Consider the following 576,716-nt stretch of genomic DNA (forward strand, 5'->3'; position numbering starts at 1 on the left):
TACCTAGGGTATAGACTTGCAAGCACTTCAATTGATTAAATGACAGAGGTATTAGATGCCAATGGAAGTATACATGATAGAGGAATTAGAAAAAATTGATGATTCGATAGAAAATATTGTGGATGGCAATAAAGTAATGGAGACTTTACATGCAAAGATTCACAAGCTCAAGGATCAAACCCAAGGGAAAATTTTGGAGGCTAAGAAACATTATACTGATGCATTTTTAGACATTTTTGAGGATGATGCATGAGATAAATTAATAAAGGTAGAGGTAGTAGTTGAGAAATTCTGCAAAACTTTTGAGGAAGCTTCTAATAAAGTAATGGAGATATTACATGTAGAGATTGACAAGCTCAAGGATCAAACCCAAGAGAAAATGTTGGAGGCTAAGAAACATTATAGTGATGCATGTTTAGACATTTTTCAGGATGATGCACAAGATAACTTAATAAATTTAGAGGTAGTAGTTGAGAAAATAAAAAAAACTTTTAAGGAAGCTTCTAATGATGATGTAATGAGGCAAGCATTTCGAATAGAAGAAGCATTGTTAGAGTTGGATGTAAAAATTGAATTTTTTATGGAGATTTGTATCAAGGTGGGAAACTATAGGTAGAAAGTGAAAGACAAATATGAAGCCTTAGATTTTCCAGATGCAGATCAAGTCGCTGAGATTATTGAAAATTTGAGAGAAAATACCTAGACATAGATCTGGTATAAAAGCGAACAAAATCTAGAAGCCAAAAATTCAAATTTGACACTTAGTGAAATTTTGCAATTTTTTTAAAGCCCACTTCCAATGTGCGTAGGTGCACCAGGTGCACCAAGTAAGAAGGTGTGCTTTTTCTGTAGTGTTCAAAAGTTTTGAGCTAGATAGAGGTATGCCAAAAGTTAACTACCAATTCTAAATTTAGAGCTTTCTATGCATCAAAAACACATTCTAATAGTATTTTAACTCTTACAAATGCCTAGTAAAGATGAAACTCCTATTTTTTGTAGTTCTTAACACTTCTAAATCATCTAATGACTTTATATTTCTTATTTTCTCATACTTTCTTTGTTTTAATACATGTAAAGGCTCATGCATTCAATTAATGATTAAAATATGGATGGAATCCGACTAAGCACTAGTTAGAGAGTTAGTTTGTACATAAATAAATTTGTTTTATTAGTTTAAAAGTATATGATAGCATAAACATATCTATTACTGTCAATAAAAATTAAGGAGAAGATTTCTTATAAATTCAAGAATGTAATATGTATTCCAGGCCTTCATTATTTTGATGCAATAATATATGCTTTTGGTGCTTGCATTTGAAGTGTAGTGATTCTTTCCTAAGTGTGTTATATTTTGTGAATGTATGCTCATGAAGTGTAATTGAGCCAATAGTTTTATTGCATTATTTTGATTGTGCAATCTTTTAAATTTGGTATTTTCTATGGCTCTACAAATTTTGCTAACATACTTAGTTTGAGAAGAGATCATCATCTTGTTCCTGCATAGCTTTTTGTCTCGCATGAGTGCACTTTCCATAGCCTTATGATTTGATGAAAAGTGAAACATCTTATGATTATTGAATTCCCCATTGATGATTGCACTCGTGGAATTAAGGAATTGCTACTCCTATTTTCATTGGTTACCTACTGATCATTTTGAAAATTTAACTCATATATGTGTATTTTCAGTAGTTTATGTCCATCAGGAATTTGTTTTTTCAAGTTATTTTCTTAAACCTCTTAACCCCTATCTTCATTACTTGCTTTTACAAACACTTGGTTAAATTAGGAATTTATATAGTTGCATTGTTAGATTGCATTCATTAAAAAACATAAAAATATAAAAATATACTTATTTTTGTGTGTTTTATTCTTTTGAAATAACAAATATATTATACATCTCATCTGAATTGTTCAAACTAGCAAAGGCCACCTCCTAAACACTCACATTTATTTTCAACTGAGCAAATTCCAATAGGTTGTAAGATTTCTTGGAACCTTGGAGATGATCCCTAGATTAAATTTTCAAAAGAGGAGTTCGAAAGGATTCTTATCATTAAGCATTGTACAAAATAATAGCTCAAAAAAAATGGTACTAGAAGGAGGGCCCATTAACATTTAGAATAGAAGAGAAAATTGCAACCTTCAAAATTCTACATTTTTTTACAAGTTTAGAAAATTTTCTAAGTTTCTGAGCTTTCAAGGTGCACAAGTGCACCAAATTCCTAGGTGCACCTTATTTTTGAGAAAGTGTACTTCTATAGAGGTGTTCTATTGATGCAAACTAGAAGAACCTAATCTTGAATCCCCATTTTAGTGAGCTTTAAGATCCTCACCTAGTGCACATGAGTTTCTTGAGATTAGCCATTTATGTAAGCCTCTTAGTCACAAAGGAATCTCTATAATTCTACCACTTCCATTTAAACTTTCATCATCTTCTTCAGTTCTACCTCCACAACAACCACCCAGTCCAAAAAACCCTTTGATAGTTCCACCTCCACAACAACCACCCATTGGTCCACGAAATCCTTCGATGGCCTTTTTTGAAAATTCTATAGACTCTCCAATCAACTTGACAGGTGTACTCAATGATCTTCCTAAGAATCTTGAGATGTTTTTCACAAGGTTCATCTCTGGAGAGACACAAGCTACTAAAGATCACATCAAGATATTCAAGGAAATTACAAATTGAATGAATATTGCTAATGAGAATGTGGTTCTTCATTTATCACCCTACTCTTTGGGGGAAGTCTCCTTTAATTGGTACATTAATTTTCCACCTAGATATATTGGAGACTAGGGTACTTTCAAAAAATTGTTCTTGGAATAACTTAAAACTTTCATCAACCCACCTATTATACATCAACAATTCATATCAATAAAAAAGGACCCAACTAAGATGGTTTCACACTTCAACTATTTCTTTCATACGACATACTACAAGATGGATTCATCATACACTATAACAGTTGAAGTTTCTATTCAAATTTATCTGAATGCTATGGACCATCTTATTGCTATCTTTCTAAGAAGACTTCCTATAGTAAATGTCAACACATTGGTTAAAATCTTCACATTATGAAAGCCAATCCTAATGGAGGAGGATTGATGATTCCATCTCAATCTTTTAAAATGATGTCTATCACAACACCTATGATGTCTAGCCAATTCATACCTATGAGTCGAGTTCCATTATAGTAAGAACCTGCTCTGCAAAAGCCATATTTAACATATTTGAGTTTGGTCAAATGAAGAAGACCATATCACAAATGAAAAATGAGCTAACTGGCTTGGGGTTTTTGTAAGGAAAGAATAACAACTTTCAAAGAAATAATGCTAGTCCTTACAACAACAACTATGGTCAGAACTACAATAGGAATTTCAATGCTGGGAATAACAATGCAGGAAATAACAATGTGGAAACAACTTAAATCCTCCTGATCATAACAATGGCTTCTAAAGACAAAATTGATAATGGAACACTCATACAAATAATGGAAGCATTCCTGTAGATAATAATAATAATAATGTTCATTATGCAGATATCAATCAATATGACGATGGTCAAAATTCATCCAACAATGGTGGTTCATACTATAATGGAAATCAAGACATGACTCTAAATTCACAACCAAATGAAAATTTCCCTCCTATACAATTTAATGCTATGTTATTAGAATCCTATGATTCTTCACAGAATGCATAGGTAGAACAACCATTCAATGAAGAATTTTATTTTCCATTTAGTCAGGAACTAGACATTCAAGCTGAAGAGAAGTTCACTTTTTGTAATGATAATCAAAATACTTACAATCTGTGAAGTAGAAAAGAACCTATGAGAGATGATATTTCTCCTACATTACAACCAACTCCTCTTGATCCCAAAGTGAGTAATAATCTAGTACCAATCAGGCCTCCATATGGAGGACACCATAATCAAAATCAAGGAAATGTGCCAATAATCTTAAATAATCCTACTTTATCTACTGAAAACTATAGTACAGTAAAAGATTTGAAACAATCAAAGGTGAACATGTCCATGTTTGACATGTTGCGATACTATCCTCATCAGTGAGAGGCATTGATGAAGACTCTGGATCATAAAAAGGCACCCCATAATATGAGTACTGATCCCCAAAATATAATATCTCAACAAGTCAATACTTCGGAGGCAATGCCAACTACATTTAAAGATAAGGTTGAGGTGCCCCCATTTGTACTTAGCATCAAGACATATAGAAAGAATCTTCATAATTTTTTAAATGATTTAGTAGGCTCCTATAATGTTATGCCACTATCAATAGCACAAAGGTTGGGAGTCACTCCTTAGCCTTCTAACCAGATAGTGATACAGTTGGATAAAATAGAGGTGAAAGTCAGTGGCATGTTGAAACATGTTTGGATACAGTTGACAATTGACCCTCAAATTCAAGATATCATTTATATGCATGTGGTTGATATACCAGATATATATGGATTACTACTAAGTAGAGAATATAATGTAGAGCCAAAGTTAAAAAATAATGATTTCAAAATACAATGTTTTGAATGAAGTGGCATTCTTACAATTAGATTTGGGCTCTTACAAAGTGATGGCTTTTGATACAACTTCAACTAAAATATCAGATGATCAAGATGAAAAGTCCAAGATTCTAGTCCCAAAGAAGGAGATCGTAGAATAGTTCATACACAACATGGTGGCTAGTTTACAATCTTTAGGAGAAGAAGTTGATCCTGGTATCCTATTTCTCCTAGGACTTTGCCAATTGCATAAAGTTACTCATTCAGAGTTTGAATCTTTATTATGCCAAGAAGCAGTCACTAAGGTATTAATATAGATGATGGAAGTAAAGAGTGGTAATGTCCCAAAAGATGAACCCATAAAATTCAAAACCCTATAAATATATGGGTAAAAGCACAGATGTATATCATCGTTCAAGAAACCAAAACTTGTTTTGGTCAAATCTCATTTTTCTATCAAAACTCATTTTTTCAAAATCCAAAAATACCTTTTTATAGATCTCAAATTCAATATCATCATTATATAATTTTTTGAGTGTTTTGATTAGTTATAATATGTTATAATTTCAAAATATTATAAATCAATATTTCAACATTTCAAAAGATGCTCCTTCAAAAAAGGGAAAAATAGTAAATCCTATCAAAAGAATAAAAATAAAATATTTTATCTCTAGAGGAGAGAATCCTCTTCATGAATATTTTTTATCAAGGTGTAAATTTGATAGGAAATTTTTGACGAGAGGAAAAATCCATTGGATTCTGATAAGGTCGAGATTGAGCACTTATGAAAAAGAAAATATACATAAAAAATAATTATTATTTTTTTCCCTAGCTTTACATGTCATCTATAAGATATTTTCAAATCAGAACAAAAAAAAATGATTTGCATATATTTGTTTTAATGAGAATTACACCCTATATTTTTTCACAATTAAAAAAGGGACTTCAAAATAAAATAAAATGAATAAATTATTACTCAAAAAGTTTATAAAAAATATAGGATAAAATTCATATAATTCTACACATTTCATTAGTTAACATCATCTTCAAATTCTAAACACAAATACCATTTTGTTTGTCATTAATGTTGAACTGTCACATTTTGATATCCCGTTTCTTTATAAAAGGTGACACAGGTTTGTGCTTTTACCCATATATGAATCTATGGAAAGGGTTGAAGAGGAGATTGAAGATCTAAATGCATCACATAGTGATACATCTTCAAATGGTGGAGGTTTGTCTTCTCCTCCACCAGGAACAATCAAATTTTAAAAAAGAAGACAGTACATAAAAGGGAAAGGATGGACTTTAGTAATCATCCATCCTAAATCCAAAGTGGATGAAATTACTGAATTGATAAGGGAAATTCAGGATAAACAAGAAAAACATGTACTCTCTATATCGAGGAATAAAATTGGAAAATCATCAAGTCCACCCCATGAAAGATTGCAAGGGATTCCCAAGAAAAAATCCCTTTAGGCCCAAGTCAAAGAGAAGCTAAGGATGAATAAGCATAAGGTTAGAAGCCCAAAGAAGATCCAAACTGGGCACTTCATTTCAATGGCTTCAAATGCAAATTAGGATCTAGCACAAATATTGAGTTGATCAACCCAAAAGGTAATTCTTTCTATGCAGCATATCGATTACAATTTAGATGTACTAATAATGTTGCAGAGTATGGAGCATTGATCCAAGGACTTCTTTTTTCCTTGGAGAAAGAAATCATAGTTTACATAGTCGAGGGAGATTCTCAATTGGTTATAAGACAAGTGAAGTTAATATATTCTTGCAATGATAAGAGGTTGCCTTCTCACCCTTTTGTAAATGAAAAGGCTAGCAAAATTATAACTATTCACATTCAATGACATAAAATTGGTATTATTATTTTTAATTTGGAAATGAAGTAAACTAATGAAATCTACAAAAATCAATGAAGTTTAGGATTATAATTTTTAATAATTATTTGGAAGAAGAATTGATATATTTTCTTAATTTTTATAGATAATTTTTTAGGCACTGAAAAACACCAAAAATTAGGGGTCTAGTTCCCACTGTAAAACTATACAAAAAAAATCTTATTTCCCTTTAATCTTAGATTATGTTATAGATAACATATATATCTAGAACAACTAAAAATAAAAACTGGCTTTAGACCTATATTTTCTCTTTTATAAGGATTGAAATCTTAACTCTTCTGAAATCATTAGTTTTCATCTCCCACCACATTTTTCAAAACAAATATATTCTAATAATGAGAAAAACTATACATTGTAGAAGAAGATTCTCTCCTCTAAAATTTCATATAATGTTTACATTTTTTTGATATGATCTAATATTTTTTTCTTTCCCAAAACCAACATATTTTCGAGTGTTAAAATACATGGTTTTAGAATATTTTAATTACAATATATTATATCTAATTAAAACACTATAAACTATATATGAGAATATTCTCAAGTCTAGCTATATAAAATGGTGTTAACATATTATTAAAAAAATATCATAAAATTAGTGAGAGTTATTGAAACACCACTTTTCTAAAATAATATTATCTCTTTAGTAATTCGATACAAACTAATATTAAACATGCATTTAATAGACATTCCAAATTGGAAAAGTGTGAGACCATATATAACTTATCTAGAATGAATTTATCTAGATCATATGTTTGAAAAAATAGATTTTTAGATTGAAATACTCAAATTTAGTTATTTTGATAAGTTAGCTTGAAAGTTGACAGAGCTTTTTAATTTTACCTAGGATCTAATGGATGATTTTGAAGCTTTGAACATAAAGTCTATTCCAAGAGGGAAAAACATGGTAGATGATTCTTTCGCTATTTTAGATAGTGCATCACAACCCATTTAAAGAACAAAATGAAAAGATATTTAGTTGAATTTGTTGTTGCCCTATCTATCCTAGACAATATTACAAACTTCTAAGTCTTTCAGGTTGATCAATATATACTCGCATTTATCATGTGAAATGGCCACTTCAAAGGGCATGAAATTTATGAAACTCTAGATGAAAAACCTAAGGATGATGAACTTGAGGATGAGGATGGGATCCTAAACTTAAAAACCAACACTATTCCTAAGAGAATGGTTAAGCTAGAGTACATTTTTGATCCTGATGAGTTAGCATTTAATAGAAGAATGGTAAAAAAGAATGGGATTAAGGAATGTGATTCATACAACTTAGGTACTAATGAAGATCCTAGAATGGTAAGGATTAAAAATATGTGCAATGCATAGGAAGGGGAACACATGCTCAAATTAATTATAGAGCATAAGCATGCCATTGCTTGGAGCTATGAAGAGCTAAAAACATATGATCATTAGATTATCACTCATGAAATTCTATTGAAACCAAATGCCAAACCTTTCTATAAAAGATAAAGGCCTATTAATCCTATCATTGAAACACTGATAATGAAGGAAGTTAAGAAGTTTCTTGATGCCAAGATCATCTTCCCTATTGGTCATTCTATGTGGGCAGCTAATTTGGCTGTTGTGTAGAAAAAGACCAAAGAGATTTTTCTTTGTGTGGATTTTTGTAGCTTGAACCTTGCATCTCAAAAGGTCAACTACCCTTTGCCTACACTAGATGAGGTTTTTCAAATTGTAAATGGTTCAAAGATGATGTCTTTCTTGGTTGGATATTTAGGATATAATCAAGTGATGGTTGATGAAGAGGATAGGCTAAAGCCAACCTTCACAACTAAATGGGGAACCTTTTCCTATAGAACAATGCCTTTTGGGTTGATTAATGTAGGGGATACTTTTAAACGATCCATGGAAAAATATTTTAAGGGATTAATAAACAAGTATATTGCCATCTACATAGATGATTTAACTATCTTTTCAAAGGATCGAAGCACTCATATTACTGATCTAAGACATGCATTCAATAGATGTTGTAAATATGACATATCCCTCAATCCCAAGAAATGTTTGTTTGGGATTACTAAAGGAAAGCTCCTTGGTCATATCATCTTTGAGGAAAAATCTCGATTGATCCTTATAGAATTGAAGCTATTTTGATTTATTGCCTCCTCATAGTAAAAAAGAACTTAAATGTTTATTTGGGAAGATAAATTTTGTGGGAAAATCCATAAGTAGATTTGCAAAGATAGTTCATCCCCTTAATGATTTACTCAAAAAGGTAGCTAAAATGGACTGGGTTACGAAGATTAAAAAATCATTTGATGATATTGAAGTGGACATTTCCATAGCCCTAGTACTAGTGAGTCAAAACTATGGACTGCCTTTCAAATATACTCTTTTGCTTCAAAACATTCATTTGCTAGGATCCTTACATTGAAGAAAGAAAAGGAAGATGAAAGGCCCATTGCCTTTATGAGTTGCCCTCTAAAAAAATTGATTTAAACTATTCTAACCTTGACAAACAATATTTCACTTTGATCAAAGCAATAAAGAAGTTCTACCATTATATACCGAGGAGAAAGGTATATGTGATTGCACCTGATCTAGTAGTTAAGACATTGTTGATGCAAAATGAACTTGGTGAAAGATGAGGGAAATGGATGGCATTCCTTCAAGAGTTTAATCTAGAGATTCAACCCATAAAGTTAGTAAGAGGCTAGGGATTATCAAAAATGATAGCAAATAACCAAATAGAAGATGAAAGGAAATTTTGATTTAATGGTGAAATAGATTTAGAGCATTAGAAGAAGATTGTAGTATCTCAAGTTGCTATTGATCAGGGTATAATAATAGATGTCTAGTACTAGGATATTATTTACTATCTTTTACAAAATCAATACCCCAATTGGATGAATAGTTCTCAGTGTAGGGGAATCAAAATGATGTGGGAATCCAACATGTTGGATGATAGAAAATTATAAAAAAGGAACTATGAATGGATTTACCTAAAATGCTTGGGATGTGAGGAAGTAAAAGAAGTTTTGAAAAAATTTCACAATAAGTATCATATAGGGCATGGTTCAGTAGGAGCAACTACTCATATGATTTTAAGATCAGGTTATTTTTGGCCTATAATATCCAATGATACTTTTGAGCATTTACTTTCTTGTCATATTTGTCAGACTAGTGCTAACAGAGGAAGACATCCTACAATGCCATTACAACCAATGTTTGAGATATGCCCCTTCGAAAAGTGGGGGATAGATTTTATTGGTCCAGTGAATCCACCATCATCAATTGGGCACACTTTTATTCTCATAGCTACTAATTATTGTATGTGTTGGACAAAAGTAGAGACATTCAAAAATTATATAGTTAAGGTGGTTACAAATTTCTTGGAAGAACTCATTGTTACTAGATTTGGGATGTTGTTATACTTAGTGTGCGATAATGGATAATCTTTTGTATTAGTATTCTTAACTCAATGAGTACTAGAAAATAACGTTATCATCAAGTTTTCTTCAAATTATTACCCACAAGGGAATGGGGTAGCTGAATCTATGAATAATAACTTGATCATGGTAATAAGACATTTTCTGAAGGAGAATCCTAAAGATTGCCATACACAAATCAAATATGCTTTATGGATAGACCGAGTAAGGGTCAAGAATGCTTTGGGGACATCTCCATACCTGCTAGTTTATGGACAAGAGCTAGTATTCCAAATTAATCTTAGGATTCATGTTTTGAAATTCATGAGTGGATATGTTGAAGATGCTGACAGAGTATAAATTAGATTGATGAATCTTTTAGAGATGGATGAAAAATGGAAATGTTCTTTAGAGCATATGGAAAAACATAAATATTTCATCAAGAGGGCCATGATAAATTCTCTTAGAATATCTAACCTTGTTCTACTTTGAGACAAGTAAAAAGAAAAGCCAGGCAGCCACACAAAGTTTCAATGCTTGTGGATTGATCATTATCAGATCACATAAATTCTAGGAGAAAACACGTTTAGGCTGAGTTCCTTACAAGGGGAATTGGTTCCATTGCCAATCAATGGGAAATTTTTGAAGTATTACTTTGAAGCTTAGAAGATATATTTTAAAATAAAAAAAAAAAAAATCTGCAAGTGTGTTAATTTTGACAAGTGTATTCATTTCTGCAAGTGTGTTTATTTCTACTGCAAATGTGTTTATTTCTACAAGTGTTTTTATTTTTGCAAATGTGTTTCCTTTTGATTATGTGTTTTATTTCAATTGTATGTTTTTTTTAAAAGTTGCATTAGTCTAGGGGGTAGGTGCACTTAAGATTTTATCTTGGTGTATCTTACTAACCATTCTTTTGGTTTTGATTTTTTGGAAGAGGTATTTTCTTTGTCAAAACATATTTATGATTTTGTTTCTTATACCATCTAAAGAATGGATGTTACTTGCAATAATAGGGAACTTTTAGTCTTGAATTCAAAATTGAAAATGGACAAGTTCTCAACACTTTGCAAACTTAAAAATTGATTATCCTAGGTGTTTTAATGACAGAAAGGGATAGTCCAAACCCCACTAGTTCAAATGGAGGGGTCTTCTTGAAGGAATTTCTAAGATCATTGTTTAGCGTAAGAGTTTCTAAAAAATTCTTAAAAGAGGAATGCAAGGGATGTTCACAAAAGATCAAATTTGAGAAATGACACCAATGTCTTGGTTACGTAGTCTAAGCATAGTGAGGATCCAAAAAGAAAATTAAAAGAAAGAAATGTTTTAAGAATGAAGGATTCTATAAAGTTTGAGAAAGGTAATCTACCTAAAGGGATATGCACACTTAATATGCTATTCAATATCAAAACAATTGTTTCTTCAAAAAATAAAAATGGAAACATTGTGAGTTATGAGAAGCTACAATTCAAAAGGTTACCTAGGACTTCAAATGAAAAAAAGATAACCCACTAAGAGCCCTTAGAATTGATTCTCTTATCTAGTTAGATAAAGGATTAATAAACAACTTTCGTAAAGATTCCTGAGAAATGGATCAAAAGGGGTGGAATATTCTTTCCATGTTGTCAAAAATTTTTGATAGACTACATTCTGAGATGTCGAAGGAAATGAATGCACTAAAAACACATTGAATGTGAAGATTCAAGATTCTAAGGTTTTGACTATAAAGTGACTCAAAATACTCTTGCAATGTTTAGGATTTAGTTGGTGTGTGACACATTTTAGAGGAATGTTTATCAATGAAGAAATGTCTTTCTCATTTCTTTCTTTTCTTGGGGCTATTTGTTGCAGTTTCATAATGAATGACCCATTTCTCCTAGAAATGGGACCCCCTACTTTATTTGTTTAGCTTTGTAGAATGCTAGTGTAGGATCAAAGTCTTTTTTTAGGTTGTTATCTATTATTATTTTGTCATATCTGGGTCCTAATTCAAAAAATTGGATCTCAAAAATCAAAATTTGAGAAAAAAAGTCTTTTTTCATAGTGAAAAGGTGAACTAGCACACCTCCCCAACTATGCTAGTGTGCCAAAACACATGGACAAAGCATCACCACTTGTTGATATGCACCAATGTAGTTGCACAAAACCAAGTGGTGCACTAGGTCCCAGGTCTATATAACCCAAGCACCCCCACCACTCTCCCCACTTGTTTTCTTACTTGTCTTTATTTTTTACATCTTTGAGATTCATCATGTTGCAGAATTGTACCTCCCTAGGTGTGCATCCTCGCCTCCCACCTGCACTTACACTTTTTTTCCTCTCAACAAAAAACATTAAAAACCTTTAAAAACTTTAAAAATAAAAGAAAAAATCCAAATTAAGGTGTGTAGTAGCACACCTAATTAGGTGTGCTACTATGCACCCTTAAAGATAAAACACCCTTTTGCTCCTAAGTTCATATATGGTGTGCATCAATGCACCCTATGAGGTATGCTACTATGGACCCCATATACTAGGGTTTAACAAAGGATAATGTGCACCAAGATAATACTAAGGTTTAACAAAAAGGTCTATGATGATATCCTCTTTGATCTAGTTAGGATTTGTAAGTGCAACATTACACCCATTATTAGTGTAGTCCTTAGAGCTTTTTATGACACTTGCAAAAAACTATGTTCCTAAAGAAAGGGTAGTGAAGAGTGTAACTAGAGAGATCATCCTAGATCTTTGACCTAAGAGTATAGAGAAGGTGTTCCATCTCCTGAGGGTAGATCACTTCATCAGATTAACCTATCACCAAGCTAAAAAGATGGTACAAGGAACATGTAGGGGAAGCTTCCAAGATCATCCAGTATTTATACCTCATTTACAAGACTCCTCTAGGATGGAAAGTAGGCAAAGTGGATATGGAAAGAGGCTACATCAAGAAATATATTGGATATTTTGATTCTCTTGACCAGAGCCATGGGTTTTCCCACATTTGGACACTTGCACATTTGGATGGTGAATTTTATTAAGATGATCAAAATAGTGGAGATGCCAATTGTATGATCAAAAGTCTATAGGACATTATATTTGGTATAATTGTTAGCTACAAGGGTGACAGATTATCTAGGGTTTTATAGAAGGGGCAGTATATAGGATGTAAATCGATGGCCATATATAATATATCCTTAGTTTGTTAAGAAAAGGCTTCGAGAGCCTAGTAAGGAATACAAGATCGTAACTGATGCATTTATATTTGCGATAATTTGGTTCATCAAAGAAGATTATGTGAAAAGGATGTTAGAGGAGGTAGCAGCTAAGATTTTAGATGTTTGAGCTATTGAAATATGATTGAAAAGATCATTTTTGAAGATATTGAGGAAAGGAGATTATTGATAAAGAATGTTTTCAATCATTGTTTTGTCATTGATGTCAAACCTACTATTTGTTGGAATGACAACTACTTTTATGATCCAAGTACTATCACTCAATTGATTAATGAGGAGGAGTTAATCAATAAGATGTAACAAAAACACCTAAGGGAAAGATTGAGTTATGATATTGTAATGAATTACAAGAATCAGTTAAGACAATGATAAAATGATGTACTATTAAAATACTTGAAGATACAAAGGTTGGTCACACTTAGAAACATTAGAAGAATAAGTTTTAACAAGGTTGTCTGCAATGCTTGATTAAATTCATTAGTGGGTGCCAAGAAAGTTAGTTCATTCTAAGAAGATTTTCTAGTTAGTACCGTGCATATGCAAAATCTAGTGTGTGCCAAGTAAAAGTGTCTAGGTGTGGAGCAAATAGTTGGTGCCGAGGAAAGTTCAAATGTTGAGCAAGGAAAATATAGTAGGTTCTGAGCATCAGTAAAATCTAGTAGATGTCGAATGAATCCACAGAAGGTGCTAACTAACATAATATGTGCCAAGCACTAGTATTTCAATAATGTCAAGCTACTACATTATTTGAAAAGTCAACGATTCACCAAATCTAAACTAGGAGAAAGATAAGGATGGTGAGCTAGTCGCACAAAATTTCAGGTTAACTATTTTTTGGTGAATATAGGTGGATTCCACATAATTTTTTTAGAAGAAACAAAATGGAGGGAAAGTTACAACGTATCCTTCCAAATCAATTCAAACCTAATTATCAATGGGAAGTAAGAGTGAGAAATGCATTCTAAACTTCTACATAGGAAGTTACAAGTCAAAGAATCAAGAGAGTGTGGTTAGAAAGAGGTTGGTTGTAATGTGAAGTGTCAAGAAGAAGGCACCAAGAAGGAAGAATAGAGCATAGAGACTCTACTTCAATCAGTGACCACAGAGAAGAGATTGCATTGGCAAAACAAGTTGTCAAGGCTATAGAGATTGAGGGCTAGGAAAATGTGTGAGATGAAATGTGATCTAAAATTTACAAGTTAAGTTGTAAGTTGTATCAGATCAAAAGACTTTAATTGTTACTCTCTTCCAATTATATCAACTAAGGAAAAATCCTATGGACTTAGGTTAGCCTAACAGCCATTGAGAAATCCTTTAATAGGGTGACATTCCAATATGAATGTTTTAAATTCCTTTAACTAGGCACTCTCCTAATAAGGTGTCATGTCCCCTTTTCAAATAATTAAAAAATAATAATCTTTGCTAAGGGAGGCAGGCCCAAGAAAGTGAAGTTTCGGAAAAAGGGGGTTAATCTTTGGAAACTGTTGGAATAATAAATGAAAATTATTATTAAAATATGTTTCATTAACCTCTCTTGGACGTGAGTTATGGTTATGCCCTCTTTTAAGGGGTTTGGATGCATTTTGGGCTGATTCCAGAACTGGATTTTGCTCATTTCTTTGTTATTCTTCAGAGGCTGCCCAAGAATGGGAGTTTGCAGGTTTCTAGGAAGGCTAAGGATGGGAGTTTGAAGCCATTCCATGTGCATGCTCATACAGAGTTTGCCTTTGTGCTGAACAGTGCAGATTTGTGGATTTTCGGATGTGTTTTTTGTATGAGTTCGGTGTTTTCAGTTGAATATTTCATATCAGTTTGGGTTGCTGCTTTATTTCAGACTTTAAGGTGTTAAAATAGAGCTGAATATATTTATTGGGACGTGATTAAACTTTTGAGATAGATTATTAGTGTTTTGTGGTGTTTTCGGGCATTTTTGCATTAATTTCGGGAGCCCGATGAGCATAGTTTTTGTCCTACATTTGAGAATTGTTGTGTAAAGGCTATATGGATCTAGAAATATCATTTTGTAGGCTGTTATGCTGCTGAAATTTCTTTAAAAATTTCCACTTTAAGATTTATTAATAATAGGTGAAGCTGTGAAGCTTTTGGCACAATTTCTAGCATACCCGATTTGGGTTTTCTTGAGAAATTTGGTGGATCTTTGTGATATTAGTTGTTTGATCTTGAAAATCTGCTTAGAGGTTGGGAATATCATATAAAATTAGAAAAGGGACATTTCATTGGTATCAAAGCCATGATCTTGCCAGCCTGAGGGTTTGTAGAAGTTGCATGTCAGTTTTAACTACTACCCAGATCATGCATTTCAGTTTTTAGAACTACCCAAATCTTGCATGTCATAATTTATGGTTGCATGTTGCTTCTAATCAGCTGCATGTAAAAATTTATGGTTGCATGCTACTTCTAATCATTTTCATGTTAGTTCTTGGTGAATTTGGTGGTTGTAGAAGTTTGCATGCTAGTTTTGACAACTACCCAGATCTTGCATGTTAGTTTTGACAACTACCCAGATCTTGCATGTCAGTTTTGACAACTACCCAAATCTTGCATGTCATTTTTGACAACTACCTAGATCTTGCATGTCATAATTTGGTGGTTGCATGTTGCTTCTAATCAGTTGCATGTCAAAATCTATGGTTGCATGCTACTTCTAATCATTTTCATGTTAGTTCTTGGTGTTTGAAGAAGTTATATCCTATTGGGGTTACACTCTACTTTATCTAGAATGGACAGGTATAGTACAGAGTCTCAGAGGACACAATCTTGGACAATTGATATTCAGAGTCAAAACAGTAGAAAGGATGGTTATTTAGACATTCGAGATAAACTTATGAAAATAAGCCATGACATGTCTAAACAGTTGGTTGACCACCACCGTATAATGAATGACATGTTGTCCGACCCAGCTAAGGTGGATAAGTTGACTCGATTTCTATTTGGCAGATTTTCTCACAAGACAGATGACACAATTCCCAAGAACTTGCATGAGGAGTTTGAGAAACTAGCTGATAGCCAGGTAGAGGTCTCAGATTCTACTTTGCCACAGGAGGTGGTGGGAAAGGATATTACACAGATTAATAGTAACGGTCAACTTGATACTCAAATTGAGACAATTGTTTACAGGTTGTCAAAGGGTGATGCCACAGGTATTCAAGATGGTATAGTTACAACAGGCGGTGACTACAGTGTAGTGGGTTCAGATGATGATTATGAGGATGTTGTTGTGCAGGATGGTGAGATACCTGGTAGAGATGAGTAGACATTGAGAATTCATGACTTTTCTGAGAAAGAGTACTAGGCACAGTTAGATGCTTCATCACATGAGATTGAGGCAAGTAGTACTTCACATGATTTATCCCACCAGTTGAAGGTGAGTGAAGATAGTATTTTGACTTCATCATCTCATCATGATAGGTATGTGGAGTTAGTTGGTATTGGTCATATTACTCAAGTGAGGATTTTTCTTGAGTTACCAGCTGATTCTAGTTTACAGATATGGACTCAAGATTGTTATATTGGCATTTGGGATTCAGTTGACAGGAGATCTTTAACACTTTTTGGTAGCAATGTTTGTTTGGGTGTTATCATGGATTTGATTAGCAGATTGCACGGTGTTGTCTTTTCTTGTGCTAGCAGCTTGTTCGATGTTGGTATTAGTTTTTATACACCAGTGTTGGGCTTTGTTCATATATCAAGTCGACCATACTTGCTGGAATGTGTTGATGATCTTTCATATTTGGCAGTGTGTACAGATGAGTCCCAGGATCATATTGGCATTGATGACATCTAGGAGGATGCAGTGGGCAATTTTGAAGACTTAGTTTCTTTGGGTACAGAGGAGTTGGACAGCAATGCTACAGTTTTTGATACTCTGTATGTTGATATGAGCTTTAGAGTTGATTCATAGGACATGGATGGTAATACTCTAGAGACTAGTAACTTTGAGGATACTCCTTTAGACAGTGCATCAGAGGAGGTTTGTAGGAAACAGTCAAGCCAGTGCCATCATGTGTCTAATTAGTTGAGAGTTAGTGATCGAGACATTGCTATCACTTGCCAACATTTTGATGCTTCTCGTCAGTTGTTAGAAGTTTATGGATGGGGTTCTCCTACTAGTGATGAGCAGGAAGGAAGTTATCTTTCCTTGACAGAGATCCACTCTTTATGGGAGGCTATTCAGATTTTGAGACAGAATTATATGAAGTTGGTAGCTGACAGAGATTATCTTATGGAGTGGGGTAGTACAGCATATGATGCATTGTTGGCCAAGGAAGATGAGGTGAGTGAGCTTACTGAGCAGCTTGAGGTGACTTCTGAGATTCTTGAGACTACACAGTTGGCTTTCAAGGAGTCACAGTTTCATTTGGCTAAGGTGACCATGGAGTTAGAGCGACTACAGTCTTTATCTGATTCTATACAGTCACAAGCTATGGTGTTTGGTGATTCGAGGATGTCCATGGCTGAGATTGGCAGAGACAGTGGAGATGGGGATGCATCCATCCTTGATACTAACATTGGCATATCAGGTTCATTCCCACTAGAGTCAGGTTTAGTTGAGTTGGGTATTGTAGCAGATTATTGTATACTTGACAGGGTGGTGGCCTCTAGTACTGAAGGCACAGAGACTAGAGATGTATCAAAGATCATGTGTGATGTTGGTAAGTTGGCAGTTGGCATGGTTCCTACTAGTAATACTACTCCCTTGGTGATATCTTTGGAGGTAGTAGTTAGTTCCAACATGGTTAATGATCAATTGCAGTTAGTTTCATTTGGATTACAGTCTGAGCCACTGACTGAGATTGGTGCATTCTATCGGCATTACACTATGAGGTACACTCATCAATTTACCTTTGATGACCATGTTGATGAGATGATGATACAAAGATGTACTTTGGTTCCTAGTGCTTGTCATCAGTTATGGGATAGTTTGATGCCTCAAGATGAGAGTTGTGATGGGCATGACATGGTGATAGGTTCTACAGTTGACAACTTGATAATATGTGACTTAGAGCAGGAGTTTGGGAGTGATGCTTTAGTGGGTGTTGTTATTGATTCTACTCCTTTGGCTATGACATCTCTTGACTTAGCTAGTGATCAGTCACAGTGGGTTGTATCACTTGTTCATGGTGAGCTGTTGAATGAGGTTGGTTTTTTTAATCGACATTATATTGCAGGGTATGTACATCAGTTAGCATTTGATCCTTCTTTTGAGGAGTTGATGGCAGGCAAATTTGGTTTGGATTCCATTTCTTACTCTTTATCTTGTAATGTCTTTTCACCATCAGCAGTGCATGGGAGTTATGGTTATGAGATAGTGATCGGTGATTTGCAGAGTTGTGTTGACTGCAGGAGTTGTATAGTGTGTGGATTCTCCATACTTGGTACAATTTCATTTGAGAGCATTCACCATTGTTGCAGAGTTGGATTGTACATTCCGTATAGGCCAGTGGGATGCGTTGATGGTATTTACTGTGTTGGTAGTTTGATTTATCCACTTTACTTGGGTTATGATGTTCTAAGAGTTTGTGTCTCATGGGTTTTTGACTATGGTAGTGGTGATTTTGGAGTTTGGTTGAGCTATAATTGTCAGTTTGATTATGGATTCCTCTTGGTCATATTGCAGAGGATATTGCAGGAGCCTGTGTTAATTGGTAGTAGTATAGTTCATGACTACATTTGGGATCCAAGTGGATTTATTGGTTTATTGTTCAGCCATTGCTTGAGGACAAGAAATGTTTGGGAGGGGAGGACTTGTCATGTCCCCTTTTCAAATAATTAAAAAATAATAATCTTTGCTAAGGCAGGCAAGCCCAAGAAAGTGAAGTTTCGGAAAAAGGGGGTTAATATTTGGAAAATGTTGGACTAATAAATGAAAATTATTATTAAAATATGTTTCATTAACCTCTCTTGGATGTGAGTTACGGTTATGACCTCTTTTAAGGGGTTTGGATGCATTTTGGGCTGATTCCAGAACTGGATTTTGCTCATTTCTTTGTTATTCTTCAGAGGCTGCCAAACCTATGGAGAAGGAGACCCAAGAACGGGAGGTTATAGGTTTCCAGGGAGACCTAAGAATGGGAGTTTGCAGGTTTCTAGGAAGGCTAAGGATGGGAGTTTGAAGCCATTCCATGTGCATGCTCATACAGAGTTTGCCTTTGTGCTGAACAGTGTAGATTTGTGGATTTTTGGATGTGTTTTTTGTATGAGTTTGGTGTTTTCAGTTGAATATTTCATATCAGTTTGGTTTGCTGCTGTATTTCAGACTTTAAGGTGTTAAAATAGAGCTGAATATATGTATTGGGATGTGATTAAACTTCTGAGATAGATTATTAGTGTTTTGTGGTGTTTTCGAGCATTTTTGCATTAATTTCGGGAGCCCGATGAGCATACTTTTTGTCCTACATTTGAGAAATGTTGTGTAAAGGCTATACGGATCTGGAAATATCATTTTGTAGGCTATTATTCTGCTGAAATTTTTTTAAAAATGTCCACTTTCAGATTTATTAATAATATTTGAAGCTATGAAGCTTTTGGCACAATTTCTAGCATACCCGATTTGGGGTTTCTTGAGAAATTTGGTGGATCTTTGTGATATTAGTTGTTTGATCTTGAAAATCTGATTAGAGGTTGGGAATATCATATAAAATTAGAAAAGGGACATTTCATAAGGTGTTTGAAATCCCTTAACTAGGTCACATCTAACAGTGTATTGTAGCCTTTAATAGCGTAGGCATTTCATAGGGCATCACTTCAAAAGGGTCAGAAATAAGGTAGCATGTTACTGTTGGCTCTTCCTAAATTGGGTTTCCATGTAAAACATTGAGTTATATGTTAATCTTATGTGTTTGATTTCTGCATGTTGATTTATCAGTAACTTTCTTAGAAGAAAGTTTAGCTTGGATGCATGGTAACTTGATTGGGCTCACTATACTTAGTGAAAAGTTTGATTAGGAATGTTTGGACCTTGAATAAATGATTCACCCCCCTTCTCAGTTATTCTAAAAGATTTTCTAACAATTGGTATCAAAGCCATATGCTTATTTGGTTTAAAGGTACTAGAAGCAAGAAAGATCAAGATACCTAAGAGAGAAGTTCCCAAGCTCAATAGGGATAACTTGACAGAATGGAAAAGTTTGATGAAGGTGCACCTTGGATCTATAGGTGATCATGCACAAAAAAAATTTATAGTGGAACATGTTGATCTAGTTGGTGTCCCTACTATAGAAGACATGAAGAAAAAGAAGGAACATAATTAGGCTATGTTGGAGATTGTCCTTGCTCTTAGTTATGCGGAGTTTAATGACATCAAAGGATGTAAATCTACATTTTAGATGTGGAAAGCTTTGTCAAATATCTATGGAGGATATCAGAATGTCCAAAGAGAAAAAAGAGAAAGTCTCAGAGGAAATATTGATGAAATGAGAATGGAGGAAGGTGAGAACATTGCCCAATATGCCTCTAGGATAAAAGAAGTAGTAAGTGCAATAAGAAGTACTAATGGTGTTCTAGATGATGAAACTATTAATAGAAATGTTTTAAGAACCCTGCTCCCCATTTATGCTATTAGAGTATTTTCCATCTAAGAACTAAGATGCATACTAGGAACCAAACTTACTCTTGATGGTATAGTAGGTAGGCTTACTGCATTTGAGTTATCTAACTTTGATAACTGCATACCTGAGAGCCTTGAATCTACTTTCAAGGCCAAGCTATTGTTGAAGGACACTAAAAAGGTGAAGCCAAAGAAGAAGAAAAGGAAGATCAAATATGCATCCAATGATACCAACATAGATGAGGAGGATGTAGAACAATTGGAAGCATTCTGGCTAGAAGATTTCATAGAGGTAAAGTTAAATTCAAAGGTAAGCTTCCTATCATTTGTTTCAATTGCAATGAAGTAGGTCATATTGTTGCAAGATGTCCTCAAAAGAAGAACTAAAAAGAAGGCAACAAGTACAAGAACATAAGAGAAGATGATAGAAGAGATTACAAGAATAAAGGCAAAAAGTGCTACATTATTGAAGAAGAGGACTTAGATGAAAATGATGATTAAGTAGTCTATGTAGCCATGAAAGATGAATCAAATGAAGATGAGGCAACAATACTAGTAACTTGTGTAAAAAAAAATGACAAGTGGATCATAGATAGTGGATGCTCTCATCACATGATTGGAGATAAAAGTAAGTTTGTTACCTTTACTCAATATGATGGTAATAGTGTTAAATTTGGAAATGATGCTCCATGTCTAACCAAAGGAAATGGTAGCATTAAACTTACAAAGAAAATAGCATGTGATAATGCATATTATGTTGAAGGTTTGAACTATAATTTGTTGAGTGTGTCATAGTTAGGCAACGTAGGATGCAAAGTAGAATTTGGAAATAAAACTGCAAAAATTTATGAAATTGGTAGAAATATGATAGGAAAGGGAGACTAGACTAGGAGTAACTTGTGCTACCTAGATATGGAAGATGTTACTTATTTTGTTGTAAGATTTGATGATGTGCAACTCTTGCATAAAAGATTGTGTCATGTCAATTTTGATAATCTAATTAGCATCAACAAGATAAAGAAAGTCAGGGGATTACCTAAATTGAAGAAGCCTGACAACACAATGTATAAACAATGTCAGCTAGAGAAGATGACAAAGTCTAGTTTTAAGAGAAAAATGTATACTTCCAAAGAAGTACTGGAGTTAGTCCATACTAACTTATGTGGTCCAATAGAAGTACAGAGTTAAAAAGGAGACAAATACATAATGTTGTTTGTGGATGAGTACTCTAGAATGATTGTTGTCATGTTCTTAAAGAAAAAGTTTGACATGTTCCAAATGTTGAAGTGGTACTTGTCTAGGGCTGAGAAGGAAATAGGAAAAATCTTGAAGTGCCTAAGATCTAACAGACGAGGTGAGTTCACATCAAGAGAATTTCAGCTATTCTATAATGATAAAGGAATTAAAAAATAAACATCAACACCTAGAACTCCCCCACATAATGGTATTGTAAAAAGGAGAAATAAATCAACGATTCACTGTGCCAGAACTTTAATGATGGAGAAGAATGTTGCACTAAAGTACTAGAGAGAAGCTATAAGTACAACAATCTACACCCTCAATCAAGTTCAAATCAAGAAAGGTATTAATGCAACACCTTTTGAACTATGGTATGGTCACTCACCTAATGTTAAACATTTAAAAGTATTTGGTTGCAAGTGTTATATTCTTAAAGAATCTAGGAATGAAAACTTTGATGCAAGAAGTGATGAAGGCATATTCCTTCTATACTCCACTGGAAGTAAAGCTTATAAGTGTTTAAATGCTAACACTAACAAAGTTGTCGAGAGTGCAAATGTAAACTTTGATAAGCATGCAGAAGTTTAAGATAATGCATCCATCAAGAAAATAGAAGAATACAAATCCTTTGTGTACTTCTATGAAGTAATGCCTGATGAAGAAGAAGATACCAATCAAATTGGGAATCAACAAATTTCAATATCTACCGAGTCACAACTAGTGAATGTCGAGTTGCATTCAGATAATGAGTTACAAAATGAAAGTAATGCACATTCTAATTCTAAAATTAGTACATAGGAAAGAGTTGTGCATAGTCACTCTAATGTTGAAAGATGAAACATGGAAACAAGAATAGAACCTAGGCTATCAAAGTATGTGAGAAGGTATCACCCTGAAGAATAGATCATTGGTGACAAGGAGGCCAAACCAATGACAAGGAGTAGAATAAGGAGTGAAACATGTCTACTAAGAAAGATTGAACCCAAAACACTAAATGGTGAACTACAAGATTATGAATGGAGTAAAGAAATTAAGGAAGAGATGGAGTAGATTGAGAAGAAAAAGATTTGGAGTTTAGTTCAAAGACTTGCTGATAAGAATGTGCTTGGAACCAAGTGGGTGTTCAGGAATAAGCTAGATAAAAATGGTGAGATCACAAGGAATAAGGCTAGATTAGTCTACAAAGGTTATGCACAAGAAGAAGGACTAGATTATGGGGAAACATTTGCTCCTGTTGCAAGAATGGAAGGATTTAGGACTCTACTTTCATATGCTACCTACAAAGGTTTCAAGGTCTACCAAATGGACGTAAAGTTCTCTTTTCTTAATGGTATACTAGAAGAGGAAGTCTACATAGAAAAAATAGAGAGTTTTGTTGATAAGAACAACAACGATATGGTCTAAAAACTACATAAAGCTCTCTATGTTTTAAAACAAGCTCCTAGACCTTGGTATGAAATACTTCAAAAATATCTAGTGAAGATAGGCTTTGAAAGAACTGATGACAAAAATAACTTTTACATCAAGTTAGAAAAAGGCAAGAATATCCTAATATAAGAAATCTCTATGGATGATATAATCTTTGGAGGAAAAGATGCACTATGCAAAAATTTTGCTGACCAAATGAAACATGAGTTTGAAATGTCAATGTTTCAGGAAATAAAATTCCTTGTTGCATTACAAGTACATCAATTGAAACATGCCGTATTTGTGACCCAATTAAAGTATATCAAGGAGATACTCAAGACATTTGGCTTAGAGGATTCCAAACCTGTCAGTGCACCAATGATAATAGGACACAAGTTATCCAAGAATGATGAATCTACTGAAGTCAATCAAATAATGTATAGGTCTATGATTGGAAAGTTACAGTATGTTGTTCATAGTAGACCAGAAATTGCATTAGTTATTTGGATAGTAGCAAGATTTCCTATAAATCTGAGAGAAAATCACCTTATGGCAATGAAATGAATAATGAGGTATCTAAAAGGGAATGATGACTTTGGCTTATACTACAAGAGCAGTGAAAAGTTTGAGTTGAATCCCTACAGTGGTGCAGATTTGGGAGGAAACATTGATGATAGGAAAAGCACTAGTGGAGGAACACTCTTCTTAGGAAGAAGACTAGTCACTTGGACTAGGAAAAAGAAAAGTTGTACCTCATAGTTCATAGCTGAAGTTGAGTATGTTGCAGTTTCCATCAATTGTACCAACCTTGTATAGGTCAAGCACCTATTGAAAGGAATGAAGGAGGAGAAAAATGAGCTAGTGATACTCTATTGTGATAACACGAGTGCCATTAACATATCTAAGAATCTTGTGATGCATTCAAAAACTAAGCACATTGCAATCAAGTATCACTATGTAAGAGAATTGGTGGAAGACAAATAAGTGAAGATGGAATATATCAACACAAAAGAAAAAATTGTTGATATCTTCACAAAACCATTACCTAAAGTTGATTGTTGAAATGATATAAGTTGATGTAGAGGATACCAAAGTGCTGAAATTCCAAATTAGTCACAAGCATGGTGACAAAGGCAGAATTTGGAAGTTGCAAAGTCTACATCTACCTAATTAAAGATGCTAATTCTTTGGCATTGTTGTCAAAGAGGGAGATATAGTAGAAAGTAATCAATTTTAGAAGATCAGAGGGAGATATGAAACTGATCAAATAAGCAAAAAATGATCTAAAGAATCAAAGAGAGAGATGTAGAAAATGATCAGTCAAAGGGAGAAATAGAAAATCTACATGATCAGATGTATAGAGCGAGAAAAAGCAGAAAGTAAGGAATAAGGAAACAACATCTAAGAGGGAGCAGATCAAAGGAATTAATATGTACTAGCAAAGAGGGAGACATGAAAAAGAGGGAGATATGAAAGTCAACAATTTTTCTTTTTGGCATATTAGCATTATGGTAACTTGGTTGATTAGCTTGGTTGGTTGATTAGTTTGGTTTCCTATCAATGCCAAAGAGGGAGATAGTTGAAATATGATTGAAAAGATCATTGTTGAAGATATTGAAGAAAGGAGATTATTGATAAAGAATGTTTTCAATCATTGTTTTTTCACTAATGTCAAACCTAATATTTGCTAGAATGACAACTGCTTATATGATCCAACTACTATCACCTAGTTGATTAATGACAAGGAGTTAATCAATAAGATGTAACAAAAAGTAACTAAGGCAAAGTTTGATTTATGATGTTGTGATGAAGTACAAGGATCAGTTAAGACAATGATTAAATGATGTATTATTAACATACTTGAAGATAAAAAGGTTGGTCATAGTTAGATACATTAGAAGAATAAAGTGTAACAAGGTTGTCTGCAAAGCTTGACTAAATTCATTAGTGGGTGCCAAGCAAGTTAGTTCATACCGAGCAGATTTTTCAGCTAGTGTTGAGCAAATGCAAAATATAGTGTGTGCCAAGTAAAAGTGTTTAGGTGTTAAGAAAATAGTTGGTGTTGAGAAAATTTTTAGGTGCCGAGCAAGGAAAATGTAGTAGGTGTTGAGCATCAGTAAAATCTAGTAGATGCCAAATGAATCCACAGAAGGTGTCGAGTAACATAATATTGGTCAAGCGCTAGTATTTCAATAATGTCGAGCTACTGCATTATTTGAAAAGAAAAATATTCACCAAATCTATCTTGATAAGGTGGTTACCTTGAATTTTGTGAACCAACAGGAAGATAAGGATGGTGAATTCGTAGCGTAGAACTTCAGGTTAACTATTTTCAGGCAAAAATAGGTGGATTTTGCATAATGTTTCTAGAAGAAACAAAATGGAGGGAAAGTTACATTATATCCTTCCAAATCAATTCAAACCCAATTATGAGCAGGAAGTAAGAGTGGGAAATGCATTCTAAACTTCTACATAAGAAGTTACAAGTCAAAGAATTGATAAAGTGTGGTTAGAAAGAGGTTGGCTACAGTGTGAAGTGTTAAAAAGAAGGCATAGAGAACGAAGAATAGAGCACAGGGACTATACTTTGATAAGTGACCATAGAGAAGAGATTGCATTGGAAAACTGAGCAAGAAGACTCCAAGAGATAGAGCTTGAAAGGAGGAAAAGTTGTCAGTGCTGCAAAGATTGAAGGCCAGGCAAATGTGTGAGATGAATTGTCATTTGAATTCTGCATGTTAAGTTGTAAGTTGTATAAGGTAAAAAGCCCTTAATTGCTACTCTCTTACAATTGTATTAGTTGAGAAAAAATCCTATGGACTTAGGTTGGCCTAATAGCAATTGAGAAATCCTTCAATAGGTTGACATTCCAAGTTGAATGTTCTAAAGTCCTTTAACGAGGCACACTCCTAACAAGGTGTTTAAAATCCGTTAACTAAGTCACATATAACTGTGTGTTGTAGCCTTTAATAGGGAAAGCCTTTCATACTGCATCACTTTAGAAGGTTAAGAAACAAGGTAGCATGTTACTGGTGGTTTTTCCTAAATTAGGTTTCCACGTAAAGGGTAAAGCATAGATCTGTGTCGCCATTTGTGATACAAAAACCTGTTTTGGTCAAATATCATTTCTCTATCAAAACTTAATTTTAAAAAGAAACTAAAAATACCCTTTTATAAATTTCATATTCAATATCATCATTATATAAATTTTTGAGTGTTTTGATTAGTTATAATATGTTATAATCTCAAAATATTATAAGTCAATATTTCAACATTTTAGAAGATGTTCTCTCAAAAAATGAAAAAAAATAGTAAATCATATAAAAATAAATTAAAAAAATATATTTATCACTAGAGGAGAGAAACCTCTTCATGAATATGTATTTTATTTTCAAGAAGGTATTGATTTGATAGGGAAGTCTTGACGGGAGGAAAAAACTGTTGGATTCTGACAAGGTCGAACTTGAGTACTTATAACAAAGAAAATATACATCAAAAATAATTATTTCTTTTTTTGTGCACTAGCTATACATGTCATCTATAAAATATTTTCAAATTAGAACAAAAAAAGGTGATTTGCACATACTTGTTTGACGGGAACTACATCCTATATTTTTTACAGTTAAAAAAGGGACTTCAAAATAAAATAGAATGAATAAATTCTTAGTCAAAACAATTATAAAAATTATAGACATAAAATTCATACAATTCTCCACATTTCATCAATTTACATCATCTTCATATTTTAAACAAAAATACCATTTTTTTTGTCATTAATGTTCAACTGTCACATTCTAATATCACGTTTCTTTATAAAAGGTGACATAGGTTTGTGCTTTTACCTGTAAATCACTGTGTTATGTGTTGATCTTATGTGTTTGATTTCTACATGTTGATTTATTAGTAACTTGCTTAGAATAAATTTTAGCTTGGATGCATGGTAATTTGATTGGGCTCACTACACTTAGTGAAAAGTTTGATTAGGAACTTTTGGACCTTGAATAACTGATTCACCCCCCCTCTCAGTTATTCTAAAATCATTTCTAACTGGAGCCTATTACATCTAGTACCAAACATTCATATATTTCAAGGTAGGTACAATGATCAATCCAAAGAAAATCACTAGATACCCAAGTGACAGACTAATACCATTGGATATTTCTTGAAAGCTCTTGTCTACATATAATAGAGTACGCAGGTAGCAAAAAGTAACATTGGTGTGGCCCATTGTGATAGGACCATTTAGTGTGGACCAGAGCTAAGATATTCCATCTTTTGAGTCTGAATGGGATCAATATCCATTAGATGAGTATAATTCTCCTTGGCCTTATTAACTTTGAAAGAGTTTAGTACCTGGCTAGCAAGACAGTCCATCATGAAGATGTGGTTGAGGATCACTAGATGAATTTAGTAGATGACTATGATATTTCTATAAGGGATTATTGTAGGATTACTCTATATCTTCCAAGGAGTGATTTGAAGATAAATATTTCATTAAGATCATGCAACAAGATACTATAGATATCCTTGATCTACTATTCAATAGGGACAAGATTGGTTTTATTCATGATAAATAGATTTGTTTTATTAGTTTAGAAGCATGTGATTGCAAAAATATAACTCTCACTCTCAACACAAATTGAGGAGAAGATTTATTATAAATTCAGGAATGTAATATATATTCCATGCCATCATTATTTCAATGCAATAATATATGCTTTTGGTGCTCACATTTGGAGCATAGTGATTCTTTCCTAATTGTGTTATATTTTGTCAATGTATATTCATGAACTATAATTGAACCAATAGTTTTATTTTATTTTTTCAATTGTGCGATCTTTTAAATCTTGTATTTTCTATAGGTCTAAAAATTCCACTTCATACTTTTTTCAAGAAGAGATCATCATCTTGTTCCTACATAGCTTTTTTGTCTCACATAAGCACACTTTTTATGGCCTTGTGATTTGATGAAAAGTGAAACATCTTATGGTTATTGAATTCCCCATCAATGATTGAATCAATGGAATTAACAAAGCACTGCTCCTATTTTTGTTGGTTAACTATCAATCTTTTCAAAAGATTAACTCGTAGACATGTTGTTTCTATATTTTATGTCCATTAGGAATTTATTTTTTCAAGTTATTTGCTTAAACATCTCATTACCCTATCTTCATTATTTTCTTTTAAAAGAACTTGGTTAAATTAGGAATTCATATGGTTGGATTATTAGATTACATTCATTAAAAAATACAAACATAAAAAAAAAAAAAATTCTTTTTGTGTTCTTTATTCTTTTGAAATAGCAAACAAATTCTACATCTCATTCAAATTTTTTGAACCAAAAAAGGCCTCCTCGTAAACACTCACATTTGTATTCAATTGAGAGGATTCGAATAGGTTGAAAGATCATCCAAAACCTCAGAGTTGATCCCCAGATTAACTTTTCAAGAGAGGAGTTCAAAAGGATTCCTATCATTAAGCATCATGGAAAATGACAACTCAACATAAAAATAAGGAATTTAGTGGTAAGGATCTAGAAAAAGTGAATCTTGGAATCACAAAAGCACATGAGAACTTGTATATATGTAAGAAAATAACTCCTAAAATCATGTAAACTTTGATTGAGTTATTGAGAAAGTACATACATGTTTTTTCCTTGTCATATGAGGGTCTTCAAACATGAAATTCCTTTGAAGGATGGTGCAAAGCCTTTCAGAAAAAAGATAAGACTAATCAATCATACTTTTGCATCCAAAATGTAGGAAGAAATGAAAAAGTTAAGAGATGCTCAGATCATCAAGCTTATTAGATATCCATATTGGTTGTCAAATTTGGTTCCTTTTAGGAAGAAGAATGGATATATCAGACTATGTGTTGATTTCAGAAACTTAAACACATCCTCATTAAAAGATAACTATGGTCTACCTAAAATGGAGGCAATGTTACAGAGAGTAACTTGAGCATAACTCTTCTCCATGATGGATGGATTCTTAGTCTATAACTAGGTAGTTATAAGAGAATAAAAATAGTACAAAATAACCTTTACAACACCTTAGGCTACTTGTGTTTATAGCATAACGCCTTTCGGACTAACCAATGGTGGTGCCACTTTTCAAAGAGCAATGGATGTGGCTTTTGTTGATAATATTGATAAATTCTTGGTGGCATATTAGGATTATTTCATAGCCTACTCAAAGAAAGAAAATGATTATTTCATGCACCTTGGAAAGGTATTCATCAGAGCTTTAAAATTTGGTATATCCTCGAATCCTAGCAAATGTGCATTTTCTATTACTGAGGGTAGATTATTAGGCCACCTAGATGGAAAGAAGGGAATTAGAATAGACCCTAATAGAGTTGAATCCATAGACAAAATCCAAAAGCCTAAAAATGTAAAGGGGATTCAATCCTTCTTTGAGCAGATAAATTTTCTTAGAATATCTCTCACAAATTTTGCTGAGATAAGCAAGCCCATTTCTAAAATTTTGAAGAAAGGCTCTCAGACTAGATGGGATGGAGAACCAATTATATCTTTTCAAAAGATAAAAGAAGCAATCAAAGATGCTCCTTTTCTGAGAGCCCCTAATTATTCCAAGCCCATGCTCATATATTCTCTTTTGCATCTTTTCATATAGAAGCAAATATTTCATTGGAAAAAATGGTGATGGTTTTGAATAGCCAATTGCATTCTTTAGTAAATATTTGTAGGCTATAGAACTTGAATATCACATAAATGAGAAGTAGGCTTATGCACTTGTTAAAGGTGTAAAGGAATTTAGATGTTACTTAATGGGAGCTACTATGATTTCATTTTTCCCAAGTGCAGAAATAAATGACAGCTTCTTGCAAAAGGAAGTTTCTAAGGGAAGATGTAGATGGATCAATTAGATCCAAAAATTTAATATTGATATGCAAATTACCGAGATGGTAGAGGCTAATCTTGAAGCAACCTAGATCAATCAACTTGATGATGAATATAAGAATGATTTCTATGATCTAGACACTTCTTATAGGTATAGAGGTATATTATTCTACTTATGACATATGAAGGCTCCATGAGGACTTACTAATAATTAGAAGATGGCTATGAAGTTTCAAGCCATCACATATATCATTGTGAGTGGTCAAATGTGGTGGAGAAACATGGAAGATGTTCTCCTAAAATGTGTAGATGAGGAAGAATCAAATAAAATCTTGATAGACATGCATGAAGGAGTGTGTGCAAGTTATTATATGAAAAAAAACAGCCCACAAAGTCCTTTGGTTTAGTTTTTGGTGGCCTTCATTGTTCAAATATGCATAGGAACTGATAAAAAAAATGTGATGCATGTCAGAGATTAATTAGGAAATTGAAATTTCATAGGAATCTTCCATTAAGACTAGTGGAGGTGCAAGAATAATTTTAGTAGTGAGGAATTGATTTAATTGGTGAAATCTCAAATAATTCTAGTGTAGGGTATTATTGGATTTTGGTTGTCGCTAACTACTTCACAAAAAGGGTAAAAGCTATTCATACTAGGAATGCAACAATTAAGGTGGTAATAAATTTCATATTGAATAATTTCATTATCAAATTTGGATGCCCAGAAAAAAAAATTGTCACTAATAATGTCTTTTATTTTAGATCAAAGGGATACAAAAGTTTTTACAAGAAATATGGTATTACTAAATCTATATCATCACCTTATCTTCCCCATGGAATAGTGATCCAAGTGGATCTTGAAGACCTCAAAAATTCAACCCACTATAAATCTCCCAAAATTGGCACCAATGTATAGAGCACGGAAAAATGTTCCTAACACAATTTGAAGTATGTCAAGAGGAGTCTATTTGCTTGAGATATGCATGGTCAAAGTTTAGGTCAAACTAGTGAACTAGGGGTTGATCAAAAAGGTGAAATTGGACCATCTCAAAAGTGGTCAACAAGGGGTCAACAAGTGATCTTAAATTGAAGGCCTCATTGAGATCTTTCCAATGCATTTGGAATGGACAAAATCTGAGCTTGTACGCAAAAGTTATGACCAAACGAAGATTTGCGATAAAAAAATACAAGTGGTTGCTGGTGACATCAAAATGATGTGGAAAGCTTGAATGTGTGAGATAAGACAAAAGTGGCATTCAATTGATTTGAACCTCTAACCTCCCTTTCTGTAATAACCCCTCTTGCCATTGGACCACTTACAATAACCTTGGTAAACTAATGCACACTATGGTAATTGTCATATCAATGTTGCTTTTTAAAGTCAAAGCTAAATTCAAAGCCAAGGGACCCACAGGTAAGAATCAAGACACATAATTTTCCTTGATTTTTGTAATTCAAATTTCCACCATAAATTTTGGGGTTCTAATTGCCTCCACAATTTTTCGGATTGTATAGTGCAAAATTAGTATTAGTTATATTTTTGCATGGTGATCCGATTATTAAGAAGTTTAAAATATATTCCAAAGGCTTATTTTAGGCTTGATTTAGATGAACCAAAATTATGAAGCATAGAATATATTTTAAAAATTAAAAAATATTGATGGTTTAATACAAACCACATATTTGAAACAAGGGAGTTTATTTTCAAAAGGTTTGGTTAGGAATTTTTTATTTGGTTTTGAACTAAATAAGAAAATTATCTTGTATAAAAAGGGGACACTTCTTTGTAAAGGGGCAATTAATCCTAGAAGAGGATTTTGATAAGTCCTTGTAATTCTCGAAAGGAGAATTTGGGAGAGAATGCTGTAGAGAATTAAGTGGTCTCATAATATGAGATAAAAACATAGAATTTTCTTAAGAGTATTTTTTATGACATTATGTCATTTTTGTAAAGGCTTAATACCCATTGAGAGAGAATTGCAGTTTTATTGTATGACATTGTAAAAAGTGGCGAAGGAGATAGGAACGAACATGTTGCTAGCAAGTTCCTGTCATTGCAATGTGGAAGCAAGTAGAAGATTGTAACTCCATGGAAGACCATGGTGATGTATGAGATTTGCATCATAGTAATGGCATTGATCTTCTGAGTTTGTATATTTGAAGACGTAGCCAGAGTCTGGTGAACTCCAAAATCAAATCCTTTGTCTCTTGTTCTCTTGATGCATGGATTACCTACTTAGATATTTTTTGCATTTCTAAGTATTATTTGCTCAGTTCACAAGCAATGTGAGTATTGATCTTCATTTTAAATTTTTATCTTGGTTAATCAAAAAAAAAAAAATTGTGTGATTTATAATAAGGGGTTTACAGATCAAGTTTGGTATCAGAGCTAGTCTGACAAGTTGCACATTGTTTCATACTTGGGGAAAATTCAAGCAAGGTGAGACAAGATGTCTCCACTTAAGGAAAATCAGTTTCCTTTTCTGTTTGATGCAAAATTTTACAAGGCTTCATGGAGATAAAAGGAAAACTTGAATAGATGTACGAGGAATGCAAGTCTAAAAAAGAAGGCTTCATGAAGGAAGGTAAAGATCCAAACTCAAAGGAATCTCCTCATTCTTCTTATTATGTTCCTTGTTCTCTTGGTGATTCTCATAAAAAAATCTCAAAATGTTGGATTAAGTTTGTTAACCAAGATGAGCAACACAAGAAAGGGCCTTAGAATTCATGAACAAGGCATTGTTGGACCTATCAAGGAGAAAGATAGATTGCACTTTGGAAGATTGGGGTATGGAGAAAGAGAATTCTCCCATCTAGTGGATGCAAATAATTATCTTAAAGAAGAACCATCTCAAGAAAAATCTATAAGAGGCAATGAAGCATCATCTTTAGGCAGTGGTGACACATCCAAAATGTCCAAGAGAAGAGAGAACATAGATTATTCTTGGCATGCATGTGCCAAGGGTGGTCATGAAAGGTATAAAAAGCCTAGTTATTCCAATGTTTCTTTTTATTTTAAGAAGATTGGCAATGTAGAAAGTTTATGGTAATAAGCATAGTGTTGCCAAGTGTTGGAAAAGAATGGCTTTGTATAGGAAGGTCAAGTCAACTAGTAATGAGACAGTGTATCAAGACTCATCTCCAAATCAAAAGAAAGAGAAGAAAAAGAAAGACTGGATGTTGAGAACACCTTGCTCTTATTGCAACAAAGCTGGATATCACAAAGCTAATTGTTGGAAGCTTTATTTAGAACTTTTCCAAAAGAAGGACAAGAAGAAGATTGTAGTTGATTCTCCATTGGTGAACACTGGGGAAATGAAGAGGCTAATTTATGTGAGAAAAAATTCTTCACTCATGTCTATAAAGGTGGGAAAACAAGGTGATTTGAAGCATGAAAATGATGTAGTTCCTTGTATGCCTAACTATCATGTGTTTCAGGGATCATCAATACCACAACATGAGGATTTGTCATGGAAACCTATTAAGAGGATCAAGAGTATTGTTAGCTCATTAACATTATCATCTCTATATTTTCTAGTGTTGCTAATGTATTTTACATTGATAGTAGCTGGGGTAATGAATTTAGAAAGATGTGGAAAAATACAAATGGGTAGCAATTTGATTGTAATTTTCATAATTATTGTACAACTTTTTGGTGAAGCGAGTGCACAAATAAAGTGGATAGACACTAGACAAGTGGGAAATTGTTTCTCTCACTTAGTGTCTGATTAAGAACCTTTTGGAGGTCCAAAAGTTCCTTTAGTGGGGAGGAATGATCCAAGTGGATCTTGAAGACCTCAAAAATTTAGCCCACTCAAAATCTCCAAAAATTGGCATCAATGTATAGAGCATAGAAAAATGCTCCTAACACAATTTCAAGTACATCAAAAGGAGTATGTTTGCTAGGGATATGCATGTTCAAAGTTTGGGTCAAACTATTGAACCAAGGGTTGACCAAAGAGGTGAAATTGGACCATCTCAAAAGTGGTAAATAATGGATCTTAAATTTAAGACCTCATCAAGAGCTTTACAATTCATTTTGAATGGACAAAATCTAAGCTCATATGCAAAAGTTATGGCCAAATGAAGTTTTGGGATAAAAAAATGCAAGTGGTTGCTACTAACATCAACATGATGTAGAAAGCTTGAATGTGTGAGATAAGACAAAAGTGGCATTCAAGTGATTTGAACCTCTAACCTTCTTTTTTCTAATAGCCCCTCTTACCATTGGACCACTTACACTAACTTGGGTAAACTAATGCACACTATGGTAATTGTCATATCAATGTTGGTTGTTAAAGTCAAAGCTAAATTCAAAGCCAAGGGACCCACAGGTAAGAATCAAGACACATAATTTGCCTTGATTTCTACAATTCAAATTTCTACCATAAATTTTGGGATTCTAATTGCCTCCACAATTTTTGGGATTGCATAGTGCAAAATATAATATTTGTTATATTTTTGTATGGTGATCTAATCACCAAAAAGTTTAAAATATATTCCAAAGGCTTATTTCTCAAGCTTGATTTAGATGAGCCAAAATTATGAAGGGAAGAATATATTTTAAAAATTAAAAAATATTGATCATTTAATACAAGCCATATATTTGAAATGTGGGAGTTTATTTTAAAAAGGTTTGGTTAGGAATTTTTTATTTGGTTTTGAACTAAATAAGGAAATTATCTTGTATAAAAAGGGGATATTTATTTCTAAAGGGGCAATTAATCCTAGAAGAAGATTTTGATAAATCTTTGTAATTCTCCAAAGGAGAATTTGGGAGAGAATGTCGTAGAGAATTAAGTGGTCTCATAATATGAGATAAAAACTTAGAATTTTCTTGAGAGTATTTTTTATGACATTATGCCATTTTTGTAAAGGCTTAATGCCCATTGAGAGAGAGTTATAGTTTTATTGCATAGAATTGTAAAAAGTGGCAAAGGAGATAGGCACAAACATGTTGCTAGCAAGTTTCTATCATCGTAGTGTGGAAGTGAGTAGAAGATTGTAACTCCATGGAAGACCATGGTGATGTATGAGATTTGCATCATAGTAATGGCATTGATCTTGCGAGTTTGTAGATTTAGGGACATAGCTAGAGTATGGTGAACTCCAAAATCAAATCCTTTGTCTCTTGTTCTCTTGATGAATGGTTTTCCTACTTAGTTATTTTCTGCATTACTAAGTATTATTTTCTCAGTTCACAAGCAACATCAGTATTGATCTTCATTTTAAATCTGTATCTTGGTGAATCTAAAAAAAAAATTATGTCATTCATAATAAGGGGTTTATAGATCAAATAGTTTGTCTGAGTCTAGCAACAAAAATTTTCTCAAGATTATCAAGAGTATTTTAGGAGAGAACAAGAAAATTAAGATTATAAGTTTCCTCTGGCAGTATAGGCAAACAAATTTATAGTGAAAAAGGCTATTAGTTCCTTATGTTTTAGTGTACGGGCTCCATGCAAGATTCCTTTAGAACAACTTGAATGAGATGTATAGATTCATCCAAGCTTACGATGGAGTTATTTTTGATGAGATGAAAGTAAGGATGGATGATATCATATAGTTGGGTGAGACAAGGAGGGATGCTTCTGCACAAAATACAAGTTTACAAGTATAGATGAGGTATCTGTATGATAATAGAGCATCAAATGGGAAGTTTCAGCCTAAGGATTTGGTATTATTATATGGAATGATAGATTAGAAGAAGACAAAGAAAAGCATGGTAAATCCAATCCTATCTAGTTAGGCCCATATCTCATTCATGAGAATTCGGGGGAAAACTCTTATCTAATCAAATAACTATCAAGAAACATTCTTGAATTTCTAGTTCATGGAAAATTCTTAAAGAAATACTTCTATTGAAGGTATTATTTTCCATGAACAGTAGTTAGGTTTGTATATCTTTGTAAATTCATATACATATGTGTTTTGTGTTTGTATACACTTGTGGTGTTCCTTGTTTTGAGCATTGCTCGCTAAGGAAGTTGCCACTTTTGTCAAATATGTGGTTTTCTTGTTCCAAGGATTCTAAGGTCTTGTATGAATTTATTATATTCATCATCCCCAAATAGAGCCACTGTTGACTTTATTTTTTACAATTTGAAAATCATAAAAAATTATAGTAAAAGATCCAGTTATCCTTTGGAAATTAGGGGTTGTGTTTCTTTTAATTTATTTTTTCCCTAGAGAAATCCCTAATTTTTTATTTTCCTTAATGCCTTTTGTGACATAGGTTCCTAAAAGGTCAATTTATGTTGTTTGTATTTTCAAAATGTGTGCGAGAAGTCTTTGTAAAGCCCTAATATACCTCTGAAAAAACCCTTTATTACATGATTTTTGTTCAGTATTTTATTATTTTTCATGAAAATCCTTTAACTTAGCATGTATATATTTTTTGACCCTAGGTTTGTCTTGGGCCAGCTAGTGTAGTGTTTAGTTGATTTTTCCTAACCATTGGAGAGTTTGTTTTTATATCTGTTTATCAAAGGAAGATTAATGATTTTTGTATTCATGTATTCTTAAGTGATGTGAAGTTTAACTAAAGTGGGAATACAACCTTGTGACACCTTTCCCTGTAGGCCCCCCTTTCCTTTGGTTTTAAAGCAGTGTAGATTGTGCAAGTTCCTGATCATTGATCAAAGGAAGATCATTGACTATCACTTCCTTGAATTCTTAAGATCTATAAATTTTAGCTAAAGTGAGGAAGTAACAAGCTACCACATGGACAAAGTGGGTCTATATCCTAGTGTGTCCTACTAAAAGGAACTGTCTTAGAATATGGTCCAAGTGGCATTATTCTATTGGTTGAAGATGTTGATTCTAATAAAGAACCATCATTTTTTAAATGGTGTCTAATCTTTTTCAATCAAAAATTGTCAGTTCTGCACATTTTTAAAGTGCTTAAAGTTAAACCAAAATAAGAAACAGGTATAATGACTTGTAGACATCAGATGATGTTGTAGTATGAGGTTCCAAATGGTGAGTCCTAATTTGCCAAAGATGTAGAGTAAAATAAGGTTTTTCCCTTTCTGTTTTCATTGATCAAAACAAGATCAACAATCACTACTTTTCCACATTAGAAAGTTGTATGATGTTTAACCAAAGTGGGAAAGGGACCATGACACACATGTATCAGTGGGCCTAAAGTTTTGAAGTGACTGTAGTGACAACTAGAATCTTTTAGGATCATCAATTAAAGGAAGATCGATGATTGTCACTTCCCCAAATTTTGAAGATGCTTGAACTTTAGATAAATTGGGTAAATAATGTTTTGACAAGTATCTAATTTATCAAAAGGGTAACACTTCTTTTCAATTTTTAAAATAGAATCATTTAATTTTGCATATATCAATGACTAGGTTTCAAATTATGTGGCCTTATGTGTAATGTGAGTATTAGACCATTAATTCTGATAAGTTTGAATTCATGTGAAGCTAAGTGACATAAAATTTTGTATTCCTTTCATTATTGAGTACCGAGAAACAAAGGTTTTAGAGTGTAGCAAGATTTAGAGTTCAAATTGTGTCATCTCAAAGCTAGGAATTATTGCAGAAAAAATTTCAGTGGAGCAAGAAAGTTGTTTGGGTAAGTACTAAAAACCTCTAGTTATATTAGAAATTGTAGTTTTTATTGTGAAAATATAGACAAAATGCCTCAATGAATAGATTTCTTCAGAAGAGTAGATTATCAATTGAGATCTACACACAACAATTTTCTAGAACAACTACCATAATCCACTAATGAGGTTACTAAAGGAAAAGAGTTGGTTCCCAAAAACCCTAGATTATTGGTTGGTGAGGGTTTTTACAAAAAAGAAGATTGGTTAAGAGATGTTGAAACATCCACTGGGGGTATAGATTCATTCTAAAAATGGTTTTTTGAGAGAAAACATGATACCCCTTTGAACAATGTCTAGGAGTTTGACATTGGCAAGCTAATTGTTCCTGTTGTTTTCTTTTATGATGACCTCCTAATAGTGATAGATAAGAGATATGACCTAGTGTGAAGGATCGTCAAGAATCATGCTAGAGTTAATCTTTTTACAATTACACCATAGGTGATTAGGGAAGTTTTTAGGTTGAACCATAATTAGGTAGTGCATGAGAGGATCAATTTGGAGGATTTACATGCTAGGTATTATCCTTAGAAAGTGTACCTAAAGATGGGGCCACTGCAAGAACACTTTATAAAGATATGTCAGTTGCCATTGGTAATATAAAATATCTGAGAGTAACTATTAAGAAAATATTTCTATCCAAGGGCACAAGCACTATACATTTCCCTCTACATACTCTTTGGGAGAGATGAGTAAGATAACATCCAAGCATCTATAGTTGTTATCATTGCTGAAATATTTCAGTATGGCATGACCTCAATTTTTGACTTTACCACATTCTTAGTAGAGGAAATCCACAATGGATTGATAGGTATCAACAAGGGAAAAGTATAGAAACCTTTGTGTTGGTATTCCATGTTGATGCACATATGTTTATACAAGGGTATTTATATTTTCTCCAAGGATATGAAATTGGAGTTAGAAAATGATGGACAAAAGATACCTCTTTAGTTTTTGAGTGTAGATATGACTTGGGAAGTCAGTGATGCCAGCTTCATGAGATTTTATAGATAGTTTTCTTCCAAGTTGAGGATTCTATTAATTGAAAATAATCCCAAGATACCTAAATCATTGTTGGAATTGGTTACACCTAAAGATCATGCCAAGAAATTTAAGATAAGCCATAACTGGGAGATATCATCCCATACTAAGTCTCAACTATATTTAATGTGTACTTTTTATAAGGGAAACCCCTTGTATTTCCATATCAAGTTCCAATTAAAGTTGGGATTGTAGAATTCTCGTGGTCAGTGGGAGGGTTAGAAGAAAAAGAACTAATGGGAGGATCTAAAGGTACATTCTTTCCTTAGTTTACTATACTGCACAATTTTTTTCACTAAGAGAGGTTGGCGGCAATTGGGAAATTTTTTGGACAAATACTAGATGGCCTAATTCCATTCATGTTTCATTGATCTTGAGGGTTTCTATGACTTGTTTAAGGAGATAAAAAAGGCTAAATCATATGAACATTTTTTTACTTTCCTAAAGATATAATTTGGAATCAATTTTCATTTGAATAGTAGTAGGTTAGGAAAGAGAAATGGAAAGTATATAGTAGGGTTCTTGAATTTGTTAATTCTTTTGATCCAAAATATGATCCCTTAGCTGATAAAAACTATTGGGATATTAAAGTAGACATGCTTTTTAATAATTTTGTTTTCTTTATGCAAACTCTAAATGATAAGAACGTGATATTGGATCAAACCTATTCAGACTAGGCTATTGAGGTAGAAAAAAGGTTGGCTAGCAAAGCAATCATAAACCCAGGCCAATACATAGTGTAGAAAATGGTTGAGTAAGTTGTGGCAAGAAGTGTACAACCTAGGCCCCTCTTCAAGAGACATCTTTCAAAAAGTCCACCTCCTATATTAGGAATAAGGTGTCTCAACCTTGGATAATTACTATTCCTTTTTTTTTTGTGTAAATTTTTTTTTTTCAAATAATGTAATTAAGTGTGAGTGTGCATGTCTAGTTGGAATGTTGATGTATCACTACACTTGCATGTGTCAGCATCTTGAATTGTGTGTAAGGAAATCATGACTAAAATGGCTATGAAAAAATTCCTATGACACATAAGAGCTATCTTTGGAATATTTTATTGTGTGTAAGGAAATCATGACTAAAATAGTTATGACAAATTTCTATGATGCATAAGAGCTATCTCTAGAAGGTGCCCTAAAAATGGAAAGCACATTATATAAGCAATTTTAGGGCTGTAGATAGTAGAGAGTGAGTAGTGTAACTTTTGGTTGCTACTAGATAAGTCTTCCATATCCTAGAAGAGATTGCACTATAAGTATGTTCTAACCTTTGAGTTAAAGATAATACATTGTGCAAGTTTTGGAGCGATGTGGTTGTTTTACTGAAATGTTTTTCCCCACTAGCATATATTTGTATTTATGTGTTATTATTTCCCTATATATTTTCTATATTCATGGTTGATTGCAATATTTATGTTTTACCAAAAGCGAATCTAAAATTGTAAGGATTTAAAAAGAATTTGCACAATACTTTCCTTAGGAGATTAGTGTACGAAGTTGTTTCTGCACCTAAGTTTCCTTACAAGTGGTATCAAAGCTTGATCAACTTTTGATCCTAGGTTTTTTGAGATAATCTCAAGTTGTGTGGGAGTTTTGTGTAGAGCATTCTGAATCTTATTTTCAGATTGAGATGGCTAGTTCATCATAGGAAAAAATAAAGGTGGGGAAATTTAATTGCAGTAATTTTGAGTTGTGGAAGCTCAAGATGGAAGACTTGCTTCAAGATCATGATCTATGGGAGATGACTTCACTTGATGTGGGACCCACAACAATATCTCAAGTAGATTGGGATCCCAAGGATAAAAAAACTAAGGGTCTCATTAGACTTTGTCTAGCTGATTCAATTCTCCTAAATGTTCTTGATGAGAAGGCCACAAATAGTTTGTGGACATGGCTTGGGTTTGTGTGTTAGGCAAAATCTTTGGTGAACAAGTTATTCCTAAGGAATAAGTTGTGTTCTCTAAGAATGGAGGAAGGAGGATCTGTTATAGATCATCTAAATACTTTTAATTTACTAATTACATAGTTGACATCATCTGGTGTCAAGGCAAAGGAGGAGGATCGATATATGACCCTATTATGTTCCTTGTCATACTCATGGGACCATCTTGTGATGGCTCTTCGAAGTACTTTAGTCACATTCATAATGGATGATGTGGTGTCTTCATTGTTATCTGAGGAGATGAGGAGAAAGTCATCATATTTGGCTAAGGAAGCTAATGTTGTTCATGGTAGATCCAATGACAGAGGTAGGTAAAATGAAAACAAGTCTAGCAAGGGTAGATCCAAATCTCGTAGAAAATCAAAGACTCCTGGAAACTCTAACCTAAAATGTTGGAATAGTGATAAGGATGGGCACTTCTATAAAGACTATAAATAGCCAAAGAATAAGAAGAAGACCTCAGATTTAGGTTAAAAAAACTCAAGAAGATGGTAATGCTTTCATTATAGCCTTGGCAATGCGTGCATCTAATGATGTGAGGTTGATAGACTTGAGTGCTTATTTACGCATGACCTCTATCAAAGATGGTTATCAAAGTATAAAGTTTTTGATGGTGGAAAGGTGTACTTGGGTGATGATTTTTACCTAAACATAGTTGGACGAGGATGGGTCACTATCATATTCCCCGATGGATGAGTAAAGGGGATCAAAGGGGTAATGCACATCCTTGGTTTGGCATGAAACCTATTATCTATAAGTATGTTGAATGATGTAGGTGTGTAAGTTGTTTTTTCTAAAGATGGATGTAAGATGATGAGAGGAGCTATGGTGCTTGCTAAGGGTACTAGGAGAGGTACATTGTTTCAACTTGATGCATGCATTTCTCACTACAATAGTTCTTCTATTTCAAAGAAGAGAGTAGCTATCACTTCATCCCCGCCATTTGAATGAGCAGTAAAGAAGACTATGGTTATTGATTCTGATGGTAGTGTAGCATGTCTATATAAGGATGCAAACACATTGGAAGGAAAGCTTCCTATAGAAAAGACAACGTTGTGGTATATGAGATTTGACCACATTGGTGAGAAGGGTCTTAGAACCCTAAAGAATAAGAACATCGTTGAGGAGTTAAAAGATTGTAATCTTAAGTTCAACTTATAGGAATATTGTGTCTATGGTAAACAAAATTTTATTCAATTTTACTCTAGTTCTCACAAATCTTCTGATGTTTTGGATCTTATTCAATCTCCAAGTCTATATTTTTGGTATCTTTCATAGATGATTATAGTAGAAGGAAATGGATTTATTTCCTAAAAAGTAAGACACAAGTATTTAATTGGCTCAAGGAATTTAAATCCCTTGTAGAGAATCAAACTAGTAAGAAGATTAATTGTGTGAGAACTAATAATGGTGGTGAGTTTTTCTCAGCAAATTTTGAATAGTTTTGTAAAGAATGAGATATCAAGAGGCATAAGAGAAATCTTTGTACCCCATAGAAAAATGGATTTCCACAAACAAAAAAAAAAGACACTGATGGAGAAGCCTGGGAGTATGCTTCGTGGAGTTGGTCTTGAACAATGGTTTTGGGCTAGAGTTATGGCCACTACTCGCTATCTAGTTAATAGATCTCCTACATCACCTCTTGTTGGTAAGATACCCATGGAGGTGTGGTTTGGTAAGAAGCCTTCAATTAGACGTCTTCATGTTTTTGGTTGTGAGGGTTATGTACATTTTTTAAAAGAGAGGATCTAAGTTGGAAAACAAAGCTATCAAATGTATTTTCATTGAATACAGTGTTGGTATGAAAGAATACAAGCTTTGGAACCCTATGACTAGTAAATTGTTTTATAGCATAAATGTTATTTTTAGAGAGCTAACATCTTCTCCTATTGTGCTACAACTAGATGAAAAAGAAAAGAAGGAAGATATTATTTAGTTGCCTCCTACCCTTGAGAAGACTGAACAAAAAGACCATGTTCGGTGTAATGATGAGGAGATCTCTAGTAGCTCTGATAGTTCAGAAGAAGAGGAAGAACAACCTCAACCACAACCCTTAAGGAGATCCATAAGAGTAAGGAAGGAGCTAGAAAGGTTTGGTTATTCTATGTTAGATTTTAGTTGTGCCTTTGCTTTGATTACTAAAACTAAAGAGCCTAGATCTATGAAAGAGGCTTTGGATATGGAAGATGTAGGTTCCTAGATTGATGCCATGGATGATGAGATGGCTTCATTGGAAAAAATAAAATTGGGACCTTGTACCTTTTCCTAAAGGATGAGAACCTATTGGTAGCAAATGGGTGTTCAAGAAGAAATTTTGTATAGATGGCAGTGTTGAAAGGTACAAAGCTAGATAGGTTGCGAAGGGGTATTCACAAGTAGAGGGAATAGATTATGGTGAAATATTCTCTCCGGTTGCAAAGTTGACATCCACTAGATTTATGTTATCTCTTACTGCATCATATGATTTAAACATAGAATAGATGGATGTGAAGACATCTTCCCTTCATGATGATTTGGAGGACGAGATTTATATGTCATGACCTAAGCTCTGCATTATTAAAGGTAAAGAATATTTGGTTTACAGATTAATGAAGTCTCTGTATGGTTTGAAACAATATCTTAGAATATGGTACCTTAATTTTGATGCCTTTGTGTTGTCAATTGGATTTGTAAGATCAAAATTAGATCATTCTGTTTATTTCAGATTTGAAAATGACTGCCTTCTTCTTGTTGCATTATATATTGATGATATGTTGTTGTTTGGGAAGGGTAAGGGTATGATTTCTGATTTTAAATCTTAGTTGTTAGCACAATTTGAGATGAAAGATCTTAGGGCAGCAAGGTACATCTTTGTTATGGAAATCAGTAGAGATAGATCTAATAGAAAACTTTGGTTGAGTTAGAGTAAGTATGTGAAGTCTATGTTGGAAAGGTTTAGCATGGAAGATTGTAGACCATTGTGTGTTCTTGTTTCTATGGGAACAAAGTTGTTTGTAGATGTTTGCCCAAAATCTCCTAGTGAGGTGGAGGACATGAGTAGAGTACCTTATGCCAGTTTAGTTGGTAGTCTTATGTATGCTATGGTTTATACTAGATCAAACATTGCCTAAGCAATGGGAGTTTTGGGCCAATTTATGGCTAATCCTAGATGGGTACATTGGGATGCAGTTATGTGAGTATTCAACAATTTGAGCGGTGCATTAGATTACTCCATATTTTTTATCATGGTAATTCTTCTAAAGATTTGCATCCAATTTGTATTCATGTGTTTGTGAATTCAAATTGGGCATGTGATATTGATAACAGGAGATCCACTAGTGCTTATGTATTCACTATGTTTGGTGGTGTCATTAGTTGGATGAGTAAATGACAACATGTGGTTGCTTTGTCAACTACAAAAGCTGAGTACATCACTACTACTCATGCTTATAAGGAATCCATTTGGCTTATGAGATTGTGTTCTGATATTGGTGTTGATATAGGATAGATTACTATTTGATAAATCTATGTTGAAAAAGATGATTTATTGAATTGTGTGAAGCATGTTGAAGATAAGCATGATGAGCTAGTGGCATAAAATTATAGATAAAATATTTTAAGACAAATTTAATGAGGATTGTAAGAGAATTTTCTAGAGGGAACATAATGGAAAGTAGGGAAGATTCAATAAATCTAACCTAACCCTAAGATGGATAATTGAGATTAAGAAGAAAAAGATCAAAATTCTCTATTTAAGGAGATATAAGGCCAAAAGCAAAGTAAGAGTGAAAGAGAGAAGTCCAGGTCTATGTTTAGAGGTGTTGCTTCATATGGATGCCAAAGGAATGAAACTGAAGTTGCCATAGTAAGAAAGAATGCTTAAGGATGTGAAGGCTTGAAGGGTGAAACAAAAATCCAAGACAAAGAGGAATGAATGCCAAGCAGAATGGAGAGATGAAGCAAAGATCTAAAATTTGCAAGTGAGTTGTTTTGTTATAAAATAAATTCTTATTGTTACATTCTAACAATTGTATCAGTCTAGATAAATGATTTGGATTAAGGTTAACATAATAGTCATGAGTAAATCCTTTAATAGGGTAACATTCTACTGGAATATTCTAAAGTCCTCTAACAAGGCTCACTTTTAATAAGGTGATTGAAATCCTCTAACTAAGTCACATTTAAAAGTGTGTATTGTAACCTTTAACAAGGTTGGCTCCTCACATAGCTCACTTTAAAAGAGTGAGAAATGGTAGCATGTTACTAGTGGTTTTTCCCAAATTGGGTTTCCACATTAAATATTTGTGTCAAATTGTGTGATTGAATTTGTGCTATTTCATGTTTACATTTTTGCAAAGTTCATTTAACCTAGGACAATAATTTACAAAGGTTTGAGATATTGATTGATCTAATCAATGCATGCACATAAATATTTAATGAGTACTAAAAAGTTTTATATGTATTTTTGGATATTGGATAACTAATTTAGGCCCCCTCTAATTTATTCTAAATTATAACAACAATTGGTAATAGAGCTTTTGGGTGCTTGTGACGAAAATAGTTTGAAGGTTCTTAAAGCTAAAGATCAAGTTATAAAGAAAGGAGGTGTACAAGCTAAACAAGGAAATTTTTCTTGCATAGTAACATTTGATAAGGCTTTATCTAGGTGGACTTAAATATTTTTAATAGTCAACTATAACCACTAAATATGTCGACTTAAATTTTTCTTGCATGGTAACATTTAATGAGGCTTCATCTAGGTGGACTTAAATATTTTTAATATTCAGAGTTTGATGACATAAAAAAATATACTAATGCTAAAGAAATGTGGGATGCTCTACAAAAAATGTATGCAGGAGACAAGAATGTGATGACAGCCAAGGTGAAAAGTCTAAGAGGAAAATTTGATGATATGAGAATGCAAGAAGGTGAAACTATAACCCAGTATTATGGAAGAGTCAAAGATGTTGTAAATGAAATTAGGGAATCAAATGGAATTATTGAAGATGAGATTGTGATCAAAAAAGTATTAAGAACCCTATTGCCTATCTATGTTATTTGAGTCTCTTCTATATAAGAACTAAAATGTATTCTTGTTAATGGTCTAGCCGTTGAAGGACTGGTTGGCAGACTCACCTCTTTTGAATTTTTAAATTTTGACAATTTCAAATCTGAGAATATTGACTCTACTTTCAAAGCTCAAGTTATACTCAAAGAACCTAAAGATAAGAGAAAGAAAAAGGTCAACCATGTTTCTAGTGATAGTAAAATAGATAATGAAGATCTAGAAGAACTTGAAGCATTGGTGGCTAGAAGATTTCATAGAGGCAAAGGAAAATACAAAGGCAAGTTACCTATCATATGTTTTAATTATAATGAAGTTGGTCATATTGTAGCAAAATGTCATGAGAAGATAAAAAATAGAAATAGAGACAAATATAGAAGTAGAAGAGATCAAAGTAACATAGAATATAAAGACAAGGGAAAGAAAGCTTGCTACATTACTAAAGAAGAATCTAATAATGAAACAAATTATCATTATGATGAAGTTGTCTATGTTTCCATGAAAGATGAAGATGAGGCAATTGCATTAGTATCCTATGTGACCAAAAGTGACAGATGGATCATTGATAGTGGATGTTCTCATCACATGATTGCAAACAAAAGCAAGCTCAAAACCCTTGAGAATTATAATGAAAAGACTGCTAGATTTGGTAATGATACACCATGTATAATAAAAGTCAAAGGATAAATAAAATTGATGGACAGGATAAATTGTGACAATGCTCTATTTGAAAGGATTTATCTATAATCTATTGACTGTATCACAATTGAATAGTTCTGGATGCAAATTTGAATTTGAACACAAGAAGGCCAAGATCTATAATGTTGATGGAGGACTCATTAGAAGTGGTGATCAAACAAGAGGCAATCTATTTTATCTTGACATGACTGAAGCAACTTGTTTTGTTATATAATTTGAAGATGTGTGGCTATGGTACAAAATATGATGTCATGTAAATCTTGAAAAATTGATTAGTATCAGTAAGATGAAAAGAGTCATAGGTTTACCAAAATTGAAGAAACTTGGTAATGTGATTTGCAAACAATGTTAGTTTGGCAAGGTGACAGAGTCTAGTTTTAAGACTAAGATTGATACTTCAAATGAAATTCTGGAATTAGTTCATATCGATCTATGTGGACCAATTGATGTGCAAAGCCAAAAACGTGATAAGTATTTTATTCTATTTGTTAATGACTACTCAATAGAATGATGACAGTGATATTTTTGAGAGAGAAATATGATAGTTTTCAAATTTTCAAGTGGTATCTTGTAAGAGTTGAAAATAAAACTAGCAAAAGCTTAAAATGTCTCAGAACTAGCAAAGGTGGAGAGTTTACATCAAATGAATTATGTTGGATTGTGATGATAGCTAAAAGGATAAATAGATCTATGATGGATTATGCTAGAACACAAATGATGGAGAAGATTATTTCTTAAAATATTGGAGAGAATATATATGTATAGATACCTAGAATTTGAGCCAAGTACAAGCTAAGAAAGGTACAAATTTCACACCTTTTGAATTATGGTATGGATACTCACCCAATGTCAGACATTTTAAGGTATTTGGGAGTAGGTGTTACATTCTAAAGGACAACATAAAATGTAAACTTGATGCAAAGAGTGATGAAGGTATATTCCTAGGGTATTATGCAAGAAGTATATATTATAAGTGTTTAAATACTAACACTAACAAAGTTGTGGAAAGTGCTGATGTAAAAATTGATGAATATATAGAAAAACATGAAGATGAACAAAAGAAGGAACTTAAAAAATTACAAAAGCTTTATGTACTACTGTAAAGGAATGTCTACTAATGATACTGAGAACCAAGCTACTAATCAACAAGAATTAGTAACTACCAAGTCACATACAGTGGATGTTGAGTTAAATTCAAGAGTTGAGTTACATTTAGGAGTCGAGTTACATTCAACAGTCAAGACATGGTTTGATGTCAAGATCAGTCTATAGGAAAGGAATGTCAAGTTACCTTATAGAGAAATACACAGTGAACTTCAGATTGAACTTCATGAACAACCTATTTTTGAAGAAAAAAGAATACAGCCAAGATTATCAAAATATGTTAGAAGACATCATCCTACTTAGCAAATCATTGGAGGAAAAGAGGATGAACCAATGAAAAGGAAGATTAAGATTAAGAAATGAAACATGTTTTTTAAGAATAGATAAACCTAAAATAGTGAAGGATGCACTAGAGAATGAAGACTAGATTTAAGCCATGAATGAATAAATTGATTAGATTGAGAAGTTGAAAACCTTAACACTGGTACAAAGACTAGAGGACAGGAATGTTATTGGGAAAAAGTGGGTGTATAGAAAAACAAATTAGATGAGAATGGTAAATAAGGAAAGATTAGTCCACAAAGGTTATGGAAAAGAAGAGGGAATTCATTATGGAGCGACATTTTCCCTAGTTAAAATATTGGAAGGAGTAAGAACCATGCTTTCTTATTCTGCTTATAATGGATTCAAATTTTATCAAATGGATGTTAAGTTAGCATTTTTAAATGGTATACTAGAAGAGGAGATTTACATTGAACAAGCTAAATGAATTTTTGATCCAAACAAAAGAAACATGGTGTGTGGATTGTACAAAGCTTTAGATGAAGCTCCCAGAGCATAGTATGAAATACTACATAATTATCTTGAGAAGATTAGTTTTGAGAAGACTGATGACAACACCAATCTATACTTGAAGACAAAAGGAGGTAAATGAATTTTACTAGCTGAAATATTTGTTGATGATGTCGAATTTGGAGGACAAAAATACATTATGCAAGACATCTGCAAATAAAATGATGAAATAATTTGAGATGTCTATGTTTGGGAAAATAAAGTTCTTTGTTGGATTACAAGTATATCACATGAAACATGGTATTTACATTACTCAGTCCAAGTATGTAAAGGAAATATTGAAGACTATTGGTATGGATGATTCAAGACCAGTTAGTACTCCCATGGTGATAGAACATAAACTATCCAAGTTGATTATTCTCCTAAGGTAAATCAAACATTGTACAAGTCTATGATTATAAAGTTGCAATATGTACCTCATAGAAAAACTAATATTGCACTAGTTGTTGGGATTGTTGCATGATTTTATACAAACCCTAATGAGAATCACTTAATAGATATTGAAAGGATTATGATATACTTAAAAAGTATAAAAGACTATGGTCTATACTATTAGATGAGTGACAAGTTTGACTTGAGAGCCTATAAAAATGTTGATTAGGTTGGAAATATTGATGACAAGAAAAGCACAAGTGGTGGAGCATTTTCTTAGGAAAAAGACTAGTTTCCTAGACTAGCAAGAAACAAAATTGTATTTTACAATCTACTACTAAATTTGTGACTATTGTAGTGAATTGTACAAATGTGGTGTGGATCAAACAGTTACTCAAAGGAATGAAGGAAGAAATCATTGAACCTATTGTAATCTACTGTAAGAATACAAGTGTTATAAAAATATCTAAGAATCATGTAATACACACAAATACAAAGCACATTGTAATCAAATATCATTATTTGAGAGATTTGGTTCAGGACAAAGAAGTGAGAATGGAATATGTGAATACAAAGGAGCAGATAGTTGATATAATTAGAAAAACTTTACCTAAAGACACACATGAATATCTTAGAGGTAAGCTAGGGGTGATAAACCTATCTCAAGCTACTTAAAAAATAATGGTAGTGCTCTGCATCAACTGAGTTGAATGACATAGTTTACAACTCGATGTAGTGGATCTTACCTTAGGAACTTTGTAAAGTAGAGAAGGAACTGAAATAGAATATTTATACTCATAAGAAAGGTGATAGAGGGAGAACCTTATCAAGGAAAAAATGAATTTTATATATATATGAAAACATGATGGGTCTTTGAAATTGTTGTCACAGAGAGAGAGAGAGAGAGAGAGAGAGAGAGAGAGAGAGAGAGAGAGAGAGAGAGAGAGAGAGAGAGAGAGAGAGAGAGAGAGAGAGAGAGAGAGAGAGAGAGAGAGAGAGAGTTATCAAATAAACAGGGAGAGTTTAACAGGAAGAGTTTGGACTAAATATCAAGAAGAGAGATTTCAATAAAAGTTATTTTCTTTTTGGTATTATTGTTGATATTGGTTTTCCATCAATGCCAAAGAGGGAGATTGTTGAAAAAGAAGATTGTTGAAGTATAGAAACATATCATGGGAACAATAATTATTTTGTCATTGATGTCAAACCCACTACTTTCTAGTAAGATAAATGCTAACTTTGGTCAAAATTCTATCATTTGATTGATTGATGAAGAGTAGAAAAGAAAGGATAACAAGAGTACATAGAGAAATGTTGAGTTATGTGGTGTATTAAAGGAGCACTAAGACCAAATAAGGCTTTGATGATATAGTCTATTGTTTATCTACCTAAGGATACAATGGAAGGATACTTAATAAAACACAAGAATAAGTCTATACAAGATAATATGTTTGCCAAGATTGACAGAACATATAGTGTAGGCCAAGAAGAAAATTCATTCTAACTGAGGCTGAGAAAAGTTTAGTATGTCCTAAGCATTAGCAAAATACAGTATGTGTTGAATGTTAGAAAATTAAAGTAATGACCAAGCAAGACTTGGTTCATGCCAAGAAACCTTTTGTTGACTGAGCATCAAAAGATAGTTATTGCCGAGTGATAGCATGATATTTTTGGGTGACAACATAAATATTTTGAATGAATATTTGATGAATTTGAGCCAAAGAAGTTGATTTCTTGAGTTGGTGGAAGTGTGTTGAAGATAAGAATTATGAGTTGGTGACATAGGATTCAAGATAAACCATTTTAAGGAAAATTTAATGAGAATTGTAAGAGAAGTTTCTAGAGGGAACATAATGGAAACAAAAGAAGATTCAATGAATCTAACCTAACCTTGAGATGGAAAATCAAGATTATTTGACAAAAGATAAGAATTCTCTATTTAAGGAAATACAAGGTCAAAAGCAAAGTAAGAATGATGGAGAGAAGTCCAAGTCCAATTCCAGAGTTGTTTCTTCATATGGAGGCTGAAAGAATGAATCTATAGTTTACATACTAGGAAAGAAAGCTTAAGGATGTGAAGGATTGAAGGATGAGCAAGCAATCTAAGAAAAAGTGGAATGAATGTCAGGAAGAATGGAGAGCTCAATTAGCAATTTGAAATTTTCAAGTGAGTTATTTTGTTATTAGATCAAGTCCTATTGTTACACTCTAACAATAATATTAGTCTAGATAAATCCTTTCAATTAAGGTTGACCTAATAGTCATCAGTAAATTCTTTAATAGGGTGACATTCTAATGGAATTCTCTAAAGTCCTTTAACAAGGCTCACTTTTAACAAGGTGATTCAAATTCTCTAACTAGGTTGTATTTAACAATGTGTATTGTAACTTTTTGCAAGATTGGCTCGTCATAGAGCTCATTTCAGAAGCATGAAAATTGGTAGCATGTTATTATGGCTTTTCTAAAATTGAGTTTCATGTTAAATCCTTGTGTCAATGATTGAATTTGTGATATTTCATCTTTAATTTACATTTAAGCAAAGTTTATTTGACCTAGGATAGTAATATAGAAAGGTTTTAGATATTGGTTGATCTAATCAATGCATGTTTACATATATTTGATGAGTACTAAAAAGTTTTATATGTACATTTGGACCTTGGATAACAATTTCTCTTCTATAACCTATGAACATGAAGTCCACAAATGATGATTGTTTTATATTGATTTCAAATAAAAGCTACACTATTTATTTGTGTATTTCATATTTAATGTCAAGCTAATTATGGTCTAGATATTGCCAATGTCTCTTACTAAAAATCTAAGATAAAGGATTTTATGTGTCACTCAAATTACATGGATTTTCTTCAAATTAATGAGAAGTCTAGTCTCTGTAGTTGAAGACATTTTTGCTAATGCAAGGTGGCTTTAGGGTCAATTACAACTTCATGTTCATAGAAATTGGGCCATTTTCCTTGAAATTTATTATTATTTTCCTTGGATGCGGTGAATTCTAAAGAGGCAATTTAACATTTATTATAGTTTTTTAAACAATGATGGGAATAAAGTTCATTTCATTTTATTTGTTTGGAGGTATCAAATTGAAAATTTATTATCTAAAGAGGTATTTTGACTTTCTACATTCAACTTGTAGGTGTCAAGATTTATCCCCTAAGCATCTTCAAGCGGCTTTTGTATTTTCCTATATTTCTATTTAATTGAACAATTTGACTTCTATATTTCGATACCCAACTTTCATTACTTTGTATTTTTTTATGTATCTATCATTGACAAAGAATAATCTCCCTATATTCCATTTTTATAGGTGCAAAATAATATATCCAAAGCTATAATATGTTAAACATTAATGCCACAAAGTGCACAAAGGAATCTAGAAAATATGCAATATTTCAATTTTGTATTATGAATGCTACTACTTATATTTTTCCATTAGATGGTACATACTATATATATTATGTATAGGATCTATATTTTTGACTGCACATAATAGACTAATAATCATTGATTCGTGAATATAGTTGAATGTGTATAAATTACCATCACATTGACATAAATATTTAATAGGATATTATAAATCTGAAATGTTGTTAACCAAAAAAAATTCTTTGATTTCTCTTTGATCTTCATCACATTAGCTTAAATTTTTATTACAAGATTTGGGAGCCTACAACATCTCCTAAACTATTAAGCCCAAGAAATGATTTTTTTTTCTAGTATAGAAGATAGTCCAAATGGCTCTTAAACATTTTTCTACAAATTATTAATTTTACACTCCATTGTATGCACCTAAAAGTCCTTATTAGTTGTAGGTAGTTCATTCCCTAAAAAGTTGTGGAACTATAATTAAAGGGAAACTTCAAATGGAATCTATTGAATGAATTTTCTATATTATCATTGTGAATCTTAATCTTAAAAACACTAAGAAAACAAGGATAAATTTTGAATAGGCTAGTCAATTTTTATTTTATTTTAAAGAATTAAGATATAGCATAACTTATTTTAAAACTAACATCAGATTCTAAATCATTTTTGAAGATTTGATATATGTGATATAATGAAAATTGTAAGTGCTGAAAAATGTGATTTGAACCATTTTCTAGCATTTATACAATTACTATGAGCCTAGCATTACTATAATGTAACTTAAATATATTTGAGTCCAAAATTTGAAAGAACTAAAAAAATATAATATTAGAAGTTAGTGAATATGGGGCTTTTATAGTAGCAACATTTTTAGTTGATTTCAATATGTAAAAACCAACATTATGATTACAATCACCTTATTCATTTAAGCTTGGTTATTATTTTAAATGTGCAGCCGCAAGAAAGTTATTGGTCAACATTTTGAAATATTAGTTGAACTAACAAGAACTCACAAGGAAACCATTTTGAATCATTATGTGACACTGAAAATAAAATCAAGAGCTCATAAATTATAAACATATGAATCTAAAGATTGATAGATAGATATCTCCAAGAATGTTTTGACCACATGGGTACTTTATCTACTTTATTTATTATATAAAATTTCATTCTACATTTTATTTTTAAAATAGATTAAAATAAAGATTATATAGATTGTTGAAAATAATCAATCAATTGTATATTGGCTTTAATGTTACACAAAATCTCATATCTTTATCAGTTAGTGTATGTCAAGCTCGCTCAAGTGATGAAGACAATTTCTTGTATCTGTCAAGCATTTGAGAAATTACCGAGTTCAAAATGCAACATTGACTGAGTTCATTGGAGAACCAAAGTGAAGTTCGTAGAAGTTTAGTGTTAACCAAGATCACTTGGTTAACAAATGAAATTTTGATGGAACCAATGTTAATCATGCCCAGTCAGTTACCAAAGGAAGTTTGCCAAGTTGTAGCAGTAACTAAGCTCACTTGGTTAACATAGGAAAGTCATTTTAGAGTTAGTGTCTACCAAGCTGGGTTGGCTAATCAAGGATTTTCTTGTTTTGGCATATTGAGTTTAATGATTTTTTTATCAATTCTAGTCAACTAAAAAGATGAATAATAATTGTTTTAAGTTGTATTCGAGTAGACCTGACAATGTATATGTGTGTGTGTGTGTGTGTGTGTGTGTCTATATATATATATATATATATATATATATATAATTCTACTGATTCCAACATAAGGAGCCCCTGAAGAAATAACTAGGAAGAAAAAATGCATTCATGTCCCCATCAAGAGAAAGAATAAAAGAAGTGAAGAACAACTATTCTAGGGAGGAAAGTAAAATCTAAAAATTAGTGCCTCCAATTTACATCAGATAGAAGAGATATGGAGAAGATCCTAAAACTACAAATTGATTTAACCATACAAATATCCCAAAAACACATAGTATCCCTATGACTATGACTTCCTTTACATAATATACAGAAGAGCAAAACTAGAAGGGTGCTAAAGAAGAAAATCTTGACAAAGAACATAAACACATTTAATCCCTACCACTTTCATCAAGCAAAAAGGAACATACTATTGTAGAGATACCACACAGACAATAACCTTCATGTATAAAAAAGGGAAAAAATAGAAATGGCCAAATTTTATAGCATATTGTGCATCTTAATTCTCCATAAAACCTATTGTAGGATTTGAAGATCCAAGTTTTAGAATAAGATTGGGGAAGGGATCGGAAGAAGCCAAAATATGTGAGGAAATAAGTTTATGTAAAGATTGAGCATCAAATGAATCATGCTCCAAAATATCTAATATACAAAAAATAACTTGATGGACACAATTAACGTAGTCTCTTGACAAGTGTGCCCCATATTACTATAGAGAAACTTTAATTGAATGGAAAGACTATCTTTCAAGAGCCTTTTTAATACTCTCAAAAACCATATAAATACCATGATTGCTAAGAATTGTATGATAGTGAAAAAGACAACCTATTAAAGCAACATCGTCCCTTTGGTCATATTTTTGGAAAGCTTTAGCTATCTTGCCTCCCTACATAAAGCTAGGCTTGAAAAATCTACTAACAATCAACTCAAGATGAAATGTAGATTGTAGCAAATTTAGAGCATTTGATAAAAATATTGACAAAATTTGAGAAGGGCAAATTATTCTATTTCCCAACAGAAAAAGAATGTCATGCCCAATGATCCTTTTTATACTATGGTGAATATGCAGGTGATCACAAAAAAAGATAGATGCAAGCATATCATCCTTTATGCAACCATGAAATGGCATTTCCCACTATTCAATTTCCAAAAAAACTCTATAGTTTCTAAGATAATAGTTCATATGAAATGTTGAGTAAACATAAAAGAGCTCTACTAGATGGCTAACCCCTACCAAAGAACTAGGATGGCCTGACATAATGTAGAATACTAAGAAAATCCATAACACAAAACCATAGTTAAAGCCTCTAGCAAAAGCTTATCGAAAAAGAAAGAATACCCACAATAAAATAATGACTACTGCTCAAGGCATTAAAAACCTTAACTTTGCTATGATGATAATTAACACAAGAAGATATGAAATCCCTCACATATATGAAAGATTCAAATGATAGGGATGAATTACGCTTGCATAATATGGGAATTATGCTTGCATAATTTCACACAAGCAAGTATGCTACAAAGATACATGACGGTTACCAAATAAAATAGAAAAAGCTGAAATACAAAAAGGAAATTGAAATCCAAACATCATGTGTAAGCTATTAATTACCTCCACATAATAACTCCAAGTACGAAGGCATGAAAGCACATCTAATAGAGGCCACTTTGATTTGATGTTATATCAACTTACTGTTAGAACCATCACCAACTCATCTTAAACCATCCACTCAATCACCAACTACTAATGATATATTATAACAACTAATGCACCCAAAATTAACATCATGTAGATCATACTCATAACCATAACTAATTATACATATAAACTATATAACTAGTTATGCATAAATACCGCACCCATGATGACACTAAGCATAATAAAATAAAATTAGCAACCCACATTGAGAAATAATTAAGATGATTCATTCTTAATGATCATCATAATGGTAGAAAATTTTCCTAACAAGGTAATACAGGAATGAGAGTCTAGAATTACTTTATTACATCCAAAATTCACTAATTAATCTGCCAAATCATTACCTTCTCTATAAACATGTGATATGAGATAATTGTCCAAAGAATCAATGAGTCCCCATATTCACTAAATAACATAGCTTATATGCTAGTTATCACTTTTCCTTTAAATTCAAGCATTAATAATAATAGAAGAATCACCCTCAATATGCAAATAAGAAAAAGACATTCTCTTAGCAAGAATTAAACCTTCCAACAAAGTAGTATATTCTGCCATATTATTTGTACTAGAGCTAATAGGATCTACATAGAAAGCCAACACTTCACCTAGATGATTTCTTAGAGAAGCCCCAATACCTTGTTAGTTTGTGGTGACTGATCAAGAAAGTATTGTACATACTTCATAAATTCTCAAAAAAAAAATTGGCCCTTATTTTTCAGGCCTTATTTTATAGGGCCCTATCTTATTAGGATTTTGGCTGACATGTTGTAACCCTAAAGTGGTTTAATACTTGTATAAAAGGGTTTATGGTTAGGGATTATTTTTATAGTTGTGATGTAACATTGGTTCTTGTGGAAGTATTGAGCTGTAAAGGATTACAGATTGTAATCAGGTTGTAATCACTAGATCATAAAAATATCAGACTTGTTATTTGGTGGACATAGCCTAAGGATTGGGTGAATCATATTAAATCTTGGTCTTTTGTGTTCTTTTCTGTGTGATCTATTATTTTCTATTATTGGTTATATTTGCATGTAATTGTTATTTCTATCTGTGGTTTAATCCTAACAAGTGGTATCAGAGCAAGGTTGTTTTTTCAATTATCCTCTATAGGAAAGTCTCACAGTTGAGTGGGAGTCTCATAGTCAAGTGGGAGCTATGGCAGACGAGGGTAAGCTGAGGATTGATAGGTTTAATGGGTAGAACTTCTAGTTATGGAATATGCAAATGGAAGACTATCTTTATCAAAAGGATTTATGGAAGCCATTAGAAGGAAAAACCAAGAATTAGGGATCTATGCCAAATGATGAATGGGATCTTTTGGATAGAAAGGAACTTGGAATAATTTGATTATGCCTAGCACCATTAGTGGCATTTAATATTACAAAAGTGAAGGCAACGGAAGATTTGATGAAAACCCTAGCAACACTATATGAAAAGTCTTCTGCTTCAAACAAGGTATTTCACATGAAGCATTTATTTAATATGAAAATGGTAGAAGGTGGATCTATTAAAGATCATTTAAATGAGTTTAATACTATTACTAGTCAGTTATCTTCTATGGGTGTCAATTTTGATGAAGAAATTCTAGGGCTCTCTTGATTTTGTGTTCTTTGCCTGAAAGCTAGAATGGCTTGGTAATGGTTGTGAGTAATTATATTCTTGGATCTAGTACCCTAAAATATGATGATGTGATCGTTGTTATTTTGAGTGAGGAAACTCATAGGAAATCCTTAGGCAAATCTACATCTAGAAGTGCTTTGAATGCATAAAGTAGGGGCAGAATGACTGAGAGAGGAAGTAATTCCAGAAATCAAGAGGAAAGTCAAAAGGGAGGAGGTCTAAATTGAGAGGACCAAACAACTATTGGTACTATGGAAAACTAGGGCACAAAAAGAAAGATTGTTGGAATCAAAAGAAAAATGAAGGAGATAAACTAGATGGAGACAAGGAGGAAAATGTGTTAAGTAACAAATCTGAAGAGGATGCTTTGCTTCTATCTTTAGAAAGTGTTGATGATTCATGGGTTTTAGATTTCAATGCTTCATTTCATGCTACCCCTCATAGAGGTTATTTCATTGATTAATTTCCAAGGGGACTTTGGACTTGTTTATTTGGGAGATAATGAACCTTGTCAGATTGTTGGAAAGGGAAAAATTAAGATTAAGTTTTAGAATAGGAATCATTGGCTACTACATGAGCTAAGACATGTTCCAAGGTTGAGTAGGAATTTAATTTTAGTAGGGCAACTCGGTGATGAGGGTTGTGTAGTTACTTTTAATGATAAAAATTGGAAGGTTTCAAAAGGTTCCCTTGTAATAGCAAAAGTTCTGAAAGTAGGCACCTTATATCTTTGTACAGGTCATATTGTTCCTTCTACTTTAATTGTTTAAGAGAAAAATGAATGTTTAGGAACCATTGTTGCAGTTGAGCAGGGAGAACAAATAGCAGCTGTAGATTTTGATACAACATTTTGGTACAAAAAACATGGGCACATGAGTGAGAAAGGTATGAAAGTACTTCATTCAAAGAAAGTTTTACCAGGTCTGAAATGTGTTAATATGGACTTCTGTGAAACTTGCATGTATGGAAAACAAAAAAGAGTGAGTTTTGTAAAGACTGAGAAGGAAAAAAAAAAGGAGACATTAGAGCTTGTGCATACTGATGTATGGGGACCAGCTCAAGTATTTTCCCTTGGAGGCTCTTATTATTGTGTTACATTTATTGATGACACAACTAGAAAAGTATGGGTTTATTTTCTTGGAGAGAAATCTAATGTATTTCAAACTTTTAAGAACTAGAAATGCTTGGTTGAAAATGAGACTAGTAAGAAATTAAAATGTCTCAGATCTGATAATGGTGGTGAGTATTGCAGTAACGAATTCGAAGATTATTGCTCCACTAATGGTATTCATAGATATAAAACTATTCCAAGGACTCCATAGGAAAATGAAGTGGCTGAACGCATAAACAAGACTATAATGGAGTGCGCAAGGACCATGAGGTTGCATGCTAGGTTGCCCTTACACATGTGGGCTGAGGCTATAAATACTATTGTATAATTGATTAATAGAGGTCCCTCTACTCCCTTGGGTTGTGGTATTCTAAAGGAAGCATGGACTAGTAAGAAAGTGAGTTATTCTTTTCTCAAGACCTTCAGTTGTGAAGCTTTTGCTCACATAGATTCTAAAAATAGAACCAAGCTAGAAGCTAAGTTAAAGAAATGCGTATTTGTTAGATATGGCATTAATGAATTTTGTTATAGGTTTTGGAATTTTGAAAATCATAAAATTGTAAGAAGCAAGGACATCATATTCAATGACAAAGTGTTGTACAAAGATCTATTGCAGAAACATGAGAAGAAAGAAGATGATTATGTAGTGCTAAATGATACTCCAAAAGTTGAAGTTCCAGCCATTCCTCATGATGTGCAACAATAGCAGCAACAAATACCACACATAGCAGTGAGTGTTAGATGGTCAACAAGGCAAATTAGATCTCTAGAAAGATTTTTCACCCTCTTTGTATTCAATTTTACTTACTGATGCTGGTGAACCTGAGTGTTATGATGAAGCTATGCAGGTGGATACTGAGATTCAGTGGGAGTCTGCAATGAAAGATGAAATGGACTCTTTGTTAAAGAATAAGACATGGGATTTGTGGAAGTTTCTTGTAGGTGACAAGGATTTACAAAATAAGTGGTTTTATAGGTTGAAAGAAGAGGAAGCAGGTAAGAAAATATTTAAAGCCAGGCTAGTTGTGAAAGAATTTGCATAGAAAAAAGGAATTGATTTTGATGAGTTATTTTCTCCTATTGTTAAGATGACTTCTATCAGTATTGTTTTAAGTATTGTGGGTACTAAAGATTTGCATTTAGAGCAGCTTGATATTAAAACAACCTTCCATCATGGTGATTTGGATGAAGAAATATATATAGTTTAGCCATGAGGATTTGAGGTCAATGGTAAGGAGAAATTAGTGTGCAAATTGAAGAAAAGTTTATATGGCTTGAAGCAATCACCTTGGCAATGGTATTTGAAATTTGATAGGTTTATGCATGAGCATGGCTATAATAGGTGTCATTCAGATTATTGTTTTTATTTTAAGAGGTTGGATGATGACAACTACATTATTTTATGTTTATATGTTGATGATATGCTTGTAGTTGGGTCTAACATGGATCATATTAAGGGGTTGAAATGCTAGTTAGCACATGCATTTGCTATGAAGGATTTGGGGGTGGCAAAAAAAATCCAGGGTATAAAGATTTTCAGAGATAGGAAGAATAGAACATTGATGCTATCTCAGGCTGATGATATAGAGAAGGTGTTGCAATGTTTCTCTATGAAGAATGTTAAAGCTGTCAGCACACCTTTACTTGGTCATTTGAAGTTGACTAAGGAGATGTGTCCTATGACACAAGAAGAGGAGGATAAGATGTCCAAGGTACCCTATGCTTTAGCTATAGGAAGCTTGATGTATGCTATGGTATGTACTAGGCTAGATATTGCACATGTAGTGGGATTCATTAGCAAGTATATGAGTCATCCAAGAATTGAGCATTGGAATGCAGTCAAATGGATTCTTAGATATTTGAGAGGAACATCCAATAAGTGTCTACACTTTGGGGGATCTACTACTAATTTACAGGGCTATGTTGACTCAGATTTGGTAGGGGATATTGATACCAGGCATAGTACTATAGATTATATATTTATTGTTGGTGGGGCAGCCGTGAGCTAGGTTTCTCGGTTATAGAAGATTAATGTTCTATCCACTATAGAGGTAGAGTATGTTGCTACTATAGAGGTTTCTAAGGAGATGATATGGCTTCAATTGTTCTTAGAAGAATTGGAACATTCTTAGAAGGATAATTAGTTGTTTACAGATAGTCAAAGTGCCATTCATCTTGCAAAAAATTTAATTCTGCATTCAAAGACCAAACACATCCAATTGTGGTACCATTTCATTCAGCCAATTTTGGAGGATGGATAGTTAAAGCTGGAGAAGATACATAGAAATGACAATCTAGCAGATATGTTGACAAAGGTAGTAACAAGGGAGAAGTTGAACTCATCTTCAGCTTCGGTCGGTCTTCTAGATGTAACATGAAATAAAAGAACAACAGAGTCCAGGGTGGTTTAATCCAGTGGGAGCCCCATGGAGTAGCGGTATAGGTACACGATCAGTCTCCAAGTGGGAGATTGTTGTTTAGTGTGGAGCCTGATCAGTCCCCAAGTGGGAGATTGTTAGTTTGTGGTGACTGATTAGGAAAGTAATGTACATACTTCATAAATTCTTTGGGGTTCGGGCCCTATTTTATCAATATTTTGGCCGACATGTTGTAACCCTAAAATAGTTTAATACTTGTATAAAAGGGCTTAGGGTTAGGGATTTTTTTATAGTTGTGATGCGAAGTTGGTTCTTGTGGAAATGTTGAGTTGTAAGGGTTTACGGATTGTAATTAGCTTGTAATCACTAGATCATAAAAATATCAGACTTGTTGTTTGGGGGACCTAGCCTAGGGATTGGGTGAACCACATTAAATCTTGGTTTCTTCTGTTCTTTTCTGTGTGATCTATTATTTTTTGTTATTAGTTATATTTGCATGTAATTTTTATTTCTGTCTATGATTTAATCCTAACATACCTAACTCATCAGGATTCCCTCTAGATGAACCATCAAAATTAAGCTTGACAAATGAGGAGTTAGGAGGATTCCATTTTATTGAAGTTCTAAGTATAGGAATTTTTTTGACATGAGGAAAAATAGGGGAAGATGGAAATGAGATAAAATTCCAAGACCAAACTGCTAAACTATCCCAAGAGGAGAAACTTTAACATTATTCAAATTATTATCTCTCTCTCTCTCTATATATATATGTATGTATGTATGTATGTATGTATTTATGTATGTATGTATGTAAAATGATGTTATTAGTTTTAACATTAATTTATAGTCAAACCATAATAAACTTTAAGATTGATATTAATTGTATATTTTTAAAGTTATAAATATTTATTGTATTTTTTTTAAATTCAAATATTAATTTCATTAACATTGAGGTTTTGAACATTTAGCTTTATATTTCATATATTTTATTTTATTTAATCAATAGTTAGATTTAAACTTAAATTTATTTCAATTACTTATATCAATTTTATCTATTTAAAGTTAAAAATAGAACATATTACTATTTATTTTTAATAAATTTTCAACACTTATGAGGATTTGCACTATTATTTTTCTCCTTAGAAAAGATATTTGATGGTATTAGAATACAAGAAGATATACATTTATGCTCTTGGTTCTTCCTTTTCATCTATGCCAAATACCATCCAGAAGAAATATATGGACTAGTTTTATCTTGTAATGATCAAGATATGGATCCTTTTCAGGTGGTGCTTTTTTTCCCTATTGGTTTCTTTTTGTAATGTCGACTAATTAAATCTTTCAAATTTATTATAATTTCTTTTTTCAAGGCCCAGAGCACCTATAATTATCTTGGGTCCTATTTTTTATGTTTGTAAAATCTAATGCTCTACTATGTTTACTAATGTCATCTCTTATAAATTGATGATCTAACAATCAATGACTCTCCTTCCATAAAGTTTGAATACATTTTTTATACTAGAAAATAGTCTAGCATCAAAATTAAAATAATTCTTAATGCTAACCAACTCACCTAACCCATAGGGACAATATAAAAAATAAATATCAAAGGATAATATAATGTATTTTATATATATATATATATACACTCTTATTGATCATATATATTAATAAAATAAAATTCTAGCATAAAAAAGTAAAAAATTATCAAATAGATTAATTATAATCTATAGATGATATATATTTAAATTATTATAATTAATATAATATTTTTACTATTATACCTATATCAATATTTTTGATGAATAGTCTTTTGCGATTAATAAATAATATTATAGCTATAAATTGTTTCTTAAAATTTTATTTAAAATGTACTTTAACTATAGCTAAAGGAAAGTACCTTGTGACACTTGTTAAATTGATGAATCGGTTATTGGCAGACCATACTAATACAAGTGGGCAAGTATATGTGTCATAAGAAATGATTCATTTGTTAAAGGGAAGGTCATATTTATAAAATATTAAATGCTTATCGCCACATAGTGCATCTCTACACTCCATTCCAATTTCATTCATGTTTTATAAGACCTAAACTTTATTTATTCCTCAAAATATTTCAATAGAATATAATTAAATGTTATATACTCTTTGTTCAGAGGTACGATTCATTACTAATGATCACAATTGGGGAAAACTTCATACTATTCATTGACAAGAGACATTTCTTAGACCTGCAATTTGAAATTTCTTTATTGGTGATTATTGATTTTTTTAATTTTAAGTTTTTTTTTAAATTGCGTTTAATAGTGAGAATTTTAATTTTAAATTTTACAAATATGGTTTTCTTTTCAAATGCGTGCATACTTTTTGGAGTCATTGTTTAAATGGTTATATTAGTTGTTAAAGTGCATTTAAAAAATAAGACTTTGTTAACGTATTAATCATTGGGGTTATAGAATTAGGTTATAAATTTTAGTTTCTGTAGTTATTAAATAGCAGTTGAACTTCTATATGACTACTTTATTTATGTAATGAATCTCGCTGACTCAAATACAAGAAAGTTTCTATTATGTTTACATTATTTTCTATTACATTAGATTTCCAAGCCTAACAATGGTATCAGAGCAATGAAAAAATAATAATATAAAATATTACGAGCTCTCTTTTTGTTGGCAGCCATGGCCATCAATATGAATGCATAGAAAAGGGATAATAGCTACAAGTTTGCATTTGTGAGTTTATTATGTTAGAAATTTTATATCATAAATTTATTTCATTTCAAATGCTCTCATATATCAATATTATTGGGTTTTTTGTCACAAGCATCAGTAATTGGAAATCAAATATTTTGAATTGCATGATAATTGGTTTGGATGGAGAAAAGAAATTTTGCATTTAACAATCAGTTTTGAGAAAAAATGTATGAGTTTTTAGTTTAAATTGTTGATTGATCAAATTTCAACGATCTCTTTATCGTCACCTTTTTGGGTGTGAGTTACCAAGCACTATGCAATCAACATGAGAAGTAGATTGGCATAGATAGTGTGAAAAGGATCAAAGACTAAGACAAAATCTAACAATTGTATAGAGGCATAAAAAGTTGATTTGGGTCCATAATTTGAATTGTAATATGGTTAAAGATTTGGGTAGAGATTTCTTTGTTGAAGATCAATATTTGGATGGTAGGGTAACACTGTCAAGAATACATAGCAAGGAAATTTTATATGATTTTTAGTGTAGAGAACTCAGAGAATTTATAAGTGCAAAGCCTTGGAAGGACAACTACAATTATAGAGAAGGACAATAAATTATTTTAATGTGCTTGGTGCTTATCTTTATGTGTTGGATACATGGTTTATTAAATTCTTGCCAATGATCAAGGAACAAAGGATAGGTATATTTTCTTCACTGCATCCTATTTTTAAAAAGAAGAGGTATGAATTTCTTCTTAGTTTGTTGATCATAGTTGCAAAATATGATGCTTATTATTTCTCTGAGAAGTTTGAGTAGTTACTCTGATTAAATAAGTCAGAGAGATTTGGAGGAAGAAATATTTTATCTTATTAAACCTCCCTAATAATATTTACTGAATAGTTCTTCAAAATTCCAAGGTAGAAAAGGAATCAACAACAACAATTCAAAAGTATCAATTTAGAAAGAAAAAAAAAGTATCTTAAAATGAATAATGGAGGATATTCAATCACTTGTCTATGGAAATGGAACAAGAATGGTTATGGAAAAATTTGCAGAAGATGATATTTCAAGGACAATGTCTCAAATATTTCTTGGTATACCCCATCATATGTGTTTAAAATGATTTTGGAGATAAAATTTATGATTATTATGACATTAAAATTGCAACCTCTTATCTTGAAATCATGTTGTTAATCTTATTTCCTCTCATCTGTCAAGGGAGGGAATATTATGTATATGCCAGATTCAATTTAAGTGAGTGACAATTTCAGAATCAAGTTAAAGTAAGTGGCAATTTAAATTCACATCCAATCAATTTTAGATTCAAACTCATGAATAAAACAAGACAGAATAATTCATAACACCCAATGTGTGTTATTTCATAGCACCCAATGTGTGCTCTTATCAAATTGTAATATAGACAAACAAGTCCATAACACCCAATGTGTGTTATTCTATTGCACCCAATGTGTGATGCTTTCAAATTGTAACATGAACAATACAAGTTCATTTCACCCAATGTGTGCCATTTTCAGATATTATGCACTTAAAGTGTGCTAATTCCAATGAGACAAAATAAGTCTCACACTAAGACCTATCAAAGCAATAGGCTCATTATATAAATTTAAAATCCAACAATGGACAACATGCTGAAGTATAAAAGTTTGAACCCTATAAGTTCAAATGAATATTAGATCATACCATAGGTAAAAGTTTTCAAAAGATTATTCAGATCAACTAGAAAATGTTTTTGGTGGAGTTCAATGTAACCCTTTCCGATTAAGGGTGTAAAGAAGCAAAGGTGCGCGAAATCGCTTCCTACGCTAATCCTTGAGAGGACGATTATGCAAATCAAAGTATATTGCAAAGATCTCAAGAAATGCATAATAACATAATCAAATTAACAAATAACATACAACACAATGATTACCATGGGGAAACCCTTTCGGGAGAAAAACCCCACCCTCCAAAACTCGCACAATGTATTATCAAACCAAGATGATTACAATACACTTGCAATGCAAGTTCTTACAGGAGCGCATCACCACAACTCAAACTTGGAGAGACTCCTTCTAGCACCAGTCTTGCAAACTAAACTCAATTACACAAACGCCTCCCCAAGCCCTCCTTTTATAGTGATTTTACAACTTGGAAACCACTTATGGTTTTAAAAAACCATGAGCAAAACTACTATGCCACATGTTACCCATTTTTGACAACAACCAGGTTAAAAATAGTAATCCCGTCCACAATTTCGCCTCTTAGTCTAGACCCCCATGAAAGTCACAAAATGAGTCATCAAGGCTCTAAAAATAGCCTATCTATATTCTACTAAGGACAAGACTCATTTAACAACTCACTAACCACTTTCCAATGCATAAACAAGCAGAAAACTCCCACAAACTAATTTTGGAATTTTCCAAGAAAAGATTGCAAGGTTGAGACACATGTTTCTCAACAAAGGGGGGGATGTTAACATATTAATCATTAGGGCTATAGAATTAGATTATAAATTTCAATTTTGGTAGTTATTAAATAGTAGTTGAACTGCTATATGACTACTTTATTTATGTAATGAATCTTGCTGAACCAAATACAAGAAAGTTTCTATTATGTTTACATTATTTTCTATTACATCAAATTTTCAGGCCTAACAGACTTTTACTCTATCAATATTTTTAAAGTTTTCAAAGGACCCTTTGTCTATTGGTGAAGTTGAAAGGCTCACAAAGATCCCACTAGGGATCAAGTCTTGCTGAGTGCAAGGCCTTCGACATCAAAAGGGATGGGGTAGACTTGATCTTTGATGGGCTCTTTGTGAGTCTTTTGACTTCCTCTTGACAATTGAAACTCAAGATGTCTAATTGAATTGAAAATTGAAAATCATTTATAAAATAACAAAACAAACCTATTAAACAGTAAGAAACTTATTATTTTTTAACAATTTCCAAAAATATGTCATAATTCTTATTTAAATGTGTATAAAAAATAATTCATTTTATATCTCATAATTCGTAATTAAATATATACAACAATAATACATTTCATAGGAATTAAAAATATTAACACAAAATAAATTTAAAAATAAGAATATTTTTTAATCAAAGAAATACTTTAAGTCATTCGTCAGTAGTACTAGTTTGTTTATGTGTACATTCAAATATCTAAAACATCTCTATATTGAAAGTTAGACACAAGACTATCATATTCATATTGAGAAGTCAAAAATAGTTTTTTGAAATAAGTCTATTTTATAATAAGAAAAATAATCCATTGTAATAAACACAAATTTCCTTTAATTTTTAGAGAATTCTATATTTTTTCTTAATGTTGATATGCATTCTACAATGGTAGAATGGGTGGGTGGAGTAGGATTGTGTGAGCGTGTTAATGTTAACATTTAATTTTTATGTTAAATTTGACAACCATCTACATGTGAATATTCTAATATTTATTATAAATGAAGTAGATTTCTAGAAATAATTTAATAAACAGTACACAAATTTTTTTCTATAATTGTAAATTTTTGAGATATAAATAATCATTTTTAGAAATAAAAAGAAAAAGTTAAGTTGACAAAATAGAGATACACAAAATTATAAATATATTTACTTGTGATAAATTAATTTTTAATCATTTTAAAATAGATGTCTATCATCATTTCGATAGATTGTTGTAATATATCTATACTAGTAAATATAAAATAATTACAAATTAGTAACTTAAGAAAGTTTCTAAGTTCATATTTGACATTTTTTATTTTGAGTTAATTTTTAAAAAGTATATAATTAATTTTAAAAATATTGTTATAACACTTTTAAATAAATATTACATGTCAATTTATACAATTGAACAAATTGTCAATGTGAATTAAATTCATTGGTCTTTTAACAAAGTCAAACTTATTTTTTTCTCTAGATTTACGAAAACATAGATAATGAAAATCAAATTCAATTTTTTCAAAAAATCAGAATTTTTTTTTCCTAAATTGATGAACTGTACAATTTGTGTGGACTGTGGAGGATAGCCCCACATCCTTTCCCATTTAGATAAAAGAGGTAGGTAACTACCAGTCCACTCAGTTTTTTAAATGCGGGTGCCATTTTCTTTTAGCATTTGACTAAAAATAGTTCAGTTCCTTTGATAAAAAATAAGTGCCAATTATGAGATTGGGGAATTCGAAGCTTTCTTAAGATTTAGTTTTTACTTATCCCCTTATGTTACATGTTGAATTGTCAAACAGGACTCTTACATTATTATAGATGATAGGCTTTTACATCGGGCATTTTCAAGATATGATCAGGGATTTGCGGCCAGCCTTAAACATCACACACTAAGGAAGAAATTAAGCTTGAAAAAGTAAGTCAAACTTTGACTATTTAACACTTTTACTTTAGGAATGAAGCCTTTGTGTATGATGTTTAAGCCATTCAGGCATTTACCCCCTATGTTCTAACTAAAATAATACAGTAAAAAAACAATGAATTGATAAACGGAAAATATCATTAGGGCCAGAGACGGAACAATAATTACAACCAAAGGTCAATGTAGGCGTCAGTAGATTGAAGTGAGTATGAGGATCCGACACAAGTTATTTATTTATAGAAGCAAAGACGAAGGGATTTCTTTTCATGAGGAGATATTTTCTTGAGAACCAAATGTTGAAGAGTGCTCGTGTTGATGTGGTACTTGTAAGTGGTAACGGGCGTATGATGGCTCTTGTGTTTGTCGAAAGGTGCTGCCAACTTTTTTCCAAAGTTTGGCCAACTTGAAACGAATACTCTAAATGTGTTCTTTAAGATTTCTTAAATAATTTTATATTACGTGAATCTATGTTGATATCTCCTCCATTATAAACAAAAAATTAAGAGAATCTACTTTGTGCAGATTTCCAATTCATATAGAATATCATGGAGGAATTCTCAACGGAAATTATCCTAAAACAGTTTTAATGAAGGATAGAGATGGAGCGAAACTTACTGACGCATTTTGTCTTAGTGGTAGTTTGGTTTCCTCTAATAACATGAGAGATGGTGAGAATTGAATGTCTGAAGTCTAGTTGTCATATAAAAATTTGTAATACATATTTCAAGAGTGAAACACATAATTCATGTGTTGTGTCTATATTATTTGTTCTTTTTTAATATATAAATGATCTTGAGACAGTTGTTTTATTTCCATTGCAATTGCTTTTTCTATTTTCATTTCTGGTAACTATGGTCTATATTTTGACTACCTCTATTTTTCATATTCTTGTTTTATGTAATTTAAATATTTAATATGTTTCTTAAACCCAATAAATGCTACTACTCAAGGGAAGGAGTTGTAGAATACTGTGAGAGAAGAGACAGAAAATGGTAATGGAGAGGAGTTGTTGGAATATTGTGGAGAAATTGAGAAAAGACAGAGAAGGATAAATAAAGATAGTGATTTCTTAAATTAGCAACATGAAAAAGAGAAATTGTGAACTAGAAAGAAGAAACAAAGATATCTTTTTCCTACGAGCTCAAAGATTGAGAGTTCAACAACAATCACATCTAAATGTTTTGCGCCCAACCAAAAGAGAGTTACATTGTGAAAAGGAAGTTAGTACCACCACACTGTCAAAATGGTTGACTAATGCAACTATCACTATACCCTTGCATCTATTACATATATCTCGAAACTTTACATCCAGTATTCTCGCGCTCACGCTACAACCAATTTTCAGGTTTAGTTCGAACCGAATGCAAAATATTCAGCAGCCATATTCTATTTAGGCAGATGAATCACGTGATTCTTTGCCTCGTTACAAGCGCTGAAGAAAATTGAGAGTTTCGGCGCTCAACTACTACAAATCTCATCAACTAATTTTAATCAAATATTCAACAAGTTTTCATAAAATATTTATTGTTTCTTGCATTGTATCAATCATAGAATTCTGCACAGACTATTAATCAACAACTTTCTAACAATAAGTAGGACCTTATCAGATCATGATGAACAAATAATAGATTTCTATTAAAATCTATTGTTTTCATTTTATTTGGAGGATAGAAGAATGGAAATCTCAGTGCTGAGCGTTTTATGTGGGATGTGGCTCATCCTGATTTGTTTTGCAGCAGGCGAAAAAGAGCCTTCCGTGCCAGCCTTGTATGTGTTCGGGGATTCCCTAGCAGATGTGGGGAATAACAATTATATTCCTCACTGTCAAGCCCGTGCAAACTACACACCATATGGCATCTCGTTTTTCCCCTACCCAACTGGTCGGTTTACTAATGGACGCACCGTCTTCGACTTCGTTGGTATATATAGTTTATTGTTCTAGATTTCTATGATCTTTCTAGATCTTCATAATATGGTAGAAATAAATGAAACACTCTTAATAAAGCTTATTGTGGTTAATTACAGCTACTTATCTGGGGCTTCCTTTTGCCCCTCCTTATCTCCAACCAAAGGCGAACTTTAGTCTGCTCGATTCAACAAATGCCGGTCAAGTCTCTACTCTTTCACCCCAAAAATGTGAAGCTGAGGACAGAAATATAAGCTTAACAATTTCTGACATGGCTTAGTCTTCGGTTAGAAGTCTTCGATTACAGCTAAATTAATCACTTAGATAATTCTTTGCAGATTCTTTGATAAAAAAGGAACTCGTATCATTTAATTTGTTCCAGATGATTTTAATGGGTGTTATTCTATAGCTCTTTATGCGTGGATAACGTCTTTTATCAACTGTTGTAAAATTGTCTCGGGTACTTCAATAAAAAACGTCATAGTTTTGGGGTTTTCTTTAATTATACCCTTTGATATGATGAGGTCTACTATGAACTGATTAGTTGTATTGGAATTTTACAAATCAGATGTTAATACTCTCAGTATGAGCCAACAACTACTTCTATTGGAGCAGTATTCTGACAGTCTAACTGGAGCTGCACAAGCGAATTTGAGCAAGTCCTTATAAGGAATAATAACTGGAGCCAACGATATTCTTTCCTACGTAACGAGCAATACTCTCAGAAACACAACTACTCCATTACAGTTCATCACTCTGCTCTTGGCCAAATTTGATGAATACATAAATGTAAGTATTACAAATTCATCAGCGTACAGATATTTTGAGCAATGCTAACGTGAAAACATTCCAGTCTCAGAGAAAGAGAGTTAAGTCATGATTACTATGTAACTTGACAGATGCTTTACAATCGCGGGGCAAGGAAATTCCTTGTGTTAAACATTCTACCAGTTGGATGTGCTCCTACGGAAAGACTTGATGGAATCCAGATTTACCATGGGGATTGCATCGGCTCCTTGAATAAATTCATTGAGACCTATAACACCGCTTTCAACTCATTTGTGACTGAGCTTAATGAGAACCTTACAGAAGGGACCATTATCAGATTTAATGCTTATAATCTTTTAACGGATATGATCCAAAATGGTGAAGACTATGGTAATTAGTTTCTCTCTTTGTGGAGGTTCTTATTACTGTCAATTTTATTTTTCGTATGAATCTAATGAATTTGTCGTTGAAAAGAATGTGTGGAAATTCTGGGTGCAGGATTTCGTGACACTACGTCGGCATGCTGTGGAGCAGGAAAGTTTGGTACAGAAATGAACTGTGGAAAGACTAATCCGCCGAATTTGTTTTGCAATGATACAAGTGCATATGTGTACTGGGATGGAGCTCATGGTACTGAAAAAGCCTATAGCATTTTTTCGGAGCAGATTTGGAACGGAAACACTTCTCCTATGTATCCATTTAATCTCTCCACATTATTGCTAAGACAAGCGAGTTTTCAAATTCACGAACCACAAACTCTTTCTGAAATGTAATGACTATGCTTTATGAATTTGAGTTCACACAAGTCTTATGATTTATTCTCTCAATATTATTGCATTGGTTGAAGAGGAACTCAGTCTAGGCCTAAGGTTTGGTTTAGGGAAATTTCTGGGTTTGTTTAGTGGATAATAAAATTCACAACAATAGGAAAAATAAATTTGAGAACAGTCATATTTTAATGATCGTGCAGATTTGTTTATTAAACCTTGACGCGTTGGATTTGATCCATTTGAAGAGCTTTTTAACTCAACTTTTAGGGTAATTTTTTCTTATTTGACTAACGATAGATTTTTAGAGGACTATTCTTTTCATTCGATTAAGACTTTTCTTTTAAGTCCTCTTGGGCCTCAGCAATGGACACTCGACAGAGAGATTAGTGTATACTTTCTTTTTATATAGAAATAAATTTCAATTGTTCTTCGTTAGGAAAAATTAGATGATAAATATGAGTTGAATCTGATAGATGGATAATAAAACTCTTGCTTTCTATTATTCTACTTTCCATGATAATGAGCGTTTCTTAAGGAATTGCTCAAAATGATGTTTTGAACCTCTCTCTTTTAAAGAAGGCCTTTCTAAAGTATCCAATAGAGTTTATTTTCAAATGGTGCTGTAATAGAGAAGGACCACCCCTGTGCATTAGAAAGATTTTTTAATTTATTCTCGAAACTTTTGAAGAGTCAATTTCTCTTTGGGAAAGACAAATACCTAATTATTACTTAGGCCTTTTTGATGTTCTCTAGTCCTCACCATAAGAGAACCTTTTTTTCTTTTTGGGAAAACTTTATATTTATAAGAGAACCAAAATTGAATCATTGATTGTAAGTTAAATTTTAGAAACAATTACATCAAATTATCTTAACTTGAATGATATGATTCCTAATTTAATTGTTGATGAGGCTGATGAATCTATTGATTATATTCTTTTTATATCAGCTATTCCTGATATTCTAGTTATAGATGGAATAAGAAAAGAAAAAGTATTTTCCATTGGGTGTGCAAGAAAATAATATTATACAGGAATTTCGAATTGAAATGGAAAAGAAATGAAAAAAATTAATGAAGAAGTTACAAATTTTATTGAAAGAATCAAATATTAACAAGAAGAAGACTTGTAAAAGTATACTTACATTCAAATATTAATAAGAGACGCTTTGAGAATTGTGATTTGGAATTTCTTAATTGATTAAGTTTAATTCAATTTTTTGTTTTATAAATAAAGAGAATTTTAAATTTAAATTGTACAAATATGGTATTTTTAAAAATAAGTGCATACTTTTTGCAATTGTTATGTTGATTTATTAAAGTGCATTTAAGAACATACCAATTTTACTTGATCAATATTTTTGAAGTGGTTTGTAGACACCATTTTTTGTTTATGTGTAAGTTCAAATATCTCAAAAAATCAGTATTAAAATCATAAGCTTTACATTGAAAATTTAATATTGAAATATCTAATTAAATTGAAATTTAGTGATCATCCATAGAATAACAAAATAATCCATTAGAAAAATATGATTTTTCCTAATTTGTTTGTATAATTATTTAAAAATATTTCATTGTTTGTAATTAGTAAAGAGAAATATAGACATGTCGACAAAATAATGGTAAAAAAAACAAAAAATCTTCTATTAATTTTTATTTATTTATGAAATATATATAATTTAATTATTTCTTTGCAATCTATTTAGTAAAAAATACCAAAAGAATTTAGAATGAATCCACTATATATGTTAAAAATAACTCTAAACGAATCAATACATACCTAAGAGAATACATAGAGAATAATTGCAATTAGTTTTCTTGTGAAAGCCTTTTCAAAAATATCATTTAAGAAACATAATTATTATTTTTAATTACACCAAATGTATAATAATTGATGTTTCATAATTCATTTTTAAATATGAATAACAATTATACATTTTGCAGGAATTAAAGAAGAATAACTTCAGTACATTACAACATAAAATAAACTTAAAAATAAGAATAACGCCAGTACATTCATTTCCAAACCTGTCAATCTTTACCTTCTTTCGACTTGACAATTTCAACCCATTTCAGCTGCATTTTTCTGATTATAGAAAAAACTAGCTTATACATACCTCTATCTATATTACGCCGAGAGTAATCGTTCTCAAGGTGCCTATTTTCATTTAATCCCAAGGTTATTTTAATCATAGTTGGGATTTATGAAAATGAAAATAGGCGCCTCAAGAACGATTACTCTCGGCGTAATATATATAGAGGTATATATAAGCTAGTGGCAATCGCGGTGCAATAGGAAAAGTATTTTTAAATTTTTTTCTATTTTTTTAAGGTAAGTGCTGAATTATTTATTTCTTTTTAAATACAATTGTATAAACTTACTATAAAAATGTAATAGTGTAAACTTACTATAAAATTATTCTTGAATATTTTATTTTTTAATTCTATATATGGTGTTTATTTGCATCACTTTAATTCAGTTTTATTTTAAGCATATTGTTACGTGAAATGTTATATTGAAGAGTAGAGTTATAGTTAGGGTTAGGGTTAGTGTTAGGGTTGGAGCTATTGTTAGGGTTTGAGTTATGGATAGGGTTAGAGTTACGGTTAGGAATAGAGTTACAATTAGAGTCAGGATTAGCATTAGGGTTAGGGCTAGGGTTATTTTTAGGATTATGAATCTTGTTAGGGTTATAGTTAAGGTTAGGTTTAGGATTAGAGTTAGAGTTAATGTTAGGATTAGGGTTAGAATTTTGGTTACAAATATAGTTAGGGTTAGAATTAGAGTTAGGGTTAGGGTTAAGGAAAGGGCGAGGGTAAGAATAAGGGTTTAGGTTAAACATATACTTAGGGTTAGGATTAGAATTAGAGTTAGGGTTTGAGTTAGAGGTAGAGTTAGAATTGGAGCTTGAATAAGGGCTAGAGTTAGAGTTTAAATTAGGGTTAAAATTAGGCTTAGGATTAGGGTTAAAATTAGATTCACGGTTAGAGTTAGAGAAAGGGGTAGAGAAAGGGTTAGTTTTAGGGTGATGGTTAAGGTTAGGTTTATATTTAGAGTTAGGGTTGTATATAGAGTTACATCAAGGTTAAGGTTAGGGTAAGGGTTTGAGTTGGGGTTAAGGTTAGGGTTAGGGCTATGGTTTTCATCTAGATTAAAGTAAGGGTTAAGGTTAGAGTTAGAGTTTTGAGTCAGGGTTAAGGTTAGAGTTAGGGTTAGGTTACGGTTTTAGTGAAGGTTAAACTAAGGATTAAGGTTAGGATTAGAGTCTAATTATGGTACAGTTAGATTTATAGTTAGGGTTATATTTAGGGTTAGAGTTAGAGGTAGGATTATAGTTTAAAAAAAGTAATTTACTTTTTGGCATATTGTAATGTAAAATGTTATAGTCAAACATAGATATATGGTTAGGGACAAAGTTACCATTACAATTAATGTTAACCTTAGGGATAGAATAAGGGTTAGGGTTAGCATTAGGGTTAGGGCTGGAGTTAGGGTTAGGGTTAGGGTTTGAGTTATGGTTAAGGTTAGGGATAGAGTTACAGTTATGGTTATTGTTAGAGTTATGGTTAAGGTTTGGGTTAGAGTTATGCTTATGGTTAAGGTTAGGGTTAGAGTTATGGTTATGGTTAAGGTTTGGATTAGAGTTATGTTTATGGTTAAGGTTAGGGTTAGAGTTATGGTCATAGTTAAGGTTAGGGTTAGAGTTATGGTTATGGTTAGGGTTAGTGTTATAGTAAGGGTAGGGTTAAGGTTTGAGTCAAGGTTAAGGTTAGAGTGAAGGTTAGGGTTTGAGTCAAGATTAAAGTAAGGGTTAGGGTTAGGGTTAGAGTTTGATTATGGTTGTGTTAGATTTAGGGTTATAGTTATGCTCATGGTTAAGGTTAGGGTTATTATAGGGCTCGAGTTAGGGTTATTGTAGGGATAGGGTTAGGGTTTGAGTCAGGGTTAAGGTTAGGTTTAGGATTAGGGTTAGGGTTTTAGTTAGGATTAAAGTTAGGGTTAGGGTTAGGGTTAGGGTTAGAGTCTAGTTATGATAGAGTTAGATTTAGGGTTAGAGTTAGGGATAGAGTTATGTTTATGGTTAAGTTTAGGGTTAGAGTTATGCTCATGGTTAAGGTTAGGGTTAGACCTATGGTTATGGTTAGGGTTATAGTAGGTCTAGGGTTAGGATTAGGGTTAGGGTTAGGGCTTGAGTAAGGGTTAAGGTTCTAGAGTTATGGTTAGGGAAAAGTTTTGAGCCAAGATTAAAGTTTAGGATTAGGGTTATGGTTAGAGTCCAATTATGGTAGAGTTAGATTTAGGGTTAGAGTTAGGGACAAATTAATGTTTATGGTTAAGGTTAGTGTTACAATTAGGGTTAGGGTTAGTGTTAGAGTTAAGGTTAGGGTTAAGGTTAGAATTAAGTTTAGGGTTAGTGTTAAGGTTAGGGTTAGGGTTAGAGTTAAAGTTAGGGTCAGCATTAAGATGAAAACTAGGGTAAGGGATAGGGTTTGAATTAGAATTAGGGTTCTTGTTAGGGTTAGAGTTACAGTTAGGGTTAGAGTTAGAGTTAGGGTTAGGGTTAGGTTTAAAATTAGAGTTAGAGTTGGGATTAGGGTTAGGGTTAGGATTAGGGTTAGAAATATAGTTAGGATTAGAGATAGAATTAGGGTTAGGGTAAGGGTAAGAATTAGGGTGAGGGTTAGAATTAGGGTTACAAATATAGTTAGGGTTAGTGTTAGGGTTAGAATAAGAGATAGGGTTAGGGTTAGAGATAGAGTTAGAATTAGAGTTCGAATAAGGGTTGGAATTAGAGTTAGAGTTAGAGTTAGGGTTATATTTAGGGTTAGAATTAAGGTTAGGATTAGAATTAGTATTAGAGTTAGGGTTACAGTTAGTGTTAGGGTTATATTTAGGGTTAGCATTAGGGTTAGGGTTAGGGTTAGTGTTAGGGTTATGGTTAGGATTAGCATTAGGGTTAGGATTACAATTAGAGTTAGAGTTAAAATTAGAGGTAGTGTTAATGTTAGTGTCCATATAAGAGTTAGAGTTAGAATTAGAGTTGGAGTTAGGGTTCAAGTTAGAGTTAGAGTTAAAGTTAGAGATAAAGTTGTGATCAGGGTTAGATTAGGGTTAAGGTTAAAGTTACTTGATTAGATTTAGGGTTAGGGTAAGAGTTAGGGCTAGGATTAGGATTAGATTAGGGTTAGGGTTAGAATTAGCATTAGATTTAGGATTATAAAGTGTTAAGGTTAGGGTTAGGGGGAGAATTAAAGTTAGAGATAGAGTTAGAGTTAGAGTTAGGGTTAGAGTTAAGGTTAGGGTTAAAATTAGAATTATCTAGTTAGAGTTAGAGTTAGAGTTAGGGTTTGTGTTATTGTTGTTGTTAAGATAATTTTTGGGTTACTAATCATATTATAGTTGATAAAATTATAATTAATAAATATTATTACTCTAAATTATAATTATAATTTAGAGTCAGGGTTAGGGTTAGGGTTAATTGTAATCACACTCTCTCTCACATGTCCCATTCTATAATTACCCCCCCCACCCCCAATAATGTATACCCTCCCCACTCCTCCTACATTGTTCTCTTTGTCCATCTCTTTCTCTACATATATACATCTCTTCCTCCATAATTATTGTCATTATCTATCACTATCTGTCATACTCTTCCTCTTTCCATCATTGTCTACATCTCTTTTGGGCCTTATATATTCTTTTTCTTATTTAGCTCATCTCTCCCTATTCCCCTTCTATATATATACATCTCCTGCCCCCTCTAATCATATATCTCTCTCTCTCTCTCTCTCTCTCTCTCTCTCTCTCTCTCTCTCTCTCTCTCCTCTCCCCCGCCCCTCCCCCCCCCCCCCCCCACTCTTTCTCCCTCCTTATTTTTCACTACATCTATCTATGTCTACCTCATGTCTCTCACTCTCTCCCCCTTGTCTCACTCTTTCTCTCTACCACATCACCTCATGTGATCTCTCTCTCTCTCTCTCTCTCTCTCTCTCTCTCGCACACACACACACACACACACACACACACACACACACACACACACACACACACCATCTTCATGTTTATATATCTCTAAAATGCTCTATGTATGTCTACCTCATTTCTCTCACCCTCTTCCCCCCCCCCCCCCACCCCCCTCTCTCTCTCTCTCTCTCTCTCTCACGGCCTCTCTCTCTCCACCATCTCCATCTCCATCTATTTTGGACCCTTCTTATGGTTTTTCTCTTCATGGCTCATCTCTCCCCCTCTCCCCTTTTCCTTCTACCCCCTCTAAGGTTATCCTCTCTCTCTCTCTCTCTCTCTCTCTCTCTCTCTCTCTCTCTCTCTCTCTCTCACACACACACACACACACACACACACATTGCATCATGTTATTTATCTCACTCTTTCTCTGTATCATGTCGCCTCATGTTAATTCTCTCTCTCTCTCTCTCTCTCTCTCTCTCTCTCTCTCTCTCTCACACACACACACACACACACACACACACACACACACACATCACCTCATGTTATTTGTCTCTCTTTAAATTTGACTTCATTTCTAAAATTTGTCCCAATTTACAATTTTTGTTTGTATTTCTATAATATAAAATCAAGTAAATTTAATAGAACTTAATTATCTTTAATAGTTTTTTATACAATTAATAAATTTCGGTAAAATTTTATAATTTTTATATTTGATTTAAGTAACAATTTTATTATCTTCTCTTTCTTTAATATAAATATTATGTTAAAATTCATTTGTAAAATCTAAAATAATTTCTAAACTTCAATATTTTACAACCTCCAAAATCTTATTATTTTAATAATAAAATAAAATTACATATATAAAAATATTTATTTTTAAGATTTGAAAAAATAATAAACTTTCATATAAAATGAAAATTGCAAGCGAAACAGTAACCAAAAAAGATTTACAGAAAGTTTTTCCTTTCTACTTTACAATTCATTACCAAAATAATAGCAGATTTTCAAAAGAAAGAGAATATTTGTGAAAATAAAAACTTTCTGCAATTATCTCAAATTGTTATTACTAAGTTTTTCTAGATTTAGTACTATTCTCATTCGTAGTTAAATAAGCATGTGAAAGTCCATATGAGACATTTCTCAATATAAAATATGGCAATTGTAATCTATTTTAAGTAGACAAATTAATACAAAAATTGAATTTTTTTCTCCATTCTCATTTTGCTGTAGCAATTGTGTTTTTGATATTTTTGATAAGTGTTGTAGCATGTTATATTTAACATTAAATTAATCTTTATTATTATATTTAATAGTACTTTCAAACATTATTAAAAAGACTCTAAATACAACCAAATCACATAATCGAAGAACTAAAACATAAGTACCCATCACAGGAATAGTTAGAATGCCCAAAATTGCTAAAATAATTGCACCTGCAACTGCCATTATAGAAGCAATTTTGTTCCTCCAATTAGTTATCTTTCTTAGACTAAAGGAGCACAAGAAAAAGTGAGATTGATATTATGAGTTACAAAAGAAATTTGAATGTATTTATAAGCATTTCTGCTCAGAGATTTCCTATAACATTGTGTTAATACTCGATTTCTCTTTTTTTTCGATTGTATTGCTAAGAAAATCACCATGACCGCACTCTATATCTAGAGCAATTATCACATTGGACAAGTCATTCAACATTGACATAATTATCCGCACCATTTTCCAATGAAGAATCCCATTAGAATGCCACATGCTAGACATTGTGACAAAATTACAAACCGGTGGGAATGAGCTAGAGCCTCTCAATCAACACTTAACCAGATTAATCCACTAAAAGAATAGGTAGTAGGAAGGAACCTATAAATTGGAGCCGCAACAGAGCCAATTTCAAATGCATATCCAGATCCAGAGTCAGTCGTTTACCTTTAATCCATTCCGCGCTAATAGCATCAGGAAGCTCCATGCATGAATCAAAAGAAAATGGATAGATCTGGTTAGGAAAGTACATATTGGACCAAAATATTTCAGAAATAGAAAAGAATACACCCCTAAAACACTCCCATCAAGCACCATTAACAATGAAAAGTATTATAAAATATATAAATCAAATAGATTTTGAATACAAATCTAAATCTAAATCAAACATGCAAGAGTAAACTATTAAATGCAAGCCTAAATAGTTATGAACATAATTTTAAATCTAAATGAAATTAATTAAAATTGAAATCTAAATCAAAGTAGAATATTATAACTAATTTTGAATTTCAATTTACATCTACATCTAAATCTAAATGAAAATGTAAATAAAAAATAGAAATCTTACCTACAAAAATGTTACTCCAAAACTTCAATCTACTTCTATTCAAAAACTCCAATCTAATCCTCCAATAACCTCCACCTCTTCCTTCCTGCAAAAACATAAAATGAAAATGAAATGAGGAGTCTTGGTTTTATAACTTCTAAGAGGCTTCTCATATCCCCCAACAGACGTCTCTTCATATTTCACGAATTTGTTTCAAATTCCCCCGATCCCCGCAAAAAATAAGCATGAATGTGCATGCAAAATTATATTTAACAAAAAAAAAAATCATATTGAAATTATTTCACCCCTATTTATTCGGGCCCTATTTTTTCGGGTCCTAATTTTTCGGGCCCTACTTTTTCGGGCCCTATTATTTCGGGCCTATTATTTCGGCCTCCATTTGGCTTCCTATTATTTCAGCCAACTATTATTTCGGAAATTCTTTTTTAATATTTAATTTGGAAGTTTGTAACCGCTCCCAATTCTTTTTTATTGACAAAAAATCTTGACATATTCCCGTGCTGTAATTGTATAGAACGCCTCTCGGCGTAAACATACATAGCGTGATTTTTTGCCTTCTTATTGGACACGCCTATCCGAACTAACGTCATTCACTCCTTTTTTGAATGTGGCTGCCATTTTATTTTATCGTTCAACTAATAATAGTTAAGTTCCAATATTGATAAAAAATCGGTGCCCACTGCCAATTATCAGAGTGAGGAATTTCAAGCTTTCTTAAGATTTAGCTTTTACTTATCCCCTTATGCCGCGTGTCACATTTTGAATTGTTAAACCAAACTCTTTCATATTTCTCAACACACCAAATCCAGTATTCTCACGCTACAACCAATCTTCAGGTTTTGTTCGAACAGAATGCAAAGTATTCAGCAGCCATATTCTATTTGGGCAGGTGAATCACGTGATTCTTTGCCTCATTACAAGCGCTTAAGAAAATAGAGGGTTTCGGCGCTCAACCACTACAAATCTCATCAACTAATTTTAATCAAATATTCAACGACTTTTCGTAAAATATTTATATGATTTCTTGTATTTTGTCAATCATAGAATTTTCGACAGAATATTAATCAACAACCGTCCGATAAAAAGTAGGATCTTATGAGATCATGAAGATCAATTATTAGGTTTTTATTAAAATCTAGTGTGTTCATTTTATTCGGAGGCTATTTACATCAAAACAAGAATGGAAATCTCAGTGCTGAGCGTTTTATGTGGGATGTGGCTCGTCCTCGTGTGTTTTGCAGCAGGTTAAAAAGAGCCTTCCGTGCCAGCCTTGTATGTGTTCGGAGATTCCCTAGCAGATACAGGGAATAACAATTATATTCCTCACTGTGCAAAACCTACAAGCGCATATGTGCATTGGGATGGAGCTCATGGCACTGAAAAGGTCTATCGCATCTTTTCGGAGAAGATTTGGAATGGAAACACTTCTCTTATGTATCTGTTTAATCTCTCCATATTGGTCCTAGGAAAAACGAGTCTTAAAACGCACAAAGCAAAACCTCTTTTTGATATGTAGTGACTATTATTTATGAATTTGAGTTCACACAGAATTTATGGTTTAATACTTTCTCAACATTATTGCATTGGTTAAAGAGGACCTTAGTCTAGGCTCTGAGGTTTGGTTTCGCATGTTGGACTGGTGGATAGAGAGAGATTTCTGGGTTGGTTTAGTGGCTAAGGACTTTTTATTTGTCAAATTCACAAGAAATACTTTAACTTTGCACTTATCAAAATCTTATGTGGAAGTTTTAAATCGCTCCGATTTTTTGATAGTAGCTTACTTGGCAAGTCCCCTGCTTATAACTAAGGTTTCAGAGCTATATCATCAAATATGGTGCCACATCAGCATACTTTTTGCCAAGGTGCCAAAACAGTAAAAAAAAAGGTGAGACCAATCATATGCATTGGAGGCCCCCATACTTGTGCAGCTGATGTAGCATCACACTATTGGTTGATTTTTGGTAGTCATCGTTAGCAAGAACAACTTTAAAGTCACAACTATTGGTACAATCTTGTCCAAAATGTTGGATATTAAATCAACTAGTGTGGGTGTTAAGTTAACAACTCCTATCACAACCATCGGAACATGCTCAAGTATGGGTCCTCTCCCCTAGGTAGGAAAAATAAATTTGAAGAATAGTCATATTCTCATAATCATGCAGGTATGTTTGTTAAACTTTCATGCATTGGATTTGATCCATTGGAAGAGATTTTATCTCAACATTTAAGTTTTTCTTCTGTAACTAATGATAGAGTTTTAGAGGACTGATTTTTTCACTCAATTACAACTTTTCTTGTAAGTCCTCTTGGGCATCAACAATGGACACTAGACACTAGATAGAGAGATTAGTACATACTTTCCTTTCATATAGAAATAGATTTTAATGATTCTTTGATAGGAAAAATTAGATTGACAAATATGAGTTGAATATGATAGATGGATAGTAAAACTCTTCTTTTCTATTATTCTATTTTTCATGATAATGAGCATTTCCTAAGGAATTGATCAAAATGAGGTTTTGAACCTCTATCTTTTAAACAAGGCCTTTTTAAAGTAATGAATGAATATATCAGATGATAAATGGAAGGCCATATTCAAAGATTTTAAATTTGAGATGAGATATGGAAGGCCATATTGAAAGAGTTTATTTTGAAGTGGTGTTGTATTAAAGGAAGGACCGCCGCTATACATTGGAAGTATTTTTAAAATATATTTTATATAGTTTTGAAGATTCAATTCTTCTTTGGGAAAAACAAATACCTAATTAATACTTAGGTCTTCTTGATGTTCCCTAGGGCTCACCATAACAGAACCAAAATTTAATCATTGACTATGAGTTATTTCAAGAAACCTCTATGTCATCTGGTCTTAACTTGAATGATATGATTTTTTTAATGAGGTTAATGAATCTATTGATTATATTCTTTTAAAATCTATTATAGTTATAAATGGTATAAGAAAAGAAAATTCATTTTCTATTGGGTGTGCAAGAAAATAATATTATAAAGGGATCTAGAATTGGAATGGAAAAGAAATGAAAAGAATTAATAAAGAAGTTACAAATTATATTAATAAGAAGAAGACTTCTTAAAGTATACTTAAATTCAAAAGTTGAAACCAAAAGTGAAGAGAACAGAGGAAGAACTTCAAACATATTATAATTCGAAAGAAAATAGAAAATGCATAAAGGAATAACTTCAAACATACTATAATCATCAATCGGGCTAACCCCTTTGTCTTATCTTCTAAATCTAGTCACAGGTCCAGGTAATAGAGTTGTCTCTTTCTCCTTCCCTGTCAAACCTTTGTCCTTAGCAATAGCTTTGTTCTTCTTCACCACACCTTTATCCAGTATTTGCACTCTTCTAGCCAATTTCACACTAGTACGAAAAGAGACACTGTTACTTTTAGACGTAATCTTAAGGGCTTCCCCCTATTTATTTAACTTTTTAACTCCCTCATTAGTATTGTCCATGTCAGTTTTACTAACAACAATTTACAATAGTTAATTTCTCATAAACCCCCTTCATAGAGTTCTCAATATTTCGAATAAGCTTTTCATGATCTTCTTTACAACCTTTAATGCCCTTGGAAAGAGTTGGTGACTAGCCATGATGCTATCAAGACTTTGACTAGAGATGGATTTAGAAGCTCTCTTTTTTAAAACTATTAATCTCTATAGTTGTCTATGTGAATAAAAAGTTTCGAGTTCCCATTGTATCCTTAACATTTTCATCAATAATAGAATTTTTCTAAATTGCAAAACCCTTCTCCATCAGTGTTCCATTTTCATCACCAAAAGTGGTATCTTCATGAATCCACATCGTCCTTATTCTTAGAAACATGTAAAATAGCGGCTAGAACATTAAGAGGGCTCAATTTGGCTATTTCAAATTGGTAGAACGTATTCCAACTCCAACTAATATAAACCTAGAGAAAGTCTTCTCTTTCCTTTTACCATAAATATAAAAATTAGATTTCTTTTTCCCCTTAACATTCCTATTGGGTTCCATAGAATTGGGAAACTAGGAAAGAAAAATCCTTATTGAAAAGATTTTGGATGGAGTAGTCAACTTATAAGAAAAGAAGTCCTCACCCCATTTGTATTCCCTATAACACTAAAATTTGAAAACCACTCTCTCCCTCCCAAATGCTCCATCTACTGAATTTCTCAATAGCCATAATTTCCAATCCAAAAAAAAATTAATTGTTGGAATTGCTATGATAAATGAATATGTTGTTTTTAGTATTAATTTTAGTTTTATCAATTTATTATGTGATGATTTTCAATAGTAGATAATTAGTTCTATTAGATTTAAATCTATATAAGTTAGTTAACATTTAATGTTAAATAAAATAATATAATTTTAAACTAAATTCTAATTTAATTTTGTCATTTTATGTGTCATGTATTTTTTAATTAAATATTTATTTTTGTATATTTATGATATTATAAATGTGAGGTATGTTGAAAGTAAGAAATGAAAAGAAACAAAATAGAAATCAAAATTAAATACACAACCTAAGTATTTATTATGGTTTACCAAAATTGTTGGCTATGTCCACACTATAGGGAAAATCTCTTATCAATATTAAAGTCTGGTTTTACATCACAGTTATAGCTTCATCTCTTCAAATACAACTTGTTTAATGAACCTCAAAATACACACGCGTGTGCATGCACACACGCACACGCACATGCACACCCACACACACGCATGCACACGCACATGCACATGCACACATACACACCCACACGCACAAGCACATGCACACACACACGTGCACGCACCCGCGCGCACACACACACATACACACACACACAAGGACTCAAATAAATTGAAGAGTCAAGATAAATTGGTGGGAAATAATAATAAATTTAGAAATAAAATATATGGTTGTTGGGCTTCACATATACACCCAACAAACCCCCACTTTAAGTGGAGATGATGTAATATTTGAGAATCCCTTGATGTCTCATTTTTGTTATTTCTTTACAATGCTAAGAGAAGCTTGACACAAATGGACTTCTCTTGTGGAGCAACCTTTGTAAGCGCATTAGCTAGAATTTTCTTGGTGTTAATCTTCATGACATGAAGTTTTCCCTCCTTAAATTTACTTGGAATGAAATGATAACAAAATTCAATATGCTTAGTTCTTCTATGAACCATTACATTCTTTACTAAACCAAGGGCACTTTTATTATCACAAAACAAAACTGATCATTATTGTGGACAATCAAACTCACGAAACAAATGTTGTAACCAAATCAACTTATTTTCCCCTTTAGTGAGAGCACTATATTAAGCCTTGGTAGATGAGAGTGAGACCATTTTTTTGCAACTTTGATGCCCAACTGATTGTTGCTATAGAAAATTTAAATACATAACAAGTATTGGATCTTTTATTATCTAAATTTCTATCCATATCCAAATTAGTTTAATCTTAGTGAAGAATCCTTGCAACCAAAACAAAACACAAAATCAAGAGTACCCTTAAGATACCTCAAGATCCATTTAACTATAGCCCAATGTTGTTTACCCAGATTTCTCATAAATCTTCTCACATCCCCCACTACTTGGGAAATATTCAAACAATTATGTACCATCACATACATAAGGTTTATCTTTTCTGAAGAGAACAGAATTTTATTCATGTAGTTTTTCTATTCTTATTTCTTGGGACACATGGCTGAAGATAAACAAAAATGATTAACAAGAGGAGTGTTGGTCAGTTTTGTGTTCGCCATGTTAAATCTTTCTAACACCTTGAGGACATAGTGTTCTTAATAAAGGTTGATTTCCCTCTTTTTTCTATGATGGATAATGTTTAGGCTAGGTATCTATCACATTGCTCCTAAATCCTTTATTGCAAGCCTTTCTAACAAATTTTCTTTCACTCCAAAAACTAATTACAAGCATGTCATCAACTAAAAACAATAAAAGGAAAAAGGAACCATTACATAACTTTTTATACTAGAGACATAGATCATATTCACACTGAAGAAAGCTTTTTCAGTCATGAATCAATTGAATTTGGGGTACCACTACCACGGTTCTTTCTTGAGACCATATGAGCTCTTCCTCAATTTGCAAAATAAGTTTTCTTGTCCATGTTTGCCAAATCCCTTAGGCTGCATCATGTAGATTTCTTCATTCAGGTCACCATGAAGGGATGTCATTTTTACATCAAGCTATTCTACTTCAAGATTATGAACATCAAATAAACCAAGGACAAACCATAGTGTAGTCATCTTGACCATGGGTGAGAAGATTTCATTGAAATTTATTCCCTTTTGCTAATCAAAATATTTAACAACTAGCTTGGATTTGTATCATTTCTAACTTTGACCTTGATCTTTCAACCGAAAAATCCATCAATTGTTTAGAGATTTTTTATTTGGTAGTAATGGAACCAAATCCCAAGTGTTACTATCTAGTTTAAATTTCATCTCTTTTTGTATCACTACCTCCCACTTGTGAAAATCTAATGCTTTTCACACTTCTTTGAAGTTTTCTAGTTTGACTTGGTCTTATAGAAAAAGATCTCTCTTTGCCTCTTTCTAGAACAAAAAGTTCATAATTAGAGAATTTGGCAGGAAGCCTTCTCTTTCTAGTAAAGTTTCTAAGTCCTTGCATATTATTATCCCCCTTTTGAAAACTTTCATCTGCATGTCCCTTGTCTATATCTTGAGAATTCTTTCTCAGAAGTTCATAATTACTGCCTTTAGAAACTACTCAACAAATTTCTCCAATTTTTTTGTTACAACTTAAGATTTTTTTATGAAAAATGTAGGTCTCTATTATGTTGATAGACTATGTGTGATCCATGCTTTTATCATTAATAGTGGAGAGAAGAGTTGATTTAATTAACCCATCATGTTTACAAACCTACATTTTTAACTAAAGGAAATTCATCTTGTTCATGATTAGTAGGACAAGAAAGAGTAGGTCTTAAGAATTTTGTTGATTTGTGCATAGCAAGGGGCACACACTCTATAAAATTGTTTTGAATTATGGGAGGGCTTGAGCTATGCTTGGTACTAACTGCTTGCCCATCATTTGGTAGAGTTTTGTGTACATGAATGTGTTTTTCAATATGACTTGTGTTCATGGGTGATTGCACCAGGTGTTTGGAAGGAATTTCTTGCCATGAGGGGGAGTCAAAGACATGCACACGAGTAGTGTGCATGAGCATGGATGAAGGTTGAGCCCCTAGGCGAGGCTCCATAGTGGATTCCACCTCACCCATAGGTGGGATGTTATGAAAATTTTGCTACAAAAGGGAGGAAATACCACGCGCTTGGGAAGAAACAAGCTTGCCATTCATGTAATCTATTGTCATTTGTAGCTCACATTTGGCACTCTATGGGTTTATTTGAATATGTTGAAGCCTATATTGTGGATCTCTTCTGATGGAGTCTTTGGGGTGGGACATGTAGGGAATCTCTACTACCATGGGCTAGTTAAATTTAATGGAAGAAATAGTATCCATGTTATCATTGTTAATAGTCGTCTCTATCCTAAACATTTACATTTTTTTATTTCAAATAGAGTAGTACCATGTCATTTCTATGCAAAAAATTTCCAAGGTTCCTATGATATTTATAATCATAGTCATTAAATTCTTTATTATTTTTCTATTCATTTTTTCCATATGCTATTGGTAGAAGAATAGGAGGGAGCAACAAGGGCTAAAATAGATGTTGGTGACTTCATAGAGTGACTATTTTGAAAATTTTATTTTTCTATTATTATTATAATTATCAAATATGGATAAATAAGCATTCTCACTTGTAGATTTCTCATCAATATGAAATGCTAGAAATACCCTTTTGTTGTAAACTACATCTCTACTTATGATTTTCTTCTCAACCAAATCTCAAATTATGAAACCAAGTTGGTCTTCTCCATTACCCACAAAAATACCTCTTTATGATTTTTGATTGAGCTTCACCCTCTTCTCTTTTGGAACATGAACATATGCATCACATCCAAACACCCAGATGTGAAATTCTCTTTCCCAACCACTCTTCGTTCAGTATGCCAAAATCTAACCAAGATGATTGAATTTGGTTGATTATGTAGAGTTTTGTATTACATGCCTCTACCCAAAAATCCTAGCCCAAACTGATATTAAAGCGCATAAAACAAGCTCTCTCAAGGATTTATCTATTCATCCTCTCTAGTGTTCCAATTTTTGGAGGATTGAATGGGACAATCTTAATTCTATGGATGTAATTTTATCTCCATAAAATGAATCAAAATCTAATAAAAAAAACTCTCCAACATTATCTGTTTGCAAATGCTTCATTCTATGACCAATTTACTTCTCAACCAATGCTTTAAAAACTTTAAACTTGCTAAAACATCAAACTTATTATGAAACATGTAAATCCATACCTTTCTTGTGCAATCATCAAGGAAAGTGAGAAAGTAATTTTCTCCTCCAATGGAGGTTATCTCAATACATTTGAATACATTAGAGTATACCAGTGCTAATGGAGTGCCCTTCTTTTCATGCCCAATCATCAAGAAGTTGACCCTTTTTTATTTCCATAAAGGAAATGTTGATGAAATTGTAAATCAACTGATTTCAGCCTAGGTAATTCATATGTCTTATCTATAACATCAAGGCCCTTTTTTCTCATATGACCAAGCCTTTGATGACATAATTCAGAATTACTATCTATAAATTTGATGGTTACGTCCACTTCACTAATATTGTCTATAATATATGAATTTCCAACATCATCTCATTTTTCAACTATCATGGATCCTTTTGTGACTTTTCACAAGTCAACTAGAGAAGTGAGGAAACATTGTGTGCAGAGATGACTTACAAATATCATATTTCTTTTCTAATTTGGGAACATGATGCATCTTTTAATATCTATTTAATTCTTCCTTAGAAAGAAAATAAAATATATCATTTTCCAACTATTTTGCATACTTTATTATCACCTAAATATATTTCACCAAACTTACCTTTTTTGATATTTTGTGAAGTATTTTGTAAATGGAGAGGGATTAAATTATTTTTTGGAATCCAAAACCCATGAGGCTGAAGTAGTGTCAGTTGTTGATAATATCAAGACACCATGATCTTTTTCATAGGCTATATTAGCTTAACTTTCCCACACTTTTTATTGTGCTTTTTATAACTTCTACAATCTTTCTTCATGTGGCATTTTTTTCCACCTAACTAGCAATCTCCTCCACTTCTTTCCTTTGAATTTGAGAGCCCAGTTGATTTGGATCTTCTATGATGGTTTTTTCTCTCCCTATTGTAGCTTCTTCATCTAGTTTCAAGGCTAACTATCATTACATCTTCACTAGATGAGGACTCTTTGCCACTTCTTCTTATATCCTCACTATGTAGAGTGATCACTACTTCATCACCGACCATCTTTCTCTTAGTAGAATTTGAAGTGCTAACTATTATAACTATGTCATCCTAGTTGTCAAGTAAGAGATATAACAATATGATAGCTTTAGTCTCATCATCTTGAATCCTTTTTTGATGCTTTGTTCGATACATTGTATAGAATATTTTGAGATAATGAAAGAAATATTTTTTCCATCTCTTTTTCATCAAGCATTTCCCAATCTGTTTTTGACATTGTATTAGAATTATTTCCCCTAATCACAAGTGCGAGGTCTTTCTTAACCAATAAAAAATGCATTTATACTTTCCATACACTAAAATTATGTCCAAAGAATTTCTACACCCTTAATTCTTCCATGACTCCAAAATTTTAATCACTAGAATTAATCTTGGTAACTATGCCAAGCTATGATACCAATTGCAATGTATGTTGAATGTATGAAGTGAAAAGAAACAAAACAAGAATCAAAATTAAATATACAAAAAAAGTATTTATCATGGTTCACCAAAATTTGTGGCTATGCCCACACTGCAAGGAAAATCTCTTATTAATGTCAAAGTTTGGTTTTGCATCACAGTTGCAGCTTCAGCTCTTTGAATAAAACTTGTATAATGAATATCCAAATACATATATTTATAAGGACTCAAAATAATGGAAGAGTTAAGATAACTTAGATTGGAACAATAATAAGTTTAGAAATAACACATATGATTGTTTGACTTCACATATAAACCCAACAAAATATTTTGATATATACTACCATACTAAAATCCAAATACACATCAAAGTCCCTACAAAATGTAATAATTTTTTTACACACCCCTGCTACTTAACATGTAATTTTAGATCTACTAAAATATTTCTAAATGCATTTACTTCTAATGTCATAACTTAATAATTATATTAATATTAAAATTTATATTTGCACAACATCATATATGATATATTCTTGTACAAAATTGGACTCATTCCCTATATCATTACGTATCCTTATATACAAATCTATTCCATACTCAAATCTATCTTCATCTATATACAAACAAATTATCTCAACTCTAATTCATTAATTATGTAGTCTAAACTGTCTATAAATAAATAAGACTTGATTTAATGCATTTTCTTAAATTAAGAAGTGGACAAGTCTGTTTCATTAAGAAAAGAGAAATTTTATTTTCCCTCATAAATAGAAGATAGCACAAAACAATTTATTAGACTAAGCAAATTGTTGTGAAGAGATAGTAACCCAAACCAAATTACAAAGACTACAATAGGAATGAACTATATCATTTGTTGCGAAATAGTGCATCAAAGCATCCCTTTGTGCTGCAATAGCACATAAAATTATTGAATGACAATTATTTGGTCAGAAATAATGTAAATTTTCTCTTTGACATTCAGATTAACCGTTCTGTAGGATTTTTAAAGTCTCTAGGAGATATATGTTATTGCTTTTTCATAATATCTATTGAATCAATTTTTTGAAAGGAACAAAATCTATTATAGAATCTACAATTAGAAGCCCTTGCCTTGGAGTAATGGTTGTTGAAGTTCTCTAAGCCATGGCATTATTGTAGGGTAGCATTTATGTGTCACAAGAAATATAGCTTGCCCTTTTAACAAAGCATTTAAAGTCTTATGTCCACATTCCACATCCTTGCAAATCATTCCAAATTATTTTAGGTTTTATATGACTCTTCTTAGATTTAATAATTTCCATATGTGCACTAGATTTTTAGAAAGTAGAATTTACTGTTTTCCTTATTTTTTTTGGTCTTATCTTTGGTTAGGGACTTTATTCCATCCTCTAGAAAAATATTAAGATTGTAGCTGGCTAGATAGACTTTTGTTCATGTAAGATAGGAAAAGACATTAACTTTTGTTTTCAAGACCTCAAATCAAGAAAGTTACAAAATCATAGTTGAAGCATAATTCCTTAGCTCAATTATTCCATGATAATGAAGTATATTTACTTTATTCGTCAATTTTTTTAAATTTATTATTATTATTATTATTTTGATAAGCAAGAGGCTGAAGTCATTGATTAAGTTGAATTAAAACAATACAACCCAACTTGAGGGGCACTTACAGTATAGAGTTGAGGGATAGTCCTTTAGTGTTTCTCTATATAGATCCAAATATACAATAGATTACAATAAATATATAAGAACTCTAGGGGATGATCCCTATAAATCCTCTTGTGAAGGATGTCCCCTTCTTTTAGTGCTATGTGAAAAAACACATATCCAACCACCAACCAATACTCTATTTTACATCTTAGAAGGTTAGAGAGTGTCCAAATAATGATTATATACCATCAAGATACTTAAGGAAATATATACTACATTAGAAAAGACAATCATAACCTCAAAGCACCTAGGAGTAAATTTTTTTGATATCGGTGATATATATTTTTTCTAATTAAAAATTTAATATGAAATATCTGACGTATTTCTATGTGTAGGAAATTCTTGTCCTAATTGTATGTAAATGAAAATTTTAGTTTGTTGTTAGTTTATCAAGCTCTTTGCTATTTCCTAGTTCCCCCTAAGCAACTCCCTATTTTTTTGTTAGGGATTGATATATGCCAATATAATTTATGTGAATCAGGCACTCTGTCAAATAATTTGTTCGTACAATATGTGCTTCCATCATTTGGATTGATATGGTGTTCTGAACTCCTGATCTATGTGAAAGTATTATTCCTCACGAATACCTTCAAGGTGCCATGATATTACTCTCAATGATACCATGGCCATTTCAAGCAACCTGAATGTGCCTATATTCTGCATAGTGAGAAAGTTCGTGCCTTCATGTACATACATACATACATATCGCAGGACTTTGGGGTGGTGCTTCTGTTTCACCTTTTTGCTCATAGAGTAGCTTGAAACTTTCTCCAATCTATCATATGTGTCGTGCAACTTAGTCTTATGGTCATGCCTTTTTACTATCACCTGTAGCTCCTTCACTTATCGTGTTTCTCCTAACACGTGACAATGGTGATGACCTTTACTTGAATGGTCAAGGTTTCATTTCTATTGACAAAGCCATTGTCAGACCTTTTGCAGTGGGTGATGTAAGTAGAATGCCTAGCTTTTCTTGATAGCTTAGCCTCAACTTTAACTTTAAGTAGAATGCCTAGCTTTGGGTGAGAGAGGATGTGTATATTCAGCTAAGAATTCGAAGGCAGCTCAAATCCTTCTGATGCGTGATATTCAATTTTCAAAATCAATCCCATCTTGCTTGGCATGCCTATAGTGAATCTTTCGTACTACAACACCCATCAAACTTAGACATTCTATCAAACATTTTTTTGTCGCCTTCCAAGCCTAGGGTATGTTAGCCACGGATGCAACTTGTCAGACTGGTTTATTATCTATTCGGCATTTTGTTAAGCAGTTTGCAAATGTTTTTCTCGCGGGTCTCTAACTAACCCATTCAGGTGCAGAGAATAGAGTCTTGGGCCATCTTGAGACAAAAACATCCTGACATTTTTCTAAATTTCATGCTTCTAATGAAGTCTTGGAACCTGATGGAAAACTTTATCGATGCCAGATCGACATTCTTAGTGGGATGATCACCATGGTTTACTCTGCTATGAAATCATTGGCCGGCATTGCTATCAAAAACCATCCCCTTTTGCAATGTGAAAAACAACTCATTAAATTGACTTCAGGTGTCGATATCCTCTAGCTTGCTCACAATGACATTTGTTTCCAGTGATCAATGGAATCATCCTCATCTTCCTCAAAGAAGAATATTAACAAAAATACTAAATATGGGCTCAAAATCAAAAACTCCTATCAAGTTATTGTATTTGATTTGAATGCTTTGAAATATGGAAGCCCGATCTGTCCATTTAGAACTTTGAAATTGTGTATCTTTCTGGGAAGAATGTGGGGATTATCCTTTGATTATTGAATAGGATTCACCCTTTATCTTTGCCTCGTATTCTATCCAACCCAAGTATGATCCACATGTTCTATCCCTCTATTGTGTCTTGACCATTAGTCCATGGAGATAGGATCTAGATAGGGTCAAACATGCAAAGACTGAACTGAAGGGTCATACAAAGATCTAGTGGTAGGATATTCAGTTGAAGCGAAAGAGAACAGGGAAGGAAAAAATCATAAGATGGGATGGGATGATAGCTGAACTGAAGTTAAAATTCAATCCCATAGATTATGAGCTTGATCTGCTAAAGAAAATGCAAGGGTTGAAGAAAGCAAGAAGATCTATTTAGGAGTACACTAAGGAGCTCTACCGAATCCTAATTAGAACAAACCATGCAGAAGCTAACGAGGAGAAATTTTGCCATTACCTTAATGGGTTGAGGTCAAGTATTCAAGAGGAACTGAGTCTAGTCCAAATGAATAGTATTGAAGAGGCATACAAGTTTTCCCCTAAGAGTTAAGGAAACTATGAAAAAGAAGTTTGAAAACAGGAATAGTGGTAGATGTCATGGTGAAAGATCTGGCAGATAGTTTTATGGAGGAAAATTAAAGATATAAAGAAGAAAGACAAGGCTAGTATTAGCAGTGAGAATTAGAGGGGAATAAGTTCTACTAATTTTAATGATTGGAATAATAGAGATCATATATGAAGAGAAAGAGGGAAAGGATCTTGTAAGGGAGGTTTTCGTGTAGTTTCTTTCACTATGTAGAAGAAAGGAAACGGGCATTTGAGTGTCCTTAGTACCAAGGAAGGAAAAATAGGAGAATTAAAGGTGAAGAAAGACTTTTGCATATTGATGAAGATGGGAAATCATCACATTCTCAAGATGTTGAAAGAGGAGAAGTCCAAGATAACATAAGAGTCTTTCTAAGTGGTGAGAATAAATCTAACAAAACAAGGATCATGATTTTCACAAGGTGCAAATGTGAAGATAAGTGTTTTGATGTGATCATTGATGGTGGTAGTCCTAAAAATATAGTATCATAAAAGATGGTCACAAAGTTAAAGCTCAAGAGGTACAAACACCCACGTTCATACTGTATTGCTAGGGCACGAGATGACCACAACGTCATGGTCAATGAACAATGCCTAATGAAGTACAAGGTTGGAAGCTACCATGATGAGATGGTGTTCTGTATAATACCTATGGACATATGTCATATGTTATTCGGTAGGGTGTGGTAGTTTGACAAATGTGTTGTACATGATAGGCATGTGAATACTTACACTCTGACAAAGGATGGAGTAAACCATAAGTTGAATCCATTGAAGGATATAGATGAAAAGGTATGTAGTGCTCATGAGTATTTTTGTTGATGGAAAGAAGTTCCTAGAGGGTATGAGGTGTGTCTTGCTATAATTCAAAAAGATGGTAAAGAGGAAGTCAAATAAATGCTTGTAGAAGTAACAAATTTGTTGGAAGAGTTTTTAGATACTATATTCTATAATGTGTCTGATGGATTCCCATCTATAAGGAAGATCAATCACCATATGGACTTGGTTCTAGGAGGTAGTTTTCTATTTAAGACAAAGTGTAGAATGAAACCAGTGGAAAGTGAGAATTTGTATAGGAAACTACATGAGTTATTTCATAATGGGTTTATTCAAGAGAGTCTAAATCCCTATGTTGTACTAGAAGTATTAGCACCAAAGAAGAATGGAGAATGTATGATGTGTATGGATTCTCAAACTATCAACAAGATCAGAATCAAGTATGTATTTCAATTGCTATAGATGGATGGTACTATGGATTGTTCGAGTGGAGTTATGTACTTTACAAAGATAGATATGAAGAGTGGGTACCATTAGATTCGTATTAGAGAAGGAGATGAGTGGAACAATTCCTTCAAGACAAGGGAAGGATTCTGTGAGTGCCTAGTCATTCCTTTTGTGCTAACCAATGTACTGAGAACTTTCATACAACTCATGAATGAGGTACTAAATGAATTTTTGGCTAAGTTTTTCATTTCTTACCTAGATGATATTTAAATCTTTAGTAAGAAATTGGACAAGCATTTGATACACATTTGTAATGAGTTTTCTAAGTTGAGAGAAGAAAAGTTAATAATAAATTTGAAGAAGTATAGTTTTGTGAAGAAGGAGTTGGGGTACCTATGATTCATAGTTTTAGTATAAGGTCTAAAAATGGATCTTCAGAAAGTGAAGTCTATCTTTGAATGACCTACACCAAGGAGTGACACGGAGGTAAGATATTTGCATGGATTAGCTAGTTCTTATTGAAATTTTATCAGAGAATTTAGTAGTATTTGTGGTCCCTTTATTGACATAATATGAGGGGATAGGAAATAATTTAAGTGGATTATAGGAGAATATAAGAGTTTTAATTTATTAAAACAAAAGGTTACAGAGAAGCCTATTCTAGCACTTTTAGATTCTAATAAGGTGCTTCAAGTAGAATGTGGTGCTAGTGGTATTGCAATGTGCATTTTTTGAGCCAAGAAGGTAGACCAATTACTTATTTCAATAATAGATTGAATGATGAAAAAATAAACTATTATGTTTATGATCAACAATTTTTTTCTATAGTTCAAGCATTGAAGAAGTGGAGACATTATCTTCTTCCTAAGGAGTTTTTTTTTCATAATTATTATCAAGCTTTGCAATATTTGAATAGTTAAGGAAAATTGAACCAAAGGCATTTCAAATGGGTTAAAATTTTGTAGAGATAAACATTTGTTTAGGAACACAAGAGTAGCAAGCTTAATAGATTTGTTGATGCTCTTAGTAGAACACAATTTTTTTTTTTAGAGATGTAGATTGGGGTGGTTGGAATCAAGGAACTCAAGAATTTGTATCTGGTAGATCCTGATTTTGGAGAAGCTTGGAAAGAATTTATCAAGAATATTACATTCGAAAAGATGAAGTGGTTGGATTTCATAATTTGGGATGAAATTTTCTTCAAAGGAAGTAATTTTTGCATTGCCAAAAGTTTTATGAGAGAGAATCTCATCAATGAGAAGCATAGTGGAGGTTTGGCTTGACACTTTGGTAGAGATATAAAACCATTGCTTTGGTTGCTGAGAATTATTATTAGCCATAGCTAAAACAAGATGTCAAGAAGTTTGTACACAATTTTAGAGTATGTCAAATAAAAAAAGGAGTCAAGTAGAATATGGGGTTATATTAGCCATTACCTATACCAAAGAAGTTGTGGGAGGATATCATTTTAGATTTTATTTTTGGTTTACCAAGAACTTAATGAGGGAATGATTTTAAATTTTTGGTAGCTGACAATTTTTTAATGATAACACATTTCATGCATGAAGACTAGTGATGTTTTTAAAGTGGCAGAGTTGTATTCAGAGAAGTGGTGAGACAAAGTGGTCTACTAAAGAGTATAGTTTCAGATCAAGATACCAAGTTTGTTAGGTATTTCTAGCATACATTATGGAAGAATTTGAAGAAAAAATTGAAATTAAGTTCGTCAGATAATCCATAGACTTTTGAATAGACAAAAGTTTTGAATTACAGTTTGGGGAACTTGCCAAGGTGTTTGGTTAGAGAGAAGAAAAAAGGTTGGGATCTAATTTTACCATAGGTATAATTTTCATATAATAATTATTTCGATAGGAGTAATGGTAAATCACCATTCCAGATTGTACATGGGAGTAGTCTCAAAAATACTTCTAAATTGTGGCATTTGGAGAAAAGAGAGATAAGTAGTGTTGAAGCAAAGGATTTTGCTAAATATTTGAAGAGCATCAGTGAGAAGGTAACAAAGTACATTACAAAGATAAATACATGGTACATAGCTAAGGAAGATGTGAAAGGGAGGTATAAGGAATTTTAGATTGGAGATGAAATCATGGTTCATTTGAGAAAGTAAGTACTTCTAGTGGGCACGTATACTACGAGGAAAATGGAAAAGTTTGTACCATTAAAAATATTGATAAGACATGATTTTGGAAATGCCTAAGAAGTAAAGTTACCTATTGAATTGAATATTTCACCACTACTTAATATTTCAGATTTGACAACATATTTTGAAGGAGGTGATGGAAATAAAGTTGTAGAAGAATAGAGGAGTATTCCAACATCTACTTTAGCTGCAAAGGAGATTTGGGAGATATTGAATAGTCATCTTAGAAGAAGCACAAGGAACAAAATATATGAAGAGAATTTAACTAAATGGAAAGGGAGGTCAGTAGAAGATTCATAATGGATAGAAAGAGAGGAGTTCGACTATCTTGGTTTTCCACTAACTACCTAAGATGTGATGAGGTCACTTCTTAAACTACCCCAAGTGTTTAATGCAGTAGCTCCTAGGTTTAAGAGAAATCTCACGTCACCCAAAAATATTTACCTTATGTTTCTTGAATAATGGTTGTCTTAGTGCAAATTTATTATTTCTAAAGGATTTATACTTAGTAAGTCAATAATGCAAACTTGAAATGCCCTAATTTTAGAGGTGGGGGTTTGTCTTGGATATATGAACTTGTTAGCTGAGGCTTAGTACCATATCATGAGTATTTGTGAAGGTAATTGCACATTTTTGATGTGTAATTTTGGTAGATAAAATTCAAGCTTGGTTTTAATGGCCTTAGAGGCCTTAGGTGGGCTCTAAAATGGGGATGACCAAAGCTTGCACAAGTTAGGCTATATGGATCAAAAGTTGAGGATACTAGAATGGGGTTATAATAGCCAATTGGAGAAATAGTTCGCAAGTTATGGTCTTTTGAATTTGGGCCAACCAAAATTTCCACAATAAATGTCATAATTGTATTGGGCTAAATCTATATGTATTTTTAGGCTTAGTCAACCTCAAGGGTTAGGGTTTGATGTCTAGAAACTTCTTGGATGACATAAAATTGCCTATATAAGCAAGGCCCATAGATTATCTAGTACAACTTTGGGTGATAGTTTGCATATCTATGTTGCAAATTTTTGTAAGGAAGATGCCCATGTGGGTTTGCATATTGCATTTCAAAATTCTATAATTTTGTATTTGTGACGATAATAAGAAGCCTGTATTATTTTTTTGCAAATTGTTTTTATTTCGTTATTTATGTTAAGTGTTTATAGTATTAGGAGGAGCACCAATTCATTACCAATATGAAAAATTAAAATGCATTACCCACTAAACCAACCAAGAAATCTCCCTCTACCTACTAGTCTAGCATGTAAAATCAAACTTGAAAGCCTAGCCTAAGTTCCTTCGCAATGAATCCAAAATATTGGAAAAGTAATTAATCATTAATTCAATGTGAAATAAAATTCCCAAATATTAAATTCATAAGCCATAGTCACTTATACATTTCAGAAACAGTTTGTGCTTTGTGAGTTTAAAGACTCATTTTTTTAGGACTAGTGTGGATAGATTAAATGGACACATAAGAGAATCGTTTCCATTCCAAATCTGCTCCAAAAAAATTCTCTAGAACTTTCTAGTTTTGTGAGCTCCATCCAAGTACACATATGTTCTTTTAGCATTGCAATACAAGTTTGGTGTGTTATTCTTTTCATAGTTTATTTCTATACCAAAATTTCCCACTCCATAAGATGTTGAGTTAGTATCATAGACCAATCTGATTAAATTCACAAAAGAAGAAGATAAATATTGATCAAACTATGATATTCTATAAAAATAGAAACTTACCATAGGCTTTACCATTTTGGCTCATCTCTATTAAAAAACCATAAGCATTAAATCTAATAATGGTCCTTTCTGTAAGGTTTTCATTAAGCTAAGTCACAAATAAATTTAAAATGGTGTTATAGATCTCTCAATGACTTTAATCAAGGAGTCGATGTAATCCCCATGAAAAAATTGGATTCCAACAAGTCTTTTCATAGGAGCACATCCCACAAGTAGACTATTTAATACAATGAATTTTCTTGCCCCACTATTGTAAATCATTTGTCATGTTACATAGTAATAATTACTTAATTCTTCTTTTGTGAAAATGTAGAAGTTTTTTAGATTAGAATTCTACAAAATATCTATAGATTGATAGGTTCGATACCTTCATATATGTATTCATCAAATTTGGCAAGTAGTAGAGTGATGAACTCAACTAGAGTAGTTATGTTTTGGGGAGTATTGTTTGTTACATAGGAACAAATTGTTAGAGTGAGGTTTCCATTGCACCAAAAGACCAATCTGTCAATGTTCTATATAGCCACTCAACTTATAGTACACATGAGGTGGTTAAGCCCTTGTCATGAATCTTGAGGGAAACACTAAATAAATTTCCAACAATCTTCCCCTCAGCATTACTCGAGGGTCTGAAGATTCAAACATGTGACCAAGCTCTTATACCACTTGTTAGAGTGGACTTGTTGTTACACCAAAAGACCAATCTATTAATGCCTGATACAACCACTCAACTTATAGTACATAGGAGGCAGTTAAGCCCTTGTCATGAATTTTGACGGGAATGCTGAAAAAATTTACAAAAGGGTCCAGTTACTATGTCATTTAAAGAATTTCCTAAATTCTCTCTTGAGGCTCTAGTTAGATTAGTAGTTGTTGGCTCATGCTAAAATATTAATATTTAATTTGTAAAATTCCTATACAACCAATAAGTTCATCTCAGACCTACTATTAAAATACATAATCATGGAAACGCAAACTATGTTATTTGAATGAAGATGTTATTCACGTATAAAGAATGATAGAAAAAAACCCATTAAAATCTTACCAGAGATATATAAAAAAATCATAAGATCGATAAATAAGTATCTAAATGATTGATTTATCTCTAATCAAAGACTTTTGAAGGAAAGCTCAGCCATGTGAGAAAATATTATGAGCTTAAATGATTGAAGTCAAGATATTTCTATTTTCAGCTTTAAATTGATTCATTAACTTTTTAGTTGAAAGAGTAGAGACCTAATTGACATTTCTTGAATCAAGAACACTACTTGCTCTTGATGTGAGATTTACACAACTCTTAAACTTCACATTTGGTGGGAGATAAGGAGGGGGAAAGGAAGCCCCAGATAAGTAGTTGTAAAAGAAATAAACTTATTATATAAAGAATTTTTTTAAGAGTGTTTTATTCATTTATATCATTTTATGAAGACCTAGAAAGATAATAGGAAACTATAATAATAAATTATACCAACAAAGATGAAGATGGTATAGCCATTACCGAAATGACTAGTCAGGTAGGGAAAGAATGAGATGCCATATGCTGGGTAGTTTACATAGTATTTAAAGTCTAGTACATAACTATTATTCCCCACATCACCTAGTGATCTCCAAACACATATAGGACTAGAGTGTAAGGATATATTTTAGTCGCTACAAAAACGTAATTAGCCACAACCCACTTAATTTCTTAGTGTTAGGATTAACCATATATAGAAATAAGTAATGTCCCCATCTTTTAGCCTTCACGTTCTCCAAAGGCTAAGTGGAACATAAGAGGAAATTAAATTAATTTCCTTTAAAGTCATTAAATTAATATGAGATTCTTACATTTTCATAACTAATGGTTACACAAAATATCAACCTTTTTAATTGGAATAGTAAATGTAAATCTTATAGCTTAATTTATTTTCTAAATGTTCATCATGCAATGTTAATATATTACATAAGAGATGGCCAAGCTAAAGTGAATGATCAGTGACCGGTATCACTTGTAGAGAGTGGATGGCCATACAAAATATCCTTATTATCCTTTTCTATTTTTCATTTATGATCTTTCAATTTGTATATTCACTTTTCTCACCATCCTCTTGTTCAATGACATGGGATACAATTGTTGGATATGTTTTGAATAGTGAGCATGAGACCAAAGGGAAATAGAAAAAGATTTAGAATGACAAATAAAAACGGCCAAAGAGATATTTTGGGGACTGAATTGTGATGTTGACAAATTTTTCAAGTTCGTAACTCATAGATCAAATTCAATATGCAAAATCCTACTAGAGACCTTCAATTGCAAGTCTCAAATAGAATCAAAGAAGGCCTGAGTTCAAAACCTCATTAGATATATATTAATGATCCCTACATAAGAGGTGCAAATGATCAGTGTAGTGAATTGAAGTTCAGATGTTGGTATCCACAAAAAAACTAACCTCCAGGTTCTATTGGTTTTATATAGTTCATTATGGCTTAACGCATACCCATTGATGAAATGCACTGAACACATAAGAAATCAACCATCTATGCAGATAACAAATTTACATATGTATGCCATGTCATGAATAATAGGAGATCCTCTTTACATGCATCAATTCAAAGATTTTAATGATCATTGTTTTATGAAAATCACCACAAACCTGAGCCCGTGATGATATATGAATGGACAATGTGAAGAAATGCATGTTTAGCTACATGATAAAGAGGCATCCTTTGGTCAAGAGTCTTCTAAGAAAATATTTGTGTAAGAATGTGGATGGTGCCCTATCGGATTTTAAAGTAAAGTGGCACTTGTACATGACACATAGATCAGTCCTATAAACATGGTGCTAATAGCTTGTGATATTAAAATTGTAACATAAATTCTTATTGAAAATGTATCAGTTACATATAATGTCTTAATCTATGTTGCTTTATGAATATGATTCAAAATAATCTACATTCACCTGTGGCAACAATTTGGGCACTTAAATAAGCAAGCAAGCAAACTATTTGATGGAATGGTCGAAGCTAGCAGGTGCATAAAGAAGCTTCTCAGGCTTGATGAATCACTACGAAATAGGGCATCTAATCAAGTCATAAGGAATAAATAATGTGAATTAAAACTCTTACAAGATTAGATGCCACTTACCATCTTAAGTGCAAAGAGTAAACCTTAGAAATGACATTCATGAAGTGTTTACCATCTTCCATTTCTAAAGCCAACATTGGAAAAATATTGAAGGGATTGGCTTTTAGGGATTTCATCTCTATTTCTAATAGAGAAGCACATGCGTTATGCACCATGCAGTTCGAACCCCAATGGAATTACAAGTTATGTTTTAATGACTATGGACATATGAAGGTCATGTTATTATGACACCCCATTGGTATCCCCCCTAGTCCATCTTGATTAATGATTGCCAATGGAAGAAATATCAATTGTGCCTCTATAAAATCAATAAAGATGGAACCTATTTAAAACAAGGGAATGAATGTGATAAGGAAAAACTTGATAGACTACATACTGCAAGAAAGGTGTTTGGAAAAATGACCAAACGTGTAAAGGTGAATGATTTGTTTTCAAAGGTCGAGACTCCAAATTGGAAGTAGTTCACATAGTGATCATTATGCATATGAGGTGTCTAACAGAGTGGTGTAGTTTAGCACAAGTGGGCCCTCCAACAATGAAGCTCAATGGTGTTACTAGGTCATCAAAGAGCATGAACACATATCGACAAAACCAACAATACTCTAAAGACACATGGATACCTGAGAGTGAATCCTATTCTTTCTTTTGCTCTCATATTTCCAATATAAATTTTGTGATATACACAATATCTTATTTTGACAAGAGATATCATTTCCTATTTTAAAAGTTTAGGGTAGTTGATATGAGCCATATTACAAATAATTATGGGAATCTGACAGATGTCCAAACAACAAAGAAATGGTTTTTCCAAATAAATTTTCTAATGCCATGTGTTTAGGGAGATATACATGGACCTGTTTGGTTGAATATAGTATCTTTTCTTTTAATAATTATAAAGTTTTAAATTCTAGAAGGTAGGAGGAAAAAAAATAAGAAAAAGGGATTTTGCAAGAATTAGTTATTATAACTGAGAAGTCACCCAAAAGCTAAGAGGATAAATATGCAATAGAACTTCAAGACTGGGTACTTTTTCTAGTCTACACATCTTGAGGTTGTTTCAAGGAAGAAGATATTTTTCTTTGCTAATGGAATAGGGGAGAGTTTTTTTTATTTTCTACAAACTGGTTGTAATAGTAGTGATGGAATAATACTATTTTTTTTTTATAAATTTTTTTTTTGAATAAAATGAAATATATTTATATGCCAAATCTTGAGGTCTGAATACATATTTTTCTAGGTGAAATAGATTGTATGCTCTTTTCTTTCCTATTTCAAATGTAGACATACTACTCACAACTTGTAGAAATGAAACATTTAATCTCTTTCATTTCCCTCTTTAAATGAAAATTTCAATAAATGATTGTGTGGCTATTTCATGTACTTTGTTTCTTTGTCAAGTTCTTAAAACTTGTAATCACATTCATTCCATGTTGATGGGTGGATGTTAGAAAACCTTCGTGTCTTTAGGTAAAAGACATAACCAATCATTTAATTTATTGTAAAGTCAGAGGATAGGACTATCATTGAACGATAACTCATCCAACTGTTCTTATCTTTCTATACTTCTGTTTGGTTGTTTTGAGTCATATATTGCATTTCTTTTCAAATGACAAATTTGTTTACTAATAGATTTTTGGTGACTCTGCTAGGGAAGATAGTGAAGTCTCAATGCTTTCTTTCTTTGATATCTAAAGGTACCTCACAAGGATGGAGGTTGGTGACTCTGATTCTATTTTGTAAAAGAAGCCCAATGTGTTATGACTTTGGTTGCAGCATTGCCATGGGGGGCTCAGATTGGGCCATTTTCTTTATCCCAATATTTAGCCCTACTTAAAATATCAATGGATTATCTCCCTAATTTTTCTAGTGACACAAACCAAGACCCCAATGATCACATCAAAGTGGTTATAGTTTCTTGTGTGATTCTTGTTTTTAGGAATATAACATCCTTGTTAGATTATTTGTTTGAAGCCTCATTGGAAATGTATCAGATTGGTTCCAGAATTTTCTAGATGCTTACATTACTTGTTGGAATGATCTTGAGGTCAAATTTATTTAAATGTTTATGCCCACACTTGATGTTGTTGAATTGCTACTTAATTTCTTCCAAATAAAGATGGAAAAAGGGGAAGCCTTAAGGGATTTTAAAATATATCTTTAATATAACTATTTGTACAATCCCCCCAACTAGCCAACCAAAAGAAAAGAATTAGTTGCATGTATTCATTGCTTCCATCAAAACTAAAGTTAGATTCTTACTTTTGCAGCTAAAAATACAAAGGTTGCAAGATTATCAAATGGAGTTTGCTAGCCTAGATGATGATATGATCATCAGTAGGTTAAGATGTACTAAACCCTCATAGGTAGAAATATGCACTTATGAAAAACTAAATTATTTGAAGGTGAAGTCTGCTCAAAAGAGGTTTTTTCTCATAAAGGTAAAATGAGCAACCCTATTTCTATTTCTTAGAATTTAATAATTTTTTAGTACAAAAGATTTGCTAATACCTCCTACTATGGAAAATAATCCAAGTGATGTGATAGAAATATATCATCTACATGTTGAATATGATGATGAAGATCTTCAAGAGCCCAAGCCCACTGAAAGTGATTCCTTGGAAATAGTGGAAGAATGTTGTTCACAAGTTGGAAATAATTATCAACACCTTCCTCAATCATTTGGTCTAATGACTTGCTTTGTTGTGTTTCCCATAGAGGGAGAACTTTATGACAATGAGTTACATGAGAGTCTACTTGTCTCCTTGGAAGAACTTAAGTCTTTCCCTTCTAAAGTCTCTAACACTATTTCAATCATTGTTGTTAGTCAGGAAAGTGACATGAATCAACATGGACCAAAAGATACTCATTATCTTGATATAAAGAAAGATTATGAAATATATCATTTTGATTATACACCTCAAGAAGAAAGGTCAAATCTTAGAGTACTCTAGGAACAAGGAGACACTCTAAAGGGTGTAGTTGATGTCGAATCAGGTAGGAATTTTCTATCAAATACTTATTTTTCAAAATTATAATCTTTTACATTTGATACTTCTAATATATATTCACCTAGTGAATTTGATCAAATACATGTAGTGTATTATCAAGATCAAGAAATGCTTAAGGTTGGAAACACTAGAATAGAAAACTTCTTTCATGTTGATTATGAGTGTATTCAGTTTGGTGACATCAAAATTTATGAAAAGTTGCTACAGCCTAAAACACCAAAGGGTCGTCAAAAAATTAAGGTGGAAACCATGATGACTTTTTTTTCCTTCATGATGAATTTATGCACAAAGCCTGGATTTGAGTCATATTGAGCAAGTCATAAATGTGTGTGGGATATAGGTTAGATCGCTAATATTCATGCTAGAATGCTACAATAAGAATTCTATGGAATTGAGTGATGATTTGGACCCAGCACATTAATTTAAAAGTTTGTCAAAAATATGATGTTTAGGTCTATACTTTTATGTGTTGCTCAATGGTTGCTTGGAGTGATGCACCTTATGTTCCAGCCACTTTTTCACATAGGCAAATACTTTTTTCAGCTAGAAAATGGCTTTCCATGAGCAACTAGGTGCATTACTCAAGGTATGGGTTTCTTGTCCTATCCTTTTAACATACAGCTTTTGTTATGGCTTGGGATAGTTTTCTTTTGACATTGTGTAGTTGGATGGTTTTTCTTGTTGGTAATCTAGATGTTTTTTTTTTGGTTTTTCCCTAGTCTTCCCCTCTCTACAAGAATCCTCTTTGGTCTCTATTTATGATGACTCTATTTCCTGATGGATAAGGTACCAATCTTTTACTAAAGATTTTTGGAGTACTCATATCCCTTGTAACTCACATCCCTAGTTAGAGCCAAGTGTAAGCTTTCTTTCAACACCTACATTTCAAAGTTCAAAATTTTCTCGTAAAAAGAATCTTTGGCTAATGGTGATTTTTTAGACTATGACTTGTGATGAAGATAGTGTTTTGAAGATATAGTGAACCTAAACTTTGAACATCAAAATTTTGAGGTTAAATTTCAAATTTCAAGGTTGAGCTTGCAAAACCCAAAGTTTGAAGTTTGAAAGGAAGACTCGACTAGTTTAGGAGTTCAAATTTGAGTTTGGATTTTGAATTTATCAAGGGACCACATTTGAAAGCTCAAGAACCAATGTGCAGAATTAATGGTCTAGAATATCAAAATTCAAAGCATTGGTTCAACTTCATTAGTTGAAGAGTGCAGATCTAAGTCCAACTCCAAGGCTCAAGTCCAAAACTTCAAGTTAATAATTCTAAGAGTTCACATTTAAAATTCAGTTCAACATAATAATCCAAAGGTCCATACACATTTATGGTGTTTTAATTTGGTAGAAATGGTCTTAAACAGTGCAGGTTTTCAAGTTTATGACTCATTGTTTAGATGCAAGGTACTAAAATATTCTAGAGAGATTCAATTGCCAATCTCAATTAGAATCAAATAAGCCCCAAGTTTGAAACCTTATCAGATAATTATTAATGATCCCTTTATAAGAGATGCAAATGATTGATGTAGTAAATTGAGGTTTGGATGTTGGTATACACAACTAGAACTAACCTACAAGTTCTAATGGTCTTATATAATTCATTATGGCCTCACAAATGTCCATTGACCCAATGCACTAAACACATGAGCAATCAGCTACTTGTGTAGATGATAGTTGTACATATGTTTTCCATGTAGTGAATAATAGGAGATCATCTTTAGATACATCAAGTCGAAGATTGTAATGATCATTGTTTTATGAAAATAACCCCAAACCTGAGCCCATAATGATATACAAATGGACAATGTGAAGACATGCATGCTCAGCTACATGATACAGAGGCATCCTTTAGTTAGTAGACTTATAAAAATATGTAAGAGTGTGGATGACACCCCGCCATATTTTAAAGTGAAGCAGTACTTGTGCATTGCACATAGATCAGTCCTATAAACATGGTGCTAATTGATTGTTACGTTCAAATTTGACATGAATTCTTATTGAAAAGCCATAAGTTGTACATACAAAGCCTTAATTCATGTCAATTTCTGAATATGATTCAAAAAAATTTACATTCACCAATGGAAACAATCAAGGCACTCATATAAGAAAGCAAGAAAATTCTTTGGCGAAATTCTTGAAGCTAGCAGGTGCATAAAGAAGCTTCTCAGGCTTGATGAATCACCGCAAAGAAGGGCATCGGATGAAGTCTTACTGAATAAATAATGTAAATTTGAACTCCTATGGGAATTAATGTCACTCACCGTGCAAAGTACAAACAGTAAACCCGAGTAATGACGAGCATGAAGTGTCTGTCGTCTTCCATTTCCAAAGCCAACACATGGGACAAACATCAGAGGGATTCTATTTTTGTTTCTAATAGAGAAGCACATCAGTTATGCACCATTTAATTAGAGCCCCAATGGAATTACGAGCTCTATTTTAATGACTATGGACATACGAAGGTCATGTTATTATGGCACCCAGTCGGTGTCCCTGCCAATCCATCTCAGTTAATGATTGCCAATGGCAGAGATATCAATTGTGCCTCTATCAAATCAATAATTATGGAATTTATTTATAACATAGGGATGAACTAGATAAGGATAAACTTGATATACTATAGACTACAAGAAAGATGTTTGGCAAAATGCCGAAAAGTGCAAAGGTGAATGATTTTTTTTCAAAGCTTGAGACTCTAGTTTGGAAGTAGTCCATGCAGTGATCATCCTGCATATGAGGTGTCTGACAGAGTGTTGTAGTTTAGCATATATGGACCCTCCAACAATGAAGCTTGACGATGTTACTAGGTCATCAAAGAGCACGAACACATATCGACATAACCCAACAATAATCTTAAGACACATAGATACCCAAGAGTGAATCCCATTCTTCAATTTCCTCTCATATTTCTAATATGAAATTTATGATATGCACTATAGGTTATTTTGAAAAAAAAAATATTATTATCTATGGTAAAGTTTTAGGGTAGTAAATATGAGCCATATTAACAAATAATTTTGCATTTTAGCAATCTGACAAAGGTCCACACAGCCAAGAAAGATTTTCCCACATATATTTTCTAGTCCCATGTGTCTAGAGAGATATACATGGATCCTTTTGGTTCCATATACTATTTTTTCTTTCTATAATTATAAAGACTATAATTATAAAATAAGAGAAGATTTTAAAGACCAAAAAGTGGGAGCAAAACCAATTTGATTTTTTTTTCTAAGAATTAGTTATGATAATTGTGATGCTACCCAAAAGATAAGAGGATAAATTTGGAACAAAACATCAAGAATGGGTCCATCTTTTTTCGGTCTACAAATCTTGAGGTTGTTGTAGGGAAGAAGACATTGCTATTTGTAAAGGGAATAGGCGGGAGTTGTTTTATTTTCTGCAAACTAATTGTAATAGAAGGGATGGAATAGTAGTATTGTTGTTTTGTTATATTTTTGGAATAAAAGGAAATATATTTATATGCCAAATCTTGAGTTCTGGATACTTATTTTTCTAGACACTGAAATAGATCGTATGTTCTTTTCTTTCCTATTTCAAATATAGTCCTATTGCTAATAGCTTGTCGAAATGAAACATTTAATCTCTTTCATTTCCTTCTTTACATGAAAGGTTCAATAAAGGGTCATGTGGCTATTTCGTGTACCCTTTTTATTTGTCCTAAAACTTATAACCACATTCGTTCCATGTTGATTGGTAGATGTTAGAAAACCTTCATGTCTTTAGGTAAAAGGTATAACTAGTAAATCAATTTATTGTAAATCTTTAAAAGAGAGAGTTATACCTCTCAATTCAAAGGATATTTATCAATTAATGATAACTCATTCAATTATTAGTATCTTTTTGTTCATTTGTTTGGTTGTTTTGAGTCATATATTTTATTTCTTTGTAAATGAAAAATCTATTTACTAACATATTAAATGTAAAAGGAAAAGACGTTCATATCATTTGTGTTTTCAACACTTCGTACGAGAACTAGGCATTGTAAAATATAACAATGATTAAATTTACAATATCATTTCTAGCTGCTAAATTTTATTGTATCATTTCCAACTGCTAGGAAGCAATAAATTGCTAATATTTTACCACTTTGATAATTCCACTCTCCATGAAAAAATATTTTTTATGAATGTAGGTTGAAAGTTACTTAGACCTTTCATTATTAACTAGGCATTTGGAGAACAAAAAAATTCTTGGAACTATGTCGCTCTTAGTTTTAGGTAGCTTGGATAGTTGTTCGTCCATATGTGATTATTTAGCAAATATTTGTTAATTAATTAAATCCTTCTAGAACCAACTAGTAAACTATTGGTTAGGTTATTTTAATTGAAAAGTAACTAGAAAATTCTTGTTTAGGAAGTAACTAGAAACTTTTTGGTTAGGTTCTCTTGATCAAGAAGCAACTAGAAACCTCTTGGTTAGTTAGTATGTAAAGGGGTTCAACGGAGGCATTGGGTGAATAGACTGGAGAAAAAAATAAAATTTAGAAGTATTTACAGTATTACAAATGAGTTCGTAGTGATAGAAAATAGTCTTGTAGTGTTAGCAAGGGTACAATGATAGAGTTGGGGATAGCAATAGGGAGTATCAGTAGGAGAAATTAGGAGGTTGTTTGAATTCTACTAGCGAGAGGCAATGAATTTTGTATCTCTTAATTTTTTAAAGTTAATATATTTTCAGTCAATTGAACTAGTTTTCCCTTGGGGGATTTTCCAGAGACAATTTGCCCAAATTTTTTTTTTTTTTTGTGTTGTGAATTTCTTTCCATATTTTATTGGTGAAGTTGTAGTTGTGTTATTTTTCAACATTTGCTATGAATTTGTTCTTAGTATTTTAATAATCATCTGCAATAGGAGATTAATAATCAGTGATTGTAATGATGTTACTCTTCACATGGTATCAGAGTATTTTTGAGGGTAGAAGAGCATTTCCCTAGGAAAGAAATTGAGGGTTTATATAACCTAGATTGATCTCTGTAGATTTATATTTTCTTTAATCCTCTGAGATACATTGGATGGTGCCTCAAATTTTGGTGTCTAGAAGGCCAAAATTTCTTTATTGTTGAGAGAGAATGGTATCAAGGATTATGTTACTAGTATTTTAGTTGTACCAATGGATATGACATAGCTTTCATCATATAAGAAAAAGAATATCAAGTCAAGGAAGATTACAATTAATGTTGTCAAGAATCATATTATTCCACATATCTCAGAGTTAGATACAATGAAGAAGATGTGGGATGCCATTTTGAATCTATACCAGAATGTTACCACAAAAAGGAAGATGATTATCAGAGAGAAGCTAAAGAACACATGAATGAACCAGGGAGAAGATGTTAAAAGTTACCTCACTAGGCTTAAACATGGCAAGGATGAGTTAGCAGCTATTAGAGATAGTCCCAATGATGACAAGCTATTGACAATAGCACTAAATGGGTTTTCTAAATAGTGGAGTGTCTTTGTTCAAGGTGTCAGTGGATGAGATACGTTATCGAGTTGGGATTGAATATGTGCTAATTTTACTCAGGAGGATTTTAGATAGTATTGTCAATGGGGGCAACAAGAGTTAGATAAGTGAGGTGGAATAGGAGAATGTTTCCCTAGCAGGGAAAGGAAAAGCACAAAATGGATCTAGGAAAGGATCAAATTCTCAAAGTAAGAAGAAGAAGGACCTTTATAAGGTCAATTTCATTGGATGTCATGAACATGGTCACTATGTTAGTGATTTCCTAGAAATGAAGAAGACAAAGAAATAGGTGGTAGCTTTAGCAAGTGTAGAAGAAATCTCTAGTAGAATGGAAGATGAGTTTGTGCTTATAGCTTGTATGATGAGCTTAACCTCATAGACTATCTAGTATATAGATAGCAAGGCATCATTTCATATGATAGGAGTTAGAGAGTACTTCTCTAGTTATCAAGAGGAGAACACCAATATCAAAATCTCTATGATAACCTTGTTCAAAATAAACCCAATTGGGAAAGGGACTATTCATTTTTAGAGGGAGAATAGAAAGATAATTCTAGTTCATGATGTGTTATATGTGCCAGGCTTAGGTATGAATCTGATTTTGGTGTCTATTCTTTAGGATTGGGGGTATAATTTACTCTTTAGAGGGACACTTGTGTTAATAAAGCACAAGGATTTGAAATCACCCATAACTATTGGAGTTAGGAGTGGTTGCCTTTATAGGTTGTAGTTTGATACTCCTAAGGAACTCATGAACAACAAAAATCCTAGAGATCTTGGAGAGGTATGTCATATGAGGATGGTCCATATTCATCATGGAGCACTCAAATTTCTTTGTGAGTTAATGAAAAGTGTTCTAGAGGGGAGCACAAAGCATGATGATATATGTAAGGGATGCATGTTGGAGAAGTTTAAAAGAGAATCTTTTCCAAGGAGTGGCACCACATTTGAAGGTATTCTTGATTTACTAAATTCAACTATGTGTGGACTTATGTTGAAAAATTCTATCAGAGGATATGAGTACTTTTTACTTTTATCAATGATTTCTCCAAGAAGACCTTGATATAGTTCTTAAAGACCAAGGATGAGGTTTTTAGTTAGTTCCAAGAGTTCAAGGGTCTACTACAGAACTTGACAAGAAGGAAGATAAGGGTTCTTTAATCAAACAATGTAGATGAGTACAAAGGAAATAACTTCTAGGTGTTTTGTTCCAAAGAAGAAATCAAGAGAGAGTGGATTGTTCCTTACAATCCATATAAAAATGGAGTTGCTAAGAGGAAGAACCATTCTATATTTGAGGTGGCAAGAGCTATGCTACATAACAAAGATATGCCCCACTACTTATAGGAAAAAGTGTGTAGTACAATAGTGTACATTCAAAATAGGGTTCCACACAAGGTACTAGGAAAGATGACACTAGAGGAAGTTTCACAAGAAAGAAGCCTAATATTAGCCATCTTAGACTATTTCGGAGTTGGCATATTGTCATAGTCTAGGTGATACATGTACCAAGTTAGATTAGACATCAAAGAAGGAGTACTATATTGGGTACTATGAAACCTCAAAGGAATATAGGATTTTTATTCTGTGGACTAGAAGACCTATTGTCAGACATGATGTTAAGTTCATGGAGAAAGAGGCATTTAGAAGGTCTAGAGATTTTCCAGTAGATTATTAGAGTGAGTATCCAACAAAAGCTCCAACACCCAATCAAGGGAAACAAAACACAAGTGTAGGCTCAGGTGGTAAAGATTCATGAAGTATGGAGCAATAGGTGCAATAGGAAATTCATCTAGAAGACTTAGAGGTTGATATTTCATCCTCCATAATTGGTAGCAGAAACTCCAAGGTTCAAGAGACATTAAGGGATACTTACAAGTTTGTGGGAGCTCCTAGGAAGAGCACTAGATAGTAGAGAAAACTAGCCAAGTTCAAAAACTGTGTGGAAATAGTTGGTTAGTTGGTAGATAATGAGCCTTACATCTATCAAGAGGCTATAAAGAATTAGGTATGATGAGATGCTATGGTTGAGAAGTATCCCTCAATAATTTAGAATGATGTGTGGGAGGTAGTTCGTAGACCAATTGATAGGATAGTTGTTGGATCACCCTAGATCTATAAGATAAAGCATGGTGCAAATTTCAACATTGAAAAATATAAGGCAAGATTCATAGCCAAGCAGATCTCTGAGAAGGAGAGAATAAAATATGAGGAGACATTTTCTCTAGTGGATAGGTATACATCTATATGAGTTATAAAATCATTTGTAGGACATATGGGATGGAAAATCCATCAAATGGATTTCAGGACAACATTCCTCAATGGTGAGTTAAAGGAGGAGGTATATATAGAGCAACCAAAAGGCTTTATAGAACAAAACAAAGAGACCCATGTGTGTAGACTAAAGAGAGAATTGTAAGAACTCAAGTAAGCTCCTAGAGCATTGTATGAGTGCATTGATACATACTTGCAAGAAATGGCCTTTGTGAGGAGTAAAGCTGATGCTTACCTCTACTAATTGATGGTTGGTGGTGAGATTCTCATTCTTGTTCTTTATGTGGAGGACTTGTTTCTTACAAGTTTAGTAGGGCTCATAGAGGATAGCAAGAGGGATATTGCAAAATAGTTTGAGATGAAGGACTTAGCACTTATGCACTACTTTCTAGGCATAGATGTGTGATAGAAAAATGGAGAGATTTTTCTTGATCAAAGAAAATATTGCATTGATATCTTGAAGAGATTTGGGATCGAGGAATGCAAAGCTATGTCTACACCCATGAACAAAAATTGGAGGAAGGTAGATACATCCAAGGAGAAGGATGTAGATCCCACCTTATATAGATAGTTTATTGGTTGACTTATGTACATTTCCAATAGTAGGCTAGATATTGCATTTGTAGTAAAATCACTTAGTCAGTTCATGGTTAAACCAAAGATAGCACATTTGACAAAAACCAAGCATGTATTGTGTTACTTGCATCATACAATTGGGTATGGGATTAGATATGTCCAAGGTGAAGGTACTAGGTTGATGGTCTATACTGATGCAGATTGAGTAGGAAGTATAACAAATATAGGAGAACTTCAAGGTGTTGTTTTAGTTTGGGATCAGGAGGTGTATCTTGAATTAGCAAGAGGGAAAAATCCATGGCACTGAGTTAAGAAGAAGAAAAATAATAGAAAATTGCATGGCAACATGTGAATCTATATGTCTTTGAAATTTTTTAATAACCTTGTTTGGTCAGAAGGTTGAGACTACTATTATACACTATGACAATGAGAGTTGCATTAAGTTTTTTGAGCATCTAGTGTCTCATGAGAGGTCTAAACATATATACATTAGATATCACTATATCAAATGTTGTATACAATAGGAGGTTATTCAACTACAATAGATACCTACAAAGGAGAAGGTGGTAGACATTCTAACTAAGGTATTGGGGAAGAATAAATTCATCTTCTTCAGAGATAAGTTTGTTGTCATGAAAAACATCATCCTCGCTAAGAGGGAGTCTTTTTTTAGATTACTTGGATAGTTGTTTGTCTGTATGTGATTAATTAGAAAATATTTGTTAATTAATTGACCCCATCTAGAAGAAAATAGTAACTTATTGGTTAGATTTTTTTAATTGAGAAGCAAGTAGAAACTTCTTGGTTAGGTTGTCTTGATTAAAAAACAACTAGAAACCTCTTGGTTAGCTAGTATAAAAAGTGGGTCAAGGGAGGAATTTGGAGAATAGAATAGAGAATAAGAAGAGTTGTAGAAGAATTTGCAGTCTTCGAAAATGAGTTTTTAGTGATAGCAAATAGTCTTGCAGTGTTAGCAAGGGCACAATAATATCATCAAGGATAGTAGTGGGGAATATTAGTAGGATAAATTATGAGTTTGTTTGAATTTTGCTAGGGAGGGGCAAGGAATTTTGCATCTCTTGATTTGTTGTTCATTTAATATATTTTCCATCTATAGAATTGGTTTTTCCTTGGGGGTTTTTCCATAGACAATTTGTCCAAAAATATTGTGTTCTTTGTGTTGTGAATTTCTTTCCATATTTTATTGGTGAAGTCATTGTTATGTTATTTTTTGATATTAGTTGTGAATTTATTCTCAATAGTTTAATAATCATTTATGATAGGAGATTAATAATCAGTGACTACAATAGTATTAATTTTTACAATTGCCCATCTTAAACATGCTAGGATTAGACCTTTCATAAGTATACAGATAGACTATGTTGCACTATTTTTGCCGCAAAAATAATGTCCAATTTTATAGATAGAAAAATTACTTATCCTTCATATTTATTCTACACTTAAGACCATCTCCATGTAATTTTTCATTGGTCAATAGAAGCAATAAATTTTTAAAAATTATTATGGCATGTTTGGTTGGTGCATGCCTAATTGTAGTGGTACTTGTAAAATGTCTCCTGTGGAAATACATTTATAGACGATCAACTCACATGAGAGGCTTCCCAAGTATACCACTAGCCCACACTTATGGAGGTACTTAATATCTTTTATTCTTTGGAAAAATGGAGGTGTTGTTAATAAATTTTTGTGCTTCTTATATCTTACAGATGTCAATTTATAACCTACTCCACTTTGTTGAAGACAAAGGAATATCATAGATTTTGGTGGTAGAATATATGGATGGGGAAATTAAAGCTATGAAAAATACTTACTATACATTGATTGGCAAGGAAGGCTTTGGTTCAGTATTCTTTGGTACATTTTTTGGGTATGATGTTGCAGTGTCAATACTTTCAAGTGCTTATAATCAAGGGTGAAAAAAATTCCAAAATGAAGTATTTTTCTATGCCTCCACAACTGTAAAAGTCTATCTTTCAACATAAGAAATTATTTTTCCTATTATTTCATTGGTAGTTAAAAGTTATTATTAGCATATTTTGCTTCCATTTATATCAACTTTAGGTTACTCTTCTTTACATATTATATTATAAGAATCTTGTCAATCTTATTAGTTCCTGCCATGATAGAGAACTTTTCCAAGGTTAAAAATTAAACTATGATTAATCATTTCATTTAAAACTAATAGCATTGCTTTATTTTTGTTTTACTATGTTTATTTTCAATGTTTCCTAAGGAAAGGTGATCAATTTTAGCCATTTCTTTTTTAATCTAAATGTTGGCACATTTTGTTTGGTCAAATTGGAGGATACACAAATTTCTATGGAAGAGAACATGTGAATATCAAAATGAAGGTGTTGGTTTTTGTAGATGTTCTTAACATTTGGCATGTTTTTCAAAAAATTTAGGGAAACATCAAAGTGTTCAGTTGTGATTGGCTTAAGTTTAGGCAAAATATTATTGAAGTATTATATTTACTGTGGAGTGTTGGAAGGAGTGAAAGTTTCTCACAAGTTAAGAAATGCAGGTAAGATGGAGAGCACCACATGGCAATGAGGTGGAAGGTGTACAAAGGTGGACCAATCAGGTGCTACCACGTGGCACACCTAGTCAAAACTACTTTGACCCCAAAATTCAAGGGTGAAGCAAGAATAAAGATATTTTTAAAATAAAAATTTAATCATTTTGTCAGGGCATGTACACAATTCTTTCAAATTCAAAAAGGTTTTAATTTTAAAGTTGAAACTTTAGAAATTATTTAAATTTTTTGAATTTCAAGTTTAGTCATAGATCCATGCAAGGGGGGTATTTTTCAAATTGAGATTTAGGGGGCTTCTAAGAGGCAAATATAGACATATTATATATTGCCAGAATTGGGAGAAGACGAACTTTCTACTTTTGAGATTAGTTTTTGCACAAGAAATAGTTTGTTCAAGCTACAGTAGGTTTTGTCCCAAATTCCTAACTTGCAACCGCATTTAGGTATCAACATTTAGTTGTGATTTCTAGTAAGGTAATGACTTGAATATGGGTAAAACATGGTAAGAATGTAGTTGGGGTTAATTTTGGTCACCATTATTCAGTTTAAACCCAATTTTTTACCAATATTTCATGATGCAGTCCAAATTTTTGGTGACACAAAAGTTTTCATCATTTCAATAGAGATATTTCCAAATTAGTTACAAGATGATGATGAAAACCATATTAGATCAGACGGGTTGAAAGAAGAGAGAGGTTATTTAGTTGTAGGGGATGGAATTCCAAGTGGACACATGTCATTCTAAGATTAGATATGGGAATTCATCTTGGTCTACATATTTCTTTCTTTCATCCATTGTAAAGATTCAAGTTTTCACTTTGAAACTAGTTGGTTCCAATCTTGAGTTTTCTCAAATCTGAGATACCATTGTTTAGCAATTTTTTCTTGTATGAATAGTAGTAATGAATAGAATATAGACTGTTCAAATCTTTTAGGTGTTTTTGGGTTTCAATTTTAGGCATATGAATGTATTATTTCAAGGAAATCACTACAAAGAATAACAGATGATTGAGTTTCATTTTAAATCTTGTCTCCTTTCTCAATGAGCTTCAATGTTTTATTATCTTTGAACAAAGAGCCTAGGTCATAGTTGCATTCCCTTGAGGTTGTGGGTTGTTTCATTGTTGCTTATAATTAAAGGAGTTATGTAAATGCTTCGGGGAAACCAACAGGGTTGCAAGTTTATTGATGAGGATATTAGGTAAGAAAGAGATTTAGATTGAACACAGATGTCTATTCATAATGTGAATAGAGAGATCAAATATCTAAAGATATGAATATGTCTTAGGTACCCATATGTATGTTATTGATTCATGGAATTGCCCAATAGATAAGGCACTGATTAGCTACATGATCAGTAGTTATTATTGCTGCATATTAGAGGTTTTGTTGAACTCAACAATATTAATCAAATGCTTTTCCCCTTTTATGTTGAAGAGCTGAAAAGTCTAACCCTGACTCAGCTTGTGAATTTCCTAGATTTGCAATTTTCTTCTATATATCTATGTCATTTAATGTGTCATTAGTAGAAATAAGGGTTAAATCTTCTTAGAAGATTCAAGAATATATTTTTTACACTAGTACCATATTGGTTGAATCTGAGGTCCACCCACCTAGGTTTTACAAAGCTTGAAGTAGAAGAAGGGTCAAGCCTTATGGTTGGCCTGATGTTTGAAATGATATGTTAAAGATGAGAGTTAGCTACCCCTAAATGTTTCATATTCTCATCAGGGTAATTTGAAGCCTATAATGTTTCAAAACACAACCAAATTCCATTTTCACTAATTTCTATTTTTGTGGAATAATGTATTTTTAATTCAAATATTCCACAAAATATTGACATCATCATAACATATGGGCATGAAAAATTGTGGATTCTCCATTAACACTTGGCTAAGATATGTCATACTCCATATATTCTTATTCTCTTACACACATCCATATTTGGCTTCCATTGTCATAGATTATTAGCTTTAAGTGGAGTAGAGGTGTCATATGATGCATCATAGATCCTCTCCATCCTTAGTGAAGTTTGACTTACAAGTATAATACAATCCTACAATTGGCATCTTTTGTCATATGCATCATGGATTTTCCAAGGAATCTCTTACCAAGTCACATGTCCAAGGTGACAAATCCAATGCTCTAATTTTTTGTATTGATTATAAAATGAGAATTCTTGCTCTCATTTCTAGTCTCTAAGGTCCCTAATATTCTCTCAAGCTTAAATCAAATTTTCTAGTATTCTCATAGCTTCATCATTACCATAGGCTTTTGCTTCCTAATTGTGTGCATTATAGGCAATTTGGAGCTACATCATATGGAGAAGAAAGGACATGGGAACTAAAAATGAAAGAGGAGGTTTCTAATGTTGTGTTGGTTCCTTTCTATTACTTTGGCTTTCATAGTAGACTAGAGGGTGTTGATGTGTATTTATTAAGCTTGTGATTTGCTCATAGTATGTTAGACATTAGCCTATTTTCTAGTCCTACACTCTCATAATTATGCAAGTAAATTAGAATAACTCTTTCATTGCCTTATATCCCACTAGAGAGATTATTCCATTGTCTTACAATAATAATGATCTAAAGCTATATCAAGTTCATAATTCAAAGAAGGTAGCACCTACATTTAGTTTTAGTCTAGATAGGCTTTTGTTTCTTCTTTCTTCCTTGCTTTGTTCCCTACTTCCCTAGGTTAGTGTTCCTTTCCTTTGTGTTCTTATTTTAATTTTTCCCACTGTGTTTTGTCATTATATTTTTTTGAAACCAAATATTCTAGGCCCCATCTTAGACATTTGCAATGCCTCAGTTCCTAGTTAGAGCCAGTTATTGCCAACTTTCAATTTTTCCCCTATGATTGTGTAGTTGGTAGTATTCATTAAGATTTTGTGAAAGATTTCTTTTCAAGATAGCCTTTAGGTGACTTACTTCTCATTAAGTTCCCAAGACTCTCACTTTGCATCTTTTCTGAACCTCCCTTGCTTTACTATTCTCTATCCCTCCATCTAGGTTTCTTGTCATTTTAATGCATTTGGGATTTACATGATTTAGATTTGGTTCAAATATGTTTTAAGCATCTTCTTTATGAGAGGTCAATTCCTATTTCAATAACTTCTATCTTACACCAACATTCTCATTTGCTTTGTATTTTGAATAATCAACTAGCTTTCCCCTTAGTGAAGTTTATCAAGAATGTACATATTCATAGATGTTTTCTTGCTTGACTTATGATGGAAAGATCTATGAAAATGCAAGTCAAATATTTCAAGGTTTTAATTCAAAATTCAGAGGTAAAATCCATTTCTATGAAGAGAAATGGGTTTGTGGCTTTTTAGCTACAAATTGATGGAAATGAAAGCATTTTGGTATCTTTCCTAATCTACCATGGATTATGCTCAATTAAAAAAAAATGTATGCATAAAAACCATGTAGGCATGATAATAAAAGGAATTAATCTAAGCCCATAATGGTGAATCCATGTTCAAAAAATCATCTCAAGATATCTGATTACAATAAGGAAAAATGCTTCAAAGTGTTTCTTCCCCCAGAAAGCACTAATTTTAGAGGGGTTTTTCATCCTAAGTGAATATAAAAGGATACTTCTCTTAAGACTCAAAAAATAAAGAACTACAAGACTATAATATGAAAATATTCTATAGAGATGCCCAAATACACTTTTGAAGTCAGTCATAAAAGTACAATTTTGATATAACAGAGATCAAGTGTTTGAATACTAGATGTAGAGAATAAGAAAATGAAGTGTCTAAGGTATCAAAGAAACATTCCTCGCAATATGATCCTAAATTAAAGGAATGATAAGTTTATAGAAAGATAGATCTGCACTCTCCTCTTCACATAAAATGAGTTATCATATGGATCCTTATTCTAGATTATAAGAATTTTCCTTAGGGAAATATTCAGCCAAGACCAAGGAAATCAAGCAAAAAAACAATAGTAGACCAAAAAAGTCTGATCAAAGTAATGATATGATATTCAATTCAATGTATTTATTGATATGTACACTAGAAATGCCTATATGTAAAGGCCTCTATGATGCATCTAGAATGCCTGGGTGTTAGTAACATGAGAAGTCTTACAACTAGGCACATGTCCAATAGTAGTGGATTATCCTCCATTAAGAATAGGAGTAAGTGTGATGATGAGAGGATAATCCTACAAAGGTGTAGCACACAAAATTATGTTGTAGACATCATGTGCTAAAATAGGAGTGCAAATAACTATGTTGTCTACATGACAACTCAGTTAATTATGCAAACTCTAGTGTTGTAGACACCATGTGCTAAATTAGACTTGCTTACTTACGTATTATCAACATGAAAACTCATAAGAGTAGACAAACTCCTAAGTGTCTCACCAAAGAAATAATAATATAATGCATTGACCTAAATAAACTTATGTATAGTGTAAATAGTAAATACTTATTTACACCAATAGCCCCCCTTAAGTGCAATGTAGGGGGATGCACTTAAGCTTACAAAAGGTAGGATGAAATGCATGATGGGTCTTGGACACTAGGCCATGTTAGGTACCCATGTACATAATAAAATGATATCTCTTATAAAGTAGAGAAAGACAGAAAACCTCATGGGGAGAACCCTCCACCAAAAAGAGAGACGAAAAATCAAGATGCATGGATGGATGGAGTAATCAAGACCCCCCCCATTACTACATACATCAAGTATATAAAAAAGAGAAGAAAGAAAAAAACCCATAAGAGAAAAAAGCCATCCCCATAAAAGAGAAGAAGACAAGGTAGTCACCCCCTAAATGTAGAGTGTCAATCAATGATATCTGCTCCAATGTAGAAGATGACCTAATGTTGTTGAATAATGTTCCTCCCCTTTGGAAGAAACAATAGTAGATGTACAAATGAGATGCTTCCCCTATGTGTAGAAAGAATCTTGATGATGAATGGTTCTCTAAAACTTGCTCAACTATCCCTATGTCGATGTTGATGGTCCCCCTTCAAATATTGCAGAAAAGAAAATGTGTAGATCAAGCAAGGATGGATGTAGAACATGCCCCAAAGAAATGACTATCTCCTCAAATGATAAAGAGACCTCCCACAACTATTGTACATAGGGATCCAGAATCACATCAACCTATGAAGACTGATCTTGTAGAGAATGGACAAGAGGGTTAGAGTGATCCCTCACAACAATTGAAGAGTAATCTTCTTCATCAAAGAGAAGATGTATATCATCAATGATGTCTCCCAAATCTACTATGTATGACTTCAAAAAAAACCTTAAATATCTATCAAGAATTCAACCGCTGATGCTGGTGCTGGAAGACAAGGTGTATCTTGCTATTTTGGATGTATCACTATGGGTATGGATGAAGTATTTGCCTCAACAAAGAGAAGATGAATATCATCAGTGATGTCTCCCACACCTTCAATGTGAGACTCCAAAAATAGACCTACAATATCTGAAAGGAAGTCATCCCATGAAGCTAAAGAAGGAAGACATAGTGTTTCTTGCTGTACTAAATTGGAAGCATCTATGACTAGAACTAGATCAGTAGTAGCAATAGGAGCATCAAGAGCATCAGGAGGTGTGAGCATCAGGAGGAACATATCATAAGGTTGAATGAGCTTTTTAATGATAGGCCAACAATCTGAACTGATATTGAGTATAATGATATCCAAAACTCTACTAATAGGTGGTTTCTCTTTAGTGTCAGTGATCAGTTCATTGGAACTTAAATAAGTAAATGCTTCCTTATGCTCACTTCTTAGATGATCAATGATTAAAGGACTCCATTTTTTAAAGTTCCTTTTTGTCAACGGGGGTCTAATTCATTGACATGTGCAACAAAACTCTTCCATGAAATCGATGAATGTTAGCACCACACAAAATGCAAGAGATAATCAAAGAAATCACCCCTAATGGATGATTCGAGCACTTTATAGCCACTTGGCAATTTAAGGCCTATTTTTGCTAGTAGTATTTTTGTCCACATAAGCCTCTATTATGATTGCAGATTTGGAAAGTAGACAAAAAATTATGCACTTTAAAAAAAAAAAAACTTGATTATGTGTCTCGATGACCCCTTCTAAGAATTTGAAGTGGCAAAAATTAGGATTTGTAAGTCACAGAAATATTCATGAACATAGATCGAAAAACACCTACACCAATGTGTAGATCATGAAATTCTACCCTAAAACAAAAAAATTGCACAAAAAAAGATTCTATATGAGGGAGATATCATTATTTGAAAATCGCCTCTATTATTATTTTTCTTGAATCGCTACTGTCTCACCTCCAAAAATCAATTGACTCTAGATCTCACCTTAGATGTCTGATTTTGATGGAAAAAAAGTCAATTTGGGGGTTTCTTGACCTTTTGAATATGATGCCAATATTTGATTAGCACTAGCAAGCTCCAATCTTTGCTAGCAAAAATCTCTTACTTAAGCCTTTGAGGTCATTTTGTGACCAAAAATTGTGACCAATTTTTTTAAATGGGAAATTTTTTGTTTTTTTTTAATAACTAGCCCGTGTTGGTCGCAATGACCAATTAGTTTTGTCAGAATTGCGACACACAAGGAATCATAAAATAAAATAAAAAGGGCAAAACATTTCATTTGGCTTTTGCGCGAGGTTCATTTGGCTTTGGCGCGAGTGAGGGTCTCCATCAACATTGGCTCTGTTATAGATCATTGGCTCTACTACAGATCATTTTCATTTGGGTTTGGCGCGAGGGTCATCAACATTGGTGCAAGGGTCTCCATCAACATTGGCGCGAGGGCACATCTTAGTGCGATGGCACGTCTGATCTGGTGCGTTTGATTGTAGAAATTTTGAGGGCACATTTGAAATTTTGAGGAGTTCCATGTGATTCCATTAGTATCCTACCTACGACAGGAACTAATATGTTTTAGGAGAAAGTTGGATCTTTAACTAATTTATGAAAACCATTGCAATGTGCCTTTAAAATAATGTATAGGGTACTGTCGCATGATTGTAAAATGGTTAAATTCAATCGCACATATACTTACATATTATATCAGGTGCATTTTTTATACTATTCATTTTACCATGCTACTTACTCAAGGACAAAAGTCATTATATTTATTATTATTGAATTTAGCTGAATGAAATGAGTTTTGGTGGGTCTAAAATCTTACTATGTCCTGTATTTCAATAACTAAAAGGCTAATGAGTGTTGTCATTTAGTTTGGTTTTCTATTTATATTACCATGTTTGTGGTTTGGAGCAGCGGTTAATGGATTCCTAATTTCTGATTAGGAATATCTGTTTGGGTGCATTTCATTTCTATTTCCATTTGAAATTGCTTTCAAACAGTCTACTGCATTATGCTTTGACATCAATTGATGGGTTTATGATAGTTTGCATTCATATTAATTGGTTATTGTATATAATTAAAGTTGGCTCAATGTTTTGATTTGTATAGGCATAAAATTCCACTTATTCTCATTTGTGAAGGAACTCCAACCGATCACAGTACCATTTTTATCACTAACCATTTATATCAGATAGTGATAAAAATGGTCAGTGGGTCATTCAGAATAGCAGCTTTTCAAAAAAACAGCTTTTATCTCTGAATTTTCGATATTTTACTTGAATTAGATGGTTGCATAGGCATTTATAGGAAGCCAAACAACATTACATAAATCTTTGAAGAGATTGTTTCTCATAGTATTGGGGAAAAAATGAGTTGGGTGGTAGGCCACAACACTCATAGTTGAATGCCATTTACACCACACATCTTTTTCCAAATCTTTTATTCAACAAGACCACATCACACACCATAATAAAAATGGACCTTCCTGAAACTTATTCAATATCTCAATTATATAGCCCATGCAAGACATCGTTTAACATCACAGTCAAAATGGTCATCATGTGGTCAATCTTTCAACTTATTACCATATACTATGGGTATGTCTATTGAGGGAATGATTGGAAAATTACACCAAAAAATGTAAAAAATTGTATAAAACATGGGTGAATACATAAATCTTAAAATGGTGAAACTAAGGGTAGAGATTTTAGGGAGTCAAAGAGATGTTTAGTGACATGATTAGCTTCCGGCATAGATCAGATTACATAATTAGGGATAAGGATTGTAGTCTGTAACTCTTTTTTGGGGCATCCTTTTTATGATATGCAGTGTATCATCTCATTAGAATCTTCACTCATACTATGCGACTTTCCACGAACTGCCTATTTGGATTATGTTCATGATCTCAACTATTAGGGGAAACTTTGTACAATATGTCTTCTCTCGACTGTGTAGGGCTCTAGAATTTTGAACACTTTTGATCTCCTTACGGCTTGAAGAGCCTTATCTTTATTAGGTCTTCTTCCTTTGAAATGGATGTCGTCTGAATTGACACTAAGTTTCTTATCAAATACAATTGGCTACTTTGCATAATTCACACTAATAGAAACAACAACACCAACTACTTGTTACTCTGCAAGGAAAAAGTGAGCATCTTCTACACCCCTTTCACGACTTTCATGCAATCTTTTGTGTCTGTTACAAAGTGCACTCCACATTTAATGATTTGTCTTGATAGAAGTCATCTCCTTGGAAAATAACAAGCTTTTTCATTCTTGAATAGGGCTTGACTACTATTCTATTTATCCTAGGAATGCCATGTAAAACTCTCTGCCATATACTGACACATTCAGGCTGTATTGTGTTTTTTAATGGACACTTTTAATGGATTTCTACCAAGTCACTACTTTAAGAATATGCTCTCTTTCATCAAGATTACTTTCCAGGATAGTTACTAAACTTTTTATGTCAATACTTTAGTTAGAAATATGCTTTCTTGTTCAGCAACACAAAATCTACCTTGTCTTCATAATTTTATAAAGTTCTATGATGCTCATCTTGCAAAATCAACCTTGAAATTTTTAAAAATTCATTGAAACATAGTGCATATTCCTTGTTTGTTGTATCATATTTCATTATTCCACAAAGTTCTGCTCATGATCAAATTATACAATTACATAGCCTGACAATTCCTTAAATCAAATTAGCATACATATAGAAAAAATGCACGGAGATGGCAGGTTGTGAAAGCAATCATATAGGGCTGCAATGTGGGCAGCCTGTATTAATCCTTGAAACCTGCCATCTAATTCTTGTCATTTTATCTGGAGAAATCTTTAATTCCACCACCTATTCAGAATTTGTAACTGCATGCCAATCAGGACAAAACAAAATTCTTAATAGAAAGTAAGGTCACTATGGTAACATTTTTCAATGCCAATTTTATAAATTCAATTGTGTTTATTTTTAATTTTAAGACTTTAGACTACTCATTTGTTTTTTCAATTTAAGACTGCCAAACACTTCAGTCATTCAAGTTCCTCAGTATAGCCACCCAACATAGACACAAATCTATAAGTACAATGGACCAATGAAAATTTGAACCTTGATGATAGCCTCACCTATCTATTTTGACCCAGCTCTAAATAGATCACCACAATGTCAATTAATATTTACTTTAATATATTTTTATTATAGTAATATATTATAAGAACAAATTAAATCTTTACAAAAAAAAATTAATACCAAAATATTTCTTATGAAAAAGATATAGGCTAGTGTAAATGTAAAAAAAATTAACTAAATTTTTCAGATGTTAAAACTAGCACATATGTGAATTTAAAAGATTTATTTATATAATCTATTAATATTTTCTTTAAAATTTATCTCAACTCCAAGGAAAAAGCTAAGGAGTGAGCAAACATAAATTTGAGTGGTAAATGGATCCACCTAGGATTCTATTGGAAGCCAAAGTGGATGCCCATATTGTTGTTATTTTTACTAAAATAGATTCAAAATTCATAAGCTTGTATTAGATAAAAGAGAAAACTTTATACAAATTGTCAAAAACCTGTGACTGTCAAATACAGGGCCTTTGATCATTTCTACCAGAAACATTCAATAGAAAAATCTCTTGTCCATAAGTTTTGGCTTCCTTACACTTACAGACAACTCAATTCTGATTTATATATCTAAATTAAGAATCATGAAAATTAATTATAGTTCATAATTTTTTTCTACTTTCTGAGATCTATATAATTCTGATGATGGGTGTGATTTCAAAATTTGATAAAAGCAATTTGAGACAATCAAATTAAATTGTAAATTTTTCATCTTGGAAATCTTAGATTTGAATCTATTGAAACTTAAACATAATAACGAAAACATTTATAACAAAATCTACCTGAGCTTTGAAGACAAGTGGTTCATAGTAAACTGACAAATCCTCAAAATTGAGTATAGAAAGACTTTCAGGGCACTCTCCAGATAGAATCTCTTCCACAATCTCAATCCTCTCCTCTCTTTCCACTTCCACACTTTTACTTGAACTCACATTGAATGCATACCTCACCTGAACTCTTGATTTCCTTCTCTTCCTTTCACACTGAGATACCTGTGTTGGTAATAATGGTAGTGCAACAAATGCTACACACTTCAATTTCACTGCATTTACCAAAGACATTGGTTGTTCCTCTCTACTTTATTATACTCAATTCAATATCTCTTGCATTTTGACATTTATATAGCAAATTAAATGGGCCATACTGAAATAAATGAAAGCTAAATGGTTTCATAATTTAGCTTCATTTTGTGCAGATATACATTGAATCTTATCTTATATGTGGGTCCATTTTAAGACACATGTCTATACATTGGCAAAGATTTGGAATGCCTTGGCACATTCCTCTGAATTATTGTGTAGTGGATAAGATGGACTAAGCTATTGAAAGAGATTGATGGTAAATTCTGTGGACTCTAATTTGCATGAAACAACTGCGTATTACAAGTGGCTTCTACAATGGAGGACAAACTATTTTTGACTCTTGTAAAACAACTGGCTTCTATCATGGAAAGTGGGGAAGCTAAATTTTAGGGACTTCAAATGAACCCAAATCTTTAAATTAAGGTCCCAAGGGGCTTCACTCGAAGCCTCCATGCCAATATTGGTGTGGGAGCTTTGAATGAATCTTAGGGCTTCATTCGAATCTGACATGCAAACCTCGTTCATACTCCTAATAACCGATCGGAAAAGCTTTTAAATCCAACATTTTTTCTTTTTTGTCCCATGGTTTCATGTATGAGTTGGTGGACTAGTGTGCTAAGAGGGAAGTCAGTAACATCATACCTTGCATCAACATCTCCGTCTATGGTGTAGGAGCACCTAATTCTTATGAAGTATAACTCAGCAACTATTTGACAAGCTTTAATAGTTGACATGTAATGGGTGATTGGTGTCAGGCTACTGCGTATGCATTAATCCCAGTCTTGAATGCAAAAGAAACTGTTAATTCACTAAATATGGTCAAACTTATTTTTGTTGATTTAATAGATTTGATTGGAGAATTATGGTCTAATGATTTGAGAGAAAGAGTCGAGAGACAGATGGAGAGAGAGATAATACAAGTGATAGAAAGACTCCTAGATAATATTCTTGAGGACAATGTGTATTATAGTCCTTACCATGTTTTCCTTTGATCTACCAAAAGGATGGTGGCCTCCTGCAAATGGCATGGCTCTTTCTACCACTTGTATTATCTCTCTCTCCATCTGTCTATCCATTCTTTCTCTCAGATCATCTGACCAACATTCCCAAATCAAATCTTGACCCTATTTAGTGGATTCACAACATAAACTTCAAATGCTTCTCCTAGAAAATATGTAGATTTCACAATACCTAAGAAATATAATTGTAGGCATCATGGTCACATTTTTTTGGAAACATAATTAGGTTGTGTACCCAAGCAATGCAAAGCAACTTCCACACCTTTGATTCCAAGTCGAATTCATCTATAAGAATGATCGCTTGCCAAGAGTTGCTGAATACATCTGTAGCTCATGAATACAAGGTCCTCAAAAAAATGTATTCAACAACTGTTGGCAAGCGATCATTCCTAACTCATGAGTACAAGGTCTTCCAACAAATCTATTTAACAGATATTGGTAAGCGATCATTCCTAGCTATTTTTGTTTTATAAGGTTTGTCTCAATCCCAATAGGTTGTGGTTTCATTTTCTAGATGCACTTCATCACTTGGGTATACAACTCAATTACATTGATTCCAAAAAAATGTGACCATGATGCTTACAATTATATTTCTTAGTTGTTGTGTCCTAAGATCCCTTATGACCCTTTACGACCATTTACGATCCCTAAGAATAAATCTTAGAGCTCTTAAAATGTCGTAAATGGTCATAAGAGACTCCTAAGAGGGGCCATGATGAGCTTCCACCTTCACGTGGTTGGCCCTGTTAAGTAGAGAATGCTATAGTTTTCAGAAAACAAAGAGAAGCTCAATAATTTAAGGTCTTAGTCCATAGACAAATTAAATTAGACTTATTATCCAAAACACATAAAAAACATGCACATAAACATGGTAGGCACTAAATAGAGATAGTTGGAAAAGAATTTTAAAAAAAGATTAAGGATTATGTTATTTTAAGAAATATTTAAATAAAAATTATAAATTGAGTTAAATCAATAAGTATTCGTTTCTACCTTTTCCAATATAAATTTAAATATTGAATGGTCTCTCCTTTATATCTTAATCCTTCAATACTCATATTTTAATTTCTTATATTTTTGCTTTTTATTTTTATAATTGAATGTCATGTCAAAAAGCGGACATTATAGTGAGATGCATTACAATATAGAAAAACAACAAGAACATTATTGAAACAAACTGATACAACATTCAGATTATAAAATCAGACTGCTGCAACAACACAAATTAACCTAACAGAAAGCATAGAATACCATTCCCACAATGACCGAACATTTACCCACTAAACTACACCTCTTCTAAATAATGTAAGATGCTGATAACATGTTGATACTACCATCACACATGTCAAATTAGACTGATACACACTAAAAGCCACCCCAATCAATTATAGCTAACATCTGGATGCACACTTATAATTGATGTCAATCAGAATACTGAAGGTGTCAAATAGGACATAGAGGCTGCTGATACAGCAGGTACAAACTCGTAGAAATCTCACCAGATTCGCCAAAGTCTACATAACTAAGACTTAGCATCAAAGGTTCTCCCTAGGCACCTCGAAACCACCAAATATTGGCCCCAAAATAGGAGCCCTTCATCTTCAAGCTCTCACATACTTGCTCCACTTGGTACATCACCCCATAAAGGTCATCTACTCACTTTCAACTTGGATAGCCTACAATATGGTCTTTGTATACAATTCATTTTTTGTCGTTTCATTATATGGTTTGAACAAGTGTGAAAAAAATCAGATTTTTATTATGAATTTTTTGTTCACCAATCTATGTTAAACTAATCAACAAGGTCACTTTCCTAATACTTTATGAACTAGATGCTATTCGCAAGGTCAGTTTCCTAATACTCACTATAGTACTTGCTATTCAATTGAGATGGACACGACTCATTAGTTTGTTTGTATTCTCTTTGGATTTTGTTAAAGAAGATAGCTGAATGCTATATGATGAACTAAAAGTTCTATGGTGTCAACAGACTTGTACATCTCTAGAGCCAAATTACTAGCCCCAGTGACATTTGTTGTTGTTCAAAAGCGGCACCATACTAGACTATTTGCAAACAACCATGTAGATAGACATTCTATAGATAGACTTGGGAACATCTTGCCAAGTCTTCAGTACATGATAAAGCAACTAAATTTCATAAATTATTTTTTTGATAGTCAATTTGTTTAAATATTTCCCATCAAAAATTACTTAGTACATCTCATATTTTTTCTGCACAGGAGCTTGCAGTTCTGAAGAATCTGATAGCGAGAATTTGAAGAAGATATTTTAGCAAAGGTATATTTGGTGTTCTTTTTAAAGTGAAAATGTGATTGAAAATTTTGTATATTGTTATATTTCACTTGCAGAAAGGTCAAATTGTAAATAGAGGTGAAGTTGTATGGATTTAAGTTTCTTCTTCATTATTTATAATGCTCTCGATTCCTCCTTTGTAGCTGTAAAAATACTTGTTTATTTTCACCTTTCCATATACCCTTTACTAGGTTCTTCAAGATTCCAAAATATCTTGGGCTGACCCTAATCCAGCATGTCCTAACTCCTACTTGGTTCAGAGACCTAACTCCTTTTTATATGTGTCTTCCTCTTACTACTCCATCTGCAGGTTGCAAACAAATCATCCTTCTTCCACCAACGAGTCATTCCATTCAAGAAAGACCATGTCTGACGATATCAATGCACAAAAAAATAGGGAGGCAATTTCTAGACTGCGATCTAACTTAAAAAGAAAAGGTGATGGAAAATGTTATTGTCCTTTCAAAATGTGAAAGGGCTTAAAGACTCAAAGATATCTAATCACAACAACTGAGCAACATTGTAGGCAACATGGTCACATTGAAGGGGGAAATGAGTATCGCCCATTGGTATGTATTTTAATAGTTTATAAATTACATGAGACATGATTTGATGATGACATCATGGTCATGGTTAATATAAGGTCATCATTTTCATACAGGTCAACATCCTTGAGTTTCATGTTATGGACCATGAAAATTTGGAGAATGTGATTATCCAAACGAGGGAACATGGAGGTGTGAATATTGAAGTAGAAGGTAATGATACCATGGAAGAAGATCAGGATGATGAAGATCATGATGATGAAGATCACGATGATCAAAATGATCATGATGATCAAGATGATAATGATGATGATGATGATGGTGATGATGATGCAGAGTTTGATGTACCTTTACTTGAGAAGGTAGAGCAGCCCCTATATGAGGGCTCCAAAACAACTCTTCTTGCTGCTGTATTGCTATTGGTGAACTTGAAGGTAATGAATGGTTTATCCAATGTAGCAATGACACGTATGTTAAGGTATGCCATCTTCTTTCATTATTTTACTCGTAGTTCCCTTACAATTAACATTGGGTTCGTGTAGCAATTAATATTCTTTAAATTAAGAAATTATATTTTTGGTCACAGGTTGATAGGTGAGTGTTTGTTACCACCATCAAACATTCTACCTTGCTTGTACTGAGAATTATCTGCCATCATGAAAGATATTGGAATGGAGTATCAAATAATAGATGCATGTCCGAACGATCATATTATATATTATAAACAACATGAATTTGTAACACAATGCCCTACTTGTCATATCAGTAGATATCAATCAGATTGATTAACAAAAAATGTGCCTCGCAAGGTTCTTCGGCATATTCCCATTATTCCAAATCTATAACGATTATTCAAGTGCAATAGCTTGGCACAATTTATGGATTACCATGCACGCAATAGAAGTCAAGATGACAGTATGCGAATGCCTACAGATGGTTTGGCATTTAAGGAAATAGAGGAAAAATGGCCACACTTTAAAGAAGAACCTTGTAATCTCAAGCTTTCATTGGCAGCAGACGATGTCAATCCTTATGGAGAGATGAGATCTACTTACTCAGTGTGGCCTTTTTTTGTTATCAACAATAACATACCTCCTTGGTTGTCCATAAAGAGAGAGAACATAATGTTGACTCTAATTGTTCCAAGTATTTTTTGATTTAGTGGTCATCTAAATTAATTTATTATTACTAATCCATCAAATGGTCAAAATAATTATGTAATGTTTTTGCTCATTCAACTAGGTAAGTACCAAGTCAAAGATATCAACATATATATTGAACCCCTTATTGACGAGTTGGTGGTGTTATGGAATGGGGTTACTATGTATTACATTTGTAGACCAATAGGACAAAGACAATTTCAATTTCATGCAATGCTTGTATGGACAATACACGATGCCCCTGGGCTAACACATTTTTGTGGTATGTTCTCTTCTTGACACCTCTTATTTGGTATGTCAAAGTTAACACATTTAATCCAATTATACACGATCTTGTAGGTCTTCAGACAAAAGGGTAAATTTGCATGTCTATTTTTTGGTCCAAAGACGAAATCTCGTCATTCAAAAAGTTTAAGAAAGCAGGTGTTTGATGAGAATAGACACTTTCTGCACAGAAATCATAAGTATCGAATTATCAAAAAACATCTTTTCAATGGTCTAGAAGAGACTACATCAAAGCCATAGATAGTGACATCTCACCTATGGAAGTTGGCATACAATAAAATAAATCATCGAGGTCATGTCATTCCATTTGATGCTTTTTGTTTCAAATTTATATTTTGATATTGTGTTTTGTTTATTGATGATGTGATTGATGGTTGTGAAGGTCATCAAGACATCAGTGTCCAACTTCCAAAAGGACTAAATATTTTTCCTACACAATTTACTAGGTTGTCGTACTACGAGCAACTCCCAATTGTGCATTTGTTTGATCCTATGCATATTGGAAAGAATGTGGCAAAGACATTATGGAAAATGTTGGATGGAAGGCGTGACAAAGATCAAATTGTCAAAACTTCTAGTGACATTGAAGAATCCAACCATGCAATGAAAAATGGTATTCGACCAAATAACAATGGAGACTAGATTGATACCAATGCCCTTAGTTGGTTATTGTCAGAGCAGCAGAGAAATGCTATAAAAGAAGTCATAAAAAAATATGATTTCCCACAGGATTTTCTGCAAACATAAACAATGTCATATCAAATAATAGTGAATTTGGGCCAGGGTTGAAAACACACGATTGGCATATATTTATTAAGGTAATTCATTTTATTTTGTATTCACTATATATTTATATACTGCATATAGTTTCAATTGCATTCTTTTATAAAATATTGACAAGATCATTTTACAAATATTGCAGTACGTTCTACCTCTATCTCTCCCACACCACTTTGCCAACAATGTCAAACAAGTTATATATGATCTTGGAAAATACATGAGGTGGTTTTCATCTAAAGAAATCAATAAAGAAGATATAAAATATTGGAAGAGAAAAATTCCTCTTCTGATGTGTGAAATGCAAAAGTGTCTACCTCCAAGTTTTTTCAATGCACAAGAACACTACCTCATACATCAAGTTGAGAAGATTGAATTGTGTGGACCTGTACCAACCAGGTCAATGTGGATGGTTGAGAGGCGCTTGAAATTTTTGAAAGGCTTAGTTCAACAGAGAGCACATCTCGAGGGTTCTATGGTGGAGGGATATATGGTATACTAGACCATGGTGTACATTACTGAATATCTTCCTAAGTTTGTAGCAAACATCCATGTAGATCATATTTGGGATCCCAACTCAATTAACAAATTTGAAGGGGAGTACTTGATGGGCAATAGTAGATCGAAGAAAGTGAGAGGTAAATCTAAGATTTTATTGTAGTTAATTAATTCATATAAATCTTCAATATAAGTTATTTTTAATTGGCGTATTTATTTGAAACAGGTGGTCGAGAGTGGGATGCAATACATTTGTATATTGCAAACAATCTTGATTGGATGATGGAATGGATTGAACCATGTCATAACTTGACGTATGTTTCATATCAACTCACGATGCAAATAATTTACACAGACTTCAAAAATTGTAGGTCAAGCACCACAAAGCTATGTACTATCATGGCCACAAATTCTGCATAAAAAGGTTGGATGACACAAAGAAAACTTGTGATTCTGGGATAACTACAATTTTCGAGGTTACCAATATATTATCTAGAAGCGACATACATCCTCAACAATCTCAAAATAAATCTTATGGCATCTTGGATGATATAATTGATTGAGAATTTAACACCTTCAAAGTAGTTCTATTCGTCGTCAAATGGTATAGGTTACGACTAAATCAAAATGATCCAGATAGAATGGTTATTCAACATGATAATGGATTTACAATGATCAATACAAGGTCGTTTGAGCCAGTTGGAGATGAGCCCTATGTTCTTCCAAGCCAATGTGAGCAAGTGTTTTACTTAGAGGTTCCAAATAAAAAGGGTTGGTCATTTGCTGTTAGACATGATCCAAGAGGAAGGCCAATAAAGTATAATGTTATGGAAGAAGAAGATATTGAAGATGATGAAGAAGCAGATGATGAAGATCAAGATGATGGTGATGATGATGATGGTGATGGTGATGGTGATGATGATGATGATGATGATGATGGTGATGATGATGATGATGGCGATGGTGATGATGGCGATGATGATGGCGATGATGATGGTGATGATGGCAATGATGATTATGATGATGATGATGATGATGATGATGATGATGATGATGAAGAAGATAATCAATGACAACAAACGTCATCACCCCTTCTGTTGATGATCTTGCATTCCATATATAAGGTAAATTTTGTCATGTTTATGATGTTGCATATTATTCATGTTGTCTTCTAAGTTATTTGTAGCATACACGTATCATGTAATTTTTAGCGGACTTAAGATAAATTATTAACATATGCAGGAAATTTCATTATATATTTATTGTGTTCATTTCTAATGATTACAACATATGTTATTTATAGTTACAAATGTTTATGTTGTGTCTGATTATGACCCTTTTTGTAAACAGTCAATTGACTACAGGTACATCGTCACCCCTTCTGTTGACATGTTTGCGATGTTGCCTATTGTTCATGTTGTCTTCTAAGTTATTTGTAGCAAATGTGTATCATGTAATTTTTAGCTAACTTAAGGTAAATGATTAACATATTTAGGAAATTTGATTACATATTTATTGTGTTCATTTCTAATGATTACAACATAGGTTATTTATAATTACCAATGTTTATATTGTGTCTGATTGTCACCCTTTTTGCAAACAGTCAATTGACTACAGGAGATTTGACCCGTTTGGGGTGGATTGTGCACAGTGACATGGATCAGCAGGTATAAGTCAATAAATAGACATAATTTTCTTATATTCTTCTTGTTTATCATTGAGCACGTATGTTATAAATAGACATTATATAATCATATAATGTATATATAGACAAAGAAGGTCCGTATAGAAATATAATTGTATAATCACTTTCAACTTACTACATTTCATATATGTCACTTTCACTTTCCATTTGATGGATTGCAAGACCCACCAAATAGGTACTTGTCAGATCTATCTACATCGAATGAGGGAAATGAGGAAATGGTAGATGAAAGCTCTACATGTAGTATGGCTAAAAGAGGGAGGTCAACTAGAGGTCAAAAGAATAGAAAAAAATTTGATAAATGCATGCAATTTTTCCTTGCTAATGGGGGGTCATTTTCTTATGATGATGAGACCAAAGTCAACATCAAGGTACCCTTTCGGTACTCACACATTGAGAAAGAATGGATACCCAATGAGCTACCTCTAATTAACATAAATTTTTGTGTTAATGAGAGGATATATCGCATTGCTCCATCCTCATTACATGGTTTGGGCCTATTTTCCATGGATGGGATAAAGGTATGTTACAAAAAAGTTGTAGAATTGTTCAAATATGTCAGTCCATGTTACAATTACAATGATTGGATGCAGATTGTTCGATATAAAAAAAGTATGCATAGGTATGGGGTATCAGCTAATTATATACAACGGAAAGAAAATGATCAAAGTAAAAGATTTGCTATGTACATTGATGGGAGACCAAAAGCAATAGGTAATATTGCAAGTTTTATAAATAGTACGTGACCTTCTTCAACTAGTAAGCAACCCAATTGCATATTTGAGGCACGTTAGGGGAATGAAGTTTTTGTTTGTGCAATAAAATCAATAAGTGCAGGGGAAGAACTGCTAATTGATTACCATTTAAATCGCATAGATACAAAAAAAGTTACTATCATGAGGGTTGTAAGTACTATTTACCATTTTGTTAAAATAAGTTTTTTTTTTTGCTATCTATTACTTTTAGTTAGCTGAATTTTTTATGTTTAATCTTTGTGACAGGATGATATGGATTCGACAGATGATAGAGGTCACCAGGATGCTACTCTCAACCCTTCTTCAGCGAGGGTAAACCTTTTTGAAATTTTACAAATTAGATAGTTGTATTATGTTATTTTATTTACGATTTTTGAGTTTTTATGATAGTTTTACTAATATTCCTCTCACAATTTGATGTTCAGGATAAGGGTAAAGTAGCACCAGTAAGCACCGAGCCACTAGCTATGCATTCTAATGAGGATATTGCTAATACTCCCAATTTCATAAAAATGTTGAAAAAAATTAGGCAAATTAATTTAGAATCAATGAGAATTTTGGATGAGGCAAATATGGAACCTGGGGAGATGAGGAAGCAACTATCAAATTTGAAAGCACAAGCTTAGCGTTATGAAGTAAGCTCCAATGAATATTTATTTATAACAAAAGTTCAATAAAGATTTATATTTTATAATCTTTTATATTGTGAAGTAAAATATGTAATATGTGCAAAAATACTTTATTGATGCAATTTTTTTAAAGAGTTGTAAGAATTTAACTACTAAATTCTTGTTATACATGAATTTTTGGGAATTGATCTAGAACCTAGTCAAGGACAACGCGGTGAGGGCGATAGTAGCAGAGCTGCGGCTGCCACTGGTAAAATAATCTTTTAGTTGACAAGTTAGAAGGAATTTTTTATTTCGAACATTCAAAACTTCTTAACTCTTACTTTTATTATTTCAAAATGTCTTTGCTAACAATGCATTGTTCAAGTCATCTAGTGCAGGAGACTCCTACGAGGTTGATGAATGCCTGTACGAGATTGTCGATTGCAATGTCAACAACAAGGAGACATCTAGCTGGTAAATCCTTGTTTTGCTATATTTGGTTTTGTGTTAATTATGAGTTGATAATATGTACTTTAATCTTGGGATGCATCACATAGTGTATTGTTTTCTTTGTGGTAGGAGATGCACCGTCTAGTATGCTACCAAATGCAGATCATAGTACATCTATTGGTGATAATTCACTGTTATTTCCTAGAGCTACCCATGTTTCTAGCACGAGATCTATGGAGACATCGTTTTTGATTGACGATAATGAATTAATGCCTTTGAAATGTCCTAAGCTTCTAGGTACTTTAAATAATTATTTTTTATATTGTAATAAGGATTTTCTTGCAAGATGTAAACATGATAGGAAGTGGTGAATGCAAGGGATTTTGATGTGGAGTGATGCCTCATGACCTTCTTTAGTGTGTCGTATTGTGCAAGTTGTTTAATGATTCTAGAATTCCTTTTTATTAGGGGTTTGGTAGGATCATCTGAATTATCAATGACCTTTTGTCTATACCAGTAATTCTCTAGTTTAGTCATTTAGTACATTGCAATTTCATGCTTTTAGTAGAAGATACTAACCAATTTTTCTACAGAGAACCAAAAGTGGGAGCCTTCTTTCATATGATTCATTTTAATGGTTTTTACTATTAATTATCCCATGATATTTTTTACAGGAAACAATACATTTTATAGGAGGCTTTATGACCTCACGATGTGAAGATTCGGGCCCACCATACGTACTAGGTTGCTATATATCATAACTAAACTAATTTTATCCCACTATTTTTTTTCATATCATTAATTGGTACGACATTTTTCCTTTCATTCGAGTCTTTTCTTATACTAGCTATATGTAACAATTTTATGTTTTTTCTTAAAAGGTGGAACTACCAATCTCAAGAATTAAAAGATGAGCTCATCAAAGATATAGAGCATGAGTTTGGTAGAAATATTTTTGATTGTAAGAAATTGTTACAAAAAGCTGCCAGACATCTTAAGGTTGTGAGGGACACATATAGAAAGAGCCTCGTCCACAACCCGAAGTACGAGCATCCTCCCTTTGTTTTAGTGAGGGACTAGAATTAGTTCATTTTGGATGCAAAGGAGAAAGGGAAACATCCAAAAGAAAGTACACCAGAAAATCCAAAAAGGTATGCAATAGTATTAACTACTAGTACATTAATGAGCAAATTTAGGGTTCAACTTCAATATCAACAATTTCAACTAGCTCAATTTAATCTATCTATTGATGAAAGGTATGTAATTCATATGCTGACACAATTGCTTATAAATCTCAATCTCAATCTGGGCATAAATCCTACATAAGATATATTGACAAAATGAAGCCCTTTATTCATATTTAGTAACAAATTTTAGAGCCTATGTCTCCTATGGGTTCTTTTCTCAAATTTTATATTTGCTGAACTCAAACTCGAATTCAACTAAGAAATTCCTACTCAAAGTTGTGACAACCGAATCTTGTGATATGATGTACCATGTTAGATTTTGAGTCATAAAAATAGGCAATGCCTTGACCACTATACTTTTTGACTTTCCCTTTCTTTTACAATAATTTCTCACTATCTTGAGTTTACTATCCCCTATTTTCTTTTGGGTCATGTGTGCATCAAATCTGCACTTAATCTGCATGTAAATCCTGATGAAATCCATCATTGAAGATATCAAATCCCATATTCTGTAGTATTATGTTAACTATGATAACAATATATAATGTTGTCATTAGTGATTGTTATTTTATATTGTCATAAATTCCATTTTGTGCTTTGTTGCATATCAAAAAAGAAGTGCATATACACTATACATCAGATTTAAGTGTGAAGCATCACAACATCTAATCTCTATCTTCAGATAACAATGTAGTATGAGAATCCTAAAGAATTTAAAGCTGAGCATTTCCACCACATCTAAAATCCATTCTTCTTTTTTAGTATTTTTTTTTGCTGCTGAAGCTATGATCACATGGATTATGTGTCTATACCCAACCAATAGATTATCCTTTTTAGGGAATCCCTGCTTTTTCTCCTGTGGAAACTCTAAAGATGGAAACTCATTAAGAGATTTTTCCTGATATCACCCTGCTTCCAATCTTTCTCTTCCATTCCTTAGCTCTTTGCAAGCTCACAAAAGGTGTATCAGCTTTGGTAACATGTTAATTATTTGTGTGTAGACTAATTCAAACACATATATCAGTGAAGTAAAGAGACAAAGTACCAAGCCTAACACATCTACCTTGGGGGAGCACTCTTAAAATACAACATAATGTACAACAAAACTCACAGTGTGTACAAATGACTTTTCATGTAATTTGAACCTTCACCTGCACCTCTTGTTCCTTCACATTCTCATCCTTTTGAATTCAATATTTCTCGCTATGTTGTTTTGTCAAAATCCCTAAAATAGGAGTTATTTCTCCAACATACTACCACGTATAATCCTCAATTTTGCTATTTAAATTTTGTTATTGTAAATATGAAAGGTATGTAATTCATATGCTGACACAATTGCTTATAAATCTCAATCTCAATCTGGGCATAAATCCTACATAAGATATATTGACAAATGAAGATATATTAACAAATGAAGCTTCTAATATGTTCTCTCTATGACCAAAGGCACTCACCCTTATAAAACCTTCACCTTCAATTTAATCTATCTATTGATGAGAGGTATGTAATTCATATGCTGACACAATTGCTTATAAATCTCAATATCAATCTGGGCATAAATCCTACATAAGATATATTGACAAATGAAGCTTCTAATATGTTCTCTCTGTGACCAAAGGCACTCACCCTTATAAAACCTTCACCTGTGGGTCCAAACCCACTTCCTGGAGTTGTAACTATATGTGCTTTCTCAAGGATCTCAGTAAAAATATCCCATGAATTTTGACCAGGAAATCAAACCCATACATATGGCGCATTTTTTCCTCCAAAGACATCAAACCCAAGTGAAGTAAATGTTTCCACAATGATTCTATTATTCTCTTTATATCATCTAACATATTTCAAACTTTTCATAGGTTGCAGGACACATCAAAGGCAACAAAGGCGAGGCTGGAAAAGGTTGGGCAGCACAAACTTGTCTCTGGGGGATATTCAAAAATCAAAGCATGCGTTGTAAGTAGCAATAAATGAATTGCAAAGAAAAATTATTTATAAAATGCAAATAATTTTTTTAATTAATAAAAAAATACAGGGCATTGATTTTAATCTAGAGGCCACAGAAGAACACAAAAAAATTGCCTTCAAGCGAGGCTATGCAGCGGTGGCTAAATGCCTATGGCAAGCTTCCATTGCCCCAACCGAACAGTCTCCTACATCATGTGCATAGGTAAATATGCCAAAAAATATATTAGAAATTGAATACTTGAGCAAAAATTTATTTGATAATAATGTGCATGACATTGCAATGCAACCTGTTAATCCTGACACAGATCATACGCAGCATCATGAAGCCCCTAATATGCATCGTACCATCAATGGAGGTGCTCATTTATTATTTAAAACTAATTATGTAATTATTAATACAATTTAACATCTTTAATTGAACTTGGTGTAACCTTTTTGTGTTGAGGATATAGAATCATGCCGTGCTGAACAAGTGCCAGAGGATGTTCAGACTGATCAACAGATAGATCATGTGGCACATTCAGGTAAAGAAAATCTATGGTTTGTTCTTTTAAATTAATTTTTTGATTTATAGTTCTTTAACTTAAATAAAAAATCATAATTCACTAATATAAAATGGTGGGAATTTAACCTCATGAAGTACTTGTTATTGCAGCAGACCCCCCTTTGGTGCAGCGGCCTCATGGTGTTCCTGAACGGATGAGGAGGAGACATGTGTTAGAACCAGTAGAGGATGGGGATCCTGTCGAGGACATTGATATTCCTCTTAGAAATTTTATGAAAAAAAGAAATGGAAAGAAAGCAAAAAAGACATGATTATTCATAAATGACTTACTCTTGAATATTGTTAATGAATATTGTGTTAATGAATTATTCATGAATGACTTACTCTTGAATGTTGCATGTTAATGAATTTCGTGTTAATGAATTATTTGTGAATGTTGTGTGTTTATGAATTTTATGTGTTAATGAATGTTATCATGTGATTATAATGATTGAATTTTATATTTCAAAAATGGATGAATTGAATGTTATTAAATGTTAATGGGGATGACGAGGACATTGACATTCCTCTTAGAAATTTTATGAAAAAAAGAAATGGCAAGAAAGAAAAAAAGATATGATTATTCATGAATGACTTACTCTTGAATATTGTTAATGAATATTGTGTTAATGAATTATTCATGAATGACTTACTCTTGAATGTTGTGTGTTAATAAATTATTCATGAATGTTGCATGTTTATGAATTTTATGTGTTAATGAATGTTATCATGTGATTATAATGATTGAATGTTCTATTTCAAAAATGGATGAATTGAATGTTATTAAATGTTAATGGGGAATTTAGAGTGATGTTGGGGGGGAGTCCAAATGAGCTTCCACCTTCACATGGTTGGCCCTATAAAGTAGAGAATATTTAACTATTCTCGAAACCAAGTAAAGCTCAAACTTTAAAGATGAGCTTATAGATAATAGTGACAACCAATTAGCAAGTAAAAATCAAGTTCTTCGTTATAGGTACCTTTTTAGTTTTTAAAGCACGATATCATGTTTTAATATTTTATTGTTTTTTTTCTCTTAAGTTAAAGTATTCTTTTACTATAACAACATAATTTATGACAATTTTAGTAACTATTCTACCATTGCTTTATGAGAAATCCTGTTTCTCAGATGTTGAGCATGGCTGCAGTTGTGCAATTGGCATTTCAGAGTATTGGTGTGGTTTATGGGGACATAGGAACATCACCACTTTATGTGTATGCAAGTACTTTTCCTGATGGCATCAAACATCCTGATGATGTTCTTGGGGCTTTGTCTTTGATCATATATTCTCTCACTCTTTTATCCATCATCAAATATGTCTTCATTGTATCGTCGGCCAATGATAATGGAGATGGTAAGATTATAACAGCTCTAGTTTCACTTTTTTTTTAGGTCAAAGTTTGATCTTTTTGATGTGAAAACATGTGTTCTAAGTTTAAAGGGACGGTTTCTTTTGCAGGTGGAACGTTTGCTCTTTATTCTTTGATTTTCCAGCATGCAAATATCAGCATGATACCCAATCACCAGGAAGAAGACACAATACTCTCCTCATATACACTTGAAGTTGCAGGTAGACAGCCCAATAGATCCATTAGGATAAAGGAAGCTCTTGAACAAAGTAATTTTGCCAAGAGATGTTTGTTAATACTAGCACTTGTGGGGACTTGTATGGTTATAGGAGATGGCGTCCTCACCCCTTGCATCTCTGGTACATATTATTGTTTTTACAATATGTAATGCTTTTTCTTGTTATTTTTCAATATATTGTATGCTTGTTATATCAATGTTTCAATAGTGTGATCTATTATCATATGTTAGAAATCAAATGATCTTGAAGTCTACTTAATTCATAATAAATCCCTTAGATTGTACAAAATTTGTTAACTTTTCCCTTTCATTTGTTCAAGTAGTTTCACTAACACTTAATTTGTTGATATATTTCAGTTCTTTCAATAGTGGAGGGAATCAAAAGGGTGGACAATTCGCTCAACCAAGGTGAGTTTTTGGCATTTGCTCACATTATAATATTTGAGATGGGTAGGAAGAGTGGGTCATTTATTGAAATAGGAAGCACGCAACGTATAAATTTGGTGTATAAAAGTTAATTGTATACTGGTGCATCCTAGACATTAGACAAATTGGATAACAATTGCTCATACCTTCCAAAAGTATCTCACTTTATTATGAGATAATTATCTCTTATTATGAAGTCTTGCAGACCTTGAGTTAGTCATGTAGTTGAGACTTATCTTTTCATCCACACATACATCCCTCACTGCTAGTTAACCTTTTTCCACAAGATTTGTATAAGACTCCTCTAGCATTTCTTTATATCAAGAATCTTTTGGTATACGTTAAGGTATGCGACATTCAAAAGTGGGTGTCATTTTGAGATTTGATTCTAGGAATCCTCCATAAAACTATTATTAATACTTAAACTCATTTCTTTGGCAATGATTTATTGCATTTAATAAAAGATTATTCAATTGCATTCAATAATTGCTCATGTCTAGTGTAAGATAAGACGACCTCATTAACTGGTTGATCAGCTGTCATTTGGAGGATTAACCCTATCTCAAATTTGACTTAATTAAATATGAAGGGATCCCTATTTTTTTTTCTTTCCTCCACTTTTCTTGGAAGAGATTTCTTATTCTGTCTTAACTATTAGCGACGAGCAATTTGGAAGGGATGACCTCTAATAGGTCCTATAAACATGATTTTATATCCCTAATCATGGGATCTTTTATTCTTATGATTCTCAATCTATTCCTGGTCATTGGGAAATTCAGGTATTTGTAAAGCATTCCAAAATTGCATTTGGAGTCTTCTTTATCTGGTTTACACAGCTTGTGAGATTTGCATGCCCTGCTTAAGGGGATGTCATTTGTGCTGAAGTTAAGAGATGCTTGGATCATCAAGCTTATTAGATATCCATATTGGTTGTCAAATTTGGTTCCTTTTAGGAAGAAGAATGGAGATATCAGACTATGTGTTGATTTCAGAAACTTAAACACATCCTCATTAAAAGATAACTATGGTCTACCTAACATGGAGGCAATGTTACAGAGAGTAACTTGAGCATAACTCTTCTCCATGATGGATGAATTCTTAGTCTATAACTAGGTAGTTGTAAGAGAATAAAAATAGTACAAAATAACCTTTACAACACCTTAGGCTACTTATGTTTATAGCATAATGCCTTTCAGACTAACCAATGGTGGTGCCAGTTTTCAAAGAGCAATGGATGTGGCTTTTGTTGATAATATTGATAAATTCTTGGTGGAATATTAGGATTATTTCATAGCCTATTAAAACAAAGAAAATGATTATTTCATTCACCTTGGAAAGGTATTCATCAGAGCTTTAAAATTTGGTATATCCTCAAATCCTAGCAAATGTGCATTTTCTATTACTGAGGGTAGATTATTAGGCCACCTAGATGGAAAGAAGGGAATTAGAATAGACCCTAATAGAGTTGAAGCCATATACAAAATCCAAAAGCCTAAAAATGTAAAGGGGATTCAATCCTTCTTTGAGCAGATAAATTTTCATAGAATATCTCTCACAAATTTTGCTGAGATAAGCAAGCCCATTTCTAAAATTTTGAAGAAAGGCTCTCAGACTAGATGGGATGGAGAACCAATTATATCTTTTCAAAAGATAAAAAAAGCAATCAAAGATGCTCCTTTTCTAAGAGCCCCTAATTATTCCAAGCCCATGCTCATATATTCTCTTTTGCATCTTTTCACATAGAAGCAAATATTTCATTGCAAAAAATGGTGACGGTTTTGAATAGCCAATTGCATTCTTTAGTAAATATTTGTAGGCTATAGAACTTGAATATCACATAAATGAGAAGTAGGCTTATGCACTTGTTAAAGGTGTAAAGGAATTTAGATGTTACTTAATGGGAGCTACTATGATTTCATTTTTCCCAAGTGCAAAAATAAATGACAGCTTCTTGCAAAAGGAAGTTTCTAAGGGAAGATGCAGATGGATCAATTAAATCCAACAATTTAATATTGATATGCAAATTACCGAGATGGTAGAGGCTAATCTTGAAGCAACCTAGATCAATCAACTTGATGATGAATATAAGAATGATTTCTATGATCTGGACACTTCTTATAGGTATAGAGGTATATTATTCTACTTACGACATATGAAGGCTCCATGAAGACTTACTGATAATTAGAAGACAGCTATGAAGTTTCAAGCCATCACATATATCATTGTGAGTGGTCAAATGTGGTGGAGAAACATGGAAGATGTTCTCCTAAAATGTGTAGATGAGGAAGAATCAAATAAAATCTTGATAGACATGCATGAAGGAGTGTGTGCAAGTTATTATATGGAAAAAAAATGGCCCAAAAAGTCCTTAGGTTTAGTTTTTGGTGGCCTTCATTGTTCAAATATGCATAAGAACTAGTAAAAAAAATGTGATGCATGTCAGAGATTAATTAGGAAATTGAAATTTCGTAGGAATCTTCCATTAAGACTAGTGGAGGTGCAAGAATAATTTTAGTAGTGAGGAATTGATTTAATTGGTGAAATCTCAAATAATTCTAGTGTAGGGTATTCTTGGATTTTGGTTGTCGGTAACTACTTCACAAAATGGGTAGAAGTTATTCATACTAGGAATGCAACAATTAAGGTGGTAATAAATTTCATATTGAATAATTTCATTATCAAATTTGGATGCCCAGAAAAAAAAATTGTCACTAATAATGTCTTGTATTTTAGATCAAAGGGATACAAAAGTTTTTACAAGAAATATGGTATTACTAAATCTATATCATCACCTTATCTTCCCCATGGAATAGTGATCGAGGTGGATCTTGAAGACCTAAAAAATTCAGCCCACTCAAAATCTCCCAAAATTGGCACAATGTATAGAGCACGGAAAAATGTTCCTAACACAATTTGAAGTACGTCAAGAGGAGTCTATTTCCTTGAGATATGCACGGTCAAAGTTAGGTCAAACTAGTGAACTAGGGGTTGACCAAAAAGGTGAAATTGGACCATCTCAAAAGTGGTCAACAAGGGCTCAAAAAGTGGTCTTAAATTGAAGACCTCATTGAGATCTTTCCAATGCATTTGGAATGGACAAAATCTGAGCTTGTACGCAAAAGTTATGACCAAACAAAGTTTTGTGATAAAAAAATACAAGTGGTTGCTAGTGACATCAAAATGATGTGGAAAGCTTGAATGTGTGAGAGAAGACAAAAGTGGCATTCAATTGATTTGAACCTCTAAAATCCCTTTCTGTAATAACCCCTCTTGCCATTGGACCACTTACAATAACCTTGGTAAACTAATGCACACTATGGTAATTGTCATATCAATGTTGCTTTTTAAAGTCAAAGCTAAATTCAAAGCCAAGGGACCCACAGGTAAGAATCAAGACACGTAATTTTCCTTGATTTTTGTAATTCAAATTTCCACCATAAATTTTGGGATTCTAATTGCCTCCACAATTTTTGGGATTGTATAGTGCAAAATTAGTATTAGTTATATTTTTGCATGGTGATCCAATTATTAGGAAGTTTAAAATATATTCCAAAGGCTTAGTTTAGGCTTGATTTAGATGAACCAAAATTATGAAGGATAGAATATATTTTAAAAATTAAAAAATATTGATGGTTTAATACAAACCATATATTTGAAACAGGGGAGTTTATTTTCAAAAGGTTTGGTTAGGAATTTTTTATTTGGTTTTGAACTAAATAAGGAAATTATCTTGTATAAAAAGGGGACACTTCTTTATAAAGGGGCAATTAATCCTAGAAGAGGATTTTGATAAGTCCTTGTAATTCTCGAAAGGAGAATTTGGGAGAGAATGCTGTAGAGAATTAAGTGGTCTCATAATATGAGATAAAAACATAGAATTTTCTTAAGAGTATTTTTTATGACATTATGTCATTTTTGTAAAGGCTTAATATCCATTGAGAGAGAATTGCAGTTTTATTGTATGACATTGTAAAAAGTGGCGAAGGAGATAGGCACGAACATGTTGCTAGCAAGTTCCTATCATTGCAGTGTGGAAGCAAGTAGAAGATTGTAACTCCATGGAAGACCATGGTGATGTATGAGATTTGCATCATAGTAATGGCATTGATCTTTTGATTTTGTATATTTGAAGACGTAGCCAAAGTCTGGTGAACTCCAAAATCATATCCTTTGTCTCTTGTTCTCTTGATGCATGGATTACCTACTTAGATATTTTTTGCATTTCTAAGTATTATTTGCTCAGTTCACAAGAAATGTGAGTATTGATCTTCATTTTAAATTTTTATCTTGGTTAATCAAAAAAAAAATTGTGTGATTTATAATAAGGGGTTTACAGATCAAGTTTGGTATCAGAGCTAGTCTGACAAGTTGCACGTTGTTTCATACTTGGGGAAAATTCAAGCAAGGTGAGACAAGATGTCTCCACTTAAGGAAAATTAGTTTCCTTTTGTGTTTGATACAAAATTTTAGAAGGCTTCATGGAGATAAAAGGAAAGGTTGATTAGATGTATGAGGAATGCAAGTCTAAAAAAGAAGGCTTCATGAAGGAAGGTAAAGATCCCAAATCAATGGAATCTCCTCATTCTTCTTATTATGTTCCTTGTTCTCTTGGTGATTCTCATAAAAAATCTCAAAATGTTGGATTAAGTTTGTTAACCAAGATGAGAAACACAGGAAAGGGCCTTAGAATTCATGAACAAGGCATTGTTGAACCTATCAAGGCAAAAGATAGATTGCACTTTGGAAGATTGGGGTATGGAGAAAGAGAATTCTCCCATCTAGTGGATGCAAATAATTATCTTAAAGAAGAACCATCTCAAGAAAAATCTATAAGAGGCAATGAAGCATCATCTTTAGGCAGTGGTGACACATCCAAAATGTCCAAGAGAAGAGAGAACATAGATTATTCTTGGCATGCATGTGCCAAGGGTGGTCATGAAAGGTATAAAAAGCCTAGTTATTCCAATGTTTCTTTTTATTTTAAGAAGATTGGTAATGTAGAAATTTTATGGTAATAACCATAGTGTTTCCAAGTGTTGGAAAAGAATGGCTTTGTATAGGAAGGTTAAGTCAACTAGTAACGAGACAGTGTATCAAGACTCATCTCCAAATCAAATGAAAGAGAAGAAAAAGAAAGACTGGATGTTGAAAACTCTTTGCTCTTATTGCAACAAAGGTGGATATCATGAAGCTAATTGTTGCAAGCTTTATTTAGAGCTTTGCCCAAAGAAGGACAACAAGAAGATTGTAGTTGATTCTCCATTGGTGAACATTGGGGAAATGAAGAGGCTAATTTATGTGAGAAAAAATTATTCACTCACGTCTATAAAGGTGGGAAAACAAGGTGATTTGAAGCATGAAAATGACGTAGTTCCTTGTAAACCTTACTATCATGTGTTTCAGGGATCATCAATACCACAACATGAGGATTTTTCATGGAAACCTATTAAGAGGATCAAGAGTATTGTTAGCTCATTGACATTATCATCTCTATATTTTCTAGTGTTGCTAATGTATTTTACGTTGATAGTAGCTGGGGTAATGAATTTAGAAAGATGTGGAAAAATACAAATGGGTAGCAATTTGATTGTAATTTTCATAATTATTGTACAACTTTTTGGTGAAGCAAGTGCACAAATAAAGTGGACAGACACTAGACAAGTGGGAAATTGTTTCTCTCACTTAGTGTCTGATGAAGAACCTTTTGGAGGTCCAAAATTTCCTTTAGTGGGGAGGAATGATCCAGGTGGATCTTGAAGACCTCAAAAATTTAGGCAACTCAAAATCTCCAAAAAATGGCATCAATGTATAGAGCATAGCAAAATGCTCCTGACACAATTTCAAGTACGTCAAAAGCAGTATGTTTGCTAGGGATATGCATGGTCAAAGTTTGAGTCAAACTATTGAACCAAGGGTTGACCAAAGAGGTGAAATTGGACCATCTCAGAAGTGGTAAACAATGGATCTTAAATTTAAGACCTCATCAAGAGCTTTCCAATTCATTTTGAATGGACAAAATCTAAGCTCATATGCAAAATTTATGGCCAAACGAAGTTTTGGGATAAAAAAATGCAAGTGATTGCTACTAACATCAACATGATGTAGAAAGCTTGAATGTGTGAGATAAGACAAAAGTGGCATTCAAGTGATTTGAACCTCTAACCTTCTTTTTTCTAATAGCCCCTCTTGCCATTGGACCACTTACACTAACTTGGGTAAGCTAATGCACACTATGGTAATTGTCATATCAATGTTGGTTGTTAAAGTCAAAGCTAAATTCAAAGCCAAGGGACCCACAGGTAAGAATCAAGACACATAATTTGCCTTGATTTCTACAATTCAAATTTCCACCATAAATTTTGGGATTCTAATTGCCTCCACAATTTTTGGGATTGCATAGTGCAAAATATAATATTTGTTATATTTTTGTATGGTGATCTGATCATCAAAAAGTTTAAAATATATTCCAAAGGCTTATTTCTCAAGCTTGATTTAGATGAGTCAAAATTATGAAGGGAAGAATATATTTTAAAAATTAACAAATATTGATGGTTTAATACAAGCCATATATTTGAAATGTGGGAGTTTATTTTTAAAAGGTTTGGTTAGGAATTTTTTATTTGGTTTTGAACTAAATAAGGAAATTATCTTGTATAAAAAGGGGATATTTCTTTCTAAAGGGGCAATTAATCCTAGAAGAAGATTTTGATAAGTCTTTGTAATTCTCCAAAGGAGAATTTGGGAGAGAATGTCGTAGAGAATTAAGTGGTCTCATAATATGAGATAAAAACTTAGAATTTTCTTGAGAGTATTTTTTATGACATTATGCCATTTTTGTAAAGGCTTAATGCCCATTGAGAGAATTATAGTTTTATTGCATAGAATTGTAAAAAGTGGCGAAGGAGATAAGCACGAACATGTTGCTAGCAAGTTTCTATCATCGTAGGGTGGAAGTGAGTAGAAGATTGTAACTCCATGGAAGACCATGGTGATGTATGAGATTTGCATCATAGTAATGGCATTGATCTTGCGAGTTTGTAGATTTAGGGACATAGCTAGAGTATGGTGAACTCCAAAATCAAATCCTTTGTCTCTTGTTCTCTTGATGCATGGTTTTCCTACTTAGTTATTTTTTGCATTACTATGTATTATTTTCTCAGTTCACAAGCAACATCAGTATTGATCTTCATTTTAAATCTGTATCCTGGTAAATCTAAAAAAAAAAATTTGTGATTCATAATAAGGGGTTTACAGATCAAATAGTTTTTCTGAGTCTAGCAAAAAAAAATTTCTCAAGATTATCAAGAGTATTTTAGGAGAGAACAAGAAAATCTGAGATTATAAGTTTCCTCTAGCAGTATAGGCAGACAAGTTTATAGTGAAAAAGGCTATTAGTTCCTTATGTTTTAGTGTATGGGCTCCATGCAAGATTCCTTTAGAACAACTTGAATGAGATGTATAGATTCATCCAAGCTTATGATGAAGTTATTTTTGATGAGATGAAAGTAAGAATGGATGATATCCTATAGTTGGATGAGACAAGGAGGGATGCTTCTGCACAAAATACAAGGTTACAAGTATAGATGAGGTATTTGTATGATAATAGAGCATCAAATGGGAAGTTTTAGCCTAAGGATTTGGTATTATTATATGGAATGATAGATTAAAAGACAAAGGAAAGCACGGTAAATCTAATCCTATCTTGTTAGGCCCATATATCATTCATGAGAACTGGGGGGAAGACTCTTATCTAATCAAATAACTATCAGGAAACATTCTTGAATTTCTAGTTCATGAAAAATTCTTAAAGAAATACTTCTATTGAAGGTATTATTTTCCATGAACAGTAGTTAGGTTTGTATATCTTTGTAAATTCATATACATATGTGTTTTGTGTTTGTATACACTTGTGGTGTTCCTTGTTTTGAGCATTGCTTGATAAAGAAGTTGCCACTTTTGTCAAATATGTGGTTTTCTTGTTCCAAGGATTCTGAGGTCTCGTATGAATTTATAATATTCATTGTCGCCAAATAGAGCCACTGTTGACTTGATTTTTTACAATTTGAAAATAATAAAAAATTATAGTAAAAGATTTAGTTATCCTTTGGAAATTAGGGGTTGTGTTTCTTTTAATTTATTTTTTCCCTAGAGAAATCCCTAATTTTGTATTTTCCTTAATGCCTTTTGTGACATAGGTTCCTAAAAGGCCAATTTATGTTGTTTGCATTTTCAAAATGTGTGCAAGAAGACTTTGTAAAGCCCTAATATACCTCTGAAAAAACCCTTTTTTACATGATTTTTGTTCAGTATTTTATTATTTTTCATGACAATCGTTTAACTTAGCATGTATATATTTTTTGACCCTAGGTTTGTCTTGGGCCAGCTAGTGTAGTGTTTAGTTGATTTTTCCTAACCATTGGAGAGTTTGTTTTTATATATGTTTATCAAAGGAAGATCAATGATTGTTGTATTCATGTATTCTTAAGTCATGTGAAGTTTAACTAAAGTGGGAATACAACCTTGTGACACCTTTCCCTATAGGCCCCCCTTTCCTTTGGTTTTAAAACAGTGTAGATTGTGCAAGTTCCTGATCATTGATCAAAGGAAGATCATTGACTATCACTTCCTTGAATTCTTAAGATCTATAAATTTTAGCTAAAGTGAGGAAGTAACAAGCTACCACATGGAAAAAGTGGGTCTATATCCTAGTGTGTCCTACTAAAAGGAACTGTGTTAGAATATGGTCCAAGTGGCATTATTCTATTGGTTTAAGATGTTGATTCTAATAAAGAACCATAATTTTTTTAATGGTGTCTAATCTTTTTCAATCAATAGTTGTCACTTCTGCACATTTTTAAAGTGCTCAAAGTTAAACCAATGTAAGAAAGAGGTATAATGACTTGTAGACATCAGATGATGTTGTTAGTATGAGGTTCCAAATGGTGAGTCCTGATTTGCCAAAGATGTAGAGTAAAATAAGGTTTTTCCATTTTTGTTAAAATTGATCAAAACAAGATCAACAATCACTACTGTTCCACATTAGAAAGTTGTATGATGTTTAACCAAAGTGGGAAAGGGACCATGACACACATGTATCAGTGGGCCTAAAGTTTTGAAGTGACTGTAGTGACAACTAGAATCTTTTAGGATCGTCAATTAAAGGAAGATCGATGATTGTCACTTCCCCAAATTTTGAAGATGCTTGAACTTTAGCTAAATTTGGTAAATAATGTTTTGACAAGTATCTAACTTATCAAAAGGGTAACACTTCTTTTCAATTTTTAAAATAGAATCATCTGATTTTGCATATATCACTGACTAGGTTTCAAATTATGTGGCCTTATGTGTAATGTGAGTATTAGAACATTAATTCTGATAAGTTTGAATTCATGTGAAGCTAAGTGACATAAAATTTTTGATTCCTTTCATTATTGAGTACCAAGAAACAAAGGTTTTAGAGTGTAGCAAGATTTAGAGTTCAAATTATGTCATCTCAAAGCTAGGAATTATTGTAGAAAAAATTTTAGTGGAGCAAGAAAGTTGTCTGGGTAAGTACTAAAAACCTCTCGTTATATTAGAAATTTTAGTTTTTATTGTGACAATATAGACAAAATGCCTCAATGAATAGATTTCTTCAGAAGAGTAGATTATCAATTGAGAGCTACACACAACAATTTTCGAGAACAACTATCATAATCCACTAATGAGGTTACTAAAGGAAAAGAGTTGGTTCACAAAAACTCTAGATTACTGGTTGGTGAGGGTTTGTACAAAAAGGAAGATTGGTTAAGAGATGTTGAAACATCCACTGGAGGTATAGAGCTATTCTAAAAATGGTTTTTTGAGAGAAAACATGATACCCCTTTGAACAATGTCTAGGAGTTTGACATTGGCAAGCTAATTGTTCCTAGTGTTTTCTTTTATGATGACCTCCTAATAGTGATAGATAAGAGATATGACCTAGTGTCAAGGATCGTCAATAATCATGCTAGAGTTAATCTTTTTACAATTACAACATAGGTGATTAGGGAAGTTTTTAGGTTAAACCATAATTAGGTAGTGCATGAGAGGATCAATTTGGAGGATTTAGATGCTAGGTATTATCCGTAGAAAGTGTACCTTAAGATGGGGCCACTGCAAGAACACTTTATAAAGATATGTCAGTTGCCATTGGTAATATAAAATATCTGAGAGTAGCTATTAAGAAAATATTTCTATCCAAGGGCACAAGCACTATACATTTCCCTCTACATACTCTTTGGGAGAGATGAGTAAGATAACATCAAAGCATCTATACTTGTCATCATTGCTCAAACATTTCAGTATGGCATGACCTTAATTTTTGACTTTACCGCATTCTTAGTAGAGGAAATCCACAATGGATTGATAGGTATCAACAAGGGAAAAGTAGAGAAACCTTTGTGTTGTTATTCCATGTTGATGCACATATGTTTATACAAGGGTATTTATATTTTCTCCAAGGATATGGAATTGGAGTTAGAAAATGATGGAGAAAAAATACCTCTTTAGTTTTTGAGTGTAGATATGACTTGGGAAGTCAGTGATGCCAGCTTCATGAGACTTTATAGATAGTTTTCTTCCAAGTTGAGGATTCTATTAATTGAAAATAATCCCAAGATACCTAAATCATTGTTGGAATTGGTTACACCTAAAGATCATGCCAAGAAATTTAAGATAAGCCATAACTAGGAGATATCATCCCATACTAAGTCTCAACTATATTTAATGTGTACTTTTTATAAGGGAAACCCCTTGTATTTCCATATCAAGTGCCAATGAAAGTTGGGATTTTAGAATTCTTGTGGTCAGTGGGAGGCTTAGAAGAAAAAGAACTAATGGGAAGATCTAAAGGTACATTCTTTCCTTAGTTTACTATACTGCACAATTTTTTTCACTAAGAGAGGTTGGAGGCAATTAGGAAAATTTTTGGACAAATACCAGATGGCCTAATTCCATTCATGTTTCATTGATCCTGAGGGTTTCTATGACTTGTTTAAGGAGATAACAAAGGCTAAATCATATGAAATTTTTTTTACTTTCCTAAAGATATAATTTGGAATCAATTTTCATTTGAATAGTAGTAGGTTAGGAAAGAGAAATGGAAAGTATATAGTAGGGTTCTTGAATTTGTTAATTATTTTGATCCAAAATATGATCCCTTAGCTGATAAAAACTATCGAGATATTAAAGTAGACATGCTTTTTAATAATTTTGTTTTCTTTATGCAAACTCTAAATGATAAGAAAGTGATATTGGATCAAACCTATTCAGACCAGGCTATTGAGGTAGAAAAAAGGTTGGCTAGCAAAGCAATCATAAACCCAGGCCAATACATAGTGTAGAAAATGGTTGAGTAAGTTGTGGCAAGAAGTGTACAACCTAGGCCTCTCTTCAAGAGACAACTTTCAAAAAGTCCACCTCCTATATTAGGAATAAGGTGTCTCAACCTTGGATAATTATTGTTCCTTTTTGTTTTGTGTAAATTTATTTTTTTCAAATAATGTAATTAAGTGTGAGTGTGCATGTCTAGTTGGAATGTTGATGTATCACTCCACTTGCATGTGTCAGCATCTTGAATTGTGTGTAAGGAAATGATGACTAAAATGACTATGACAGATTCCTATGAAACATAAGAGCTATCTTTGGAATATTTTATTGTGTGTAAGGAAATCATGACTAAAATAGTTATGACAAATTTATATGATGCATAAGAGCTATCTCTAGAAGGTGCCCTAAAAATGGAAAGCACATTATATAAGAAATTTTAGGGCTATAGATAGTAGAGAGTGAGTAGTGTAACTTTTGGTTGCTACTAGATAAGTCTTCCATATCCTAGAAGAGATTGCATTGTAAGTATGTTCTAACCTTTGAGTTAAAGATAATACATTGTACAAGTTTTGGAGCGGTGTGGTTGTTTTACTGAAATGTTTTTCCCCACTAGAATATATTTGTATTTATGTGTTATTATTTCCCTATCTATTTTCTATATTCATGGTTGATTGCAATATTTATGTTTTACCAAAAGCAAATCTAAAATTGTAAGAATTTAAAAAGAATTTGCACAATACTTTACTTAGGAGATTAGTGTACGAAGTTGTTTCTGCACCTAAGTTTCCTTACAAGTGGTATCAAAGCTTGATCAACTTTTGATCCTAGGTTTTTTGAGATAATCTCAAGTTGCATGGGAGTTTTGTGTAGAGCATTCTGAATCTTATTTTCAGATTGAGATGGCTAGTTCATTATAGGAAAAAATAAAGGTGGAAAAATTTAATGGCAGTAATTTTGAGTTGTGGAAACTCAAGATGGAAGACTTGCTTCAAGATCACGATCTATGGGAGATGAATTCACTTGATGTGGGACCCACAACAATATCTCAAGTAGATTGGGATCCCAAGGATCGAAAAACTAAGGGTCTCATTAGACTTTGTCTAGCTGATTCAATTCTCCTAAATGTTCTTAATGAGAAGGCCACAAATAGTTTGTGGACATGGCTTGGGTTTGTGTATTAGGCAAAATCTTTGGTGAACAAGTTGTTCCTAAGGAATAAGTTGTGTTCTCTAAGAATGGAGGAAGGAGGATCTGTTATAGATCATCTAAATACTTTTAATTTACTAATTACATAGTTGACATCATCTGGTGTCAAGGCAGAGGAGGAGGATTGATATATGACCCTATTATGTTCCTTGTCAGACTCATGGGACCATCTTGTGATGGCTCTTTGAAGTACTTTAGTCACATTCATAATGGATGATGTGGTGTCTTCATTGTTATCTGAGGAGATGAGGAGAAAGTCATCATATTTGGCTAAGGAAGCTAATGTTGTTCATGGTAGATCCAATGACAGAGGCAGGTAAAATGAAAACAAGTCTAGCAAGGGTAGATCCAAATCCCATAGAAAATCAAAGACTCTTGGAAAATCCAACCTAAAATGTTGGAATAGTGATAAGGATGGGCACTTCTATAAAGACTATAAATAGCCAAAGAATAAGAAGAAGACCTCAGATTTAGGTTTAAAAAAATCAAGAAGATGGTAATGCTTTCATTATAGCCTTGGCAATGCGTGCATCTAATGATGTGTGGTTGATAGACTCGAGTGCTTATTTACAGATGACCTCTATCAAAGATGGTTATCAAAGTATAAAGTTTTTGGTGGAAAGGTGTACTTGGGTGATGATTTTTACCTAAACATAGTTGGACGAGGATGGGTCACTATCATATTCCCTGATGGAGGAGTAAAGGGGATCAAAGGGGTAATGCACATCCCTGGTTTGGCATGAAACCTATTATCTGTAAGTATGTTGAATGATGTAGGTGTGTAAGTTGTTTTTTCTAAAGATGGATGTAAGATGATGAGAGGAGCTATGGTGCTTGCTAAGGGTACTAGGAGAGGTACATTGTTTCAGCTTGATGCATGCATTTCTCACTACAATAGTTCTTCTATTTCAAAGAAGAGAGTAGCTATCACTTCATCCCCACCATTTGAATGACTAGTAAAGAAGATTGTGGTTATTGATTTTGATGGTAGTTCAGCATGTCTATCTAAGGATGCAAACACATTGGAAGGAAAGCTTCCTGTAGAAAAGACAATGTTGTGGTATATGAGATTTGACCACATTGGTGAGAAGGGTCTTACATCCCTAAAGAACAAGAACATCGTTGAGGAGTTAAAATATTGTAATCTCAAGTTCAACTTCTAGGAATATTGTGTCTATGGTAAACAAAATTGTATTCAATTTTACTCTAGTTCTCACAAATCTTCTGATGTTTTGGATCTTATTCAATCTCCAAGTCAATATTTTTGGTATCTTTCATAGATGATTATAGTAGAAGGACATAGATTTATTTCCTAAAAAGTAAGACACAAGTCTTTAATTGGTTCAAGGAATTTAAATCCCTTGTAGAGAATCAAACTAGTAAGAAGATTAAGTGTGTGAGAACTGATAATGGTGGTGAGTTTTTCTCAACAAATTTTGAATAGTTTTGTAAAGAATGAGATATCAAGAGGCATAAGAGAAATCTTTTTACCCCATAGAAAAATGGATTTCCACAAACAAAAAACAAGACACTGATGGAGAAGGCTGGGAGTATGCTTAGTGGAGCTGGTCTTGAACAATGGTTTTGGGCTAGAGCTATGGCCACTGCTCGCTATCTAGTTAATAGATCTCCTACATCACCTCTTGTTGGTAAGCTACCCATGGAGGTGTGGTTTGGTAAGAAGCCTTCAATTAGACATCTTCATGTTTTTGGTTGTGGGGGTTATGCACATGTTTTAAAAGAGAGGATCTAAGTTGGAAAACAAAGCTATCAAATGTATTTTCATTGAATACAATGTTGGCATGAAAGAATACAAGCTTTGGAACCCTATGACTAGTAAATTGTTTTATAGCATAAATGTTATTTTTAGAGAGCTAACATCTTCTCCTATTGTGTACAACTAGATGAAAAAGAAAAGAAGGAAGATATTATTTAGTTTCCTCCTACCCTTTAGAAGACTGAACAAAAAGACCATGTTGGGTGTAATGATAAGGAGATCTCTAGTAGCTCTAATAGTTCAGAAGAAGAGGAAGAACAACCTCAAACACAACCCTTAAGGAGATCCATGAGATTAAGGAAGGAGCTAGAAAGGTTTGGTTATTCTATGTTAGATTTTAGTTGTGCCTTTACTTTGATTACTAAAACTAAAGAGCCTAGATCTATGAAAGAGGCTTTGGATATGGAAGATGTAGGTTCCTAGATTGATGCCATGGATGATGAGATGGCTTCATTGGAAAAAAAAAAAAACTTGGGACCTTGTACCTTTTCCTAAAGGATGAGAACCTATTGGTAGCAAATGGGTGTTCAAGAAGAAATTTTGTATAGATGGCAGTGTTGAAAGGTACAAAGCTAGATAGGTTGTGAAGGGGTATTCACAAGTAGAGGGAATAGATTATGGTGAAATATTCTCTCCTGTTGCAAAGTTGACATCCACTAGATTTATGTTATCTCTTACTGCATCATATGATTTAAACATAGAATAGATGGATGTGAAGACATCTTCCCTTCATGATGATTTGGAGGACGAGATTTATATGTCATGACCTAAGCTCTGCATTATTAACAGTAAAGAATATTTGGTTTACAGATTAATGAAGTCTCTGTATGGTTTGAAACAATATCTTAGAATGTGGTACCTTAATTTTGATGCCTTTGTGTTGTCAATTGGATTTGTAAGATCAAAATTAGATCATTGTGTTTATTTCAGATTTGAAAATGACTACCTTCTTCTTGTTGCATTATATATTGATGATATGTTGTTGTTTGGGAAGGGTAAGGGTATGATTTCTGATTTTAAATCTTAGTTGTTAGCACAATTTGAGATGAAAGATCTTAGGGCAGCAAGGTACATCTTTGTTATGGAAATCAGTAGAGATAGATCTAATAGAAAACTTTGGTTGAGTTACAGTAAGTATGTGAAGTCTAAGTTGGAAAGGTTTAGCATGGCAGATTGTAGACCATTGTGTGTTCTTGTTTCTATGGGAACAAATTTGTTTGTAGATGTTTGCCCAAAATCTCCTAGTGAGGTGGAGGACATGAGTAGAGTACCTTATGCCAGTGCAGTTGGTAGTCTTATGTATGCTATGGTCTGTACTAGATCAAACATTGCCCGAGCAATGGGAGTTTTGGGCCAATTTATGGCTAATCCTAGATAGGTACATTGGGATGCAGTTAAGTGAGTATTCAACAATTTGAGGGGTACATTAGATTACTCCATATTTTTTATCATGGTAACTCTTCTAGAGCTCTGCATCCAATTTGTATTCATTTTTTTGTGAATTCGAATTGGGCATGTGATATTGATAACAGGAGATCCACTAGTGCTTATGTATTCACTATGTTTGGTGGTGTCATTAGTTGGATGAGTAAATGACAACATGTGGTTGCTTTGTCAACTACAAAAGCTGAGTACATCACTACTACTCATGCTTATAAGGAATCCATTTGGCTTATGAGATTGTGTTCCGATATTGGTGTTGATATAGGATAGATTACTATTTGATAAATCTATGTCGAAAAAGTTGATTTATTGAATTGTGTGAAGCATGTTGAAGATAAGCATGATGAGCTGGTGGCATAAAATTATAGATAAAATATTTTAAGACAAATTTAATGAGGATTGTAAGAGAATTTTCTAGAGGGAACATAATGGAAAGTAGGGAAGATTCAATAAATCTAACCTAACCCTAAGATGGATAATTGAGATTAAGAAGAAAAAGATCAAAATTCTCTATTTAAGGAGATATAAGGCCAAAAGCAAAGTAAGAGTGAAAGAGAGAAGTCCAGGTCTATGTTTAGAGGTGTTGCTTCATATGGATGCCAAAGGAATGAAACTGAAGTTGCCATAGTAAGAAAGAATTCTTAAGGATGTGAAGGCTTGAAGGGTGAAAAAAAAATCCAAGACAAAGAGGAATGAATGCCAAGCAGAATGGAGAGATGAAGCAAAGATCTAAAAATTGCAAGTGAGTTGTTTTGTTATAAAATAAAGTCTTATTGTTACATTCTAACAATTGTATCAGTCTGGATAAATGATTTGGATTAAGGTTAACATAATAGTCATTAGTAAATCCTTTAATAGGGCAACATTCTACTGGAATATTCTAAAGTCCTCTAACAAGGCTCACTTTTAATAAGGTGATTGAAATCCTCTAACTAGGTCACATTTAAAAGTGTGTATTGTAACCTTTAACAAGGTTGGCTCCTCACATAGCTCACTTTAAAAGAGTGAGAAAAGGTAGCATGTTACTAGTGGTTTTTCCCAAATTGGGTTTCCACATTAAATACTTGTGTCAAATTGTGTGATTGAATTTGTGCTATTTCATGTTTACATTTTTGCAAAGTTCATTTAACCTAGGACAATAATTTACAAAGGTTTGAGATATTGAATGATCTAATCAATGCATGCACATAAATATTTAATGAGTACTAAAAAATTTTATATGTATGTTTGGACATTGGATAACTGATTTACGCCCCCTCTAATTTATTCTAAATTATAACAACAATTGATAATAGAGCTTTTCGGTGCTTGTGAGGAAAATAGTTTGAAGGTTCTTAAAGCTAATAGAGCTTTTGAGTGCTTGTGAGGAAAATAGTTTGAAGGTTCTTAAAGCTAAAGATCAAGATATAAAGAAAGGAGGTGTATAAGCTAAACAAGGAAATTTTTCTTGCATAGTAACATTTGATAAGGCTTTATCTAGGTGGACTTAAATATTTTTAATAGTCAACTATAACCACTAAATATGTCGACTTAAATTTTTCTTGCATGGTAACATTTGATGAGGCTTCATCTAGGTGGACTTAAATATTTTTAATATTCAAAGTTTGATGACATCAAAAAATATACTAATGCTAAAGAAATGTGGGATGCTCTACAAAAAATGTATGCAGGAGACAAGAATGTGATGAGAGCCAAGGTAAAAAGTCTAAGAGGAAAATTTGATGATATGAGAATGCAAGAAGGTGAAACTATAACCCAATATTATGGAAGAGTCAAAGATGTTGTAAATGAAATTAGGGAATCAAATGGAATTATTGAAGATGAGATTGTGATAAAAAATGTATTAAGAACCCTATTGCCTATCTATGTTATTTGAGTCTCTTCTATATAAGAACTGAGATGTATTCTTCGTAATGGTCTAGCCTTTGAAGGACTGGTTGGTGTTAGAGTAAATAATTAATATTTAATTATTTATTCTATTTCTTAAGCTTACTTAGGTCATGCATTTATTTAATATTTCATATTTAATGCGTGTTGTGGTTAGTTGGTGACAACACGGGAGTTTGTTCCCTTCTAGTTGTCACACTTATCTTCTACCACTTTCCAGCTTGTTCTACAAGCTTCCATGAGCTCTTTATATTCGAGCTCTCCTCTTTGTATTATAAACACAACACATCATCACATCATTGTAAATACATTTCTCATTGTGTTTGCATTATGATGGCTCTCATGTCCGTTTAGGGTTTTTGCCCGTGCTCCATGCTCTTCCCTTCTATGGTTTCTCTTTGACAGGTTTCGCATGTAGGTGATCTTGGCATCTTCGGAGTTGGCTTTCCTCAACTCCAACATGGTATCAGAGCCTTCCTGCTGCAGCTTTGTTGAAGAAATTTTGAAGCCGTGATTTGAAGTCACAAACCCTAGTTTGTTTGTGCATTTTTTCTTCAAATCAGGGGATCAGCTATTTTACGGAGCACTTTGGGACTGAACGGACATCACCATTGGATCCGAAAGGCCATTTGTAGTCAGGGTTCATATAAAACTTGTCATTTTTGGAGACAGGACAATTTTGGCAATTTTTTGAGGCCTCCAGGAGTCTACCGTACGGTCGTACGGACGCTGCGACAGATTTTTATTAAAAAATATATATATATATTTTTGGCAGCACCGCCGCCGCGCCACCGCCGGGCCACCACCGCACCACCTGCGCACAGCCCGCAGCGGCCGCAGCAGGCAGCGCTGCCCACGCTCCGCCGCGGCCCGGCCTCCTCCCAGCCACCGCCCGTCCTCCGCCCTCCGCCGGCGGCTCCTCCGTCTTCGCCGCCCTGCGGCCACCGCCTCCCGGTTCCGCCGCCCCTGCGGCCACCTCTGCCCGCCAGCTGTGTAGACAACTCTGCAGCCCGTCAGCAATCTGTGGCCACTGCGGGGATGACACGTGGCATGGGCGCCACGTGGACCCGCCACGTCACCCCTGCCACGTCAGCTGCCACGTGGCTATGCCACGTGGCACTCTTTTTTTTGCTGCGATGGCTAACGGGCCGTCAATTTAAATCTCAGGGTCTGCTGATGTCAGCATGACGTCATCCCTATGTCATCATCCTTGCTTGCACTCTCCTTCAAGTTCTCTTTTGGACCTACTTGTGGTTTTTTGGCCATAACTCTTGCATACGGAGGTATTTTTCCGATCCAAAAGAAGCGCTGGAAAGCTGGTTCCAAGACGAAGATTTTGGTGCAGGTATTTTTAGGTTTTGATGCTATTTTATTGCCCTTTTTTTCTGTTGAAGTCCAAAGTCTTGTTTTTGACTCCGGCATGCATATCTTTTGCGTCCCATGTCAGTTTTTTGAAAACTTTATATTTTTGGAAAGCTGGTTCTGTCTTATTTTCAGAAATATAGTCCTTTTTCTTTTTTTTTGGCCTCTGCTCTTTCTATCATAGTTTTGGCATTTTTGCTCTATGGTGGATATTTTGAGTGTTTTAGGCCCGAGGATCATTTTCCTGGCATGGTTTGCTTTCTTTTTGGCTGTACTTTCTTTTGTTGCAGCTCTTTTTCAGTTCTGATCATTGTAGCTATCATTTTGAAGCACTTTTTTGTTTCGCACTGAGATAAAGTGTCACTTTTGTATTTTGGGAGTCATGAACGTTGTTTTGAGTCAGTTGTACTTGCACTATTTCATAAAGCACCATGGGGGGGATTATTTGTTTGTTGTTTTAGGCATTCTCCCTTTGTCAAGTGAGTGTCCCTTCCATGACATTAGCCCATGCAGAGTCAGTTAGACCGTGTCTTTATCGGTGTCTGTACCTCTTTCCCTCTCTCCTCGTTCTTGGTTCGTTTGCAGAAGATTTTGGCTCACCTTCTCAGTTGCCTATCATCACACCCCATCTGCATTAAGGGGGGGTTATGTTGTGTTCTAATGCATCCATGGTTTGATGGTTCGATAGTGTGAACTATGTATTCAGTGGTTGATCCTACATACAAGGCGATTGCAGTGGCTGGCTACCTATGCATTTCGGTGAGATGGATCATCTACCATATAGACATGCTCGGTTCGTGCCTTCTTCTTCCATGGAGGTTCTTCAGATCAGTAGTTTGATAGATTTGCGGCTCTTCATGCTTCAGTGATGCTGCTTCTTCATGATCACTCTTTGTTCCTATTTTAGGGGACAATTTCCCTAGTTGGAGACTTCTTTAGCTCTTCACTAGGTTCTTACCTCTTTTTGTGGGAGGGTTTTTCCCATGTGGTTTTCTCTCTTTCCCCGTTTACAGAGGTTTCATCTTCTTGCATTGTACTTGGGTACCTAAAATGGCCTCGTTGCCGGGACCCATTATGCATTTCATCTTTGTTTTGTGAGCTTAAGGCATTTCCCTAAGTTGCACTTAAGGGGGGGTGTTAGAGTAAATAATTAATATTTAATTATTTATTCTATTTCTTAAGCTTACTTAGGTCATGCATTTATTTAATATTTCATATTTAATGCGTGTTGTGGTTAGTTGGTGACAACACGAGAGTTTGTTCCCTTCTAGTTGTCACACTTATCTTCTACCACTTTCCAGCTTGTTCTACAAGCTTCCATGAGCTCTTTATATTCGAGCTCTCCTCTTTGTATTATAAACACAACACATCATCACATCATTGTAAATACATTTCTCATTGTGTTTGCATTATGATGGCTCTCATGTCCGTTTAGGGTTTTTTCCCGTGCTCCATGCTCTTCCCTTCTATGGCTTCTCTTTGACAGGTTTCGCATGCAGGTGATCTTGGCGTCTTCGGAGTTGGCTTTCCTCAACTCCAACAGTTGGCAGACTCACCTCTTTTGAATTTTTAAATTTTGACAATTTCAAATCTGAGAATATTGACTCTATTTTCAAAGCTCAAGTTATACTTAAAGAACCTAAAGATAAGAGAAAGAAAAAGGTCAACCATGTTTCTAGTGATAGTAAAATAGATAATGAAGATCTAGAAGAACTTGAAGCATTGGTGGCTAGAAGATTTCATAGAGGCAAAGGAAAATACAAAGGCAAGTTACCTATCATATGTTTTAATTATAATGAAGTTGGTCATATTGCAGCAAAATGTCATGAGAAGATAAAAAATAGAAATAGAGACAAATATAGAACTAGAAGAGATCAGAGTAACATAGAATATAAAGACAAGGGAAAGAAAGCTTGCTACATTACTAAAGAAGAATCTAATAATGAAACAAATTATCATTATGATGAAGTTGTCTATGTTTCCATGAAAGATGAAGATGAGGCAATTGCATTAGTATCCTATGTGACCAAAAGTGACAGATGGATCATTTATAGTGGATGTTCTCATCACATGATTGCAAACAAAAGCAAGCTCAAAACCCTTGAGAATTATAATGAAAAGACTGCTAGATTTGGTAATGATACACCATGTATGATAAAAGTCAAAGGATAAATAAAATTGATGGACAGGATAATTTGTGACAATGCTCTATTTGAAAGGATTTATCTATAATCTATTGAGTGTATCACAATTGAATAGTTCTAGATGCAAATTTGAATTTGAACGCAAATAGGCCAAGATCTATAATGTTGATGGAGGACTCATTAGAAGTGGTGATCAAACAAGAGGTAATTTATTTTATCTTGACATGACTAAAGCAACTTGTTTTGTTATATAATTTGAAGATGTGTGGCTATGGTACAAAATATTATGTCATGTAAATCTTGAAAAATTGATTAGTATTAGTAAGATGAAAAGAGTCATAGGTTTACCAAAATTGAAGAAACTTGGTAATGTGATTTGCAAACAATGTCAGTTTGGCAAGGTGACAGAGTCTAGTTTTAAGAGTAAGATTGATACATCAAATGAAATTCTGGAATTAGTTCATATCGATCTATGTGGACCAATTGATGTGCAAAGACAAAAATGTGATAAGTATTTTATTCTATTTGTTAATGACTACTCAATAGAATGATGGTAATGATATTTTTGAGAGAGAAATATGATAGGTTTCAAATTTTCAAGTGGTATCTTGTAAGAGTTGAAAATAAAACTGGCAAAAGCTTAAAATGTCTCAGAACTAGCAAAGGTGGAGAGTTTACATCAAATGAATTATAGCTAAAAGGAGAAATAGATCTATGATGGATTATGCTAGAACACAAATGATGGAGAAGATTATTTCTTAAAATATTGGAGAGAATATATATGTATAGATATCTAGAATTTGAGCCAAGTACAAGTTAAGAAAGGTACAAATTTCACACCTTTTGAATCATGGTATGGATACTCACCCAATGTCAGACATTTTAAGTATTTGGAAGTAGGTGTTACATTCTAAAGGACAACATAAAAGATAAAATGATGCAAACAGTGATGAAGGTATATTCCTAGGGTATTATGCAAGAAGTATATATTATAAGTGTTTAAATACTAACACTAACAAAGTTGTGGAAAGTGCTGACGTAAAAATTGATGAATATATAGAAAAACATGAAGATGAACAAAATAAGGAACTTAAAAAATTACAAAAGCTTTATGTACTACTGTAAAGGAATGTCTACTAATGATACTGAGAACCAAGCTACTAATCAACAAGAATTAGTAACTACCAAGTCACATACAGTGGATGTCAAGTTAAATTCAAGAGTTGAGTTACATTCAGGAGTCGAGTTACATTCAACAGTCAAGACATGGTTTGATGTCAAGATCAGTCTATAGGAAAGGAATGTCAAGTTACCTTATAGAGAAATACACAGTGAACTTGAGATTGAACTTCATGAACAACCTATTTTTGAAGAAAAAAGAATAGAGCCAAGATTATCAAAATATGTTAGAAGACATCATCCTACTTAGCAAATAATTGGAGGAAAAGAGGATGAACCAATGAAAAGGAAGATTAAGATTAAGAAATGAAACATGTTTTTTAAGAATAGATGAACCTAAAATAGTGAAGGATGCACTAGAGAATTAAGACTACATTTAAGCCATGAATGAATAAATTGATTAGATTGAGAAGTTGAAAACCTTAACACTAGTACAAAGACTAGAGGACAGGAATGTTATTGGGAAAAAGTGGGTGTATAGAAAAACAAATTAGATAAGAATGGTAAATAAGGAAAGATTAGTCTACAAAGGTTATGGAAAAGAAGAGGGAATTCATTATGGAGTGACATTTTCCCTAGTTAAAATATTGGAAGGAGTAAGAACCATGCTTTCTTATTCTGCTTATAATGGATTCAAATTTTATCAAATGGATGTTAAGTTAGCATTTTTGAATGGTATACTAGAAGAGGAGATTTACATTTAACAAGCTAAAGGATTTTTTGATCCAAAAAAAAGAAACATAGTGTGTGGATTGTACAAAGCTTTAGATGGTTTAAAGCAAGCTCCCAAGGCATAGTATGAAATACTACATAATTATCTTGAGAAGATTAGTTTTGAGAAGACTGATGACAACACCAATCTATACTTGAAGACAAAAGGAGGTAAATGAATTTTACTAGCTGAAATATTTGTTAATGATGTCGAATTTGGAGGACAAAAATACATTATGCAAGACATCTGCAAATAAAATGATGAAATAATTTGAGATGTCTATGTTTGGGAAAATAAAGTTCTTTGTTGGATTACAAGTATATCACATGAAACATGGTATTTACATTACTCAGTCCAAGTATGTAAAGGAAATATTGAAGACTATTGGTATCGATGATTCAAGACCAGTTAGTACTCCCATGGTGATAGAACATAAACTATCCAAGTTGATTATTCTCCTAAGGTAAATCAAACATTGTACAAGTCTATGATTAAAAAGTTGTACAAGTCTATGATTAAAAAGTTGCAATATGTAGCTCATAGAAAAACTAATATTGCACTAGTTGTTGGGATTGTTGCATGATTTTATACAAACCCTAATGAGAATCACTTAATAGATATTGAAAGGATTATGATATACTTAAAAAGTACAAAATACTATGGTTTATACTATTAGATGAGTGACAAGTTTGACTGGAGAGCCTAAAAAAAGTTGATTAGGTTGGAAATATTGATGACAAGAAAAGCAGCGGTGGAGCATTTTCTTAGGAAAAGGACTAGTTTCCTAGACTAGCAAGAAACAAAATTGTATTTTACAATCTACTACTAAAGCTAAATATGTGACTATTGTAGTGAATTGTACAAATGTGGTGTGGATCAAATAGTTACTCAAAGGAATGAAGGAAGAAATCACTGAACCTATTGTAATCTACTGTAAGAATACAAGTGTTATAAAAATATCTAAGAATCATGTAATACACACAAAGACAAAGCACATTGTAATCAAATATCATTATTTGAGAGATTTGGTTCAGGAAAAAGAAGTGAGAATGGAATATGTGAATACAAAGGAGCAGATAGTTGATATAATTAGAAAAACTTTACCTAAAGACACACATGAATATCTTAGAGGTAAGCTAGTGGTGATAAACCTATCTCAAGCTACTGAAAAAATAATTGTAGTGCTCTGCATCAACTGAGTTGAATGACATAGTTTACAACTCGATGTAGTGGATCTTACCTTAGGAATTTTGTAAAGTAGAGAAGGAATTGAAATAGAATATTTATAGTCATAAGCAAGGTGATAGAGGGAGAACCTTATCAAGGAAAAAATGAATTATATATATATGAAAACATGATGAGTCTTTGACATTGTTGTCAAAGAGAGAGAGAGAGAGAGAGAGAGAGAGAGAGAGAGAGAGAGTTATCAAATAAACATGGAGAGTAATATAGGAAGAGTTTGGACTAAATATCAAGAAGAGAGATTTCAATAAAAGTTATTTTCTTTTTGGTATTATTGTTGATATTGGTTTTCCATCAATGCCAAAGGGGGAGATTGTTGAAAAAGAAGATTGTTGAAGTATAGAAACATATCATAGGAACAATAATTATTTTGTCACTGATGTCAAACCCACTACTTGCTAGTAAGATAAATGCTAACTTTGGTCAAAATTCTATCATTTGATTGATTGATGAAGAGTAGTAAAGAAAGGATAACAAGAATACCTAGAGGAATGTTGAGTTATGTGGTGTATAAGAGGAGCACTAAGACCAAATAAGGCTTTGATGATATAGTGTATTGCTTATCTACCTAAGGATACAATGGAAGGATACTTAATAAAACACAAGAATAAGTCTATACAAGATTATATGTTTGCCAAGCCTGATAGAACAAATAGTGTAGGCCAAGAAGAAAATTCATTCTAAGTGAGGCTGAGAAAAGTTTAGTATGTCCTAAGCATTAGCAAAATATAGTATGTGTTGAATGTTAGAAAATTAAAGTAATGACCAAGCAAGACTTGGTTCATGCCAAGAAACCTTGTGTTGATTGAGCATCAAAAGATAGTTATTGCCGAGTGACAGCATGATATTTTTGGGTGACAACATTAACATTTTGAATGAATATTTGATGAATTTGAGCCAAAAAAGTTGATTTCTTGAGTTGGTGGAAGTGTGTGTTGAAGATAAGAATTATGAGTTGGTGGCATAGGATTCAAGATAAACCATTTTAAGGAAAATTTAATGAGAATTGTAAGAGAAGTTTCTAGAGGGAACATAATGGAAACAAAAGAAGATTAAATGAATCTAACCTAACCTTGAGATGGAAAATCAAGATTATTTGACAAAAGATAAGAATTCTCTATTTATGGAAATACAAGGTCAAAAGCAAAGTAAGAATGATGGAGAGAAGTCCAAGTCCAATTCCAGAGTTGTTTCTTCATATGGAGGCTAAAAGAATGAATCTATAGTTTACATACTAGGAAAGAAAGCTTAAGGATGTGAAGGATTGCAGGATGAACAAGCAATCTAAGAGAAAGTGGAATGAATGTCAGGAAGAATGGAGAGCTCAATTAGCAATTTGAAATTTTCAAGTGAGTTATTTTGTGATCAGATCAAGTCCTATTGTTATACTCTAACAATAATATTAGTCTAGATAAATCCTTTTAATTAAGGTTGACCTTATAGTCATGAGTAAATTCTTTAACAAGGTGACATTCTAATGGAATTTTCTAAAGTCCTTTAACAAGGCTCACTTTTAACAAGGTGATTCAAATCCTCTAACTAGGTTATATTTAACAATGTGTATTGTAACTTTTTGCAAGATTGGCTCCTCACAGAGCTCATTTCAGAAGCGTGAAAATTGGTAGCATGTTATTATGGCTTTTCTAAAATTGAGTTTTCATGTTAAATCCTTGTGTCAATGATTGAATTTGTGATATTTTATCTTTAATTTACATGTATGCAAAGTTCATTTGACCTAGGATAGTAATATACAAAGGTTTTAGATATTGGTTGATCTAATAAATGCATGTTTACATATATTTGATGAGTACTAAAAAGTTTTATATGTACATCTGGACCTTGGATAACAATTTCTCTTCTGTTACCTATGAACATGAAGTCCACAAATGATGATTGTTTTATATTGATTTCAAATAAAAGCTACACTATTTATTTGGGTATTTCATATTTAATGTCAAGCTAATTATGGTCTAGATATTGCCAATGTCTCTTACTAAAAATCTAAGATGAAGGATTTTATGTGTCACTCAAATTACATGGATTTTCTTCAAATTAATGAGAAGTCTAGTCTCTATAGTTGAAGACATTTTTGCTAATGCAAGGTGGCTTTAGGGTCAATTACAACTTCATGTTCATAGAAATTGGGCCATTTTCCTTGAACTTTATCATTATTTTCCTTGGATGTGGTGAATTCTAAAGAGGCAATTTAACATTTATTATAGTTTTTAAAACAATGATGGGAATAAAGTTCATTTTATTTTGTTTGTTTGGAGGTATCAAATTGAAAATTTATTATCTAAAGAGGGATTTTGACTTTCTACATTCAACTTGTAGGTGTCAAGATTTATCCCCTAAGCATCTTCAAGTGGCTTTTGTATTTTCCTATATTTCTATTTAATTGAACAATTTGACTTCTATATTTCGATACCCAACTTTCATTACTTTGTATTATTTTATCTATCTATCATTGAAAAAGAATAATCTCCCTATATTCCATTTTTATAGCTGCAAAAAAATATATCCAAAGCTATAATATGTTAAACATTAATGCCACAAAGTGCACAAAGGAATCTAGAAAATATGCAATATTTCAATTTTGTATTATGAATGCTACTGCTTATATTTTTTCATTAGATGGTACATACTATATATATTATGTATAGGATCTATATTTTTGACTACACATAATAGACTAATAATCATTGATTCGTGAATATAGTTGAATGTGTATAAATTACGATCACATTGGCATAAATATTTAATAGGATATTATAAATCTGAAATGTTGTTAACCAAAAAAAATTCTTTGATTTCTCTTTGATCTTCACGACATTAGCTTAAATTTTTATTACAAGATTCGGGAACCTACAACATCTCCTAAACTATTAAGCCCAAGAAATGATTTTTTTTCTAGTATAGAAGATAGTCCAAATGGCTCTTGAACATTTTTCTAGAAATTATTAATTTTACACTCTGTTGTATGCACCTAAAAATCCTCATTAGTTGTAGGTAGTGCATTCCCTACAAAGTTTTGGAACTATAACTAAGGGGAAACTTCAAATGGAATCTACTGAATGAATTTTCTATATTATCATTGTGAATCTTAATCTTAAAACCACTAAGAAAACAAGGATAAATTTTGAATAGGCTATTCAATTTTTATTTTATTTTAAAGAAATAAGATATAGCATAACTGATTTTAAAACTAAAATCAGATTCTAAATATTTTTGAAGATTTGATATATGTGATATAATGAAAATTGTAAGTGCTGAAAAATGTGATTTGAACCATTTTCTAGCATTTATACAATTACTATGAGCCTAGCATTACTATAATGTAACTTAAATATATTTGAATCCAAAATTTGAAAGAACTAAAAAAATATAATATTAGAAGCTAGTGAATATGGGGCTTTTATAGTAGCAACATTTTTAGTTGATTTCAATATGTAAAAACCAACATTATGATTACAATCACCTTATTCATTTAAGCTTGGTTGATATTTTAAATGTGAAGCCGCAAGAAAGTTATTGGTCAACATTTTGAAATATTAGTTGAACTAACAAGAACTCACAAGGAAACCATTTTGAATCATTATGTGACACTGAAAATAAAATCAAGAGCTCATAAATTATGAACATATGAATCTAAAGATTGATAGATAGATATCTCCAAGAATGTTTTGACCACATGGGTAATTTATCTACTACTACTTAGTGAGCCCAAACGAACCTTAAGATACATTCATTTTTTGTATGGTTTTCTTTTTTATTTATTATATAAAATTTCTTTCTACATTTTATTTTAAAAATAGATAAAAATAAAGATTATATAGATTGTTGAAAATAATCAATCAATTGTATATTGGCTTTAATGTTACACAAAATCTCTTATCTTTATTAGTTAGTGTATGTCGAGCTCGCTCAAGTGATGAAGACAATTTCTTGTATCTGTCAAGCATTCGAGAGATTATCAAGTTCAAAATGCAACATTGACTGAGTTCAGTGGAGCACCAAAGCGAAGTTTGTAGAAGTTTAGTGTTAACCAAGATCACTTGGTTAAAAAATGTAATTTTGATGGAACCAATGTTAATCATGCTCAGTCAGTTACCAAAGGAAGTTTGCCAAGTTGTAGCAGTAACTAAACTCACTTGGTTAACATAGGAAAGTCATTTTAGAGTTAGTGTCTACCAGGCTGGGTGTGTGTGTGTGTGTGTGTATGTGTCTATATATATATATATATATATATATATATATATATATATATATATATATATATATATATATATATAATTCTATTGATTCCAACATAAGGAGCCCCTGAAGAAGTAACCAGGAAGAAAAAATGCAAATTCATGACCCCATCAAGAGAAAGAATAAAAGAAGTGAAGGACAACTATTCTGGGGAGGAAAGTAAAATCTAAAAATTAGTGCCTCAAATTTACATCAGATAGAAGAGATATGGAGAAGATCCTAAAACTGCAAATTGATTTAACCATACAAATATCCCAAAAACACATAGTATCCCTATGACTATGACTTCCTTTACATAATATACAAAAGAGCAAAACTAGAAGGGTGCTAAAGAAGAAAATCTTGACAAAGAACATAAACACATTTAATCCCTACCACTTTCATCAAGAAAAAAGGAACATACTATTGTAGAGATCCCACACAGACGATAACCTTCATGTATAACAAAGGGAAAAAATAAAAATGGCAAAATTTTATAGCATATTGTGCATCTTAATTCTCCATAAAACCTATTGTAGGATTTGAAGATCCAAGTTTTAGAGTAAGATTGGGGAAGGGGTCGGAAGAAGCCAAAATATGTGAGGAAATAAGTTTATGTGAAGATTTAGCATCAAATGAATCATGCTCCAAAATATCTAATATACAAAAAATAACTTGATGGACACTATTAACGTAGTCTCTTGACAAGTGTGCCCCATATTACTATAGAGAAACTTTAATTGAATGGAAAGACTATCTCTCAAGAGCCTTTTTAATACTCTCAAAAACCATATAAATACCATGATTGCTAAGAATTGTATGATGGTGAAAAAGATAGCCTATTAAAGCAAGATCATCCCTTTGGTCATATTTTTGGAAAGCTTTAGCTATCTTGCCTCCCTACAAAAATCTAGGCTTGACAAATCTACTAACAATCAACTCAAGATAAAATGTAGATTGTAGCAAATTTAGAGCATTTGATAAAAATATTGACAAAATTTGAGAAGGTAAATTATTCTATTTCCCAACAGAAAAAGAATGTCATGCCCAATGATCCTTTTTATACTATGGTGAATATGTAGGTGATCACAAAGAAAGATAGATGCAAGCATATCATCTTTTATGCAACCATGAAATGGCATTTCCCACTATTCAATTTCCAAAAAAACTCTATAGTTTCTAAGATAATAGCTCATATGAAATGTTGAGTAAACATAAAAGAGCTCTACTAGATGGCTAACCCCTACCAAAGAACTAGGATGGCCTGACATAATGTAGAATACTAAGAAAATCCATAACACAAAACCATAGTTAAAGCCTCCAGCAAAAGCTTATCGAAAAAGAAAGAATACCCACAATAAAATAATGACTACTGCTCAAGGCATTAAAAACCTTAACTTTTCTATGATGATAATTAACACAAGAAGATATGAAATCCCTCACATATATGAAAGATTCAGATGATAGGGAGGAATTACACTTGCATAATATGGGAATTATGCTTGCATAATTTAACACAAGCAAGTATGCTACAAAGATACATGATGGTTACCAAATAAAATAGAAAAAGCTGAAATACAAAAAGGAAATTGAAATCCAAACATCACGTGTAAGCTATTAATTACCTCCACATAATAACTCCAAGTACGAAGGCATGAAAGTACATCTAATAGAGGCCACTTTGATTTGATGTTATATCAACTTACTATTAGAACCATCACCAACTCATCTTAAATCATCCACTCAATCACCAACTACTAATCATATATTATAACAACTAATGTACCCCAAATTAACATCATGTAGATCATACTCATAACCATAACTAATTATACATATAAACTATATAACTAGTTATGCATAAATACCACACCCATGATGACACTAAGCATAATAAAATAAAATTAGCAACCCACATTGAGAAATAATTAAGATGATTCATTCTTAATGATCATCATAATGGTAGAAAAGTTTCCTAACAAGGTAATAGAGGAATGAGAGTCTAGAATTACTTTATTACATCCAAAATTCACTAATTAATCTGCCAAATCATTACCTTCTCTATAAACATGTGATATGAGATAGTTGTCCAAAGAATCAATGAGTCCCCATATTCACTAAAGAACATAGCTTATATGCTATTTATCACTTTTCCTTTAAATGCAAGCATTAATAATAGTAGAAGAATCACCCTCAATATGCAAATAAGAAAAAGACATTCTCTTAGCAAGAATTAAACCTTCCAACAAAGTAGTATATTCTGCCATATTATTTGTACCAGAGCTAATAGGATCTACATAGAAAGCCAACACTTCACCTAAATGATTTCTTAGAGAAGCCCCAATACCTTGTTAGTTTGTGGTGACTGATCAAGAAAGTACTATACATACTTCATAAATTCTCACAAAAAAAATTGGCCCTTATTTTCAGGCCTTATTTTATAGGGCCCTATCTTATTAGGATTTTGGCTAACATGTTGTAACCCTAAAGTGGTTTCATATTTGTATAAAAGGGTTTATGGTTAGGGATTATTTTTATAGTTGTGATGTAATGTTTGTTCTTGCGGCAATATTGAGCTGTAAAGGATTATAGATTGTAATCAAGTTGTAATCACTAGATCATAAAAATATCAAACTTGTTATTTGGTGGACATAGCCTAAGGATTGGGTGAACCACATTAAATCTTGGTGTCTTGTGTTCTTTTCTATGTGATCTATTATTTTCTATTATTGGTTATATTTGCATGTAATTGTTATTTCTATCTGTGGTTTAATCCTAACAAGTGGTATCAGAGCGAGGTTGTTTTTTAAATTATCCTCTATAGAAAAGTATCACAGTTGAGTGGAAGTCTCACAATCAAGTGGGAGCTATGGCAGATGAGGGTAAGCTGAGGATTGATAGGTTTAATGGGTAGAACTTCTAGTTATGGAATATGCAAATGGAAAACTATCTTTACCAAAAGGATTTATGGAAGCCGTTAGAAGGAAAAGCCAAGAATTAGGGATCTATGCCAAATGATGAATGGAATCTTTTGGATAGAAAGGCACTTGGAATAATTTGATTATGCCTAGCACCATTAGTGGTATTTAATATTACAAAAGTGAAGACAACAGAAGATTAGATGAAAACCCTAGCAACACTATATGAAAAGCCTTCTACTTCAAACAAGGTATTTCACATGAAGCATTTATTTAATATGAAAATGGCAGAAGGTGGATCTATTACAAATCATTTAAATGAGTTTAATACTATTACTAGTTAGTTATCTTCTATGGGTGTCAATTTTGATGAAGAAATTAGGGCTCTCTTGATTTTGTGTTCTTTGCTTGAAAGCTAGAATGGCTTGGTAATGGTTGTGAGTAATTATATTCTTGGATCTAATACCCTAAAATATGATGATGCGATCGGTGTTATTTTGAGTGAGGAAACTCATAGGAAATCCTTAGGCAGATTTACATCTAGAAGTGCTTTGAATGCATAAAGTAGGGGCAGAATGACTGAGAGAGGAAGTAATTCCAAAAATTGTGGGAAATCAAGAGGAAAGTCAAAAGGGAGGAGGTCTAAATTGAGAGGACCAAACAACTATTGGTACTATGGAAAACCAGGGCACAAAAATAAAGATTGTTGGAATCAAAAGAAAAATGAAGGAGATAAACCAAATGGAGACAAGGAGGCAAATGTGTTAAGTAACAAATCCAAAGAGGATGCTTTGCTTCTATCTTTAGAAAGTGTTGATGATTCATGGATTTTAGATTTCAGTACTTCATTTCATGCTACCCCTCATAGAGGTTATTTCATTGATTAATTTCCAAGGGGACTTTGGACTTGTTTATTTGGGAGATAATGAACCTTGTTAGATTGTTGGAAAGGGAAAAATTAAGATTAAGTTGTAGAATGGGAATCATTGGCTACTACATGAGCTAAGACATGTTCCAAGGTTGAGTAGGAATTTAATTTTAGTAGGGAAACTTGGTGATGAGGTTTGTGTAGTTACTTTTAATGATAAAAATTGGAAGGTTTCAAAAGGTTCCCTCGTAGTAGAAAAAGTTGTGAAAGTGGGCACCTTATATCTTTGTACAGGTCATTTTGTTCCTTCTACTTTAATTGTTTCAGAGAAAAATGAATGTTCAGGAACCATTGTTGCAGTTGAGCAGGGAGAACAAATAGTAGCTATAGATTTTGATACAAAATTTTGGTACAACAAACTTGGGCACATGAGTGAGAAAGGTATGAAAGTACTTCATTCAAAGAAAGTTTTACTAGGTCTGAAATGTGTTAATATGGACTTCTGTGAAACTTGCATGTATGGAAAACAAAAAAGAGTGAGTTTTGTAAAGACTGAGAAGGAAAACAAAAATGAGACATTAGAGCTTGTGCATACCGATGTATGGGGACCAGCTTAGGTATTTTCCCTTGGAGGCTCTTATTATTATGTTACATTTATTGATGACACAACTAGAAAAGTATGTGTTTATTTCCTTAGAGAGAAATCTAATGTATTTCAAACTTTTAAGAACTAGAAATTCTTGGTTGAAAATGAGACTAGTAAGAAATTAAAATGTCTCAGATCTGATAATGGTGGTGAGTATTGCAGTAATGAATTTGAAGATTATTGCTCCACTAATGGTATTCATAGATATAAAACTATTCCAAGGGCTCCACAGAAAAATGAAGTGGCTGAACACATGAAGAGGACTATAATGGAGTGTGTAAGGAGCATGAGGTTGCATGTTGGGTTGCCCTTACACAAGTGGGCTGAGGCTATAAATACTATTGTATATTTAATAGAGGTCCCTCTACTCCCTTGGGTTGTGGTATTCTAGAGGAAGCATGGACTAGTAAGAAGGTGAGTTATTCTTTTCTCAAGACCTTCAGTTGTGAAGCTTTTGCTCACATAGATTCTAAAAATAGAACCAAGCTAGAAGCTAAGTTAAAGAAATGTGTATTTGTTAGATATGGCATTAATGAATTTGGTTATAGGCTTTGGGATTTTGAAAATCATAAAATTGTAAGAAGCAAGGACATCATATTCAATGACAAAGTGTTGTACAAAGATCTATTGCAGAAACATGAGAAGAAAGAAGATGATTATGCAGTGCTGGATGTTACTCCAAAAGTTGAAGTTCCAACCATTCCTCATGATGTGAAACAATAGCAACAACAAATACCACACATAGCAGTGAATGTTAGATGGTCAACAAGGAAAATTAGATCTCTAGAAAGATTTTTCACCCTCTTTGTATTCAATTTTACTTACTGATGCTGGTGAACCTGAGTGTTATGATAAAGCTATGCAGGTGGATACTAAGATTCAGTGGGAGTCTGCAATGAAAGATGAAATGGACTCTTTGTTGAAGAATAAGACATGGGATTTGTGCAAGTTGCTTGTAGGTAAAAAGGATTTACAAAATAAGTGGTTTTATAGGTTGAAAGAAGACAAAGTAGGTAATAAAATATTTAAAGCCAGGCTTGTTGTGAAAGGATTTGCATAGAAAATAGGAATTGATTTTGATGAGTTATTTTCTCCTATTGTTAAGATGACTTCTATCAGTATTATTTTAAGTATTGTGGGTACTAAAGATTTGCATTGAGAGCAGCTTGATATTAAAACAACCTTCCTTCATGGTGATTTGGATGAAGAAATATGTATGGTTTAGCCACGAGGATTTGAGGTCAATGGTAAGGAGAACTTAGTGTGCAAATGGAAGAAAAGTTTATATGGCTTGAAGCAAGCACCTTGGCAATGGTATTTGAAATTTGATAGTTTTATGCATCAGCATGGCTATAATAGGTGTCATTCAGATTTTTTATTTTATTTTAAGAGGTTGGATGATGACAACTACATTATTTTATGTTTATATGTTGATGATACGCTTGTAGTTGGGTCTAGCATGGATCATATTAAGGGGTTGAAATGCTAGTTAGCACATGCATTTGCTATGAAGGATTTGGGGGTGGCAAAAAAAATCCAAGGTATATAGATTTGCAGAGATAGGAAGAATAGAACATTGATGCTATCTCAGGTTGATGATAAAGAGAAGGTGTTGCAATGTTTCTCTATGAAGAATGTTAAAGCTGTCAGCACACCTTTACTTGGTCATTTGAAGTTGACTAAGGAGATGTGTCCTATGACACAAGAAGAGGAGGATAAGATGTCCAAGGTACCCTATGCTTTAGCTATAGGAAGCTTGATGTATGCTATGGTATGTACTAGGCTAGATATTGCACATGTAGTGGGAGTCATTAGCAAGTATATGAGTCATCCAAGAATTGAGCATTGGAATGCAGTCAAATGGATTCTCAGATATTTGAGAGGAACATCCAATAAGTGTCTACACTTTGGGGGATCTACTACTAATTTATAGGGCTATGTTGACTCAGATTTGGTAGGGGATATTGATACCAGGCATAGTACTATAGATTATATATTTATTGTTGGTGGGGCAAGCGTGAGCTAGGTTTCTAGGTTATAGAAGATTAATGTTCTATCCACTATAGAGGTAGAGTATGTAGCTACTACAGAGGTTGCTAAGGAGATGATATGGCTTCAATTCTTCTTAGAAGAATTGGGACATTCTTAGAAGGATAATTAGTTGTTTACAGATAGTCAAAGTGCCATTCATCTTGCAAAAAATTTAGCTCTGCATTCAAAGACCAAACACATCCAATTGTGGTACCATTTCATTCAGCCAATTTTGGAGGATGGATAGTTAAAGCTGGAGAAGATACATAGAAATGACAATCTAGCAGATATGTTGACAAAGGTAGTAACAAGGGAGAATTTGAACTCATCTTCAGCTTCGGTTGGTCTTCTAGATGTAACATGAATAAAAGAACAATAGAGTCCAGGGTGGTTTGATCCAGTGGGAGCCCCATGGAGTAGCGGTATAGGTACACGATCAGTCTCCAAGTGGGAGATTGTTGTTTAGTGTGGAGCCTAATCAGTCCCCAAGTGGGAGATTGTTAGTTTGTGGTGACTGATTAGGAAAGTAATGTACATACTTCATAAATTCTTTGGGGTTCGGGCCCTATTTTATAAATATTTTGGCCGACATGTTGTAACCCTAAAATAGTTTAATACTTGTATAAAATGGCTTAGGGTTAGGGATTTTTTTATAGTTGTGATGTGAAGTTGGTTCTTGTGGCAATGTTGAGTTGTAAGGGCTTACGGATTGTAATTAGGTTGTAATCACTGGATCATAAAAATATCAGACTTGTTGTTTGGGGGACCTAGCCTAGGGATTGGGTGAACCACATTAAATCTTGGTTTCTTCTGTTCTTTTCTGTGTGATCTATTATTTTCTGTTATTAGTTATATTTGCATGTAATTTTTATTTCTATCTATGGTTTAATCCTAACATACCTAACTCATCAGGATTCCCTCTAGATGAACTATCAAAATTAAGCTTGACAAATGAGGAGTTAGGAGGATTCCATTTTATTGAAGTTCTAAGTATAGGAATTTTTTTGACATGAGGAAAAATAGGGGAAGATGGAAATGAGATAAAATTCCAAGACCAAACTATTAAACTATCCCAAGAAGAGAAACTTTAACATTATTCAAATTATTATCTCTCTCTCTCTACATATGTATGTATGTATGTATGTATGTATGTAAAATAATGTTATTGGTTTTAACATTAATTTATATTCAAATCATAATAAACTTTAAAATTGATATTAATTGTACATTTTTAAAGTTATAAATATTTATTGTATTTTTTTAAATTCAAATATTAATTTCATTAACATTGAGGTTTTGTACATTTAGCTTTATATTTCATAAATTTTATTTTATTTAATCTGTAGTTAGATTTCAATTTAAATTTATTTCAATTACTTATTTCAATTTTATCTATTTAAAGTTAAAAGTAGAACATATTACTATTTATTTTTAATAAATTTTCAACACTTGTGAGGATTTGCACTATTATTTTTCTCCTTAGAAAAGATATTTGATGGTACTAGAATACAAGAAGATATACATTTATGCTCTTGGTTTTTCCTTTTCATCTATGCCAAATACCATCCAGAAGAAATATATGCACTAGTTTTATCTTGTAATGATCAAGATATGGATCCTTTTCAGGTGGTGTTTTTTTTTCCTATTGGTTTCTTTTTGTAATGTCGACTAATTAAATCTTTCAAATTTCTTATAGTTTCTTTTTTCAAGGCTCAGAGCACCTATAATTATCTTGGTTCCTATTTTTTATGTTTGTAAAATCTAATGCTCTACTATGTTTACTAATGTCATCTCTTATAAATTGATGATCTAACAATCAATGACTCTCCTTCCATAAAGTTTGAATACATTTTTTATACTAGAAAATAGTCTAGCATCAAAATTAAAATAATTCTTAATGCTAACCAATTCACCTAACCCATAGGGACAATATAAACAATAAATATCAAAGTATAATATAATGTATTATATATATATATATATATATATATATATATATATATATATATATATATATATATATATATATATATATATATATATATATATATATATACATTCTTATTGATCATATATATTAATAAAATAAAATTCTAGCATAAAAAAGTAAAAAATTATCAAATAGATTAATTATAATCTATAGATGATATATATTTAAATTATTATAATTAATATAATATTTTTACTACTATACCTATATCAATATTTTTGATGAATAGTCTTTTTCTATTAATAAATAATATTATAGCTATAAATTGTTTCTTAAAATTTTATTTAAAATGTACTTTAACTATAGCTAAAGGAAAGTACCTTGTGACACTTGTTAAATTGATGAATCGGTTATTCGCAGACTATACTAATACAAGTGGGCAAGTATATGTGTCATAAGAAATGATTCATTTGTTAAAGGGAAGGTCATATTTATAAAATTTTAAATGCTTATCGCCACATAGTGTATCCCTACACTTCATTCCAATTTCATTCATGTTTTATAAGACCTAAACTTTATTTATTCCTCAAAATATTTCAATAGAATATAATTAAATGTTATATATTCTTTGTTCAGAGGTACGATTCATTACTAATGATCACAATTGGGGAAAACTTCATACTATTCATTGACAAGAGACATTTCTTAGACTTGCAATTTGAAATTTCTTTATTGGTGATTATTGATTTTATTTACTTTAAGTTTGTTTTTAAATTTTGTTTAATAGTGAGAATTTTAGTTTTAAATTTTACAAATATGGTTTTCTTTTCAAATGCGTGCATACTTTTTAGAGTCATTGTTTAAATGGTTATATTGGTTGTTAAAGTGCATTTAAAAAATAAGACTTTGTTAATGTATTAATCATTAGGGTTATAGAATTAGGTTATAAATTTCAGTTTTGGTAGTTATTAAATAGCAGTTGAACTTCTATATGACTACTTTATTTATGTAATGAATATTGCTGAATCAAATACAAGAAAGTTTCTATTATGTTTACATTATTTTCTATTACATTAGATTTCCAAGCCTAACAATGGTATCAGAGGAATGAAAAAATAATAATATAAAATATTACGAGCTCTCTTTTTGTTGGCAGCCATGGCCATTAATATGAATGCATAGAAAAGGGATAATAGCTACAAGTTTGCATTTGTGAGTTTATTATGTTAGAAATTTTATATCATAATTTTATTTCATTTCAAATGCTCTTATATATCAATATTATTGGGTTTTTTGTCACAAGCATCAGTAATTGGAAATCAAATATTTTGAATTGCATGATAATTGGTTTGGATGGAGAAAAGAAATTTTGCATTTAACAATCGGTTTTGAAAAAAAATGTATGAGTTTTTACTTTAAATTGTTGATGGATCGAATTTCAACGATCTCTTTATCGTCACCTTTTTGGGTGTGAGTTACCAAGCACTATGCAATCAACATGAGAAGTAGATTGGCATAGATAATGTGAAAAGGATCAAAGACTAAGACAAAATCTAACAATTGTATAGAGGCATAAAAAGTTGATTTAAGTCCATAATTTGAATTGAAATATGGTTAAAGATTTGGGTAGAGATTTCTTTGTTGAAGATCGATATTTGGATGGTAGGGTAACACTGTCAAGAATATATAGCAAAGAAATTTTATATGATTTTTAGTGTAGAGAACTCAGAGAATTTATAAGTGCAAAGCCTTGGAAGGACAACTACAATTATAGAGAAGGACAATAAAGTATTTTAATGTGCTTGGTGCTTATCTTTATGTGTTGGATACATGGTTTATTAAATTCTTGTCAATGATCAAGGAACAAAGGATAGGTATATTTTCTTCACTGCATCCTATTTTTAAAAAGAAGAGGTATGCATTTCTTCTTAGTTTGTTGATCATAGTTGCAAAATATGATGCTTATTATTTCTCTGAGAAGTTTGAGTAGTTACTCTGATTAAATAAGTAAGAGACATTTGGAGGAAGAAATATTTTATCTTATTAAACCTCCCTAATAGATGTTGGCTTCAAAATATTTAGTGAATAGTTCTTCAAAATTCCAAGGTAGAAAAGGAATCAACAACAACAATTCAAAAGTATCAATTTAGAAAGAAAGAAAAAGGTATCTTAAAATGAATAATGGAGGATATTCAATCACTTGTCTATGGAAATGGAACAAGAATGGTTATGGAAGAATTTGTAGAAGATGACATTTCAAGGACAACGTCTCAAATTTTATTGGTATACCCCATCATATGTGTTTAAAATGATTTTGGAGATAAAATTTATGATTATTATGACATTAAAAGTACAACCTCTTATCTTGAAATCATGTTGTTAATCTTATTTCCTCTCATCTGTCAAGGGAGGGAATATTATGTATATGCCAGATTCAATTTAAGTGAGTGACAATTTCATAATCAAGTTAAAGTAAGTGGCAATTTCAATTCACATCCAATCAATTTCAGATTCAAACTCATGAACAAAACAAGATAGAATAATTCATAACACCCAATGTGTGTTATTTCATAGCACCCAATGTGTGCTCTTATCAAATTGTAATATAGACAAACAAGTCCATAACACCCAATGTGTGTTATTCTATTGCACCCAATGTGTGATGCTTTCAAATTGTAACATCAACAATACAAGTTCATTGCACCCAATGTGTGCCATTTTCAGATATTATGCACTTAAAGTGTGCTAATTCCAATGAGACAAAATAAGTCTCACACTAAGACCTATCAAAGCAATAGGCTCAATATATAAATTTAAAATCCAACAACGGACAACATGCTGAAGTATATAAGTTTGAACCCTATGAGTTCAAATGAATATTAGATCATACCATAGGTAAAAGTTTTCAAAAGATTATTCAGATCAACTAGAAAATGTTTTTGGTGGAGTTCAATGTAACCCTTTCCGATTAAGGGTGTAAGGAAGCAAAGGTGTGCGGAATCACTTCCTACGCTAATCTTTGAGAGGATGATTATGCAAATCAAAGTAATTTTTGCAAAGATCTCAAGAAATGCATAATAACATAATCAAATTAACAAATAACATACAACATAGTGATTACCATGGGGAAACCCTTTCGAGAGAAAAACCCCACCCTCCAAAACTCGCACAATGTATTATCAAACCAAGATGATTACAATACACTTGCAATGCAAGTTCTTACAGGAGCGCATCACCACAACTCAAACTTGGAGAGACTCCTTCTAGCACTAGTCTTGCAAACTAAACTCAATTACACAAACACCTCCCCAAGCCCTCCTTTTATAGTGATTTTACAACCTGGAAACCACTTATGGTTTTACAAAACCATGAGAATATCTACCATGCCATATGTTAACCATTTTTGACAACAACCAGGTTAAAAGTAGTAATCATGTCCACAATTTTGTCTCTTAGTCTAGACCCCCATAAAAGTCACAAAATGAGTCATCAAGGCTCTAAAAATAGCGTACCTGTATTCTACTAAGGAAAAGACTCATTTAACTACTCACTAACCACTTTCCAATGCATAAACAAGTGGAAAACTCCCACAAACTAATTTTGGAATTTTCCAAGAAAAGATTGCAAGGTTGAGACACATGTTTCTCAACATTCTCCCACTTGTCGAACACCTTGCAAGAGTCAGGGGATCTGAAATATCATGGACTTAATTGCTAGGGGCCGAGATGCCCATAGACTCTGAACACCATCTGAATTTCTCTATGCTCGCGGGCTTAGTTAATGCATTAGCAAAATTTGCCAAAGTCTCTACCTTTTCCAGCTTCACCTTGCCATCCTCGACTATATCTCTCACAAAATGATATTGTACATCAATGTGCTTGGTCCTCACATGAAAAGTCGGGTTCTTCGCTAGGCAAATTGTACTCTGGCTGTCACTATAAATTGTCACTGCACCCTGTTTGAACTCTATATCTGAACACAATCTCTTGAGCCAGATGGCTTCTTTTCAGGCATGAGTAGCTGCCATATACTCTGCCTTAGTAGTGGACAAAGCGACCACAACCTGTCACTTACTCATCCAACTGATTGCACCACCAAATAATGTGAACACATATGCACTGGTGGATCTTCTTCTATCAACATCACTAGCCCAGCCTGAATCCACATAGCCTCGAATATCCAAGGAATGCTCACTTCTTGTTCCATGAAAACATATAGAGTAATCTGAGGTACCTTGCAAGTATCTGAAAACTCTTTTTACTGCATCCCAATGTGCTCTTCCTGGATTAGACATATAACGGGAAAGTACTCCCACTGCTTGGGCAATGTCTGGTCTTGTACAAACCATAGCATACATCAAACTTCCAACAGCACTCTGATATGGTACTTGACTCATCTCTTCCATCTCCAATGGGGATGTAGGACATTGTGAGCTAGAAAGCTTTGTTCCCATAGTAACTGGAACACTCAATGGTCTTGAATCCTGCATATTGAATCTTTTCAAAATAGTACCAATATACTTACTTTGGCCTAGCCAAAGCTTTTTGTTTCGTCTATCTCTTATAATCTCCATTCCTAGAATGTGCCTAGCTGCACCAAGATCTTTCATTTCAAACTTTATTGAGAGTTGAGATTTTAACTCTGCAATCAAACCTTTTCCTTTGCCAATAAACAACATGTCATCAACATACAAGGCAATAACCAGAAAACCATCACCATCAGATTTGGAATATATACAATGATCAGATTTAGATTGCACAAATCCCAAACTCAACACATATCTATCACACTTCTGGTACCACATCCTAGGACTCTGTTTTAAACCATACAAGGATTTCTTCAATTTACAGACCAAATGACTTTTACCTTTCACCACATAGTGCTCTGGCTATGACATGTAAATTTCTTCCTCCAAATCTCCATGAAGGAAAGCAGTTTTCACATCCATTTGCTCGATCTCTAGATCATAAGCTGCTGCAATAGAAAGAAAAAATCTAATGGATGTCATTTTGGCTACTGGAGAAAAAATCTCACCATAATATACTCCCTCAACCTGGGAGTAAACTTTTGCAACCAAATGTGCTTTATACTTCTCAATGCTTCCATCTGAACCCATCTTCTTTTTGAACACCCATTTACAACCAATAGGCTTCCGTCCTTCAGGAAATGGTACAAGGTCCCATGTTCGATTCCTCTTAAGAGCTGCCATTTCTTCATCCATGGCTACTTTCCAGGACTCTGAATCATTCATACCAAGAGCCTCTTCTACAGATCTCGGTTCATCAATGTTAGCATTCAATGCAAATATGCAGCTCCAATCATCAGGAGAATACCCATACCTTTCAGGTGGTTTCCTTTGTCTAGTAGATCTTTGAACAAGATCTGGTTTAGGTTCAGGAGGTTTAGGTTCATGATTAGGTTCTCCCTCTTCCTTTGATGATTCAGAACTCATAGAGCTCTCTTCAACATCTCGTCTTTCTAAGGGCCTTGATTCAACTTTCTCAAGTGTAGCAGGAAGTTTAATCACATCTTTCGTTTCTTTAATTTGTTCTGGCTACACTGTAACAAAAGAAGGCTTAGTTTCTTGAAAAATAACACTTCTGGAATAAAATACCTTTTGTGCAATAGGATCCCAAAGCTTGTATCCTTTCACACCATAACTATATCTAATGAAGATACATTTGACAGCCTTGTTGTCCAATTTTGTTTGCTTCTCCTTTGGCACATGAGCATATGCCTCGCAACCAAACACTCTCAGATGTCTAAGTGAAGGCTTGTGGCCTGACCACACTTCCATTGGCATCTTATCAACAAGAGCTGATGTAGGAGACCTGTTTCTCAGGTAGCAGGTAGTGGCTACAGCTTCAGCCCAGAACTTTTGTTCTAGTCTAGCACCACTCAGCATACTCCTAGCCTTCTCCATCAAGGTCCTGTTCATTCTTTCTACAACTCCATTCTACTGTGGAGAATACGGAGTTGTCTTCTCTCTTTTAATACCACAATCTTTACAAAATGTGTTAAAAATATTGGAGCAAAATTCACCACCATTATCAGTTCTCAAGCATTTTATTTTCTTTCTAGTCTACAATTCAACTATTGCTTTAAATTCTTTGAAACGACTGAAAACTTCAGCTTTACTCCTAAGGAAATAAACCCATGTTCTTCTACTAAAATCATCAATGAAAGAAACATAATAAACTGATCTACCAATAGAAGGAACATCAACTAGACCAAATACATCTGAATGAATTAGATCCAAAATACATGAAGACTTATGAGAACTCAAGTAAAATTGAATGTGGTTTTTTTTACCATAGATACAATGCTCACAAAAATCAAACTCAAGATTGCAGTTATTCAACCCATCAACAAGGTTCTTATTTTTCAAGGTCCGTAGGCCCTTCTCACCTATGTGGCCAAGTCTCTGGTGCCATAACATAGTCTTCTCTACAGGAAACTTTGATTTGGTAGACAGAGCACCCTTGGGTACCCAAAAATCATGACCATCTATTGAAAGAGAAACTCTCTCCTTCTCCAACTGAGTAGTCTTTTTCACAATCTTATCAGAAGTACTATTGCACTCAACTGTGCATGCATCAAGTTGGTACAATGTACCCAATCTACTTCCTCTTGCTATTACCATAGCGCCTCTCACCATTTTTACACTTGCTTCAGAAAACTGTACATGCACACCCGCATCTATTAGCTTACTAACATATACCAAATTCCTTGCTAGTCCAGGGATATGCAAGACACCATCAAATCTTCTAATTCTACCATTAAAAAATTTCACACGAATACTTCCACGACCAACAATATCAAGTACTAAATTATCACCCAAATACACCTAACCACCATCAAAATTTTCATACTTACTAAACTAGTTCCTATTAGGAGTCATGTGGAAAGATGCACTTGAATCTATTAACCATGCATTTTCACCTACATGAGTGGCCAAGGCTGCAATGAAAGCATCTCCATCTTCCTTCTCGGACTCAGAATCAGAATCTTGCTTCTTCTTCTTCTTCTTCTTTTTCTTCTCCTCTTTGCATTCCTTTCGGAAGTGTCCAGGTTTGCCGCAATTCTAGCAAAATGCCTTGGACTTAGTAGGGGATTTCGATCTCCCCTTATTTTTGGACTTAGAATGGCCATGTTTCTTTTCATTCTTACCTCTTTCTTTTGGTCTTTCGCGAACACTCAAAGCCTCTTTGGCATTTAGAGAGACCTTCCTTCTCATCTCCTCAGAAAGTAGAGAACCAACAACATCCTCCATCTTCAAGACAACTGAAGTGCTCCCTATAGCCATCACAAGACTATCCCATGAGTTTGGCAACGAACATAAAAAGATTTGACACCTTTCTTCTTCATCCATTGGCACCCCTACTGAGGTCAACTGAGTTACCAACATATTAAACCTTTCCAAATGTTCAGAAATTTGTCCACCTTCTTCCATTCTCAAGGAATACAACTTCTTCCTCAGGAAAATCTTATTCACAAGTGATTTCTCTTGATAGATCTCACTAAGCTTTTTACAAAGCTTCTTTGTGGTAGGTTATTCATGGACATTAATCAAAATCGAGCCTGCAAGACATAATCTGATGAGACCTTTAGCTTTTCTATTAGTCACATCATATTGTGCGGCTAATGTCAGATCTGTGGGCGTCAACTTGCTCTCATCAATCGCATCCCATAGATCCCGATCAATCAATAGATCTTCCATCTTCAGCTTCCACATCTCAAAGTTTGTGCTAGATAAATTTTCAACATCAATTCTCCCTGACATGCTTGCCATCTTTTCAATCCTGCAACATAGAAATGAAATGCTCTGCACAAGCTCCCACTCAAACCTTGATTAGCTCAAAAAACCCTGTACCCAACAAATAGAAACCAAACTGGGCAGGCTCTGATACCACTTGTAAGGAAGCAAAGGTGTGCAAAATCGCTTCCTACGCTAATCTTTGAGAGGACGATTATGCAAATCAAAGTAACTATTGCAAAGATCTCAAGAAATGCATAATAACATAATCAAATTAACAAATAACATACAACACAGTGATTACCATGGGGAAACCCTTCTGGGAGAAAAACTCCACCCTCCAAAACTTGCACAATGTATTATCAAACCAAGATGATTATAATACACTTGCAATGCAAGTTCTTACAGGAGCGCATCACCACAACTCGAACTTGGAGAGACTCCTTCTAGCACCAGTCTTGCAAACTAAACTCAATTACACAAACACCTCCCCAAGTCCTCCTTTTATAGTGATTTTACAACCTGGAAACCACTTATGGTTTTACAAAACCATGAGCAAAACTACCATGCCACATGTTACCCATTTTTGACAACAACCAGGTTAAAAATAGTAATCCCGTCCACAATTTTGTCTCTTAGTCTAGACCCCCATAAAAGTCACAAAATGAGTCATCAAGGCTCTAAAAATAGCCTACCTATATTCTACTAAGGACAAGACTCATTTAACAACTCACTAACCACTTTCCAATGCACAAACAAGTGGGAAACTCCCACAAACTAATTTTGGAATTTTCCAAGAAAAGATTGCAAGGTTGAGACACATGTTTCTCAACAAAGGAGGGGATGCTAACATATTAATCATTAGGGCTATAGAACTAGATTATAAATTTTAGTATTGGTAGTTATTAAATAGTAGTTGAACTGCTATATGACTACTTTATTTATGTAATGAATCTCGCTGAACCAAATACAAGAAAGTTTCTATTATGTTTACATTATTTTCTATTACATCAGATTTTCGGGCCTAACAGAGTTTTACTTTATCAATATTTTTAAAGTTTTCAAAGGACCCTTTGTCTATTGGTGAAGTTGAAAGGCTCACAAAGATCCCACTAGGGATCAAGTCTTGCTGAGTGCAAGGCCCTCGACATCAAAAGGGATGAGGTAGACTTGATCTTTGATGGGCTCTTTGTGAGTCATTTGACTTCCTCTTGACAATTGAAACTCAAGATGTCTAATTGAATTGAAAATTGAAAATCATTTATAAAATAACAAAACAAACCTACTAAACAGTAAAAAACTTATAATTTTTTAACAATTACCAAAAATATGTCATAATTCTTATTTAAATGTGTATAAAAAATAATTCATTTTATATCTCATAATTCGTAATTAAATATATACAACAATAATACATTTCATAGGAATTAAAAATATTAACACAAAATAAATTTAAAAATAAGAATATTTTTTAATCAAAGAAATACTTTAAGTCATTCGTCAGTAGTACTAGTTTGTTTATGTGTACATTCAAATATCTAAAACATCTCTATATTGAAAGTTAGACACAAGACTATCATGTTGATATTGAGAAGTCAAAAATAGTTTTTTTAAATAAGTCTATTTTATAATAAGAAAAATAATCCATTGTAATAAACACAAATTTCCTTTAATTTTTAGAGAATTCTATATTTTTTCTTAATGTTGATAGGCATTCTACAATGGTAGAATGCGTGGGTGGAGTAGGATTGTGTGAGCATGTTAATGTTAACATTTAATTTTTATGTTAAATTTGACAACCATCTACATGTGAATATTCTAATATTTATTATAAATGAAGTAGATTTCTAGAAATAATTTAATAAACAGTACACAAAATGTTTTCTATAATTATAAATTTTTGAGATATAAATAATCATTTTTAGAAATAAAAAGAAAAAGTTAAGTTGACAAAATAGACATACACAAAATTATAAATATATTTACTTGTGATAAATTAATTTTTAATCATTTTAAAATAAATGTCTATCATCATTTCGATAGATTGTTGTAATATATCTATACAAGTAAATATAAAATATTTACAAATTAGTAACTTAAGAAAGTTTCTAAGTTCATATTTGACATTTTTTATTTTGAATTAATTTTTAAAAAGTATATAATTAATTTTAAAAATATTGTTATAACAGTTTTAAATAAATATTACATGTGAATTTATACAATTGAACAAATTGTCAATGTGAATTAAATTCATTGGTCTTTTAACAAAGTCAAACTTATTTTTTTCTCTAGATTTACGAAAACATAGATAATGAAAATCAAATTCAATTTTTTCAAAAAATCAGAATTTTGTTTTTTCTAAATTGATGAACTGTACAATTTGTGTGGACTGTGGAGGATAGCCCCGCATCCTTTCCCATTTAGATAAAAGAGGTAGGTAACTACCAGTCCACTCGGTTTTTTAAATGCGGGTGCCATTTTCTTTTAGCATTTGACTAAAAATAGTTCAGTTCCTTTGATAAAAAATAAGTGCCAATTATGAGATTGGGGAATTCGAAGCTTTCTTAAGATTTAGTTTTTACTTATCCCCTTATGTTACATGTTGAATTGTCAAACAGGACTCTTACATTATTATAGACGATAGGCTTTTACATCAAGCATTTTCAAGATATGGTCAGGTATTTGCGGCCAGCCTTAAACATCACACACTAAGGAAGAAATTAAGCTTGGAAAAGTAAGTCAAACTTTGACTATTTAACACTTTTACTCTAGGAATGAAGCCTTTATGTATGATATTTAAGCCATTCGGACATTTACCCCTATGTTCCAACTAAAACAATAAGTAAAAAAACAATGAATTGATAAACGGAAAATATCATTAGGGCCAGAGACGGAACAATAATTACAACCAAAGGTCAATGTAGGCGTCAGTAGATTGAAGTGAGTATGAGGATCCGACACAAGTTATTTATTTATAAAAGCAAAGACGAAGGGATTTCTTTTCATGAGGAGATATTTTCTTGAGAAGCAAATGTTGAAGAGTGCTCGTGTTGATGTGGTACTTCTAAGTGGTAACGGGCGTATGATGGCTCTTGTGTTTGTCGAAAGGTGCTGCCAACTTTTTTCCAAAGTTTGGCCAACTTGAAACGAATACTCTAAATGTGTTCTTTAAGATTTCTTAAATAATTTTATATTACGTGAATCTATGTTGATATCTCCTCCATTATAAACAAAAAAATTAAGAGAATCTACATTGTGCAAATTTCCAATTCATATAAAATATCATGGAGGAATTCTCAACGGAAATTATCCTAAAACAGTTTTAATGAAGGATAGAGATGGAGCGAAACTTACTGACGCATTTTTTCTTAGTGGTAGTTTGGTTTCCTCTAATAACATGAGAGATGGTGAGAATTGAATGTCTGAAGTCTAGTTGTCATATAAAAATTTGTAATACATATTTCAAGAGTGTAACACATAAAATTAATGTGTTGTGTCTATATCATTTGTTCTTTTTTAATATATAAATGATCTTGAGACAGTTGTTTTATTCAAAATTTCAAATAGATTAGGATCAGTTAGACTGAAGTTTTATTATTATGTGTTAATGTTAACTTTTATTCTTCTACATTAAATTTGACAACCATCTACATGTCAAATGTTTAAATCTTTCTATAAATAGAATATACTTTTAAAAACAATTACATATCATAGAAAATATCGGTTTAAATTATAATATTTGGAGATATAAATCATTTATTTTTTTAAAAATTAAAATAAAAAGCTTAAGTTAGTAAAAATTAAGTAAATTTATAAATAATTTTAGATGTAGTAAATAAATGATAATTATTTTGTAGTGAAAATCTATTGGCATTTCTTTAGATAGATTTATTTAAGATATCTATACTAGTCGATATTCCTCTTTTGAAATTAAGTTAACAATTAGTTTAAAAGAAAAAAATTAAATTAGTTTAAAAGTTAAAAATTAATAGTGATAATTTTTTATTACAAAGTTGAAGTTAACATAGTAGTTAAACAATTAGCTATTTATGAATATTATGGATATTAAATTTGAATTTAAAAAAAAATCATGTTAGAAATAAAGTAAATGAAATTATATATAAAAAGTATATCTATTAGACAATCTTTAAAAGTTTGGTTTATGGTCATATTGCCATTGCAATTGCTTTTTCTATTCTCATTTCTAGTAACTATGGTCTATATTTTGACTACCTCTATTTTTCATATTCTTGTTTTGTGTAATTTAAATATTTAATATGTTTCTTAAACCCAATAAATGCTACTACTCGAGGGAAGGAGTTGTAGAATAGTGTGAGAGAAGAGAGAGAAAATGGTAATGGAGAGGAGTTGTTGGAATATTGTGGAGAAATTGAGGAAAGACAGAGAAGGATAAATAGAGATACTGATTTCTTGAATTAGCAACATGAGAAATCGAAGTATTTGAACTAGAAAGAAGAAACAGGAATATCTTTTCCCTATGAGCTCAAAGGTTGAGAGTTCAACAACAATCACATCTAAATGTTTTGCCTCCAACCCAAAGAGAGTTACAGTGTGAAAAGGAAGTCAGTACCACCACACTGTCAAAATGGTTGACTAATGCAACTATCACTATACCCTTGCATCTATTACATATATCTCGAAACTTTACATCCAGTATTCTCGCGCTCACGCTACAACCAATTTTCAGGTTTAGTTCGAACCGAATGCAAAATATTCAGCAGCCATATTCTATTTGTGCAGATGAATCACGTGATTCTTTGCCTCGTTACAAGCGCTGAAGAAAATTGAGAGTTTCGGCGCTCAACTACTACAAATCTCATCAACTAATTTTAATCAAATATTCAACAAGTTTTCATAAAATATTTATTGTTTCTTGTATTGTATCAATCATAGAATTCTGCACAGACTATTAATCAACAACCGTCTAACAATAAGTAGGACCTTATCAGATCATGAAGAACAATTGATAGATTTCTCTTAAAATCTATTGTTTTCATTTTATTTGGAGGATAGAAGAATGGAAATCTCATTGCTGAGCGTTTTATGTGGGATGTGGCTCATCCTGATTTGTTTTGCAGCAGGTGAGAAAGAGCCTTCCGTGCCAGCCTTGTATGTGTTCGGAGATTCCCTAGCAGATGTGGGGAATAACAATTATATTCCTCACTGTCAAGCCCGTGCAAACTACACACCATATGGCATCTCGTTTTTCCCCTACCCAACTGGTCGGTTTACTAATGGCCGCACCGTCTTCGACTTCGTTGGTATATATAGTTTATTGTTCTACATTTCTATGTTCTTTCTAGATCTTCATAATATGGTAGAAATAAATGAGACACTCTTAATAAAGCTTATTGTGGTTAATTACAGCTACTTATCTGGGGCTTCCTTTTGCCCCTCCTTATCTCCAACCAAAGGCGAACTTTAGTAGTGGGGTAAATTTCGCATCAGGAGGAAGCGGTCTGCTCGATTCAACAAATGCCGGTCAAGTCTCTACTCTTTCACCCCAAAAATGTGAAGCTGAGGACAGAAATATAAGCTTAACAATTTCTGGCATGGCTTAGTCTTCGTTTAGAAGTCTTCGATTACAGCTAAATTAATCACTTAGATAATTCTTTGCAGATTCTTTTAAAAAAAAAGGAACTCGTATCATTTAATTTCTTCCAGATGATTTTAATGGGTGTTATTCTATCGTTCTTTATGCGTGGATAACGTCTTTTATCAACTGTTGTAAAATTGTCTCGGGTACTTCAATAAAAAACGTCATAGTTTTGGGGTTTTCTTTAATTATACCCTTTGATATGATGAGGTCTACTATGAACTGATTAGTTGTATTGGAATTTTACAAATCAGATGTTAATATTCTCAGTATGAGCCAACAACTACTTCTATTCGAGCAGTATTCTGACAGTCTAACTGGAGCTGAACAAGCGAATTTGGGCAAGTCCTTATATGGAATAATAACTGGAGCCAACGATATTCTTTCCTACGTAACGAGCAATACTCTCAGAAACACAACTACTCCATTAGAGTTCATCACTCTGCTCTTGGCCAAATTTGATGAATACATAAATGTAAGTATTACAAATTCATCAGCGTACAGATATTTTGAGCAATGCTAACGTGAAAACATTCCACAGTCTCAGAGAAAGAGAGTTAAGTCATGATTACTATGTAACTTGACAGATGCTTTACAATCGCGGGGCAAGGAAATTCCTTGTGTTAAACATTCTACCAGTTGGATGTGCTCCTACGGAAAGACTTGATGGAATCCAGATTTACCATGGGGATTGCATCGGCTCCTTGAATAAATTCATTGAGACCTATAACACCGCTTTCAACTCATTTGTGACTGAGCTTAATGAGAACCTTACAGAAGGGACCATTATCAGATTTAATGCTTATAATCTTTTAACGGATATGATCCAAAATGGTGAAGACTATGGTAATTAGTTTCTCTCTTTGTGGAGGTTCTTATTACTGTCAATTTTATTTTTCGTATGAATCTAATGAATTTGTCATTGAAAAGAATGTGTGGAAATTCTGGGTGCAGGATTTCGTGACACTACGTCGGCATGCTGTGGAGCAGGAAAGTTTGGTACAGAAATAAACTGTGGAAAGACTAATCCGCCGAATTTGTTTTGCAATGATACAAGTGCATATGTGTACTGGGATGGAGCTCATGGTACTGAAAAAGCCTATAGCATTTTTTCGGAGCAGATTTGGAACGGAAACACTTCTCTTATGTATCCATTTAATCTCTCCACATTATTGCTAAGACAAGCGAGTTTTCAAATTCACGAACCACAAACTCTTTCTGAAATGTAATGACTATGCTTTATGAATTTGAGTTCACACAAGTCTTATGATTTAGTATTCTCTCAATATTATTGCATTGGTTGAAGAGGAACTTAGTCTAGGCCTAAGGTTTGGTTTAGGGAAATTTCTGGGTTTGTTTAGTGGATAATAAAATTCACAACAATAGGAAAAATAAATTTGAGAACAGTCATAATTTCATGATCGTGCAGATTTGTTTATTAAACCTTGACGCGTTGTCCATTTGAAGAGCTTTTTAACTCAACTTTTAGGTTATTTTTTTCTTATTTGACTAACGATAGATTTTTAGAGGACTATTCTTTTCATTCGATTACGACTTTTCTTGTAAGTCCTCTTGGGCCTCAGCAATGGACACTCGACGGAGAGATTAGCATATACTTTCTTTTTATATAGAAATAAATTTCAATTGTTCTTCGTTAGGAAAAAATAGATGATAAATATGAGTTGAATCTGATAAATGGATAATAAAACTCTTGCTTTCTATTATTCTATTTTCCATGATAATGAGCGTTTCTTAAGGAATTGCTCAAAATGATGTTTTGAACCTCTCTCTTTTAAACAAGGCCTTTCTAAAGTATCCAATAGAGTTTATTTTCAAATGGTGCTATAATAGAGAAGGACCACCCCTGTGCATTAGAAAGATTTTTTAATTTATTTTCGAAACTTTTGAAGAGTCAATTTTTCTTTGGGAAAGACAAATACCTAATTATTACTTAGGTCTTTTTGATGTTCTCTAGTCCTCACCATAAGAAAACCTTTTTTTTTTTTTTTGAGAAAACTTTATATTTATAAGAGAAGCAAAATTGAATCATTGATTGTAAGTTAAATTTTAGAAACAACTACATCAAATTATCTTAACTTGAATGATATGATTCCTAATTTAATTGTTGATGAGGCTGATGAATCTATTGATTAAATTCTTTTTATATCAGCTATTCATGATATTCTAGTTATAGATGGAATAAGAAAAGAAAAAGTATTTTCTATTGGGTCTACAAAAAAATAATATTATACAGGAATTTCGAATTGAAATGGAAAAGAAATGAAAAAAATTAATGAAGAAGTTACAAATTTTATTGAAAGAATCAAATATTAACAAGAAGAAGACTTGTAAAAGTATACTTACATTCAAATATTAATAAGAGACACTTTGAGAACTGTGATTTAGAATTTCTTAATTGATTAAGTTTAATTAAATTTTATTTTTTTAAAAATAAATCAGAGAATTTTAAATTTAAATTGTACAAATATGGTATTTTTAAAAATGAGTGCATACTTTTTGCAATCATTGTTTAAATTTTTATGTTGGTTTATTAAAGTGCATTCAAGAACATACCAATTTTAATTGATCAATATTTTTGAAGTGGTTTGTGGACAATATTTGTTGTTTATATGTAAATTCAAATATCTCAAAAAATCAGTATTAAAATCATAAGCTTTACATTGAACATTTAATATCAAAATATCTGATTAAATTGAAATTTAGTGATCATCCATAGAATAACAAAATAATCCATTAGAAAAATATGACTTTTCCTTATTTGTTTGTATAATTATTTAAAAATATTTCATTGTTTGTAATTAGTAAAGAGCAATATAGACATGTCGACAAAATAATGGTAAACAAAAAAAATTCTTCTATTAATTTTTATTTATTTATGAAATATATATAATTTAATTATTTCTTTGCAATCTATTTAGTAAAACTTACCAAAAGAATTTAGAATGAATCCACTATATATGTTAAAAATAAATATAAACGAATCAATACATACCTAAGAGAATACATAGATAATAATTGCAATTAGTTTTCTTGTGAAAGCCTTTTCAAAAATATCATTTAAGAAACATAATTACTTTTTTTAATTACACCAAATCTACAATAATTGATGTGTCATAGTTCATACTTAAATATGTATAACAATTATACATTTTGCAGGAATTAAAGAAGAATAACTTCAGTACATTACAACATAAAATAAACTTAAAAATAAGAATAACGCCAGTACGGCATTTCCAGACCTGTCAATCTTTACCTTCTTTCGACTTGACAATTTCAACCCATTTCAGCTGCATTTTTCTGATTATAGAAGAAAACATACATAGCGTGATTTTTTGCCTTCTTATTGGACACGCCTATCCGAACTAACGTCATTCACTCCTTTTTTGAATGCGGCTGCCATTTTATTTTATTGTTCGACTAATAATAGTTAAGTTCCAATATTGATAAAAAATCGGTGCCCACTGCCAATTATCAGAGTGAGGAATTTCAAGCTTTCTTAAGATTTAGTTTTTACTTATCCCCTTATGCCGCGTGTTACATTTTGAATTGTTAAACCAAACTCTTTCATATTTCTCAACACGCCAAATCCAGTATTCTCACGCTACAGCCAATCTTCAGGTTTTGTTCGAGCAGAATGCAAAGTATTCAGCAGCCATATTCTATTTGGGCAGGTGAATCACGTGATTCTTTGCCTCATTACAAGCGCTGAAGAAAATAGAGGGTTTCGACGCTCAACTACTACAAATCTCATCAACTAATTTTAATCAAATATTCAACGACTTTTCGTAAAATATTTATATGATTTCTTGTATTTTGTCAATCATAGAATTTTCGACAGAATATTAATCAACAACCGTCCGATAAAAAGTAGGATCTTATGAGATCATGAAGATCAATTATTAGGTTTTTATTAAAATCTAGTGTGTTCATTTTATTCGGAGGCTATTTACATCAAAACAAGAATGGAAATCTCAGTGCTAAGCGTTTTATGTGCGATGTGGCTCGTCCTCGTGTGTTTTGCAGCAGGTTAAAAAGAGCCTTCCGTGCCAGCCTTGTATGTGTTCGGAGATTCCCTAGCAGATACAGGGAATAACAATTATATTCCTCACTGTGCAAAATCTACAAGCGCATATGTGCATTGGGATGGAGCTCATGGCACTGAAAAGGTCTATCGCATCTTTTCGGAGAAGATTTGGAGCGGAAACACTTCTCTTATGTATCTGTTTAATCTCTCCATATTGGTCCTAGGAAAAACGAGTCTTAAAACTCACAAAGCAAAACCTCTTTTTGATATGTAGTGACTATTATTTATGAATTTGAGTTCACACAGAATTTATGGTTTAATACTTTCGCAACATTATTGCATTGGTTAAAGAGGACCTTAGTCTAGACTCTGAGGTTTAGTTTCGCATGTTGGACTGGTAGATAGAGAGAGATTTCTGGGTTGGTTTAGTGGCTAATGACTTTTTATTTGTCAAATTCACAAGAAATACTTTAACTTTGCACTTATCAAAATCTTATGTGGAAGTTTTAAATCGCTCCCATTTTTTGATAGTAGCTTACTTGGCAAGTCCCCTGCTTATAACTAAGGTTTCAGAGCTATATCATCAAATATGGTGCCACATCAGCATACTTTTTGCCAAGGTGCCAAAACAGTCAAAAAAAAGGTGAGACCAATCATATGCATTGGAGCCCCCCATACTTGTGCAGTTGATGTAGCATCACACTATTGGTTGATTTTTGGTAGTCATCGTTAGCAAGAACAACTTTAAAGTCACAACTATTGGTACAATCTTGTCCAAAATGTTGGATATTAAATCAACTAGTGTGGGTGTTAAGTTAACAACTCCTATCACAACCATCAGAACATGCTCAAGTATGGGTCCTCTCCCCTAGGTAGGAAAAATAAATTTGAAGAATGGTCATATTCTCATAATCATGTAGATGTGTTTGTTAAACTTTCACGCATTGGATTTGATCCACTGGAAGAGATTTTATCTCAACATTTAAGTAAAGTTTTTCTTCTCTAACTAATGATAGAGTTTTAGAGGACTGACTTTTTCACTCGATTACGACTTTTCTTGTAAGTCCTCTTGGGCATGAACAATGGACACTGGACACTGGACAAAGAGATTAGTACATACTTTCCTTTCATATAGAAATAGATTTTAATGATTCTTTGATAGGAAAAATTAGATTGACAAATATGAGTTGAATATGATAGATGGATAATAAAACTCTTTTTTTCTATTATTCTATTTTTCATGATAACAAGCATTTCCTAAGGAATTGATCAAAATGAGGTTTTGAACCTCTATCTTTTAAATAAGGCCTTTTAAAGTAATGAATGAATATATCAGATGATAAATGGAAGGCCATATTCAAAGATTTTAAACTTGAGATGAGATATGGAAGGCCATATTGAAAGAGTTTATTTTGAAGTGGTGTTGTATTAAAGGAAGGACCACCGCTATACATTGGAAGTATTTTTTAAATATATTTTATATAGTTTTGAAGATTCAATTTTTCTTTGGGAAAACCAAATATCTAATTAATACTTAGGTCTTCTTGATGTTCCCTAGGCCTCACCATAACAGAACCAAAATTTAATCATTGATTATGAGTTATTTCAAGAAACCTCTATGTCATCTGGTCTTAACTTGAATGATATGAATTTTTTAATGAGGTTAATGAATCTATTGATTATATTCTTTTTAAATATATTATAGTTATAAATGGTATAAGAAAAGAAAATTCATTTTCTATTGGGTGTGCAAGAAAATAATATTATAAAGGGATCTAGAATTGGAATGGAAAAGAAATGAAACGAATTAATAAAGAAGTTACAAATTATATTAATAAGAAGAAGACTTCTTAAATTATACTTAAATTCAAAAGTTGAAACCAAAAGCGAAGAGAACAGAGGAAGAACTTCAAACATATTATAATTGGAAAGAAAATAGAAAATGCATAAAGGAAGAACTTCAAACATACTATAATTATCAATGGGGCTAACCCCTTTGTCTTATCTTCTAAATCTAGTCACAGGTCCAGGCAATAGAGTTGTCTCTTTCTCCTTCTGTGTCAAACCTTTGTCCTCAGCAATAGCTTTGTCCTTCTTCACCACACCTTTATCCAGTACTTGCACTCTTCTAGCCAATTTCACACCAATAGGAAAAGAGACACTATTACTTTTAGATGTAATCTTAAGGGCTTCCTCCTATTTATTTAACTTTTTAACTCCCTCATTAGTATTGTCCATGTCAATTTTACTAACAACATTTTACAATAGTTAATTTGTCATAAAACCCCTTCATAGAGTCCTCAATATTTTGAATAAGCTTTTCATGATCTTCTTTACGACCTTTAATGCCCTTGGAAAGATCAGTTGGTGACTAGCGATGATGCTATCAAGACTTTGACTAGAGATGGATTTAGAAGCTCTCTTTTTTTAAACTATTAATCTCTACAATTGTTTATGTGAATAAAAGGTTTCGAGTTCCTATTGTATCCTTAACATTTTCATCAATAATAGAATTTTCTTAAATAGCAGAACCCTTCTCCATCAGTGTTCCATTTTCATCACCAAAAGGGGTATCTTCATGAATCCACATCTTCCTTATTCTTAGAAACATGTAAAATAGTGGCTAAAACATTAAGAGGGCTCAATCTTGCTATTTTAAATTGGTAGAATGTATTCCAACTCCAACTGATAGAAACCTAGAGAAAGTCTTCTCTTTCCTTTTACCATAAATATAAAAATTAGATTTCTTTTTCCCCTTAACATTCCTATTGGGTTCCATAGAATTGGGAAACTAGGAAAGAAAAATCCTTATTGAAAAGATTTTAGATGGAGTAGTCAACTGATAAGAAACAAAGTCCTCACCCCATTTGTATTCCCTATAACACTAAAATTTGAAAACCCCTCTATCCCTCCCAAATGCTCCATCTATTGAATTTCTCAATAGCCATAATTTCCAATTCAAAAAAAAATTAATTGTTGGAATTGCTATGATAAATGAATATGTTGTTTTAAGTATTAATTTTAGTTTTATCAATTTATTATGCGATGATTTTCAATAGTAGATAATTAGTTCTATTAGATTTAAATCTATATAATTAACTTTTAATGTTAAATAAAATAATATAATTTTAAACTAAATTCTAATTTAATTTTGTCATTTTATGTGTCATGTATTTTATAATTACATATTTATTATTGTATATCTATGATGTTATATATGTGACGTATGTTGAAAGTAAGAAATGAAAAGAAACAAAATTGAAATCAAAATTAATTACACAACCTGAGTATTTATTACGGTTTACCAAAATTGTTGGCTATGTCCACACTATAGGGGAAATCTCTTATCAATATTAAAGTCTGGTTTTACATCACAGTTATAGCTTCATCTCTTCAAATATGTAGTGCCTGCCCCTAAGTTACATTTTTGCTATCATTGCCAAACTCTTTTAGGCTTGTTTTATGTTTGATAATTAGTAGTATTGTTTTAAGATTATCAGATATTGTTTTACATTCAGTTTATTTTATGATGAGATTACTTGGCACTCTATATTTCATGTATGTATGATGATTATTCAATGTTTTCAGATACCGATGATGATTAGTTAGATGGTTTATTATCACATGTGTTTTCCTATGGATACTTACCCCATACTGCATGTGTATGGTGTGCATGTTTGTTTTCTTTATGTATGGCATTTTTGATGTGGTTAAGGAAGGGAGTCATAGTCACCTACTAGTCGGGATCTACACGATGCACCACTTCTTGTCATTGCTTGTTTAGCTTAAAATATTGTGTCTGTACATGCGTGGATTTTATGCAAGTTGCAGGTATTGGGTATTGACTTCCCTAAACTTCCAGGATGAGTGTACCCTATCGCATTATCTTAATGGAAAGATAGGGGAGATAAATTCTTAAGTCCAAATCCTAAACCCTTAAGCCATTTGTCCTAATTGAAAATTAGGACAAGTATTTGAGTTCTGTACCCTCCGAATATGTCGAATGACATTAATTCATGATTATTACCCTTTAGTTTGATTTTGTATGTATTTGGCTATGATGGGTTTTCATATGTTGTTTTATGAGTCTTTGGTAATTTTCTATTAATTAAGTTTAATTAAAAAGATTTAATTAATGATTTAATTTAATGAAAAATTATTATGACACTTTAATATTTAATTGTCTTTAATTAATTTAGAAATTAATTAAATAAAAATAATTAAATTTGAAGATAAAATTTTAAGGATAAATTTAGAACGTGATAATATTTATTTAATTTTTTATTAATATATTTAGAGTTCATTTTTAAATAAATGATAAATATTATTATTATTTAAGTTAATAGATATTTTATTAATTGAGTTTCTAAAATAAATTAAAAAGTGAAAAGATATTAAATTATTAAAAGATTCTAGGTCGCATGATGCATGCATGAGTTGAAAATAAAAGAAATTAATTAAAAAGATAAAATAAGTGAAAATAATAATGTTATTTTAATTTCATAGAGTGTGCATGGGATTAAAAGTAATAAAGATTAAAAATAGAAGTCTAGTGGAAAAACTAAATAAAGTTATTTAATAATTTAGTTAGTGTGCATGAAAAGATAAAGCAAAGATAATAAAAGTTAATTTGAAGTTGAGTCTGGTGAACGGAGAGTTCTCTTGGGTGAATGCACAATTAGTGCCCCGATTTGAGGAGAAAACTCCTTATCACAACTTTGAGGTTATTTTTTGAGAGACCACTAATTTTGGAGAGGATTTTTGAACACAAATTTTGGGAGACAAATTTTGGATGTGAAATTTGGAAGAGAATTTCACAGGGAGAATTCTAGGAAAATTTTTAGAGAAAGGTTCTTGAAGAGGAAAAAATTCTCTCACAGTTTTCAGGGATTGCATATTAGCATCAGGCTTAGGTAGGATCTTATGTTTTGATCACTAAGTAATTACGCAATTATCCTTTCTTGTCTTCTTCATGTTTGTGGATTGTAAATCCGAATTCTCTGTGATGAAAGTTTAAATATTTTAATATTGTGAATTATTAATTGCTTGTCAATGATGTCTGTATATGTGAAGAATAGTAGAGTTATTAGAAACCCTCATTTTCTAGATTTAAGAAATTAAGATTTAACTTGGGAAGGGTTTGAATTTAAAAATGAAGATTCTAGATTAAAAATTTGGATGGTTAGGATTATTTTCTCTATCAGATTTTAATGGTAAATATTTATAAACAAATTAATTAATTAATTAATTAAAAATAAAATAAAAATTGTTTAATTATTTAAAATATTATTATGGGAAATCTAAAATAAAATGAATTACATATCTTAATTGGATGGGGATTATATCTAATTATACATGTTTGAAGGCAGGGGGGTAAAATTGTTTATTTAGTTAAAGAAGAAATCTTTTCTTAAAAATAATTTATATATTACTTAATTGGGAGAATGCAGATTTTTTAGTTATTAAATATAATAAAATTATATATATATATATATATATATATATATATATATATATATATATATATATATATATATATAAATAACCCCATCCCCTTATCTCTAAGTATGCGGCATATGTGTGCAGGCATACTGTTGCACGCAAGCACTACTTGCGATAGTAGTCTGCCTATCGCACGATAGGCATCGTATTCTTTTGGCCAACTTGCCCTAAACGCATGGTAAGTTTTAAATTTTAATTTTGTTTTATTACATTTAAAAATAAGTTATATTATATTATATTTAATTTATTAATATTGATTTTAATAATGGTTATTTTTAATAATTGTTAAATTAATTAATATTAATTAAATTTAATATAGTTTATTTTAATTTAGTTATTAACAAATCTTATTTAATAGTATGTTAATTATTAAGTAATTAATATTTAATGAAATATTAATATAGTTGTAGATTATAATTAAATTTAATTAAAAGATTTAAATTTTAATGATTAATTAAATGTTAATTATCTAGTTATTTCATAAATAACTAATAATTAACTTTATTAAATTTGATTTAATTGATTTTAAATATAAAGGGGAAATTTTGTTGTTATCCGAATATAGAAATGGGTTAATTGCAAGGGTTAATTCCGAAAACTTATTACTTGAAACATATATGAAACTAGAACTTAAACCCTATTGTGTATTTCAAACCAAACCCAAACTATGAAATTGTATTGTTATGTTTGTACTAACTATACTTTGGGAGTTTTGGGGTTTTTTAGATGTTAACCAGTTTAGGTTGTTACCAGTGGCTTGGGGGTTGTGTGATTGTGGTGATATGATGTTTTGATCTCGATCTTTTTAAACCCAACCGTGCCAATGTGATTAAGTATGCTCTATGATGGGATATATTTACTACCAGTTTCCTTGTGTGGAGTTGAGGTATATGTTTATGATATATCTGACTTAACCATTTTTGAGTCATTGATCAGTTATATATATGGTTTTCCTGCTAGTCACTTTGAGAGGACTCAGATGTTTTGGATGGTTTGCTCTTGATGATGTCATGTTGTGACATGTTTGACTTGACCATTTTGGAGTCTTTGATAAGTATTGTGATCTATTATTGGGACACTTGTTGGTTGCTTGTTGGAGAACCATTGGATATTGTGATTTATCACTGATGCCTTCAGTTGCTTATAGAGAACTGTCGTGATCAATATGATTATCATTGGATGGTTTTCAGTTGTTGGTGGAACACTGATGTGATTATTGTGGATTATATTTATGATGCTTTTAGTCACTTGTATAGGACTGAGGTGATTTTATTATGATTCTTTGATTTGTGATTTCATGAGCCTAGGTAGCTTATCTATGTGTAGTGTCGGGAAGTGGCTTGCAATGGGGGTTGGGGCCCTAAGAGGCTTCCTGGAGAAACCCATTGTAAGTTGTTTTAATTAGTGAAAACATCTCACCTAAATAATAACTTAAATGAACCTAATAAGATAACTATATGTTCTCTCCCATGCCTTGAAGTGCTAGTACAGACTAGGATGGGGTAGAGAGAATGCTTGGTTGCGACCTTGCATTCTGTATTATGCCTCGTCAGTATGACAGGATACTAGTGGTCATAGGATCATAGGAGACCTGGGATTCCTAAGGGATTTATCAAGTAACTTCCAACATGACTTTTGCGATGACACTTTTCCGCTTACATAAAAGGTATCCTACATCTCTTTATGTGCCTCTGGGTGTAGATGTCGATCTATGTTGGAACCTTTGAGTTAGTGTACTTTTAGAAATTCCCAAACTTAGAGAGTACTTGTGTTTTGTGTTTTGATATCTTGTTTGGGACTTGAGACTATCTCCTCAGTGTGGTGAGAGTGGGCCATTTAGGTTCCACGTAGTCGAGTGGTAGTGCTTTCTACTCTTACCATTGAGATATGTCTGTGATCACTGTGGCTGTAGCTTTCTTGGTTGGAATTTACCTTCATTATGTTCATGGATTATTATGATATATGGTTAGATTTTATGATGGATATTTTATCATTATGGATGTATCATGTATGGTGAATGATTCCATTTATTTTATTGTACATATCATGTATCCAAAGGGGATGATGTATTTCTATTTTTACATATGAATATTCTTTTAAGCCTTTCATACCTTGTGACATGTAAAGTGGATGAATGAGCATTCCAAATTAATTTTCCAAGAGGCATTCGGAACAAATGTATATTAAATGGACTTTGGAATTTCTAATTATTCTTTCATATAGATATGGTAGTTGATAGACTTAGAATTAATTAAATTTAAATGTGACTCAATGTCTTGGGATCCTTAAGGAATGTAACCTATTATGTATGTTTGTTGATGATTACATGTTATTGCTTCCACTATTGATGAGTATGTTACACTTTCTTACTTTAAAAAAAAAATGTTTAGAAAACTTAGTAAAACTTTATGTTAATTCTTTTGGATCCCTTGGCGGGGCATTATAAAATACAACTTTTTTAATGAACCTCAAAAGACACACACACACACACACACACACACACAAAAGGACTCAAATAAATTGAAGAGTCAAGATAAATTGGTGGGAAATAATAATAAATTTAGAAATAAAATATATGGTTGTTGGGCTTTACATATACACCCAAAAAACCCCCACTTTAAGTGGAGACGATGATGTCTCATTATTGTTATTTCTTTACAATGCCAAGAGAAGCTTGAGAAAAATGGACTTCTCTTGTGGAGCAACCTTTGCAAGTACATTAGCTAGAATTTTCTTGTTGTTAATCTTCATGGCATGAAGTTTTCCCTCCTTAAATTTACTTGGAATGAAATGATAACAAAATTCAATATGCTTAGTTCTTATATGAACCATTATATTCTTTGCTAAACCAAGGGCACTTTTATTATCACAAAACAAAACTGATCATTGTTGTGGACAATCAAACTCATGAAACAAATGTTGTAACCAAATCAACTCATTTTCCCCTTTAGTGAGAGCAATATATTCAGCCTTGGTAGATGAGAGAGACCGTTCTTTTGCAACTTTGATGCCCAACTAATTGTTGCTGTAGAAAATGTAAATACATAACAAGTATTGGATCTTTTATTATCTAAATTTCTATCCATATCCAAATTAGTTTAATCTCTTAGTGAAGAATCCTTGCAACCAAAACAAAACACAAAATCAAGAGTACCCTTAAGATACCTCAAGATCCATTTAACTATAGCCCAATGTTGTTTACCCAGATTTCTCATAAATCTTCTTACATCCCCCACTACTTGGGCAATATTCAGACAATTATGTACCATCACATAAATAAGGTTTATCTTTGCTGAAGAGAATAGAATTTTATTCATGTATTTTTTCTATTCTTATTTATTGGGACACATAGCTGAAGATAAACAAAAATGATTAGCAAGAGGAGTGTTGGTCAATTTTGTGTTTTCCATGTTAAATATTTCTAACACCTTGAGGACATAGTATTCTTAATAAAGGTTGATTTCCCTCTTTTTATATGATTGATAATGTTTAGGCTAGGTATCTATCACATTGCTCCTAAATCCTTCATTGCAAGCCTTTCTAACAAATTTTCTTTCAACCCAAAAACTAATTACAAGCATGTCATCAACTAAAAACAATAAAAGGAAAAAGGAACCATTACGTAACTTTTTATAGTAGAGACATAGATCATATCCACACTAAAGAAAGTTTTTTCAGTCATGAATCGGTCGAATTTGGGGTACCACTACCATGGTTCTTTCTTGAGACCATATGAGCTCTTCTCCAATTTGCAAAATAAGTCTTCTTGTCCATGTTTGACAAATCCCTTAGGCTGCATCATGTAGATTTCTTCATTCAAGTCACCATGAAGGGATGTCATTTTTACATTAAGCTTTTCAAGTTCAAGATTATGAACATCAAATAAATCAAGGACAAACCATAGTGTAGTCATCTTGACCATGGGTGAGAAGATTTCATTGAAATTTATTCCCTTTTACTAATCAAAACCTTTAACAACTAGCTTGGATTTGTATCATTTCTAACCTTGAGCTTGATCTTTCAACCAAAAAATCCATCAATTTTTTAGAGCTTTTTTATGTGGTGGAAATGGAACCAAATCCCAAGTGTTACTATCTATTTTAAATTTCATCTCTTTTTGTATCACTGCCTCCCACTTGTGAGAATCTAATGCTTTGCACACTTCTTTGAAGTTTGCTAGTTTGACTTGGTCCTATAGAAAGCTCTCTCTTTGCCTCTTCCCAGAACAAAATGTTCATAATTAGAGAATTTGGTAGGAAGCCTTCTCTTTCTTGTAAATTTTCTCAGTCCTTGAATATTATCATCCCCCTTTTGCAAACTTTCTTCTGCATGTCCCTTGTCTATATCTTGAGAATTTTTTCTCAGAAGTTCATAATTACTGCCTTTAGAAACTACCCAACTAATTTCTCCAAATTTTTTGTTACAACTTAAGATTTGTTTGTGAAAAATGTAGGTCTCTATTGTGTTGATAGACTATGTGTGATCCATGCTTTTATCATTAATAGTGGAGGGAAGAGTTGATTTAATTAACCCTTCATGTTTATAAACCTACATTTTTGACTAAACGAAATTCATCTTGTTCATGATTAGTAGGACAAGAATGAATAGGTTTTAAGAATTTTGTTGATTTGTGCATAGCAAGGGGCACACACTCTATAAAATTTTTTTGAATTATGGGAGGGCTTGAGCTATGCTTGGTACTAGCTACTTGCCCATCATTTGGTAGAGTTTTGTCTACATGAATGTGTTTTGCAATATGACTTGTGTTTGTAGGTGATTGCACTAGGTGTTTGGAAGGAATTTCTTTCCATGTGGGGGATTCAAAGACACGCACATGAGTAGTGTGCATGAGCATGGATGAAGGTCGAGCCCCTAGGTGAGGCTCCATAGTGGATTCCACCTCACCCATAGGTGGGATGTTATGAAAATTTTTCTACAAAAGGGAGGAAACAAGCTCGCCATTAGTGTAATGTATTATCATTTGTAGCTCACATTTGGCACTCTATGGGTTTATTTGAATATGTTGAAGCCTATATTGTGGATCTCTTCTAATGGAGTCTTTGGGGTGGGACATGTAGAGAATCTCTACTATCATGGGCTAGTTAAATTTTATGGAAGAAATAGTATCCATGTTATCATTATTAATAGTCATCTCTATCCTAAACATTTATGTATTTTTTTTTTCAAATAGAGTAGTACCATGTCACTTCTATGCAAACAATTTCAAAAGTTCCTATGATATTTATAATCATAGTCATTAGATTCTTTATTATTTTTCTATTCATTTTTTCCATATGCTATTGGTAGAAGAATAGGAGGGAGTGACAGGGGCTAAAATAGATGTTGGTGACTTCATAGAGTGACCATTTTAAAATTTTATTTTTTTATTATAATTATAATTATCAAATTTGGATAAATAAGAATTCTCACTTGTAGATTTCTCATCAATATGAAATGCTAGAAATACCCTTTTATTGAAAACTACATCTCTACTTATGATTTTCTTCTCAACCAGATCTCAAATTATGAAACCAAATTGGTCTTCTCCATAACCCACAAAAATACCTCTTTATGAATTTTGATTGAGCTTCACTCTCTTCTCTTTTGGAACATGAACATATGCATCACATCCAAACACCCAGATGTGAAATTCTCTTTCCCAACTACTCTTCGTTCAGTATGCCAAAATCTAACCAAGATGATTAACTTTGGTTGATTATGTAGAGTGTTGTATTACATGCCTCTACCCAAAACTCCTAGCCCAAATTGATAGTAAAGCACATACAACAAGCTCTCTCAAGGATTTATCTATTCATCCTCTCTAGTGTTCCAATTTTTGAAGGATTAAATGGGACAATTTTAATTCTATGGATGTAATTTTATCTCCATAAAATGAATCAAAATCTAATAAAAAAAACTCTCCAACATTACTTGTTTGCAAATGCTTCATTCTCTGACCAATCTAGTTCTCAACCAAAGCTTTAAAAAGTTTAAACTTGCTACAACATCAAACTTATTATGAAACATGTAAATCCATACCTTTCTTGTGCAATCATCAAGGAAAGTGAGAAAGTAATTTTCTCCTCCAATGGAGGTTATCTCAATACGTTTGAATACATTAGAGTATACCAGTGCTAAGGGAGTGCCCTTCTTTTCATGCCTAATCATCAAGAAGTTGACCCACTTTTGATTTTCATAAAGGAAATGTTGATGAAATTGTAAATCAACTAATTTCAGCCTAGGTAATTCATCTGTCTTATGTATAACATCAAGGCCCTTTTTTCTCATATGACCAAGCCTCTGATGACATAATTTAGAATTACTATCTATAAATATACTGACTACATCCACTTCTCTAATATTGTCTATAATATATGAATTTCCAATGTCATCTCATTTTTCAAGTGTCATGGATCCTTTTGTGACTTTTCACAAGTCAATTAGAGAAGTGAGGAAACCTTGTGTGTAGAGATGACTTACAAATATCATATTTCTTTTCTAATTTGGGAACATGATGCATCTTTTAATATGTATTTAATTCTTCCTTTGAAAGAAAATAAAATATATCATTTTCCAAATATTTTTCATGCTTTATTATCACCTAAATATATTTCACCAAACTTACCTTTTATGATAATTTGTGAAGTATTTTGTAAATGGAGAGGCATTAAATTATTTGTTGGAATCCAGAACCCATGAGGCTGAAGTAGTGTCAGTTGTTGATAGTATCAAGACACTTTCATCTTTTTCATAGGCTATATTTGCTTAATTTTTTGAGACTTTTTCTTCTTCTTTTTATAACCTCTACAATCTTTCTCCATGTGGCAATTTTTCCCACCTAACTAGCAATCTCCTTCACTTCTTTCCTTTGAATTTGAGAGCCTAGTTGATTTGGATCTTCTATGATGGTTTTTGCTCCCCCTATTGTAGCTTCTTCTTCTAGTTTCAAGGCTAACTGTCATTACATCTTCATTGGATGAGGACTCTTTGTCACTTCTTCTTATATCCTCACTATGTAGAGTGATCTCTACTTCATCACCAACCATCTTTCTCTTAGTAGAATTTGAAGTGCTAACTATTATAACTATGTTATCCTAGTTGTCAAGTAAGAGATACAACAACATGCTATCTTTAGTCTCATCATCTTGAATCCTTTTTTGATGCTTTGTTCGATACATTGAATAGAATATTTTGAGATAATGAAAGAAATATTTTTTCCATCTCTTTTTCATCAAGCATTTCCCAAATTTTTTTGACATTGTATTAGAATTATTTCCCCTAATCAAAAGTGTGAGGTCTTTCTTAACCAATAAAAAATGCATTTATACTTTCCATACACTAAAATTATGTCCATAGAATTTCTACACCCTCAATTCTTCCATGACTCCAGAATTTTAATCACTGGAATTAATCTTGGCAACCATGCCAAGCTATGATACCAATTGTAATGTATGTTGAATGTATGAAGTGAAAAGAAACAAAAAAATAATCAACATTAAATATACAACAAAAGTATTTATCGTGGTTGACCAAAATTTGTGGCTATGCCCACACTAGAGGGAAAATCTCTTATTAATGTCAAAGCTTGGTTTTACATCACAGTTGTAGCTTCAACTCTTCGAACAAAACTTGTATAATGAATATCCAAATACATATATTTATAAGGACTCAAAAGAATGGAAGAGTCAAGATAACTTAGATTGGAACAATAATAAGTTCGGAAATAACACATATGATTGTTTGACTTCACATATACACCCAACAAAATATTTTGATATATACTACCATACTAAAATCCAAATGCACATCAAAGTCCCTACAAAATGTAATAACATTTTTTACATGCCCATGCTACTTAACATGTAATTTTAGATGTACTAAAATATTTCTAAATGCATTTACTTCTAATGGCATAACTTAATAATTATATTAATATTAAAATTTATATTTGCACAACATCATATATGATATATTCTTGTACAACATTGGAGTCATTCCCTATATCATTATGTATCCTTATTTACAAATCTATTCCACACTCAAATCTATCTTCATCTATATACAAAAAATTTATCTCAACTCTAATTCATTAATTGTGTAGTCTAAACTGTCTATAAATAAATAAGACTTGATTTAATGCATTTTCTTAAATTAAGAAGTGGACAAGTCCGTTTCATTAAGAAAAGAGAAAGTTTATTTTCCCTCATAAATATAAGATAGCACAAAAAAATTTATTAGACTAAGGAAATTGTTGTAAAGAGATAGTAACCCAAACCAAAATACAAAGATTGCAATAGGAATGAACTATATCATTTGTTGTGAAATAGTGCATCAAAGCATCCCTTTGTGCTGCAATAGCACATAAAATTATTGAATGACAATTATTTGGTCAGAAATAATGTCAATTTTCTTTTTGACATTTAGATTGACCTTTCTATAGGATTTTTATAGTTTCTAAGAGATATTTGTTACTACTTTTTCATAATATCTGTTGAATCAGTTTTTTGAAAGGAACAAGATCTATTATAGAATCTACAATTCAGAAGCCCTTGCCTTGGAGTAATAGTTGTTGAAGTTCTCTAGGCCATGGCATTATTGTAGGGTAGCATTTATGTGTCACAAGAAATATAGCTTGCCCTTTTAGCAAAGCATTTAAAGTCTTATGTCCACATTCCATGTCCTTGCAAGTCATTCCAAATTATTTTAGGTTTTATATGACTCTTCTTAGATTTAATAATTTCCATATGTGCACTAGATTTTTAGAAAGTAGAATTTAGTGTTTTCCCTTTGTTTTTTGGTCTTATCTTTGGTTTGGGCCTGTATTCCATCCTCTAGAAAAAGATTAAGATTGTAGCTGGCTAGATAGACTTTTGTTCGTGTAAGATAGGAAAAGACATTAACTTTTGTTTTCAAGACCTCAAATCAAGAAAGTTGCAAAATTATAGTTGAAACATAATTCCTTAGCTCAATTATTCCATGAAAATGAAGTATATTTACTTTATTCGTCAATTTTTAAAAAATTTATTAATTTATATATTTTTTGATAGGCAAGAGGCCGAAGTCATTGATTAAGTTGAAATAAACCAATACAACCCAACTTGAGGGGCACTTAGAGTATAGAGTTGAGGGATAGTTCTTTAGTGTTTATCTATATAGATCTAAATATACAATAGATTACAATAAATATATAAGAACTCTAGGGATGATCCCTCTAAATGCTCTTGTGAAGGATGTCCCCTTCTTTTAGTGCCACTTGAAAAAAAACATATCCAACCACCAACCAATACTCTATTTTACATCTTAGAAGGTTAGAGAGTGTCCAAATAATGATTATATACCATCAAGATACTTAAGGAAATATATACTACGTTAGAAAAAACAATCATAACCTCAAAGCATCTAGGAGTAAATTTTTTTAATATCATTGATATATATTTTTTCTAATTAAAAATTTAATATGAAATATCTGAAGTATTTCTATGTGTAGGGGATTCTTGTCCTAATTGTATGTAAATGAAAATTTTAGTTTGTTGTTAGTTTATCAAGCTCTTGGCTATTTCCTATTTCCTAGTTCCCCCTAAGCAACTCCCTGTTTTTTTGTTAGGGATTGATATATGCCAATAAAATTTATGTGAATCAGGCACTCTGTCAAATAATTTGTTCGTACAATATGTGCTTCCATCATTTGGATTGATATGGTGTTCTGAACTCCTGATCTATATGAAAATATTATTCCTCACGAATACCTTCAAGGTACCATGATATTACTCTCAATGATACCATGGCCATTTAAAGCAACCTGAATGTGCCTATATTCTGCATAGTGAGAAAGTTCGTGCCTTCATGTACATACATACATACATATCGCAGGACTTTGGGGTGGTGCTTCTGTTTCACCTTTTTGCTCATAGAGTAGCTTGAAACTTCCTCCAATCTATCATATGTGTCGTGCAACTTAGTCTTATGGTCATGCCTTTTTACTATCACCTGTAGCTCCTTCACTTATCGTGTTTCTCCTAACACGTGACAATGGTGATGACCTTTACTTGAATGGTCAAGGTTTCATTTCTATTGACAAAGCCATTGTCAGACCTTTTGCAGTGGGTGATGTAAGTAGAATGCCTAGCTTTTCTTGATAGCTTAGCCTCAACTTTAACTTTAAGTAGAATGCCTAGCTTTGGCTGAGAGAGGATGTGTATATTCAGCTAAGAATTCGAAGGAAGCTCAAATCCTTCTGATGCGTGATATTCAATTTGCAAAATCAATCCCATCTTGCTTGGCATGCCTATAGTGAATCTTTCGTACTACAACACCCATCAAACTCAGACATTCTATCAAACATTTTTTTGTCGCCTTCCAAGCCTAGGGTATGTTTGCCACGGATGCAACTTGTCAGACTGGTTTATTATCTATTCGGCATTTTGTTAAACAGTTTGCAAATGTTCTTCTCGCGGGCCTCTAACTAACCCATTCAGGTGCAGAGAATAGAGTCTTGGGCCATCTTGAGACAAAAACATCCTGACATTTTTTGTAATTTCATGCTTCTAATGAAGTCTTCGAACCTGATGGAAAGCTTTATCGATGTCAGATCGACATTCTTAGTGGGATGATCACCATGGTTTACTCTGCTATGAAATCATTGGCCGGCATTGCTATCAAAATCCATCCCCTTTTGCAACGTGAAAATCAACTCATTGAACTGACTTCGGGTGTCGATATCCTCTAGCTTGCTCACAATGACATTTGTTTCCAGTGATCAATGGAATCATCCTCATCTTCCTCAAAGAAGAATATTAACAAAAATACTAAATTTGGGCTCAAAATAAAAAATTCCCATCAAGTTTGTATATACTTTGAATGCTTTGAAATATGGAAGCCCGATCTGTCCGTTTAGAACTTTGAAATTGTGTATCTTTCTGGGAAGAATGTGGGGGTTATCCTTTGATTATTGAATAGGATTCACCCTTTATCTTTGCCTCGTATTCTATCCAACCCAAGTATGATCCACGTGTTCTATCCCTCTATTGTGTCTTGATCATTAGTCCATGAAGATAGGATCTAGATAGGATCAAACATGCAAAGACCAAACTGAAGGGTCATACAAAGATCTAAGCGAAAGAAAACAGGGAAGGAAAAAATCATAAGATGGGATGGGATGATAGCTGAACTGAAGTGAAAATTCATTCCCATAGATTATGAGCTTGATCTGCTAAAGAAAATGCACGGGTTGAAGAAAGTAGGAAGATCTATTTAGGAGTACACTAGGGAGCTCTACCAAATTCTCATTAGAACAAACCATGCAAAAGCTAACAAGGAAAAATTTTACCATTACCTTAATGGGTTGAGGTCAAGTATTCAAGAGGAACTGAGTCTAGTCCAAATGAATAGTATTGAAGAGGCATACAAGCTTTCCCCAAGAGTTAAGAAAAATATGAAAAAGAAGTTTGAAAACAAGAATAGTGGTAGATGTCATGGTGAAAGATCTAGCAGATAGTTTTATGGAGAAAAAATAAAGATATAAAGAAGAAAGACAAGGCTAGTATTAGCAGTGAGAATTAGAGGGGAATAAGTTCTACTGATTTTAATGATTGGAATAATAGAGATCATATATGAAGAGAAAGAGGGATAGGATCTTGTAAGGGAGGTTTTTGTGTAGTTTCTTTCACTATGTAGAAGAAAGGAAACAGGCATTTGAGTGTCCTTAGTACCAAGGAAGGACAAATAGGAGAATTAAAGGTGAAGAAAGACTTTTGCATGTTGATGAAGATGGGAAATCATCACATTCTCAAGATGTTGAAAGAGGAGAAGTCCAAGATAACATAAGAGTATTTCTAAGTGGTGAGAACAAATCTAACAAAACAAGGATTGTGATTTTCACAAGGTGCAAATGTGAAGATAAGTGTTTTGATGTGATCATTGATGGTGGCAGTCCTAAAAATATAGTATCATAAAAGATGGTCACAAAGTTAAAGCTCAAGAGGTACAAACACCCACGTTCATATTGTATTGCTAGGGCACAAGATGACCACAACGTCATGGTCAATGAACAATGCCTAATGAAGTACAAGGTTGGAAGCTACCATGATGAGATGGTGTTCTGTATAATACCTATGGACATATGTCATATGTTATTCGGTAGGGTGTGGGTGTGGTAGTTTGACAAATGTGTTGTACATGATAGGCATGCAAATACTTACACTCTGACAAAGGATGGAGTAAACCATAAGCTGAATCCATTGAAGGATATAGATGAAAAGGTATGTAGTGCTCATGAGTATTTTTGTTGATCGAAAGAAGTTCCTAGAGGGTATGAGGTGTGTCTTGCTATAATTCCAAAAGATGGTAAAGAGGAAGTCAAATAAATGCTTGTAGAAGTAACAAATTTGTTGGAAGAGTTTTTAGATACTATATTCTATAATGTGTCTGATGGATTCCCATCTATAAGGAAGATCAATCACCATATGGACTTGGTTCTAGGAGGTAGTTTTCTAATTAAGACAAAGTGTAGAATGAAACTAGTGGAAAGTGAGAATTTGTATAGGAAACTACATGAGTTATTTCATAATGGGTTTATTTAGGAGAGTCTAAATCCCTATGTTGTACTAGAAGTATTAGCACCAAAGAAGAATGGAGAATGTATGATGTGTATGGATTCTCAAACTATCAACAAGATCACAATCAAGTATATATTTCTATTGCTATAGATGGATGGTACTATGGACTGTTCGAGTGGAGTTATGTATTTTACAAATATAGATATGAAGAGTGGGTACCATTAGATTCGTATCAGAGAAGGAGATGAGTGGAACAATTCCTTCAAGACAAGGGAATGATTCTGTGAGTGCCTAGTCATTCCTTTTGTGCTAACCAATGTACTGAGAACTTTCATACAACTCATGAATGAGGTACTGAATGAATTCTTGGCTAAGTTTTTCATTTCTTACCTAGATGATATTTTAATCTTTAGTAAGAAATTGGACAAGCATTTGATACACATTTGTAATGAGTTTTCTAAGTTGAGAGAAGAAAATTTAATAATAAATTTGAAGAAGTATAGTTTTGTGAAGAAGGAGTTGCGGTACCTATGATTCATAGTTTTAGTATAAGGTCTAAAAATGGATCTTGAGAAAGTGAAGTCTATCTTTGAATGGCCTACACCAAGGAGTGATACGGAGGTAAGATATTTGCATGGATTAGCTAGTTCTTATTGAAAGTTTATTAGATAATTTAGTAGTATTTGTGGTCCCTTTATTGAAATAATATGAGGGGATAGGAAATAATTTAAGTGGATTATAGGAGAAGATAAGAGTTTTAATTTATTAAAACAAAAGGTTATAGAGAAGCCTATTCTAGCACTTTTAGATTCTAATAAGGTGCTTCAAGTAGAATCTGGTGCTAGTGGTATTGCAATGTGCATTTTTTGAGCCAAGAAGGTAGACCAATTACTTATTTCAATGATAGATGGAATGATGAAAAAATAAACTATTATGTTTATGATCAACAATTTTTTTCTATAGTTCAAGCATTGAAGAAGTCGAGACATTATCTTCTTCCTAAGGAGTTTGTTTTTCATACTTATTATCAAGCTTTGCAATATTTAAATAGTTAAGGAAAATTGAACCAAAGGCATTTCAAATGGGTTAAAATTTTGTACAGATAAACATTTGTTTAGGAACACAAGAGTAGCAAGCTTAATAGATTTGTTGATGCTCTTAGTAGAACACAATTTTTGTTTTTACAGATGTAGATTGAGGTGGTTGGAATCAAGGAACTCAAGAATTTTTATTTGGTAGATCCTGATTTTGGAGAAGCTTGGAAAGCATTTATCAAGAATATTACATTCGACAAGATGAAGTGGTTGGATTTCATAATTTGGGATGAAATTTTCTTCAATGGAAGTAAATTTTGCATTGCTAAAAGTTTTATGAGAAAGAATCTCATCAATGAGAAGCATAGTGGAGGTTTGGCTTGACACTTTGGTAGAGATATAAAACCATTGCTTTGGTTGCTGAGAATTATTATTGGCCATAGCTAAAACAAGACTTGAAGAAGTTTGTACACAGTTTTAGAGTATGTCAAATAAAAAAAGGAGTCAAGTAGAATATGGGGTTATATTAGCCATTACCTATACCAAAGAAGTTGTGGGAGGATATCATTTTAGATTTTATTTTTGGTTTACCAAGAACTTAATGAGGGAATGATTTGAAATTTTTGGTAGCTGACAATTTTTTAATGATAACACATTTCATGCATGAAGACTAGTGATGTTTTTAAAGTGGCAAAGTTGTATTCAGAGAAGTGGTGAGACTAAGTGGTCTACTAAAGAGTATAGTTTTAGATCAAGATATCAAGTTTGTTAGGTATTTCTAGCATACATTATGGAAGAATTTGAAGAAAAAATTGAAATTAAGTTCATCAGATAATCCATAGACTTTTGAATAGACAAAAGTTTTGAATTAGAGTTTGGGGAACTTGCCAAGGTGTTTGGTTAGAGATAAGAAAAAAGGTTGGAATCTAATTTTACCATAGGTATAATTTTCATATAATAATTCTATCGATAGGAGTAATGGTAAATCACCATTCCAGATTGTACATGGGAGTACTCTCAAAAAATACTTCTAAATTGTGGCATTTGGAGAAAAGAGAGATAAGTAGTGTTGAAGCAAAGGATTTTGCTAAATATTTGAAGAGCATCAGTGAGAAGGTAACAAAGTACATTACAAAGATAAATACATGGTACATAGCTAAGGAAGATGTGAAAGGGAGGTATAAGGAATTTTAGATTGGAGATGAAATCATGGTTCATTTGAGAAAGTAAGTACTTCTAGTGGGCACGTATACTACGAGGAAAATGGAAAAGTTTGTACCATTAAAAATATTGATAAGACATGATTTTGGAAATGCCTAAGAAGTAAAGTTACCTATTGAATTGAATATTTCACCACTATTTAATATTTCATATTTGACAACATATTTTGAAGGAGGTGATGGAAATAAATTTGTAGAAGAATATAGGAGTATTCCAACATCTACTTTAGCTGCAAAGGAGATTTGGGAGATATTGAATAGTCATCTTAGAAGAAGCACAAGGAACAAAATATATGAAGAGAATTTAACTAAATGGAAAGGGAGGTCAGTAGAAAATTCATGATGGATAGAAAGAGAGGAGTTTGACTATCTTGGTTTTCCTCTAACTACCTAAGATGTGATGAGGTCACTTCTTAAACTACCCCAAGTGTTTAATGCGGTAGCTCCTAGGTTTAAGAGAAATCTCACGTCACCCAAAAATAATTCCCTTATGTTTCTTGAATAATGGTTGTTTTAGTGAAAATTTATTATTTCTAAAGGATTTATACTTAGTAAGTCAATAATGCAAACTTGAAATGCCCTAATTTTAGAGGTGGGGGTTTGTCTTGGATATATGAACTTGTTATCTGAGGCTTAGTACCATATCATGAGTATTTGTGAAGGTAATTACATATTTTTGATGTGTAATTTTGGTAGAAAAAATTCAAGCTTGATTTTAAATGCCTTAGAGGCCTTAGGTGGGCTCTAAAATGGGGATGACCAAAGCTTGCACAAGTTAGGCTATATGGATCAAAAGTTGAGGATACTAGAATGGGGTTATAATAGCCAATTGGAGGAATAGTTCACAAGTTATGGTCTTTTGAATTTGGGCCAACAAAAATTTCCACAAGAAATGTCATAATTGTATTGGGCTAAATCAATATGTATTTTTAGGCTTAGTCGACCTCAAGGGTTAGGGTTTGATGTCTAGAAACTTCTTGGATGACATAAAATTGCCTATATAAGCAAGGCCCATAGATTATCTAGTACAAATTTGGGTGATAGTTTGCATCTCTATGTTGCAAATTTTTGTAAGGAAGATGCCCATGTGGGTTTACATATTGCATTTCAAAATTCTATAATTTTGTATTTGTGATGATAATAAGAAGCCTGTATTATTTTTTTGCAAATTTTTTTTATTTCATTATTTATGTTATGTGTTTATAGTATTAGGAGGAGCACCAATTAATTACCAATATGAAAAATTAAAATGCATTACCCACTAAACCAACCAAGAAACCTCCCTCTACTTACTAGTCTAGCATGTAAAATCAAACTTGAAATCCTAGCCTAAGCTCCTTTGCAATGAATCCAAAATATTGGAAAAGTAATTAATCATTAATTCAATGTGAAATAAAATTCCCAAATATTAAATTCATAAGCCATAGTCACTTATATATTTCAGAAAGAGTTTGTGCTTTGTGAGTTTGAAGACTCATTTTTTTAGGACTAGTGTGGATAGATTAAATGGACACATAAGAGAATCGTTTCCATTCCAAATCAGCTCCAAAACAATTCTCTAGACCTTTCTAGTTTTGTGAGCTCCATCCAAGTACACATATGTTCTTTTATCATTGCAATACAAGTTTGGTGTGTTATTCTTTTCACAGTTTATTTCTATACCAAAATTTCCCACTCCATAAGATGTTGAGTTAGTATCATAGACCAATCCCATTAAATTCACAAAAAAAGAAGATAAATATTGATCAAAATATGATATTCTATAAAAATAGAAACTTAACATAGGCTTTACCATTTTGGCTCATCTCTATTAAAAAACCATAAGCATTAAATCTAATAATGGTCCTTTCTGTAAGGTTTTCATTAAGCTAAGTCACAAATAAATTTAAAATGGTGTTATAGATCTCTCAATGACTTTAATCAAGGAGTCGATGTAATCTCCATGGAAAAATTGGATTCCAACAAGTCTTTTCATAGGAGCACATCCCACAAGTAGACTATTGAATCCAATGAATTTTCTTGCCCCACTATTGTAAAGCATTTGTTATGTTACATAGTAATAATTACTTAATTCTTCTTTTGCAAAAATGTAGAAGTTTTTTAGGTTAGAATTCTACAAAATATCTATAGATTGATAGGTTCAATACCTACATATATGTATTCATCAAATTTGGCAAGTAGTAGAGTGATGAACTCAACTAGAGTAGTTATGTTTTGGAGAATATTGTTTGTTACATAGGAACAAATTGTTAGAGTGAGGTTTCCATTGCACCAAAAGACCAATCTGTCAATGTTCTATATAGCCACTCAACTTATAGTACACATGAGGTGGTTAAGCCCTTGTCATGAATCCTGAGGGAAACACTAAATAAATTTCCAACAATCTTCCCCTCAACATTACTCGAGGGTCTGAAGATTCAAACATGTGACCAAGCTCTTATACCACTTGTTAGAGTGGACTTGTTGTTACACCGAAAGACCAATCTATTAATGCCTGATACAACCACTCAACTCATAGTACATAGGAGGCAGTTAAGCCCTTGTCATGAATCTTGAGGGGAACACTGAACAAATTTACAAAAGGGTCCAGTTACTATGTCATTTAAAGAATTTCCTAAATTCTCTCTTGAGGCTCTAGTTAGATTAGTATTTGTTGGCTCATGCTAAAATATTAATATTTAATTTGTAAAATTCCTATACAACCAATAAGTTCATCTTAGACCTACTATTAAAATACATAATCATGGAAACCCAAACTATGTTATTTGAATGAAGATGTTATCCACGTATAAAGAATGATAGAAAAAAACCCAATAAAATCTTACCAGAGATATATGAAAAAATCATAAGATCAATAAATAAGTATCTAAATGATTGATTTATCTCTAATCAAAGAATTTTGAAGGAAAGCTCAGCCATGTGAGAAAATATTATGAGCTTAAATGATTGAAGTTAAGATATTTCTATTTTCAGCTTTAAATTGATTCATTAACTTTTTAGTTGAAAGAGTAGAGACCTAATTGACATTTCTTGAATCAAGCACACTACTTGCTCCTGATGTGAGATTTACACAACTATTAAACTTCACATTTTGTGGGAGATAAGGAGGGGGAAAGGAAGCCCCAGATAAGTAGTTGTAAAAGAAATAAACTTATTATATAAAGAATTTTTTTAAGAGTGTTTTATTCATTTATATCATTTTATGAAGACCTAGAAAGATAATAGGAATCTATAATAATAAATTATACCAACAAAGATGAAGATGGTACAGCCATTAGTGAAATGACTAGTTAGGTAGGGAAAGAATGAGATGCCATATGGTGGGTAGTTTACATAGTATTTAAAGTTTAGTATATAGCTATTATTCCCCACATCTCCTAGTGATATCCAAACACATATAGGACTAGAGTGTAAGGATATATTTTAGTTGCTACAAAAATGTAATTAGCCACAACCCACTTAATTTCTTAGTGTTAGGATTAACCATATATAGAAATAAGTAATGTCCCCATATTTTAGCCTTCACATTCTCCAAAGGCTAAGTGGAGCATAAGAGGAAATTAAATTAATTTCCTATAAAGTCATTAAATTAATATGAGATTCTTACATTTTCATAACTAATGGTTACACAAAATATCAACCTTTTTAATTGGAATAGTAAATGTAAATCTTATAGCTTAATTTATTTTCTAAATGTTCATCATGCAATGTTAATATATTACATAAGAGATGGCCAAGCTAAAGTGAATGATCAATGACCGGTATTACCTGTAGAGAGTGGATTACCATACAAAATATCCTTATTATCCTTTTCTAGTTTTCATTTATGATCTTTCAATTTGTATATTCACTTTTCTCACAATCCTCTTGTTCAATGACATGGGATACAATTGTTGGATATGTTTTGAATAGTGAGCATGAGACCAAAGGGAAACAGAAAAAGATTTAGAATGAAAAATAAAAATGGCCAAAGAGATATTTTGGGGATTGAATTTTGATGTTGAAAATTTTTTCAAGTTCGTAACTCATAGATCAAATTCAATATGCAAAATCCTACTAGAGACCTTCAATTGCAAGTCTCAAATAGAATCAAAGAAGGCCCAAGTTCAAAACCTCATTAGATATATATTAATGATCCCTACATAAGAGGTGCAAATGATCAATGTAGTGAATTGAAGTTTAGATGTTGGTATCCACAAAAAAACTAACCTCCAGGTTCTATTGGTTTTATACAGTTCATTATGGCTTGATGCATACCCATTGATGCAATGCACTGAACACACAAGATATCAACCATCTATGCAGATAACAGATTTACACATGTATGCCATGTCATGAATAATAGGAGATCCTCTTTAGATGGATCAATTCAAAGATTGTAATGATCATTGTTTTATGAAAATCACCACAAACCCGAGCCCATGATGACATACGAATGGACAATGTGAAGAAATGCATGTTTAACTACATGATACAGAGGCATCCTTTGGTCAAGATTCTTCTAAGAAAATATTTGTGTAAGAATGTGGATGGTGCCCTATCGGATTTTAAAGTAAAGTAGCACTTGTACATGACACATAGATCAGTCCTATAAACATGGTGCTAATAGCTTGTGATATTGAAATTGTAACATAAATTCTTATTGAAAATGTATCAGTTACATATAATGTCTTAATTTATGTTGCTTTATGAATATGATTCAAAATAATCTACATTCACCCGTGGCAATAATTTGGGCACTTATATAAGCAAGCAAGCAAACTGTTTGATGGAATGGTCGAAGCTAGCAGGTGCATAAAGAAGCTTCTCAGGCTTGATGAATCACTACGAAATAGGGCATCTAATCGAGTCATAAGGAATACATAATGTGAATTCAAACTCTTACAAGATTAGATGCCACTTATGATGGAAAGTGCAAAGAATAAACCTTAGAAATGACATGCATGAAGTGTCTACCATCTTCCATTTCTAAAGCCAACACTAGAAAAATATTGAAGGGATTGGATTTGAGGGATTTCATGTCTGTTTGTAATAGAGAAGCACATGAGTTATGCACCATGTAGTTGGAACCCCAATGGAATTACAAGTTATGTTTTAATGAATATGGACATATGAAGGTCATGTTATTATGACACCCCATTGGTATCCCCCCCAGTCCATCTTGATTAATGATTGCCAATGGCAAAAATATCAATTGTGCCTCTATAAAATCAATAAAGATGGCACCTATTTAAAACAAGGGAATGAATGTGATAAGGACAAACTTGATAGACTACATACTGCAAGAAAGGTGTTTGGAAAAATGACCAAACGTGTAAAGGTGAATGATTTGTTTTCAAAGGTCGAGACTCCAATTTGGAAGTAGTCCACGTAGTGATCATTATGCATATGAGGTGTCTAATAGAGTGATATAGTTTAGCACAAGTGGGCCCTCCAACAGTGAAGCTCAATGGCATTACCAGGTCATCAAAGAACATGAACACGTATCAACAAAACCAACAATACTTTAAAGACACATGGATACCTGAGAGTGAATCCTATTCTTTCTTTTGCTCTCATATTTCCAATATAAATTTTGTGATACACACAATATCTTATTTTGACAAGAGATATCATTGCCTATTTTAAAAGTTTAGGGTAGTTGATATGAGCCATATTACAAATAATTTTGGGAATCTGACAGATGTCCAAACAGCAAAGAAATGGTTTTTCCAAATAAATTTTCTAATGCCATGTGTTTAGTGAGATATACATGGACCTCTTTGGTTCAATATAGTATCTTTTCTTTTAATAATTATAAAGTTTTAAATTCTAGAAGGTAGGAGGAAAACAAATAAGAAAAAGGGCTTTTGCAAGAATCAATTATTATAACTTAGAAGTCACCCAAAAGCTAAGAGGATAAATACGCAATAGAACATCAAGACTGGGTACTTTTTCTAGTCTACACATCTTGAGGTTGTTTCAAGGAAGAAGATATTTTTTTTTGTTAATGGAATAGGGGAGAGTTTTTTTATTTTCTAGAAACTGGTTGTAATAGTAGGGATGGAATAATACTATTTTTTTTTTATAAATTTTTTTTTGGAATAAAATGAAATATATTTATATGCCAAATCTTGAGGTTTGAATACTTATTTTTCTAGGTGAAATAGATTGTATGATCTTTTCTTTCCTATTTCAAATGTAGACATACTACTCACAACTTGTAGAAATGAAACATTTAATCTCTTTCATTTCCCTTTTTACATGAAAATTTCAATAAATGATTGTGTGGCTATTTCATGTGCTTTTTTTCTTTGTCAAGTTCTTAAAACTTGTAATCACATTCATTCCATGTTGATGGGTGGATGTTAGAAAACCTTTGTGTCTTTAGGTAAAAGACATAACCAATCATTTAATTTATTGTAAAGTCAGAGGATAGGACTATCATTGAATGATAACTCATCCAACTGTTCTTATCTTTTTATACTTCTGTTTGGTTGTTTTGAGTCATATATTGCATTTCTTTTCAAATGACAAATTTGTTTACTAATAGATTTTTGGTGACTCTGCTAGGGAAGATAGTGAAGTCTCAATGCTTTCTTTCTTTGATATCTAAAGGTACCTCGCAAGGATGGAGGTTGGTGACTCTGATTCTATTTTGTAAAAGAAGCCCAATGTGTTATGACTTTGGTTGTAGCATTGCCATGGGGGGCTCAGATTGGGCCATTTTCTTTATCCCAATATTTAGCCCTACTTAAAATATCAATGGATTATCTCCCTAATTTTTCTAGTGACACAAACCAAGACCCCAATGATCACATCAAAGTGGTTATAGTTTCTTGTGGGATTCTTGTTTTTAGGAATATAACATCCTTGTTAGATTATTTGTTTGAAGCCTCATTGGAAATGTATCAGATTGGTTCTAGAATTTTCTAGATGCTTACATTACTTGTTGGAATGATCTTGAGGTCAAATTTATTTAAATGTTTATGCCCACACTTGATGTTGTTGAATTGCTACTTAATTTCTTCCAAATAAAGATGGAAAAAGGGGAAGCCTTAAGAGATTTTAAAATATATCTTTAATAGAATTGTTTGTACAATCCCCCCAACCAGCGAACCAAAAGAAAACAATTAGTTGTGTGTATTCATTGCTTCCATCCAAACTAAAGTTAGATTCTTACTTCTGCAGCTAAAAATACAAAGGTTGCAAGATTATCAAATGGAGGTTGTTAGCCTAGATGATGATATGATCATCAGTAGGTTAAGATGTACTAAACCCTCATAGGTAGAAATATGCACTTATGAAAAACTAAATTATTTGAAGGTGAAGTCTGCTCAAAAGAGGTTTTTTCTCATAAAGGTAAAATGAGCAACCCTATTTCTATTTCTTAGAATTTAATAATGTTTTAGTGCAAAATATTTGCTAATACCTCCTACTATGGAAAATAATCCAAGTGATGTGATAGAAATATATCATCTACATGTTGAATATGATGATGAAGATCTTCAAGAGCCCAAGCCCACTGATAGTGATTCCTTGGAAATAGTGGAAGAATGTTGTTCACAAGTTGGAAATAATTATCAACACCTTCCTCAATCATTTGGTCTAATGACTTGCTTTGTTTTTTTTCCCATAGAGGGAGAGCTTTATGACAATGAGTTACATGAGAGTCTACCTGTCTCCTTGGAAGAACTTAAGCTTTTCCCTTCTAAAGTCTCTAACACTATTTCAATCATTGCTGTTAGTCAGGAAAGTGACATGAATCAACATGGATCAAAAGATACTCATTATCTTGATATAAAGAAAGATTATGAAATATATCATTTTGATTATACACCTCAAGAAGAAAGGTCAAATCTTAGAGTACTCTAGGAACAAGGAGACACTCTAAAGGGTGTAGTTGATCTCGAATCAGGTAGGAATTTTTTATCAAATACTTATTTTTCAAAATTAGAATCTTTTAGGTTTGATACTTCTAGTATATATTCACCTAGTGACTTTGATCAAATACGTGTAGTGTATCATCAAGATCAAGAAATGCTTAAGGTTGGAAACACTAGAATAGAAAACTTCTTTCATGTTGATTATGAGTGTATTCAGTTTGGTCACATCAAAATTTATGAAAAGTTGCTATAGCCTAAAACACCAAAGGGTATTCAAAAAATTAAGGTGGAAACCATGATGACTTTTTTTTCTTCCATGATGAATTTATGCGCAAAGCCTGAATTTGAGTCATATTGAGCAAGTCATAAATGTGTGTGGGATATAGGTTAGATCGCTAATATTCATGCTAGAATGCTACAATCAGAGTTCTATGGAATTGAGTGATGATTTGGACCTGACACATTAATTTAAAAGTTTGTCAAAAATATGATGTTCAGGTCTATACTTTTATGTGTTGCTCAATGGTTGCTTGGAGTGATGCACCTTATGTTCCAGCCACTTTTTCACATAGGCACATACTTTTTTCAGCTAGTTAATGGCTTTTCATGAGCAACTAGGTGCATTACTCAAGGTATGGGTTTCTTTTCCTATCCTTTTAACATATAGTTTTTGTTATGGATTGGGGTAGTTTTCTTTTGACATTGTGTAGCTGGTTGGTTTTTCTTGTTGGTAGTGTAGATGTTTTTTTTTTTGGTTTTTCCCTAGTCTTCCCCTCTCTACAAGCATCCTCTTTGGTCTCTATTTATGATGACTCTATTTCTTGATGGATAAGGTACTAGTCTTTTACTAAAGATTTTTGGAGTACTCATATCCCTTATAACTCACATCCCTAGTTAGAGCCAATTGTAAGCTTTCTTTCAACACCTACATTTCAATCTTCAAAATTTTCTCGTAAAAAGAATCTTTGGCTAATGGTGATTTTTTAGACTATGACTTGTGATGAAGATAGTGTTCTAAAGATATATTGAACCTAAAATTTGAACATCAAAATTTTTAGGTTAAATTTCAAATTTTAAGGTTGAGCTTGCAAAACCCAAAGTTTGAAGTTTGAAAGGAAGACTCGACTGGTTTAGGAGTTCAAATTTGAGTTTAGATTTTGAATTTATCAAGGGACCACATTTGAAAGCTCAAGAATCAACGTGCAGAATTAATGGTCTAGAATATCAAAATTCAAAGCATTGGTTCAACTTCATTAGTTGAAGAGTGCAGATCTAAGTTCAACTCCAAGGCTCAAGTCCAAAACTTCAAGTTAATAATTATAAGAGTTCACATTTAAAATTCAGTTCAACATAATAATCGAAAGGTCCATACACATTTATGGTGTTTTAATTTGGTAGAAAAGGTCTTAAACAGTGCAGGTTTTTAAGTGTATGACTCATTGTTTAGATGCAAGGTACTAAAATAGTCTAGAGAGATTCAATTGCCAATCTCAATTAGAATCAAATAAGCCCCAAGTTTGAAACCTTATCAGATAATTATTAATGATCCCTTTATAAGAGATGCAAATGATTGATGTAGTAAATTGAGGTTTGGATGTTGGTATACACAACTAGAACTAACCTACAAGTTCTAATGGTCTTATATAATTCATTATGGCCTCACAAATGTCCATTGACCCAATGCACTAAACACATGAGCAATCAGCTACTTGTGTAGATGATAGTTGTACATATGTTTACCATGTAGTGAATAATAGGAGATCATCTTTAGATACATCAAGTCGAAGATTGTAATGATCATTGTTTTATGAAAATATCCCCAAACCTGAGCCCATAATGATATACAAATGGACAATGTGAAGACATGCATGCTCAGCTACATGATACAAAGGCATCCTTTAGTTAGTAGACTTATAAAAATATGTAAGAATGTGGATGACACCCCACCATATTTTAAAGTGAAGCACTACTTGTGCATTGCACATAGATTAGTCCTATAAACATGGTGCTAATAGATTGTTACATTCAAATTTGACATGAATTTTTATTGAAAAGCCATAAGTTGTACATACAAAGCCTTAATTCATGTCAATTTTTGAATATGATTAAAAAAAATGTACATTCACCAATGGAAATAATCAAGGCACTCATATAAAAAAAGCAAGAAAATTGTTTGGCGAAATTCTTGAAGCTAGCAGGTACATAAAGAAGCTTCTCAGGCTTGATGAATCACCACAAAGAAGGGCATCGGATGAAGTCTTACTGAATAAATAATGTAAATTCAAACTCCTATGGGAATTAATGTCACTCACCATACAAAGTACAAACAGTAAACCCAAGTGGGGCAGGGGCCCTAACTCGGTTGGTTAAATCTTCCCTGTTGCAGGGGGTTGGTCGCGGGTTCTAGTCTCCCCCATCCTCATGGTACCGGTGGGTGTGTCGCGCTAGCACTACCGGTCACGTTAAAAAGTTTACCAAGCACATTGCAGTTTATAGGGGGGCCATGTTGCACCGATTCCTACAGTCTATTAAAAAAATAAAAAATAAAAAACAAACAAACAGTAAACCCGAGTAATGAAGAGCATGAAGTGTTTGCCGTCTTCCATTTCCAAAGCCAACACATGGGACAAACATCAGAGGGATTCTATTTTTGTTTCTAATAGAGAAGCACATTAGTTATGCACCACTTAATTAGAGCCCCAATGGAATTATGAGTTCTATTTTAATGACTATGGACATACGAAGGTCATGTTATTATGGCACCCAGTTGGTGTCCCTACTAATCCATCTCAGTTAATGATTGCCAATGGCAGAGATATCAATTGTGCCTCTATCAAATCAATAATTATTAAATTTATTTATAACATAGGGATGAACTAGATGAGGATAAACTTGATATACTATAGACTACAAGAAAGATGTTTGGCAAAATGCCGAAAAGTGCAAAGGTGAATGATTTTTTTTCAAAGCTTGAGACTCCAGTTTGGAAGTAGTCCATGCAGTGATCATCTTACATATGAGGTGGCTGACAAAGTGTTGTAGTTTAGCATAGATGGACCCTCCAACAATGAAGCTTGACGATGTTACTAAGTCATCAAAGAGCATGAACACATATCGACATAACCCAACAATAATCTTAAGACACATAGATACCCAAGAGTGAATCCCATTCTTCAATTTCCTCTCATATTTCTAATATGAAATTTATGATATGCACTATAGGTTATTTTGAAAAAAATATATTATTATCTATGGTAAATTTTTAGGGTAGTAGATATGAGCCATATTAACAAATAATTTTTCATTTTAGCAATGACAAATGTCCACATAGCCAAGAAAGATTTTCCCACATATTTTCTAGTCCCATGTGTCCAGAGAGATATACATGGACCCTTTTGGTTCATATAATATTTTTTCTTTCTATAATTATAAAGACTATAATTATAAAATAAGAGAAGATTTTAAAGACCAAAAAGTGGGAGCAAAACCAATTTGAATTATTTTTTTCTAAGAATTAGTTCTGATAATTGTGATGCCACCCAAAAGATAAGAGGATAAATATGGAACAAAACATCAAGAATGGGTCCATCTTTTTTTGGTCTACAACTCTTGAGGTTTTTGTAGGGAAGAAGACATTGCTATTTGTAAAGGGAATAGGCTGGAGTTGTTTTATTTTTTGCAAACTAATTGTAATAGAAGGGATGGAATAGTAGTATTGTTGTTTTGTTATATTTTTGGAATAAAAGGAAATATATTTATATGCCAAATCTTGAGTTCTGGATACTTATTTTTCTAGACACTGAAATAGATTGTATGTTCTTTTCTTTCCTATTTCAAATATAGTCCTATTGCTAATAGCTTGTCAAAATGAAACATTTAATCTCTTTCATTTCCTTCTTTACATGAAAGGTTCAATAAAGGGTCATGTGGCTATTTCGTGTACCCTTTTTATTTGTCCTAAAACTTATAACCACATTCGTTCCATGTTGATTGGTAGATGTTAGAAAACCTTCATGTCTTTAGGTAAAAGGCATAACTAGTAAATAAATTTATTGTAAATCTTTAAAAGAGAGAGTTATACCTCTCAATTCAAAGGATATTTATCAATTAATGATAACTCATCCAATTGTTACTATCTTTTTGTTCATTTGTTTGGTTGTTTTGAGTCATATATTTTATTTCTTTGTAAATGAAAAATCTATTTACTAACATAGTAAATGTAAAAGGAAAAGACATTCATATCATTTGTGTTTTCAACACTTTGTACGAGAACTAGGCATTGTAAAATATAACAATGATTAAATTTACAATATCATTTCTAGCTGCTAAATTTTATTGTATCATTTCCAACTGTTAGGAAGCAATAAATTGCTAATATTTTACCACTTTGATAATTCCACTCTCCATGAAAAAATATTTTTTATGAATGTAGATTGAAAGTTACTTAGACCTTTCATTATTAACTAGGCATTTGGAGAGCAAAAAATTTCTTGGAACTATGTCGCTCTTAGTTTTGGGTAGCTTGGATAGTTGTTTGTCCATATGTGATTATTTAGCAAATATTTGTTAATTAATTAAATCCTTCTAGAACCAACTAGTAACCTATTGGTTAGGTTATTTTAATTGTAAAGTAACTAGAAAATTCTTGTTTAGGAAGTAACTAGAAACTTTTTGGTTAGGTTCTCTTGATCAAGAAGCAACTAGAAACCTCTTGGTTAGTTAGTATGTAAAGGGGTTCAACGGAGGCTTTTGGTGAATAGAATGGAGAACAACAAATTTTTTAGAAGTATTTATAGTATTAAAAATGAGTTCGTAGTGATAGAAAATAGTCTTGTAGTGTTAGCAAGGGCACAATGATAGAGTTGGGGATAGCAGTAGGGAATATCAGTAGGAGAAATCAGGAGGTTGATTGAATTCTACTAGCGAGAGGCAATGAATTTTGTATCTCTTAATTTTTTTAAGTTAATATATTTTCAATCAATTGAACTAGTTTTCCCTTGGGGGATTTTCCAGAGACAATTTGCCCAAAAATATTTTTTTTTTTGTGTTGTGAATTTCTTTCCATATTTTATTGGTGAAGTTGTAGTTGTGTTATTTTTCAACATTTTCTATGAATTTGTTCTTAGTATTTTAATAATCATCTACAATAGGAGATTAATAATCAGTGATTGTAATGATGTTACTCTTCACATGGTATCAAAGTATTTTTGAGGGTAGAAGAGCATTTCCCTAGGAAAGAAATTGAGGGTTTATATAACCTAGATTGATCTCTGTAGATTTATATTTTCTTTAATCCTCTGAGATAGATTTATCTTGTTTGAGAGATCAAGATAGATTGGATGGTGCCTCAAATTTTGGTATCTAGAAGGCCAAAATTTCTTTATTGTTGAGAGAGAATGGTATCAAGGATTATGTTACTAGTGTTTTAGTTGTACCAATGGATATGCCATAGCTTTCATCATATAAGAAAAAGAATATCAAGTCAAGGAAGATTACAATTAATGTTGTCAAGAATCATATTATTCCACATATCTTAGAGTTAGATACAATGAAGAAGATGTGGGATGCCATTTTGAATCTATACCAAAATGTTACCACAAAAAGGAGGATGATTATCAGAGAGAAGCTAAAGAACACATGAATGAACCAGGAAGAAGATGTTAAAAGTTACCTCACCATTCTTAAACTTGGTAAGGATGAGTTAGCAGCTGTTGGAGATAGTCCCAATGATGACAAGTTATTGACAATAGCCCTAAATGGGTTTTCTAAATAGTGAAGTGTCTTTGTTCAAGGTGTCAGTGGATGAGATACCTTATTGAGTTGGGATTGAATATGTGATAATTTTACTTAGGAGGATTTTAGATAGTATTGTCAATGGGGGCAACAAGAGTTAGATAAGTGAGGTGGAATAGGAGAATGTTTTCCTAGCAGGGAAAGGAAAAGCACAAAATAGATCTAGGAAAGGATCAAATTCTCAAAGTAAGAAGAAGAAGGACCTTTATAAGGTCAATTTCATTGGATGTCATGAACATGGTCACTATGTTAGTGATTTCCTAAAAATGAAGAAGACAAAGAAATAGGTGGTAGCTTTAGCAAGTGTAGAAGAAATCTCTAGTAGAATGGAAGATGAGTTTGCGCTTATAGCTTGTATGATGAGCTTAACCTCATAGACTATCTAGTATATAGATAGCAAGGCATCATTTCATATGATAGGAGTTAGAGAGTACTTCTCTAGTTATCAAGAGGAGAACACCAATATCCAAATCTCTATGAAAACCTTGTTCAAAATCAACCCAATTGGGAAAGGGACTATTCATTTTTAGAGGGAGAATAGAAAGATAATTCTAGTTCATGATGTGTTATATGTGCCAGGCTTAGGTATGAATCTGATTTTGGTATGTATTCTTTAGGATTGGGGGTCTAATTTACTCTTTAGAGGGACACTTGTGTTAATAAAGCACAAGGATTTGAAATCACCCATAACTATTGGAGTTAGGAGTGGTTGTCTTTATAGATTGTAGTTTGATACTCCTAAGGAACTCATGAGCAACAACAATCCTAGAGATCTTGGAGAGGTATGTCATATGAAGATGGGCCATATTCATCATGGAGCAATCAAATTTCTTTGTGAGATAATGAAAAGTGTTCTAGAGGGGAGCACAAAGCATGATGATATATGTAAGGGATGCATGTTGGAGAAGTTTACAAGAGCATCTTTTCCAAGGAGTGGCACCACATTTGAAGGTATTCTTGATCTACTAAATTCAACTATGTGTGGACTTATGTTGAAAAATTCTATCGGAGGATATGAGTACTTTTTTACTTTTATGGATGATTTCTTCAGGAAGACCTTGATATACTTCTTAAAGACCAAGGATGAGGTTTTCAGTTAGTTCCAAGAGTTAAAGGGTCTACTAAAGAACTTGACAAGAAAGAAGATAAGGGTTCTTCAATCAAAGAATGTAGATGAGTACGAAGGAAATAACTTCTAGGTGTTTTGTACCAAAGAAGGAATCAAGAGAGAGTGGATTGTTCCTTACAATCCATATAAAAATGGAGTTGCTAAGAGGAAGAACCATTCTATATTTGAGGTAGCAAGAGCTATGCTACATAACCAAGATATGCCCCACTACTTATAGGAAAAAGTGTGTAGTACAATAGTGTACATTCAAAATAGGGTTCCACACAAGGTACTAGGAAGGATGACACTAGAGGAAGTTTCACAAGAAAGAAGCCTAATATTAGCCATCTTAGACTATTTGGGAGTTGGCATATTGTCATAGTCTAGGTGATACATGTACAAAGTTAGATTAGACATCAAAGAAGGAGAACTGTATTGGGTACTATGAAACCTCAAAGGAATATAGGTTTTTTATTCTATGGACTAGAAGAACTATTGTCAGACATGATGTTAAGTTCATGGAGAACAAGGAATTTAGAAGGTCTAGAGATTTTCCAGTAGATTATTAGAGTGAGTATCCAACAAAAGCTCCAACACCCAATCAAGGGAAACAAAACACAAGTGTAGGCTTAGGTGGTAAAGATTCATAGAGTATGGAGCAATAGGTGCAATAGGAAATTCATCTAGAATACTTAGAGGTTGATATTTAATCCTCCATAATTGGCAGCAAAAACTCCAAGGTTCAAGAGACATTAAGGGATACTTACAAGTTTGTGGGAGCTCCTAGGAAGAGTACTAGATAGTAGAGAAAACTATCCAAGTTCAATGACTGTGTGGAATTAGTTGGTTAGTTTGTAGATAATGAGCCTTACATCTATCAAGAGGCTATAAAGAATTAGGTATGATGAGATGCTATGGTTGAGAAGTATCCCTCAATAATGTAGAATGATGTGTGGGAGGTAGTGCATAGACCAATTGATAGGATAGTTGTTGGATCACCCTAGATCTATAAGATAAAGCATGGTGCAAATATCAGCATTGACAAATATAAGGCAAGATTCATAGCCAAGCGGATCTCTGAGAAGGAGAGAATAAAATATGAGGAGACATTTTCTCTAGTGGATAGGTATACATCTATATGAGTTATTAACTCATTTGTAGGACATATGGGATGGCAAATCCATCAAATGGATTTCAGGACAACATTCCTCAATGGTGAGTTAAAGGAGGAGGTATATATAGAGTAACCAAAAGGCTTTATAGCACACAACAAAGAGACCCATGTGTGTAGATTAAAGAGAGAATTATAAGAACTCAAGTAAGCTCCTAGAGCATTGTATGAGTGCATTGATACATACTTGCAAGAAATGGCCTTTGTGAAGAGTAAAGTTGATGCTTACCTCTACTACTTGATGGTTGGTGGTGAGATTCTCATTCTTGTTCTTTATGTGGAGGACTTGTTTCTTACAAGTTCAGTAGGGCTCATAGAGGACACCAAGAGGGATATTGCAAAATAGTTTGAGATGAAGGACTTAGCACTTATGCACTACTTTCTAGGCATAGATGTGTGGTAGAAAAATGGAGAGATTTTTCTTGATCAAAGAAAATATTGCATTGATATCTTGAAGAGATTTGGGATGGAGGATTGCAAAGCCATGTCTACACCCATGATCAAAAATTGGAGGAAGGTAGATACATCCAAGGAGAAGGATGTAGATCCCACCTTATATAGATAGTTAATTGGTTGACTTATGTACATTTCCAATAGTAGGCTAGATATTGCATTTGTAGTAAACTCACTTAGTCAGTTCATGGTTAAACCAAAGATAGCACATTTGACAAAAACCAAGCATGTATTGTGTTACTTGCATCATACAATTGGGTATGGGATCAGATATGTCCAAGGTGAAGGTACTAGGTTGATGGTCTATACTGATGTAGATTGGGTAGGAAGTATAACAAATATAGGAGAACTTCAAGGTGTTGTTTTAGTTTGAGATCAGAAGGTGTATCTTGACTTAGCAAGAGGGAAAAATCCATGGCCCTGAGTTAAGAAGAAGAAAAATAATAGAAAATTGCATGGCAACATGTGAATCTATATGTCTTTGAAATTTGTTAATAGCCTTGTTTGGTCAGAAGGTTGAGACTGCTATTATACACTGTGACAATGAGAGTTGCATCAAGTTTTTTGAGCATCTAGTGTTTCATGAGAGGTCTAAACATATAGACATTAGATATCACTGTATCAGATGTTGTATACAATAGGAGGTTATTCAGCTACAATAGATACCTACAAAGAAGAAGGTGGTAGACATTCCAACTAAGGTATTGGGGAAGAATAAATTCATCTTCTTCAGAGATAAGTTGGTTGTCATGAAAAACATCATCCTCTCTAAGAGGGAGTCTTTTTTTTAGGTTGCTTGGATAGTTGTTTGTTTGTATGTGACTAATTAGAAAATATTTGTTAATTAATTGACCCCATCTAGAAGAAAATAGTAACCTATTGGTTAGGTTTTTTTAATTGAGAAGCAAGTAGAAACTTCTTGGTTAGGTTGTCGTGATTAAAAGACAACTAGAAACCTCTTGGTTAGCTAGTATAAAAAGTGGGTCAAGGGAAGAATTTGGAGAATAGAATAGAGAATAAGAAGAGTTGTAGAAGAATTTGGAGTCTTAGTAAATGAGTTTGTAGTGATAGCAAATAGTCTTGCAGTGTTAGCAAGGGCACAATAATATCATCAAGGATACACTAATACATTTGGTACCAAATTGCAATGGCAGTACCATTGCAATTTTTTCATCACAACCTTGTCATCGTCACAATTACGACGGTAGATTGTCACAATTGCGAGGATGATAAGGTTGTGACAGAAAAATTGTGATGGTAGACTGTCGCAATTGCGACGGCGACAAGGTTGTGATGGAAAAATTGCAACAACACTACCATTGCAATTTGGTACCAAATGTATTAGTGATAGTAGTGGGGAATATTAGTAGGATAAATTATGAGTTTGTTTGAATTCTACTAGTGAGGGGCAAGGAATTTTGCATCTCTTGATTTGTTGAATTTAATATATTTTCCATCTATAGAATTGGTTTTTCCTTAGGGGTTTTTCCATAGACAATTTGTCCAAAAATATTGTGTTCTTTGTGTTGTGAATTTCTTTCCATATTTTATTGGTGAAGTCATTGTTATGTTATTTTTTGATATTAGTTGTGAATTTATTCTCAACAGTTTAATAATCATTTATGATAGGAGATTAATAGTCAGTGACTACAATAGTATTAATTTTTACAATTTCCCATCTTAAACATGCTATGATTAGACCTTTCATAAGTATGATACAGATAGACTATGTTGCACCATTTTAGCCACAAAAATAATGTCCAATTTTATAGATAGAAAAATTACTTATCCTTCATATTTATTCTACACTTAAGACCATCTCCATCTAATTTTTCATTGGTCAATAGAAGCAATAAAATTTAAAAAATTATTATGGCATGTTTGGTTAGTGCATGCCTAATTGTAGTGGTACTTGTAAAATTTCTCCTATGGAAATACATTTATAGATGATCAACTCACATGAGCGGCTTCCCAAGTATACCACTAGCCCACACTTATGGAGGTACTTAATATCTTTTATTCTTTGGAAAAATGGAGGTGTTGTTAATAAATTTTTGTGCTTCTTGTATCTTACAGATATCAATTTATAACCTACTCCACTTTGTCGAAGACAAAGGAATATCATAGATTTTGGTGGTAGAATATATGGATGGGGAAATTAAAGCTATGTTAAATACTTATTATACATTGATTGGCAAGGAAGGCTTTGCTTCAGTATTCTTTGGTACATTTTTTGGGTATGATGTTGCAGTGTCAATACTTTCAAGTGCTTATAATCAAGGGTGAAAAAATTCCAAAATGAAGTATTTTTCTATGCCTCCACAACTCTAAAAGTCTATCTTTCAACATAAGAAATTATTTTTCCTCTTATTTCATTGGTAGTTAAAAGTTATTATTAACATATTTTGCTTCCATTTATATCAACTTTAGGTTACTCTTCTTTACATATTATATTATAAGAATCTTGTCAATCTTATTAGTTCCCGCCATGATAGAGAACTATTCCAAGGTTAAAACTTAAACTGTGATTAATCATTTCATTGAAAACTAATAGCATTGCTTTATTTTCGTTTTAGTATATTTATTTTCAATGTTTCCTAAGGAAAGGTGATCAATTTTAGCCATTTCTTTTTTAATCTAAATGTTGGCACATTTTGTTTGGTCAAATTGGAGGATACACAAATTTCTATGGAAGAGAACATGTGAATATCAAAATGAAGGTGTTGGTTTTTGTAGATGTTCTTAACATTTGGCATGTTTTTCAAAAAATTTAGGCAAACATCAAAGTGTTCAGTTGTGATTGGCTTAAGTTTAGGCAAAATATCATTGAAGTATTATATTTACTGAGGAGTGTTAGAAGGAGTCAAAGTTTCTCACAAGTTAAGAAATGTAGGTAAGATGGAGAGCACCACGTGGCAATGAGGTGGAAGGTGTACAAAGGTGGACCAATCGGGTGCTACCACGTGGCACACCTAGTCAAAACTACTTTGACCCCAAAATTCAAGGGTGAAGCAAGAATAAAGATATTTAAAAAAAAAAAATTTAATCATTTTGTTAGGGCATGTACAAAAGTATTTCAAATTCAAAAAGGTTTTAATTTTAAAGTTGAAACTTTAGAAATTATTTAAATTTTTTGAATTTCAAGTTCAGTCATAGATCCATGCAAGGGGGGTATTTTTCAAATTGAGATTTAGGGGCTTCTAAGAGGCGAATATAGACATATTATATATTGCCAGAATTGAGAGAAGATGAATTTTCTAATTTTGAGGTTAGTTTTTGCACAAGAAATAGTTTTTTCAAGCTACAGTAGGTTTTGTCCCAAATTCCTAACTTGCAACTGCATTTAGGTATCAACATTTAGTTGTGATTTCTAGTAAGGTAATGACCTAAATATGGGTAAAACATGGTAATAATGTAGTTGGGGTTAATTTTGGTCACCATTATTTAGTTTAAACCCAATTTTTTACCAACATTTCATGATGCAGTCCAAATTTTTGGTGACACAAAAGTTTTCATCATTTCAATAGAGATATTTCCAAATTAGTTACAAGATGATGATGAAAACCATATTAGATCAAATGGGTTGAAAGAAGAGAGGTTATTTAGTTGTAGAGGATGGAATTCCAAGTGGACACATGTCATTCTAAGATTAGATATGGGAATTCATCTTGGTCTATATCTTTCTTTCTTTCATCCATTGTAAAGATTCAAGTTTTCACTTTGAAACTAGTTGGTTCCAATCTTGGGTTTTCTCAAATATGAGAAACCATTCTTTAGCAATTTTTTCTTGTATGAATAGTAGTAATGAATAGAATATAGACAGTTCAAATATTTTAGGTGTTTTTGTGTTTCAATTTCAGGCATATGAATGCATTATTTCAAGGAAATCAATACAAAGAATAATAGATGATTGAGTTTCATTTTAAATCTTGTCTCCTTTCTCAATGAGCTTCAATGTTTTATTATCTTTGAACAAAGAGCCTAGGTCATAGTTGCAGTCCCTTAAGGTTGTATGTTGTTTCATTGTTGCTTATAATTCAAGGAGTTATGTAAATGCTTCGGGGAAACCAACATGGTTGCATGTTTATTGATGAGGATATTAGGTAAGAAAGAGATTTAGATTGAACACAGATGTCTATTCATAATGTGAATAGATAGATCAAATATCTGAAGATATAAATATGTCTTAGGTACCCCTATGTATGTTATCGATTCATGGAATTGCCCAATAGATAAGGCACTGATTAGCTACATGATCAGTAGTTATTATTGCTGCATATTAGGGGTTTTTTTGAACTCAACAATATTAATCAAATGCTTTTCCCCTTTCATGTTGAAGAGCTGAAAAGTCTAACCCTAACTCAGCTTGTGAATTTCCTAGATTTTCAATTTGCTACTATAGATCTATGTAATTTCATGAGTCATTTGTAGAAATAAGGGTTAAATCTTCTTAGAAGATTCAAGAGTATATTTTTTGCACTAGTAACATATTGGTTGAATCTGAGGTCCACCCACCTAGGTTTTACAAAGCTTGAAGTAGAAGAAGGGTCAAGCCTTATGGTTGGCCCGATGTTTGAAATGATATGTTAAAGATGAGAGTTAGCTACCCCTAAATGTTTCATATTCTCATTAGGGTAATTTGAAGCCTATAATGTTTCAAAACACAACCAAATTCCATTTTCACTAATTTTTATTTTTGTGGAATAATGTATTTTTAATTCAAATATTCCACAAAATATTGACATCATCATAACATATGGGCATGAAAACTTGTGGATTCTCCATTAACACTTGGCTAAGATATGTCATACTCCATATATTCTTATTCTCTTACACACATCCATATTTGGCTTCCATTATCATAGATTATTAGCTTTAAGTGGGGTAGAGGTGTCATATGATGCATCATAGATCCTCTTCATCCTTAGTGAAGTTTGACTTCCAAGTATAATACAATCCTACATTTGGCATCTTTTGTCATATGCATCATGGATTTTCTAAGGAATCTCTTACCAAGTCACATGTCCAAGGTGACAAATCCAATGCTCTGATCTTTTGTATTGATTATAAAATGAGCATTCTTGCTCTCATTTCTGGTCTCTAAGGTCCCTAATTCCTATGTCCTCGAGTCCTTAGTTTTTGGACTTTTATTCTCTCAAGCTTAAATCACATTTTCTCGTATTCTCATAGCTTCATCATTACCATAGGCTTTTGCTTCCTAACTGTGTGCATTATAGGCAATTTGGAGCTACATCATATGGAGAAGAAAGGACATGGGAACTACAAATGAAAGAGGAGGTTTCTAATGTTGTGTTGGTTCCTTTCTATTACTTTGGATTTCATATTAGACTAGAGGGTGTTGATGTGCATTTATTGAGCTTGTGATTTGCTCATAGTATGTTAGACATTAGCCTATTTTCTAGTCCTACACTCTCATAATTATGCAAGTAAATTAGAATAACTCTTTCATTCCCATCTATCCCACTAGAGAGATTATTCCATTGTCTTAAAATAATAATGATCTAAGGCTATATCAAGTTCATAATTCAAAGAAGGTAGCAACTACATTTAGTTTTAGTCTAGATAGGTTTTTGTTTCTTCTTTCTTCCTTGCTTTGTTCCCTACTTCCCTAGGTTAGTGTTCCTTTCCTTTGTGTTCTTATTTTAATTTTTCCCATTGTAGTTTTTCATTCTAGTTGTTTGAAACCAAATATTCTAGGCCCCATCTCAGACATTTGCAATGCCTGAGTTCCTAGTTAGAGCCAGTTATTGCCAACTTTTAGTTTTTCCACTACGAGTGTGTAGTTGGTAATATTCATTAAGATTTTGTGAAAGATTTCTTGTCAAGATAGCCTTTAGGTAACTTACTTCTCATTAATTTCCCAAAACTCTCACTTTGCATCTTTTCTGAACCTCCCTTGCTTTACTATTCTCTATCCGTCCATCTAGGTTTCTTGTCATTTTAATGCATTTGGGGTTTACATGATTTAGATTTGGTTCAGATATGTTTTAAGCATCTTCTTGATGAGAGGTCAATTCCTATTTCAATAACTTCTATCTTACACCAACATTCTCATTTGCTTTGTATTTTGAATAATCGACTAGCTTTCCCCTTAGTGAAGTTTATCAAGAATGTACCCAAGGACCAAAGTCATGATAGTATTCATAGATGTTTTCTTGCTTGACTTATGATGGAAATATCTATGAAAATGCAAGTCAAATATTTCAAGGTTTTAATTCAAAATTCAGAGGTAAAATCCATTTCTATGAAGAGAAATGGGTTTGTGGCTTTTTAGCTACAAATTGATGGAAATGAAAGAATTTTGGTATCTTTCCTAATCTAGCATGGATTATGCTCAATTAAAAAAAAATGTATGCATAAGAACCATGTAGGCATGATAATAAAAGGAATTAATCTAAGCCCATAATGGTGAATCCATGTTCAAAAAATCATCTCAAGATATCTGATTACAATAAGGGAAAATGCTTCAAAGTGTTTCTTCCCCCAGAAAGCACTAATTTTACAGGGGTTTTTCATCCTAAGTGAATATAAAAGGATACTTCTCTTAAGACTCAAAAAATAAAGAACTACAAGACTATAATATGAAAATATTCTATAGAGATGCCCAAATACACTTTTGAAGTCAGTCATAAAAGTACAATTTTGATATAACATAGATCAAGTGTTTGAATACTAGATGCAGAGAATAAGAAAATGAAGTGTCTAAGGTATCAAAGGAACATTCCTCACAATATGATCCTAAATTAAAGGAATGATAAGTTTATAGAAAGATAGATCTGCACTCTCCCCTTCACATAAAATGAGTTATCATATGGATCCTTATTCTAGATTGTAAGAATTTTCCTTAGGGAAATATTAAGCCAAGACCAAGGAAATCAAGCACAAAAACAATAGTACACCAATAAAGTCTGATCAAAGTAATGATATGATATTCAATTCAATGTATTTATTGATATGTACACTAGAAATGCCTATATGTAAAGGCCTCTATGATGCATCTAGAATGCCTGGGTGTTAGTAACATGATAAGTCTTACAACTAGGCACATGTCCAATAGTAGTGGATTATCCTCCATTAAGCATAGGAGTAAGTGTGATGATGGGAGGATAATCCTACAAAGGTGTAGCACACAAAATTATGTTGAAGAAATCATGTGCTAAAATAGGAGTGCAAATAACTATGTTGTCTACATGACAACTCAGGTAATTATGCAAACTCCAGTGTTGTAGAAACCTTGTGCTAAATTAGACTTGCTTACTTATGTATTATCAACATGAAAACTCATAAGAGTACACAAACTCCTAAGTGTCTCACCAAAGAAATAATAATATAATGCATTGACCTGAATAAAATTAAGTATAGTGTAAATAGTAAATACTTATTTACACCAATAGCCCCCCTTAAGTGAAATGTAGGGGGATGTACTTAAGCTTACAAAAGGTAGGATGAAATTCATGATGGGTTTTGGATACTAGGCCATGTTAGGTATCCATGTACATAATAAAATGATATCTCTTATAAAGTAGAGAAAGACAGAAAACCTCATGGGGAGAACCCTCCACCAAAAAGAGAGACAAAAAATCAAGATGCATGGATGGATGGAGTAATCAAGACCCCCCCATTACTACATATATCAAGTATATAAAAAAGAGAAGAAGGAAAAAAACCCATAAGAGGAAAAAGTCATCCCCATAAAAGAGAAGGAGACAAGGTAGTCAGCCCCTAAATGTAGAGTGTCAATCAATGATATCTGCTCCAATGTAGAAGATGATCCAATGTTGTTGAATAATGTTCCTCCCCTTTGGAAGAAACAATGGCAGAGGTACAAATGAGATGCTTCCCCTATGTGTAGAAAGAATCTTGATGGTGAATGGTTCTCTAAAACTTGCTCAACTATCCCTGTGTCAATGTTGATGGTCCCCCTTCAAATATTGCAGAAAAGAAAATGTGCAGATCAAGCAAGGATGGATGTAGAACATGCCCCAAAGAAATTACTATCTCCTCAAATGATAAAGAGACCTCCCACAACTATTGTACATAGTGATCCAGAATCACATCAACCTATGAAGACTGATCTTGTAGAGAATGGACAAGAGGGTTAGAGTGATCCCTCACAACAATTGAAGAGTGATCTTCTTCATCAAAGAGGAGATGTATATCATCAATGATGTCTGCCAAATCTACTATATATGACTTCAAAAAAAAACCTTAAATATCTATCAAGAAGTCAACCACTAATGCTGGTGCTGGAAGACAAGGTGTATCTTGCTATTTTGGATGTATCACTGTGGCTATGGATGAAGTATTTGCCTCAACAAAGAGAAGATGAATATCATTAGTGATTTCTCCCACACCTTTAATGTGAGACTCCACAAATAGACCTGCAATATCTAAAAGGAAGTCACCCCATGAAGCTAAGGAAGGAAGACATAGTGTTTCTTGCTGCACTAAATTGGAAGCATCTATGACTAGAACTAGATCAGTAGTAGCAATAGGAGCATCAAGAGCATCAGGAGGTGTGAGCATCGGGAGGAACATATCATAAGGTTGAATGAGCTTTTTAATGATAGGCCAACAATTTGAACTGATATTGAGTATAATGATATCCAAAACTCTACTAATAGGTGGTTTCTCTTTAGTGTTAGTGATCAGTTCATTGGAACTTAAATAAGTAAATTCTTCCTTATGCTCACTTCTTAGATGATCAATGATTAAAGGACTCCATTTTTTAAAGTTCCTTTTTGTCAACAGGGGTCTAATTCATTGACATGTGCGACAAAACTTTTCCATGAAATCAATGAATGTTAGCACCACACAAAATGCAAGAGAGAATCAAAGAAACCACCCCTAATGGATAATTCAAGCACTTTATAGCCACTTGGAAATTTAAGGCCTATTTTTGCTAGTAGTATTTTTGTCCACACAAGCCTATATTCTGATTGCAGATTTGGAAAATAGACAAAAAAAATGCACTTTAAAAAAAAAAACTTGATTATGTGTCTAGATGACCCCTTCTAAGAATTTGAAGTGGCAAAAATTAGGATTTGCAAGTCGCAGAAACATTCATGAAGATAGCTCGAAAAACACCTACACCAATGTGTAGATCACGAAATTCTATCCTAAAACAAAAAAATTGCACAAAAAAAGATTTTGTATGAGGGAGATATCATTATTTGAAAATCACCTCTATTATTATTTTTCTTGAATCGCTACTGTCTCACCTCCAAAAATCAATTGACTCTAGATTTCACCTCAGATGTCTGATTTTGATGAAAAAAAGTCAATTTGGGGATTTCTTGACCTTTTGAATATGATGCCAATATCTGATTAGCACTAGCAAGCTCCAATCTTTGCTAGCAAAAATCTCTCCTACTGACCTGATGGCCAAAAAATTTCTAGAGAATAATGTAGATCTTAAAAAAATAATCAAGATTCAAATGCTAAAATATCTAGATCTGAAATTTAAATTCAAAGATCTAAAATGATCATACTAATTTTGCAAATGGGGCCTCTGTCTTTTGGTTTGCAAATGTTTTTTGCTTGAAATTAGACTATGGCCCAATATAGGCAAATTAGTCAATTTTCACTGAATCAACATTCCAACCACAATGGCAAGGTCCACTTTGGCTCTAGATGCTCCTAGTATTTATGAATTCTCCAAATCTAGCTCAAGGTGATGAAGCAAGAATGGTCTCAAATGGTTATGTGAAGAGAATCTCCCCAAGCTCTAATACCATGTAAGAGTTTTCCTTACGAAAAAATTCACCCAAGACTAAGGAACTCAAGCACAAGCACAATAGTAGACCAAAAGAGTATGATTGGAGTAATAATATGATATTTAATTCAATGTATTGATTTATATGTACACTAGAAGTAACTATATATAAAGGCCTCTATAATGCATAGGAGTTAGCAACATGATAAGTCTTAAAACCAGGCACATGTCCACCAGGAGTGGATTATCCTCCATTAAGCATAGGAGCAAGTGTGATGATGAGAGGATAAGCCTATAAATGTGTAGCATGCAAAATTATGTTGTAGACACCATGTGCTAAAATATGAGTGTGGATAACTATGTTGTCTACATGACAACTCAATTAATTATGAAAACTCTAGTGTTGTAGACACCACGTGCTAAATTAGAGTTGCTTATTTCTATGTTGTCAACATGAAAACTCATAAAAGTACACAAACTCCTTTGTGTCTCACCTAAGAAATAATAATATAATGCATTAACATAAGTAAACTTAGGTAAAGTGTGAATAGTAAATACTTATTTATACCAACATAGATCTTTGAAGAAAATAAGGCACTTTTGTTAAACTAAAACCCTTATTTTGGTAACTAGCTTTTAATGATATGACTTTCAAATTTGTGAATCTTTATGTGTATAGAAACATAAAGTCTTAAATAGCCATTGATTATCAGATTTATTGAAAATCCTACTAGTATGATTGTTGGTTGTGCTTAATTTCTTTTATGTGGTGTGAACATTTGGATTTATACATCTATTTCATCGACATTGCCTCAAAATTATTTCCTCCTTGTTTTAAATGACTATTTATTGAGCATTGCATCCTACTTGAAATCATAGCAAATGGCAATTAGAGTAGAATGTTATGATAAATTTATATGCTTAAAAAGTGAATAAAAGGATCTTACTAATACTTCATTCAAGTTCTATGACTTAGGTTATCTTCATAGAAGGCTTAATTCTTAGCCCATCCACTTGATTACCCAGAAATTGAAAGAGAGTGGATTGGTAGTAGCTATCAGATTTCCCATGGCTATAGAGGCTCCAGAGCTAGTTAGAGAATGCATAGAAAGATATAATCTAGAGACAAAGAAAATCTTTCTTGCCAATCAATATATCCTTCTCTCAAAAAACAAGGCCTTGATGCATTCTACATTTAGCATGGTACTAAAGTAAGAATATTGTGATAATGATTTAGGGTCCTTTACATCTATGCTTAATGAGAAGAAAACCTTAAGGAGAGAGTGTTGGCATTTTGGAACTTCACAGTTTAAAACTACCCTGATGAGAACGAGATACATCTAGGGGAAGCTACTTCCCATCCTCAACATACCCTTTCAAACACTAGGCCAACTATAAGGCAAGAACCTTCTTTTACTTCAGGCACTACAAAACCTAGGTGGGTGAACCTATAGATTCTTCATATGGTACTAGTTGTCAAAAGCATAAACTAAATCTAAGAAAAGAAAATAAAGCAATTAATCTTCTAATACTTATGCAAATATATTAGACACAGAATAGCTAATAGAATGGACAAGGAAATTGATAAGCTAAGTGAGGGAATCCTTTCAGTTTCTAAATGTTAAAGGGAAAAATATTTGATTAATGATGTTGATTTCAGGAAGACCCCAAGTATGTAGCAATAAGAAGAGGTTGATCTTGTAGCTAATTAGTGTCTTATCTATTGGGCAATTCCACAAATTAAAAAAGGGCCTCATTCTTATAAGTATCCTTCTCAAAATAACCAACAACCCTATCAAATACATCAACCATTTACTTGGACCTTTTATTGCAATAGAAAAGTATATCAAATGTACAACCTTAAGGGGATTCAAATGGCCCTTAGTTCTTTGTCCCTAAACCACATAGGATTTCAAATTATAGAGATAGGAGAAAAGAATCAAAATGAAACTAAGGAGATTCTTTCTCATTTGTATTCATTTCTTTGAAACTATACATTTAGATGCATGTAAAACAACTCACAAAACCACTATATAGATTATAACTAGCTATATTAACTTCACTACTATTGCTCATACAAGAGAAAATATGCTAAAGAATGTGGTATCATAGTGATGAAAACACATCAAAACTGGAACCATTGGTTTTATAGATTGGAGAAAACTTAAGATTGGAACACGCATGGTATCACAACAGTGAGAAATTTTTCCAAAACAAGAAGCCTTACAATGAATAAAAAAGATAGAGATATAAGAAAATAATGTAATCTTGGATCTAATCTTGAAGTGACATGTGTCCACTTGAATCTCCATTCTATGCAATTGTAAAACATCTCTCCTCTTTCTACCCATGAAATCTAATATGGTTTTCATCGTTATTCTGTAACAAACCCATAATATCTCTTATGAATTATGCGAAACCCCTATGTCACCAAATATCTAAACTGCGTCATGAAATATTGATAATATCTAAATTCAACTGACTTGGTAACAAATTTTCCCATAACTACATTTTTATTACTTTTATGCACATTTAGTTCATCATCCTCCTAGAAATCAAGATTGAACTTTGATATCTAAATGTGGTTGCAAACATGGAATCTAGGACAAAACCTTGTATAAGCTAAACAGATGATTTCCTCTATAAAAACAAACTCTAGAAATTGAAAGTTCCTTCTCTTCTAGTTCTAGCTATATTTGCTCTCTAGAAACACCCAGAAACCCATTTTGAAAAAGATGTCCCTTGGACTGACTCTTTGGTCTAAGATTCATTTTTCAAAAATTTAAAAGATTCTAAAGTTTAAACCTTTAGCTTTTACCTTTTGAAATTTTAAAAATCTATATGTAGTCTTTGAGAAAAATGTTTAACAAAACATTTTTAAATCATTTTGATTTGTTTCCCTCGCCGATGAATTTGATCCAAACATGTTTGACTTTTTTTTCCATGCGGTAGCATGCCATTAGTTATCATCTACCATATCTTCACGAACCTAGGTAGCATGTGGAACCTTCTAACAAGTCAACAAGTCACTATCACATGTCAATATTTGATTTTCCCTCTGATTGTTCCATCATCACTATGTCATCCACTAGCTATACTTGCTATGTCACCACTGACCACTGCCTACTACTATGTCTTAGATAGGTGCATTACCATAGTCATAGATAGTAGCTATTAACTGTGCATGCATGGATGTGTCTTTGTGACACATGTCCCCCATGCTATGTTAGTACCTTTTTTTCTACACCTAGCTAGAGTCTTGTCACTACTTGTCACATTGTGATTCATCCATAGGTTGCCATTTGTTGATTTTTGATTGGTTTATATTTGCACATTAACATATGACATCGGTTTAGCCATTTAAAAAAAAAATCATAGTCACCTCTAGGTTGCAAGTCAAGAGCCTGCATGAACTTGCAACTTCAAAAATCCATGTGTCTTATAAGACATTATGATAATTGAGTGGAAGTGTATTTAGACACTACAAAATGGCCCTACCTACTTAATGTGGGATTAATCCCTCATGAATTTTCTTTTATTTTATCTGTGAGCTTTCCTTCTCCAAAGGTGCTCCTTTGTAATTTCTTTCGTGATGACAAGGATCTTTCTCTCTACATGATTTTTATATCCATTGGTAGCTTCAATGATGGCTTCTTCAACTCTGCAAGAGACTATACATTACAAAACCATGGAGCTTGAGATGGATGTTTGAATATGTATAACTCCCAATGCTTTATTTTCTTGATGTGGATATCACCTTGGTCTTGGCATCCTACCACTTATAAGTTCTAGTGATTCATGCACTCACCACAGAGCTTACCATTAATCATCTCCCTTACTTGCCTTCATAAGATACTACAAGAATAGATGATTCATGAATCTATGTATTCCCTGCCCAATCTATGACCAAACGACAAGTGTCTTTAACTTTGATATGGGCTTGTAAGTAATGTAATGGGGGCATGAGTTGTTTGTTAAAGTCTTGTACTTGTCATAGGTAGAACAAGAAGCACCCTATGTGAGTCCACTTTAGAGTACACCACACTTAGTTTCTCTTCACACTCAACATGCTAGTCTTCAATGCCATAGTCATACAATTCCTTATAAAGCCATGGGTAGAATCCAAGGTAACATTTCTAACTACCTGCAAGATTAATGTTTGTTTCTATATTTCATCTACTATTGCATGATTTTTCCTTTGAAACTATAATTCATTTCTGACTTTTCCACTAACATCTTTATAAACATGATTTCCTCTTCATTTATTTGATACTCACTGGGATATGGTAGGATACACATGTATTTGTTGATGGAAAAATTTATGATGTATTTAGAGTTTAATGCAATATAGAGGAAACCTTCTCCATGTACTCACATTAATTTCATTAATTACTTGTTACAAAGCCTACCCATTCTTTTCATTTATTCGGCATCACATTCATAATGTTAACTTTGGTTATGAGTAGCCCACTTGAATGATATTTTGTTTAGTGAAAATCAAGAGCATAACAATCCCCATTTTTTTCATTTGTCATCTTTTCAAATGGCATAACTGACTCTTAGCTTCAAAATTGTATCCACTAACTTGTGCCTTGCTCTATAAATAAGTTTGAAATCCAACTGACCCATAGAATGGATGATGTTGAAACTCAACAAGTTGTGTTTGTAAATATATTACAATGTCTAAAATCTCATAGCCGTCCCCTTTTCCTCTTTTGTTTTGGGTCCATTAGGGTAGTGGTTAATAAGAAGTCTAGTAGCAACCACAAGTGTCTTCTCTATCAATTATATGCATAAAACCCCTATGAAAACATGTGTAGCTTTTTGTCCAATTTAAAGTTCCAATGGCATGACCCATATATATATATATATATATAAAGCATGATATGTTCATCTTCCAAATAAGTAAGAATACTTATACACAAAAACTGGTAAAACCAAATGTTTACTCCTTTCAGACAACACATCCATTCTTCATTTGGAATCTTCTCTTTAAAGTTGTGTAGAAACACATTCTCAAACAAGATAACCAGGTCCTCATCTCTAATTGAAATTTTTATTAATTTCTTTACATTTAAAATGGCATTAAGCAAGCAACCATTTGACTTTATTTAAGGAAAAAAAGGGTTCACGTGCAATCACCTTTGATGGATATGTTTAAATCCACATTTCACTTGTTCACCATGTGCAAACATTCACACATCCTTCTAACTTCAAAATACTTTGCACACATGATAAATTTTTCAAATCACTACAAATCTTGAGTGTTGTAGCATTCCCTACCTTCACATCTCATCGATTTAATGAAATCAGTCAGGCCCCAAAGTGGAATCGGCTAAAAAAATTCATTTTTGAACACTTGACATCTCAACGTGATGTATTGTACACTTGAGTTTGACTATAAATAATCCACATCATTTCTTCAAACTAAAAAATCATTTTCACCCCTTTTTGCAAATTGTCTTTTGCATGGCAAAGGGTCCTTTGACTAGCCTTAAAAATTGACAAAAATACTTGATCGGACTCTGAAATCGAACATATTAACTCTTTGCCCAAATTTTTTTACCTTGTTTAATATAATCTCACGAAGAATTCTCAATCAAAAGATATTGACTGTCAAAGTTGCATTCCTAGAACTACCTACAAGAAAACATGTTAGAAAACCATAAAATGTGATTTGATTTGGCTTCAGAAATAGATCAAACTGACACTTGAGGGCATGAAAACTGGGGTATTGGTTCATTGTCATGAGGACAATATAAATCTATGATTTGGACTCATGGTGAATAACTAGACACATTTAAGAAGTGGTCAAAGTAGGCTACTTAGAAATTCATAATTGGGAACAATGGTGGAACAATATTTTTTGCAAACGAAATTGACTTGGGAAAGTGTGTACATGGATTCATCAAGACTTGCAAACTAGCACACTTAAAGAATTATTAGCTTATAAAATAGTGGTACAATCCATTTGATCTCACCTCTCATAGATTCTTAGTTATAATAAGTCAAATAGGGCCTTCCATGATTATGAACAATTTGCATCAGCATGACAATAATAAATGACTAATTTTGAGGGATTCAAAATATAGTCATAAAATATCAAAGTGACCCAAAATATAAAGCATAGATTCTCTATTGTGGATACTAAACACTCCAAAAGAAATGAGTCATGAAAAATTACTAAACTAGGTGTGAGATATTCAATTACAAACAAGGCCTCTTGTTACTATATGACACTTATGCAAAAATGTTGATTAGGACATTGCTCAAAATAGAACTTCATGGATTGAGTCAGAATGACAATTTATCTTTATGGGATGAATGGATATACTAAATGCAAGTTGTTAGAAATATTAAACACCTCTTAGACCTCAAATAAATAGTTACACACACATGCATTAAAAAGCACTTATAGGGCTTTTTTTTGAATGGTACTCAAAATCAAGGCTTGAATTTCTAGTCCCAACAGTGAGGATATATATAGAATGTGGTTCCTAACATCCTACTCCAAGAAGAGAAAAATGCCAAAAAGCTCTTCTTGGAACCAATTTGAAAAGGGGGATTCTTGATATCCTAGTGTTGCTGCTAAGATTGAAAGCAAAGGGAAAAAATGTAGATTTCATTAAGCATAATTTTTTCCTTGTGCAAGCCATATGTGCCAAAGGACTATAAATTGAGTAGGCCGATATCACACATGATGAGCTTGCTTCATGGTTGAATTTAGCTAATGGATTCAAGCAATTTTGCATGTGTTCATAGTTAATCTATACCTTGGCTATGCATCACCTATAGCTAGGTCTTCCTAGCAATGAAGACTACAATGAAAATAGAATGATGTAAGAATTCAACCCACACCTTTACTTGTGAAGGATCTCTAAGGAGTACATGAAAGTGAACAATGTGTTCACTATGAGATTGTGTTGGGAATTGCAATGGTTTTCACCAAAAGAAACTCTAGCTATTAGCTAGCTCAAATTCTCTTTCATCGAATTCTCAAGTCTTTCCTACCTAAGGATCGATGCTTTTGATGGGTTTCCCAAAAGACATACTAGGTAACTTGAGGAAAAGGTTTGTCTTGTCAAATTGTGTCAAAAAATACTAGAAGTGAACCCCTTGTCTTTAAATTTAAAGAAGATAGTCGAGATTTCCTATTGAAACTAGATTAATACAAGTATGAGAATGTATTTCAATCATTGCTTTTTCACCGATGTCAAACATGCTACTTTTTGGTATGAAAATTTCTTAAATGATTTGAGTACTATCATCTATTTGATTAATGAAGAGGATTTGATCAAATGAGGTAACAGGAGCACCTAGAGGAAAGGTTGAGTTATGATATCGAAAAGGAGTACAAGGATCAATTAAGATGGTGATATTACAGTGCATTAGTTATCTACTTATGTTTAGAAAGGATTGATGTAGGAGCATCCTAGCTGTAAAAGCAATCTTGCATCACCCAAAAATATCTTATTTTTAGTCTTTTCTATTTTAATAAGGACTAGTAGATAGGGTGGTTATTATTTATGGGAACTTGTTATTCTTAGTAATTTTTTCATATGTGCTCAAAATGTTCTCATTTTCTACAAAAAGGTTCAATTTAGACTTGTAACCCTAACATAAAATCTCATTGCTCCAGCTTAAGTATTAGAGAAGAACTTGTAGATTTTTTGTAGAAAACTTTATAGAAAAGTCTTTAGGCTCATTGTTGGAGGCCTTAGAATGTCCAGATGAGGTGTGAAAGCTCAATGGAAGGGCACTTCCATAGTTCTAAGCTAGTAGATTAGGAGTTGGTGTTTCCAAAATATGGTCATAATAGCCAATTGAGGCAATAGTTCAAGGGTTACGGACTTCCATAGTTGCACTATCAAAATTTCTAAAATAATTTGTGAAAGATGTATTTGGTTGGCTATATATTTATTATTTGGGTCTATTAGCCCTAGGTATTAAGTTTGAGCATCTAGAATCTTCCTGGGTAGCATAAAATTGCCTATTTAAGAAAGGCCCAACTATTGTGTAGAACAACTCTAGTTGTAGTTTGCAAATTAATATTGTAGATCACTATAATGAAGGTGCCCATATGCATTAGCATATTGTCAATGATTTTTTGAGTGGTGAATCTTTGCTAATTGGCTATTCTATATCTTTGGAAAATTGCAATTGGTGAATAAAACCTACATATGGGGTAAACCACATTGCCAAGATATTAAATAATTTGGGTCCAAATCCTAGGCTAATCACTCATTAGTTTACACATAATTAATCCAAAATCCCAATTCAATCGCCAATGTAATCTACATTTAGAATATAGTTATTTTAAAAAATTTGCTAGCCTTTCCCTAATATTTTCTTATTGGACAATTTTATTTTTCCCTTAAAAGAAAATAATATTTTCCCTCAAGTTGAGCCTCACCTATGATTTTACTGACATGTGTCTTAGACTAGTTTTGGTCTTTGGGATAGGTGTCCTAATTTTGGGAACATTTAGATTTTATGGTATAACATTTAAAATAAGGCTTGAAGTATATCTAAATCCATTGATCTATATTACATCAATGGTCCAGATTAATTCCTTTCACCATAAAAATGATAACATTAAAAGTGATGACAACTAATTTTGCAATAAAAAATAACACAATATTAATTGAATCTTAATGGATTGGCATATTACAAGTAAACTATACAATATACACTTGGCATGCAGGCCATAAACCACTTGTGACTCTATAAATTCACCAAAAAATTAAATAATCTCTCTTTGGATATTGACATATTAGCCCACTATATTAATATTTTGTGTTATATGAAATAAATAATTTGCCTCTTGAATTATGAAAATGTTTGACCAACAAAAAAAATCACCTACATTTATTTTCATACCAAAAAAATAAAATTAATTTACCATAGTTATTATTAAATTTTTATATGTAAAGAAAACTTTTGTGAACAAAAAATGAATTTCTCACTTGGATCGAATGAAAAAATTGCCCTCAATTAGAAAATTTTCTTGCATATTTAATGTTGAATTTGCTAGCATTTTATATTATTTTCTTAGGAGGGGTTTCTTAAAGTTATCCCTACATATTGTACTAGTGAATTCTATAATTCCACATTTGCAGCACACATAAGAAGTCCATATTTTCTTCTCACATTTTCTATTATTTCTTTATTTCTATTATGTTTTGTGATATTAAGGGGAGCACCCTTCATCAAGTGGTATTAGAGCTAGAGTTCTTCATTGTGTGGACAGCTTGCCGACTGTGAGGTAGTTCACACCAAGACCATGGTTGAGGTTGAGCATGTAGATAAATCACTAATTGTGAGGCAATTTGCACTCTGGTTTCAATTGAAGCACAAAAAAGCCTCCACGAAGAAAGCATGGTAGAAGAGTTGTAGGTGATACACATGAGGGTTTTAGAGCCCTCCAAGGAAAAATGCAAGCATTGGAAGAATAAATGTGTAGAGAAATAAACCTTCCCATAAGAGAGATGAGGACAAAGTAGAAGAAAATGCCAAAGTAGATGCAGTCCTAAACCCAAAGGAAGAGACTCTTTTTAGGACCATCTCAAAGAATGGAAAAAGATGTAAGCTTGAGGTTCCCACATTTTCAAAAAATATTAACCCAAAGGAGCTGATCAATTGGATCAATGAATTGGAGGAATATTTTGAGTATGAAGATGTTGAGGATCTTGATAAGGTAAAGTTTGCGAAGGTGAAACTGAAGAGACATTCAAAGATTTGGTTGCAAGAGATTAGGTTGGAAATAGAAATGGAAAGGAAAAAATCAGCAGATGAGATTGGATGATAGCTAAATTGAACCAATAATTTATTCTTGTTAATTATGAGCTTGATCTATTGAAGAAAATGCAAGAGTTAAAGCAAGCAGGAAAATATGTTCAATAGTATACCAAAGAGTTCTATTGAGTTCTCAATAGAAACAGTGATGCAGAAGTTGATAAGGAGAATGTGGCCCATTATCTCAATCAGTTAAGGCCAATTATTTAGAATTAGTTGATTCTAGTTTGAATGAACAGTATTGAGGAGTCATACTAGTTTGTCCTAAGAGTTTAGGAGAAACTAAGCAAGAAGTTTGAAAACAAAAATAGTAGAAGAGGTCATGATGAAAGATCTAGTAGATGTTCTTATGGAGGCCATAATGATGATCAAAAGAAAAAAGGATGAGGATGTAAGTAGTAGTTATAAATAGATCAGAAATAATTCCAATCATTTCCATAATTAGAATAATACAGATCATAGAGGAAGAGGTAGAGGACAAGGATCTAGAATAAGAGGCTTTCATGGGAAATGTTTTCACTATGGAGAAGAAGTTCATAGAGCATTTGAATGTACCAAATGCCAAGGAAGGACAAATCAAAGAATAGCTAGGCTAGAGTTACATATGTTAATAAAGATGATAGATCATCACATTCTAAAGATGTTGAAAGAGGAGAAGTCCTAGTTAATAGAAGATTCTAGGTAGCTGGTGACAATGAACCTGATCAAAGAAAGAACTTTTTTCACACAAGGTCTAGATTTGAAGATAAGTTTTTTGATGTGATCATTGATTGTGGAAGTACACAATCTACTGTTAGAAATGATGGTCACAAAGCTAAATTTGAAGAGAAAAAAACACTTGCATGTATACCAATTACTTGGGTGCAAAATGACCACAAGGTCATGGTCAATGAGTAGTGCTTAGTGAAGTTCAAGATTAGAAGCTACTAGGATGTAGTACTTTGTGATATCATACCTATGGAAATATGTCATATGTTTCTAGGTAGGTCAGTATAGTTTTCCATACATGATGTACACAATGGGAAAAAAAATACCGACAGTTTGACCTAGGATGGAGTGAAATATAAGTTGAAGCCATTCAAATATAAAGAAAAAAATGTAGTACTGTTGCTAGAATATATTTTTTTGATGGAAATGAGTTTCTCAAAGGTATGAAGTGTGAGCATATGCATTTTTCTATAATTCCAAAAGATCATAAGGAAGAAGTAGAGGAGGTACCTACAAAAGTTGAAGATATGTTGGGAAAGTTTTATGATATTGTATTAGATAATATGTTTCATGGATTATCACCAATGAGGATGATTAGTTAGTAGATTAATTTGGATCTAGGAGCCAATTTTCCAAATAAGGCAGTGCACAAAATGACACCAACATAAAGTGAAGAGTTGAAAAGACAAGTTCATGAGTTATTGCAGATGGGGTTGATTCGAGAGAGTCTTAGTCCATGTGTTATACCAGCCATATTAGCACCAAAGAAGAATGGAGAATGAAGTATGTGCATAGATTCTCGTACTAACAAGAAGATCACAATCAAGTACAAATTTCCATTTCCAAGGATAAATAATATTATGGACTATTTGAGTGGGGCTAAGTATTTCATAAAGATAGATCTAAAGAGTGGATACCATCAAATTTGTATAAAATAAGGTGATGAGTGGAAGACTTCTTTAAGGAATAAAGAAGGATTGTATAAGTGGTTAGTCATGCCTTTTGGGCTAGCCAATGCATCAAGCACTTTCACGGGTCTCATGAATGAGGTGTTGAATGAGTTTTTGGGTAAGTTTTTCATTTTTTACCTAGATGATATGTTTATATTTAGTAAGATACTAGAGGAGCATCTGATCCATATTCGCAAGGTGTTTGATGAGTAAAAAGAAGAAAAGTTGTAGATAAACTTGAACAAGTGTAGTTTTGTAAAGGAGTTTGTGTACATAGGATTTGTATTCTTAGTAGAAGGTATGAAAATGGATTCAAAGAAAGTAAAGGCTATCATTGAATGACCTACTCCAAAGAGTATGATAGAGGTAAGATCTTTTTATGGATTAGTTAGTTTTTACAAAAAGTGCATAAGAGGTTTTAGCAATATTTGTGGATAATTGATTGAAATAATGATAAGGGATATGAAATAATTTAAGTGGACTATAGGATTAGATAAGAGCTTTAATTTTTTGAAATAGAAAGTTATTGAGCAACCTATTTTAGCACTTCAAGTTTTTAACAAGGTGTTTGAAGTAAACTATGATGCTAGTGGTACTGCAATAGGAGTTGCTTTTAGCCAAGAAGATAGACCTATTGGTTATTCTAGTGACAAGTTGAATGATGCCAAAAAAAAAAAAATCTATTTATGATCAAGAATTTTATGCTACAGTTCAAGCATTGAAGAAGTGGAGACACTATCTTCTTCCTAAGGAGTTTATTTTGTATATTGGTTACGAAGCTTTGCAATATTTTAATAGTCAAGAAAAATTGAACTAGAGGCTTCTGAAGTGGGTTGCTTTTTTGTAGAGTTAGACATTTGTTTTGAAACAAAAGAGTGGAAAGTCTAATAGAGTTTCATATTCTCTTAGTAGAAGACAACTTTTACTGACTAAAATGTAGATAGAGGTTGTTGGGTTCAAGGAACTTAGTACTTGATATCTAGATGATCCTAATTTTGGTGATACATGGAAGGCTTGTACAAAACCTATTACACTTGATAGGACAAAGTGGTTGGATTTCATGATTAATGATAATATTTTGTTCAAAGAAAGCTAGTTGTGCATTCCAAGAAGTTCAATGAGAGAGAATCTTATCAAGGAGAAATGTAGTGGAGGATTGGCTAGACATTTTGGTAGAGATAAAACCATAGCTTTGGTTGCTGAGAATTACTACTAGCCATATTTGTAGCAAGACATGAAAACAATTGTATAGAGTTCTAGAGTAGGTCAAATGACAAAAGGAGTGAAGAAAATATAGGGTTGTATTAGATATTACATAGACCAAAGAAGCCATGGGAGTATGTCAACATGGATTGTGTTCCTGGATTACTAACCATGTAGTGAGGGCATGATTCTATTTTATGGTGGTTGAAATTTTATAAAAGAATGACACATTTTATTCCTTGCAAGAAGACTAGAGATGTTGTTCATGTGGTAGAGTTATTTTTTAGAGAAGTGGTTAGATCATGTGGTCTACTAAAGAGTATAGTTTCAGATCAAGATACCAATTTTTTTGTCTATATTTGGCATACATTCTAGAAGAAATTGAAGATGGAGTTGAAGTTGAGTTCAACACATCATTCACAGACTGATGGACAAATAGAAGTTGTGAATCACAGTTCAAGAAACTTGTTGAGATGTTTGGATTAAGACAAACCAAAAGGATGAGATATGATTTTTCCATTGGTAGAATTTGCATATAACAATTCTATCAATAGGATTACTAGTAAATTACCATTCCAAATTGTATATGGGAGTAGTCTTAGAAATGCTTTTGAATTGTGTGAATTTGATAAGGGAGAGATAAGCAGTACTGAAGCTAAAGAATTTGCTGAACATTTGAAGAACATCCATGAGGAGGTGAGGAATCACATCATAAAAATGAATACACAATATAAGGCTAAGGAATATATGAAAGGAAAAATAAGTAATTTTAGATTGGGGATGAAGTCATGGTTCATTTGAGAAAGGAGCATTTTCTAGTGGGTACATATAATAATTTGAAGATCAAAAAGTTTGGACCATGTAAGATAGTGAAGAGGCATGATTCTAGAAATTCTTATGAAGTGGAGTTTCATATTGAATTTAATATTTCACTAGTAATTAGTATTTTAGATTTGACAGCATATTGTGAAGAAGGTGATGGAGATGAAGTTGCATAAGCACAGTGGAGTATTCTAGCAACTAGTTTGGCTACAAAAGAGATTGAGGAGATATTGGATAGCCATGTTGGAAAAAGTAAAAAGAATATTTCACTTATGAGGAATAATTGGTCAAATTGAAATGCACGCCAATAGAGGATTCATCATGGCTAATAAGGGAGGAGGTGATCCATCTTGGTTTTGCTCTTACCACCTAAGACATGATGGAGTCACTTTTCAAATTACCTCGGGGTTTGATGCAAGAGTATCCTATGTGTAAGATCAATCTTGCATCACCAAAAAATATTTTATTTTCAATCTTTTCTATTTTAATAAGGACTAGTAGACAAGGTGGTTACTATTTATGGGAACTTTCTATTTTAGTAAGTTTGTCATACAAGCTTGGAATGTTCTCACTTTCTACATTCATTCATTTTATACTTATAAGCCTACCATAAAAATCTCATTGCTCTAGCTTAAGTATGAGAGAATTTATTGTGGATTTTTGGTGAAATTGTCTGCAAAAAAATCTTTAGGCTCACCACTGGAGGCCTTAGAGTACCTAGATGAGGTCTGAAAACTTGACGGAAGGGCGCTTGCACATTTTCGAGCCTATAAATCAAGAGATAAGACTTTTGAAAAATGGTTATAATAGCCCATCAAAGCAAAAATTTGAAAGTTATGGCCTTTCAAAAGTGGGCTATGAAAATTTCTAAAATAATTTTTCAAAGATGTATTTGGCTAACTCTATATGTATCACTAGGGTCTGTTGGCCCTAGGTATTAAGTTTGAGAATCTAGGACCTTCCCAAGTGGTGACCTTCCCAAGTTGCATAAAATTCCCTATGTTTGAAAGGCTTGAACATCATCTAGAACAACTCATGGTGTAACTTAGAGATTATTCTTGTAGATTACTATAATGAAGGCACCCATATGGGTTAGTAATTTGTACATGCAAATTATGTAATTTCACATTTGTGGTGTAAATAAGAAGTCCATATTTTGTTCTCACATTTATTGTTGTTTCTTTATTTCTATTATGGTTTATGTTATTAAGGGGAGAACCTTCATTGCAGATGGATACACTGGTTAAGTTTAGAAGAATAAGCAAAAAGAATTAAGTCTTCCAAGCTTAACAATCTGCAAAATAGGTGTCAAGCAATGTTAGTGAAAGTCGAGCAGAAAATCACTTGGAGTTGAGAAAAGTCAAATTTTAGTGTATGCAAAGTGATACAGAGTAAGTTGAGTAAACTTTAGTTGATGTCGAGCACCAATAAACTTTAGTTCATGCCGAGTGATTTGATAGTGGATGATAGTGGATGTTGCACAACATAGTTTGTACCGAACATCAGAAGGAAGTCAATGCATAGTGTCAACATTATAAGAAAGATCATGAATTCAATGAATCTAAGCTGACAAGTTTGATTTCTTGGGTTGTGTGAACCGTGTAGAAGATAACCTTGATGAGCTTGTGGCACAGAGTTCAAGATAAACCATTTTGATGCAAATTCAAAAAAAATTAAAGCAAAAGTTTCTAGAAGGGAATAAAATGAAAAGATGGGTAAATTCATTGAATCCTACCTAATCCTACCTAACCCTAAAATGGATTATAGAGGATGAATGACAAAAAGATCTGAATTTCCTATTTATAGACATGGTTGGTGAGAAACAAATATTTTCATATGCAAGAACCTAAGGAAGACTAGGGGTCTAGGGTATTGCTTTGTTCAATGACCAAAGAAAAAATACTATTATTAGCAAGGAATGTAAGAAGCCTTAAAGGTATGGATACTTGAAGGGTGAAAAAACTAACAAATTTGAAGTTTGTGAAAGACAAGAAGATTGGAGCACAAAATCCAAGATCTATTATATTTAAAGTGAGTTGTAATTTATTATCAGATTGAGCCTTACTATTAATTTCTAATCATTATACTAGTCTAGGGTAAATCCTTTGGATTAAGGTTGACTTAATAGTCATTTATAAATCCTTTAACTAGGTGAAATTCCAAGTGAATGATCTAAAGTCCTCTAACAAAAATAACTCCTAATAGGGTGATTGAAATCCTCTAACCAACTTACATTTAGGAGTGCACATTGTAACCTCTAATAGGATTGTCCTTTCACATGGCATCACTTCAAAAGAGTGAGAATGAGTAGCATGTTATTGGTGGTTTTTCCCAAATTGGTTTCCATGTAAAATCATTGTATCAAATGTGTAATTGAATCTATTATGTTTCATCCTTACATTTCTACAAAGTTGATTTGATAGTAACATAAAAGTTTAAGTAATTGTATGATCTAATGGATGCAAGCATGATGAATATGGGTTCACTAAGTTGTGAAATGTTTTATTTGTACATCTGGAACTTGGATATGTTAGAAATAATCGATCACCAATATAACTTGGGGGGTTGAATTAGTTATATTTTAGTCTTGAGCAATTCTTCAATATTCAACCAAGTAAAGAAAAACCATAAAGAAATGTGGATACACAATAACACCAGATATATTGACTAGGGAGAACTTCAATCAAAGGGAAAACCCCAATGGGAATGATGAACACAAAATAATGTACTAATTTGAATATTCCTTGTTAGAGGATGGACCCTATTAGGAGTCTATTACAACATTTAGTACAAAGAGTCCATGTTAGGAGACTTTGAATCCTTGTTAGTAGATTCCAACCTTGTTTGGAGTTATAGAAGATAGCTGAACCCAGTATCCGAATAGCTTCAGGATCAGATCAATGAACCTATTGTCTAATTGATCTTGGTACTATTTATTTCAAAATAATAGATGTGAGATAATCTTTCACTTCTTCCTCTATCAAATATGTTGAACCCTATTAGGAGTCTATTACAACATTTAGTAAAAAGAGTCCATATTAGGAGACTTTGAATCCTTGTTAGTAAATTCCAACCTTATTAGGAGTTATAGAAGATAGTTGAACCCACTATCCGAATAGCTTCAGGATCAGATCAATGAACCTATTGTATAATTGATCTCAGTACTATTTATTTCAAAATAATAGATGTGAGATAATCTTTCACTTCTTCCTCTATCAAATATGTTGGACTTCTTCACCTTTAGATTATGGAATTAGATCTAGAACTCTAAACCCATCAACACTAACCTTTGACGTCATGCATTAGTAGATTACTCTACTCCTCTACTTTGCAATTCACAAGTCTTCTCTACTTTTTGATCTCCAATATGGTATCTAAAACTTAGAAAACATCTTTCCTTTATACCAAACTCAATATTAATTCTTTGAGTCAGCTCACCAATCTCAATATTAATTCCTTGGGCTGACTCCATACTTTATTATAAGTTATTTAAATGAAATACAGATGTAATTAATGTTTTCAGCTCATAGTTATACACAATCTTTCACATGTGTGGCTTCCATACCTAGACACTCACTAATATCATTAGTGTCAATGTACTACCTCTGGTTAACTGTGCAACACTTCATTCCAAATACAATGTGCTATATGGATCATACAATAGAAACTATTTTCTCATTGCTTTGTTTACCTATGGTTCTCTATAAACCATTAATAACTTTCATACATAGTTGATTCAAGTTTTGTGCACTTTCCCACATGTCACATACATGTTGTAGTATATGCTAGTAACTACACACGAGTAGATACATAATGCATTGTCCTTAATACAAAAATCACAATTTGCTACTTTGCTAATTTTACTAACTTATTACTATGTTGTCATCAATGAAAAACATACTTATACATCATGTTAGTGTTTTGCAATACCCCCCCATAGCATCAATATACATGCTAATAGGATAACTAATTAACCCCCCATTTCAATTATTCTAAAGAATTCCAACAATTAGTATTAAATTCATCTTCTTAAGAGAAGTAGTTTGAAGGTACTAGAAGTGGAAGATCAAGATGTTAAAAAGAGAGGTACGCAAGCTTAATAGAGATAAATTTTCTACATGTCAAAGTCTGATGAAGCTACATCTAGGAGGCCTTGGTTATCATGCACAATATACCATCATTATAGAGCATGTCAATCCTATTGGATCCCTAAGTACTAAAGATCTTAAAAAGAAGAAAGAACACAACTAGAAAATGTTGGAGATTGCCTCTACCCTAAGTTATGCTAATTTTGATGATACCAAATGTTGTGATAGTGCAAAGAAAATTTAGGATGCTCTTCACACCATTTATGGAGGAGGCAAAAATGTTCTAAGAGCCAAATCTAAAATTCTTAGAGTTAAGCTCGATGATATGAGAATGCAAGAAGGTGAGAATGTTTCTCTATATTGCTCTGGAATAAGATATATTGTTAATGCAATAAGAGGAGCTACTAGTAAGATAGATGATAAGACTATACTAAGTAAATATTCGAGAACAATGTTTCCCATTTATACTATTATAGATTTTGCAATTCAAGAACTAAGATGTATATGAGCTTCTAATTAGACTTTTGAAGGTTTGGCATGTAGGCTCACTACTTCTAAGCTATCTAATTTTGATAACTTCAAATTTGAGAATGTTGAATCTTCCTTCAAAGCTAAGTTGTCATTAAAGGAACCTAATGAGAAGAAGAAGGAAAAGGTAAACTATGTTTTGAGTAATAATGATAAAGAAGAGGAGGATGTAGAAAAAATTTAAGCACTACTAGCAAGGAGATTTCATAGAGGTTGTTGGCACTCAAAATTGCATTCTCATTTTGAGCATCTTTTTGAAATTTTGAATCAATTTGTGCCCTTTTAAATGCCCATAAATGAGATTGTACTCGGCTATACCTTTGAGGCCCCTAAGATGTTTGATGTTTCTAACACCCTCCATTCAACTATTCTAAGCATTCCATGATGATAAATTGACATTTTGAGTCATTTGGTGAAGAACTATTTTGAGAAATTGCCCAATCTGCACTTTCACCTAAGTGTCAAACACTGACTGGAGGCTATGTTTGCAATTGAATATCTTGCACCCAGAAATGTTTTGTGATTCACCACTTTGGGAGTGTCGAGTGTCCTTATCCAAGAACCCGTGTTTCATATCTTAAGTCATTTCAAGTTTTTTTGACTAGGTTTTGAATCCCTCAAAGTTGGTCTTTTAATGTTATCATGCTGATGCAATATGTGTACAATTCTGGGAAGCCCTATTTGACAAGTTATAATTTTGAACTAGTTAACCAAAATGCTAAAATTCCTTTTGCGTTGTATTATAGACATTAGAGACTTGTTATGTTTCAAGTTTCAACTCATGATGAATCCATTTGATTAATTTTCAAATGAGATTCCAAATGGAATTTCTAACTTTTTACTGGTGTCAGCATTTGCAGATAGTACCCGTATTCATGATGTCATAACTTGAGACTCATAATTGGTCAGATTGAAAGGATTGTACCATTGTGTTGTCCTCTAAAAATGTTTTAAGTGTGTCAGTTTGCACATCTTGATAAATCCATTTGCACACTTTTCCAGGTCAATTCCATTTGCAAAAATCGCTTTTCAGACATTGTTTCTAGTCAGTAATTCTAAGTAGCCCACTTTGATTGATCATCATTTGCATCCTATTATCTTTCATGAGCCCAAATTGCAGATCCATACTCTCCTCATGATAGAGAACCAATGCCTCAAGTTTTGTTTCCCCAAGTGTCAGTTTACCCAGTTTTGAAAGCCAATTCTGAACCGAATTTATTGCTTTCTGACATGTTTTCTTGTAGGCAGGCAATTCTTAGAGGTCAACTTTGATAGTGAATATCTTTTGACCTCAGAGTCATCATTAGATAAGATTGGACATGGTGCAAGAATGTAGAACAAAGTATTAGTGTGCCAATTTTCAGAGCACGATCAGGTGTTTTGATCAATTTTTAAGGCTAGTCAAAGGACCTCCTGGCACGAAGTTGACTAGTTGCAAAAAGAGATAAACTAAGTTTTAAATGCTGATTCAGTGGTCAAATCTGATTTGGATTTGTATCAAATAGTGAATAGGTCAATTCAGCATTTCAATTGTCCGAAATTGAAATTCTTTTTTAGCTAGGCCCACTTTTGGGGCGGCACTAGATCTCACCTGATTGATAAAAAGTGATGAGTTTGACAAAGTGTCAGTGGTGGTGACTCTCTAATTTTATGAACCTTTCGATTTCAATGAGATACTCATGAAAATATAACAGAACTTTCAAGAGCCTTGACCTTGAGAAGGTAGTCAACCTTTGTGAAATACCATATAGAAAGTTCTTGGAGTAAGAAATAATTCTTTGTTTGGATGATGTGTTTCATTAGACTATTTGGAGAATTTGTTTCAAAGGCTGATTAGTTGGCTTTGATAATGGGGTTTATAACATGCATCTGTGTGGGGTTTTGTAATTTCTTTTATGCTATTTAATGTGAAGGGACCCTTTATCCCTATTGTTCTTGTCTTTGTTGTGGGAACAAATTTTAAAGTAGCATTGCTACTACCAAGAATAAGAGAAACTATACATGGTTGACATAAAGAGGAAAAGAGAAGACAAAGGTGAGGCCTTGTGATAGATGAATTGGCTACAATAACTACTATTGGTTCAAGTGAAGATACTTATCTAATGACTCATGATGAAATCTATGGAAATAGGTTTAGTCTAGGTGATAGTAGCTATCCAAATGGCCATATTGGTACCACTACAAGGAATTCAATTAAGATTGAACTACAAGATAAGACTCGTGATTCTATTGCCCCCTTTTTTATAATTCACATATCCACACAATGACTCAGCAAAGGAATTTGTCTCTATTACCATCTCAAATGCATAAGCAAAAATGATTGATGAGATGGGAATGAAGAGTTCTTCAATGTAGTATCTACAGGGGAGCAGAACATGACATTCAAGAAATATCATCAACAGGCAAAAAAGTGGCAGTGGATTTGGAAGAAAAAAAAAAGAGAAAGGAAGTCGCCAATCTTGCAACAAATTAAAGGGAGTTGGAAGAAGATCACACTAAGAGGAGCTATAGATGAGTGACGCCTTGCAATTAGGGAGATGCCATTGTCTATAGCAAGCAATAGACACATAGGTCAAAGGAGGATCAAGTCATGTGGCTAAGAGAGGAGATAGAGTCTTATATGGTAGGGTCCCCATTTTAAAAAACCCATGAAAAGGAATAGCCCACACAGTACAACATACATTAGATAGTTGAAGCCGCAATACCACTGGCATATAAAGAGGAAAAAAATACCAAGTGGTAGGGGAATGCATAGAGGGAAATGAAAGAATATCCACACCCGTAGGAATTTAATGTTTAGGGTCAACAAAGAAAATCCATCCCGTGCAACAGAGGAGGGTGTGAAGAGAGTTTAAATAATTTGATCCCACATTCAATGGGAATTCATTTCCTAAAATGTTTAAATAAACTTGCACACCACTATAATCATGTCTTCAAGAAATGCACTTTTTGAAGGGCAGCATTGCTTGTGTGGATCTGTGGTTGATCAGTCAGAGGTGATGTCAGAATGATGACAACTTAATTTTAAATGAAGATGGAACCCTGATGACATGGTGCCAAATCCTAAGATGTGCTCAGATTGCTCCATGTGGACGATATGATGATAGTCACTATCTTGCTAAAGGAAAGATGCATGATAGTTAGCATGGCGAGATAGTGACGATGACATGGTGCAATAAGTTGGCTATGTTGTGGTGTTGAGGTGGTGCCGATGTGGACAGGTGAGATGGCTAGAAAATCTTGCCAAAATCTGGTGGTCGCCATGTTGCCACTGAAAAAGCTAAGAAATTCTGGTAAGTGACTTGGCGACTTGCCAAAAATTCCAATAATCTGGTAGAAGTTGTGAGAAGGAATGTGGGGCCCACCCGGATACAAAGGGCTTATCAAAATTTGACATGTGGCATCTCATGAATGGTTAGGGAGTTATAAGGGTATAAATTTTAAAATAATGTCTTTTTTTAGTTTCAAGCATTTAACCTAAGAATTTGATAAATTTGTTTCAAAAAATGATTCTCTATAGTTTACACTATAGAAATATTTTAAAATTTAAAATTTCATCTTTTCAAACTGCTCTGTTCATAGTTGGGGAGCTAATTTTTCAAATGGCTACCAGAGGCTCAATTTTTAATCAAAATGGGCACTCCAATATACCACATGAACTAGATCAAGACAAACATTTTGAATTTGAAGTTAGTTTTTGCATAGGTCCTCAGTGGTTCACATTGTGGGCCAATTTGTAAAATCTAGGGCGTTGGTGGTAGAACAAGAAAATTTGATCACTAAGCATCAGCATTTGTTAAAGAGCATATTTGAAGACCTTTCAAAGCTTGACTATGGTAAAAAGATATTTTTTCCTTAAGAGCTAGAATCATGGGGATTTGATTTGTAGTTATAGAGAAAAGGTAGAGAGAGGATTTTTCAACTTCTTGGGAAGGAATTCTGAGGGTACACTTGTCAATTGCAAATTTAATCCGAGTTTTGTTTCCTTTCTATTTATGCTTTCTTTTTCTCTTTTGTAAGGGTTGGAAAATTTGAAAAGTTTCTCTTATATGAAGATAGTTAGTAGGACTAGCCTTGGAATTGATGTATTCTAAATGGAAGACCTGGGATGTGTTGGTTCCAGACCATGAAGCTTTGCTTTAGCTGTGATAACTCCTTCCCATCTTATTAGTTTGTCATTCTCACCATTTTCTCTCTTGTATGAAAGCATTTTTTCATTGAAGAGTTTGGTTTAGTAGGTTCTTTATGAGTTAATTTGATGCATTTTTATGTATTATTTCAAGGAAATCAATACAAGGAACACCAAGTGTTTAGTTTCAGTTCAAATCTTGTCTCCATTCTCAGTGACTTGTAATGTTTTATGATCTTTGAACAAAGAGCCTAGGTCATAGTTGCAGTCCCTTAAGGTCGTATGTTGTTTCATTGTTGCTTGTAATTCAAGGAATTATGTAAATGCTTCAGAGAAATCAATAGGGTTGTAGATTTATTGAGGAGGATATCAAGTAAAAACGAGATTTAAATTGAATATTAATGTCTATTTATAAGGTGAATGGATGGATCAGATATCTGAATATATGAATAAGTATCAAATATCCAAAATGCATAAGAGAGATCTATGAATTTTTCCAATGGATTAGGCACTGATCAGTTACATGGTCATTAAGTTGTTTTCTATACATGGTTTTCATTTTCTTTCCCCACCCACGTAAAATCAAATCAAATTCAAATCATCTTTACATTTTCTGTTGAATAGCTATAATAGAATGCCCTCACTTAGCTTATGAATGTCATAGATTTGCATTTAGCTATTGTAGATCTATGTTATTACATGAGTTATTAGGAGAAATAAGGGTCTTATCTACATAATTAGATTCAAATTTATATTTTAAATGCACAGGTACCATATCTCAGAACCTCAAGGTTAACCTACCTAAGTCTTCCAGAGCCTAAATTGAAGGATTAATGCCTTATAGTTGGCCAAAGACTGTAGTTAGATGTATCTTCCATAGGAATTTGCTAGCCTTAGATGCATTTATCTGGTTTCTTGGTTATTTGCAAAACTATTAAATCAAGAGCCAACAAGATGGCAAATCTACTAGGGAATATGTTGAATCTGAATGGTACACAAACCTTGAGAATTTAAAAGAAGAGATTCAATACAGTAGAAGAAGTGCATAATAAATGTTGCAACAGTAACTTGTCTAATGTGTTTTCTAGTCTTCTTACTCAAAATATTATGCACCCCAGTTGAGCTTTATTCATGGATAGCAGTATGATGTAAAATTGAATGAAAATTGTGTTCTATGATTGTTATAAGTCTATCTTCAATTAGTTTAGTTTTTGCATATGCTATTGAGAAAAGTTTAGAGTCAAGAATTGAATTATGAAGTGTATTTTCTTTCCAAGGTGTTAGTGATCTACAAGTTTTCCATATTGAAAGTCTAGTTTAGAATCTACAAATGGTAAAATTGTTTCAAATCTTTTCTCACTAAGTGTGAGTGGCAATTCTGAAGTAAATCTCTATACCAGTGCTTGATTTGTTTTAATATCAAAGATTTCCAGTATTTGTGGATAGATCTAGTTTGTTCGGAAAGAGAGATTATAAGTTTCTTGATTAATGGTTTATGTGGTTGCTTATATCTGCTGAAGAAATTCATTTCAAAAGGTGAATCACTGCTATGATTTCATTTTCCTCTTCAAGGAGGTGGTGGCTCTACAAAGGAATTTATCTATGGTGTGAAGGATTTCATATTTGCACCTGTGCCAATCACAAAATCTGAGGTTTCAAATAGAAACATATGAAGGTATTTTAGTTTTCATGTCTTTGTCATTCATAAAATATAATGGTAGAAATGGTTGCCTTGAGCTAGTGTTTCAGCACTAAGAAAAAAAGGTAGGAGATTTAAAAGTTTATAAGATGGATTCTGAATCTAGGTCTGAAAGTGATGTGTCGACTTTTGAAAGTGTTCATGCAAATATTGTTAGATTGAAAAGGAAGATTCATGATAAGACTTTCTTAATGTTAAGAAGTACAATTGGTGATATTAAGGGTCTTAGTAGATTTCAAATTTATATGAAGTTCAAATCAGTAGTTATGAATCTTGACAAGTTTTTTAGACCTGAGGAGTCTTCATGGCCACTGGTACTCTTAGAAGTTTTTATGCCATATTCGGTTGATTGGCCAGCCAAGATAAGATCATATAAGATTTATGAAATCCAAGATTTTATCATGGAGGTTGAAAGTTATTTGAAGGCTAATGAGTTTAATGTTAACAAGTGCAATAAGTCCATTGAAAAAGATGTTAAAGATGAAGAGTCTCACTTGTATGAATTAGAGGATAGTAATCAGCAGTTTGATAATATGCATAATGTGGATTCATATTTTTATAATGATGAGTATAAGGAAGATGGAAAGTGTAACATCAGTAATAGTTTTTCTTCTAGTGATGAATGTGATTGCATTAAGATGTTGGTTGTTGAGGTGTTGCCAAATAAAGAAGATCTATGGTATGATTAGAATTCTGATTTTTAACAATGTATTACTAATAAGCTTGCTGTTGTAAATGTGCCAAGCCATCTTGACAATAATCATAGCCAAGTAGAAAAAAACTAGGGATGAAATCTTGTTTAGTGTTGATGAGATTTCTGATTTGTTGGCTCACAATTTTGAAAGGTATGCTAATCTATCCAAGGATGCTTGTGCTTTGCCATGTTTTGCATTTCCATATGGTGAAGTCATTTCCCCTAAATTTGATTCTAAAGAAGATACAGTTTCAGAATATTCTCTGTCAAGTTTGGGAGGTGTATGTGATGATAATCCGTACGTCAATGCACATGATGACTTTTATGTTGATAGTGAAAATGTAGAGATAAGGTCTGTTGTTGGTTCATGGTTTTCTTGTTTTCAAAACGGCAAGATACATTTAGATTGCTGATGTGATGAGGAAAGAAATAGTAATGAATTAGTTCATTCTAGTGAGTTATTTGACGAAAAAATTGATACAGATCAACATATTGTGAACATGAAATTTCATGATAAATATTATGAATTGGGATCTAATCATTTGTTAGAATATGAAGGAAATGAAATGTCTATTCAATATGATTTATGGTGTATTGATGTTGCAAGTAAGGAGAAATCAGATTTTCCATACTCTTCATATACAAAGGCACAAGGTGAGTAACAATTTGATCCATGTAACTCATTGAATGTAGTAGAATACAAAAATTTTGTGTTTTTGGTTGAAGGAATCCATGGGTCAGAAAACACTGATCAGTTTTAGTTTGATGTTAGTTGTTATGATTACGATGATTCATATGTTCATAGTGAGCAAGATGAAGAAAGTATGTTTGATTTTTATATGCACTATGGAAGTAATGATAGTAGTTTTTTTTCACTTGACCTATTAATAAGAAAATTTGATGTATGTGATGAAACTAATGTAAGTGAGAATTTCAGTTTGCCTCAAGAGAATGTCAATGAAAATCAAGTTTGTGACAGAGGTAAGGGGTTCTGAAACTTTTCGATGGTCTTGGGCCATCACTTGTACATAGTAGGAGTAGATTTCATGCAATGACTGCAAAGGACATGCATCCCTAGATAGAGCTACTATTGGCACTCAAAATTGCATTCTCTTTTTCAGCATCTTTTTAAAATTTGGAATCAATTCGAGCCCTTTTAAATGCCCATAAATGAGATTGTACCTGGCTATACCTTTGAGGCCCCTGAGGTGTTTAATGTTTCTAACACCCTCCATTCAACTGGTCTAAGAATTCTATGATGATAAATTGACATTTCAAGTCATTTGGTGAAGTCCTATTTTGGGAAATTTCCCGATCTACATTTTCACCGAAGTGTCAAATAGTGACTCGAGGTTGTGTTTCCAACTGAATATCTTGCACCCAAAAATGTTTTGTGATTCACCACTTTGGGAGTGTCTAGTGTCCTTACCCAGGAACCTATGTTTCATATTTTGAGTCATTTCAAGTCTATTTGACTAGGTTTTGAATCCCTCAAAGTTGGTCTTTTAATGTTGTCATGCTGATGCAATATGTTCAGAATTCTAGGAAGCCCTATTTGACAAGTTATAATTTTGGCCTAGTTGACCAAAATGCTTAAATTCCTTTTGCATTGTATTATAGATGTTAGAGACTTGTTATATTTCAATTTTCAGCTCATGACGAATCCATTTGATCAGTTTTCAAATGTGATTCCAAATGAAAGTTCTAACTTTTTACTGGTGTCAACATTTGCAGATTGATTAGTACCCCTGTTCATGACGTCATAACTTGAGACCCATGATTGGTTGGATTGAATGGATTGTACCATTGTGTTGTCCTCTAAAAATATTTTAAGTGTGTCAGTTTTCACATCTTGACGAATCCATTTGCACACTTTTCCAAATCAATTCCATTTGCCAAAATCACTTTTCAAACGTCGTTTCCAGTTAGTAATTCTGAGTAGCCCACTTTAATTGATTGCCATTTGCATTATATTATTCATCATGAGCCCATATCACAAATCCATACTCTCCTCATGACAGAGAACCAATTCCTCAAGTTTCATTTCCCCAAGTGTAAGTTTACATAGTTTTCAAAGCCAATTCCGAACCCAATTTATTGCTTTTTGACATGTTTTCTTGCAGGCAATTCTTAGAGGTCAACTTTGATAGAAAATATCTTTTGACCTCAGATTCTTCATGACACAAGATTCGACATGGTACAAGAATGCAGAAAAAAGTATCAATGTGCTAATTTTCAGAGCCCGATCAGGTGTTTTGATCAATTTTTAGGGCCAGTCAAAGGACCTCCTAGCACAAAGTTGACTAGTTGCAGAAAAAGATAAATTATGTTTTAAATGTTGACTCAGTGGTCAAATCTTATTTGGATTTGTATCAGATGGTGAATAGATCAATTCAACATGTCATTTGTCCAAAAATGATTTTTTTTTAGCCGAGCCCACTTTTGGGGTCTGACTAAATCTCATAAAATTGATTAAAAGTGATGAGTTTGACAAAGTGTCAATGGTGGTGACTCTCTAATTTTATGAACCTTTCTATTTCATTGAGATACTCATGAAAATATAATAGAACTTTCAAGAGCCTTGACCTTGAGAAGGCAGTCAACCTTTGTGAAATACCATAGAGAAGATTCTTGGAGGAAGAATAGATTCTTTTTATGGATGATGTGTTTCATTACACAGTTTGGAGAATTTGTTTCAAAGGCCAATTATTTGGCTTTGAGAATGGGGTTTATAACATGCATCTATGTGGGGTTTTGTGATTGCTTTTATGCTATTTAATGTGAAGTGACCCTTTATCCCTATTGTTCTTGTCTTTGTTGTGGGAACAATTTTCAAAGAAACATTGCTACCACCAGGAGTAAGAGAAAATATACATGGTTGAGGTAAAGAGACAAAGATAAGATAAAGGTGAGGCCTTGTGATAGATAAATTGGCTACAATAACTATTATTGCTTCAAGTGAAGATACTTATCTAATGACTCATGATGAAATATATGGAAATAGGTTTAGTCTAGGTGACAATAGCTATCCGAATAGCCATAGTGGTACCACTACCAACAATTCAATTGAGATTGAACTGCAAGTTAAGACTCGTGATTGTATTGCCCCCTTGTTTAGATTCACATATCCACACAATGACTCAGCAAAATAATTTGTCTCTATTACCTTTGTGGAATACCATACAGAAGGTTCTTGGAGTAAGAATAGATTCTTTGTTTGGATGATGTGTTTCATTAGACAATTTGGAGAATTTGTTTCAAAGGCTTATTACTTGGCTTTGAGAATGGGGTTTATAAAATGCATCTGTGTGGAGTTTTGTGATTTTTTTATGCTATTTGATGTGAAGGGAACCTTTATCCCTATTTTTCTTTTCTTTGTTGTGGGAAGAAATTTCAAAGTAGCATTGCTACCACTAGGAGTAAGAGAAACTATACATGGTTGAGGTAAACAGGAAAAGAGAAGACAAAGGCGAGGCATTGTGACAGACAAATTGGCTACAATAACTAGTATTGGTTCGAGTGAAGATAGTTATCTAATGACTCATGATGAAATATATGGAAATAGGTTTACTCTGGGTGATAGTAGCTATCCAAATGGCCATATTGGTACCACTACTAGAAATTCAATTGAGATTGAACTGTAAGCTGAGACTCATGATTCTGTTGCCCCCTTGTTCAAATTCACATATCCAAACAAAGAATCAGGAAAGGAATTTGTCTCTATTACCTTCTCAAATGCATAAGCTAAAATGGTTGATGAGATGGGAATGAAGAAGTCTTAAAAAAAGTATCCATAGGGGAGCAAAAAAAGACATTCAAGGAATATTGTCGGTAGGCAAAAATGTGGTAGTGGACTTGGAAGAAAAAACTAAGAGAAAGGAAGCTATCAATCTTGCAACAAGTTAAAGGGAGCTGGAAGAAGATTGCTATGAGGAGTCACAGATGAGTGATGCCTTGCAATAGGGGAGATGCTATTGTCTACAACAAGTAATTGGTCTATGTATGTCAAAGGAGGATCAAGTCACGTGGGTAAGACAGGAGATAGAGTCTTATACGATAGGGTCCCCATGTTAAAAAACACATGAAAATGAATAGCCCACACAGTACAAGATACATTAGACAGTCAAAGTTGCAGTACAACTAGCATATAAAGAGCAACAAAAGACCAAGTGGTAGGGGAATGCATGAAGGAAAGTAAAAGAATATCCACGCCCTTAGGAATTTGAAGCTCAGGGTCAGAAAAGAAAATCCATCCCGTGTAGTAGAGGAGGGTGTGAAGAGAGTTTAAATAATTTGATCCCATATTCAATGGGAATTCATTTTTTAAAATGTTTAAATAAACTTGCACACCACTATACTCATGTCTTCAAGAAATGCAAATTTTGAAGGGAACCGCTACTTGTGTGGGCCTATGGTTGATCGGTCAGAGGTGACATCAGCATAATGACAACTTAATTTAAAACGAAGATGGAACCCTGATGACATGGTGCCAAATCCTGAGATGTGCTCAAATTGCTCCACATGGATGATCTGATGATAGTCATTATCTCGCTAAAGGAAAGATGCACAATAGTTAGTATGGCGAGATAGTGATGATGATGTGGCACAATAAGCTGGTTATTATGTGGTGCTTGGGTGGTGCTGATGTGGACAAGTGAGATGGCCAAAAAATCTTGTAGGAATCAGGTGGTCACCATCTCACCACCAAAAAACCTGAGAAATTTTGGCAAGGGACTTGGCGACTTGTTGAAAATTCCAAGAATCTAGTAGAAGTTGTGAAAAGGAATGTGGGCCCCACCCAGATACAACTCGCTTATCAAAATTTGACATGTGATGTCTCATGAATGGTTAGGGAGTTATAAGGGTATAAATTTTAAAATAATGTATTTTTTAGTTTTAAGCATTCAACCTGAGAATTCAATAAATTTGATTTTAAAAATGATTCTCTATAGTTTACACTATAGAAATATTTTTAAAAATTCAATTTCATCCTTTCAAACTGCTCTATTCACCAAAATGGGCACTCCAATATATCACTGGAACCAAAAAAAGATGAAATTTCTGAATTGTAAGTTAGTTTTTGCATAGGTCTTCACTGATTTGAATTGTAGGCCAGTTTGTAAAGTCTAGGGCATTGGTGGCAGAACAAGAAAATTTAATTATTGAGCATTAAAGTTTGCTAAAGAGCATAGTTGAAGAACTTTTGAAGCCTGATTGTGGTAAAATATATTTCTACCTTGAGAGCTAAAATCATGGGGATTTGATTTGTAGTTATAGAGAGAAGGTAGAGAGAGTATTTTTCATCTTCTTGGGAAGGAATTTTGATCGTACACTTGTCAATTGTAGATTTAATTCGAGTTTTTTTCCCTTTCTGTTTATGCTTTCTTTTTCTCTTTTGTAAGGCTTGGAAAATTTGGAAAGTTTCTCTGGTATGAAGATAGTTAGTAGGACTGGGCCTAGAATTGATGTATTCTGAATGGAAGACCTAGGATGTGCTGGTTCTAGACCATGAAGCTTTGCTTTGGCTATGATACCCCCTTCCCATCCCATCAGTTTCTCATTCTTGCCATTTTCTCTCTTGTATGATAGCATTTGTTCATTGAAGATTCTCATTTATTAGGTTCTTTATGAGTTAATTTCATGCATTTTTATGTATTATTTCAAGGAAATCAATACAAGGAACAACAAGTGTTTAGTTTCAGTTCAAATCTTATCTCCATTCTTAGTGAGTTGTAATGTTTTATGATCTTTGAACAAAGAGCCTAGGTCATAGTTGCAGTCCCTTAAGGTTGTATTTTTTTTTGTTGTTGCTTGTAATTCAAGGAATTATGTAAATGCTTTAGAGAAATCAATAGGGATGCAAATTTATTGAGAAGGATATTAGGTAAGAATGAGATTTAAATTGAACATTGATATCTATTTACAAGGTGAATGGATAGATTAGATATCTAAATATATGAATAAGTATTAGATATCCAAAATGCATAAGAGAGATTTATGAATTTTCCCAATGGATCAGGCATTGATCAGTTACAGGGTCATTAAGTTGTTGCCTATACATGGTTTTCATCTGCTTTCCCCACCCACATAAAATCAAATCAAATTCAAATCATCTTTACATTTTTTGTTGAAGAGATATAATAGAATGCCCTCACTCAACTTATGAATGTCATAGATTTGCATTTAGGTATTGTAGATCTTTTTTATTGCATGAGTTATTAGGAGAAATAAGGGTTTTATCTGCATAATTAGGTTTAGATTTATGTTTTAAATACACTAGTACCATATCTTAGAACCTCAAGGTTAACCCACCTAAGTCTTGTAGAGCATGAAGTGAAGGAGTTATGCCTAATAGTTGGCCGAAGACTATAGTCAGATGTATCTGTCATAGGAATTTGCTAGCCTTAGATGCATTTATCTAGTTTCTTGGTTATTTGGAAAACTGTTAAATCAAGAGCCAATAGAGGTAAAGGAAAATTCAAAGGTATCTTACCTATAATGTTTATTAATTACAATGAGGTTGGTCATATTGTTGCTAGATGTCCAAATAAGAAGAATTATAAAGGTGGAGACAAACTTACAAACGTAGAAGAGATGAAGACAACAAAGACTATGAAGATAAAGGCAAGAACTCTTGCTACATTGCTAAAGAGAAAACTAAAGATGGGTCTGATTATAATGATGATGATGATGAAAAAATTAAAATGAAGGATGATTCTTATGAGGATGATGCAATTACACTAGTTTCTTGTGTGAACAACAATGACAGATAGATTATTCATAGTGTGTGTTCAGATCACATGACTAGATATAAAAGCAAGTTCATTACCTTGAATTATTATAATGGAAATAGTACAAGGTTTGGTAGTGATGAACCCTATATCATAAAAGGAAAAGGTTCTATCAAAATTAGAGAAAATATTTTATGTGACAATTCTTATTATGTTGAAGGACTTAACTACAATTTGTTGAGTATCTCACAACTGAATAGTTTTGGTTGTAAGGTTCATTTTGATAAAAATATTGCTAAGTCATATTATATTGATGGAAAAATAAATGGAAAAGGTGATCAAAATATAGGTAATCTATTCTACCTTGATAGGGAATTTGATGACGTGTGGCTATGACACAATAGTGGTGTAGGAGCACCTAGAGGCAAGGCCAAACCCTAAAGGTATTTTGGTTTGTACATGTTCCAAAGGCTATGGAAACAATAATGACTACTTATAGGGTCCCAAGGTGAGTTTAGGGAAGTTAATTTTGTTGATTTGAGTGTAGGAGTCAAAAGTTGTCATGCAGGTCATAAGAAGCCAAAAGTTGCTCAAAGTGCCTAAACAAGCAAAATAATGTGAAAAGACCCAATAAGTGGTAAAATTAGGTTAAAAGTGGTCATTTAATGATATGAATCAATTTTTAAAGGTTTGTAATTAAAATGGTCAAGGTTGGAGTCTTGGTTTGCAACAATTGCAAAAGTTCTCAAAATGTTGCTCATTGAAAACTTTTCAATTTTGGAAAGTTTCTATGCAACTTTTAAGGTAGTTTTTGGAAATGAGCTACTTGGAGTAGTTATGGATTGGTTCAATGTCCAAGAAGGAGGAGGAAGACTACTTAAACATCACTCAATCCAGCTCTAGGGGTTGGGTATTTGGATGTATGGACAACAACTAGTAGCGTAGCACTCTACAAGCATTAGAACCATTTCTTGTGAACTAATGAATTGGAGTTGATTGTGTTACTATTTTCATTGATTTGTCTTCCTTCGATCATGTTTTGAAATTTTATATAGTTTTTTGGATTCAAGTGTTTCATTTCTTTAAGCTTAGAAAATCATTTGGTTTGTGTAATATAGTTGTACAATTTTGAGTTGTTAGCATAGAGATGGCTATGGCTTGAACTTCCATAGTCAAACTCCCATGGCCTTTGGAAATTAGGAAATATCCCCTGCATATGTTGTAAATATGGATTTTGGGGTCTATTCAAGGTATTTTTCCATGTCTACAAGAAAGCCTTAGGCAAGCTAGCAGAGCTTTGCAGAGCACAATGTATGCTTGTAAACAAGTGTAGGGTTGTAGATGAATCCCTAGAGGAGGTCAAAGACAAGTTGAAAGAGATAGAGGATACAACCCAAGCTAATGAAGATGGGGACTGTAGCAAGGGTAAAGAGAAATTTAGTTTTGAAAATGAAGTTCTTGAACCAAATCATCCAATTGGTGAGTAGGAGCCATTACTAAAAGTCCTCAAAGAATTTGGAGGGAAAATTCTAGAGAATGTGTCTCTATTCCATGGAAAGATGGATACATAAGTAGTTTTGGAGTGGTTGCAAAGTATTAAGAACTACTTTGAGTATGAATAGACAACATAGGTCCAAAAGTTGAGGTTTTGAAAGTCTAGGTTGAAAGGTCAAGCCTTGATATGGTGGAAATTTGTGCAAGACACCTATAGCCAATTGGAAGGAAATGTTGGAAAAGATCAAATAGACATATCTACTAGAGGAAAATGAGATTTTGATCCATAAGCATAGGAGAAATCTTAGATTGAAGGAACTTGATGTGACTACCTACATTGAGGAGTTTGAGAAGTTGGCACTAAGGTCAATTGTGCAAGAAGCAGAGAGTATCAACTTGGAAAGGTACTTAAATGTTCTTAAATGATCCATTTAGGATGAACTAAGTTTTTTTAGATTCAATATACTTTAGATTTATTTCCAAATGGTTAGGAAGGTGGAGGATAAAATGAGTAAGAAAGGGGACTCGAGCTCTAAGAACAGGGGTAGAGGTAAGGACTTTAGAGATGCTTCAAGGGGAGGCTCTAGCAGACAAAAAAAGAAGTAATGGTGACTCTAAGTGGAGTGAGTAGTCCAATAAGTCTAGTTAAAGTGGAGGATCTATCAAAGGTAGAGGATCCAACAATGGTGGTAGGGGTAGATATGTTAACAAAAAAGGATCACATTTTAGCAACATGAAATGCTATAATTGTAACAAGGTAGGGAATCTGACTTATAGATGTCCTGATAAGGAATTAGGGTCCTATGGAGAAAAGAAGATATGCTATGTGTAGGAGGAAGATAATTAGAAACAAGGTGAAGTGGATCTTGACTTTGCAAAGGATGAAAACTTCATGCTAAGAAGGGTTCTAATTTAGAAGCCAGTAGAGGAAGAATAGAAGTAGGGAAGGGCACTATTTAGAACTACTTTCAAGATAATGATCAAGGTATGTAAGGTAATCATAGAATTAGTCTCTACTGACAATGTTATGTTAGAGGAGGTAGTGCAAAAACTTGGATTGACAAAAATACCACATGTATGTCCATATAGGGTGATTTGGTCGAACAAAGGATAGAACATCCTAGTTAATGAACAAGTTTGGGTAGACATCACCATGTGAAATATTTTTATAGGGTCCTATATGTGATGTACTCCCTATGTATGTTTGCCACTTGTTTCTAGGGAGACCTTGGTAGCTTGACAAAGAAGTAATACATAATGGAAAAGAGAATGAATATTCTTTTAAGGAAGATGGGGACACCTAAATGATACAAGCCATAGTAGAGGGAAAATTAGAAAAGGTTTTTGCTAAGACCTTATTGATGAGTGGCAAGGAGATTTTGAAGCACTTGAAGGAGAATGAAGGAGTAGGGTATGTCATTATGGTGAAACCTAAAGAAGAGGAGACATCTTTACCGACACCTATCCCTCCCAAAGATGATAATTTGTTGGATTAGTTTAAGGACATAATTTGTGATGGGGCACCTCTTACTTTACCTCCATAAAGGGCCATAAGTCATAAAATTAACTTCATACTAGAGCCATCATTTCCTAATAAAGATTCTTACATGATGACACTAGAGTAGAATAAGGAGATAGTAAGAAAAGTGCAAGAATTTCTTGATAAGGGAATTATTAGAAAGAGCATCAGTCCTTGTGTCATACTAGTAATCCTAACACCCAAAAAAGAAGGTAAGTGGAAAACATGCACTAAATCTAGAGCAATTAATGGAATCACAATTAGATATAGATTCCTTATTCCTAGAATAAAGGACCTAATGGATTATTTGGGTAGGGCTTAGTACTTTTGAAAAATTGGTCTCAAAAGTGGCTATTACCAAATTAGGATGAAAGAGGGGGATGAATGGAAGTCTACATTTAAGACTACTAAGGGTCTCTATGAGTGGTTGGTTATGCCATTTGGCCTTACCAATGCACCTAGTACCTTGATGAGGGTCATGAACAAGTTATTGAAGGACTACATTGGAGTGTGCGTTGTAGCATACCTAGATGACATCCTTATGTTTAGCAAAACAAAGTAGGAGCATATGAAGCACCTTGAATTGGTATTGAAGAAGCTACAAGAAGAGAAGTGTATACTCAACTTGGAGAAGATTTAATTTATGGAAGAGCTTGTATTCTTGGGGTTTTTAATGTCCCAAGGCAGCCTAAATATGGAAAAAAGAAATGTGGAGGCAATCTTAAGTTAGCATACACCTAGATTTTCTACTAAGGTTAGCATTTTTCATGGCCTAGCTCAATTTTATATGAAGTTTGTAGCAAGGTTTATTGAAATATGTGCACCAATGAATGATGCTATTAAAGAGGGCATGAAGACTAGGTTCACATGGACCAAAGTAGTAGATGAAAGCTTTGGGAAGTAGAAAAAGGAAGTGGTAATACAACATATATTGGTTTTGCCTAGTTTTGAGAAACCTTTTGTGGTGGAGTGTGATGCTAGTAACATAGTAAAAGGGTTAGTCTTGAGCCAAGAGGGTAAACTAGTACCATTTTTTAGTGAAATGCCTAATGAAACCAAGACAATATATTCTTCATATGATCTAGAACTTTATGCACTTGTCCAAGCCCTCAAAAATTGGAGACACTACCTATTGCCAAAGGAGTTTGTGGTCTTCACTGATAACCAAGCACTGAGTTTTATTAAATCATAAGAAAATCTAAGTCTAAGATACATAAAGTTGATGGAGTTCCTACAATCTTATACATTAACAATCAAATATAAGAAGGAAAAAATAAAAATAAAAAATAGTTGATGCCTTAAGCAGGAGATTATTAATAGTCCAAGAGGTCAAGTTATAGAGCATAGTTTTGGAGGTATTCAAGGACCTATATGAGGAGTAAATTGATTTCTCAAAAGTCTAATAGGTATGTAAAGATTTTTCTAATCATCTTCATAGTACATTCTTTGAATATACCTTGCAGACTAGGTTACTATTTAAGGGGCTACAGTTGTGCATCCCAATGTTAGAAACAATAGTTCACCAAGATAACTGGGAGGGGAGGGGGCAAATATTTTATCTAATTAAAATAATTATCAACCTTAATTAATCTTAACAATTCAATAAAATTAAATAGCAACCATAACAAGATGCACATACACAATTACACTAGATTTGTTAACTAGGGAAATCCTTCATCAGAGTGAAAATCCTAATGGGAATGATGCCCACAAAGATATACTGATATACATATTACTTGTTAGAGGATAGAACCTGTTAGGAGTCTATAAACACATTCAATACATAAGAGTCCATGTTAGGAGACTTTGAATCCCTTTTAGAAGATTCCAACCCTTTTAGGAGTTTTGCCAACCTTGTTAGGAGTTGTAGAAGAAAAATGCACACATTGTCCAAATAGCTTTTGGGAAAACACAACTAAGCTCACTGTCCTACTAATCTCTCAACTAATCCTTGTATAATAATTGTTCATATTTTTCTTTAACCTCTTTCCTCTATTTTTTCAACTAGACCAATCACAATTAGACCTTGTAGACCAAGTCATAAAACTTAGGTCCAAATATGAAACCTCAACTCTCACAATAAAACCTCAAAAATGAAGTTCTCTCCAACTTTACTTTTCTCTTCTTATTTTTTCATTCCACTCTTCATGCTTCTTTAAATATTTGATACATAACAAAGGAACATTTCGCTCCTTTATACTAAATCCATAAAATAATTCCCTTAATTGGCTATTACACTTCCCAATTAATTTTTATAGGAATTCATTAAGAACACATTACACTTAGTAATAACATTAATCTATCACCTTGTAACTTGAATAAATTTATGTATGTGTACTATCATGATGAGAAAGCTTAGTTGTGTCATCTAAAACATGTCTTCTACACACCTTTAATGTTACTTCTTAGAATAACAACTTTGCTAAGAGATAATGACAAGTATACCATAACATGCTTTTGTAAACTCTATCTCAAAATAGTCATCACCAAAACTTTCATAACTTCTTCCAAACTTAATGTCTTATTGTTCAAAGATTAGCTAAATATACTAGAAAATTAGTAGTATATACATTTAACCTCTCTTATTGAAAATACTCAATGATCCATCGATACCAACTTGATCTTTCTGTTGTTCTTCTCCTAGATACCACAAAAACTACTATTTTGACATCAATGAAAAAGATAGTCATGAATGTAACATATCATCATGATAATTATCTAATAGTGTTTTTACAATACTCCTCCATAGAGGTATTGTCAAAATTCATGCTTCCAACAATCTCCCCATTTAAGATTGATGGAAACATAGATGAAAAACATCTAGTTCCAAGAATACCAACCTTAAAAGATTCTTATTCTTTCTTTTCAAATCCTCTTCATCAATCATTCTCTCCCATTTATATAACTCAATGCACTCTATATTAGTTGTAATCACTCCCTTCAATGTACTCTATGTCAAACTATTTTTAATGCTATAACTTCTCCCCCATTGACATCAATGTCAAAGGTTTCAGAAACCATCTATCTCTACAACAAGTCTTTCCAACTTGCTCAAGTGTCGTAAGACACTATTCAAAAAAACATATATCAAGAGTCCTAGATGACTCTATCGATCACAGATACTCCTCCATATAGAAAACATCAACATTCATTCTAGACAAACAATAGTGCTCTGTAACACTAGACTAATTTTATCTTACATCTTCTAATTTGATGTAGGTAGGGGCATAATCCCTAGCATACCTCATAAATACTCAAAAGTCTCTTTGGGAAGAGGCTTGATGAAAATATCTACAATCTACTCTTTGGTGCTTACATACCCCAATCTAATTTCCTCTTCTACACCTTTCTCTCTCAACATGTGATATTTGATATAAATGTCCTTAGTCTTAGAGTGAAATACTAGATTCTTTGACATATTCATTGTGCTTGTGTTATCACAATGTATGAGAATAGGTTCGCTCAATCTACTCTTTGGTGCTTACATACCCCAATCTAATTTCCTCTTCTACACCTTTCTCTCTCAACATGTGATATTTGATATAAATGTCCTTAGTCTTAGAGTGAAATACTAGATTCTTTGACATATTCATTGTGCTTGTGTTATCACAATGTATGAGAATAGGTTCGCTGAATTCTATCCTTATATCCTTCAATGCCTACTTCATCCAATCAACATGATTATAATTGTTTGTTGTTGCAACATATTTTTCCTCTACTATAGTTTGTGAGGTACACTCCTACTTCTTACTTAACCAATAAACCAATCTTCCTCCAAGAAAGAAGGCTTCACCACTGGTGCTCTTTTTGTCATCCATGTTGCCTACCCAATCAACATTAGTATAAGCATATAAAGTGAAATCCTTAAATCTGTCATACCAAAATCCAAACTCTAGTGTTCCCTTTAGATATCTAAATATCCTTTTAACTGATACATAATGTGCTTCTCTAGGATCAGCTTGGAATCTTGCAAAAATTCCAACTAAATTTTCTATATCTAGCCTTGTGTGAGTTAGATATTGCAATCCTCCAATCATAGAACTGTGCTTCTTTTTCTCAATGATAGGTGTCTCATCCTTTGTAGACAACTTATGTCTAGTTACTATAGGTATTCCAAGTGGTCTAGATGTTCCCAAACTAAATCTATTCAATAGATATTTCAAATACTTAGTTTGAGAAATAAAGATTCCTTCTTTATTATGCACAATCTATAATCCTAAGAAGTATTTCATCTCTCCTATCATACTTATTTCAAATTCCTTCTTCATTTCTTTTGCAAGCTTATCAATTTCTTTATCATTTCCTCCAAATATGATATCATCAAAAAATATTACCAAAATCATTAATCCATCATCTATCTCTTTCTAGTATAGATTACTATCTACCATATCTTTGCTAAATCCAAGCTTTGTCAAATTCCTTTCCAACCTTGCATACTAGGTTTTAGTTGCTTGTTTTGAGCCATATAATTCTTTCTTCAATCTACATACCATGTCCTTGTCATTTGTTAAAGGAAAACCTTTAGGATATTCTATGTATACCTCTTCTTCAAGTTCTCCATTTAGAAATACTAACTTGACATCAATTTGATCCACTTTAAATTTCTTATGTGCTATGTAGGATAAGAATAACCTTACTACTTCTATTCTTGCCACAAGGGCATATTTTTTTTCATAATCTATTTCTTCTTTTTGTGAGTAACCCTTACATTCCAATCTTTGTTTTCTCCTTACAACTTCACCTTGTTCATTCATCTTATTCCTAAATACCCTTTTGGTTCCTATCACATTCTTGTCTGCTAGTCTGGAGACCGATTCCCATGTCTCATCCTTCACTATTTGATCCAATTCATCTTTTATAGCTCACTTCCAATAGTCATCTTTACATGTCTCATCTACATTCTTTGGTTCTACTTGATATATCAGGCATAATTCTTCATTGATTCTACTTGTTGTCATCACACCTTTATCTCTATTATTGATCATCTTCTTGGGTGGATGATTCTTTGTTATATTGTTACCATAAATAGGAGTTGCTATCTCAACTCTAAGCTTTGTTCTAGGTTCTAAAATTTTTTCCTACCTTAGCTCTCCTTCATTCTATAAATCATTATTAGTCTTAAAGAATACTTCAGCAACTTGTCTAACAATTTTAGAGTTATCCTCTTCTTCATCATAATTATAATCTACCATCTTCTCTTTAGTTCCAAACTTTTCATCAATAATTGTTACCAAAGTTTTCTCTTTTAATAATTCCTTTTTCAATTCACAATTATCATCATAATCATTCAAGAATATTTCCATACTTGCTTTAGCATCTTCATCTTTATCATAAAGTGACCTCTTTCTAGATTTTCTTACTCTCATAAAGCATGTAGATGAAAAATGACCAAACTCATTAGATGTCGATAAACCAAAAATTTTCATACTTCTTTCTCTCTATTCATAAGAAAATCAATACATTCCTTAATCTTTATGTCTTTTTCAGATCTAGATTTGTCTTTACTTGTGCTTCTATCTGGAAAATCAATGTTCAATTTTGTACAAAATTATAATCTCTCACCAAGAAGTTTCATCATCTTGGTGTCAAATTTTTCTCCATCAAATTTAGGACCATTCTTTCTAAAATAACTCACCACTGATCTCTTAAATTTGTTAAGCTTATCCATCAAGGACTTGATGCTCTAATACCAATGGTTAGAAATAATAGTCCATCTAGATAACTAAGAGATGAGGGGTGAATTAGTTATCAAAATAAAACAATTATCAACCTTAATTATTATTAACCATTCAATCAAAGTAAACAATAATAGTAAAAAGATGGACATACACAATTACACCAAATTTGTTAACTAGTGAAACCTTTTGTTAGAGGGAAAACCCCAGTGGGAATGATGCCCACAAATATATATATATATATATATATATTCCTTATTAGAGGATGGATCTTATTAAGAGTTTATAAACACATTTAGTACATAAGAGTCTATGTTAGGAGACTTTGAACCCCTTTTAGGAGATTCCAACCCTATTAGGAATTGTAGAAGATAGAAGGGCCCACTATCCAAACAACTTTTGGGGCAAGACCATTGAATTCACTATCTATTTGATCTCTCAACTATTCCTTTTATAATAATTACCTATGCTATGGTTTAATGTCTTTTCTCTATCCTATCAATATGACCAATTATTTTCAGACCTTGTAGACTACGTCATGAACCTCAGATCTCACATTAATACCTTGGTAATGAAGTTCTGTCTAACTTTGCTTTGCTTTACTTATCTTTGCAGTCTTCTCTTTGTGGTTCTTGCAATCATTCATACATAACAAAGGAAAATATCCTTCCTTTATACCAAATCCATAAAACAATTCACTAAGTTGGCTATTACACCTTCCTAATTAATTAAAATAGGAACTCATTAAGAACATGCCACACTTAGCAATAACATTACTCTGTCACCATGTAACTTGAATAACTTTCTAGATGTGTATGATCATGAAGAGAAATCTTAGTGATGTCATCTCTAACATGTCTTCTACATGTCTTTAACCTGGTTTCTTAGAATAACAACTCTACTAAGAGATATAAAAAGTCTACCAAAACATTCTTTTGTAAACTCTATCTCTGAAATAGTCATCAGCAAAAATTGCATAACTTCTTTTGGACTTAATGTCTTATGCCTCTAAGGTGAGCTACATATACTAGAAAATTAGAAGTATCTCCCTTTGACATTTCTTAGTGAAAGTACTCAATGATCTATGCATACCAACTTGATCTTTACTTTTTCCTTTTATCAGATACTATAAAAAACTTCTATGTTGACATCAATGAAAAACATAGTCATGAATGTCACATATCATTATTATAATGATCTAACCATGTTTGTAAAATACTCCCCCATAGAAGTATCATTGTCATTCATTTTTCCAAAACCCAAAGGGATCTATGAGAAAGAATATTGTACAAGAAAACATAATGGAAGCATGAGATAATATTTTGGTTTGAGTAAATCCTTGGACCTTGTGGATAGGTTCTGCTACTAGCCCAAAATGTAGAGAAACATAAGGATATGTGTAGAGCAATGCAACATACGTTAAAAATCTTAGGGGACTTCATAAAATGTTGGACTCTACCAACCTCTACCCATTCCCAACAGACCTTGGCAATGTATTATTATGGATTTTATGGTGGAGGTGCCAAGAACCAAGACATGACTAAATAGTGTGTTTGTGGTGGTGGATAGGTTCAGCAAGATGAGTCATTTCATTTGACAAAAAATAACACATGATGCAAGTAACATTGCTAATATATTTTTCAAGGAGGTGGTGAGAATAAATGGCTTACCTAGAAGTATAGTAGTAGATAGGGATGTGAAGTTTATGGGGCACTTTTGGAAGACCTTAGGAAAGAGACTTGGAAAAACCCTAGCACATAGCTCTGCCTAGCATCCCCAAATAGATGGTTAAACAAAGGTTATAAATAGGGTCCTAGGAAAACTTTTAAGATGCTTGACTAAAGATTATGGGCAAAATTGGGAGCAAGTGATACCTCAAGCAAAATTTATGTATAATGATAGAAAAATAGGACCATAGGGTTAAGTCCTTTGAAAATTGTTTATGGAACACACCCTAGAGGTATCATGGAGTTGAGGAATTTACCTTCACATGAAAAAATTATTGGGCATGTTGAAGATTGTGTCCCAATCTATGAAAGAGTTATATGATTAGGTTAAAAAAATGTTGATGGAAGAAAATATGAAGTTGAAAAAAGAGAAGAATGAGGGGAGAAGTAAGCTACAATTACAAGTGGGAGACCTAGTAATGGTTTACTTGAACAAGGCTATACTACCCAAGGGAATACCAAGTAAGTTGTATATGAGAAGGATTGTGCCATGTAAGGTACTTGAAAAGTATGGACTTAATGCCTATAAGATATACCTACCAAAGGACATGGATATCTCTCCCATATTCAATGTGAAAGACCTTATACGATATGTGTGGCCTAAGGTGGATGGAGGATATTATTAGGACAAACTAGACAAGCATGTTATAGACTTGTAGGTATGAGAAAGGGAGCCACCACATGTGGAAAAGCTCTTCGACTCTAGAGTAAAGAAAAGTACAAGAAGCAAGGTGTAAAAGGAGAACCTAGTAAAATAGAAGGATAAACCTGAAGTGAAAGCTAATTGGGTTATAGAGAATGATTCAAGAAGTGGGGCCTTAGTAAGGAGCTCATCAATCCAAAGGTATCTTTAACTCTTCTTGACATGGGGAGAATGGTGCGGGAGCACCTAGGGGTAAAGTAAAACCCTAAAGGCATTTTGGTATGTACATGGTCTAATAAACCATGGAAATAATAAGGACTACTTATAGAGTCCCAAGGTGAGTGTAGGAAATTTAATTTGGTTGATCTGACTCTAGGAGTTAAAAGTTGTCGAGTAGGTCCTATGAAGCAAAAAGTTGCTCAAGTGCTTAAACTAGTAAAATAATGTGAAAAGACCCAATGAGTGGTTAAAGTAGGTGAGAATTGGTCATTTAGTGATATGAATCCATTTGGAAAGGTTTGGAACCAAATTGGTCAAGGTTGGAGTCTTGGTTTGCAGCAATTACAAAAGTTGTCAAAACATTGATCATTGACAACTTTTCAATTTGGCAAAGTGGCTTATCAACTTTTTAGGTAGTTTTTGGAAATGAACTACTTGGAGTAGTTATGGATTGGTTCAATGTATAGGAAGGAGGGGGAAGACTATTTAAATGTCCCTAGATCTAGTTTGAGGGGTTGGATATTGGATGTATGAAGAACATCTAGTAGTGCAACACTATATGAGCATTGCAACCATTTTTTGTGAACTAACGAATCAAAGGAGTTGATTGTGTTACTATTTTCATTGATTTGTCTTCCATGAGCCATATTTTGAAATTGTATATAGTATTTTGTATTTAGGTGTTTCATTTCTTTAGGTTTAGAAAATCATTTGGTTTGTGTAATACTGCTATCTAGTTTTGAGTTGTCAGCATAGAGATGGCTATGGCTTGAACTTTCATAGTCAAACTCTCATAGCCTTTGGAAATTAGGAAATAGCAGTTGTAAAAATTGTAAATATGGAAGTTGGGGTTTGTGCAAGGTAGTTGTCCATGTCTAAAAGTGATGCCTAGGCAAGCTAGCAAAGTGTGGCAAGGTGCAATGTATGCCTATAAAGAAGTACATTGGTGAATAGGGGATTCATATGAGTTAGTCTCTGTAAGGTATCACAAGAGTAGGGCACTAAGAGCATTGAATTTAGAGGAGGGGGCATGAAGTAAAGAGGAAAACCTTAGAAGGAGAGAAACCTTGCTTTTACCTTAAAAACCCTCAAAATAGGGGTCTTAAGGAACCATACTATATGGACAATACTATTACCTAAGACCACAAAAATCCTTTAGCCTAGATCCAAAAGAAACAAAGTCCTTTAGACACCAACTGGCCTTATTAAGAGTTTTTGGGGGGAAAAGCTAAACCTTTTTTTTAGGAGGGCTAATAGGGGCTCTTAGGGCTATAAGGCCAATTTGAGCAATTTGGAGTTATGAGTGTAATGGACCTTAAAGAATGATGTAGAAAGGTAGGGAATGTGTCAATGAACTCATTAGGAGAGCCTAAGCTTGGTTATAACCTAGAATTAATAGTGTGATGGGATTTTCCCTTATAGGTTTAAATGTACCTAGTGGAAAGAATGGGAAGGAGAGAAGGTATACTTGAATTTTTGGGGTGTTTTCTTGGAGGAAGGTGACCTATAGTGTGATTCCCTAGAGTAGGGTTGAAGAACGAACCCTGTGAGACAATAGACTGCCTTAGTGGAGCCAACAAGTTTTTGTGGAAGGAAGCTCCTCATCAAAGAGGTTATATCATGTTAATTTTGATAAATTGGTTAGTATCAATAACATGAGAAAAGTAAGAGGTTTTCCAAATTTGAAGAAACCTGATAATAAAATTTGGAAACAATGTAAAATAGGAAAAATGACAAAGTCAAGTTTTAAGAGTAAGACTCATACCTCTAAAGAAATATTGGAGATTGTTCATACTAACTTGTGTGGACCAATTGATCTGTAAAGCTACAAAGGTGATAAGTAGATTATGCTATTTGTTGATGATTATTCTAGGATGATGATAGTTATGTTGCTAAGAAAGAAATCTAATACTTTCCAAATGTTTAAGTCATACTTACCAAGAGTTGAGAAGGAAATATGTAAAAGTTTGAAATGGTTAAGATCCAATAGAGGAGGAGAATTTACATCAAATGAGTTTGAGATGTTTTGTAATGAAAAAGGAATCAAAAGATAGACATCTACCCCTAGGACCCATCCACAAAAGGGAATTTTTGAAAGGAGGATTAGATCTATAATGGACTGTGGTAGGACACTCATGATGGAAAAAAAATGTTTCCTTAAAATAATAGAGAGAGGCTATAAGTACAACTATCTATACCTTGAACTATGTGCAATTCAAGAAACGTACTCATTCAACACCTTTTGAACTATTGTATGTATACTCACCTAATGTAAATATTTTAAGGTATTTGGAAGCAAGTGTTATATTCTCAAAGATTTTAGGATTGGTAATCTAGATGAAAAAGGTGAAGAAGGTATATTCCTTGGCTATTCCACAGGAATTAAAGCTTCTAAGTGTTTAAATACTAACACTAACAAGGTTGTAAAAAGAAAATATGTAAAATTTGATAAATATATAAAAAGTACATGAGGTTGAAGCTATGTGGGAACTAGAGGAATATAAATCATTTTTATATTGTTATGAAGGTATGCCTATTGATGAAGATTTTTTAAATCAAGTTGCAAATCAACAACAAGTTTTAGTGACTACTGAGTCAAATACTATGAATGTTGAATTTCATTCATGAATTGAGCTACATTTAGGTGCAGAGTTATAGAATGAAGTTGAGGCACATTTTGATTTTGAGTTTAGTGTACATGAAAGAGATGTTGAACTACCTAATCGAGATGTACATAGTGATTAAGAAGTTGACAAACCAAATGAGTTAAATATAGTAGAACCAAGATTGTCAAAGTATGTCAAGAGACATCACCCTACAACACAAATAATTAGACATAAGGATGCAAGACTAATGACAATGAACAAGTTAAAAAATGATACATGTTTTCTTAGCATGCATGAACCTAAAATAGTAAAAGATACCCTTGAATATGTAGATTGGAGTAATGCCATGAAAGAAGAGATTGAAAAAATTGAGAAAAATATGACATGGACTCTAGTTCCTAAACCAAAAGATAAAAATATGATTTGCACCAAATGGATGTACAAAAGTAGGTTAGATGAAAATGGTGAAGTCACAACGAATACGGAAATATTAGTTTGTAAATAATATGCACAAGAAGAAGGGATAGACTATGGAGAAAATTTTTTTCCTATTGAAAGACTAGAACGAGTAAGAAATTTTCTTGCTTACTCCACATACAAAGGTTTCAAACTTTATCAAATGGATGCTAAATTAGCATTTCTGAATGGCATATTGGAGGAAGGGATTTATATAGAATAGATAAAATGATTTGTTGATGCTAACAAAAAAAACATAGTATGTAGACTAAACAAAGCTTTATATGATTTGAAGCAAGCACCAAGAGGATGTTATGAAAGGCTTGACAATTATTTTGAGAAAATTTGATTTGAGAGGACTAATGATAACAACAATTTGTACTTGGAGATAAAAAATGGAAAAGGTATTTAATTATCTAAGATTTTTTTTATGATATCATATCTAGAGGTCAAAATACTTAATGTAAAGCTTTTGCAATTGCAAATGAAATGAAGAAAGAATTTAAGATGTTTGTGTTTGCACATATTAAGTTCTTAGTGGGTTTACAAGTACATCAGGTGAAATATGGTATATATATCACTCAGTCAAAATATGTAAAGGAGATACTAAAACCTTTTGGATTGGAAGATTCCAAGCCAATAAGCACACCTATGGTGATAGGAAATAAATTGTCAAAGAATGATTATTTAGTTGAGGTGATTCAAACATTGTATAGGTCTATGATTGGTGTATTACAATATGTAGTACAAAGTAGACCTAATATTGCATTATCCATTTGAATAGTTACAAGATTCTCTACTAATCCTAGCAAGAATCATTTGATGGCTATTAAGAGAATAATGAGATATCTAAAAGGAACAAAAGACTATGGTCTATACTATAAGAAAAATGAGAAATTTGAATTGAGAGCCTACACTATTGTTGATTGGGATAGAAATACTGATGATAGAAAGAGCACTAGTGGAGGAGTACATTTCTTAGGAAAAGGGTTTGTTACATGGACTAGCAAGAAACAAAACTACATGTCTCAATGTACTATTGAAGTTGAATATGTTGCTACTATAGTAAATTGTACAAACATTGTATCGATCAAATAATTAATCAAATGTATGAAGGAGGAAATCACAGAACTTGTGATACTTTATTGTGATAATATAAGTGTTATAAATATATCAAATAATCCTCTGATGCATACAAAGACTATGCACATTGCAATCAAGTATCATTACTGGAGATAGTTAGTTCAAGATAAAAAGGTGAAGATGGAATATGTTAATAAAAAAGAAAAAATAGTTGATATCTTCACAAAAGCATTACCTAAAAATTCTCATAGGTATCTAAGAGGTAAACTAGGGGTGATACCCCTATCCAAGGCTATTTAAGAAGCATGACAAGTGCCTTGCATCAAACAAGATGATTACCATATATTACACATTGATGTAGTTGATCTTACTTTAGGAGCTACCTAAAGTAATCAAAGAGCTAGAGCTACAAATTAGTCACAAGCTAGGTGACAAAGGGAGAAACTAGAAATGTTCATATCTACATATAAGTTGACAACTCTTTGGCATTTTTGTCAAAGAGGGACAAATTAAGGGAAAAATAAAACAATCCAGTGAGGGGAATTATAGAAGATATAGATAGAAGAAACATGTAATATCTACTCAGAGGGAGCTACTGTACCTTTTGATTACATATACCTAGTAAGAGGGAGATAGTGTTGAGGGAGATATAAGAAGTGATCAAGAGGAAGTCATAAGATGAGTTGATTCTCTATTGATTAGAATAGAATTTTGTTACCTATTTAGAAGATGAAAATTGTTGATAGAAGGAGACATTTCAATGCAAGGATTTATTTTATTTTTGGTATTATTGTTGGTTGTACTAGATTCATACAAGTATCAGAATCTCTTTCGATCATTACTTTTCACTAATGTCAAACCTGTTACTTGTTGGTAAGACAATTTCTTAAATTGTTTGAGTACTATCATTTTTTTGATTGATGAAGAGGATTTGAACAAATGAGGTAACAAGAGAATCTATAGGAAAGGTTGAGGTATGATATAGGAAAAGAGTAGAAGGATCAGTTAAGATGGTGATATTATAGGGCACTCATTATCTATCTATTGTTGCAAAGGATGGATACATTGATTAAGTTTAGAAGAACAAGTAAAAAGAATTAATTCTACTAATCTTAACAATCTACATAGTAGGTGTTGACCAATGCTAGTGTAAGTTGAGCAAAAAATTAGTTGGAGCAAAGAAATGTCAAATTTTAGTGTATGCCTAGTGATACAATGTAAGTCGAGTAAATTTTAGTTGATATTGAACACCAGTAATCTTTAGTTCATGTCAAGTATTTGATAGTACATGTCAACCAATGTACTTGGTGTCAAGTAGCAGAAGTAAGCTAATGCCAAGTGTGAATATTATGAGAAATATCATGAATTGAATGAATGTGAGCTGAAAAGTTTTATTGCTTAGATTGTGTCAATTGTGTGGAAGATAAGCTTGATGAGTTGGTCGCACATAATTGAAAATAAATTATATTGAGGAAAATTTAAAGAGAATTGAAAGAGATTTTTCTAGAAGGTAATGGAATGAAAAGATGGGTAAATTCATTGAATCCTACCTAATCCTACCTAACCCTAAAATGGGCAATAGAGGGTAAATGACAAAAGATCTTAGTTTCCTATTTATAAAGGTCACTCATCAAAAGAAAAGGTTGTCATGTGCAAGAACCTAATGAAGAATAGGAGTCTAAGGTATTGCTTCATTTAGTGACCAAAGAGAAGAGATTGTTATTGGAAAGCACAACAAGAAGGCTTAATGGTATGGATGCTTGAAGGGTGAACAAGATAATAGAGATTAAGTTTGTGAAAGCCTAGAAAAATGGAGGACTAAAATAGAGATTTTTTTATCTACAAACTATCTTGTAATTTTTTATTAGGTCAAGCCTTACTATTACTTTCTAATCATTATACCATATTAGGGCAAATCCTTTGGATTAAGGTTGACCTGATAGTCATTTGTAAATCCTTTAATCGGGTAACATTCCAAGTGAATGATCTAGAGTCCTCAAACAAGGCTCATTCCTAATAAGGTGATTGAAATTATCTAACTAGGTCACATTTAGCAATGTTCATTGTAACCTTTAATAGTGTTGGCCTTTCACATGGTATCCTTTTAGAAGAATGAGAATGAGTAGCATGTTACTGGTGGTTTCTTCCAAATTGCATTTCCATGTAAAATCATTGTGTCAAATGTGTTATTGAATCTATTATGTTTCATGATTACATTTCTACAAAGTATTTTTTATAGTAACCTATAAGTTTAAGTAATTGTATGATCCAATGAATGCATGCATAATGAATATGTTTTATGAATATGGGTTCACTAAGCTATGAGAAGTTTTATTGGTAGATATGGACCTTCAATAAAAAACTCACTCCCCCTCTCAATTATTCCAAATATTCCAACATTTCCTTCCCAATAGTGGTTGGACCCTATTCATGTGCCTCTAATTCTGATGCTTAGAATCTAGTTAAAAGTTTTAAGAGTAAGATCAAGTTGAATGATTATGATGTTCTCAGGCTCCAATATGATGCTATGAAATTTTTTGGGGATCAGTTGAAGTTGGGATACACCCACAGACATATCCCAAATATTGAATATTTTTGGGTTGGATGTCTCAATAAATATTAGACCTAGGAGAGGTATTGGTCCAGGTTTACAATTAAAAAAATTAAGTTGTATAATGTCTTTGTTGATGTTTCTAGTCTTACAAATGATGCCTCCTATATGCATCATTCATCTTATGAGAAGATTAAAGGAACTCCCATTGTGTCTACCTCGCATGTTGGTCCTGTCATTGAGATAATGGACCTCCTAATGCATGGAATCACTAAGATGATGAACAAATGTGTGAAGTGGACAAGGGAAAGGAAGAAATGAATGGGAATAATATGCTCCATAGTGGAGTGGCTACTATAGCTATTCAATCAAATATAATGACCAACGATAACTTTAGTGGCTAATATTCACCAATTGGCTAATCTTACTCACTAGGGATCCCTAATTTGGCTTTTTTTTTGCACTTTTGGGGTTGCCATGTTGCCCGCAATTTACAAAAATTGGTTCCTATGCTTAGGCCAAGTACCAATAATAATATACAAGTGTTATAGTGTTGAATTTTCCAGTGCAAACTATTTTTTCCTCATGGTAAATTATACATATTCACCTACAATTTCCAATTCTTATCTTAATTAATGTCATATTAGCCAATAATTTGTAAAATTTTAAGTTAGGTTGCAGGTTAAGTATGTAGATTCCACATATGTCTCTGTTCCAAAAAAATCCATTAAACTAATTATCCTTTCTCACTTTGTCCTAAAATATATTTGATTTGAAGCACGTGTCTTTACTTTTGGGACTTTTTGTAAAACTAGGCATTCTTTTAAAAGTTAGGCCCAAAATAGGATTTATACAATTGATTTAGGATCATCCAATGAATATAAAAAATAGGAATGTTACCCCCATACAACCTTTCAATAATTTGGAGGGAAACTATAATGGTATAAGTGGGATAAATTTAACCTTCAAGTTTGATAATGAATTAGGATCCATATAATAATAGTAGAATCATTATTTCTAGGTATGTGTACCTTTGTGTATTATTTTTTCCAATAATAAAAGGTTCACCAGTATTTTATAAAAAAATTCATACAATTGAAAAAAATTTGCCAAGTTAAATTGCCAATAGAAATTAATTATTTTCCCCCAAACTAATGTTTGATCTGCCAAAATTTTATATATTTTTCCAAAGGGGGTTTCTTAAAGTTATCCTTAATAATGACCTCCACCAATGTTGCCACTTCAACTTTGTTGGCTGAACCTAGTCAATCGGCCAAGGCAGAGATCAACCTCCATAGAACAATTTTATTATCATCCCTACTTGTGGAGTAGGATCTCTTCTAGATATAGGAAATGTTAGGGATAAGGAAAAGGAAAAAGAGTAGGAGCAAGAGATGTTAGTTTCTAAGCTTGTCTCTCCTATCCTAGTCGTAAATTTTGATGGGAACACCAACCCCATGGATGGTCAATAATTGGATGCATACAAATCAAGGGATACTTTGGAGGAGATCATCAATCAAAAGAAGTAGAAAAATGAGGAAGTTGACCCATAGAAAGACCTCAACACATAAAAAACTTCTTCTCAACTACCATCAAAGAAGACAAAGAAATAGAATTCCACAGGAGCATTAGCCATTGATCCCTCTACTAGTCACATGGTTGTGGAGATAATAGAGTCTCAAAAGGAGGGAAAGTTACATGATCTTACTACTAATGACTTTAAAATAAGAACAATATATATATTGGTTTTCCTATCCATGAATCCTTGGTTAATATAAGGAAGTTTTCCAACAAAAAGACAAAGGACAAGATAGAGGAATTAAGGGCAGAGAAAGAGGTACTCAAGTGCTCAAACAAAGAACTAATCGACTACATTAGAACTACACTTGGAAGCTATTTAGTACATTTGATTGAAATGTAGAAGAGAACAAGAAATTTCTTTTAAAGCTATAGCAAGAAAGACAATTTGGTCAAATTGGTAGATCATATATTAATTAGATGAAGGCACAACACCCCCCACTCATCAAGAATTTGGGAAATCTACTATTATATGCTGACAAGATAAGGAAGGCAGTTTCTAGTCATTGGACTTTCATGCACAATGCAGTAGACATATTAATGGAGTAATTGGTACTATTACAAGAGGTGATTGATATGAAGACCAATGTTTCATCTCGCATGATATTTTTCATTGGAAAAAATCTTTATATTTCATAGTGGAAGGCTCTATAATATGTATAAATGAGCTTAATGATGTACATAACATAATGCAGAAGGCCATAGAGAAGCTTTTTGAATACTTAAAAGTATTGCACATAGAATCATATGTATCCACCAATGGCCAATTGGTAGACATTGAGCAAATGAAAGCCAAATTTCTTGCATTTGTTGATGAAGACATTGATCCAATAAACTTCTAGATGCCAAAGATCTATGAGATTTCATAAACAGATTCTATCCTATTACAAGCATTGAAAAAGTTTCAATTAAAGGTTGCCAGAGTGAAAAAATTGATAGATATGCATGGCTACTAGATGATTTGAGCTGACATCATAATCCCAAGTGTTAATGAATTGGATAAAGTAATGGATGCAATGAAGCATTAGAGAGCTAAGGAAATGACTCGAAATAAATCATGATGCTCTGATATTCTCTCAGACATCTTTCATTCTCTCCCTTCTCTATCATTTCTCTTTTGTAGTCATTTTTAGCATTTCCTTTAAAGTATTAGACTCTATAACTGATAATGACTTGGTCAAGTCTTATTTTTGTTTCCTAGGCTTCAAAGATTCTTTGCAATGTAATCATTGAATTTAACTAGTCATTTTGAAGAGGCCTATATATGTAACTTTTTAAGAAGTTAACAACATTAGAAAATTATTTTATGGGAAAAACCCTATAGTTGGGACTATCATGTATGACTATGAGTCTGCATTTTAATTTTAATTTTCATTTAGTTATTGTATGATATTTGGGATGAATGTGTTGTAACTAAAAACTGAATGATCACAAGTAAGCTTAGTGTTATTTCTTTAATCTCAGTAGATTGTAAGCTTTAATTTCTTCATCATAAGTATTACCTTTTTTCCTTGTGTTGTGCATTTTAGTTCATGTTTACTTAGTTGATTGTATGATAAGTATGGAATTTGATTAATGAAGTAGCTAAAAAGAGGTCAATTTGGGTATTGTCAAATCTCAGTTAATTTAGCAATCCAAGAATTGTCCATTTCGTGACTTCTTCCCCTCTCATGTTGATGTGCTAGTCTTGCATGATTCCATTCTTGCATTCAAGTTAGAATATATTTATATTAGGTGTTAGTCTCTATTTTGAAAATCTCCTAGACTGTTTGAAGTGTTAAACATTCTAGTTGTTCGCCTCTTCTACTCTTTAGTTAAGAGGATACCCCCAAAAATTTTAAAAAAAATTCATTGAAAATATTCCATTTAAAGTGGATTTGTACCTTTCAATTCAGGGGTCTTTCATAGATTACTACACTAACCTATTATATTGTTAGCTTCCTTATTTTCCATTAGCCATTGGGAACTCTAAGAGTCAAGGTATAAACCAAAAAATCAAGGAAAACAAAATGCCAACCAAGAACACTATTTCCTTACAAGTACTTGTTTCTTTGATACCAATTTTTGGAATACTAAAGAATAAATGGGGGAAGGGGGGTGAATTAGTTATCTAAGGTCCAAATCTACAAATACAAATTTTCATTACTTTACATATTCATATCTATAAAACCATATCATGCATGTATCCATTAGAATATCAAATTCCTTAACCTGGTAGGTTACAATATTAGGTCAAAATAAATTTTTAGAAATGTAAGCATGAAATAACACAAACTCATTCACTCATTTTGACACAAGGATTTTACATGGAAACCCAATTTGGTAAAAACCACCAATAACATGCTACCCATTTTCACTCTTTTGAAGTGATGCCCTATTAAAGGTTACAATACATACTATTAAATGTAACTTGGTTAAATAATTTCAATCACCCTATTAGGAGTGAGCCTTATTAGAGGAATTTAGAATATTCCATTAGAATTTCACCTAGTTAAAGGATAAATACAAATGACTACTCGGTCAAACTTAATCCAAAGGATTTATCTAGATTGATACAATTGTTAGAAAGAAATAATAAGACTTGTTTTGATAATAAAACACAACTCACTTCAAGGTTATAGATCTCTATTTTAGTCCTCCATTTTTTTTGGCATTCATACTCTTCATATATGACAACTTGTTCACCCTTTAGGAATTCAACCTCTTAAGCCTTCTTTCTTAACATGCCAATTGAAGACTCTTCTATTCAGCCACCATATGAAGCAATACCCTAGGTGTTTTGTATTCCTTAGGTTCTTGCACATGAAAAATATTACTTCTAGAATTCTATCTCTATATATTGAGAGTTTAGCTCTTTTTCCACTTGACAAAAATTATCCATTTTAGGGTTAGGTAAGATTCAATTAATCTACCCACTTTTCCATTTTAGTCTCTTCTAGAAACCTCTTCTATAATCCTCTTTGAATTCACCTCAAAATAGTTTATCTTGAATTCTATGCCACCAACTCATCATATAAATCGTCCACATGCTTCACACAATTCAAGAAATCAACTTTGTTGGCTTAGATTCTTTAAATATTTGATTAAATTCTTTTACTATCACTCAACATCAAAACTGTTCACTTAGTAATAATAGTCTTCTGATGCTCGGCCAACATTGGGTTGCTTAGAATCATTTAAGATTTCCTTTCTTGGGTACTACTATTATTTACTTGATGCTCGCACATACTAAATTCATCTATGTCTAAACTAGGTTTTCTCAGCTTATATTGTTTGCTCAATGAGGCTTAGCAAACACATTTTATGAAAACTCTTCTTTTAGGCTTAGTGTAAGTAACCATTTAATTTAGGCTTAAGTAGATTAGAAATACATAATATCATCAATGTCTTACTTTGTCTTCGTGCTTCTTTTATATGCCAAATAACTCAACCATTCTCTACGTACTCTTGTTATCTTATCTTTACAAATCCTCTTCATCAATCAAACAAATGATAGCATTTAAATCAAAAAATAGTTGTCTCATGAGCAAGTAGTAGGTTTCACATCATTGAAAAAATAATGATTGTTCCATGATAGGTTCCACATATCAAAAAATCTCTTTTCAACAAAGGGAGATATGATAGTTACTATCCATCCAATGAAAGAGGGAGCCAATATAGTTGGTATAAAAATTGAATCTACAATTGGTACCATAGAGGGAGAAGTCTAAGAGAGTCAATTAATAAGAATTGGAATGAGGCTAAGGAGATCAATGAAGATCTATATCAAATCATGAAGGGAATTGATAATGATAATTCATGTTAATATCTTTTGTATTTGCATGGTAACTAGAGGTGTTGTCATCAAGGTGAAAGTGATAGATTGTTGGAAACTATAATTGGAATAATTGTTGTGTTTTCTTTGATGTGAAAACTAATGGAGAGAGATTTACTAATGGTATAGGGTGTCATGTCTATTTATTGATAAATATGATTTGAAAAGAGAGATAACTAGATGGACAACAAATATGTTGCAGATATCTATTGAATAATGTGGAGAAAATAAATTGGAATTACAATGGCAACTTGATCAGTTGGTTTTTGATAAGATGACGTATTGCTCAATCATTATATGAAGTGAAGAATATATTTGAGCTGATGTTTAGAAGAGAAGACAAGGAATTGAGTACAAAATAATAAGATTGACCAAGTGAGGGTTTTACTAGGCTAATAAAGTAGAAGATCAGGGAATGTAAAAGCTAGTTGAGTAAACAATATCAGTTGTGAGATGGTTATGATTGAGAAAGTTAAATAAGGAAAATGTTGTATTCATTGAGCATTGCGAAGAATGAGGAAGTCAATGAAGGCTAACCAGGACAAAAAAATAAAGACTACGCTACCTAAAATTAACCAAGCATAAGATTACAATGATGACGAAATGTAAGAAAAATAATAGTTTGTGGAAGAATCCCATTTGAGGTTGACATAGTTGAATTTTTGGATTAGTCAAAATATCTTGATGATAAGAATTGATGAGATGACATATTTAATGAGAAAATGGAGTTTATTATGTGATTCAGGGTAATGATTTAAGCATAAGTTTCTATAAGTATCGAGAAAGGAGTAGAAAGAAAAAAATCATGGATAGATTGATTAGATCTAACCAAACCTTATGATCTGCGGTGATGGTTAAGAGGATCAAAGCTACTTATTTAAGGAGATATAGGGGATATTTTCTAAGATTGATTCATTTTTTATTGGAACTTTTATGGAGAACCTATGATGGACATAGTAGCATAGGAAAGGTGAGAAATTGGTGATTTATTAAAGAGTTATGCAGTACATCATAGATGGCAATGTTAATGAACTATAGTGAATGAAGAAACAAATGAATGAAAAGGAGATATAAAATTTCAAAGTGAATTGAATATTTACAAATAAAACCTATTGTTACTTTCTAACCACTATAGTAGTGAAATCTTTTTATCAAAGTTGACATAATAGTCATTTTATAGATCCTTTAATCAAGGTGACATTCTAATAGAATTATATAAAGTCCTAACAAGGCCACTCCTAAAAGGGTTATTAAATTAATTAATAGGTCCACACCTAAAAATACATTTTGTAACCTTTAACATGGTTGGCTCTTAACTAGAAACACTTTAGAAGAATGAAAAATGGTAGCATGTTACTTGGTTGTTTTTCCCAAATTGGGTTTCCATGTTAAATCCTAGTGTAAAAAATGTTTGAATGTTATATGTATCATTTATGCTATTTTATATTATTTTATTTAGTGTTAGTTGACACATAAAAAATCGAGAGATAAGTGATGTTTGAATATGTTATGTCACTGAAGAGTTTCTATATGAATTGAGTGGTTTTTTGAATTTTTAAAAGTTGTTTGAAGTTAGTACATGTTAAATTGGTACATCTAGACCTGAGGATAAATGAGTCATTCCCGCTATGTTATTTTAAATATTCAAACAATGTGGAGTTATAGAATCTTAAAATATAATATAAAAACCCATGTGTGTGCTTTCCTTATAATAAATTTCAAGAGCCATGAATTATTGCACTTCTCTCTGCTGAACAACATACATGCCTTCCTTATATAGAAAATTCTTTTACCACCTAAGAATTTTTTAAACATAACTGTTACTCTTGAGGCTAACAAACCCTAAAATTACATATAGTAATGCAATCAAGGAAAGGAAAGATCTTGTCTTCCCAGATACCCTAACTAGAGATACACACAAAATCTACTATAGGAGAAACCATAATAAATTATGGAGATTACAATGTATAAATGATGAGATGGTTGCCATTCAACATGTCAGGCATAAGTCCTACCAGGTTGGATCCATATAGAATCAAATTTCAATCATGGCACTTAAGATCTAAAACCTATGAAGCCATGAATACATATTTTCCTTCTATCTAACTTCATTATAAGTTTTATAATCCTAGATCAATAGTTATATAATCATCAAGACCATAAGTCATCCTATCAGGCATATTATTACAAAATATAGCTCCTACCATAATAGAGAATTCTACAACCTTACAATAAAGAAAATAAAATTATGAGGGAAAGAATCAGGTCTACTTATTTTCTAAGAAGGGATTTCCAAGTGCATGGAATGCCATGATTCCAAATAAAGCCAAACCAAATTTGAACCTTCATGTTACTCAAGTTGGCAAGAAACCAACATGCCTCAAACAAAGAGAAGGATAACTACTACCAATAATTTAGTTATAGTCTATGAGATTAGGTATAGGATCCATGAGAGGACCGCATTAAGGAGATAACTATGTGGAAAGAGAAAACTCAAACAACAAATACCATTTCTCAAACAACATACATGAATAGAAAGTGTATTGTTTTCTATGTTGCAAGATTACCAAAGTACCCAAGATGCTACTACACCATACACATGCCTTAAACAAAGATCTAATGTCCTTGTCAAGAAACCCTTACATTCCAATAAGTATCAAAAACACCACACTCAGATTTTGTTATGCATGAACTATATTCAATGAGTTTATTCTATCATTCAAACAAGTATTCATTCTAATCCCCTCGTCTAGTGTTTTTATTTATTTTTGGTATCTAAAATATTGTTAATTTGTTTTATCTTCTTCCGAGGATAATCTAATCTATCAATTGTCACCACATTAGATTTATGACATTCAAAGATGTCTAAACTATTAAACATAGGTGAAATATTCACATCTTCAGGAAATTGAACTCCAAAAGCATTATCATTAACATGTTTCTTCAAGATTCTAAAAGATCCAAACTTCCTCATCTTCAACTTACTATTTGCACCAAATGTAAATATTTTCCTTTTCTAGTGCATCATTACCTCATTACCAACTCCAAAACTTGTATGTCTCTTCTTTCTATCTTCTTTATTTTTATATCCTTAACTACTGCCATGTAGATTGTTCTTTACTTTCTCATGTAACTTATTCATAAACTCCAAATATTCTTCAACTTCACCAGTAGTCTTCTATACTTTAGTATCTTACTTTCTCAATTCAATAGTTCCTCTTGGAATCATTCCATTTTGAATATTAAAATATATATTCTTTGTACTTATATTTACTAAATTATTATATCAAAACTCTAAATGTACCAAAATCAAATCCCAATTAGAAAGATTTTCTCCAATCAAACATCTCAAAAGGTTACCCAAAATTCTATTCATAAATTTTGTATATCGACAAGTCTTTGGATGAAATTTAGAACTAAAATTAAAAAAACATTCATCTTCTTCTAAAGTGTCCTCCAAAAATAATATATAAACTAGTATCTCTATATGAAACAATAGTCTTAGAAAATCAATTAAGTCTCACAATCTTCCTAATAAATAAGTTTTCTATGTGTACTACATCCGATGTCTTGTTGCAAGGTATGAAATGTGTCATTTTAGAAAATCTATCAAGCACTACAAAGATAGAATCATTATCTCTTTGAGTTTTAGGTAACACCAAAATAAAATACATACTAGTATCTTCCCGATTTCTAAAAGGAATAAGAAAAGGTCTATATAACCCAACATTATAAGTAGTTACTTTAGCAACTTGACATGTTTTTCACTCTTTGCCACCTAGTGCAAATTTTAGTATATCTATAGCCAAAAATATATTTCTAAAATTAAGTATTTTAATCTTATATATCCTAAAATGTCCTAGAAGTCCACCAATATTTTTGTCTTTGATAAGAATATGCCTCATAGATCATCTAGGTATGCATAACTCAACTCTTTTATATAACATGTCTTCTTGAATGAAATAATTAGTAATCTATCACAAGGGTCCTATAAACTCTCCAAGGTTTTCCAAAATCAAGGATAGTCTCACACAAGTTCTTGAAATATTTAAATCAAAGTACTTTAACTCTCATTTTTATTAAAAATAAACTTCTTCTCAATGCATCCTTATTTGATTATTTCCTTTTATATATCAACAAAAAAGAAAAGTTTTACATGTATTCAACCCACTTCATATGTCTCTAATCCAAATTTTTCTAACTTCCCAAATAATGTAAGTATTTATAATCAATGTACAAAATTGGTGCAGGAGTACCTACTAATTTTTTACAATTTTTGGCCCTAGTTGGTTTAGTTTTGGGCATGTACTAACTCTAACCAAGTCAGAACTGTGAGTGAGTTTGGACCTTTGCAGAGATCAATTTTTTGGTGTGTCATGGGGCATATGTTTAGGACCTTCATGATGCAAGAGCATCCAGTGGTGTAAGGGCAATCTTGTATCACCCAAAAATATGCCTAGTGATAGTTTCTATTTAAAGTGTTTTCATTTCTAGATACCCATTTGGGTAAAATAAATATTTCAACTCTCATAGTTCCACTATTGTTTTTTGGGTTAGAGTTTTTGAGCACTTTGGAATATGTGTCAATGTAGAATATGGGTTATTTTGTAATTGAGCAATAATTATGATGAGTTAGAGGGTGTAAGTTGGAGGGATGCTTATATTTTTAGGTTAAAACACTCCAGAAAAAGAATTATGTCAAAAGGCTTTACGGTTTGAAAGTTATTACAATTTTAAGTTACCTTGAGACCTCCTAAGAGTGCTTCTAAGTCACGTTTGAGGCATTAAATGAGTCATATAGGCCTAAAAAATTGGGGATGAGTGAAGTTGGTCCATAGGGCTATAGAGAACTTTGAGAACTTTCTAGAAATGTAAACAATTTGCCAATCAGAGACCTAGATCAAAAGTTATACCTCCCAAAAGTTGGACTACAATTTTTGGATTTTTCTAATTTTATACTGGCTTCTAATTTGATTTCTAGAACCTTTTGGTTTTGTGGTGGATGCAAAATGGAATATTCTAGAGTGTATTCCTAACTGTAAACGTAATTGGGGTTTATTTAAGAACATTTATGGCATTGTAAAAGTAGTTCTTGGTGGAGGTGAGAGAATGTACTATGAGGAGGATTTTATTTCCAAGATTTGACCATTGTAAGCCCATAGGACATGTCTTTGGGTCTATTTACATGTACTAAATTTAATAGCATATTTTATTGATAATAATGTTTTCCTTTTCCCTTGTTGCATTCATTCTGGTTATGGTTTGTGTCTTCATCATTTTAGAAGTTTGAAGGAGGTGTGATTTTAACCCACCTTGTCATCTATGTTGTTATTTCATTCTCTTGTATTGGTGATGGATCCTATGATGTCATTTGGGAAGTAGGAAGTGAATAGATGTTAAAAAGATTTCAAGTTGGGCAACATTTGGGAAATGTTGTGAAGCAAGAAAAAATGGCCTAAACCATGCATATCAATGTCTTAGGGGGAAAATAATAATTATACATTATGTTTGGTTCAATATAAACAAGTTAGGAGGTTACCAAGTGAAGAAGAAATTTTTTTCTCAAGGATGCCAAAAGTTGTCAAGATTGTGCAACTTGTTGAAAAGTTACTTGAGAAGTTTTGGCAGAAAAGTTGCAAAGTGAAACAAAATTTTTTTTGGTTATGCCAACCACATGAGACCTATTTGGGAACCCATAAAACCATTAGTCCAACACATTCCAATGGCTAGGAATTGTCAAAAGAAATTTTGAGCAAGTCAATGCACATTTTTCTAGTTCAAATTAAGATAGTTTGTAGGATTTGAGTTTATTGTATAGACAAATGGATTCAGAAATCCAATATGGTGTTGCATTTGAAGTGCTCATGTTTTTACAATAATGTTATCTTCAAGTCTCTAGGTTATAATTCTTCATCTAATTATGCTTTGAAATTCTTTTCTGAGTAGGTCATGTTTTATTTTAGTTTTGGCTATTTGATCAATAATGGCTCTCCCATGAATTCCTACCATGAGTTGTTCATGGTTTTAGGGGACATGGGATTAGAGTCTATGTACATATTGTATATAAGTTATGAGGCCCTGGAGAGCATGGAAAACAATTTAAAAGTGATGCCCTAGGCAACTCTATTGTTCTTGTTTAGGAAAATGATAGATTTTATGAAGAAGTTTCATGGTTTGAAGGTGTCTGATACTTCAAACCAAGTAATGCAGAATGAAGAGGTTTGAGTAAGGTCCACATATACCAAGGTGAAACATTCTATGGTATTTTTTGAAGGGGGAAAACTAGACCAGTTGACATTGGTATAAACCCCTTTCAAATAGGCTAAAAAGTTGTTATTTGGTGTATGGATGCCTTAGAGACCTAAGACCCAAAAAAATAGATTTTCCAAAAGGGTTTTCAAATATTTTTAAAAAAAATTCACCTCCCTTGGATAAAATTAGAACTAAAACCCAAAAACCCAAGTTAGAGGGCCAATCATAATATCCCTATTTCTAACAATTTTGGCTTAAGAGCAAGGAACTTAATGATAAATAGTAAGATTGTTGTCTAGAAGTTCAAGGGATGTCTAGCACTACCTTAGAGAGCCCTAACTCTACATGGTTGAGGAAATTGGTCAGAAAACCATAGGAATAAGGTTAGCAAGTCAGTTTTGAAAAGGTATTTGTGTAAGGAAAGAGTAATAAAAATTGGTGTAACTAGATGGGGAGTGGATATGGGATAGAAAGGAGGTTCTCTAGTGATTAGGGAATCAAATGAATCATAACATAGGATATTATAAATCCTAAGAAAACCATTTAGAAGGTAAGGATATGAAAGCAATTCAACCTAGTGTTACATCAAAGTGGTATTAACATGAGAAAATTGGGGTTTGTGGGTAGTTGTTCTAACCTACAAAATTAGTTGGGGAAGGTGACCAATGAAAAATTTACTAAGGAGATGGGTGAGAAAAATAAGAGTAATAGGGTACTTGAGGAAGCTCTAGAAGAAATGAAGAGAAGGAGCTAAAAAGAACGAACAATAAGGTGCAAGCAATAGTAAGGCTAAAGAAAAGGTTGATGAAGAAGACCTTATCCTTCAACCTGACCCTCATATAAATAAAGAGCCATTCCTAAAATTTACCAAATCCATATGTGGGAAAGCCCTAGAAGGAGTTCCTTTATTCAATGGGAAGATGGACCATGGGTGATGAAATAGGTAGAAGGAATGGAGAATCATTTTGAATGTGAAGGTGTGAGTGAAGCATATATAGTTAGAGTAGCCAAATCTAGACTAAGTAGATCAACCCTAACATGGTGGAAGTATCTCCAAGAATAGACGGAAATAGTGGAAAATAATCCCATTACAAATTAGAATGCTATGGCAACAAAAGTGAAAGAGAAATACCTACCAGAAGACTATCAGGTTCAACTACATAAGAGACAAAGTTTGAAGCAGAAAGACATGGATATAGAAACTTACACTAAAAAGTTCCAAATGTTGTGTTTAAGATCAAAAGTAAAATAAGATAAGGTCATCAAGATATCTAGGTATTTAGGGGCTTTGAAATAGATCATACAAGAAGAAAAAAAATTATGGACTCTTATAACAATAGTCCATAAATGCTTCCAACTTGCTTTTAAAGTGGAAGAGAAGAACACAAGGATAGTAGAATCAAAATTTAGAGGTAGAGCTAATCACAAAAATGGAAGAGGTACAAGCTATAGTGGATGAGGACCATACTAAAGGTCATAAGGAGATAATAAGGTAACTAAAGAACATGAAGGAACTTCAAGAAGAAGAGGTTTCAATAGAGATAGAAGCTCTAACACAAACTAGAGAGGAAGGAGTAGCAACCAGGGAAGAGGTTCTTACTTTTCCACCATGAAGTATTACCATTGCATATAGGTACCCTAAAAAGGGTCAACTTCACCAAAAAAAACAAAAAGGGTCAATTATGTACAAGATGAATCTAGTACTAGTAACAAGCACTCTAAGGCATCCATAGAATAGATGAAGGGGACTATATGATGATAATGAGAACATTGATAAAAGAACCAATCAATAGAGAACCAAGTCAGAGGAGAACACTCTTTAGGATGAGATGTAAGATCATGGGAAAGGTATGTGGGGTTATCATTGAATTAGGATCAACTAATAGTATTTTTGGTGTTTTCCAACTACTAGGCAACAAAATACTTAATACTAGGATGAAAAAATATCACAACAATCTAAGGATCAACTAGTTCCCATAAAAAAATGTATGTGTCTTATATCTAGATCCAACTTCAACAAAATCAAACAAATTTTCTACTCTTTAGGCTCTACAAAACCAAGGTGGGTATACCTAAGGGATGAAAGATTTTCAATCTAATACCATATACATATTTTTTTCATTCCATGAAAATTTACCATGACACACATATGTCTAGAGAAGATTTGGTTACATTTCTTCTTAGACTTACAAGTGTTTCTAGCAATAGTAGCTACCTAAGAATCAGAGATTCCATGAAAACAAGTGCTAACCAACATTGATATTATTTAAATAGTAAATTAAAATAGATTTTGAATTTGAACTTGATATTTTCTCATGATCTTTCATATGCATATTGAATCAATAGATTAGTGTCTCATTCATTGGGATTCAGATTTCATTCAATTTCTAGATCTAATTGATTGCATTACAATCAATATTTTCAGAAATTCTTACTAAAAATAATTCTTATAGATATCCTTCCTATTACCATGGAAACCCTATAAATCACACTAAGAAATTTACTTAATTCATTGAATTAAAAGCATTAGTGAATTGACACACAACTTGATTTTATTACATTCAATTGGACAAGCTGTGCTCATACAACTTGAAAATAACCAAGTAATAAAAAAGGAGACAAGACTCAGCAAGAATAGATATGGGGATAGTTCATCCTTGTATTAATTTCCTTTTGAAAATTTTATACAATTGAACCAACTTAAAATGACTGAAGAAAAGGCATTAAGATCATGTACAACATTAATGTATTCTCAAATATTGGTAGAGAAAATACATCACAAAAGTTGCATCAATAGACTAGATTGAAAAAATTAGTAAAAACTAAAAATATACAACAATCTAGACCCTTTCTCTAACTTTGGAATCTCACTTATATAGTGTGAGATGCAACAAGCTTTAGGCATAGAGAATTTATAGTTGTCTTTTACACAAAAGATACTTACATTTATTGTTGTCACCAAAAACAAAAATCTATGCAACAGAAAAACTTTACATCAAAGTATTCTTTCAGTGAGCCCATTTTCTATTACACTTTTAGATGCTAAAAATTCCATGATTTTCTCTTTCATTATTCTAACTCCTCATAATATGTTTCCATTAGGCTTGCTAATGATGTATTTGACTCTATTTCATGTATCTTCAATCCAACTCAAAGCTCTCCATCTTTATCATCATGAACTATTAAAGCAATAGTTACATTTGAGTCTTTGACTACCACATCATTAGCTTGGTTTTCAAGGCTAATAGGTGTGGTTGGTTGTTTGGTTTTGATCACTAAGGTTTCATCTATTTGATCTTCTTCTAGGCCAACATCATCTTCTTTTGTTGCCACCTATTTTGAAGAAAAAAGTTCTTCCTTCCACTTGTTGAAAATAGTATCACCAATCCAATCAAAACTTAAGATCTCTCACTGCTTTTTTAGTAGAAAGCTTCATATTTTTTCTATATCATCAAAATATTTTCTAAAAAAATTATAAAACAATTTTACTTTGAAAAATTCTTCATCACTCATTGCCCATAGTACATGCCCCTTTTCATTGATGACTTTATTCATTCTGTGGCACAATAGATCATCTAAATCCTTTCCCCATTCTTCCTTTTCTTTTATTTTTTCAAACATTTTAAGTGCATTGGGAAAGAGATCAAACTTTATTGCTACATAGTTAGAAAGACAAATCATTATTTTCTTTTGAACAAAAACCCTTTTTCATAACATGTTGTCAGATCATTAACCATATCAAAATAATTCTCTATTTGATCACATGATAAGTTGATGATAGAGATACACATAGAAGTAACATCTATTATCTCTTTCCTTCCATTTCTGCACAATAGGATTCATTGTATATTCATCTCTCCTTATTTCATCCAACATCTCTAGGATTCTTGTCAACTGGTCATATAATGTTGACCAATAAATCTTATCTAATAAGTATAATATTGTCTTCCTAAGTTTCTCTTCATATTGATTGTTTAGCTCAACATGTAACTCCTACAATTTATTCTTTTCTTCTTCAAATTCTTGTGCAATATAAAACTGAGGAGTTTATGGTGTATCAAGCAACTCAACAATTGGGGTAGATTTTTAATGGTTCAATTGGAGGGTGAGGATATATAATCCTTGGTCTACTGGACTCTCCCACTTTCCTCTTTCTAAGTAGTGTATGCAACTTGGATATCTGATTTTCCAATAGTTGTATTATATTTCCCCTTTCCTCATATGCTTTCAATACTTCTTCAAATTTTGCATTGAATTCTAGGAATTTTCACTTTTCTTTCCCCACAACCATTGAGCTGAAATCCACCACTTCTTTAGTCATCTTGGTGGCTGCGTCACTATACACTTCATCTCCTATGTACACTGTGAGTGTACCAATATGCTCAACATTTGAAATCTCTTGTATTTTGGTCTTATTTCTATTTTCAATGGACAAAATCACCAAAGCTTAGTGATCATTGCTGAATTTCACCCCTCTATATGCTTGTAATATTTCTTCTTCTACTTTATATTGCACATCTTTCTCTTTTCTAATGGAATAAAAAATCATAGCATTAGCTATGTCCCATTTAGGCAGAACCAAAACTCATGATTCTCTAACCAACTTTCTCCTGACCTTAGGTTTTAATTGGGAAAAGTCCTCCAAAAAATTGGCTTTTAGCTCTTCCTCAATTTTAGAGTCCAACTTATGTGGTTTCTTTGTTTTTATTGTTTTACACTTTGCCTCAAAATTGCCTATATTCTTCCTCCACAAAAATTGTGCAAAGGCCCTAGATTTAACAAAATTTTCAACATCTACAAACTTTTGAGATGGTTGTACAATGATGGGATATATCTTCTTACCTCTGTAATCAGTAATAGTGAAGTCAAAAGATGGCATAGGAGGCTCCTTAGGCACTCCCCTTTCTATATCAGTAGTAGTGACAATTATGCTTCCCTCCACTCAGATTTTCCTTAGCTACTCTCTTAGAGATGTTTCATCATCTACTCTAAGTGGGGTCTGAGATGGTGAATACTCTCTTTCTTGAGAGGAGAATCCCTATTCTAACCTCTATCTATTATGAGCATTTGTGTCAAGTGGGCTCTCTGATCTTGGCCTTTTGTAAGGGGGAATCTATTGTACATTTTGAACTACAACATATCCAACCTTTCTTTGTAGTGTATACTGGCTTGGAGTCACAACCATTTTGCTACTTATTCTTCTTTCCACCTTAGAAGATTTATCTACATATGCTTTAGCTAAGGTATGCTTTTTTTTCATTTAAAGTTTGCATTATCACAGAAAAATTGTTCATTAGCATGTTCATTTTGGCTCCCCAATATTTCTTATCTACAAGGGGTTATAGTTGGGCTCAAAAAAATTGATAAATTCTAAAAACTTTCTGAAAACTACCCATTTTTCTTTTCTAGCCTCTTGAACCTATAATGAAAATTCATATCTAATGATATCCTTTGGTAAGTAATCAATTTGTACAAGAGCCTTAGCTTTATTTCTCTCCCTAAGGAGGTCATAAAATCCATCTAGGTCAATGTAGTGAGCATTAGATTAATCCATTTCATATATATCCAAAAATAGGCTCAAATTTCTCTATCCTTTTTTAACAAAAAAAAACCATGTATAACAATAACAATAGGGAAGAATGTGCCTTTCCCTTTTCCCAAAATATCCCTTTCCTCAACTGACCGAATCTACCATAGTAACTCTACAATTCCTATCTTCAAAGTCGCATGAAAAGGTAGTACATGGGATTTTCCCAAAAAGCCATAAACTCTTATCAAAGTGGAAATAGGGTATGGGATGATATCCCCCCAATTATGACTAGCCTGATTGACCAACAACCCCTTTGCATGGTCCTTGGGTCTTATCAATTCCAAAAAAGGCTATAGGATTCTAGGACTATCTCCTTTCAAAAGCAGTCTAAGCCTTGAGGCAAAGTATCTATCAAATCTAACATAACTGGCATTTGAGACTTCCCATGTCATGTTCAACACTCCATAACCAAAATAAGAGCTTCTCTCCATCCCTCTCCAATTACAACTTCATCTCTTTGGAGAAGAAAGTCACTCCCTTGTAAAGATATGTACATCAAAAAATAATACCAACAAAAAGGCCTATTCACCTTACCTTAAGCTATTCCAATCAAACCATTATGAATTTCCTTAGCTAGGTAGGTGGCGAAATCAAGAATTGAGCTCATTCCAAACTATAGGCTTTGAGTTATGATGAGAACAATGGAGCCTTGAATATAATCCTACTCATCCATTCTAAATATTTTTCAAAGAATAAAATATAGGGACTGTACCCAAGGATTAAAGTACTTTTTCATCAAAGGCTCTGGTGTATCTAAAGCAAGTGACCCAATTTTAACAATATGTTGTTGCAATGGTCCTAGCCTCAAGTATACCCTCAGTGCATCATACCTTGCCTAGAATTCCTCCATGTCAATTTTTTCATGGACTTCCTTGTTGGGATAGAGCTTAAATACTTAACTAACTAAGGTAGGTGAGACCCTAAAAAGGTTGTCTCTTGCATGGTTTTTTAGAATCCTAGAAATGGGGTCATATTTCTTGGCCATATCAATTAGCAAGGCACTGTCAAAGAATACCCTAGGAACAACCAATTTACCAATGTGAAACTCCTATACATTGCTCAATGGGGTGTCCAAATTACATTTTGAGAACCATTTTTAAAACAATTCTAGACCCCCCACTAAAACTTGTGCATCTCTTACCCAATTGATCCTGTCATAGAAACCCTCACCTACAACCAACCTAGGATTTTTAGGGATGAGTCATCTACCTTTTTTCAATTAATTCATAGGTAGAGGAATTTATTCAAGAAAATTTTCATGAATAGATCTTTTTAGGTAATCTATTAGGCCTAAAAATTCCTTTCAAGGAGGCATTGTTAATTCAGCTTGGCACAATTATAATTTTTCAACTTTTTAAGAGTTACAAACCACTTGACCACTAATTTTTTCTTCTTTTTCTCTATGAATTTCTTTTTAGATTGTTGAAAACCTCATAGAATCTCATGTCCTATCTCTAGAAACCCTTGCACTCTAAGAAATTTGCAATTGTGTAGCTCAATAATGGTGAATTTCTAAGTTATAACACAACATTAAGGTCTTTAACCATTAATTTTCATGTCACACCTTAGGCTTAAATTTCATCCATTGATCACACAAAATTAGGGGGCTTTATTTGAAAATAATAAAGTTTCTTTAAAGTTTGAAATCCTTGCCACACATCAAGCAAGGGCTTCCCCACATTGCTTAAACCTTGAGCACATTTGTGATGCAGTAAAGTGCTAACCATTGATCTCCCAAAGATCAATGGTCATGGAAAATGACCATATTTTGCAAGTGGACCCATCAAGAATGCAGCCCCACTAGCACACTCATCTCTAGCCTAGCAAGTACATGTCATAATTTACAAATTACTATGCACTATTTCATTATCTTTTTCAAACCTGGTGTGACTCAAAAACCCTTTTAGCAACTGGTCGCACTTTTCCACATGGTGTGCAGGTGCTTCCCTACTTTTCTTAAAGTTCACTAATTTTCATAATGTGAGTAAGCACCTCCTCTTGATCTTACCAAGATCAATGGTGTAATAAAACTGCATCCTTTTGAGATCTAGTTAGTTAGGCAAACTAGTAGAATGCTTCCTTTTTGTGCCAACATGTCTCACAATCTACCAATAGCACAAACTATGTCATACCTTCTAGAGATTGCTTCCATGACAATATCATATACCACATATCAATGAGGTGCCTGCCCACTTTAGTTAAATTTCTTACATCCTTTTGAAGCAATGAAGTGTTGATTATTGATCTTGCAAAGATTGATGGCCAAATTATGTGACATCATAAGGGAACCCCACTACATTGTTTCAACCAATGATATTGCCAAAAAATCAAATGTGCTCAAATAATTCTATAGAAACTCTAATAAAGGTCTAACAAAGTACTAACAAGATTTTAGTCTTTGCAACACATTTGAGACCCACTGTTATCAAAGGCTATGTTGGCATGAATGCTAGTGTTGGCTTGATTTTTCACTATGTAGACGTTAAGGGAAAATCTTGTGAAAAATCATTTAAATCTTGAAAGTTTGAAAATTAGGGTTTTATTCCTTGTGTTTTTTCAAATCATCAGATTGCCCTAGCTTTAGAATACCCTCAAAATTATTTTTAGAAAAATGTTTTCAATGATATTTTTTCCCCAAGGGAGGGCTTGCATAAGCATGAGGTCATTATATTTTTGTTTAATCTTACATGACTGCGCTTAGCATACAAATTGATTAATCATTCTGTTAGCAATTACCTCTGATGATGTAGTCTTTTTAATTGTTGATCCTATCCAGATCAATGAGTATTGCATACCCGCAATTTCAAGATGCAAGGCTTTTAAGTAATGCAAGCATGCGACTTGGTGACACATAGCCTTTATATTCCTAAATTTTGGTGAATCATAAATTGTTAGGAACTTTTGTAAGTTTGTCAATAATTTTGTGCATGTCCTAATTTTCTCAAGATATCATTGGTGGATTCACCTACAAAGATATGCAGTTTATCACCAAGAAGTGTTAGCCATTGATTTCATCTCAATCAAGGGCTAGCGCTTCCCCACAAGAAGAATATACTCGATAGATAAATAATGCAGGGAAGCAAAAGTTGGACAAGTGGCATGGTCTGATGAGATGGGCCTGCTATTAAAAGAATAATGGTGAGATGTCCTCTGTGGTGTGTGTTAGATGAGTTGGAACAGGTGGAGGAACATCATTCATCACTATTAGCAAGTATGCTACTCAAATGGAAAAGTTAATATAACTATTGATCTATCAGAGATCAAAGGCCAGCACATGCCAACAATTTAAAACAACACACAAAATAAGTAATGCGGGCAAGAAAATTTTTGACATGTGGCAAGGTGGGGTTAGGTATTTGTAATGTAGTATGCCACACTATAAACGATTGATGACATGTATTGCCGGATGTGCCACTAAAGGAATTTGACTGCTGAATGGAAATGAAGTCTTATCAATCGTAGATCTTTTGAAGATCTATAGTTAGCACAATATCACATTATGAGGCTACAAGTCAGATAAGAAAAGCGGGAATGTGCCTTTGCTATGTGTTTCATAGTGGGACCAGACTATGAAAAATGCAAAAGTCATGCCATAGGATCTGCCAAATGTTCTTAGCTGGAGCTATTTATGTTGTGGGCCAGAAAGGTGTCAAAAATAAACACAATAGTCAAAACATGCGAGTTAATAGTAGTCATGTTATTGTCCCAAGTGGATAATTCAAGCATAAAATGAAGAGTTTTTTCTGACCGTTGATCCTTATCCTAATCAACGAAAGGCACTTCCCCCCATTTTGAATTTAAGTGAAGTTTAAACAAAGCAGGAATGCACCTTGCAGACATGTATTCGTGGTAACATCAAAATTTTTTTTTAGATACCTTGCAAGGTAAAATCAGTATCGCCATTAATCTTTCAAAGATTGACGATTGGTGCAAGCCCACAATTTGAAGATGCTTGTTAGATAAGGAAAGCAGGAATGCGCCAGTACAATACGTGTACTAAATGATACCAAGTACTTTCTTGCCTAGAAGAAGATATGGGATCTGTTGGTGTGGAATGTGGTTAGATGGCATGAGCTCATATGGTATTTTCTTATTGGTCAGTACAGCTGACTAGTTTTTATTGGAAAGTGGATTAGTCTGATTGTCGATCTTGTCTTGATTGACGAACATCACTTCCTCGCAATTCTAAGATGCAAGGATTTTAAATAATGCAGGGAAGTGGAATTGTGACACATAGCATTGTTTTAAAAGCCATAATTCTTGTTACCTTTTAAACTAGGACCGTCTGATCTGGTGAAAATCTATGGATGGGATTCAAACTTGGATGCAAATTGCAGGTAACGGTTACTAAGAGTAAATATGATTAAGACCTTATGCATTCAATTTTATTGTATGATAAGCTCTCATGATTTCACCATTAATGAACCACTAAAGCATAGAGAGAATATTAGGGCATACAAAATTTTCAGAGCTAGGGCATGGAAATTCTTGGCTAACAATCCAATAAAATTGTAGAAGATATCACATAGTGCAAAAGTGTGAATTTTGGTGGGTAAGTACTCTGTGACTTTCTAAGTAAATTTAAAGTATCTACTATTGTGAAATTTCTAGGGTTCATTCAAAATGCCTCCCCAAAAAGAGTTTACTAGGCAAACAAATTATTTGAAATGTTTTGTGCATGATGACTTTCTTGAAAAATTCCCCTTATCAGTGCATGAAATAACTAAGGGGAGGGAACTCATCTCGAAACATCCCAGAATAGTTGTAGCAGAAGGTTTTTATGACAAAGCTAATTGGGTAAGAGATGTCCAACATTCCATAGGAGGTCTAGAATTATTTAAGAAATGGGTTTTAGAGCAAAAATTGGACACTCCTATGAGCAATGTTTGGGAGTTTGATATTGGTAAATTAAAAGTCCCCGCTATTTTCTTTGATAGCGATTTATTGATGGACCTGGCAAAGAAATATGATCCTATTACGGGATGGGTAAAAAATCATTGTGGAGTCAATCATTTTAGGGTTTTCCCTCAGTTGTTCAGTGAGGTTTTCAACCTTAACCCTAACCACGTTGTGCATGAAATCATTGATATGGATGATTTACAAGCTAGATATGATGCACAATGAATTTACCTAAGAATAGGGCCACTACAGGAGGATGCTGCCAAGGTTGGTAATTTTCCTATGATTACAGCTAGTACCCCAAAGCCATTATTGAGAAGACATTTCAACTTGAGAGCTCAAGAACTATAATTTTCTCTTTGTAAGATTTTTGGGATAGATGAAGGTGATCAAATTATAGGTTCTATTGTCCTTATAATTGCTCAAACCCTTTAATTTGGAATGAGTACCATTCTGGATTTTGCCACTTTTCTATCAAAAGAGATTTACAATGGTTTGGTTGGAATAGCAAGGGGAAAAGTAAACAAACCATTCTATTGGTATTCATTGTTGATGCATGTATGCTTATACAAGGGATACATTTTCTTCTCCAAGGGTATGGAGTTGGAAACAACCAAGGATGGAGAAAGGAATCTATTGTAGTTGTGGAGTGTAGATATGACTTTAGAAGCCACACATGCTAGTTATGTAAGGTTTGACATATTTTGCATCTAGGATGAGATTTCTTTTGAGAGGAGATAGCCCCAAAATTCCACAAGCATTGTTGGAATTGGTTAGAACTAGAGATCATACACAAGGATTGTTGGTCAGTCATAATTGGGGGGGTATAATCCCTTATAATGTTTCAATTGTGATAAGGGTATATGGTTTTGTAGGAAAGCCACATGTGTTTCCTTTTCATGTGCCTTTGAAGATTGGGATTGTTGAGCTCTTATGGCAGATAGGCACTATAGATGAGAGGGAATTGATTAAGAAGGGAACTTTTTTTCCAATTGTTACCGTAGTGCATGATTTTGTCTTTGTCAGAAAAGGGTGAAAGCACTTGAATTTGTTTTTGGATAGATATAACATGGCAAAGTCTCACACAAATTCATTGACCTTGAAGGATTCTATGACCTTTTAAAAGAAAGGGTGAGAGCTTCCCATATGGTACAACAAGTTTACTATCTAGAAGATATAATGAGAAATATCTTCACATTGCAGTAACAAGAATTGAGGAAAGAGAAATGGATAGTTTTCAGTAAGACCCTAGAATTTATTAATGCTTTTGACCCCTAGTATGACCCATTGAAAGATAAGAAATATCAGGGAGCTCAAATACAAGCATTAATGAATATTTTGCATTAGTAATTGAAACCATGAATGAAAAGAGAGCTATGTATGTTGAGACACATCTAGACAAGGTTGTAGAAATACAAAGAAGAATGAGCAGTAGAAATGTGGTAGCTCCTGGCCAATATACATTGCAAAAGATGGCAGGTTATGTCATGACTCAAAATGTGCAAGAAGAACCCTCTCATTAGAAGCCAAGGTCAAGAAGCCCATCTACAACCTGCTCTCCAAAAAGGAAAAAATTAGAGTAGGGGTCTTCTTCTCCTCAAAAGGAACAATACTCCCCAAGCCAATCCCCAATCCATATAGATGATGAAGCATCTCTAAGGGAATAGCTTAGAAAAATGGGTGGAGAAGGGGATGTGATTGTCACTTCTATAGACCTAGATGTTGAAGAGCCACAAGAACCTCCTACACCTTCCTTGGACCTAACAATTGCTGATTACCAAGGTAAGGAAATTGACCCAATAGTTGCATAGGCTTCTGAAAGATTTATTAATGATGAAAATTTTGTAAGAACTAGGGCTTTTTCTCAATTTTTGTGGAGATTAAATATGGGAAATTTTGAGAAAGCCTATGAGAAAATCAAGGTTGAGCAACTAGATAAACCTGACTCAGTTATTAAGGGAGAGGTGAAGTCAAAATTTTTGAATGATTTTCCCCAGTTTACTCCTAAAGCTGGGAGGCAAATAGTTAGAAAGTCAGGAGTCCTCCTTCTACCAGAATGGGATATAGAAAATGCTATTTTTTTTTGGTTTAGTAAGGAAGTAGAAAGATGTTCAACTAAAAACTAGTGAAGAAATATTACAAGCACATAGAGGAGTCAAATTTAGTGATGACCACCAAGACCTTCTAATAAGGTCCATGGAAAAGAGGGAAAGTACTAGGATGCATGAGTTTCCCATTGCAGAGCATACTGCTACATTGACAGTATATGGGGTTGGTGAGGTAAGTAGTAAGAAAATAATGGGAATGGTCTCATAAGTGCTGAAATTTGGTGGTGTTGTATCTGGCTAGGAAGGAAATAGATTTACCCAACTCAATGCTAGGTTTGAAGAAGTTTTAAAAGCATATGAGGAAAGGGGTATATAGATACAATCACTCAAAAACAAAGTATCTCAAATGGAGAAGTTACTAGGGAAAATAAAAATGGGTGAAACTAGCAAACCCAAGATTGCCTAACCCTTCAAGTCTACTCCAATAGTTGACGTACTTGATACTCTAAAAAGACCTCTGTTCTATACTGCAGAAGATTTTGAAGAAGAGAAGAATAAGATGTATGCCATGCATATAGAGCTTAACAATCGACATGAAGAAAAATTGAGGCATGGTATTATGTATCTAATAGACAGAATAGAGTGGCCCACATTCTTTGATCAATTGTCAAAAATTTCAGCAATTAGGGATGAATTAAAAAAAAATGAAGCTATATTTAGACCCATTGTATAGAAGTGGATAGAGAGAAGCTCAGATATCACTGCTATGTGTATATCGGTTGTTCATTTAACATATCATTAGATAGAAGGAATTTTTGACTTGCTAAATAAGTTGCAGGATTTTAATGATAAACAAGATTCTTTCTATAGAAGATTAACCAATTGCCTTTCCAAGTATTTTGCAAGAAATTTTGATTTATTCCCTTGTGCTCTTAAGTTAGTTGATAAAAGAAAAGAAAAGGAAGAATGGAAGAGGGACCTAGATGATGATTTTTGTGAGAGAATAAATAGGGTTATAAATGAAGCCGGACATCTATTGTGGGAAATAACAAATGAGGAGTTGGTTAAAGTGTAGATATTTTATAACTCTATCTGAAAAGAATTGGTTAATATGGAGACATTTGCAAATTCCCTTTCAATTGTACAAAGAGAAGTTATGAGTTTTGATTGGCTAGATGATGCTGTCTATAATAAGTGGAAGGAGAAATTCATGTCTACAGAGTAGATGTCAGAAGATGATGAGGCAGAAGATCATGCAAATGTAACTATTACTTTAACAGTCAATGAAAAGGAAAGAGAAAATCCCAAAGTTAAAGTAAACTTATAGATAAATGAAGGAGACACGTCACTTTCAAGCCTCATGGTCACTTATTCCGAGGAATCAAATAGATAAGAGAATCAAATCATTATGCCAATTCCAAAGGATGTAACAGAAAGGGCCCACAAAAGGAAGATTCAATCTAAAAATTTTTCTATTATTCACATTTTTGTCATCTTGTGATAAGTATATGCAAATATTTCTTGTAAAAGACACTTGTCACTCTTTCTTAGCATGAAGCTTGTTGCATCTCAAACTATTTAAGTGAGATTCGAAGGGTAAAGAATGGTCTGAATTCTATTTTTTCTAAGTGATATGCTTAGTCTATCTTTGGTGCAAATTTTTGAAAGCAAGTTTATGATGTATTTTCTCAATAAATTCTCTGAGAATACATGAATATAGAATGAGTTGTGTTTCTTTCTGAAGGTCATTCGGAGTCTATTTTAAATGATATTCAATTTTCAAATAAAATGGATACAAATTGTGAATTGTCCCCATATTAGTTCTTTCTAAATCTTGTCTCCTTCTAATTACTTGGTTATCTTGATATTGTATAAGTAAAGGGTTGTGCAATTGAATGCAATCTAGTTAGGTTGTATATCTATTTATCACTATTGTTAATTCAATGTATTAAATAAAAACTTTGGTGAATGTGATAAGGTTTCTTTAGTAGTGGAAAGGGTTTTGAATGATAAATTCTGATAAGAATTGCTGATAGAATTTGTTGTAAGGCAACAAGTTAGATCTAAGAATTTTCTATAGACTCTGAACCCTAATGGATTAGGCACTGGTCAAATTGATTCAGTTGAAGGAGAAGTATGTCACAAATGGTTGTTAAAAATGTAGAATTAAATTAATTTTACTTTTGTTTCCTTGAGATCTTCAAAGCTAGCCAGTACTTGTCTGAATGGAATGTTTTAGCTTTAGTTAGCCACTATTTTTAAGAACATCTATAGATCTATAGAAGAAATTTTGGCCATATCTATTATATGGAATGTGTTTATCAAGTTATCAAGAATTATGTATGTGTTTGAAGATTTTGAGATGAGAATTAGAATGAAAGTAAAAATAATCCTCATATAGTTTTTCTAGTCTTGAATCATCCCTAGGTATACCCAGCCTTGTTTTGCAGAGCCAAAAAAGTAGAAAACCACCTTTGGTTTTGCTGAAGTTGGGTCCAAATACTTTACACATGCAATTATTAACAAGAATTGGTTGACCTGTAGATTGTATGCGTATTATCATCTTGGTATTAAGCATTTTTCTGCTTAGTAGTTTTAGTCATTTTAAAACACCAACAAAATGGCGACTCTACTGGGGAGTTGTCAAACACATCTATGAAGAGTACTGCAATTTCTTTAAAGAAGATAAAGCCCAAGTACCATAGCTACACACTGGCGTATCTAGCCTATCCATGTGTCTTATCTAACAAGCAAGAGTTTTAGTCTTATAGCATAAGTGATTGATCTATCTGTGCCAAATATTTTTTCTCCTACTTGTGTGTTGTTTTTTTTGAGTTAGAATTAAGTGTCATTGTATATTTTCTTGAGAATAGGGTGGCGACTCAGTCAAGGTTTTGAAGCTAGTGCTTATTTTAACAAAAGGTGAATATGGCTGACAAGAGAAAGAACACAAGAGCTTACATGAGAGCCAATCTTGATGTATCAATGTATACTGATCTACCCCAAGGTGGTAGGAAGACCCAAAATAAGAAAAAGACAAATCCAAATCCCACCTGGAAGCCCAAAGGCAATGCATCCATCAATTCTCAGTATCAACCAGTATTAGGAAGAGAATCTTCTTCACTTAGTTCTGAATCCAAAACTACAAGACTCTTAGGAGGCATTTTTAGTACCCCATTACTAGATGAGAGAGTATTTCAGGACAAAGATGTGTCCATGATAAGAATTTCTTCATCAAGGCTAGATCCTGTAGCAGATATGAACTATAGGCTAGGATTTAGGAGTTCATTTGATAATCCTTTTAATCCCAGGGTAGCCCCATATGTGGAGCCCAACCTTATAGATTTGGATGATCTTGCTGATTCAAAAGCTACTTCTACAGATCCTAAAGAAGTGCACTCTGAGATAGGATTTTTGAAGAAATGGATTGTTGAGGAAGAAGCTAAATGCATTTGTCTTGAAAAAGAGAAGGAGCAAGCCACCTTGGATGCCATAATAGAAAGGGATGCTTTGCTAAGAAGGATGGCTGCTTTGAACTAGTAGAATAAAAAGTTAAAAGAAAATACTACAACTCTCCATACTGATGTATTTGGAGATGTACACAATCTGAGAGCTAAAGTTCAGGAACAAGAAAGATGCCTAAATCAAAGGCAAGAGCCTGTCATTGCTCAAGTCCAAGCCTATAAGCCTGTACAAGTGGACCCTATAGAGCCCACTGGAAAAGCTCCAGATAAAGGTAAAGGCAAAGCTATAGGAATCCAAATAAATGAACCTCAAGCTCTACCAAGAAAACCTAGACACCCCCCCATGTCAAAATTAGATTTAGATCTGGAGAAGGCTAGAAAATAGAAGGAAGATCTTGCAAAAGAGCTTGAAAAGGTTGAGAATGAAGCTCAAGCTGTAGAAACTAGATGAAAAATCCAATTCATAAAATCTAATTCTGCATTGGCTTCATGGCCCAATTTGTCTATCCCACCTACAATTCCTACACCAGCTAGTGGTCCAATAATCTCAACTCAGGAAATACCCCAATCTACTCCTGCCTCATCTTCCACTATTGGCACCCAAGTCCCATTTGTCCCACCTCAACAATCCCAAGCTACTCCTATGAGTCAAGCTAATATAGCTAGTACCTCAAATGTTCCTGATTTCCAAAAGAAACTTGTATACCTAGAAAAGTATAGACAAATATCATTTGTTGGTATTCCTAGTGCTCCACATCCCATATCGTTTGATTTAGGAGACAAAATGGTTAAGTTCTTTGGAAATATTGCTCTTACTAGTGAAGAAAATTTGAGAATTTTCATTCATATGTTGAATGATTATGAAGTTGAACATGAAGACATGGTAATGAAATTGTTTGTGCATTCACTAACTATGGATGCAAGGGATTGGTTTAGGAGGTTTCCTGATGATAGTATCACCTCATACAATGACTTGGAGAAATTATTGAAGGAGCAATATGGAGACAACACTAATGCAGGATTCATCTTAAATGAATTCAACAACATCAAGAAGAATCCAAATGAGTCCACATTTGATTTCAATGTAAGATTCCAGAAAGGTATGTACAGACTATTTCAAATTATGAGGTTGAATGAAGATGTCTGTCTCACAACAAATTTTAATGCTTTTGATAGCAAAATGGCTTATCAATTGAGGGATAAGGATCCCAAGACTTTAAGGGATGCCTATAAAATTGTAGTAAATATAAAGAATAATAGGAAGGCATCTATAAAACCCCTATAGGAAAGAAGCTAGAAGAACCCACTATAGGCTAGGTCTTGGAATTGCTCAAAAAGATGAATCCCACTAATTTTAATAAGCCAAATGTCACTAAGAGACCCCCTATGAATAACAAAAATTTCAATAGGCAGCCTAGAATGCAAAATTACCCTTACACCCCTCAGTGGAAAGATGGTAAGCCAGTTCCAAATCAGACCCAAAATGTGAAGCATAAGGGTACTTTGGACCTCCTGCAAAGGAACACTGTAAATATGAATGATGATGTACCATGGTGCATTACATGTTAGTCACCTCATTTTGCTGATTATTGTACTATTGCTTAGTCATTTGCCCAAGGTCAAGGTGTGCAACCTAAAGAAGAAAGTGAAGAGAAAAGCTATGATGATATAAGTTGCAATATGGTAAGCATGTGTGATGATTTGATAGATTCTAATTTAGAAGAGCCTGAAAAAAACATTACTAGTCAGAGAATTGCTTATCATTTACGTCATCAGCAAGTGCTTTCAAATGATGAAGGCTATGATATAGATAAGGTATGCATTACATCTTCTGATGTAGGTCTCACAAGCTTAAGAATCCCCTCCAAAGAGGAGATTGATAGAATTACAGCAGAAATGATTTCACAAGTCCATAGTAATTACAATTTGAGAAATAGAATAGTAAATAATGATGCAGGAAAACCATCTAGTGTATTCATCAAAGATATCACCCATAAGATGAATGATCAAAATAAGAGAGTCAATGAAGATGTGCCCAAGATCAAGGACAATAAGGGTAAGAAATGGGAACCAAAAAAGAACGTTCAATTTCAGACAAATGAAATAGAAAAATTAGTTGTGCAACCAAAGAAATCAAAACCTGATACTATCAAGAAAATAGTGGTGCCTACTGCTCAAAAGAGTTCAACTCCAGGTACTCTTGTAAAACCCACTATTGTTGAACCTGTTGATATGATATCTATGTTGTCCTAAATTATTGTAAAAGTGCTCTTATCTGAACTTCTTAGAATTGAAGAGCATAAGAACAAGGCTTTATCATGGTTGGGTGGAATAGGAAACAATAATATTGTTGTAGATCAAACTGTTGCCCAACAAACCCCATTAGTAATAGAGGATAGTGGTATCATATCCTAGATTCCCCAAATGTTTTTAGATGATTCCTCAGTGGCATTTATAGAAGATATTGACCCTTTCTTCCTCAGTCTAATCATAAGAGGGAAGACCCTAAAAAACTGTATGATAGACGCAGGAGCTTCCAACACTATAATGCCTTTCAAAGTAATGGAAGCCTTAGGATTGAAAGTGGATACCAAGCAAGGCAGATGCAGAGGAATGGATGCTAGGGAAGTCCTAGTCATAGGTACCATATTGCTTTACCATTCAAACTAGCTGCATATCCTGATGTAGAGTTAATCATGTCTATCTTAGTGGTGGATATACCTCCACACTGTGGAATGTTACTCTCTAGAAAATGGAGTGCTACCATGGGGGGAAGCCTATAGTGTGACTTAACCTATGCTACTTTCCACGTTGGGGATAAAGCTATCAGGATAAATAGAGAACCAAGGGTTAATAACATTTTAGGGGAAGATATTGACAAAGATGCCACTTGTTTTTTAGATACTAGGGTCAATGCTTTCAGAGCTGAATTGATTATTCAAGAAGTTCAGAATTTACCTACTATAATTGAACATGAACTTGAATGTTGTACAAACTCACCAAAATTATGGAAAATGTTCTTTGATGGGGCTAGTTCTAAAGAGGGTGTAGAGGCAGGTGTAGTTTTGTCTCCCCTAAGAATAATACCTTCAGATATTCATTCACATTGAAGTTTTCCTACACAAATAATATTGCAGAATATGAGGCATTATTGCTAGGATTTAAAGTTCCCACACGTCATGGGATTAAGAAGTTACATGTTATAGGGGATTCTGAGTTAGTTATCTCCCAGATAAAAGAAACTTATGCATCCAAGAATAGGAGACTAAAGCATTATAGAAATGCAATTTAGGATCAAATAGAATATTTTGATGCATTTGGTATCTCATAGAGAGATAGGACTAAAAATAAGATGGTTGATTTGTTAGCGAATGTAGCAATCAAGCCTAAGGAAATATCATTTGTAGGAATATCTCAAATTGAGGTACAAAATAGGCCTTCCATACCTGATAACATTGAAAATTGGCAATTCTTTGAAGATGACAAAGACATTACAAATTTTTTGTTAACTGAAGATAAGTACCATGGTCAGGAAATGGATTGTAGTGAACTGATTTAAACCATAGATGGTAAGGAAACCATTTTTGGCCAAGAGATCATGCAATTGAAAACCAATAAAGTGCCTAAGGGGCTAGTGGTCTTGGAAAATATTTTTGATAACTAGGATAGAGTAAAACTAGGAGTTAAGGATCTTAGACCTCAAGAATTAGAAGAGATAAACCTAGGTACTGATGAAGCCCCCAAAAGGGTTTATATTGGCCAAAATCTGCCTGTTAAAATCAGACAAACATTGATTGACTTGCTTAGAAAGTATAGACATGTTTTTGCATGGTCATATGATGACCTTAAGGCTTATAGGGAAGATTTTTTCCAGTACGTCATACCCTTAAAAGATAATGTAAAACCTTTCAGATAGAAATAGAGACTAGTAAACCCTACCCTAGCTCCCAAAATGCAAGAAGAGTTGATGAAACTAAGGGATGGGGGAACAATTAAACAAATTAGGCATTCCACGTGGGTTTCAAATTTGGTACCTATCAAAAAGAAGAATGGAGATATAAGATTGTGTGTCGATTTCAGGAACTTAAACATTGCATCTTTAAAAGACAATTATGGATTGCCCAATATGGAAGCCATGTTGCAGCAAGTGACTGGTTCTGAGTTAATGTCAATGATGGATGGTTTCTATGGATATAATCAAGTTCTAGTAAAGGAAAGTGAAAAATTCAAGACAGCCTTTACAACCCCATGGGGAACATATGTATATGTAAGGATGCCATTTGGCCTGATTAATGCAGGAGTTACTTTCCAAAGAGCCATGGATGTGGCATTTCATGATTATATTGACAAATTTATGGTTGTATACTAGGATGATCTTATAGAATATTCCAAGAAGGCTGAGGAGCGCTATAGACACTTGGAGAAAATCTTTATCAAAGCTCTAGAATATGGAGTATCCTTGAACCCAAAGAAATGCACATTTGGGGTGACAGAAGGCAAATTACTTGGACATATAGTGTCTAAGGATGGGGTGAAAATAGATCCTGAAAGAGTAGCAGCTATTGATAAAGTCCCCAAGCCAAAAGGTATAAAAGGAATTCAATCCTTCTTTGGTCAAGTCAATTTCCTTAGGAGATTTGTTACCAATTTTGCTGAGATCAGTAGACCTATCTCAAAGATGGTCAAGAAGGGAGCCACTATAGATTGGAATGGTGAACCTTTACAACCATTCCAGGATATTAAAACTACAATAAAATATGCTCCAGTACTGAGAACTCTAGATTACACAAAGCCTATGCATATCTTTTCTTTTGCATCGTTTCACACTGTAGCTGTAGTTTTATTGCAGAAAAATCAAGAAGGATATGAGCAGCCCATTGCCTTTTTCAGTAAGTCACTGCAGCCTACTGAATTAAAATATGAGATAAATGAAAAGTAGGCATATGCTTTAGTAAAGGCTATAAAAGCTTTTATATGCTACGTAGTAGGTGCTAATATCATTTCCTTTGTAGCTAGTGTTGTAGTGAAAGATATATTTTCTCAGCAGGAAGTATCAGGCAGAAGGTGTAGATGGATCAATAGGATCCAAGAATTCAATATTGACATATAGATAACTGAGTTGGTAAGAGGTCAAGGTTTGGCTAAACTCATGGCTAAATCTAATTTGGATGCAAATAAATAAATATGGTGGTTGATAACCTCAGATCTGATTTATGTGACATGGATCATTGTGATTGGTACACCAATGTTATATATTACCTGCAACACATGGAAGCTTCCCCTCATTTGTCTAGAAATGAAAAGAGAAGTACTAAATTGCAAGCCATCAGGTATATAATTTTCCAAGGCAATCTATGGTGGAGAAATTTTGAGGAAGTATTTTTGAAATGTATTGATCAAGAAAAGGAAAAAGAAGTCTTGAAGGAAATACATGTTGGAGTGTGTGGGGAACACTATATGGCCAAAACTACTGCACATAAAGTAATGAGGGCTGGATTTTGGTGGCCTTTCCTTTTCAAGGATGCTCAGATTATGATTAGAAAATGTGACCCTTGTCAAAGATTTTTTGGAAAATTGAAGTTCTCTAGTAATACTCCATTGAAGCCAATAGAGATTCAAGCACCCTTTCAACAATGGGGTTTGGATTTCATAGGAGAAATTTTTCCCAAGTCTAGCACTAGCTACTCTTGGATTCTAGTGGCTACTGATTACTTTACAAAGTGGGTAGAGGCTATCCCCACAAGAAATGCAACAAGTAGAGTTGTCAATAATTTCCTACTGAATAATATTATCTCTAGATTTGGTTGTCCTCAAAAAATTGTAATAGAAAATGCTATGTGCTTCAGGTATGAGGAATTTATTAAATTTTTTGATAAATATGGAATAACAAGGTCATCATCTTCTCCTTATCATCCACAAGGGAATGGACAAGCTAAATCTACAAATAAGAGCTTGTTGAAGGTTATTAAGAGAACTTTGGATGATAACAAAAAGGCATGGGATTCCAAGTTACAATTGGCAGTATGGGCTGACAAGGTAACTATGAAAAAAGCCATTGGTGTAGCTCCATTTGATATGGTATATGGAATTCAAGCCATAATGCCTCAGAACAACTTGATGGGACTCTACAATTACATTCAGTTGTATGATGAAGATACTATAGATGAAATGCAAGAAAGGATGGATGAATTGGTAGGACTGACAGAAACCAGAAGAGAAGCATCTCTTAAGAACCAAAAGTTGCAACTGCAAGTTAAGACACTCTACGATAAAAGAATGGTAAGCATAAAGTTTGAAGATGGAGATCTAGTCTTAATGTGGAATGCTAGAATTGAAGAAAAAGGGAAACATGGAAAATTTGATCCTATCTGGTTAGGCCCTTATTTGATTGAAACTACTTGGTGTGAGGATTCCTATATACTCAAAGATTTATTGGACAATATTCTCGAACTTCCAGTTCATGGACAGTTCTTGAAGAGGTATTTTTATTGAAAGATACTTATTTTCTCCATGAATAGTAGTGTTAGGATTTCCTGGTGTTTTGTACAATCTATATATTCTGTAAATCCTTGTAAATATCCCTGTGCAATCTAGTTTCTTATTTATGTGTGTTGCTTTGTGCTCTCTGAAGAAGTTGTCATTTTGCACCAAGTATGTGGTCTACTCTCCCATAGATTCTAAATTCTTGCATAGACTCAGGTAGTCTATCATCCCCAGACAGAGCCACTGTTGGCCTAATTTTTCACTATGTAGAGGTTAAGGGAAAATCTTGTGAAAAATCATTTAAATCTTGAAATTTTGAAAATTGGGGTTTTATTCCTTTTGTTTTTTCAAATCATCAGATTGCCCTAGTTTTAGAATACCCTCAAAATTATTTTCAAAAAAATGTTTTCAATGATATTTTTTCCCCATGGGAGGGCTTGCATAGGCATGAGGTCATTCTATTTTTGTTTAATCTTATATGACTGTGCTTAGCATACAAATTGATTAATCATTCTATTAGCAATTACCTTTGATGATGCAAAGTCTTTTTAATTGTTGATCCTGTTTAGATTAACGAGTATCGCATACTCACAATTTTAAGATGCAAGGCTTTTAAGTAATGCGGGCATGCGACTTGGTGACACGTAGCCTTTACATTCCTAAATTTTGATGAATCATAAATTATCAATAACTTTTGCACACGTCTTGATTTTCTCACAATATCATTGGTGGATTTGCATGTAGAGATATGTAGTTTATCACCAAGAAGCATCAGCCATTGATTTCATCTCAATCAAGGGCTAGTGCTTCCCCGAAAGAAGAATATGCTCAACAAATAAATAATGTGGCGAAGTGAAAGTTGGACAAGTGGCACAGTCTGACGAGATTGGTCGACTATCAAAAGAATAATGGTGATATGTCCTCCGTGGTGTTTGTCAGATGAGTTGGAACAGGTGGAGGAACATCATTCATCACTATTAGCCAATATGCTACTCAAATGGTGAAGTTTATATAACTGTTGATCTATCAGAGATCAAAGGCCAGTGCATGCCTGCAATTTGAAACTACATAGGAAATAAGTAATGCAGGCAAGCAGATTTTTGACATGTGGCAAGGTGGGGTCCGGTATTTGTAATGCAGTATGCCACACTGTAAATGATTGATGACATGTACTACTAAATGTGGCACTGAAGGAGTTTTACTGCTGAATGGAAATGAAGTCTTATCAATTGTAGATCTTTCAAAGATCTACGGTTAATGCAATCTCGCATTATGAAGCTACAAGTCAGATAAGAAAAGAAAGAATGCACCTTTGTGACACATGTTACAGTGAGACCAGACTATGAAAAATGAAGAAGTCACACCATAGGATCTACGAAATGTGGTTAGCTGGAGCTATTTATGATGTGGGCCAGAAAGGTGTTAGAAATAAACACAATAGTCAGAACACGTAGGTTAAAAACAATCATTTCATTGGCCCAAGTGGATAATGCAAGCATAAAATGAAGAGTTGTTTATGATCATTGATCCTTATCCTGATCAACAAAAGGCACTTCCCTGGATTTTAAATTTGAGTGAAGTTTAAACAAAGCGGGAATGTGCCCTATAGACACATGTCTATGGTGACATTAAAAGTTCTATTTAGATGCTCTGGAGGGTAAAATTAGTATCCTCACTGATCTTTCAAAGATCGATGATTAGTGCAAGCCCACCATTTGAAGATGCTTCTTAGATAAGGAAAGTGGGAATGCGCCAGCACAACACGTGTACTAAATGACACCAAGTACTTGCTCACCTAGAAGAAGATATGGGATTTTCTATCATGGAATGTGGTTAGACGACATGAGCTCATATGGCAGTTTCTTATTGGTTAGTATAGCTGACTAGTTTTTATTAGAAAGTGGATTAGTCTGATTGTTAATCTTGTCTTGATCATGAATGGTGCTTCCTCGCAATTCTAAGATGCAAGAATTTTCAATAATGTGGGGAAGTGGAATTGTGACACATATCTTTGTTTTAAAATCCATAATGCTTGTTACCTTTAAAATTAGGACCATCCACTTCGGTGAAAATCTACCAATGGGATTCAAACTTGGATGCAAATTGTGAGTAACAGTTACTGAGAGTAAATATGATTCAGACCTTATGCGTGCGATTTAATTGTATGATAAGAGCCCATAATTTCACCATTAATGAACCACTAAAGCACAGAGAGAATATAAGGGCATAAAAAATTTTCAGAGCTAGGGCACAAAAATTCTTGGTTAACAATCCAACAAAATTGCAAAAAATATCACATAGTGCAGAAGTGCGAATTTTGGCGGGTAAGTACTGTGTGACTTTCTAAGTAAATTTAAAGTATCTTCTATTGTGAAATTTATAGGGTTCATTGAAAATGCCTCCCTGAAAAGAGTTTACTAGGCAAACAGATTATTTGAAACATTTTGTGCATGATGAATTTCTTGAACAATTCCCCTTATCAGTGCATGAAATAACTAAGGGGAGGCAACTCATCCTGAAACATCCCAGAATACTTGTAGTAGAAGGTTTTTATCACAAAGCTAATTGGGTAAGAGATGCCCAAGTTTCGATGGGAGGTCTAGAGTTATTTAAGAAATGGTTTTCAGAGCGAAAACTAGACACTCCTATGAGCAATATTTGGGAGTTTGATATGGGTAATTTAATAGTCCCCACTATTTTCTTTGATAGTGATTTATTGATGGACCTGGCAAAGAAATATGATCCTATTACAAGATGGGTAAAAAATCATTCTGGAGTCAATCTTTTTAGAGTTTTCCCTGAGCTATTTAGTGAGGTTCTCAACCTTAACCCTAACCATATTGTGCATGAAGTCATTTATATGAATGATTTACAAGCCAAATATGATGCATAATGAATTTACCTAAGAATAGGGCCACTACAGGAGGATGTTTCCAAGGTTAGAAATTTGCCTGTGATTACAGCCAATACCCTAGAGCCATTGTTGAGAAGACATTTCAACTTGAGAGCTCAAGCACTATATTTTTCTCTTTGCAAGATTTTTGGGATAGATGAAGGTGATCAAATTCTAGGTTCTATTGCCCTTATAATGGCTTAAACCCTTCAATTTGGAATGAGTACCATTCTAGATTTTGCCACTTTTCTATCAAAAGAGATTCACAATGGTTTGGTTGGAACAGTGAGGGGAAAAGGAAACAAACCATTCCGTTGGTATTCATTGTTGATGCATGTATGCTTATACAAGGGATACACTTTCTTCTCTAAGGGTATGGAGGTGGAAACAAACAAGGATGGAGAAAGGAATCCAGTGCAGTTGTGTAGTGTGGATATGACTTCAAAAGCCATAGATGCTAGTTATGTAAGGTTTGATAGATATTTCGCATCTAGGCTGAGATTTTTTTTGAGAGGGGATAGCCCTAGAATTCCACAAGAATTATTGGAATTGGTTAGACCTAGAGATCATGCACGAGGACAATTGGTTAGTCATAATTAGGGGGATATAATCCCTTATAATGTTTCAATTGTGATAAGGGTATATGTTTTTGTAGGAAAACCACATGTGTTGCCTTTTCATGTGCCTTTGAAGATTGGGATTGCTGAGCTCTTATGGTAGATATGCACTATAGATGAGAGGGAATTGATTAAGAAGGGCACTTTCTTTCGAATTGTTATTGTAGTGCATGATTTTGTCTTTGTCAAAAAAAGGTGGAAGCACCTAATTTTTTTTTTGGATAGATATAATATGGAAGAGTCTCACGCTAGATTCATTGACCTTGGAGGATTCTATGACCTTTTAAAAGAAAGGGTGAGAGCTTCCCATATGGTACATCAAGTTTACTATCCAAAAGATATAATGATAAATATCTTCACATTGTAGGAACAAGAATTGAGGAAAGAGAAATGGATAGTTTTCAGTAAGACCCTGGAATTTATTAATGCTTTTGACCCCCAGTATGACCCATTGAAAGATAAGAAATACTAGCGAGCTAAAATACAAGCATTAATGAATAATTTTTCCATAATAATTCAAACCATGAATGAAAAGAAAGCTATGTATGTTGAGACACATCCAGACAAGGCTGCAGAAGTACAAAGAAGAATAAGCAGTAGAAATGTGGTAGCTCCTGACCAATATACATTGTAGAAGATGGCAGGTTATGTCATGATTCAAAATGTGCAACGAGCACCCTCTCATCAGAAGCCAAGGTCAAGAAGCCCATTCGCAACCCACTCTCCAAAAAGGAAAAAATTAGAGTAGGGGTCTTCTTCTTCTCAAAAGGAAAAATACTCCCCAAGCCAATCCCCAATCCATATAGATGATGAAGCATCTCTAAGGGAACAACTTAGACAAATGGGTGGAGAAGGGGATGTGGTTGTCACTTCTATAGACTTGGATGTTGGAGAGCCACAAGAACCTCCTACACCTTCCTTGGACCTAACCATTTCTGATTACCAAGGTAAGGAAATTGACCCAATAGTTACATAGGCTTCTAAAAGATTTATTAATGATGAAAATTTTGTAAGTTCTAGGGCTTTTGCTTAGTTTTTGTGGAGATTAAATATGGGAAATTTTGAGAAAGCCTATGAGAAAATTAAGGTTCAGCAACCAGATAAACTTGACTTAGTTATTAAGGGAGAGATGAAGTCATAAATTTTGAATGATTTTGCCCAATTTACTCCTGAAACTAGGAGGCAAATAGTTAGATAGACAGGAGTCCTCCTTCTGCCAGAATGGGATATAGCAAATGCTATTGTTTTTTATTTAGTAAGGAAGTAGAAAGATGTTCAACTAACAACTGCTAAAGAAATATTACGGGATCATAGAGGAGTCAAATTTAGTGATGACCACCAAGCCCTTGTTATATGGTCCATGGAAAAGATGGAAAATACAAGGATGCATGAGTTTCCCAATGCAGAGCATACTTGTATATTGATAGTATACAGGGCTGGTGAAGTAAGTATTAAGCAAATAATTGGAATGGCCTCAGAAGTGCTAAAATTTGGTGGTGTTGTATCTGGCTAGGAAGAAGATAGATTTACCCAAATCAATGATAGGTTTGAAGAAGTTTTAAAAGCATATGAGGAAAGGGGTATACAGATAGAGTCACTGGAAAAGAAAGTATCTCAAATCGAGAAGGTACTGGGGAAAATAAAAATGGGAGAAACTAGCAAACCCAGGATTGCCTACCCCCTAAGGCCAGCTATTGAACACTTCAAGTCTACTCCAATAGTTGAGGTACCTGATACTCCGGAAAGACCTCAGTTCTATACTGTAGAAGATTTTGAAGAAGAGAAGAATAAGTTGTATGCCATGCATATAGAGCTTAACAATCGACATGAAGAAAAATTGAGGCATGGTATTATGTATCTAATAGATAGAATAGAGTGGCCCACATTCCTTGATCAATTGTGAAAAATTTCAGCAATCAGGGATGAATTAAAACAAAATGAAGCTATATTCAGACACATTGTACAAAAGTGGACAAAGAGAAGCTCAGATATCACTGGTATGTGTATATCTGTTGTTCATTTAACATATCATCAGATAGAAGGAATTTTTGACTTTCTAAATAAGTTGTAGGATTTTAATGATAAACAAGATTCTTTCTATAAAAGATTAACCAATTGCCTTTCCAAGTATTTTGAAGAAAAATTTGATTTATTCCCCTGTGCTCTTAAGTTAGTTGATAAAATAAAAGAAAAGGAAGAATGGAAGAGGGACCTAGATGAAGCATTTTGTGAGAGAATAAATAGGGTTATAAATGAAGCCAGACCTCTATTGTGGGCAATAACAAATGAGGAGTTGGTTAAAGTGCAGATATTTTATAACTCTATCCGAAAAGAATTGGTTAATATGGAGACATTTGCAAATTCCCTTTTAATTGTACAAAGAGAAGTTTTGAGTTTTGATTGGCCAGATGATGTTGTCTATAATAAGTGGAAGGAAAAATTCATGTCTATAGAGTAGATGTTAGAAGATGACGAGGTAGAATATCATGCAAATGTAACTATTACTTTCACAGTCGATGAAAAGGACAAAGAAAATCTCCAAGTTAAAGTAAACTTACAGATAAATGAAGGAGACACGTCACTTTCAAGCCTCATGTCACTTATTCGGAGGTATCAGATAGATAAAAGAATCAAATCATTATGCCAATTCCAGAGGATGTAACAGAAAGGGCCCACAAAAGGAATGTTTGATGTAAAAATTTTTCTATTATTCACATTTTTGTCATCTTGTGATAAGTATATGCAAATGTTTCTTGTAAAAGACACTTGTCACTCTTTCTTAGCCTGAAGCTTGCTGCATCTCACACTATTTAAGTGAGATTCCAAGGCTAAAGAATGGTCCGAATGCTATTTTTTCTAAGTGATATGCTTAGTTTGTCTTTGGTCCAAATTTTTGAAAGCAAGTTTATGATGTATTTTCTTTGTCAATTCTCTAAGAATACATGAATATAGAATGAGTTGTGTTTCTTTCTGAAGGTCATTCTAATTCTATTGTAAATGATATACAATTTTCAAAGAAAATGAATACAAATTGTGAACTGTCCCCATATCAGTTCTTTCTGAATCTTGTCTCCTTCTAATTACTTGGTTATCTCTATATTGTATAATTAAAGGCTTGTGCAATTGAATGCAATCTAGTTAGGTTGTATATCTATTTATCACTATTGTTAATTCAATGGATTAAATAAAAGCTTTGGTGAATGTGATAAGGTTTATTTAGTAGTGGAAAGGGTTTTGAATGATAAATTCTGATAAGAATTGCTGATAGAATTTGTTGTAAGGCAACAAGTTAGATCTAAGAATTTTCTATAGACTCTGAACCTCAATGGATTAGGCATTGATCAAATTGATTTAGTTGAAGGAGAAGTATGTCACAAATGGTTGTCAAAAATGTAGAATTAAATCAATTTTACTTTTGTTTCTTGTAGATCTTCAAAGCTGGCCAGTACTTGTCTACATGGAATGTTTTAGCTTTAGTTAGCCACTATTGTTAAGAACATCTGCAGATCTATAGAAGAAATTTTGGCCATATCTATTATATGGGATGTGTTTATCAAGTTATCAAGAATTATGTATGTGTTTGAGGATTTTGAGATGAGAATCAAGATGAAACTAAAAATAATCCTCATATAGTTTTCCTAGTCTTGAATCATCCCTGGTTATACCCACCCTTGTTTTGCAGAGCCAAAAGAGTAGAAAATCACCTTTGGTTTTGTTGAAGTTGGGTCCAAATGCTTTACACGTGCAATTGTTAACAAGAATTGGCTGACCTTTAGATTGTATGAGTATTATCATCTTGGTATTAAGAAATTTGTTGCTTAGTAGTTTTAGTCCTTTTAAAACACCAACAACTAGTACTATGTGGACGCATTAAAAAATAGTGCTATGATTGTGTTTTTCATTGATGACAACATAATAGTAATTTTGCAAAACAATGATATAGAAATAGATAGAGATTTTTGTATTGAGGGAAATACATTGCATATTTGCCCATGCATAGTTACTAGCACACAATACAACATGTATGTGACATGTGGGCAAGTGTGCAAAAACTTAATTGATAGCATATGAAAGATATTAATGATTTATAGAGAACTATAGGGAAATAGAGCATTGGGAAAATAGTTTCTATTGTATGATTGATATAGCAAATTGTGTTTGGAATGAAGGGTTGCAAAGTTAACCAGAGGTAGCACACTAACTACTGATGATGTCAGCAAGTGCACATGTATGAAAGTTCAACATGTGGAAGGTTGTGTATAACTATGAGCCAACAACATTAATTAAATGTGTATTCCATTTAATTAACTTATTGTAAAGTATGGAGCTACCTCAAGGAATTAATATTGAGTATGGAGCAAACTCAAGGAACTAATATTGAGTATAGTATAAAGGATAGATGTTCTCCTCAATTTTAGGGACAATAATTGATTTTGGGAAGTAGAGAAGACTTGCGAATTGCAAAATAGAGGAGTAGAGAAATCTACTAATGTGTGTAAGTGACTTCAAGGGTTAATATTGATAGATACATAGTTCTAGATCTGATTGCATGATCTAAAGGTGAAGTAGTCTAACATGTTAGACAAAGGAAGAAGAAAAAGATTATCACACATCTATTATTCTGAGAGGAATAGTATTAAGGTCAATTAAACAGTGGGCTCATTGATCTAATCCTAAAGCTATTTGGATAGTGGGTTCAACCGTCTTCTTCAACTCTTAATAGGGTTGGAATCTCCTAATAGGGATTCAAGGTCTCCTAATAGGGACTCTTTGTACTAAGCATTATAATAGACTCCTAATAGGGTGCATCATCTAACAAGGAATATTTAGATTAGTACATTATCTTGTGGACATCAGTCCTACCGAGGTTTTCCCTCTGATCAAGGGTTTTCCTAGTCAACATATCTGGTATAATTGTGTATGCACATTTCTTTATGGTTTCTATTTGTTTTGGTTGAATGATTAAGAATTGTTTAAGAAGTTTAATATTTCATATGCGTAACTGATTCACCCTTCACCCCCTCCCCCCCCCCCCTCTTAGTTATACTGGTGAACTACTATTTCTAACAATTGGTATGAAAGCTTCAAGTCTTTAAAGGGTGTTGGATATAATTGATTAATTGTGTGTTGTTTTTTATGGTACACAAATGTCATATTAGTTTACAATCAATGCATGTCAAGCTCGCCTGGTTAGTGAAAATAATTATCCATGTCTAGTAAATGTTCCTGAGTCTACTCTATATAGAATGCAGTATCTACCAAGCTCACTTGGGCATAGAAGGAATTTATGTAGAAAATATTGTTTACCGAGCTCACTCAGTTAACAAAGGAAAATTGAACAAAGCTAGTATTAACCAAGTTCACTCGGTTACCAAAGGAATTTTGTAAGTTTGCAATGTTAACTGAGCTCCTATTGGTTAACACAAGAAATTGCTTCAGAATTAGTTTCTACAGAGGTAGGTCAGCTATCAAAGGATTTTTTATTTTGGCATGTAAATATTAATTATTTTACCTATTTATTCTAGTTGATTATGGTAATGAATATTGGTTATTCTAATTTATATTTGAGCTGACTTGACAAATTGGAAAGTATAAATAAAAGGTCAATTTGTGATTTCAAGGCATGTAAGTTGAATGAGTTGAAGGAGATAAGAAGAGAGGAAGAAAACTTGAAGGATAAGTAGGTATCCTTGTGGAGCAAAAAAGTGTTATTCAATCAATAAGGATCAAGAATAACCCGTAATAGACATCTATAATCGGCAATTTAGTTGCATCTCAATTAGGTCATTTCATTGTTACTCTCTAACCGTTGTAACAGTGATCTAAAATTTCTTAACAGAGTTGGTTTAATAGCCATTTGTAAATCCTCTAACAAGGTGGCAATTAAATTAAATTATTTCAAGACCTATGACAAGGCCACTCATAATAGGGTGATCAAATCCTTTAATAGGGTCACACCTAATAGTATATTTTTTAACCTTTAATATGGTTGGCTCCTAATAGGGATCATTTCAAAAGAGTGAAAAATAGTAACTAGTTACATTCAGTGGTTTTTCTCAAATTAGGTTTCCATGTTAAATCTTGGTTTCGTATGTGTTCATGCTATTGCTTTCATGCTTGAAGTAAATTACTAACAATATCTTAAGATCTACTAAGTTAAACACATTCTACATTTACTGAGTTACAACAAATTATGTATGCTTACCAAGTATCAACAGTAATCAATTTTATTAGTCTAAATTTTATATTTGATATCTAAGGGATCTAGGGTTTATTTTAGTAGTAACTAATTCACCCCTCCCCTCTTAGTTACTCCTCTTATATTTACAACAAAAGAGAAATTTAAAAGCTTTGGGACATCCATGGTGAACCTGTTCAGGAAGGAAAGTCCTAGATTCGATGGCATAAACTATGATAGCTGGAAGGATAAAATGAAGACTAATCTCTAGTGCATGGGTCTAGGATATTGGCTTGTAACCAAGACATCAAAGAACATTCTAGAAGAAGATAATCTTGAAACTTGTACCAAGGAAAAAAGAAAAGTGTTTATGTTCAACATAAGGGCATGAGAAGCAATACTATCAGCATTACCTGAAAGTGAGTACAGTCAAGTAAAATTACTCAAAACATCTTATGAAATTTGGAAAACTTTAGAAGTTGATTATGAGGGTGATACACATGCAAAATGGGTTAGATTGCAAAATTTGTATTGCACATTCCAAGATGCTAGAGTGATGAAAGATGAATCTATAAGAAGCTATGTTGGGAGAATATCTGAGTTCATTGCAAGAATCACATCCCATAATGGAAAGAAGTTTGATGATGAAGTGATATGGAAGATTTTGAAAATTCTCACCACCTTTTAAGATAGTATCACAAATGATTTAGCTAATGATACATTGTACTAATAACTTCAAAAAAGAAACATTTCTTGGTAGATTATAACCTATAAAATTTGATCAGAAATAGTCTAGAGAATTGGCCAAAGTTTAGATAGAATTAGTGCACTAAACGTCAAACCTGGTTTAGCGAGGAACACAAAAGTGCAAGGAGACATTGCCAATAGCAACAAGTCCATTGAAGAAAAGATCATAGAGGGAGTAGCTCTTATTGTGGAAAGAGAAAAACATGGTGAGAATATCTTCAAATGTTGGACACATAATAAATATGTCATTATGCATGTAAGTGTCCTTCGAGAGAAAGAAATTTTAAGAGAAGGTTCAAGTCTAGAAGTTCTAGAAATTGCTTATATTCTAATGAAGAAGAAGAAGAAGAATCTATTCAAAACATGAGTGAAGATGAATTAGCATTCATAGCTATAAAGGAGGATGATCATGATAGAGGAATCAAAGAAGAAAGTGTGCTAATCTGACAAGTTGGGAAGAAAGATTGTATCATTGATATTGGTTGTTCACATCACATGACTGGTGATATGAGCAAGTTTGTCAAATTCAAAAGCCATGATGTAGGAATTGTCAGAGTAGGAAATAATTTAGCTTGTCATATTACAAGAATTGGATCTATCACACTTAATGGTAAAACATACATAGATGATGTTAAATTTGTTGACAGACTGAAACATAACTTGTTGAGCATTGGACAACTTATTGACAAAGGATAACAACTGTAGTTTGGTAATAAGACATGCATTATCAAGAACAAGGAAGGAAAACTACTTGGTACTGGCACTAAAACCAAACGTAATGTATTTCAGTTAAACTCCACTAAAATAACATGTTTGGTAGCAAAGATTGACAATAGTTGGTTGTGGCATAGAAGATTGTGTCATATTAACTTTGATAACATTGTGAAGGCTAGTAATACACCTATTGTAAGAGATTTACCTAAGATCACTAAGCCCATTGATACTATTTGTAAGTAATGTATTTTGGCCAAGAAGAAGAGAGTCTCATTTCCAAGCAAGTAGTTTTGTACTACACAAAAGCTGGAATTGGTTCATACAGATCTGAGTGCTCCTGCAAGAACAAGAGGATTCTATGTAGAAAGGTACTTTATGATTTTTGTTGATGATTTAACTAGAAAGATGTCGGTAAATTCTCTTAAAGAAAAATCATAGGAAATTGAAAAATTCAATATATTTAAGAAAAAATTTGAGATTGAATCTGGAGTCAAATCAAGAGTTTAAGATTAGATAGATAAGGAGAATTCACCTTTAGAGAATTCAATATCTATTGTGAAGTGTTAGAGTAAATAATAATAATTTATTATTTTACTTAAGTTTACCTAGGTTAATGCATTTCATTAATAGTTGTAGTCTAGGAGTTGTTGACAACATGGGATTTTGTTCCTATCTAAGTCATAGTTATCTCCTCAACTTGATCAAGGATATCCTGCCTTTTGTCGATGTATGCTTAGTTGTCAACCTTATCTCCTAGAGCCTTCTAGCTTGTTCTAGAAGTCTCCTTAATGCCTTTATATTTGGGATCTCTCATTGTATTTAATAACTCATTTTCAAGGCACATTGTATAGCAATGCATTTTTCTTTGTTTGCAATATCCTCTCTCTCAATCTATTTAGTTTTTCCAACATCCACCTCTTCCTTCTTTGGTTTCTCTTCAACAAGTTATTTGCATGCAGGTGATTTTGGTGAGTTGAAAAGTTGGCTCTCATCAACTTCTACATGGTATTAGAACCTCCCTATTTCTTTGTGGTTGAAAGATTTTTTAAGCCATGATTAGGAGATACCAACCCTAGTTTGTTTGTGATTTTTTCTTAATTCAGGAGGAAGAGTATTTTTTTGGAGCAGTTTGGGGCTAAATAAATGTTTCCATTGAGTTTAGAAGGTCCATTATAGTTAGGATCCATATAAAATTTGTCCATTTTGGACACAGTTGATCTGGGAGGTCATACAAACTCGTAGGAATGAATTTTTGAAAAAAAAATTTGTAGAGCTAATCGACAACCACTATTGTGCCACCATGGCCCTCCTCTCATGCAATTGGTGCTCAACTTGGGTACCACTAGGGTTGTGGTGTCACCCAAACATAGTCACTACTGGTGAACCTCCCACCTATGACCACGGCCCGTGGTGCCACCAACAGTAGCCATGCCTATGGCCACTACCACCAAAGGCTATCTTCCTATGGCCACTGCCACCAGCAGTTGCCGACCACCTATGGCCCCATTGCCACATGTCATTTTTTTCATATGTAGCACATTCTACAACTACCATGTGGCCCCTACCATATCAACGGCTCTGCAGCCATACTATCATGTGGCTATCGCATGACACTCTTTTGCTATGATGGCTACCTAGCCATCAATTTTAAAATAGGGGTTTTCTAATGTCAGCATGATGTCAACACTACATCAGCACCTTCTTGCCTCTCCTTAAAGTCCTTTTTTGACCTACTCATAGTTTTTTGGCCATAACTTGAGCATATAGATGTATTTTTCCTATCTAAAAGAAGCACTGAAAAGCTGCTTCCAAGACAAAGAAATTGGTATATGTATTTTTTAGTTTTGAAAAGTCAAAATTTGAAGTTCAATTTTCACTTTGGTAAGCATATGTTTTGTGTTCCATCTTAATTTTTTGAAAATTTTATATTTTTGGAAAGTTGGTTTTGTCATCTTTTCAGAAATGTTGTCATTTCCTTTAGATTCTACCCCATGCTCTTTCTATCATGTTTTTGGCATTATTTCTCTATGGTGGATATCTTGGGTGTTCTAGGTATGAGGATTGTTTTCATGGAATGGGATCTTTTATTTTGGGTCATACTATCTTTTGTATTAGCATTTTTCTCTTTTTGATCACTTTTGATATCATTTGTAAGCATCTTTATGTAAACACATTGAGATAAAGTGCCACTCTCGCATTTCGAGTTCATGAATTTTGTTTAGAGATAGTTGTACTCACACTATTTTATAAGGCACCATGGGGGGTTAGTTGTCATTTTTGTGCCCTCTTCCTTTGCCAAGTGAGTGTCCCTTCCATTACATTAGCCCCATAAATTTGTTAGTGACATGTGTCTTTATAGGTGTTTGTACCTCTTGCTCTCTCTCATTGTTATTTCTTCTTTTTGTAGAGGATTTTGGCCCACTTTCTTAGTTTCCTATCATCTCACCCCATCTACATTAAGGGGTGGTTTTTTGTTGTTCTAATGCTTCCTTGGTTCAATGGTTTGATAGTGTAAACTATGTATTCAATATTTTATCCTATATACTAGGAAATTGAAGTGGTTAGCTACCTATGCATTTTAGTGAGATGGATCATCTACCATATAGACACTCTTGGTTTGTGCCTTCTATTTCTATGGAGGTTCTTCATATCAACAGTTTCTTTTTGAAAGAGTTTCTAGCTTCTTCATGCTTCAATGATGCTCTTCATGATATTCTCTTTGTTCCTATTTGCTGGGACATTCCTCTAGTTGGATGCTTCTTCAGTCCTTCACTAGATTTTCTTACCTCTTTTTGGGGGAGGGTTTTCCCCATCTTGTTTTCCCTCTTTCTCCATTTTCAGAGGTTGCATTTCTTTGCATTTGTACATGGGTACCTAACATGGCCTCATTATCGGGACCCATTTGACATTTCATCTTAGCTATTGTAAGCTTAAGCATTCCCCTAAGTTGCACTTAACGGGGTTGTTAGAGTAAATAACTATTATTTATTTTTTTACTTAAGTTTTAATAAATTGATTCATCTAATTAATAGTTGTAGTCTAGGAGTTGTTGAAAATATGGGATTTTGTTCCTATCTAAGTCATACTTATCTCCTCATCTTGATTGACAATATCCCACCTTTTGTGGATGTATTCTTAGCCATCAACCTTATCTCCTAGATCCTTCTAGGTTGTTCTAGAAGTCTCCTTGAGGCCTTTATATTCGGGCTCTCTTATTTTATTTCATAACTCATTTTCAAGGCATATTGTATAGCAATACATTTTTCTTTATTTGCAATATCATCTCTCTGAATCCATTTAGTTTTTCCAAGCTCCACCTCTTCCTTCTTTTTTTTCCCTTCAATAGGTTATTTGCATGTAGGTGATCTTGGGGAGCTATGAAGTTGGCTTTCATCAACTTCTACATAAAGAGCATAGCATGAGAAGACAACTATCTTCACCGTATACACCTGAATTGAATGGGATTGTTGAAAGAAGAAATAATCAATTGTTGAAGCAACAAGAGCTATGTTATTTGAGAATGATGTACCAAATACTTTTTGGAGAGAAGCAATCAATATAGTAGTATATACACTAAACAGAGTGTAGATTAGGAAAGGTTTGGAAAAAACACCCTATGAATTATGGTTTGGTCACTCATCATCTATCAAATAGTTTAGAATATTTGGAAGCAAATGTTACATCAAGAGTGATGATGATATTGGTAAGTTTTATCCAAGGAGATATGAAGGTATGTTTCTTGGCTACTCATTAAAAAGTAAAGCCTACATATGTTTCAACTATACAACAAAAACTATAGTAGAGTGTGCCAATGTTAAAATTGATGAAAGGTTTGGCACCAAGGAAAAGATAGTGGATTATAACTCTGATGGAGATGATTACTTTGTAATGACTAACAAAAGTAATGAGTTATTTCTCAAGACTAAAAATGATTTGCAGAACAGTGTGCAAATTGAAGATGAAAGGGAAGAACAGAGCACAATGCCTAAGATAAGAGTTGAAACAACAACTCTTACCCAAATAGGAACTTGGTAAGAAACCATCTTTCTAATAATATTATAGGAAGTAAAAAAGAGGGAGTAATGACGAGGAGCAAAATTAATGAATTACTATGTCTGATATCTCAAGTAGAACCAAGAAGAGTAGACAAAGCAATCAAACATGATCATTGGATAAAATCAATGAAGGAATAACTCTAGTAGATAATCAAAATGACACATGGGAATTATTTCTAGACCTAAGGATAAAAATGTGATTGGCACAAAATGGGTATTCAAAAATAAAATGAATGAGCACGGAGAAGTGATAAGAAACAAAGCAAGACTTGTATGCAAAGGCTACTCTCAGCAAGAAGGAATTGATTATGAAGAAACATATGCACCTATAGAAAGGATGGAAGTAGTTAGAATGTTCCTAGAATATGTGAGAAATTAGAAATTTAAGGTATATTAGATGGATGTTAAGTTAGCATTTTTGAATGGAGAACTAGAAGAAGAAGTATACATTGAACAACCAAAGGGTTTTCCTTTAACAAAAGAGAAGGATACTATTTGTAAACTAAAGAAAGAATTGTATAGATTAAAGCAAGCACCAAGAATTTGGTATGCAAGGCTAGAAAAATACTTAGCAAAGCTTGGATTTGCTAAAGGAACAACATATAGTAACTTGTACTTGAAGAAAATAGGAGATGATTTTCTAATAATCATTGTATATTTTTATGACATCATTTTTGGTGGAAATCATGAACCTAGTAAAAAATTCTCAAAAGACACGAAGAATGAGTTTCAGATAAGCATGATAGGAGAAATGCAATTCTTCTTAGGACTATGAATTGTTCAAAACAAAGAAGGTATCTTTATCTCTTAGACCAAGTACTTAAAAGATTTTATGAAAATATTTGGTATAGGATCTTCATATACATTGCAAAGTGAAATTATTTCAACAAAAGGTATAGGATGCTAACATTGTTATTAGAACTAGCAATTGATGTGCATTCAAAATTTTAATAGGACTTAATAGTAGAGTCATACCTTTAAAATACATCATCTCCCCTTTTCCTCTAACTACAAATCCACCCAAGGGAGGTTGTCAAAACATTCCCATTGGAAAATATGCTTTTTCTTAATATTTGTCTAATCTCTTCCCATTTTATGCAAAAATATATTTATAGTTTTCAATAGTTTAAAGTAGCTTTTTAGCTACAATTGTGTGTGTGAATTTTGAACACTACCACACTATTCCTCTATGAGGACCCAAAGTCAGGGAGTGTAAGAAAGTTATGCCCATAGATTTGAAGGAGTTGGAAGAAGAATTTTGGCAACCTTTGAGAAAATTAATTGATAATGAGTTTGAAATTTCTAACACCTATATTTCACCAAATTAATCCTTGTGTCTAATAGGGAAGTAGAGTAAGTTTTCTATTTAGCATTACTTCAACTTGTAGACACTCAAAATTGTCCTAAACACTATATTAATTGATTTAATATCTACCTTGACACAATAATTAATTATTAATTAATTATATTGTTCATGTTCCTCTACTTATTTAATTAAATTTATTTAATTAAATAGGTTCACGTCTGTAATGTATTTAAATTTAATTTAAATGTGTCCCCTCTAATGTGTTAAATTTATTTAATGCAGAGTGCTCCATAAGTCCCCTTTTAAATAAATTTAAATTTATTTAATTCCCTCCACTTTATTTAATTCCCTCCACTTTATTAGGTTTTTTCACCCTATTATTAAATTAAATCCTATTTAATTTCAACCTAATCCCATCCTAAAGACCTAGTCTACACCCATCACTCTTATCCTTCTAAGCCTACCCATTAAGTAATCCCACTTAACTAATCCTAAACAATTTTTAGCTCCTAAGTGTTTGCTCACACATGTGTGAGCAACTCAAGATCAAATAAAGCTTCCATTACATTATTTGATTCTCACCTATTACACCTCTTGTAACACATTTTTCCCCCTTTCTTTTCTCTAAGGTTTCTTACACGTGTGAGAAAACCTTGAGCCATCACTATCACTAAAATGACATATGTTGACCTTTACATAGCTTGTCTCCTTAGCGCATGTCACTCCGTTGTGGCACCTATGTGAATGCCACATATATACCACCTCTCCAAGGCCTCTCTCAAACTTATAATAGAACCATTGTCTAATGCATTTTACATCTCCCTCATTTGTAGTTTTATCATGCTAATTTAGAGTTAGAGCTTTCATAGTGATTTTTATGCATTGTTACTAACCCTTTGGTAAATGTTAGATTTCTTGCATTTATGCTTGCATCTTTCATGATAGATTCTTCTTACTAGTTTGGGTTTTTGCATTTATATTTCATGTCCTAGAATCCTTTGAGATTGGCTCACTCATAGCCATTTCTTGAAGGTATTCTACACTCATTTAGTCTAGATTCAATTATTCCACATTGGTTTTTCATTATGTTGTAATTCAATAGTTGTCTTTGGGAGAGCACATCCACATCTCTTACACTTGAGCACACCAACAAGGCCTCTTATGGGTGCCCTTGTTGAGCTACTTTGAGGTTGCATGAGAATTTTAATTTTTGGTTATAGAAGTTGTTAAACACAAGCTTATTTTAGTTGTATTTCAATTTTTTTCCAATCTTTTATATGCACATATAAAACTAATGTTTACTTGTTTACACATGATCCTGACATGTTAGATTTTCATGCATACACCACTTCATCAAGACAAATTGGCTGAAAACTAATGAATTTTGTTTTTTTATATTTCAATATAAATCATGTCAAGAATAAATTTAGTCTACACATCATTCTTGACATTAAAAAATAATGTGCTTTAAAAAATTTACAATGGATAGTACTAGATATTTATCTATTAAATTCTTCATGTCTCCCTCTTTCGCAAGCTTAAATCTACATATGAAAAAATTCAAAATTTTCCACTTCCAAATGTACTTCATTTCATTGTCTTTCCAATATATTTGCCATGTTTATGGATGAATCCCTTCATCATTTTACAATAGTTCAAAATAGTGTTTAAAAAAAGTTTCTTTTTTGTGGATTTGGAACACTATTCTACTATCTTTTGGTGATTAATTGAAGACAAATATAGTGATAAATTAGTGCCCATGAATCTTCAAGAGATATAAGTAACATTTTTGTTTCTATTGATGAATTTGGTTGACAAGGATTGTGAGAAAAGGACCACCAATTCCATGAAATGAACTTTTCTGTCTATGAATGTAGAAGAATAATTTTTTTGATTTAAAATTTCTTCCTCTATGTCAAAAGGAACTAGCTAGAAAGTAACATCTTCTCTTTATTCATATGGAAAATTCAAAGCATGTAAACAATATATTTAGTCTTTACATATCACTACAAGGATAAAACTTGAGATGCACTCACATATTTACTATGGGAATAATACAAAAGTCGTACCTAAAAAATTTCTCACCTCTTCACCTTCTATAAGTACAAATCCACCACAAGAAATCACCAAAGGCATATAAAAATATAAAGTAGTTTTTTCTCTACATATAATTTTGTATCTTTGGAATAATAGTTTTCTATTTGAAAAGATAATATGAATTATATGAACATGGGTAGATCCTATTGTTCCATTTATGCCTACCAAAAAATAATAGAGTGAGAGTGGGTGTGATAATTACCACACTGAACACTTTAATGGTTTTACTTATGAGAAGATAATGAATTATATGTAAACAAGAAGAGATTATTTCTTCATGTGCATCTACCAAAAATACATGCACATGCACACACACACATACATGCACGCACACATGTACATACACATGCACATGCACATGCACATGTGCACACACACACACACACATGCACACAAACACATGCACTTGCACATGTGCACATGCACACACCCACATGCGCACACGTGCACGCACACACACACACACACACACACACACACACACACACACACACACAAAGAGAGAGAGAGAGAGAGAGAGAGAGAGAGAGAACTTACTTCTTCATGTAAATATACCAAAAATAGAGAGAGAGAGAGAGAGAGAGAGAGAGAGAGAACTTACTTCTTCATGTAAATATACCAAAAATATAGAGGGATTCAAATTTTGTTGGATACAATTGTTCAAATTATGTGTTGTCTTTGATGTCACACAAATATCATATCAGTCATTAATGTAGAAGTTGTGAAAACAAACTTCACATATTGCTAAGATCACCTACATGCAAATAACCTGTTGAAGAGAAATTGAAAAAGAAGGAAAAAGCAAAGCTTGGAAGAACTCAACAAGATGAGAGAAAAATTTTATTACTAGATTAATTGAATGAATGCTTGAAAAAAGAATTACAAGAGTTCAACCTTAAAGGTGAACAAAAGCCCTAAAGCCTAAAAAAGCTAGGTTGCACAATACAATTAATATAAAATATTAATTATATACACCTAAATACAAGCTTAGGAACTAGAGTAATAAATCACTTAATTAACTAAATCAAGATGATCTAATTAATAAGTGAAAGAAAATAATTACTCTAACACCTCCCTTAAGCAAAGCTTGGGAGGAAGCTAACCTAGTAAAGCTATGAAAGTTGGAAAATGGGTCCTGGCAATAAGGCCTGATCAGGTACCCAATCACAACAAGGAAATCTCTATAAACTAGAGACAAAGGATAAAACCCAGTGGGAAAAACCCCTCTCCAAAAAGAGATAGCAAAGAATGTTCCAGAAGATAGGAACAAAGAGAAGATCATGAAGAAAACCATTGAAGCAAAAGAATCCACAAACTCTATCAGAAAGAAACTATTGATCTGAAGATCCTCCATGAAAATAGAAGGCATAAATCGAGAGTGTCTATATGGTAGGTGATCCATCTCACTGAAATGCAAAGGTAGCTAGCCACTACAATTGCCTAGTATATAGGATGAAAATACTAAATATATAGCTCACTCCAATGAACCATCAAACTAAGGAAGCATTAGAACCAACAATATAACCCCCCCTTAATGCAGACAGGGTGAGGTGACAGGCAACTGAAAAGATGGGCCAAAAATCTCCTACAACATAGGAACCAAACACATTGAGAGTGAGATATAGACACCTATAAAGGCATGTGCCACTGAGACTACATGAAGGAAAAGAGGAAGAGGGCACAAAATTAGAAAACAACTATCCCCCCCCCCCCCCCCATGGCACTTTATAAAATAGTGTGAGTACAACAAACCACAATGATGAAAATGATCTCGAAACACAAGAGTGGCAATTTATCTTAGTGTGTTTGCATAAAGATTCTTACAAATGATATCAATAATGATCAAAATAGGAAAAATGCTTATACAAAAGATAGTACAGCCCAAAAGAAGAGATCTCATATCAAGAAAATGATCCTCGGACCTGAAATACTGAAGATATCCATCATAGAGTAAAAATGTCAAAAACATGATAAAAAAAACATGGGCCAGAATTTGGAAGAAATTACATCATTTTTGAAAAGTAGATAGAACCATCTTTCAAAAAATATCATGTTTTGAAAAAATAGAGATAAGATGCACAAGAAATGCTCATAGGAGTCAAAAATAGAACTTCAGACTTTAACTACAAGAAAAGGAAACTAAACTACATCAAAACCAAAAAAATCTTGCACCACTCTCACCATCTTAGTACTAGCTTTTTGATGCTTCTTTCAGATCGAAAAAAGACCTCCGTATGCTAAAGATATGGCCAAAAAACTGCAAGTAGGTCAAAAAAGAACCTAGAGTGCTGGCAAGGGTGTTGATGTAGGATGACATCATGCAAAAGTCAAAAAATCATGAAAAATTATTTGACAGCCATAGGGTTCTCATAGTAAAAAAAATACCACGTGGCTTGCCACATGGCATCCATGTGGCAGTGCTAACTAGACCTGCTAACATGGCAGGGACCACGTGGCAGATGCAAATGTGGCACCATTGCCACATGTTAGTTGTAGGTTGGTTAAAAAATGCCACATAGGTTGCTAAGGAGGCAAGGTCATAGGAGGATGGTGGTTAGTAGTATCGATGGTCACAATGGTGGTTGGATCTGGCGACGTTGCTTGGAGGGTGGAGGACCGATGGCGCGGCGGCGGTGGCAAGGGCGGTGGCTATGTGCAGGCAAGGCGTAGGCTGTCCTTCGATGGCGTGCGGGTGGCCAATGGGTGGAGCAGCCCAAAACCAATTTTTTTAAATTTTTTTTTTGGAAAATTGAAATAAATGCATCCATATAGCCTCCTTAGGGGCAAAAAAAGTTTGCCTGATGCTACGGAAGCCAAAAAAGACAAATTTTATATGGATCCTAACTATAAATGGCCTACTGGATCTAATGGCAGCATCTATTTGGGCTCAAAGTGCTCTAAAAAAATTCTCTTCCTCTTGATTGAAGAAAAAAGTACAAACAAACTAAGGTTTGTGTCTTCGAATCGCGGCTTCAAAAATCATTCAATAGAGAAGTAGCAGGGAGGCTCTAATACCATGTAGAAGTTGTAAAAACCAACTTCACATATTGCCAAGATCATCTGCATGTGTAATCACCTAAAAATAGTCATCTAGACTATTAGCCCCCTTCTCAACATTTTGGCTAATTTAATTTAAACACTTACCTAGGCCAAATTGCTGATAATCAATTCATTTGATTATAACCTATAGTTTGACTATGCTATCCCAAGTTCATTATTTGATTAAAAGAACATGTCCCTTTTTAATTAAATAAAAGACCTCATTCTTCTAACCCACTTAAAGTGCACACATAAAGTCCTTTTTCTATTTTACAATTAAAAGAAAAGGCTTGTGAGACTTTTGTCCTATGTGACAAGTCAACTTATATTTTATTGGTTGACTTGTGTGTGCACATGGATCACTCCTCTTTTCGAATTCCATTGTTGATCATCCACCATCATCATCTTGATCTCTACCATCCGTACAACTTTAAAAGGGAGAGAGCTTTCCCCCTCAATCCATCCATCTTTTGAGTATTGTTATGCTACAGATTTTCTAACAGATTTCTTTGGAACTTTGTGAAGAAATTCTATTTCTTGTCTACATTCTCTCATACCATAGCATTTTAGCTTAGATTCATGTTGCATGTTAGTTTAGCTTCTATTTTGCAATCATCTATCTCACATAGCTTAATATTTGAATTTTAACACTCTCATACATGTTTTAGGATAGCTACATTTTTCATTCTCATCTTAGCTTAGTTTCCATACTTGTATTGCATTCTTGAAGAACTCTTTGAGACATTTGCATTCTTGCATCTTGTCTTTGGAACCTCCCATTGCATGGTTTACTAGCAAGAAGCATGTTTCTAAGGCTTAGCTGAGAGCTTTCATGCTTGAATACTAGCCTCTTGCATTCAATGGATAGGAAGCTCTAAGCTAGCATCCAAGCATTCCAACTCATGGAATTGTTGGGATAGAATGGTTTAGAGTGTGACACATTTCTAGTGTACATTTTTGACACCCACCGTGGGGCTTGAATCAAGTTTCTAGCTCCATTTTCTTTCATTTCTTATCTCTAGTTTTTTACAGTAGCATATTGGATCTAATCAAGTGCTTTTGTAGAATTATCACTTTGGTTTTAAGGCCAACCCATAAGTAGATTGGTTTGAAGGCCAAAAATCTAGTTGGTTTAAAGATTTGATCATATCTTTTAAACCACTTGGAGTTTGGTTCTGAATTTTTTTTTGCAAGTTGGGTATGTATCCAATATGTCTCAGTCTAATTTTGAAAGAATTTTGATGTGATTTGCGGGAGCTATGATTTTTTCTTTATTTTTCATAAAAAGTCATTTTTGATCATAAATCAGCACATGTTTTGGAAAAACTTACATTTTCAGAAAGGTGGTTGAATTATAATAGGTGAATTTTCTTTTTGTTTTGACTTTTGAGGCCGTATTAGGGATCAAAAACCTGATTTAATAAATCTAGCCTATTTTGACAAAATGGGTCTCTAGGGCACAAATGAAGAGATTTTTTTCAATTTCTCACATTTTTGGAAAGCTCTAAGATTTTTAGCAAGGGTCTCTTCTTTTCATTTCTATTTTTGGATCTGAAATCATAACAAAAAAGTTTAATTTTGTTGACTAGGTCAAAAGCAAAGAGTAAAAATGAGAGCATTTGTGATTAGTTTGCACTTTCTTTGCATACACTTGATTGGAAGATAAATTGGACTTTTGAGGCAACTAACCACTTTTTATTGTAGATTTTATGTTATTTCGCACTAACTTTTGGTGCTAACAAGTTGTGATTTCAGGTTGCCATTCTTGTGAAAAAAATTGAAACATTGCATAAAAAGAACGCATGTGAAAGCTTCAAATGCACAAGGGCTACTAATGATTGTTTGTAGGGCTTCCCAATGCATAAAAAACCAATTTTTCTTGTTATTTACTTTTTACATATGTGGCATATACTAGTTATTTGTTTTTAGGCACATTAAAACTTACAATTGGGATCTTTTGGTGATAGGAGTGTATGCTCTTCACCCTTGTGGTGAATTAGAAATCTTGACTTACCATTTGGTTTCAAGAGTAAGAGGCAACTAAATCTTCTTGGTGTGTTTGGGGGAAGCAATCAAGGTAGGAGAGTATGCTCTTCACCCTTGAGGTGAATCAGAAATCTTGACCCTTGAGAGTGGATCCATTTTGTCATAGTTAGGATCCTTTAGAGGGCCTGCTCTTGGACAACCTAAGAGGAACGACCCAAGTGGGGACAAGAAGATTACCTGGCTCTTCCAACCCACTATAAACTCAAAGCTACCAAGGACACAAAACCTTGGTAGACGTAGTGTTTTTCTTCGCCTAGTGTGATTGCTTATGAGATTTCAACCATAGGGAGATCACTAGGAAAGAATTCTTAAGGTACTCTTATGGTCGCAAGATCGATTACTCATCGCCAGGTGAGGTGTTCCATAATTGGGAGCAAGAGGAACACTATGAACAGAAGCCCTATCTAAACACCCTAAGTTAGTAACTACCCTTTTTAGCGACTCAACTTCGTGGTGCAAGGATCAATCCTAGTGGACTACCCGAATCACCTCAAAATTTTACACTCACAATATGTGTTTCCTTGGTTGAGCTTATGGCACTTCCATGACAAAGCCAATATCTCTTGTGGGAAACCACTTGGTTTGAGTTGAAGGAGTATCAAGCATGGGCCAAGTTGTTGAGTAATGAACCATGACTTCTAGGTAGATATTGCTTGATGTGTTCTCAAATGTGCTAGACCTATCGAAATCTTTTGAACATACACATGATGATAGTTCTAGGGATTTCTTTTAAGACCTCACATATTCTTGTATCATGCAAGGTTTCTTTGTCCCTTGCTTGATTGTTTGAAGACTACTCCATGTGTCACTATCTTTCTTGGAAAGAAATTGTTTTTGAACATCAAACTTGCTATGCTATCAACTATTGTTAAACTTTGTCAACCAAGTCAAAGCATCAAGTCTTAACATTTTTCTTGTGTTTCTTGCTAAGGGGGGTCTCATCATTTGATTTCTATTTTCTATGTCTCTAGTTCTTGAAAATGATTAAAGTGGCTCTTTGGTCTTAGTGCTCTTGGTCTTATTGTCTTCATGGTCTATGCCTGCTTGCTAGTTATCCTTTTGCTGAAATGGTTACCTTGATTTCTTGACTACACTCTTGGGTTGGAATAGTAGTTCACTTGTTACCCCACTTGCTCTATCTACTTGGATATTTGGCTTCTTGCCTAGCTCTTGACTTGAGTCACTAGTGTCATAAGTAACTTGGACACTTTCTTGACAAGACACTTTACTCTATCTTTACTATATTGGCAAGTGAATAATCTACCTCTCTAGTTTGGACATCAAGTTATCTTGTGTCACCTTATTAGCTTCCTCTAGTCTCCTTCATGCTTGATTATCTATCTACCACTATGGAATTCAAAGCTTTTTCTACCAAAGCTCAACCAAATCTAGATGATCATGATATCCTCCATGTCACTAAAGAGTTTCAAGATATATATGCGCAATGCAAAGAACTAGAAGAGACAAATCATCTTTCTTACCTTCATCTCTCTAAGCGCATGACAAAAATGAAGTCTAACCTTGAGAAAAAGTTAGAGGAGAAGATTGCATCATTACATGAATCTTCCTTAAGGTCTTTACATGCATGTGAGTCACCTTCTTTGAGGTTGTCCTCTTCTTCTAGGTCTACATGCTCTACTTCAAGACATAAAATGTCTTCATCTTCTAGATCTAAAGACCTCTTTAGAGAAAAAGCAAGTGATACCTCCTTTGAGCCTATGCTAAAATTTCATGATGGACCTATCTTTGACAAAGATAATGATGAAGACATGGATGCATACCATTCACTTGAGAAAAAAAAAAGGACTCTAGACATACTTCCAATAGAACTTTTGCTCCCTTGGAAGATTCTTATGATGACACTTTGAAAAAACTTCTTGGCAATAAGATCATCATGTTACCTAAGTCTAGCTCATATAGAAACCCATTCTTGGATATCTATTGTTCTTATCATCAAAAAAATGAGCATAGTACTTTGGATTGCATTGAGTTAAAATATAAAATCCAAGATCTTATTGATAATGGAATTATTAATACCATTAATGATTCATGTGATGAGGATACTTTTGTTGAGAAAGATCATATTAATGAACCTATGTCTAGTGATGGTTTCCTTGATAATTCCACTTCTTCCAACACTCATGCATTTCCCAACACTTCAAAGCTTTCCAACATGCCTCCACCAAATAAAGAACCTAATGCTTTCCACATTGACTACGTGTATCCTCAAGTGCTACTTCTAAAACAAACTAAAGATAAACTTCACTTGGCTGCAAAAATTTTTCATGCTACTAATCCTAAACATCCTCAACCTTCATTCACTACTATGCCTAATCCAAGTACTAATCCATTCACTCTTCATTCTCCCTTGTCCTTAGAAGTAGCTCCATGTCAAGAGGACTCTCAAAAAGAAAAAGCTACAAATGTCAAGAAAGATCAAGATCTAGCACCCTTTCATCTCTTTCAAGATTTTTACCCTCCATATCCTATATCTTGTCCACCTCCTAAGTATGATGAAGATACCACTTCCATTATCTCCCTTGAGTTTACTGAAAATTATGAGAAAAGTTCTCTTCATATGCTATCCAAAGCTACTTGTCATGATCAAAGCATCCTCTCATGTTCTACTTCTCCACATACACTTCAAAATTGTGCTTAAGCTTCAAGTGCTTCTATTAAAAATGTTGTTCCTATCAAAGGTACTCATGAGTCTATTGATGGCTTCGACCATGTTGCTCACTCTAAAGATGTTGATATCCCTTCTCACTATCCCTTTGCTACTTCTAATTCTATCCTTGGTCCTTATCCATCTAAGCTAAAGCATTGAAAACTTCCATCCATATTGGGGCCTTATGTTCCTCCATCTCCTACATTCACTCCTAGCTCATTCCCTAGCTCTCCTATAATACCTCAAGATCAAAAAAGACACTCATCCTTGATGACTTTTCACCCATCTATACATTTAAACCAGTCATATCATCCTTATTCATTCATGAATCCCAAGTCCTTTGGAAGTGAGAATAAACATAAGAGTCCATTGAAAAAGAAAGATCACTATGTCCCATCTAATCGACAAGTAAATGCTAAGAAGGAGAATGCACAAAAGAGACCACAAAGGTCCACTATTAAAAAAGATTAAAAAAAAAAAAATGGGTTCCTAAACCCATTATTGAAGAAATGTGTTTTGAAGTATGGAAAGGAAAATCTAAAGCTATATGGATTCCCAAGTCTCTTTTAAAAGACTTGAATATTGAAAATACTTCAAAGTTGACATTCAATCTTCCAAAGGCTTCCTCCTCCATCGTTCCAATACCCTTCAAGGTGTGTGTCAATGTTGATCTTGTCCAATATTTTAGCTACCCTCATGAAATCCTCTAAAGCATACACTTACTTTCTATACATGCACTCTTATCCTCCATATACTCTTCCTACTACCATTTCTCTTTCATCACCCTATCAACATCTTTGAGCATACATTTCTATGGTCTTGGCTTATCATGACTTATCTTTCCTATAGGAGCACTATCTAAATTCAAAAAGCTTGAGCTCTTTCTAAAAATTCAAAAAAAAATAGAAAAGGAAAAAAAGCAAAAATAAATAAAAAATGAAAATGTGCCTTGGTGAAAACTACTTCTTGTGGCACCTTGGATAAGTACCATGATGAAAACCTAGTAAATAGGCATCATGCATAATTCTTCCATCATCCATCTATCCCCTCTTCTCTCTTTGATCTTGACAATGTTGAGCTATCTTTGCATAGTGGCTATCTTATACATGAGATTCTCTATTTGTGCTTTCTCATTTGCTCATAGCCTCCATCTTGAGCTTTATTTTTATTTCTCTATCCCATCACTATCCTATCTAGTTGACCCTTTGGTCTTGATCATAATAAATGAAACATAGTTCTCATAGGCCTCTTGGCATGTCTACTCTCTTGGATTGCACACTTTCATGCTATCTTACTCATTGGCTTCCATTGCTTATCTTACATGCTATTGCACTTTTTGTCTTCATCGCTTATTCTACATTCTATCTTTCTCATTACTTCCACTGCTTATCCAAAATATGTTTCATATGACTATTTCACTTGTTTCCCTAGCTTGGGTAGCTTCATGTGAGTCAGTTCTTGAGGATCACTTTCACTTGCTTCACATTGTTTTCTTATCCATCTCTGCTTATCCATTTGCTTGTTTCTCCATTGTATCCTATACCTTGCTAGACATTGGAGAAAATGATGTGATCTTGTTTGAGAACTAGTGATCTCTAAATTATTCTAAAAAATCCAAAAAATCATATATGATGCTGAAAAAATCTTAAAAATCAAAAAATGTCCTGAAAAAATGATCATCTTAGTAAAAACCTACCAATAGGTACTTTGATGTATCACCAAAAAAAATCAAAAATCAAAAATACAAAAAAAATGAAAAAAGTCCTAAAAAAAATTTGTCATGTGGTGAAAACCTAGAAATAGGAACTACTTGAAACCCTTGCACCTATGTCTATCAGTCTCAATCACCTACTTCGCTACACATTTCCTAGCTTGAAATTTTTTCTTGTCCTCATCTCAAGCGCATAGCTACTTAGCCTATTGAGGTATTCTTGTGCATTAGGGTTTCTTTGACAACTCACAAAACAATATTTCTCAACACTTCCCCCACCTTGACATCAAGTGTTTTTTAAAACTTTTTAGATAGTTTACCTATAGTCTCTGATGTCGTGATATTTCTCACTATCAGAATCAAGTCTTGAAAAAATGGCCAACTGACTTACACACACGCACTTTAACACTTAAAAAAATGAGGTATGCTGATCTTTATCTACTTTGTGTGTTGTCTATGATGATTTCTTTACTATATGTTCCATCCCTAATAGTCTTTCAAGGATGTTATTGACTAGAAGATTGGCAACATGGGGCATGTTTTCTTGATTTCTGCTTGTGGGTATACTTTGTTTGTCTATAGTGTTGTAAGCATTTATGCTTGACCTATTCAACATTTTGACTTTCAAATATATCATCCTTGACTATTTCACAAGACCACACTTGGGATTTATCCTGGTGCTTATGCCTTGATACAAGTGTAATCTTGCTAAATTAAACTTAGGGAATCTAATCACGTAGTTATCTTGACTTACATGTCTCTGATTCTTAGATTGGATTTCCACATACCTATCTGATATCTATCATATCCATATCCTCGTAGTTATACTAGTGATGGTTGTATGATCTCATGATGTCCCTAATAAATGCTCAATGATGAAATTAAGAGTCTAAATGTTATGCACTTCTTTCTGATAAACCACTTTGCATATTAGCTTGCATTTTAGGTTCATTTTCTAGCTTAATCTTATATTCTTGCATACGGGGAGAGCTCTCTCTTCATCTCTTTGTGGACATATCGGCTAACTCCTTTCATATATTTCGTTACTTTCTTCTTGTTCATGTCTTTTCACCTTCTTAATCTATCGCTTCATCTCTTTTCTATCTTATCATCATATTATATAAAGTTTTGACCTCTTAAATAATTTCAATGTTTTGGATTCATTTTTAGGATTGAAATCCAAATTCGAGTTCATCTTGATGGTCAAAATTGTCTTTTAAAATTCTACTTTCTTCTAAGTAGTTAGCTGACCTTTTGAGGTCTAATCTTTGAATCACCACTGGGGCATCTTCATTTCTTCATGTCTTCATCATTTTCATACTTCATATCTACTTAAATTCAACCTTTTCATGTCTAAAATCATCTTTCTACTAGATTTGTCCTAATTTTACACTATGTCCTTCATGGTCAACTCTAGTCAAACTGGGGCATTTTATCACTTTCTTATAGTCATTCTTGGGCTCTAATCATTTATCTGTCATATCAGACATTTCTATATCTCAATTTTCTCATTTCTAGCTAGTTTCTGCATCCTCTTACCTCATTTCAATTTCGATCCCGATGGGGCAGAAATACTCTATTGATGATTGTTACAGCTATCTATTTCTTAGGAGCATTTGTTTGACCTTATCACTTGCTCTCGATCTATTCACTTTGCTAGGAGTTAGAATTATTTTTGGATCCTAACATCATCTTCCTAGTGTTCAGTACTACCACTATCAGGTTTAGCATTTAGGACTTGCTATCTATTTCTACATTTCATTCTTTGGAATGAGACATCCATATCTACCACTGCCTACTTGGCTTTGATTTTCTTTGACATAATCTGTTTCCAGATCGATCACGCATTAGTCAAGGAGGGGAAAATTTAATCACCTAAAAATGGTCATCTAGATTATTATCCCCCTTTTCAACATTTTGGCTAATTTAATTTAATTACTTACTTAGGCCAAATTGCTAATAATCAATTTATTTGATTATAACCTATAGTTTGACTATGCTATCCCAAATTCATTATTTGATTAAAAGAACATGTCCCATTTTAATTAAATAAAAGACCCCATTCTTCTAACCTACTTAAAGTGCACACATAAAGTATTTTTCTATTTTACAATTAAAAGAAAAGGCTTGTGAGAGTTTTTTCTTATGTAACAAGTCAAATTATATTCTATTGGTTGACTTGTGTGTGCACATGGATCACTCCTCTTTTCAAATTCCACCGTTGATCATCCGCCATCTTCATCTTGATCTCTACTGTCTGTATGACTTTAAAAGGAACAAAGCTTTCCCCCTCAATCCATCTATCTTTTGAGTATTGTTATGTTGTAGGTTTTTGAATAGGTTTCTTTGGAGCTTTCTGGAGAACTTCTATTTCTTGTCTACATTCTCTCACACCATAGCATTTTAGCTCAGATTCATGTTGCATGTTAGTTTAGCTTTTATTTTGCAATCATCTATCTCACATAGCTTAATATTTGGATTGTAACACTCTCATACATGTTTTAGCATAGATGCATTTTGCATTCTCATCTTAGCTTAGTTTCCATAATTGCATTGCATTCTTGAGGAACTCCTTGAGACATTTGCATTCTTACATCTTGTCTTTGGAACCTCCCATTGCATGATTTACTAGCAACAAGCACGTTTCTAAGGCTTAGCTGAGAGCCTTCATGCTTGAATACTAGCCTCTTGCACTCCGTGGATAGGGAGCTCTAAGTCGACATCCAAGCATTCCAACTCATGGAATCATTGGGATAGAATGGTTTAAAGTGACACATTTCTAGTGTACAACATGCAAATAACCTGTTGAAGAGAAATCAAAAAAGAAAGAAAAAGTAGAGCTTGGAAGAACTCAACAAGATGAGAGAAAAATTGTATTCCCAGATTAATTGAATGAATGTTTGAAAAAAGAATTACAAGAGTTCAACCTTAAAGGTGAATGAAAGTCGTAAAGCTTAATAAAGCTAGGTTGCACAATATAATTAATATAAAATATTAATTATATGCACATAAAAGAAAGCTTAAGAACTAGAGTAATAAATCACTTAATTAACTAAATCAAGATTATCTAATTAATAAGTGAAACAAAATAATTAATCTAACAATCAGACAGTTTCTACCGAACTCAAAAGGTTAGCAAGGCAAAGGATAGTGTCTACTAAGCTCAGAAGGTCAGTAAGAAAAAAGATAGTGTCTACTGAGCTCAGACAGTCAACAAGACAGACGAAAATGTCTACTGAGCTCAGAAGGTCAGCTAGACAAAGGACAAAGTCTACCAAGCTTATAAGGTCATCAAAGCAAAGAAGCAGTTCTTAATGAGTTCACTCGATCATCAAAGGTAATGTGGAAGAAGTAGTTCTTACTGAGCTCACTCGATCATCAAAGGTAAATTGGTGAAAGAAGTTGTTACCGAGCTTTCAATGTAATCTAATAAATTTAGTTCTTACCGACTAAACTCAGTAGCTAAAGGAATTTAAGGATATTGCAATGTTAACCAAGTCAAAAAGGTTAACCCAGGAAATTTTTGGAAGCAGTATTTACTTAGTAGGGTTAGCTAGTAAAGGATTTCATTGTTTTATAAAATAACATTTATTTATTTAAGAGTAATATCTGTAGTTAATTGATGTATGGTCTATTGGTAAATGTAACATATAAATGGGCTGACTTGACAATTTGAATGGTATAAGTAAGAGGTCAAGTTGCAAATTCTAACAAGGTGTGAAAGTGGAATTAATGAGATATGAGGACTGATTATTGTGGAAGTAAATTTGAAGGATGATCAGAGATCATTGAGGATCAGTAGAGCCATATCTGATCAAAGAGGATCTAATGATGCTGAATAGAGACCTGTAGCTAGCAAATTTAGTTGCATCTTATTCAGGTTAGTTCATTGTTGCTTTCTAACCATTGTAGCAGTGATTTCAAATCTCTTAATAGAGTTGGTTTAAAAACCATTTTGTAAATTCTCTAACAAGGTGATAGTTCATTTGAATTGTTCTAAAGACCTCTAGCAAGGCCATTCCTAATAGGGTGATTAAAATCCTCTAATAGGGTCACACATAATAGTGTGTATTGTAACCTTTAATAGGCTTGGCTCCTAACAGGGCTCACTTGAGAAGAGTGAAAAATTGGTGACTAGTTACTTGGTAGTTTCTTCTATATTGGGTTTCGACGTTAAATCTGGTGTCTCTTGTGTTCATTTTGTTTTCAGTTACATGCATGAATGCTTGAAGATAAGTAATAGTTTAATTTACCAAGTTACAACATTTTTTTACCGATTATCAGTAGTAACTAGATCTTTAAAACATCTAAGGGATCTGTGGATTATTTTTTGTTAGTAACTGATTCACCCCCCCTCTCAGTTACTCTATTTTTAATCCCAACAATTGGTATCAGAGCTTTTAGTAATTACATGAAAAGATTTCAAGGATCTAAGCTAGAGATTAGGATTTCTTACAAAAGGAAAATTCCAAGACTTAATAGGGACAACTTCTCAATATGGCAAGGATTGATGAGGCTTCATCTAGCTTCTATTGGTGATACATAGATGAAGTACCTTGATGAAAAATATGAAGAACCTTCTGGTACATTATCTGTCAATGTTATTGCTAAAAAGAAGACTCACAATAACATGATGATAGATATAGCATCAGCTCCGAGTTATGAAAAATTTGATGACATCAAGGATTGCAAAACTACCTTTGAAATGTGGAACAAGCTTAAAGAAATCTATGGAGGAGATGATAATGTGAAAAGATCCAAAGCAGAAAGTTTGAGAGGACAATTTGATCAAATGAGGATGAGAGAGGATGAAAATATTGCAAAGTATGTTGAAATAGTTAAAGCATGTGTTACTGCAATCAAAGCATCTAGAGGAGATATCAATGACGAGACAGTTATAAGTAAAGTTCTTAGAACTCTACTTCCCATTTATGTAATTAGAGTCTCTGCAATTCAAGAAAGGAGATGTGATGTAAATCATAAAATAAATTTAGAGGCCATAGTTAGAAGATTGAATGCATTCGAGCTAGAAAACTTTGAAAATTATGTTCCAGCTGCCAAGAACATTGAATCAACATTTGAACCCAAGCTTTCACTCAAAGAAAAAGGGAAAAAGATGAAGGATCCACAATCAAATAGTGATGAAGTATCAAAACAAAGTTTAGATAGTGATCTTGAAGTGGTTGAAACTCTACTAACAAGAAAATATTCAAGACGCAATGGTAAAAGCAAAGATAAGGTTCCTCTAATCTTTTTCTCTTGTGAAGAAGTTGGACATATTGCTGCTAGGTGCCCAAATAAGTAGAAAGGTCACAAGTACAATGGAAAGAAAGTTCAAATCTTTCAAGGATAAAGGTAAGAAAACATGTTTCATGGCTAAAGAGTCTAATAATTCTAACGATGAAGAAGAAGATAAAATTGTCTACATTGCTGTGAAAGATGAGTCTAATAATGATGAGGAAATGGCACTTATTTCTCATATGAGCAGAAATGATACATGGATCATAAATAGTGGTTGTTCTCATCACATGAGTGGTGATAAAACTAAGTTTGAATACTTTGAAGACTATGATGGTGGTAGTGTAAGATTTGGTATAAATGACCCTTTTTGTATAAGAGGAAAAGGAAGAATGTCACTAACCAAGGAACTTGTGTGTGATAATGCATATTGGGTAGAAGGACTAAAGCATAATTTGTTGAGTGTGGCACATCTACTCAAAATTGGATTCAAAGTATAATTTATGCATGGAAAAGAAAAATTGCTAGATGGAAAAGGAAAGTTGATTAGATCAGGTACTCAAAAAAAAAGGTAACTTATTTTATCTTAAACTTAGTGAATGTTCATGTTTCATTGCTCAAATTGAAGAAAGTTGGTTATGGCATAGGAGGTTGTCTCATGTAAACTTTGACAACTTAATAAAGATCAATAAATTCAAAAAAGTAAGAGGTATTCCTAACATAAAGAAACCTAAGGTTGCTCTATGCAAGAATTGTCAAATTGGTAAAATGGGAAAGACTAGTTTTAAAAGAAAGAACTATAAGACTGAAGAAGTTCTAGAAATTGTGCATACTGATTTGTGTGGACCTATTGGCATTGAAAGTTATACCAATGAAAAAAATTTCATTCTTTTTGTTGATGATTATTCAAGAATGATGACTATCATGTACCTTAGAGAGAAATCAAAATCATTTGAAAAATCCAAATGGTATTTGGCCAGAGTAGAAAAAGAAATAGAAAAAATACTAAAATGCTTGAGGTTTGACAGAGGTGGTGAATTCATTTCACATGAGTTCAATTACTTTTGCATTGAAAGGGGAATCAAAAGATAGGTTTCAGCACCTAGAACTCCTAAACAAAATGGAATAGCAGAAAGAAGGAATAGATTTATCATGGATTGTGCAAGAACCTTAATGATTGAAAAAAGCATTGCTATCAAATATTGGAAGGAAGCTATCAGCACTGCAGTTCATACCTTGAACCGAGTATAGCTAAAAAAGGACTCATTCAAAACACCCTATGAGTTGTGGTATGGCTACAATCCAATATAAGTTATCTAAAGGTATTCGGAAGAAAATGTTACATTTTGAAAGAATCTAGAAAAGGTAAATTTGATGTAAAAAGTGATGAAGGAATATTTTTGGGGTAATCCTACAAAAGGAAAGCATATAGATGTTTGAACTTATCTACTTACAAAGTCATAGAAAGTGCACATGTGAAAGTTGATGAGTTTGTAGAAAGAACAGAAGAAGAAAGCAAAAAGGAACTTGAAGACTACAAAAGATTTGTTTACATTGAACCTGATACAATGCCAAGTATACCTATTAATCAAGAATTATCAACTCTAGAGTCTTCATTAATCGAGTCACAAGATGTTCAAACTGAGTCAACATCTACCAAGTTGCAAGAACCTGAGTTGTAAAAAAAAGCTATCGAGTTAGCATCTACCGAGCCTGAGCAACCAGAATTAGAACCAGAAATTGGGACACAAAAGGATAATAATGCAAGTCATTTAAAAGGTGAGGAGCCCATGTTAGCCAAGTATGTCAGAAAGCATCATGCACCAGATTAGATCATTGGAGATAAATCAGAAGGAACAATGACAAGAAGTAAGTTGAAAGGCACTTGTCTAGTTGCTGATTTTGAACCTAGCAATGTTAAAGATGCACTAGACAATGAAAGTTTGATTGAAGCTATGAATGAAGAGACAGAATAGATAGAGAAAAAAAAATATGGACTCTTGTACCTAAACCTAAAGACAAAAATGTGATTGGAACAAAGTGGGTATTCAAAAACAAACTAAATGAAGATGGTAAGGTATCAAGGAACAAATCTAGACTGGTATGCAAAGGATACTCTCAAGAAGAAGGTGTAGACTATGGAGAGACTTTTGCTCCTGTTGCAAAATTGGAAGGTGTCAGAACCTTACTTGCATATGCTGCATTCAAATGATACAAAACTTATCAGATGGATGTCAAGTCAATATTTCTCAATGGCATATTGGATGAAGAGGTTTACATTAAACAGCCTGAAGGTTTTGTTGATCCAGACAAGAAGGACATGGTCTACAAATTGTATAAAGCATTATATGGTCTGAAACAAGCCCCTAGAGCATGGTATGAAAGATTGCGTAACTATCTTATTCAAATTGGTTTTCAAAGAACTAATAACAAAAGTAGTTTGTACATAAAGGAAGGAATAGAAAATAAGATTGTTTTGGCAGAAATATTTGTAGATGATACTTTGTTCACATGAAATGATGATCTTTGCAAAGAATTTTTAGAACAAATGAACAAGGAATTTGAAATGTCAATGTTTGGTGAAATTAAATTCTTTGTTGTTCTTCAAATTCAACAAAATAAGAATGGCATCTACATCACTCAATCTAAATATAGCAAGGAGATACTAAAAAAGTTTGGTCTAGAAGATTGCAAACTAGTTGGGACTCTTATGTGTATTGGATTAAAACTTACCAAGGATGATGGATCAAAGGAAGTGGATCAGACATTGTATAGATCTATGATTCAAAAGTTGCAATATGTAGTGCACACAAGACCAGACATTGCCCTTGCAGTAGGAATTGTAGCAAGATTCTCAGCAAAACCAAAAGAAAATTACATGATGGGAATCAAAAGGATCATGAGATACTTAAAAGGAACTGAAGAATATGGATTATGGTACAAACTTGGAGGAAAATTGGATTTAAAGGTGTTCACTGATGCAGATTGGGTAGGAAATATTGATGAAAAAAAGAGCACAAGTGGAGGAGATTTATTTCTTGGAAAAAGGTTGGTTTCTTGGACAAGTAAAAAGCAAAATCGTGCGTCTCAATCCACAGCAGAGGCTGAATATGTTGCAGCAGCAGTAAACTGCTCAAACATTATGCAGTTCAAACAATTATTGGAATGTATGAAGCAAGAAATTAGAGAACCTGTTGTTATGTTTTGTGATAACACAAGTGCAATTAACATCTCCAAGAATCCAGTGATGCATTCAAAAACCAAGCATATTGCCATAAAATATCACTTTGTTAGAGAATTAGTGCAAGATAAGGAAATAAGATTGGAATATGTCCATATAAAAGAAAAAATTGCCGACGTATTCACAAAGCCTTTACCTAAGGATGCATTCTTGTATCTAAGAGGTAAGTTAGGGGTCATTCTCCTATCTAAAGCTCTCTAAAATATAGTTCTAGTGATGCATCAATAGAAATAGAATTGAAGATCAATTAGTTGATGTAGCAAACTAATGAAGATATTGCATATGAATTAGTACATCAGGTACAATGTTATTTGATTGTTTTGAGTTGTCTTTGGCATGTATTTCAAAGAGGGAGAATATATTGTATCTTTCTAAAATTTTCAAAATAATAAGAGTTTGTGTAAGAGGGAGAGATTATTATGAAAGAGGGATTTTTGTATTCTTTCATTAAAAAGACTTGTTTTCAAATTTCATCTTGCTATGACATGTTGTTTTGACATCAATGCCAAAGAGGGAGATTTTTGGATACAATTGTTGAAATTGTGTGTTGTCCTTGATGTCACACAAATGTCATATTAGTCATTAGATAGTGTCTACCGAGCTCCAAAGGTCAGCAAGGCAAAGGACAGTGTCTACCGAGCTTAGAAGGTCAGCAAGACAAAGGATAGTGTCTACCAAGCTCAAAAGGTTAGCAAGACAAAGGACAACATCTACCAAGCTTAGAAGGTCAACTAGACAAAGGAAAAAGTCTACCAAGCTTAGAAGGTCAGCAAAGAAAAGAAGCAATTCTTATCGAGTTCACTTGGTTATCAAAGGTAATGTGGAAGAAGCAGTTCTTACCAAGCTCACTCAATCATCAAAGGTAATTTGGCAGAAGCAGTTCTTACCGAGCTTTCAAGGTAATCTAAGAAATTTAGTTCTTACTAAGTAAACTCGGTAGCCAAAGGAATTTAAGGATATTGCAATGTTAAGCAAGTCAAGAAGGTTAACTCGGGAAATTTCTAGAAGCAGTATTTATCGAGCAAGGTCAACTAGTAAAGGATTTCATTGTTTTATGAAATAACATTTATTTGTTTAAGAGTAATATTTGTAACTGACTGATGTATGGTCTATTGGTAAATGTAACATGTAAATGGGCCGACTTGACAATCAAAATGGTATAAGTAAGAGGTCAAGTTGTGAATTCTAACAGGGTGTGAAAGTGGACTTAATGAGATATGAGGATTAATTATTGTGGAAGTGAATTTGAAGGATGATCATACATCATTGAGGAGCAGTAGAGCCATATCTAATCAAAGAGGATCTAATGATGTTGAATAGAGACCTATAGCTAGCAAATTCAATTGCATCTTGTTCAGGTCAATTCATTTTTGTTTTCTAACCATTGTAGCAGTGATTTCAAATCACTTAACAGAGTTGGTTTAACAGCCATTTTGTAAATCCTCTAACAACGTGATAGTTCAGTTGAATTTTTCTAAAGACCTCTAGTAAGGCCACTCCTAACAGGGTGATTAAATTCCTCTAATAGGGTCACACCTAACAGTGTATATTGTAACCTTTAACAAGGTTAGCTCCTAATAGGGCTCACTTCAGAAGAGTGAAAAATTAGTGACTAGTTACTTGGTGGTTTCTCTCATATTGGGTTTCCACGTTAAATCTAGTGTCTCTTGTGTTCATTTTTTTTTAGTTACATGCATCAATGCTTGAAGATAAGTAATAGTTTAATTTATTGAGTTATAGCATTTTTTTATCGAGTATCAGCAGTAACTAGATCTTTAAGACATCTAAGGGATCTGTGGATTATTATTTTTTAGTAACTGATTCACCCCCTCCTCAGTTACTCTATCTTCAATCCAAAAAAATTCATCAATTTATATCTGTTGGTATAATTAATACCTTAGTGCTTGTCATTTTTAGAGAGAGAGAGAGAGAGAGAGAGAGAGAGAGAGAGAGAGAGAGAGAGAGATCCTACTTCTTCATGTAAATATACCAAAAATATAGAGGGAGTCAAATTCATAGATTTATAATTGTTGGTATAATTTAATTACTTAGTGCTTGTCATTTTTAGAAGACATTGACTTATATGGGAATAAATAGAGCCTATTGTTTCATGTACATCTACCAAAAATAGAGAGATCAAGATGAGGAGACATTTTTTTGATCATGTCTTGTTAATTTTGGTTTGAAAATTACCTTCCATGGAAAAAAAATTGTATACTTGAATTAATAGATTAGTAGTGGGAATACTATTCAAAAAGTAGTAGTTGATTGCATTTGAGATCATAAAATTGCTTAATAATATAGTACATCCTTTATTTAAACTACACTTTGTTAATCTTATTAGGTGGGGCATGTTTGGTAACTAATATTCTCCTTTTGAACTCACCCATCAGATTTAGAATAATTTTATACTAATTGTATACTTGAATTAATAGATTAGTAGTGGGAATACTATTCAAAAAGTAGTAGTTGATTGCATTTGAGATCATAAAATTGCTTAATAATATAGTACATCCTTTATTTAAACTACACTTTGTTAACCTTATTAGGTGGGGCATGTTTGGTAACTAATATTCTCCTTTTGAACTAATATTCTCCTTTTGAACTCACCCATCAGATTTAGAATAATTTTATATTCACCTATACTTCCTTTTATCTTCAATTGGGATAATCTTTCAAAAAAATTAAAACATTCCTCATGCAATGACTCAACAACCCCTAAGAATAGAAGAAAACATATAAAGTCAAATAGAAAATTAGTAAATATAAATTGACACATTAGTTTCAATGATGAAAGAGTCAATATCAAAAAATTCATGTAGATATGCCCTATTAAAATCACACCAATATTTTGTCTCTCATATAGTATTAATGAATGAGAAAATAAATAGTTGGTCCAAAAAGAGGGAAGGAATAACATAATTTTATGTAGACAAGATATCATTGGACAAAATAAAATAAAAGGAAGCTAATAAAATCTAAGTTGTACACACTTTTTACTAGAACCAAGAACCAATCAACCCATACATTGAAGTTGTAGGAGGTTCATATGAAGGATAATTTAATTGACTATGCATCAGTATTAAATCCTAGCATGTGAGCATCCTTAAAAATCCCACATAGACCTACAACAAGATTTGGATATTCTTAGAATTGACCTTTTAAAAATATTGTAGTAAATTCAGTTACAAGATATAGACTCCAAAATACCTTTGAAGTTTCTCTTTTGAATCTATCCTTTAATAAAATTTCATAGGGAATGAATGGGACATTTACCATTTTTCTTCCATTATTCTACATTAAAATTTGACAAATATGTCCCTATTCAAGAACCTTGCCATCTAGACCTCTATTTGGCCCAAATTCTACACATGCTTCTATCCCTTCTTTTGTGAAGAAAGGTGTTCAGGTAAAGACCATAGAATACCTTATCTCTTTGACTTAGACCCATATAGATCATACTAGGCCTCTAGCTAGAATAGATTATGCACATGATACTATCCATCTTTTTATGAAGGTGTGTCTTTACATGTAAACCTTGAAATTATTAACTCTTTGAATAAGGCACTTATATATCACACTAGACCTCTAGATGGATTGTAGTATGCATGTATCTCTACACCTTCTTATATTGAGGGATGGTGTTTATGTCTAGAGAACTTACAATCTACTTTCTCATTGACCAAAGTCTATGCATGTTACTAATGTTGGTCTTAAATAGTTTTGACATTTGAGTATCAACACACTTAATCACTTTTTGTATTGAAGTCGAGTAAACTATGTATGACGAGCCACTGTGTGTGCTAAGTCAGATTCCTAATAGGTGTCGAGTGACTGTAGGTGTTGAGTAGTATATAAGTGACATGTGATATATAGGTGTTGAGTCACAATTGATGTTGAACAAGCCATAATGCTTCAGATGTCGAGTGAGCCAGAATCATATAGGTGCCGAGCAATTTAGGATAGTATATGTGTTGAGCACCAGTAGTCCAGTATGTGCTGAGTAAAATAGAATCAACATATGAGTTTGTGCCCTCACAGACTTAGATGTAAACCATTTCTGGAGCTGGCATAAAGAGATTTTGAAAGAGAAAAATGATAAGAATGAATCTTTTATGTTTCCTATCCAATCAGCATGCAACCAATATGGAAAATAGAAGGAATAGGTGGGAACTTAAGATTCAATATCGATCGTAGATCTATACCTAACCCTAAGTCTTCAAAACATTTTAAAAGAGGTCGAAAACCCATTACATGTGTGGATGAGAATAGTGTATGTGGAGATTATAGCAAAATTTAGTGAGAAGTGAGTAAAAATTAGAGGAATAGAGCAACAATTATACATCTAGTTGATCAGAATAGCACAAGAAATAAGGACAAAGATTAGATAAAGAAAGGGTCACATCAGAGGGAGTAGTTCAAGAGCCTAAATCCAGCAATTAAAGATTGCATACTATTAGGTTCATTGTTCTAATAGTTTCATGCCATCATATTAGAAGTTGGAAATTCTACATTGATAGGTTAGCTTAACAGCTAGGTAGGAGAACCTTTAGAGAAGGTGATTGATAATCCTATTGTAATAGGTGGGTTTAAAAGCCTATTATAAATCCTCTAATAGGGTGACACCTCATGTAAAGTTTTTGTAAATCCTCTAACAAGGTCACTATTGATATAGTGAAAAGCTTTTAATAGGGCATGCCTTTCACAAGGCATACCATCAAAAGTGGTCAAATAATTATTGTCGCAGTAATTTTTGTGGGTATCATCCCCACCCCAGTATTACCTTCTTATTCTTGGAAGGTTTTAGGGTTACCAAATCTTGTGTTATGTGTTATTGCATGTATTTACTTTATGTTCATTTATATGTTTACATGCATGTAGTTTACTTTTCAGTTATCTAATTTAAAGGATTAGAAAAGGGTAAAAAAATGTGTTACTTCTAATTCACCCCCAACCTCACCCCCCCCAGAAGTACTCTTCCCATTTTGAACATTGTAGCAATTGGTATCAGAGCTCAAATTCTCATAAAGAGAAGCCTAACATCTTAGAGAAAAGGTCTGAAGATGGAAGTCTTCAATCCTAGGAAGATCATAGACAATCAGGTGATTGATGTGCACCTAGCTCTACACAAAGTGGAAGAAGCCAGAGAAGAATTGAGAAAATTCTTAAAAAGAAGGAAGAAGATAGCCATAGCTATACACTACAAGGAGATTGATACCACACAAGTGTTTTTCGATGGAGATTCCAAGGAATTTGATGCAGCAATAGCATAACTAATGGAGAAAAATAGAACAGAAGCTGAAGAAATCATGTTACTCAAGCTTGAACAAGAATCTCAAGCCATAATGCTTTGTGAAGTGGCTGAACAAAAGAATAGAGCCATTGAAGACAAAACCATGATAGAATGTGACGAGAGAAATCTTACCAATAGACTAGAGGAGAAGAGAATTGAGTTTGAGAAGATCTTAAACACGCAACTAGACACCTTAAGTCAGATGATAAATGCTCATCATGAGCTAAACATGTAGGAAATTGAGATATCCACCTTGAAGATGCAAAATGAACAATTGTAGAATGAACTGAAAAGAGAGAAGGAGATAGCAAAAAGGTACAACAAACCCAATGAGGCTATTAGGTACTTTGAACAATTACTTAAATCACCAAGGACTAGTAATGACACTTTAGGACTTGGTTACACTAGCACTAAACAAGGAGAATCATCCAAGACTGTAGAAGAAAGGACTAACAAAGGTAAGAACACTAAACCTACTTGTCATTTTTGTACTAAAAAGGGACATACCTCTAATGTGTGTAGGAGCAAGAACATTTATCAGCATGATAAGCCCACAAATGCAAGCTTTTGTCAAAAGTGCAAAAAGCAAGGACATCAAGCACATGATTGTAGAATAAAGACAATGAGGACACCAAGATTTGAAGGCCACTACTACAATTGCTAAAAATATGGACATAGAGCATTTGAATGTAGATCAAAGCCTATGTGGACACTTAATCAACCTACAAGAGGAAACAACCATGGTCATCACTACAACTAGGATTACAATACCAAGTATAGCTATCACTATTGTCAGATTATGGAGACATTCCTAAAAATTGCACAAGGACACATTTTAGAGGAAGTTATAGAAGATGGCTAAGCCAAACTACATGTTTCAATTGCTTGAAAATTAGTCATATCTGCAGGAATTGCCCAACAAAGTCAAAAGCACCCAAGATAGAAGTCAACAAAGGAAAAGAGAAGGTTGATGTTGAACAAATAAGAGGGAAAATGAGCAAGACTTGGAAAAAGAAAGGTGAGTGCAACACATCAAATGGAGAGATCACTTTAGCCAAGAGGTCAAGTGATCACACTTCATCCAACTAAGAAAAAGAAAGATATATGGAACTGATATACAAAGTCAAATCATACATCAATCCCAAAAAAATAAAGGAGTACTACAAGGAAGAAATCTACATAAGAAAAGATGCCAAGCAAAATTTTGAAGAAGCTACCGAGTTACTCATAGATGCGAAGTAAAGCTCCAATGGATGCCAAGTTTCTAATAGCTACCAAGCTAATAGTTGAAGCTAAGTGAAGTAGAAGTCTAGTGGAGGCAAAGAAAATGAAATAAAATGGGAGCTGAGTCATGGTGAAACCTTCAAGTGTCGAGTTTATAGCAGTATGCATGAAGCATTTAATGCTAGGTCTTTGACAAGTATAAGATTGAATTTTCTTCATTTTCACACCATTCAAACACAAAAAAAAGACAAGAAGAGTGAAGAAGCAATCAAGTAGCAACCTAACAACCATTTGCATATATTTCAATAGTAATTCAGCATGAACTCATTGATTTAAATGTATTTATCAAGTGCCGAGCTACATAGAGTTAAAGTTTTAATACATTTAGAACCCTAGTTTGGTAAAATTGCTTCTATCTCAAGAAATCCTAAAGGAAAAGAGAGTCATGAGATTCAACTAGTTATCAATGAGGTCAAGCAACCTAAATTTAGGCCAATCCCTAAATTTGCCTACAAAAAAAAGACCCAGCTAGCGCATTATCCATTATCCCACCCAAGAAAGTGCTACAACTATAAAATTGGTGCCATAGGTGATCTAGAAATCTTCTATGCCTATGATAAGCTATGTGACAATGGGATATTGGAAGACAAGTTTCAAATTGTTGAGAAGAAGGGTCAAGATGTAAGAAATCATGGTTCAAGATGTAAGAAAGTGATACAACAACAAAATTGGTACCATAGGTGATCTAGAAATCTCCCATGCCTATGATAAGCTATGTGACAATGGGATATTGAAAGACAAGCTCTAGATTTTTGAGAAGAAGGGTCTAATCAAAACCTTAGTTTTCCTTATGGTGTTTAATATAGAATGAATTCACATTGTTTTGAGCTGAATTCATGATGGATATCTATGGCTAGAGACAGGTCCTATCAAGATTACAAAGAGAATAGTTCATAGGGTTACAAGACTTCCAACTCCAGACCGGCCAAAGACCTTAAGAAGTGATAGAAATGAGGTTATTGAGAAGAATACAGGTCCAAAATGGAACAAAAGGGGAGTGACCATTGATACTATAACTGAACCCTTACTTGACTTTGTTGTGAGGATAATTTCACATAAATTCTATCAATCCAACAGACTAAACAACATAACCTACATAGCTATTGATGTGGCTTATAAGTTGGTGAAGAAAGATCATACCTATGATCTGGCAGAACTAATGCTTCAACAAATTAATGAAAATTTGGGAGCTATAAGAAGATCCAAGGGGGCACAATGTAAATTTGGATCAGTATTAGTCTGCAAATTATTTTATGTGATGAAAGAATTCCCTTCAATTGGAAAGGTAAACTAGAATTCCAACAAGTCTAAAGTCACACAAATTAATGAGTTCATTGATCAAATGGGAGACAACTTTGAGGCTCAAATGACTAGTTACTTTGAAGACTTTAAGAAGTCCATGAAGTAGAGAAACATATCAATGACATATTCTTCTTAGTTGACATTGACTACACCTATGTCTAAGCAGCAATACTAAGAAGGAGATGGCTAAGGTCATTAGGATATGAGCTTGATGTAGATGAAGCCTCAGCAGCAATCACAACATTCCTAGCAGAAGAGATAGACAAGAATGCTCCTCACTTTGGGACATATGATGTTGTTAAGTCCAAAGTTGAAACTAAATTGAAAACAACTTCTATTATTAAGAAGAAAGATAAAATGGTAAGGAAGATAAAGAGGGCATTTGGAGAAAACATTGAAGAAGAAGTAGGCGAAGAAGAAGTAGAAGGAGATAGTGAGGAAGAAGTAGAGCAAGGGCAAGGCCTAGTAGAGCTAACAAAAGGCCTAGGAGAAGAAAAGGAGGAAAGTGTCAAGGGAGAAGAAGCTGAGGAAGCACCTAAACCTGTCAAGAAAAATAAGAGAAAGGAAAAAATTTAACCTACAACTTAGCTTAAGCCTAAAAAGGTAGCAAAACCAGCTCTAGCAATAAGGGACACTATAAGAGAATCTACTCAAAAGGCTAACGAAGAATCAAAAGAAAAGAAGAAAGAAACTACACAGCCTACTGAAGAGGCCAAGAAGATAAGAAGGTATGTGGCTCAGCCAGATACAGATGATGAAGAGAGAAGAAAACTAGAGAACATTGACCAGTTTAAATTGGTAAGCCATCCTCCAAAATCTATAATTGATAAGGTTTGTGATAAAATTAAAAATGTAGATTTGAATGATTTAAAGGTCTCTTAGTTTCAATAAGCTCACTAGGGAAGAGCAGAGTAAAGTAGAGGAAGTTGACAATAACATGCCTAAACAACTATATGAAATAGTTGAGAATAAATGGCATCATTGTCTAAAGATGGAAAGGGAGATCAAAGAATCTACCCTAGCTCAAGCGAAGCCTGACATGAAAAAGGCTTGAATAACAAAGGCAAACAAGAAACATGGTGGAAAATTTGCACCAAAGTATAGAGCCTTCAACATCCTTCAAAACAAGGTTGAGGATGTGGTGAATAAATCCACACAATTATGGAAAACAATTTATAAGGTTACTGATGATAAAGTACAAGAAACAAATAAGGTAGAAACCAGTGCCAAAGAGAAGGTAGAGGAAAAGAAAGTAGAAGAATAGAAAGGATAGGTAGAGGTAAAGGAAATAGAGAAGAAAGGAGAAGAAGAAAAGAAAGACAAGGAAAAGAAAGACAAGGAAGAGAGAGGAGAGGAAGAGAATAAGGAAAAAGAGAAAGAGAAATCAACTAATGGAGAAGAAATGGAAACAATAGAATAGCAACAAGAAGAGCAATAGAGTGTGCAAGATACACAAATGGCACCTCCCAACCCTCCTCACACAACCATCACACCTAAAGACATAGTAATCATCAAAGATGTTCCTAACTGTTAGATTGTGGTGACTGATCAGGAAAGTACTATACATACTTCATAAATAGTGGCCGACATACTAATGAAAGAATAATGAGCTTGGAAAGGAACTTGAAAATCTCTAGCATGCAATTACCTAGAGATCTAGCTCAGAGTGAGATGCATTCTACATAATTGCTTCACACACAAAGGGAATTAGCTATACTAATAGTAGAGGAGGCCAATATTAAGGCAAAATTAATGCAAATTCAGTCCTCAATAACCCCTCATGTAGAAGTTCTCCACAAGGAGCAAGTGTATGCTGAAATAGTCCTAAAGAAAGATCCAAATCTTTCTACACTTGATGGACTTGTACACCTTTCTATAGAGATTTCCATCTAGTACAAGATACTTGACATTGCTTTGGAGAATTGGGATGCAACTGTGAAAATAATAATGGAGGTAATTAGTAATTTTTTGGCTAAGTATGGTATTACTCCTTAACACCCTTTTACATTAGTGTCAAAAAGGGGGATAAATAATAAAGGGGGAGATATATGGGGATACATAAGGGAGATATAATATTTTGATGAAGACATAACTCAAGGGGAGGAGAATACCTATAAATTTTGATGGTCAAGAGGGGGAGATACAAAATTTTGACAAGCATATGGAAGATCAGATACAGAATACAAGTATACAATGTAGGAACAAGAAAAAAGAAAGGACAAAGAGTATTGGGTGCATTCAGCATAGAATTTTGATTGCAAAAAGGACAAGGCATAATTAGCTCAGGGGGAGTTAAGGTATTTTGAACAAATTTTGAACAAATTTTGAAATTTTTAGGATAGGGTACTCATAAGGATAGATGAATAAATCTCTAGTTAAGTGTTTTTGACACTCATGTCAAAGGGGGAGATTTTTGGTCTTAAATAGTTTTCACATTTGAGTGTGAACACACTTAATCACTTTTTGTATTGAAACCAAGTAGACGATGTATGCTGAGACATATTGTGTGCTAAGTCAGATTTCCAACAGGTGTTAAGTGACTTTAGGTGCCAAGCAGTATATAAGTGCCGAGTGATATATAGGTGCTAAGTCATAGTTTATGCCAAGCAAGCCATAATGCTTCATATGCCAAGTGAGCCAGAATCATATAGGTGCCAAGCAATCTAGGATAGTATATGTTTCAAGCACCAGTAGTCCAATATGTATCGAGTAACACAAAATCAACATATGAGTTTGTGTCCTCACAAACTTAGATGTAAACTATTTTTGGAGCTAACATAGAGAGATTTTGAAAGAGGAAAAGGATAAGAATGAATCTTTTATGTTTCCTATGCAATCAGAATGTAGTCAATTAGAAAAATTGAGAAGACATGCAACCAATGAGAAAAATGCAAGGAATAGGTGGGAACTTAAGATTCAATATGGATTGTAGATCGATACCTAACCCTAAGTCTTCAAAATCTTTAAAAAGAGGTTGAAAACCCATTGCATGTGTGGATGAGAATAGCATATGGGGAGATTATAGAAAAATTCAATGAGAAGTGAGTAAGACTTAGAGGAACAAAGCAACAATTATACATCTAGCTGATCAAAATAGCACAAGGAATAAAAATAGAGATCAAATCAAGCAAGGGTCACATCAGAGAGAGTAGATCAAGAACCTAAATCTAGTAATTAAAGATTGCATTTTGTCAAGTTCATTTTTCTAATACTTTCTTTCCATCGTATTAGAAGTTGGAAATCCTATATTGATCGGTTAGCTTAATAGCTAGGTAGGAGAACCTTTGGAGAAGGTGATTGATAGTCCTATTGTACTAGGTGGTTTTAAAAGCATATTTTAAATCCTTTAACAGGGTGACACCTCATGCAAAGTGTTTGTAAATCCTCTAACCAGGTCACTATTGATACAGTGTAAAGCCTTTAATAGGGCAAGCCTTTCATAGGGCACACCATCAAAAGTGGTCAAATAATTATTGTTGTAGTAATTTTTGTGGGTATCATCCCCACCCCAACTTTACCTTCTTATTGTTTGAGGGTTTTTGGGTTAACAAATCTGGTGTTATGTGTTATTGTATGTATTTACTTTATGTTTATTTATATGTTTACATGCATGTAGTTTACTTTTCAGTTATTTGATTTAAAGGATTAGAAAAGAAGTACTCTTCCCATTTTGAACATTCCAACAACTAATTGTTTGATTGTGAAGAGGATGTTTAAATAAAAACCTTAGAATCTATTATCTTATTGTTTCAAACCCTTATACATCACACTAGGCCTCTATCTACACCAAAGTCTGTACATTCATTATCCCTTGTTGTAAATGAGGGTACTAAGGTGGAGACCTTATAATCTATTAGGTTTTTGAATCTAGCCCTTATACATCACAATAGGCCTCTTTCTACCTTAGAGCTAGCATATATCACTATCCCTTTTATTGTGAATAAAATTGGTTATGTGGACACATTAGAATTAATTATTTCATTGACCCAAACCCTTATACTAACTATATGGAGAATCTAGTTATGAATTTTGTTAACAGTGAAACTATTAAAAAAAATTCTTAATACAACACTACATGTTGCTGTTGGAAATATTCAAGACTATGCTAGGTTACTGAGAGGGGAGGGGTGAATTAGTAACCTCTACAACTTTATCAAATTTAGCAGTTTATAGCAATATACCATTATCATTTATTGATCTAATTGCATGCATGAGAAACTAAAATCATCACTTGAACATAATAATTTGGTGACTTTGAAACCTTCCAAATAGAAAGTAAAAATGTGTTGGGGATGATACCCACAAAATATCAATACTGTAGCATAAATTTGGCCTATTAAGGCTTATAATGATCACTTCTGATGATTTTCCCTATTAGGAGCAATTAGGACTACTAGGTCCACCTTGTTGAAGGATTTGCAAACACATAATAAAGTATGGACTTAGTAAAGAGATTTTTAGAGAGACGGTTAAGTCGACCTTGTTAAAGGATTTAGACTAATTCACTTGTTAGAATGAAATAGTAGATCTTAGACTTACAAATGATTCACTAATAGAGATTGTTTGAAGTGTTGATCTCCTTTTTTGATATGGCCTTCAATATATAATTTATCTATTGCTTGATCACATTCGCATTCTTACATGTTCATTATCATGCATACTACATTGGATATGATACAATACATTACATATATATACTAATCAAATTTACATAATAACAAAGTCAACCAATATACAAGTTAACACCAATATTAAAATTAGCCCATATGAAGACTCTTGGGTTTTGAAGACTGACTTGGTGAAGTTTTGATACTCAATGTCCATTGTCATTACTCGACATCATCATGCATTTAGTAGAAGAAAAATCTTGGTCCATACTAATCACCTCAAAGTAGTCTCAAACCTTTTTTGCACTGATGACTTGGTAGCTATTGTGTCACTTGGCATGAACTAAATCACTAGTTTACCATGACTTCACTTGGTAAACACTAGCTTCACATTCCATGAACTACTAGCTTGGTATAAAATGAAAAGCTTAATAACCACTGAAGTGCTCGTGTTGAACTACTAGACTTCACACTACCTGATTCTACTTTGTTTGAATTTTTGCACTTCACACTAAGTAAATTCCCTTGGTAACCACTAGAATGCTTGGTGGCCAGTGGAATTAGTCTAGAAGACTCGATAGCAATTGTAGAGCTAGGTGGATACCAAATTATGCGGTAAATATTATAGACTATTTAATGAGCTTAGTAGCCATACAAAATCTAAATAAGTGTTGTCACTAATAACAAACTTGACTGATATGTCAATAATCTCCCCCTTTGGAATTAGTGAGAAAAACACTTAATAGCCTAAACTTATATACATCACCATGTGATACTGGCTTGGAAGGGTATACTATTTTGAGATTTAGTTTATCTTTGTAAGTATATACAGTATACTATACAACATATCTGCAAAATTCTCCTCTGCTATATACATTTTCTCTTTTTATTAATCTCCCCCATACAATAAACATAGTGTTTCACTATACATAGTCTCTCTCCTTTTTTGATAGTAATGCCAAATATTTATTCAAAACTTATTTATATGGAGACACCAAAATAAAATAGAAACTTAGAATGTACCTTAACAATAACTGCTAGAGTTTTATCCCAATTTTCTTGTAAAATCTTGCATGTATGGAGAGCAATTTGCACTTCTACAGAGAGTTCTATTATGTGATTTGCAATAGAAAATTTGGTGTCATGGATCAAGGTTTTTGAATAAAAAATATGTTTTTGTATTATATCCATGATAGGAAGGATCATATTCTGAATACCTACCAATGATGAGAAGATCCTTGCTTCTTCTCTCACCAACTTTGCATGCATGTCTAATAGAAATATAATCTTCATATGATGGGTAGAGCTTGAACTAGAGTCAAGTTGCAATTGATGTGCATTGGCTTTCAAGTTCTCATCAATCCTTTTTTGTTTTCTCTTTATCTCCTCTGTGAACTCAGTAAGATCACATAACTTCAAAAAAAGTGATATCACATTGGTGCAAGATGATTCAAGATTGGTCAAATTTGACGAAAGCTCAACTTTTTGCATGGCTATTTGCTAAGCAATGTGCTCAAGCACTTTATTATAAAAAATCTTTTCTTCTTTCTCAATTAACTTATCTTGACCACTAGTGTCCTCATTAAACTTTTCAACTTCCTCTCCTAATTGCAATAAAATAGGTTCAGAAGTATCAACCTCAATAACTATAGCCTCAAATAAAATGTTCTTGGCATCATCAATAATTTTATATTCTCTATCTCTTTCTTCTCTCAATTTCTTCTACTTTGCCTTCTTTTGGAGGAGTTCACCAACTATATGCATTTGATCTGCATTGAGATTATCAAATTCCCATTTAGGAATTTTTATTTTCTCATCTAAATCTATATCCTCATCTATCTCATTACCTCGACTCAAAAATCATGTACTCAGTTGAGCCTTAGGTTCAAATTTCCTTGTGCTTAGTGTCTTTGTATCTGGAATGGAAACAATTGTAGATATACTAGGACTTGCTGTGAAAATTGATATAGTACTAATTGATGGAATACTAATAGGAATGCTTGCTAAATCCAAAACTAAAGAAGTCAAAACTAAAGTATCCAAAACTGAAATACTTACTACTAAAGAGCTCAAAGTTGTAGAAGCCACTATATCCATTGCTGATGACTGTAACTCGGGAGTTGAAGAAGTGAGAGGTTTCAACTTAGTAGATAAAGTAGTAGACACTTATATCAATGATGTTGTGAGCTATGTGGGGACACAGAGTGATTGGAGATTTGAAGTTCCTATACTTGTCACAATCAAACTTGTTGAAGCTGTCTCTAAGCTAGCTGCTAGTTTACTTGGAGAGTGAGGAATTGAGGCAATGACTATGGCTGCTATCTTCATAGGGTTAGTCTCCACATCATCTTCTCTATTTTCCTTGGATGCTTCCTCTTCTTTATCTTCTTCAACTTCCTCATTGTCAAAATGTGCGGTCTCAATGTAAGTTTCTTCTTCCTCATCATGACTATCATCATCCTTTGTTGGAAATATTCAAGATATAATAGGTTACTGAGAGGGGAGGGGTGAATCAGTAACAATAAAACTTTTAAGTCAACCATACACAACATTTACTCATCTATCCTGCTGCATAAAAACTATTAAACATTTAAACCATATATGCACAGAGATTTGGTGACCCAGAAACCTTCCAAAATTAGAAAGTAAAACTGGGGTGGGGATGATACCCACAAAGCTTCATTATTGTAGTATGAAGTTGGCCGGTTAAGGCTTACAATGATCACTTCTGGTGATCTACCCTATTAGGAGCACAGAGGATTGCTAGATCCACCTTGTTAGAGGATTTACAAACATACTTTATAAGTATGCACTCTGTTAGGAGATTTGAATAAAGACGGTTAAGTCTACCCTATTAAAGGATTTACAAAAAATGATTCACCTATTAGGATGAACCAACAGATCAACTTACAATTTGACTAAGTTCTTTATTGTAGATCACCTTCTATGACTGATGAAATCATTTTCGCTCCTGGTAGACCTTGCTGAGTATTCTTTTCTGCTGATGAATTCGCATATCATATCTTATGTCCCTCCTTTGTGCAATATTCTATCTCTTGTGTATTCTTGAATGTGTCAATTCTATATCTCTTTTTTAATGATACAATACATTTTATATATATATATATATATATATATATATATATATATATATATATATATACCATTCCAATAATTATTCATACAAGGTCGGCTAAACACAAGTGAACAAAATAAAATTTTGTTGGCCAAATGGTAAAATAAACTCGGGTTCTTCAGACAGACTTGATGACCTTCTGATACGCGACATCCACTACATTACTCGACATCGTCATGCACTTGGTAGAGGTAGGGGCTGGGTTCATACTAGTCATACAACATTGCCTGGAACTCAGTAACCATTGGTGACTCGGTAGATATAATGTCACTCGGTAGAAACTATTTTCTTCGTTAACCTTTTGAGCTCGGTTATCACTTAGTCCTTCCTCACTCAGTCATCACTGAGTGCTTCCTCACTTGGTTAATACTAAGTGCATCTTCACTCGGTCTGAACTGTATTACTCAGTGTGAACTGTATTACTCGGTGTGAACTGTATTACTCGGTGTGAACTGTATGACTCGGTTAGAACTATGAAATGAGTGTTGTCATTAGTAGAAAATAACTTTATGCGAACATCCTTAACATCTACTAGGAAATCACTTTGTTTATGCAAATGATAAACATTCTTCCACAATCTTGTGGCATTCTTAACCACATGCTCTATATCCTTGATCAAAATTGAACAAGTATTAAATCTAAGAGTCATTTTGTCTTCACTTTTCTTCAAGAACTCTTTTATCTGAGCATCTATCATGCTTGATAGCAACTACCGCAGGGTTTGTGCATAGATATTTTTTGCTATCTGCATTACAAAGTCCCATCTTGGCTTAATTTTCTCTAATTATTCATTAGAGATTTGGGAGGCTATCTGATCTGGCAAATACTTCCATTTTCCCATTTTACTTAACACCAGTTCTTCCACCTATTTCTTCTCTATCTCTGACCTAGTTTCATACTTCAAGGATTTGAAGTTTTTTTATACCTGCACCTTCTTCCATTTGTTTCATTTTTTTCTAGAAGGTGGGAGGAGGTTTGCTAAAGATAATATCACTGCCTTTCTTTCTAGACCTCCTTGTGAAGACTATTGTGGATGGCTTAGGTGGCTTGGTGATGACCACCTTACTTTTCTTCTTCAAGGGTTCTTCTTCCTTTTCTAACTCATCCTCATCCTTTACTTCTTCATCTATATCTTCTCCTTTGCCCTCGGTTAACATAAGAGGTGTGCTTGATTTTAGTTTTTCTATCCTCCTCTTACCTTTGTTAACCACCTATAGCAGCTTTATCTCCAACTTTATCCTTTCCTTTGCTTCATCATATGTTCCAAAGTGTGGTGCCTTTGGATCAATAGGTTCATTAATTAGAGCTTCAATAATGTCCTTTCTTTCATTAATGTTTACCTCATAGGGAAGAGGTTTTACCCATACAATTCTAGGCTTTATTGCTTGAATGTAGACTCTGTCACAGTCTACCATGAAACAAAAATCATCTTTAGAATCTTCTACTAGCTTCTTATGTATTCTTAATCTGTTATTCCATTTCTCCTTGAAAACTTCAAAGTAGTTATCCATAATCCTAACAAAATTCTATCCTATTTTTGCAATGTATTCATTAATCTGGTATAATATAGGCACATCTTTCCTCCATACTACCGTGCCTTTGGAGGGGAAGAAATTTTGAACGTAGAAGAACAAAAAAGTCAATAGAGAGCTAAATTTGTAGGGGTTATTCTTGGAAGTCCAAATACTTTCCATGTTTTTGTTGAATTGCTTCAACAATAGGTCTGTAAAGTCATAAGACAATTTTTTCTTCACAAATTTTTAAGCTAGGTCCATACCTTCACATGATACACTATTGAGGTGGCTCAAACTATATATCTTGTGAGCTATCACATGTATCCCAAATCTTAGTTTTTCATTAGTTACACTACTAATTTTTATGCCTTTGTCATCCCACTCAGCTAGGGTTTTCTTTTCTAGCTCGGCTCAACCCTGGTTTTTTTGGTTTTGGCTTTAGTGAGCATGGGGAGGTTGGTGATGTGATGAATCATTTTCTTGGTGATTACAACTGGTTGCTCAAGCCATAGCTGACCATTATGCACTCAGCTTAGAATGTATTTGATCCATTTTATTTGAAAACCTTGGGGCATGTGAAGAATGTGGGTCAAACCTTTGTCTTCCAAATGTTTATGGTCACATTTGAGAACTCAATTAACACATAATTCACCTAGGGCATCATCCATTCCTAGGGTTCTAATTTCCCTAATAGAACACTTGAAATGAGTTAAAATATCATTAATAAGGAGTACCTTAGGTGGGATTTGTGATTGAGCTCTACTTGGGTCGAGGGTTTCTAAAATCACATACACAAGTCTAAAGTCTAGCACTTTCCACTTGACTCCTCAAACTAACATCTCAAACCCTTTCTTTGCTTTTCTGTTGCTACTTAATGCCATGATTAATTGGTAAATTATCAAAATCCTTGAAAACCTTGATACAAATTCACTTGAACTCGCTTGTTCGCATTGGAATTCACTTCTTCGAAATAGCACTTAGATTTCACAATGAAAAATGAATTCAATTTCATGTTTTTTGTTAAAACTTCACCATTAATGCTTAGTACAAATTTAGCTAGGTTGACATCATGCTTGACATTATGCTTGACCGTATGTGCAACAACCTATCATCCACTATTCATGACTCGGTAACCATGCATGACTTATTATTCCCAACCTTTCTCAGTAGAGTCTATGACCCAACCTTAGTTAGTAGAGAAGGTAACTTAGTGATAATTGATACTGATCTTCCTTTGTGATCCTTTGTATCTTGAATACTGATTTGGATCTTTGTCACCTTAAAATTTTAAAATTGTTTAAATGTGATCATAATATCACAGTTTTAGTTATCCTTTGAAAATCTTGAGTGACATGACCATCATTATTTGAACTAGCTTCCTTGGTAGATTTAGAAATCCATTGCTGCCTCATCTACTTAGAAATGTTATCTGCTTTAGCTTTCTTTTCATCTTCAACTCTACCTATATTCATGCAATTCTTGGCTAGATGACCGATTTTGGTACAATTAAAACATTTTATGGTGGTATCTCTTTTCCTTGCATGATGTTTAACAGAATTAATGGCAATGTGTTCATATTCTCCACAATAATGACATCTACACCAAGTGTTGTGAAATTGAATATTGCTTTCACAATTTGCTCTATTGGATTGAACGACTTAGTTCTGCAATCCAATTCCTTGTGACCTTGTTTATTGCATTTGTGACCCTTGCCTTAAAATTTTGGTTTCTCTTTGCATTCATTAGCCCTTTGACCATGCTAATTGCAATTGTAGCATTTTCCATTAAATTTTTCTTTACCATTACCCCAACATTTTTTTCATGTATGACCTATCTTACCATAGTGATTACAAGTAGGTCTTTGATTCCTTTGAGCACCTTGTAAAGAGGATTCACCTTCTTCTTTATATCCAATTCCCACTTTACCCTTTTGTCTATAGAGATTCTGCTCATTTAGTTGATTTAATTGATGCATGTCTACTTGATATTTTATCATTCTTTCATTTATTTTCTTTTCAATGTTTAGGTCATTTCTCAATCTTTCACTAATTTTCTTTTCAGATCTCAGCTCATTTCTTATTCTTCCATTGTTTTGTCTTTCCAAACTTAGATCATTTCTTAATCTTTCATTGATCTATCTTTGGCTTATGATTTTCTCATTTGCATTGGAGATTGCATGTTGAAGGGATTGGTTCTCAATTTCATTGTTTCTTCCATCCATTTCTTCTTTCATCTCATTCCTCTATTTGAAGAGTTCACATAGCCTTACTGACTAAAATTCTTGCTCTCTTTTTAGCTTTCTTACTTCTTCTTTCAGGGAACCATTATTCTCTAGGAGTTCTTTGATTGCAGCATTTGCTTCATCTGAACTACTTGAAGGGAAAAAGTCTTCAATTCCTTCTTCAACGTATTGATGATCATTCATTTGATTTGTAAGTTCCTTCCTTATTTTCAAGGATTTGGAAAGTTGCTCCTTAGCTTTGATGAGTTGTGTAATGGCCATTTCTAGATCAAGTTTTCATTGCCAATTACCTTATCAAGTCTGAATATATCCATATTCTTGATCTTTTCTCAAGCTATTAAACTTTCTCTTGAGAAGCACAAAGCTCTGATACCAATTGTTGGAAATATTCAAGACTATGTTAGGTTATTGAGAGGGGAGGGGTGAATTAGTAACCTCTAAAACTTTATCAAATTCAGCACTTTATAGCAATATACCAATTATCATGTATTGATCTAATTGAATGCGTGAGAAACTAAAAACATAAAATGTTCATAACACTTGAACACAATAGTTTGGTGACCCAAAAACCTTCCAAATAGAAAGTAAAACTGGGGTGGGGATGATATTCAAAAAACTTCAATACTACAACAAAAAGGTGGCTTATTAAGGCTTATAATGATAACTTTTCATGATCTACCCTATTAGGAGCAATTAGGACTACTAGGTCCACCTTGTTGAAGGATTTACAAACACACAGTAAAGTAAGCACTTAGTAAAGAGATTCTGAGAAAGACTATTAAGTCTACCTTGTTAAAGGATTTAGACTGATTCACCTGTTAGAATGAAATAGTAGATCTTTGACTTACAACTGATTTGCTAACAGAGATTCTTTGAAGTACTAAGCACCTTTTGTGATGGATATGTCTTTGCTACTCCTTTTCTAATATGACTTTCAATATATACTTTATCTACTGCATGATCACATTCGCATTCTTACATGTTCATTATCTTGCACACTACATTGGATATGGTACAATACATTACATATATATACGAATTGAATTTACATAATAACAAAGTTGGACAATATACAAGTTAACACCAATATTAAAAAGTCGGCCCATATGAAGACACTCAAGTTTTGAAGACTGACTTCGTGAAGTTTTGATACTTGACGTCCACTATCATTACTCAATATCGTCATGCATTAAATAGAAGTAGAAGCTTGGTCCATACTAATCACCTCAAAGGAGTCTCAAACTTGGTCTACACTGGTGACATAGTAGATACCTTGTCACTTGGTATAAACTGAGTCACTAGTTTACCATGATTTCACTCTGTAAACACTAAATTCACATGTGGCTCAATTATCCCTAGCTTCACATTCCATGAACTACTAGCTTGGTAGAAACTACAAAGCTCCATAACCACTAAAGTGCTTGGGTCATGCATTCAATAGAAGTAGAAGCTCAGTCCATACTAATCACCTCAAAGTAGTCTCAAACTTGGTCTACACTGGTGACTCGGTAGATACCTTGTCACTTGGTATAAACTGAGTCACTAGTTTACATGATTTCACTTTGTAAACACTAAATTCACATGTGGCTCAATTATCACTAGCTTCACATTCCATGAACTACTAGCTTGGTAGAAACTACAAAGCTTCGTAACCACTAAAGTGCTTGGGTTGAATTGATAGACTTCACACTGCCTGATTTTGCTTGGTTTGAACTGTTGCACTTCACACTAACTAAATTCCCTTGTTAACCACTGGAATGCTTGGTGGCCATTGGAATTAGTCTAGAAGACTCGATAGCAATTGTAGAGCTTGATGGCCACTGAATTACATGGTAAATACTGTAGATTGTTCAATGAGCTTAGTAGCCATACAAAATCTGAATAAGTGTTGTCACTAATAAAAAACTTGATTGATATGTGAATATTTGCAAGGTATATTCATGATGAACATTAGATTTCAAATACATGTATTTAATTTACTAATGCATGACAAGGCATCCTAAGGTGGCTAACAGGGTTAGAATGGGTCCTAAGTTTTCGTAATGAGTCCAATAACTCCCAATGGAGTATAATAGAACTTAAGGGGTCCTAGGACCAACTAATTCACACTAGGATTCTAGTTAGATCTAAGTTTTCATAGGCTAGTATTGATTTTATTATGAAGGAGGGTGTTGAGGTGGGGACCTCAAAATCTATTGATGCATTTACTCAAACCTTTATACTGACTATGAAGAATCAAGTGATGAATTCTATTAAGAAAGAAACTATTAAGACATTGCAATAAATAGTACTCCATGGCATAAATAATATTCCTAGTGAACATAGGATTGCAATCACATTTATTTTCAACATGCTAATGTATTGTAATGGGCCCTAAGGTGTCCAAAATGGCTAGAATATATATCAAGATGTCTAAATTGCTCTTACAGTGTATCTAAATACTATAGTGTGTGTATGATGTATGGTGCATTTAATTTTGAGGCTTGACCCAATGATACTTTAAAAGAATTTTCCATTTTTCTTTAAAAAAACACACACAACATTGAAACTGCATGATATTTTGTGAACATGGTTTTAAATAAATTAAATTATAAAACTTAACTAAGAATCAGATTTCCCTTGGAGATTGAGTCAAAAGGCTTGATATATTCAAATAAAGATGAAAACTATTTTCCAAGAAGGATACAAGTAAACCACAATGTTTTTAGTTCTCCATATTCTTGGTTTACTTAGAGATAAATAATAATAAAAGTAGATCATATGATATTGTACATCCCTTTGTAAGATACCTAACAATATAATTTATTTAGAATTACACTTATGTTAAGATTTTAATCTCTAGTTTTTTTCATATATAATTGATTTTTGAAATGTAGTGTTTTCAGGTTAGAGTTTGGTTTCTTCATCAAATCTTTAAAAGAGTTAGTCTTTTAGAGATTGGACTCATTCTACACCCTAACATTTTAGATTTTCAAGATATGTCCACTTAAAAATATTGTAATAAAACAAAAATCAATTTAAAAAATAAGTAGAAAGTTTTGGGATATACTATATGGTGTGATCTACACTATCACTAGAGCAATTCAAAATTTTATAGAAAATGTTAGAATTTTAGGTGGAGCACACCAGACACTAGGTTATGTTTTCCCACAAAGAAATGACCACTTTTGTGGTCCCAGCTTTTGACAATCTTAAACTCCAATATTTTTTTTTGATGAATAGTCCCTTCCTTATATTAAAAAAAATGAAAAAGGGGTCAAGGAAATAGGATCACCCCACGATTTGACATGGCAAAAGGCCGGATATCAACTATTCATAATTTTTTTTAGAAAACATAAAAAATCCTCCAGCTACAGTGCAGCACCAGCCAAGGGAGGAGGATCCTTATCATCAAAGCCCCACTTGGGGGGGTTGAGTAGATGGTTTAGGGGGAGCCCATCCATCATTAGTAGCAGAAACATTATCTTCATTTTTCTCTCCCTCAAGCCTAGGAGGAGAAATGGCTAAGTCCAGCCGAGGAAACACCCACTTGGGGTCTGACTATGTAGAGGGCCAACTAGTAGCAAGAGCAATAGGAGGAGTCATTGGGGACCACCCCAAGCTAGACCTTTGAGGAGGCGAGGCAAAGTGGTGTCAACCACTAGATCCTCTAGAAGAGTGGTGCTAACCAAAAGCACCACTATTGGGAGAGCGGTGCGGCTAAGAGCAAGGCATGTGACAATGGTGAGTAGAACTGCTCTATCATCGATGGCGACCACAAGGAGGAGTACAATTGTCAAAGGCCAAATCCAAAAAAACACAAGCTACCATGTAGGGGACATTTCCCCAATGAGCCAAAAGCTCCTATAGGTGGGCCACCTCCAAAGCTACTTTATTTGTTTGTAGTTGAATCTGTAACATGACATTGTTATAAATACATGCTTTAGCATATATAGCAACATTAACGTTAAGTGTATTGTTAGCATAAATAACTACATTGTGATCATTCCAAATGGTAAATAAGATCTCCAATTTGAAAGCGTGTCATATCTAGGAGTACTTGAAGGGAATCTAAGTGTTGTCACCCAGAACAACCATATGCCAAGAAAAAGGTTCTAGGTGGAAGGGGTGAAAGAGATCATGGATACGTCGCCAGTAACAGTGAGCCCATCCACAGAGACAAAAAATGTGCAAAAAAGTCTCTAGGTTACCATAGAAAAGGCAATGGGGGTTAGGAACACCCAATTGTCGCAGCCGGGGGCCCAAGGGCAAGCCTTGGAAAAGAATACACCAAGCAAAATGTGCAATTAGGCATAGTAATGCGTTGCCATATAGTGGCAAAACTATGACTCCAAACACGGTGAGAAGATTGCAAATGCTATCATTGCTTGAGAACTTCAACCATGGGTAGGTGAGGAATAGCCATTGGTAGCCAGCCTAGGCTTATAGCTGGTTACCAAGTGTCTGGATACAACTTCCAGTCTTTCCACCAAGGGCGAGAGGACTGAATGCCAACTTTATGTAACAAATGTGGAGGCACTGCAGAAACTAAAAGATCAAAAGTACAATTCCTAGAATATTCATTTCTTGCAAGGGAAGACCAACTCCAAGACCAAATTAAAAGTGTTAAATAGTCAAATTTGATATACATTAATATAGTCCTATAAATGATTGTCCAACTCCTAGAATATTCATTTCTTGCAACGGAAGATCAACTCCAAGACTAAGTGCATAGAAGAATGTTGATGTATCTACGTCCTTCAAATATAAAAAAGAGAATAAATCCTTTCTTTTTCTGGTCTTCTTCAAATACCTTTAAATTTGCTTACGCATTCCAATCCAACGCTGAACTTTTTAATTCCATATGATGCTATTGGTCTTCATGGTCTTCATGCTTGCTGATGGAGCAAGGGAAAAAGTATCCAAGTACTACACATGCCCTGGGTTTGCGTTGCTACTATATAAAAGACATAGAAATTGCGAAAAACCACCTTACCGAACATGCTAACGTATCTCCATGACAAGAGATGTCAAGTGAAGTAAATTTGGCTACATACCCTAGAGAGAGAAGCATGTATCTTGTTCAATCATTACAGCTTACATGCGTTGGTATTTGTCTTCATATCTATATATAAAAAGCAGCTTACATAAATAGGAATATGCTCTCATATCTATACAGCAATCTTCAGTGGAAGGTGAAGAGACAACGAAAAGAAAATGAAATTAACTATGAGACTTCATAATCCAACACTTTAGCCAAGACTGTGATATGTTGGAAGTTGCATTCTAGTCACAACTCAGAAATTAAGGACTGCTGGGCATTAGGCTTGAATGAAAATCAAAGAAGAATAAACTGCGATGTTCTTCTCAACCTTAAACCTTCTCTGTGTTGCCATTGAATTTTCTTACACGTGCATAAATGTTGTGGAAGAGGGTTTTAAAGCTACGACTGAGCGTCATTTATCCTTTGTTGTTTCCCTGCAAAGTTCCTCTGTTACCATGAAATGGTATCAAGTTGTGTAGAAAGGGCCATCTAGAGGAATTCCCTTATTCAAATAGATTTTTCACTCTGAGATGAAATATCTATTCGGAGGTGGAGTGTTGTTCACAGGTTACATTTTCTTCTTTCTGTTGGAAGGTCTTTGGTTGTTTTAAAGCAGTTCCCCATTTATTACATATTAGTGCTATAAATAGCACATTACAACTAGGCGATGGGCTTCCAATTTCAAACCTTTGTGAATGAGAATCTTCAAGATCAGAGGTTAGATTTTTTATTTTGTTTCCTCATTTCTCTTTACTCTGAATTACACACTTGAAATATCTCTTTGAAAACCAAAGAAATTACATTGTTTTCCATAGATTACATTCATAGTAAGTAGGATCTCAATGCCTATGATCAGAAGCATTTGATGTTTGTGGGATCCCATAAAATTTTTTGATAAACTTCACAATATTTGAACCTCTCGGTGACTCCAATCCTTGGGAGTGAGAGAGCAGTTGGCTCACATCTTTCTTTTCAAAGATTCTTTGGGTGTTGAGTTAGGTCATTTAAATAACGGGGAAATTTTGATATTCTTTATTCAGCCACAAAGCACATGTTGCCATTTGAATATGTCCCCATGATTTCATCTTCTAAAGCATTCTTAAAGTGTGATCTATGTGGTTGTTTAATGATTCTAAAATTCCTCAGCGTTGTAGGTCATCAACTGCACTCGATTCAAATTACACTCCTCTTGAAAGTTTGGCATATCCTAGTATGTTTACTCGAGTAACACTCCGAACATTAATTACTTCAATATTTTATTAAATTTCTTAGCACCCTAGGCACAAGAAACTTTCAACATTGAAATAAAATTCATCCTTGGTAAAGCTATCTTGCGAAATTGCTGGGCATAGTTTCAATATGCAGGAAACATTTTTGGTTTCACACATCATGTTTACATTTTCTAGGTTTCTTGGATTCACTTTTATATGCTCATAGGATTATTCACTGTGGCAGAATTTAGACTCTCTCCATATGTATTTTCGATACCTTTCTTCGGAAGATATGACTGAAAATTGAAATATTAAATACATAGAAAACCATGCTAGATATACAGCTAGTTTACATTTAATCTGGAATCATACTTTGCTATTCTTTAGCTTTCCAAATTTTAATTGCTCAACACACTTTTTACTTGGATGCGACTAGACTTTTGCAAGAGAACTTCAAAACTTTCCTTTGATTGCGTTATTACAAAAGTTTTCATATATAATGAGATATCATCACTTTGGCTTTTTGGTCCATGGATTTTCCCCAAAAATCTAGTGCTTCTTTGGCATTGAAGTTGATTTGTCGGTCTTTCGTTTTGTCAAGGAAAGTTATGAATTTTGGACTTTGAAAGAAATATATTAATTTTGTTAAACTGTGACTCATCTCTTTTCTTAATCTCTTGGTGTATTCCATAAATACATAACTCTTTTATCTTCAATTGAACTAATACTGATCCAACCAAAAATGACATGGACATTTCAAATTAAAGATGCTAAGCTCTCCATAAAATTTTAAGTGAAATTCACTGATTTGCGACTTGATTGTGATAACACTCAAAATATAAATATTTCAAAAATAATTTTTTTGACTATAGACCTTTTCATAATATATCTAAAAAGCTTCTAAAAGTTAAGAAGAAATTCTTTGAAATATGTAAATTACGAAAAATTAAAAAGAAACTCTTAATTTTGCAATAACTCACTCAATTATTCTTGAATCGTGGTAAAATTAAAAAGAAGATGTTTTTACATGTGCTTCAAACTTGAAGAACTAGACCAAACTATCAACATAGACCGAGTAAAGAACTACACTAAACTTTGGTAGTACTAAATTTCAAAAAAAAGAACAAATTTTTCATACAAGTGAATATTCTAATCTACATTCTTATGGGGCTGCTTAAATTAAATTTGTACTTGAGTTTAAGTGCTTCTTGGACATTGAAGTTGATTTCTTTGTCTTTCCTTTTGTTGATGAAAGTTACAATTTTTGTGCTTCAAAACTTAAATTCTAATTTTATTAAATTGTGACTCATGTCCTTTCTTTCTTTCCTAGTGTAATCTACAAATCCATAACCCTTATATTAGCTTCAATTGAACTGATTCCCATCCAACCAAAAAATGACATGGACATTTCAAACTTGAAGATTTAGATGAAACTATCAACATAGACAAAGTAAATAACTACACAAAACTTTGGGAGTACTAAATTTTAAAAAAGGAAAAAGAACTTTTTTTAGTACAAGTGAGCACTCTAATACCATGTTCTTATGGGGCTGCTTAAGTTAAATTTGTACTTGAGCTTAAGAAGGAATTTACGCATACTTTTGTGAGAGCCACTTCTTAAAATTATAAAATAAACTTTGAAATAAAAGGGACTTCAATAAGCAACCATTGCTTATTGGTCCACAAGATATCATCTATTTTTTTAATGTCTCCTTTCCCTAAAAATATTTATCTATAAAATGTATTATTAACATTTTAGTTTGAAAATCTATTTTAGATGTCTTTTTATCAATATAGATAAGAGAAGGTCTCCATGTCCGAGCCTAATTTGGCTATAGTAGTTACACCACATTTTAAGGAATATTTTATGAAGCAGTATACCCATGAAATTACTAATTCTGTTGTTTTGCTGCATATAATTTTTACACATGTTTTTGGAGGGAGAAGATTGGAGGGAAATGTAAAAAGTGGAGGGAAGAAAGCAATTTTGGAGTTGTGGAGACTTTAGTATATCCCTTTCTTTTTTAAACAGTTTATTTCCAAGAGTTAATCAGCAGCTGTATAATGAAAATCGAAGAAAATCTGAATTATTCTTTCTTACTAATTAGAAAATTATACAGAGACACTTTAATACTTATTTTTAGCACAAAAAAGAACTAAGCAGCAGCATGAGCATATGAAAAAAGGCTCCAACACATTCTCCATACTTTACTCCAAATCAGAAAATCATACAGCAAAATACATAAATACAAACACTCACAACTTCACTGATCATATAACTATACAAAAGAAATACAATATTATGATTTTCAATAACATTCAAAAGAATTTATTTTAATCAAAAAGCTAATTATTCCCGCGCATACACTTACCAAACATGCTGAACATACAATTACTCACCTCTTGTATCTCTACAACTGCCTACAACAAAGTGAGATCTACACATCTCACAAGTCATGCTATAACAATGTCATAAACAGACATTGTACTCGTGTTTTAAATACATATGATCAAACATAACAAAAGTAGACATAATTTGTCTTAATTTCTATTAATTTTTTTAATCTAACTATTTTTATATCAAACTCTTTGGTTTTTGTTTTAAGCAGTGCTTAAAGCTGCATTGCTGGTTGAATTCATGTTGTTAGTGTTATAATGCTATTAGACCTAATCATATCCAAAATTGATTAAGGATTATCTCTATCTCAATAGTATATGTTTTTTCAATATATTATACCTTTAGGCAATACCAACATATAGTTTTCGATAAGGTTTAGTAAATATATTATTTATCGCTCTAGTTTGCACCTCTAGTTTTCAAGAAGATATTAAACAATTCTTGTGTAAATTACATATCAAATTCCACAACAGTAGTTAATTTATATGGCACCAATGAAACAGGTTTATAAACCCATCCTAGTAAATCTATATGTCCATTGGCTCCCACAATAGCAGTGGATCGCGATCTTCATACAAGATCTCATCAACTAAATCATTGTGGTGCACATCTTGAACATCTAGAGATCCAACAAACAGGAGGAAATCAAGTTTATCATACTCTGAACGCATTTTGTAATGTCTATATTTTAGCAGTTGACCAAGTGTGTGTGCGTTAGCCTTGTTCTACATGGTCCTGAGGGCTAATGAAGGGTTTAATGGGATTCTGGAATGTTTTGGCCTAGTCATTTCCAGTTTGGGCCAAAATGAAGTTGATTTACTCAGTTTCAGGAATACTTACTATTTTTAGTAAGTTGGCAGGACATAGTGCAGGTCAATTTTGGTGATTGGATTTGATATTCCTCCGTGAGAGCTTTCTGATGAGCTATCACTTGCATTATTCGAAGTCCAATTGGTAATACATTTTAATGTCTGAAGTTTTATTAAAGTAACATCTAATTTAATTGTAAAATATTAAAGTGTTACTTTAATATTTATTTTATGAGGATGTGTACCCAAGGGAGACATAAGGGGTATTTTAATATATGTTTTATATATTACACATCTTTTATCCCACATTGCCCATATGAGTTGAGCAGACCCTTGGAAATAGAATAAAAGGAAGCATTTGTGGCTTCATTAGACAAGGTTGAATATGAGAAGAAATTGGTGTGTGAGTTGCAGCTCCGTTCTTGGCATTTGAGGATGTTTATCCTCTCTTGTAACATTCTAGATGTCATTCCCTTAGGGTTTGGTCTTTGAAATTTTTTGTTATCGGCTTCATTATCAGGCACTTTAGTTGCATTTCCAGCTACAGGAAGATTTGGTATTTTTCTCATATCTTCTTCACTACTTGTCCGACGCTTATGCCACTTTGAGGGAATGATATTATGAAGGTAGTGGACTAATTGAAGGACAAAGCACTATAGCAGCAAGTTCGAAAGCATGGGCTGGAGTATTTGTCAATAATGCTGAAGTAATTAGTGAGTTGATAAATCTGTCATGTATTTGGTTTTATGAATTATGAAAATAACATTTTATTGGTAGCAATTCATTTCCACTTTGCATATTATTGTAGTTTCTTTCTTGTTTATGTTGTATGATACCAATTCCATGCACAAAACACAACAAACAAATAAACGTTTGATTTCTGGAGTTATAAGGGGTTTAAAAATTAAATGAAGAAATAAGAGGTTGAATGCAAACTGTTTGACATAATTCCTTTCAGCAATTTGGTTTAGTTTTCGGGACATTCAAAGGTGCCCATTAAGCATTTGCATGACCTCCTGTCTCTTTGATGACAACTGAGACTCCAGATCCTTTATTCGCTTTTGTAGCTCATGGACTGCACTAATACTTCCATTGACGGGGTCCTTCACTCTTGCATTTGCTTCACAGACTACTTACTGACTCTGCTCTTTGTTCAGTCTCCAAACCCTAAAGCAACATTGCATAAATATCAGATTTCCACAACCATACAATTAATTCTTATGTTTGTTGATAAAGTTGTACTAAAGCTTTTTTTGATAAAGTGTGTTAAAGCCTTTGATCACAGTGCTTGAATCATCATCAGCGAGAGTTATTATTATTAGAACCCATTTGATTGATTGTTAAATATCACTATTGAAATGATGATACCCATAAGAAAGTAGAAAGGAGAAATTTGTGAGAACAACTTGATCACCACTGCATTTTTAGAATGCTGTACATGGTACATAGAATGTAACTATTGGTATTCGTGCAACTGAAGGAACTCAAAAATTGTCTCGTACCATTCAAACAAGTTGACAAACCCAAATGCATTCTTGATTCTATAAATAGTACTACAATTTCATCACTTTTTGCTACATGATAGTATACGGTGGAGATATTATGATGTTTGTGATATTGATGTGAAAATATTTGACGAACCTTCAAACAAAGAAAAATAGTACAACTTGTCAACAGCTTCCATTAATGAAAGCTTGGTTACTGCACTTACTCACCATGCATTCATCTTCTCCTAGATGACCAACATGTTGAAATGATTCCAGGCATTTGCCATATTCAAAATACAAGAATGGCCACACTGTTAATTGTAGAATATGTACAGTGTCATCAAGTTGCCAAGTTCGAGTAACAAGTTATTATACAGTTTGAGGAGTAGAATACCTAGGTACCATACTGAAAAAACAAAAAAATGGAAGCTTGTTTAACGATATCTCCACGGTTGGAGTATGGTCTATCACTGCAAGAGGTTGAAATTTTTTTTCTATAGGGTAAATAAGGGTTGTACAAACAAAATCGTTATAATCACATGTTTTAGAAAGGTGTTTAAAGCTTTGATTTATTTCTATAGGCTACCTGAAGTCAGAGTAAAAGGTAGATAGTGTTAAAGAAGTTGATGTAATTTTGAATAAACCACTAACATTAATTTAAAGCTTAAGGTGTGCTGTTTAAACCCGACTATACATAAAAATCTGTTTGGAAGAAGTGAAAGAAAGATTGGTGGCGAAATTCCCTCAGCATATTTGTCAAGTTTGACAGCAGAATAAAGATGAATTGTATGGCCAGAAAAGCTTAGTCATTTAGCAATAGGAATGAGAAATAGCTAGTCAAAAATAGCTACTAGCTTTATAAGATAAATGGTTAACTACTACAAGTATCTAAACTAAAGAAAACAAAATCCAGTTAGTAGACATTTCAGATGTCATGCTTTCTATATAAAAACAAAAAGTTTTTATTATGTAAGAAGGATTTCTAAAGCGTTATGCACCTTATGAACAACCGAACATGTATCATAGCTCTAAAGAATAGTAAATCATCAGAAACAATAAATAAATTAACAAGAGGAATAATAAAGAAACTAGAAGAGTAAATATTATTACACAAGAGAGCTTAATTGCTGTTCATTTAAAAATATAAATATCTAAATATGAGAAAACAATCTAAAATAAATGAAAAAAGAAAAGGAAAATTCAACGTCTATGGTAATAATTTAAATATTCATTTTAATAACTTTTGGTTGTAAGAAACATTACATTATTACAGCTCCTCCTTGAAATCAAATTAGTATGTTTTACTGGGAGAAAATTCAATGCACAATGCACACATCATACTCCTAAAATATTACAATAGCAATATTAGCACACTTCAACCAACAAAAACGTTTCATATTGATAACAGTATTAAATTTGTGCCAAAACACTGTTAATTATTGTTAGTTGGACAGTTGTTATTTCTGACCCGAAAATAGCAGCACTATTTATGGGTAGCTTGGACAGCTGTTCGTCCTTATCTATGAATAGCGGTTGTATTTATGGGTGGTTTGGACAGCTGTTTGTCCACTTGCCAAAAATTAGTAAATGGTTATTATTTACTAATTTTAGAGATTCCCTTTTGGACACTTTGCAACCAATTCTATTATTGGCTGTTGAGTTGTCTTAATCTTAGCCGTTGGTTTGATTTAATCTCGATCGTTGGTTTACCAACGAGAGTAGTATAAAAAGGGGTCTAGGGGGCATTTGGAAAGGAAGGCAGGAAGCTTTTGGAGAAGCAGTTTGCAGTGTTAGCAAACAGTCTTGCAGTGTTAGCAAGGAAGCTTTTGGAGAAGCAGTTTGCAGTGTTAGCAAACAGTCTTGCAGTGTTAGCAAGGGCGCAGTGTTAGCGCAGGGATAGCAGTGAGAAATATCAGCGGAAGAAATTAGGAGGTTGTCGAAGTTCTGCCAGTGTGAGGCAAGGAATTTTGTATCTCTTGATTTTCTAAAGTTTAATATAATTTCTCATTTGTAGAACTGGTTTTCCCTTAGGGGTTTTTCCAGGGACAATTTGTCCAAAAATATTGTGTTGATTGTGTTGCGCATTTCTTTCCGTATTTTAAGTGAAGTTGCAGTTGTGTTATTTTTCGATATTAGCTGGAAATTTATTTTTAGCAGTTTAATAATCATTTGTGATAGGAGATTAATAATCAGTGACTGCAATAGTTTGATTTTTCACATGGTATCAGAGCATTGTTAAGGGTAGAAGAGTTTTGCCCTAGGAAAGAAATTTTGATCTCTTTAGATTTATTATTGCTTTAAACCCTTGAGATGGCTTTAGCTGGTTTGAGAGATCAGGATAGATTGGATGGTGCCTCAAATTTTGGTGTCTGGAAGGCCAGAATTTCTTTATTGTTGGAAGAGAATGGTATCAAGGATTATGCTACCAGTGGTGTACCTGTACCAATGGATGCAACACAGCTTGCAGCATATAGGAAGGACGATGCCAAAGCGAGGAGGATTATCCTTGATGGTGTCAAGGATCATATTGTTCCACATATCTCAGAGCTAGATACAGCAAAGAAGATGTGGGACGCCATTCTAAATCTGTACCAGAATGCTACCACTAATAGGAAGTTGATTCTCAGAGAGAAGCTAAAGAATACCCGGATGAATCAGGGAGAAGACGTCACAAGTTACCTCATCAGGCTCAGACTTGTCAAGGATGAGTTAGCAGCTGTTGGAGATAGCCCTAGTGATGATGAGCTAGTGAGAATAGCCCTAAATGGGTTTACTAAACAATGGAGTGTCTTTGTTCAAGTTGTCAGTGGACAAGATACTTTACCGAGTTGGGATCGACTATGGACTGATTTCACTCAGGAAGAGTTTAGACTAAGTCTTGTCAATGGGGCCAACAAGAGTCAGAAAAGTGAGGTGGAACAAGAGAACGTTGCCCTAGCGGGTAAAGGGAAAGCAAAGAAGGGATCTAGCAAAGGATCAAATTCACAAAGTGAAAAGAAGAAGAAGGACCTTTCTAAGGTCAAGTGCTTTGGATGTCACGAGTTTGGCCACTATGTCAGTGATTGCCTAGAGAGGAAAAAGGGTAAGAAGCAGGTGGCAGCTTCAGCAAGTGTAGAAGAACTCTCCAGCAGAATGGAAGATGAGTTTGCACTCATAGCTTGTATGGTTAGCTCAACCTCACAGTGTGTTTGGTATATAGATAGTGGGGCGTCATTTCATATGACAGGAGTTAGAGAGTACTTCTCTAGTTACAAGGAGGAGGACACCAACATCCAGATTTCTATGGGAAACTTGTCCAAACTCAACCCTATTGGGAAAGGGACTGTTTAGTTTCAGAGGGAGAATGGAAAGATAATTCCTCTTCATGATGTGTTATATGTGCCGGGCTTAGGTATGAATTTGATTTCTGTATTTGTTCTTCAGGATAGGGGGTATAATGTATTCTTTAGAGGGACACATGTGTTGATTAAGCACAAGGATTGGAAATCACCCATAACTATTGGAGTTAGGAGTGGTCGCCTTTATAGATTGCAGTTTGATACTCCTAAGGCACTTATGAGCAACAATAATCCTAGAGATCTTGGAGAGCTATGGCATAGGAGGTTGGGCCATATTCATCATGGAGCACTTAGATTGCTTCGTGAGACCGTGACAGGTGTTCCGGAGGTGAGCACAGAGCATGACGATACATCTAAGGAGAAAGATGTAGATCCCACTTTATATAGACAGTTGATTGGTTCGCTTATGTATTTGGTCAACACTAGACCAGATATAGCATTTGCAGTAAACTCTCTTAGTCAGTTCATGGTTGAACCAAAGAGAATGCATTGGATAGCGGCTAAGCATGTGCTACGTTACTTGTGTGGTACAGTCGAGTATGGGATCAGATATGTTCGAGGTGAAGGTATCAGGTTGATAGGCTATACTGACGCAGATTGGGCAAGAAGTACAACAGACAAAAGGAGCACTTCAGGGTGTTGTTTCAGCTTGGGATCAGGAGTTGTATCTTGGTTCAGCAGGAAGCAGAAGTCTGTGGCTCTAAGTTTAGCAGAAGCAGAATACATAGTAGCTAGCATGGCGACATGTGAAGCTATATGGCTTCGGAAGTTGTTAGTAGCCTTGTTTGGTCAGAAGGTTGAGACTACTGTGATACATTGTGACAATCAGAGTTGCATCAAGTTGTCTGAAAATCCAGTGTTTCATGATAGGTCTAAACATATAGATATCAAATATCACTTCATCAGAGATTGTGTACAAAGGGGAGTTGTTCGACTACAATACATACCTACAGATGAGCAGGTAGCAGACATTCTGACGAAGGCTTTAGGAAAGGCCAAATTTATCTTCTTCAGAGATAAGATGGGTGTCATGCAGAACAGCTTCCTCGCTAAGAGGGAGTGTTAATTATTGTTAGTTGGACAGCTGTTATTTCTGACCCGAAAATAGCAGCACTATTTATGGGTAGCTTGGACAGCTGTTCGTCCTTATCTATGAATAGCGGTTGTATTTATGGGTGGTTTGGACAGTTGTTTGTCCACTTGCCAAAAATTAGTAAATGGTTATTATTTACTAATTTTAGAGATTCCCTTTTGGACACTTTGCAACCAATTCTATTATTGGCTGTTGAGTTGTCTTAATCTTAGCCGTTGGTTTGATTTAATCTCGGTCGTTGGTTTACCAACGAGAGTAGTATAAAAAGGGGTCTAGGGGGCATTTGGAAAGGAAGGCAGGAAGCTTTTGGAGAAGCAGTTTGCAGTGTTAGCAAACAGTCTTGCAGTGTTAGCAAGGAAGCTTTTGGAGAAGCAGTTTGCAGTGTTAGCAAACAGTCTTGCAGTGTTAGCAAGGGCGCAGTGTTAGCGCAGGGATAGCAGTGAGAAATATCAGCGGAAGAAATTAGGAGGTTGTCGGAGTTCTGCTAGTGTGAGGCAAGGAATTTTGTATCTCTTGATTTGCTGAAGTTTAATATAATTTCTCATCTGTAGAACTGGTTTTCCCTTAGGGGTTTTTCCAGGGACAATTTGTCCGAAAATATTGTGTTGATTGTGTTGCGCATTTCTTTCCGTATTTTAAGTGAAGTTGTAGTTGTGTTATTTTTCGATATTAGCTGGAAATTTATTTTCAGCAGTTTAATAATCATTTGTGATAGCAGATTAATAATCAGTGACTGCAATAGTTTGATTTTTCACAAACACACACTTGACAAAAGTTACAAACATGATGTTCTCATAGTTTAAATGAATAAAGAAAGTACTTTCACAATACTTGACGAACTATATGGATCTACAACTGGTTTCTTACAGGAGTTACGTAATTATGCTATATAAATAAGATGTTCATACTTAATTTCAAACAAAAACTTAAATCTGAAATGTGATTTATGTGATCTTATAGTTCTTGTAGAAGACAACTAACTGTAATAGAAACAAGATGTACATATCTTGTCCAAATAGTTGAATTCTATTCAAATGAAATGCACCTATCTTACTACCCTTCTAATTTACACTTCAATTAAAATCAATACAGATGAAGCAAACAAGTAAAATCATAATGAAACCCTGATATGTTTAAGAAATCAATTAGGTGGCTGTTAAGCACATGGGAATCTTGGGTACCATAACTTTGAAACTCGAAGTTATAAGCAAGCAAAAACAAAAGCCATAACAACACAAAACAAAATTGGAGCCAGTACTGAACAAAAATTGAAAATGGGCCCGTGGTTAAAAAATTACTTGAAGCTGTTTGATAACATGGTTGGTTCCATACACTTTCTGCACAACTGCGAATTTATCTGGATCATCTGCAGGAAAATGTGGAGCCAAAACACAATCTTCTGAGCATTTCTTGCGTTGCACTCTACAGGCTGCACAGGCTCCACTCCTCCCCTCTGCCATTGCTGTCGTAACTAAACCAGCAACAATGGGTATCCACTTTTTCCATAAAGGTTTTTTTATTGAAATAAATAAGAAAGACAATTGCAATTGAACAAACATGTTAAATAATTTATTGTATTAAATAGAAAAACATCAATATTTACTTAGACTCTTGGTTAGTAAGAAGAAATGACGTGCGTTGTTTTCGGAAGGTGGTTTAGGGCACGCCTTAATCGCGTTTTATTTGAATATGTCTTTTCAGTACGTGACCCGAAAATGAGAAAATGTGAGCCTTGAAAAGACAGAGTCGGTTACGTATTTGAAAAATCTGTAGCGCACTTTACACTTGGCCTATTCTGAATATAGGATTGTGGTAGAAAGATTTGTCAATGAATTTCACAACGCAAGGCCGGAAGTCAAACGAGTTGAACAAGCACGTTTAAAATTCTATGGTAAATTTCAAATTTGTTATATGTGTAATTTGACGTGTTTAGATTGAGAGAAATAATATTTATCTGAAGAATGGGAGGAAGGTAGATCTACAAGTCTAGTAAAGGAGTCTATTAGGAGTGATATGTTTTATCTACAAGTCTAGTAAAGGAGTCTATTAGAAGTCATATGTTTGATGAAGAAGAAAAGTGGATATAATTATCTAAATATTTATTCATATATTCATACACTAACCCTAGTATAATTACTAATCACCTAAATCTCACATCAAATTATTTGTCCTCCTAAGATTATATTTGTGGCATAAACTCAATCTTATATAAAGGTGAGCATCACCTGGGTAATATTTAAACTTTTATTATGATCTCATCTTTGAAAATTTGATGACAAGTAAAATGCAAATGCAATATAAATTTTAAAATGTGTTATTTATAGAAATGTTACATTGAAAACACATAAAAATTTATAATTTTAAATTATGACACACACAAAAAAAATTCTTAAAATTAAATAAATTTATTTAATTTAATAATCTAGTATTTCATTTTCTAATATATTCATATAAAACTACTATTTTAAATCTAAATTAAGAAAATTATCTAAATTTGTATTTGGCAAGTAATAATTGCATGTATGTGGACATGCAAATAATAGAAAATAAATTTGACCCTATTAAATTTTAGAAAACTATTTAAAAACCATCCCATAGAAAATGTTTTTTTGTAAGCTTGCACTCTTTATATTTAAATAAATTATGATTTTTTTTATTTTCTTTCTCTCCTCGTAAAAAAAGTAAATTACAAGTTTTGAAAATGAGAACAAAAAATATTTACAATATTTATCATAAAATTATTCAGCAAATGATAGCACTAAATAAGAAAGATTTATCATAAAAATCTGTTTGAAAATTTGAGAAAATGTATAAATATTAGATTAAAGAATATTTTAAAGTTATCAGCTTTACATAAAGGCTTGGCTTTCCTTTTCTCTAGGCTTTATATTATACGAAATCTAGTCTGACATTAAAATCAAAAGCCTTAGATTTTGGTTGTGTCATAAATACAAAGAAATTTAAATCCAATGAAGTGACAAAATAATGTAATATATTGAATTATTTTGTAGAAACAAAAATTTCACATATATTTGAATATCTATATTTTTGATAAGTGGGAGATATTTTCCATAGCAAGACAAATTGTGATATTGCTATAAAGATTTAACTATATAGTTTTTTGAATGAAACCCCTTGACCCATGTATCATGAGTAGGACATCATAGATATCCAAGATAACATATTCAGTGTGAACTAACCAATACAATAACTCATTTTTCAATATAGTTCCTTCGAAGTTCTCAATACATTTCCACCTTTACCGTCTACTCTAGTCTCATCAATTTTTTAACTTCAACATCAATTCATCAATCACAATGACACTTACTAAATGATACTTATAACCAAGGAAAATATATTCTCTTTATACCTTATCCTAAAAACTACTTGAGTTTTCCTTGAGGTTCCCCCCCATGTACAATGAATAATGTAGGACCTCACTAAGAATACATATTACATTAAATCGATAACTTCCAAAAATAACATAAACAAAATGTTAATCAATAATGAATAAATCACATGTTAACCTTCAACAGCCTTCACTGAATAAACTATAGATTATGTCATCTCAAAGAAATTACCAAAAAGATATCCTCAACCATAACCTAATCCCTCTAAGCCAAATTCCATCTCTCTTACCAAACAAAATTAATTTACTAGTAACTAGTTTTTGGCAAACTAGACCATGAGTGGTCTTCTCTGTTAGGATAAACCATGGACAGAAATAAAAACTACGTGCAAATATAACCAATAACAGAAAATAATAGATCACACAGAAATGAACACAAGGCACCAAGATTTAACATGGTTCACCCAATCCCTGGGCTACGTCCACCAAACAGCAAGTCCAATATTATTACAATCTAGTGATTACAACCTGATTACAATTTGTAATCCCTTATAGCTCAATACCATCGCAAGAAGCAATTTTGCATCACAACATAATGAAAATACCCAACCCTAAACCCTTTTATACAAGTATTAAACTGCTTTAGGGTTATAACATGTCGGCCATAAATTAGCCATAACTTTAGTGGCAAATCTACAAATGGAAAATCTATGAATAGTACCAAAAAAAATAAAATTATGAAGTATGTACAGTACTTTCCTGATTAGTCACCACAATCTAACAATCTCACACTTGACGACTGATCAGGCTCCACACTAAACAACAATCTCCCACTTGGAGACTGATCCTGTAGTAATTCTACTACCACATGGGGCTCTCACTAGATCAAACCAACCTAGACTCTGCTATTCTTTTATTCATGTTCAGTCTAAAAGACCAACTGAAGCTGAAGAGGAGCTCAACTTCTCCCTTGTTACAACTTTTGTCAACATATCTGCTGGATTGTCATTGGTATGTACCTTCTCCAACTTTAACTATCCATCCTCCAAAACTGACCGAATGAAATGGTACCGCAATTGTATGTGATTGGTCTCAGAATGTAGAGCTGAATTATTTGTAGGATGAATGGCACTCTAACTATCTGTGAACAAATAATTATCCTTCTGAGGATGTCCCAATTCTTCCAAGAAGAATTGAAGCCATATCATCTCCTTGGTTGCCTCTATAGTAGCAACATACTCTGCCTCTATAGTGGATAGAGCATTAATCTTCTATAACCTAGAAACCCAGCTCATGGTTGCCCCACCAATAGTAAAGACATAACCTGTAGTACTCCGCCTAGTATCAATATCCCCTGCCAAATCTGAATCAACATAGCCCTATAAATCAGTAGTATAGTCCCCAACGTGTAAACACTTATTGGATGTTCAACTCAAATATCTGAGAATCCACTTGACAGCATTCCAATGCTCAAATCTTGGATGATTCATATGCCTGCTAACAACTCCCACTACATGGGCAATATCTAGCCTAGTGCATATCATAACATACATCAAGCTTCCTACAGGTGAAGCATAGAGTACCTTGGACATCTTATCCTCCTCTTCATGTGTCTTAGGACACATCTCCTTAGTCAATTTCAAATGACCAGGCAAAGGTGTGCTAACAGCTTTAGCATTCTCCATAGAAAAATGTTGCAACACCTTCTCAACATAATTAGCCTAAGATTTGGAGTTATAACTACATTCTCATACTCTACTAAAACTCACACAATACTTAAAATATATAGACATAGAATATAGGAATGTTACCAAACAAATCTAAATGTACTATTCTAACTGACATAGCCAAAAACACACATGTCACTAGTACTGACAAATAAGGTAATGAATCCAAGACATCAGCAATAAATATAGGTGCCAACCACTCTATCATCTCCTACAACATACCCACAATCTCTCCCTTTAATATACCTTCAACATTCATGCTAATAATGTCCCCCTTTGGCATTTATGGTAACATATGATGAAAAACTATTAATTCCAAAATATCAATATAAAATACTCACTCATAGATTTGGAGTTTCCTCCTCCCATATAGTCGCTCTCCTTCACGTACTAAATACTCTCCCCACACATGTATTGCTATTTTTATACACAAGAACTTGACACCATGCACATACATAAGGTTTTGTTATGTAATATTCACCCCAATTGACATCAATCACAAAATAATGTAGGAGCATCCTAGTCTTTCCTGCAATCCTGTATATTTGGAGAGATTTTGGTCAAGTGTTGAGGAGCATCAAGCTTAGATTTTGGTGGAGTTATTTCTTCATGGTTAGGGATGTGTTGGAGACACATTGAAGAAACTTTCCTCACGATTTCATAGAGATTGGATGGATTATGTTGAAGTTTGAATTGTTTGAACCTTATTGTTGAAACTATGTTTTTCTAGTTTTTGGGTGCCTATTGCAAGGAATGTAAGTAATTTTCCTTAATGAATGAGAGGTTGCACACTTCAAGGTTTGAAGAGGGCCTATGTCCTTTTTTCAAGTACGCAAGTTCTAACTCTTTATAGGTTGGGAGATATAGAAATTCTCCCAAAGCATCAATTTTTGGTAGTTTTGTATGACAATCTACTATGGGTGACTTTCAAGATGGATGTACACTTTTCCTTGGAGAACCAACATTTGCACATCTAAGGGATTGTAGAGGACCTATATTTCAACCTATTGTTTGAAACATGATTTCAAATTCAATCGGAGCTAGGAGATATCATGATTTTACTTGGATATCAATTTTTGAACATTTAATTATTATTGCAGGCTAACTTGTGGCATTTAATTTATGCATTTGTATTTAATTTGTGTTATGGGTTGACTTGTCACTTAGATTTGTAAAGTAGGGGTCTTGGAGATTCTTTAGTCATTATGGACTTTCGTAGAGGAGGAATAGATGCAAATTTGGAGTAGAGCTAGAGCTGTGGCTTAGGAACTAGAGGATCTCTTGGTGGACCTATGCGTACAAGTGTGGATTTTTCTTGGTGTTCTTATCCACTTGTGTATCTAGACTAGCTAAGATTGGTTGTATGTTGGATCATGTTGGATCTTGCAGAACTGATTTTGTAATTTTCTATTTGTATTTGGCCCTAGCTCAGAAGGCCTTACAACTGGGTATATTACATGTAATTAGTTATCGATCTATGAATAAATAATGTCCCCATTTGGCATTGATGGTAACATATGATGAAAAACTATTAATTCCAAAATATCAATCTAAAATACTCACACATAGATTTGGAGTTGCCTCCTCCCATACAGTCGCTATCCTTCACGTACTAAATACTCTCCCCACACAAGTATTTCCCTTTTATACACAAGAACTTGACACCATGCACATACATAAGGTTTTGTTATGTAATAATCACCCCAATTGACATCAATCACAAAATGATGCAGGAGCATCCTAGGCTTTCCTGCAATCTTGCATATTTGGAGAGATTTTGGTCAATTGTTGAGGAGCATCGAGCTTAGATTTTGGTGGAGTTATTTTTTCATGGTTAGGGATGTGTTGGAGACACATTGGAGAACCTTTACTCATGATTTCATAGAGATTGGATGGATTGTGTTGAAGTTTGAACTGTTTGAACCTTATTGTTGAAACTGTGTTTTTCTAGTTTTTGGGTCCCTATTGCAAGGAATGTAAGTAATTTTCCTTAATGAATGATCGGTTGCACACTTCAAGGTTTTAAGAGAGCCTACTTCCTTTTGTCAAGTGTGCAAGTTCTAACGCTTTATAGGTTGGGAGATATAGAAATTCTCCCAAAACATCAATTTCTGGTAGTTTTGTACGATAGTCTACTATGGGTGACTTTCAGGACGGATGTACCCTTTTCCTTGGAGAATCAGCCTTTTCAAATCTAAGGGGTTGTAGAGCACCTATATTTCAACCTATGGTTTGAAACATGAGTTCAAATTCAATTAGATCTAGGAGATATCATGGTTTTACTTGGATATCAATTTCTGAACATTTAATTGTTATTGCAGGTTAACTTGTGGCATTTAATTTATGCACTTGTATTTAATTTGTGTTATGGGCTGACTTGTAACTTAGATTTGTAAAGTAGGGGTCTTGGAGAGTGTTTAGTCATTATGGACTTTTATAGAGGAGGAATAGATGCAAATTTGGAGTAGAGCTAGAGCTGCAGCTTAGGAACTAGAGGATCTCTTGGTGGACCTATGGGTAAAAGTGTGGATTCTTCTTGGTGTCATTATCCACTTGTGTATCTAGAATAGCTAAGATTGGTTGTATGTTGGATCATGTTGGATCCTGCAGAACTAATTTTGTAATTTTCTATTTGTATTTGGCCCTAACCTAGAAGGCCTTACAGCTAGGTATATTACATGTAATTAGTTATCGATCTATGAATCAAGAATTGTATTTGGTATCAGATCTTGAATTATTGTTTCTTAGTGTTGTGTTTCTACTATGTGGTTGTAAAGTTGGGGGCTAGGACATCTCCTTTGGGACTCTCCTACTTGTAAGGAAACTTGGCAAGAAACAATATAACCATTTCCACATAACCCATAATAGATCTGAAATAAACATAGAAATAAAATCTATAGACAAGAGAATAGACAGCATACTCACAAAATTGTGACACAAGATATACCCTGGGAAACCCTCATTGAGGGAAAAACCCAACCTCCAAAAGCATCCATCGCTGTGTATTATTTAGCAAAAATACCATTGCCATACAACCATGGATGCCTTCATGGTCATAGCCACAACCGAGCAAACTATGTGAACAAGCATGAATCCACACATCGCATGCCATGCTTCCAACCTTCACAAATGCTCCCTTGGCTAACTTTTCAAGCCTTGTCCCGCTTGACTCTTGCTTTTCTCACACTTTTTCTGTCTACAACAACTACCCTTGTGGCTGCTTATATAGTAGCAAGTCCCACAAAACCACCAAGTGGTATTACATAAACCATGTGCTAATACCATGTGCTACCTAACCCACTAACCCCACATTTAATATTGGGCATTTAATTATTTTCCCCAATATTAAATAATTACATAAAATATTTTCACAAAATTATAATACAACTCATTAAGAATATTCCATGGGAATCTTTACATGTTGCACATCCATCTAGGTACAACATTACATAATAAAATAAAATAATAAAATATAACAATATTATGCAATGTGTGCAACACCCATTATCTCAACAATCTCCCACTTGTTGTATACATTGCATAGGGTCAATCCGTAGCCACATAAATGAACAAGGGAACAATCCCTCCGAACACATCCACCATCATGGATCAAAATATACCAAGTGCTCCATCCTAGTACCCACAACAAAAAATCAAAGTATCCAGCATCTTGAACATGAACGATCTCACCTCCTATTATGCCACTACCAATGGACATACATAGAAGACATCCAAAGAGAAAGCCACCCAACCTATCACATTAGAAGATCATAAAATCCTGTACCAACTGAAAATTCCAATCACAAATAACCTGATCCAAAGGTAGTCACATGTATCCGTAGTTGTCAAAATATCCATAGCTGAAATAGCACCCATAGCAAAGTGCCAAACCCATCCAACTATCCATACCTCAAAGGTATAACAAGTGAATCTACTATCACTAACATATCCAATCTATAAACTGCAATCACAAGCCTCAAGAGCAATACCTACCACATATATACCAAGAAGCTCCCACTGCAAAAGATAATGTCAAATCTATAACCAATCCACTCACAACATCTCAAAGAAGTGGATCCATATAGTATCAAGGACATCCACAATACATAAACCAATATCCTACAAGAAAAACTCTCATAACAAGTCTCCAATAGTCTCCCAAATTCTCCACAACCAATAGAGGAAAGAGAAAGAAATAACCATGTCATCTCTCATATGACATGCATGAGCACAAACCAGTGATCACGATCTCCAACCAATCTCAAATCCAATTTAGGAAAAACTGAACATTTAGGAAGATAACCAAGACCAGAGAAACCATGTAAATCATAACCTATATCATGTTCTTCTACACACACCTCTAGATGTAAACTGTGCAAGTATGATCTCCTCCATAAAACCCCAACAAGAAGCCTCAAAAACACCCAAACCATACCATATAACTAATCATGGATGTAAGCCTCTCACAAGAAGATCAAACTCATAAACCATTCCTAATCCAACGAAAATGCCTAATATAAAACCATATCCAAAACTCAACCAGAATAACAACATATGCACATGGAGATAACCAATGCTAAACCATCTCTCAAATGAACCCTCCAGAACTAACTCATGTACCATAGCTCAAGATCCATATCCATAAAAGACAAGCATAAATATAATGCAACTGAGAGAAACAATTGGCTATACCTCTCAAGTAGCAAATTGTAGAGTAGACCAAGAGTGGGGAATGAGAATTCTCATCAAGATACCCAAGTCTCTAACCAAGACTCATCTAAGAATAATCTCCTCTCAAGTCCATATCAGGTGACTGCCCCTCAGACTTCCTGTTGAAACCATCAACCATCCCAACAAGTACTTCTCTAATCCAAGAGAAATCAGCATCACCACCGTCTCTAAGTATCCATGAGCACCTGTAACCAATCAATCCATGCCAACTCCAAATGCAACACAACAATATCATGAAGTATCCAACTTATGATCAACATACTCAATACCAAGAAACTAAACCAAGATCAATGTCAAAGTTCCAACCATGGCCTCAGGAAGAAAAATATGACAACATGATCTTACCATCTCAACCAAAAGAGATAACATGCTCCACATGAACATACCATAACATGTCACAACTCTAAACGTGTATCAAGAGTATACCATCACATAATAATGAAACCATCCTCATACCAAGGATAACATGCCAAATAAAAGCATAGACCACACCTTTGCCAAGAACCCTGTGAGTCCTCAAGATGCAACCATCTCCACACACCATAAAGAAAACCATCTCCACATACCAGGAAGAACCATCTCCACATACCATGAAGATAACCAAGAACTCTATGAGTCCTCAAGATCTAACCATCTTCATACACCATGAAGATAACAAGTGCACCATGCAAATGTCAAAGATGCTTCTGTAGCAACAGGATCTAAGACAAACCTCCGACATCTACAAACACTCAATAAATATATCAATGCCAACAACTCCCACTCAACCGTGGTACCAAGTCTCTCATGGCATCATAAAATCCATCTTCTACATGAAGATTCAAACCAAACCAGAAACTAATCTTGCACTATCACCTCATCACTATCACAAGCTCCCACTAAAATGTTTATCTAAGCTATCCATGATATATGATGAAAAAATCCATCCTCTAACCATGAGAATCAACAAAGACATCAAACCATCAAAGAACTCAAAGTGCACATCATGAGCTCCTCAAAAGAAACTAAATAACCATGATCCTCAACGAAGAAGCTATACCACCATAACTGAATCAAAAAATCCAAGCTAATGAACATCAAGGATGTACCTGTATAACCAATCATGTCATGCCAAAATCCTTGACACCATGATCACATCCATGAATTGAGCATCTGTCTCTCACTATGTCTAACCTGTCAGCATAAAATAGTCAACCACAATCCTCCACCATTACTGTCCTTGGTAACAACATCTCATCCCTTCTACATGAAGATAAAATCATAAAATCATGTGACTTAGGGCATAGACAACCCAAATCTAAGCTACCAATCTGAATATGCATCAATAATGAAAGATCAATGGGCAAAGAGAACCCATAACCAAGCTATAAATGCACCCTGTAAGTATAGACCGCTTGGAATACTGCACAACTTGTAGATCTAACAAGCTATCATACTATCCAAACTAAATACTAATAACTATATCATCATGAGACCAATCTAAAATATGAACTGACTATATAATGACATTAAATCTTAAATATTCCAATGCCACAAACTCATAATGTTACTTTTTCAGATCAATATATCAACAAATAAACCATGCCAAACCAACACCGAATCTGAACCAATGTGTAGAGCTCTCCAAGAGCTTTTCGTTGACTACTCGAAGTCAAAAATTTGACTCTGTATGCCCAAGTTATGCCCTAATCCGTGCTCAAAATAAATAACATCTGACTTTAGGGCTCTTAAAACCTAACAAAATGTCAAAATTACAAAACCAAATCTATACCATGTTGTAGTGCTCTGAATTAGTTTTCCAACACCTATAAGAACTCTATAATCCGATATTCTGAGAGAAAGTTATGGCCGTTTTACTAAGACAGTCTTTTTAACATTTTCAGTGCAATTTTTCATTTTTTATTTTTTCAGTGATGAAAATTCCGACGGGATTAAATTTGACAGCCATCATGGGCTAAAACTAAAAAAACTCTTTCGTTTCCTCTGAACATGGCCAAACTAGGGCATATTATATATCAAAATTTATGAAAATGTCAACCCGGATCCAATGGTGAGGTCTGTTTTTACCTAAGAGGTCATTTCTGCAAGCTACCCCCCAAAACCCTCATTTAAATGAAACATCCAAAAAAATCCTTTTGTCCAACAATTTCACATGCCCAAATATTTTAACATCCCATCATAAGAAAAAATCCAAAACCCTCAGATCTGCAATAAATCATTCATATATCTTGCCCTTTCTTTTATCCTCTCATGCATTCCCATGGATTCAATCTAGGGTTACAATAATAAAACCGTAGCTCTGATACCACTTGTAAGGAAACTTGGTAAGAAAGAATATAACCGTTTCCACATAACCCATAATAGATCTGAAATAAACATGGAAATAAAATCCACATGCAAGAGAATAGACAACATACTCACAAAATTGTGCCACAAGATATACCCTGGGAAGCCCTCATTGACGGAAAAACCCAACCTCCAAAAGCATCCATCACCATGTATTATTCAGCAAAAATACAATTGCCATACAACAATGGAAGCCTTCATGGTCATAGCCACAACCGAGCAAACTATGTGAACAAGCATGAATCTACACATCCCATGCCATGCTTCCAACCTTCAAAAATGCTCCCTTTGTTAACTTGTCAAGCCTTGTCCCGCTTGACTCTTTCCTTTCTCAAACTTTTTCTATCTACAACAACTACTCTTGTGGCTGCTTATATATTAGCAAGTCCCACAAAACCACCAAGTGGTATTACATAAAAAATGTGCTAATACCATGTGTTACCTAACCCACTGACCCCACATTTAATATTGGGCTAATTAGTTATCGATCTATGAATCAAGAATTGTATTTGGTATCAGATCTTGCATTATTGTTTCTTGGTGTTGTGTTTCTACTATGTGGTTGTATAGTTGGGGGCTAGGACATCTCCTTTGGGACTCTCCTACTTTGCACTACATCACAAAAGTGACATTATACCAATATAAGAATGTGATTTTCTATCATTATTCCAATCATCTCCAAGGTAATTTGCAAAAATGTAAATTTCAAGTGCCAACATACACTATCACATAAATCCTTGCCCAAGACTTTTCAATAACTCTTCTGAAAGTGGCTACTACCCCAACAAAAGAATCACAAGATATGAATTCACATGTAAGAAAACACTCCAAATATAATGGACAAATGAAATCTTGCATCAACTATTTTGAAGAAGATTGTGGAAAAATATCAAGCATGTGTCTAAGGTACCCAAAAGTTTCCTTTGATATTAATTTATAAATATGTTTTCTATATATATTCCTTTGTACTAACATTCTCCAATCCAATTTCTTCCTTTGCTATAGTCTCTCTCAAAAGGTGATAATGTATGGCAATGTGTTTAGTCTTTGAATGTAATACTAGATTCTTTGATTATAAATTGTACTTTTGCTATCAAAATGAACAATAATACGGTCTGAAATCTGAATACATATATTCTTCAATATTTTTCTAATGCCTCACTAGGGAACCCAAATGAAATTTACTTAAAGTTTCAGTAAGTTTGCCTAACATATTTTTAAATAAAAATAATAAAATTAATAGATAATATAGAAAAGGAAATAACTCGCATACATAAATACAATTCATAAAACATATTATAAAGATTCATTGATGTTGATTCAGATGTATAAGTCTTTTTATATTAAATATAACACATAGCCAAAATCCACATCATGGAATAATCACAAGTATGAATCCAATCAAATAATATATAATTACATAAGATGCCAATTGCCATACCTAAAATGCATAATCATCCACTATACAAGTCATAGGGTATGAAAAGCTAAAACATTCATAAATAAATAGATCATCTCATAAGAAATCTGATAGTCAAGTATGGTATAATAGAGTGTAACCATCCATCAGAAACACGAGATCAAAATGAAAGAAACAACTACACAAGTACATCTAGCAAAAAAATCTATTTGTGGAATCTTAATGGTATAAGGAACACTACCACCCAACCTCATGGAACCTAAATGGCACACTCCCATAGTGTTAAGGAGAAATTTTCAAGTCCCAAACATATATGAATTCACAAGCCATAACCAATGTCTAGGTCAAGTAAATACTTGATGGAAATCTATCTCAAAGGGTATCAATACACTAATATCATCTAATTCCAGAGGCAACAAAGACACATAGGAAATCTACTATAAAAGTGGGTAAGTTTCCTCGCATGAGCTGACTCTAAGGTTACCCTAGTAGCATCTCTAGACATAAGGCCCCTAGTGTCTTTATGTGGAGTCAATATCGTTTCATATAGACAAGGCATACTAATGAAGCAAGGTTGCAACCAAGCATTCTTGCTACTCCCATCCTAGCTTATACTAGCATAGAAGGCATGGGAAAGGAAAAAAACCCACTCTTATTAATTTATTTTACACTCATTTAATGAAATGTTATCACTTATTAAAACAACTTATAATAGGTTACCCTACTAGCCTCTTTAGGGCTCATGCCTCCATTGCAAGCTACTTCCCAATGTACACATAGATTACCTATCCTAAGCTCATGAAAAGCACAACTCATAAAATCACAATTTTCAACGTAGTCCTTTACAAGCAACTAGAACGTACCGATAGATAAAAGATAGTATTCACCTCATTTCTTTCCAAGAAAATTGAAAGCACATATAGATAAAATATAGTATTTATCTTAGTCCTTTATAAGAAACTTGAAAGAACCTAAACATAAATCAGAATAATCACCTCAGTTCTATACAATCAACTAGAAAGCACCAAAAGATAACCAATTAAAGAATCAAAGGTTAGAACATGATACCACAAAGCTGTTAAACTTTCTCTTGAAAAGCACAAAGCTCTGATACCAATTGTTGGAAATATTCAAGACTATGTTAGGTTATTGAGAGGGGAGGGGTGAATTAGTAACCTCTAAAACTTTATCAAATTCAGCACTTTATAGAAATATACCAATTATCATTTATTGATCTAATTGAATGCATGAGAAACTAAAAACATAAAATGTTCATAACACTTGAACACAATAGTTTTGTGACCCAAAAACCTTCCAAATAGAAAGTAAAACTGGGGTGGGGATGATATCCAAAAAACTTCAATACTACAACATAAAGGTGGCTTATTAAGGCTTATAATGATCATTTTTCATGATCTACCCTATTAGGAGCAATTAGGACTACTAGGTCCACCTTGTTGAAGGATTTACAAACACACAGTAAAGTATGCACTTAGTAAAGAGATTTTGAGAAAGACTATTAAGTCTACCTTGTTAAACGATTTAGACTGATTCACCTGTTAGAATGAAATAGTAGATCTCTGACTTACAACTGATTTGCTAACAGAGATTCTTTGAAGTACTAATCACCTTTTGCGATGGATATGTCTTTGCTACTCCTTTCCTAATATGACTTTCAATATATACTTTATCTACTACATGATCACATTCACATTCTTACGTGTTCATTATCTTGCACACTACATTGGATATGGTACAATACATTACATATATATACAAATCAAATTTACAAAATAACAAAGTTGGCCACTATACAAGTTAACACCAATATTAAAAAGTCGGCCCATATGAAGACACTCAAGTTCTGAAGACTAACTTGGTGAAGTTCTGATACTTGACGTCCACTGTCATTACTCAACATCATCATGAATTCAATAGAAGTAGAAGCTCGGTCCATACTAATCACCTCAAAGTAGTCTCAAACTTGGTCTACACTAGTGACTCGGTACATACCTTGTCACTTAGTATAAACTGAGTCACTAGTTTACCATGATTTCACTCTATAAACACTAAATTCACATGTAGTTCAATTATCACTAGCTTCACATTCCATGAACTACTAGCTTGGTAGAAACTACAAAGCTCCGTAACCACTAAAGTGCTTGGGTCATGCATTCAATAGAAGTAGAAGCTCAGTCCATACTAATCACCTCAAAGTAGTCTCAAACTTGGTCTACACTGGTGACTCGGTAGATACCTTGTCACTTGGTATAAACTGAGTCACTATTTTACCATGATTTCACTCTGTAAACACTAAATTCACATGTGGCTCAATTATCACTAGCTTCACATTCCATGAACTACTAGCTTGGTAGAAACTACAAAGCTCTGTAACCACTAAAGTGCTTGGGTTGAATTGATAGACTTCAAACTGCCTGATTTTGCTTGGTTTGAACTGTTGCACTTCACACTAACTAAATTCCCTTGGTAACCACTGGAATGCTTGGTGGCCACTAGAATTAGTCTAGAAGACTCGATAGCAATTGTAGAGCTTGATGGCCACTAAATTACATGGTAAATACTATAGACTATTCAATGAGCTTAGTAGCCATACAAAATCTGAATAAGTGTTGTCACTAATAAAAAACTTGATTGATATGTCAATAGTTGCAAGGTATATTCATGATGAAAATTAGATTTCAAATACATGTATTTAATATACTAATGCATGATAAGGAATCCTAAGGTGTCTAACAGGGTTAGAATGGGTCCTAAGTTGTCGTAATGAGTCCAATAAATCCCAATGGAGTATAATAGAACTTAAGGGGTCCTAGGACCAACTAATTCACACTAGGATTCTAGTTAGATCTAAGTTTTCATGGGCTAGTATTGATTTTATTATGAAGGAGGGTGTTGAGGTGGGGACCTCAAAATCTATTGATGCATTTACTCAAACCTTTATACTAACTATGAAGAATCGAGTGATGAATTCTATTAAGAAAGAAACTATTAAGACATTGCAATAAATAGTACTCCATGGCATAAAGAATATTCCTAGTGAACATAGGATTTCAATTACATTTATTTTCAACATGCTAATGTATTGTAATGGGCCCTAAGGTTTCCAAAATGGCTAGAATATATATGAAGATGTCTAAATTTCTCTTACGGTGTATCTAAATACTATAGTGTGCGTATGATGTATGGTGCATTTAATTTTGAGCCTAGACCTAATGATACTTTAAAATAATTTTCCATATTTCTTTAAAAAAATACACACAACATTGAAAGTGCATGCTATTTTGTGAACATGGTTTTAAATAAATTAAATTATAAAACTTAACTAAGAATTAGATTTCCCTTGGAGATCGAGTCAAAAGGCTTGATATATTCAAATAAAGATGAAAACTATTTTCCAAGAAGGATACAAGTAAACCACAATGTTTGTAGTTCTCCATATTCTTGGTTTACTCAGAGATAAATAATAATAAAAGTAGATCATATGATATTGTACATCCCTTTTTAAGATACGTAACAATATAATTTATTTAGAATTACACTTATGTTAAGATTTTAATCTCTAGTTTTTTCCATATATAATTGATTTTTCAAATGTAGTGTTTTCAGGTTAGAGTTTGGTTTCTTCATCAAATCTTTTAAAGAGTTAGTCTTTTAGAGATTGGACTCCATTCTACACCCTAACATTTTAGATTTTCAAGATGTGTCCACTTAAAAATATTGTAATAAAACAAAAATAAATTTAAAAAATAAGTAGAAAGTTTTGGGATATACTATATGGTGCGATCTACAATATCACTAGAGCAATTCAAAATTTTATAGAAAATGTTAGAATTTTAGGTGGAGCACACTAGACACTAGGTTATGTTTTCCCACAAAGAAATGACCACTTTTGTGGTCCCAGCTTTTGACAATCTTAAAGTCCAATATTTTTTTTTGATGAATAGTCCCTTCCTTATATTAAAAAAAATGAAAAATGGGTCGAGGAAATAGGATCACCCCATGAGTTGACATGGCAAAAGGCCGTATATCAACTATTCATAATTTTTTTCAGAAAACATAAAAAATCCTCAAGCTACAGTGCAGCACCAGCCAAGGGAGAAGGATCCTTATCTTCAAAGCCCCAGTTAGGGGGGGTTGAGTAGATGGTTTAGGGTGACCCCATCCATCATTAGTAGCAGCAACATTATCTTCATTTTTCTCTCCGTCAAGCCTAGGAGAAGAAATGGCTAAGTCCAGCCGAGGAAACACCCACTTGGGGTCTGACTATGTAGAGGGCCAACTAGTAGCAAGAGCAATAGGAGGAGTCATTGGGGACCACCCCAAGCTAGACCTTTGAGGAGGTGAGGCAAAGTGGTGTCAACCACTAGATCCTCTATAAGAGTGGTGCTAACCAAAAGCACCACTATTGGGAGAGCGGTGCGGCTAAGAGCAAGGCATGTGAGAATCGTGAGTACAACTGCTCTATCATCGATGGTGAGCACAAGGAGGAGTACAATTGTTAGAGGCCAAATCCAACGAAACACAAGCTACCGTGTAGGGGACATTTCCCCAATGAGCCAAAAGCTCCTATTGGTGGGCCACCTCCAAAGCCACTTAATTTTTTTGTAGTTGAATCTGTAACATGACATTGTTATAAATACATGCTTAAGCATATATAGCAACATCAATGTTAAGTGTATCGTTAGCATAAATAACTGCATTGTGATCATTCCAAATGGTAAATAAGATCTCCAATTAAAAAGCGTGTTATATCTAGGAGTACTTGAAGGAAATCTAAGTGTTGTCACCCAGAACAACCATATGCCAAGAAAAAGGTTCTAGGTGGAAGGGGTGAAAGAGATCATGGAAACATTGCGAGTAACAGTGAGCCTGTCTAAAAAGACAAAAAATGTGCAAAAAAGTCTCTAGGTTACCATAGAAAGGGCAATGGGGGTTAGGAACACCCAAGTGTCGCATCCGGGGGCCCAAGGGCAAGCCTTGGAAAAGAATACACCAAGCAAAATGTGCAATTAGGCATAGTAATGCCTTGCCATACAGTGGCAAAACTATGACTCCAAACACAGTGAGAAGATTGCAAATGCTATCATTGCTTGAGAACTTCAACCATGGGTAGGTGAGGAATAGCCATTGGTAGCCAGCCTAGGCTTATAGCTGGTTACCAAGTGTCTGGATACCACTTCCAGTCTTTCCACCAAGGGTGAGAGGACTGAATGCCAACTTTATGTAACAAATGTGGAGGCACTGCAGAAACTAAAAGATCAAAAGTACAATTCCTAGAATATTCATTTCTTGCAAGGGAAGACAAACTCCAAGACCAAATTAGAAGTGTTAAATAGTCAAATTTGATATACAGTAGTATAGTCCTATAAATGATTGTCCAACTCTTAGAATATTCATTTCTTGCAACGGAAGATCAACTCCAAGACTAAGTGCATAGAAGAATGTTGATGTATCTACGTCCTTCAAATATAAAAAAGAGAATAAATCCTTTCTTTTTCAGGTCTTCTTCAAATACCTTTAAATATTCTTACGCATTCCAATCCCACGCTGAACTTTTTAATTCCATATGATGCTATTGGTCTTCATGGTCTTCATGCTTGCTGATGGAGCAAGGGAAAAAGTATCCAAGTACTACACATGCCCTGGGCTTGCGTTGCTACTATATAAAAGACATAGAAATTGGGAAAAACCACCTTACCGAACATGCTAACGTATCTCCATGACAAGAGATGTCAAGTGAAGTAAATTTGGCTACATACCCTAGAGAGAAAAGCATGTATCTTGTTCAATCATTACAGCTTACATGCATTGGTATTTGTCTTCATATCTATATATAAAAAGCAGCTTACATAAATAGGAATATGCTTTCATATCTATACAGCAATCTTCAATGGAAGGTGAAGAGACAACGAAAAGAAAATGAAATTAACTATGAGACTTCATAATCCAACACTTTGGCCAATACTGTGATATGTTGGAAGTTGCATTCTAGTCACAACTCAGAAACTAAGGACTGCTGGGCATTAGGCTTGAATGAAAATCAAAGAAGATTAAACTGCGATGTTCTTCTCAACCTTAAACCTTCTCTGTGTTGCCATTGAATTTTCTTACACGTGCATAAATGTTGTGGAAGAGGGTTTTAAAGCTACGACTGAGCGTCATTTATCCTTTATTGTTTCCCTGCAAAGTTCCTCTGTTACCATGAAATGGTATCAATTTGTGTAGAAAGGGCCATCTAGAGGAATTCCCTTATTCAAATAGATTTTTCACTCTGAGATGAAATATCTATTCGGAGGTGGAGTGTTGTTCACAGGTTATATTTTCTTCTTTCTGTTGGAAGGTCTTTGGTTGTTTTAAAGCAGTTCCCCATTTATTACATATTAGTGCTATAAATAGCACATTACAACTAGGCGATGGGCTTCCAATTTCAAACCTTTGTGAATGAGAATCTTCAAGATCAGAGGTTAGATTTTTTATTTTGTTTCCTCATTTCTCTTTACTCTAAATTACACACTTGAAATATCTCTTTGAAAACCAAAGAAATTACATTGTTTTCCATAGATTACATTCATAATGAGTAGGATCTCAATGCCTATGATCAGAAGCATTTGATGTTTGTGGGATCCCATCAAATTCTTTGATAAACTTCACAATATTTGAACCTCTCGGTGACTCCAATCCTTGGGAGTGAGAGAAGAGTTGGCCCACATCTTTCTTTTCAAAGATTCTTTGGGTGTTGAGTTAGGTCATTTAAATAACGTGGAAATTTTGATATTCTTTATTCAGCCACAAAGCACATGTTGCCATTTGAATATGTCCCCAAGATTTCTCCTTCTAAAGCATTCTTAAAGTGTGATCTATGTGGTTGTTTAATGATTCTAAAATTCCTCAGCGTTGTAGGTCATCAACTGCACTCGATTCAAATTACACTCCTCTTGAAAGTTTGGCATATCCTAGTATGTTTACTTGAGTAACACTCCGAACATTAATTACTTCAATATTTTATTAAATTTCTTAGCACCCTAGGCACAAGAAACTTTCAACATTGAAATAAAATTCATCTTTGGTAAAGCTATCTTGCGAAAATGCTGGGCATAGTTTCAATATGCAGGAAACATTTTTGGTTTCACACATCATGTTTACATTTTCTAGGTTTCTTGGATTCACTTTTATATGCTCCTAGGATTATTCACTGTGGCAGAATTTAGACTCTCTCCATATGTATTTTCGATACCTTTCTTCGGAAGATACGCCTGAAAATTGAAATATTAAATACATAGAAAACCATGCTAGATATACAGCTAGTTTACATTTAATCTGGAATCATACTTTGCTATTCTTTAGCTTTCTAAATTTTAATTGCTCAACAAACTTTTTACTTGGATGCGACTAGACTTTTGCAAGAGAACTTCAAAACTTTCCTTTGATTGCGTTATTACAAAAGTTATCATATATAATGAGATATCATCACTTTGGCTTTTTGGTCCATGAATTTTCCCCAAAAATCTAGTGCTTCTTTGGCATTGAAATTGATTTGTTGGTCTTTCCTTTTGTCGAGGAAAGTTATGAATTTTGGGCTTTGAAAGAAATATATTAATTTTGTTAAACTGTGACTCATTTCTTTTCTTAATCTCTTGGTGTATTCCATAAATACATAACTCTTTTATCTTCAATTGAACTAATACTGATCCAACCAAAAATGACATGGACATTTCAAATTAAAGATGCTAAGCTTTCCATAAACTTTTAAGTGAAATTCACTGATTTGTGACTTGATTGTGATAACACTCGAAATATAAATATTTCAAAAATATTTTTTTTGACTATAGACCTTTTCATAATATATCTAAAAAGCTTCTAAAAGTTAAGAAGAAATTCTTTGAAATATGTAAATTACAAAACATTAAAAAGAAACCCTTAATTTTGCAATAACTCACTCAATTATTCTTGAGTTGTGGTAAAATTAAAAAGATGTTTTTACATGTGCTTCAAACTTGAAGAACTAGACCAAACTATCAACATAGACTGAGTAAAGAACTACACTAAACTTTGGTAGTACTAAATTTCAAAAAAAAGAACAATTTTTTCATACAAGTGAATATTCTAATCTACCTTCTTATGGGGCTGCTTAAATTAAATTTGTACTTGAGTTTAAGTGCTTCTTGGATATTGAAGTTGATTTGTTTTTCTTTCCTTTTGTTGATGAAAGTTACAATTTTTGTGCTTCAAAACTTAAATTCTAATTTTATTAAATTGTGACTCATGTCCTTTCTTTCTTTCCTGGTGTAATCTACAAATCCATAACCCTTCTATTAGCTTCAATTGAACTGATTCCCATCCAACCAAAAAATGACATGGACATTTCAAACTTGAAGATTTAGATGAAACTATCAACATAGACAAATTAAATAACCACACAAAACTTTGGGAGTACTAAATTTTTAAATAGAAAAAAGAATTTTTTTTAGTACAAGTGAGTACTCTAATACCATGTTCTTATGGGGCTACTTAAGTTAAATTTGTGCTTGAGCTTAAGAAGCAATTTACGCATACTTTTGTGAGAGCCACTTCTTAAAATTATAAAATAAACTTTGAAATAAAAGGGACTTCAATAAGAAACCATTGCTTATTGGTCCACAAGATATCATCTATTTCTTTAATGTCTCCTTTCCCTAAAAATATTTATCTATAAAATTTATTATTAACATTTTAGTTTGAAAATCTATTTTAGATGTCTTTTTATCAATATAGATAAGAGAAGGTCTCCATGTCTGAACCTAATTTGGCTATAGTAGTTACACCACATTTTAAGGAATATTTTATGAAGCAGTATACCCATGAAATTACTAATTCTGTTGTTTTGCTGAATATAATTTTTACACATGTTTTTGGAGGGAGAAGATTGGAGGGAAATGTAAAAAGTGGAGGGAAGAAAGCAATTTTGGAGTTGTGGAGACTTTAGTATATCCCTTTCTTTTTTAAACAGTTTATTTCCAAGAGTTAATCGGCAGCTGCATAATGAAAATCGAAGAAAATCTGAATTATTCTTTCGTACCGATTAGAAAATTATACAGAGACACTTTAATACTTATTTTTAGCACAAAACAAAACTAAGCAGCAGCATGAGCATATGAAAAAAGGCTCCAACACATTCTCCATACTTTACTCCAAATCAGAAAATCATACAGCAAAATACATAAATACAAACACTCACAACTTCACTGATCATATAACTATACAAAAGAAATACAATATTATGATTTTCAATAACATTGAAAAGAATTTATTTTAATCAAAAAGCTAATTATTCCTGTGCATACACTTACTAAACATGCTGAACATACATTTACTCACCTCTTGTATCTCTACAACTGCCTACAACAAAGTGAGACCTACACATCTCACAAGTCATGCTATAACGATGTCATAAACGGACATTGTACTCATGTTTTAAATACATATGATCAAACATAACAAAAGTAGACATAATTTGTCTTAATTTCTATTAATTTTTTTAATCTAACTATTTTTATATCAAACTCTTTGATTTTTGTTTTAAGCAGCGCTTAAAGCTGCATTTTGGTTGAATCATGTTGTTAGTGTTATAATGCTATCGGACCTGATCATATCCAAAATTGTTTAAGGATTATCTCTATCTCAATAGTATATTTTTTTTCAATATATTATACCTTTAGGCAATACAAAAATATAGTTTTTGATAAGATTTAGTAAATATATTATTTATCGCGCTAGTTTGCACCTCTAGTTTTCAAGAAGATATTAAACAATTCTTGTGTAAATCACATATGAAATTCCACAACAGCAGTTAATTTATATGGCACCAATGAAACAAGTTTATCAACCCATCCTGGTAAATCTATACGTCCATTGGCTCCCACAATAGCAGTGGATCACGATCTTCATACAAGATCTCATCAACTAAATCATTGTGGTGCACATCTTGAACATCTGGAGATCCAACAAATAGGAGGAAATCAAGTTTATCATACTCTGAACGAATTTTGTAATGTCCTCATTTTAGCAGTTGATCAAGTGTGTGTGCGTTAGCCTTGTTCTACATGGTCCCGAGGGCTAACGAAGGGTTTAATGGGATCCTGGAGTGTTTTGGCCTAGTCATTTCCAGTTTGGGCCAAAATAAAGTTGATTTGCTTAGTTTCAGGCATACTTACTATTTTTAGTAAGTTGGCAAGACACAGTGTAGGTCAATTTTGGTGATTGGATTTGATACTCCTTAGTGAGAGCTTTTCGATGAGCTATCACTTGCATTATTCAGAGTCCAATTTGTAATACATTTTAATGTCTGAAGTTTATTAAAGTAACGTCTAATTTAATTGTAAAATATTAAAGTGTTACTTTAATATTTATTTTATGAGGATGTGTACCCAAGGGAGACATAAGAGGTATTTTAATATATGTTTTATATATTACACATCTTTTATCCCACATTTCCCATATGAGTTGAGCAGACCCTTGGAAATAGAATAAAAGGAAGCATTTCTGGCTTCATTAGACAAGGTTGTATATGAGAAGAAATTGGTGTGTAAGTTGCAGCTCCATTCTTGGCATTTGAGGATGTTTATCCTCTCTTGTAACATTCTAGATGTCATTCCCTTGGAGTTTGGCCTTTGGAATTCTTTGTTATTGGCTTCATTATTAGGCAGTTTAATTGCATTTCCAGCTATAGGCAGATTTGGTATTTTGCTCATATCTTCTTCACTACTTGTCTGACGCTTATGCCGCTTTGAGGGAATGATATTATGAAGGTAGTGGACTGATTGAAGGACAAAGCACTGTAGCAGCAAGTTTGAAAGCATGGGCTGGAGTATTATGTCTATAATGCTGAAGTAATTAGTGAGTTGATAAATATGCCATGTATTTGGTTTTATGAATTCTGAAAATAACATTTTATTGGCAGCAGTTCATTTCCACTTTGCATATTATTGTAGTTTCTTTTTTGTTTATGTTGTAGGATACCAATTCCATGCACAAAACACAACAAACAAATAAACGTTTGAATTCTGGAGTTATAAGAGATTTAAAAATTAAACGAAGAAATAAAAGGTTGAATGCAAACTGTTTGACATAATTCCTTTCAGAAATTTGGTTTAGTTTTTGGGACATTCAAGGATGCCCATTACACATTTGCATGACCTCCTTTCTCTTTGATGCCAACTGAGACTCCAGATCCTTTATTCGCTTTTGTAGCTCATGGACTGCACTAATACTTCCATTGACGGGGTCCTTCACTCTTGCATTTGCTTCACAGACAAAACTACTTACTGCCTCTGCTCTTTGTTCAGTCTCCAAACCCTAAAGCAACATTGCATAAATATCAGACTTCCACAACCATACAATTAATTCTTATGTTTGTTGATAAAGTTGTACTAAAGCTTTTCTTGATAAAGTTTGTTAAAGCCTTTGATCACACTGCTTGAATCATCATCAGCGAGAGTTATTATAATTAGAACCCATTTGATAAATTGTTAAATATCACTATTGAAATGATGATACCCATAAGAAAGTAGAAAGGAGAAATTTGTGAGACCAACTTGATCACCACTGCATTTTTAGAATGCTGTACATGGTACGTAGAATTTAACTATTGTTATTCGTGCAACTGAAGGAACTCAGAAATTGTCTCGTACCATTCAAACAAGTTGTCAAACCCAAATGCGTTCTTGATTCTATAAATAGCACTACAATTTGATCACTTTTTGCTACATGATAGTATACGGTGGAGATTTTATGATGTTTGTGATATTGATGTGAAAATATTTGACGAACCTTCAAACAAAGAAAAACAGTACAACTTGCCAACACCTTCCATTAATGAAAACTTGGTTACTGCACTTACTCACCATGCATTCATCTTCTCCTAGATGACCAACATGTTGAAATGATTCCAGGCATTTGCCATATTCAAAATACAAGAATGGCCACACTGTTAATTATAGAATATGTAGTGTCATCAAGTTGCCAAGTTCGAGTAACAAGTTATTATACAGTTTTTGAGGAGTAGAATACCTAGGCACCATACTGAAAAAACAAAAAAATGGAAGCTTGTTTAACGATATCTCCACGGTTGGAGTATGGTCTATCACTGCAAGAGGTTGAATTTTTTTTTTCTATAGGGTAAGTATGGGCTGCACAAACAAAATCGTTACAATCACATGTTATAGAAAGGTGTTTAAAGCTTTGATTTCTTTCTATAGGCTACCTGAAGTCAGAGTAAAAGGTAGATAGTGTTAAAGAAGTTGATGTAATTTTTAATAAACCACAAACATTAATTTAAAGCTTAAGGTGTGCTGTTTAAACCCGACTATACATAAAAATCTGTTTGAAAGAAGTGAAAGAAAGATTGGTGGCGAAATTCCCTCAGCCTATTTGTCAAGTTTGACAGCAGAATAAAGATGAATTGTATGGCTAGAAAAGCTTAGTCATTTAGCAATAGAAATGAGAAATAGCTAGTCAAAAATAGCTACTAGCTTTATAAGATAAATGGTTAACTACTACAAGTATCTAAACTGAAGAAAATAAAATCCAGTTAGTAGACATTTCAGATTCTTAGTAGACATTTCAGATGTCATGCTTTCTTTTCTTCCAGTTAGTAGACATTTCAGATGTCATGCTTTCTAAATGAAAACAAAAAGTTTTTATTATGTAAGAAGGATTTCTAAAGCATTATGCACCTTATGAACAACCGAACATGTATCGCAGCTCTAAAGAATAGTAAATCATCAGAAACAATAAATAAATTAACAAGAGGAATAATAAAGAAACTAGAAGAGTAAATATTATTACACAAGACAGCTTAATTGTTACTCATTTAAAAATATAAATATCTAAATATGAGAAAACAATCTGAAATAAATGAAAAAAGAAAAGAAAAATTCAGCGTCTATGGTAATAACTTAAATATTCATTTTAATATCTTTTGATTGTAAGAAACGTTACATTATTACAGCTCCTCCTTGAAATCAAATTAGTATGTTTTACTGGGAGAAAATTCAATGCACAATGCACACATCATACTCCTAAAATATTACAATAGCAATATTAGCACACTTCAACCAACAAAAACGTTTCATATTGATAACAGTATTAAATTTGTGCCAAAACACACACTTGACAAAAGTTACAAACATGAAGCTCTCATAGTTTAAAAGAATAAAGAAAGTACTTTCACAATACTTAACGAACTATATGGATCTACAACTGGTTTCTTACTGGAGTTACGTAATTATGCTATATAAATAAGATGTTCATACTTAATTTCAAACAAAAACTTAAATCTGAAATGTGATTTATGTGATCTTATAGTTCTTGTAGAAGACAACTAACTGTAATAGAAACAAGATGTACATATCTTGTCCAAATAGTTGAATTCTATGCAAATGAAATGTACCTATCTTACTCCCCTTCTTATTTACACTTCAATTAAAATCAATGTAGATGAAGCAAACAAGTAAAATCATAATGAAACCCTGTTATGTTTAAGAAATCAATTAGGTGGCTGTTAAGCACATGGGAATCTTGGGTACCATAACTTTGAAACTCGAAGTTATAAGCAAGCAAAAACAAAAGCCATAACAACACAAAACAAAATTGGAGCCAGCACTGAACAAAAGCTGAAAATGGGCCCGTGGTCAAAAAATTACTTGAAGCTGTTTGATAACATGGTTGGTTCCATACACTTTCGGCACAACTGCGAATTTATCTGGATCATCTGCAGGAAAATGTGGAGCCAAAACACAATCTTCTAAGCATTTCTTGCGTTGCACTCTACAGGCTGCACAGGCTCCACTCCTCCCCTCTGCCATTGCTGTCGTAACTAAACCAGCAACAATGAGTATCCACTTTTTCCAGCAAAGGTTTTTTTATTGAAATAAATAAGAAAGACAATTGCAATTGAACAAACATGTTAAATAATTTATTGTATTAAATAGAAAAACATCAATATTTACTTAGACTCTTGGTTAGTAAGAAGAAATGACGTGCGTTGTTTTCGGAAGGTGGTTTAGGGCACGCCTTAATCGCGTTTTATTTGAATATGTCTTTCAGTACGTGACCCGAAAATGAGAAAATGTGAGCCTTGAAAAGACAGAGTCGGTTACGTATTTGAAAAATCTGTAGCTCACTTTACACTTGGCCTTTTCTGAATATAGGATTCTGGTAGAAAGATTTGTCAATGAATTTCACAACGCAAGGCCGGAAGTCAAACGAGTTGAACAAGCACGTTTAAAATTCTATGGTAAATTTCAAATTTGTTATATGTGTAATTTGACGTGTTTAGATTGAGAGAAATAATATTTATTTGAAGAATGGCAGGAAGGTAGATCTACAAGTCTAGTAAAGGAGTCTATTAGGAGTGATATGTTTGATCTACAAGTCTAGTAAAGGAGTCTATTAGAAGTCATATGTTTGATGAGGAAGAAAAGTGGATATAATTATCTAAATATTTATTCATATATTCATACACTAACCCTAGTATAATTACTAATCACCTAAATCTCACATCACATTATTTGTCCTCCTAAGATTATATTTGTGGCATAAACTCAATCTTATATAAAGGTGAGCATCACCTGGATAATATTTAAACTTTTATTATGATCTCATCTTTGAAAATTTCATGACAAGTAAAATGCAAATGCAATATAAATTTTAAAATGTGTTATTTATAGAAATGTTACATTGAAAACACATAAAAATTTATAATTTTAAATTATGACACAGACAAAAATAATTCTTAAAACTAAATAAATTTATTTAATTTCATAATCTAGTATTTCAGTTTCTAATATATTCATATAAAACTACTATTTTTAATCTAAATTAAGAAAATTATCTAAATTTGTATTTGGCAAGTAATAATTGTATGTATGTGGACATGCAAATAATAGAAAATAAATTTGACCCTATTAAATTTTAGAAAATTATTTAAAAACCATCCCATAGAAAATGTTTTTTTGTAAGCTTGCAATCTTTATTTTTAAATAAATTATGATTTTTTTAATTTTCTTTCTCTCCTCATAAAAAAAGTAAATTACAAGTTTTGAAAATGAGAACAAAAAATATTTACAATATTTATCATAAAATTATTCAGCAAATAATAGCACTAAATAAGAAAGGTTTATCATAAAAATATGTTTGAAAATTTGAGAAAATGTATAGATATTAGATTAAAGAATATTTTAAAGTTATCAAATTTACATAAAGGCTTGGCTTTCCTTTTCTCTAGGCTTTATATTATACGAAATCTAGTCCGACATTAAAATCAAAGGCCTTAGATTTTGGTTGTGTCATAAATACAAAGAAATTTAAATCCAATGAAGTGACAAAATAATGTAATATATTGAGTTATTTTGTAGAAACAAAAATTTCACATATATTTGAATATCTATATTTTTGATAAGTGGGAGATATTTTCCATAGTAAGACAAATTGTGATATTGCTATCAAGATTTAACTATGTAGTTTTTTGAACAAAAGCCCTTGACCCATGTATCATGAGTAGGACATCATAGATATCCAAGATAACATATTCAGGGTGAACTAACCAATACAATAACTCATTTTTCAATATAATTCCTTCGAAGTTCTCAATACATTTCCACCTTTACCATCTACTCTAGTCTCATCAAATTTTTAACCTCAACATCAATTCGTCAATTACAATGACACTTACTAAATGATACTTATAACCAAGGAAAATATATTCTCTTTATAGCTTATCATAAAAACTACTTGAGTTTTCTTTGAAGATTCCCCCATGTACAATGAATAATGTAGGACCTCACTAAGAATACATATTACATTAAATCTATAACTTCCAAAAATAACATAACCAAAATGTTAATCAACAATGAATAAATCACATGTTAACCTTCAATAGCCTTCACTGAATAAACTATAGATTATGTCATCTCAAAGAAATTATCAAAAAACATATCCTCAACCATAATCTAATCCCTCTAAGCCAAATTCCATCTCTCTTAACAAATAAAATTAATTTACTAGTAACTAGTTTTTGGCAAACTAGACCATGAGCAGTCTTCTCTGTTAGGATAAACCATGGACAAAAATAAAAACTACATGCAAATATAACCAATAACAGAAAATAATAGATCACACAAAAATGAACACAAGGCACCAAGATTTAGCATGCTTCACCCAATCCCTGGGCTACGTCCACCAAACAGCAAGTCCAATATTATTACAATCTAGTGATTACAACCTGATTACAATTTGTAATCCTTTTTAGCTCAATACCGCCGCAAGAAGCAATTGCGCATCACAACATAATGAAAATACCCAACCCTAAACCCTTTTATACAAGTATTAAACTACTTTAGGGTTATAACATGTCGGCCATAAATTAGCCATAACTTTAGTGGCGAATCTAAAAATGGCGAATCTATGAATAGTACCAATTTTTTTTTTTAATTATGAAGTATGCACAATACTTTCCTGATTAGTCACCACAATCTAACAATCTCCCACGTGAGGACTGATTAGGCTCCACACTAAACAACAACCTCTCACTTGGAGACTGATCCTGTAGTAATACTACTACCACATGGGGCTCTCACTAGATCAAACCAACCTGGACTCTGCTATTCTTTTATTCATGTTTAGTCTAAAAGACCAACCGAAGCTAAAGAGGAGTTCAACTTCTCCCTTGTTACAACCTTTGTCAACATATCTGCTGGATTGCCATTGGTATGTATCTTCTCTAGCTTTAACTGTCCATCCTCCAAAACTGACCGAATGAAATGGTACCGCAACTGTATGTGATTGGTCTTAGAATGTAGAGCTGAATTATTTGCAGGATGAATGGTACTCTGACTATCTGTGAACAAATAATTATCCTTTTGAGGATGTCCCAATTCTTCCAAAAAGAATTGAAGCCATATCATCTCCTTGGCTAGCTCTGTAGCAGCAACATACTCTGCCTTTATAGTGGATAGAGCATTAATCTTTTGTAACTTAGAAACCCAGCTCATGGCTGCACCACCAATAGTAAAGGCATAACTCGTAGTACTCTTCCTAGTATCAATATCCCCTGCCAAATCTGAATCAACATAGCCCTGTAAATCAGTAGTATAGCCCCCAAAGTGTAAACACTTATTGGATGTTCAACTCAAATATTTGAGAATCCACTTGACAACATTCCAATGCTCAAATCTTAGATGACTCATATACCTGCTAACGACTCCCACTACATGGGAAATATTTGGCCTAGTGCATATCATAGCATACATCAAGCTTCCTATAGGTGAAGCATAGGGTACCTTGGACATCTTATCCTCCTCTTCATGTGTCTTAGGACACATCTCTTTAGTCAATTTCAAATGACTAGGTAAAGGTGTGCTGATAGCTTTAGCATTCTCCATAGAGAAACTTTGCAACACCTTCTCAACATAATCAGCTTGAGATTTGGAGTTATAACTACATTCTCATACTCTACTAAAACTCACACAATACTTAAAATATATCGACATAGAATATAGGAATGTTACCAAACAAATCCACCTGTACTATTCTAACTGACATAGCCAAAAACACACATGTCACTAGTAATGAGAAATAAGGTAATGAATCCAAGACATCAGCAATAAATATAGGTGTCAACCACTCTATCATCTCCTACAACATACCCACAATCTCTCCCTTTAATATACCTTCAACATTCATGCTAATAATGTCCACCTTTGGCATTGATGGTAACATATGATGAAAAACTATTAATTCCAAAATATCAATCTAAAATACTCACTCATATATTTGGAGTTGCCTCCTCCCATATAGTCACTATCCTTCACGTACTAAATACTCTCCCCACATAGGTATTGCTCTTTTATACACAAGAACTTGACACCATGCACATACATAAGGTTTTGTTATGTAATATTCACCCCAATTGACATCAATCACAAAATGATGTAGGAGCATCCTAGTCTTTCTTGCAATCCTGCATATTTGGAGAGATTTTGGTCAAGTGTTGAGGAGCATCGAGCTTAGATTTTGGTGGAGTTATTTTTTCATGGTTAGGGATGTGTTGGAGACACACTGAAGAACCTTTCCTCATGATTTCATAGAGATTGGATGGATTGTGTTGAAGTTTGACTTGTTTGAACCTTATTGTTGAAACTGCATTTTTCTAGTTTTTGGGTGTCTATTGCAAGGAATGTAAGCAATTCTCCTTAATGAATGAGAGGTTGCACACTTCAAGGTTTGAAGAGGGCCTACGTCCTTTTTTCAAGTGCGCAAGTTCTAACTCTTTATAGGTTGGGAGATATAGAAATTCTCCCAAAGCATCAATTTCTAGTAGTTTTGTACGACAGTCTACTATGGGTGACTTTCAAGATGGATGTACACTTTTCCTTGGAGAATCAACATTTGCACATCTAATGTATTATAGAGGACCTATATTTCAACCTATTGTTTGAAACATGATTTCAAATTCAATTGGAGCTAGGAGATATCATGATTTTACTTGGATATCAATTTCTAAACATTTAATTATTATTGTAGGCTAACTTGTGGCATTGAATTTATGCATTTGTATTTAATTAGTGTTATGGGCTGACTTGTCACTTAGATTTGTAAAATAGGGGTCTTGGAGAGTCTTTAGTCATTATGGACTTTAATAGAGCAAGAATAGATGCAAATTTGGAGTAGAGCTAACTGGAGGATCTCTTGGTGGACATATGGGTACAAGTGTGGATTTTTCTTGGTGTTCTTATCCACTTGTGTATCTAGACTAGCTAAGATTGGTTGTATGTTGGATCATGTTGGATCTTGCAAAACTGATTTTGTAATTTTCTATTTGTATTTGGCCCTAACCCGGAAGGCCTTACAGTTGGGTATATTACATGTAATTAGTTATCGATCTATGAATAAATAATGTCCCCCTTTGGCATTGATGGTAACATATGATGAAAAACTATTAATTCCAAAATATCAATCTAAAATACTCACTGATAGATTTGGAGTTGCCTCCTCCCATACAGTCGCTATCCTTCACGTACTAAATACTCTCCCCACACAGGTATTGCTCTTTTATACACAAGAAATTGACACCATGCACATACATAAGGTTTTGTTATGTAATAATCACCCCAATTGACATCAATCACAAAATGATGCAGGAGCATCCTAGGCTTTCCTGCAATCTTGCATATTTGGAGAGATTTTGGTCAAGTGTTGAGGAGCATCGAGCTTAGATTTTGGTGGAGTTATTTTTTCATGGCTAGGGATGTGTTGGAAACACATTGGAGAACCTTTCCTCATGATTTCATAGAGATTGGATGGATTGTGTTGAAGTTTGAACTGTTTGAACCTTATTGTTGAAACTATGTTTTTCTAGTTTTTGGGTGCCTATTGCAAGGAATGTAAGTAATTTTCCTTAATGAATGAGAGGTTGCACACTTCAAGGTTTTAAGAGGGCCTACTTCCTTTTTTCAAGTGTGCAAGTTCTAACTCTTTATAGGTTGGGAGATATAGAAATTTTCCCAAAGCATCAATTTTTGGTAAGTTTTGTACGACAATCTACTATGGGTGACTTTCAAGATGGATATCCACTTTTCCTTGGAGAATCAGCCTTTGCACATCTAAGGGGTTGTAGAGGACCTATATTTCAACCTATGGTTTGAAACATGAGTTCAAATTCAATTAGAGCTTGGAGATATCATGGTTATACTTGGATATCAATTTTTGAACGTTTAATTGTTATTGCAGGCTAACTTGTGGCATTTAATTTATGCATTTGTATTTAATTTGTGTTATGGGCTGACTTGTCACTTAGATTTGTAAAGTAGGGATCTTGGAGAGTATTTAGTCATTATGGACTTTTGTAGAGGAGGAATAGATGCAAATTTGTAGTAGACCTAGAGCTGGAGCTTAGGAACTAAAGGATCTCTTGGTGGACCTATGGGTACAAGTATGGATTCTTCTTGGTGTTCTTATCCACTTGTGTATCTAGACTAGCTAAGATTGGTTGTATGTTGGATCATGTTGGATCTTGTAGAACTGATTTTGTAATTTTCTATCTGTATTTGGCCCTAACCCGGAAGGCCTCACAGCTAGGTATATTACATGTAATTAGTTATCGATCTATGAATCAAGAATTGTATTTGGTATCAGATCTTTCATTATTGTTTCTTGGTGTTGTGTTTCTGCTATGTGGTTGTATAGTTGGGGGCTAGGACATCTCCTTTGGGACTCTCCTACTTGTAAGGAAACTTGGTAGGAAAGAATATAACCATTTCCACATAACCCATAATAGATCTGAAATAAACACGAAAATAAAATCCACAAACAAGAGAATAGACAACATACTCACAAAATTGTGACACAAGATATACCCTGGGAAACCCTCATTGAGGGAAAACCCAACCTCCAAAAGCATCCATCACCATGTATTATTCAGCAAAAATACCATTGCCATACAACCATGGAAGCCTTCATGGCCATAGCTACAACTGAGCAAACTATGTGAACAAGCATGAATCCACACATCCCATGCCATGCTTCCAACCTTCACAAATGCTCCCTTGGCTAACCTGTCAAGCCTTCTCCCACTTGACTCTTGCCTTTCTCACACTTTTTCTATCTACAACAACTACCCTTGTGGCTGCTTATATAGTAGCAAGTCTCACAAAACCACCAAGTGGTATTACATTAACTATGTGCTAATACCATGTGCTACCTAACCCACTGACCCCACATTTAATATTGAGCATTTAATTCTTTTCCCCAATATTAAATAATTATATGAAATATTTTCACAATATTACAATACAACTCATCAAGAATATTCCATGGGAATCTTTACATGTTGCACGTCCATCTAGGTACAACATTACACAATAAAATAAAATAATAAAATATAACAATATTATGCAATGCGTGCAACACCCATTATCTCAACAATTTCCCACTTGTTGTATACATTGCATAGGATCAATCCGTAGCCACATAAATGAACAAGGGAACAATCCCTCCCAACACATCCACCATCATGGATCAAAATATACCAAGTGCTCCATGCTGGTACCTGCAACAAAAAATTAAAGTATCCAGCATCTCAAACATGAATGATCTCACTTCCTATTATGCCACTGCCACTGGACATACATAGAAGCCATCCAAAGAGAAAGCCACCCAACCTGTCACATTAGAAGATCATAAAATCTTGTACCAACTGAAAATTTCAAGCACAAATAACCTGATCCAAAGGTAGTCACATGTATCCGTAGTTGTCAAAGTATCCATAGCTGAAATAGCACCCACGACAAAGTGTCAAACCCATCCAACTATCCATACCTCAAAGGTATAACAAGTGAATCTACTATCACTAACATATCCAATCTATAACCTGCAATCACAAGCCTCAAGAGCAATACCTGCCACATATATACCAAGAAGCTCCCACTGCAAAAGATAATGTCAAATCTATAACCAATCCACTCACAACATCTCAAAGAAGTGAATCCATGTAGTATCAAGGACATCCACAATACATAAACCAATATCCTACAAGAAAAAATCTCATAACAAGTCTCCAATAGTCTCCCAAATTCTCCACAACCAACAGAGGAAAGAGAAAGAAATAACCATGTCATCTCTCACATGACATGCATGAGCACAAAACAGTGATCACAATCTCCAACCAATCTCAAATCCAATGTAGGCAAAACTGAACATCTAGGAAGATAACCAAGACTAGAGAAATCATGCAAATCATAACCTGTATCATGTCCTTCTACACACACCTCTAGATGTAAACTGTGCAAGTATATTCTCCTCCATAAAACCCCAATAAGAAGCGTCAAAAACACCCAAACCATACCATATAACTAATCATGGATGTAAGCCTCTCACAAGAAGATCAAATTCATAAACCATTCCTAATCCAACGAGAATGCCTAATATAAAACCATCTCCCAAACTCAACTAGCATAACAACATATGCACATGGAGATAACCAATGCTAAACCATCTCTCAAATGAACCCTCCAGAACTAACTCATGTACCATAGCTCAAGATCCATATCCATGAAAGACAAGCATAAATATAATGCAACTGAGAGAAATGATGGGCTATACCTCTCAAGTAGCAAATCGCCAAGTAGACCAAGAGTGGGGAATGAGAATGCTCGTCAAGATACCCAAGTATACAACCAAGACTCATCTAAGAAAAATCTCCTCTCAAGTCCATATCAAGTGACTACCCCTCAGACTTCCTGTTGAAACCATCAACCATCCCAAAAAATACTTCTCTAATCCAAGAGAAATTAGCATCACCACTGTCTCTAAGTATCCATGAGCACCTGTAACCAATCAATCCATGCCAACTCCAAATGCAACGCAACAATATCATGAAGTATCCAGCTTATGATCAGTGTACTCAATACCAAGGAACTAAATCAAGATCAATGTCAAAGTTCCAACCATGGCCTCAGGAACAAAAACATGACAACATGATCTTACCATCTCAACCAAAAGAGATAACATGCTCCACATGAACATACCATAACATGTCACAACTCTAAACACATATCAAGAGTATACTATCACATAATAATGAAACCATCCTCATACCAAGGATAACATGTCAAATAAAAGCATAAACCACACATTTTCCAAGAACCCTGTGAGTCCTCAAGATGCAACCATCTCCACACACCATGAAGAAAACCATCTCCACATACCAGGAAGAACCATCTCCACATACCATGAAGATAACCAAGAACTCTATGAGTCCTCAAGATCTAACCATCTTCATACACTATGAAGATAACAAGTGCACCATGCAAATGGCAAAGACACTTCTGCAGCAACAGGATCTAAGACAAACCTCCAACATCTGCAAACATTCAATAAATATATCAATGCCAACAACTCCCACTCAACCGTGGTACCAAGTCTCTCATGACATCATAAAATCTATCTCCTACATGAAGGTCCAAACCAAACCAGAAACTAATCCTGCACTGTCACCTCATCACTGTCACAAGCTCCCACTAAATCGTGTTTCCAAGCTATCCATGACATATGATGAACAAATCCATCCTCTAAGCATGAGAATCAACCAAGACATCAAACCATCAAAGAACTCAAAGTGCGCATCATGAGCTTCTCAAAAGAAACTAAATAACCATGATCCTCAACGAAGAAGATATACCACCATAACTAAATCAGAAAATCCAAGCTAATAAACATCAAGGATGTACCTATATAACCAATTATAAATAATGTAAAAATGTTTATTTAATTGGTGAATGGATCTATTGACATCCATCTAAATTCATTTGAGTCATAATGTTGGTCTAGGTTGGGTTTGTATGAAAGTTGTAATGTAAAAATGCATAAAATGCATAAAATGTTGTCAAAAATGCAAAAGGGTTAAAGGAATGTAATGGGTTGGTTTAAAGGGTGGTTTGGAAGTTATAACCAACCAAAAAATCTATAAAAATGTATTTAAGGTCGAACCAAAGCATGGAGGAAAGGAAGTGATACATTTTGAAAGAAATTTTGTAATATCCTAAGTTGTTATTTTGATTGGTTTTCAGTTTTAGTGTTGGTTCCAGGTCTTGTACGACCATGTACAGCCTGGAAACCATGTAAATTTTGTATATTTGGATAGAGAAGTGAATAAAATTTCTTTTGGCTTTGGTTTGGATTTTTTTCATTTAGAAATGAAGAAGTTATGCAGGTTTTGGCAAAGCTTGTAAATTGCAGATTTGAGAATGACCAACTACAGTCAGATTGAAACGTTTGGTACAGGAATATTTTGGAAAATAAAGACCTCTAAAAATATTCATTGGAAAGATACATGAATTAAATTTCATTTCCTTTTGGTTTGGGTTGTTTTTATATAGATTTGTGAAAGTTATGAAGATTTGAGTGAAAACTGGTTTTTAAATGCCTTCAATGGTGTTGCAGGCAAAGATTTATGCTTATAGATTGATTTATGTATTGGATAAATTAATGGCTTACAGATTTGGAAACTAGACTCACAAATGGATAATTTGGAATTGGTTTGGTTTTATTTATATTTATTTTGAGGAAGATATTTGATGCCCTAGGAAGGGTTACCAGTTTTGGTTCTGGTTTATGACAGAGAAAATGGGTCTTGGTTCAGAGTACGTAATTTATAATCTTATTATTGGATTGGTCTCAGATTTGGATATATTTTAGAATTACTAATTTGGAACAACTTCTCCAAAGTTTTTTTCAAGAAGATATATATAACTGAAGTTATAAACAATGAAATCAGACATAGAAATCTGATTGTGTGAGTGAAGATGTTGTCTTTATCGATGTATAATGTCAGGGTTCTTTGTTATAATCTTTGAGATGTTCTTGGTTCCTTGAGGGTGTACTAGCCTATTGTGAATCCCTTGAGTTGAATTAAGATTCCTTAAAGATAAATACAGAGGGCTCTGCATCAGATTGGTATTAGAGCTCAAAAGATTCTGAGCGTGTAGATGGAAGATGATCTACACCAGGCAGTGTTGGGTTGTTTTGGATTCTTGTTCTGAGGTTTGTGGTTGCAGAATGGTGCCGGTTCACTCAGCTGCAATGGGTGGACAGGAGAGGTCTACCAAAGGATCATAGGAGATGATCCAGGGCCAGAGAGGATGGTCCTTTGTGTGTTGCCAATAGACTGGGGAGAGAGGCATGATGGGACTCCCAGGTGAGGGACAAGAGGTTGTGATGTAGCATGGAGGAGTGGACTAAGGAATGAGAAGCACCATAGAGGCAACAAACATAACTCCATTGATGGGAGTCATTAGTGAAAGAGATAGGAAAGTGGAGGAGAAACTGATCCAGTGATGATGGTGAAGAGGCAAAGGAAAAGATGAGGATTTTGATCTAATATTTTTTCTTGCAGGTTATTGATTCCATGTTTCCAAGGGACTTGGAAACATTTTAAGTTTGGGAGTATGGTGTAGAGGCACCTAAATTTCAAGAAGACAAAGATATAAAAGCTAGAGAAGCCATTTGTAATAAGTTGTCAAAGGAGGTCTTAATATGATAAATAATGTAAAAATGTTTATTTAATTGGTGAATGGATCTATTGACATCCATCTAAATTCATTTGAGTCATAATGTTGGTCTAGGTTGGGTTTGTATGAAAGTTGTAATGTAAAAATGCATAAAATGCATAAAATGTTGTCAAAAATGCAAAAGGGTTAAAGGAATGTAATGGGTTGGTTTAAAGGGTGGTTTGGAAGTTATAACCAACCAAAAAATCTATAAAACTATATGTAAGGTCGAACCAAAGCCTGGAGGAAAGGAAGTGATACATTTTGAAAGAAATTTGGTAATATCCTAAGTTGTTATTTTGATTGGTTTTCAGTTTTAGTGTTGGTTCCAGGTCTTGTACGACCATGTACAGCTTGGAAACCATGTAAATTTTATATATTTGGATAGAGAAGTCAATAAAATTTTATTTTTCTCTGGTTTGGATTTTTTTCATTTAGAAATGAAGAAGTTATGCAGGTTTTGGCAAAGCTTGTAAATTGCAGATTTGAGAATGACCAACTATAGTCAGATTGAAACGTTTGGTACAGGAATATTTTGGAAAATAAAGACCTCTAAAAATATTCATTGGAAAGATACATGAATTAACTTTCATTTCCTTTTGGTTTGGGTTGTTTTTATATAGATTTGTGAAAGTTATGAAGATTTGAGTGAAAACTTGTTTTTAAATGCCTTCAATGGCGTTGCGGGCAAATATTTATTCTTATAGATTGATTTATGTATTGGATAAATTAATGGCTTACAGATTTGGAAACTAGACTCACAAATGGATAATTTTTAATTGGTTTGGTTTCATTTAGATTTATTTTGAGGAAGATATTTGATGCCCTAGGCAGGGTTACCAGTTTTGGTTCTGGTTTATGACAGAGAAAATGGGTCTTGGTTCAGAGTACGTAATTTATAATCTGCTTATTGGATTGGTCTTAGATTTGGATATGTTTTAGAATTACTAATTTGGAACAACTTCTCCAAAGTTTTTTTCAAGAAGATATATATAACTGAAGTTATAAACAATGAAATCAGACATAGAAATTTGATTGTGTGAGTGAAGATGTTGTCTTTATCGATGTATAATGTCAGGGTTCTTTGTTATAATCTTTGAGATGTTCTTGATTCCTTGAGGGTGTACCAGCCTATTGTGAATCCCTTGAGTTGAATTAAGATTTCTTAAAGATAAATACAGAGGGCTCTGCATCATAAAATCATAAAATCATGTGACTTGGGGTATAGACAACTCAAATCCAAGCTACCAATCTGAATATGCATCAATAATGAAAGATCAATGGGCAAAGAGAACCCATAACTAAGCTATAAATGCAACCTATAAGTATAGACCACTTAGAACACTGCACAACTTGTAGATCCAACAAGTTATCATACTATCCAAACCAAATACTGATAACCATATCATCATGAGACCAATCTAATATATGAACTGAGTATATAATGACATCAAATCTTAAATCTTCCAATGCCATAAAATCACAATGTTACCATAGTCAAAATATACCTATAAATTGTTTAGATCAATATATCAACAAATAAACCATGCCAAACCTACACCAAATCTGAACCGATATGTAGAGCTCTCCAAGAGCTTTTCGTTGACTACTCGAAGTCCAAAATTTGACTTTGTATGCCCAAGTTATGCCCTAATCCGTGCTCAAAATAAATAACATCTGACTTTAGGGCTCTTAAAACCTAACAAAATGTCAAAATCACAAAACCAAACCTATACCATGTTGTAGTGCTCTGAATTAGCTTTACAACACCTATAAGAACTCTAAAATCTGATATTTTGAGACAAAGTTATGGCCGTTTTACTAAGACAATCTTTTTACCATTTTTAGTGCGATTTTTCATTTTTTATTTTTTCAATGACGAAAATTCTGACGAGATTAAATTTGATGGCCATCATGGGCTAAAACTAAAAAACTCTTTCATTTTCTCCGAACATGGCCAAACTAGGGCATATTATATATCAAAATTTATGAAAATGTCAACCCAGATCCAATGGTGAGGTCTATTTTTACCCAGGAGGTCATTTCTGCAAGCTACCCCCCAAAACCCTCATTTAAATGAAACATCCAAAAAAATCCTTTTGTTCAACAATTTCACATCTCCAAATACTTTAACATCCCATCATAACAACAAATTCAAAACCCTCAGATCTGCAATAAATCATTCATATATCTTGCCCTTTCTTTTATCCTCTCATGCATTCCCATGGATTCAATCTAGGGTTACAATAATAAAACCATAGCTCTGATACCACTTGTAAGGAAACTTGGCAAGAAAGAATATAACCGTTTCCACATAACCCATAATAGATCTGAAATAAACATGGAAATAAAATCCACATGCAAGAGAATAGACAACATACTCACAAAATTGTGACACAAGATATACCCTGGAAAACCCTCATTGAGGGAAAAACCCAACCTCCAAAAGCATCCATCACCATGTATTATTCAGCAAAAATACCATTGCCATACAACTATGGAAGCCTTCATGGCCATAGCCACAACCGAGCAAACTATGTGAACAAGCATGAATCCACACATCCCATGCCATGCTTCCAACCTTCACAAATGCTCTCTTGGCTAACCTGTCAAGCTTTGTACCGCTTGACTCTTGCCTTTCTCACACTTTTTCTATCTACAACAACTACCCTTGTGGCTACTTATATAGTAGCAAGTCCCACAAAACCACCAAGTGGTATTACATAAACCATGTGCTACCTAACCCACTGACCCCACATTTAATATTGGGCTAATTAGTTATCGATCTATGAATCAAGAATTGTATTTGGTATCAGATCTTGCATTATTGTTTCTTGGTGTTGTGTTTCTACGATGTGTTTGTATAGTTGGGGGCTAGGACATCTCCTTTGGGACTCTCCTACTTTGCACTACATCACAAAAGTGACATTATACCAATATAATAATGTGATTTTCTATCATTATTCCAATCATCTCCAAGGTAATTTGCAAAAATGTAAATTTCAAGTGCCAACATACACTACCACATAAATCCTTACCCAAGACTTTTCAATAACTCTTTTGAAAGTGGCTACTACCCCAACAAAAGAATCACAAGATATGTAGTCACATGTAAGAAAACACTCCAAATATAATGGACAAATGAAATCTTGCATCAACTATTTTGGAGAAGATTGTGGAAAAATATCAAGCATGTGTCTAAGGTACCCAAAAGTTTCCTTTGATATTAATTTATAAATATGTCTTCTATATATATTCCTTTATACTAACATTCTCCAATCCAATTTCTTCCTTTGCTACAGTCTCTCTCAAAAGGTGATAATGTATGGGAATGTGTTTAGTCTTTGAATGTAATATTAGATTCTTTGATTATAAATTATACTTTTGCTATCAAAATGAGCAATAATAGGCTCTGAAATCTGAATACATATATTCTTCAATATTTTTCTAATACCTCACTAGGGAACCCAAATGAAATTTACTTAAAGTTTCAGTAAGTTTGCCTGACATATTTTTAAATAAAATTAATAAAATTAATAGATAATATAGTAAAAGCAATAACTCACATACATAAACACAATTCATAAAACATATTATATATCTTAAGGGTTCATTGATGTTGATTCAGATGTATAAGTCTTTTTATATTAAATATAACACATAGCCAAAATCCACATCATAGAATAATCACAAGTATGAATCCAATTAAATAATATATAATTACATAAGATGCCAATTGCCATACCTAAAATGCATAATCATCCACTATACAAGTCATAGGGTATGAAAAGATAAAACATTCATAAATAAATACATCATCTCATAAGAAATCTGATAGTCAAGTATGGTATAATAGAATGTAACCATCCATAAGAAACAAAAGATCAAAATGAAAGAAACAACTACACAAGTACATCTAGCAACAAAATCTATTTTTGGAATCTTAATGGTATAAGAAACACTACCACCCAACCTCATGGAACCTAAATGGCACACTCTCATAGTGCTAAGGAGAAATTCTCAAGTCCCAAACATATATGAGTTCACAAGCCATAACCAATGTCTAGGTCAAGTAAATACTTGATGGAAATCTATCTCAAAGGGTATCAATACACTAATATCATCTAATTCCAGAGGCAACAAAGACACATAGGAAATCTACTATAAAAGTGGGTAAGTTTCATCACATGAGCTTACTCTAAGGTTACCCTAGTAGCATCTCTAGACATAAGGCCCCTAGTGTCTTTATGTGGAGTTAATATCCTTTCGTATAGACAAGGCATACTAATGAAGCAAGGTTGCAACCAAGAATTCTTGCTACTCCCATCCTAGCTTATACTAGCATTGAAGGCATGGGCAAGGAAAAAAAACCACTCTTATTAATTTATTTTACACTCATTTAATGAAATGTTATCACTTATTAAAACAACTTATAATGGTTTACCCTAGTAGCCTCTTTAGGGCTCATGCCTCCGTTGCAAGCTACTTCCCAATGTACACATAGATTACCTATCCTAAGCTCATGAAAAGCACAACTCATAAAATCACAATTTTCACCTTAGTCCTTTACAAGCGACTAGAAAGTACCTATAGATAAAAGATAGTATTCACCTCATTTCTTTCCAAGCAAATTGAAATAACATATAGATAAAATATAGTATTTAGCTTAGTCCTTTACAAGAAACTTGAAAGAACCTAAAGATAAATCAGAATAATCACCTCAGTTCTATATAATCAACTAGAAAGCACCAAAAGATATCCAAGTAAAGACTCAAAGGTTACAACATGAAAATAACAAAAACCACCTTAATTCTATACAAAAAAATTGGAAAGCTTCAAACAACAGTTGATAAAACAAACTCAAAGGTTACACTAGGCCATTCACTATAGTTCTATTCAAGCAACTAGAAGACACTAACAAATATTTGATCAAAAACTCATCATAGAAATAAGTGAATACATCACATTGGTCAGGTATAAAATATCATGACCAAAAAATCCACAACATTATCATAGAAAAAATCCTTGAAGCCTCTAGTAAACATTCCAACTCATCAACATACTAAGTCAAACCTAAAACCAACCTCGGTAAATCGTACATCACATCAAGTATTTAAAAAATGTAGTTTTCATAATTGATTAGGTTTAGAAAACAAAAAATTTTAATTTTCACTATTGGTTTTGAAGTTTTCATTTTTCTTTCTGAAGCATTACAGTTAATAAGGTTTCTAATTACAAATAGGGTTTAAATTTTCCCATTTTTCTAATTGTCAGATTTACTAAGGTTTCTGAGTTCACAAGAATCTCAAATTATATAACAATCCATTAAAATTCATTTAAATATAAAACCCTATATTTGTATATAAAAATGAATTACCATTTAACAACTCTAAACTTTATTAAAATTTCTCAAAATTTAAATTTAAATTTAAATATAACTATACAAACAAAAATTTAAGAAAATTATTTTATTTATACATAGAGAGAAATTGATTCATTCCATATAAGTGAGAAGGAAGTGTCAACAATGGCTGCTAATAACATGTCTATCTATGATAATCGAACTAGAGAAATGGTAGAACAAGCAAAATTCATGAATAAGTAGGTGAAATGCATCAAATATTTTTTTTAAAAGAAAGTCTTTGAAAAGGAAAAACCTACCTCTCAATGGTAAAAGGAACACATTAAATCTAGATGTCAGGCTAGAACAACAAATTTCTCACGATAAGAAATTTTTTAGATTCCTCTAAATGACCAATTTAATGCACTCATAGAACAAAATGAGGAATGAAACAAAAAAATTATTGAGAAACCTTACAAATAGAGAAGGTCAGTATCTTCCAAACCTTGAATGTAGACAACTATAAGAAATCATAAGCATGAGCAAGAGCTGTGATGGGAAAAAGTTCATTCTAGGATGGAGATCTAGAAGATAAAAGAGCTTAAACATGAAAACACCAGAGAATCATGGGGTAATATGATTCAAAGTCAAAGATATAAAGATTGACAAAAGAAGCAAGTTAGTTCTTTTGAGAAAAATAAAATATGTGAGGAAAAAAAAGCTCCCAAGGAAAGTAGAAACAATACAAACTAGAAGAGTGATGTTGAGAATAGTGAAGCCCTAAATAAAGCTAATAATCCTATAACATGGGTTATACCCAACCCTTCCTATGTATCAAAAGATAATAGTGTACTTATTAACCCTAACTGTAGGAACCTTTCAAAACCTTTTTCATCAAAATTGTGTTCTTCAATCCTACATCAACACTTCCAATTTGGGAAATTTCTCCAACATAGATCTATAAAAGCTCAAATCCAGTGACCCTTGTATCAAAAGCTAGAAAACAACATAGTTCATACTATTATAATTACTAATAAGAATAGTGAATATAAATGGTTAGATTGTGAAGAAAGGGTCTTGTATATAGTTTGGGCTAGACCAAAATAAAAAAGAACAAATCTAGTAAATTGGTTCAACTCCATGGCTTGAAATAGGTAAGTATAACTTTTATTTCAAATAAGCTTATTTTTCTGCATTGTGAAGATTTACAGTTTTATTTAAACTTAAAAACTCTCTCTATTTTGTTAGTGGTTATAGTCTAAAATTTATAAAATGGAAACCTAACTTCAATCATAATCGAGAGAACATTTATGAGATCCTAATAAGGATTAGTTTAAGAAAATTTTGTTACAAAATTATGTGATATTATAATCTTTATATAAATTGGCTAGTCATTAGGAGGACTTAAGGGTTATGAGCCTCATCATACCAAATCCTCATCAATTAAAATATTAGTTACAATAAAAACTAAACTTAAATAACAAGAATGTGTAAAGACTATCACAAATAGATAATTGTATAAAATAAGCTGGTCTAAATATCAAGGGAAATTAGATATATGAATTTTCTTAAACAAGAGAAAAGAATGATAGAAAGCAATTCAAATTTTGAGGAAGCCATCTTGGATACCAATATAGAGTAGCAACATCCAAAATTGGGTAAAAGAGAACATCACAACTATTCTAGAAAAGGGTATATCAGACAACAAAACTATATAGAGAATCTTGTTAGAATCATAAATATTGAGGTTGAAGAAGGACAAATTATTGAACTAGAGGTGATACAAAGTATTCTTAAAAGTATTGAAAAGAAAACTAGAAAATTAGAGGAAGAGGACATCAACTAGATTACACAAAATAGATATATGGAAGGAATCAATCTTCTAAATATACTAAATATTAAATTTACAAGTCTAAAGGAAGCCTCAAAGAAATTAGAAATAGAAATGAAGAAAATTAATCAGAATATGAGGAGAATAAAGCAAATTAATGAAGAAATAAAACTCAAGATTAATTATATAGCTAATATAATAGAGATATTACAACTGATAGAGGAATAAAATAAGCTTCAGAAGCCAAAAATATCATAGCGGAAGGAGTTGGATAAATTGGCATTTTAGAAAAAGAAAATAGAGACCCAAACTCATATAGACATGAGAAATCCAAATATTGAGGGTATTGAAAATGAATGGCTATTTACAACAAGGAATTATCCAAAAGAAGGTATAAACACTCCATTCAAGAACAAGTAGCGAGATTAGTAAAAATAAGTCCTAAATATGGTCAGAAATAATAATATGGATCGCATAGATGTAGATAATATAGAAAAGGAAGAAGAAGAGCTAATACCACTAGCATCAACAACTCAATGGAGTAATATCAAAATAAAAAAAGGATCCAAAAAAAGAAGTTAAAACTTTTGGGAAATACCAACAAATGAAATGGACCCATTTGAACTTATAACTACTGAGGACATCCAGAAGGTAGAGGAACATAGAAATATAGGAGAAAACTTACTCTTAGATGGAGAAGAAGCATTATTGAGAACTACAAATAATTAGATCCTTAGAAATAATCAGGAACCAACATTCCCATGGTAGGATTGGGAAGAACATAGAATAATGATGGATCTACAATAGGCTAAAGATAGGGAACAAAAAAAAGAAGAGAAACTATAGACTATGGAAAAATCAAAGTAGTTTTAGAAACTGATGGATCTAGCAAACCAGATTATTAAATAAATTTAAGGAGAAAAAAAAGTAAGGAAGATGAAAGCATTACAACAAGTACTATCAACACTCAAAAGAATACAAAAAATCAAGGAATAGTAATGAACTAGGAGGGTTACAAAACACTAAGATGTGGGGAGAAAAAATAAAAATAAGGGAGAGAATTATTCAAAGATTTGACAGAGGGAGATGGTCAAGCAAGAGAACAAGGTAAACTTTCCCAAAATCTAAAAGTAGGGAAGGGGAAGAGCCTTCCCTTGTCAATATATAAAAATTACAACATGGAAAGCTAGAGGTTTAAATTCCTTTAGCGAAAAACACTTATTAAAGTGTGATATATCTCTATTTGAATATGAAATTATACTATTACAAGAAGCTAAACTAAACAAAGAAGAAGGATGTAAATTAGGGAGGAAATTGGGAAGTTGGAAAACTATCACTCAGGAATCTAATGGAGCATTAGGAGAGATAGGTATAATATGGAACCCAAGGAAAAATATTTTAGACTTGATCATTTCAAATCATAATTGGATGGGATGTAAAGTTAAAGGTATTAAAAACAACCTCCAAATCATCGTAATAAATATATATGAACCTATACAAAAAATAGATAAGAAGTTGTTGATCTTAGATTGGTTTTGACAATTGAGTGTCAACACACTTAAAAAAATTTCTATTTTGTTTCTAAGTATAATATAGATGCTAAGATTCAATATGTGCTAAGACAAAAATTTAACAAGTGTCAAGTCATTTAGATGTTGAGTAGATAGATAGTGTCGACCAAGTTTCAACTATCAGTGTAAACTACAGGTGTCAAACAAGACATAATTTCCATAGGTTCTAAGCAAGACAAAATTACAATATATCCCAAGTATCAATAATCTATAAGTGTCAAGTAACACAGAATCAGAATAAGATTTTTTACCTTCACAAACTAAGATGTAAACCATTTTTGAGCTGACATATGATAAATCTCAAAGGATTAAAAGATAAGATTGAATCCAGTTGATTCCCTATGAAATCAACATGCAACCAATTAGAAAAATGGAAAGATTTGAGTGGGAAAGATGGATGACTCTTAATCATAGATTCATACCTAACCTTAAGTCATGAAACCTTTTTAAGGAGGTCAAAACCCCATAATTTAAAAATGTATAGGAATGCATGAGAGACTATGCAAGAAGAGAATTAAAGAGAGGAATGATAGAGTGAAAGAGAGTGAAGAACAGAAGGGTGAAGAGTACATTCAGGGTGACTTAGAAAAATAGAAGAATTGGTAGATCAATGAACATAAGAATAGAGTATCAACACTTTGTACAGAATCATATCAGATCATAGAAGATTAGATCAAAATGGACTAAACATCAATCTGAAATTAGCAACTGAAGATTGTAAGTTATAAGGTCAACACATTCTACTATACTTCCTAGCCATTGTATTAGGAGAATGAAAATCTTGTGAAGATAGATTGGTTTAATAGCCATTTTGTAAATCCTTTAACATGGTGACATTCCAAGTGAATGTTTTGTAAATCTTTTAAACAAATACACTTTTAATAGGGTGTTGGAGCCTTTAACAGGGTAGGCCTTTCATAGGGTAGACCATTGCTAATGGTCAAACTTTGTAACCTTGACAAGTTACATATTACTATAGTGATAAGTTGTGGGTTTCATCCCCACCCCAATTTTACCTTCTCATTTTGGAGGGTTTCTGGGTGATCAAATATTGTGTTGTCTATTTTCTTGCATGCCTTTACTTTCATGTTAATTAGAAATGTTTCATGCATGTATTGATTTTAGTTAAAAGTTTTATAGCTTAAAGTTGGGTACTTTGGAATTACCCTACCTTTCAGAAGTATTCTTCCCACTTATAATTTCCAACAATTGGTATTAGAGCCAAGTTCTTACAAGGAGAAGCCCCACAACTTGAAGAAAAGATCTAGAAATGGAGGTCTACAAGCTTGGAAAGATAATAGAGAACCAAGTGATTGAGATACATCTCATTCTACATTCTTTGGAAGAAGCTAGTAAAGAATTGAGGAAATCCCTAAAGAGAAGAAAAGAAATTGCCATAGCTGGGAATGATGCACAATACAAGGAGATTGACAACACAAAAGTGTTTTCCAATAAAGATTCTAAGGAGTTTGATGCAATAATTACAAACCTGATGGAGTAGAATAGAGCTCAAGAAAAAGAGATCAAATCCCTCAAGAATTAACAAGAGTCACAAGCCATGATGGTTTGTGAAGTGACTGAATAGAATAAGAGAGGCATGGAAGATAAAGCTATGATAGAAGATGACAAGAGAAACCTTGCCAAAAGACTAGAGGAAAAGTCAATTGAGCTTGCAAGAGTTTCCAATATGCAGCTAAACACCCTAAGCCACTTGATGAATGCCCATCATGAGCTGAATGTCAAGGACATTGAGATCTCCACACTAAAGATGTAGAATGAACAACTACAAAATGACTTGAGAAGAGAAAAATAAATTGTAGAAAGCTTCAAAAAAATTAATGAAGCCATCAAGTACTTTGAACAACTACTAAAATCACCAAGATCCAGTAATGACACTTTAGGACTAGGATACACTAGCACTGAAAATAGGAGAGTCATCAAAGATAGGAGAAGAAAGAAGTGACAAATGTAAGAACACAAAACCCACTTGTCATTTTTGTGGTAAAAGGGGACATACCTCTAATGTATGCAGGAACAAGAACACCAATCAACTTGAAAAATCTAAAAACATGGGTCACTATCACAAGTGCAATAAGCAAGTCTATCAAGCACATGACTACAGGACTACAACCATCATGCCACCAAGATTTGAAGAACACTGCTACAATTGCAAGAAGTATGGACATAGAGCCTTTGAATGCATATGTAAGCCTATGTGGACACCAAACCAACCAGCAAAGACAAACAGTCACAGACATCACTATGATTGGGACTATAACACTAGGCAGAGCTACAACTACTATCAAGAATATGGACACATTCTTGAGACCTGCATAAAAAACACTAGTGGGAACTACAATAGGTAGTTTATTCAAACCACTTGTTTCAGCTACCTAAAGACCAGACATATCAGCAAGTATTACCCAACAAGATCAAAGGAACCCAACTCTAAGTTCAACAAAGGAAAAGGGAAAGCTGATGTTGAACACATCACAGGAGAAATGAATAGAACACTGAAAAGAAAAGGTGGTAGTAGAACATCCAATGGAGGGATTAGTTCACCTAAAAGCTCAAGTGGTCACACTTCATCTAACTAAGTAAAAGAGGTGTGTGGGATTGATATTCAAACACTTTATTATACATAAGTTCCCAAAATAAATTAACACTAAAAAGGATAGATCAGGATGAATAAAGATGCATGGTTAAATCTTTAAAATCTTCACATTATTGCTGAGCAAGCAAAGCTATCTTCAGGTGATGAGTTATCTGCCAAAGTTAGTAGTAGCTGAGTTAGTAGTAGTTCTCAAGTAAAGGGAAATTCTTATTCAAGCCAAGTAACATAAACTTTAGTGAATGATGAGTGTTGGAAAATCAATAGAAGCTGAGTGAAACAGAATTACATAAGGAGTCGAGTGGACAACACTATATGCACTAAGCATTAAATGCCATGAAATGAAAGGTATAAGGTTGAGTTGTTGATCATTTCTCATCATCATGAATTCAAAGCAAGAGCTAGAAGAGCACAAAAATGATTTCCAAGAAGAGATTGAAGCTTTTGCAAAGATTTTAGTAAAGATTCAACATTGTTTCATCAATTTAAGGTATTTACTCTAGCACTAAGCTATGCAGTTATGCCATTTTTATATCTTGAAACCCTAGGTTATAGAAATGGCATGTAAATCTAGGAATCAGAAGAACAAGGAACTATTTGAGGTTTAGTTGTTTAGTAATGAAGTAAAATAACCAGACTTTAGACCAATTCCTAAAGTTGCATATAAGAATGACACTGTCAGCATTTTATCCAATGTTATTCCACCTAAAGTTGAGATGGTGCAAGATGTTAGAAGGTTCTATAATTGTAAGATAGGTGCAATTGGTGACATGAAGATTTAGCAAGCATATGATAAACTTTGTGAGAATGGGGTATTGAAAGAAGAATTTCAAATTGTTTAGAGGAAGGGCTTAACTCGTGCCCTAGATTTTCCTATAGTATTTAAAATGGAATGGATAAGAATTGTGGTGAGTAGAATCCATGATGGATGCCTATGGTTGGAGGATGGACTGATCAAATTGTCAAAAAGAATTGTACATAGAGTAACTGGGTACTCAACCCTAGAACGACCAAAGACCCTAAGGAGTGATTCTAAAGAAGCCATAGAGAAGAACAATGGAACAAGAGAGGGATGATAATTGACACAATCAAAGATCCTCTTGTAGAATTTTTTGTTAGAGTCATATCCCATAAATTCCACTAGTCAGGCCGATTAAACAGTGTACCCTACATTGTAGTTGATGTTGGATAAAAAATTGTCAAGAAGGACCATACATATGATCTAGCTGAATTACAATTGCAATAGATTATGGAGAATTTGGGAGTCATAAGAAGGTCCAAGGGTGCCCAATGCAAATTTGGAGCAATTTTGATATGCATATTCTTTTATGTTTAAAATGAATTTCATTCCTTTGGTAAGATAGATTGGAAAACAAATAGGTCAGTAGCAGCATAGATCAATGAATATATAGAGTAGATGGGGGAAAATTTTGAAACTATAATGACCAGCTACTTCAAAGACTTTAAGAAGTCCATGAAACAGAGACTCAGAATACCTATCTCTCTTGTTGACTAGTACATCAATGACATTTATTTCTTAGTGGGAATTTATTTCACATATTTCCAAGTAGTAATACCAAGGGTGAGATGGCTAAGGCCACTTGGATATGAAATTAACATTGATGAGGCATCTACATCAATCATAACATTGCTTGCAGAAGATATTGATAAACGTGAAAAGCCTATGGCACTTTTGATGTTGTTAATTCTAAAGTGGAAATGGAATTGAAAACCATCACTGCCCTAAAGAAAAAATATAGATTGGTGAAAAAGCTTAAGGCTAGATTTGGAGAAGGGACAACAGAAGTAGAAGAAGAAGAAGAAGAAGAAGAAGAAGAAGAAGAATAGGGCTAGGAGCCACTTGCATTGACCAAAGGCATGGGAGAAGTTGCAAAATGGGTAGAAGGTGTCGGGGAGGAAGAGCAAGCCAAGGAAGTGCCTACCAAGCCTGAGCCAAAGAAGAGAAAAGCTCAAAAATAACCTACAACTCAGCCCAAAGGTAGGAACATAGCTAAGCCAAGCCCAAAAAGCCTACAACAAGGGAAAATACAAGAGCTACAAAAGAGGAGGCTAAGGAGTAGGAAAAGAAGAAGGCCACTACATAGGAAGGTCCAACCAAGAAGAAGCTGAAAAGAAAGTATGTTACACCTCTTGAATCAGATGAAGAAAGAACAAAGTCTATGGGCATAAGCCAATTTAGAGTGGTATGTTGTTAGAAATGGAAAAAAGAAATCTGTAAATAAACAATACCAGGAAAGAATCTAAGTGAGTAAATGCATGGAAAGATATTACCATAAAATAGGAGAGAGAAAGCTTCAAGCTCCAACACCATGAGACAAGATGTTTGGAAAGGGGAAAGCAAAGAAAACCCCTTGTGATATTATGAATGAGGCATCAAAAGCCTAAGAAGGAGGAGAGAGAGAGATAGAGAGCAATGGCTCATACAATATTTGAGAAGAGGAAGAAACCTCATTGTTTTTGAATGAGAGAAGAGGGTCATCTCTTTAAATAGAGATGAGAGAGAGGAGTTAGAATGTAACTCCCATGTCTATGAATGCCACCATTCATATGTGTGTGAGGCCAAGTGTGAGATTCCTCTTAAGGAGGAATAATCTAAAATTAGAAATTACAATATATATTTGTCCTCACATATTCCACTAGATGACAAAATAAGATGTAGTGAAAAAAGGACAAAAAAGAAATATATTAGGATACCTTGGCTTATATCCTAATATATTATAATAATAAATAAAGAAGGTCTAACCTTGGTTTATAAATACACCAAGGAAAGATTACAACTTCTAACATAAGTCACACCACCAAGTCTGATTTGGAAAATATATGTGATAACATTAGAGAAAATGAAGACTTATCTGGCTTAAAAAGCATTGATTTCAATAAGTTGAGTAGAGTAGAATAGAACATAGTTGAAGAGTTAGTCTACACTATGATGGCCAAGTTCAAGAATACTTCACTTGAAATTGAAAATTCAATGCCTAAGGAGTTATATTCCATTGTAGAAAATAAATGGCATTATTGCCTTAATATTGAAAAATAAATAAGAAGGTCAACATTGGCTTGAGTAATGCCTAAACTCACTAAAGGGAAAATCAGCAAGGCAAATAAGAAGAATTGGAGCAAATTTGCACCCAATTATAGAGCCTTTAGTATTCTACAAAATAAGATTAAGAAAAAAAGGAGAGGTAGATCCCTTTGAAGGTAGAAACAATGGAGAAGAGGATAAAAATGATAAGGAAGATGAAGGAGAAAAAGATAAGGTAGACAATACAATGGAGAAGGAAACACAAAAAGATGATATGCCAACTACTTGACAACAACAAATAGAAAAAAGTGTGCAAGACATATAATTTCCACCATCAAGTCCGCCACATGTAACTCCCACACTTACAAATATAGTAACTATAAAACATGTTACTGACAATTATGGTTAGAACATAAATATGCTAACTACAAAGGATCTTAAAAGAATCCTTCACCAGACTACCCTACAAGCACAACTATGTATAAATCCTATCTTAGTGAGTGTGGAAGAACTACAAAAAGTTGTAGCTAACTTCATAAGAGATAAGGTGAATCCATAAGAACCACCTTCTCATATCCCAAAAGCTACAAATGGACAACTCCAAGAGAAAACTACATAAGATACATCAGCTAAGGTTGACTCCATAATACTAGTCACTACAACTGCCCAGGGGCCACTAAAAGATCAAACAAGATAGATGGATACATTTGTCTCTATAGCACAAGAACAAGGTACACCCCCAAAGATCATAGTAATTGATACGGATTAAAGATCTGAATAGTAAAAGGAAATTCCTAAGGAGAAGGAGCAAGATGCAATACAAACATTGATAATATTACATACAACAGGGACTCCAACTCGAACATCTCAAAAGCTAAGTAGTAAAGAAATACCACTTCAAATTTCAGCTCCAGGCTCAAGCTCTACAAAGGTTGCAAGGGTACTTCATTATGGAGACCCTACTCTAGATGAAGAAATAGTCATTCCTAAGTATGACTATATAACCAAGAACATTGAATAGATAAATGAAGTCCAAGAGGTAGTAGAAAAGAAAAAGAAATAGGAGATACTTAGAAATGAGTATAAATGAAGGCAAACATTAATTGAGATAAAAGACATCTTTTTAGATACATTTAGCTTGTAGGTACCTAATGAAACTAAGCCCATTATGGAGCAACTATCCAGTATAGTGGACCAGGTATAGAATGAAGACTTTGATACAAATGCAAAACTATTAGAATGGTCTAAAAGAAGTTTCAAGCAAAGGTGAATGAAAGAAAATCAAGTGAAATAGCACTATCACAAGTGGAGTTGGCCAAGAAGATTGAAATGCTAAAGGCAGTACTTGAGAACATATTATCATTGTACTCAAAATTGTGTGACCCATCAATTTTCACACAAGAAACTAGCCAACAAATAATGAGCTTGGAAAGAAACCTAAAGATATCAAGCATGCAAATACCTAAAGATCCAGCTCAGAGTGAGAAGCATTTTCAAACTATGCTTCACACTTAGAAGGAACTAGTTGTATTAATAGCAGATGAAGCAAATACAAAGGCCGAATTGATACAAATTCAATATGCCATAACTCCACACATGGATATCTTGCAAAAAGAATTGATCTATGCTGAAAAAATGTTTTAAAAAGCCCCAATCTTTCTACATTGGAAGGCCTAGTTCAGCTTGCAGCAGAGTCAACCATTTGGCTTAAATCACTACAAATTGCACTAGAAAATTGGGATGTTTCTCTAAGGATAGTAATGGAGGTAAATAAATCCTTTTTTGCTAAATATTCAGTTAATGTATAGACTCCTCTGACATAAGTGTCAAGAAGGGGGAGATAAATTTTGTGGTGATAAGGCGATAAATTTTGGGGAGATAAATTTTGTAAATTTTGAAGGGGAAAAATAGAAAAGCCAAAAGTAAACAATAACCACAAGGGAAGATGTGTGAAAGGGGGAGTCAGTATAGAGTGGATAGAGAAAGAATGACAAGGCAAGAGTATTAGAATCAACATGAGACAAATCTGGAATGAAAATTTGTGGATACAACAAAGGCACATCAACTCAGGGGAAGTTACAAATTTTGAGGTATAAAATCCTTCACAAAAATACAATTTTGAAGTTTTGTATATATGCTAAATAGAATGTATATTATACTCAAAGAGATTAGATTCATCATGTATAGTTAAGTGTTTTTAAAACTCATGTCAAAGGGGGAGATTGCTAATCTTAGATTGGTTTTGACAATTGAGTGTCAATACACTTAAGAAATTTTCTAAGTTGATGCCAAGTATAATATAGATGCTCAGTTATAGTATTTGCCAAGTCAAAAATTCAACAAGTGCCAAGTCATTCAGATGCTGAGAAGATAGAAAGTGCCAAGCAAGTTTCAACTATTGAGTAAACTATAGGTGTTGAGCAAGACAGAATTCCCATAGGTGTCAAGCAAGATAAAATTATTATATGTGTCAAGCATCAGTAATCTGTAAGTGTCGAGTAATACAGAATCAACATAAGAGTTTGTGCCCTCACAAACTAAGATGTAAACCATTTTGAACTCACATATGATAAATCTTAAAGGATTAAAAGATAAGATCAAATCTATTTGATTCCCTTTGAAATCAACATGCAAACAATAAGAAAAATAGAAAGATTTCAGCAAAAATGATGGATGAATCTCAATTGTAGATTCGTACCGAACCTTAAGTCATGAAACCTTTTTAAGGAGGTCAAAACCCCATAATTAAAAAATTTATGGGAATGCATGAGGGACTATGTGAGGAGAGAATTAAAGAGAGGAATGATATAGTGAAAGAGAGTGAACAATAGAAGGGTGAAGAGTACATTCAAGGTGACTTAGAAAAACAAAGGAATTACTAGATCAGTGAACATCATAATAGAGTATGAGCACCTAATATAGAATCATATCAGATCAAAGAAGATCAGATCAAAATGGACTAAACATTGATCTGAAATCAACAATTGAAGATTGTAAGTTATAAGGTCAAGACATTCTACCATAATTTCTAGCCATTGTATTAGGAGAATGAAAATCCTATGAAGATGGGTTGGTTTAACAACCATTTTGTAAATCCTTTAACAGGGTGACATTCCAAGTGAATGTTTTGTAAATTCTTTAGATAGGTACACTTTTAATAGGGTGTTGGACCCTTTAAGAGGGTAGGCCTTTCATAGGGAAGACCATTACTGATGGTCAAACTTTGTAACCTTGACAAGTTACATATTGTTGTAGTGATAAGTTGTGGGTGTCATCCCAACCTCAGTTTTAGCTTCTAATTTTGGAGGGCTTCTAGGTGATCAAATATTGTGTTTTCTATTTTCATGCATGCCTTTACTTTCATCTTAATTGTAAATGTTTCATGCATGTATTGATTTCAGTTAAATTTTTTATAGCTTAAAGTTGGGTACTTCTAACCCCCACCCCACCCCCACCCCCACCTTCCCCCCCTCACAGAAGTATTCATCCCACCTATAAATTTGAATAGAAGCATCTATGGGTAGACTTAAATACATTTTTGATAGGTAACCATAATTAAAACATCTTCATTGGGGGTGATTTCAATGTTATATTAAATTTGAAAGAAAAGTATGGGTGACAACAAAATTTGACACATTCAACCATGGACTTCAAAAGATGGGTAGAGGACAATTGACTCCTAAATATCCAAACTAACAATAGAATATTTACTTGGAACAAAAAGAGGAAAGACTTCACCTTACATTGGTAAAACCCTAGATATCATCTTCTTCAAAGGAGAATTAATAGACATGGGGATGAACATCCTGTAAACTATATTACCCATAGCAAGATCTAAGTATTACCTAGTTATAAGTAAATTAGTTGAGTCCTTTAAACTATCCAAAAATCCTTTTAAATGTGAAAATATGTGGTTCTCAAATACAAATCTTATGGAAATAGTATTGGACAGAAGGAGAGTTTCAAGAATCCAATATGTATTCCTTTGTGTCCAAAATGAAAATGGTCAAAGAAAATATCAAAAAATAGAACAAAGAACATTTTAATAAAAATTTCATACAAAAATTAAGTAATGAGGAAAACTTAAAAACACTAAACAATGAAATTACCAATAATTGGACGAATAATGAAAGAGAACCTAGTAAAGAGAAAAGATTCCACTAGGACATCAAACCTAGCCCTAGCTTTATTAACTCATCCCATGTCTCTAATACCCTTGAAGTTACCTCGGCTCATAGTGGGGAGGAAGACATCACTTATCCTAGAAAGGTTAACCCCAAGGTTACTAGGAAGAAAGCTAAACATAAACGGACCAAGATGTGGATGGAGAGGCTTGAGAAGGATATGAGGAACTTAGTGGATAACCATACCACTATCAACCATAGGTTCAAAACACTAGTTGAGTTCTCTACCAAGGCTATACACTCTATGGTCACAACCCTCTACTTCCTACATGCCAACAAAGAGGAATAGGACATGGGAAAGACTACTAAGAAAACCCAATCCATATATGGGTTCTTAGCTGAGGATTCACTAAAGACCATCCTAGACAAAGTAGTGGAAGCATAGCAAGAGGATGCAATAGGGGAACCTCCTAAGGAGTAGGAGAATAATAACCAAGAGAAGGAAGATGGCATCTTTCCTAGGTTTTATTGTGTTTTATTTCTTTTATTATGATTATGTCTATGAAATTTACACCCCACAGGGTTTTCTAGACTAAGTTGATTAAGTGGACCAATATCAGTGACATCTTTAAATGCCAGTAGTTTATTATTTAATCTCTTATGCATAGTAGTTTAAGGACTATGGTTAAGGACAATTAAGCTCTTAAAATTTTTTGGGTTTTGATGTTTAAAGTTTGTATAGGTTAGATATCTAGGAGATAACCTCTAGCTGAATTCTCAACATTTTTTTATTCTATAGTTAGACCCCCATCTTTTTGGCTACAATCAACTACTTCAAAAATGAAAGATATCTAAAAGAAAAAAGTACGTCTTTTGAAATAAGAGGAAATTCAACAAAAGAAAGAGATAGTTTGGAGGTGGAAATCATGAGAAACATGGTTAGTAGAAGGGGACTGAAACACTAAATATTTTCATAGTAGTACTATTCTTAATAGATCAATAAATAAAATTTCAAAAATTAGCGATGGAGTAGGAAACATAACTAAGAAAACAACAAAAATTGCAGAATTTTTGCAGGATTTTTAAAAAATTATCCTAAACAATTTTGACTATTCTAAATTAATTGCACAAAGGAAAATGATAGGAAGCATTCCAAATTTAGTCACTATGGAAGAAAACAAAATATTTAATAGACCTATAACTCTAGAGCAGGTCAAAACAACACTATTTAGAATGAATCCTAACAAATCACAAGTGCATAATTGTTTTTAGGTTTTCTTATACCAAAAGTGATAGGATATAATAGGAAGAAACTTATGGAAAGTAATAGAAGTAGTAAGAAATAGTGGATCATACATTTTTAACAGTTATCCCTAGAAAAGCCTTTATTGATGTACCAGGGGATTATAGACCTATAGCATTATCCAACACCATATATAAAATCTGCTTAAAAGTTTTAGTTAATCGTCTCAAATTGTTTCTCCCCAAACTCATCTCATAGGAACAAACTAGATTTGTTTGAGATAGATCTATTTTAGAGAGAATCATTATCATTCAAGAAACTATTCATTTAGCCACCAAGAACAAAGAGCCTAGTATGTTCATGAATTTGGATATACAAAAAACATATGATGTAGTAGACTTGAGATTCTTACACAAAGTATTAGAAGCCTTTGGTTTCTCCTGTCAATTGATCAATATAATCTTTAATTGCATATCAATTCCTAAAATATCACTTCTTTTGGATGTAACCCTAGAATTTTTTTTCAATACATCTAGGTGTATTAGACAAGGAGACCCAATACCATAATTTTTTTTTATCATTATGGCAAAAGCATTTGGGAGAATAATTATAAAAGCTAAGCTAGAAGGGAACATTAAAGGTAAAACCATTACAAAGAGTATCCAAAACATCACTCATCAATAGTTTGTTGATGACACAATATTACTTGGAGAGAACTCTATAGTAGAAGCTCAAAATTTTAAAAAGAAATATCACCCAATATATGGAAGCATCAAGTTAAAAATTGAACACAAAAAAGTTTGAGATATTCTTTTTAGACACTAAACTTGATATAGAATATCACATATGCAACATTATGGGATATAAAAAAGGAATATTTCTGAATATTTCTATGTAACTATTTAAGAATAGAATTAGAGAAAGGAACTAGTCATAACAAAGGGTGGAACAACATTTTAGAAAGAATTGATAAGAAAACAGGTTGTTGGAAAGGTAAGTGGTTAACTAAAGCTATATAAGAAACAAAAATTAAAGTCATTCTATTAGTAATTCCAACTTATTATATGTCTTCTCTTCCTTTATCTTAAAAAGTTAATAAAAATATAGAAAGAAAGATAAGAAGCTTCTTCTAGAATGATATAGATGACAAAAAGAAAATGACCCTAATTAAATGGGAAAATATATGTAACCCAAAAGAGTTGGGGGACTAGGGATTGAAAAGCTCAACTAGAAAAATGAAGCGCTAACAGCAAAACTGGTATCACGTATCTATCAAGAGTGGGAAAAAATGTTGGCTAAAATATTATATAAGAAGTACCTTAGTGATCCCACATCCATCATTAGGATGTGCAACATTCCTAAAGGATCTAAAAGTTGGAAGTTTATAGTCAAGTGTCAATCACTAATTAGTAGATATGTTACTTGGGATATTGGATTAGGAGAGCAAGCTCTATTTTGGGAAGATTCATGGTATGGTCTTCCATCAATAGATAGCTTAAACATCCCAATAAAAGTTTAAAAATACAAGTTAATAGTTTAATGGGTAATAAAGTAAGCAACTAAAGACAACTTAGGGAAGAAAATGGAACAAAGAGTTTGTAATGGAATTCATTAGAGAATTTAGGAGCAGATCTAGAAGGTGAAGAAATGTTAGACTAGATTCTTAAAATTAGAAAGGTAAATCATAAAGAATGAGGAGACAAACTCACATGGGGAGCCTCTAAAGATGGTAGATACAATGTTAATTCTAGATATAACCTAATAATCCACTCTGAAAGATGGGAAGCCATAAATATGCCTACCAAATTATGTCAGGATCCAACATGCTTAGAAAAGGTAGGAATCTTTTTGTGGGCAGCAATTCAAAAAAAGATTCTAAAAATAGAAAAACTTATAAGGATAGGAATTGAAGGCCCTTCTAGGTGCTATCTATGTAAACAAGATAATGAGGACATAGAGCATTTGCTGTTCTAGTGTGCTTATACACAAGGATGCTAGGATTGGCTTTGAAAAAAATTGAATTGGATATCTCCGCTTCCTAGGAATCCAAAAAGTTTACTCTTAGGTTGGCCTAAAGGTAGATTTTATTAGACATGCGGAAAAATTTGGAATATTTCTCCTTCTATCCTTATGTGGGAGATTTGGAAAGAAAGGAACAAATGGATATTTTGTAATCAAGAACTTGATTCATCTTCTCTTCTCAACTAAGTTAAAGGAAGTATTACTTAATTCATGAATAATTATCTAGAAAGAATAGAGATAGAGGAAGGAATCTTTACCAATTGGGATGGTGAAATAAAGAAAAATTGGAACAAACTACGTAATCCACCACAAACTTATAAGAATCAGAACCCTAGAGCAAGAATGGAGTGCAAATGGGAGCCTCGTCGAAAAGGACTGTATAAATTAACTTTTGATGGAGCTTCTAGGGGAAACCCCAAAAAATATGGAATATGATGCATAATCAATTCAAACTCTAGTAAATGGGTCATTAAAATGGCCAAACCAAGGGATATCATTACTAGCAATTTAATAGAGTTAGAAGCCCTCTAAGGAGGGCTTCAACTAAGTTTAAATTTAGGGATTAAGAAACTTATTATAAAGGAAGAATCCCAAATTTTTCTTAATTCTTTAAGGAAAAGGGAAACTCATAATTGGGTTCTTAACTCAAAACTATAAGAGTTATTAAAATTATTACATTTAATAGAAGACACTAAAATTCAACATATTCACAAAGAAGGAAATAAGAAAGCATATCTCTTGGAAAATAAGGGTATGCAAGGAGAGGATATTATAATTTGACCAATGAGATAAATCATTTTTTGGTAAGATCTAATCTATTTATGCAACAAAGGAGTGGTTAAATATCATCAAGGTATTGACAGGTCTAAACTCTTCATTTATCCCCCTGCTCCTTTTATTTATTCATGTTGACACTTTCAGTTCAAGTTCCTCAATAAATACACATTTTTCATATGTAATCTATCTATTTTTGACATTAAATCAAAGGGAGACTGTGATGTTACTTTATATCTAACTTTCCTTAGAAGGAAAGTAGAAATTGTTCCTTGCAGGACACTGATAGGTTTATTTTTTGCATTTCCTTTTGTTTTCCTCGCCTCTTATCTGTAGATTTCTCAAGTGCAAGTTGCTCAATTATCTTCTTGGTCCCTCCTTTGAATTCCTCTCTTTGTAATACCAAAAGAGGAAGGTTGTAATATGTGAAATATAACTAAAGAGTATTAAATAATTTTAAAGATGGGATTCTGTAAACTAGGGTATGGCCCTTTTATTTTTGTAATAATATAGGACTACGGTCTTGGGCAAGATTGGAGGTTTTCTTCTCCACTCTTTCCTACCATTTCCTATTTGAATGGATGATTTTGCAAAATATTTTTTATTAACTTATGTCTGTGTGTGTGTGTGTGTGTGTCTGTGTGTGTGTGTTTCTGTGTGTTTCAATAAATTGTTATCAAAATTATGTAATAATTATCACATTATTAAAAAAATATTTATTGAATAATTAATAAAATTATATTCATTAATTTATTAATAACAATAAGTATTAAAAAAATAATTAAATAATAATATTAAAAAAACTATATAATAAAATTTAATTCATTTAAGATTAAATACAACAATAATAGAAAAACCAATCCTTTTGTTGGGGCCCATGATTAGAGCCCTTGCACTCACGTGGCACTTCTCCCTAAGGGACATGACTATTGAAGAAGTCAAGCATTGTTGTAAGCAGTCACAAGTTGCCTAATAGCTCTAGTCTACTTGCAGCAGCCACACACTGCTTGGCGGTGAGAAGAGATATAAGGGGTCGGGGGGGGTAGGGGGTAATGACTAACTTCCCCATTTTCAATATTAGTTTTTTTAATAATAAATATTATTTTTGTTTAAACCAACCAAGAAACCTAATTTTATTTAATATTATTACTAGAGTAATAATTTATTACTCTGGTAATTAATATTATATATATATATATATATATTATTTTTAATAAACATTTCTGATTTAGATCTAATAGGGTAAATAACTACAAAGGTTTGAATTTATTAAATAAAATCCTAATTTTTCTTTTTCAAACTCCCTTACCAATTTTAATCGATCAAATTAATAATTTCTAAATATATCAGACAAGGGTTTGTTATCTCAAATTCTTTCATTGATATTTTCAAGAATAGTAAATTTCAACACAAGGGTTTCAACCCAAATTAATTATGAAAATAGACCCATTCAAACATAGAGAAGAAAAAGAGATTTCAAAGAGGAAAATACTACACAAAACTCATGAGAGCCTAACTTGATCTGATGCTAACTGATCAAATGCTCAGAACTCATAAGAAAATTCCCTTTTTATGGAAAACTATCTTTCTCATAAATTGGCTCCTCCAAACCTGTGTGTGGAGAAATGAGCTTTGATTTCTTAATAAGGAGCCTTCTCCAATTAAGATTTTGGTTTTGCAATCATAGGAACTCTCTTATTTATTATTTTCTTTTATTTTATTTTATGTGCAAACTTTTTAAATTTTAATTTAAAAAATTTATTGAAAATATTCTTTCTCTCTCTTATTAAATCCCAAGACGTTTCTAATAAAATATTTATTAATTAAATTATTAATAATATTTAGAGTTTATTATAAAAGTGAAACTCTTTAATAAATTATTATTAAATTAAATATATATAGTTACACCCAAATTAGGACTTTGATTAAATATTTTAAATTTAATTTTTCTATTTAATTAATTTCTCAATTAATTTAATACAATTAAATATCAATTATTTCCTTAATTTTCTATGTTGAATTAAATCATTTAATTTTCTCTTAATTTGATTTAATTTTAACTAAAAATCACAGGGAGTACTAAATCAAACTCAAGGTTCAAAATCATGAATTTATGTCACTTGACAAATTTAGAAGGGTTAGTAGCTTAGATACTTGTCGTACCTTCTAAGATAGTTGGTTAGGGTTAGGATTTGAACTCAAGAACTACCTCACCTCTTTTACCATTGAGATACTATGACAAGGCATGCTCATCCTCACAATTCAAGGAAGTCGATGCCTAGTACCTCCAATCTACATAAAACCTGAACATGTACATAGACATATAAATCTAAACTAAACATGAAATGGTGGGGAGTGGTGCATCATGTAGATCCTGACTAGTAGGTGATTACGACTCCCTCCCTCAACCACATAAAAGATATCAAACATAAAATAAAAGCACACCATCTACATGCAAGTATGGGGTAAGTATCCATAGAAACTGTATAAAATTATCCATCTAACCATCATCATGAAATAATTGAAATAACTATATAAAAATACATGTATCATCATTGAAATAACCATGAACACATAAAATCACTAATGATGAAGTATCTCATCACATATATAAACTGATTCTAAAATAACATATAATCCAATCCAGTAACAAAGTACCACTAATTGTAATTTAGCATAATCATAAAACTAGCCTAAAAGAATTTGGAAATTCCACATGAAAAGTAAACTAGGGGTAGGAATAATATGCACCCCCAGATTTAGGCTTACTCTTGGAAGCCTACAAGAATGATAAAACACTATCACTTACTATGCAGGTCCCATTGGAATCTTTCCCCTTGTAGGAGGATAAGAATCCACTGAAAACAACCTCTGTGATCTACCCATGTCTCCAACTGAAGGTTATAATGTTGTAGGTATCTGATCGGAGAACTATGGTTTCCATTGAGGATAATGGGAAAAATTATGCGCACATTGTGTAGATGAAAAATATTCTCTACCAAAACTCCTCTACACTCTGGTGTACTAGACTATTGAAAACTACCTGCAGTAGCAAAAGAGTGAGTAGTCTATGATGGATGGTCATACTAGTTATGCCTATTACATTGAGAGTACTAAGAATCCCTAGAGTGTGAACCACCCCCACCACTCTGTGCTGAAGGATAGGAGCCTCCTTGTTGATTGCCTCTTGAAGAAGGAGGTTTCCTACTACTACCTACTCTTTAATTATCTTTGGGGCTTGATGTTGTAGGTGCTTTGAAAAAGCCACCATGTCCCAAAGTAACATTTATCTCTACAAGTATATCCTGATGTACCACATCCTTGAGGGTTTTATGTTGGAAATCCTTTACACCCCCAATGAGATGGCTGTTCAGACCCCGAATGAAGTGCTGAACCATGAGTGATGAACTATCATGGTTCCTACATAAAGCATGAGCTCATAGAATTTATGCTCATACTCTACCATAGTCACAGTATACTACCTCAGAATATGGAACTCATTTTCCCTCTATTGGTTTCATTCCTCTAGTAGGAAGCATTCACAAAAGCTATCAAGGAATAACTTCCATGTAATAGTATTCATGTTCACCCCCAGTTCCTTAACCTCAATGCTCCATCATGTAGCTGAAAAGAGCTCTAGGTGGGTGATGGGATACCTTGCTTTGCCATTAGAGTCAAATTCTTGTATCAAAAAACATCAATATAATGGAAGAAATCACTACTCTTCCACATATCATGTACCAACCCCATTGAAGGGTTTGATCTTGGACCTCAATAGGCCCTTCATTTGAGTGGCCTTAGCCGACCTCTATCTATCACAATAGAGATATCAACAAGGACTCCTAGACATCTAGCTCACCTCATTCCCAACACGATGTGGTTCCTCCTAATGAGAACCCCTATGTGGAGGTACACACTCTAAGATCATCTTCATCATCTGTCTCAAAATAGTCCCCTCTTAGTTTGCATGCTCCTCTCAATGGCCCTCCTCCCTAATTTCTTCTTGAATAGGACTCTCTCTATGGATCAAAGTAGGACTATCATGTGTACCTCTCCCACATGATGTCTACTTCTTCCTAGACTATGAACCCTAACAATAGATCTAGTTTAGATAGCATCCTCCTTCAACACCCAAGCAAGAACACCCAAAAAAATCTCACAAAGTCAACAAAGGTATACCACCTTAAAGCACTATCATAAGAGATCATGTCTACAATCTAGCTAAAGAATTATTTAATTTTTACTTTCTTCAATGTTTTCAAGTAATCGAATATGAAGTTCAAAGTGTTGAAGTTACAATAGATACATAAAATGTTTCAATTTCACTTTATTTTAAGTAATTGTCATCTAGTGGTGTTCCAATATACTCAAAGCTCCTAGTGTAGAAACTTAGGCTTTGATACTAGATGTAATGCCCTACTAGGGAACCCAAAAGAAATTAACCTAAAGTTTCACTAAATTTTTCAAACTTAAAAAAAAAATAATAATAATAACATTAAAAAATAATATAGCAGAAACAATAACTCTCATACATAAAAACAATCTAGAAATTGAATTACATCTCTTAAGGGTGTCATAACATTTAATCACATGTATAAGTTTATTAATATTATATCTAACACATAACCAAAATCCACATCATGGAATAATCATAATTATGAATCTAATTACATAATATACAATTACATAAGATGTCACTTGGCATAACTGAAATGGATAATCATCCACTATAAAAGTCATAGAGTATGAAAATATCAAAGAATATACATCATAAATAAATACATCATTTCATTAAAAATTTGATAATAAAGTAGAGTATACTAGAATTTAACCATCAATCAAAAAAACAAGATCAGAATGAAAGGAACAACTACAAAAGTACATCTAGCAATTACATCCAACTATCACAATGGTATAAGAAACACTACCACTCAACCTCATGAAACCTAAATTCCTCACTCCCACCATGATGAGGAGATAGCCTCAAGTCCCAAATAGATATCAACTCACAAGTCCTAAACAACATCTAATTCAAGGAAATACTTGATGGAAACAATCTCAATGGCTACTAAGACAATAGTATCATCTAATCTAAGAGGCAAAAAAGACACATAGGAAATCTACTATGGAAGTGCCCGAGTGTCATCATGTGAGCCAACCCTAAGGTTATCTTTGGAAAACTCTATAACTTTGAGCCCCTAGTGTCTCTATGTGGCATTAGTATCCTTTCATATCGACAAGAAATACTACCAAAGTAAGGTTACAATCAAGCATCTTCTCTACTCCCATCATAGCATGTATTAGCACTCAATGCATGGGCAAGGAAAAACACTAACTCTTATTAATTCATTTTACACTTATTTAATGAAATGTCATTAGTTATTAAAAAAACTTACAATGGGTTACCTAGGAAACCTCTTTAGGGCTCTGACCTCCATGGAAACCCACTTGTCAACTTATACATAGATTACCTACCCTAAGCTCATAGAAAGTACAACTCATAAGATCACAAATTTTACCTTAGTCCTTTACAAGCAACTTGAAAGCACTTATAGATAAAATATAGTATTCCCCTCAATCCTTTACAAGCAACTGGAAAGTACCTAATCATTAATCACAATAACCAATTGATGATTAGGCACTTTCCAGTTCTATACTCGATCGATGACTCAAAGGTTACAACAAGAAAACCAAAAAAATCATCTCAGTTCTATACAAGAAACTGAAAACCATCAAAAGATAATTGATTGAAAATTCAAAGGTTAGTCTAGGATAAACAAACCATTCACATCAATTCTATACAAGCAACTAGAAAGAAGTAATAAACACCTAATCAAAACTCATCACATAAATAAATGAATACATCCAATTGGTCAGGTATAAAAGACCAAGACCAAAATTTATATAACATCATCATAGAACCAAAATCCCCCAAGCCAATCGTAAACATCTTGAGTTGTCAACGTACAAAGTCAAACCTAAGACTAACCCCAGTAAATCATACATCACATCAAGTATATAACAAATTTAGTTTTCATAATTCATTAGGTTTAGAAAACATAAAAGTTCAATTTTCACTGTTGGTTTTCAAGGGTTCTAGTTTTCCCATTTTTCCAACTATCAAATTTACTAAGGTTTTTGAGTTCACAAGAATTTGAAAAGATTCAACAATCCATTAAAAGTCATTTAAATATAAAACCTCATATTTTTATATAAAACTAAATTATTATTTAACAACTCCGAACTTTATTGAAATTTCTCAAATTTCAATTTAAAATTCAATGATAACTATATAACTAAAACTTTAATTAAATTATTATTAAAATTAAATAATAATTATTACATTATTATAATAGTGACAATTGAATTATTAATAAAATTATATTAATTTATTTATTAATAGTAATAATTACTAGAACTAATATAATATAGTAATGATTAATAACAATATTAAATATATTAAAAAAGCTACATAATAAAATTTAATTTATTAAAAACTAAATAAAACAATAATAAAAAAATCAAATCCTTTTGGTGGGGCTTGCAATCATAGTCGTTGGGCTCAGAAAACCCTTCTCCAAAAGGTAGATGACTACTTAATTAGTCATGCATTGCTAGAAGTAGTCACAGGCTTCTTAGCAGTTGTGGTCTACTTGTAGTAGCCACAAGCTGCTTGGCAACCTTGTTGCTCGATGATGAGAAGAGATGTAGGGGGTGGGGGTAATGGCCCACTTCCCTATTTTCAAAGTTAATTTTTTAAATAATAATAATTTTTTCCTTAAACTAATTAAGAAACACATTTTTACTTAATATTATTACCAAATAATAATTTATTACCATGGTAATTGATATTATATATATTTTATAAAGATTTCTATTTTAGATCTGATAGGGTGACTAATTACAAAAGAATGAATTCATTAAATAAAATATTGATTTTCTTTTTCAAACCCCCATCCTGATTTGAATCAATCAAATTACAAATTCCCAAATATATTAGACAAGGATTTCTAATCTAAAATTCTTTGATAGATTTTTTCAAGAATGGTAAATTTCAACACAAGGGTTTCAACCCAAATTAAGTTATGAAAATAGAATCATTCAAACATAGAGAAGAAATAGAGATTTTGAAAAGGAAAATACTATACAAAACTCATGAGAGCCTCAGGACTCTCAAGACAATTTTCTTCCATTCCAAAACCCTCTTTATTAAAAATTGGCTCCTCTAAACCCATGTGTGGAGAAATGAGCTCTGATTTATTAATGAAGAGCCTTCTCCAATTAGTTTTTTTAGTTTTGCAATCATGCAAACCCTTTTCTTTATTTATTTTATTTTATTTTAATTTCATGTGCGAACTTTTTACATTTTAATTAAGAAAACTTTACTAAATTATTCCTTCTCTCTTTTATTAAATCACAAGATGTGTTTGATAAAATATTTTAAAAAAAACTAATAATATTATTTAGGGTTTATTATAAAAATAAAACTTCTAAATAAATAATTATTAAATTAAATAAATATAATTTTTTTGATAGGTACTCAACCAAAGACTAGATTATTTATTATTTATTTTATTATTATTGTTAGATTAATTATTATTATGTGTTAATCTTGGGTAAATTCTAACCCAAGACCTCTCTGATGAGAGGCTCACAATTTACATATGCATTGTAAGTTCTTACCTATTAAATAAATATAATCATGCCAAAATTAGAACTTTAATTAAATCTTTTAAATTTAATTCTTTTATTTAATTAATTTCTAAATTAATTAAAAATAGGTAAATATTGATTATTTTATTATATAAATTTTGTTAAATTAAATCATTTAATATTCTCTTTGTTTGATTTAATTATAACTAAAAATCACAATAGACCCACAAAACTAAATAAGAAAACCCATTATTAAGGACAAAGCTCTAAATCAAACTCAATGGTCAAAATCACATATTCACATTAGTTGATGAATTTAGAAGGATACATAGCTTATATACTTGTCCTACTTTATAGGACAACTGACTTAAAGTTAGGATTTGGACTCTAGAACTATCTCCCCTCTTTTACCATTGAGAAACTACAATAGGACACACTCAACCTAGAAATTCAGGGAAGTTAATGCCCAATACCTATAATTTACATAAAATTCTAGCATCTACATCTACATATAAATCTAAACTAAATAGGCAATGATGGGGAGTGGTGCATCAGGTAGATCCCAACTAGCAGGTGACTATGACTCCCTCCCTCAACCACATCAAAAACATCAAACACAAAGTAAAACATAAAAGTACACAATACACATGCAAGTATGGGGTAAGTATCCATAGAAACTAAATACAATTATAAATCTAACTATCATCATGAAATAACTAAAATTACTATATAAAAATTAATGTATCATCATTGAAATAAACATGAACAAATGAAATAATTGATGATCAAGTAGCTCATCACATATATAAACTAAGCCAAAAATAACATCCAAACAAATCAAGTAACCGAGTACTACTAATTGTAAAACATAATCATAATATAGGCCTAATAGAATCTGGCAATCCCACATGAAAAGTAAACTAGGGGTAGGTATTACAATCTTCTTCATACAAATGATTATAGTTTTTTGTTTCTTCTACATACTTTTCTTCTATTGTAGATTGTGATATACAAGAAGCTTCTTTCTCATCCATGAAACAAATCTTTCTCCCATGAAGAATGCTCTTGCACTAGTACGCTTTCTATCATCCACATTTTGTAACCAATTTACATCATCATATATACATAAGGTGAAAACAAGTGATCTTTCATACCATAATCAATAATCTATGTACTCTTCAAAATATATGAAAATGTTCCTTATTTCTGCTAAGTGCATCTCTTTAGGATATTCTTCAAATCTTTCCACAAATCCAGCTATATTATTTAAATATCATCTTCTATGTATTAAATATTGCAATCATCATCATTGATCTATATTAGGACACCTATGTTCTAATAGGCTTACAATTCACTAGTCCAATCAATACTAATATATCTTAATGATATTTTGTTTGAGATATAAAATCCCCACCATTATTCTTATTTATTTGAAATCCTATGAAATATTTCATCTCACCTATCATATTGAAGTCAAATTTATTCTATATTTTATGTAAAAGCTTCATGTCCCCAAAAGATAATTTCATCATTAAATACTTTAATATTTGTAATCCATCTAAATTTTATTGTAAGTACATGTTAGTGTCTGCATTAACATTCTGAAATCCATAATTTTTTGTCTAATATTACATATTGAGCTCTAGATGCTTTCTTTACTTTATAAAGTGTCTTTCTTAATATTCAAACCATAAATTTATCCTATGTTAATGAACATTCATCCCATAACTTAAAATCCATTTTATAAACTATGGAATTATTTTTAGATGCATATGTCAAAAACAATCTTACAACTTCAAGTCTATCAACAATGGTAATGTTTCTCCATAGTCAATTTATTCCTATTGTGAATAACCTTTAAATATTAACCTTGATTAATTTCTTACTACTCCTTCTTCATTCATCTTGTTTCTAGATACCTAGTTAGTGTTAATAATGTTCTCATCTTTAAGTCTAGGGACCAGATCCCATACCCTATTCTTTTCTATCTACTCAAGATCCTCCTTCGTGGCCTTTATCAAAATTTCATCTATACATGATTCATCTAAATTCTTAAGTTCAATTTGTGACATAAAAAAAAATCATCTCTTACCTAATCAGTTGTTAAAATTTCTTTATTTGCATTATCAATATTCTTCTTGGGACCTAAGTCTGATGGTAGCAAGATTCCCCAACTCTAAAGCTATTGCTAGATGAAAAATGGTGTGACACCCCCCACCCCCCACCCAAAAGATTTCTTGAAACTCAACTTTGATGGATCAACCATTATTGGTAGGATGATGGTTGGACATGATATTTAGATAATACCAATAATATTGTGGTTTCTTATGCTATGAATTATGGGGGGGGGGGAGGACAAATAATGAAATAGAAGCTTTGGCCCTATTATGGGGAATGATGATATTGAGCGATAGAAGAATTAATTAAATAGCTATTGAGGGAGATATGATGCTAATTATTAATTTTGTGAAGGAAAAAACTACTAGGTGTAACTAGAAGATTAAGGAGGTAATAAAGGAAATATGCAACCTAATAAATGGGTGTGGTTAAGTCCACGTGGAGCCCATTTACAAAGAGGACAACAGGGTGGTAGATGACCTAGCCAAACTGGGTCATAATGTTAAAGGAATAAAGGAATGAGATGATGTCATCCAAATCCCACCATACACACAAATGGTGGAAAAGAGGGAAAATGTTCTATGCAGTTTAATTAATGAAGTACAACAAAAGCTGTAATTGTGTGGAGCCAAGAAGCAGGAAAACCCATGAGTGAAAAGTTATAAAGTTGAGAATATTTGAAAATAATTTTTGTTTATGTTTATTTTGGGCTACATCACCATGAGCATTAAATGCTATGGTGAGAGGAGGATCCATGCAAATTTTCATAGAATAAATCAGCCAAAGATGGGATATGTGAACAATCATAATGGAAATTACCTTACGCCACATGTTGATCTTAGTTTGGTTTTGACAATTGAGTGTCAACATACCTAAGATATTTATTAAGTTCATGTTGAGCTAGTAATACATGTTGAGTATAATTTGTATAGATTTTGAGTTGCAAATGAGTGCTGAGAAAATAGACCATGCCGAGTGATTTAAGTGTTGAGCATACAATTCATGCCATGAAATTTTAGGTGTTGAGCTAGACAGAATTAAAATAAGTGCCAAGCATCAATATTATCAAGTGCTAAGTAACACAGAATGAACCTAGTTTTTTGTAATCACACAAACAACTATGTAAAAAAAAATTATGCAAACTTATGGATAGATCTCAAAGCTTTGAAGATAAGATCAAATCTATTTGGTTTTCCTATGTAATCAACATGCAACCAATTAGAAAATTGTAAAGATTAAATGGAAAAATTCATGAATCTTAGTCATAGATTCATGCCTAACCCTAAGCCACCAAAGTCTTTGTAAGGAAGACAAAGCCCCATAATTTAGTATGCATCTATATATGAAGAAGTGATGCAAATGAAGAATAGAAGGATGAGAAGGGGTGAATTGATCAGAAAACATTCAAGGTGACCTAGAAGAGTGAAAGAATTATAGAATTAGTTTATGAAAGAGAGGATCAAAGACTGAGCATTGGCAAATCAAATCAGAAAGGATCAAAGTGGACGGAATTGAGATCTAAAATCAGCAAGACAAAGTTGTAAGTTATTAGATAAAATTCTACTATTAATTTCTAACAACTCTATCAGCAAGGTGAAATCCTTTGGACTAAGGTTGACTTAATAGTCATTGTAAAATATTTTAGTAGGGTGACATTCCAAGTGAATGTTCTGAACGTCCTTTAACTAGGCACACTTCTAATAGGGTGTTCAAAATCCTTTAACAGGGTAGGATCTAACAATCCTTTATAAGCCTTTAATAGGGTAGATCATGAATATGGTCAAATTATGTAGCCTTAACAGGTGACACTTTATTGTTGCAGTAGTAAAGAATTATGGGTGTCATCCCCACCCTAGTTTTACCTTCTCATTGGAGGGTTTCTGGGTAATCATATCTAGTGTCAAGTGTTTATATGAATGCATTTACTTTACATATTATTTCAATATGTTAATGAATGCATTATTTTAAATTAAAAGTTTTATTAGCAAAAGATTAATACTTCTGATTTACCCCCCCCCCCCCCCCCCCCCCAACTCAAAAGTATATGTTTCTCATTTGTAATTCCAAAAATTGGTATCAGAGCTAAGTTCCTAGGAGGAGAAGCTTTACAACTTGGACAAAAGATCTTGAAATGGAAGTTTACAAGTGTGGAAAGACCATTGAAAACTAGGAGATTCAGATACCTCTCATACTACAACAACTGAATGAAGCCAAAGATCATTTGAAGAGTTCCTTAAAGATAAGGAAAGAGATTTCTATAGCTGAAAATGACATAGAATATAAAGAGATTGACACTACAAAGTTATTTGTAGATGGTAACTCTAGTGAATTTGATGAAGTAATCACAGATCTAATGGAACAGAATAGAGCATAAGATGAAGAGATTAGAAATCTCAAGTTGGAACAAGAATCACAAACTATACTATTGTGTGAGGTGACTTAACAAAAGAAGAAAGGTATAGAAGACAAGACCATGAATAAAGAAGAAAAAATAATTTTGGTAAAAAGATTGGAGGAAAGTTTAGTAGAGCTATCCAAAATCTCAAGCATGTAATTGGACACCTTAAGCCAAATGATAAATGCTAATCATGAGTTGAATGTGAAAGACATTGAAATAACCACACTAAATTTGCAAAATGAACAATTGTAGAATGACCCAAAAGGAGAAAATGAATTTTTTGAAAGTTTTAACAAGCCAAATGAAGCCATAAAGTACTTTGAGAAAGTACTAAAATCCCCTAGATATAGTAAAGATATATCAGGATTGGGCTACATAAGCACTAAAGAAGGAGAATCATCCAAAGCTTCTGAGGAAAGAAATAGTAAAGGTCAGAACTGTAAACCTACTTGTCATCATTGTGGTAAGAAAGGACATATAGATAATGTTTGTAGGAGTAAGAATGCTAAGCCAAAGAACATGACTCATTGTCACAAGTATAAGAAACAAGTTCATTAGGCACATGAATGTAGAACTAGAACCATGTATGCACCAAAATTTGAAGGACACTGCTACAACTATCAAAAGTTTGGACACAGAGCCTTTGAATTCAGATCCGATTCTACATGGTAATCAAGGAAGACAAAAAAGGTAAGAAGCTATGAAAACTCCTATAACTAGGATTACAATACAAGATATACCTATCATTATTGTCAAGAATATCGACACATTCCTTAGAATTGCATAAGAACACACTTCAATGGTAACAACAATAGATGGTTGAGTCAAACTATATGCTTTAGTTGTTTGAAGACTAGTCATAATAGAAAGCATTACCCAACAAGGTCAAAGACCCCTAATTCAAAGTTCAAAAAAGGAAAACACAAGATAGATGTTGAACACACTAGAGGATAGATGAAAAAAACATGGAAGAAGATAGATGGACGTAGCACATAAAATGAAGGGATCACTTCACTTAATAGGTCAACTAGTCACACCTCATCAAATTAAGCTAAATGGAGGTATGTGGGACTAATATTTGAAACAATTTATCATACGTCAATTCCAAAAGAAGTTAGTACTGAAAAGATATATTAGTATGAAGAAAGATGCAAGGTAATGAGGAAAATCCAAGGCCAAATCTTTCAAGTTGTCACATTACTACTGAGTGTGAAAAGTCCTCTTTAGATGTCAAGTAAAATACTAGTAAGTATCAAGCTATCAACCAATGTTAGCTAGAGCTGAGTCAGTACTAGCTATCAAGTAAAGGTAATTCCAATAACTGTCAAGTGATGGCAAAATCAATGGATGCCAAGTGAAGTAGAAATTGCATTGAAGTTGAGTTTACAATTGTACATGCACCTTGCAATAGATGCTATATTTTGAAAGGTATAAGGTCTAATTTCACATATTTTTTGTCATTAAAAATTTATAGCAAGAGTGACTAGAGTGAAGAAGTGATTCATAAGCAAGATCTAAGAATTTGCATGGATCATAGTGAAAATCAAGCACTACTTCATCAATTTTAAAGGTATTTTTCATCTAGCGAGCTACGTAGTTTCTTACTTGTAAAACCCTAGCTTGCATAATGGCCTCAAGTACAAAAAATGTAAAGGAGAAAGAAAATTTTGAAGTCTAGTTGGTTAGAAACAAGGTTAAACAACCCAATTTCAAGGCTATACTAGATATTGCCTACAAGAAAGACCCACCAAGTGCATTATCTATTATGTCATATAAGGTAGTAATGATACAAGATGTAGGAAATATTGGGGACATGAAAATAAGATAGGAGTATGATAAACTATGTGAAAATGGAGTCCTAAAGGAGGAATTCAAGATTGTAGAGAGGAAGGGCTTAACCTGTGCCCTAGATTTCCCAACAATTTTAAAACCTGATTGGATCAAAATAATTTTGAGAAAAATACATGATGGATGTCTATGGTTAGAGGGAGGACCTATTAAAATTTCAAAGAGAATTATACATAGGGTTACTGGATACCCAACCCTAGATTGGCCCAAGACATTGATGAGGGACTCCAAAGAGGCAATAGAGAAAAACACACTAAGTGTAACAAGCATGGAATGAGAATTGATACAATAATAGATCCACTTCTTGATTTTTCTATTAGGTTCATATCACATAAATTCTATCAATCAAGCAAACTAAATAGTGTTCCCTACATAACTATTGATGTATGTTATAAGATTGTCAAGAAAGATCATACCTATGATCTTGCAGAACTCCAAATGTAGTAGATAATGGAGAATCAAGGAGCAATAAGAAAGTCAAAAAGTGCTCAATGAAAATTTGGATCAGTATTAGTATGTATATTTTTCTATGTACAAAATGAGTTCCCATATTTTGGAAAAGTAGGATGGAAGACCAATAGGTTAGTTGATGTTCAAATTAATGAATATATTGAACAAATGGGAGAAAATTTTGAATTAGTAATGACAAGTTATTTTGAAGACTTTAAGAAGTCTATAAAACAAAGGTTGAGAATTTTTATTTTCTTAGTTGAGGAACACTACAATGATATTTGTTTCCTAGTAGATATTGATTACACTTTCATCTAGGCTGTTGTACCTAGAGTTAGATGGCTAAGGTCTCTAGGATATGAAATTAATGTTGATGAAGCCTTAGCTACTATCACTATACTTCTTGCTAAAGAAATAGACAAAACTATAAATATATTTGGTAATTATGATGTTGTGAAGTCAAAGGTTGATATGGAATTGAAGATAACCTCAACTTTGAAAAGGCATGACAAAATGGTGAGGAATCTGAAGGCTAAATTTGCAGAAGGTGCAGGTGATGATGGAGACAATCATGATGAAGAAGATGAAGAGGAAGAATAGGTATAAGGTCAAGAACTTCTTGTTTTAACCCAAGGCATGGGTGAAGATAAAGAAGAAGAAGCTGCAATGGAAGAAGAAGTTGAGGAAGCACCAAAAAAACTAGAACCTAAGAAGAGGAAGGCTAAGGAATAGCCTGTAGCCAAACCAAAAGCAAAAAGGGATACCAAACCAAGTACAATAAAGCCAATTACTCCAACAATATGGGCTAGTACAAGGGCCACTACACAAAAGGCTAAAGAAAAGGAAAAGGATTAAAAAAAAGAAATTGAATAGAAGGGTCTAGTTCAAAAGAAACAAAGTAGACAGTATATTGCTCAGTCTAAAATAGATGATGATAAGACAGAGTCTAAGGGTACAAGTCAGTTTAGAGTGGTAAGTCAGACACTTCAATCTGATCTTGAAAATATTTGTGATGATATTATAGATAATGCAAATTTAATAGGATTAAAAGGTATTAGTTTCGAAAAACTTTCTAGAGAAGACCAAAATATGATTGAAGAGTTAGTGTATGCCATAATGGAAAAAGTCAAGAACACTCCTCTTCAATTAGATAATACAATGCCAAAGGGATTGTACACCATTTTAGAAAATAAGTGGCATCATTGCTTGAATGTTGGAAAACAAATAAGAGAAACAACATTAGCCCAAGTGATACCTGAACTAAAAAAAGAACAAATTACCAAGGCCAATAAGAAATATGGTCAAAGATTTGCACCAAAATACAGGGCATTCAACATTTTGTAGAAAAAAATTAATGATGTAATGTGGAAATTGATACATGGCTTGACTACAATTAAAATAGGAGAAGAAGATCCCTTTTAGGGAAGAAATAATGAGGAAGATGAGGAAAAGGAAAACACCACTGTGGAGGAGACACCAAAGAAGTTAGATGGCATGGCAAAAACTAAAGAACAACAAATAGAATAGAATGTGGAAGACACACAAATGCCAGCCATGAACCCTCCACATGACACAAACACACCTATAGAAAATATAAAATTAAAGGATGTTCCTAATAGTTTACCTCAGAACAAAAATCCATTAACTGCAGAGGATCTAAAGAAGACCCTTGACCAAATCATACTACGAGCTAGATTATGTGAGAACCCTATGTTGGTCAGTGTGGATGAACTTCAAAAAGTAGTAGCTGATCTAACAAGGGATAAGGTGAATACACAAGAACCACCTCTATCACCCCTTCAACTACTAGTGTTCAACCTCTAGTGCAAACATTAGATGATACATCTACAATGATTGATACTACTGTAAAAGTTGTCATGGTTGAACAACAAACATAGCCTGCTTAAGAAGAGAAAAATTCAGAAGCACAAATAGGACAACTAGAGGTATCTATACCTGATACACAAATGCAAGGAGTAGGTCAAATAATTCAAATTGATCAAGGAAAAACTAATGGAAAGGACATAACAAAAGAGAAGGAGGAATAAGCCATACAAACACTGGTAAATCTACCGACATCTAGCTCTCCAACACCAACAAATGGAATGGACCCATTTGAACTTATAACTAATGAGGACATCTAGAAGGTAGAGGAACATAGAAATATAGAAGAAAACCTACTCTTAGAAAGATAAGAAGCATTATTGAGAATTGCAAATAATTAGATCCTAAAAAATAACCAAAAACCAACATTCCCATGGTAGGATTAGGAAGAACATAGAATAATGATGGATCTATAACAGGCCGAAGATAGAGAGCAAACAAAAGTGTTAGTATTTTTCAAGGTAAAGAGTATCTAGATGAAGCAAATATACTCATACAAGAGAAAAGATTTTGGATACTGATTAGGCACATTAACTAAGAGGGAGTTACAAAATTATGAGTTATAAAAGTCTATTACAAAATTCTGAATTTTTTTTGAAGTTTTGTACATATGTGAAACTATGTATATATTATACTTGAGGAGCTTAGATGTTTTATATACAATTAACTGCTTTTGACACTCATGTCAAAGGGGGAGATTGTTGATCTTAGTTTGGTTTGACAATTGAGTGTCAACACAATTGAGATATTTACTAAGTTCATCCTAAGCTAGTAATACATGTTGATTATAATATGTATAGATGCTAAGTTGCAAATTAGTGCCAAGGAACTAGACCATTTCAAGTGATTTAAGTGCCAAGCATATGAGTTGATGCCAAGCAAGTTAAGGTGCTGAGCTAGACAAAATTACAATGAGTGCCAAGCATCAGTATTATCAAGTGTTGAGTAACACAGAATGGACCTAGTTGTTTGTAATGGCACAAACAACTATGTAAACAATTTTTATGCTGACTTATGGATAGATCTTGAAGATTTGAAGATAAGATCAATTCTATTTGGTTTTCCTATGCAATCAATATACAACTAATCAAAAAATTGGAAAGATTAAATGACAAAATGCATAAACCTCAATCATAGATTCATACCTAACCCGAAGCCACAAAAGTCTTTATAAGAAAGAAAAAGCCCCATAATTTAGCATTATATGTATGAAGAAGTGATGCAAATGAAGAATAGAATGAAGAGAAGTGGTAAATTGATCAAAAAGCATTCAAGGTGACTTAGCAGAGTGAAAGAATTGTAGAATTAGTTTATAGAATAGAGGATCAAAGACCAAGAATTGGAAAATCAAATTAGAAAGAATTAAGGTGGAAATAATTGAGATCTAAAATTAGCAAGACAAAGTTGTATGTTATTAGATAAAAAATACTAGTGTTACTTTCTAACAACTATATGAGTAGGGTGAAATCCTTTAGACTATGGTTACTTAACAGTCATTGTAAAATCCTTTAGTAGGGTGACATTCCAAGTGAATGTTTTGAAATTCCATTAACCAAGAACACTTCTAATAGGGTGTTCAAAATCCTTGAATAGGGTAGGATCTCAAAATCCTTTGTAAGCCTTTAATAGGGCAGGCTTTTCATAGGGAAGATCATAAATATGGTCAAACTATGTAGCATTAATAGGTGACACTTTATTGTTGTAGTAGTGAAGAATGGTGGGTGTCATCCCCATCCCAATTTTACCTTCTCATTAGAGGCTTACTAGGATATCATATCTAATGTTAAGTGTTTATGTCGATACATTTACTTTACATGTTATTTCAATATGTTAATGCATGCATTGTTTTAAATTAAAAGTTTTATTGGCAAAAGATTAATACTTCGGATTCACCCCCACACCTCTCAGAAGTATATGTTTCCCATTTATAATTCAAACACCACACTCAATGCACAATTGGTAATGGTTAACTTTGATGGGAAAGGTGTCATCCACATGTGCACAAGCCAGGCATGTATTGGAAAATGTGAAGCATTGTGATTTTGTGATGAAAATTGTTTTCTTTCCTAGTTTCATTATTTGTAGTATATCTTTAAATGGCCTTGGCTTCTAAATTTTGTCTTGAAATAAGGAGATTTCAGTGCATATTAAGGATTTGGTGATTGATCTTGGTGAAGAGATGGGTGCCGAAGACTACATTGAACATACTAGGATTCATAACTATGTGAGGAAAAGTAAGGCGGCATCGGTTTATCTTAGTGAAGGAGGTTTGTTATCATTCATGGAGGGAATTAAAGGGTATGATGAACATGTGCCCCAGTAATTCATCAATACATGGAATAATAGGAAGGTGAACATTAATGGGTTGGTGCTCAAAATGACTAAGGAACTTTTTGTAATGGTTGGTGAGTTATTTCTTGAGGGAAAACATTGGTACAAGTAGGCCAGGGTTTGAGATGAAGTGAGTATGAGAAAAGTATTTTTTTCCAAGGAAGAACCTATTTACATGTGGGGTGGTTTTCAAAGGGAAGACCTTCCCAAACCATGAGATATTGTTTTTTATGCCATTGTGTGCTACTTAACCCTCAATTATTGACACTAGGTGCTCAATAATTACGAATTTCCTATTATAAACCATTTTAGGAACTAGGACCTTATTTCCTTCTTGCATCGTACTTTGCATTTGATGGAGGATAGTGTGTTTAGTGTTAGGAGAAAGAGGGAGGAAGGAAGAGACTTTTATATTCTGCACTAGGCCTTCATGTTCAAACTATAGAAATTCCAACTTTCCCTCAACCCACCTGTTCTAGTTAACCCTCTCACCACTATTACTCCCCAAATATCTATGGACCCTAGCCCTAGTTTTGCCTCCAAAAAGGTGGACAATAAGCCCTTGCGTAGTATAGAAAACATAAACATTATTGACTTTGATACTGATACTAGGTAGTGTAATAAAATGATGAGGATGGCCAATAAAAACTCAAAATAGAAAAGTTTAAGATACCCCCTGAGAAGGAAATGAGTTCTGAGTCTATGGAAAGTGAATGGAGGTCCACCAAAAGAAATAGGAAGGTAATGCAACTTGGTTAAAGGGGTAAGGAGATTCCTAGCCTATCTCATGTTTTAGATGCTCTAGAAGCCAACCTAGCCCTTGATAAAATCTTAGGAGAAGATATCACTTCCCTGATAAAGGATGCCTCTAAGATTGGGGGGAAGTAGGGGCATCATGGCCAAGGGGAAGACTAGAGTAAAAAAAAGTTGTCTAAAGTGGAGAATTTGATGCATGACTTGTCTGATAATCAAGAAGCCATATGTCATAAGGTTAAAACCTTTATGGTGTTCTCTACTAAAGTCACACACTTAGCAACCACCACTCTATTTTTTGAAGGTGAACAAGGACATGAAGGAAGATTAAAAAGATAGTGAGATCACTCACTCTATTTATAGTTTCCTAGCCAATGACAGACTTAAGACTCTTTTGGGGAAGATTATCAAGGAGGAGGAGGAGAAATTGGCCATGGAGGATCTTGATGAAAAGGAGGATGACCATAGGTGAAAGAGGGAAGTTAGCCTATGTTCTTTCTTTAATTTAATTTAATTTAATATTATGGCTAGCTATGAAATCTATGCCCTTAGTTTCTTTTTAAATTAGTATGGATATTAATTATGTTATAATTAGCATATGTAGTATCAGTTATTGAATCATTTTTTGGCATAGTATTAATGTTAGTGTTTTAAAGGTCAATACTATGTGGTTAAATCTTAAAATAATTTTTGATGTTTAAACTAGGTAGAAAGTGGATTGGTTAGATAGTAGGGGATAACTTCTAATTGGTCTCTAGTCCTCTATACCATAGGGTTAAGCCCCCTATTTTGGCTGCTATATAAATACATCAAAAAAAATCTCCTTCTTAGTGTGTTTCTTTGCTCCATATCTTAGTGCTCTCTATTCAATTATTTGTTATCCTATTCTAAATTTTGATCTTGCTTTTGTTCTTTGTTCTTATGATATATTTTATATAATAGTTTCTATTCTATATTTTTATTACTAGAAATTTGACTATTCTTTTTACATCATCTAAATCGTAATCAAGAATCCTTTCCTATATTCTAAATTTCTCATCAATATTCAAACTATTTTTTTTTATCTATTATTCTCAATCTCTAATTAAAATATCTTGTTAGCATTAATGATGATAATACTACATTGGGGGACTATCCTAAGCATTGGAGAGCATTGATATATTGCATTCATGACTGTGTTTGCCATTGATGTCAATATAACATTACTTTTGTAAAGACTAGCAAAGTCGTAGACATAGATCTTGATGGTATAGAGAATAGTTTGATTATTTGGTCATGCATAATTATGGACATGTACATCATAGTATCTTGATGATGTGTTTAAGTGTGTAGAATCAAAGTGGATGGCATATGGATGTTGCACCCAATTTACAGAGAGTAGTTCAAGGACAGAGTACTGCAAAATTAGTTCCTAATGATTGTTGTCTATCTTACATCCTAGATGTAATGAAGTGATGCATAGTTAAGAAGTGAAAGAGGAAATTTAGTTGATGATGTCAATGAGTGTGCAAGCCTTAGTATCACACATATAAAGGTTTGTATAGACTGCGAGTTGATAATGCTATTGGAATTGTAGTTTAATTAATTATCTTATTTTAATTAACTAGGTAAGCCTTAAGGCCAACTAAAGGAATTATTATGAAGATATGTGTTGGTGTAAATACATATTTACTATTTACACTTTAGTTAAGTTTACTAAGCTTAATGTATTATTTTATTATTTATTTGGCTAGACACTTAGGAGTTTGTGTACTTTTATGAGTTGTCATGTTGACAATGTAAAAGTAATCAACTCTAATTCGACACATGGTGTCTATAACATTATTTTGTGTGCTAGAGCTTTGTAGGCTTATCCTCTTATCATTGTGCTTACTTTTGTGCTTAATGGAGGATAACCCACACCTAGTGGACATGTACCTAGCTGTATGACTTATCATGTTGTTGATTCCTATGCATTCTAGAAGTATTCTAGAGGCCCTTATATATAGGCACTCCTAGTATACTTTCACATTGAATTAAATACATATCAATATTTTTATCATACTCTTTTTGGTCAATTGTTGTGCTTGTGCTTGAGTTCTTTGATCTTGGGTGAATTTTCCCCTAAGGAAAATTCTTACATGGTATCAAACCTCGTGGAAATTCTCTTCACATAACCATTTGAGACTATTCTTGTTTTAGCACCTCAACCTAGATCTAGAGTATCACAGTCATTAGGCATGTCTAGAGCCAATGGAGACCTCACCATTGCATGCATAATGTTGATTTGATAAATTGATCTATGTTGGGCCATACTCAAAATTGAGGCAATTTGTTTTGCAAATTGGCACCCAAAGGCCTAATTTGCAAATTTGGTATGATCATTAGATCTCTAAATTTAATTTTCAAAATTGCATTTTTTTTATCTACATCTCTATAATTCCTTTTGGATCTGCATTATTTTTTTTGAAAAATTGGCCATAAGGCCAGTAGGAGAGTTTTTTGTTGGTGAAGATTGAAGCTTTTTGGTGCAAATTAGATATTTGCATCACATTCAAAAGATCAAAGAACTATCAAATCAGATTTTTTTTTATCCAAATTGGACATCTAAGGCAAAATCTAGAGCCATTTGATTTTTTGAGGTGTGACGACAATGATTTAGGAAAAATAATTACAACAGTGATTTTCAAACAATGATATCTTCCTCATATGGACTCCTTTCTGCGAGCATTTTTTTTTGTTTTGGGATAGAATTTCGTGATCTACACATTGGTGTAGGTGGCTTGAGATCTTTGTTCTTGAATTTTTTTCTAACTCGCAAATCCTAATTTTTGCCACTTCAAATGCTTAGTATGGGCTCATCTAGACACATAATCAAGTTCCTTTTTCTTTGAAAGTGCACATTTTTTTGTCTAGTTTCTAGATCTACAATCAGATTATAGGTTCTATTGATAGAAATACTACTTTCAAAAATAGACCCTAAATTGGCTATTGTACATACACTACCTATAAAGCACCAGAATCATTCATTAGGGGGGGTTAATTCATTTTTTTTGCATTTTTTGGGGTACATTAATTAGTACATCATGGAAGAGGAAGATTTAATTATCTTGACATCAGACAACTATCAAGAATGGAGGTAATTGGTTATTACATATCTTAGTTAGCACAATGCACTACCATATGTGAGATGACTTACCTACCATGTAGACACAAGTGCCCTCATTTGTCATACTCTCTATCTATTTATGGATATGGAGGTTATGGATTCACTTGATGACATGAAGTCCACTAATCCATATAATGTTTGGATCTATCTTTGGGATATGTATAAAGATTCACAAATTCCTCCATTCCCAAAAGATCTTTTACTTGGACAATTGTAGTTGGATCCTCCCTATATGAGATCACACCTTGAGATCCTCATGTTTCTCCTATTGATCCTATTCTAACCATAGATGCTTTAGATTTAGTGTAGTAGGACACTTCATGTCTCCCTACTTCACCTTCATGGGATGACTTCCTTCTAGACATTGTAGGTTTGTTAATGGAGTCTCACATTGAATATTTGGGAGAAATCCTCAATGATATTCATCTTCTCTATGTTGGGGCAAATACTTCATCCATAGCCAGAATGATTGATCCAACACAATAGAGTACACTTTGTCTGCTAGCTCCAACATTAGTAGATAACTTCTTGGTAGACATTTTAGGTTTGTTTGTGGAGTCACACATAGAAGATTTGGGAGACTTATTTGATTATATACTTTTTCTCTTTGATGAGGAAGATCCTTCTCTAGTTGTTGTGAGGGCTCACTTTGATCTTCCTATCTATTCTCTACATAATCATTCTTCACAAGTTGATTTGATTATGGATCCTTATGAACAACAGTTGGAAGAGGTCTCTTTATCATTTGAGTTGATAGTTAGTTCTTTGGAATAGGTTCTACACACATCCTTGCTAGATCTACACTTCATTTTAGCAGTATTGGAAGGAGCCACCATCAGTATAGACACAGGGGTAGTTGAGCAGGTTTCAAAGATACCTTTAATCATCAAGATTATTTCTACACATAAGGAAAGCATCTCACTTGTACCTCTACCATTATTTCTTCCAAAGGGGAGGATCATCATTCAATGGTCATGGATCAGCTTCTAGATTGGAGTAGCTATCACTGTGTGGCACACTACATTTAGGGGCAGGGGAACTACCTTGTCTCCTTCTTCTTCTCATTTATGTGAGATACTTTTTCCTCCTAAATGGTTTTGTCCTTCCACTTCTCTTCTGTATAAACTTGATGTAAATCATAATTAGGGGGGGGGGGGGGGGGGGTCTTGATTAGTCCATCCATCCATACATCTTATCTTTTCTTCTTTCTTTCTGGGGGAGGATTTTTCCCATGAGGTTTTCCCTCTTTCTCTGCTTTATGAAAGATTACATTTCATTATGTACATGGGTACGTAACATGGCCTAGTAGCTAGGACCCATTATGCATTTCATCCTATTTTTCATAAGCTTAAGGGCATTCCCCTAAGTTGCACTTAAGGGGGGTGTTGGTGTAAATACATATTTACTATTTACACTTTACTTAAGTTTACTTAGGTTAATGCATTATTTAATTATTTTATATTATTTTATTATTTATTTGTTGACACACTTAGCAATTTGCATATTTTTATGAGTTGTCATGTTGACAACATAGAAGCAAGCAACTCTAATTTAGTGCACAGTTTCTACAACACAAGAGTTTGCATCATTAACTAAGTTGTCATGTAGAAAATACAATTATTCACACTCTTAATTTAGCACATGGTGTCTACAACATTATTTTGCATACTACACCTTTTTTGGCTTATCCTCTCATCATTGCACTTACTTTTGTGCTTGATGGAGGATAAAAAAATACCCAATGGACATGTGAACAGTTGTATGACTTATCATGTTGTTGATTCCTATGTATTCTAGAAGCATTCTAGAGGCCATTATATATAGGCACTCCTTGTTGGTCAAAAGAATAGTCTTAACAATTGAATGTGAACACACTTAACCATTTTCACTATATATGCCAAGTACATAATGCATGTCGAGCAAGAATTTTAGTAGGTGCCGAGCCACAATTGGTGCCAAGCAAGTTAGAACATAGTATGTATAGAGTGCTCCAGGAAATGTTCATGTGCTGAGTAATCTAGAAATGGTTAGATGATAAGCAAACCAAGAAAATAATAGATGTTGAGCAATCCAAGAATCAGTTCATGTCGAGCATCAGTAATGTAATGAGTGCCAAGTAACTTAGGATCAATATAAGAGTTTGTGCCATCACAAACTAAGATGTGAAATAGTTTCTGCATAACTCATAAAAGGATAAGAAGATAAGATCAAATCCTTGCAATTATCTATGAAATCAACATGCAACCAATCAAAAAAATGAAGAAGGCATGCAACCAATGAGAAAAATGCAAGGTATGAGCAGGAATGTGAGATTTAATAAGGATCGTAGATCCATACCTAACCCTAAGTCTTTGCATTATTTAAAAGGAGGTCAAAATTCCATTGCATGTGTGGATGAGAATAGTGTATGGGGAGATCATAGAAAAATTTCAATGTGAAGAAGGAAAGACTTATAAGAACAGAGTAGCAATTTCATATCAAGTTGATTAGAATAGTACAAGGGACAAGGAGGACATACAAAGATCAGATCAAGCAAGGATTAGCATAAGAAGAGCAGATCTAGTACTTGAAACCAGCAATTTGACATTGCATTCAATCAAGTCAAATGTTCTAATACTTTCCCACAATTGTATTAGATGTTGAAATGCTAATTGATAGGTTAGTTTAACAGCTAGGTAGGAGAACCTTTGAAGAAGGTAATTGAAAATTGTATCTATTAGGTGGGTTTAACAACCTATTGTAAATCATTTAATAGGCTAACACTTCATGTAAGTGTTTGTAAATCCTCTAACTAGGTCACTATTGAAATAGTGTAAATCCTTTAATAGGGCAGGCATTTCATAGGGTAGACCATCAGAAGTGGTTAAGAATTGCTTACTGCAGTGATTTTTGTGGGTATCATCCTCACCCAAGTTTTACCTTCTTATTCCTGGAGGGTTTTTGGGTTACCAAATATCATGTCTTATGTGTTGATCCATGCTTTCATTTCATTTTTGTTTATATGTTTACATCCATTCAATTTGTTTTTCAATTATATGTTTAAATGATTGAAAATGGTTAAAAGGTGTAGTTCTTCTGATTCACCCCCCCTCTCAGAAGTACTCTTCCCATTTGAATATTTCAAAAATTGGTATCAGAGTGCTAGTTCTCACAAGGAGAAGCCTAACATCTTGGAGAAAAAGGTCAACAATATGGAAGCATTCAAACTTGTGAAGATCATTGACAATTAGGTGATTGATGTGCAACTAGCTCTACAAAAAGTAGAGGAAGCTAGGGAGGAACTGAGAAAATCCTTGAAAAGAAGGAAGGAGATAGCCATAGTTGAAAATGACATACACTACAATGAGATGGACACCACACAAGTATTTTCCAATGGAGATTATAAGGAATTTGATGTAGTAATAGCAGAATTAATGGAAAAAAATAGAGCACAATTTGAAGAAATTAGATTACTCAAGCTTGAACAAGAATCACAAGCCATAATGCTTTGTGAAATGTCTAACAAAAGAAAAGAGCTATTGAAGACGATGCCATGATAGAAGATGACAAGAGAAATTTCACCAATAGGCTGGAAGAAAAGACAATTGAATTCGAAAAGATCTCAAACTTTAGCTAGAAACCTTAAGCCAGATGATGAATGTTCATCACAAGCTAAACATGAAGGACATTGAGATCTCCACCTTGAACATGTAAAATGAACAATTAAAGAATAAAATGAAGAGAGAAAAGGAAATAGCAAAAAGTTACAACAAACCCAATGAGGCCATCAAGTACTTTGAGTAATTACTGAAATCACTAAGGGCTAGTAATGATACTTTAGGACTTGGCTACATCAGCACTGAACAAGGAGAATCATCCAAGATTGTAGAAGAAAGAAGCAACAAAGGTAAAAACACTAAACCTACTTGTCATATCTATGGTAAAAAGGGACATATCTCTAATGTGTGTAGAAGCAAGAATTGTCATCAGCATGATAAGCCTACAAATGCAAACTTTTGTCACAAGTGCAAAAGGCAAGGACATTCAACACAAGACTTTAGAATGAAGACCATGAGGACACCAAGGTTGGAGAGTCCCTACTACAATTGCAAAAAATATCAACATAGAGAATTTGAATGCAGATCAAAGCCTATGGGGACACCTAATCAGCCTGCAAGAGGAATAAATCATGCACATCACTACAATTGAGATTACAATACTAGGTAAAGCTATCACTATTGTCAAGAGTATGGACACATTCCTAAAAATTGAATAAGGACACATTTCAAGGGAAGTTACAATGGGTGGCTAAACCAAAGTACATATTTTAGTCGTTTGAAGACTGGTCATATCAATAGAAACTATCCTACAAAGTCAAAAGCACCAAAGACTAAAGTCAACAAAGGAAAAGAGAAGATTGATGTTGAACAAATAAGAGGAAAAATGAGCAAGACATGGAAGAAGAAAGGCGAATACAACACATCAAATGGAGAGATCACCTCATCCAAGAGGTCAAGTGATTACACCTCATCTAGTTAAGCACAAGACAAATACATGGGGTTGATACATATAAAGATATATCATACATCAGCCCAAGAAAACATAGAAGTAGTACAAAGAAGAAATATGCATGAGAAAAGATGCCAATTTAAAAGTTAAAAGATGATGCCAAGCTACCTTTGGTTTCTGAGTGAAACTCTAGTATATGCTGAGTTGAATAGTTTAGTGGATGCCAAGTAAGACATGGCTATCGAGCAATTGACAATTTCAGTTGATGTTGAATAAGATGTGATAGTTGATGCCAAGTGTAAAATTTTAATCACAAATGCAATAAATTCTAGGTTTTTGAACCTAATAATGTTGAAAATCATTCAATTTTTTGAATCATTTGAACACAAAGCAAAGTTGAGTAGAGAAAAGAGGTGATTCTATAGCGATCAAACAACAATTTGTAGTGATTCAACTTGATTTCATCGATTCATAGGTATTTCATTCAAGTGTCGAGATACATATAGTTTGAAAGCTTATTTAATTTTAAAATCCTAGTTTAGTAAATGATGGCATCTAGGTCAAAATCTACAAAAGGAAAGGAATGTCTTGAAATTCAACTAGTCAGTAATGAAGTCAAATAGCTAGAGTTTAGGCCCATTCCTAAAGTCACCTATAAGAATGATCCCACTAGTGCCCTATCTATAATACCTAATAAAATTTTTATGGTTCAAGACATTTGAAAGTGTTTTAAGTGTAAAATTGGAGCCATAGGAGATTTTCAGATTTTCAATGCATTTGATAAACTATGTGATATTGGAAAACTTAAAAATGAATTATCCATAGTTGAGAAGAAGATTCTGACCAAAACACTATTTTTCCCTACTATTTTCAAAATAGAATGGATAAACATAGTGTTGAGTAGAATCCATGTGGAGCCTTTTGGTTGGAGACAAGGCCAGTGAAGTTTACAAAGAAAACTATCCATAGGGTGACTGGTATTTTGACCCTAGATTAGCCAAAGACCCTGAGAAGTGACAAAAGGGAAGCCATAGAGAAGAATATAGGTGCAAAATGGAATAATAGGGGAATGATAATAGATACCATTACATGACCCCTACTAGCTTTAGCTGTGAGAGTCATATCCCGCAAATTCTATCAATCAAGTAGACTAAACAATGTACCATGTATTATAGTATATGTAGCCTATAAATTGGTGAAGAAAGATCATGCATATGATCTAGGAGAGCTCATGTTACAATAGATCAATGAGAATTTGGGAGCTATAAGGAAGTCTAAGGGAGCTCAATGCAAATTTGGCTTAGTTTTGGTTTGAAAGAATTCCCTTCAGTAGGCAAGGTGAAATGGGATCAAAACAAGACCATTGTTGAGAAAATAAATGGATTCATTGAGTAGATGGGTGAGAATTTATCTAATTTGAGGACTTCAAGAAGTCCATGAAACAAAGAATGAGGATACTAGTCTCATGGGTTGAGTAGCATGTAAAGGACATTTCCTTTCTAGTGGATATTGATTACACTTATATAAAAGTAGTCATACCTAGAGTGAGATGGCTTAGACCATTGGGATATGAACTTGATGTTGATCAAGCCTTAGTAGCAATAACAACTCTACTTGTAGACAAAATTAACAAGGCTACAAAACATTTTGGAACTTATGATGTTGTCAAATCTAGAGTGCTGATAGACCTTAAGATAGCCATATTACTGAAAAAGAAGGAAAATTTGACCAAGAAGATCAAGAAAAGATTTGGAGTTGGAGTAGTAGGCACTGCTAAAGAAGAGGAAGCAAGAGAAGAAGAAGATGACAATGAAAATGAAGAGGAAGAGCCAAAGCAAGGGCCTCTACAATTGACACACGGTTTAGGTGAGGATAAAGAGGAAGGTGTAGAGGAAGAAGAAGCCAAGGAAGAACCAATCAAAACCAAGGTCACTAAGAGAAATGCTAAAGCTCCACCTGCTCCTCAACCCAAAGCAAAGAAAGTGGCAAAACCTAAACTAAAGAAGCCTACTACCAGAGCAACCACCAGAGCTAGAACACAAAAGGCCAAAGAAGAGGCTAAGAAGAGGAAGAAAATTACCAAGAAGACTTATGGGGAGCCAAGGAAGAGAAGAAAATATGTAGCTCAACCTGACTCAGATGAAGAAAAGACAGAGATAAATGATAATAGTAAGTTCAAAGTGGTTAGTCATCCACCCAAGTTTTCCATAGATAATTTGTGTACAAAGATTAGAAATGATGACTTGAAAGATTGAAAGAATTTAGATTTTAATAATATCACAAAGGAAGAGAAAATTAATAAAATAGAAGAATCTGTGTACACAATGATGGCAGAATACAAGTACACACATTTAGAGCTAGATGGCTCAATGCCCAAAGATTTGTATAAAATAGTAGAAGAAAAATGGTATTCTTGCCTGCAAATGGAAAAGGAAATGAGGGAGTTTACTCTAGCTAGATTGTTTCCTAATTTTATTAAGGGTCAAATAACTAATGCAGTCAAGAGACACAATAGTAGATTTACTCCAAAGCATAGGGCATTTAGTATTTTGTAGAATAAAATTGAAAATGTTGTGAGAAAATCCACACAATTGTGGAAAATAATTTATAAGAAAATTGATGATTTTTTTGATGAGGAATACAAGGTAGAAGCAAGTACCAATATAAAGGAAAATAAAATGGTAGAGAAGAAGGTTGAGGAAGAGACAAAAGTGGACAAAGAAAAGAAAGATGAAGAGGAGAATAAAGAGGAGAAAGAGAAAGAAAAGGGTATAGATGAGCAGCAAGAAAAAAGTGTGCAAGACACACAACTATCACCTCTTAACCCTCCTCATGCTATTGTCACACCTGCAAAGATTATCAATATTAAGGATGTTATTAACACTTCTTGTCAAAACATCAATCCATTGACTACATAGGATCTCACAAAGATCCCTTACCAATCAACACAAGCAGCTAGATTATGATCAAGCCCTATACTGGTTAGTGTTGATGAATTCCAAAATTTAGTAGCAGAATCCAAAGAATTCAAGGTGTAAACACAAGAACCACTCTCGACCACTAAAACTACTAGACTCTTATTGCTTCCACCACCATCTCCACCAAAAACAATAACATATGCACTTCAAGTTCCTAGTGCAGTAGTAGGAGACCACAAAGAAAAAATAGTACAATCAACAAGTGCACCCCCAACCATTGATAGTGAAAAGGCTAGACAAATAGAGGAGAAGAAAGAGACAAGAGATGAGGAGGAATCTGCAATAAAAACTTTGGTTGAATTACCAAAAATAGGTACTCCCACTCAAACTCTTCAGAAGCTGAGCACTAACATGCTAGAATTGCAAGTTAGAACACCAAGCTCGAGCTCAACAAGGGTAGCTAAGACAATTCATTATGGAATTCCTGAGCTAGATGAAGAAATTAAAATACCCTACTATGAATCCATCACCCTCATTGAAGAAAAGACTAATGAGATACATAGTGCATTGGATAGAAGAAGAAGACAAGAGGTATTGAGAAAAGAATATAAATATAGGAAAGCACTGAATGAGATAAAGGACATCTTTATGCATGCCTTCAGCTTGCAGACACCTGATGAGTCAAGGCAAATAGTAGAGCAACTATCTAACATAGTTGACTAGGTGAAAAATGAGGACCATGATACAAATACAAAATTAATGGACTAGTTAGAAAGGAAGTTCCAAGGAAAGGTAAATGATAAAATATCTAGTGATATAGCACTATCTCAAGTTGAGCTAGCCAAGAAATTGGAAAAAGTAAAGACTGTAATTGGGAATATATTCTCCCTGTACAACAAGTTGTGTGAATTTTTGAACTTCACATAGAAGACTAGCTAGAGAATAATGATCTTGGAAATAAATCTAAAGATTTCCAGTATGCAACTCCCCCCAATCCAACTTAGAGTGAGAAGCATTTTTCTCAAATTCTTTACACACAAAGAGAATTAGTTGTATTAACATCAAAGAAGGCAAATAAAAAAGCTAAGTTGATGCAAATTTAGTCCTCTATAACCCCTCACTTAGAGGTACTCCATAAGGAGCAAATGTATGCAAAAACAATCCTCAAGAAAGATTCAAATCTTTCTACCCTAGATGGACTTGTACATCTAGCAGTAGAGATTTCCATCTAGCATAAGTCATTGGAAATTGCACTAAAAAATTAGGATACTACTTTAAAAATACTCCTGGAGGTAAATAGCACATTTTTGGCTAAGCATGGTATTATTCCATGCAACCCTTTGACATCAGTGTCAAAAAGGGGGAGATATATGTATAAGGGGAGATATGTATATATGCAGATACTATAAGAGCCTACCAAATTTTGATATGTAGATACTATTAGAGACTACCAAAATTTTGAACCATTTTTGAATTACATCCTTTCATTCATTTTGAGAATAAAGTGGAAATTTTGTAAATAGTCAAAAAAGGGGAAGTCAAGTAATAAGGAGAAAGGGGGAGATAAAAATTTTTGAATTTCGCACAGGTCATATATAATCTAGAGGTTTAGAATGTAGAAACAAGACAAATAACAAAGAGAATAAGACACGTTAGCACAACATTTCAGTCTCAAGAATGGACAAGGCATAATCAACTCAGGGGAATCATAAGGTATATTGTTACTCACAATATTTTTAAATTTTTGCATGTATGTCGAGAAAATAAAGAATGTGCTCGAGAAGGTTAAGTTCATAAATGCTTAGTTAAGTGTTTTTGACACTCATGTCAAAGGGGGAGATTGTTGGTAAAAAGAATAGTCTTGAAAATTGAGTGTCAACACACTTAACCATTTTCACTATATATGTCAATTACACAATGTATGCCAAGTCAGAATTTCAATAGGTGTTGAGCCATAGTTGGTGTTGAGCAAGTCAAAATGTAGTATGTGCCGAGTGATCTAGGAATTGTTCATGTGCCAAGTAATCTATAAATATTTAGATGCTGAGCAATATAGTGTTTAATAGGTGCCAAGAAAACCAGGAAAGCAATAGATGCCATGAAATTTAGGAATCAATTCATCTCGAGCATCAGTAATGTAATGAGTGCCAAGTAACTTAGGATCAGCATAAGAGTTTGTGCCATCACAAACTAAAATGTGAAACCGTTTTTGCATGACTCATGAAAGGATAAGAAGATAAGATCAAATAAATGCAATTACCTATGAAATAAACATGCATCAAATCAAAAAAATGGAGAAGGCATGCAACCAATGAGAAAAATTCAAGGTATGAGTAGGAATTTGAGATTTAATATCGATCATAGATCCATACCTAACCCTAAGTCTTTGCATTATTTAAAAGGAGGTCAAAAATTAATTGCATCTATGGATGAGAATAGTGTATGGGGAGATTATAGCAAAATTTATGTGGGAAGAAGGAAAGACTAAGAGGAACAAAGCAAGGATTTCATATCAAGTTGATCATAATAGTACAAGGGACAACGAGCACATATAGAGATTAGATCAAGCAAGGATCAGAATGAGAAGAGAAAATCTAGTACTTGAACCCAACAATTTGAGCTTGCATTCAATCAGGTCAAATGTTCTAATACTTTCTCACAATTGTATTAGATGCTAAAATCCTATATTGATAAGTTAGCTTAATAGCTAGGTAGGAGAAACTTTGGAGAAGGTGATTGAAAATCCTATATATTATGTGGGTTTAACAACCTATTTTAAATCCTTTAATAGGGTGACACTTCATGTATGTGTTTGTAAATCCTCTGACCAAGTCACTATTACACAGTGTGAAGCCTTTAATAGGGTAGGCCTTTCATAGGGTAGACCATCAGAAGTGGTTGAACATTGATTGCTGCAGTGATTTTTATGGGTATCATCCCAACCCTAGTTTTGCCTTCTTATTCCTTGAGGGTTTTTGGGTTACCAAATATCATGTGTTATGTGTTGATGCATGCTTTCATTTCATGTTTGTTTATATGTTTACATGCATGCAATTTTTTTTTCAATTATATGTTTAAATGATTGAAAAAGTTTAAAAGGTGTAGAACTTTTGATTCACACCCCCTCTCAGAAGTACTCTTCCCATTTGAATATTTGAACAATCCTAGTGTACTTTATTGAATTAAATACATATTAATATTCTAATTATACTCTTTCTAGTCTACTGTTGTGCTTGTACTTGAGTTATTTGATTTTGGAAAAATTTTACCCTAAGGCAAATTCTTACAATATCACGTAAAGGAAAGATGTTTTCCTTGATTGTAAAAATTATTAATGTATTGTAATTATTGTTTAAGTAAGAAGAATGAAAAGGAAAAAAGTTCTTACTAAATGTGTTTAAGTGATCCAAGGGATTGTTAGATGCAAGATTCAAGATTTGGTTACAAGATCTGAAGAAGCAAAAGTCTAGTTAATAGGATAGAGATAGAGGAAGGAAGTACATTTTAGCTCTATTATTCTATAAGGAATGATACATAGATCATGTGGATAGTGAATTTATTGGTCTTTCCCTTGAAGCTATTTTGGTAGTGGATCCAACTATCTTCCACAACTCCTAACTAGGTTAGCACAAATCTTAATAGAGTTGTAATCTCCTAATGGGGACTCATATTATTGAATGTTGTAAAAAAATCCTAACAAGGTCTATCCTCTAACAAAGAATATTTATATTAGTACATAATATTGTGGGTACCATCCCCACCATGGTTTTACCTCTAATCAAGGGTTTCCCTAGTTAACATATCTAGTGTTATTTGTGTGTGAGTATCTTGTTGTGGTTTCAGTTTACATTATGCATATGGTTAAGGTTGTTTAAGATTATTAATTGTGATATTAGTTATATCATATAATTGACTCGCTCACCCATTTTAGTTATATTAGTGGACCATATATTCTAACAATTTGTATAAGAGCTTCATGTTCTTGAAGAATTAAAAGCTTTTAAAATGACTTTGACAGATCAAAGGGGAGTATGTTTAGGAAGCATAGTCCAAAATTTGATGGGGCCAACTATGATAGTTGGAAGGAGAAGATGAAGACTTATCTATTGTGCATGGATCCATGATATTGGATCTTGACAAAAAGTTAGAAGATAATTGTTGAAGAAGAAAAGCTTGAAGGATGCAATGAACAAGAAATAGATCTATTCATAGACAACATGAGAGCAAGAGAAGCCCTACTGAAAAAACTTCCAAAGAATGAGTATAGTTAGGTAGAAGCACTTGTAACATCTAACGAAATTTGGAAAGCTTTAGAATCTACTTTTTAAGGAGATGATCATGTAAAAAAGAATGAAATTATTGAATTGGGTATGCATATTTCAAGATGCTAGATTGATGGAAGATGAATATGAAATAAGTTACATTAACAACATATCAAAAATGGTTATTGGTATTCTATGTCATGGTGGAACCAAAGAAGATGATGGAGTCATATAAAAGATCTTGAAAAGTTTGACACCACCATTCAAACCAATAGTGCAAATGATTTAGTTAGTGTTTCCTTTCACTAAGGATTTTCATAATGAAATATTACTTGGAAGATTAGAATCACATCAAGAAAATCTAGGAAAGTCTAGTGAACTTGCAAGAGTCAAAACCACCTTTAATGCCATTGCCCTAATCATTTGACCTAATTTGATAAGGAGTACAAGCACCCATGAAAATTTTTCTAGAAGCACCAAAGCTGATGAAGACAAGAAGATTGGGGAAGGAATATCCATTTTGGTGAGAAGAGAAAAAAAATGGTAAGAAAATTTCTAAATGTTAGACTTGTAATTAATATGGTGATTATGCATCTAAATGTCCTGAAAGAGAGAAAAAGTATAAAGGGAAGTTTAACCCTAGAAGATATTGATGTAGAAATTATTTGTATGCAAATTAAGATTAAGAATCTGATGAAAAAGGTCAAAGTGAAAGTGACGATCAATTAGGATTTTTAGCTATCAAGGAAGATGATCTTGATAGAGAAATTAGAGAAGAAAGAGCTCTGGTTTCCCAAGTGGAAAATAATTTTGATTGGATAATTGATACTATATGTTCACATCACATGACTAGTGATATGGATAAGTTTGTTAAATTTAAGAATCATGATGGAGGTATTGTTAGAGTTGGTAACAATGTATCTTGCCATATAATAGGAATTAGATCTATTACTCTTGATGGTAAAACTAACACTGATGATGTCTATTATGTTGATGGATTGAATCACAACTTTTTTAATGTTGGATAGTTGGTCGACAAGGGTTATCTATCTTATTTCACTAAGAAGACCTGCACTATCAAAGATAAAGATGGTAAGATGATTGGAAGTAGCACTAGATCTAGAGGCAATGTATTTCAGCTAAATCCCACTAAGATGATATGTTTGGTAGCTAGGATAATAGTTGGTTGTGGCATAGAAAATTTTGTCACATAAAATTTGATAATATTGAGAAATTTAGTAGTACTTTTGAAGTCAGAGACTTGCCTAAGAGTGTCAGGCCTAATAATATTGTGTGTAAGGAATGTGTTTTGGCTAAGCAGAAGAGAGTATCATTCCCTCACAAGAAGTTCACTACCATAGAGAAGCTAGAGATCATTCATACAGATCTAAGTGATCCTTCTAGAACAAGAGGATTCTATGGTTAAAGTTATTTTATGAATTTTGTTGATGATTTAACTAGAATGATGTGGTTGGAATTTCTTAAAGAGAAATCTAATGCTTTTGAGAAATTTAAGGTATTTAAGAATAGAGTTGAGAATAAATCTAATGTTAAGATTAAGTGTTAGATATCTAATAGAGGAGGAGAATTCACCTCTAGAGAATTTAACATATTTTTTGAAGAAAATGGAATCAAAAGATAGCTATCTACACATACAAAACCTAAGAAAAATGGGCTTGCTGAGAGAAGAAATAAGCCTATAGTAGTAGCAGCTAGAGAAATATTATCCGGGAATGATGTTTCTAAGACATTATGGAGAGAAGTGGTTAATAAAGCAATATATACTCTGAATAGAGTTCAAATCAGAAAAGGGATAGACAAGACACCCTATGATCTATGGTTTGGACATTCATCATCAGTCAAATATTTTAGGATATTTGGGAGAAATTGTTATATTAAGAAAGACAAGGACATTGGTAAATTTGATCCAAGAAGCAATGAAGATATGTTTCTTGGTTACTCATTGAAAAGTAAGGCTTATAGATGTTTCAACTATAGAAATAAGACAATACTTGAGTGTGCAAATATAAGGATTGATGATGTGCTTGGAACTAAAGAAAATATGATAGATTATACTTTAGATGAAGAAGAGAGTAACCCTAGAATTTTTAGACATAATGCCAATTTTTTCTTAAGACCAACAATGACTTGGAGAATAATGTACTAACTTTTGAGCATAGAGAACGAAGATATGAACCTAGAGGAGAGATAAGAGTTGAGATGTCAACTCCTACTCCTAACAAAAATATGAAAAGGAATCACCCTCCTAAGAAAATAATTGGAATTAAAACAAAGGTGTTATAACAAGAAACACAGTGAATGAGGAGATAGGCCTAATATCTCAAGTTGAACCCAAGTGCATAGATGAAGTCAAAGATAATCATTGGATTAGATAGTACATAATGATACATGGGAGTTAGTTCCTAGACCAAAAGACAAGAATGCAATAGGAACAAAATTGGTTTTCAAGAATAAGATGAATGAAAAAGGAGAAGTTGTGAGAAACAAGGCTAGACATGTTTATAAAAGTTATTCACAACAAGAAAGCATTGAGTATGAGGATGCATATGCACTTTTAGAAAGAAATGAAGTAGTAAGGATATTCCTAGCCTATGCAGTGAACAAAAAATTCAAGGTTTATCAGATGGATGTTAAATCTTCCTTTCTAAATGGAGAATTAGAATAAGAGGTTGACATGGAGAAAAATGAAGGTTTTTCTTTATTAGAAGAAAAAGACATGGTATGCATATTGAATAAATATTTCTATGGTGTGAAGCAAGCACCAAGAACCTAGTATGCAAGGTTGGACAGTTACTTGGAAAATATTTGATTTGCTAAAGGTACAATAGAAAATAAATTGTATATAAAATAAATTCAAGATGGTTTGTTGATCATTGTAATATTTTTTGATGACATCATTTTTGGAGGCAATGATGAAGCTAGTGATAAATTTTCTTAGGAGAAGAAGAATGAATTTATAATGAGCATGATAGGAGAAATGAAGTTTTTCCTAGGCTTTTTGATTGTGCAAAATAATGATCGTAAATTCATTTCATAAGATAAGTATCTAAAATATTTGTTGAAAAGGTTTGGTTTGGAAATCTGTAAACTTGTTGCCACACCTATGCTAACTAGTCACAAGTCATTTAGAAAAGATGTGTTAGTGATAGGGAATACTGAGAGGGTGGGGGTCGGGGGGTGAATTAGTATTCTAAAAAGTTTTGTTGCCAACTAGATATTATTAATTACTTTGAACAATGCATAAGAAAGTAAACAAGTAATGCTAAATAGAACAAGCAACCATGCATAGAGAAAACTCATAACACAATTTTTTTTAACTAGGGAAATCCCAACCAAAGGGAGAAACCTAGGTGGGGATGATACCCGCTAGATGATGTACTAATATAAATGTTCCTCATTAGAGAATGGACCCTATTAGGACTCTATAAAATCATTCAATACATATGATTCCCTATTAAGAGACTTTGAATCCCTATTAGGAGATTCCAACCCTATTAGGAGTTGTGGTAGAATGAGTGCAAGAAGAGCTCACTACCCAAACATGCACTTTAACTTACAAGAAGATCTAACTTCCCAAACAATTAATTAAAGTTCCTTGAATTATAGAAGTATTGATATTTTACCTTCTTTCAACTAATCTTTGACCTTAGCTCAATCTTGGATCACAAAATCAGGTTATCAAAATTTGCTACTACATATGATACAAAACTCCATATTCACAACTTTCACATGTGACTTTGCAATAATCTTGCAAGATGTCTTTGCATAAATACTACACATTTTCAAAAAAATTTGCTAGGTTGACCAAGACCCAAATAAACTTTCCCAACTTTGAGTGAACATCTAGGATGTAACCCTAATTGGTCAAGTAATTATTTTATAAACAAAATAATTCCCTTACATTTCATTTTGATGTATAGTACATCTTAAATATCTTTCTTCTATACTTTCCATACTGATGTCCAAGGTTATACACAAAATCATTGACATGTATATTGTTCCCATATATCTTCTCTTTCAAGAATAGCTTTTATGTAAAACATTTCCATACTTAGACAATTTTATGAGTACTAAAAAGCTAAGTATCTTTATTTTTGAGGTTTACTACAAGAATTTACATCACATGTTACCATTAATGAAAAGATTTATATATCTACATATAGCCATTTGTCATCAATCTCCCCCTTTGGCATTGATGGAGAAAAAGTAGGAAAATTGGCTAAGTATCAAAATCTTCTTTACCAAAACTTACAACATTACTATAACTACTATCTATTTCAAATGCTTCATCTTAAAAATGACCCCCCTTTTGACATGACTACAAAATGCATAACTTACATACAATTTTCTTATACAACTTCTCCCCCTTCGACATCAATGACAAAGGTCAAAATGTCCAAAAACTATCAAAAAAAAGTTTTGTCTCATTGCTTCAAGATGATATCATCTTTATACAATCATCAAAATTTGCCTTTAGATTGTGCATATCATTATCCCATGTGTTCATGACTACTTCAGCTATAGTGAGAATTGCACATAAGGCATATGATGTAATCTAAACTGCATTAAGGTTGGAGTATATGAAATTGGAATAAGTTTCTTTTTCTTTAACACATTTCTCCAATTGTCTCTCAAAGGCTAATAGCTTCAGACCTATAGATTCTCTGAAATCCAATAATCTTCTCAAAATTTACTCTTTCTCAAGTTCTAGTTTCTTGGTGTTATTGTGAATAATAGCAACATGTCCTTCAAATCATCAACTTTGCTGGAGGGTTATTGTAGCTAGCTTGTCAGAGCTTCTAACTCACTCATCTTCCCTTGAAATTGTCCAAAACTTTAGTCAACATGTAAGATAAAGTACATTTTATGTACAATACCTTTCCATCTTGTTGACATCTTCAGAGTTCCTTGATATAAGTATCAAGACTCATCAAATCATTCTTTATGTTCTGACAAATAGTGCTAAAAATAATAGCATTATGAGAAATTTGAGCCTTAGACTCTACAACATTCAATAAATTAGTAAATTCATCATCGAATAATTTTACTACTACTTTGGCTCTTTGTTTGGGATTTTCTTTTGTGTGCTTGGCTACTAGATTGCTATGCAATTTGTTCACCATCTCCATTAATGCTCTCTATAGAGTCTTGACTTTCTTGTTATTCTTAATCAATTTGTTCAAAGATGAGATCAAGTTATATTGACCACCATCATCAACTATAAGTTTGTCAAGAGATAGTGGAGTGGATGAGCTAGATGTATTAGTCTCATCATCCTTTTGTTTCCTTTTTATTGTCTCCCTTGTTTTTTTCTCTTCTTCCTTCTCCTCTTTTTTTTTCTTTTCTTATTCTTTCTTTTCTTTTTTCTAGTTTCTTCTAATTTTTCTCTACTCTCCTCTTCTCTTCTTCTTTTTGCCTCTTATTCTCCTCAAGCAATTTTTACTTGGCTTTTTAAATCTTCTTATTTTCCTCTTCTAACTTCCTTTTCTCCTCTTCAATTAGTTTTAACTGATGTTAAATTTCCTCAGAATGATACTTAGGATGATGTAAAGGATCATCTTTAATATTAATACTAATATTTGTTTGATCAATTTATCACAACTTACTAGTACTTCAAAAAATTTCTTTGTTGTGGTAGGTGATGCCTTAGATTTAGACAGCATTTGGTTGATGTTACAACTATTCGACTTATAACATTCTTCTCACATCCATAAATAGAAATGGCCTTGCCATATTTCTTATGTAAGGTTCTAGTTTGTTCATTAGGTTCCTAATTTCTTCTTCATCATTAGTTTTACATATAGCCCTTATCACAGACTTCTGAGGTTCCATGTCTTCCTCACAAACTAGTGCCTTCTTAGCTATAAGTCAATCATAGACTTATTTATTTACAATAACTTCAATATATTCAAGTTTCAACTTATTAAGAATCATATATCTCACAGTAGATATAATAATTTGATCTTTCTCAATATCATTTTACAAGTCATAAAAATTATTCATTTGCACAAAGTTCCCGTCATTGGAAAGTATTACTCTTTTGTATTTTTTTTTTTCCAAGGTTGCCTTGTTTTACCTACTAACTATTTAGAAACAATAACCTTTTTGTCTTTTTAACTTCTTGTTCCTCATCATCGTCTTCACTAGAGTATTCAATTCTGAACAATATTTTCTTCCTTTTCTTAGGTCCAGTTGTAATGCATACCCATAGTTGACTTTTTTAATTATATTATTAGATTTTTTTAGGCATGGTTTGTGTTTGTGTTTAGAATTATAATTACTTGGTTACTAGATTAGATGTATTTCATGCTCAGTTTATATATGTCATGAGTTAGTTATTTTAGGTGTTTATGATTATTTCGATAATGATAGATGTATGTTTATTCAACGATTTTAGTTATCTCATGATGATTAGTGTTGTCACTTAGGTTTGTACCCTTGTCTAGAGCCTATGCATGAGGACAACCTAGTGAAACATGGAAACAATCTCCAAGCTATGGGATTTGAACTATGAGGTTGAGTCTCCGAAGAAGGTTGACTTCCTCTTACTATCAGGATGCACCTAACTACTCTTGGAGAGGAAAAGGGAGAAGGAGAGCATGAAAGTAAATCTACCTAATCTAATCTAAAGAGATGATGCATCATAATAGAGTGTTTAGACCAAACTCTGCTCATATATGCACTATTGAACTAGAATAAAAATAAGGATATACACGTCTAGACTTGCTTTAATCCAATAACCAAATGCAGATTAGAAAACTAGAATGAATGACATAAGGAAAGAGAAGATTCACTTATATATCATTTGCAGGCCAGAAGAGATATAGTCATGGAGATTACATATTTCCACAAATCATCAATGACAGGCAAGGATTCTTGCACTTTCACACCAATGGCTGAAGGAGATAAGGTAGAAAATCATACAATTCAGAGGCACAGGGGAATTTACATTGAAATTATAGAGTAATAGTAGAGAAACATAGAGAAGGGTCTGACCTTTACAGAATCTAAAAAATTTGCCTTTATAGTTTAGGCATAACTGAGATTTTCCCTCCAAAACCATCCCACAACCACCTACTATTAAGGCTCTACCAAGGACAATCATGGGGATCTGAAGGAAATTTGATCTTTTGTGTCAAATAATGCCTTGAGAAGATAGAAATGGTGCCATTAAGTCATTCTGACCAGGTAGATAGATTGGATCAAGGTGGTAGAGTGTTCCTCCGCATTCAAAATTTACTTCTGGGTGGTTGGGACCAATCATAGATATAAAATGATGCAGAAAACTCAATCTCTTATCATTTTTTTTGCATGAATCAGTAGAGTCAGCAAGCCAACCAAACTCTACATCCAAAATGGGCCATGTGGGCCAATAACCTCCTTTCTTTCTGCCACCTCGCAAGGTCTTCCCATGTTGACCACTCTCTTTCTTTACTAACTGTGCCAACCTTTAAAAACTTGACTGTGATGGCTTACAACATAACTGCCAGCCCTTAACTATTACTACCCACACTGGACTTACTGAGACATGTGTTATTTAGGTGCTATGTCACTATTGTTATCTTTCAAGTGCTTTCTCATAGCGAGATAGCACCTGCCATAGATCTTCCTTAATCTGACGATTGTGAAGACTCACCATTTCTTGCGCTTGCCTTTTAGACTTTTGGTCCCATGGACCACTATCAGCACACCTAGCACAACCTGGCATCTGACTCAACCCAAACTACTACCATCCCCATAACTTTATAACACTTGGCCTCATTGATCCATGTGGTGAAAGGGTGTTATGTTGCTAACGTTAACATCCTCATAGTTCTCCATAGCGAGATAGCACCTACCATGGATCTTCCTTTAGATCTATGATGAGCCACAAAATTGTACTATTGTGCATCGAGTTGGCCAAATGCACCAATGAAAAATTTCCACTGTATTATGACCCATCTGAAAATTGCCACCGAGGATGAGCTGTACTATCACTTTGGAGAATGGTGGGCCCATTACATCATCTGTGCCATGCATCGCCGAGGTGTTATGTCACTATGGGTATATATTGTGCAACTCTCAATGGCATGATAATGCCTACCGTAGATGTTTTGTGATCTCAAGGTGAGCAAGATGGGTTTGTCCTGTCAGTGTATCAACCAATAAGAATTGGCCACATGCCAAACTATCTAACAAGTCCTCGTAGGGCCCACATTCCACATAGGCATGCCTTAGCCAATGAAAAGACTGATCAACTACCAACAAGGACCCAGTTACATCATTAATATCCGATGGGGCATACCTGGTACCCACCTTCTTTCCTGGTGTCACTGACATATCATTTTCTATTTGGGTGTTATGTCACTAATGGCAAGAAGCATGAATTTTCTAATAGTGCCATAGCACCCTCTGTTGATTTATCCAAAACCAGCATCAGAGAAATAACCAAGCAAAGAGGGACCCACCTTACATGTGACAAAAGGGTGCTATGTCACTAATGCAAAACATAGTGCAACATTCAAAAGTGACATAGCGCCAACTGTTGATCCAGATTGATCCAATGATGAGGAACTTGCGGGCCTCTAGAAAGATATCATCAATTTGATTTTTTAATTTTTTTGATGTTTCTCAGGCATTAAAATAATATTAACTCTCAAAACTAGCCGTTGGCAGGTAAGCATTTAAAATTTGAATATTGGCTGGGCGCAAAAATAAGTAACATTTCTGGCAACTCAGAGGGGATGCTAGCCTACTACGCATAAGACTAGTGGCCTGAAGCATCCATTGGGTCATAGAGTAATGGAAAATATGAATCAGTGTACCATGAAACCCTAACCCCACCTCTAAGAGGAAAACCCTCAAACCTCTATCTCTGCAACTAGAACCAGAGACCAAAACTCCTCCTACAACCTTCAAAATTTTGAAAACTAGCTATCTAATAGAGAGACAACTTGTGCTCATGCACTTCTTCGAAAGAAGGAAGCCAACAGAAAGAAAACTACTCTAATATGTACATGGAACCTCAAACCCTATCATAAACATGGCTTAAGATAAATCCCATTAACTGGGATGGGCAGAATCTCACCATCAGGCTTGCTTAATTAGAAAGCATTGGCTTGTTTGCAATTGATAATTAGATAGGGGCTACTCCATAATGCATCAAACTTTGAGTGTCTTCCTAGTTTTGCCCTATTTGCATCCCATTTTAAAACCAAATCTCCCCCCCTAAAGATTTTGACCCTAGCCTTCCTGTCAAAGTTCCTTTTCACCTACTGCTAGTGTGTCTCTAGGGTTTGTATAGATCTATTTCTCTTTTCTTCCAGATCTACCATTCTCATTGTCATGGCATCATCTTCAATCAACTCTAGCTAATGAGCTAGTTCCAAGGATGGAAATTCCAACGAAATTGGAAGCCTTGCTTCTCTGCCATATACCAGCACAAATGGTGAATTCCCTATTGACCTTTTAGGTGTTATCCTGTCAGCCCATAGTGTAGTCCTTAAATTTTTATGCCAACACCTCTGGTTATCATCTATTGTCCTTTTCATGATTCTTATCAAGTTTTTGTTGGAGGACTCAACCAAACCATTACCCCGAGGATAATAATTTGAGGATGTGCGTAAATAGATATTATGGTCCATTACCCATGTACAAATCTAAGCTCCAAAAAAAGACTTTCCATTATCTAAAATAATAGTTGAAGGGGCACCAAACCTAGTCAAAATTCCATCAAGGAACTAAAAAACTGAAGATTTAGTGGCATCCTTCAATGCAACTACCTTTGTCCATCTGGTGAAGTAATCTGTAGCAGCTAAAATCCACTTATGACCAGAACTAGAAGAAGGATTGATAGGGCCTATAAAATCCAATCCCCACTGAGAAAAGGGTTGATCCGCCTAGATAGGATGAAGGGGGAGGGCTGCAAGTATTTGTTTGCCAGAGAAGAAGGCACATTTTTTACACTTCCTCACATAACTATGATAGTCATGGAACAGATATGGCCAGTAATAACCAGCCCTCATAACCTTAATTATAGTTGTTCTTGCTGAGAAGAGGCCATCATCAGGACCATCATGAAGTTCTTTGATCATTCTTTCAGCCTGGTTTATATCAAAGCATTTTAATAGGACTCCATTAAAATCTCTTCTAAAAAGGATATCATCAACTATGACATAAGGAATTGACTGTAGCCTATACTGTCTCCTTTTAGCTTTGTCTAATCCTTGAGGGTATCCATTTCCTAGGAAGAAGTTCTTCATATCATCCATCCAATTACTTGGGCCATCATTTCTTGCTTCTTGTTCTTTTGTTAATACCATGACAACTTCCTCATCAAGCTCTTGAGATGATAGCATCTATTTACACAATCCCTTCCCTCTTACTAGCTTAGTGACCTAGATGTCAACATCATATTCCATCACTCTTGTAATCTAGCTAGCTCTTTTCTCACTAATATCTTTGCTCAAAAAGAAATCATTCACACTGGCATGAGGTACTAACAAACGAATCTTATTATGGGATAGGAGGTGTCTAAATTTCTTCAAAGCTCTGATGACTGCAAGGGATTGTTTCTCAACATAACTGTACTTATCTTCATACTCATTAAACCCTTCACTAAAGAAGGCTATGGGTTGCTCTTCATTCTTGTCATTTTTCTGATTCAGGACAACAAAAATGCTTGACTCATCACCTATAGTATAAAGGATGAAATCCTTCTCAAAATTTGGATTGATGAGAGTAGGGGCTAAGGCCATGGCTACCTTGATCTCTTCAAAACTTTCCTTCCCTTCCTTGGTCCATCCAAAGACTATACCTTTCTTGAGCATAGCTGTAAGATATTTTACAATGGTAGCAAGATTAGGGATAAATCTTCTCACAAAATTTATCCTACCTAGGAAACTTTTCAACCCTTTCTTGTGTTTAGGGAGAGGGAGGGCAAGTATTACTTTTGTTCTCTCTAGATCAATGGTTAAGCCATCCTTAGATACAATGTTTCCTAATAATTTTCCTTGATTAGTAGCAAAGACACACTTGCTTGGGTTAAGAGATACCCCAAACTCTCTGCATCTTAGGAATACCTATCTTAGATGATCAAAATGATCTTGTACATTCTTAGAATACACTGTAATATCATCAAGGTAAACTAAGAAAAACTTGTCAGTCAATCTTTTGAAGGCCATCTCCATTGGCTTCTAAAATGTAGCACCTACATTAGTTAGTCCAAATGGCATCTTACAATAAGAATAAGTACCCCACTTGGTGGTAAATGCAGTCTTGTACCTATCAGACTCTTTAACCAGTACTTGATTGTAACCAGAGAATCCATCAAGAAATGAAAATATCTTTGAACCATTGACCTTGGATAAAATCTGTTCCATAGAAGGGAGAGGATGGTGATCTTTAAGGGAATATTGGTTAAGGTCCCTAAAGTCCACACACAATCTAATTTCCCCATTCTTCTTCCTAACAGGGACAAGGTTTGCTACCCATGATGAGTTTTTGATAGGGAAAATTATATTGGCCTCAATAAATTTGGATAGCTCCTTTCTCATTAGGGGTTCAATCTTGGGATTCACTAGTCTCTGCTTTTGTCTTATTGGTTTGATGTTATCAACTAAATCTATGGTATGCTATGATAACCTTGGGTCAAAACCCTTTAAGTCATCATATGTCAACGAAAATATATCATTAAATTCTTGACATAGATGAATAAAATTTTCTTGTTCAATTTTAGAACATACCTTCCCCATGTTTAAGGACTTTCCATCAGCAACCATGATTGGAGTGTAGTCACCTTCATCAGTAGCTAGGTTCATGACCCTGCCTTCTGCTTGGTCATCAAGATTGAAAACACTCTCTAAGGTATTGAGACCCTTAGGCAATTTGTTAGAACTAAGATGAATGATTTGATCACCATACTAATCCTACAGTCTTTACTGATTTCTCTCTAAAAATTTTGCCTAATTTTGCAAGAAGCTGACAATATGTTCATTAGACTCAAATACTTGCCAATGGATGTTGTTATCAGGGATGGCAGGGCTTACTACCACTTTGATTTGTTGCTTCTTCTCCTCTTGAAGATTCCCCGTCACATTATAAGATGCACCTATTGCTACAAGTCTATTAGAATGACTATTTTCTTTTCTAGGGATGCTTTCAATATTAAATGCATTAAAACCTTCAAGAAAATCCCATACTCTATGTTTATAAGACTTCAGCAAACCATTTTTTGTAGTATTCTGATTTCTCACTTGATTAACCACTAACTCATCGTCTCCATACACCCTTAAGGCTTGAATTCCTCTTTTTTGAGCAAGTAGGAGACCTTGAATCAAGGATTCATACTCGGCTACATTGTTAGTGCAACTGAATTGGAGCCTAAAGGAGAAGTAATACCTTACTTGTGCAGGAGAAACTAACATCACACCAGCCCCTAATCCATTTTTATTCCCTGATCCATCAAAGTACATACTCCATATCCCACTTTCATCTCCTTCAGTCTCCACAAGATTGGGGACTAGAGCATTTTTCTCCAATATACAATATGTACTGAGACCTATCTCAAGGATCTCTGATGTAGAATCAAATTGATATGCATTAGCCCATTCATCCAAGAAGAAATTAGGTATCTTTGCTAAGGAAGTGGTGGGCTCACTCACTAAGTCATTCTCATCCATCTCTAGGATAGGGCAATTCATATTGATGGGGTTGGGGGTATAAGATTTAGTATGATGGAGGGCTTGAGGCTCTACTCTAATAGAAGAATTGGTCCCATATCTTGTTTTAGAAAACATCTATGACCAATAAGAAGATATGTAACCAGCTATTTGGGTAGTAAAGTCTCTTGACAGACAGATGGAAAAATATGGCTTGACCTCACCAACAGAGATATCTTGGGTTATAGTACAACCAGGGCATGCATGCAAGGCCATCTCTACATTCCTAAGGATTCTTATAGTCTTGATAGTACTACTATCCAACTATAATACATCCCTAACAATGGGCTCATATTTCATTCCCAAAGCATCAACAACACACCTAGGTATCACTAAACTGCTAGCCCCTGAATCAATCATGCAATTATGGACTAGTTTGTCTCTTATAATTAGAGAAAAATATAATGGAGGAGGTCTAACCTTTTTACTTGTTTCTATTCCCCTTGATGGTTGTACTAGGCTTGTGGCACTTTCCATACTAGGTGTCTGATCCTTTGGTTCAATTCTTTCCAATTCTTGTTGCAGCAACCTCTTTAGCATGGGTATAGTAGTGATAGCATCCCACATGGAGATATTCACATTTTTCTTCTTCATTTTCTCTACCACACTGGATGACATAGTAGGTGTTTTGGTAGAGACTTTGGGAGCTGCAATTGTATGGGGTTGAGATGGAATAATCTGAGGATCACTTGTATCCTTTCTACCATGGTTTTGTCTTTGCTACTGAAAGGTACTTGATTGATTATTTGCTGCTTGCTCATGAGATATTGCATTTGAAATTGAGGCCTGATTGGGGGGTGGAGGGACAACATCTTCCATAGCTCTTCTTTTACTTCTAGTGTTATGAGCAATGGAATCCTAGTTTACATTACAATGCTCCTCCATCCGATGATTCATAAAAGAGCAATCACCCTATCTTTGCATATCTGAGGCATCTTTAAATTGGTCTTTCTTGTATGATTGTTTTATTGCATGTTCTTGGACTGTCAAAGCCATAAAATATTCAACCTTTCGACACATAAAATAGGCATAGGATTAGTTACTAGAGGGACATAAATCTTGATCTTGAGCCATATTGTTTTGAGGGACTATGGCCCTACTTTGGTTTACATTTGAGGTTGACGCATGACCACCCTGCCTACTCTAATCAAAAGAATCATTCTAATGATTAGGATTTGGAGGCCTACCACTATTGGAAGCTTGATATTGCAGTTGATGAGGCTTACCACTTTGAACTTGCTGTCTTTCTAAAGTCACCACCTTGTTGCTCATTTTCTACATCATAGAGAAGTTATCCTACAACCTCTTTCATTGATCTTCTAACTTTTTCCCTTGATCTTGCAATTTTATATCAAGGTTCTTCTCTCTTTTGTCCATGTTCTGTATTAGAGATTACATCATCTCTTTGATTTCATCTATCCCATTTGAAGACATGGAAGCTAGGGGAACTAGGACAAGGGATTGAGATGTAGAAGTTGTGGGAAGGGGAGCCATTGGTGGTTGATGATTTGGAACATCAGGGGAAAAAGGCATAGGAGGCCTTGGAGCTAGCTTACCTCCTTGTATCAATATATTCTCTACCCTTATTTCTATGTCATAAGCATTAGGCAAGGTATCTCCTCCCATAGTTTGGATTGTAGTGACAATATCACTGTTAAAAGCTCTAAGGTAATGCAAGAAGGCATTACTAGGGGTAGGCTTCACTGAAGTAGGTATTCTATCCCATGTCTTTTGGAATCTATAATTAAAATCAGTCATACATTCATGGGGGGCTCTTTTTATAGTAGTCAACTTCTCTAAAAGTGGAAAATAGTCACTTTTATCCTCAAAATGTTTGCACAATCCTGCTTCTAATCCATCCCAATCTATTATAGAACCATGAGCTAAACCTCTATACCATTGTAGTGCTTTTCCTTTCAAGGATGAGGCTAGGAGTCTAACTACAACATCATCCTCTATAATACCATGGATATTATAGACATTCACAACTTCTTGAATGTTTTTTGATGGAGAGATAGAAGTTTCACCAGTAAACTCTGGTAGACTTTTGAGGGCAGCTACTAGTATGTCATGTCTTTGGGCTAATAAGAGAGGGCTCCCACCATTAATGGTGGCAAAAGTATGAGCTCTAGGAAATGCCATATAGACAAGTTATCTATTGATATATATTGATGGCAATCTAGGCTAAGATCTAATAGGAGGAGGAGCAGAGATAGATCTTGTAGGATTATTTGTTCCTACTGCACTCCTAACTGGTGATAAAGATACCCTAGTCTTCCTTCTTCTAGGGTTTGAAAATGAAAGCTCTTGGTACTGAAACTTACATGTAGAAGATGTCGTTATTTCAGCTCTGGGCATGAATCACTACAACTTTGGTCTAGAACCAGATATGTTTGAAGCTTAGAGTCACCAAGTACTTTGAAGAGTGAGCCTCTTGAAGACTTAAACATCGAAGCTAGTACTATCTCCTCGGTATTGGTCTTGAAATATTCTCTTTTGACACCAGTAAGCTTGAATTTTTTTGAAAGTTTGTCCCACTGGGCATGCCAAAAAAATTTGTCACTTATGTTTGCACCCTTTTCCATAGCCTATGCATGAGAAAAACCTAGTGAAACATGGAAACAACCTCCAAGCTGCAGGACTTGAATTGTGAGGTTGAATCATCGAAGAAGGCCAACTTCCTCTTACTATCAGGATGCACCTAACTACTCTTGGAGAGGAAAAGGGAGAAGGAGAGGATGAAAGGAAATCTACCTAATATAATCTAAAGAGGTGATGCACCAAAATAGATTGTTCAGACCAAACTCTACCCATATATGCACTATTGAACCATAATGAAACTAAGGATATACACATCCAGACTTTCTTTAATCCAATAACCACATGCAGATTAGAAAACTAGAATGAATGACACAAGGAAAGATAAGATTCACTTATATATCATTCGCAAGCCAGAAGAGATATAGTCATGTAGATTATAGATTTCCACAAAACATCAATGAGAGGTAAGTATTCTTGCACTTTCACACCAATGGCTGAAGGAGATAAGGTAGAAAATCATATAGTTCAAAGGCACAGGGGAATTTAGACTAAAATTACAGAGCAATAGTAGAGAAACATAGAGAAGGGTCTGACCTTTACAGAATCTACAAAATTTGTCTTTATAGTTTAGGCATAACTGAGATTTTCCCTCCAAAACCATCCCGCAACCACTCACTATTAAGGCTCTACCAAGGACAATCATGGGGATCTGAAGAAAATCTAATCTTTTGTGTCAAATAATGCCTTGAGAAGATAGAAACAATGCCATTAAGTCATTCTGACCAGGTAGATAGATTATATCGGGGTGGTAGAGTGTTCCTCCATGTTCAATATTTACTTCTGGGTGGTTGGGACCGATCATAGATATCAAATCGTATAGAAAACCCAATCACTTATCATTTTTGGTGCATGAATTAGCAGAGTCAGCAAGTCAACCAAACTCTGCATCCAGAATAGGCCACGTTGGCCAATAACCTCCTTTCTTTCTGCCACCTCACAAGGTCTTCTCATGTTGACCACTCTGTTTCTTTACTAACCACGCCAACCTTTTAAAACTTGACTACGGCGGCTTACAACATAACTGCTAGCTCTTAACTGTTATTACCCGCATTGGACTCATCAAGACGCATGTCACTTAGGCACTATGTCACTATGGTTATCTTTCAAGTGCTTTCTCATAGTGAGATAGCACCCACCATAGAACTTCCTTAATCTGATGATCGTGAAGACTCACCATTTCCTGCACTTGCCTTTAAGACTTTTGGGCCCATGGACCACTGTCAGCACACCTGGCACAACCTAGCATCTGACTCAGCTTGAATTGGTACCATCCCCATAGCTTTATAACACTTGGCCCCACTGATCCACATGGTGAAAGGGCGCTATGTCACTAATGTTAACATCCTCATAGTTCTCCATAGTGAGATAGCGCCTGCCGTGGATCTTCCTTTAGATCTATGATGAGCCACAAAATTGTACTACTATGCATCAAGCTGGCCTAATGGACCAATGAAAAATTAGCACCGTACTATGACCCATCTGACAACTACAATCGAGGACAAGTTGTACTATCACTTTGGAGAAGGACATGCCCATCACATCATCTGTGCCACGCGTCGCTGAGGCGTTATGTCCCTATGGGTATATATCGTGCAACTCTCAATGGCATGATAACACCTACTGTAGATGTTCCTTGATTTGGCGGTGAGCAAGATGGGTTTATCCTGTCAATGTATCAACCGATAAGAACTGGCCACATGCCAAACTATCTAACAAGTCCTTGCAGGGCCCACATTCCACACAGTCATGCCTTAGCCAATGAAAAGACTGATCAACTACCAACACAGACCCAATTACATCACTAATATCCAATAGGGCATACCTAGGATCCACCTTCTTTCCTGGTGTCGTTAACATACCTTTTGTTGTCTTGGTGCTATGTCACTAATGGTGAGAAGCATCAATTTTTTGATAGCACCATAGTGCCCTCTGTTGATTTATCCAAAACTAGCACTGGAGAAACAACTAGGAAAAGATGGACCCCCCTTACACATAGTAGAAGGGTGCTACGTCACTAATGCAAAACATCGTCCAACTTTCAAAAGTGACATAGCGCCAACCGTTGATCCAGATTGATTTAACGATGAGGAAATTGCGGGCCCATAGCAACATATCATAAGTTTGATTTTTTAAATTTTTTTGATGTTTCTCAAGCATTAAAATAATATTAACTCTGGAAACTAGCCGTTGGCGGGTAAGGATTTAAAATTTGAATATTGGTGGGGCACAAAAATGAGCAACAATTAGTAGATGGATTAATTATATGTAGTTTCTATGGTTACTTACCCCATACTTGCTTGTGTGTGGTGTATGTGCTTGTTTAATGTAGATTGCTAGTACCTAGTATCCACTTCCCTAAATTGCTAGCATGAGCATACCTTATTGTCGTATTTCAATGTTGTAAAAGGGGAGATAAATCTTGTGTCCAAATCATAACCTAAGCCAATTGTCTTAGATAATAAGATAAGTATATAAGTTAGTTTTATTTCAAATTCGTCAAGTGACATGAATTCATGATTTTGACCCTAAAGTTTGTTTCAGTATTCCATACTTCATGGTGGGCTTTCATATTTTGTCTTGTGGGTCTATGATTATATATATTTTAAACTAAATCAAATTAAAATATATTTAATGATTAAATTTAATTGAAATTCTATAAGGAAATTTCAATATTTAATTATATTTAATTAATTGGCAAATTAATTAAATAAAAGAATTAAATTTAAAATATTTTATTAATGTTCTAATTTACATGTATTTATATTTATTTATTTTAAGAATAATTATTTAGGAGTTATATTTTTATAGCAAACTCTAAATAAAATTATTATTTAAATTAATAAATATTATATTAAAAAATCTCTCCAATTAATAAGAGAGAGTAAACATAAAATTGTTAAAGTTTATTTTAATTAACTCGTATAAAGGATATGCATGAAATTAAAATATAATAAATTAATTAAAGAGAGAAAGAAAGTTAGTTTAATAAAGATATTTTAAATTGTAAAAAGTGTGCATGAAATTTTAAAAAATTGATTAGTGAGTTCCCTCATTTGATCGGACAATCAAAGTCCTAAATCTAGGGGAGAACTCTTTATCAAAGATCTACAACTCATTTTGCAATTATACAAGTTTGGAGGAGCTGATTTTCAAGGAGAGGGTTTTCAGAAGGAAATTCTTGTTTGTTTTGTGCACTTATTATTTAGCATTAGATCCAAATAGGATCTCATGTATTTTGCACAGTAGTTCTTGCATTGAAAATTTATGTCTTCTTTGTGTCTATTGTGTTTCTATTTTCAAAATTCCTTTGGATTAAAACCCTTGTATGTGATTTCATCATTCTTTTCTCGAGACATCTCTATATATTAACTGGGAATCTATAACCCTTATTTTGATTCTCTTGGTTTCATTTCTAGCTCATCTATAAACAAATGAAATTTAATTTTGAGACCCTTGTTTGAGAAAAATTGCTTTTCATTATTGAAATATTTGTAAGAAAATGAGATAAAATTTTATATTGGAAAAGTTTGAATTCAAAAAATAAATTGATAGCTGGGTTGAAAAAAAAAAAAACTAGAAGAAGATTATAGCTAAATAAATTCAATTGGTTGGAATTAATTTCTCCATCGAAGATATTATTGAAGATATATATATATATACTACATTAATAATAGATTACTATGATAAAATGTTCTTTTTATTTTACTAGATTTTTTTAATATAAAAACTAGTGTATTGAATGGCTACCTTGCTAAATTTAATAAATTAATAAAAAGAGGAGAGGGACTTTAAATTTTATAGTTTCACAATCAACATGGAGGACATAAGTAGTTTTACTTTTCAAACCTCATGTCCATTTTCTCGAGACCTACGCTAATATTTATAAGATTATTTTGGTACATTACTTCCAAACCTTTCTAGAAGAAAATGTAGAGTATAGGAAATTTTGTTCCTATTTTCCTTATGCTTTTTCTTTGTCTTATATTTTAAATGGATAGCCACATAAGTTTTAGGAGGGTTGGGTTAAAATGAATATTAGCATATACTCTTTTTAAAAATATATATATATTATTAGTATTTATATTTATAAAAAGAGCTTTTTATTTTATTCTTATATATATATATATATTCTTTTTAGCTTTGAAATGTATTTTTTTTAAAGAAGAATGTTTATTATTATATGATTTTAATATTATTTAACAAACAAAATTTAGTTTTATATAAATTTATTTTAGTTTTAATTATGATTTCATTGTGTTGAATGTAATTATTGATTAAATTTAATATGAATAAAATATGATTTATATTTATTATTATAATTAAATTAAAAATATTAGTAAAAAAAAAAAGATTTTTTTTATATTTAGACGATTTTAAGGAATTTGTTGACTGTTTGAGGTTCTTGTGGACTCAAAAACCTTAACAAATTTGACACTTGAAAATAAAAACTATTTTAAAATGAAAATCATATGTTTCAAACCAAACAAAATATGTAACTACACTCTATGTGATGTGCAATTTATTGATGTTGGGTTTTGTGGTTGACTTAGTGTTTGACCAATTAGGTTGTATTACCAAAGGCTTGGGGGATTTATTCTATGATGATGGTATGGCTTATATTGGTTATGATCTTTTATACCCAACCATGGTAATGTGTCATGTGTGCTCTATAGTACTTCGATTAGATGTTTTGTTATTGCTTTCAATTTCTCTTATGTAGAACTGAAGTGAATGATGTGTCTTCTTTTATATAACCTTTGAGTCTTCAATCAATTATCCTTGATTGCTTCCCAATTGCTTGGATATGACTAAGGTGATTAAATGATTTATTTTTTGTGATGTCATGTTATGACATGTATTTGGTTGGTGTGTACCTAATTTTAGACTAGTCTTGTTAGGATGATCGTATTGGTAGAATCTATGATTATGATTAGTAATATTGCAATACTTTCCAATTTCTTATTTAAGAACTACTATATGGTTTATAGTTAGTTGAGATCTTTTTCTTTTTTTGAGCTTAGGGTAGGCTTTTTTTATCTCATGTTGGGAAGTGGCTTGTAATGGAGGTTGAGGCACTAAAGAGGATGGTAGGTAACCCATTGTAAGTTATTTAAAATAAATTAATAATATATTGGTACCACAAAAAGTCACTAGTGGGTATGGAGAATTAAAAAAACTACTAGGATATCCTTAGAGCTAACTTCTTAGTATACTAACATTGCATAGAGACAATAGTGGGCTCGAGAATTAAAAGACTATTGGGTAACTTTAGAGTTTTCTCATGCGATGACACTTATCTTATTGCATAGTAGATTTCCTACATGTCTATGTTGCCTCTTAGTTTAGTTGATACTTGTGTCTTGGTACCCTTTGATATAGTTTCCTTTTAGGTGATTCTTTGAAGCTAGATGTTGGGTTTGACTTTTGAGTTTGTTATCATGTTTGGGACTTGAGACTATCTCCTCAATGTGGTAGGAGTGGACCTTTTGTGGGTTTCACAAGGTTGTGTGTTAGTGCATTTTCTTATATTATTAAGATCCAAATGTTAGATGTCGTTGTTGGATGTGTTTGTGCAAATGTTTCTATGATGGATGGTTATACTCTAAGTGTATTTTATTTTATTTCATAGATCCTATGAGATTATGTTATCTATTTCATGATGAATATTATTTCAGCCTTTCATACCATACAACTAGTGCAGTGGATGACTGTGCATTCTATTTATTGCCAAGTGACATCTTGTAATTGTATACTATTTAAATGGATTCATAACTATAGTTATTCCATGATGTGGAATTGTTATGTGTTAGATTTATTATTAATTAAACTTAAATGTGGTTCAATGTCATTGGACCTTAGGAAATGTAATCTATTTATGATGGTTGTTATGTATTTGAGTTAATGCTTCTACTATATTTTATCTCTTGTTCTTATTGCATTTATTATATTATCTATTGGTGTTAAGATATTATCTTTCGAAAAACAAAAGTTTGACAAACTTAGTGAAACTTTAAGTAAATTTCTTTTGGGTTCCCTGGCAGGGTGTTACACCAGTAGCTAGTTGCTTAACTCTCTTTGACTTATGAGTCTCAACTTCTACTAACCTTTCTGACTTCCTTTTGTGTTCACTTGGTTTCTCGACTGATAGAAAAATAAATGGAATGCTTCCTTCTATAGGAGTCACTATAATATATACAACTTATTCTTTCCCAATTGATAGAGGCGTTACATACATCACACCTTGTTCACTAATTTTCTTTAGTCTAGAGATAATTTTCCTAACTTCTTATGATTTACTTTCTGACATATTGGTCTCAGTTAATACTTTCTTCATTATAGTCTTAATCTTCCTATGAGATGTTTTCTTTAAGGATGCTTGGTAAACATGATGGTGATGTTCCAAATTTGTAAGATACTTGGTCCTTTCTAGAGTTCAACAATAGATAAATGTAACCAATAGCTACAACATCAATCAATTCATAATCTAACATATCAATAAATGTTTCTTGAGGTTCTATTTCTTCAATATGGGTTATGTCTGTATCTACCATAAAATATATATCATCCTTAAATATGTCAACAATTTTAGGTGCAATTTTTAATCTCTAATTCATCTCATTCTAGAATGTTCTCATAATTAGGTTTCCAATGTCCAAGATTTTATCTACAGGATGCCTTCTGCACATATAAATGGAAATCTTTCAAGTACATGAAATAAAATGTTGTTGATTAGTAACTAAAATCTAAATACACCATTCTTAGTTCTCTTAATCTTCTCTAGATTCTCAAGGAGTTTTACTCTCAAAATATCACTCAAATTCACTTGTTATTTCTGAACACAAATTTTGTAGGTTGCATAGATAAATCTTGCTAACAACTCATCATTCTTATAACTTGCAGAAATAGAATATGCAATGATTCTACTCAAGAATCTCACATCATGTTGTTTGATGGTGCTGATCACCATTTTCTTACCATTATAAACTACCTTAGTATAAATTTAAACCTTTTTCTTAACTAATTTCTCACTAATAGGTACACTTCCTTGTTTGCTAAGATTACTAACCTCATGAATAAGGTTTGCAGAAATGTCAACTACGTCTCTCCTATCCAAAACTTCTAATTATTAATTTTACCTAGTATGATCTGAGTCAATTATGTGGTATCAAGTTCATAGTAGAAATGAAATCTAAATCGTTCATATTTTTAAATTTGGGCTTTATAGTCATATCATGGTAGAAAATAATTTCTATATCCTTGTTCACAAAATCACTTCAAATAGTTTCAAACTTGGTAATTAAATAGCTTCCCATGTCTTCCAACTATACTACATTATTCAAAATTATTGATAGAGTTGAATTAAGGTTTCCTTCTAAGGGTTTTATAGGAGTTACCTTCTACTTGGGTCTCTCATGATCCTCAACATTATGAAATACTAACATATCTATGATTTCACCAAACAGAAATTTATCAAAGAAATTATGTGCAAACAACAATAAAATAACTTTTTTAAAAGTAAGGTTTTTCTCAAAATCACTTTGCCAAATCACTTTTGAGTTCTCTAAGCTTTTGAGATAATCACAATTAGGAAATAATTAAGTTTGTACTCTATTTATCCAACTAGAACTTGCATTAATTGTGTACTTTGCTAAATTGTAAAAAGTTGTTAATTCCATTCACAAATACAATATCCGCTCAAAATAATATGTCCAATCTTCAAATGCTATTGAGGTTAATCATAGATTCATTTCATCAAATCAATGCTCCACAAAACTTGACTCTAGTCATTTTTTTGTGAAATCATAGATTTCATCCTTTGTCAAAAAATAAACTTTTTCTGATATAACAATAACTCTTATTTCCTTTGTGACTAATTCCAATAAGCTCCAAATTGCAAGAGAGATTAGCTATGATCTCAACTCTTTTGAATACATCTTCTCTCAACCTTGCTACTTATATTTAGATCTCTAAAATAAGTTTTAAATTATTTTACTATGAATAAGATTATTTCAACTTGGTTGAATCAAAGTTGATTCCTAACTCCAATCTTCCTTTCTCTACATCAATTGACTTTCCTTCAAATCCAATAGTTAATTCCTTTATGATGGTGACACAACCCAAGCACATAATGGAAACAATAGAAAAGGAAAATTTTTATTAACTATGAAAATATTCTAGTACACTTAGTGTAGAGAAACCAACTCTAAAACATGCCTTATGGGCTTATAATAGCATAAATCTAGAGAGAATTTCTTCTCCCAGTACCTTCTCTCAAACTCCACTCTGAACTGCCTTTTACAATGCCAGAAATGTTCTTAAATAGAACCCGAAGGGTTAGGAGTTAGGAATACATTCTAGAAAGTTCTAGTTGGCATCCAACGACCAAATAGAAGGCTCCAGAAGCCACGTTAGAAGTTGGCACAAAATTAGAAGAATCCAAAAATGGTAACCGAACTTCTGGGAGGCATAACTTTTGAACCATAGCTCCGATTGACGAACCGTTTACGTTTTCGAAAAGCTATCAAAGTGCTCTATAGCCCTAGGGACAAAATTTTATAGTACCCCATTTTTCAGCCCTATTTGAGCTCATTTAATGCCCCTAACCTAACTTTGAAGCATTCATAGGAGGTCTCTAGAAATTGAAAAACTGCGATAACTTTCAAACTGTGGGGTCTTTTGACCTGATTCTTTTTCTGGAATGCTCTAAATTACAATTACAATTATCCCACCAATTTACACCTTCTAGTTCACCAAAACAATGGCTCAATTACATACTCCTATTTTTCTAGCATTTACACGTATCCTAAGGTGATTAAAAAATCTAACCCAAAACACTAATAGTGGAACTGTAAGAGTTGGAACCTTTATTTGACCCAAATTGGTATCCAAAAATGAAAACACATGAAAAAAAAACTAAGTCTAAGTACATTTTTTGGGTGACACAAGATTGCCCTTATACCTTTGGATGCTTTTGCAGTAGACACCTAGGGTAGATTGAAAAGTGACCCTATCACTTTATGGATGGTAGAGGAAATCCCAAATGGAAACCTCGGCTGCTAATATAAAAGTTGAGTCCTCTATTAGTTGTCCTTTCCACTTAACAAAGTACTCTTCATACTTCCTATTTTTGGTACTCATACCCACACAACTATCCAGAATGTCCTCTATCTCCTCCTTCTTAGAAGTAGGAATTGGACATGGCTCTAACATTAACTCCTCATCTACACCATCATCATGATACTCTATTAAGTCTGCAATGTTGAAGATAGGAGAAATGTGAATGCCATCTGGCAACACCACTTCATATGCATTTCCTGAGTCATGTTTTTTCATAATTTTGCAAGGGCCAAACTTCTTCATTTTTAGCTTGTTGTAAGTATTGGCTAGAAATATTTCTTAACTGTACAATGACTAGATCCCCTACTTGGAATTCCTTATGCGTTCTCCTTTCATCAACCCTATCTTTATACTATTGGTTCATCTTGGTAATGTGTGCCTAGACCTCCTCATGTAGATGCTTGCTATGTTTAGCAAATTCTTCTGCTTTAGCACTTGTCCTCTCCCCTCACTCTATCTTCCTCAATTCTAGTGTAGTCCTTGGGCTACTTCCATATACAATTTGGAGTGGTGATCTACCAGTACTCCTATTTATATAGTTATTGTAAGAAAAATCTACTTGTGTTAGAATCAAATCCGACCCCTTGGGCTTATCCCCAACTAAACATCTCAGTAAATTGTCCAGACTTCTATTTACCACTTCAGTCTGTCTGTTAGTCTGCAGGTGCTATGTAGAACTAAACTTCAAGTCTATTCTCAACTTCTTCCATAATGTTCTCCAGAAATACCCGACAAATTTAGTATCTATGTTAGAAACTATACTCCTTGCGATACCATGTAGTCTTACCACCTCTCTAAAAAACTAGTTTGCAATATGGACAACATCATGAGTTTTATGGCATGGAATGAAATGTGCCATTTTGGAGAACCTATCAACCACCACAAATACTGAGTCATTACCCCTTTGTGTCCTTAGCAATCCAAGAACAAAATCCATACTTATGTCCTCCCATGGCTTTGATGGAATAGGCAGTGGCTGATATAGTCCAGTATTGTGACTAAATCCCTTGGCCACTTGATAAACCTGGCAATTATGTACAAACTTCTTCACATTTTGTGACATTTGAGGCCAAAAATAATGTTCTTTGAAAATGGAAATGGTCTTATCTTGACCAAAATGTCTTGCCATCCCTCCACTGTGTTTATCCTTAATTAGATTTTCCCTCATGGAACTCCTTGGAATACACAATTGACTACCCTTGAACAACATACCATCCTGAATCAGATAGTCTAACCACTTAGTTTTGTCTATAACAACAGGCTCTTTACAAGCTTTCCATGCTTCAGAAAAATTAGGATCTTCAAGGTACAGATTCTTGAGTTCATCAAACCCAACTACTTCAACCTGTATTACTGCAAGAAAAAACTACCTCCTACTTAATGCATCTACAACCCTGTTAGATTTTCCACTTCTATGCTTCAACACAAATGTATAGCTCTGCAAGAACTCTACCCACTTCATATGCCTCTAGTTCAATTAACCTTGGCTATTTAGGTACTCTAATGCTTGATGATCAATATGTAAAACAAATTCCTTTAGAAATAAATAATGCCTCCATTTTTTTAAGGCATGTACTATTGCATAGAACTCTTGATCATAAATAGAATACTTCTTCTTTGCATCATTCAATTTTTCACTAAAATATGCAATAGGCTTACCTTCTTGGCTCAATAGAGCTCCAATAGCACTACCACTAGCATCACAATTCACTTGGAACACCTTTCTAAAATCTGGAAATGCCAACACAGGCTATTTTATCACCTTCTTCTTCAGCATTTCAAAACTTCTCGCACCTACCATAGTCCATTTGAACTCTTTTCTATCCCCTCTTATTGTGTTAGTTAGGGGTGCACATATGCCACTGAAATTCTTAATGAACTTCATGTAAAAACTAACCAGACCATGAAATGATCTTACCTCAGTAGAAAACCTTGGAGTAGGCCATTCCAAGATGGATTTTACCTTCCCTGGATCCATTTTAAGATCTTTAGGTGATATAACAAACCCCAAGTAGACTAACTCCCTTTTTGTAAAGATGCAATAAATTTTCTTCCAAAGTCTTGCTGAAAATTAAAATATCATCCAAATAGACAATAAATTATTTTCCCAAGAACTTCTTAAGTACCTCATTCATAAGTCGCATGAAGGTGCTTGGGGTGTTCGTCAGTCCAAAGGGCATGACTAACCACTCATTAAGACCCTCCTTGGTCTTGAAGGTAGCTTTCTACTCATCTCCTTCTCATATCTGTATCTAGTGATAGCCACTCTTGAGATCTATCTTTGTGAAGTACTGAGCTCCACTCAACCAATCCATAAGATCACCCATTCTTGGTAAAGGAAACTGATACTTGATGGTTATCCTATTTATAGCTCGAGAGTCTGTACACATCCTCCACTCTCCATCCTACTTTGGTGCTAGTACTGTAGGTATTGCACATAGACTCAGGCTCTCCTGAATCAACCCCTTCCTCAATAGCTCCTAAACCTATCTATTTAGCTCCTCAATTTTAGTAGGAGTCATCCTGTGAGTAGCCTTGTTTGGAAAACTAGCTCCTAGGATTAAATCTATCTGATGAATTATTTGCCTTACCGGTGGCAATCTCTCTGGAACATTATCAAAGATGATATCTCCAAAATCACCTAGTAAATTTGAAACTTCAAGTGGTATTTCACTACTACCTTCTTTATCTTTCCTAGGAATAAAAGTGTAACACATACGTTGATGTTTTATGCCATCTAAAAACTTCCTTCCATCAACAAGACAAATCCTAGCACTACTACATACCCTTTCACCTTCCTTTTTCATGGGCTTCAGTTTGTGGTGAACTCCATCCTTTGTTAGAGAGTATGTGTTTACATGACTATCATGTACTGCATGCCTATCAAATTTCCATGGTCTATCCAACAATAGATGGCAAACATCCATTGGAATAACATCATAGAGAACTTCATCATGGTAACTCCCAATTTTGAACATCACTAAAAATTGTTCACTTACCAGGACCTTATGATCATTCTTCACCCAAGCGATCCGATAGGGCTGGGGATTTTTCTCCCTCTTGAGCTTTAGCTTAGAGATCATCTCCTCTGATACCAAGTTATCAGTGCTACCACTATCAATGATCACATCACAATATTTATCCTCACACTTGCACCTGGTACAAAATAGACTCCTCCTTTGTCCTAGTTCAATCTCACCACTTAGTAGGACCCTTTCATTTACTAAAGTCTCTCCTCTTTTTGTATCCTCTGAATGTGATGATTGTGCATCCTCATCCACATGAGAAACCCTAGCTTGGCCCTCAGCTTTCCTATCTGTTCTTCCTTGTCATTGAGGGCATTCAAAGGCATGATGATCTTCTTCATTGTAATGGAAATAGGTACCATGGAAGCCTCCTCTTCCTTTTCCATTTCCTCTACCTCTTCCTCTCTAATTTCCAAAGTCTTGATCATGGGAGCGATTGAAACCCTCATTCCTCTGGTTCCTGTTAGTACCCACATCTTTGTTTTTCTTTTGGGTCTCATTTCAACCTCTAGATGACCTACCACTGCCCCTTCCTCCTTAACCACACCCTCTTTGTCTCCCTTCAAAAATTTTATTTAGCATCTCTTCAACTCGTAGGGAAAATTGGTATGCCTCTTCAACGCTAGTCATTCTTACCAGACTTAATTCCTCCTAGATGCTAGGTCGTAATCCACTGATATAATGAGAATCCTTCTCCTCATTTTCTTTTGCATGCCCTACTCTAATCAAAAGTCAGTAATACTCCTCTGTATATTCTTGGACTAATTTTCTTGCTTGCTTTAACCCATGCATCTTCTTAAATAAATCAAGCTTGTAGTCAACAAGAATGAACTACTTATTTAGTTTGTCCACCATGCGATCCCACCTTGTGATCTTATCCTTTCCTCTTCTATTTATTTCCAATTGAACCTCTTGTGACCAGATTTTGGCATGTCCCTTTAGTTTGGCCTCTGCAAACTTAACCCTATCTAGATCCCTAATATCCTCATACTCAAAGTACTCTTCTAGTTCATTGATCCAGTCGATGAACTCATTTGGTTTTAGATTTCTTGAAAATACACCACTTTCAATTGTAGGTTTTTTCCCAAACTTAGTAATGGCCCTAAAAAGCCTCTCCTCTTCTTGATTTAGAACTTCCCCTTTAACTTCCCCTTCTAGTCCAATTTCTTCTTCCTCATTATCATCCTCACTTTCATTACCTGTAGTAACATTTGTTCCTCTGCAGAGCTCTGCCTACAATGCTTGTACTTGCCTTTGGAGAGCTCTAACCTCCTCAGGATTAATAGCTCCGGCCCTTCCACCATGCTCTCTTCATGGAGGCATATTCTTAATTCAAACCCACAACCACACAGTCCTGGTGTGAACAGCCTCACAGTCGGTGCTCTGTCTATGCACTCAAGAAAACCTTGCTCTGATACCACTTGATGATGACACAACCCAAGCATAGAAAGGACACAATAGGAAAGGGAAAATTTTATTAACTATGAAAATATTCTAGTACACTTAGTGAAGAGAAACAGACTCCAAAACATGCCCTATGGGCTTACAATAGCATAAATTTGGAGATAATTTCTTCTTCTAGTACCTTCTCTCAAACTCCACTCTGAACTGCCTTTTACAATGCCAAAAATGTTCTTAAATAGACCTTGAAGGGTTAAGGATTAGGAATACATTCTAGAAAGTGCTAGTTGGCATCCACCAACCAAATAGAACGCTCCAAAAACCACATTAGAAGTTGGTGCAAAATTAGAAGAATCCAAAAATGGTAATCAAACTTTCAGGAGGCATAACTTTTGAACTGTAACTCTGATTGATGAACCATTTACATTTTCAAAAAGCTCTCAAAGCACTCTATAGCCCAATGGACCAGCTTTTCTTGTCCCCCATTTTTTAGCCCCATTTGAGGTCATTTAATGCCCCTAACCTAACTTTGAAACATCCTTAGGAGGTCTCCAAAAATTTAAAAAATGCGATAACTTTCAAACCATGGGGTCTTTTGACTGATTCTTTTCCTCGAATGTTCTAAATTAAAATTATAATCATCCCACCAAATTACACCTTCTAATTCACCAAAATTATGGCTCAATTACATACTCCTATTTTTTTGGCATTTACACATATCCTAAGGTGATTAAAAACTCTAACCTAGAACACTAATAGTGGAACTATGAGAGTTGGAACCTTTATTTGACCCAAATGGGTATCCAAAAATGAAAACACATGAAATAGAAACTAAGTATAAGTACATGTTTTGGGTGACACATGATTGCCCTGATACCTTTGGATGCTCCTGCATCACTTTACAAATGTCTCATCAAGTTCTTCTAAAAGTTCATTGACTACATTTATGTAATGATCTTCATTATATTTCTTAGTTCTAGAGTTACTTTCATGATTCCTTTTGTCATTTGCAAAGTTTATTTGAATGTTGCTTCTATTTTTGAAGTTTCCTTCATGATTTCTTCTATCATTTCGAAAATTTCTTCCTTTTTTTCTTCAATACATTCTGTAGCACTTTTTTGTCTGTGTAAAGTTGTTGCATAATTGACATACTGGGGATCTACTTCTAGGATTCTATTGATCAATAAGTGTTTGATAGTTTTGGGCTATGTGTCCAAGGTTGTTACACTTATAACATGCAATCTTCTTTCTTTATTTGTAGGGTATTCTTTCTCATGATGTCCTATCATTAGATATTCATCTATCTACAGAGTTAATATTTCTAGAAATTCCACTTTTCCTTTTATCATTATCATATTTAGGCTTCTTACAATTAATTTATTTATGACCCATACCATGAAAATTATGACAAAAAAAATTCATAACAAGATTAAATGACTAATTTTTAAAACTTCTTTTCATATGACCTATTTCATTACATGAAAAACACTTACCTCAACATTCATACCTAGTTTCCTTAGGAGATTTTACTTGCATAGGTTCATCCAATTTCTTTGTTTCCTGCTATCATTCCATTTCTTTAAATTTATCAGAAGATTGACTCAATTCAATTTTATCATTAGATTTATATTTTTCTTTCAGATCTAATCCACTTTTTTTTTCCAATGTAGACATATTAAATAGATAACCAAGACTAGTCTTATCATAGGTAGGTCTTTGTATTGACATTGATTCATTAATATTTTCTTTTCTAGAATAAATCTTTTCAAGTTCTAGGTTGCATTGAGTTAGTTCATCTTTCATAATTGTGTTGTACTTGTGAAGTTCTTCATGATTTTCTCTTAATGTTTCAAATTCAAATTTCCTTTTTGCTAGATTCACTCTGAGATTTGAACTTTCAGTCTTTAAATTAGATTCAAATTTGCTAGGATTATTCTTCAAACTCAAATTATGATTGGTAATCTTCAATTCATGCTTCAATATCTTGTACTCTATCCTCAATTTTCAATATTAATTACCATTAGTTTCTAATTTAGTAGATTTAGGCTTTGATTTGAGATATTCAATCTTGTCCTTTAGTTGTCTTATGTATACTTTGGAGCCTTCATATCTATCTTTCAACTAATCTCTTTCTTCAATAAAGAGATCATTTTGTTCAAGTAACAAGGTTCTTCATCAACTATTTCATATCCATAGAGATCTTACTCAAGTTCTTGTTGAGCTATCATTATGCATGATAATAAACCATAAGAATTCTTGCAAACTCCTCTCTTGAAAAGCTGATTTCATGAATCAATTCCAAGATTTTGGGTTGATCTTGCCACCTACTAGAATCTATTTAGTTGAAGATAAATGTGATTGTTTAGAAGGAGGCCTTTGGTGGTTCATTTTGATTTCAGACAAGATGAAGAATTTGCACATTGCTTCAAAATAACACACAAAAGAACTATGTTTTTTGTATTCTTTATGTTTTTATGAATGCAATCTAACAATGCAACTAAAATGAATTCCTATTCTAATAGGGGGGATAGCAAAGGAAATAACAAAACTTTAGAGAAAATAACATGAAATTGAACTTCCTAATAGACATAAGCTATGGAAAAGGACACATTTGCAAGTTAAGCTTTCAAAGAAATCAGTAGATAACTAATGAAAGAAGGAGCAATGCTTCCTTGATTCCACTTATGCAATCATTGGTGAGGAACTTAGTTATTGTATGATGTTTCACCCTTCATCAAATCACAAGGCCATAGAAAATGTGCTTATGCGAGATGAAAAGCTATTTAAGCACAATGTGATGATTTCTTCTCAAGCTAGTTATGCCAGTGGAATTTTTCAAAGCCATAACAAACACCAAAACTAATGAATTGCAAAACCAAAAAAAAAGCAATAAACCTTTGGCTCAATCACAATTCCATGAACATGAATTCACAAAAATATGACATATTTAGGCAAGAATCACTACACACCAAATGCAAGCACCAAAAGCATAATTTTATTGCAAAATAATGGCAGCCTCAATTACATATTACAATGGAGTATTTATAAGAAATTGTTTCCTCAATTTGTGTTGATAATGGGAGATATCTTCATGCAATAAAATTCTTTTTAATTTAATTAAAAAAACTAATTACATACAAACTAACAATCCAACTAGTGCAAAGTAGGACTCCATCCATTTTTTATTCATTAATTGAATGCATGAGCCTTTACATGTTAAAAACAAAGAACTATGAGAGAAGAAAGAATGATAAAGCCTTCAGTCGAAGTGGAAGTGTGTAGAAGTGCTAAAATGGAAGTTGATCCTTCACTGGGCATTTGTCAGAGTTAAACTGTCATCAGAATGCATTTCCAATGCATGGAAAGCTCTATTTTTGGTACTGGCAGTTAACTATCTATGGAGCTTCTGGAAATGTGCAACTATAGACCTATGGAGTTGTAGACTTATGCACCTCTCGACCTATGGACCTATGGAGTTGTGTAGCTCAAAATGGTCAAAAATTTAAAAATTTTATGAAGTGTCAAAAATGAAATTCTAGCATCTGGGTTTTGTTTCCCTTCATCCCAAAGCTATGTTTGGATGTTTTCCCTTGAATTTCTCTATAATATTAGTGATTTTTATTGCATCTAGTAAATCTAGAGCCTCATATTTGTCCTTGACATTCTGTCTAAAATTTTCTACCTAAATTCAAGTGTCAACAAAATCCCCAAGTTTGGTATCTAATTCTAACAAGGCTTCTTCAATTCTAAAAGCCTGTCAAACATCTTCATCATTAGTAGCTTCCACATAAATCTTCCTAAAACTTTACACTACTGCCTCTATAGGAAATATCTTTTCCCATTACTCATCTTCAAAAATATCTAAACATGCATCACAGTAATGTCTCTTTGCTTCCAAAATTTTCTCTCGAGCTTGGTCCTTGAGCCTATGAATCTCTGAATGTAATGTTTCCATTACTTTATTGCTATCCAAAATTTTCTCTATCCAATCATTAATCAAATCTAATTCTTCAGCTATATAAACATCTACCAAAATACTATACCTTTGCTCCCTTATTACCTACAAAATTTGTAAGTCCTTACTATAGGCCCTTACTTTATCCATAATACTGAATTCCTACTTCAAAATCACTACCATTTTATTCATGTTCTCTTACATAGCATGGAGTAACTTCAAGTTCCCTTGAATAATTAAAATTCCCTTATCCTCAAAACTTTTGGCCACTATTGATAGGCTTTCAAAAATGGATCCATATGTACACTTCCCCCTTCTCTAAGAATGGTGTTTAATGTATCCTCGAGGTGATCAAGATCAAGAGGACCAACCACTTTGGGTAAATATCCCTTTAGGATCTCATTCTACCTTCAAAGAGTTTAGAGTTTGACCTCTTCCTACTTGATGCTCCTGAAAACATCCTTGATCCCCACAATCATACATCAATTAGGTTGTATCCCATTTTGGCCTCCCAAGCATGACCTCTTTAATTTTATAGTATTGAGTACCGAGGCTTTCTGCATCTATATCTTTAGGAGGGAAAACCACTTGAGCAAACAAATCCTAGTCTCATATATTGTTGATGAATGCCAATGGTCTTGCCTCATGTAATGGAGACTCGGGCTTGTTCAAAATTTTAACAATCTCAAAAATTTCTTCCTCATCAGCATAGAATTGTGGTTTGGTGCTCCTCATTATTTCTTTTCGGAGCCATCTTGGGATGTGCTCAGTAGAAGACCTGACTCTCAAGGATAAAGGAGTATGTTCTATTACCTTCTTGCCCTTATCACTCCCCCTTGTAGTAATTTCACTTTGTGAGGGCTCTTCTTCTATGGTATCTATTTCAATAGACCATGCATCTTGCACCTCAGTGTCTTGGGAAGGTGGTCAAGAATATTCTACCATTTGTCCCTCCTTTCACACTCCATTGGTCACCATTATTATGGTTGGTCCTCTTGTGAAGGTTCCTTCTAAACCTATTCTTCTTCTAAACTTTGGGGCAGAGGAGTACCTAATCTCTTATCTACCATTGTGACTTTTGGTGGAGATGGGGGATTAAGATCAGGACCCTATGAATCTAGTGACATCTACATCTAGTCTTCTTGTGGGGGATCACCTATAGGGGTATCCCTGATCTTGTCCCCAACTAACTCTATTCCCATGGGCTCAAAATAAAAATTAAACATTTTGAAAATGTCATCACTCTCTTCACTTTTCTCATCCACCCACTATTGTATTTCATCTTCTAAAGAAGAGACTTTCAAGGGTCTTTCTTGGGTGGATGGCAATGTTACCATGGTACTCCTTCTGCTTTCTTGCCCTATGATTCTAGCTAGCTAGGTTCTTCTTTATAGGGGAACTTGTTCCTCTTCATCTTCATCTTCTTCTTCCTTCTCTTCTCCCTCTAGAATGGCTTTAGGAATAGATGGGAAATGTACCATTCTTTTAGTCACCCTTTGCCTCTTTTTCATTCTTTTAGTAATCCATTTCAGTTTCATAGAGGTAGAAGGGGATGTTGGCACTTCTTGTGGAGGAAAAATGGAAACTTGTTAAATCTCTCCCTCCTTTTATTACCTAGGAACAAAGGGAGGCAATTTAGGGTCATCTTGGAGTTGAGCAACTCCAGTATCCTTAGACCCTTGTATACTTTCTTCCTACTACTAGGGAGGAGCTTGTACTTTAGCTTCTCCAAATTCAACCCTTTGAGGAGAGCTCCTTTTCTCTTGTTCTTTCCTTTCCTCTGTGGAGGGTGATAGTTTCTAACTATGTTGAGCTCCTTTTCTCTTGTTCTTTCCTTTCCTCTATGGAGGGTGATAGTATCTAACTAGGTCAAGTTGGTATACTATGTCTAGCCTAATGGGAGACCAAGCTGTAAAGGTAGGAATTGTAACTTTCTTCCCTCTACCTTTCTTTGGGTGGGCTTGAGCATGAAAGATCACAGTGTCAGGTATTGGATCAATTTGAAAAGGCTTCTTGATCCAATCCTTTGTGATTTTAATGGCATGCCTCACCTGATGATTAATATCATCAACCTCCTCCCTATCAACTTCGACATTCATGATAGGTCTCTCTCTAATTTTTTTTGAGTTAAACAAGGGGTCCAACAATTCCCCAAAATCTTGCATCCTTATTTCCTCTAGAATGCTTAGTTTGAGAGCCTTCTCTGCCAAATACAAAGTCATCTTATAATAGTCCCTAATATGAATATTGTAGCCATTTGTTAACAATGAAAAACCTAGTAAATGGAAAACCCTAGTGGGGATGATACTCACTATATGATGTACTAATATAAATGTTCCTAGTTAGAGAATAGACCCTGTTAGGAGTATATAAACTCATTCAGTACATACGAATCCCTATTAGGAGACTTTGAATCCCTATTAGGATATTGTAAACTTGTTAGGAGTTGTGGTAGAAGAAGAGCTCACTACTCAAACATGCACTTTAAAACACAAGAAGATGTCATTTACCAAACAAGTAATTAAAGTTCCTTGAATTATAGAAGTATGGATGTTGTACCTTCTTTCAATTGATCTTTGACCTTAGCTTGATCTCATATCACAAAATTAGGTTATCAAAATTTTCTTCTACATATGATACAAAACTTCACATTCACAACTTTCACATGTTACTTCACAATAATCTCATAATATGTCTTTGCATAAATAGTATACCTTTTCACAAATTGCTGCTAGGTCAGCTAAGACAAAAAGAAACTTTCCCAACTTGGAGTAAACATGTAGGATATTGTCCCTAATTAGTCAAGAAAAATATTTTATAAACAAAATAATTCCTTTACCTTTCATTTTGATGTTCTATACATATTAAATTTCTTCCTTCTATTCCATCCGTACTAATGTCTGAGGTTATACACATCATTATCAACATGTATACTATTCTAAATATCTTCTCTCTCAAGAATAACATAATATAAATAGGGTATACAAAATATAATATTCTATTGTAACCCATTTACATAGTTAGACAATTGTTTGAGTTATAAAAAGGTAAGCATCTTTATTTATGAGGTTTACTACAAGCATGTAAATTATGTATTTCCATTAATGACAATATTTACATATCTAGATATAGCCAATTTTCAACAAGATGGGACATTTGTAGTAGACTAGAACAAGTGTAGATCAATGATTGGAGGTTTTTAGTATCTAACTCACACTAGACTAGATATAGAAAATGCAATTGGGATTGTATCTATATTTCAAGTTGATCCTAACGAATACAAATTTTCAGCAATTGAGAGAATATTCAACTATCTAAAAGGGACATCAAATTATGGAATTTGGTATGAAAAATCAAGTGATTTCATACTTTACACATATACTGTTGCTGATTGGGAAGATAATATGAATGATAGAAAGAGCACCAGTGGTGAAGCATTCTTTCTTGGAGGAAGGTTGGTTTCCTTGTTAAGAAAGAAACAAGATTGCATCTCACAGAGCACTACAAAGGTAGAGTATATTGCAATAAAAAATAATTGTAATCAAGTTATGTAGATGAAGTAGTCACTAATGGATATCAAAATTGAGATTGATGAACTTATTATGATTTATTGTGATAACGTAAGTACAATGAGTATGTCTAAGAATCCTATATTGCATTCTAAGAAAAATCATATATCTATTAAGTATCATGTGGTGAGAGAGAAAGTAGTAGAAAAGGAGATCAGATTGGAATATGTATGTACTAAGGATTAGATTGTAGATATCTTTACTATGCCTTTTCCTAATGATAAATTTTTGTGCTTGAAAGATAAGCTTTTTTTTATGCACCTTCCTACTTATGAATAATTGAATTAGAGAGCACATTAGTCCATTGTTACTTGGTATTTGGTATTGAATAGTGTCTTTTGACACTCAAGTTGGTTGATGAATTGGGACAATTAATTAACAATTGGAACATTAAGTTTGACGTCTTTGACATTTATGTCAATGGGGGAGAGAATATGCATGAGATGAGGATAGAAGAAGAGTTCTATGTGGTATTCCTGGAACATAGATGTTTTTCATCTATATTTAGATCAATGCCAAAGGGGGAGTTTATTAACCTGAATCATGATGATACTACATTGGGGTAGTATCCTAAGCATTAGAGAGTATTGATATATCTCACTCATGACTATGTTTGTCATCGATGTTAGCATAGCATTATTTCGATAAATATTGGTAGAGTAGTAGATAAAGATCTTGATGCTATAGAAAATAGTTTAATTTTTTGGTCACATGTAGTTATGGACATGTACAACACAGTGTCTTGATAATGTGGTTAAGTGTGCATAATCTAAGTCAATGGCATACAAAACTTGTATCCAATTTATAGAGAGCAATTCATAGATAGAGTATGGGAAAGTAGTTCCCAATGATTTTTGTTTATCATACATCCTAGATGTAATGAAATGATGCATAGTTAGGTAGTGATAGAGGATAGTTAATTGATCATTTTTAAAGTTTTTTATAGATTGTGAGATGACGGTGCTATTGCAATTTTTAATTTAATTAATTATCTTATTTTAATTAACTGGGTAAGCCTCAAGGTTGACTCAAGCAATTATTATCAAGATATGGTAATAAGGAAAGATGTTTTCCTTGATTGTAAAAAGTCTTCATGTATTATGATCATTGTTCAAGTGAAGTACTAAAAATAATAGAGTGCTTACTAAATGTGTGTAAGTGATCCAAGGGATTATTGGATGTGAGATTCAAGATTTAGTTACAAGATTTAAAGAAGTAGAATGCTTGTTGATAGGACAAAGACAAAGAAAAGAAGTACATTTATTTTCTATTATTCTACAAGGTATGATACATAGATCATTTGGATAGTGGGTTCATTGGTCTTTCCCTTGACACTCTTTGGGAAGTGGGTCCAACTATCTTCCACAACTCTTAACAAGGTTGGAATATCCTAACAGAGATTCAAAGTCTCCTAACAAGGACTCATATGTACTAAATGTTGTAATAGACTCCTAATAGGGTCTATCCTCTAGCAAGGAATATTTATACTAGTACATCATCTTGTGGGTACCATCCCCATAGGGGTTTTCCCTCTGATCAAGTGTTTCCTTAGTTAGCATAGCTAGTGTTATTGTGTATTAGTATCTTGTTGTAGTTTCAATTTTCATTAATCATATGGTTAAGGTTATTTAATATTGTTAATTGTGATATTAGTTAGATAGCTAATTTAACCCCCCCTCCAACCCATCTTACTTATATCAGTGGACTATATATTCTAACATATCTATATGCCTTTATTTTTAATGAATATATGAGAAATAGCCCTCATCAATTCTAGGATCAAACATGCCTTGCTTCTAAAGTATTTTATTGTAAATGTATGTCAAACTAGAGTTCATAGGGTTTCTTACCATTATATTTTTTATGTTTAGTTTTTCCATGGTGTATACTATCATTTCTATTACTTATCTCTAACATATATGGAATATATTACATTTAATAATCATAGCTCTAGCTATTCCACTCACTAATTTGATCCTATTTTCTACTATCCTATTCCATTGTGGTGTTTTAGGGGATTTTTTTCTTTCTTTTAATCCCATTACATTCACAAAAAATATCTAATTATTTTGATGTAAATTTTTGTCCTCAATCTAATAATAATAATAATAATAATTTTATCTTATATCTAGATTTATTTTCTCCTCTAATATTGAATAACACGATGTTCTCAAAACCTTTAGATTTGTCTCTAATAAATGCAACCCATATCAGTCTTTTAAAAGAAACAATAAAAATAATAAAGAACCTTTCACCATAAAATTCTCTTATTCTTGTAGGACCACATGAATTGTGTTCACAATCTCTAGATTAGATGATGTAGCAAATAAATTACTCAAAAAGTTGTTATTTTTTTGTCTAGTCATCATACATTCCTTGAGAACCATGTTAGACAGGTTAAGAAACTTTTTAAGATATCTTAATACATTTTTCATATTGATCTTTATAATGTTGTCAAATTTATCTCATGAAATATCTTATGTCATGACAAAGTATCATCGACTCCAGAAACCAAACATGTCATCTTAGTAGCATTCAATTGAAAAAAATTATATTTAGTATTTTTATCTATTCAAATAATTTTACCATTCTTTTATTTGATTATGAAAGAGTTATCAATTATTTGTAAAATATATCCCTTATGAACAAGTTGTCTAGTACTCAACAGGTTATATTTTAATCCATCAATATAATAAAGATCTTTAATTTTAGTTATCCTATCAAGAATAATAGATCTATTCTCCTTGATATGACATGGCTCATTGTTACCAACTCTAACAATTGAGTCATAATTGTTATATTCAATAAATTCATTCATGTGCTATTCATATAATGCAAGCATCAAATATCTATGATCCATTCTTACTTTTTTTAATGTTCATGTGATACTAATGTTGTCTCTTCTCTTTGGGGAATTTCTTCTTCAATAAATAAAAAATTCCATTTCATCATCTTTTTCATAACTTTCAAAGACATTCATTTCTTTTAAATAAAATTCATCATCTTGAACAAAGAAGAAAAAATATTTTATAGCTATTTCCTTATAGGTCTTCTTGGTTTTTACTATGAAAGCTTTATGTGACAATAATAATCTCTTCCATGGATAATACCTTTTCATCATAAGAAGGTTGAAATTATTTCAAAAATTATCATACTACTTCATTCGTCTTTATTGGTCCATCAAAACTCTTGATTCCTACACAAATCCTTGATATGCTTTGAAAATATGACCTTATAGATTCATCCTCATCCATTCTAGCACTCTTAAGAATATTATTCTAATTCTATATTTGATATTTATTTCCATACTCATCACCTAAAAAATGATCTTGTCATCTAATCCAAATATCATAAGAAAGTTGCAAGTTCTTTACCTAAATAAATTATGATTCAGGTAGTGTAGTGATTAAGGCCTCCTTCCCATACATGTTAAACATGAATAGTTCCATATGTTCAAAATTGAATTTTACTAAATAATTCTCTTAAAAAAAAAAATTTTAAAATATCTTTTGGTCAACCAATATTCAAATCCACTGCATAGAAAATGTGTATTTTTTTAATCCTTCCAGCTATCATAGTTCTCTCCATAAAATTTTGGACTTTCTTTAAAAAATTTCATGGATCTTTTTAAGTTTCTAAACATCATGATCAAGGACCTTGTTCTCTAAAACCAATTTTTAGAAAGTAAAGTCCACCAACACAACTAAGAGGGGTGGAGGTGAATCATTTATATTCTTAAATAAATTTAATTAACAATATCAAAGCTAAAACATTAACATATAACCAAAATATATGTAATAACCATAAGATAAGAATCATGTGCAATAACACAAGATTTTTTAACTATGGAAACCCTTGATAAAATCGATAACTCCAGCAGGAATGATTTCCATAAGATAATGTACTAATATGAAAACTCTTTGCAAAAGGATATACATTTTTTAGGAGATAATTACATACATTTAGTACATAAGAGTCACTATTAGGACCCTTTTAAAAAGATTCAAACCTTGTTAGGAGTTGTTCCAACCCTATTAGGAGCTTATAGGAAGTCATCTAAATACACTATAGAAATTTCTTGAGAACTGTTTCACAAACCAAAATCTCTCTAGCATAACATATCAATGGGTGAACTAGCCAATATGACAACTTATTTTCCTATACATTTTCTTTAAAGATTTCAATATATTTCCAACAATATTTTGTGGCTCTAATGTCATCAAATTTGTATGCTCAACATTAAGACAATTACCCAATGACACTTACAATGAAGGAAAACATATTCTCTTTATACCTTTTCCTAAAAAGTAATTTATTCAGCCTTGAGGCTTCTATGATTTCTAATGAATAATATAGGACCTCATTAAGATATTAATCTACTAATTACATTACATGTATAGCTTCCAAAACAATATAACAATAAAGTCTCCTAACTATGAATAGATCACACACTAACTACCAATGACCTTCACTAATTGAAATCTAGATTTTCTAATCGAAATGCATTATAAAAAAAATGTCTTTAACCATAATACAAGACTACTAAACCAAATTGCATCTTGCGAAATAAATAAAATTGATTTACAAGTCAATGGTTTCCTACAAACTACATTGTAACCAATCTTCACATATTCTATCAAGACTCAAGAAATCCTTTAAATAATCTTTTCCAAACATAAACAAAATATTTTTGAATTTGATTCCATACTCACACAACATAAATATACACTCGCTGACCTCATTTTAAAAATATCCCTATGAAACTCTAACTATATGATGCAAGAGCATCTAGGGTGTAAGAGCAATCTTGCATCACCAAAAAATATTTTCTTTTTAGTCTTCTCTATTTCAATAAGGACTAGTAGTTAGGGTGGTTACTATTTATGGAAACTTTCTATTAGGAATAAGGTGTCTCAATCTTGGATAAATCCTATTCTTATTATTTTTTTCGTAAATGTATTTTTTACAAATAATATTATTAAGTGTGAGCATACATGTCTATTTGGCATGTTGATGTGTCAGTCCACTTGGATGTGTCAGCATCCTAAATTGTGTGTAAGGAAATCATGACTAAAATGGTTATGAAAGATTCCTATGATGCATAAGAGTTATCTTTGGAATATTTAATTTTGTGTAAGGAAATCATGTCTGAAATGGTTATGATAGACTCCTATGATGTGTAAGAAATATTTTTGGAAGATTTAGCTATGTTTAAGAAAATCTTGACTAAAATAATTATGACGAATTCCTATGATATGTAAGAGCTATCTTTGGAAGATGCTCTAAAAATGGAAAGCACATTGTATAAGAACTTTGAGGGCCATAGATAGTAGTTTGAGTGTGAGTAGTGTATTGTTGGTTGCTATTGGATAAGTCTTCTATGTCTTGAAAGAGCTTGCACTATAAGTTTGTTGTAACCTTTGAGTTGAAGATAATACATTGTGCAAGTTTTAGAGGGCTGTGGTTGTTTTACCAAAAGGTTTTTCCCTACTTACATATCTTTTTGTTTATGTGTTATTATTTCTCTATCTATTTTCTATTTTCATGGTTGACTGCAATATTATTGTTTACACAATATCAAATCTGAAATTGTAAGGATTTGAAGGAATTTGCACAATAATTTCCTAAGGGATTAGTGTAGGAAGCTATTTCCACGCCTGAGTTTCCTTTCAAGTGTTATTAGAGCTTGATAAAATTTTGATCCTAGTTGGTTGGTAGGGTTTTTTGAGCTAAAATCAAGTTGAGTGGGAGTTTGTCTAGATCATTATGAATCTTATTTGTAGATTGAGATGGGTAGTTCCCCATACAAAAAAATGGAGGTGGGGAAATTTAATGGTAGTAATTTTGAGTTGTGGAAACTCAAGATGGAAGACTTGCTTGAAGATTGTGATCTATGGGAGGTGACTTCACTTGATGTGAGACCCACCATAATATCTCAAGAAGATTGGGATATCAAGGATTAGAAAACTAAGGACCTCATTAGACTTTGTCGAGCAGATTCAATCCTCCTAAATATTTTTCATGAGAAGATTACAAATAGTTTGTCGATACAATGTGGGTCTATGTATCAGGCCAAATCTCTAGTAAAAAAAATGTTCTTGAGGAAGAAGTTATATTTTCTAAGAATTGACAAACAAGGATCTATTATAGATCATACAAATGCTTTTAATTTATTGATTACATAGTTGACATCATCTAGTGTCAAGACAAAGGCAGAGGATTGACGTATGACCCTATTATGTTTCTTCTCAGATTCATGGGACCATCTTGTTATAGATCTTGGAAGTACTTTAGTCACTTTTAGAATGGATGATGTGGTGTCTTTGTTATTATCTAAGGAGAAAAGGAGAAAGTCATTAGATTTAGCTAAGGAAGCTCTAGTTATTCATAGTAGATCGAATGACAAATGCAAGCAAAATGACAAGTCTAGAAAGGGTAGATCCAAATCCCATGGAAAATCAAAGACTCCTAGAATGTTCAAGGTGAAATGCTAGATCTATGATAAGACTGGGCACTTTTGTTAAGATTGTAAAGAGCAAAAGAAGAAGGCCTCAGATTTAGGTTCAAAAAAATCTCAAGAGGATGGAAATGCATTCATTGCAGCCTTGGGAGTGCATGCATCTAATGGTGTGTGGTTAATAGACTTGATTTCTTCTTTCCACATGACCTCTCATCAAAGTATGAAGTTTTCAATGGTGAAAAGGTGTACTTGGGTGATGATTATCACCTAAAGATAGTTGGATGAGGATGGGTCACTATCAGATTCCCTAATGGATTAGTAAAGGGGATCAATAGGGTAATATAGATCATTGGTTTGGTATGAAAGCTATTATCTATAAGTATGTTGAATGATGTAGTTGTGCAAGTTTTTTTTTCTAAAGATGGATGCAAGATGATGAGAGGAGCTATGGTGCTTGCTAAGGGTACTAGGGGAGATGCTCTATTTTAGCTTGATGCATGCATTTCTTAGTGTAATGGCTCTTCTATTTCAAAGAAGAGATTAGTTATCAATTCATCTTCACCATCTAAATTAGTAGTAAAGAAGACTTATTGGTTCTAATGGCAATGAAACATGTGTACCTAAGGGTACAAAAACATTGGAAGTAAAGCTTCCTGTAGATAAGACAATGCTGTGGCATATGAGATTTGACCACATTGGTGAGAGGGTCTCAGAGCCCTAAAAAACAAGAACATCATTGAGGGGTTAAATTATTGTAATCTTGAGTTTTACTTCTATGAATATTGTGTCTACGATAAACAAAATAGTGTTCAATTCTACTCTAGTTCTCACAAATCTTTTGATGTTTTGGATCTTATTCATTGTGATGTATTTGGTCTTGTAATAGTTTCTTCAATCTCCAAGTCTATATTTTTTGTAACTTTCATAGATGATTAGAGTAGAAGGACATGGGTTTATTCCTAAAAAGTAAGATACAAGTCTTTAGTTGGTTCAAGGAATTTAAAGCCCCTATAGAGAATTAGACTAGTAAGAAGATTAAGTGTGTGAGAACTGACATTTGTGGTGAGTTTTTCTTAGTAGAGTTCAAATAGTTCTATAGAGAATGAGGTTTTGAGATTCACAAGACAAATCCTTATACCCCACAAAAAAATGAAGTTATAGAAAGAATGAACAAGGCAATGATAGAGAAGGGTAGGATTATGTTTAGTGGAGCTGGTCTTGAACAAAAGATTTGTGTTAAAGCTATGGCCACTACATACTATCTAGTTAACAAATCTCCTAGATCAACTCTTGTTGGTAAGGCACCCATGGAGGTGTGGTCTAGTAAGAAGCCTTCAATTAGACATCTTTTTATTTTTGGTTGTGAAGCTTATGCACATGTTTTAAAGGAGAAAAGATCTAAGTTGGAAAACAAAGCTATCAAGTGTATTTTCATCAAATATGGTGTTGGTATTAAAGGATATAATCTTTGGGACGTAATGACTAGTAAGGTATTGTATAGTAGAAATGTTATTTCTAGAGAGTTAACATCTTCTCCTATCATACTACAACTAGATGAAAAAAGAGAAGGAAGATATTGTTCAGTTGCCTCCTACCCCTTAGACAACTAAATAGAAAGACCATGTTTGGTCTAATAATGAGATGAGCTCTAGTAACTCTAACAATTTAGAAGAAGAGGAAGAACAACCTCAACCTTACCCCTTGAGGAGATCCACAAAAGAAAGAAAGAAACCAGAAAGGTTTGGTTATTCTATGTTAGATTCCAATTGTGTCTTTGCTATGATTACTAACATTGATGTGCTTAGATATATGGAGGAGGCTTTGGATATGGAAGGTGTAGGATTTGGAATTGAGGCCATGGATGATGAGATAGCTTTACTGGATGAAAAAAAAAATTGGGACCTTGTATCTTTGCCTAAAGGGTGAAAACCTATTGGTAGAAAATGGGTGTTCAAGAAGAAATTCTATGCAGATGGCCGTGTTGAAAGGTATAAAGCTAGATTGGTTGCAAAGGGGTATTCACAAGTAGAGGGAATGGATTATGGTGAAATATTACCTCATCGAGAGATTTTGGACAATCATCTACAGGTAATTAGGTCCCATAGAGAAAGGAACACATAATGGTCTACAATCTGCCATGATAAACCTTTCCAACACATACTTCACATACTTACTCTGACTCAACCAAATTTTTCTATTAGACCTATCTCTACTAATTTACATACCCAAGATATACCTTCCTGCCCCAAGATATTTCATCTCAAACTGTGTTGACAACTATGATTTAAAATTGGAAATCAAACCATTACCCTTCTCAGATAGCAACATATCATCAAGATATAATGCAACAATAAGAAGGTGATTATTTTCAACTTTGAAATAAATACAATTATCTAGTTTTGATGTTACAAATCTAATTGACAACACAAAGACATCAAACTTAAGGTACCAAATCCTAGGAGATTGTTTCAAACCATACAAAAACTCCTTTAATCTACAAACTAAAGATTCTTTACGTTTAACAATGTAGTACTAAGGCTATGATATATAAAAATATTCCTCCAAATCACCATGAAGGAAAGTTGTCTTCACATCCATCTATCTCTAAGTCATATTATGTACAAAGAGATAACAAAAATCTAATGGATGTCAATTGTGCTATTAGCGACATGAGTAGAGTAGCTTATGCTAGTGTAGTTTTTAGTCTTATGTATGCTATAGTCTATACTAGACCAAACATTCCCCGAGCAGTGGGAGTTCTAAGCTAGTTTATGGCTAATCTTGGATGGTACATTGGGATGAAGTTAAGTGAATATTTAGATATTTGAGGGGTAAATTAGATTACTCCATTTGTTATTATGGTAACTCTTATAGAGATTCACATTTATTTTAGATTCATAGGTTTTTGGATTCAAATTGGGTAGGTGATGTTGATAGCAAGAGATCCACCAGTGCTTATGTGTTCACTATGTTTCATGGTGCCATCAGTTGGATGAGTAAGTGACAACCTATGGTTGCTTTGTCCACTAGAGAAGTTGAGTACATGGCTACTACTTGTGCTTGTAAAGAAGCCATTTTTCTTAGGATATTGTGTTTCGATATTGGTATTGATGCAAGACAAATTACAATTTGTTGTTACAGATAGAGTGCTCTTTGCCTTGAAAGAAATTAATTTTCCATGCCAGAACAAAGCACATTGATGTGCAGTTTCACTTTGTGGTCCAAGATATGATGGAAGATGGAAAGGTAAATTTGTAGAAGGTATATACTATAAAGAGTGTTGTAGATGCATTGACAAAACTAGTAGGCATAGAGAAGTTTAGATGGTGTTTAGAGTCTATGGGCCTTTTGGCCTACAACAACTAGTTCTTGTTATGTTCTTGTTTCTCTTACAAGGTGTTTGACAAGTGGGAGAATGTTAGGAATAAGGTGTCCCAACCTCAGATAATTCCTATTCTGATTATTTGTTTTGTAAATGTATTTTTTGCAAATATTATAATTAAGTGCGAGCGTAAATGTCTAGTTGGCATGTTGATGTGTCACTCCACTTGCATGTGGAGCATCTTGAATTGTGTGTAAGGAAATAATGACTAAAATGGTTATGATGGATTTCTATTACATGTAAGAGCTATCTTTGGAATATTTATTTGTATGTAAGGAAATCATGACTAAAATGTTTATGACAGATTGCTATGATGCATACAAACTATTTTTGAAAGATTTAATTGTGTATAAGGAAATCATGACTGAAATGGTTATGAAAAATTCCTATAATGTCTAAGAGTTGTCTTTGGAGGATGCCCTACAAATGGAAAGCACATTATATAAGAATTTTGAGGGCCAAAGATAGTAGTATGAGTGTGAGTAGTGTATTATTAGTTGCTACTGGATAAGTCTTCCATGTCCTGAAACAACTTGCACTATAAGTGTGTTGTAACATTTGACATGAAGTTAATACATTGTGCAGGTTTTGCAGGGGTGGGATTGTTTTACTACAAGGATTTTCCCCACTGGCATATATTTGCATTTATGTGTTATTATTTCTCGATCTATTTTATGTATTCATGGTTGACTGAAATATTATTGTTTACATAATATTGAATTTGAAATTGTAAGGATTTGAAAGAATTTGCATAATACTTTTTTTAAGGAATTAGTGTAGGAAGTTGTTTCTATATCTAAGTTTCCTTACACTTTCTATTTTTAGTATGTTTGTCACATGAGCTCAAAATGTTCTCATTTTCTACATAAAGGTTCATTTTGGAATTATAAGTCTACCATAAAAATCTCATTGCTCTAGCTTAAGTATCAGAGAAGTTATTGCACATTTTTAGTGCAAAAAATTAGAGAAAAGTCTTCATGCTCACCATTAGAGGCTTTAGACTGCCTAGAAGAAGTCCAAAAACTTGACAGGAGGGTACTTGCATAGTTTTTAGCCTATAGATCTCTAGCTAGCATTTCTGGAAAGTGGTTATAATAGCCAATCAGAGTAATTGTTTGAGAGTTATGGCCTTCAGAATTTGTGCTACCAAAATTTCTAAAATAATTTGTCAAAAATATATTTTAGTCAACACTATATATATTGTTAGGGTCTATTGGCCCTAGGTATTAAGTTTGAGAATCTATAACCTTCCTAGCCAACATAAAATTGCCTATTTAAGAAAAGCCCAAACATTATCTAAGACAACTTTGGGTGGTAGTTTGCAGCTTAGTCTTGTAGATTATTGTAATGAAGGGCCCCGTGTGGTTTAGTGCTAACAATTGCCATTTAGAGAAATGTAATTGTTATCTTTAATGGCCACACATGATGTATGTGTTGATAGGAAACATTAGAAATAAAGATGCTTAGTGTTTGGTTATCAAAAAAATTTCTAAGTATAGAATTTGATTTACAATAGTGTATTGTTTTGTTTATAACATGTTGCAGACATCATATTATTATAAGAAAAGTTACATGAAGATAGTATACATGTTGATGATGACGTCCATAGCTTCAAAATTTTGTACAGTCTATATGGAACAAAGTTAATCATGTTTTGGTGATACAAGAAAGTGGAATTGAAGGAAATAATTGTTTTGTTTAAAAAACATTTACTTGTCCAATTAGGGGAGACATCCTAGATGTTTATTTTGACTTGGAAAAGTGAATTGTGGTCTTAGCTGACCTAGAAAGAATTTTTATAAAGGCATGGTATTTATGCAAAAGGATTCTTGTGATATGAAGTGTGCTTAAATGTGTAACATTGTGTAAGCAAGAAAGATTGCAAAGTGAGCGAACTTTTGTGAGAGTGATATATGTGAAGTTCTATATGAGCAATCTAATGTTCTAAGATGGAGCTGAAGATTAGAGATCAGACAAGGAAAGAAATAATAGTAGATTACTTGTTTGAGTAGTGAGCTCTTCTTGTAGTTGAAATTGCATTTGGGCAGTGGGGTTCTCTTGCATACACTATACTACACTTTCTAACAAGGTTGGAATTTCCTAATAGGGATTCAAAGTCTCCTAACAAGGACTTCCTATACTAAATTTTCTCATTGCCTCCTAATAGGGTCCATCCTCTAACAAGGAACATATATGTCAGTATATTTTCTAGTGGGTATCATCCCCACTAGGGTTTCCCTAGTTAACAAAATATAGTGTTATGAGTTATCTTTGTGCATTATTATTATTACTTGAACATTAATTTATTACTTTTTTATGCGTGGTTTACAGTAAGTAATAATATCGAGTTGGCGACTAAAGCTTTTAGATTATTGATTCACCCCCACCCCCTAGTAATCCTTATTTCTAATAATTGGTATCAAAGTGTAGTTACTTTGAAGAGGCTTAATAGATTAAGTAAGATCCCTATGGATATGGAATAGTTGATGAAGAACCTTGAAGAAGCTCTTGAACAAATTGATCTCCTTAATGGAGAAAGAGATAAGCTAAAGTATAGTTATGAAGACTCCAAATTATACATTGGTTAATTGAAGAAAAAGATTAAACATCTTAAATCAAATCCTAAATCTACTGAATCTAGAACTAGTGATTATGAATATTCAAAGTTGAGGAAAGATTACAAGTTCTTGAAGCATGAATTGAAGAGAACAAATTTGAAGTTGACTTTGAGAAATGATCCTAGTAAATTTGAATATGATTTGAGGATTAGAAATATAGATCTAAGAGCAGGTCTAGAAAAGAAAACATCTTCATTTGAAACATTGAAAGAAGATCATGAAAAACTCCATAAGTACAATACTATTGTGAAAGGTGGATTGACACAGTGCAAACAACAGCTTGAAAAACTTTATTATAGTAGAGAAAAGATTGATGATTCTATGTCTATACAAAGAACTTCTTATTAGAAGAATGGTCTTGGTTATCTAATTAACATGTCTACAAAAGAACCTAAGATTAGATCAAATCCAAAAGAAAAAGACAAATATGATGATAGGACTGAATCTAGTCAATCTTCTAAGAAACCTAAAGAAATTGAGCTAAACAAAGAAGTTGAATTCTTGGATAAACTAAAGCAACTATAAACTCCTAAGGTAACTGGGTATGAATTTAAAGGTAAGTATTTTTTATGTAATGAAATAGGTCATATGAAAAGAGATTGTACTAATAAGTTATTTAATCATGTTAAGAACTTTTATTGTCATAATTATCATGGCATGGGTCATAATGCAATTGATTGTAGGAAACCTAAGTATGATAATGATAAGAGAAATAGTAGAATATGTAGATATACTAACCCTATAGATAGAAGAAGATATAATGAAAGAACATCGAGAGAAAGAAGATCTTATGAAGATAGAAGATAGATCGTGTGTTATAAGAGTAACAACTTAGGACACATTGCTCAGAATTGTCATGCACATGATGATCAATAGAATCTTAGAAGTAGAGTACCTATATGTTAGTTATGAATTAACTTTAGACACATAATAAAATGCTGTACAATGGACAAAAACTTTAGAGATAGAAGAAACAATGAAATAAACTAGAGGAACAAAAGGAATGATAGAAGGAACCAGGAAAGGAACTCTAGAACTAGCAAAAACAATGAACAAAGAAACATTATGAGTGAACTTCAAGAAGAAATTAATGAAGCTTTCTTGAAAGAAAAAAAAATCTCAAAAGAAAATTTAAATGATGATGAGATAGAAAGAATGAAGTTATTTGTTGAGATTAATTCAATTGAGTTCAATTAAGCTTGTTCACAACATCAATATTTGAGAACTTCATTCAAAGATAAAACTAGAAGTAGTGAAGTTGAGAAAAGGTGGATTCAGTTGTGTTTGAATGGTAGCTAAGATCACTTGTAATTTAGATCTCATATAAATAAATTATGATGAAATTCAAAGTTACTAGTATTACAATAAAGGCTAATTATATAATAAAAGATGAAAATAATTTTTTGCAAAGAATTTTGTGATGCAAATTCTTGAGGATTATTGTTATGTTAGAAGGAGGCTATAGTAGACCTCAAGTGACATTTGAAGATTGGATAGATGAGTTTGAGAATTTATCTAATTACAAAACATAATTGATAGCTTTTTCATATTTACAAAGTACACAATTAATGCATGTTTCAAGTTGAAACATAAATGGAGTACATAATTTATTTTACTTCATTGTGAACAAAATTTAAGTGAAGAGCATTGAAAAGCCACTTGTTAGAGTGATTTTGAAGCAAACCCTATTTTTAGAAAGAGGTATTTTATAGGGTTCTCCACAAATTTCCTTTGAAAATGTTCAGATTGATAAGAATTATGGATATGTTAGTGGTACACAATGTTGAAAATGAGGATAGGACTAAGTTTAAGATAGTTTTAATGAAACCTAGTGATGGAGACCATAAAGCTACATTTTCTATCATTTTGAATAACATAGTTTACCTTGAAGATGTAGAAAATTATTTGAATTGCAATTTTGAGTCAATTTAGTGAATATATGAATAAAGATATGGAACTAGTCTTCAACCATGACATGAATATGAAGCCCAAATTTGATTACTTAAAGGAATTTTATTTGTTTAAGTATCAATTCTACCACAAGCTAGATACAAATGAATGGAATTAAATCATATTAAGTAGGATACATGATGAAAACTTGTGGATGCAAGATAATATAGTAGAAATCTTGATTCACCTTATTTATGAGGTAATTGGTCTTAGCAAACAAGGCTATATACCTATAGGTGAAAAGGTGGTTAAGAAGAAAGTGGAAAGTTACACTAAGTCATTATACAATAAGAAGGCTATAGTAATCAACTCCATAAAGAAAAATGATGTGAGAGTTCTTAGTGGAATCATTGCTTATTCAGTTTGTGCAAGTTCTAAGATAGATGAACTTTCAATAGGATTTATTTATGTAGCTTATAAGATATGTGCTGACAAAGAGCAAGATGATTTGAGGGAAATACTAAGAATGCAACTCTTGGAAAACCTTAAAAAGATTAAGAGGAAAACGAATGGTCTGTTCAGATTTCAATAATTGATAAATTACATATTCCTTCATGTGCTAAAGAGATTTTGTTAGAGATATAATGAGTAGTGACAGATGCACTATCGAAAAGATTATAAAAGTATGTAAAAGGTACCATGTAGACAAGATACTAAACAATGAAAACTTAATAATGAAAACATTCCAAAATGACATGAACCAGAGACTTAGGATTTCACAAGCAATTGTGGATAGATTTAAGGAGGATATATGTATTCTAGTTGATATAGATCACACTTACGTTCAAGCAGTGGAACCTTGGGAGACATTTCTTGATTCCTTAAGAGCTATGAGTTGAGTGAACATCTAGGGTTTTTATATAATAATTGAGTGAATATAAGTACCAAGAAGTTATATTTTAATATTGTAAATGGAATGAATCCTAGAGGAACTATTGAATTGAGGATGTAAGATACTAAACTACAGACTAATGGTGAAGCAGAAGAATCTACATGAGAGAATAAAGAACAATCTACATGGTAGTAATTAAGGATTTTAAAACATAGAACATAAAAAAGAGGAGAAATAAAAGTTTTGGGGTTGGTGATTAGATAATGATGCACTAGAAAAAGAATATATTTCCATTTGGTGCATATGATAAGCTAGAGATGAAGAAGTTTGGATCTTTCAAAATCTTGAAGAAACATAGCAATGATAATGTTGTTGAAGTTGAGTTTCCTAAAGATGTGAATATTTCACCTATGTTTAATAGTTTAGACATCTTTGAATACCATGAAGCTAATGTGGAAATAAATGATACACTAGATTATCCTAGGAAGAAGACAAAAGGAATTGACAAGATTTTGGATGCCAAAATAAGAAAAAGTGTTGGATGATGGGATTACAATGAATACTTGGTTGAATGGTAGAATAAACACATTTATGATAGTTCATGGATAGAAGAATCTGAGTTGGGTGTATTTGATAATTATTAGAATTTAAGGGACTCTTGATGAGGACATTAGATGTTTATTTAACACATGTGTATGATGTAGTAACATCTTGGGTACTTTGGTAATCTTGTTAGAATTTATTGTCCGTTGATATAACTAAGTTGGGGGGGGGGGAGTGGTGAATCAATTATCAACCTAATATCACAATTAACAACCTTAAATAATCTTAACCATATAAGTAATATAAACTAAGACCACAACAATATTCTCATACACAATAACACTAGATATGTTAAATAGGGAAACCCTTGATCAGAGGGAAAACCCTAGTGTGGATGGTAGCCACAAGTTGATGTACTAATATAAATATACCTTGTTAGATGAAAGACCTTGTTAGGATTCTATTACAACATTCAATACATATGAATCCTTGTTATGAGACTTTCAATCCCTGTTAGGAGATTCCAACCCTGTTAGGAGTTGTGCCAACTTTGTTAGGAGTTGTGGAGGACAACTAGACCCACTACCAAAATAGCTTCAATGGAAAGATGAATGAACCAACTTTCCAAATGATCTCTATATTATTATTTTTAGAATAATAGAATTAAAATTTACTTCCTTCCTCCATCTCTATCCTATCAACTAGAACTCTACTCCTTCAAATCTTGTAACTAGATCTCAAATCTAGCATTGAATAATCTCTTGGATCACTTACACCCATTTAGTAAGAACTCTTCTCCTTTTCACACTTCATAATTCTTACAAAAATAGATACTGTACATCACACTTTTCAATCAAGGAAAACATCTTTCCTTTATACTCTATCTTCATAGTAATTCATTGAGTTGGCCTTTAGGCTTTCTCCATTAATTAAAATAAGATAATTAATTAATTACAATTACAATAGTATTATTGGCTCAGAGTCTATAGAAAATTTTACATATGCAATACTAATGCTTTTGCACACACTAATGTCATCATATTACAATCCACTATCACTGCCTGACTATGCATCTCTTCATTACATCCCAAATGTAAGATAGCGGACAATCATCAAGAACTACTTTAGTAATACTTTATCTTTGAACTATTCTTTATAAATCATGTAAAACTTTCGTATGACTTCAAGTTGGACTCTACACACTTAACCACATCATTAGTATACTATGTTGAGCATGTCCATAACTATGCATGACTAGACAAACAAAACATTTTTTTTACCATTAAGATCTTTGTCTACAACTTAGCTAGTCTTTATAGAAACAATATTACGTTGTCATCAATGAAAAAAATAGTCATGAATGCAACATATCAATACTCTCCAATGCTCAAGATATTCCCCAAATGTACTATCATCAACATTCATGCTAACGAGTCTTGCACCAACAAAAAAGATACCATTTTCTATTCATGTATGTTGTTTGAGAAATGGTCTTTGTTGCTTGATTTTTCTCTTTCCACATAGTTATTTGCTTAATGTGGTCCTATCATGGATCCTATGCCTAATATCATAAATTGTAATTCAATAATTGGTAGGAGTCATCCTTCTCTTTGTTTAGGGAACTTGGGAATCCCTTATTAGATAATATGTAGACCTGATTCTTTCAACACATAATTTTATTTTCTTTATTGTAAGTTTTTTTTAATTCTCCATTATGGTAGGACATATATTTTGTTATAATATTCCTGACAGGATGTCTTGTGGTCTTGATAACTATATAACTATTAATCCGAGATTAGGAAAAGTAGAATGAAGTTAGATTGAAGGAAAATTTGAAGTCTTAGCATGATAGGTTTTACATCTTGAGAACCATATTTTAAATTTGACTTTATATGGATACAACTAGGTAGGATTTATTTTTGACATGTTGAACTACAACTATCTCATCATTTCTATACTGTAATCATTATATTTCATTGTTGTTTCTTCTATGTTAGATTTTCTATGTATCTGTAGTGAGGGTAGCTTGGAAGGTGAGATATTTCCCTTCCTTCCTTGCATTACTATATGTAATTTTAGGGTTGGTTAGCCTCAGGGATTAGGGCTATGTGTTGAAAACCTTATTAGGTGGTAAACAAAATGCCTATATAAGGAAGGCATGTAGGTTGTTTAGGAGAAATAAATGTGATAGTTCAAAGCTCTTTCATTCAAATTATTGTAAGGAAGGAACCCACATGGATTTACATACTATATTTTAAAATTCAATAAGTCTATAATTTTTTATTATTTAGAATAACTTAGAGGGGGGCTAGCTCATTTATCCCTAGGGCTAGATGTACCAATTTGACTTTTACTAACTTCAAACAACTTTAAAAAATTTAGAAAACCACTTGGTTCAAATAGAAAATCTTCACCAACTTAACATATTCAATCATCACTTAGCTCTATATTTAGTATGTGTTGACTAAAACTAAATAAAACAAAAAAAATAGTGTGCATCATACATATAACATTCGCACATGTTTGACAACAAGATTTAACATGGAAACTCAATTTGGGAAAAATGACCACGTACATGATACAACGTTTCACTCTTCTAAAGTGAGGTCAATTAAAAGCATATTTATATGAGATTTATTTATAGTGAAGAGTCTATAATGGAACAATCATTTTTTTCTCAGTGATGTCAAACCTACTACTTTCTAGTAAGACAACTACATAGTTGATATCAGTACTATCATTTGTTTGATTGATGAAGATGATTTGATTAAATGATATAACAAGAGCACCTATAGGAGATGTTGAGTTATGGTATGAAAAAGGAGTACAAATTTTAGTAAAGAATATGATAATATAGTGTATTTTTTATCTACTTAAGGCTATAAAGGTTGGATATATTGATTAAGTCTAGAAAAAAAATAAAGAAAAATTGAGTCTGCCAAGCCTGATCAAGTGCACAATAGGTGCCAAGAAAAATTAGTGCAAGCTAAGAAAAAACTAAGAGCTAAGAAAAATGAAAAATTAGTTATGTTGAGTGGATATAATATAAGATGAGTAAAGTTTAGTTGATTTTGAGCATCAATAAATGTTAGTGTTCCCCAAGTAAACTAGTGGAAGGTGATGGGAAGAATAGTATGGAAGCTAAGTGATAACATATTGATATCAAGTACCAATTTTCATGTTAAATCATAGATTTGAAAAATCTGAGAAGACTATTTTTTTTTCTCAAGAATTTTGTGAAGCATGTCGAAGATAACTATGATGAGCTAGTGGTACAAAATTCAAGGTAAACCATTTTGTTGCAAATTCAAGGGAGATTTAGGAAAAAATTTCTATAGGAAACAAATGGAAAAATGGTTAGAGTCATTGTATCATACCTAATCCTACCTAACCCTAAAATGGATGATTGAGGTTAAATGACAAAAGATCTTAAATATCTATTTATAGAGAGAGAGTTGGTTAAAATGAAAAGTTATCATGTGTAAGAAGCTAAAGAAGACAAGGAGTGTAGGGTATTGCTTCATTTAGTGGCTAAATAGAAGAGGCCCAAAATGGCATGCAAAGAAAGAAGGCTTAAGAGTATGAATTCTTGAAGGATGAATAGGCTATCGAATTTGAAGTGTGTGAAAGCCAAGGAGAAAGAAAGACTATAACAAAAATCTCTAATATGCAAGTGAGTTGTAATTTTCTATCATATCAAGCCTTACTGTTACTTTCTAATAATTGTATCACTCTAGGGTAAATCCTTTAGATTAAGGTTGAGCTAATAGTCAATTATATATCCTTTAACTAGGTGATATTCCAAGTGAATGACCTAAAGTCCTTTAACTGGTCTCACTTCTAATAGGGTGATTGAAATCCTCTAACTAAGTCATGTTTAATAGTGTGTACTGTAACCTTTAAAATGGTTGGCCTTTCATAAGGCATCACTTTAGAAGAGTGAGAATTAGTAGCATGTTACAGGTGGCTTTTCCTATATTAGGTTTCCACATAAAATCCTTGTGTCAAATGTGTCTTTTAATCTATTATGTCTCATATTTGCATTTTTGCAAAGTTATTTTGACCTAGGAGAGTAAACTACAAAATTTAAATATTATATGATTTAATGGATGCATGCATAATGAAGTTTTGATATGGGTCTACTAAGCATTGTAAAATTTTATTTGTAAATCTAGGCCTTGGATAACTAATTAAAACCCCTCTCAAATATTCTAAGAATTCCAATAATTGGTATCAGAGTCATCTTCTTAAGAGGACTAGTTTGAAAGTACTAGAAGCAGAAGATCAAGATGTCAAAATGAGAGGTACCCAAGCTTAGCAAGGACAACCACCCTGCATGGAAAAGTATGATGAAGGTACACCTAGGAGGTATTAGAGATAATGCACAATATACCATCATCACTAAGCATGTTAATCATATTGGAGCCCTAACTATTGATGGTCTAAACGAACACAATTAGGTAATGTTGAAGATTGCGTATGCTCTAAGATATTTTAATTTCAATGACATCAATGGTTGTGATTCTAAAAATAAGATATGGGATACTCTATACACCATTTATGAAGGAGTCAAGAATGTCTTAAGAGCCAAATCTAAAAGTCTTAGAGGTAATTTTGATGATATGAGGATGTAAGAAGGTAAGAACATTGCTCAATATCACTCTAGAATAAAAGATGTTGATAATGCTATAATAAAAACTAATGGTATTATTGATGATGATACTATATTTAGTAAAGTATTGAGAACACTACTTCCCATCTCTTCTATTAGAGTCTTTTCCATACAAGAACTAAGATTTATACCAGGTTCAAATCTAACTCTAGAAGGTTTGGTAGGTAGGATCACTTCTTTGATCTCTCTAGTTTTGATAACTTCAAATATAACAATGTTGTCTCTTATTTCAAAGCTAAGAAATCATTAAAGTAACCTAATGAGAAGAAGAAAAAAGTCAAGTATATTTCTAGTGACAGTTATATAGAGGAGAAAGATGTAGAACAACCTGAAGCACTATTAGCAAGGAGATTTCATAGAGGCAAAGGAAAATTCATAGGCAAGTTACCTATAATGTGTTTTAACTACAATGGGGTTAGTCATATTGCTACTAGATGTTCAAAAAAGAACAATAGATGTGGAGACAAATATAGAAGTAAAAGAGAAGAGGACAACAAAGATTACAAAGATAAGCAAGAAGTCTTGCTACATTGTAGAGGGAGAAACTAGAAATGGATCTCATGATGATGATGATGAAGTGGTGTATGTGGAAATGAAGGATGAATCTATTGAGGATGAGGTAATTACACTAGTATCTTATGTGAACAAGAGTTATAGATGGATAATTGATAGTGGGTGTTCACATCACATGACTAGAGATTAAATTAAGTTCATTAGGTGGAAATAGTGTAAGCTTTGGTAATAATGCACCATGTCTAATAAAAGGAAAAGGATCTATCAAACTCATAGAAAAGATTTTGTGTGAAAATACTTATTATGTTGAAGGACTTAACTATAATTTATTGAGTGTGTCACAATTGAACAGTTTAATTTGCAAGGTTGAGTTTGACGACAAGATAGCTAAGATATATGTCACTAATGAGAAACTAATATAAAATGTTGATCAAATTAGAGTTAATATATTTTATCTAGATATGAATGATGTTAGTTGTCTTGTTGTAGAATTTGATGTGTGACACAAATCTTTAGTCAGTTCAAGGAAATTAAAGTCCTTGTAGAGAATTAGATCAATAAGAAGATTAAGTGTGCAAGAACTGATAATCATATTGATTTTTTCTTAGTAGATTTTAAACAATTTTGTAAAGAATGAGGTATCAAGAGGCATAAGACAACTTCTTATACCCCATAGAAAAATGGAGTTGCTAAAACAATGAACATGACACTGATGGAGAAGGCTAGAAGTATACTTATCAAAGCTATTCTTGAACAAAAATTTTGGGTTGAAGCTATGGCCATTGCTTGCTATCTGGTTAACAGATCTCCTACATCAGCTCTTGTTGGTAAGACACTGATGGAGGTGTGGACCAGCCAGAAGCCTTCAATTAGACATCTTCATGTTTTTGGTTGTGAAGCTTACACACATGTTTCAAAGGAGGAAATATCTAAGTTGGAAAACAAAGCTATCAATTGTATTTTCATTGGATACAATGTTGGTATGAAAAGAGACAAGCTTTGGGATCCTGTGAGGTAAGATATTGTGTAGAAAAAATATTATTTTTAGAGAGCTAACATCTTCTCCTATTGTGCTACAATGAGATGAAAAAAGAAAATAAGGAAGATATTGTTCATTTGCCTCCTACCCTTGAGAAGACTGAATAGAAAGACCATGTTCGGTCTAGTGATGAGGAGAGCTCTAGTAGCTCTAATAGTTCAAAAGAAGAGGAAGAACAACCTCAACCTTAGCCCTTAAGGAGATCCACAAGAGTAAGGATGCAACTAGAAAGGTTTGGTTATTCTATGTTAGATTCCAATTGCACTTTTCCTTTGATTACTACCACTGATGATTCTAGATCTATGAGAGAGGCTTCGGATATGGAAGATGTAGGTTCCTAGATTGAGGCCATGGATGATGAGATGACTTCATTGGATAAAACAAAAACTTGGGACCTTGTATCTTTGCATAAAGGATGGAAACCTATTGGAAAAAAATGGGTGTTCAAGAAGAAATTTTGTGCAAATGGTAGTGTTGAGAGGTACAAAGCTAGATTGATTATGAAGGGGTAGTCATTGGTAGAGGGAATAAATTATGGTGAAATATTCTCTCCTATTGTAAAGTTGACATCAATTAGATTTATGTTATCTCTTGCTACATCATATGATTTATAAATAGAATAGATGGATGTGAAGACAACTTGCATTCATGGTAATTTGGAGGAAGAGATTTATATGTCGCAGCCTAAGCACTACATTGTTAAAGCTAAATAATCTTTGGTGTATGGTTTGAAACAATCTCCTAGGATGTGGTACCTTAATTTTGATGCCTTTGTGTTGTCAATTGGATTTGTAAGACCGAAATTAGATTATTTTTTTTATTTTAGAGTTGAAAATGATCACCATCTTATTGTTGCATTATATGTTGATGATATGTTGTTATTTGGGAAGGGTAAGGGTATGATTTTTGATTTTTAATCTTAGTTGTGAACATAGTTTGAGATGAAAGATCTTTGTGTAGCAAGGTACATCTTGGGTATGGAAATCAGTAGAGATAGGTCTAATAGATAACTTTGGTTGAGTCAGAGTAAGTATGTTGAATCTATGTTGGAAAGGTTCATAATGGTAGATTGTAGACCATTGTGTGTTCCTATTTCTATGGGAATAAAGTTATCTTTAGATGATTGACCAAAATCTCCTAGTGAGGTGGGTTACATGATTAGAGCACCTTATGCTAGTGTATTTGTTAGTCTTATGTATTCTATGGTCTATACTAGACAAGACATTGCCCAAGAAGTGGGAGTTCTGAGTCAGTTTATGGCTAATCTTAGATGTGTACATAGGGATGTAGCTAAGTGAGTATTCAGATATTTAAGGGATACATCATATTCCTCTATTTTTTATCATGGTAACTCTTCTAGAGGTCTACATTGATTTTGTATTTGTGGGTTTGTGGATTCAAATTGGGTAGGTGATATTGATAGCAGGAGATCTATTGGTGCTTATGTGCTCACTATGTTTGGTGGTGCCATCAGTTGGATGAGTAAGCAACAACCTATGGTTTCTTTTTCCACTATAGAAGTTGGGTAGGTGGTTGCTACTCATGCTTTTAAAGAAGCCATTTGTCTTAGGAGACTATGTCTTGATATTGGTGTTGATGCAGGACAGGTTTCTATTTGTCATGATAGTTAGAGTGTTATTTGCCTTATAAAGAATGCAACTTTCCATGCTAGAGTGAAGCACATTGATGTTCAGTTTCACTTTGTGAGAGATATGGTGGAAGATGGAAAGGTAAATTTGGAGAAGGTAGATACTATAAAGAATTTTGTAGATCCATTGATGAAACTAGTAAGCACAAAGAAGTTTAGAGTGTGTTTCAAATCTATGGGCCTTTCCACCTATAGTGGTTATTTCTTGTTATATTCGTGTTGTTCTTACAAGGTGTTCAAGAAGTGGGAGAATGCTAGGAATAAGGTTTCTCAACCTTGGATAATTCCTATTCTTATTAATTGTTTTGGGGTATGTGTAGGATCATAGTGTGCCAAAAAGTGGCGATCTGAAAAATCTGTAGTTCTAAAATATCTCAAACCATTTCAAAATCTATTCCACCATTTTGCCCACCCACCCTAACAGTAAATGAAAAAAATTAATATCTTTATAAGGTCTACTATATCTTTCGATACCAAACCTATATGGTCAACTTTAAAAACATCCTAAAAATGTGCTTTTAGCATGTCTTTATGTGTTTTTTACTTCAAATGTGTAGGTGACAACTTATTTTTCAGCAAAGTTTGATGAAATGAAAAGGGTTTCTTAAGAATGTTCTTATCTTTCCATAAATGTAAGGTTTGTCAAATTATGAGTTTAGTAAGTAATTATTACTTATTTCTAATGGAGTTACTTATCAAGTGCTAACTAACACACTACTTGAAAAACAACTATAACTTTCAAACGATACAACATTTTTTAAATCCAAAAGATGCATCACATTCTATGTTTCTTCTATTATAAGTAAAAAAATGAAAAATTTAATTTTTTAGAGTTTTGAATTAGTTAAGGTGGTCAGACATGAGAGTTTTTTTTTTCCAAAAATACTAAAGTCAAAAATTAATTAATTATTATTTATTTAGAATGAAAATACCCAAAAATATGTGTCACATCCAGGAATGAGTCTACTACTTATATCTAGAATATTATTAAAAAATATTATCATTTGATTTTGATTAAGGTTTTCAAACATATGTCTACTTCTTATATTTGTTTTGAAATTTTTGTAATATTGCATTAAAATTCAAAATTTTGACCAATAATTTTTTTTTTTTGAGATAAGTCCTAGTAGTTTATAAACTAGATTCAATTTTCTAGAGATTCTTTTCTCTCAAGTTTTTGATATAAAGTTAACAAGTAGAAAATTGCATGCCAAGTTGACATAACCCTTATTTTCTAATTTTTTATTGCCACTTAAGAGCATAGTTTGGTTGACCATGATCTTGCACATACCATTTGTAAATTTATTTTTTGCAAATAATGTAACTAAGTGTGAGTATAAATGTGTAGTTGGAATATTGATGTGTCACTCCACTTGCATGTGTCAGCATCTTGAATGATGATGGATTCCTATGATAGATTCCTATGACAGATTCCTATGATGCGTAAGAGCTATCTTTGGAATATTTAATTGTGTGTAAGGAGATCATGACTAAAAATAGTTATGATGGATTCCTATTATTCCTAAGAGCTATCTTTCAAAGATTCAATTGTGTGTAAGGAAATCATGACTGAAACAATTATGATAGATTCCTATGACACATAAGAGCTATCTTTGGAAGATGCCCTAATAATGAAAAGTGCATTATATAAGCACTTTGAGGGCTATAGATAGTTGTGTGTGTGAATAGTGTATTGTTGGTCACTATTGGATAAGTCTTACATGTCTTGAAAGAGCTTCCACTACAAGTGTGTTGTAACCTTTGAGTTGAAGATAACACATTGCGTAGGTTTTGGAGGGGTGGGGTTGTTTTACCGAAAGATTTTTCCCCACTGGCATATCTTCGTGCTTATGTGTTATTATTTCTCTATCTATTCTATGTATTCATGGTTGACTAAAATTTTATTATTTACATAATATTGAATCTAAAATTGTAAGGATTTTAAAAGAATTTGCACAATACTTTCCTTAAGGGATTAGTTTAGGAAGTTGTTTTCACACCTGAGTTTCCTTACATACTTTGGAGTCTTCATTTATGTCCTTTAGCTTATCTATTTATTCAATAATGAGATCAATTTATTCAAGTACCTCTTCAACATTCTTCATTAACCATTCCATATCCATAGAGATCTTACTCAAGCTATTAAGCCTCTTCTAAGTAACTATGCTTTGATACGAATTGTTAGAAATATGAACTACTAAGAGGGGGTGAATTAGTAATTAAAAAACTTTAGTCACCAACTAAATATTATTTAATACTTTGAACCACACATAGGAAAGTAAACAAGTAATTTTGAATAGTAATAGTAGCCATGTACAAAGATAACTCATAACACCATATTTTGTTAACTAGGGAAACCCTGACAAAGAGAAAACCCTAGTGGGGATGATACCCGCTATATAATATACTAATATATATATATTCCTTGTTAGATGATGGACCATGCTAGGATTCAATAAGAAAATTCAGTATAGAGAGTCCCTGTTAGGAGACATTGAATCCCTATTAGCAGTTGTATTATAGTAGTCGCAAGATGATCCCACTGCCCAAACATGCACTTCTAATTATCTAGAAGAAGAGCTCACTTTCTAAACAAGTAATTAGTCCTCTGATATATAGGTGTTGTAACTTCTTTCCTGATTGATCTTTGATCCAAGCTAGATCTCAAATCACAAAATAAGGTTCTTAAAATTTTACATATATCGCTTCATAAAAAGTTTGCATATCAAAATTACACACACTGGATACACATTAATTCATATTTTAATATGGAAGATGTCCTTTTCATAAATACCATGCATTTTCACAAATTTCTACTAGGTCAGATAAGACCATAATATACTTTTCCAACTTAGAGTAAACATCTAGGATGTCAGCCTTAATTGGTCAAGTAATTATTTTGTAAACAAAATAATTCCTTTGCTTTAATTTTGTTGTCTAGTTTCACTAGTAAAACATGAATATCTCTTTTCATATAGTCCAAACTGACATCTGAGGTTATATACATCATCATAAACATGTATATTATCTCCATCTAACTTCACTAATCATAATATGACATCAATAACAAGTTACATACAAAACAATACACTGCTGTAAACCAAATTCATACTTACACAAATTTTTTAGTACCAAAAGCTAAGTATCTTTATTTTCAAGGTTTCCTACAAGCATGTGCATCATATGTTTCTATAAATGACAACAATTACATATCTTCATTATCCAATTGTCAATACTCTTGTCTTGACTTCTGTGTGATCTATTATTTTTTGATATTGGTTATATTCTCATGTAACTCTTATTTATTTTCATGGTTAATCCTAATAAAGGAATTAAAAGTTAAAAAAAGGTTGTTAAGGCTAGTAAAAAGGAACAATAAGGGTTAGGAAAACCCATAGAGGATGAGGAAGGAAAAGGAAAAAAGATTGTAGTTATCAACCCAAGGGTAGTCAAACAGAGAAAGCTTTGTAATTTTACCTAAGGTGAAGGTTGACCTGAAGATGGATGTACAAGAAATGGTGAGACCTATGAGACTAATTTAGGGAAAGTTGAAAATCACCATGAAGAGGACAACATAGACTTGTGCTTAGCTATTAAATGGAAGCCCATCAAAGAGGAAAAAGTTGAGTATAGAATAAGTTGTTACCATGCTATTAGCACCTACATTCTAAACTTCCAACTCATCTCTATAGAGGAAATTTTGGTTTCTTTTAATTACTAATGATGATTTATAAGTTGTGACTTGTGAAGAAGATAGTGATGTGGGGGTATGCAGAAATTGAACCATCAAATTCATAACTTAAAGTTTGAGTTAAAATTCAAGTTTGAATTTGCAAAATCAAGGCCCAAACATTTAGGTTCACTGATTCAAGTTTCATTAGTTTAGATATTAAGAAATGTAATTTTTTTGGTTGTGAGTTCTAAAGACACAAATTCAATACATAAAATTGCAATCAGCCAGTCAACTCAAATGTATGGATTGGGTTCCATGTTCAAATTCAAGGCTTGAAGTTTTAGTTGTCATTCAAGTGATACACTCCATCATCTTTAAATAGTCACAATCCAACTTGAATCAAACTGTATGGAAACTTATCCCAGTTAAGGATAGGCATTGATCAGGAAGTTGTTGATGTCAACAAAACCTAAGGCATGTTTCTATTACTCAGGAGTTCCTTAAAATTATCTATATGCAAGCATAAGAAACACATCTCATTTTTGTGACTAAGGGTTGAACCTTCAAATTGGCCTGATATCGTTGCAACAATTGAAATACTAAAGCAATGTCAGTGCTCTAAGCTTGGAGAGTATAAGGAGAGGTTGACACTAATAAAGATGTTGAGACTATTCATGCCCACTCAAGTTTGATTTATACCATGGAAATTGGGTCAATTGCGTGGTTGAAGATTAGTTTTTGCATATGGTCTATTAGACTGAATGCTTGTGATAGTTGAGGATAAAGTTAGTTCAGAGATTATGATTCCCAAATAGTCAAATTGCTAATTGTTACACTTGTATTTTTCTTCATCCTTAAAGTCAATTTTTTAATTCTTTGGATTGCCTAGGTTGAAGTTAAAGTTGAACCTTTGAGTTTTCTCAAGTTCAAGATAAAGTTATATCACTAGCGTGAAATGTTAAAAGTTGGCTAGTCATTCTCCTATTCGTTAACCTTCCTATATACATATAGGAAAGTTGAAGTTGAAGTTTAACCTTTAGGTCAGTTCAACTTCAAGTTCAAAGATTAAAATTGGGTTAGTTAAAGTTTGAGTTTAGAGTTTGAAAGGTCATTTTATTATGCATAAAGTACAAAGCAGATGTGATGTTATAAGTTGCTTAGAAGTCCAAGATCCAAGGTCAAAAGATGGTGGTAGCTAATGAGATGTACAAAAAAGAAACTCCAACATGTGATTCATGCATAGGTATTTGTGTATATATTACTATAGTTTTAATACAGCTTGTAACCACAGATTTTTATAAGCATAAAAAAATAACAATCGCAATGTTGGGGCCATAACTTTTAGCTCCATTGTTTGATCTTATTTAATTTTGGGTATGTTGAACTTGAACCATCAAGTTCATAACTTAAAGTTTGAATTTGCAAAATGAAGGCCCAAACATTCAGGTTTAGTGATTCAAGTTTCATTAGTTCAGATATTGAGAAATGTAATTTTGTTGGTTGTGAGTTCTGAAGACAAAAATTCAATACATAAAATTGCAATCAGCCAGTCAACTCGAATGTATGGATTGGGTTCCATGTTCAAATTCAAGGCTTGAAGTTTTAGTTTTCAGTCAAGTGATATGCTCCATCATCTCTAAATAGACACAATCCAACTTGAATCAAATTGTATGGAAACTTATCCAAGTTAAGGATAGGCATTGATCTAGAAGTTGTTGATGTCGACAAAACCTAAGGCATGTTTCTATTACTCAGGAGTTCCTTAAAAATATCTATATGAAAGCATAAGCAACACATCTCATGTGTGTGACTAAGGGTTGAACCTTCGAATTGGCTTGATATCATTGCAACAATTGAAATACTAAACCAATGTTGGTGCTCTAAGATTGAATAGTATAAGGAGAGGTAGACACTAATAAAGATGTTGAGACTGTTCATGCCCACTCAAGTTTGATTTATGTTGTAGAAATTGGGTCAATTGCATGGTTGAAGATTGGATTTTTGCTATGGGCTATTGGATAGAATTCTTGCAAAAGTTGATGATAAAGTTAGTTCAGAGATCATGATTCCCAAATAGTCAAATGGCTAATTGTTACACTTGTATTTTTCTTCATCCTTAAAGTCAATTATTTAATTCTTAGGAGTGCCTAGGTTGAAGTTAATGTTGAACCTTAGAGTTAGCTCAAGTTCAAGTTAGAGTTATGTCACTAGTGTGAAATGTTAAAAGTTGGCTAGTCATTCTCCTAGTCATCAGCCTTCCTATTTGCATATGGAAAAGTTGAAGTTGAAGTTTAACCTTTAGGTCAGTTCGACTTCAAGCTCAAAGTTACAAATTGAGTTCAAGTTTGAGTTTACAGTTTGAAAGGTCCTTTTATTATGCATAAAGTACAAAGCAAATGTGATGTTATAAGTTTCTTAACAGTCCAAGATCCAAGGCTAGAAGATGGTGGTAGCTAATGAGATGTACAAAAAGGAAACTCCAACATGTGATTCATGTGTAGGTATTTGTGTGTATATTTCTATAGTTTTAATATATCTTGTAACCATATATTTTTATCAGCATAAAAAGATAATAGACACAATGTTGGGGCCATAACTTTTAGCTCCATTGTTTGATCTTATTTAATTTTGGATATGTTGTCCAAAATCAAATTTTCTAAATCTTAATTGGAGCAATCTTCAAAAAATTTCCAAGATCAAAAGTTTTAATGGAATGTATGTGGGTCTATCAACATACAAGCAAATAAAAATGTGCTATAGTCAAAAAAAAAATCATGTTGCAAGGGCCATGACTTTTTATCCAACCATTGGATTGTGCTCAATTTTGGATATGCTTTACAAGCCTAATTACCTAAGATCTCACACAAGTGATTTTAAAATTTTTTCTTGGTTTGCAAGATACAAATGATTGTGTATAGGACTATCAAAATTGTTAATAACAGTCACAAATGTTGACAATAGTTATTCACCATGATGTGGCATCACACCATAGGAGGTTTCAAGGATTATAATGATGTTTGGTTTGAAAGAATAAGCCATGACGTTGAATAAATCCTTATGATGTTTTTAAATAGGTTTTGTGAGCTTTTTTGGAGGGATATTCATCACCGATAGTCAATTTGTCATAACTGTGAAGGCCTTTATTGAAGTATAAAAGCAGTTCATGGAAGTGGTTATTGTATCTAATAATCATCTATAGGAAGGAGATAAGTCAGCCAATGAAAGAAAGAATAGGGGTTTTCCTTTTGGGTCTACAAGTTCTACAGCTATTGTAGTGGGAAGAAAATTCTATTTTGTAAAAGGGAAAAGTAGAGATTTAATTTGTTTTACTATACTTTAATTTGTTTTGTAGGAATAGGATAATCCTATTTTTATGCTATTATGTATTTGAAATGTAGGAATTTTGTATGTCAAGTTTTGGAGTCTGAAGTGTGAATTTCTTAGACTGATTTTTATTGTGCAGTCACTTTTGTCTCATTTTAAAAGTAGTCTCTATAGAGTTACTCTTTGTTCATAAAGAGAAGAAATATTCCTTCCATTTTCTCTATAATAAGAAAGATCAGCTAGGTAGCCTTGTCATTTATTGCTCATCTTTCTTCTTTTATATAGTTTATAAATCTAGTAAGTACATTCATTTCATGTCTATGAATGAATGTTTGAAAACTTTTAGTACCTATAGGTTAAGGGTACATCCTATCATTTAAATTCAAATCAAATCTGTAATCGAGGGAGTTGTACCTCTTAATTCAGAGGAAAGTTATCAACCAATAATAATTGTTCCAACTATTAGTAATTTTTGTTCTTCTTTTTGGGCATATTAAGTTATTATTTACATTTCTTGTTGAATGAAAAATCTATTCATTAAATTTTTTTTGGAAACTCTACTAGGGATAGAAAGTGAAGTTCTAGTGATTTCTATCTTTGAATATCTTAAGGTACCTTCCCAAGGATGGAGATTGGTGACTCTGATCGGATTTGGTTGAAGAAGTTCAATTTGTATTATGGCTATAGTTGCCATGCAATCATGGGGAGCTTAGATAAGACCATCTACCTTGGTCCAGTATTTAGCCCTACCTAAAAGATCATGGAAATACCTTCCCATGTTTTTTGGAGATAAGACTCAAGATCAAAATGACCACATCAAAGTAGTCATTGTTGCATGTGGTGTTCTTGGCATGCAAGAGGAGAATGTATCCATCAAGCTTTTTGTTCAAAGCCTTGTGTGAAATTCCACTAAATGGTTTCAGAATCCACTATCCAAATGTATCACCACCTAAGATAATCTTAAAGAAAAGTTCCTTGAGAGGTTTCAACTCACAATTGATACCTATCAATTATTGATGAATGTTTTTCAAATTTAGATGAAAGAAGATGAATCTATAAGGGAGTTTGTTGATACATTTAACCAGAGTTTTTGTAAAATACCTCTACCTCACTATCCTAATTAAATCAATTAGTTAGGCATAATTACTACTTGTTGTCACTTAGGTTTGCACCCTTGTCCAAGGCCTATGTGTGAGGACAACCTAGTGAAACATGGAAACAACCTCCAAGCTGTGGGACTTGAACTGCGAGGTTGAGTCTCCAGAGAAGGGCGGCTTCCTCTTACTATCAGGGTGCACCTATCTATTCTCAGAAGGGAAAGGGAGAAAGAGAGCATTAAAGAAAATCTACCTAGTCTAATCTAAGGTGGTGATGCACCAAAACAGAGTGTTCAGACTCATTTTCTGCCCATATATGCACTACGAAACTAGGGTAACATTCAAGGTCATACATTCATTTAGACTTATATTGACCAACAACCACATACAGATTAGGAGACCAATTGAATAACACCAGGAATAGAAGATTTCACTTGTATATTATTCAATAGGCCAAAGATAGATACAGTATGAAGACCACTGATTTCAATAATACATCAATGAGAGGCAAAACGCTACACATACACATTGATGGCTGAAAGAGATTATACAAGATGTTTTATCTAGCTCAGAGACAAAGGAATTTTTTACACTACAAGTCTGCAAGAAGCAGCAGAGAAAATCAGGAAGAGTCAACCCTAAGAATAGATCACCAAATTGCCTTTATAGATTAGGCATAACTGAAGATTTCTGCATTACATTCACTTCTCACCTACTGGCATTAACTTTCTATCCTGAGAATCCAATCAAAGATCTGATTGAACATGGCCTGCATACCAAGAAATCTAATATCCCTCTGAGAAAGAGCCTGGAGAAGATAGGAACGATGCCACAACATTCTCTGACATGGTAGATGGATCACCTAGATGGATGGAGTGTCTTCTTGCGCTTGGCATTCATTTCGAGTTGGTAGCAATTAATCCAACTATTAGATTGTGGCAAAACCCAGATTTCTCATTATTGATGATTTGTGCACCCATTAGAATCGATCAGTCAAATAGGCTTCGACGAGCCAACTGGGCCATGCAGGCCAATCACACCTTCGATCTCGCCATCCTGGCAGCCTCTCATGTTTGACCGGGTGCTTGCCACCTTCTTCGTGCGACTGGGTGCTATGTCACCATCAGAAAAGTCTTCAAAGATCTCAATAGCACCATAGCACCTAAGGGTTTCATTCTGACTGTGCCACCTTTCATCACCTTTTCGTAACCTTATGTTAACCTTCATGTTGATTGGGATGATTACAATGACTGCCAATCACCCACTGCCAACCATTTTACTTACTGCGCTTCCAAATCTGGGCCCACAAGGAAACGCAGTGCATGGGCACTAACTCGCTATCATAAAACTCGCGCGGCTTCTCCATGGCGAGATAGCGCCCACCGCTAATCTTTGTAGATCCGACGGTCACAAAATTTGACCTCTCGAGACCCTCCTTCTTTATTGATTCATCAAGCCCATTGATACATGGCCTCTCCTTGTTGGTCTATTGGGTACTTGAATCTAACTATGCCGGCGGCATGAAATGTGGCCCTGCCAAGACATGTGGTGCATGGGCGCTATGTCGTCGACGTTAACTCCTGGGCAGTTCTCGATAGCGAGATAGCGCCAGTCATAGATCCTCGCGGATCCGACGATCATGAAGACTCACCATTCATGCTGAGACTACTGGGCCCACTGTACGCTATGCGCTGACTCATACACATGGCACCTCCCCATTTGGTTCAACGAAACACTAGCTGGCAATCCAAGACCTGATCTGTAGAGCAACCACGTGTCAGCTAGGCACCATGTTGCTATGCAGATATCGAGAAAAAATTCCCATAGCACCATAACGCCTACTAATAGTGTGCCCTGAGATTTACATGTGTCCCCATCTGATTTGCCATGTCGACTATGCTTGCATGGCACCTGCTGGGACCCATCTGTCTGATCATTCCTTGCCACGGTGAACTTTTCGTTTGGGCGCTATGTTGCCATCGAAAAATGCACGGTTTTTTCGTTGGCGCCATGGCGCCTCGCCATTTTTGGAAACTTTCAGGCGTGAAACTTGTTTTCCCACCGCCATGAAACTTCTGACCTGCGGTACTCTACGATCTGCAACCGAACCCATCCCACTTGGCGCCTTGTCTGCAACTGCACCGCACTCTGGATGATACCTGGAAATCCTTGGTGAGACTTGGTCCTATCGATCCATGTGGCAGATGGTCGCTATGTTGCCATGATAAAATCTGTGCATCTCCGCCATAGCGAGATGGCGCCATCCATTGATGCAACCTAATCTGACGATTGTGCCGACTCGTCATACCTCATGTTTCTGCCCTCCATGTCGATACACCTGGAATTGCCTTGAGACATGACCCCACTTGACATGCGTCACCAGGGCGCGATGTCACTGTCATAACCCTCACGCAACTCCTCCATAGTGTGATGGGGCTTACCATTGATCCAAGCTGATTTGACGGTGGTGATTGTAAGCCCCGACTGTATTTGTCGTGCCGATAGGAACTCTGACCTGGCACACGTGGTTCCTTCTGATTTGTTGCCGCAACACCTAATTCTGTCGGTCATTGAAACTCACCGTCGTGAATATTTTTGCCGAGCACTATGTCGCTATGGAGATTTTCTGGCCGATATGCGATAGCGACATAGCGCCAAGGGCGTTAAGAACCTTTTCCAACCTGCGGAACACCAGACCCACCCCTACAACATTTTGTCAGGGTTTCATCACGCTATAATAAATATCGTGCATTTCCCTTATAGCACGATGGTGCCAACCGTTGGCACCGCTTAGATCTGACGGCCAGAAACTTGCAGGTTGCAACATTAAAATACTTATTCGAGACTAACCGCTGCACGAGCCACACTTTCAAATTTAAATTCTTGGCGGTAAAACTAGAGTTAACACTACTATAATGGAGGTTGAAGTTTAGTTTTGGTTAAGGTGCCTTGCAAGCCTAAAATCTACAAGGACTCCTCAAATGAAAGACTAGCTTGGTGGAAAGTAACATTATCTGAATGTTGGGCCTTCTCAGAAGAAGCTCATTCTAAAAATGAAAATAAAATCAGCACCCCTTGTCTCTTCTTGTCAAAAGTTTATAGTTTTCCAAGAAGATTTCCTAGTAACTCTTCTGATTGAAGGAAACCACTATGATATGGTTGGAGCATATCATCTAAATTTTGAGTGTGGTGATGAAGAATGTCATGAAGGAACACCTACTAAAAATGATTCTTTGGATATGGAAAAAGAATCTAGTTTGCCTGCTGAAAATAATCATTAGCATCTTCCTCAATCATTTGATATGATGACTTACTTTGATGGGTTTTCAACTAAGGGGGAACTTGGTGATAATCGATTGCATGAAAACTCATCATTGGTTGTGCCCTTGTAGGAACTCAAATCTTTTTCTTTTGAAATATCTAGTGATGTCCCATTTAATGGTGATAATTGGGAAAATGTGAAAAATCAGCATGAACAACAAGGAAACTATTATCTTGATACATGGAGGGAAAATGAAATCTATCTTCTTCATTAGACATCTCAAGGAGAAAGATTGGATATGAATTACAATAGGAGAAAAACCCTCTAAAAGGAATTTTTGATATTGAATCAAGTAAGAGCTTGTCATTAGGTGTTTTCTTTTCAAAATTAAAATCTTTTAGATTTGATACTTCTAATATATATCCAATCAGCCACTCTGATCAAGAAAGTATAATAGTTCATCAAGATCAAGAAACAATTAAGGGTAGCAATGCCAAAATAGAAAATTTATTGCATGCTAATAATGAATGCTTCCATTTTGGTTATATGGAGATTAGAGAAAAGTTACCACAACATAAAACATGAAAGGGTCTTGACAATACTAAGGTGCAGACTATTGGAAATCCTTTGTTTTTCATGAGGAATTTATGTGCAAACCCTGAACTTGAGTCTTTTTGTGCTTTTCATAAAGGTGTGTGGGATACAAATCACCTCATTAAAAATCATGTTAGAATTCTACAACTAGATTTCCTTGGAGATGAGTGGTTATTTGGAATTGGAATAGTGATTCAAAGGTTTCTCCAAAACATGATGTTTGAATCCATGATTTTATTTGCTACTCGATGGTTTCTTGGAGTGTTGCATCTCATTTTCAAGCCACTTTTTCATGCCGACATCTATTTCTCTCAACCAATTAATGGTTTTCCATGAGCAGCTAGGAACATTCTTTTGAACATGGGTTGCTTTCCCTATTCTTTATACATAAAGTTTTTTTTGTGGATAGGTGTAGTTTACTTGATAGTTTTAGTTTGCTGGTAATTTAGTTGTTTAGGCTTGTTGGCCTATTTTCCCCTCTCTGCAAGAAGCTTTCAATTTTCTTTGTTCCTTAGACTCTATTGCCCAATGGATAGGGCACTAATCTTTTACCAAATATTGTTGGATTCATTATGTCCTTGATGGCCCACATCCCCAGTTAGAAGCAATTGTAACCATCCTATTAGCACTTGCATTCTAAAATTCGAAGTCAACTCTGTAGAGAGAATTTTAGTTAGTTTTAATTGCTAATGATTATTTATAAATTTTGACTTGTAAAGAAGATAGAGTTGTGGGGGTATGTTGAGGTTGAACCATCAAGTTCATAACTTCAAGTTTGAGTTTTCAAAATAAAGGCCCAAACATTTAGGTTCAAAGATTCAAGTTTCATAAGTTTAGATATTCAAAAATATAATTTTGTTGGTTGTGATTCCTGAAGACACAAATTCAATACATAAAACTGCAATCAACCAACCAACTAAAATGTATGGATTGGGTTCCATGTTCAAATTCAAGGCTTGAAATTTTATTTAGCATTCAATTGATATGCTCCATCATCTCTAAATAGTCATGATCCAACTTGAGTCAAATTGTATGGAAAAAAATCCAAGTTAAGGATAGACATTGATCGGAAAATTGTTGATGTTGACAAAGCTAGGCATGTTCCTATTACTCAAGTGTTACTTAAAATTATCTATACGTAGGAATAGGCAACACATATCATGTGTGTGTCTATGGGTTGAACTTTGAATTAGCTTCATATCAAATTAAAAATTGAATGGATGAAAGATCATGCAAACACTAAACTAATGTTGGTGCTCTAAGCTTGGAGGGTATAAGGAGAAGTTGACTCTAATGAAGATGTTGAGCTTGTTGGTGCCTACTTAACTTTTCTTTTTATCATGAAAACCTAGTCAATTGCATGGTTGAAGGTTGGTTTTTTCATATGGACTATTCCACGTAACACTTGTCACAGTTGAGGGTAGAGTTAGTTCAGAGATCATGATTCCTAAATAGTCATATTGATAATTTTTACAATTGTATTTTTCTTTATCTTTAAATTTAATTATTTAATTATTGGGAGTGCCTAGGTTGAACTTGAAGTTGAACCTTCAAGTCAGCTCAAGTTCAAGTTCAAGTTTTTTCATTAGCATAAAATGTTAAAAGTAGGCCAGTCATTCTCCTAGTCATCAATCTTCCTATTCAGATATAGAAAAGTTGAAGTTGAAGTTGAACCTTCAAGTTAGTTCAACTTCAAGTTCAAAGTTCAAAATCAAGTCAATTCAAGTTTGAGTTCAGAGTTCAAAAGGTCATTTTGTTATGCATAAAATACAAAGTAGATATGATGTTATAAGTTGCTCAAAAGTCCAAGATTCAAGGCCAAAAGATGGTGGTGTACAATGAAATGTACAATAAGGAAAATCCAACATGTGATTCATGTGCAGGTATTGGTGTATACATTGTTATAGTTTTAATACAACATGTAACTACATATTTCTATTAGCATAAAAAAACACATCCATAATGCACGGGGCATTACTTTTAGCTCCACCATTGGATCTTATTGAATTTTGGATATGCTTTCCAAAATCAAGTTTTCTAAATTTTCACTTGAGTCATCTTCAAAATTTGGCCAAGGTAAAAAATTACAATGGAATGTATGCAAGTCTATCAACATACCAGAAAATACAAATGTGTTGTAGTCAGAAAATAGTTATGTTGTAGGGGCCATAATTTTTTATCCAACAATTAAATCATACTCAATATTGGATATGCTTTTACAAACCTAATTCCCTAAGATCTTAGTAAAAGCAATTTTCAAAATTATTCTTGGCTTGTGAGATACAAATGACTATATACAACACTATCAAAATTGTTAATGATAGTCACAAATACTAACAACACTTCTTCACCATGACATGGCATCACAACATGGGAGGTTTTGAGGATTATAATGATTTTTGGTTTGACAGAATAAGCAATTAAATTAGGTAAATCCTTATGATGTTTTTAAATATCTTTTGTGAACTTTTGTGGATGGATATTCATCACCAATAGTTGATTTTTCATAAGAGTAAAGGACTCTATTAAAGTATAAAAATAGTTCACAGGAAGGAGAGAAATAAGATAAGGGAAGAGAGAATAGGTTTTCTTCTTTATAGTTTGCAAGTCCTACGACTACTGTGAGAGGAAGATAGTTCTATTTTGTAATAGGCAAAAGTAGAGATTTTTTTTTAAATTGTACTTTAATTTGAATTGTAGGAATAGAGAAATCCTATGGTTATGTTGTTATGCATTTGAAATGTAGGAATTTCATATGTCATATTTTGGAGTCTGAAGTGTGAATTTCTTAGATTAATGTTCATTATGCAGTCAATTTTGTCTAATTTTAAATGTAGTCTTTGTATAGTTACTCATGTTCATAAAGAAAATAAATATTCCTTTCATTTTCTCTGTAATAAGAAAGATCAGCTAGGTAGTCTTGTGGATGCTTACTTGTCTTTCTTCTTCTTTATAGTTTATAAATCTAGAAATTGCATTCATTTCATGTCTATGAATAAATGTCTAAAAAACTTAAGTACCTTCAAGTTAAAGGTATATACTATCATATAAATTCATTGAAAATCTATAAATGAGGGAGTTGTACCTCTTAATTTGGAGTACAATTATCAATCAATGATAATTGGTCCAATGATTAGTAATTTTTGTTCTCCTTTTTGGGTATATTGAGTCATTATTTATATTTCTTCTTGTAGGGAAAATCTATTCACTAACACAAGCAATAACAAAGTGAAAACTAATCATTGCACAAGAGGAGGAGAAAGATGAAGAAACAATTGATTGTGATGAGACTACCAAACTTGAAGTAGTCAAGAGACTACCTCTAATTACTATGGATTGCATATGTGCAATACTAATTGAAGAAAGATGTATTATAGGATTCAATGACATAGAGTATGATATTTTGAATAATTATGATCAATAAAAGCTTAAAGGTGCAATGATTGACATAATGCTCAAGTGTAGGTGCACACCCCTAGAATTGGGAACTATATTTCAAGTGGGATTGTACAAAAGAGTCGATGCCAAGTGGAAATGGGAACTATCCATTGAAAATAAAATAAGAGAGGCAATATTTTCACAAGCTATGCTAGACTTTTGGAAGACTCACATGTCTGTAACCTTAAAAGATTTTGTCAAGAAGTTTATGGTAAGTAACAGGGCATATAAAATTTTTAAAAATAAAGCTCATGAAGTTGAGCAAGATAGTATTAAAGTGTGGAAAGAATCATTTGGATTTCTCACCTCAGTTATAGCGTTAAGATAAGGTCAAGATGCTATTGAATTTGAAGATGAATATATTCAAGAAGTAGCAAAGTGGATAGAGCAGATTCAACAACTTGTCATTAGATGTGAACAAAAATAAACTATTACAATTAAAGATGACACTGACACCCCTCTATCTAATCGAAATATATTTATTGAAGAGGAAATTCAATATTTGATGGAAAACTCAAGAAAACTTTTTACTAATCCAATTTTGTTACAAATAGTTGAATATCCAAAATTTAAAGTCAAGAAGACTGATGATATTACTATCACTTTAGTAATAGAGGATATAAGTATTGAGAAACTTAGAAAGGAATTAGTTGTATATAGACTAATGACTTGTATGCCAATTTTGATAAAAATTCATGCACCAATATATTAGAAGCTAAAGAGAAATAGAAAGAGCAAAAAGCTACTCAAACTCTTATTTAATTGATGAATGCAAAGGTTTTAGAACCTACAAATGTGATACCTATGCAATAGGTGATTCTACTCTAGTACAACAACCAAAGGTAAGATCGAATGTGAAAGGGAAACAATTTCAATTATGACTACCCAATGATACATCCTCATGTTCTTAGGATGTGACTCATGTAGAACAAGGAGAAGATGATGACTCAGTGAACCTTGATGAGGTAATTGCATTACCTAAATATGATTTGAATAATCTTACACTAGAGAAAACAAAAGAGTTGAAAATCTTGTTGATTCAAAGGAAAAAATAATAGCTACAAAGAGAATAGAAAATAAGAAAGGTACTTCATACTATCAAGGATATTCTTACGGATGTATTTGGAATCATAGATGTGAACAATAAGAATACAATTATAGATTAGCTAGTGTATGTAGTTGACACAATTTAGATGGTTGATATAGAGACAAATGAGTAGCTATTATAATGGTCTAAAAGGTGAAAGGGGCATAATTTATTACAAAATGTCTCATGAGATCTTGTATAGAGACAAGCTGAGCTTTCTACATCTATGACACTGTTGGAAACAATTTTGAAACCATCAATTCTTTATATTTGAAATTGTGTGATATATATTTCTTTACAACAAAAACTACATGCTCATTAGAGATATGATATGTAGATTTTAAAGAGAATGTTATTAAATTGGGGAAGAAGGAAAGTTCAAGCTCATCCTCTTACATTGAACTAAAATTTAGTCAAAAGAGGTTTGTCAAGCTAATGGCTAAAGACATAAAGATTAGGCACAAGTTGACACTGATTCAACTTCAATTATTAACACATACAAAGATCATTCATAACGTAATCTCAATTTCCAACGACATTTTGAAGAAAGAAACAAGTATTTCACACATTGTAGGATTTATTGATCTAGCTACCAAGAGAGAAATAAAATTTCAAATTTTGGACCAAGCATAGGAAAGATAGAATAAACACTAGACCAACATTGTGGTAAGTTGTGAGAAATTCTTCGATAAGTAAAAATTAACCCCATAAGCACCAAGTTCTATTAGTGACAAAAACAAGGGGGAATGAATGATGAAAGAAATGGGAGTGAAATAATGAGAAAGGGGGAGACATGACATAATGGAGATAGATATGAATAAAATATTAGATATAAAGGTGTAGAAAATGAAACTATGGTCTAAAGGAAAGTATTCATTTTTGAACAAAATGATTTCATGACAGAGTATCTTTTCCATTAATGTCAAAGGGGAAAATGGTTGATCTCTAATATTATAATTTCTATTAGTGTCCAAACAGTTAGTCATTTACTAGGAAAGATTAGAAGGTCATCACTACGAATAGGTTATATAGTAAAGGTTGAGCATACAATACTTATATTGAGCAAGATAGTGATTGTTGAGCATTTAGTATAGATTGAGTATTCAATAGTGACTAAGAAGAAGAGTGATTTGAGAAATATAATGAAGACTGATCATGTACAAAAAGTTATCAAGAGCTGAGAAAAAAGGGTATATAAAATAAGAGCATTTGTATAAATGTTTATACATGACCGAGCATCAAAACACTTGAGTGTCAAGTAGTTCAATTTTGTTATAGAACTTTGTAATAACAAAAATTCATATGTAAACCATTTTGGTTAATGTTTCTATGAAATTTAATATTTATACTTCTAGATAAGATGTTGATTATGCATCATTACAAAAGGTAATGATTCTAAGGTGTATGATTCAACCAATCAGAAGACAGATATAAATGGAAAAAGATAATGAAGTGTAAGTCATTGATCAAGATATAGAACCTTCAAAGAATATATATTTATGGTGGATTCTAGCCCTAGAATTAAGAAGAGCATGAGAGAGAGAGAAACAAAGAGTATTGTGAAGTTGACATACATAGGAGTGTATGCACATGTGAAGCACCAGTGCAAAGTTACATCATACAAAGAAAAGATAGATAAGTGAAGGACTAAATGGAGTTATCAAATTACATGATAAGATCAAAGATATATCAAAGCGGAGACTCAAGATCATCTTTTTAAGTGAACCAAGGGCCATGTATTGAATTAGTTATTGTTAATTGAGACTAGGTAAATCTCTTAACAAATGGTCCTAAGAGACCTATTTAAACCTTCTAATAGATTACTTCATTTGTAACTATAAAATCATTTAACAAGGTGAGATCTAATAGTGCCTAAAAATTATAATAGGGAAGACCATTCACATGGTAGATCATATCTTATGATTAAATATTGTAACCTTAACTAGTTAACTTTATTATTGCAATGGTGAGGATTTGTGGGCTTCATCCGCACCCTAGTTTTACCTTTATCTTGAAGTATTTCTAGGTTACCAAATTATTGTATTATGTGTTGAACCATTTGTTGATCTTATGTGTTTCATTTATGTCTCAAAATTACAATTTTAAATGATAGATCTAATAAATGTGATGAATTGGATTGGAATTTATGAAAGTGGTTTTGAAGTCAAAGTTTAAGATCTTGATTCACCCCCACAACCCCCGCCATACCCTAGTATCTTGTTTCCCATATATACATATTCCAACATGATAAATGGTTGGGTGTATCTATTGAATTATCTTTAAAATTAACTATAGTCAAGTAATAATGGGTTAGTGAAGGGAAATCCTAGGCCTCTTGGATGTAGTGGAGTAGATCATGATAAGAATGTTAGGTTTAATATCTCTATAGTGGCCATGTCATTATGTACCTCGAAAAACATTTTTTTAAGGCTTGTAAGACCTATATTGGGACTAAAATGGCTTAAAATGGGGGTGTTTATAAATGTCTCTTGTTATGAAGCAAGACCCTAAATATTATATATTTTTTAATTATAAAACAACTCTATTAGGAAAATAAAATAGTGATAGAATGTTGTAAACATATACATCATATGTTTGACTCTTATAAAATATTCAATACATTGTTTAAATGTAATTATGTGCTGGATAGATTACAAAACTTGAAGGGGTTTGGTTATTAACAACCAACTAATTGGTATATTAATAATAATATCCCTAGAGAGGTCTAAATGTTATTGTTAAAATATGGTGGGGATTGTAAAAAAATTCCTGTAAAATAATTCTTTCATGCATACTAATTAGAGCCTCATATGGCCATTTTTCTAGACTAGTTATGTATTATAGTGATTTAGAGATCATTTTTAATTTTAAGATACCTACTTTTGTTTATGAGGATTTGAAATTGTCAGGGCTCTCTAGTCACAAGAAGAATGGAAGGAGATTGTAATAAAATTCAACCCATTATATAAAATAAGTGGAAGAACATATTTACTAGAGTTCTTAAAGGATATATTAAAATCTCCATGACATAGAACATATAGTTACTAAAATGTTCATTGAAGGATGGGATGAGGGAATCTTGAGAGTCTATGGTCTTGAGTTGCAGAATTGTTAATAGAGAACTGATATGGTTTTTTAATACATTTGCTGAAGGAATGAACTAATATAGAGACAAAACTGTACTAATGAATTGATTAGAATCTTCTTTCTTTTTGGATAAAAGGATAAATTTATGAAAACTACTAATAATAGAGGATGTGATCATAACATCAAATCCACATGGGATGATGTTGTAAAGGTAATTATGTGATATCTTATCCTTTATGAATTTTTTTATTATTATTTTGAATTTCCACTTTGTGAAGCTAAACCATATTAAACACAATAAGATCATATATGTTTAATTTTATTTTTGATATCTTTAAATCACATTATTCTATCCTCTAAAGAGAATCCTTCGTCATATGTTTTTCATGAAGGCTAGGTTCACTTAATATGGATAATTCTAGAGTTTTATATATATAGGAAAGATTTCATTCAAAAATGGGAATTAAATTCAAGATGAATGTTAGCATCCATTGCGAAAGTTTATACACTAGGAAACACCCATCAACTATGTCCTCATATAGTTTAATTTTAAGATACCTACTTCTTTGTATAATGGTTCCATTCCATTTCTACCTAAAATTCTCCTTGTTAAATAGGCCTGGTGCTTGTAAGAAGAAAAGTATTAGGCATACTTTCAATGAAGGGATTATTATGTTAATCAAGGAATATTATAGAGAATACATTATGAAGTTCTCTCCCTTAGGTGGAAAGAGAAAGAAGATAATTGGGAAGGAATTATTGGATAAGGCTAGTGAAAAAATAAATTAAAACCGATAAGGTCAAAGTTTAGGAGAGAAAGGAAATTGACACTAGGTGAAATAGAGAATTGGCAAGTGAGAAGGAGTGTGCCAAGTAATAGAGAAAGAAAAATATTAAGGGTGAACGTAAAATCCAGGGTAAACCATAGGTCAGACGTGAAGAAATAATGGAAGATGACTAGTGAAATTAGGAAATAGAGAATGATGGAGAAGATGAGGGAGAAATAGAGAGTGGAGATTATATCTTGAATAATAATAGGTATTTTGGTAGTAGGGATAAGTCCTTGGTTAGTTCTAGTGGCATGAGGAGCATTGTGGGTTCTCTAAACCTAGGAAAGAAAGAAGAGGGTGATTCTTTGAATTCTTCCAAGGGAAAAGAAAATAATGTAAAAGATAAAATGCCTACCTTTAAAGATGATGGGGAGAAGGGGCATTTCATGGATGCTAAGAAGAATGATAAAGATAAGAATATGGTCCTTATTATTCAAGAGGCAAAACTTGATGATACTACCTAGAAGAATAACATTGAGGAAAAGGTTTTGGCTAGAGTGAAAGACTCTATTTGTAAAGATGTCAACAATGACATTGATCATCTAGAGGATAACATTGCTGATGAGGTTAATAGGGAGACAAATATTAGTGGAAGGCTTATGTTTCTTAAAAAGCCAACTTGAAGGTTGACATGACTCTTCAGTTAGATACTTGGCTTTACAATGAGATAATGGCCCTAAAGAAAATTATAACATATCTACAAACAAGTCTAGATAATTGAAAAACCTAAAGGACCAAGCTAGAGATAAAAATTGGGACTATTCCAAAAAAATTGATAACCAATGAAGTTGGGCTAAGACAATTGGTAAAGGATAGTTGTGAACATATGGACATGATTACTTCCATTTTGTGTCCACAATGACACTGTATAAGAATATCCGTGAAAGAATTATGTTTCTTAGCAAAGCCAAATTGAAGGTTGACATGACTCTTTAGGTAGAGACTTGGCGTTAAAATGAGACAATGGCCCTAAAGAAAATTATAAAAGATCTACAAAAGAGTCTACATAATTGAAAAACCTAAAGGATTGAGCTATAGTTAGAAATTGGGACTATTCTAGAAAAATTGGTAACCAATGAAGTTGGGCTAAGGAAATTAGTAAAAGACAGCGATGAACATATGGACATGATTACTTCCATTTTGTGTTTCGCAGTGGCTAGCACTAGAAGGAGGAGAAGTGAGGAAATCACTTCTACTATACCTAACTAGATGATTACTAGACCAAATAGATGGACTAGGTTGAGCATAAATAGGGCCATTAAAGTTGTTCTAGTCTCAATTATTGACAATCTCCTTCATGAGGTTGTTGATACTACTAAAGCCTTGACTAAGGCTCTAGAGTAGGTAAGGTAATTTCCTGCTTTTTTGTTGTAGGTTCTTGTTGTTGATCCAGATATCTAGTTCTAGCTCTATTTGCTAGTTGTTTCTTCTATCCTTTCCTTTTTCACCATTATTATATATGTTTGATAGTATTTAGGTTCTAGGTCATTGTTAAACCTGGCTTTTTTATGATACTATAGGTTCCAAGTCCTTGCAAAACCTGGTGAATACTTTATTGGATTTTTTTTGCTTTTCATATAGGTTTTAGGTCCCCTCAAAAGCTCTTTTTACCATAGTCCAAAACTATATCCTCTAGCAATTAAAAAAAATCTATCTAATAATAATTGGTGCAGGAGCACATCTGCGACAGGAAGACAACCTACAATATGACTAAAATGTAGGGCACAAAGCAAATATCAAAAAGTTTTGAGTTTAAAATTTGAAATTTGAAATGTTTGTGTGTGAGTTTAGAGTTTTATGTTTTAAAATAAATGTCCTTTTTTTTGTGTGGTGGAAATGTTTAGGTGGCATTCTTATAAGCCTACCCAACATTATCCACTTAGGACTTAGTATGAGTTTATTTTAGATTATTTTGGGTGTGTTAAAGGTTTCTAATTTTTGAAAATGTTTATGGGAAAAATAAAAAGGAAGAAAATGATGAATATTCCTAAAGCACCATGTGTAGCCATTCAAAATGTAACCGCCACAAGAAAGCTATGATGGATTTTTGGGAGTTACATTAGAAGGTGAATATTCCTAAAGCACCATGTGTAGGCATTCAAAATATAACCACCACAAGAAAGCTATGATGGATTTTTGGGAGTTACAATAGAAGGTTTTTCAAAAAGAGAAAGAGTGCATATTGTAAGAGAGATTTTTTGAAGAGATTTTTTTAGAGAGAGATTTTTTGGGAGAAAGTGAATAGAATGAAGTTCTTGAGTTTTCCTCTAATTTTCTTAAGTTTCTAGTGTTGTATAGATGTGATTGTGTAATATTCTACATACATTTTTCTATTTGTATTTGGAAGAAATCTGAAAGTCATATCTTAATAGTTTAATATTTTCTTATTGTCGGTTTCCTATCAGTCGGATCTCTCTATTGTTTTGAGAGTGATCTTTGCATGGGGGTTTTCTAAAGATCCTCCAATGGTCTTTTTCAGCCATTGGAGGATCCTCTATAATTTCATGCATTTCTTTATTTTTTTATTGTTGTCTCATATCAAGTTATAGGAAAACCCAGTTGTAATGCAGATTTGAATGGGAAACATCTTCATGTGTTGACCCTCATTTCATTAAATTTCTATGCATTTGCTGAAATTTGCATTCATGCATGTGAAGCCTGAAGTCCTGTATTTGATTTTCTAAAGGTTCTCAAATTTCTTTGCATCATTTTTGGTATCAGAGCCTAGAAAAAGATCTGGGTAGGGAAAGGTGATTAGGTATTTGATTTTGAAGTTATATGGGGTTCCATGGAGGAAAGAATTAAATCACATATTTGTTTATGAATGCTGAAGGAGAAGGCATCCGAAATATTTTTAGATTGATTTGTTATTAAATCAATTGGATGAATCAAAGGAAGTTAATCACTATCATTTGAAAGAGAAATATCTGAAGTTGAAACTATTGCATGCATGTCAAGATTCCTTAAATCTGAAGCTTCCTAATTTCGAGAAGTGTGGTCTAACGCCTTTCCTTATTTTTTCATGAAGTATTTCCTTGTTATGAATGATATATTTTTGGAAATATTATTGAATATAATCTCATCTGGTTCAAGTTTGGTTCATTTTTATTTAGAAATGAGCAAGTTATGCACAATTCTGTGAAGCTGGTCTGTTCAGATTTTAGATTTACAGTCGAAAGAAAAATTTATAGCAGTCATGTATGGTGTCATAGAGACTCAAAAATTTGTGGGAGGATAGTTCATTTTGTTTCGAACAACTTTCATTCTTTCCAGAAAAAAATATCTCGTGATTTGAGGGGACAAACAAACCCATTTCTGAAAAACTGTCCTATTTACTATCACTGTTGCTACAGGAAGGCATCAGTTTGGAAAGTCTTTTCTTTCTTGATTTTCATGGTGTCAAGAAGGAATGTGGTTGAAAGGAATTAAATTTTAATATTTG

The 576,716-nt window shown here is 33.2% G+C and overlaps 1 protein-coding gene and 3 pseudogenes across 2 annotated transcripts; 2 read left to right on the top strand and 2 right to left on the bottom strand.

Annotated features, from left to right (window-relative positions):
* The first annotated feature begins 69,093 nt into the window (after nucleotides 1–69,093).
* LOC149545867 (GDSL esterase/lipase At4g16230-like) lies at nucleotides 69,094–71,252 on the top strand (annotated as a pseudogene). Its single transcript, XR_016354303.1, has 5 exons — nucleotides 69,094–69,679; nucleotides 69,786–69,866; nucleotides 70,235–70,455; nucleotides 70,566–70,824; nucleotides 70,933–71,252. The product of XR_016354303.1 is annotated as a GDSL esterase/lipase At4g16230-like (transcript).
* A 119,980-nt stretch (nucleotides 71,253–191,232) lies between these two features.
* On the top strand, nucleotides 191,233–193,411 carry LOC149545868 (GDSL esterase/lipase At4g16230-like). The gene is made up of 5 exons (XM_089794500.1): nucleotides 191,233–191,802; nucleotides 191,909–192,022; nucleotides 192,392–192,612; nucleotides 192,725–192,983; nucleotides 193,092–193,411. Exons 1-5 carry the CDS (start codon nucleotides 191,559–191,561, stop codon nucleotides 193,364–193,366), a joined length of 1,113 nt encoding a protein of 370 aa, XP_089650626.1. The 5' UTR covers nucleotides 191,233–191,558; the 3' UTR covers nucleotides 193,367–193,411.
* A 197,742-nt stretch (nucleotides 193,412–391,153) lies between these two features.
* On the bottom strand, nucleotides 391,154–398,813 carry LOC149545869 (LOB domain-containing protein 4 pseudogene; annotated as a pseudogene).
* Nucleotides 398,814–420,773: 21,960 nt separating this feature from the next.
* On the bottom strand, nucleotides 420,774–424,788 carry LOC149545870 (LOB domain-containing protein 23 pseudogene; annotated as a pseudogene).
* Between the last annotated feature and the right edge of the window lie 151,928 nt (nucleotides 424,789–576,716).

Source organism: Cupressus sempervirens, chromosome 7 (assembly GCF_028749045.1).
Source record: "Cupressus sempervirens isolate cs-2001-9-10 chromosome 7, ASM2874904v1, whole genome shotgun sequence".
NCBI lineage: Eukaryota > Viridiplantae > Streptophyta > Pinopsida > Cupressales > Cupressaceae > Cupressus > Cupressus sempervirens.

Bases quoted from the DNA above. Each gene is read 5' to 3' on its own strand.
- LOC149545868 (XM_089794500.1), top strand. From the start codon at position 191,559: ATGGAAATCTCATTGCTGAGCGTTTTATGTGGGATGTGGCTCATCCTG. The intron at 191,803-191,908 runs GTATATATAGTT...GGTTAATTACAG, and splicing joins CACCGTCTTCGACTTCGTTG to CTACTTATCTGGGGCTTCCT. The intron at 192,984-193,091 runs GTAATTAGTTTC...TTCTGGGTGCAG, and splicing joins CCAAAATGGTGAAGACTATG to GATTTCGTGACACTACGTCG.